Source organism: Ceratotherium simum, chromosome 24 (assembly GCF_057802395.1).
Source record: "Ceratotherium simum simum isolate JZ-2026a chromosome 24, ASM5780239v1, whole genome shotgun sequence".
Lineage (NCBI taxonomy): Eukaryota > Metazoa > Chordata > Mammalia > Perissodactyla > Rhinocerotidae > Ceratotherium > Ceratotherium simum.
Window position 1 is genome coordinate 39,263,066 of NC_141923.1, and position 576,716 is coordinate 39,839,781.

At 37.7% G+C, this 576,716-nt stretch overlaps 1 protein-coding gene and 1 pseudogene across 3 annotated transcripts; both read left to right on the plus strand.

Annotated features, from left to right (window-relative positions):
- The first annotated feature begins 58,462 nt into the window (after positions 1 to 58,462).
- KCNH5 (potassium voltage-gated channel subfamily H member 5) lies at positions 58,463 to 383,115 on the plus strand. 3 transcript variants are annotated; one of them, XM_087448404.1, is made up of 12 exons: positions 58,858 to 58,932; positions 70,287 to 70,403; positions 84,301 to 84,424; positions 98,307 to 98,413; positions 102,555 to 102,683; positions 116,433 to 116,548; positions 122,253 to 122,645; positions 155,787 to 156,213; positions 260,877 to 261,076; positions 302,424 to 302,676; positions 318,556 to 318,752; positions 371,397 to 383,115. In XM_087448404.1, exons 3-12 carry the CDS (start codon positions 84,402 to 84,404, stop codon positions 372,342 to 372,344), a joined length of 2,793 nt encoding a protein of 930 aa, XP_087304530.1. In that variant the 5' UTR covers positions 58,858 to 58,932; positions 70,287 to 70,403; positions 84,301 to 84,401; the 3' UTR covers positions 372,345 to 383,115. The 3 variants fall into 3 exon arrangements, with proteins under 3 accessions (XP_004426281.1, XP_087304530.1, XP_087304528.1); XM_087448402.1 differs by having other exon boundaries at positions 58,861 to 58,932; positions 70,284 to 70,403; XM_004426224.2 differs by lacking the exon at positions 70,287 to 70,403 and having other exon boundaries at positions 58,463 to 58,932.
- Positions 383,116 to 544,989: 161,874 nt separating this feature from the next.
- LOC101398005 (protein tyrosine phosphatase type IVA 1 pseudogene) lies at positions 544,990 to 545,482 on the plus strand (annotated as a pseudogene).
- The last annotated feature ends 31,234 nt before the right edge of the window (positions 545,483 to 576,716 follow it).

The window sequence follows — 576,716 nt, forward strand, 5'->3', positions numbered from 1 at the left end:
ATGAGGGGGCATGTAGACGTAAATTTGGAAACCATCAGTATAATGATAGCTGGAGTCAGTAAGGGCCCAGGAAAAAATGTGAGGTGAGAAACCAAAGATGAGTTCCTGCTAGATACCACCATTTAAGGGGCACGTAGATGAGGAGGAGCCACTTTAGAAGATTGAGACGGTGCTGTCAGAGAGAAAGAGAAGACTGAGAGAGAGTGGTGCCCTGCAAGTCCAGGGAGATCTTTCACCAACAGGGAGCAGCGGACGGTGTTGAGGGCTGCAGAATGTTCTTTTGAAGAAGTCACCAGTCTTGACTGGCTTTAGTAACAGAGGGTCACGAGTGACCTTGGTGACAGCAATTTTAGAAGAACAATGGGGGCAGAGGCTAGCACATATCAGCTTGAAAAGTGAACGGAACTAGAAAAAATGAGGAGAGCCAAGACAGATGTTGATGGACATGGAAAAGAGGGTGTTAACTAGAGGAAGAAGGTCAGTCAAGGAGGAAAAAAATCTACCTATCTATCTATCTATCTATCTATCTATCTATCTATCTATCTATCTAACTATCTATCTAACTATCTATCAATCAATCTGTGGATCCATGTATCTATCATCTATCAATTATCTATCAGTCATCTATCTATCTATCTATCTATCTAATCTATCGTCTATCAATTGTCTATCAATTATCTATCTATCTATTTATCTATCTATCTATCTGTCCATCTATCTATCTACCTGCCTACCTATTATCTATCTATCTATCTGTCTATCTATCTATCTATCTATCTACCATCTATCTAATCTGGACCCAAGGCAATATGTCTCCACAGGCTCTGCACTAGCAGGTGGGTCACTTTTGACATCTGCTATTAGTTTCCAGAAGAGTCAGAGTGCCATCTTCTGATGCACCAGACATTATTAAATTCATTTCTAGGGCATTCTCAAATACTTATATTTTTTCATTTTACTTAGAAAAAATTATATTGTTGAATCATATTCTTTCAGGCAATCAATGGAAAAATAAAGTATGCATGGAGAAGTTATGCCTTTTCTCAAATTCTATCCTATTTATCTATATCTATGTACCAATGTACCTATGTATCTATGTATCTATCATTTATCTATCTCATGTTAAATTATTGGAAAATAGGAACTTTTTTCCCCATAAATAGTAGCTGATTTTGTGTTTTTAGGAAAATGTTTTTGTTCCACAAACTTTAAGTGTCAACGCAAGAAGAAAAGAGCTTTATAAAATTAGAGCCTGTGATTCTGTTAGTCTAGAAAGGTCTATGTTACAAGTTTTAAAAATTATCTCAGTAGTCTTTTACAGTGACAGTCAAAAACAAAGAGATTCCTTTTGCGGCTGTTAAAGTGTTCAATTGATTATGAAGTATCAATATTAGATATTCATAAAATGTATCTATGAAGAAGGATTAGCAAAACTTCCCGAAGTCAGGAACTGTTTCTCTTCTCACTTACTTGTTTATTCATTCTGCTTTGCATCTCCGTATTCCCAGGACTTAGCACAAGGCTTGTATATGTAGTTCTTCATGAATATTATTGTTGTTTTAGGTATTAGTTCTATTGATTTTTTGTTCTAATTCATTCATTTCTACTTTTGCCTTTGTTAATTCCTTCCAACTGCTTTCGTTTTATTTGGTTATTCCTGTAAAAATTTTTGAGCCCCATGATTTATTCACTTTCATCTTTTAATGATGTAAGCATTTTAAAGCCAGAAGTTTTTTTCTGATGATTGCTTTAGTTGTAGCCTATAGGTTCTGATATGTACTGTTTTCATTACTATTATTTTCTAAAAATTCTATAGTTTCTCTTTGTATTTCCCATTTGGCTTAAGAGATCAGGAATTTTTTTTCTAGGTAGAAGAGTCTTTATTTTCTGAATTTGTAATTAATTTCTAGTTTTATTTCATTATTATCAGTGAATATTATCTATATTATTTTTATTTTTTGGGTTTTGTTGTTTTCCTTGTGGGCTAATATATAATCAATTTTAATGAGTGTTCCTTGGGCACTTGAAAGTAAGATGTATTTTCTATTTTCAGATACAAAACGTGGGAATATATCAATCATATCTACATTATAGATTATGTTGTTTAGGTATTCTGAGTCCTTATTTTTGTTCAAATTGATCTATCTTAGACAAAGAGGTAAATTTAAATATCCTATTATTAGTATCTCAATATCTCTTTCTGTAATTTCTGTTTTATAAAAGATGCTACTCTGCTTTTTTCTGTATAGTTATTGAGGGAAAAAAAGCAGATATTCAGAGAAAACAAAAGTAGCTCCTGATAGCTGACCATTGGTGCCTGGCCTGACTCTTACAGCTGGGCTGTGATGTTCTGCTGGTGAACCCACACAATTTCACTGACTACCAATGTCAGACATGGTCACCCTGTGACCATGATAGAGTGAGACCAGACGAGACCACCCCATAATTGTGTGTGAATAAAGGCTGAAGTGAGAACACTGTGCATATCAGAAAAACGACCACACATGGCTCTCTCCCAGCTAACATGAGATGTCTGAGTTAGTCAGTGTTATCCAGAGAAACAGAAACAACAGGATACACAGATAAATAGAAAGAGATTTATTATAAGAGGTTGGCTCAGATGATTATGGAGGCCAAGAAGTCCCATGATCTGCTATTTGCAAGCTGGAGGCCCAGGAAAGCCAGGGGTATAGTTCTAGTCCAGCCCTGAATGCTGGAGAACTGCAGGGCCAGTGATGTAAGTCCTGATTTGAGTCTGAAGGCCCAAGAAGCAGGAGTGCCAGTCAGAGGCAGGAGAAGATGGATGTCCCAGCTCAAGCAGAGAGCGGATGCACCCTTCCTCTGCCTTTGTGTTCTATTCTGGCCCGACACGGATTGGATATTCCCTACCTGCGTTAGACAGGGTGACCTTCTTCACTCAGTCTACCAGTTCAAATGCTAATCTCTTCTGGAAACACCCTGCCAGACACACCAGAAATAATGTTTTACCAGCTATTTGGGCATCCCTTAGCCCAATCATGTTGACGCACAAAATTAACCATCACCAATGACAACTTTAGCCGTACTTTGAACTTTCACCTCTTAGATAAACATCGTTAAGATACCTGGTTGTAGAATTGTTCCCACTTTCAGGAACCACCCAGTGCAGAGCTAAACCACACTTTCTTGAACCCTCCTCCCAATCGCCTAACAGACCCCAATCCTATAACAAGCCCTGCCTCACTTACTGAGACACTCCAAGTTTCCCCATGGGTGGTCTTCCTTGTTGCAACAGTGTCAATAAACCAACTTGGTTGGTGAGCATAAAACATATCCGTAACTGTTATGTCTTCATTGTGAGTTATACTCTTTAGCAACACAATACATTTCTTTGTCACTTTTGATGCTTAAATTGAATTCCACTTTGTGTAATATTAGTCACAACCTCTGCTTTTTTCTTTGTGTTTTTCTTTATTTTGAAGTCCTTAAAATTAGTTTTAGGCATGTTTTTTGTATACAGTACAGAATTGGATTCTGTTTTGTGATACTATCTGAAGATCTTTCCTTTTAATATCTTACTTAAGCTTATGTACCTGTATCAATAGAAAATGTATGTTTGGTCTTAGTTCTGTCATTTTATATTATGTTTTCTAGTTTACTCATAAAAGTTTTAAAAACTTTTACCATGTGTACCTTTTTTGTTTTTTTTTCAATTGTACTCTTTCCCCCTTGATATTTAGGAAGTTTTCATTTTAAATCCAGGGATCACCTTTACCTGATACTCTTATTCCACTCCTATTTGAAACAATAACTCTTCCCACATGAGAAAAAATAAAATTAATTTCTATTCTTTTCTCCCACCCCTCCATTCACCATCTAATTTTAATTCATCCAATTTACCTTTTGGCTTGCTGGAGTTTGTCCTTTAGTGGTTTCCTAACGAAACTTTCATGTGAACAGTATTCCCTGAACTTTCGAATCTTCAAAGCTACAGCCAGTCTTCCTTATTAGCAGATTCTGTATTTGAGAATTTGTCTAATTGCTAAAATTTGTTTGTAACCCCCACATGCATATTCGTGGTGCTTTTGGGGTCACTGGCAGATACGAGCAGTGTCGAAAAATCTGAGTCACTGATGCACACACTCCCAGCTGAGGGCTCTGCCTTTCTGTTTCAGCTCTTGTGCTGTAAACAAGGGTCTTTTCTGCAGTCTACATACTGCCATGATTTTGCATTTTTGTACTTTTGTTGGTGATTTCCTGGTTTAAAATGGCCCCTAAGCATCGTGATGAAGAGCTGTCTAGTGTTCCTAAGTGCAAGAAAGCTGTGATGTGCCTTATAGAGAAAATACGTGTGTTAGATAAACTTCATTCAGACATGAGTTGTGTGCTATTAGCTGTGAGTTAATGTTACATAACCTTCTAGTCCTGACTTTATTTTTTTAAACATATATGTTTTTACGTAGTCCTTTTTTCTTCTTTCTATTGTAGTTTGCATTTTGTTTGATTTTCTCATTTCTGTTCTCTACGTCCTCACTCTGCTTTTTATGGTGTCTACTTTTCCCTGTATTCTTTGTCACTTAGTCTTCATTTCTGAAGTGGCTTTGCCTTTTTCTTCTGTTCCTTTTCTGAGTTCTCAGTTCCTGTTGCATATCCTCCTGTTAGCCACTACCACGTCCTCTTGTCCAGCCATCTCTTCTCTGCATTTTGATATTTCTCCTTTATAGTTTCAATTGCTGCATAAAAAGGTTTAAAATTCTCAGTTGGAATGTTAGGTTGTACTTTTTGTCCGCTTTGTGTCAATATTTTTCTCGTGGTTTCACTGTCTGTAAGAAAGCTACATTGCTCTTTTTGGTCTTTTTTATTTTCCTTATAGCATCTTTGTGTGAATGTAGTGCACGTTTCTTTGTTGATACTCATATTTTAATGAGATGGATTTTTGCAATGTTGAGCAGAAGGTTCCTCTGGAGGCAGGAGGCCAGGGGAGATTTCTAGGCCTCACATCTCAAGGGCATCCTCTTCTGCTGACCTAGCAAAAGACTTAACCATGGCCTCTCTGTGTGTTCACTTCTTTACTCATTTCACTTATCAGCCTTGGGCTCACCTAGACCGTAATTCCAAGGCAGTCCCACCCTTTTATAATTTTTACATTTGCTGGCTCTTTCTGGGATCATTTCCCTCAGACCTTCTCTCTGCTCCTCGTTCCTCCCTTCTGGTTCCACTCCACTTTTGGGGAGCAATTATTGGCAATTTGAAGTTTTCTGACTTTTCTGTCTCCTGGTTTCATTGAGAATATAGTTTATGTATTTATTTTTTCATTCTCCTTGCTGTTCTCCATGATGGGAAGATTCAGAACTAAGCTGCTGCTGTGTTCACCCCAGAATCAGAACTCTTCTGGGGTGATGGATCTCCAGAATCAGAATCAATGTAATCTAGTGCTTGTTAGTCCTCTAATTCATTTGGGCCCCCAACCTGATTGCCCATTTCCCAGACCTGCAAGCTTACTCCCAAGCCACGACTGAGGTGATGAAGACGACTATTTTGAAGAAATGTAGAGATAAGGATTGAGAGTAAAACAGATTATTTTTGATTTCACATTTGTATCTCTTTTCTCTTATGCTGAAAATATTACTTCCTCATGACGTTTCTTATGTACTGCATTTAAAAAGTAACAGTGGCAACATTTCTACTAAAAAGAACATAGCTGAGTGCAGTTTGTGGTTTTGTGGCGGTCCTTCTGTCTTTCGTGTACATTCCCAGAGGATGATACACTCAAAATAGATTGTTTTAGAGTCACTTGAAATGATTCTTCTCTGTATATTCATACTATCAATTTGATGTACTACTAGGTACATTTGTTTCCATTAGTTATTTTTAGAGACTGCTCTTTTTTATCTCTTTTAAAAAATTATGTGAAAGCATTCACACGGTTCCAAAATCAAAACAATGAACAAATTACATCCAGAAACGTAGCTTTCATCCTTGTTGCCTGCATGCTACTCTCTTCCTCCCCTATAGGTAACAGTTTATTCATTTTGAATCTGTTCATAAATTGTTATTTTTTGATAAATATGTATATTTGTATCTCTGTACCTCCATTCTTAGATAAAAGACATCATATAATAAGCATTGTTCTGTGTTTTCATTTTTCACTTGACAACATATCCTGGAGATCACATCATCACACCACAGCAGTGTATAAAATTCTTCCTCTCTCCCTTTCTCCCTCCCTCTCTTTTCTTCTTTTCTTCCTTCTTTTTTTTTTTTTTTCTTGTGAGGAGATCAGCCCTGAGCTAACATCTGATGCCAATCTTCCCCTTTCTTTTTTCTGAGGAAGACTGGCCCTGGGCTAACATCCGTGCCCGTCTTCCTCTACTTTATATGGGACACCGCCACAGCATGGCTCGACATGCAGTGCGTTGGTGCGCGCCCGGGATCCGAACTGGCGAACCCCGTGCTGCTGCAGTGGAGTGCGCACACTTAACCACTTGTGCCACCGGGCCCGCCTCTTCCTTCGTTTTTAAAATTGAGGTATAACAACATATACACAAAAAGTGCACATACCCCAAGTGTTCAACTTATTGAATTTTTTCGTATATATTCACCTGGGTAACCATTACCAGGTCAAGATATAGAAATTTATCACCACCCAAAAAGGCTCCCTTTTGTCTCTTCCTAGTCAATATTCCTCAAAGGAAACCACTGTTTTGATGTCTATTTTCATGGGTTAGTTTTGGCTATTCTCTAGACATTCGTATAAATGGAATCATACAGTATGTTGTAGTCTTTTATGTCTGGCTTCTAACATTATGTCTTTGAAATTTATCCATCTTCTTGAGTATTTAGTAATTTGTTGTTTTCCAGTGCTGTGTAATATTCAATTGTATGAATATACCACAATTTATTTATCCATTCCACTGTTGATGGACATTTGGTTATTTCTAGTTTTCTGAGAATATTTTATTTTCATATGCATGTACGTTTTTTTAAAAGACTATGTCTTCTCCACTGAATTGCATTAACGTCCTTGTCAAAAGTGTATTCACTATATTTCCATGAGTCTCTACTCTGTTATGTTGGTCTGTGTCTATCCTTTCACCAGTACTTTACTGTCTTGAAAGCTATAGCTTCATATTATCTTGAAATCAGGTGACAGGGTTCCTCCAGCTTTGCTACTCTTTTAAAAATTGTTTTGACTGCTTTAGTTCCTTTGCCTTTTATATAGATGTTAAAAATGGCTTGTTGTTATCTACAAAAAAATGCTGGGATTTTTACTGGGATTGTGTAGAACCTACAAATCAATTTGGGAAAAGTTGACAACAATATTCAATCTTCCAATCCATGAACAGTGTGTATCTCTCCGTTTAAGTCTTTTTTGACTGAATTTTGATTTCTTTGATCAGTGTTAAGTAATTTTCAACATTAAGTACCTGCACATATTTTGTTAGATTTGTACCTGAGGAGCTATTATAACAGTACTATTTCTTTAATTTCAATTTCCAATTATTAATTTTATGTTCAAATACAATTGACTTTTGTATATTAACCTTGTGTCTTGTGATCTTGGTAAACTCACTTATTAGTTCTAGGGGTTTTTTAAAGATTCGGTGGGATTTTCCACGAAGACAATCATGTTGTCTGAGAATAGAAGACAATTTGTATGGCTTTATTTCTTTCTTGCCTTATCGAATTGGCTAGGGATTACCTCTTTTATGCTCACACGCTTCATGTGTAGTTTAGGCGTTAGTCAATGACTCGAGGGGAATTTATATGCAGATCGTGGCCTTTCTTTCCTAAATTTCCCTTCTCTCTGTGATTTTAATCTTCAAACTCTACTTGTTTTGCACACCCAATCTCCAAACTCTTTCTCCATAGCCCATTAACACCAATGTATTTCTGCTGGGGTCTATTCCTCTGCTTACAGGAAACTGGAGAGCACCCTCAGGGAAAGAGCAGATGAATATGATAAAGCTCTCCATCTGTACCTCCCATCCCACATGCATCAAAGCCCCTCAATCCTGCCTGACTCATTCCCCCTCAAGCCTAGAGTTATTTTTAAATATTTATCCAGGTTTTATAATTTTTCCAGTGGGATGATTAGTTTGATACTAGCTACTCCATTATGGCTGATATTGGAAGCTTTCAAATGAAAGAAACAAGAGAAATAAAAGAAGCTGATATCAAGGATTTATTTATACAAGTAACTGTCAGCCTTTTCCTTTTCTGTATGACTCAGGCTCATGTATAACTATTTAAAAGTGTTTGGAAACACCAACCAGGTTGAGGAGTGGCTGTTTTGGGATTAATCATAGAGAATCTGCAGCATTGATATTGTTTATTACCACTGTACAACGGTTAGAATTCCCAAAGTATGAATACGCACACAAGATACTCCACGCTCTCTAGGTTTTTCTGGAATCTCCTGATAACATGAGTGCTTAATGTCACTACCCTTATTTTTTCTCTACTCTAAGAGTACCAGTCCCAGTACTTTGAGTACTCCTAACATCTCACACCTGGTGAGACAGATCCCATCTTTTATTGCCTCAGGCAATGACTCAAGAAGCATTAATCAGAAAGATTCTACCTAAATCTTGCTGATTCCTATCTTTATCTGAAATTCCTATTGCCATTTAAAAGTTTTGTCTCCAAACTTGAGGCTTTTGCCATTTCCACTATGCCATAAAATGCTTCCATTCGTTGCATCTTTCTCCTAACCACCCGCCTCTGAGTATGTAGCCATACGTGTTTAATACTTTCTGGTTTGTCTCACTCCTTGCTTTGATAGACTCTCAGCATTTACATTCTCAGTTTGATTTCAGACTAGTTTATACCTTTCCTTACCAAATTGCAGTGTTATCTCCCATGCTGGGCCCCACGTAGAGTGTAAATTTCTTCAAGAAAAGGACTTTGTAATCTATGTGTTTTGTGCCTACCTCAGATCTTAACAGAATCTGTTGGTTCACAGCTGTTCCATAGATGTGCTCACCAGCTAAATTACAGCCTCATTTAACATCGTCTTTTAGTTGCTGTATATATAGTTTTTCAAGGTTGTTTTTTTTCAGATGTTATTGGTGTTCAACCTAAAATTAACTCCTTCAGTAAGCAATTTGAAGGACAAAAGCTGCTCCAAGGACCCCATAAATATCATTGATATCAGTTGCCCATGGAGTGCTATAGAACAGATTTTACCAACATTTTTCCATGACCTTTAACTTCAGGGATTTATAATTGCAAAAGTGAAATAGAATGTAAATTAAATTTCAGAAATTTGTGATGCTAAGCTGTTTCAGAAACAGAGTTAGTGGTGCAGAGTGATTGTTGCAATTTGTTGCAGAAGAGCTGGACACTTGGCTCTTGTGGTGTCATGACTGAGGTGATGTGGTGGTGTCATGACTGAGGTGATGGTGGTGTCATGACTGAGGTGATGGTGGTGTCATGATTGAGGTGATGGTGGTGTCATTCTGCCGTGCACAACAGCCCTCATTTGTGACCCATTAATCTTTTGCCATTAGCTTTCTTGTGAGCAGATTAATTGCACTGGAAAAGTGTGGACATTTTATAATGAGACTCAATTTATTCTGGAAGCAAAGACCATAATTGAATGTTTTTCTTCTTGTATTTCCTGATAGAACTTCAAATTGAGAGAAAAAATAAATGTTAGGAATATCTAAAAGTTGGTTCTAGAAATTGATTACAAGCCCTTTGAATTACATTTCTTTTACCATTGAAGTTCATTCTTTTTTTTCTCTACACTGAGGCTTCCTTCTTTTGTCAGAGATGAATTTTCCCTCCTTATTCATATAAACGATTAAAGAGGATATATAAATATGAAACATATGCTTTTCATTAACCAAAGCTTTAATTCATCTTCTTGATAGACACCAAAAAACATAGATTGCTGTGTGAGAATTAGAATTACATAATTCAACTAATATGGAAGTGGGTAGCTTTAATTTAAATATGTAAAAGTATTTAATGTATTTCTTTATTCTCACATTAGATGATGAGTTGTGTGATGGGTGAGATACTTTCCCAACAGGAATCACTCTATTTCTTTTTTTAGAAGGCTAACCTTCCCTTCTCTTGGTGGGAATAACAAGGGTATTTGATGGGAAGTAGTAGCCGTGTAGAGGTGTAGAGCCATGTGTCCAGGTGAAGGAAAATAGAGCTAATTTACTGTGATAATACAGTTGGAAATGTAGTGCTGTAAAGGACATTAGAGATGATCTATTCATAATCCTTGTTACATATGAAGAAAACTGACACTCAGGGTAGAAGTGGACTTGCATGAGGTCACACTACCAGTTGGCTGAGGAGGAATATAGCCAGGGAAGGTGCTCTTTATCACCCCCAAATGGTCACAACCCACACTCAGTACTCAGGCTGCTCTCTAATGTGGGGGGCTCCCCCAACCCCACAGGGTATAGGGAAAGGGTTCATGGGAGAAATTTATGCTTAGGGTGTTCCATGACCCAGGGAAACTAGGGCATTCATACTTAGTTTTTAAAGATCTTTATGACAAGGTACAGTAATGGCAAATGAGCACCTGTGAAGGGGCTCATTCTCATGCAGGGTGTCTGCCAGCTCCCCTCCAGCCACGTGTTCTCTCACCTGGATCACACAGCCAGATCTCATCTGCTAAACCAGGAGCACAGCTCAGGTGAGATTTGCCCAGAGGGAGAGGTGGAGGTAAATGCAACACCAATTCTAACATTGCTGAATTCCATTGACTAGTGCAAGGAGGTTTTGGCATTGTAAATGAAGGCAAAGAAGTTAAAAGTTGGGGTGTCTGGTATTTTTAAAATCTGTGAAAATTATAAAAATGACACCAAACAAAACAAAAAATGATTGAAAAATATTTAAATATCACCAAAGAACTCCCCTCTTACTCTATCCTCCCTTCTTCGCTCCATGGTACCCACTGGCATCAGATTGATGAGATTCCAGATCTTTTTTTTGTGTGTACACAAACAAAAGAATTAGGATTTTATTTTGTTTTTACAAAGATGAAGCTGTATTCTGCATACTTGATTTTTATCTCCAACAATCTTTCTTATATTCCACTCCATATCAGTACCCAGCTACATAATATTCCATGGTAAGGTTATTCTATTATGTGTTATAACATTTCTATGTTGAAGGACATATAAGTTGCCTCTAATTTTTTACTTACAAGTAATACTGGGGTAAGTATCCTACACCTATCCAGTGAGCATGTTTGAGCATTTTCTTTTGCTAAATCTGTAGAGTTTGAATTTTTTGGTCAATGCATTTAGACATTTAAAGTTTCTCTAGGTATAGTCAGTTCATCTTGAGGATTTGATACAGAGGTGAAAACCAAGGTAAAGGGATAGATCTATGTAAAAGTCCTGAGTGTTCTCAGTACCAAGAATCTACAGGGATAAAGAGACTAAAATAATCGGCTTTTCTTCCTCATTTTGGTATTCACTCAAGGTGGCTCTGAATCAGAGCTCCTCAAGACTCTACTCAGACTTGATGATTTGCTAGAAGGATTTACAGGATTCAGAAAAGCTGTTACACTCACAGTTATGGTTTATTACAGTGAAAGGACACAGACTGAAATCAGCAAATGTAAAAGGTGAATGGTGAAGTCCAGGCGGAACCAGGTGTAAGCTCGCAGGTGTCCTCTCCCCGTGGAGTCATATGGACACACTTAATTCTCCCAGCAATGATGTGTGACAACATGTACAAAGTGTTGCCAACCGGGGAGCTTACCTGAGCCTTGGTGTCCAGGGTTTTTAGCTTTATAATGTTTCAGGTCCATCTCGTAGGTATATAGCACCCACGTGATTAACCTTAGCGACCCAGTTTCCAACCCTCCAGAGGTCAAACTGGTACAGCATGGCCCAGGATCTCAGGCATACAGAAACAGGCATTCACAAGTCACCTTGTTAGCATAAACCATCTGGTCACACTGATACAGCCTGGCTCAGGGCCTCAGGAATATAAAACACTCATCAGGCAGGATATTCCAAGGGCTCAGAGCTTGTCTCCCAGGAGCTGGTCAGGAGCCAGTCCCCCTGAGCTCAGGCCTTTCTTTGGAATGTGCAAGGCTTGAGCAGCCAGGCCTGTTAACCCTTTACTGCACAGGCTCCTTGTACTTTATTGGAGTGATTCTGTAATCACAGATCTTGATCCACTCAAAGAGAAGGAGATATTAGGGCTACTTGGAGGTTGTTTGATCATTTCTTTACTTTAGGACTGAGCAATTTCTACTGCTTCATAAAATGGTGCCATAAAGCATGTGGTGGGGCCAGTGTCTGACCAGGGCTGACATGACTTGATTTGAGTCCCAGTCTGAGTCCTGAATTTGAGCCTGGAGAGACTCACCATGCCAATAAAGATCAGGGATTTGTTCATGGGAGCAAAGTAAAACTTTCTAGGGTTGGAAAGGCAGTGATGTGAGTTTGAAAGAAGATGTACTTTGAGGGTATTGATCTTTGGTCTGGTGGGGAAGAAGTGACATTAACAAATGTTCAATGTGAAACACCAACTAACATTTACTAGAAAAACACAAACATTTGGGGCCAGCCCTGGTGGCCTAGTGGTTAAGTTCGGTACACTCCACTTTGGTGGCCTAGGGTCAATTTCTGGGCATGGACCTACACTATTTGTCTGTCAGTGGCCATGCTGTGTCAGTGGTTCACACACAAAAAGAGGAAGACTGGCAATGGATGTTAGCTCAGGGTGAATCTGCCTCAGCAAAAAACAAACAAGAAAAACACCCAGCAAAAACACAAACATTTGCTGTACACTTACTATATGCAGGTACCATGATATCCAAGTGGGGACAGGACCAACAATTGGTGGAGTGTCAAGGGGGCAGGTGTTTAACATTATGAAACTGTGGCATCTGTATCAGTGGCCCAGTTCTAAGGAGAGTGAAGTCCAGGGTCAAGAATACAATTTCTTGGTTATATTGAGATAGCAGGCAGAGAATTGAGAAATTGTAAATCCTGCTCCTAAAGGGAAAAACAAGAATCTAGCCATGAGCTGCTGGACCATAAATTAGGAACTTAGATAAAGAACGGTAAGAAGGCAGGGTAAGGATTCAGTCACCAGCAGTCTGGGTCATAAGACAGGAAATCAATTACTGACAAACTGAAGTTTTCTATTAGCGTGGAAGCAGAAGTAAAACTTGAGGCCAGACTCTCATATTCCCTGTGTAGGACAAAGATCGGTCTCCAAGTCTGGGAGGGACTTAGTGGCTCCATTGTAGATTGGAGCTATTCAGGGGCTGGCTGTGAAGGGCTTTATACCAGTCTTGTGCCCATGGTGGTGACTTTGCTTTTGTTTTATTAGAAAGAAATGAGTGTTTTGTTAAGTGACTAAAAATTCAGTAGGAGATAGGAAAATATAGATCCACTTGGTATTGGAGGAGGGGAGATTGGTGGTGTGAGTTGAGGGGTGATAAGGCAAAAAACGTGAGGAAAGAGTTTCCTAAAGTGTGGTGATTTTAGGTGGCTTATTGAAGAAATATATGGCCACATATTTCCTGGTCCATTCTCAGAAAGATCCATACCTCCTGTTATGGGTTGAACTGTGTCTCCCTCCACCTTCTGAAAAACGAAAAAAGGTATATTGGAGTCCTAACACCTAGTATCACACAATGTGAACTTATTTGGAAACAGGGTCTTTACAGAGGTAATCAAGTTACAATGGGGTCATTAGGGTGGGCCCTAATCCAATATGACTGTTGTCCTTATTAAAAGGGGAAATTTGGACACAGAGACACACAGGGAGATGACCATCTACAAACCAAGGAGCGAGGCATGGAACAGATCCTTCCCTCATGGCCCTTGGAAGAAACTAACCTGCTGACACCTTGATTTCAGGCTTCTGGCTTCCAGAACCGTGAGACAATACATTTCTGTTGTTTAAGCTGCCCAATCTGTGGTACTGGTTACAACAACCCTATGAAACTAGTGTACCTCCCATATCTGCCTCTTACGCATTTCTTCTTTCTGTCCTCTAACTCTAAAGGCATGGACCTTTCTATCTTTAATCCTTGTTTTATATTTTCTTATCTATCAGTTCTCCTTTAAAATAAAATGTATTTGAGTCAAAACAATAGGTCAATAAGATGTCATAATAAGTAAATAATTGGATAGGTGTCAGGTAACATATAGCCTAGGGCTCAGTGAAGAAGAAAAACAAAGAATACAGCAAGTAGAATGAAGACCGTTATGAAGACACAGAACCATTCAAGGCTATTCAGTTTCTTTTTATTTTTTTAGTATCTCACACTTTATTGAGGTATAATTTATATACAATAAGCTGCATTCATTTAAAATATACAGTTCAATGAGTTTTGACACCAGTGTAACCCCTGCCACCAAGATACAGGACATTTCCATCATCCCAAAAGTTCCCTAGTGCCCCCTTTGCAGTCATCTTCCTCCTCCATCTCCACCCCAGCCAACCATTGATTTGCTTCCTGTTGCTATAGATTAGTTTGCATTTTCTAGAATTTTTTATAAATGGAATCACACAGTATGTACTCTTTTGTACATACATACCTCTGGAGATTCATCCCTGTTTTTGCATGCGTATGTAGTTTGTTCCCTTTTATTGCTGAGTAAGTATTTCATTGTACGGATATATAATAATTTGCTTACCAATTTACCTGTTGAAGGACAATTTGAGTTGTTTACAGGTTGGGACTATTATGAATAAAGCTGCTATGGACATTCATGGACAAGTCTCTGTGTAGACATATATTTTCATTTCTCTTGGGCAAATGCCTAGGAGTGGAATTTGGGATTATGTGGCAAGTGTATCACTTTATAAGAAACTATCAAACCATTTTCAAAATGGTTGTACCATATTTTTTATTACAACCAGCAATGTTTGAGAGTTCCATTTGCTCTGCATCCTTCCCAGCACTTGGTATTGTTAGCTTTTAACTTTAGCCATTTTGGCGGATATGTAGTGGTATCTTACGGTTTTAATGTGCATGTCCCTGATGACTAATGATGTTGAACACCTACTGATTATCTATATATCTTCTTTGGTGAAGTGTCTGTCCAAGTCTTCAGTCCTTTTTTCTTTTTGGATTGTTTGCCTTTCTTTCATTGAGTTGTAAGAGTTCTTTATATGTTCTGGATAAGAGTCCTTTAGCTGATGCATATAAAATGTTTTCTCTAGTCTATAACTGTCTTTTCATTTTCTTTTTTTTTTATTGCCATAACATTGGTTTATAACATTATACAAATTTCAGGTGTACATCATTGTATTTCAATTTCTGTATAGATTACATCATGTTCACCACCCGAAGACTAATTACAGTCCATCACCACACACATGTGCCTAATCGTCCCTTTCGCCCTCCTCCCTCCTCTGTTCTCCTCTGGTAACCACCAATCCAATCTCTGTTTCTATGTGATTGTTTGTTGTTGTTTTTAGCTTCTACTTATGAGTGAGATCCTATGGTATTCGACTTTTCCCCTCTGACTTATTTCACTTAGCATAATACCCTCAAGGTCCATCCATGTTGTCACAAATGGCTGGATTTCATCGTTTCTTATGGCTGAGTAGTATTCCATTGAGTATATATACCGCATCTTCTTTATCCATTCATCCCTTGATGGGCACCTAGTTTGCTTCCAAGTCTTGGCTATTGTGATTAATGCCGCAATGAGCATAGGGGTGCATGTATATTTATACATTCATGTTTTCATGTTCTTTGGATAAATACCCAGCAGTGGAATAGCTGGATTGTATGGTAGTTCTATTCTTAATTTTTTGAGGAATCTCCATACTGTTTTCCATAGTGGCTACACCAATTTGCACTCCCACCAGCAGTGTATGAGAGTTCCCTTCTCTCCACATCCTTTCCAACAATTGTTGTTTCCTGTCTTGTTAGTTATTGCCATTCCGACGGGCATGAGGTGGTATCTCATTGTAGTTTTGATTTGCATTTCCCTGATAGTTAATGATGTTGAACATCTTTTCATTTGCCTGTTGGCCATCCGTATATCTTCTTTGGAGAAATGTCTGTTCAGATCTTTTGCCCATTTTTTAATTGGGTTGTTAGTTTTTTTGTTGTTGAGATGTATGTGTTCTATATATATTTTGGAGATTAACCCCTTATCAGATGTATGGTTTGCAAATATCTTCTCCCAATTGTTAGGTTGTCTTTTTGTTTTGTTGATGGTTTCCTTTGCTGTGCAGAAGCTTTTTAGTTTGATGTAGTCCCATTTGTTTATTTTTTCTATTGTTTCCCTTGCCCATCAGATGTGGTACTTGAAAATATGCTGCTGAGACCCATGTCGAAGAGGGTACTGCCTGTGTTTTCTTCCAGAAGTTTCATGGCTGCAGGTCTTACATTCAAGTCTTTGATCCATTTTAAGTTAATTTTTGTATATGGTGTAAGATACTGCTCCACTTTCATTCTTTTGCGTGTGGCTGTCCAGTTTTCCCAACACCATTTATTGAAGAGACTTTCCTTTCTCCATTGTATGTTCGTGGTTCCCTTGTCGAAAATTAGCTGTCCATAGATGTGTGAGTTTCATAGATGTGTGAGTTTATTTCTGGGCTCTCGATTCTATTCCATTGATCTGTGTGTCTGTTTTTGTGCAAGCCTATTCAGTTTCAAGTAGGTTGCTGGTTGGGATAATAAAAAGAGGGAGAGAGAGAACTGATTTTAAAATCTTCATCCTGGGGTAGTTGTTCTTTCACTGAATAAATGACTAAAGTAATCCTCTATTATAGTAACACTACATTACTGATAAATTTTGACATATAGTGATTTTATTTTTGTTATTGTCAATCTGAAGTAATATTTTTGATGAATTTTCCTTCTCGTTTATAATAGTTTTTGCTTTGTATAGTTGACATAAAAATCTATAGTGGTTTGTTCCTTTTGTCAATATAATTCCTCTTTTTGTGCCACTTAAGTCTGTCTGTAATTGGTATGTGTCCCTGGCTTACTTTTTCTTTCTGTACACCTGATAAATATATCACTCTTGTTTTTGATGTGAAGTGCTCCCGATTCCATTCCTAGTAGGCATTCCTGTGGGGTGGCACTGCCTGGTTGAGGCAGGCTCTCACTGTATTTCCACTGCCTCTGACTTTACGGATCATTGTGGCACATGAAAAATTGTAACGCCAGCATGTACTTCATCCAATGCTCTTCCTGCCTTAAAGGTTTTACACTGAGGACTATACCTCTCAGGATGAAATATGCTGCATCATACTCCTTTTCCCACCTTCCTAGTTAGTTAGTTCCTTGAAGTTCCAGTCTCCTGTTGTGTGTAGGAAGGGATGTAGTACTGTTTCAGCAGTATGGGGAGTGGTGTTTCAGAATGAATTACCGACATAGGAGAGGGACTGTTGCTAGTTTTCCATTAGTGCAAACTCTGAATTTCAGATCTGAGGGTAATAAAGGTATAATAGACGTTAGTTTTGCCCTCCCCTATGCATTCTCCCTTATTCTGGTATCAAATTCCATTTTTCTTTGAGATAAATACCCCTTCTCTATTCTCCAGGACTGATATGGGGTAGGAATAGAGAAGCAATTGTTTCACCAGAGCATGTTTTCCCCAAGTGAAGGCTTCTCAGAAGATTAGATTCATTGAGAAAGTGGCCAAGGTGCAGTTTTCCATATCCTTACTCTCTCTGCTGGTAGAAGTTGCCAATAAGTGATGCTGCTCTACTCAGTCCCAGTGCTTTCAAGCGGTGCCTCCCCCAGTTCTAGAAGAATACATATTGGCTGGATAGGTAACCAGAAGTATCTTCAATGGAACCCTTAATGCAACAACACTTTCTTACATACTCACTGCTTTGTATCTATTCAGGTATTTTTGCTATATTTTGTTGTAAATATTCTCTGTATTTTTTTGTTGCTGTCGTGGCTTGTGTCTCTTTCCTACAATGCCCTGTTCTCTGACGTCTCTGAAGCTCATACATACTCACATGTTGAAGCATACCAGTGGATTGCATGTTTCTCCTGTTCAGGAGAGTATTTTACACATTTAGGCTATGGCTGGACCAGCGATGTGCTGGATCCAGCTCCACTGTCCTCTGAGAGTTGGTTGTTAAATTTTCAGGAATTTTGCAAGCCGGCTGTTAAATGCAGCCATCATTAAAAAGTAAACGATATATTGGGCCGGCCCCGTGGCTTAGCGGTTAAGTGCGCACGCTCCACTGCTGGCGGCCCTGGTTCGGATCCCGGGCGCACACCGACGCACCGCGTCTCCGGCCATGCTGAGGCCGTGTCCCACATACAGCAACTAGAAAGATGTGCAACTATGACATACAACTATCTACTGGGGCTTTGGGGGAAAAATAAATAAATAAAATTATAAAAAATACTTAAAAAAAAAAAGTAAACGATATAAACTTACAATGAAATGAATTATATTCAAAACAAAAGAAAAATAGGGGCCAGCCCGGTGGCACAAGAGGTTAAGTGTGTGCGCTCCATTGTGGCAGCCTGGGTTTGGCACCCCGGGCACGTACCGACGCACTGCTTGTCAGGCCATGCTGTGGCAGGCGTCCCATATAAAGTGGAGGTAGATGGGCACGGATGTTAGCCCAGGGCCAGTCTTCCTCAGCAAAAAGAGGAGGATTGGCAGATGTTAGCTCAGCGCCAATCTTCCTCACACACACACACAAAAAAAACGAAAAATACTGAAATCTCATCACTTCTTGATTATTATCTATGCTCTTGAGGTTATTTTTGTTTATCTGTATGGTAAAAATTAGATAATAGTGTACTACTGTGCATCTCTTCCCAATTCTGCATTCGATGACATCATGTTGGTAGCTGGAAGGGGCCATGGGCCATGGTGGGAGTATGTATACCGCGGAAGTCAGCAAACTCTACAAATTAAGGCCTGAGTTATTGTTTTGTTGATTGTATCTAGACCTAAGAAAGTGATGGAGAAAATGTTAATAACGCCTATTAAACTTAAGTATGTGGTATCTTTAGCTGTTTTGTTGTGAGTAGCTCAAAAAATTGAAACAAATTCTTCCAGTATTAGGAAATTATTATGTGGTTCAGCAAAGAAGTTGTTCACAGAATTGATGGACTAGTGAAGTTTCAACACATATCTTAATTGTTTCACATTCGTCCTACTCACTAATAGTAACCAAAATATCAACTAAAATTCAAGTCAGAACTACGCCCAGAGAGCCAGTTGTTAAACATTTACCAGCACACCATGGCTGGAACCTAAAGGGGAAGGAAGTCATGTTCCTGACTTTTGGATTAGAGTTGGTTTATGTTGAAAAGAAACATCAAATAAACAGCGAAAAATCTCATTAATTTAGAAGCCACTAGTGTGCAATTTGAACAAAGGCTGACTTGGCGTTTACCCACATACCATTCATGAAGAACAAAGATTACTAAATAAATAGTCAAGCAAGAACAGGGAAGCAAGAGTACAAAAATTTTCAAGAACTTTAGCACAACACTTGTAAATGGTTTTGTTCGCCAGTGTTGCTAAATAGCTAACCATTAATGCATATATTGTAGGCCTCCACTTGGCAGAGCCATGTTAGTCACTAGTGTGTTCAACTTACTAAAAAGCAATGTAATTGCATATCCTTAAAAATCACCTATGTGACTGACAAATAATAATGTACAACTGGAATCTCACAATGTTATAAACTATTATGACATCAATAAAAAAATAAAAATAACTGCAAAAACAAAATCACCTATGATTAAGATTTTTCACTAATTCAGATTGATATTTTTCTTCAAGTACAATCAGTTAGGTATCATGGTATAGATTTAGGCACAGTTCTCAAATATTATACAATAAGTTGCATATAAGCTCGTTGTAATGTATTTCTCACCATTATCAAAATATTAGCATTTTTCTTCCCTTGAGAGTCATCATCCTCTAGATCTTTGTGTAGTTGTGAGTGTGAGTGTGTGTGTGTGTGTGTGTGTGTGTGCTAGAGGAGGAAAGAGTCTTGGGTCTCCTCTTGCATTCACTAGATCACTACTCGTCTGAGTCTTCCACTGGACATGGCTGTCTTTGCTAAGAGTTAAATTCAGCAACAAACAGTCCATAGTTTCTTCAAGACAATATGGTTCCTGTCTCGAGGGCCACTGTGGAAAGGGGTGGTGGGGAAGGTGGTGGAGGTGGTAAACACACGGCAGGGCTCACTTCTCTTCTTCACGCTCTTCCTCACTTCCTTTCAAGCTTCATTGTGCTAAGTTGTAAAACAACAAGAATTACATTAAAGGAAGACATTTAAAACTTTCTTCAAAGTGTTACCTTTCCCATGGCTCAATAGAGATGTATCCAAGAGGTTAAACCATTGTCAGATAGCCACTTTGTAGGCCTCATCATTCCCCTGTAACATTTCCTAACCTTATTCTTGGGTCCTCAGGTTTATCTTGTCTTCTAATTTCCTCAGGGTGAATCTCGTCTTTTGGAAACCCTTTCCCCAGGGCCAAATGTGGCCTCAGGATCCATCTCTTTTCCCCAATAGTAAATTTCTCAAAGTTGGAGTAAAGTAGTCTAGAAATATGCCCTAGAATCCCCAGAAGGACAGTGTAAGATGGCCTCTGGAAGGACTCCCATCTAGAGTAGGCTTGAGCCCTCAGAGATTTTCCCCTTCCAATCTCTCCACTAAGATGAGCTGTAGATACGCCCTTTATGTTCCTTGTTGAGTGATGGACTATTCTCTCCCTCTCTCTCTCTCAAACACACGCACACACACACACAGACCCTCAAGGACACATATAAATTCTCAGAGATGATAGTATAATACAGTATAAACCCTTATGATGGAAGAATATTCCCAACTACTTTACAGTTTCTGAGGCTGCTTATCTCAAAATATAACATTTCACACTGTCATGCAGAGTATATTTCTCTCATCTTCATCATTCCTCTCCATTCCCTCCAAATTATGCCCCTTCAGTCCCTTTGAGGATAAAAACCAATCAAATGATATATACCTCTTAAAGAAAGCATTCAGTGACACAAAACCCCAGCTTGTAAGGACTTCGTTAAGCTTTCAGATGAGTTATCAACCACTTCTTTAGATTCTTTCTGGGCTGGAGGAAGTTTAGTTTTTCCATTTGCACTATTCTTGCCCATCAAGCAATCTCCTACTCAATCTTTGTGGCCAAATATTGGAAGCTTTTTCCCAACTCCAAAAACAATTGCTCGTTCACTTCTCTTTGCTCCCCTGTTACTTTATACATGTCTCCTCAACAGTCCTTGTAACCTGATCATTATTCCTCTGTATACTGGTCTAGCTTGTGCTGTCCCATATGGTTAATCACTAACCACATGTGGCTATTTAAATTTAAATTAATTAGAATTAAATATTCATTTCATCAGTTGGATGAGTCATATTCCAAGTGCTCCATAGCCACATCTGCTACCATGTTGGTCAGAGAAGCTATAGAACATTTGCATAAACACAGAAAGTTCTATTGGACAGTGCTGGTCTGTACTTTAGACTGTGAACTCTTGTGTTACTAATCTTTGTATTCCCTGCCCTTAGAGCAGTACCTGTAATAGATGCTCAACAAATGCTTGATGAATAAATGGATGAACAAATGAATGAGGAAGAATTTCTTTATGTTGGCTCTGCAGTCTGAAATACGTTTTCCACAAATCTTTAAATCTCTTTTTTTATTGGAATAGAGGATCAAGAGTTTGTAGAAGTGACTTTTGAATAGGGAGGATTTTGCCTTGCAAAGAAAACAGGGAAGGGGATTCAAGGAAGATGCACAGAGACAGGAACAAAAACATCAAGTTCAAGGAAATTTGGGGTGGCTGCTACATGAGATGGTAACTATTATTGGGCACTTACTATGTGCCAGACACTGTTCCACATACTTTGCGTATATTACCTCGCTTAATTTTCAGGGAATATTATTATCTCCATTTTACAAACAGGAAAACAGAGGCACAGACAGGTTAAATGACTTGCTCAAGTAACTCAGTAAGGGGCAGAGCTAAGATTCAAACTCAGGCAGTCTGACTTCAAAGGCTGGGCTCTAAATCAGTAAGTAAGAGCACCTCTCCCTGTGAGTAGGAAAGGCTCAGAAATTAGGCTGGAGAGGAAGTGAGGGCCCAGTCATGATGGGGCTTTCAGGGCCCCCTGAAGAGTTGAACTTTACCTTGTTCTCTGGAAAAAATTGTTAAGAAAGGAAATAACTTTGGATGTTTGTTTTAGAAATATCATTGTGACCGGAGGAGGGAGGATGGAATATAGGGGGAAGATGTACTGCCCAGGGATTTACTACAGAAAAACTAGATAAGAAATGATGAGGTTAGTGTGCAGGGGTTAGGGTGGAAAGGAGTTGGTTTGAAAGAGATTTAGGGGTTGGAAGTGACAACATTGGCAACTTTTTGATGTGTGGGTGAGAAGAAGAGAGGGCTGGACAATGACTGGCCAGCTTTCTGGCCCGTGTTCTTCATGGATGGGGAGACATTTTACTGGCATTAGAAACACCTGAGGAAAAGCAAGTACAGGTGCGAGTAGGGAGACACTAGGTGTTGGGTGTGATTTTTAAATGTGTTGATTTGGAGGTGCTTGTGACATATAGTTGGAGATGACCAGTGAGTGACTGCAAATTCCAATCTGAAGCTCGGGAGAGAAGAGCTGGGGCGAGAGATGTCTGTTTATTAGCAAAGAACTGGTAGCTGAAGCTGAGAAAGAAAACATGTGAGGCATAAAGTATGGAGAGAAGAGACTGTGGTACGTTAACATTTAAGGAGCACGTAGAGACAGAGGCCACAAACAGATGGAGAAGGGAAGTTAGAGAGAGGAGGAAAACCAAGAGTCACAGGACAGTTGCTGCCTCGTCTCAACCCTCAAACACTCCTCTCTGATCAGGTGTTACCTTCACCCGGAAGCCTAACTCCAGCCATCCCAAAAATTTGGGCTCAAGGAAACTGTTACCAAGCATCGTCGTCTTTGGTTATTGGTGTCTTGAGTCTGGTCTATTGCTTTGCCCTGGGACTTGGATTCCTGCAGATGTCCCGTTTTACCAAGATATTTGGCCAATATGTGACTTGAATAAATTATACAATCTCTCTGGGACTCAATTGCTCATTTGGAAAATATCGGACAAACCAGATCAGAAACTTTCAAATTCCTTTTTTTTTTTTTTTTAAGCAATAGAACCCTTTTCTCAATGAAATATTTTATGGAACCTCAATATACTAAACAGAAAAAAAGGTGTAGCTGCTTTGGTTGAAGTCGGGTCAAGCGTAACCAGAACCTGTGCTCTGACATACCATGCTGCCTACCTCAACAAATGTGTTTAGAATTAAGCTTAAGTCTTTGCTTACAGACCCAAGTCCTGATAAATCACTTAAATAGAGGAAATATGTTTTGGCCAACAATATTTCTAAACTTTGGTGACGATGATGATAACGCTGCTGCTGCTGCTAGTCTTCTGTGGCAGTCACTGCTGTTTGCCTATCTAGTAGCCTTTTCCTTGTCAATTCCATTTCTCATTTCTTCCTATCTCTCAGCTTTTCACTGTTGGCAGAGTTTTGATTTTGTTTTATTGTTTTCCTTTAACTGCTTAAGGAAAGTGAACTTCTTCCCAGCTCCAAGGATAAATGATAATTGGTCTAATTGTGGTGGTCTTATTCCCTTTTCCAGTGATTTGATTAGGAACGGGTAGGACATGTAACAATCTTGGCCTATAGAACTGAGAATAATTCTGCTGAGGAGTTTCTGGGAAAGGTTTTTCTCATTGATAAAAAGAGCTGAATGGCGGAAACACTCCTACTGTTAGCTGGGTGTTGTCATCTACCTGTGATATCTGAAATGCTCCAACCATCTTGTGACCATAAGGAGATGCTGAGTGTGCAGAGCAGAAAGAAGGAAAGACCTGGAGGCTTGAGGTGGCTACTCTGAAGCTGAAATATTGATCTAAAGCTGACCCAAAGCTGTCCTATCCTTAGTCTTCTAGTTGTGTGATGTAATAAAATTCTTTATTGTTTAGACCTCTGTTAGTTGGAGCCTCCACTATTTGCAGCTAAAAGGATCATAATGGACTCAACTGCTCTTCTGGCATAAAGGTTATGATCCTCAAACCCATTCAGTCTTTTATACACTCAATAAATATTAATTGAACATGTGTATGCAAGCATTGCCTAGGGGCTGAAGATACAGTAGAGAAGATCACAGGTATGGAGCTGACATCATGGAATGTTGTAAAAACAGAGAGAAACTTAGTGTGGCTGGAGCAGAGTGAGTAAGGGAAGAGCATTGTGGGATGCAGTTAGAGATAGGCAGGAACCAAATTATGTGCAGTATTGTAAGCCGGATTGAGGATTCTGAATTTTATTCTAAGAGGGGTAGAAAGCATTGAAGAATTTAAAATGAAGGAGACATGATCAGATTTACATTTTTAAAAAGACATGCTGGCGTCTGTGTAGAAAATGCACTGAAGAAAGTCTAGAGTAGGGGCAGAAAGGGGAATTATTTATGGTAGCCCAGTGAGAGATGAAGTTGGCTTGAACTAGGGTGGTAGCCTTAGAAATGGAGATACATACGTGACTTCAAGTTATAATTTAGTGGTAGAATCATTAGGACGTGATGATTGATTGGATCTGGGTAGAAAGGGAGAGATCATTGTCAAAGTTGACTCTGGGGATTTTGGCACTGAGTGGATAACGATGTAATTTTTGAGATGAGGAACACTAAAGAAGGAGCAGATTGAGGTAGCATAAGGTACAAGAGTTCAGTTTTGGGCATGTTAAGGATGAGATAACTGCAAGACATTTTAATGGAAATTTTAAGAAGGAAGGTGGAGATGTGAGCCTGGATCCCCAAAAAGGAGTCTATCAGGAGAGAAAGAATTTAAATAATCTGATATTCCATTAGTGGTAATAGATTTGTGTTTTGTAGTCAAACTCTATGTGCCTTATAACCAAACACGTGCAGTTGCAAGGTGTCTGCTTATGGGGTCTTTAACCAGAAGATCTTTAACCATAAAGAGGAGCAAATTTAAGATGGAAATGAGTCCATGTTCTCAGTCTCATTGTGTTAGACTTCTAATAATGTGAACTAATCTGCATCTATACGTCATAGACACTCCTGTTGACACAATTCTCAAAATATATCCCAAACTCGACTTCTTTTGCCCATCTTCACTGCTACAGTCCTAATCTATACCACTATATTATTTTATCTGGACCAATGCCATAGGCTTCTAGTATCTCTACGTGGAGATGTCGACAAGGCAGTTGAATGTATGGTTTTGGGGTCAGAAGAGAATCTGGGATTAGAGATGTAAATTTAGAGCCATTGGAATGAGGTAGGAGTTAGCAGACAAGCAATCAAGGCAGGGAGTATTCTAAAAAGGAGGAGAATGTGAGAAGCACAGAAGCACAGATAGTATTGGTTTGGGGAACTGAAAGTTAAAAAAGGAAACTAACATTAATTGAGTATAATTAGTCACTGAGACACCTGTAGCATAGGGAGGATAAGCAATCTGCTTAAGGTTACACAATTTGTTCTTTTAAAATAATATGGTACATTATTATTTAATCGATGTGGCTTAAAATATGTATATATAGGCACATAGTTCTGGTGGATGAGAGAGATTAATGCTTAGAAATAAGGCTGATTCAGGGACAAGTATATGGTCAGGCTTGTAGTCTACACTAGGTATTTAGATTTTGTGCTGTAACTCAGTTTGCTTGAACCTATGTCAGATGAGGCTTGGATAATGATGAGAGAAAAACATTAGTTCATATTCAACAAGAAACTATTGAGAACCTATTATGTAAGCTCTGGGTGATATAAGTGAGGCCAGACTTGGCTCTGACCTTTGAGATGATCCTCTGGTAGGAAAATGGACACGCAAACTAATAACTACAGCGAGAGGTGGAATGTGAAGCCAGGGGGCTTTACAGTCAGGCGAGGTGAGCAATGAAGGTGTTCCAGGGAAGGTGGGTGGAGAATGAAAGGTATAGACAAAGCTTTTGTAAATATGCGAGTGAGTTTGTTGTCTGTGCAAAAGAAGAGGAGGAAAAGACTGACATTGTCCCAGAGTGTGTGGTGAGATCAGAAAGGGATGAAGACCTAATTTGTGAGTAAATGAGTTACTACAAGAAATCCAACAAATAAAGATCCAGGTTTAAAACAGCCATGTTAAAATAAGGTTAACTACGTTACCAAATAGTACTTGGTTTATGAAAGAATTCACCATAGGATAGACAAGCCGCACTCTCCCCAAACACAGGAGAGAATTTTATTTAAAAAAATTGTTTTTTATACACTCTCCAGCTCTCACACAAAGCAGGGTCCTCCTGTCAACTCCACACACACGCTACTAGCACTTTCTCTTCTCCTTTGGTGCGCATGACAATACCGCTGCCTCCCATTTCCTGAGCTTGTAACAGCATCAACCCAAAGGCAACGAGCGGCACACACAGAGCAGAATGACAATGTAGGTAATGAAGAGAGATGAACAGCCTGAGCAGGTAGTTGGGTGGCTGCTTTCAGGGAAGCTGACCACTTTGCCTTATAGGATAAGGTCACGGTGATAATGTTGGTCAAAATCTGCCCACAGGGAGCAAACTGCTTTTATCTGCACCATTGTTGGTTGGCAAACCGTTAGGCTGATTTTTGTGTTTATTAATTCTCCATTAAATCTGGATAATATAGAAGTATAAAGCAGCAAGCTTAAAATCAGAAAAATTTTGAACTTACTCTGAAATCATGGCAACATATCACAAAGGAGAAGAAAAAGCAAAGTTGAGTTTGTCAAGGCTAGCTATATAGGCTAAAAAAAAATTGAGAGATTTGTAAGGTAAAACAAAAAAGTTATATTTTGATAGTCTGAGATTCAGAACAAACGGGGAAGAAAAAGAAAGTCTAAAGATCTTAATACTCATCTAGGAACTAATTCAGTGTCTAAAAATTTGCAGAATTATGACTTGCATTCTGAACTGGTGTGTTTTTTGGGAAATCAGGTTTTTCTCTCCCCTGGCCCCTGTTCAACCATGAGCTTCAAAGATCAGAGGTACACTGTATCGTGCATGTGCTTTTGTGTGTTTAAAGCTTTTGCTAAATTGGATTTTTTCGTACCAATCTTACAGGAGGATTTGCGGAATCCTTTCCAGATATGATATTACATTATTGTAAAAGCTTTCCTCCTGTTATCTTTGTGGGCAGAGGGTCAGAATGGACTGCATATGAGGATTAAAACCAGCTTGCCCTGGAGCAGAATAAACCAGGGTGGATTACACAAAACATTTTAACAAATGCTGGAGGTCCTGGCTTGCCTTTGTCTTTTACCTCTGAGATTTCAGAAAATATTCCAAGAATATCATTTGGAGGAAAGCAAAAATCAGATATAAAATTCCAGCAGCCATGAAGCCTGAATTTATGTAAAATGTTGATCTTAGTTTCAGGAACCACTTACCTTTTTTTTTTTTTTTTTAAATAATAATAGAAATAGTCTTAGCTTTTCCTGCATTGGTGAAATAGGGCACCCCAAGGCTCTGCCCTACACTCTGCTCTTCCCCTCTCTCTCACAGGACCTCAATGCCCTTCCCTGGTTTCCTTTGTAACCTACAAGGGAGGGTCTGGGCAGTTTCCAGCTGAACTTCTAAGCTCGCCTCACATCCTAGGGCCGTCCTTACTGCCTGCGATGGGTGCTCTAATTCGAAGTTCTGGAACTGCCTCTCATCCCAAGTGGCTAAAACATAGACCAGTCCCTTTGTTACTAAATTGTTGTCACTAAAGCTTTTGTGGGAAAGTATTAACTCAAGAGTACATTAATAGCACAGTCTGGGATTAATATAATACTTTTCCTCTAAAATGTCACAACCTAAGAACTGTACTGGCCTGCCAGTGCCCCTGGAGAATTAGTCAGAGCACCTCTTCCTACCTCCACTCAGAAAGAGAGAGGTTTTCTGTGTAATTAAAGTATTAGTAAGTTGTAAGTAATTAAGAGACAGTTTTATTAAAAAAATAAAACTCCAAATTACAATGATCAGCATCTGACTTTTAAAGTAGGTAGAAAAATTTCTGTAGGTGAGAGAAATAAACCTCTGTCTGGGAGTCGACGGGGGAGAGGGAAAGAAAATGGGCCTCTGTCCTGATTTTCTGGACACATAAATCAGGGAACTCAGAGAAGCTGGGACATTATTGAGCAAAGCACAGTAATGAATCTTAGAAAAGCAGTGATATGCCCAAGCCAAGCCACAGGGATCAGAGAGCTAAAGCGTTCTGCAAATTAAAGAGGGGAATTAAGTCTCCAGAGGATTCCTGAGGGAGGAGAGCTTGGGAAGCAGAGAAGCATGAAGTCTTTAGGGAATATCTAATGTTCAAATATTGTTTGCCATGCAATTCATGGTACTCAACCTTCATGCCTTGTGTTTTGGGTACAAAGCAAAGGAAAGGGAGTTGTGTTCTTTCTCTGATGCAGAACTGGGAAATTAGAGTAAGAGAAACTAGAAAAGACTAAAGCGACGTATTCATCTCCCCCTCCCAGACCTGTTTCACTTATGGACTATCCCCAGTGAGGATGGGCAAGGGAGTCCACTTCCACTGCGTGGGGGACGATGGTCGAGAAAGCGTCTTCCTAATCTCAAAGTGCATCTGAGTTATACTTGGCTGTAGATGCCTGCTTGTTAGGCATTTTCAAAGGGAATTCTAGAAATGGTAGAGAAGAGCATACTTAGAGAATGATCTTTGGAGCCACACTGACCTGGGTTTGAATCTTGGATCTGAAAATATATAAAATCTATATGACTATGGACAAACTTTAAGACTTCTAAAAAAAACATTTGACTCTTCATTTATGAATTAGGGGCAATGACACTTGCCCCAAGGTACTGTACTGAGTTATATATTTGTCAGGCAAGTGGCGCTGAGCCTGATACCTGATAGGTATGCAATATATGGCACCTTATATTAAAGTCCACAGACTGGGTTTCTATAATGAAACTTCAGGCTGTGCTAAAGCTGAGGGAGGGGGAATCATGGGAGGTGGCTCACCTGTTTCTCTGCTCCCCTCTTTCCTCCTTTTTTACAGGTTAAACTTTATTATCATCTGTTCTCCTTGCTCTGAACTGGTGCTAAAATGATGTAGAAATTGAAGTCAGGAAGTAGTCCCAGGTGAGTACGGAATTACTAGCAAAGAGAAAAGAGGAAAGGAAATGCAAAGATGGGCACTTAAAAGCAAAGAGGAATTTCCTTGGTCTTCTGGTCAAGCCAGCTCTTCCTGTGCTAGCTTGGCTGGCACAGAGAGGCTCTTGCCTCTACCTGACCCCATCCCAAGTCATCCTGCCCTGCAGGGCACCTCCCTACACCTTTGTCTCAGGCACCGCACTTTTCTAATGGATGCTTCCAACAGTTGTCGTTACCAGGCTTCAGGGTTGGATAAAGGTGGGAGGAGGGACAAGCCCATCCTGTGCTTATTGGGTCCCCACTGCAGCTGGCCCATCTCGCGGCAGCCCTACTAATTTAACATACAGAGCATGTCAGGAGGAAAAGGGCTTCCCACAGCCTGTTTTCCAGCCACAGTGCTTGGCCCTCTTCTGCTCTCTGCAGCCATTTCCTGCTACCTCTGGGTCCCAAATTCTACCTTCACAGAGGTTTCTCAGGGTTTTTGGTCTTCTGAGTTCTGTTAATTTCTTCCTGGTGTCTGGGTATCTCCAAGGCTCAGTTCAAGGATGAGAAATCCAACACTCTGCATGTATCATCCTTTCCCCCACTCTCTTTGGAAATGTTCTTGTTTGCATCTCTGATTCTGCTCACACGTTATTCAGCCTGTTAGAAAGTTTAATTTTGTAATAGGTCTTTTGAATCTGAATAAGTCTACTCAGTGTTGTGGAACCTTGGTTACATTGATTAGGTAGGAAGGAAGGGTGACTTTGATTTCGGATAAGAACTTGTTAAATGAATACTTAAGAAATACTTGCAAATTTTCCCACAGTATAATTTGAGAAAATGACCAAGCGTCAAGCTTATCACTAAACTCTAGAGGATGCGCATTATCAGAATCGTAGAGGTAGAGATATTACGTCTTTTTATTTTAAGATCACAATGAAGTATTCTTGATTCAAGATAGAATAAGAACTAATAAGAGCCTTCATGGCAACATGCAAATAAGCTGTCTAGAGTGGTGGCAGAGGTGAAGAATGTTGGCAATTTGGCTGATTTTCTTTCCTTTCTTGAAGGGAGAATTTGATAATTTGAAGGCACTGTGTGAAGGCAAATATTGTAACTGCAAATCATGTCTTGATGAGAAACAATGAAAAACTTATTCAAATTGGCTTCCTTTGCTGCATCAGCTTCTCTGTGCTAGTGAACTTCAAAATGTAATTACTGGGCCAAGCAAAGACAATGAATTAAAAAAAAAAAGGCCATTCAACCAAGACAAGCACACTCCCCAGTGTTTCCTTGGTGTGTGTAATCCACATGCTCCACACAATAGAGAATCCTTTGGGTTTCCTAAAGCTTTTTAATATTACAGTAAATTAAATATCCCCAGAGAATGAGTATTTTCCCTTAATGACTAATAATAATTGTTCTGTGCTAGCCTTTCATGGCCTCTGTTCTCCAAAGAACTGGTGATCTCTGTACTTCTGTTACACTTTTGTGTTTCTATTTGTGATTTTTATTTTTATCCTATGATATTGTTAAATGAGGTTATTACATATGCCATCTCTATGCCATTCAAGGAAATTGGTGAAACTAGAGAACACACATTAAATGTTAGTTGGGCCATTTATCAGTTGTGTTGTCTTGGTGAGGTTAATTAACATCTTGTACTTCCATTTCTTCATCTGTAAAACAGGAATAATAATGCTTAACACATGGAGCTTTTAGAAGGCTTAAAAGAGATTATGAATGTGAAAGTAGTTTTTAAAGCATGATGCAAAATACAGATATTATTGTCTTAATTATTCACGATAAGATAATAATTACTATCATTTGAGAAACATATTCTTATCACTTACTGACTATTCTGATTTTTAGAGCATTTCTACCTGGATCAATGGAATCTTCGTACAGTCATGATGTTTCAGTCAACGATGGACCACATATACGACAGTGGTCCTGTAAAACTAGTACCACATAGCCTAGGTGTGTAGTAGGCTATACCATGTATGTTTGTGTAAGTACACTCTATGATGTTTGCACAATGACCATATCTCCCAATGACACATTTTTAAGAACGTATCCCCGTCGTTAAGCGACACATGACTATATCAAAGTACACAGTGGTCTTTGTTTCTACATTGAGCCTCCCCACTTAGCTTCCTTTTTATTTCTCAGGGGTATAGCCCACCAACGAAGGGTCTGAAAGAAGAGAAACTTAGACACTACCCCACCTAGACTATGATACAATCCCTGTTGTGTCAGTCCTTTAGGTGTATAGATCTGTGAAAACACCTTTGCTCCTAAGTGACCTTCATCTCAATGATTTGTTTACTTTTATGAAATTGATCCAGTTTATTTGACTTGAGCTATCATCAAGACTCGAGCTTAGGGGCCGGCCCCGTGGCTTAGCAGTTAAGTGCGCACGCTCCGCTACTGGCAGCCTGGGTTCGGATCCCGGGCACGCACCGACGCACCGCTTCTCCGGCCATGCTGAGGCCGCGTCCCACATACAGCAACTAGAAGGATGTGCAACTATGACATACAACTATCTACTGGCGCTTTGGGGGGTGGAGGGGGAAAGGAGGAGGATTGGCAATAGACGTTAGCTCAGAGCCAGTCTTCCTCAGCAAAAATAAAGAGGAGGATTAGCACAGATGTTAGCTCAGGGCTGATCTTCCTCACAAAAAAATAAATAAATAAAAAAAAAAAAGACTCAAGCTTGGGCTTAAGATGTTATGTCCACTGACAGTTTTGCAAACTGTCATTTTACCACATGTATGGGTTCCACATTCATGGTTCATATGGTTCAAGTGGCTCCCCATGTAGCATACGTGCCCTTCTCTGCGATTACTGTATTAAAAAAGCACTCCAGAGACTCAAGTCAGTCATCTGCCTAGAAGGTTAAATTTGGTTCACTCCTTAAATTTGTTTGCAGGACAAATGGCCTTTACAAGATGTCTATACTAGTACCAATTGCTTTATTTTGTTCAGTTGACCTCATCCTAGTTCAGACAATCTTCAAGAAGCTTGTTCTATGAAATTTATTGCTCTGATTTAGGTTTGTGAGCCTCTAGAAGTTATAACAGTGTTCTTTGAAGATGATAGAGGCCCCGTCTATCTGACATGGTTTAAGTTAGTCCGGGCCTGTGTGCAGCAAGAGTCACAACAGCCTGGAGACACTGCCTGGCCTAACAATTATATGATCCTCTAAAGAATGTCAGACTTAACTGGAAAATGAAATACTTCATGGCACCATGATACTCTTTCACAGTTTTCTTTTATCTTCCATATTGTGACTTTGTAGAACAACTTCTCTCTGATCTATCTGTAAGAAATGTTTACAGATAAATTCCATGTGTTCCTGTTTGAATTTAAGAGGTCCTTATGCTGCAAGTTGCAAGTTGATGAAATCTGAGCTCTTCAAATCCACGCCTTAAAGGAAAATGTCTCAAAGAGATAAATTCCTAACAAAAATACACTTCAAACTGAAACTTATAGTTCATTTTTGTAGGAAGACAGCCAGGAGTTATTTTGATTTTAGGTAATTTTATTCTGGATTTCTAAATATTTTATATGGTTTTTCCAAGCACTTGTTGTATGTTTTTCCCTCCATTTATTTTTCAGTATTTTTTCAAATAGAAGTTGGTGGCCTACTTACCTTTGGGAAGCCATACCTTTGTGAATTTAATAGTGCCTTCTTCTTAGATGAAGGGGCCTAACATTCATTAAGCAGTAGGTGTTAGGTGCTGTGCTGGGTGCATTACCTACATTACCTTGTTAATCCATAGAGTAATATTATGAGGATGTGCATTATTGTCCTTATTATACAAATGAAGAAAAATAAGGAAAAGAGAGGTTTAGCTCTTGTCCCAGCATAATTGTAAACAAACTAGTACGTGACAGAACTTGGATTTGAATTTAGATGTCAGACTCTGAAGTTTATGATCTCTCTACTATACCTCGTGGTGATAAGAATGTTTTAAATAAATCATCAAGTTATGGTAAATTACCACAGTGTGCATAAATGTAATGTGTGTGTGTGTGTATTTAATTATAGCCTGCCAACTTATGAGTAAAGATTTGAATTATCTCAGAATCCCAGTACGTCTTGAGACCACAGTTGCAGAACCTAAACAATTGCTCCATCAATCGATCCATCCGTCCATCCCTCCATCTATCCATTCACGTGTAATATAGAAAAATTAACAGTAGATAATGAGATTTAAGTTATTTTTCTTCTATAGTCAAATGGAACAATTGTAATAGTAAAATGGAATAAGCAGTACTAATATCTGGGTAAGATATCAAAGGACTTCAATACTTGCAGTGACTCCAGTAAGGAATTATCCTGGGCTTAGCCTTTTTTTGTGGTCATATCTTCCTCAGCAGCACAATAGTATCCATGTCTCCACAACCATCAAAGAGTCAGGAATCAGAAGTTCTATTTTAACTTCTATAAGTCTCCCCACATGTAAAACAAAAGGGTAAATCAGATGATCTCTAAGAGCCCGGGGTAAATGGAAAGAGCAAGATTTTAAAATCTGACCTACGTTTGAATCCTGGCTTCATTCATTTCAAGCTATGTAGCTCCACTGTGTCTTCAATTTTGTCTGTAAAATGAGAGTGTAATGTTATTTCATATGGTTGATGGAAATATTAAATTAGAATAACAAAAATGGCTTAGCACATTGTCGATAAGCAAGGGATTTTTTTTGTTCTCTTTCCACGACTATAGAGACTAATTGAAATACTAAAAGTTAGTATTATTCTTTCTCTTGATTTTAACAGTTCAGATGAAACTGGTGCAAACATATAATGTTACATAGACCAATAGACAATTGCATTGCAATAAGCTATGGTTAAGAGAGAAATATCTCACAGGGCTGCTGTGGAAATTAAAAAACATAAAACATTTTAAAGTGATTTGTTGATTCTTCCATTCAAATATATTTACTGCAAGGGTCTATGTGCTGGTACCAATGGTGGATATACGCTGGTGTGTAAAACCAGATGAGGCTCCTGCCCTTAGGAAGCTTACAGTCTCAAGTGGGAGATTATTATTACTCAAAGAAGCATGCTGAGGAAGGACTCACTAGCCCCTTCTCTTGGGGATTAATTAATTTGGAGAATTAATCCACATTGGTTCCTAAGGGTTACTGACTATGGTAGTCTGCTGGTTACCCAGTGGTGAGTCAGGGGTAGTGCCTGTGAAGTGAAGTTCTTTTGATATAGGAAACTGAGGCTCACTCAGGATCCTGCTCACCCTAGATTTATCATGAAGGTGTCTGTGAGCTGATAAAGGAAAGCAGCCAAGAACTGAGGTCACCTTAGAGACCTGCAGAGACGCTCTACTCCTCATGGCCTGCCATGGTCTCTCAGCTCATGGAGTCTTCTTTCTCTCTGTGGGTTTTTGCCTTGTAAGGTTGGCTTTCCATGACCCATCATGGCCCTGACAAGATTTCATGGCTTTGTTCCAGCTTTTCCTCACACTAGCAACCTCATCTTAATAATGCCTAATTAAAATGTCTAAGAGAGGCAACTTGGATCAAGTCACCTTTTTGCATCAGGTCACACGAAAGACCCTGACCAGATCAGCATGTGCAATGCTGCTCCCAGGTCAGGTGCTTGTTCTTCATCCTATCAGTTGTGGCTGGGGCTGCTGGACTGGCTCTCAGCAGGAGTGGAGGGCAGGGAGGCCTTGGGGTGTCTACTGTGTTCCCCAGGCCTCAGCATGAAGCCTGGATGAAGTATCTCTCCAGATCACCCGCTTCAAATACTCAACAAACAAGCTTCTGTTAACTTACACGTCTTCTCAGGTCCCTGACCTTGGGAACACGGGGCTGTGAAAAAGTTTTTAATGGAATGGTTGCTGGAATGTAATGGTCACTGAAAATTAGTACATGGATATGTGATCTGAAGATTCATCTCTTGCAGTCAGTGACCACCAAACTGACCAGCCATAGCTGTAATTACAGAACCGATCATGCAAAGTGGATGACCACACACTGGGATGTAACATCTCCAAGAACCAGATTTCTTATTGGAATCCCACTCATTAATCTGACAGTATTTGAGGATAGTCACACAATTTCAATTCAAATTTGAAAATTAATTTGTTGGCATATAATATTTGAAATTACTTTTTTATACAGAAACAATACAGAATAAACAGATAAACAAAATAGAGAAAATAAAAATGGCTATAATCCTGCTACTGAGCAATAACCACTATTTAAATTTTTATGTACATCCTTCCCCCAAATTGGAGAGAATGTGTGCAAAATATATGTACTGCTACATTTATAAAAATGGGGTTATATTGTTTATATTTTTGTAGTCTGTTCACTTCACAATATTTTTGGAATTTATTTCCATTTCTCTAAGTGATCTTCTAGTATATCTTTAATGGCTAATGGCATTCTGCCCAATGAACAAAACATACACCTCCCAAACTGTTGGGCAATTAAATGTAGTTCTTGTTATTACAAAGGATATGGTAATGAATTATTTTAGCTAAGTATTTGCCAACCTCCAGGAGTAGTCCTTTGGTACCTGGTAAAGTTGGTTGATGCTCTGCCTGGACCGCCTTTACTAGACCAGTGCATCCATCTCTCAGCTGCTGTGTTTTGGCTGCTAATGACTCACAGCTGCCCCCCTTTCACAGCTAGATTCAGCTAATGGGAACCTGCTTCCCAAAAAGGTTACAACTCCAACTGCTGTGGGAAGCTGCAGCCAAAGACTGACTAATATGAGGGTACATAAGACCAGCCCTCCTGATTCAAGGTGGGGACAATTCTCCAGGGGCAATTTAGGCTCCAGAGCTAAACTTTATCTTTGCTTGACTCTTTCCTTCTCCAGAACTGCAGTCTTCACTCTCTTAAAATTTTTCCTGACAAGTACTCCCTCAATACATTATATACAAGAGAATCCAAGACTCCTCCTCTGTTTCCAGGGAACATGACCTAAGACAATGGTGAATACCTAGACAGCATATACAAGAAAGGGGGCATACAGACAGGGCTATGGATTTTTTAATTACATCTTTACTAAGAATAAAATTCATATACCAGACAAGCCACCCTTTTAAAGGGAACAAATCAAAGGTTCTAGAATATTCAGATATGTGTGACCATCACCACAATTTTAGAACATTTCATCACCTCAGAAAGAAACCTCTCACATTTCAGCTATCACTCCTCTATCCAACCATCATCCTCAGCCCTAAGCAAGCACTACTCAGCTCTCAGTATCTGCAGATTTGCCTAATTTGGGTATTTTACATAAATGGAATAATATGATACGTGACTGGCTTCTTTCACTTAGAATAATATTTTCAAGGTTCATCCATGTTCATATTAAAATTTTGTCAGTTGCCCAATATTGATCTTCATAGCTATATTTTCCTCATTCTAATCCAGATTCATGAAGTGAATTTACACATTTAGGATTGCTATGATTTCTTGGTGAATTGATCTGTTTACCATTATGTAATGTTCCTCAAATATATATATTTTTATTATTTTTAAAGTTTATTTATTTACTTATTTTTAAAGGTACCAAACACTGTTTCTGTGGCTACTGAAGATACAGACTGCTTGGAGGAAGATTTACATGGCTCTGCAGTCTCCCTGGCTGTGCCAGCTCTGGGGGAGTCAGTGCATATGGTGTGAAGTGATTTTTTTTTTCTCCCCAAAGCCCCACTGCATGGTTGTATATCCTAGTTGTAAGTCCTTCTAGTTCTTCTATGTGAGCTGCCGCCATAGCATGGCAACTGACAGATGGGTAGTATGGTTCTGTGACAGGGAAATGAACCCAGGCCACTGAAGCAGTGAGATCAACGAACTTTAACCACTAGACCATCGGGGCTGGCTCCAAATATATATATTTTTAATGATATTATTACATATATTATTATCAAATATAGAAGCTCTTTGTATATTCTGGATATAAGTTCTTTGTCAGAAATATGTATGCGAATATTTTTTTCTGGTATGTGGCTGGTCTATTCATTTTCTTGATAGTATCTTTTGATGAGAAGAAGATTTAATTTTGATAAATTCTAATTTAATATTATATTTTTGATGATTTTTCCTTTCTATATCCTGTCTAAGAAATCTTTGCTTATCTCCATGTCTTAAAGAGATTCTTCTGTATTTTCTCTTAGCAGCTTTATAGTTTTAGCTTTTACCTTTAAATCTATAATCCACCTCAAATTATTTTTGAGGTAGGGGTTGAGGCTTAATTTTTTTTCATATGGATATCTATTTTTTTTCAGCACCATTTGATAAAAAGGCTTTTCTTTGCTCATTGGGTTGCTTTGGCACCTTCATTGAAAATCAAATGACCATAACATTTGGGTCTGTTTCTGTCTTCTCTATTCTTTCAGTAGATCTCTTGCTTTGTCCTTATGCCAGTGCTATAGTCTTGGTTACAATACTTCATAGTAGGTTCTAATTTCAGGTAGTTTAGTCCTCCAACTTTATTTTCCCTTTCCAAGGTAGATTTGGATATTCTAGGTCCTTTGATTTTTCAGATATATTTTAGAAAGAGCTCATCAGATTCTATAAAACACCTGTTGGGATTCTAATTGAAATTGTATTGAATTGCTAGGTCAATTTGGATATAATTGACATCTTAACAATATTATTTCCAATACCTGAACATGATATGTTGCTCCATTTATTTAGGTCTTCTTTAATTTCAGCAGTAATTTTAAGTTTTCATTACAGATATCTCATATGTTTTTTGTTAAATACATTCCTAATTATTTAATTTTTTGATGCTATTGTAAGTGATATTGAAAATTTTTTCAATATCAATGGTTTGCTGCTAGTATATTCACCTTATTTTTGTATAGTATTGACTTTCTACCCAGAGACCTTACTAAATCTATTTAGGAGCATTAGGATTTTCTATCCAAGCAGTCATGTAATGTGTGGATGGGGACTGTTTTACTTCTTTCTTTCCAATCTTTATGCCTTGTGTTTACTATTTATGCCTTTTTGCACTGGTGAGGATCTCCTACAATGTTGAATAGATGTGGTGAGAGTGAACATCCTTGTCTTGTTCTTGATCTTGGGGAGAAAGCATTCAATATTTCACAATTATGTATGATGTTAGGTGTCAACCAGAACCGTTATATATTCGTGAAGCATTGGTTGCATATTAAATCTCATTTAATCCTCACAAAACCCTATGTAGTAAGTACTATTATTATTTTCATTTTACAGATAAAGTCTGTGTCCATGTGGCCACTTACCCAGCAAGCAATAGAACCGGGACTCAGCCACACAATCTGGCTCCATGGCCTCCACTCCTATCTGCCTCAGAGCCTCCCTGTCGTGAACAGAATGCTGTGGTACCACTGGAGACTTTTAAAAACTTGCCTTATCTCCCCAAAACATTGAACATTATTTTTGACTTGTTTCTTAAGCCACGGTTTTCTTACCTAACTACTTTCCAGGACTACATTGTCTTAGCTTTAAAATATGCTTCAGCGACGTTTTTTAGTCAAGTAACTTAATTTCACTATCTCTGAGAATTTATCATCCCACCAAGGTAAACATCGTTAAATATTGGTGGCTGAAATTACCACATTATCTTTCACCAGTGGAGGCAGCAAGCAGAGCAGAATAATAATTTTATTTTATGTAAATCCACCATCGTCATAACTATATTAGAAAACTGAAGCATTGGGTTTAAGCATTCTGAAGAGAAGAGGATTCAATATATAAGATATTGCAGAGCATGAGGAGGTTCTTTCTACTCTGCGACTGTTATAATTTTTTTAAGCTTTGCCTACATGGAAGGATTAACACCTGACTCTACTTCAATTAAATTAAATGAATCATTATTTTTCCCCTAATACATCAGAAGGTAGACACTTTTATGGTTGACAGAAATACCTGCATTTGAAAATTTCCAGTAATTGTTGAATATTCCTTGAAACATCCATCTTCAACAAGATTTTACAAAACTATGCAGTTTGCTTTCCAGGTTTTAAAACAGATAACACATAATGTGACCATTTATTCTCTCTTCTCCTTTGCAAACAGAAGTACATTCTCTCCACATTGGCAATATGCCTCGCTAGCAGAGACCATAGAGCAGAAAGTCTGGTGTCTGCCATCATACTATGGTTTCTATTTAGAACATGGTTTCTTGCTCCTATCTCACTGTCAGATTGATTCTTCTTAAACAACAATAGCAAAAACAATAAAAACAGCTTAAAGTCTCTCCCGTGTAGGCCCACCCTAGGCTCCAAACCTGTTTAAAAAGAGGCAAGGTGTATGTTGATATCAATATTTTCTCCACTCCTCTCCATCATGTAATGGGCCTTTCCAATTTCATTTCCTATTCCTCTCTTTCCCTGCCCACACCCTGCCCCTGATTCTTCAGCCACAGACAATCTTTGGTGTCCAGAACACTCTAGGCTGTATTTTTTTCTTTTCCTTCCTTCCTTGCATCTTGACTCAGTGCTGTGGCTTTTGCTTTGATCTTTCTTTTCTCTCTTCTTTGCTTACTCATCCTTTGATTCCCAGTATCATCCTGCTCTGTGAAGCTTCTCTTTTACTCCCAGGCTCTATCTTCCATGTTCCCATCCTACTTTGTCCATTGCTCTGTAAAGGCAATTTTTGCATATTGTGGTAATTCAACTACATATATGTATTTCTCCTCACTGAGACTGTCAATTTCTTGAGGGAAGAACCTTGGAATAATTCTCTTTTGCATTCCCCTTGCTTATCACAGTGACATGCAAAAAATTTATTGAATGATTTAAAAAATAACACAGAAGCACAGGTTTAGTAATTAGACCTGGGCTAGAATCTCATTTCTATACCTTACTTACTGTGTAACCTTAGACAAGCTATATACCCTGTCTGAACCTGCTTTTTATTAGTTATAAAATGAGGACATTTCAATCTTCCCCACAGGGTTATTGTGCAGTTACATGAGATTTAATATATAAAGTCCCCAACACAAAGCTTAGCATGTATTTTTCTTGTAAATAAAAGTAGTTTCACCCCAACATTTGCAAAATAAGTGATCAATTATGTCAAAAGAATAAAATACAGTAATTGATGATGAGATGGGAGAAAAAAAGTTATCTTGGAATTGAATATTTGCTACTGGGAATTTGTAAATTGAGTCATCTCCATGTTGATTGAAAATTGATCATCCAAGAGAAGAGGGGGGGTATTAGTACTTTTGGGTAGATTTACCCTAATTTTGTCGTGTGGAGGAATTTTTCCCTTTGTCTGTATGTGACAAATTACAATCTTGTTCACAGTGTATGAATATAGAGTGTACCTATAGCAATCTTTCCCCTGCATACCTGCTGGGGTTGAATGCCTGGTTTATCACTTCTTTCATTCATTTTTCTCACTTGAATCAGTTAGAAATCTTTTGGTTGCAAGTGACAGAAGACATAATTCAAACTAGCTGAAACAATCAAGGGAACGGTATGTCACCCTAACAGATAATCAGATCCAGATGTTAAGGATGCATATGTGGGCTCCAATTGGAAGCTCCATCTCTTGACCCATTATAGCTCCAGACTCTTCTTGTTAGGTACTAAAATGGCTGCTTTAATTCTAGAAACTTCATAATCCACCAAATAGGGGAGAAAGAGAAAACTTCTTCCCAGGAGTGTTCAGTAAAGTCTTTTCACATCTCTTTGGTTCTAGGTAACGTGCTCATCTTTAAACCAACCACAGTGGACAAAGTGCATGGGGAATGCTGATTGACTTAAGCCAAAGAGGCTCCTCTCCTGGAGCTGGTAGTGCAGTGGGGTCAAGGCGATCTACACCATATGACTGAGATTGGGAGACGGATGTCGCCAAAGGAACTTTGGGTACAGTTGAGAAAGGAGAGGGGGCGACAGGAGAATGCATGTCAGAGAAGGAGCGAACAAATGTCCCCTATACACTTGCTGAGTATCTAGTCTAGACCTGGCACTGTGGTGGTAAATGCTGCTATTTTTTTGGCAGCATTGCTGGCTCTCTTGTTTTCCAGGTAGAATCTTGGACAAAAGAGAATGCAGAGTGGATAGGAAGGGATACTCTTTTGTTCGAGCGTGCTAAGGAGGAAGTGTTGCTAGCATTATCCTGAATATTATTGAGAAGGAATGAGCTTGCTTGTAATTTACAATAGAGCCATTTGCTTTCATTTGACTTTTGTTACCATGGGCAGCTATGTTATGTTGGGTGTTTGCTCAATTAAGTCCCTTGGGAAGGCCCCTTTTCTCCAGTTAGGAGGTGAATTCTGTTTCCTTCCATAAGGAATATAGTTTAAGGCAGAATAGATTTTGAGCATTCCTGAACAAAGTGAGTGGAATTTTTGAACATGACCTGTGGAAAAATATTTTTTAAATCTTGTGAGTGGTTCCAATTTTTTAATCCATGATTTTATTTGAGTCTAATTCACCTCGTTACACATAAGACAAAGCGATTTGACAAGTTATATATATAATAGTATATAGTCCATATAATCTATATAATAGTTTACAAAGCTCTATTTTGTTAATAAATATAATCTTATCCCCAGAAATTTTATTCCAAGTATTCCTTTTCTAGGTTGCATAGGTACTAGAATAAAAATTTCTTCACTTCTCCACTACATTCTGGTCAATTTTTCCATATCTTGAATGTAAAGCAGAAAAGTAAATGTGTCATGTGGTATCCAATCATTTTATAAGAAGGCGAGTATAACCTTCTTTATTTATATGATTATTCTTATTAATTATTTTAAAGATATTTTTGAATATTTTGTTCATATTTTACAAGGAAAATTTAAGAGACATCAACAATAAATCACAAAATAAGTAGGAATCTTACCACTGAAGGTTTAATTTTGTGGATCCTTGTTATGGGTTGAATTGTGTCCCCCCCAAAACTCATGTTGATGTCATAATATCTAGTACCTCAGAATATGACTATATTTATAGAAAAGGCCTATAAAAAGGCAATGAAGTTAAAATGAGGTCCTTAACGTGGGCCCAAATACAATCTGAGTGGTATCCTTATAAGAACAGGAAATTTGGACACACAGAGACACCAAGAACGCACACACTCAGGGGAAAGATCATGTGAGGACACAGCGAGAAGGTGGCCATCTGCAAGCCAAGTACAGAAGCCTCAGAAGAAACCAAACCTGCCGATCGACACCTTGATCTTGGACTTCCAGCCTCCAGAACTATGAGTGATAAGTTTCTGTTGTTGGAGCCACTCAGTCTGTGGTATTTTGTTACGGCAGCCCTAGCAAAGTAATCTTCTATAAATACATATTGAAAGCCAGGTTATTTCCTTGTGAGTTTATTGAGGTCAGGGAATAAGAGGAATTCTTCTATGCTTCCTCATCTTCTAACCAGAGTCTGGCCAGAGTAGGTGCATGGGAAGTGTTTGTTGAATTGAGTTGAATAAACACAAACTATGTTTTGATCACGGCACTGGCAGAGCAGCTGGCTGCCAGCCTGGCTCTTTCCGGCTTCCACCTGAAGTTTCCAGACTGTTGTTTGTCTTATTCTTCCTAAACAAAAATGGCTATTTTTGCTCTTTCTGATTATAAAGGCAGTTTTAAAAAATACACATGTAGAAATGCGTGTTCATTGTAAAAATAACCTGGTAATTCATTAAAGTGTGAAAGAGAAAGTAAAACTCACCCAGAATTCTACCACTCAAACTAATCACTATTCAAATTTTGGTGTATATATAGTTCTCAAGGCTTTATTTGAGGGAGGAGGGATCATAGCAATGTAGTTATTAATTTATCTCTAACAAAAAAATGACGATTTATATAACAGTTGTTTTTGTAATATGTGTTTTTTTCCACATAATGTAATTTGGATCTTTCATACTAGAAAATAGATAAATATAGATTTATAGTAGCAATATCAAGTGTCTGAATTATATTTCATTTAAGGAATGTGCAATAACTTATTTATCCTAGTGCCTACTGATGGATAGTTAGGTTGTTTCTAGTATTTTCCTAATGTGAATGGTGCTGTGAGGATTTAATCTCTTCCAATCTCTTTATTTACTAAAGACAGGAAAGGTATAAAACAGCAAGCTCTGTAACATATGTGGGCAGTTGTGGAACTGGTAATGTGGACGCCCTAAGAGGAAATCCTTGAGGAATCCCCTCGGTTGGGATATCTCCATCTGCTCCCAGGAGCCAAGACCTCTCCTGTGAGCTCCAGACTCAACCATCAAATTGCCTCCTTGACGTCTCCACTTGGCTACATCAAATTCAAAATGTCCAAAACGCAACTCTTGATTTCTCTCTGGAAACATGTCTTTCACTAACAGATCTTCCCCATCTCAGTCAATAGCACCTGGTTCTGAAGTCAGAGGTGGAGAAGGTACCCCGGATTCCTCCCTGTCCTCACTTTCCACATCTATTCCATCAATGAGTCTTTGTTGAATTTATTTTCAAAATTTATCTGCAACCTGCCCTCTTTCTATCTCCACAGTTCATGTTGTTGCAGGGCACTATCACCTCTTGCCTAGATTATGGCAACAGCCTTCTCGCTGGTCTCACACTCTCCTCTCCTGTTTCTTCCTGCTGCAAACTGATCATGCCACACCCACCTATAAACCCCTCAATGGCTTCCCTTTATACTTTGATTGCAAGAAAAAGTTCATTGCCTTGGTCTAAAAACTGAATGATATTGCACTTATTTACGTCCACTATCACTTTGCATCCCTCTCCCCCTCATCACTCCGCTCCAGCCCCACTTTCTTACAGTTGCTTTAACATCACACACTTTTCCCCACCTCAGGCTGGGTGCATGAACTGTTTCCTCTGTCTAGACTGCTCATCCTTCTACTGCTTTCGGGCTTATCGTCTTTCCTCCCCCTAGTTTGCAGCTTGAATGTGGCCTCCTCAGAGAGACTTTCCCTGAGCATTTAATCTCAAGTATGTCCCTCTCTCCTTTACTTTTTCTTAGATCTCAGCCTCTTGTTTTTTCCTTTCTTAGAACTTTTTTGACTTGCAAATATTTTACTTGTTTTTTGGTTCTCTTGCTCATTGTCTGTCTCCTCTACAAGAAGCCGTGCTTGGATACCAGTGCTGAAGACCTTTAACCTACAGGCTTAACTCCACTCAGAGGCTGAGGCAGGCTTAGGACCTAAGGAGGTGTCTCCCCATCAGATGTGGTCTTGCTGCCCTAAGCCCACGGTGCAGTGACTCTGGGACGAGCATAGGGGCTTGCAGCCTATTGAGCTGTAAATTTCATCCCATCCGCCCTCCCCCGAGCACCTATCTCATATGATGGGGCTTCTGTCGGAATTTCAGTTATCAGCTAGAGTGGTTCCTTGACTATAGCCATACCGCCCCTCTCCTGGAAACTGAACTTGTTCCGATTCCACCCCTAGCCACTGGCTGGGACGCTGCCTCTCATCAGACGGTATCCTCCTCTACTTGTCCTTCTGCCCCTCCCTGCCTTTCCCACCCACCTGACTGAAAATATTGCTCATGTCTAGAGCTTTCTGCCATGCTTCACTACTAGGTATGGTTGACTGCACTGGAATCAAGCTCACCACTGTCCCTTTGGATACTGAGATTTGGACTGCTTGCTGTCCAGTTTCACTGGAGCCAACCTATAGAAAGAGGGGTTTAGAGCCAAATAGTTCTGAATTTGAATTCTGGTTCTGACACTTATTAGCTGTGTGACCTTAGGCAAGTTATTGACTTCTCTGGGTCTCAGTTTCACCATCTGTAATATGGGGGTAAATAATATCTATCTCGCAAAGTTGTAAAGACCAGTGGTTACCTATGACAAGTAGCTAATGCAGAGCCTAGCATACAGCTGGCACTCAAGCCTCCCCACCCAGGCAGCTCTAGCTCTCCTGTTCCTAGCTTCTTTCTCCATCCCACTAGCCTATGATGCAGATTCTGGTCTATGTCCACAGAGTTGCATGAGCTATTTCAGGCTGTTCTTTCCTCTCTTGATCTGAGCTGAGCTGACTTCTTTAACTTTCCGAGTTTCTGTTTTCCTTTTGGCCCATATGCTTTAAACAAAAACTCTTTTTTAACTGCCTCTGGTTTATACATCTGAGCCACTTTGATCTATTTCTTTCTAGCATAAGAGCCATTTGTTCACTTCTGAAAGTAAGATGCATGCCATAGTTTTTTCAAAGAACCCTGTAGTCATCTCCAGAGAAGATGCTGGCCTGATCTCCCCAAAGATGGTGTACAGGGTGGACGGCATTCATTACATTCACATGCAAAGATGTTCTTACGGTAGGGGAGATTTCTTGCGAATTTTAAGGCTGTAACAGTGCTTTATACTGCAAATGGAATGTAACATAATGGCCCTTTGTGATAAGAATCATCTTTGCAGTGACTTTTAAAATGCACAATTTTTTTTCAAGTTTACAATTAGAATTACATGACCATACGACTTTTCTGGAAGGCATAAAGCTGCTCTCTAGAGCCCCGCCCTCTCAGACACCTTGGCATGAATAATTTGAAGAATGGATGGAATCCCATATGTTTCTTCATTTCTCCTAGACAGCGCTGACATTTGGGAATTTATTCTTAGAGTTTGCTTCTTTGAACATGTTTGGTCCAATTAGTTTACTGAAGCTAAGGTGGCATAAACTGTTTTTTTTAAAAAAGTGGTACTATATTCAGAACAGGATGTTTGAGACAAGCAGATGGGCTTGCAATCAGGCTAGATTGCCATTCATCAAATTTAGAGTAAACTTAAGTGGATCCACAGCACCTAACTCAGTTCCTTAAACCGCATAAACACTCAAGAAATGCTAGTTAGAAGAATGAATCGTAAACAACTAATGGCTGGATCTCTATTGACGCCTTGGGGAAGGGAGAAAATTTAAATGAGTTGGAGATTATGTAATCTTAGAATGTCAGAAGAACTACAGAGTGAGTCAACTGTGGCTAATTTTCTTTCCTGAGATTAAAAGGTCAGAGTTGCTTTACATGATAGTGGCTGCCATTTATTGAGGGTCTACTGTAATGGGCATCCGTTGCTTTTGTTTGTGCAGCATCTCTATTCATTTTAGGGACTGTGCCTGTCTCCATCGTCTTTGAGATTATCAAACATGGCATTGCCCACACATACTCCAGGCTGAGCCAGTTACCATACATACTATATGCCCTTTGCAACCACTCTTGGTGCGGGTATAGGGATGTAGACATGCAACAGGTAGGGCCCAGGGTCTTCTTCTGAACTGATATTTAGATATTGGGAAGAGAAGTTGCTATTTGCACTGGGATTGCCAAACTCTGAATTAGTGAATCTGGGCACTAGGATGTAGGTAAATGTTTAATGGCTGACTCTGAAGAAAGAAAAATGCATGCACATATATGTACATATTTAAATTTATTATAAATTCTACTGTCATAAAAGATGTATAGCATATAATTTTCAAGTACATAATATTAAAATATTCAGCACCCTTTGTTGTAAATTCCATATAGCCCATTGATTCTCTCAGGGTACTTTCACTTATTTTGGCCTAACTCTTGAATCTGTGGCTAACCTATGGTTATCATTGATGATAATGTGGTTTCAACATGAACATAGGTTGGTATTTTCATTTATCTTAATGATGAAAATGAAACAATGAAGATTGTGCTAGAATTTACATGCTTGACAATGATGCGAGTGACTTCTTTATTGAATTGGGTAATAGTTTTTGAATACTGGAAGAATATTTCCTCAAATTTTTTGTTGCTATTTAGAATGTCATAGCTATAGACATGAATACTTTTAATCTGCATTATGTATAATCTGCGTTTTCTCCATCATTTTCTTAAGTCTAGATAATCAATAAAACAGTAAATCACACCCTGTTTTGTAGCATTCACTGATGTCCATGGCTGACTTCAAGTTTCCAATGTGACCTCACTCAGGAATTGGAAATGGATGCTCAGTAGCACGCCGTTGTATAGAATTTCCACCAGACAGATATAATAGGCAGAAATAACCTCAAAAGCATAGATAATAGTAAAATGTATTAACTTGATTAGGAAGTGATGAGTTTTGAGTATTGATTGCTTTCATTTTTAATATAATTTATTTAATTGTCAATTACTATAATTTAATTTTTATTAATGACTGTGTTTAACAATTCTCTCACAAAATCCCTGAAAATTTAAAAGTTGGCTGTCACAAGTGGTCCAGCTGGTTCCAGCACACCACAGCACATAAGGCTGTCATTGGGGGGACATTCCTCCCCCATCCAGGTGGAGAGGGCTTGTCTGCAGAAGGAAGGTGACTCCCCATGGGAAGCACTGCTGAGAAAGGGACCAACAGCAGACACCCTGCCCAGGGATTTTCTACATTTTCTCTTTTCTAGGGATTTTTGTTGCCACTAAACAGTTCTGAAGTGTGGAGGACTCTGTTTATAGTACTTTATATCTGTTACTTCCATTTCTTAAAAGTATTGCCTCCATTTTATAGGTGAGGTATTTTGCTTATTAAATGCTGTCTCCTTTAATCCTCAGAACAATCTATAAGATGTCTGGATGCCTGTTTTCCTTTGTCCTCATCTTGCTGAGAAGCCATGAGAAGTTACGTGAGTTGCTCCACGGTGGAATTCAAGCCCAGTTTTGTCCGACTGCGAGGCAACGCCCTCAGCCTGCCTTCTCAGCAAACGCAGGGTTACTGAGCAGTAAATAGATTCACATCTGCAAGATGACTAAGCTTCAGGTCAAAGGAAAATCTATCCCCTGGCTTCTCCACCTCTCAGCCCCTTCCTCTGTCTGTCGTGATGTCTTCATGCCCTCTTTTCGGCGTTTCTCGGGTCTTTCACCATTTAATCCTCTTGTTCTCTCAAACCTGGAGATGTTAATAGCTTGGGGAAATAAAAAGTGGCTCCTCCTCACTAAAAAGAGTCAGTCCTAACCTCCTTTCACAGATAAGCAAACTGAGGCATAAGGAGTGAAGTGCCAGACCCCACACCTCTGGAGCCAGACTCCTCTCCCCACCTTCTAAAGGATGCTCCTTCATGCTGGCCAACTGCTGATGGAAAAAGAACTTTAAGATACCAGTGTTCCTTGGTAGACGAATTCTTCAAACGCTGGAAGGAAATTCGGTTTGGCCGTTATTAATCCCTATGACTGTAGTTCTCAAATTTTTCTTTGCATGATAATCACCTGGGGAAATGGGATTATATCACCTTTCTATCGATACCCACAAAGACGTGCCTGAATTTCAAAATAATTATCCTGAGTGAAAGAAGGCAGGCAAGAGTACGTACTTCATCATTCCACTTATATAACATTCTAGAAAATACAAACTAATTGATAATGACAGAAAGCAGATCAGTGGTTGCCTGTGGACTGAGAAGGAGGGATGGATCACAAAGGGGCAGAAGGAAACTGTTGGGGGTGATAGATTTGTTCGCTGCTTGATAGTGGTGATGGTTCAACATCACATATGTCAAAACTCATCAAATTACACACTTTAAATATGTGCGATTTATTGTATGTCAATTATACTTCAATATACCTTTTTTTTTTTTTTAAACAAGTTGTTTATACTTATTCCATGGAATATATTATATACTTATTCCATGGAATATATTATATACTTATTCCCAGTGTGTGTCTTTACTTCCAGCCATATTTTTGGTTTGGTTTTTAATGATCTATTCAAGCAAATGACAGTGAACATTAAATAGAAATATCAAAGTCAGTAGTAACGTGAAATATTAGTAGATGATAAGAAAAAACAAAACTTCAATCCTGTAAATCACCAGTGAATCATAAGATCTATAGCCTGTCCCCATGTTCCTGCTTAAAAGTCAAATGTATGTTGTAGAAATCAATGAATATATAGTATTTCACATTATATACGTATTTTCCATTGGCCTGCATTTTTAAAGATCTTTTCCATATTTTTACAATAGTCCTTGAATTTGTCAATTCTATTGGAATTTTGCTTACAATTGAATTAACATACCATGATCTGCCTGCCCATTAATTCACACCTAAATATTTGGGTAATTTAGATTTACTAGTAGGAATATATACTTTAGTTTTAACCATTTTGTAAATTTTTTTCTCATTTGAATTATCCCCTTGCCCTATATTAGTGATATTTCAATATGATGTAGAGGAAAGGACGTTGAACCTGGTGTCAGAAGAACTGGGTAGGGCCTTGACTTCCCACTTATCGGCTGAGGATCTTCTAAAAATCACTAACTATTTCTGGACATGTTTAAAAATGTGAACAATAGGAATAATTACACTTGCTCTAGTAATCTCACAAGGTGCTATTGAGAATCATAGAAAAATTATGATTATTATCCATCAATTCTTTTGACCATTTGTTCATTGGAACCTATTCTGTATAGATTTGTATTCATTCCAAGCAGATTTTGAAGAAAAAATGTTTCCCAATTATATTAATTATGGATAATTTTTCTCATTCCTTCAATTCCTCTTCATCTACATTATGCTTTTTGTGTGTATGCAGGTGATGCAGTTTTGAAGTAATCAAACCTGCTTACCTTGTTATTTATAATTTCCTCTGCTTCAAAAATAGTTTAGAAACTTATTTTAAATAGTTTTAAAATGTTTAACTCAGTAGTATATTTGGAATTTATTGTGGTGTATAATGTGAAGTGTGGTTAGAAATTAAAATTTTTAATTCTACACTAAAATTTTCCCAACAGCATTGAATAATTAACAAATCAATTATTGTGTGGCCTGCGTGTTCTAGGCACTGAAACAGAGCTAAAGAAACATGTGTACAGAAGACTCGATCTCTGACCATAAGGAGTTCGCAGTGCAGTGAGGGAGACAGGGAGGTAAACCCAATAACACCTGTGATATAATTTTACTGGGTTTCGCTTTCTCTGCCTCATGGCTTTCCTCTAGAACGTGCAAGAATCATTTCACTATGTTCATGCGCATGTGCCCACCAAGGTCTGGAGAACCTCTCAATGCTAACTAGGGTCCCATCTCTCCACCACCCGACTCAGCCATTTCTTCTCTACCGTCTTGGTGCCTCCCTAGAATTCTGCCAAGGTGCTGGGACAGATCTTCTCTGTCTTGACTCCCATGAACCTATCGGGAGTTTGTGTTATTTTCCTTGGGGATCCCAGGCTCAGCCCACATTGCTGCAGAGACAGGAACTCCCTAGTCTTTGCTTCCTCTCCAGCTTGTCTCCCTTCCCTTAGCACAAGGAAATTTTGTCTCATCTAGGCTGGAGGTGGGATCATATGAGATAGCTCGCTCTTATTAGATATTTTCCAACTCTTTTGGGAAATAGTATAGTGTGGTGATTAAACAGAATGGTTAAGAATTTGGGCTCTGAAGACAGAATACCTGGCTACATCACATATCAGTTTTTGACCTTGTGCAAGTTACTTAACTTCTCTGTGCCTCGGTTTCACTTTTTGGTTCAATGGGGATAATTTAAACACCTGCTATAGTGCCTGGCACATAAATACTTAATAAATATTTGTTGTATTGAATGAAATTCAATTTTACTCTGTTAAAATTAAATGAGATTAAGTGAGAAAATGCATGTAAAGTACTTAGAATGGTCTAGCACCTGGTAAAAATACACATGGCCTTTATCATAACACTTTTCTTATTGCATTTCTGTTTTTCTAATGCCTAGGCTTTTGAAATTCAAAAACCAGGAAGAGGTGAACTGGGTGAGGAGCAATGGTGCAATGATAGCAAAAGGGTAACAGCAATTGTGGGAGTGGGGAGGGAACATTTATTAATGTTTCAAAAATATCATCTCATCATGTTCAGAGCTCTCTTTTCTAGTTTCTCCAATTCTGGCCTTTTATCTCCCTAAAGCATCTTGTACACCAATTACATTCACATTCCTTCTCCTAAAATACCACGTCACTTCTTTACTCAAAACATGTCATTCACTGTCTACTGAATAAGCCCCAACTCCTTCAGCTGGCCTGATGCATCCCTAATCCTGGCTCCAGTTCTATCTCCCATTCCTCATTGTTAAGTCCAACATGTCTACTTTTTGTCCTGTGTCATAATCTTTCCTATTGTTATGATTTTTTTTCTAGTTTTCCCACCTAGAAAGCCTCCCTCCTTCTTCCCACCAACGGTACTCATCAAGGTGGCAAATAGAGGCTGAAATCCAGCCCACAATCATCTCACCAATTGGTGTCTCTGCCTTGGTCCTATGACTGTCAAAGGAGACTTCTTTCCCTAATTCTCTCAAAGATGCCAAAGTGGCTAGGGGCAGCTCTGGTGAGGAGATATCTAGGGTTTCAACCATATTTGTAATCTTTCCTTTACAACAGTGAGACAAATACTGCAGTAGAGAAAGCATGGGGTGGCACTAGAAGAAGACACTGGAAGGGCTCTTTACCAAATCTTGGAGAGTAAAGAAGACCTTCTGGAGGAAATGATATCTAATCTGTGATCCAAAGGAATATGCTCGGTGTTACAGGGCACAGGTGGAAGAAGAAAGAGAGACCATTGTAAGTACAAGGAGCAAAAAGGAGTATAGTGAGCAAAGAAGTATGAAGATGTGGGGTTGCAATGGGAAATGATGAGAGTTGAAACTGGATAGGTAAGCATGAGTCAGATAGGGAATGATAGAAAAAGTCTAGCTAAGGGCTTTGGACTTTCACCTGAGGGCAAAGAGGAACTTAGAAGGGTGACGTAAACAGATTTATGTTTGAAGAGCATTAGCTACAGTGCAGGGTGAAGAATAAATTGGGGTGGAACTTGGAGATAGAGATGGAGAGGATCATGGCAGGAAAATATAGGGAGCAGGAGACCTGTTAGAAGACTGTTGCAGTAATCCATTTGGAAGATGAGATTCTGGCACTGTTTGTTACTGCACTGTATCCTAGTCTATGCTGACTGACACAGACTATGAACTTGCTTTAGGTAGGAAATTAGGGAACAATAATTCTCGACTTCAATTGCACAGGAGGGGCCCTGACCTCCAGCAGTACCAATGGTGATAGTGAAGGTAGATACTTTTAAGAGATATATGGGAGGTAGAATGAGCAGGATTGGATGTGGTGGGTAAAGATAGAGAAGCACTGAAGTTACCGACTTGGACAACTGGGTGGCTGTAGATGGCCTTCCTGAGACAGGAAAACAATGGAGAGGGAGAAAGTTTGGGCAGGCTGCAGGATGATACATTTGTTTTGGATATGTTGAATTAGAGATCCCTGTGGAATTGCTACATGGCGAGAGCCAGTAAGCACATATGTATGTGTGTCTAGAGTTGCAGGAAAGAAATTTGTGTTTTGGAATGCAGAAATTTGTGGATTTCTGTATATTTGTATCTCTTCTATCAGGATTAGGGACAGAGATCCCTGTCATCAAACACATTAATAACTATGCAGCAAAACATATCAATATTCACAACAAGTGGGATAAAGAAAGAGTACACATAGCCTCATGACAATTCAGGTCAGGCTTTTTTGAGTTTGTGACAAATTTATGAGAAAAATGTTTAGGATTTCAGAGTTTTCAATTTCAGAAATGTGGATACAAGATTGTCCACCTATACTATCTCATTTAATTCTTACATCAACCACTATTCTCTTGTTACAGATAAAGAAACTCGGGAACAGATAGGTTAACAAAAATGCTGAGGTCACACAGTCAGTATTCAAAACCAGGCAGTCTAATGTAGGAGAATGTTTCAAGAAGAGAGCAGAAGTAACGGGGTCAAATGTCATAGGTAGGTGAGTAAAGTTAAGAACAAAATTGCTTTGCTGGATTTGGCAATTAAAAAATGGGCTTTAGGAAAGAAGGCAGCTTCAGGGAGGTAGTGGGGTGGAGGCCAGTCTGTGGTAGGTTAAGGAGTGCACAGGAGGCAAGCAAGTGGAGACACCTACTGCAGACCACTCCTCTGGGAAATTGGCATGGAGGGGTGGGAGAGATGGAGCAAAAGCTAGACAGAACAGTGAGTTAGGAAAGCAATTGTTAAGGCATATTAAATGTTGAAAGAGAGGAACAAGGGGGCAGTCAGTAAAGTGAGGTCCCTCAGAGGCACAAGTGAATAGGCCCCAGGGCACTGGTAGAGGGATGGTGAAGGAAATTCCCTCCTATTTTCCTGGGAGAAAGAAGAAAAGGAAGAGAGAGCCAAGGCAGGAAGCCTAAGGGTTGACAGCATGACCTGTTCTCTGTGAGTCATCTGCTGAGACTGAGAGGTGAGAGGGTGACGATCGAGGTGTGAAGAGAGAGGAGAAGCTTTGAGAGAGCTGCTGTAGAGAAGGGAAGGGACAGGTGATTAGAGGTGTGTAGAGGGTCTGGGCTGCATTGAGAGGGGCACTTTGAGTTTGGAGGCCTTGAATTTATGTGCATCAGTCTTGGAGGTTTTGTGATTCTCTCCTGAGATGCTCAGCAGCTACAAGTATGGAGAAACGCACAGTTGGATATATTAGGGTTGGGTCTTTGCTGGGTGGGTGTGACCATAGGTCTGATCCTTGGGAGTTGGGGATCTTGGCACAATATCTAAATCCTAGAGATTCCTCTAGAGAGTGGCATTGCTCTAGGACAGTGGTTCTCAAACTTGCTGCATGTTGAAATCACCTGTGGAACTTTAAAAACTACTAATGTCTGAGTCTATCTATTCTGGGCACCTATTCTCGCATTGCTGGGCATTCCACAGTCACTGACTGGGTCCTGGCTCTTACCTGCTTTCACCAGGAAGTAAAACACATCATTTCCATTCACATTTCATTGACCAGAACTAGTTCATGGCCACAACTAATTCCAAGGAGGTGGAGAAAGCAACTGGATATTGGTGAACGTTAGTTATGACCATCACCTAAAGCTTCACCGTACATAAAAGTAGAAGGGGATGAAAAAGCTTATTTACTTTACAGATACTTATATGGTGCTTGTTATATGCCAGATAACATTTTAATGCTTTCAGATAGGAACTCATTTAATCCTTATAACAGTCTGATTAAATAGGTCATTTTAATCCCCATTTTACAGAAGCGGAAATGGAGGCTAAATAACTTGCCCTAGGTCATACAGCTAGTAAGTGACAGGGGCTAGATTAAATTCCAGGTAGTCTGGCTCCAGAGTCCAAGTACTGAACCTCTATATAATACTACCTCTCTATTGTGCTCTCTCTCCACTTAGATTCTGGGGATGTGAGGAGGGAGGCCAGAAGGAGGAAGGTTATAAGTGTAAGTGTGGGACATTGTGCGTGCAAAGGAATTGAGTAATGTTTGGGTATTTCACTGCTAGAGCTGGGGTAGGGCTCTGGGGGGAGGCAGAGAGCGAGGCTTGGGAAATGGGTTGTGGGGGAGGAAATGGATTGGACGGATACTGCTGCTAATGAGACCAACCCTGGAGGCTGGGGTTGAGGGCAACTTCTGGACCTTGCCTTTCTTCCTTCCTCCCATCCTTCCATCAGCGCTACCTATTTTGCATCTGCAGATTGTACCTTAGACTTACGCTGAGGTTAGCTCAGAAACAGAGAGCAAGAAATGGGGAGAAAAATTGCTCCCCACTTGAGTAGTGGGTAGGCCATTTTCACATAAGGAATCAAACGTCAAGTCAGACTGGACCTATTTCTAATGCATTTATGAGAATTTACATATAATCACAGCTACTGTCAAATAAACTATATTTTAAAATCCTCAAAGGAGGAGCGCTTGATAAAAGAATCCTTCAGAGAACCAGTAGTAATTACAAACCATCACTTCCTAATATATCCATTTTCTAAGTCTTTACTTATTAAAATAATTTTATTGAGGTATAATTGACATACAGCATCATATTAGTCTTCACTTTTATACTGTTGCTGTTAAACTGGAACACACCTGCAGTTCAGCCTGCTTTCGTGCATTTCATAGCTCTGACTTGGGAGTCAGCAAACCCCTCTGGGTATTGGAACTCAGACAATACCACCTTAATTACAATAACTCAAGAGAAAAAAAAAGGACAAACGATTCTGCTTTAAAATTGAATCTTAAGGGGGCCGGCCCCGTGGCTTAGCGGTTGGGTGCGCGCGCTCCGCTGCTGGCGGCCTGGGTTCGCATCCCGGGCAGGCACCGATGCACCACTTCTCCAGCCATGCTGAGGCCGCGTCCCACATACAGCAACTAGAAGGATGTGCAGCTATGACATATAACCATCTACTGGGGCTTTGGGGAAAAAAAGGAGGATGGTAGCAATAGATGTTAGCTCAGAGCTGGTCTTCCTCAGCAAAAAGAGGAGGATTGGCATGGATGTTACCTCAGGGCTGATCTTCCTCACAAAAAAAATAAAATAAAATAAAATCGAATCTTCGCAATAAAACAAACAAAAAGAAGCCCTTCGTGTGACTTTGAAGCTTTTTGATTCCTGTCTCTCTCACCTGTTAGATCCTGTGGTTTGGTTACAACATATGGACTCTGTCTGCAAAACTTTTAAAATGCTGTATTGGCACCTCACTGCAATCTGCCAGCACATTCCTTAGGGCCAGGCAGTCCATACGGTGCCGCTCTATTTTCCCTGACTCTGTTTTGATTAGGAGCTGTTGCAAGTTGTTGCCAGGGTTTCTCTTCTCACTAGGGCTGCAACATCAGTGATTGCAGTGGACATTGCTGCATGCTGCTGGTTGTTACCACACTGAGCCAAGATCAGATGATTTCCTATTATTTACGAGGAGCTCGGGCTGTAGGGTCAGGAGACCTGATTCTAGTCTCAGTGCAGCCTCTAAAGCACTGTGTCATCTGGGACTAGGCACTTCGTCTCTCTGGGTCTTGGTTTCTTCCTCTATAAAATGAAAATTTAAACTAGAAGATTAAGTAAATTGTGTAAACCAAGCATTTGACACTTTATAACTACTGAGTTTTTACACTAATTAAAATAATCCAAGTTATAATGCTATGCAGTTATTAAGGACAAAGAAGAAAAGACAAATATCATTTTGATTAAATCTGCAGATGGAAATAAACAGGGAAGTTCTACCAGTAATTGTGTGACTGTGTCTTAATGGAGTCCAGAAGAGTTTCCTCTTTGGGAAGTGTGAGCTAATAAACTCACAGAGGAGTGATTAGGAACAGAGACGTTTATACTAGACGGGAAATGCTGGGAAGCAGAGATTTTATATCAATACCCAGAAGCGAGATGTGGGCAGCTGAAGTGTGCAAAAGAACATATAGATTTGAAATATTTCCTGTTAATGATGTTGATGGATTTATCATATCATGTTGGAAGGGGATAGCAATCTATGAATTATATATATATTTTTAAAAGATTAGCCTGCCTGTTCACCACCCCATTCTGTGAATGGCTGATTAGTCTAGGACGGTGGTCTATCTGTACACTAGCATAGTCGCCATGAACACAGGTCATACCAGATCCACTAGAGGGGGAAAATCCAACGGTGTTGAAGGACAGCCTTCCAGTTCCCCTCTGCTTACACACGCAGGGTCAACTGGAGGGAGGAGCTGGAACCTCAGCCACATCTCTGACGCCTGCGGGTGGCAGGTGAACCACAGGGATCCAATCTGCAAGGGAGGCCCTTGCTCCCCTGGGAGCATCCCAGTGTAAAGACACCCCAGTGTATTTAGAAGACATTCTGGCTGTAGGGGAATAAATTTGCATCACCAGCAGTGCTTCGGGTAGAAAGCTAGAATAGCCTAATGTTATTCCACCAAATATGCGGATTTTTTGCGGAAGGAATCCTCGCAGAGCAAACTGCTCTTTGCCTCACATCAACCTTCTGGGTTTGCTCAGCTGCCCAAGCTCTGGGCGAATGGGTGCAAATTTCGGACGGGAGAGGGAAAAAATGACCCTAAGCTAAACCCGGATCCTGGTTGTGTATTTGTGTGTCCCTGGCCACAGGCAACGGTCGTACCCCGGGTGCTCTGGAGAGCGAGTGGTCGTGACTCGAGGCCAATGATGGGTAATCTAGGGGGTTCCAAAGGAAGTCAGGCACCGCCCCTTCCCTCCTCCCCGCCCAGAGCAGGTGCTGAGCAGATGTTTCCTCTGACCGACCCTGGGGAGTCCTGCTGCTTTCGGGCAACCTATCGTTGACCATTTCTAACAGGGGTTACCTAGCATATTCTGATCCCAGCAGAAGGGGACGGCCCCATCCAACTCCTTTACCTTCACCCCTCAACGCTTCGCCTCACCACCAGCCTCTGACCTTGCCGCAGCACACTTTTTGTCCCCACTCCTTGACCCTGCTTATGCAGCCGTCCTTTGTGACAGGCCCAGGTGGAGCCTCTGTCGAGGAGGCCTTAGATCAGTGCTTTTCAAACCTGAGCGTGCATCACATTTACCTGGAGGGCCTGTTAGAACAGATTGTCGGCCCTCGCCCCTGGGGCTCCTGGTTCCCTAGCTCTGGGGTAGAGCCGGATAATTTGCATTTCTAGCAAGTTCTTAGGAGACGCTGCCAGTCCGGGACGAGTCCGAGAACCACGGTCTTAGATAAAAGAAGGAGCCGCGGCAGGAGCTCCCCGTTTTCTTTCCATCTCTCCCCTCTGCATTCGCTCTTATGCCATTTCCCCTTCTCCGCGGTAGATTCCGGCTTTTGGACTCCGTTTTCTAATGGTTCCACTCCTGTCCCCAGTTCCGAGCGGACAGTGGGTTGTTAGAGACGATTGCTGCCGTATCCCCCAGCCCTGCGCAGCTTCGCTCTCACCGCCTTCACCGTTTTTCCACCGCAAACGCTGCCCCAGCCCTCCCCGTCTCTCGTGTGAATCATTCACCCTCTTCTCCTACTCCTTGCGTTAAGTGCAACCTTTTCCGCAACTTAGCGGCGGTGGCGGGGCTCGCCGCTCGCCTCTTGCGCTCGGCAGCCCTGGGGAAGCTCCCCTGTGCGGCTGCACGCTCGCCCGCGCTCCAGACCCAGCCCGGGGCGCAGGGGCCATTCCTGCGCCCGCCCTGCGCTCAGACTCTATGTCTCCGGCTCCGGGACGTGGGGTACGGCGGGTGTTGAAAGGTCCTCTGTTGAGCTTCAGGCGCCGAAGCCCGCAGGGGGGCGGTAGCAGCGTCAGGTGGCTGCTCTGCGTCCCTGCGCGCCGCGCACTCAGTCCCTGATCAGCGCTCAGCCTCAGCTGGAGCGGGAGCTGATCGACACCTGCTCCCCGGGAGCCGCGTCCTCGGGAGCAGCCGGGGCTCGGGACCCCGGAGGGAGAAGCTGAGATGTGACGCCTTCCGACTGTCTAATGCCCTCTCTGGCATCCTGCCTGCTTCTCACTTCCTCTTCCACTCCACGGCCCCATCGGACAGCGAGCGTTTGCCTCGATCTCCGGGGAGAGAGGAGCGGCCACCAGACGCACAGCCCAGCAGAAGTTGGGCTCGGCTGGGCAGCCGTGATCCAGCTGCGCGAGAGGGGTGGACTAGGGCACGGCGAGAGGAAGGCTCAGTAAAGGGGTCTGGGTCTGGGCTAAGAGGGACTGGGAGACAGGGGCTGGAGTGGGCTCTTCCCTCTCCCCCGGTCCCGGGGCGCGGGGCAGGGGGAGAAATGCTGAGCCCGCGCCCAGGCGCCCGCCGCCGCGGCAGCAGCCCCAGCAGCAGCTTCAGCAGCAGCACCGGCGGGACAGCGACAGCGGGGGCGGCGCAGGCGCACTGTGCCGCGCGGAGCCTGCAGTTCCCGAGCCGCGTGTGCCGCACCGCCACAGTCTGGGCAGCGGCGGCCGGGGGAGCGCTACTACCATGAACTGCCTGGTCCTCCTCCCCAGAGCTGCTCATCCGGGTCCGGCTGGAGACACAGTCAGCGGACCCCGTCGCCGCCGCCGCGCCCTCTCTTCTTTCGGCTTGATCTTTTCCTCCACCTTTTCCTCCTCTTCCTCCACCTTCTCTTCCTGCTTCCCCCCCTCCCCCGCCGCGGATCCTGGCCGCCGCTCTCCAGACCCAGGATGCCGGGGGGCAAGAGAGGGCTGGTGGCACCGCAGAACACATTTTTGGAGAACATCGTCAGGCGCTCCAGTGGTAAGAAGAGTTGCACTTTAGAACACCCCGCTCCCCTCCCTCCTGCCCACGCGCGCCCCCCATCCTCGCCATCCCATCACTTTCCTAAGGGGGGAGGGGGATGCAGGCAGCCCTACCTGGTGGCTTCAGTTACTAGTTGGACCTGATTTTGGGTAGGAGTGGGAATGAGGTGGTGGACGCAAGTTAGTTACATCCCCTCCCCACGACATACGCACCCCCGCCCACCTGTCCGGAGTCTGGAACAGGAGGGTGCGAGGGGGAGCGAGAAGGGTGTAGGTGCATTTGGAGAATAGAGTTGAAATTCGCTTTGCTGAGGGCTTTCTTGTTCTTCTTTTTCCCTTATTTTTTCCCAGGTAGGCTGCAAAGAATGATCAAATTCTTAGAGTTAATCTCGGTGGAAGTGTTTCCCTCAAGTTGGGAACGGCTGTGAAAGTGGCTACTTAATAAGATTTAAGCCTCTGGAATGGCTTTCGGGCCCGATGGGCACCGCTGAAAGGAACCTTGTGCTGGGGAGAGTAGTTGGAGTTGAGCTTACTAAAGAGAGTTAATACTTCCATTGAAAAATGGGAAGGCAATTACTATGGTCAAATTTTGTGTTCAAAGTTCTTTCTTTTTTTTCTTTGTGCGTTGGTCTATATTGAGCTATATGATATATTTGATTTGACTTAAGCAGGAGAAATGTAGGGGGGAAGCAATAGCTACTGTGCTTTAAAAGTAACTGGAGAAAGAATTCAAACATGCAGTTCTACCTTGCTACAGTGTTAAGGTTTTCTTGCGTTAAAGTGTCTTTAAAATGCCATCCCATTTATGCATTCATTTCCTCTAAGATGTTTTAAATGGGGATGGTTATACATTTCAGATTTTAAGACCTCATACACTTTGTATTTTACTGAAATTTACATCTTCCACTTGTCTTTAATTCTCTTATGTAATTTTCAATTTTATAAGCGAGATATGTAAAGTATCCCTTAAAGTTTTTTCCTTCAGAGGCCTGTCATTTTATTTTGAGACCCCTTGCCTGGAGAATTATGAGAAAGACATTTCTGCATATTGATTACAGTAGACCTTGGACCAGAACATTGGAAAAACTCTATGCAGTTCCATAATTCATTGTTTATTCATTCATTCAATGAAACAATATTTATTTGGGTGCCTTATACAACAGACACTCTGTGGGGTCCTTTGGATAAAAAAAAGGATTAAGACACTTCTGTTCTTAAGAAGCTCCCTGCCTAGTGGGCAAGACAGAAGCACATTCAAATTACAATAAATAATTAAATACAATTATGCTTTCCCTGAATTGGTAGATTAGATTATACTAATACTTAGATTAGGATCTTTTCTAAAACTAGTCTTGCAAATATTTCCCCTTATTTGGGGACTATATATATTTATGCGTCCCAAGGTATTTTTCATAAATCTCTGACATGGTATTTGATTTTAGTTTGAGGCTTGTGACTTTATTTCATCCACTTTGGTCGATGCCTGATACTATACAAGTCTAGAGCAGACTTTTTGGGTTGAAAAAAAATAGCTAATAGGCCTGGTCTAGTTTTTTAAAAGTACCTATAATATTTTTAGCCATTCCAGTGTGATTTCAACTGTATTTTTGATTTTTTATGATAATATAGAATATAAATTCATAATGGCAGGCAATTTCTATGTTTATAAGTTACCTTCTTGTGTTAATATTATATAAAAACCTAGAGTGCAAGGGGAATATTACTGTTAAAGCAATCAGTTTGGGAAATTTGAAGGTGCTGGAATCAGCTATTTAAGATATATCAACCTTATTTCAGCCTTCTCATCCTCTTGGGTTATTTCAACTCCATGCAGTTTGGTCTGTGAGAAGACTTTTCAGAGAAGGCCTTAAAAAATAAAACCCATAGGCTCTCTGTTGCTCTGCATGGTAACCAGAAAGAAGATGCGAATTGCTTGACTGAAGTTTATTAATAGAGCATCTTTGGTTGAAACTTCTTATACAGACTGGAACTATGAGCCAGTTTTTACAACATCTTTTATTTTAGTACACCATGAAATTAAGACTTCTCTTATATAGCTTAGAAATATCTGCTTCTGTTGCCTCCATTTCACATCTATTATCCAAATTAATGAGTTTTTTATCTTTTTTACACTTCATGCTTGTAATTGTTTTATTGTTTTTTTCTGTGGATAACACCAAGTGCGAATGAAAATTTATCTGTTTTGGCATTTTAAATACCACTTCTAATTGCTTATGGCTAACTTTTAATACCACTACTCAAAACCTCTGAGCTTTGTTTGAAATGTGTTAGATATGAGGTAAGTATATGCGCATGTGCACGTAACAAATATTGGACAGTCTCAGCACCACTTTTACAGGAAGAACCTTGGAAATTGAAAATTCCCGTGTTAAATTGGTCTACACATTCATGTAGGAGTATCCCACAGTTGTTGCCATTTCTATATGATTTGGCAGAGATAGAAAAATTCATTCTGAGAAATTGTTTAATTGACTAACAGAGAAAATTCCCTTCAGGATTCTCACAGATTGGATTCATCACAGTGAAGATTTCATTATTCACTAACTTAACATTGAAAGTGAAGCGTCAGCAGGACTTTAGTGGAAAAAGAAAGAAAAGGAGGCAGCGCTCCTAATATATTTAAAAATTGAGGGAACAGAGGCTGGGATTGTCTGTTTACTTTTATCCCATGAAATGCTTCTCTTTCTGATACAATATTATTTTCTCCTTATGAAAAGATCAGATCTTATAGTGAGAGTCAGATGAACATAGAAATGTATACATAGAGAGATGCACACAGATAAACAAATAGACAGGCATCTACCCAGACGGAAAGACAGATGCAGAGGAAGAGAACTCTCACACACAAAAAGCAAATGAGATGTAGAAAGCAACAGAAACACATACACACACACACACACACACACACACACACACACACACAGAGGGAGGGAGAGGGAGGAGGGGGGGAGAGAGAGAGAGAGAGAGAGAGAGAGAGAGAGGTATTAGATATGAAAGGGAAATGGACACAGAGAAAACATCAGGCGTTTATTTGTCCATGAACATCACTAATCTCAGCCAATTAGAAATCCATCAGAGACCGTCTTGATGATGCAGAACAAAAGAGCAAGAAGTGTGGTATATTTGGGTACAGCTTTTAAACCTGAGGATTTCCTAATAAAGTTCCAAACTCCTCCATTGCAATTTCCCAGAATAACAGGCTCTGTTCTGTGCCCTAGAGTAGCACTAGAGCTTATTTGCTGTTATTTTACACTCCTTGAGATTGGATTTTTATTTTCCTTATTTAGTTGACTCAGTCTGTTATGGGAAAGCATTTCAAATTGTTACTGGTGATTCAAAGTCTATAAAATAAAATAATGAGGGCCATTGAGTAGGATGGATACAAACATACTTTATAGCCAAATCCCAAAATAGTAGAAGTAGAGAATTCCTCTCTTTAGTTTTTTTTAAAAGACAAGATAAGACCATTTTTAGACAAATAAGGGGAATTACAATAATTCTTAACATGTGATTCTAGTAAATATAGAGAGCATATTATCACTCCCAGAAGTTGTAAAAGCTCAAAAGTGTAACTGCAGTAGCAAGCTTTAGGTACATTTTTGGCTAATTTGATCAAAATCGAAGTTGCTAGGAAGAGAAGGTTTGGAATTGGTGTGGTGAGTTCTTTATATCCAGGCAGTGTCTCATAGAAGGCCCCTGCCCGCCCAAAGTGCTTATTGACCGAATCTATGTGTGGAACATTATTAGGCTATCTTCCCTTATCTAAATTTCAATTATTTATGGAAGCTGTTCATCAATATATACTGGGCTGCAGGGAGCAGTAAACTTGTGGGTAGAGGGTAAGAGCCTGAAAGAAAGCAACAGTTTTTAAGACTTTTAGGTGGAATTTTAGATTCAAAAAAACAAAATGTTTCCAAGGCCTTCAATCTGATTAAGTCTTTGGGTGGCACATTTTATTCATATCTTGTCTTTGATTCCTTAATAAATAGGCAGAAATGATTAGTTTGGGTGACAGTAAACTAGATTGCCATTTTGAAAAACTGTAACTACGAAAATAATGTCTTTTTATTAGAATTTAATTATTGTTCCTTAATATTCTCAACATTACTAGAAATGTTTTTCTCTTTAGAGAAAAAAGGGGCTCAGGAAAGAAGAAAACAGAAAAGGTGGTATTTCATGAACCACTTAACTTACAAGAGAAGAAGCTCAATGTACTCGGTTTTCCATTTTGCTTGAGATACCTAGGCTGCCCAAGTACTTTCTTTACTCAGTTCTCTCTTACTAATAGGAAAATCCAGAATGATTTTTATTTCTGTATACTTAATATGTGCTATGATTAATATCTGTAAAAACTGAGGTCTTAAAAGAGAATCTATAGGAGATGAAATAGAGAATTAGTGATTTAAAAACAAAACGAGAAAGGAATAATAACTTTTAAATATCCTTCAGTTGAAAAGAAATGGTTAAAAACAAATGGATTTTTTTTTGGTATAAAGTTCTTGATATTTTTTCTTGAAAGATTTTCTTTAATGTCTAAACCGCTATTCAGGAAATATTGATAAAACCACATACTCTTTTTGAAGCATTGGTTTACCCAGGTCTCATGATGTATCACTTTTACTTTTAAAATATCATGGAGGTTGAAATTACACTGACCGCTTCCTAAATTATGTTATAAATAAGCCAGAGGCTTGTCTCTTGCTTTGGAGCCCACACCGCATTACACAATGAATGCAGTTCTTTGCTGACTAGAGAGCTGCTTATCTGAGGACACTCTTGTCTTTGCTAGAAATTACCCTCTGTCTATCTTTTGCTTGATTCCAGAAAGAAGACGTGAAGAAATCCATATACCTTGCCATCTTTTAACTGCCCTACTAAAAGAACCATTAAGACACATTTTTTTTAAATAGAAGGAAGCAGCTATGTTTATTTTAATCAACAGTGACTGAGTAGATTTCCAAAAAAAAAATCCTTTAGTTTAGTCAATATTTATCTTTTACGTTCATTGTTAATAACAGCTGTTTGCTAGCATGGAGGAACAATGCTTCCCCATTCCCCACTATCGAGCATAGGAAAAGGTTGTATTGTTCTCCAAAGCTCTGTAGATGTTTACCACAAGAGGTCACTACAGATTCTGTCACAGGTGAACCAAGTAGTTAATATCCTTTTTCTGTTTTCTTTCTTTTTTCCTCAAGTTTGATTGGGGGTTAAAATCAATGTAGTAAGTTGTTACTCTTGGCATAAAATATCTAAAATATAAGACATATAGGAAAGTGAAATGAAGGAAGGTATTTATTTCTTTTAATTATTACAGTCTCATGTTAGTTGATGGTGACCAACATTTTGTAACTAAATGGATGGGATATTAATAACAGTTTACATAAACGAATAAATTTAAATAACTTTTAGACTAGTAGAACATTTAGTTTAGCAGATGAACAAGATTTTATTGTAATAAATCATTTCAGTGTGGTGGTAATATACGTGAAATATAATTTGCAGAAAAATGGCATGTAAATAATGTTCATGCTGGAAGGATGAATACATATTTTCTATTTCAACAAAATTTTTCCTCTACCAGATGTCTTGATATAGTTTATATTAAATTGGTGAAGGAGAATCAGTTCATGACAGTGCTTTGATTTTATTGAAAGATAGTTCAAAGATTTATAGTTACTTACCTGGGATATTATATGATTCTAGTATTTTGATCTTATCCAGACCTTTAAAATAAAATACAGAGCTGACACAAATCTTCTTCAAAGTTCTCCAAACTCATTAAACTCCTCCCCAAATATGATTAGAGATAATATTACTATAAGAGGTATTCTTTTCTGTCAATCAGCAAGTCTGAATCTTAGTTTTAGGGATTTTTTTTCTTTTTGGTAGAGTTAGAAACCATATATTGGGAGATGCTATGAAATGTCCCAAACAAAACTAGTTTTAATGGGAAAAATTAAAAATATGCCATATAGCACTTTTATGAATAAAAGAGATATGTCATGAAATCAAACATGAATAACAAGCCACAATCCAAAACCAGTGGCAATTATTGTGGAAATTGAGGTCAAAGGAAGTAGTCTAAATGTGCTCTAAGAAATGGACATTTATAAAACATTTTCCTTTACCAATAGCAGAGTAGAATTTTAAAAAAATCCCGTCTTATGTTCTTGTCATACACGCACAAAAAAGAAAGAAAATGGTAACTATGTGAAGTGATGGATATGTTAATTAACTTGATTGTGGTAAATCATTTCATAATGTATACATGTATAAAACCATCAAGTTGTACACTTTAAATATATACAATTTTATTTGTCAATTATACCTCAGTAAAGCTAAAAAAAAAAAAATATCCTCAGTATGTTCCACCAAATACTCTAGCTTAGTAATATATGGCATGACTTTTTTTATCATTGAGGAATGACAAAAAAGAATCATGTAAATATTCTCATTTTATTTAATATAGAAGTTAACATTGGAAAGGCTTATTCTAGAAAAACATTTGATCAAATGAGAGCAGTGGTAATATTGTCACATATATCACTGTGTGTTGAGACATTATTTTAGTATTTGGTTGTATGTGGATACTATTACTAATAAAGAGATGTATTTGTATACATTCTAGATAGTAGTTTTATGACATATTTAGTTTTCACATAGAAAAAGATAGAAAAATTAAATAAAGAGCAAAATAATTTAGAAAGGAAGAGTGGTTGAAACAGTCTGGTCCCATCAGAGAACTACAGGTACTAAGTACAAAGTCCTATTGATTTCAAGAGAGATGGGGTTTGAGGTCTGAGCATAGGTGCACAATCATAGCAGTTTCTAGAGCTAATGACATATAACTGGGAAGTCATGAAAATGTTAGTGCTTAAACTAAGCTCCTTAAGGATATGGGTCGTATATTCCTTACACATACTTTTATATCTTCTACTGTGAAGAGCATAGAGCACTAAGTACTAGTTGAATAGATGCTTTTTGATTTTGTCTCCTAAATTAAATAAGTCCATAATTGATATTTTCCAAAAACAGTGCTGATTAAATCTATTAAGTAAGCTTGTATAAGTAATAGCATAGTTTAAAATATTTAGTTAATCAATGCATATATCTGAAAATGGAAATCGCATTGTATAGGGCAAATCAGATGGGGCCCATGAGAGGTGAACATGGAAGTGATCGCATACTCATCTCCTATTCCAACTTGATGTACAGCTGAAATATTTTCTATCACTTTTGTTCTAACCTCCCAGGGCTTAAAACTTGGACTATTTAAAAAAAGAACTATTTAAAAATTTGTAGATTCTAAGTAAATTTTTTAAAACAATTTTTCAGTTGGAAGTTATTGATGGAAAGTTTTATCCTTGGAAATCGATCCTTATCTGTTTAAGTATCTTCTGAGTGAGTTTTGCCTCGAGGAGTAGCTTACAGTCCTGTGTGGTATCCAGCAGAAGAGGGAAAATCGATTTTGGCTTTTTAGACGTTGCAGATCATTGTTTAACTGAAAATCAAACAACTTGCTTGGATTGAGGGGAAAAGTTAGCCTTTATCCTGATCTTTTATGTAAGCCTTTTATGTCTGCTGGCTTATTTTTTATTTGGGGCAAATTAAAGCACAATGAGTTTATTTTCATGTTTATAGCATTGAGAGAATAGAGGAATTCTTCAATGAGGGTTAAATAGTCCCAGAATAAAGTTGCCTAAAAACAACTCCCATCATTTGCTTGACCCTCATACTCTTTCTAGTTAATCACTCATTAGGGCAACAAAAATTTATTGAGTGCCTACTATGTGCTAGGCACTGATCTAAGTACCGGGGATGCATGATGAACACAATGATGAAAATAATGTTTCTCCTTTTTTTCTGCAAGGGGCAGTGTGCACATTGGTTGGGAGCCATAGGTTCTGGGGGCTTGCATTTGAGTCCTGGCTTCGATGCTTACTAGGTCTGTGACTTACCCAACTTATCTGTACCTCGTTTTCTCCTCTGTAAAATACAAGTAATAATAGTACCTAGCTCGTGGTGATGGGGTGAGAATTAAATGAGGTAATACGTGCAAAGTGCTGAAAACAGTGTCTGGCACACAGCAAGTACCATATCAGTATCAGTGCTGTTAGTTATTATTATCATTTAGATGTTCAAATCTTTGAATGCACTGTCTATAGTTGATGCCTTTAATTCTTGGTCACTATTTTCTTTTGCACTGCTTTTCAACTGGTTTCTGTCTATACTATAATGTTGAAACTTCCTAGAAGGTTACAAGTGAGCATTCTTCTTGTGAATCCAAAGGCCTTTTCTTTGTCCGTATTTTTCTGGCTTTGCAGGATTTGAGACCATGCTCCCTACCCTCTCCACCTGTATGTTCATCTTTTGGCTTTCATGACTTTGCACTTTTTCCTGCCCTTTTGCTGGATTCTCTTTCTATTCCCTTTCTATTTCTTTTCTATTCCCTTTCTCCTCTTCCTCACCCTTTCTCTCCCCTCTCCTCCTCTTCCCCTCTCCTGAAGAATGAATATCATCTAGGTTCAACCTTCAACTGTCTTTCTGACATCTTCACCCTCCTTTTCAGTGCAAGCTTGTCCTCCGTCATAATTTAAACTTCATCCTCTCTGTATTCCAGTCCTATGTTTCCAATGGCCTGTAGAATTTCTCTTCTTGTACATCTCACAAGTCGTCTAAAACTCACTGTGACCAGAATTGAATTTATCACTGGTTTTGGCTTCAAAGAGACTTAATTTCTTTGATATTTGCCCATCGCTTCAAAGGTGTCTTTAATATTTTAGTCGTTTAGTCTAGAAATGTTAGGGTCATCTTTGGCTTCCCACTAAGTGTAATATTAATCTTACTTCCTAACCAGATTACCACTCCTTAGGGGTAAGAATTTTTCCTGTACTTCTTTTGTACCCCCTCTAAGTCCTGTGTGTAGAGTAAGTGAATTCATGCCCATTCACCATACTGACTCATCTCAGGGCAGTCCATGGCTGACATCAGACACAGCCAGTGGACAGAAATATGTTGGACCAAAGAAAGAATGATGGGTTGAAAGAAAAGGGTTGCCTCATTAACTGGGCTCAGAAACAAAATATCTCCCCTGAGAGTGAGGAGCGAAAGGTGTGATACATTCTCCTTACTCATTCCTAAAGCAGTCTCTCTCTACTAGAGCAATCATAGCCAAGGTAACTAGTGATCTTTCTGGAACTCTGGGGGGCATTTCCAAGGCTCAGAGAACAATACTCTAAACAGAGCAAAGGCGTTTTCATCTTGATGATATAGATTCCTGTCCTGGCTCTAGCCCTTGGCCGTGGTGACACACTGGGGCTCCAGGATTATCATAACTGCCTTGTAGGGTTGCTGGAAAGATTAAGCAAAGCCACAAATGTAGCGGATCTTGCACTGTGCCTCGTCATAGTAAGGGCTTAGTAAATAGTCACCTTTTCTTATTTTCTCTAGATAAGGTAAGGTAGGGGAGATTTTCTTTTTTTTAACCTAAAGAAAGCAAAGTATTAAATAGTTGAGACTTTCCTGAGTCATAAACTGGTGGATCTGAGCTTAAAAGCATTTGGATTCACTTTACCAAGGGCTTACTTGTTTGGAGAAAAAAACAAAACCAAAAACACCTCTCCTCCCCAGAACAAAAAACTACTACTTAGAGCCAAAGAAACATCAATTATCTTTCCCCAAGTAACTGGTGGTGCTTGGAGAAGCCAAAGAAGAAGACAGAAATGTCAGCCTCTTTTTGTTACTGGCCCAGTGAAATCTGGCCAAGGGAGAGAAATGAATTGAATTTGTGATCTGTATGTTTTCCTTGAACAATTAGCTCCTATTGCATAGATAGTAGAAATTAAAAAAAAAAAAAAGGACCAGAAAGGCCTCACTTCGGTTTTTCTACCAGGTGTGCAGGTTACACTAGTGTTTTAGTTGAAATTCTTTATTAGTTATCTTGCCATTAGTGTTTCATTGCCTTAAAAAGTTAACTTCAAAGAATATATATAATGCCTTCAGAACAGATACAGTTCATTTTCAAAAACAAAGTTTGTTTATTTGCAGGATTGAAAAATGATGCTTAAACATTAAATATGCAATACTTTTTTCCCCTGATAAACTCATCTTGAGTGATTCAGCTTTTATCCAAGATTATATAACTAGTGAATGTCTTATGGCTTCAGGTATTTTAAGAAATTTCATTGTAATAAAATCCAGTAAAAATTTGTCATTCTGTATATCAGGGTGAAGGTTTTCTGTTGTGTTATGAGGCTGAGTCACACAGGCCATTATTGCAGTTACAGTTTGCTTCTAATGATTCTGACCAGTATACTTTTTAGAAACCCATCTTCTCATGAACAAAACACCAACTATTAAAAGTAGGAACTTTGACTTGTTGAACATTCTTTTTGTGTGTGTGTGGAGAAATACTTTCTAACAAAATGGCTATTATTCTCACCATTAGGATTTCAGAAATGTATGTTAAAGTATCCCATGCATTCTGAACCACTTTGGCTAGATGGAAAAATGATGAAGTTAATGCCATCAAAGAAACATAGAGGCTTAAAAACGTACCTTTGATCTTGAAGGAGATGAAAAGTGGAGGCATATTTTTATCTTTGATGACAGATGAACAAGTTTGAATAAATTAACAGATATTTTTTGCATATTTCAAACTCCCACAGTGATGGTCTGCTTAATGTTGCCATAATTATTATGTAATAATTAGTCTCATTGTGGAAGGTACAAAGTGTATGTGTCTACACACACACACACACACACACACACACACACACACACACAGATGCACATAAATCCTTGCTACAGAGCTGTAGGATAAAGGTATATTTGTAAGGACATGAAACATACAAGCCTTGTATTCTGTTATTGACATAGTAGAAGTGGGCAATTCACCTACCAGAAATCAACATTGTGGATGTGGCCATGACATATAAATTATTTATGCTTGTGTTTAGCCATCTGTGCCAGGATTTTGTTTAACCCAAATAAAATGTGCTATATGTGCTTCAGAGATTGTTCTGCTATTACCATTGTACACAACTTAAATATATCTATAGATATCAGTCACCCAAAAGACAAGTTGGAAAAATAATACATGCTCATGATTTAAGTTCACAAGTTTCCAGAGTGCAGGTAAATCTGCTTGGGAACATCTAATTTTTTTTTTTTTTTTTTTTTACAGAATTGTCAGTTCTTTGAAGAAAAATACCTAGCATGATCTTTATCTATATCCTTGACAATGTCTAGTGTTGCTCTAATAATTATTTATTGACTGCATGACTTTAAATGGGAAGCAGAGTTTTTATATTTGATTTGATCCTCCAGCAGACATTTGTGGGTGTACAGTGATGAACAGACGTGCTGCCTGACCTCATGGAACTTGGAGTCTGGTAGGGAAGACAGGCATTCAACAAACCCACATCAAATATATAATTACAAATTGCGGTAAGCATTTTGAAGGAAAAGGGGAGGGTGCTGTGGTCAAGCGTAACAGGGACTAATTTCAACTGGAAATGTGTCAGGGAAGGACTTTCTAAGGAAGTAGTGTTAAATTGAGACGTAATGTAAGAGGTACATGATAAGCAGGTGGAATAATATTTCAGGCAAAAACAAAACATGTGAACAGTCCTAAGGAGAGAAAGAGAAAATGAGTGACTAAGTTTGTGGAGCTTAAAGGCCAGTGTAGTTGGATTGCAGTGGGCAGAGAGAGAGAAAGATGAGAAACAGGGTGGAGAGACAGATAGGGGCCTGGCTCTGCAGGGTAAGGCTTTGGCATTATATTCTAAGCACAGTGGACAAATCTCCTGGCCATGAGGGTTACCTGTGTAACAACAAACTGGGTTGGAGGAGAAGGAGCAATAGTAGGGGACCAGCTAGGAGACTGTTGGAATAGTCGAGGCAAGAGATGATGGTGACTCAGCCAGGCATGGTAGCAGTAGAGAGGAGAGAAGTGGATGCATCTGACGTGTTTTCTTGGTAGAATGCTTAGGGTTTAGTGATGAATTGGATGGCACGAATGAAGAAGCCTGACAGATGACTTTCAGGGTTCTGCCTCAAGCATCTGGGTATAGATAGAGGTAGGGAAGATTTCCCTGAGATGGAGAAATCTGGAGGAGAGCCAGGTTTGGAGTGAAGCTCTAGAGATCACCTGCACCATGACTTTGTCATCCAGCTTCCTTTCCATTCCCTGGAGGTAAGGAAGAATGCAGCCAAAGGGAGCTTCATTCAGTGTGACTGTGTACAGAGGTGATTTCTTATGGATTAGAAACATCTAGCTTCACATTTTAATAAGAGGCTGATTCAGATAAGAAACAAAGTAAATTTCCAAATCAAACCCAAACCTAACTTTGTCATGAATATTTGACAATCAGCATTGTTGAAATGCCCTCTTCCTCCAATCCCTTTTAGAAAACGTTAGTGATTGCGACATGGATTTTATTGTGTTACTTTTAAGCTTCAAATTTCCCTTCTTGGTCGCTGACTTTTGGAGTATGCGTTCTTTAGCTCTTTGATTCAGAGGATTGTGGAGGGTGGGGTGATACTTGGAGCTGTGAGCACGGGCACTCAGGTCCTTCCTCATGGTGACCCAGGTGATCCGGTGATCCGGGAGAGCAAGTTGAAATGGCCCTTAGCAGGTTTCCGGGTTTCTGCCTGCACTTCACCTCTGCTGGAGGAGCTCTGTGGCAGGGTTTTAGGGCTTTTAGAATAAGAGTGGTGATTTCTGGGTGGTGTGCTTCTCCAAAGTTAGGACTAAATGAATATAATCAGAGGGAAAATCTGGTTGACTTTCCTCAGAAGTAGCCCTAGACCTTGGAAAAACTATAAATCAGTGAAAGTGTTTTATTCAGTGTTTCTGGCTTCTTTTTGTAAAGTTCTTTCCCTTCTCGCCTCCACTCCGTCTTCTCTCTTCCTCAGTATTCTAGAATTCTTTTGTGTCTTAGCACTTCTTAAAATATCTGAAAACTTCTCTGTGCTAGTGCTCTGAAATACTTCTCTCCAGGGTAATTTGCATAAAAAAAGATGAGAAGGAGAGAGAAAAAGGTTTAACTTCAAAAAAAGGTGTTCTACCATTGTTAATGTCCATGGAATTTCTGGATCAGAGAAGGGTATAGTTTTCATAAAAACAAAACAAAACAAAACGCCAAAATGCTATCTAATCATTGCCAGATACAGGTAGTGTTCGTGCAGCTCAGAGGAAAACATTCTTTTCCTCGCATTGCTGTAGAAAGGGAAGGAACATCTCACATGCTTTTATATTGTTTTCATTGGATGAACATAACCTTTTTTCTTCCAGAAATTTCTATCAGCCAGGATTATTGATCTCATAGTTTGTATATGATCTCCTTTAGGAATGGGATTAATATGTGGTGGTATTAAATTGAGTGCAGTTATTTTCCTATTGTCTGAAGAAAAAGCACTATACAGAGGAAGTGCTTCCTTTATATTAAAACAAAGCAAAAGCTTAGACAGCAGTTGAGAAATATGGTGTTATAGGAGAGAAAGTCTTGGACAATGAGGCCCAGCTCTGTCTTTTTCCCCCGCTAGGTGCTTTTTTCTTACGTTAGCTGAGTCCTTTACCTTTCTTGGCCTGCTTTCCCATCCATAAAAGAAAGGAAAAGAAGCACAAGATGAGTGCATTCATGAGCTTGGGGAATCACCAAATGACCTTGTTAAAAGGCAGATTCTGATTCATCAGGTCTGGGTGGGTCCCTGATTCTGCGCTGCTAATAAACTCCCAGATGATCCTAGTGCGCACTTTGAGTAGCAAGCACCCAGTTTCCCAAACCTGGATGAGCATGACTTAACCTCCATGGCTGCATTTGTGTTCCACCCCAAGGGAGTCAATTCAATGTGTCTGCATTAGAATTTAACCAGCTATATTTTTGACACTCATGGCAAGATTCTATTGCAGCTGTCAGCATTTAGGAATTATCGCAGTTAGGTTAGTGCTTTTCCACCCTGGCTGCTCAGTAGAACTACCCGAGATATAAAAACAAATACTGATGCCTGGATCTCACTCCAGACCAATTAAAACAGACTCTTTGAAGAGAGGGGCCTGGAATGAGTACCTCCTGTGGCCCGCTCCAATCCTCCTCAACCTCCATCACAATCGAAATGTGCAGTCAAAATTCAGAAACACTTATACTGATCCTAGTTGGGCCATTATTTTTTTTTTTTAAATTTTTATTTTTATTTATTTTTTTCCCCCAAAGCCCCAGTAGATAGTTGTATGTCATAGATGCACATCCTTCTAGCCGCTGTACGTGGGACGCGGCCTCAGCATGGCCGGAGAAGCGGTGCGTCTGTGTGCGCCCGGGATCCGAACTCGGGCCGCCAGCATTGGAGCGCGCGCACTTAACCGCTAAGCCATGGGGCCGGCCCTGGGCCATTTTGAATTAAGGGCCTACGATGTTGTTTTTGACCTTTTAACCCTTGAGGAAAAAGTGTTTGTTTTATTTCACATCCATCTCTGAGATGACACTGGATGGTCTTGAAAGAACATAATGAGATGTTTTCAAGCCTCGGTCTCTCACAGAGATCATTCAAGAATCTGCTCACGTGTGGAACTGTAGCTTTTGAAATGTTGTACTGGGCTACTACCACCTGGTAGGGGTAATGACCTGATTCTTAGGCCCTTCATACAGGAACATGTTGTGTATTTGAACCATTTAGACATGAAATGTTTGTAAACATCTTCAAGGACCGAGTCTGGATCCCAAGGAAGTTTCAATTTTCCAGAATTCATGGCTCTCAGGGTGCTAAGAACTGTGAAGAGAAATCAGAACTGGTTTCCCTGAGATTGGTTGATGAATGTCTTAGTGTATGTGGGTTGCTGGAACAAAATACCATAAATTAGGTGGCTTATTAACAACAGAAATTTATTTCTCACAGTTTTGGAGGCCAGAAGTCTGAGCCAGCATGGTCAGGTTCTGGTGAGAACCTTCTTCCTGGTGATGATCACTCAGAATTCTGGGCAATTTCCTTAATGGCTTTGTGTTTCTAAAACTTCTGAACTGGTCTCATTTTGTACATTAGCAACTCATCTCCTTTGCAGAGAAGTTATCCCTCAGTAGCCAGATTGCTTTTCCCCACCATGTTTTAAAGCCAAAGGACATGAAAATTTTCTAGGAAGCAATTTTAATTAATTTTCTATCCTGTTCTTAATATTTGTTAATAATACCAGATTTCACATTCACTGAAACAATAGTTTTCATGACTACAGGGAAATGAAACTGTTGTATGACTATTTCATGTACACGTATTGTGTTTCAACTAACAAATAGACAAATTTCCAAAAGAAGCTCTTGGACAGTCTATTTCATATTTAGCAATTTCCATCTAATTTAGCTGTTAACATTAAAAAACGTCTGTCTTCCCTTCTTCTTTCTTTCTCTTTTCCTCCTAATATTTTATTTTGTAGCTTAGCTTTCAGTATAATTTTATAGGTTTTGGTTTGCGGGGTCAACATTTACAAATTTATTTTTTCTAGGTTCTTTGCTTATACACACACAGACCTCACACATAGACAACTGTCTCTGCATACAAGATACAGCTGTAGAAGAATGTTGTACATAATAGACAGTAATAGTTAATTGTTTATAAAGGCTTTTTGCTCCAATAGTTAGTTTGTAAAGATTTTGCTCACGTTACTGTATTTAATCTCCACAAACTGCCCAGAGTGGTAGGTATAGCTGTATCCAGTTTGCGTATGAGGAAACCAATAACCTAATCAAAACTCCCCTGGTTTCTCACAGTAGCTTCTTTGGTAGTATTGAGATGCGTTCCAGTTGCTGGCAGATTTGGGGACAGGGCTCTTTGCGGTAATTTAATTGTTATGAATATTTCCGGTTGATGACTTGTTTTATGAAGGACCTAGCACTAATGTGGCTGTGGCTAATTTTCTCAACTATGGTTTTATAAAACATTCAGAAATGATAGAAGCAGTTCTTATGTCTGTCCTCCTAAACCCAGAGCACGTATTGCTAATGTGCAGTCATTAAGAGCTTGAGGTAAGGACTGGTGAGCACACCCGTCCGGTTACTTCACTTTCTGATGGTCTAGGTTAAAGGAATCAAACTTGAAACATAAAGATGAATGGAGAGCATATGTCCTAGACTATTTTTTAAAACTCTACGTTGGTTTTAAAAAACTCTCTGAGTTGCTAGATCTGATTCAATATGCAAGCTAATACTCTAGTATATACCTGGCAAATATCTAAATTGTCCAAATTCTATGTTAATGGTTAAAATCAAGTATGTATTTTGAAAAATGGGATTGAGAAAAGGCAACATCTCAACAATTCACTTTTGATTCCAACTTCTGTGTTCTTTTCCTTAAACAACTCTGCCTCCAAGCTAATCTGAGAATTAGTCCTCCCTGCAGTGAGATGCTTTAGGACTTCCCCTTCATTCCTAGTCTTCCTACTTTTTCATCTAAAGCAAAAAAGGAGACACCATTTCCCCTAGAAAAAGTTTGAATTTGCAAACATCTCAGTCAAGAATTAGAATTTAGCGAACTTGTGTTTTAGGTGCTGCTTCTGACCTCCTGGGGACTTGGGGCTTGGTGAGTCTCTGACTCATTGCAGAATTGAGTCCTTTTCCACATTGGAGATAACGTGTATCACATCTGGTAGGATGCCTAGCACAGAGTAGGGGCTCTGCTAATGGTTGCTTTTGTGGTTAATTTTGTTATTACATAGAATTACTAGGGTATAAATGAAATAATATATCAACAGCAAATGAATAGTGATAACTGGGGCTCGCCGAGCTGGAGTCTTAATTTTTCCATTGTAGAGCTATTGAAAATGGTATAATGGGGGCAGGGTAATAATTTTAGTAGCAGAGTTAACCAGGAACAGTTAGAGCTCTTGATCCAAATTCTAACCAATGTCTTGAAAACAAGTCTGTTAATGAGAGAGGAAGGTCTGCAGGGCCTTTGGTGATAGTTTAAAGCATGTTTTTAAAACCATGAGATACAATTCTTCATTACGGTGTAAATTGATTTAATGGGTCTTGACTAGCACACTAAAAATTCAAACAGAATAGAAATAGAGAACATGTCATGTAGTAAGAGTAAGTGTTGTCTGAGAAATTTTTTCAGTTGTGTGTGTGCATGTGTGTAAACATATATTGAGTCACCAAGCTTCAATTAAAAAAAGTTTGAAAATCACCAGTTTGGATAGTTTCTGGGGAAAGAAGGTCTCCCTCAGTAGGCCCTTTAATGTTTATAGTCTTTCTTTTTTAGGACTGTGGGCTTCTCTTTCCTGGGATACTGGCAAGTCCTTCAGTCGAAAAGTAATTACTATATTGCAATTCTTATATGGACCGTAGGCATAAAATTTATAATCCTGAAGACTATATAATCCATTTGAGAAAACAAAAATTGCATATATGAAGTATTTAGAGAGGCATTACACACTAAATTTCATGATACCAATTATATAGAGATATCCCTGAAAGAATATATTAATTCATTTGTTTATTGATATAGTCAACCAATAAGCAAGCATATACTATGTGCCAGGCATTGTGTTAGGTGATGGTGGATCAAATGTGAGTGAAACTGACATAGGCTCTGTCCTTAGAGAGCTTACAGCCCAACAGGCAGATATGCATTAATCGTGTCATGACACAAATAGGTATAAAATTGCAACTGTGATCAGGGCTGTGAGGAAGAGGTACATTATGTCTAAAATTATTAGGGATGACCTGGCCAGAAGGTCAGGGAAAGAAGGTCACTAATCATGACAATTGAGTGAAAATCTAGATAAATGTAGGTGTCAGCCAGATGAGGAGTATAAGGAATGGTGTTTAGGCAGAGAGAATGGCAAGTTAAAAGGTTCTACAGTGGGAGAGAACTTGAAGCTTACAAGGATGTAAGAAAAATCAGTGTGGCTATTGCACTCAGGACAAAGGGCAGAATGGTGCGAGTCAAGGTTTGACAGACTTTGAGGTCATTATAGGCCATGGAAAGAATTTTGGCCTTCTGAGAGCCAAGATAAGCTATTGATGAGTGCTAAAGCAGGGAGGAGACATGATTCACTTTGAATTTTGAAAACACCTATCTGGCTTCAATGTGGACAATCCATTGAAGGAATCCCACAGAGGGTGGGAGTACACCAGTTAGATAGCTATTGGCGTGCTCTAAGGAAGAGATGATGGAAGCCTGGAGTTGGGAGGTGATGGATCCAGAGAAATGGAGAGATTTGAAAGAGTGTTAGGAGATGAAGTCAATAAGATTTGGAAATGGATTAGATATAGGGGTTAAGAGAAAGATGTTGAAAGATGGCGCTCCGATTTCTGGCTTACATAATTACGTGGATGTTGAGCCCATTCTTTAAGATAAGAAACACTAGATAGGCACCTGATTTGGGGGAATGAAAGGTCATGGACATGTTCTACTGAGGCACATTTAAGGTATCTAAGAAGAGAGTCAACTTGGATATCAAGATCTAGAGTTTATAGAAGAGGTCTGGTTTGGAGATACAAAATTATGAGTTCCTGAATCTATGAAGATAGGTGAAAATAGAAGAGGAAGCAACGTGGAGGAACTCTAATACATACTCACTGGATAAAGAATGTTGAGCCTGCAAAGGAAATGAAAGAGTGTCCAGAGAAACAGTGGAATGTTGTTCTATGAAAGCTAAGGATTGAGAAATTATTAAGGAGGGAGTGGTTACCACTGCTTGTGAATTGTCAAGTGAAGAGTAAAAACCATCTTTTGGGTTTGGTGACTTGGAGAGGTTATTGGTGGTCTTGGCTGTCTTGGAGTGGTGAGGACAGAAGCCAGACAGGAATGAGTTGAATAAATAGTTGCTGAGGAGATGGAACTCCTTTATGGAAAGTTTATCCTGTGAAGGGTTAGAGACAGATATGGTGGTAGCCAATGGGGGATGTGGGCTGAGCGGTACTCAGTGAATGTGTCATAGAGAAGGTAGAGTTGAGCTGGTTCTTAAAAGTTTTGAAAGGCAAAGGGGTGGAGGAAAAGTGTTTCAAGTGGATAGTGGGCATCATGAGTGAATATATTTTGGGGACATATTGAGGAAACTGACCTAACTGCAATAGTATGGACTTTAGGTAGGAGTAATGAGAAATATGTTCGTATAGGTAGGGAGGGAGAGGCTGGATTTCAGAGGGCTTTATAAGTCTGGAGAACATTTGATGATGTAAGCAGTTTGCAGTTTGATCTGGATGAAGAGTGATAGGATGGAGACAGGGTTTCAGGAGGACAAGTGAATGTTAGTCTGAAAATCAGACTGAAAATCAGGATGAGTTGAGGCGGGGAGACCATGTAGCCAGCTGGATGGACTGCCACAGTTACCTAGGCATGAGGTGGGGAGCGTATGGATTAGAGAGGGTAAACTGACTAGGACCTGGCCTGGGCTAAGAGGGGAAAGAAGTTAATTTTTGATGATCATATTGTAAATATTTATAATTGATGCTATACATAAATCAAAATATCATATATTTATAGAATAACTGTATGAAGAATTTTTGCAGGACTAAGCATTTTAATCTCTACTCTGACCATCCTATGTACCAAGGAAAGGTAGTATTACCATTCTCATAGCTAAGGTTCAGCTCAAATGCCACTGTATTCCTAAAACTTCTGATTCTCTGGTCCTCTGTCCTCCTTGTGTTTTCTTTTAAATTTGAGATATAATTTATATGAGGTAAAATACGCAGATCTTAAGTGTACAGTTCAGTTACTTTTGATAAATGTGTAACTTATACCTCTATAAAAACGGAGAATAATGACCTTCCCCAGGAAGGTCTCTTTGCCTCTCTCCTGCCAGTCCCCCTGCCATCCCCTTCAGAAATCATTGTTCGGGTCTCTGTCACCATAGATTAGCCTTGCCTGTATTTAAACTTCATATGAATGAAATCATAGTTTCTGGCTTCTTTCAATCATCATAATGTTTTTCATATTCATCCGTGTTGTTGCATGAATCAGTAGTGTGTTCCATTTTAGATCAGATTAGTATTTATTATATGAATAAACCACAATTTTTAACTTGTAATCCATTCTCTTCTCGATGGACACTTACATTGTTTTCAGTTTTTGGCTACTATGAGTAAATCTGATGTGGACGTTTTCATACAAGTGTTTTTGTTAACATATGTTTTCATTTCACTTGAGTAAATGCGTGGGAGTGAAATTTCTGGGTCATAGTTGAATACTTAACTTTACAAGAAACTCTTTTCCGAAGTGACCATACAATTTTATATTTGCACCGGCAAGTTATAAAAAGTTTCAGTTGTTCCACATTCTCGTCAACATTTTGTACTGTTTGTCTTTATAACCATTCTAGTGGCTGAGCAGTGATACATCGTTGTGCTTTAGTTTGTATTTCCCTGATGCGTGATGGTGGTGAGCATCTTATTCTTGTGCCGATTGGCCATGTATGTCTTCTTTTGTGAAATGTCTGTTCAAGTCGTTTGCTGATTTTGTTAATTGGGTTATTTGTCCTTTTGTAGAATTTTTTGTATATTCTGGATAGAAGGTCTTTCTCAGATACCTGTATTGTGAATATTTTCTCTCAGTCTGTGGATTTTCTTTTCATTTTCTTGTCAGTGTCCTTTAATGAGCAGTTGATTTTAATTTTGATGATGTCTAATTTATTTATCAACATTTACTATTATGGTGATTGCTATATGAGTCTCATCTAAGAAATTTTTGTCTTGCTCAAAGTTGCAAAGATTTCCTCCTATATTTTCTTTTTAGTTTTCACTTTTGTATTTAGGTCTGTGACCCATTTTAAATTATTTTTGTATGTGTTGTGTGAGGTAGGGGTCATGGTTCAATTTTTGCTTATATGGGTATCCAGCTCTTTTAGCACAGCTCATTGAAAAGACTTTTCTTGATCCATTAAACTGCCTTGGCATCTTTGTGAAAAATCAGTTGACCGTTTATGTGAGGTTCTATATCTAAACTCATTAATCTGTTTCATTGATCTATTTGCCCTCCAATTTCAAACTATTCTATAGCTGTATATTTCTCCAAATTAGTTCTTTTTTTCTTGATTTTATTTCGGGTTATTTTGGGTAATTTGCATTTTCACAAACATTTTATGATTATTTTGTCAATTACTTCAAAAAAGCCTTTTGGTATTTTTATTGGGATTGTATTGAATCTATAGATCTTTTTTTGGAGAATTGACATCTTAAAAATATCCAGTCTTTTAATTCACGTGCATGGAATAGCTCTTCATTTGTTTAGGTGTTCTTTAATTTAACTAAGCAGCATTTTTTTGTTTTCACTCTATAGGTTTTGCATATCTTTTGTTAAATTTATTCCTAAGTATTTTATAGTTTTGAATATTATTCTAAGTGAAATTGTTTTTCTTTTTCCAATAGTTTAGTGCTAATATATAGAAGCAAAATTGTCTTTTGTATTGACTTTGTGTTCTGCAACCTAAATTCACTTATTAATTTTAGATGAATGTTTCTTAGGATTTTCTATGTAGATAATCATCCTATCTACAAATAGAAAAAAATTACATCTTCCTTTCCAATATTTATATCTCTTGTGTTTTTTTTTCTTTTTTGCCTTATTTCACTAATTGGACCTCCAATAAAATGTTCTGTATAAGGATTGAGAGTATACATCCTTGACTTTTTCCTGATCTTAAGGGGAAAACATTAAATATTCTACCTTTAAGAATGATATTAGCTATAGGTTTTTAAGTAGATATCCTCTATCAGTTTGAGAAAGTTTCCTTCTATTCCTACTTTGCTCAGAGATTTTAATTATGAATGAGTGTGAATTTTGTAAAATGCTTTTTTCTGCATCTATTGAGATATAATAATACGGATTTTTTTCTTTTATTCTGTTGATGTGATGAATTACATTGATTGATTTCATAATGATAAATCAACCTTACATTCATGAGACAAAACCTACTTGGTCATGATCTGTTTTCTTTTTTGTGTATTCCTGGATTCAATTTGCCAATATTTTCTTCCAAATTTTTGCAACTACATTTACAAGATTTATTGGTCAGTAATTCTTTTTTAATAGTCCTTGTCAGATTTTGGTATTCTGATAATGCTGACCTCGTAAAACAAGTTAAGAAATGTTTCCTCATCTGTTTTCTGAGACAGTTTGTGTGATATTTGTATTATGTCTTATTTAAATATTTGAAAGATTCACTGAACCTGGAGCTATCTGGGCCTTTAGTTTTCATTAATAGATAGTAAGTTATTCAGATTTTCCATTTATTTTTGTGCCAGTTTTTGTAAGTTTTCTTTTTTTTTCAGCAATTTTGTTCATTTCATCAAAGTTTTAAAATTCATTGGCAAAAAATTGTTTACACTATACCTTTATTGTCATTTGCTGTCTGTAATATATCCGGCGATATCCTCTCTTTCATTCCTGATGTTGGTAACTTATGTTTTCGCTCTTTCTTTTTTTCATTATCAGTCTACTTTAAATGGCTCTTTTAAAACAGTAGACTATCAGTTTTCTTTTTTTTTTTAAATCCAGTCTGAAAGTTTATCTTAATTAGTGTGTTTATCCCATTTACATTTAATGTAATGCTTGATATGGTTGGATTTAGGGCTACCATCTTTGATTTATCTTCCATTTGTCCCATCTGTTTGTTTTTCCCTTCTTGGCTTTTTTGGTGTGGCTTATTATTATTAATATTATTTTTAGTGTTTCTTTTTTATTTCAGCTAAAATACCTATTGCCTTTGTTTTAGCGTGATTCTGTCAGCAATGAATTCTCCCAGCTTTTGTTTCTCAATATGTCTTTATTGTGCCTTTATTTTTGAAATATGTCTTTGCTCTATATGAAAATCTAGGTTGATGAATGTTTTCCTCTTAGTATCTTAAAGATGCCATTCCATTGTTTTCTGGCCTCCTTTGTTTTTCATGATTAGTATACTGTAATAATTATCTCCCTCCCTCCACCCCCTCAACACACATTAAAAATGTATCTTTTTTCTTTGGATATTTGTAAGATTTTTCCCCTTGTTTTTCATTTTCAGCAGTTTTATTGTCATCTTCCTACTGTGGCTTTGTTTGTATTTTTCTTGCTTGAAGTTTACTGAGTTAAGATCTGTGGGTTGTTATTTTTCATGCCAACCTGAAAAATTTTAGTCTTCATTTATCCAAATAACATTTATGCCCTATTCTGTCTGTCTTTTTTTCAGACTCAGCTACATATATTTTAGATTGCTTGATATTGCCCCATAGAACATCTTTTCAATCTGTTTCTCTTTTTTGCCTCAGTTAGCAAAAAACTGCATTGCAAATGCAAATAACTTGCCTTGATATGTTTTTAAATTGTCTTTTCTTTTTTAGTATCTAATATACCATTAAACGTATCTAAAGAATTTTTTATTTCAGAGATTATATTGTTAATTTTTTTGTTCCCACATCAACCTCTCTTTCTATTGCTATTTTTCCCCTTAATTATTGTCACAGTTTTCTGTTTCTTTGCATGCCTAATAATTTTTAATCATGTACTGAACATTATGTTGATGCATTGTAGAGATTTTGGCTTTCATTGTATTCCTCTGAGGAGGGCTATATTTTATTTTAGCAGGTAGTTAAATTACTGGTAGGTCACCTTGATCATGATTTTAGCTTTTTAATTTTTTTTTTTAGTGTGAGTCTATTTTCTACATTTTTTATCTTAGTCCCAGGTCACAGCTCTTTATTCTGGGACTTGTTTCTTACTCCTAAAGCATGGCTTTCTGTGGCTTAAATGGAAAGCTCGAGGTATTTAGCAAGCTTCTCTAACTTGAAAGGACTTGAGCTCTTCTAGCACTGAGGAACTGGTGAAATTTCTGCCTACCTCTTTAGTCTGCTGGTCATTGCTAGGCTGGATGGGTTCTTTGTAGTCTCATCCTGTGCACGCACAGTTTAGGTCACAGAGAAGGATTTGAGGTGGATTTATATATGAGTTTATGGCTCTGTAAGTTAAATGATCTCCACCTTCAAGCTGCTTTAGCAGCCCCAGATTGTGACCTTTGACTCTTCAGCCCTGTACAAATTTTCTGCTTGAGCTCTCACTCCATGAACTGTACAAACTGGGAAGTGCTCTCAGGGGAATGGACAGTTAAATGATATCTCACCTAATGTATCTCTCTTTTTTCTAGTTTCTGTCTACTTTTGGTTGTTTTTTAAGTGCCTTGAAACAGACTTTTTTCTGTATTTTGTCCTATGCTTCTTGATTTAGCGTCTATTCTGCTAAATTGTAATTGATTGTTATATACTTGTTTTTCTTAATATGTAAATTTTTTGAGAGTCAAAGATCTTTATTCTATCTCATTTTCTGACCTACAGTAGTGCCTTTTAGTTAGCAGCTACTTAGTAAATGTTGAATTGCATTGTTATTTTTATGAAGACCACTGTGAGTCAAATTTAAACTTAAAGCCTTCTAGTCATAAACTCATAAATTAATATCTCTTTTAGTAAAGTACTCTGAATGTGAATTCAAGGGAGATTTTTTTAGGTAGATATTTTGATGTACAATATTCCTATAAAAATTTTTACTCTTGTTAAATATTTATTTTAAAAATAATTTTTAATTTTTATATTTTAACGATATTTTAATTCTTTAAATGTTAACATGTTTATCATGTGATCTACAAAATTGCTAAAGTTACTGCCTAAAACTATTTGATTTACAATCAAGGTTGATACCAAAGGATATTATTTTTGTATTAATTTTTATACCTAAAGCAAAACCACTTCTCCATACAAAATAGATCAGAGATGTTTCTTTTGTTTAGAATAATGATTGTTTCCAAAGTCTGTGTAGCATGTGGTTGAAAATAATATCTTTGAATAATTTTATTTTAAAAAGGGACTCTTCAATGTTATTTTAAATTAGACTTCTCAAGATCAATCTAATGGACAAAGAATTTGTCCCATCATGTCAAAATTACATTAACAGAATTTTTGGAGGAGTCTCCCAAATTTGCCTCTGTTATCAAGTTCAGTATTCTCAATTTGTGGAGAAGTGACTATAGTCATAATCTTAATAAATTAATCTGTGTTTAAGTGTAATTATTATAGTCATTAATATTTATTTAATATTAACTATACTTTGTTTTCATAGCTTAGAGTATATTTGAATGCAAAGAGGTATTATAAACCAGCTTCTGTTCAATGGAGTTTTACGTTTGTATGCAAATCTTGTACTTATTGCAGATCTCATTTGGTGATCATGCTAAACTGATTATGTCAATTTCAAGAATAGAATTTATTATTTGTACCGTAACAAACCATAATTGCATTTGTCTATCTTTATGAATTTGTCTTTTGGATTACTTGAAAGAAGTACATTGTTAAATGAAGCTAAAAACTTCCCTTTCTTCTTTCTTCTTTAGAATCGAGTTTCTTACTGGGAAATGCCCAGATTGTGGATTGGCCTGTAGTTTATAGTAATGACGGTTTTTGCAAACTCTCTGGGTATCACCGAGCTGACGTCATGCAGAAAAGCAGCACTTGCAGGTACGTAATGGAACAGCTCAGGAATCTTTTCTGAAGTTTACCTACATACTGAATGTGATTAAAGGGCTTAAATTTACTTAGACTCACTGTGATATCTTGATTTATGATAAGAAATATATATTTGGTTTTCCACCCAGTTCCTGGCACAGAGCTCCTAACACCCTTGGAATTGCCTATGCTGAGAGCGATAAAGATGTCTTTTATTATGTTAATGAGGTAACTTTTGGAAAGCCCCTTGGTAATCTAAGGATCCAGGGGATGGTTGCTGGGGGAACCAACCATGTGATTAGGAGGTTGGAACTTTCAGTACCCCCCGCCCCCAAACTCCAGGCAGGGGAGTTGGGCTGGAGGTTGAATCAATGGCCAATGATGTGATCAAATACAGCTATGTTATGAAACCTCCAGAAAAACTCAAAAGGACTTGTTCAGGAGCTTCTGGTTTGGTGAACACAGGAGGTGCTGGGAGAGTGGCGTGCCCAGAGAGGGCGTGGAAGCTGCACGCCATTTCCCCGTACTTTGCCCTATGGGTCTCCTTCCTCTGGCTGTTTCTGTTATACCCTTTTATAATAAACCTGTACTTTAGTAAGTAAAATGTTTCCCTGAGTTCTGTGAGCCGCTCTAGCAAATTAATCGAACCCAAGGAGGAGGTCGTAGAAACCTCTGATTTATAGCCAGTCCATCAGAAGTACAAGTTACAACTTGGACTGTTACCGCACCAGGTCCATTTTTGCCCGCTGCCCAGAAAGCCAATCACTGAGACGACGAGATTGCAGAGAGAGAGGGTTTAATCACAAGGCAGCCAAGTGAGGAAAACGGGAGAACAAGTCTCAAATCTGCCTCTCCGAAAATAGGGACTCAGGAGTATTTATGGGGAAGGGGGCAAGGTGGTCTGAAATGATTGGAGGTGAGGAGAGATGAGGTAATTGATCTGCACAAGCGTAGTCAGCCTTCATGTCTCTTCGTAGGAGGCACGTTCACAGAATGGCAGCGTTAGCATGCCCTGAGGGTGAAGTTCCAACCTCTTGCAGTCAAAAGGGCCCAGTTGATGGGTTGGTGGTCTCACCCCGGCCTGGAGTAGACAAGGGGTTCAGTTCCTGAAAAAATAGCTCAAACATCAATTACCATGGTGACCCCAACTCCAGGGGGATGTTACCTACAGGAACCTAGTGGGAGTCAGATAGCATATTACCTAAATAACACAGTTAACAATGGGTAAGTTTATCATGCAGATTTAAGTCCTCATCTTCTGTTCTACTAAGTTTCTAGATAAGGCCATTCCCTCCTGCTTCCTGGTACAGGGAAGAAGATACCTTTACAGATGGAGATTTTCTTTTTAAATGTAAATGTCTCTCATAAAGGGTAACCAGAACTAAGAATGGGCTTAGCACAGACCCACCCAGACACTGGAGATGTCTATGGTGATGGCCTATTCTGGGGGCAGGCCTCCCATCCCAAACTCCTTTGGTTAGTTAGTGGGAGTGGGGCCAAAATGTCATTCAGGCAGAGACATATTCTGAGCTGGCAAATTCCAATCCCCCATAGTTACTAGCTGCTTAATCATCAATGGCTGTTTGCCACTTTCAGAACTTGCAATTGGTATGTGAAGCGAAGGGCAGTCTTGTGGGACTGAGCCCTTAAGCTGTGGAATCTGATGCTATCTCTGGCTAGATAGTGTAGAATTGAGTTGAACCATAGGACATCAAGCTGGTATGTCCTGAGAATTGCTTGTTGTTGGTGTGGGGAACGCCCCCTCCCACCCACCCACACAAGTTGGAATTGCTACCAGAACCTATTCACTTAGATGTAAAAACTATAGGGTAAAAATTATATTAGAATATTAAGGAGACCAAATTGTCAATGAAAATATATAGTTTAAGAGCCATTGGTGAGAACTTTTGCAAAGAGAAATATTTATGCATATCTCTGAATTTATTCATTAAATAAATATTTTTGGATCACCTACTATGAGCCAGCAACTGTTCTAGGTGTGAGCGATCAGAGGAGCATCCTATATCAGGGAACAACTGATGGCATTGTTACTCCAGCATTGGGTCCTTGTTGTCGCCCAGGATGGAAATCAAGAGAGACAACAAACGGGAGTAGAAATGTAAAAGTTTATTAGCTTGTGCACAAGGGAGGCACAAGGGAGCGGTTGGTGAAAGGAAAGGGGCAGTGTGACTGGTTCCTTAGGGAGCAGGGTTGTGAAACCAGCAAACAGCCATTGATGATTAAGCAGCTAGTAACTATGGCGGATTGGAATTTGCCAACTCAAAATATGTCTCTGCCTGAATGACATTTTGACCCCCACCCCCACTAACTGACCAAAGGAGTTTAGGAAGGGAGGTACACCCCAGAAAAGGCCATTACCATAGACATCTCCAGCTACCTGGGTGGGTCGAGCTAAGCCCATTCTTAGTTCTGGATACCCTTTACAGGAGACATTTACATTTGTAAAGAAAATCTCCATTTGTAAAGGTGTCTTCTTCCCTGCACCAGGAAGAAGGGGGAATGGCTTTACCTAGAAACTTATCAGAATGGAAGGCAAGGACTTAAATCTGCATGATAAACTTTCTCATTGTTAACTGTTGTTTGGGCAATGTGCTCTCTGACTCCCACTAGGTTCCTATAGATGACATCTCCCTGGAGCCTGGGTTACCATGGTAATGGGTGTTGGAGCTATTTTTTTAAGGAACTGAACCCCTTGTCTACTTCAGGCTGGGTTGAAACCACCAACCCATCAACTGGGCCATTTTGATGGCAAGACGTTGGAACTTCACCCTCAGGGCATGCTAATGCCGCCATTCTGTGAACATGTGTCCTACCAAGAGGCGTGAAGGCTGACTACGCTTGCGCTTGCGCAGATCATCAATTACCTCATATCCCTTCACCTCCAGTCATTTGGACCACCTTGCCCCCTTCCCCATAAATACCCCTGAGTCCCTATTTTCGGGGAGGCAGATTTGAGACTCGTTCTCCCGTTTTCCTCACTTGGCTGCCTTGTAATTAAACCCTCTCTGCAATCTCGTCATCTTGGTGATTGGCCTTCTGGGCGGCGGGCAAAAATGGACCTGGTGTGGTAACAGTTGTGGGGCTTTTATTAGGCAGAGGCTGGGGAGGAGTGCCTTGTCATGGCGTGTAGAGGCGGGGTTTTTCTTGAGCTTGCCTGTTGTTTGACACGCCACCACATGCGTTGCATATATCATTAGCGTGCTAGCTCTCCACCCCTGGTGTGATTTTACTATGGTAATGGGGTAACAGGCACCTTCAATCAACTCATGGGGGCTAGGGCGCGTGTGTAAACCCAGGAAAGTCCCGAGGCTGTGGAATGTGGTTCTTGGTGATCTCTATCTGATTCTCCTAGCTTGGTGGCCCTGTCTTGTTAGGCTGGTTCCTGTCTCAGCATCAGCACTTCTTGAGCTGCTAAAACTGTCTTGAATAAAGTAGAGTGAACAACCCCCCACCAAGTAGGACCTGGTTCATGAACATTTAAAGAACATCAAGATAAAGTTCTTACATCCTGTGTAAATCTCACGTACTTTGTGATGTTGGTATGTTGTACCATTGCTATTTTATTTGACTTATGTAAAACAGAATCTGGCATTTATATTATTTATAACAATTCTTTAGAAAGCATGCCATAACTGTGAACTTAAAGAGAGTATTACAAAAAAAGATCATAAAAAAGAAAAGAAAACTATATAAGGAACCAATTTAGAACTGAAAACTTTTGCACAATATTTCAGTAAGGCCAGATGAGATGTTTTTTCCTTGAGTTAATTTTTCTTTAAAACTTTCACTTAACTAAGCACCAAAATCATGTTATTTTTAGAACTATAAGGGATCTGAATTATTTTCTACCCCAAATCCTTTGTTTTTCAGAGGAGAAAACTGAGGTAGAATTATGTTAAGGGACTTGCCCAGGGAAACACAGTGATTTATTTATCTTTTTTCTACCTGTTTATGCTGCATGTATGCATATACAAATATATATATTCTGCATTTTCGTGGAGGGCAGGTCTTTCTTATTATACCAGTGAGTCTAAACCTGACTACATGTAGGAATCACTAAGAAAGGTTTTGCAAAACACAGATTCCCAGACCTCACCTCGAACCTATTGAATCAATCACCCAAGGTGTGTAGGTGGGGGCAGGAATCAGTACTCTTAGCCATCAGCTCAGATGATTCTGGTGCTTAGCCAGGTTTGAGAAACAATCTGTTCAAACATCCTCTTCCTTTACTTACCCTGTCCCAGTGCTCCTCATTTTTCTCTCTACTAAAGTCGTTTTCACATTCAGTCTTCACTCCCAGGTGTGAAATTGGTAAGCGAGAGTGATGAATAACTGTCACCCCTCGTTGAGAAACTCTCTTTGGTGGCACTGATGTCTTTTATGCCTTTTTATCTGTTGGGTGGATATTAGCTCTTGGGCTAACGTTTCACTAGGGGGTGTGTGATGAGTTCTGGGAGGGTAAGGTTTGCATTGAGAGTCTCTGCTCCCTTATGTCTCAGCAGGGTTTAGGTTAGGAAGAAGTTCCTTTTATGGTAGACTTTACCTGCAGAACAGGATCTGTAGAGAGTTCCAGGGAATGTAGATGCTCCCAGACCCATTTCTTCTTCTTGGACTGCGAACATCCCATCATCATGCCATGCCCGTTTCAGAGCCATCTTCCACCTGGAGGTCTTATGAATCCCTCAATAAGACGTGGTTTCCCTCCTCTGACTCTCCATAGTTCATTGTTTGGCATCATCATCTGGCCTTACCCTAGCTTTTCTTCTCCCTTAGGTTTTCACTGCTATTGCCTTTGTTTCACTTTTGACAAGTATTGGTCTTCATCTCTGGATATATTGTAAAGTCCTCTGCCATCTCTTCTTGCTTCCCATGTATCTGCCCCCACCCTAGCCTGTTTTCTTTGGCATGTGCAATTTTTCCTACAAAAGGGTTCATTAAAAAAATGCTGGCGTGTTATGTTAGTATATTCTCTCCCCTAAAAGAATTGCTTTTCCCTCCCACCACCAGTGCCAGATTAAATGCCTTGAAGGTAAAGATTCCATCTTGTTCACTTTTGTATACACTATAGGACACAGCTCAGTGTTCTGTGTCAGTATTTGTTGAATTAGATTGACTTGTTTTGCAACAAACCCTAACCTAGGTCTCATATGCTTCTGTACAACATGCTTTCATTTATTGTATTTCATCCCAACTGTCATGGTGTTTGAGGTGGGTGAGAGAGCAGAGAGCTTTGGGTTATGTTATGCTTTACACTGTGGAAAGAAGTACGCAAATCTCTCCCTAACTCTTCTTCACTATTGTTAGGAAGAGTATTTTCAAAATAATAATATTCTTAACATAAACAATTGTTACTTGATTGCACAAAATGCCCCGTGTGTTTTGCTAATTTAAAAATTGCAACCAGTCTAATGCCCTCACAGAGCAGTGAAGACCAGCATCTGATATATGAGCAAATGATGTTTGAGCCCTTCCTTGGAGGCTTTTCTTAGAGGCATAGTTTATTCTAATGTACTCCCCTTTAAAACTTCCTCATCCCTTTTTAAAATTAAACTATACCCATTTTATGTTTACAGGAGCATTTTTAGAAGAATGAAGACCTGGAAATAATCAAAATGTCCAGTAGTAGATTTGTTAAAAAATATTATGGCAAAGCCCTGACTTTCTAAATCATATTGGAAGGATAATGACACTGGAAGAAGCTGACAACATATCATTAAGTAAAAAAAATCAACCAACCAACCAAACGAATAAAAAAACCGGTTTACAGACAGCATCTGCATCATGATTCTCATTTTTTTACATATAGCTTTTTCCCATTTCCTGTATAAATCTATAAAATGATTTATATATGATATAAATCATTATATATTTGAATATGAGACACAAGGAAACAGAGGGAGGAAAGGAGAAAATTATATACACATTTAGAAATACAGCATTAATAGCTAAATGTTATTAGAGAATTTTGAAATCACTGAATTCCAATTGAATATGGAGATAAATCATTGACACCGAGGATAACCTTGTAAATAATTCAAAGAATTTTATTGATTTTAATACTGGCAAGTTTTAGACAAGCATAACAAAATAAGAAACTATAAGTCAGTGAGTGTCAGTTTGTGTGGAAAAAATATGACGCTTTATATGCTGAAAAAAAGAATCATGTTTTATACACAATCTGCATTGGATGGATTAAAGTCAATAGGATTAAAGTAGTAAATGGGTGAAGATTACATGTCCTATTTTTAAAATATTCAAATATGAATTGTTTTATGGGAAAATTAAAAAAATAGCAATTTGTGATTTTACAATATCAAGAGGCTAAGATTTATTTCTTCTGTTTTCCTATCTTTTTCCTTTTCTGTCCTTCCCAACCCTTCCCCCATTAGACCAGGTGCACAGAATGGAATTAGACACACTCCTCAGTTTATCCCAATATTATCACTGGGATCCCTCTGGGCAAGGTCTCTATTTAATTTTATTTCTTTTCCCCTTCATCCCATCCCCCTTTCTCTTCCACAGTTATTCATTATAGTATGTCTTTCTAATCCGCCTTCCATTGTTTATTAAATATGTATATTCTTGAAATGATGTTGCTTTGTGTGTGTTTGTTTTTAAGACCTGCATAATTCATACCATGTGGTAGGATTTATGGCTTCTTACTCTTTTCACTCGACGCTATGTTTTTGAGATTTTTTTATGTTGCTATGTGATAAACTATTTCATTATATCTGACCATTTCATGGTGCTCCAGTGTCTTCAGGGTCTTCATTTTATTTATCCTTTCTGCTAGTCGTGAACTCTAACTTCTAACACTTTGCTACCTCAAACAGCTTGGAGATAAACATCCTCATAGACATCTTGTGAGAAGTTTTCTTCTATGCCCAGAAATAGGATCGCTGGATAGTAGAATATGTGCAGAATTGGTGAATTAACTCCTATCAGACTGCTGTCTAGAGTGGCCTTCTGTCTCCACTCTCACCAGCCATGAGCGAGGGTTCCAGTTTTCCTACATCCTTGTACTTCGTCATAGTATCTAAATTTTCTGTTTTAAAAAATCTGATGTGTACTAAGTACTGTCTCATTTTTGTTTTAGCTAAAATTTCAAAAAATATTCTTATGACATTTCGGGATTCCTAGGACTTTCAAATCCAGTCCATTTTATTGTCTAATAATGGCGTTTCCAAGCCTTTGGACTGTTTTGCTGTTTATTGAAGGACACAAAAGTATTGCATGTTTAAAGGAGATTATATGCTTTGGGGGAGCTGCATTTAAAAGCATACGATCTTATCTCATGACCCCTGGGAGGCCCTGACATTCAACACCCACTATCATAGGTTAGGTAGAAAGCATTTCAGCATTTTACCTTTCATTAAGCTGAAACTTTTAAAAGCCCAGTCTGCTTTTTTTTTTTTAGGATTGCAGGGTGAGAAGAGCAATCATGTAAGTGGGGAGGATTGGAGTAGTTAGATGCTTTCAAAATCATTTTTTTCAGGAAGACCCATTAATAATCTTTTACCTAAGCCATCAAGTTACATAATGAAGCAGAGATATTAAGAGACACTTTATTGGATATATTTCACCAGCAGTTTTATTGACACAGGATTATCTCAGCCAACAAGAGCACATTACACATGATGGATGTCACTCAGTCTGGTTCCATTTGGCTGAGGGCTGTGCTTCCCATGGTGGCACTCAGGGGAAGTGTTGAAGGCAGATGTGCCTCAGTGATGTCACACTCCAAAGGTTAGAGATGTCCAGTGCTATCTCTAGTTTCCCTTAATTACATGTCATGGATCTACCATTTATGATTCTATCTAAATCCTTTTAAGCTCATATAAATTAATGAGTTGTGAAACCTTTTGGTTATGATCCACTATATAAAGTAATGCTTTGATTTATTCCAAAATTACCTATTTGAGAATTTTTTTTTTTTTTTTTTTTTGGTGAGGAAGATTAGCCCTGAGTTAATGTCTGTTGCTAATCCTCCTCTTTTTGCTGAGGAAGATTGGCCCTGGGCTAACATCCATGCCCATCTTCTTCTACTTTATATGCAGGATGCCACCACAGCATGGCTTGATAAGCGGTGCAAAGGTCCGTGTCCAGGATCTGAACCTGCAAACCCTGGGCTGCTGAAGTGGAGCACGTGAACTTAACTGCTATGCCATTGGGCCGGCCCCCTATAAGAGATTTTGAAATCTGTGTTCGTATCTGTTTCTAAATTCTCCTCCTACTCTTTCTCAGGCTTCTTTTTTGGTCCTTTGACTACAGACCTCAGCCCATCATCCCATTAACTTTTGTGATGATTTTCCTCTTGTGGCTCATTCTGAGCTGGGGACCACATTTGCCAACTGCGTTAAGTCAATCTGTGTAGTTTCTGTGATGAAGTATTTGCTAGTCTGTGACCTACAACCTCTGGATAATGTTATCCTTTACTGGTGGTGACTGAATGTTTGTGGTGTGTTAGTCCAGGAACATTGTTGACCATTAGCAGATTAGGATAGATCGGCAGAACTCATGATTAGGTTCTATTTTTTTTCAGTTTGTAAGCTTCCTTTCTCCCTTGAAAGTCTGTCAACATTATAGCCATCCTTACTGTTAGGTCTCATAATGAGGCTTGTTTGTGTGACTTTGATGGCAGCATAAGGGATCCTAGAATAAGTAGATCCTGCTATAAACCAAAGCCACCTGTCCCCAGAAGTTTCCTAGGACACAATATACATGAAAGGTATACTGCCAAATGCTCAGGCAAGCTGGATATGGCCTAGGCCAGGCCTGAGGAAAACTTCCCCGTACTTCCAAGACCAAATCTCACCACCAGTTAGTGTGGCAAGAGAAGTGGCCAGATTATCCAGGGGCAGGCCATGGGTGAGTTTATGCTACTCACAGCCTCACAAAGAAAGAAGAAACAAGTGGTATGTGTCTCCCTTTAAGACTCGGTGACCCTGCCCGTTAGCAAGCACGGCCCAACCCCTGTCCTAGAATTGTGGAGAAGCCAGGGAGTGGTGTTGGGGTCAGAGGGGCCTTCTTCTCACCCCACTCATAAGAAGCATTCCAGTAATAACTCAGCCATAGTACAACACATTATAATTTGCAACTTCATGTGCATCATCCTTTTAATCCTCACCCTCTGAGTTATATTGACGTTACCTTCATCTTGCTGATGAGGAAACTAAGAGTCAGAGAGGTTGATTATATGCTGTGCCCGTGAATTATACAGCTTGTAAGTGATCTTCCAAGTGCAGTGCTCCTGTTATACCATGACTGCTCAATATTACAGAAGAGATGGATTGCTTCTGTGTGTCTAATTTTATTTTCCTTCCAATAAAATAACGGTGCAGTTGTGGAAGTCATTTATAATTACTGAAGGGGAGCTTGGAGTTCTGTCTAAGAGAACAATTTGATGTTCTATAATATTTTTTATGTGCCCGTTATGTATTCCTGGAGGATATTCAATACGAGACACAAAAACTGCATAAAATTATTATATATGGTTTCTAAAGCCTGATGATTACCATTTCTGAAACTTGGGTCCCCTCAAATTCCATTAACCATTCAAAGACTGCATTGAGCTTCAGCCTTCTGGAGTCAGGCTGAGGGAAACCTCGATAAAGATATTCAATATTTACCCGTAAAAAAGCCAAGCAAACAAACAAATGTGCCATACCCACAGAGTACGTGGAACCACTGATTTAGTCAGTATAGTTTGGGTAACTTTGGATGGAAATACTTTCCTAGTTTGAATTAACCTCCAGAACACTTGCTCTAGAAGGATGGACTGTACATTTCAGACATTCTTTATAGTTTCTTTTGAAGTATCTTTTTTTATTTAACTGCTGCATTTCATTACTTCAAATATATGTTCTGTCTCTAGAAAAATGTGGTTTAATAAACTCAAAATGAAAAATACGAGTGAAACAATGTAAGAAGTAAAAGACTATTTTTTAAAATGTATTCAGATTGTAATAATGTGGGATTTTTTCTTAAAGTGCCTGTATATTCTTAGGACAGACAATTTTAGCATTGGGAGGGCTAAAATAATGAAGAGTATATTATAGAATTTTCATACTTTATTTAAAAAATTGATTGTTTTCATTTTCTCTTCAGAATTTTAGCTGAATTAGACCTGTGTTGTATTTCTTCTTAAGTGGTATTACAATTTCCAAAGCAGATTCTTTTTTTTTTTGATTTGAGTTGTAACTTAATTTTTAATCCTATTGAAGGAAGTAAATTATATTAAAAATTTTACTACCTTAGAGACAGGCACCTCCACGCCCTAAGGATTCCTGGTATAGGAGGGAACGTTTATCAATCCTGACTGACTCTATTCATGAAAGACCCACCCTAAACTGTTCGGGGAAGAATTGAGAACAAGAGAGTGCTCCAGAGGGATAAGTTTGGGAGGGTCGGGGTGGAGGGGGTCCAGATGGGGATGCGTGTGTGTAACCTGATAATCGCTTCGCGCCATAGCAATTCGCGCCATAAAATGTAACTGTTTAAATGTTTTAAATTAGCCAATCATGTAAGACCGCGCCAACCTTTTCCCGCTTTATGCTTCCGAATCCTATAAAAGAGCTTGCCCTTTAAGGTTCGGGGTCGACTCCTCTGTCTCCTGCGAGAGATATGTGTCGACCCGGAGCTCCGCTTAATAAACCTCTTACCTCTTGCGTTTGCATCAAGCTCGGTCTTCTGTGTCTGTGGGTCCGCGCCTTCCCGAGGCTGGAGTTGGGATTCCCTTTTTGGGATCCTACACTATTAGAGTTTATTTTTCACAATTTTTATCCTAGTTGCCTGTTATGTTGTAGCTGCTTTCTTTTTATGTTTTTCTGTTGGCCGGTTGTGAATGTTGTATTTCAGATTATTGAACTATAGAACTCTGACATTTAGTAATGGGAGTAAAATGATACTTCTTTTCTTTTCGTTTTCTAAAGACCACAAATATTTAATTAGCTTGATTATCCTTATCTTAAGCTTTTTGGTTTTGTTTTTAATGTTTTCTCTTTATTAAAGTGTCTTAAGATTAAAAATAACAGTCAATAAAAAAACTGGTTAATTAAAAAAGTTCACCTGTCTGTAAAAATTATTATAGTGTTAAACTAATGTTTTATTTTTTGGAGGGTGTTTATTGGAAAATAAATATTTTTATTTTTTTGCCTTTATGCTCTTTAACTGAGAAAATTGTAACACCTTCAAGAGATTTTCGTGAAACTCACGTGAGCTGAAATCCAGGCTTTGACAGGAACATTGGCTTTTCAATGCCGAGTTTCAGGCAGGCTCTGAAGCTCATGTGTTAGTCGAGCTGTAGGATTATGCAGTCAGAGTCTGTCATTTTATTCTGAGATTCTCTTGCTTATTTTACTATTATGACAGTTAAAAATGTATTTTTTTATAAAAGAATGACAATTAAAAACATCTTTTTTAGGGGCCAGCCTGGTGGCATAGTGGTTAAGTTCGTGCGCTTCGCTTTGGCGGCCCGGGGTTTGCGGGTTCAGATCCCATGTGTGGACCTGCGCACCGCTTATCAAGCCATGCTTTGGCAGGCATCCCACATATAAGCAGAGGAAGATGGGCACGGATGTTAGCCTGGGGCCAATCTTCCTCAGCAAAAAGAGGAGGATTGGCAACAGATGTTAGCTCAGGGCTAATCTTCCTCACTGAAACAATAAAATCTTTTTTATTAAAGAAATATTGTAATCGAAAATGCAGGATTCACATATCTCAGAGCTTGAGCAGTCTTTGGTCTGCCTCATCTAATTCCTTACATTTCTTGGTTTCTAGAATTCTAGTTGCCTAGATTTGTGTTACCATAAGATAGGCCTGAGTTATTCTTTAATTTCTAGTTGTGGTATGGCATTGCTGTTGAATCCTGCTACTCTTTGCTGGATCTTGTTAACAAACTATGCTTTTCATGTTGTAAATTTCCTAGATTGATGCATTCAGGGGCAGATTTCCCATGAGGGTAATGAATCTTAAACCTTCAGGGGCCCTCACTTGAGTGGATGTCTTTCAAGGCTCTGTGCCTAATTTTGTTTTATAATTTTGTATTATTTTTCTTAAAGAGGGCCCCTAAAATTGTACAAGTTTTGGCCCCACCACACTTGGAATTGCCTCTGGCCAATATGCTAACTCATTGAAAACTGGAAGAAAGCAGTAACAAAGATACACTTGGGCCTTCAAAAACTTATTCAAGGTATCTGGCAGTGCCATATACTCTTTCCTGATGGAAGAAATGATCTAGAAAATTACACCAACTAGCAGAACTGTGTATCTAAAAGCAGATGCACAGCTGATGATTGTGAAAGCATCAAGAATAGAGTTTTAGAGGCATATAGTCCTTGACTGAGTTCTATTTCATAGATTATCAGACTTTTGGTGAGGTTCTCTTAGAAAAATAGATATTTCAGACACTAGGAAATTTTTGTGGAATGTAGAAGCTCACTCTTTAATCTATGTTTTGGTTTGTATGTTCCTCTAACCATAGTAATACTGTATGTTTCCTTCAATTTGTCACCTTTATTTTCCTCCTATTAGCTATACTTATACATATCTTTAAAAAATCCTCATAAATGAGGAGAATACCAATGCATTGTATGTGTAATATGGAGTCTTCACATTTCATTGTGGTATGGGTGTGTGAAAAAGACCATGCAAACTGAAACCGTGTAATACAATCTTAATACTTAATGGGAAAAATTATGATTATTGTGTGACCTTTAACAATGTTTGTTAAAACATTAAAAACTCTGTTACTGTTGGTTATAAGTGCAGGGAGATGAAAATAATAATAAAACTAATATTTAGTACACTGTGATTGAGAATATTAGAAACAATTAAAATGTTTTATTTCTTTGTAAAAACTATCACAAGTCATTTGGACAATACCTGCCTCCATGTAATATAACTTACATGCAGAGAGTATTTGTTTCTATCTCTTAGCGAATGGTCATAGTCCTTTCTAAGTTTGTGTCAACTTCAACTCTCTTTCCTCCCACTTTCGCTATTGTGAACTATCTCCTAGGGCTCCTTTAACGTGAAGCTTTTTTTTACTGGCATCATGTTCTCTTGGAAACCTTGATCCTTTTAGTCACAATCGCTAAGTGAGGGTGATAAGTTCGTCCTCACTAAATTCTTCTGGCTGCACATCTAGAGTCTCTCAAATGGCAGCAGTGTCAACATTCTCACAGTCATGTGTTTCTTCTATAACTTCATTTATGTTCAATTTGAATTTCACTTCCAACATTATCATTTTGCATTTCTTGGTGAACTTTTAATCTTTGATGGCTAATTCCTGCTTTTGATTATTCACTTTTGTAAAATGTCACATGGGTTTATCACTGAGAGACAAGGAGGCAACACAACTACATGTTTTGCTGTCTGTTCATCAACTGAATAACAGATGCACAGTGATCAATACTGACAGGCTTTGAAAGAAGTGAGGTGATTGGTCACTGATCATGTTGTTTATCTGTTATTTACTAGTGATTTGTGGACTGAAGAGCTATCAGTGAAGTTTATGCTTTATGTGATTATTCACAGTTAATATTCTATGGTAACTGAAATTTGAAGGATACTTTGGGAAACTGATGTTATTTAACTCAATCATAGTAATTGAAATCTGGGCATAGAGGAACTGTGTAAAGCGAGGACTGCTCTCTTTCTCTCTCTCTGAATGTTTGGAATAACTTCTAAAGCTAACTTTTAGCAAGAAGGTTAATAATTATGATTAAAATACAGTTTAAATATTTTAGTTAATTTTGTGGGAGCAACATAATATTTCGTATATAAATTTGAATACTTAGAGGATGACAACTATATGATTTTATATAGCATTTGAAAAGCAACACAAAACTGAAATGGATTGTTTTTTCTCCAGTTTCATGTATGGGGAATTGACTGACAAGAAGACCATTGAGAAAGTCAGGCAGACTTTTGACAACTACGAGTCAAACTGCTTTGAGGTTCTTCTGTACAAGAAAAACAGTAAGTATCGAAATTATCAAAGAGATATGCCAACTCTTTATTAATCTTATGTTTTGGTAAGTGATAGTTGAGCTATAGTGTAGTGAGAAGACAAAACTTTGCTCCTTCTCTTGTTAGGGACAGGATGCTGGTAAAATTAGCAAAATTAATAAATGGTTCTACCTATGAAAAGCAAACTTTTGAGGAACGGAAGAAAAATATGGTGCATTTATATGTGTTGTTTTGTGTGTCTCAGGTGGCAAAATGTTTTGCAATTAATACTCATGGTAAAGATCCTATAGTTACGTTAACAGCACCTAAAAATGAAAAGAGGAATTCATTCATTTCTTCTTATGGTTGAAGGAAAAGGTGGTTGGTATCACTGGGTACGTGTGGTTACCTTTCCACACATACATAGATAGCATGTGAATATATGGCATCCACTTAAGGTGAATCTTTACCAATACGGCCTTTTGCTAGACTCAGACTGTTTTGTGTGGAAGGCTGGTGGAAATAGTCATTACTTTCAGAACAGGCCATTCACATCTGGTAAATTTATATTCATTGTTGTGAGCTATTCTCTAGGATGGAATTTGTGAGTGGTCAATTGTCCATTATGTAATCACATAAGACCTCATGATATGGATTCTCCATGAGTTTGGAGGAAAAAAAACCAAACAAAAAATCAGCTAATACACTCATCAACCAAGTCTCCTTTCTAATTTGTTTTCTTTGAATAGTCACTTACTTTTATTTCTTTTTGCTACTTTCCCAAATTGGCCTTTTAATTTTTTTTAAATGAACAGTCACTTCATAAGATGGGTCAATTTTTTTAGTGTTAAAGATAAATGATTGCAAAGGCAATTATTATCTTTAGTGGAAATTGATAGTTATAAAGTTCTTCCCCAGTTTGGAAAGCATTCTAGCTTCAACAGAAAACACTTGTTCCATGTTCAGTGCCTGTTGGATCTTGGGCATAATTTATCCTCTCTATTTTACTTCAAACATTTGTTCTCTACGGAATATTTGGAATTGAACTTAGGTTTCTCTTTTTATTAATAGACTTTCATTGGAATAACAACAGCCATAGGCATTGCTTCACAGTAGTGCACTTGGTAATGGGAACATTAGTCTTTAGTGGTTTTATCTGAGGAATATCTTATCATTTTATCTTTCATTTAGAATCAAGGCCGAAGAGGTGTTTCTCTTTGAAGTCATAGCCAAATGTCTGTTGGCTTGTCACCTAGAAAACAATCCATTCTGAATGATCAGCTCTGCCTTCTACAAGGGAAAAGTCAGGCTCTGGGTGCTTTCTGGGTGTTTTTCACCAGGTCCAAACACATATTGATAATTCATAGTAAACCCATATGCTGAAACCTCTTTTCATGTTCAAAAAGGTTGTTATCCCTTGAATGACTTAGATCTGTGCCCTGAGTTTGGCAGATAATTTAAGAATATTCCATATTACTAAGTTCATTTCACACTGACATTTAAGCGGAATCGACAAATCTTTGCCTAATTATAAAGCATCAAAGCCAAGTCCACAGTTTCTGAGTTTCTCAAAAATACCTTAGTGGAAATTCTGTTTTGTTTATATCCTTTAAATCAGGTTAATGATAACTTGAATTTTATGTTTCCAAAGGTCTCCTTCCAAGGTGGTTTAGATATTTTGCTTTATTTTAACGGCTTGAAATAATTCTCTGGCCTTTTTTCCTGCCTGACTGGTTCTTTTCAGATAAGTATCTATATACGTGTAAATGTCTCAGAGCCCGTAGGAGATACAGCCCACAGCACTACCGATGAAAACTTGTGTCTCTTTTCTGTGCAGTATCTGCACTGAGTTTTTATTTCTTTGCTATGAAGGATAGATGTTATCCATGTATTTTAATGGAGTTCTATGACACTTAAAGGCAGCTTTAAAAAGTCTCGTAAGTAGTTAGCTTAAGGCTTTTGAACATTGACTGAAAAGAGTGTATTCTTGTGATTCTTTTTACCTTAGATAGAAAAATTCACATGACTGTAGAAAACTCTTTTGGGAATTCTCGAATGCCAAGTCCTCCCAACACTTCCATTAAGTAATTAGGTTAAACACCATTTTGCAGATGGGGGGATTGAGGTATCTGATTCAACATCTGTCATGACTGACATTTCAGTTTGCAACCTCTATTCTTTAGGTCCATTGCTCTGATTAGCAAGGGCTGTTTCTACCGTTGAGAAAGAAACAGTGGCCCTGGGATGATGATTGAGAATGGCTCTTTGTGACTATACAAAGGAGCTAGGGCCGCTCCACATAATCAGTGCCAGGTCACTGCTCCAGGTTTCCAGCAGCGATAGGCCACTCTATCTAACTCTCCCAGACTTCCTGCTCCCCTGAACTCCACATCCAGAATATGGATATTTCACCAGCCACTCAGCAAATACTCACCTGCTTTGGAAAGTCTGACCCTGTAGCTCAACTTGAAAAAAAATCTACCTCCATATCTTAAAGCAATTTTAAAAACAACTCTGACTCTATGCCGAAATTTGAAAAGTTGCTGTTTTCGTAGGAAGTTACGAACTGTAACATCATCTCTTTCTGTTCAGATTTCTAACAGACCTTGGAAAATGGCTTGTTTTTAATGCCCCTTTCTCTCTGTTTATGACCCCATTGCCTCAAGCTCACTGTGTTGGAACAGCCATAGGCCATGTATCTGCTAGCGTCTGGGTCTGGTGATTTGTAAAACTGTGCACATCACTCACAGTTCCTGGACACGCTGTGTAAAATAAGAAACAGAAAACAAAGACAAGCCTCTGTGGGAGATGGTGTGATTGTTTTTGAGGTCTCTATCTCATCCTGTAATCATTTTGGAAAGGGCCATGTCCTTCTATAGGCCCCCTGGGGTTGCAAAGAACCTGGTTGTCAGAACTGAATATTACCGTAGAAATCTACTCTCTCTAATTCTCTGACTTCCTGAACCCAGTAATTAAGTCACCTCATCTTGTCCAAATGGCAATTCCCCTTTGTGGTGACATTATTATGTGACTTTTTTTGGCCACAGGTATGGACGTGCTTCTTATTGGGTTTTCACTGGAAGCCACTAATAGGCTATCAACTCTCACCTTGAGACTATTAATAGCTGCACATTTCACTCCCCAAATCCCAAACCTGACAAAGCCATTACGTCTTTAAGATAGACTATTTGGAGAGGCTTTACTGCACTGTGGCTTGGAGAGAACAAGGTGGAAAATGTGTCTTTTTGATTCTGATGGAACATTCCTTCAGTGTTTTATCATTTAATGAATAATTTAGTCCTTTGAAGGCATTTCTGATGTCTTCAAATTTTATTTTTTGACAAAATGCCAGTTCCTGATTTGTCCAAATCCTAAGCCTTGAATGCTTAAAACTCTCTGTCCTCTGGAGTCTGCAGGAGCCACTGTTTGAAGAACATGGTGACAGAGTCCAGCCTCATGCTTTGAGTGAGGGAGGTAGGGAGTAGCAGCTCATGAAGATGCCTGAGACTCTCGAGGGCTGGAGACATGTCTTTTTTTTCCTTTAAGGTTGCCTTAAAGGCTTCAGGTAGACCTCTGTGCATCAGGCATCAAGTGTTGCTGCCGTCCCCTCTCTCTGATGTGGGGATGTGGTCAAAGCCATAGAGCTATCATATGAGTCTGTCTGACCGATGGGAGAGCCTTGAGATAGAAACAGCGTTTCAGATGTTCCTCCAAGAGGAATACTTACCAGAGCACCACGTATTGCTGTGTAAGTTAATTGGAAACCCTTCTCAAAGTGACAAGAAGAGAGAAGCATGTAGGAATGGTCACACTTGGTAAGACTATGAAAAAAAGTTGGTGATAGCAGCAGTGGTGTAGGGACCCAGGCCTGAAGGTGATGCTGGCATTACTTAAGAAGCAAGACAGCCCTTGTGCTCCTGCACTGTGAAATGACACCCTGCGTTTTACTTTCAAATTCTGATATTTTGGGTTGAAAAATGTTGATTCATATTTGAGCAACTGGCAGTTGATACAAAATTAAAGGTTTTTTGATTCTGAAAAAAATTAAAATACTGTTGTTTTTGTGCTAGTTTCTGGCATAGCAGTTGGCAGCTAAAGGAAGAGGGGAGACAGGAGACCGAATAATTACTCTGGCTATGTCGCACGCTGTTGTTCTTTCTGTCTCTTACAGGAACCCCTGTTTGGTTTTATATGCAAATTGCACCAATAAGAAATGAACATGAAAAGGTGGTCTTGTTCCTGTGCACTTTCAAGGATATTACGTTGTTCAAACAACCAATAGAGGATGATTCAACAAAAGGTAATTTTCAAAGGAATTACATAAGAATTAGGCTGTCACTTAAAAATATTATTATTACTATTATTATTTTTAAAAAATCCATTGGTTGAACTGAAAAACAAAATTTTACTATGTGCCCCTTCTTTTGCTGCACATTTATGCTAGTAATTGTTCAGAATCAGTTTTCCTCAATCATATTGTTTAAATGAAAATAGCAAGTTGAAATAATTATTGGTTAACTTAATTATAATAAAAGGAATTGAGATAATACATAGGAAAGAAATTTCATACAGTATTATTAATTTCGAATCAATACAATGGGGGTTTAAGCAACTTCTACCAGGGTAAGCTTTAGAAACAAGAAGGATAACCACTTGTGGGCTGGTATGGGAGAAGTTCTGCTAGCGCACAGTTGATTAGTTGATTGAATTTTGTTGAATTGACTAGAGTTTGATTAGTTGATCTTTTCAGGTTACTATTCACCCTTTATCTATTTGGGGATTGTAGATTCTCTTGAGTAGGGGTTGCTAGATTATGTAAAGAACAGTTTTGTTATCAAGAGAGTGGCTGGCAAAATGTGAACATCCTGACTGGGGTCTTCTTGACTGTGATGTTCAGTGAGATGGCTGTAGAAAACAGTAGTAAGTGGCATGTGTTTTTATCCCCTTTTCTATGTAATTTACTCTCATTTTATTCTTTCCAATTATGTTTAAATTAGAAACTGGTGTCATATAAATGAAGAATTTCAAATACCCTTAGAAGTAGTTTTTATGAAATGTTATTTTTAATAATCTCTTAGGAGACTGAAAATGAAATGTCTTTCTCTTTGCATTTGGCAGACATTGCTTTTTCTTACCTCATAAAAAAAACTGGCACAGAAGCTTTAGTATTTCCAACTGTAATCATAATTATAGAAAAAAATTGCATTAGGTTTATTCGTTGCATATGAATTTACATATATCTGCTAAGTTTCTGGTTAGCATCAAATTGCAAGAGGAAAACTTTAAAATACACAAACCATTTAGAGTATGATATAGAATAATTCACTTGTGAATGTTTCTGAAAATGTGTGTATTATTCTATCTCCTGAAAGATTGAATAAAGTATTTACTTGTGGACCTGTATTACCTGTTCCTCTGCCTTTAGTCATAGACCCAGAGTCTGGGAAGTTTAGGGCAAATTTAAATACTATTATAAAAATAGAATAGTTTTCTATTCTATTTAGGTTTAATGCTTGTTTGTTTGTTTTAAAATTCGAGGTGCTCCATCCAATAGCAGCACAATATGTGTTCTTCTCAAGCTTACATGGAACATTTACCAGATAGATCACATTCTGGCCAAAAAAACACACCTTGACAAATTTAAAAGAATAGAAATCTTACAAAGTATGTTCTTAGACAACAATGGAATTAAACTGGAAATCAAAAACAGAAAGATAGCTAGAAAATCCTGAAATATTTGGAAATTAACACATTTCTAAATAGCCCGTAGGTCAAAGAAGAAACCTTAAGATGAATTAAAAAAATATTTTGAGCTAAATGAAAATGAAAATACAACTTATCAAATTTGTGGGATGCAGCAAAAGCAGTGTTTAGAGGGAAATGTATAACATTAAATGCATGTATGAGAAAAGAAGAAAGATATAAAATTAATAACCTAAGCTTCCGCCTTAGGAAACTAGACAAAGAAGAGCAATTGAAGGAAAAGCAAGCCGAAGACAAGAAGTAATAAACCTTAGAGCAGAAATCAATGAAATAGAAAACAGGAAAACACTAGAGAAAATCGCTACAACCAAAAGCCGTTCTTTGAAAAGATCATTAAAGTTAATAAACCTCGAGCCAGGCTAACCAAGAAACAGGAAGAGGACACAAATTCCCAAGAGCAGAAGTTAAAGAAGGGCCATCACAGCACATCTCATGGATATTAAGAATGTAAAGGAATACTTTGAACAACTCTATAGCCACTGAATTGACAATTTAGATGAAATGGACCAATTCCTTGAAAGAGACAAACTACCAGAACTCACACTAGGAGAAATAGGTAACCTAAATCACTTTATATCTATTAAATAAGTTGAATCAATAATTAATAAACTTCTAAGACAAGGAAACACCAGATGCAGATGGTTTCATTGGCAAATCCATAGTCTTTTCCAGAAAATAGAAACAGAGGGAACTCTCCTAACTCATTCTCTGAGGCCAGCACTACCCTCACACCAAACCCAGAACAAGACATTACAAGACAGGAAAATTACAGAGCAGTATTTCTTATGACTATAGATGTAAAAATCCTCAACAAAAATTGAATGCAGTGATGTATTAGAAGCATTACACATGATGACGAAGTGGGATTTATTCTACATAAGCAAGTCTGGTTCAACATTCAAAAATCAATCGCTGTAATCCACCATATCAACAGGCTAAAGAAGAAAAATCATATGATCATATCAGTTGGCATAGACAAAGCATTTGACAAAACCCAGCACCCATGCGTGATAGAAATTCCTAGCAAAGTAGGAATAGAGGGAAACTTCCTCAACCTGATAAAGGACATCTATGAAAAATCTACAGTGAACAACTGATTGTATCTTAAAATAATACATATATTTAAAAATAAAAGATAAATGATTGGTATACGATTTATGAGCGAACATATTCTTCAAGTGAATTTCTCTTGCCTTCACACATGAATGACAGCAACACTGAGTAAAAAGTCTTTTCCCCTCAAAAACATTTATACTTATATTTATTTACATTTATATTTGGTGAATGTTGTTTTCTCTCATTTACTTTAAGTGATTTCATGGCACGGCTCAAGTTGGTCAAGCAGAGTGCAGTCCTTCCTCACGATTTCTGCCTGCTGAACTAATGGTGGTGTCAGTAACTCGTAGTCTATTTATGGAAACTGAAAGTCGGCAGCGTTTTACAATGTAGTTGGGGAAAAGGTGCTAATATTGAGAGTTGACTTTTCTTTCTCAAATTAATGCCTCTCCATTTATCTGCCTCCACCTCCGTCTCTGCATCCTCACATAGAATCACAGAGCTCTTTGTCAGGCACAATCTTTTAAATGCATAATTGATTCTTACAAAAAAATGACTTTTGAATAAACTCCAGTCAACTCAGACTACTCGATTTTTGAACCATGTGCTCAATAGACATGTAAATTAGAATTTTTAGGGAAAATCATACCGCATTGTGAAAAGCATTACAGTAAACTATCTCTTTTCCGGTGCCAGAAATTGTAGAGGAAGAGCTTATTTTAAATAGACTTTTATTTTGAGACTCCTCCACACCTTTCAAGTACATCACAGATTACTGAGAAAGCATTGCACAATGTAACCATGAATGGTGTCTGTGGGCTACTTTCTATTATTCATGTGAGCTATAAATTTAATATGAAAAATTCAGTAGAAATAAAATATTTATGCCATTAAGTAATCATCCTCCTATTGCCATGAAGCTAGCAATATAGGAAAGCATGTTTTGAATTCTTGGCAAAAAATATATTTTTCAACTTTTAAGTCAAGTAAAAGCGACCCTGGAACTTTTGGGAAACAGCAGATGAGATTTCGTGATAACACCATATCAAAATGATTTGGGTCTAGAACATCGGACTTGGAGACAGTAGATTTACTTTTGATTCAGCCTTGGGCACCAGAGTTACTTAACAGAAGCCTTTTCATGACTCTTCTAGGAATATTTTATTCCCCTTGTTTATCTATTTTATCTATTTTTTTCTCCCAATCAAAAATGCTGATTGAGGACACAGAATGGTGCAGGCACTGGAGATACAAAGTTCCTTCCCTCACATCCTAATGAGGGGGATAGACAAACAAGCAAATATATGGCGGAAGTTCTCTTCTGATTTTTCTTATTTTCTCAGTACAATAGGAAACACAGTTATCAACTGCGAGTAAGGATGGTGAAAGAGGTGAGGAAGAGTTGATGGTGTAAGGAGACAGGAGTAGATATGAAATGATTATCTAAGAGAGTGGAGCAGTGAAGGACAGGGGGAGTTTGGCAGGTTTGCTGAGCAGGACTAAGGTCCACTTGCGGCTAGTGTTCACGAGTTTCACTAGTTTCTATGAGCATGGTGATGTGTTTTACTCCCCTCGTGTTTAGTCAAATGTGTATAGACGCAGAAATAGGTGAAGAGTTGGATTTAACCAGAGTTGGGATTTGGTCAGGTGAGTAAGATGAAAAGAATCAGGGAGCTTAAGGATCAGGGAGTTGAGAGTGCTTGCAATGGAGTAGGTTGAGGATGTGAAAAACTGAAGAAATACTTAAGTAACAAAAGGTCAGCCTAGGATATAGGAAATAAGGCTTTAGGGTGCAGAACAGACAAGCCAGAATGTAACTTTTAATCTCAGAGCAAGGGCATTTTACCTTCTTAATGTGAAAAGGGGCCAGTGATTGAAGCAAGGACCCAAATCCTTTGAGGATTTGCCAAAATTGGAATTGACATCAATCTCCTTCTGCTTGTATTGGTATTTTTACCAAGAAACTCAGACATACGGTTGAGAGACTTGAGTAAACTGGCTAATTCTGAATTTTATTTCTAAATCGTGTCTGGGATAGTAACTATGGCATGACGGCAGCCAGCTAATTTGAGTGTAGCTCTCCCTCCTAGTGGATCCTATGATCACCAAAACTTCATTCCAGATTGATTTTTGCCTTTAAAATTAATGACACTGAAAAAAAATTAAAAAAAATTAATGACACTGAGCAATGTCAGCAATACTTTTGACATATACCGTGACAGACGGTAGCAAAAACCATCGAAGCTGGAGGAAACCAGTTTTGATGGAGTGGTTAATATGTGTAGGAACTTTACATTCTTTATGCTCATTCCTGTAATTCTGAAAATTAGTATTGTATCTTACTGTTGAAGATCCTGACATGCAAAGTCTGATGGATTTCCAATCCCGTATTCTCTTTATTGCACTGTGCTGCCTCATCCTCTCCAGCAGAAACTTATTGTTGTTGGACACCTTAATCCCCTGCTGCCTTTTTCCCTACAAAAATGAAGTACAAGTTGAGAACAATCTGATTTTGACAGAATTGTACTGTTTTGAACGAACGGAATTTACTGCTAATAATTCAAGGGGGCAAAGTGTTTTTATCTTTTGTTCCTGGTCTTGAGGTTTTGGACTGTGGCTCAGATAATCGGTCAATGGTATCCAATACATCATTTGTAATAATACAAAAGGGAAAAATCACAGCCAAGAAATCCATTCTGTTGATCATCCATATGTGTTCTAAAAGAGATGGCCCAAATCTCTGCCCATTTATACTGTACAATATTTTCAAACAGATTCCAAAACTGCCAAGACACTTACAGTGTGAAATATCCTGTGCCAAACAGTTATGGCATCTTGGTGCCAATAATTGAGACAAAAAAATTCCTGTAGAATGAAAATAACAGCCAAAATAGCAACCTTCCCCTTGTGGGAAGCCAATGGTTTTCTTTTTTTTTTTTTAAGATTTTTTTTTTTTTTTAATTCAGTTTTTTCCCCCCAAAGCCCCAGTAGATAGTTGTATGTCATAGGTTCACATCCTTCTAGTTGCTGTACGTGGGACTCGGCCTCACGTTGGACGGAGAAGTGGTGCCTCGGGGCGCTCCCGGGATCCGAACCCGGGCCGCCAGCATCAGAGCGCGCGCACTTAACCGCTAAGCCACGGAGCCGGCCCGCCAATGGTTTTCTTTAGAGAGGAAACAACAGATGAAATATGAGTAATTATACCGTGTAGTCTCTTTGGCCAGGAGTATAATTGTTTACCTAAGCTTTTTTCTTATAGATTAGAATCTTGTGTTGCAGTCCAGTAGATTGATTTAACTGCCTCTGTGACTTCCTTTTATTTTTAAGATTAGGCAGTCTATGACAAAGAGGTTAATTGCAACCCAATAGAGCTAAACTAATGTTTTATTAAGAAGGAGTTGGCATCCTGAGCTTTTAGGAGAACAAATGTTCTCATAATGCCATGAACAATGTATAGAGCAAGTATTAGGCTGTTCATATTCAGCTGTCTGTTCACATTACCCTGTATCGACCACTTCTAAGTAACATCAGCGAACTGTGCTGAATAATCAGTCACACCAGTTAGGTCTCTGTAAAGGTGAGATCAGTAAATGTATCGCTGGGGAAAGCTAGAACTGCTGATGTGTCTTTTTTCTCTGACCTAGACAGTGTGGCTGCCCAACTTTTTCAAAGGTTGATTGTACAGTGGGGGTTGGCAACACATCAAATGAACTAATTTAGCTACTAACATGGGCAATTCCAGATGTGTCCAAGAGCACGAAGGGATAGGCATAAGGAAATGCACTGTGGCATTGTTAGCGATAGTGACAAAATCTAGAAACCACTTAAATGTTCAGGGACAGAACATATGCATGAGCAGGAAAGAGCAAATACCTAATTCTCTGAGATGATGAGGTGATAAAGGTTCAGGCAAGAATCAGGTGCCATTGTGGGTGGGTCTAGCGGAGGAGGGGGCAGAAGGGAAGTTGAAAGCTGTTGTGTTTCTTATGGCTTCTGTTTTTTCAATAACATATTTGACAGTAATCTGCCGAGAGTAAGGAGAAAGGGATGGTGTAGGGATCTTGAGAAAAATGCTGACTGTTTAGAACTGAGAGTTGAAAGAAAGCCCTAACCAGAGACAAATGAAAAGATTCCTGAGCAGCTCAAAGAGCTCATCTTTGAGCGCTCCCATTGATTTAAACGTGAAACAAAACATCCCTTGGCTTTGCATTGGTTCTCCAGCTCCCAGTGCTTTTTGGTGTCAAAGCTCCTAAATGGTTACTTTGGCTTTGATTTCTCTAGGAAGTAAGAATCCTTCCCAAGTATTTCCTCCTAAATTTCTCTCTTCCGGTATGTCTGAGTCAGCTCGACATTTGCCACCAGTTTATTTGTGCTTGTACTCCCCGCTTCTCTTTCCAAGGGCAGAGTTATAACCCTCAATATTTCCAGTGTTCTCTCCTCACCCTCCACTACCACACTCTTCCCTCCTCCTCCAACCCAAAGCTCTTCCTTCACAAGACAGCTGAGTCATGCTACCACCTGCTAAGAGCTGAACAAATATTCTTCTTAATATTTTAATTTTAACTACATATAATGTGGATACTGTATTAATTTCCACTTAACTTTTTAACTAATTTCCTCATTCATTCATTCATTCATTCAACAAAACGTCTCTAGTGCCCACTACTTGCCAGTCATGGTACTAGATACCAGGGATAGAATAAGATCTGGCATCTAAAAGTCATATCATGCAGTAAACTCCCTTTTCATCTATGTTTAAGGGTGGTCTCACTCAGAACACACTAGGTGAAAACACTTTTAAAATGAAGAATTAACAAATGTTTTCCTTTCAGTTTCTTTCTGCCGCCTAATCAATGATAGTCCTATTTTTACCCATGGAGAAAAATGCGTGTATTCTATTTTCAGTGTTTGAAAATTTTTTCTTCCTTCAGGAAACTAAAATAAGGTAAAGGGATGAAATATTCCTTGATCATATTGACTTCATGTGTAAAATAAGATACACAAAGAGACATATTTGAATAAGTTTTATTTTATATTTAAATTAGGATCTGCTACTTTCTCATTAAGAAATATAGTAGTGTGTGCTCATGACGTTTTAAATAGAAAACTGGAGGATGACAATAAGCTTTCATTGTCATGTTTCTCCTTCCTTACACATTTACTTCCCTATATGATCCTAGGAAATGAGAGAACACACGCCATTTGATGATTTGTATTCTTCCATGTGTCATTGAATTTATTCCTTCAATATCTCCTTTTTTTTTTTTTTTTGTGAGGAAGATTAACCCTGAGATAACATCTGTTGCCAATCTCCTCTTTTTGCTGAGGAAGATTGGCCCTGGGCTAACATCCGTGCCCATCTTCCTCCACTTTATATGGGACGCTGCCACAGCGTGGCTTGATAAGAGGTGTGTCAGTTCGTGCCTGGGATCCGAACCTGCATACCCTGGGCCACTGAGGTAGAGTGCGCGAACTTAACTGCTGTGCCACCAGGCCGGCCCCCAATATCTCCTTTTATTTTTTTCAAAATATTTTCTGGATAAACCTTATTGCACACAGAGAATCAAAATGGGCTTCTCTTTTAATCCAATAATCAGATGTACTAAGGGGTGTAACATTGCCTATCTTAGAAATCTGAACCTTCAGTGAGTATAAGATTAACTTGGAAGTTTCTAGAAATATTCAATGCAATTATAATATTCACTTGATGTAAGAAAGAGAAATGATTGCCAGAAAATATTTTAATATACCTATTGCCAACATAGTTACTGTCACCTGAAGACATCCTCACCACTTTTGCCCAATAAAGCAAAACCAAACCAAAACACACTGATAATAAAGCAAAATGAAGCTTATTTTTAAATCTTATTTTTAAAGTTACAAATAACTTTTAATTAATTAGTTAATTAATTAATTAATGGCCTATTTTATGCCAGGCCCTGTACCAAGTACTGAGTATGGAGAGATGAGCAATAGTTTAGTGACAGTGATTGATATGCTAATCACTGCATTAGTATTGTCAGTGCCACGTAAGGTATGTATCCTATGATGTGAATGCACAGAGGAAGGCACCTCTCATGAGTAGATCAAAGAAGCTTCCAGAAGGAGGTAATGCTTTAACTGAGTTTGAAGTTTCCGGTAAGTGTTAGCCAGACATATGGGGAGGGAAAAAGCATTCCAGGTGGGCAGAAGGATTATAACATGTGGAAGCATGGAAGCACTGAATATCATAAGGTATACAGAGAATTCCTAGTAGATTTAATTTTAGCTTTGAATTTATTCTTCCTTTAATTTGCTATTGATTTTAGTAGGGCTGGAATGCAGAGTGTATATGAGGAAGTGGAAGGAGATGGATGCAGAGCAAATCTTTGGGGTCAGAAACTAAATGACCTATATGCTAAGGATGTGCAATGTTATCCTGAAGGCCTCCAGGGATCTCTTCTCTCTTTTTTTTTTTTTTTTTAATTTTTTGTTTATTGCAGTAACATTAGTTTATGACATTGTAAAAATTTCAGGTGTACATCATTGTACTTCTATTTCTGCATAGATTACATCATGTTCACCACCAAAATACTAATTACAACCCATCACCACACACATGTACCGAATTATCCCTTTCGCCCTCCTCCCTCCCCCCTTCCCCTCTGGTAACCACCAATCCAATCTCTGTCCCTATGTGTTTGTTTATTGTTCTTATTATCTACTACTTAATGAAGGAAATCATACGATATTTGACCTTCTCCCTCTGACTTATTTCACTTTGCATTATACCCTCAATGTCCATCCATGTTGTCACAAATGGCTGGATTTCATCGTTTCTTATGGCTGAGTAGTATTCCATTGTGTATATATACCACAGCTTCTTTATCCATTCGTCCCTTGATGGGCACTTAGGTTGCTTCCAAGTCTTGGCTATTGTGAATAACACTGCAATGAAGACAGGGGTGCATGTACCTTTACAAATTGGTGTTTTCAAGTTCTTTGGATAAATACCCAGCAGTGGAATAGCTGGATCATATGGTAGTTCTATCCTTGATTTTTTGAGGAATCTCCATACAGTTTTCCATAGTGGCTGCACCAGTTTGCACTCCCACCAGCAGTGTGTGAGAGTTCCCTTCTCTCTACATCCTCTCCAACACATGTTGTTTCCTGTCTTGTTAATTATAGCCATTCTGACGGGCCTGAGGTGATATCTCATTGTAGTTTTGATTTGCATTTCCCTGATAGTGATTTTGAACATCTTTTCATGTGTCTGTTGGCCATCTGTATATCTTCTTTGGAGAAATGTCTGTTCAGGTCTTTTGCCCATTTTTTAATTGGGTTGGTAGTTTTTTTGTTGTTGAGATGCATGAGTTCTTTATACATTTTGGAGATTAAGCCCTTATCAGATGTATGGTTTGCAAATATCTTCTCCCAATTGTTAGGTTGTCTTTTCGTTTTGTTGATGGTTTCCTTTGCTGTGCAGAAGCTTTTTAGTTTGATGTAGTCCCATTTGTTTATTTTTTCTATTGTTTCTCTTGCCCGGTCAGACATGGTGTTTGAAAAGATGTTGCTAAGACCGATGTCGAAGAGCGTACTGCCTATGTTTTCTTCTAGAAGTTTCATAGTTTCAGGTCTTACATTCAAGTCTTTAATCCATTTGGAGTTACTTTTTGTGTATAGTGTAAGGTAAGGATCTACTTTCATTTTTTTGCACATGGCTATCCAGTTTTCCCAACACCATTTGTTGAAGAGACTTTCTTTTCCCCATTGTATGTTCTTGGCTCCTTTGTCAAAGATTAGCTGTCCATAGATGTGTGGGTTTATTTCTGAGCTTTCAATTCTATTCCATTGATCTGTGTGTCTGTTTTTGTGCCAGTACCATGCTGTTTTGGTTACTATAGCTTTGTAGTATATTTTGAAATCAGGGAGTGTGATACCTCCAGCTTTGTTCTTTTTTCTCAGGATTCCTTTAGCTATTTGGGGTCTTTTGTTGTTCCACATAAATTTTAGGATTTTTTGTTCTATTTCTGTGAAAAATGTTGTTGGAACTTTGATAGGAATTGCATTGAATCTATAGATGGCTGTAGGAAGTATGGACATCTTAACTATGTTAATTCTTCCAATCCAAGAGCACGGAATATCTTTCCATTTCTTTGTGTCTTCTTCAATTTCTTTCAGAAATGTTTTATAGTTTTCTGTGTACAGATCTTTCACCTCTTTGGTTAAGTTTATTCCTAGGTATTTTATTCTTTTTGTTGCAATTGTAAATGGGATGGTATTCTTAATTTCTCTTTCTGCTACTTCGTTGTCAGTGTACAGAAATGCAACTGATTTTTGTATGTTGATTTTGTATCCTGCAACTTTACCATATTCGTTTATTACTTCTAAAAGTTTTCTGGTGGATTCTTTAGGGTTTTCTATATATAAAATCATGTCATCTGCAAATAGTGACAGTTTCACTTCTTCCTTTCCAATTTGGATCCCTTTTATTTCTTTCTCTTGCCTGATTGCTCTGGCTAGGACTTCCAGTACTATGTTAAATAGGAGTGGTGACAGTGGGCATCCTTGTCTGGTTCCTGTTCTTAGAGGGATGGCTTTCAGTTTTTCACCATTGAGGATGATATTAGCTGTGGGTTTCTCATATATGGTCTTTATTATGTTGAGATACTTTCCTTCTATACCCATTTTATTCAGAGTTTTTATCATAAATGGATGCTGTATCTTGTCAAATGCTTTCTCTGCATCTATTGAGATGATCATGTGATTTTTATTCTTTATTTTATTAATGTGGTGTATTACGTTGATTGATTTGCGAATGTTAAACCATCCCTGCATCTCCAGGGATCTCTTAAAGACTTTGAAATAGGGGAGGGACATGGTAAGATTTGTGCTTTGGAAAGAACTTTGACAGCAAGGTGGAGAGTTCCTTGATGAATATGTGGTCAGAGAACAGATAGAGAGTATGGTCTTTAGGATGCTATCACCCTACTCTGGTGAAAGATGATATATTGTCTGACATAATAGGGCTGGAGAGAAGAGATTCAATTTGAGGATATTTATTGATAAGTTATAGTCTATAAGGAGGCCAGCCTGGTGGCGGTTAAGTTTGCGTGCTCCACGTTGGCGGCCCGGGGTTTGCGGGTTTGGATCCTGGGTGTGGACCTATGCACCGCTCATCCAGCAGTGCTGAGGTGGCATCCCACATAGAGCAACTAGAAAGATGTACAACTGTGACATACAACTATCTACTGGGGCTTTGGGGAGCAAAAGGAAACAAGGAGGAAGATTGGCAACAGATGTTAGCTCAGGGCTATCTTCCTCAAAAAAAAAAGATTTAAAAAAAATATAGTCTATAAGGCTTGGAAGTGATTGGATATGAGTGTGTGGAGACAATAGTGAAGGAGGATGATGCATTTCAAGTTTCTGATTTGGGAAACTGGCAATATCGTGGGGCCATTCACCAAGACCAGGAATACTTGAAAGATACAGAGTTGAAGATGGGAGGAGAAGGTGATGATGAGATCAATTTTGAACATGTTGAGTATTAGATGCCAGTAGAAATCTTAGCAAGAGGTGGTCAATGGCCAATTAGATACATGGGTCTAGCACTTGGAAGAAAAGTCTAGCTTGGCAATATAGAATGCATGTTGGTTTTTTACGTTGATGTTGAGTTCTTAGAGAGCTGGTGGCATATCTGGTATTTTGTTTCTCCAGCACATTGCACAGGGTAAGCTTTAGGGTTGCATACAATTGCCAAAGCCTAACATTTTTTTTTTTGTTCTAATCACTAGGATTAGGCCCATTAATAAAGAAGAATTAAGTATCTTCTATCAACTGATGCCAGTTTACTTCTTTTCCAATCCAACTGTTGGATACCTTAGAGACAGCTAAATTGGTGGGGCAGTACAAAGCTTAAAAGAAGTCAGAATTAGCCTGAAAAATACTAGTAAAGTATAATCTTACCTACCTGGTATGGTTTGAAAAACATCTGACTGGTGTCTGCCCAGGATTTCTTCCTTCATTTTTTGTCACGTTGTCTGAAATTTCATCATCGCCATTAGAGTCATTCCTTTGGACCACCATGAGTTTTCATTTTTAAGAAGTTGTTTGGTAAATACCCTAGTGAAGGGTAATACCATAAAATTTATCAAATGGTCTCAATGGAGTCTTGAATAGATTAGGACTTTTTGAGATACCTAGAGAAAGGATCATTGAGACAGGTGCAGAGTATGGTTGGTTTTGTTCTATTTGTTCACATCTCATTGACATTTCCTTGAAATTAATGTTTTTAATAATGGAAATTTGAGGCCCCATAAGAAATTTCTTTCTCATTAAATTCACATCCCTTTCCCCCAGAAGTTAAGGTTACTACTCTTTTAAAAAATATTGTTAAGGGTTCTAGATATTCCAAAAATAATCTTTAGATATTACCGAGGTTGTCGATAAAAGAGAAATAAAATTTTGCTATGTTACAAAGAAGATGGAAGTGTGTGATATGAACCATAATATGTGAGATTTGTTGAAATTGGGCTTTATTCTCTTATGTGTGTATATCTGCACATAAATATACAAGAGGACTGTTTTTATTAGGGTAATACTACCTGCTATAATAAATAATTGCCCGACTTTCAGTGGCTTAACACAATAGAAGTATATTTCTTGCTCACATAACAGTCCAAGGCAGGTAATCCTTGGCATATGGCATTCTTCTTTGCACTGTTTCAGTGGCTTTACTGTCCCCTGGGGCCTTGTCATTTGCAACCAGCTGGTAGAATGAAGGAGAAAGTGTGGAGAAGTCCTACTTGCTTCTTAAGTTGTGGCTTGTATGGAAATGATACACATCGCTTCTGCTTTCATTCCATTGGTGAGAACTAAGCACACAAGCCACACCTAGATGCAAGGAATGCTGGGAAATGTATTCCTAGCTGGGCAGCTATTTCCCAGTAACAAACCTATGCAATGCAAGAGGGAGCACAGGATTTTGTGGACAGCTAGCTGCCTTGGCTACAGGGACTGTACGGTAGATATGAGCAAAACAAAAAGGTCACACATAAAAATTACTCTTTATTTTATAGCCATACTTGAAATATATGACGATGTCTATGTAGAAATAAAATGCTTTAGACTAATACTTTTCACTAGTTCTGGATGTCGTGCTATTTCTGAGATCCTTTGAACATTAGCAAGAATGTTGGATTCCATATTTATTATGTGCAAAGAACTGAGACTTTCTTTCCTTATTTTTAAGGTTGGACAAAATTTGCCCGATTGACACGGGCTTTGACAAATAGCCGAAGTGTTTTGCAGCAGCTCACGCCAATGAATAAAACAGAGGTGGTCCACAAACATTCAAGATTAGCTGAAGTAAGTGTGAGATTAACTTTGCTTCCCAAGATGGTGGTGGTGGTAATTTTTTTCCCCAAAATGATTCAATGTAGTTATTTCTGGCTATTATTTTACAAATACTTGTCTGCTAATTTATTTTTCCCTTGTAGAATTATAGAAATTTCAAATATTTCTTTTTATTCCCTCCTACTTTGGAAATGGAAAAGTAGTTCATGCCATGCCAGGTAATGTCTGTAGAGTGTGAGGTTTCCTTTGAGCAAATGAGGCAGGGAGTTCACTCCTTCATCCATTTATGTATGCAGCACACACTTATTGAGGGTTTGCTCTGTGCTTGGTACTCCGCAAAGGATGTAAAGATGAATAAGCAATGGGCTCTATCATCAAGGAGCTAAAAATCCAGCAGAGGAAACCAACAGTAGAATGTGATAAATATTATGACAGGGTGCAGTGGGAGCACACGTAGGAGCGTTTACCCAGACTTGGGGCTCTAGACAGGGCTACCTGAGTGAGGTGATAACTGGGCTGACTGAATCTTGAAGGAAAAACTATAAGAGGCAGATAAAGAAGGGATGAAAGTTATTCCTGCCAGGGAGGGCAGCATATGCAAAGGCTCAGAGATAAGACAGTACAATGACTTTGAGTGTGACTTCAGTGGGGGTAGGGAAGGTAGGGAAGGAAAGAGTAAGGTGGTGTATAGTGAAACAGTGGTGGTTTGTGTTCCATGTGCCAGGGAAATGACATGATCACATTCGTGCTTCAGAAAAACCTCTGAAAGGGAGGTTGGTCCCAATGGTTTCATTTGTAATCCCATGTTTTTACTGTATTAATTTAAAAACATTATTCTAAGAAGGGGTCCATAGATTTCACCAGATTACCAGAAGAGATCTATGGCACAAAAATGGTTAAGAACTCTTGCTTGACCTAGTGGCTCTATACTAAATGGGTAATAGAAAACCAGTTAAGAGTTTCCACTGGTAATCCAGCTAGGATGACCATGGCTTTAAGCAAAGGAACCAAGTAGCAGAAGTGGATAAATTGTAGACACACCAAGATTAGAGTTAACACATTCATTGAAAGATTGGGATTGAATGTGAAACAAGGGGGTGAATCAAGGACAACTCTATGTTTTTGGCTTGGACCACTGGGTAGATAGTGAGTGCTGTTGGTTAGCAGAATGGCAAATATAAGAGAAGGAAGAGAAGGTTTGGGGGCAATGAGAATGAGTTAAGTGTTGGACACATTAAGTTTGAAGTGCCTGACGGGAAATCTGAGTGGAGATTCCTAAAAAGCAGTGGGATTTATGGGTGTGACTCTGGAGGAGTATCTGGGTTTGAGTTACAGGCCTTGGTGTCATCCTCACAGATATGGCTGTTAAAGCCGTAGGACTAGACGATGTTACCCAGGAACGGTGTATTGAAAGCAGAGAGGAAAGGAATGATGACAGGACTGCAAGGCAGCTGGAAGCTTTGTTGGTCACATGTCTTCCGTAATCATCATTTGTCTTACTGGTATGAAAGATGCCAAAAGGCTAATCAAGCTACCAAAACCATGCTGAGCACTTAATGGGCACTCAGGAATTATTCTGAGGCAACTTACCAAGGAAGAGAAATATAAAATTAGATGCATGTCTTCATCAGTTTGGTCTGCTGGAGAAAAGTGAGTTGAAGCGCACCAGAGTAACTTTCTTAACTAGTTGCAGATATTAAATTTGATTTGGAGAGGGTTGGGAAATAAAGACTGTTCCCTGCATTTGGAGGGCTCAGGAGTTTTTCTTGGACTATAGTTAACAGAGGGACTTGTGTGGCTTTCTGCTTCAAACAGCACTGTTAGCCTGGGAGAGATTAATACTTCGATGTGCAGACATGTTTTTAAAGGCCCAAATAAGACTAACATAACTAAATATTAACTTATAATAATAATCACAATACTTTAAAGGTGATATGCACTTAGCACAATATTTAATATTTAAAGCAGACAATTACATACAGCTTCCCTTTCTAATAATGCTTGTTATGAAGTACTACTTGATTTTGAAGGGACTTTTTTTCCGCCTGGGGTTGTCCGTTTCTTTCTACAAATCAAGCTGAAGTGTAGCAGCTTGTTTCTGTGACTGCTGACTTTTATAGTCATGATTCCTTCTGGGTCTTAACTACACCTATTCAGAGTTTTTCTTTTCTCTGTTACACAACTGGGCAAGAACAAGAGGAAAGAGACCATAGAGAGGAAATTTTCTACATTAGTACCCAAGTCACTCATGATTGTTTTTCTTTCTCTACATCAAGTGGGAAGTTTCTTTCCCTTTGACGGCTCATCATTTTTACTTTTATTTTTGAGGAACTTTCATTCTTGTTTCTTCCCATTGGATTTTGTTTTGTTTTGTTTGGCTTTTGATTATTGTTATTTTCTTTATCAGTCACCCCTAATTCACAAATCTGATTCAGACACAAAACTGCTTTCTGTCAGGTCTTAGGCTTGATTTCAGAGAACATAAAGAAATAACAAGGTTTTCAGCAGAGATTTAATCTGCATGTGCTCTTGGATCTAGAAGAAGCATCAGGTTAACACAAGGATATTGTTTTTCCAATTGTACTCAGAGTCATATAATTTGCTCAAGTATTTGGATTTGCTGTTGAATTTCAAGCTTTTTCAGTTTTTTCCAAGACACATAAATTTTATCTCAAGTCCACTGGGATACCTAAATTTGGAGTTGAATCCTGGTTTCAAAGATCCTGATCTCTGTGTAGGCATTCGTCAATCTTCCACACGTGCTGACATCCTGCTAATTGGCTTCAGCCTCTCACTTGTCTACTGGGTGGAGATCAACATTCGCACCACTGCCTTGTCCATGGTCCTGACTCCATTTGAGTCAATGGTCTCGGATATTCAGAGAGAAGGACCTGTCTGTATCGGTACAAAAATACATCAGAAAATGTGATTTCATCCCCTCTCGACCTAAGGCTTATTGCTTATGAAAGTACAAAGGAAAGAACAATTAGAGTGGAGAGTTGTTACTCAGTGTTTTATAAAAGAGCCCCTGTGATGGAGCTAAGATTAAAGTAGTGCTCTGCATTTGAGAAAGATCAAGGCCGAAGCACACGTGTCCCTTTTGTTGTTGTTATTGTCATTCTTGTAGAATTTTTGGATTGCTTTATATATGCAAGTCATTGTCTGAAGAATTGGGTTCTGAATGTCTAAAGAAATATAAGACAAGGGTTTTACCTTGAGCTTTCCATTGTAATCACCTGGAAAGGTTTTGGAACCATAGATTCTCTGAGAACGCACACAAGATGAATTTAATTATTTTCTGGGGTGGGGTCTAGGTGTGACTATACTGTATTTTTAAAAACTTCTCCAGCTGATTTTAGTTTGTAGCCAAATTTAAGAAACACTGAACTCAGGAGTGATCCCATTCCTTTCTAGAGGAGACCTCTTAGATTATTCCAGGGTACTGAGCAGTGCCGTCTTATCTATTAGCACAGTGTGTAGGGCCCACAACACTTTTAGGGGTCCATGGGATATTTGAATTTCTATTAACCATAGAAGGAAAAAATGAACTTTTAGATTAAAAAATTTGAATATAAAATATTAATTTATTCATATTTGTAACACTGCAGTTGTAAAACATAATTTTTATTTTAATTTATTTTTTTAATGGAGGAAGAGGTGCAGGAAGGCAAAAATGCATGGGGCCCATGAAGATCATAGTGCACCCTGGCACTGAGTTTATTTTCTAAGTCTAATTTCTTTGTGCTCAAACTATAGACTATCTAAATACAGATGATAAAATATTAACATTGAATATGAAGGAAATTTTCATGTTTAACACAGTGCAATTGGAAAGGATAGACCAGTGGTATAAAAGTCAAAGAGAAGTCATAGTTATGTATGATTGTGTATACATAATGCTCCAGCCCAACAGGAAGCTTACATTCCTGGTAGGATAATTTGCTGCTAAGTAATTTAAGACCTTAGGGAAAAATATGACTGGGGTACTGATAATGAGGGTAAATACATAAAAATCTTTATCAATTGTTCTCATAACCCCCAAACTTAAAACAATAATTATAATACACAGATAAAGAGAATACCAGTGATGATTTTCACACTTCAAAATAGTAATAATGGGTATTATATACTTAGTTTTCAGTTATGTAAGTTCTATGTATGAGAGAAACTTTTCAGGATAACTCTCTCCCAAGTTTCAAAAAAAACCCAGGTATTTTTGTTTATATCTATTCTTACATTCAAAGTTTAATGCAGTTACAATTTTTCAATTTGAACTTTTTGACTGCTACTTCCTGGGTACCATTAGTTCCAGAGACACTGAATAATTGGATGCATAATGTGGCAAAGGCTGCTGGAAACATGATTTATCAAAGTCCCGTTTACAAACTCCTTAAAACATAGGTTGATTCAGCATTGGCGTCATTGATGGTGTGGAGCAGAGGTCTCTGACCTGGTCCTTCAACTCCTTTTCGCAATTTCCAGGTTCCAGGTTCTTGAAGGCAATGCTAAGGCCTGAATTTGCTACCTTTACCCAGGGCTGCCCAGACCTCTACTCTTGCTCTGTCATCTGCTTTTTCTCTTTAATTAGACCTAATCAGAGTAAGTTAAGGTTCATATAACCTTGCACTGAAATTTTTCCATTTGTCAAAAAGGTATACAGAAGCAAACCTGAGTATTCAGCATTTTTTTTCCTAAAGGGAATTTGCATCTGAGCAGGAGACACCATATTCTTTAAGTCTTGATTGAAGGGAGGAAAGGAAGAAGCAGGCTATAACATTACAATTCTGATATTGCTGTGCCAGTCATTAGAACCCTTGCTGAGTCCCATGCAACAGCAGGATCACCAACAGTGGGGTCCTGGGATTGAGCGAGGCCATCAGGATCAAAGTTATGCTCCCTGAGCTGCTAAATATATGTGAAGAATAATAATGGTGAGTCACCCAAATAACTGTTGGACAATCGGTGAGAGACATGTGATTCTAGGCAGGCTTGCCAAGTGAGTGTGCAGAAGGCACTCCCAGAAGTGGAGATCCAGCAGTGCTGTAGATCATTGTTGGTGCTGGAAGAGGTCATCAAGTGGACTTGACCACCAATTGACCCTTGAGCTGGATCCGGGCAATTGGAGGCTCCTCACCCCCTCTCCTGTCCCTGGAATGTATGTTCTGCCCACCATTCCCACAGTGAGAGCCATTTTCAAGAACATAGCCTTGAAAGAGTAAGGTGTTGTTGAGACCATCTGGACTGAATACATGACTGAACCCAGTTAAGGCCTCCATGTAAACTTTTAAGATTCTGGCAGGCAGTTGCGAAGATCTACTCATTTTGCAGCCGCCCAAGACAAACCTCGTAAGTAAGTTCTCTTGCTTCTTAAACCTGCCACCTACCTATCTGGAGTGGACTACCTCTGTCTTCGGTCTCTCCTTGCCCTCCGAGTATGGGGGCCAGTTTGTGAAGCAACAGTTGGCCACTGAAAAGAAAGCCAGATGGAACAGCAGACAGATCAGCTTTGGTAGAGGGGCTGGACTTGGAGTGAATTCCTTTGAACAAACTTTGGTACAACTCAGGAGAAGAGGGAGACGAAACTATAGGGTGTTACTGGCTTTGAAACCAGGAGTCATGATAAATAGGCTGTGGTTTGATTGCCAGTAAATTTGAATTCATTACTAACTGTGCAGAGATGTCCAAGTCATTTATATACACATTTTCTCTCTTTTAGGTTCTTCAGCTGGGATCAGATATCCTTCCTCAGTATAAGCAAGAAGCGCCAAAGACGCCACCACACATTATTTTACACTATTGTGCTTTTAAAACTACTTGGGATTGGGTGATTTTAATTCTTACCTTCTACACCGCCATTATGGTTCCTTATAACGTTTCCTTCAAAACGAAGCAGAACAACATTGCCTGGCTGGTGCTGGACAGTGTGGTGGATGTTATTTTTCTGGTTGACATTGTTTTAAATTTTCACACGACTTTTGTGGGACCTGGTGGAGAGGTCATTTCTGACCCCAAGCTGATAAGGATGAACTATCTGAAAACTTGGTTTGTGATCGATCTGTTGTCTTGTTTACCTTATGACATCATCAATGCCTTTGAAAATGTGGATGAGGTAAGGTTCTTTTTTTTTTTTTGAGTACTGTGGATCATATGTTTTGAGAAAATTAGGATAAAAGGAATTTATAGATCATCCAAGCTTATTTTTAGTCACCACTTTCAACTTTAACCCTACTGAACTCGTGACTTAAATTATCACATGTAATTACTTAAATTAATTTTCATCTGCTTGTTTTTCTTGATTTCTGATTGAAAATACTGATTTCCTAGGAAAATGGCTGTGGTTGGAGGTTGTGGTTGGAGGAGGTGGAGCAGGAGAAAAGCAGCAGCATTTGGAGTCAAAAACAGTTTATGAACTAAATAATGGATTGAAAGGTGGTGAAATAGATGTTCTTTCTTTGGAAAACTGTAGCATTTTAAAACTCTATCCATAGATCTTTTGGCTCCTCCTCTCCAGATATACGTGGTAGTAGTACTCGAGCTAACATAAACAGAAGAAAACTTTTATGGAAGAACAATTCTTAAATTTTTGCCTTTTTGGTTTCTTCTTTATAGCTTTCACTTTAAATTTTGTCTAAGTACATTTGTGGTTAGAGACTATATTGGATGATTTTTGATGTCTCGTCCAATTCAAGATTGTGCTCATTCAGTGTTATCTGCACAACTAGAAATGCTTAAAAAGTGTAATATCTTAAAAGATCACTTCATCCAAAATTTCTTAGCCTCTAACTTAATAGTGGACGACTTTCGACTTGCTACACCAAGCTAATAGGATGCAACCAATAATCTCAACTAATAACATATAAATGAGTCAATATAGAATGTATCTATTATTAAAATGTGTTCATAATGATACTATTACAAACTTAATTTCCCTAAAGATTCTACTATGTCCTTGTAGACTGCTCAGATGGAAAATTCTCCACTGCATTGTCACTGCTGTTGTTTTTCTATGTGTGTTGGGAGATAGATGGAAACTTTTCTTCAGTGACTTTTTTCCATAAAATTTCTACGTTCAGTCAACTTTAATGATATGTAAAAAAACCTGTTTCCCTGAAAGTTAAGTGTGTTCATTGTATTTTGATGCCGTGCACGTAATTGTTACTTTAAAAATTATGGAAAAAGCGGGAGTCGTAGTAATTTGTTTTCTAGTTACATTCCACCTACATCAAGCTTTTTAAGGTATAGTTCTTTCTTTCCTATTTACCCTTTGGAAAGGATTGAAAGAAGTTAATTTTGAAAAAGCTAATCATATATTAAGGAGATATTAAACAGTATTTATATTTCACTTACTAAATAGATGAATATTTAAGATCAATACATTAAGATTTCAGTTATTTAAAACAGGCATACAAATTTTAATAAAAATAATCAAGAGCAGCTCAATACATAGAAAAGAATATACATTAATATATTACATAATAATATATGCATTTAATATAATATATAAAAATATGACAAGATTCTCAGCCTCATTCATATTAAGGAAAATGCAAAGTAAAACTACAAACTACACTGACATACAATGTTTAGTTATCACAGTGTTAAGATTAAAACTTTGTTAACACACTAGGTTGTTGAGTACAGTGGCTAAGGAGGTGCACTGCTCAGATTTCCTTTCATGTAATCCTGCTGCACGGAGCACAGTTAGTGGCTTCCTGGAACTGGCTCCTGCTTTGGGAAAGCCAATTGTTAGCATCTCTTTCAAACTCAGCATTCAGTGAGTTACCACACTATCACACTGGAAGCTTGAAACTGGGAGTATTTATACCTAGAAAGCTGAAAATGCTATGAATAAAGGCTATTTTTTTTAACTTTCTGTAGAACCAGTTGTTAATCATTTACTAATACACCACTGAACACAGTTGACTGACAGCTACTGCATTTTGTGGTCTGCTGTGGTTCACACACTGAAGCCATATTTCTCTAAGGCTGCTCCCAGCCAATGACTAAGAATAGTGGTAATATTATAATTTCTACTCCTGCCCAATGCAGAACTCTTCTATCCAGCAACTTTTGCTCTGAGACTCCCCATTTACCTGTGCTGTGGTCTGAGGCTCTTCCCACCCAGTTCTTCCCTCTTCACAGGTGTTAGACCTGGCTTGTGGTCTGAAGGCTCCTCCTTCCTTCCTTTCTCCCTCTCAGGCATTTATCTCAGTAAAATTCTTGCACATCTAACCCTGACTTGGCATCACTCTGTAGGAGACCTGAACTGATAAAGTGACAGTGAGGCACTCTCAGACATTGCTCAAGGGAGTATAAATTGGTGAAGAATAATTGGCAATACCTCATTTTAAAAAAGAGCAGAGCCTAGAGGCAGGCACTTTCAAGTTGTTTAGGGGATTCTATTATTATTTGTTTCCGAGTCACCAAACAGCAAGATTATGTACTCAGTTTTAGGCCTTGTCTTTAACTTCTCACCATGGAATTCGAGGTTTTAGCCCTTTTTCTCTCTGCCCTCACCATATATATGTGCTGTTTTCATCACTTCATTCTCACAATATAGGTATAGCATCCTTTTGGTTCAATAAATATTAGGTGTTTACATCATTATGGTTACAAATATGCTATTTATAGCTGAACCTTCAACATGCTGTGATTGCTTTTCCTTTTCTGCACTTTCCATTTTCCTGAGAGTTGGTAAATGTCCGCTTTTATCATTTGCTTAGTTTTCTATGTACTCATCACTAATTCAACCACTAAGCTCTCTGCCGGTTGTCTAAATCTCCCCTCATTACATTGATACAAGCAATATGCTATCAACATCATTTCTTAAACAAATCTCTCTTCACTCCACCCTCCCACCTGACTGGTAGTTAGGCTAGTTATAATATTCTAGGCTAAGGGTAATTTGTCCTCAGAATTTTGAAAGACATAGTGCCATTGCCCTCTAACTTCTAATAATTCTGTTAAGAAACTTAAAGCCATTGTGATTTCTGATCCTTTACATGTGACCTGTTTTCTCTTTATGGAAGTTTGGTGTGCCTTCTCTGTCCCAGGGCTCTGAAACTCTCCCACGATATACCTCAGTGTGAGTCCATTTTCATCAGCTTTGTTGGGCTCTGACTGAGTGGCCTTTTTCAATCTGGAAAATCATGTCTTATGTCTTGATTTTTGTCTATGATGATTTTCTTGACCCTTCTATCTTCTTTTCTCTGTTCTTTCTCCTGCTGGAACAACTTTTATTCAGATATTGTGCCTACTGGACTAGTCTTCTAATTTCCTTGGTTTTTTTTTTCCGTCTCCTATTTTCCAATATTTTATCTTCTTGCTATATTTTCTGGGAGATTTCCTCTATATTATTTTCTGACTTTCTTTGTCACTAATAATGCTTTTTGTTTTTTTGCTTCAAGTCTATTTGGCTTGACACTAATAGAGCTAAATTAGCTATATTTTGTATAATATTTGGTATATATATGTTTCTATTCTTTAATGTTTTATCATTCTAGATTATTATACTCTAGCTGTACCTTTTATACATAGTCTATAGATTCTGAGAGTCTCTCTAACTGGCAAGTTTAATCTATGTATATTTATTGAGATTAATTACATTTTGATTTACTTAGAGCGTCTTATTTTCCACTTTAAAATGCTTTTTCTCTCTATTTTTATTTTAGTTTTCTTCTTTTCTGCCATCTTTTGGATTGATTGAGTTTTTCTTTAATCTCCTGGATTCCCTCCACTGGTTTGGAAGTTTTTCTGTTAATTGATCACTCAACATCAGTATTCCACATTTTAGCATCACTATTTGACTTGTTAGTATCTTTACCTTTCTTCTAAATAATTCAAGGACCTCTGTTCACCTGCTCATCTTTCAAATTATTATTGTCTTGTATTTTGGTTCCACATTGTTTTTAACTTTCTCTTTTAATTATTATATTATTATCTTATTTAATTTCAATGCTTACTTAGATTTATCCACATGTGTACCAGTTACTTTGCTCATACTGTTTTATGCATTTTTGACCTTCTTTCTGGTTCAGTTCCTGTATATTGACTCTTTATTATCTATTATATAACATCCAACTTTCTGGAACATACTTCTTACAGGAAGCCTTCCTACGTTATTCTCAAGCAACTGTAATGAATATCTTCACCATATTTCATCTTAATGTATGTACATGCACATTAACATAATTAAAATTATTTTTCTTTTGTTGCTTTGTGTGTGTTCGTGAGCACTGTACCAGTTGTCGACTGATCTGGAGTCTCATGCCTTTTCTAAGACTGAGTGAATTTTGCATGTAGAATTCTGCATGTCTGAGGGGATATTATTATTTCATTTGTATGTGATTGTTTCCTCAGCTCAATTATAAGCCCTGCGATGGGGAAGAATGTGGTCCGTCTCCTTGGTAATCCTTCATTACTCTTAGTGCACATTGATGACTCACTGACCTGAAGCAATGGAGTCTTAGCAAGGTTTAGTAAACTGTCCAATGACATAAAACAAAATAGAACTTAAAAATGTGGAAGTGAGCTAGTGGTGGCTTGGGAAGAGAAGAGTATGAGTCTGAAAATCACACTTTAATCCTTTAACATGATGTGGGTGCAAAATGACTTAGAAGACTTAATAACACTTTTTATTTTCAAGATTGTCTCAGTTGACATGCTCTCTGAAGGTAATTTGATTTACTAGGAATTCACGAACTGGATATGTGTTTCTTTAAAAGAACTGTGAGGCAGGGAAGACAGGGTCCATTAAAGGAAAGGATTCTGTTTGAAAAGAAGTAGTGCAAATTTCCTAGAAGCCATAATGGGGTAAAAGATGTCACTAGGAATCCAAGGAATAGAATTAAGCTCCTCTGTAGTGTGGTGCATTTGAATACAGCTCTGGGAGAGAGAGAGCTTGATTTCTGGGAGGTTAGGGAGGACTGAATTATAGGACATCAGAGAAAGATGGGGCAGCTGTAGATAACGTGCTGTTTGGTAGCATAAGTGGACTTAGAAAACATGATACATGGGGAATTCAGAGGACAATGAATGATATTGGTAAGTGGCAAACATGATAAACTAGGTCAGAACAAATTGAAATTGGGAAAAAGATCACTCATGCATTGTTTCTGGAGGCAAAATGAATGGGCCAGTGACTGCTAAGTGGAAGTATATAAATATTTTTAATTTTCAGAAAATTTTATGGAAAATAATATTCTAAATTATTATTTTTTTCGTGAATTATGCTCGTTAAGCTGCCACATGCATTATTTTGTTTTAGCATGCATGTTTACATTGCAAATTTTTATCTCCTATATAGCCATCAAAACAGGAATTGGAAATCAAAGAGGCTAATTATGCTTGTAGATTTTTGTGATTTTGTCAGCTTCTGATCTCTTTTTCTCCCGTTTGTTGACTCTCAGACCCTCTACCAAGAATAGCATGTTAGAAATTGCTATTTAATACAATTTGGTTGCCATTACTTTTCACTAAAGCCTATAGATAATTTAAAATAATATTTAAGTGGTATAGTAGAGATTAATACTATTTCTTTTTTTAGTTTTCCTAGTTTTGTTAAATCCATAGAAACACTGCCAACTCCACTTTGGAATTAATTGATTTTTCTTATTTTTCCCAAACAAAGATTGCCCCCACACATGCGTAGCTTCTCCTATTATCAACACCCTCTATCAGAGTGGTACATTTATTACAATCGATGGATCTGTGTTGACACATCATTATCACCCAAAGTGCATAGTTTACATTAGGGTTCACTCTTGGTGTTGTACATTCTGTGGGTTGGGACAAATGTATAATGACATGTATCCACCATTACAGTATAATACAGAGCTGTTTCACTGCCCTAAAAATCCTCTGTGCTCTGCCTATGCATCCCTTTCCTCCCCCTAACCCCTAGCAACCCTCATCCTTTTACTGTCTTCACAGTTTTGCCTTTCCTAGAATGTCATATAGTTGAAATCATATAGTAGGTAGCCTTTTCAAATTGGCTTCTTTCACTTTGTAATATGCATTTAAGTTTCCTCCATGTCTTTTCATGATTGATAACTCATTTCTTTTTAGCGCTTAATAATATTCCAGTGTCTGGATGTACCACAGTTTATTTATCCATTCACCTACTGAAGGACATCTTGGTTACTTCCAAGTTTTGGCAATTATGAATAAAGCTGCTATAAGCTTTTGTGCACAGGTTTTTGTGGGCACAAGTTATCAACTCATTTAAGTAAATACCAAGAAGCAGAATTGCTGGATCATATGGTAAGAATACGTTCAATTTTGTAAGAAACTGCGAGACTATTTTCCAAAGTGGCTGTGCCATTTTGCATTTCCACCAGTGATGAAGGAGAGTTCCTGTCGGTTCACATCCTCACCAGCTTTTGGTGTCATCAGTGTTTTGGATTTTGGCCATTCTACTAGATGTGTTGTGGTATCTCATTGTTGTTTTAATTTGCAATTTCCTAATGACATATGATGTTAAACATCTTTTCATATCATTGTTTGCCACTTGAATATGTTCTTTGGCCAGGTGTCTGTTCAGATATTTTGCTTATTTTTTAATGAGGTTGTTAATTTTCTCATTGTTGAGTTTTAAGATTTCTCTGTATGTTTTGGATAATAGTCCTTTATCAAATACGTCTTTTGCAAATATTTTCTTTTGGTCTGTGGCTTGTCTTCTCATTCTCTTGATGGTATCTTTCACAGAGCAGAGTTTTTAATTTTAATGAAGTCCAGTTTATTAATTATTTCTTTCATGGATCATGACTTTGGTGTTGTATCTAAAAAGTTATCACTATACCCAAGGTCACCTAGGGTTTCTCCTATGTTATCTTCTAGAAGTTTAATAGTTTTGTGTTTTACATTCAGGCCTAGATCCATTTTGAGTTAATTTTTGTAAAGGATGTAAGATCTATGACTAGATTCATTTTTTTTTTTGCATGTGAATGTCCAGTTGTTCTAGCACCATTTGTTAAAAAGTCTGTCTTTGCTCCATTGTATCACCTTTGCTCCTTTTTCAAAGATCAGTTAACTATATATATGTGGGTCTGTTTCTGGGCTCTCTATTCTGTTCCATTGATCTATTTGTCTGTTCTTTCACCAATACCACACTGTCTTGATTACTGTAGCTTTATAGCAAATGTTAAGTCGGGTAGTCCTCTGACTTTGTTCTTCTTCTCCAATACTATGTTGGCTGTTCTGCCCAATTTTTGTCTGTCCATATAAACTTTAGAATCAGTTTATTGATATCCACAAAATAACTTGGCTATGATTTTGATTGAGATTGCATTGTAGCTATAGGTCCAATTGAGAAGAACTGACATCTTGACAATATTGAATATTTCTGTCCATGAACATGAAATATCGCTCCACTTATTTAGTTCTTCTTTGACTTCTTTCATCAAAGTTTTGTAGTTTTCCTCATGTACATCTTGTACGTATTTTGCTAGATTTATATGTAAGTATTTCATTTTTGGGGGCTAATGTAATTGGTATTATGTTTTTAATTTTAAATTTCACTTGTTCATTGTTAGTATATAAGAAAGCTGTTGACTTTTGTATATTGACCTTATATCCTGCAAACTTGCTATAATTGCTTATTAGTTGCAGTTTTTTTTTTTTTGTCAGTTTGTTTGGGTTTTCTACATAGATAATCATGTCATCTGCAAACAAAGACAGTTTTGTTTTTTCCTTCCCAATCTGTATACCATTTATTTTCTTTTCTTGTTTTATTGCATTAGCTATGACTTCCAGTATGATGTTGAAAAGGAGTGGTAAGAACAGATATCCTTTCCTTGTTCCTGATCTTAGTGGGAAAGCTTCTAGTCTCTCACCAATAAGCATGATTTTAGCTGTAGGTTTCCTGTAGATGTTCTTTATGAAGTTGAGGATGTTCCTCTGTTCTAGTTTTATTAGAGTTTTTATCATGAATGAGTATTGTATTTTGTTAAATGCTTTTTTTGCATCTATTGATATAATAATGTGATTTTTATTTTTTAGTCTGTGATGTTATGAATTACTTTAAGTAACTTTTGAGTGTTGAACCAGCCATGCATAACTAGGATAAATCCTACTTGGTCATATTCTATAATTGTTTTATATATTGTCAGATTTAATTTGCTAATATTTTGGCTAATATGAAAAAATCTTTGTTCATAAGAAATATTGGTCTGTAGTTTTCTCATAATGTCTTTGTTTGATTTTGCTATTAGGAAAATGCTGGTTTCATAATATGAATTAGGATGTATTGTATCTGTTTCTACTTTCTGGAAGAGATTGTAGAGAATTGGTATATTTGTTCCTTAAATATTTTGTAGAATTAACCCGTAAGCCAATCTGAATCTAGTGCTATCTGTTTTGGAAGGTTATTAGTTATCGAATCAATTTGTTTAATAGATATGGTTCTTTTCAAATAGTCTATTTTTTCTTGTGTAAGTTTTGGCAGATTGTGTCTTTCAAGGAATCGGTCCATTTCATCTAGATGTCAAATTTGTGGGCATAGAGTTATTCATAGTGTTCTATTATTATTTATTAATTTATTTATTGAGGTAACATTGGTTTGTAACATTATATAAATTTCAGATGTACATCATTATATTTTGATTTCTGTGTAGGCTACATCATGTTCACCACCCAAAGACTGATTACCATCCATCACCAAACACATGTAACCTTTTGCCCTTCTCCTTCTCTCCTTCTCCTCTGGTAACCATCAATCTATTCTCTGTGTCTATGTGTTTGTTTTTTGGTGGTGTTTTTATCTTCCACTTATGAATGAAATCATACAGTATTTCACTTTCTCCATCTGAATTATTTTGCTTAGCCTAATAACCTCAAAGTCCATCCATGTTGTTGCAGATTGCAAGATTTCATCTTTTTTATGGCTGAGTAGTATTCTGTTGTGTATATATACCACATCTTCTTTATCCATTTGTCCCTTGATGGGCACTTAAGTTGTTTCCAAGTCTTGGCTGTTGTGAATAATGCTGCAATGAAGATGGTGGTGCAAATATCTTTTTGCAGTCATGTTTTCATGTTCTTTGGCTAAATACCCAGGAGTGGAATAGCTGGATCATATGGTAGTATTATTCTTAATTTTTTGAGGAATCTCCATACTGTTTTACTCCATAGTGGCTGCACCAGTTTATATTCCCACCAGTAATGTATGAGGATTCTCTTTTCTCCACATCCTCTCCAACACTGGTTATTTCTTGTCTTGTTAATTATAGCCATTCTGATGGGCATGAGGTGATATCTCATTGTAGTTCTGATTTGCATTTCCCTAATAATTAGTGATGTTGTACATCTTTTCCTGTGCCTATTGGCCATCTGTATATCTTCTTTGGGAAAAAGTCTGTTCAGATCCTTTGCCCATTTTTAAATTGGGTTGTTTGTTTTTTTGGTGTTGAGTTGTATGAATTCTCTATATATTTTGAATATTAACCCCTTATCAGGTATATGATTTCCAAATATCTTCTCCCAATTTTTAGGTTGTTTTTTCATTTTAGGTTTTTTTTCATTTTGTTGATGGTTTCCTTTGCTGTGCAGAAGCTTTTTAGTTCGATGTGTTTATTTTTTCTTTTCCTTCTCTTTGTTTTGGTGAGACATGGTATTCAAAAAGATACTGGTAAGACCAATGTCAAAGAGCATACTGCCTGTTTTCTTCTAGAAGTTTTATGCTTTCAGGTCTTACATTCAAGTCTTCAATCCATTTTGAGTTAATTTTTGTGTATGATATAAGATAATGGTCTACTTTTGTTCTTTTGCATGTGGCTGTCCAGTTTTCCCAAAACTATTTGTTGAAGAGACTTTCCTGTCTCCGTTGTATGTTCTTGGCTCCCTTGTCAAAAATTAGCTGTCCACAGATGTGTGGGTTTATTTCCGGGCTTATTCTGTTCCATTGATCTGTCTGCCTGTTTTTGTGCCAGTATCATGCTGTTTTGATTACTACAGGTTTCTAGTATATTTTGAATTTAGGGAGTGTGATACCTCCAGCTTTGGTCTTCTTTCTCAGAATTCTTTTGACTATTTGAGGTGTTTTGTTTTTCCACATACATTTTAGAATTCTTTGTTGTATTTTTGTGAAAAATGTCATCAGGATTTTGATAAGGATTGCATTGAATCTGTAGATTGCTTCAGGAAGTATGGACATTTTAACTAAGTTAAGTCTTTCAATCTATGAACATGGAATATCTTTCCATTTCTTTGTGTCTTCTTTGATTTTTTTCAACTATGTTTTATAGTTTTCAGTGTACAGGTCTTTCACAACTTTGGTTAAATTTATTCCTCGGTATTTTATTTTTGTTGTGATTGTAAATGGGATTGTATTGTTAATTTCTTTTTCTGCTATTTCATTGTTAGTGTATAGAAACACAACTGATTTTTGTATGTTGATTTTGCATCTTCCAACTACAGTGTATTTGTTTATTATTTCTAACAGTTTTTTAGTGTGGACTTTTTAGGGTTTTCTATACATAAAATCATGTCTTCTGCAAATAGTGACAGTTTTACTTCTTTGTTTCCAATTTAGATCCCTTTTATTTCTTTTTCTTGTCTGATTGCTCTGGTTAGGACTTCCAATACTATGTTAAATAAGAGTGGTGAGAGTGGGCATCCTTGTTTTGTTCCTGTTTTTAAAGGGCTAGCTTTCAATTTTTCACTGTTGAGTATGATGTTAGCTGTGGGTTTGTCATATATAGCCTTTATTATGTTTAGGTACTTTCCTTCTATACCCATGTCATTCAGAGATTTTATCACAAATAGATACTGTATCTTGTTGAATGCTTTCTCTGTATCTATTGAGGTGATTATGTGATTTTTATTCTTCATTTTGATAATGTGGTGAATCACATTGATTGATTCAGAGATGTTGAACCATCCCTGCATCCCTGTAATAAATCCCACTTGATCGTGGTGTATGATCTTTTTAATGTATTGTTGTGTTCAATTTGCTAGTATTTTGTTGAGGATTTCTTCATTGATGTTCATCAGTGATATTAGCCTGTAATATTCTTTTTTTGTGTTATCCTTGCCTGATTTTGTTATCAGGGTAATGTTGGCCTCATAGAATGAGTTAGGAAGCATCCTCTCCTCTTCAATTTTTTGGAAGAGTTTGAGAAGGGTGGGTATTAAGTCTTCTTTAAATGTTAGAATTCACTGGGGAAGCCACCTGGTCCTGGACTTTTGTTTTTTGGGGGGTTTTTGATGACTGTTTCAATCTGCTTACTAGTGATCGGTGTGTTCAGATTCTCTGTTTCTTCTTGATTCAGTTTTGGAAGATAAATAGAATTTATCTATTTTTTCTAGATTATCCAATTCATTGGCATATAGCGTTTTTTAGTATTCTTTTATAATCATTTGTATTTCTGTGGTGTGCATTGTAATTTCTCCTCTTTCATTTCTCATTTATTGATTTGAGCCTCCCCTCTTTTTTTCTTGGTAAGTCTAGCTAAAAGTTCGTCAATTTTATTTATCTTTTCAAAGAACCAGCTCTTAGTTTCCTTGATTTTTTCTATTTTTTTTTAGTCTCTATTTTATTTATTTCTGCTCTGGTTTTTATTATTTCCTTCTTTCTCCTGATTTTGGGCTTTGTTTTTTCTTCTTTTTTCTAGTTCCTTTGGGTATAGTGTTAAATTGTTTATTTGAGATTTTTCTTGCTTGTGGATGTAGGCCTGTATTACTATAAACTTCCCTCTTAGTACTGCTTTTGCTGTATCCCATAGATTTGGTTTGTTGTATTTTCATTTTTGTTTTTCTTCAGGTATTTTTTGATTTCTTCATTGACCCAATAGTTGTTTAGTAGCATTGTGCTTAATCTCTACATATTTGTGGCTTTTCCAGTTTTCTTCTTGTAGTTGATTTCCGGTTTCATACCATTGTGGTCAGAAAAGGTGCTAAGTATTATTTCAGTATTCTTAGATTTATTGACACTTGTTTTGTGGCCTAATATGTGACCTCTTCTGGAGGATGTTCCATGTGTGTTCAAAAAGAATGTGTATTCTGTAGTTTTTGGATGGACTTTTCTGTATATATCTACGAAGTCCATCAGGTCTAATGTGTCATTTAAGGCCAATGTTTCCTTATTGATCTTCTGTTTGAATGATCTATCCATTGATGTAAGTGGAGTGTTAAAGTCCCCTACTATTATTGTGCTACTGTCATTTTCTCGTTTTATGTCTGTTAATAATTACTTTCTATATTTAGGTGCTCCTATGTTGTGTGCATAATTATTTACAAGTGTTATATCTTCTTGGATATTCCCTTTATCATTATGTAGTGCCCTTCTTTGTCTCTTGTTACAGTTTTCATTATAAAGTCTGTATTGTCTGAGCTAAGCATTGCTACCCCAGCTTTCTTTTATTTTCCATTTGCCTGGAGTATCTTTTTCCATCCCTTCATTTTCAGTTTATGAGTGTCTTTAGGTCTGAAGTGTGTCTCTTGTATGCTGTGTATATATATACACACATATATATGGGTCTTTTTTTTTTAAGTATTTTTTTTAATTGATGTTTTAATAGTTTTTAACATTGTGAAATTTTGGGTTTTACATTTTTGTTGTCCATCACCATGTATATGACTCCCTTCACCCCTTGTTCCCACCCTCCACCCCCATTGCCCCTGGTAACCACAATACAGTTTTCTCTGTCCATGTGTTGGCTTATATTCCACATATGAGTGAGATCATACAGTGTTTGTCTTTCTCCTTCTGGCTTACTTCACTTAACATAATACCCTTCAGGCCCATCCATGTTGTTGCAAATGGGACGATTTTGTCTTTTTTTATGGCTGAGTAGTATTCCATTGTATATATATATACCACATTTTCTTGATCTATTCATCAGTCGAGGGACATTTAGGTTGCTTCCACTTCTTGGCTATGGTGAATAATGCTGCAATGAACATAGGGGTGCATAAGCCATTTTGGATTGTTGATTTCAGGTTCATTGAATAGATTCCCGGTAGTGGGATGGCTGGATCATAGGGCATCTTTATTTTTTATTCTTTGAGGAATCTCCATACCATTTTCCATAGAGGCTGCACCAGTTTGCATTCCCACCAGCTGTGTATGAGGGTTCCTGTTTCTCCACACCCTCTCCAACACTTGTTGTTTTTTGTCTTGGTGATTATAGCCATTCTAACGGGCGTGAGGTGATATCTTAGTGTTGTTTTGATTTGCATTTCCCTGATGATTAATGATGTTGAACATCTTTTCATGTGCCTATTGGCCATCTGTGTATCTTCTTTGGAGAAGTGTCTGTTCATTTTCTCTGCCCATTTTTTGATCCGGTTGTTTGTTTTTTTGTTGTTCAGTTGTGTGAGTTCTTTATATATTATGGAGATCAACTGCTTGTCAGATGTATGTTTTGCAAATATTCTCTCCCAGCTGTTGGGTTGTCTGTTCATCTTGATTCTGGATTCATTTGTCTTGTAGAAGCTCTTTAATCTGATAAAGTCCCACTTGTTTATTTTTTCTTTAGTTTCCCTAGTCTGGGTAGGTATGTCATCCAGAAAGATTCCTTTATGACCAATGTCAAATAGTGTTATGCCTATATTTTCTTCTATGAGTTTTATAATTTCAGGTCTCACCTTTAGGTCTTTGATCGATTTTGAGTTAATTTTTGTGAATGGCGATAGCAGATGGTCCACTTTCATTCTTTTGCATGTGGCTGTCCAGTTTTCCCAACACCATTTATTGAAGAGACTTTCCTTTCTCCATTGTATGTTCTTAGCTCCTTTGTTGAAAATTAGCTGTCTGTATATGTGTGGTTTTATTTCTGGGCTTTCAATTCTGTTCCATTGATCTGTGTGTCTGTTTTTGTACCAGTACCATGCTGTTTTGATTATTATTGCTTTGTAGTGTGTTTTGAAATCAGGGATTGTGATGCCTCCTTCTTTGTTCTTTTTTCTTTGGATTGCTTTAGCTATTCGGGGTCTTTTATTGCCCCATATAAATTTTAGTATTCTTTTTTCTATTTCCGTGAAGAATGTCATTGGGATTCTGATTGGGATTGCATTGAATCTGTAGATTGCTTTAGGTAATATAGACATTTTAACTATGTTTATTCTTCCAATCCACGTGCATGGGATATCTTTCCGTTTCTTTATGTCATCATTGATTTCTCTCACGGGTCTTGTTTTTTTAATCCAGTCAGCTACCTTATGTCTTCTGGTTGGAGCCTTTAGTCCATTGACCTTTAAAGTAGCTATTAATAAGTATGTACTTACTGCCATTTTGTTACTTTTTTTCTGGGTGTTTTAGTACTTCTTCTCTGTTCCTTTCTTCTATTACTCTCTTCCCTTGTGATTTGATGGCTTTCTTTAGTATTATGTTTGGGTTCCTTTCTCTTTATTTTTTGTGTATTATTATAGGTTTCTGGTTTGTGATTACCATGAGGTTCATATATAATGACCTATGTCAATAGAAATCTATATTAATTTGATGGTCTCTGAAGTTTGACCTCTTACTAAAAGCCCTACACTTTTACTCCTCTCCCCCAACATTTTATGTTTTTGATATCATATTAAACCTATTTGTTTTGTGTGCGTATTCCATAACCTCTTATCATGGAGGTAGATATTATTAGTACTTTTGTCTTTTGACCTTTATACTAGCTTTATGAATGGTTGATCCACTACCTTTGCTGTATGTTTGCCTTTACCAGTGATCTTTTTTCTTTGATAATTTTCTTATTCCTATTTGTGGTCTTTTCTTTTCCACTTAAATAAGTCCCCTTAACATTTCTTGTAAGGCTGGTTTACTGGTGATAAACTCCTTTAATTTTTGCTTGTCTGGAAAAGTTTTTATCTCTCCTTCCATTCTGAATGATAACCTTGCTGGGTAGAGTATTCTTGGCTGTATGTTTTTTCCTTTCAACACTTTGAATATATCATGCTACTCTCTTCTAGGCTGTAAGGTTTCTGCTGAGAAGTCAGCTGATAGCCTCATGGAGTTTCCTTTGTATGTAACTTGTTGCCTTTCTCTTGCAGCTTTTAGGATTCTCTTTTTGTCTTTAATTGTTGACAGTTTAATTATAATGTGTCTTAGTGTGGGCCTCTTTGTGTTCATCTTGTTTGGTACTCTCTATGCTTCCTGTACCTGGATGTCTGTTTCCTTCCTCAGGTTAAGGAAGTTTTCAGCTATTATTTCTTGAAATAGATTCTCTGCCCTTTGTCTCTCTCTTCTCCTTCTGGGACACCTATAATACAGATGTTAGTATGCTTGATGTTGTCCCCGAGGTCCCTTACACTGTCCTCGTTCTTACTAATTCTTCAGCTTTGGTGATTTCCTCTAATCTTTCATCCAGATCACTGACCCGTTCTTCTGTGTTATCTACTCTGCTGTTGATTCCTTCTAGTGAATTTTTCATTTCCATTATTGTATTCTTCAGTTGTGTTTCATTCTTTTTTTTTTTTTTTTGTGAGGAAGATTAGCCCTGAGCTAACATCTGATGCCAATCCTCCTCTTTTTGCTGAGGAAGATTGGCCCTGGGCTAATATCCTTGCCCATCTTCCTCTGCTTCATATGTGGGAGGCCTGCCACACCATGGCTTGATAAGTGACGTGTAGGTCCATGCCCGGGATCCGAATCTGTGAACCCCGGGCTGCTGAAGTGGAGCACATGAACTTAACCACTATGCCACTGGGCCCGCCACTGTTTGGTGCTTTTTTATATTTTCCAATTTTTTGTTCAAGTTTTCATTGTGTTCATCTATTCTCCCAAGATCCGTGAGCATCTTTATGATTATTAGTTTGTACTCTTTATCAGGTAGATTATTTATCTCTGTTTCCTTTAGTTCTTTTTCTGAGGATTTGTCCTGTTCCCTTATTTGGGCAATATTCCTTTGTCTCCTCATTTTGCCTACTTCTTTGTGCTTGTATCTGTGTAGTAGGTAGATCAGCTACCAATCAGCTACCTGTGTAGTAGGTAGATCAGTCTCCCAGTCTTGGAAATGTGGCCTTATGTAAGAGATGACTTATGGGGCCCAGCAGTATGCTTCACTCTTGTCCCCTGTTTCAAATGTTCCAGGAGTGTCCTCTGTGTGGACCACATGTGCCCTTCTTTTGTGGCTGGGTTGCTCTTGCTGTGGGACAGAAGTAGGCTAGCCTGGCCCTTGGACCAGGTGGTTGTAAGGCTAAGCCATGTGCAGCTGCCTTGGTTGCTTTATTGGGTGGGGCAAGCCCCAGCATGGCTTGCTGCAAAGTCTAATAGCACACAAAACTGCTGTTTTGCTGTTAAGTGAATCAGGCCCCCAGTGTGACTCATTGCTAGGCTCAGGGGCTAACAATTGCTGCAGTGCAACTCCGATGTGGCTCTCTCCAGTGTTCAGCTGTTGTTGGCTCTCTGGGGAGTGCAGATGGGTGGGCCTGGCCCCAGAAGCAACAGCACGCAATCATTTCAGGCATTGGAGGGTTGGGCAGATCCCTTGTGTGGCTGTTTGAGATGGCCAGCAGCACAAGTCTGTTGTGGCTGACACTGCCCAACACCTGCAGGCCCATATACCCCAGCAATGCAGATCCACCCCACATGCACGCTCCTCTGAGGTGGACCCACTCGCTCCACTGCAGAGGTCCCACACACCCTGGCTACTCAGGCCCACAAATTCGCCATGGTCTTGCTGGTGGGTGGGGCGAGTCCCTGGGGCAGGCTGCCTGCCCTGGTTGAGCGCTACTGAATCAGTGCTCTAATGGATGGGGCAAGGGCCTGCACTAACAGGCTAGAGGAAGGAATCCAATGGCATCTGCCAGTGTCTGTGTCAGCATGACTGAACAGGTCACAATGATGGCTGCCACCAGTGTCTCAGTCCCTGGGGGGGTGACCCCCACCACCTCCTGCCCCTCTGAGATGTGTTCACAGCTTGGTAAGTGAGTCTATTTTACCATCGACTACGCACTCTTCTTATGTTTTTGTTCTGGTTTCCGGAACAGGTGAATCTATGCATGGGCCCCAGGTTTTTCTTTCTCTGGATATTTTTTCTGGGGGCATTCCCCATTGGTTTTTAAAGCCAGTAAAGCTAGATATTATGGAGTCTCAACTTGGTTTGCTAAATCTAAATGCTGGAATGCCTGTTGTGGCCTAGATCTCCCATTCAGATCCCCCCACCCCTCTGGGAAAAGCTTTGTCCCTTCTAGATTGATCCTGGCTGTGAAGCACTGCAGCTAGGATGTGGTTTTCTCCTCAGGAGAGGTATATTTCTGCCTCTTCCAACCCTGTCAGTGTTGTCCCTTGTTGTGGGGGTTCTTTTTACCAAGTTTCCAGATCTCTCTCTGAGGAAATTGTTACACAAGTAGTTGTAGATTTGTTGTGTGCATGGGAGGAGTTGAGTTCAGAATCCTCCCATACTGCCATCTTCCCGGAATCCCCCTATTATTATTGTTATCCTTTTAATGTCTATGGCATCTGTAGTGTTATCCTCTTTTTCATTTCTCACGTTAGTAATTTATGTCCTTTCTTTTTTTCTTAGTTATTGTGACTAGAGGCTTATAGATTTTATTGATCTTTTCAAAGAACAAGCTTTAGGTTTTGTTGCTTTTCTCTATGATTTCCTGTTTTCAGTTTTGTTGATTTTTGCTCTAATTTTTATTATGTCTTTTCTTCTGCTTACTTTTGATTTAATATGCTCTTCTTTCTCTAGTTTTCTAAGGCGGAAGTTTAGATGATTGATTTTAGATCTTTCTTCTTTTCTAATATGCATTCAAAGCTATAAATTTCCCTCTAGGCATCGCTTTCACTGTATCCTATAAATTTTGATAGATTGTATTTTTATTTTCATTTAGTTCAAAATTTTTTTAATTTTTCTTGAGATTTCTTCTTTGACCCATGTCATATTTAGAAGAGTGTGGTGTAATCTCCAAGCATTTTGGCATTTTCCAGCTATCTTTCTGTTATTGATTTCTAGTTTAATTCCATTGTGGTATAAAAGCATACATTGCATGATTTCTATTCTTTAAAATTTGTTAAGGTGTGTTTTATGGACCAGAATGTGGTGTGTCTTGGTGAATATTTCATGTGAGAAGAAGAATGAAGAATGAGCTTGAGAAGAATGTGTTTTTTGCTGTTGTTGTATAAAATAGTGAATAGATGTCAATTATACCCAGTTGATTGATGGTGCTGTTGAGTTCTACTATTTCCTTACTGATTTTTTTTTTGAGGTAACATTAGTTTACAACATTATATAAGTTTCATGTGTACATCCTTATATTTCTACTTCTGTATAGACTATATTGTGTTCACCACCAAAAATCTAGTTTCCATCCGACGTAATACAAATGTGCCCCTTTATCCCTTTGGCCCTCTCCACACTCTTTTCCCCTCTAGTAACCACCAATTTGTTCTCTGTATCTATGTTTGTTATTGTTTTTTTTTGTCTTCCACAAACAAGTGAAATTGTATGGTATTTATCTTTCTCTGTCTTACTTATTTCGCTTAGCTTGATACCCTCAAAGTCCATCCATATTGTTGCAAATAGCAAGATTTCATCTTTTGTATGGCTGACTGGTATTCCATTGTATGTGTATATACCACATCTTCTCTATCTATTCATTTGTCAGTGGGCACTTAGGTTGTCTCCGAGTCTTGCCTATTATAAACAATGCTGCAATGAACATAGGGGTGCATATATCTTTTCAAATTAGTGTTTTTGTGTTCTTTGGATATCCCAGAAGTGGAATAGCTGGAGCTTACTGATTTTCTGCCTGCTGGATTTGACCATTTCTTATAGAGGGTGTTAAAGTCTCTAACTGTAATAATGGATTCATCTGTTTCTCCTTGCAGTTCTATTAGTTTTTCCTTCACATATTTGATGTTTTTGTTAGGTGCATACACTTTAAGGATTGTTATGTCTTCTTGGAGAATTGACCCTTTTATCATTCTGTAATGCCCCTCTTTATCTCTGATAATTTTCCATGCTCTGAAGAGCATGAGACTTTTACTGTGATAAAATTTTCTTTTATCTTTGGGCTGATTCTACCTTCTGTTTGGGACTTAGGTTTCTTAGTAGCCTGCTTTAAAGAACTTTAGTTGCAGTTTTAAGTCCTATATGCCTCCCAGTTATTCTCTGCTTAAGAAAGCACCTTAATAACATTATTGATTCTAATAACAGTAAAAAACCAGTTATATTTTTATTGAGGATTAGATTAGTGGTTTACTCACACTTGTCTTTCATCTACAAGCTCAGGGGAAGGTTTATGTGTGACTCTATTTTGTATCCTTTAATTCTACTTCAGGTTAAGAATTCAAATTCAGCAAAGATTCTTGGAAAACTAAGTGTTAGTTAGGCATTGTGCTCATTTCTCAGAGGAATCAAAGATAGAATTTATGCTTTCTCAGTGCAGAGATTCTATTTTTCTAACAACCTGGATTTCTAACAACCAGTGCCTGACACATAATTGCCATACTATATAGATTTCTATTGGAGTGAATGAGGTATTGAAGCTTGTTGTGTTTCCTAGATATACCTACTTCTTGTTAGTAATGAGAAAGATAGGGCCAGAGGGCAATCTTTGTGGCATAACCTTAACTGTGCTCCAAACTTCTCCTTGCAGACAATAGGGCGTTCTCCTTTGGCCACTGTGCTCACGTCTCCTTTTATGAGTTCCTTTCCATGAATATTCTTATTCTCTCATGTAAATAACCTTCCAGTCAGATGACCTGCCCTGCCAGCTTTCCATACATATTTAGGAATTACTTAGAATTTAGGTCCCCAAGCTTGGACCTCCCAATGGGAGAGCAAAGCATGTGGACACATGAATACAAAGATGAACAAGGCATAGTCACTGAACTCATGTGTACCTACCTTCTAGTTTGAGAGAGACACTTCCTCACAAACTATTCAAGGATGTGAATAAAAGAGGAGTCAATGTGAGGGGGGAGGTGGGGAAAGGATTTGGAGAATGGGTAAAAGTCAGCCACGGGTTCCAAATTGGAACATGATAGCGATGGTCTGTACTTTTAAATTCTGTTCCAGGTGGGGATTGGTGATAGAGAATGTTATTGAGGCTGGGTAATACACAGATTTAAAAATAGACATTCTTCTTATATTTGAAAAATTTGGTGACATTCCAGGAATATATTCCTTTGCATGAATTTTCCACAGAGAGAAAGCAGTCTGTCTAACTGAGGGTATTAGCTCTGGGAAGATAGAAAGTAACAAGCAATGAAGACAGCAATGAGATTTCTTTATTTGATTTTGTTGCTTACTTGAAAAGAATATTTTAACTATACTGATCTTCATTCATGATGAATACTTCCTATTGTGAAGCATCAGGGAATGAGTCTGATATATAGGCAAGGAAGGTTGAAATATATCACAATATACATACAACAACGATTTAAAAATTTTTACCTTAACTAACCGTGGATACTTGTATAGAAATTGGTCTTTACTGTTTTCTGCACAGTAATTATCCCCATGCTTGAGAATACATCATTTCCTCACTTTTCATTGAAGGAAGTTCTAAACGTCCATCCCTACTTCATTTGGTCTTTTTATTACTTCATTTTATTCCATGATTTCATCTCTGCTTTCACATAACACATGTTAACTCACAAGGAACATATTTATCTTTATATTGGAATTCTTCAACTTTAAGAAGTCTGTTTATGAGAATTATGGGTAAAGGGTTAACAAAACCATTTCTCTTCTGCATGAGAATTTTACCTTTGGTCGACTGTCTTCCTTTGTTCTCCTGGGAACTGATGAAGGAAATATGTTATCCGTGTTTCCAGGCGATATTACTTAGCTTTAAAAAAGACCTGTAATCAGCAAATTGCACCTGGACTAGGAAGAACTTTTAATAAATCACTAATAACCTGATTAGGACACCATAGTTTAAGGGTTCCGTGAATGATACAACTCTGAGCATCCCTGTGGGACTCAAAAAGCTATGCCCATGTTGTTATTACAGGTATTGCGTTAGGCGGAGCATGAGGCATCAAAAGCTGGATCCCCAAATGTTGGCAACACAACCTCTTGACAAGACAAAGCGGAGCTGAGTTTATTGCTTACCATTATAAGGGAGAACACTACCTTGCAAAGCTTTGGTACTCTCTCAGAGCAGAAAAGGAGAAAATATATTGGGAACTGGAAGTTTGATTTCAGGTGGGTCTTTCAAAGCAGGGAGCGGTTAGGGGAGTGGGCTTTATTAGGATTGGGTAAGGTTCAAGGATCGTGACACAGTAGTCCAGCATTGGTGGAAACAACAAGGTGAGGATTTTGAGGCAAAGGATTCAAATAATCTTAGGGTATAAACTGTCTATTGATGCATTCCACTGAAGAGCTAATGGGTCTTTGGGAAGTTCCTCTAATGAAAAATCCAACCATCTGCCTGGGTAGAAGAGTCCTGGAAAAATAAAGTCATACTAAGGAAAGCAGAGGACTAGCACAAAGTCATGTTAACATAGGCAGTAAGGGATAGCTTCAGTTCTGAGTGTCTAGGCTGAGTGTGGGGTTAGACAATTTTAGTTACTGAAAAGCAGTGATTTCTGCCGTGTGTCCTTCTGAGTCCACTGAGAACAAGCATGGTTGGTCTGTGATCCTGTTGTGAGTCTGAATGTTTACTTGGTCAGCATTGCAGACACAAATATGGACTTTACAATCAAATGCCTGGTGTGCATTTTTCCAGAAGATGCTAGTTTTCACTGTGACTTGTGTTTAGGTCACTGTGAAGGTAAAAATGAGCCATCTTCAGTTGCATTCACATTTATACACAGGATTACACTGAATTATGAATGGCCATACTCAGAAGCTTTTGTTTGAACTTTTGCAAATGTTGTAATTGTTTTGACCGCAGTGAGTGAAGAGGCCTAGATGACAGGAGCTTGTGCAACAATTATTTTACAATAATTACAAATTGTTAGACTGGCAGAATTTTTTACTCAAATATGGTCCTGCTAGAATTTTAGAATCAATTGTACTTCTTGCATTCAATATTGAAATCTAACAATTAAGTTTAATAATAGCCCATTTATTTAATGACAGTTTCGGCTATATTGGCAAAGAAAGTAATCATATTTAGGAAATACAGTCTCCTTGTGAAGAAGCCTGTCAGTGTATATAATAAAGTTATATGTCTAGGACTGATCATTTCTGCTCTTTAGTGTGATTAATAAGCCATGTACTTAGAATGACTTTTGACATGTGGTGGTAGATTCAGAAATATTCAGGAATCGCCAAGAGGGATTAATTTTTCTTTTAAAGTCATCTTTCAAATGCAAAAAAATTGCCTTATGTGATTTCATTCATCCATTCACTCAACAAATATATATTGAGCTTTATTCTAAATATTCTTTATTCTAAATATTGGGAATCTAGCAGTGAACAAGCACGCAAATCCTCCCCATCTTCATGGAACTGTCAAAGAGAAATTGCACTGGGCGATTGTTAAAAAAGTCAAGGAAGACTTTGTTCAAGACTATTGCAATAGGGGAGAGAGATTGAACTCAACTCTGCTGAAACAAAAGGCAGAGAGGTTGGTCAATACAATTAGGCCATCTGTGTTTGCTAATTGGTGCTTATCAAAGTTAGGCTCCCACCCTCCTGCAGAGACTGGGAGATAGGGGCACAGTCTTTCTTGATGATTATATTTCAAAGGAATGGCTCCCAAGTTCTTGAGAAAGAAGATTCTGTGTTGCAAAACTGGCAACAGTCTGGGAGAAGATTTGTTTCTCAAAGGGACAGAGAAAGAATTTATAATTGAAAGTTTTCTACAGTGAATGCTCTAAGAAAAGAGAAGTCAGGGGCCTAGAGTCAGGAATAAGCCTGTCTGAAGTGTAATCAAGCTAGGGGAATGTTAACGCCATCTTGGTCAGAGTTTTTATTTTCATGGGGACAAATAGCCAATAAACATACAGGAAAAATTTAAAAGGTATACATATAATTTTAGGTAGTGATATACTCTACAAATAAAAATAATACAGGGCAGTAGGATATAGATGATGACCAGGATAATCAGAAGTTGAGCCATGTAGGAAAGCATGTAGTGGGCTAAACGTAGATGTTAGATTAGGATATTTTTTTAGTTGCAAGAGAAAGGGACTCAAGTGACCTCAAGTGATGAGAAATTTAATACATGGAAGGACATTTTTTTGGAACATTGGAAAAGAAACAATGGGGTCTTAGGACCAAGTGTACGGTCCTAGACCATGGTAGCTCTGGGAATTTGGCCCAGGGCACAGTCAAGTTGTAATATTAGGGGAGTGAGCCTGGAGGTGGGTGCTGGGCCAAAGGGCAGGGAAGGGAGGGCAAAGCATACAAAAATGGAGCTACTCTTCGACCACCTTCTTTATATGTCTCACAGTCTTGCTTTGAGATTGCCTCATCCAATATCTTTTTATTTTAGCTTTAACAACCACAATGTCACATATTATCATTAAAATTGTTGGAAAAGGGCCACTTTTAAAAAATGATTTTGGAGGACATGACTGTTCACTCTTTTCTTCTATTTTTCCATAGTTTATAGATCTTTACTTGAGTTTTCCACCATTGATGTGATTCACTTAGTCCTGTCTATATGCTTTTCTCTCTTCTCTCTACCAACTGAATTCTTATCCTCTCTTTTCTTTTTCTTGATCTCTTGGCTTCCATTCCTGAATCTTCATAACTTTCACTAGCACATGGTCCATCATGGCCGCTTCAACCTCTCTCTGCTTCAGCTCTCACTGCCTTCTGCACTATTCCCTCAGTATTTCTTAGACCGGTTATTCATACTATAACACAAGGATCTTAACCTATTTGAGGCATGGGGATAGTTGAGGAAGTCTCTGAAGAGGTGACATTTAAGCCCAGATGATGAGTCAGAATTAACCAGGCAAAAGGAGTGTTTTAAAATTCGTGTTTGGAGACCCCCAGGTAAGAAAGAATATGAAATTTTTGAAGAAAGGAAAGAAATTTTCTATAACTAGAGCACAGAGAGCAGAAGACAGAGATTCACAAAGTGAGACTGTAGAGGTAGCAAGGGCAGGTGGTGTTAAGGAGTTTGGATTATTGTAAAGACAGCAACAAGTTATTGAAGGATTTAAAGCATCCCCAACCTGCTTTGCTTGTATGTATATCATAATACTTGGGAAAAAAATTGAGGGTTTAGGCAATATACCTCTTTTTTAGGGTGCATATTTTAGCATGCTCTATATTCATTGTGGACCCAATGGGTATTAAAGAGAAAGTCTTTTCCATAATAAGAAGCATTTAAAAAGTTAGTACATTATGGACATTGCTGAAAATAGATGTCTATTCTTCATCTGCCTATCTATCTATCTATCTATCTATCTATGGCACTTTATTTTGATATATATATATATATATATGATATGATATATATATTATTTTGATATATATATATAGATATAAGCTATAGTTTTAGCCTATTTATAAGAATATAAATAGGCTAAAACAGGTGGTATGTACTAGTTATTTAAATTCAGATCCTCTGCTGAAGCATGTTAACTAATGCATGGAGTAATCAGGATTATTTCCCCATGGATCTGTCTCTCAAGCATGAGTTGGAGAAGTGAGTTCTGAATAGGAAGGAGGCAATAGAATTTGTTATCTGGGTTAGAGGTTCAGATAGCAAATCTAGTTTGCAATTATCTTTCAGTCTTTAAATCATACTCTACAAAAGGAAATGGAAATGGACTATGTAGTCATTCATGTATAAAATCTATTTAGAATAAGACCCCAATGCTTATGAAACAGAGCTTATTATTGTTTTGTGGTTTCTATCCAGTTGCCTGATATGGTGCTACCAAGAAGATTAAATAACTATTAATTATTAGTTACACTATCAGTGCTGGAGGAGTCAGAAATTGTTATAAGAGATTTATATAATTGTTAGTTTATTCTTTAATTAATATATTCATTCTTTCAATAAATATTTGGTGCTTTCCATGTGCCAGGGAGTGCTAGAGAGTGTGCTAGGGATAAAAGAATGAACAAAACATGATACGAGTACACAATCGCAAGAAGATGAGTGTCATAAAGGAAATGTACATGGTCCTTTGAGATTGTACAATGAGATGACCTGATCTAGCTGGAAAGGAAAGTTTCCCTGAGGAAGCAATGACTGAGCTGAGATCTGAAGCATGAATAGAGCTAATTAGGCTAGGGATAGGAGCATGAAAGAGTTGTAGAACATTCCATTTAGAAAGAATAGCAAATGCATAGACTTGCTATTGTTTGAGGAAGCATGGCATATTCAAAGAACTGACAGCTGGATGTAGTGAGCTTAAGAGTGTTGAAGGAGGAAGTTAAAGTGGTAAACAGGGGCCAGACCATACAAGTCTGTGTAAACTAAAACAGATTTTAGAACAATGGGAAACTATCATATGATTTTAAACTAGGTGTGATTTTGAAAAGGGAACTCACATAGTACTCAGAACAGATTGTATAGTGTCAAATGAATGCCTTGAAACTTATTAGGAGAGAGATGGTAGTAGCATGTTCTAAGGTGGTGACATTGGAGACAGAGAGAAGTGGATAAATTTGAGAGACATGTAGGAGTTAAAATTAACAGAATTTTAAGATAATTAGATAGGGGATGTCAAAGAGAGGGGTGACAAGAATATGGCTAGTGCTTACATTTGCTTAGATATTAGAAGATGCCAGGGGCAAGATCTAGAATGGGGGGGGGTAGTAATATTTTTTTTAGTGGGAGAGACTTGAGATGTTTAAATGTCTATGGGAAGGGTGTAGTCAAAGGTGGAGTGGTTGGAGTTTTGAGCAGAGTAGAGCAAGTTTGAAATATAGTGAGTGTAAATTCATAAGAAAAATAGCAAAATTGCTAGGTAGTAGGGAGATGACGAGATTGATGATGATGAATTTATAGTGGAATCAATCTGCCCTATTGTATGACTTTCTGGAGCAGTTTTTAAACATAGGCATGAAGAAAGCTAATAATTGAGCCACAATCAGATTTTGATAGAGGTTATGAGAAGAGACAGATACTAAGGTATTCAGTGTGTATGGTATTATTGAACTTATGACGCCACATAAGGAAGAAAGTGGAGAATGGAGAGGGTTCATAGATTGGGAAAAAGTAGATCTATCAGTGCACTCATGGTTCAGAAGGATTGAACTGCTATTGCACTTGGTGTCTTTGGATCGTTTAGCTCAACGGAGAAGGGGATATGGTCAGATAGCAGGATGGTTCAATTCAAGACTACAGAGCTGCAAAAAGTTTTAGGATATGACAAATTTCAGGTTATGACCATGGGAGTGGGCATCTGAGAAGTGGAAACGTTGTTAGAGATGAATTGGTGAAGAAACTATGAGGTCAGGTTGTTGGAAGGGTCATCCACATGGATATTGAAGTTACCTAGGGTGATAGCAAGCTTTTAAGTGAGGTTGGATTTAAGAAATATTTAGGAGATATATGAAGTAATAACTTTGAGTTCTCTGTTCTCATGGAACAGGAACATTCACTGACATGAATCCATACAAAGCAAATAGTGACATGTTTCCCAATACAAAAGGTAAATAATACCTAATAATTGTATCTAAAACTTTATTTTACATGCCCATATCTTACCTATTTGGCATAATGTCTGGTCAAAATGAGATCTCTGTATCAAGTGGGTATCTATATTGCCCCCAGTCATAAGTTATACAAGTGTGAAATTCTGTATACATAAACATATAACATATGTGCTTTCCCCACATTTGTGTCAGTTAGCTTTTTTTCCCTGCAGGACAAAATAGTACAAAACTTTGTGGATAATAACAACCACCATTTATTTAACTCATGGGTCTGTGGCTCAGCTGGGTGGTTCTGCTGACTTGGGATAGGTTTGGCTTATCTCAGCTAAGTTCACTCATGTGCCTGTGGTTGGTTGCTGAGTAGGATGGTAGCTGACTGGTCTATGATAGCTCAAATGGATGACTCGTAGGGCTGCTCCTGAGGTCTCTTCTTCTCCAGAAGCCTAATAGATGTTCTTCACATGGCAACTGGGCTAGGTTCCAAGACCATGAGTGGAGGATCTAGGCTTCCTGTGGTTTAGGCTTGGAACTGGCACAATGGCACTTACTCCACATTCTGTTGGCCAAAGCAAGTCAGGAGGCCAGCCCTGACTCAAGGGGTGGGAAAATAGACCTTATCTCTTCATGGGAGGAGTTGCAAAGTCACATTGCCATGGGTTATGGATACAGGGAGGGGAATAACGACACCTATTTTTTTTTTTTGCAAATAATCTACCACAACATCCTGTGTGTGAGAATGCCAGATGTAGGTGAAAAACTGTGCAACTGGATATTACAAGATGGTATTCCTGCTCTATCACCCTCACTTAAGTATCATATGTCCTTGGACAAGAAAGTTCTTGGATCACCCCTTTTCTGTTTATAAAGCAAGGAGGGAATAAGGTAGGAAAGAATATTAGCTGAGTTATCTGCCTACTATCATATGATCAAATGGGAGAATTGATTTGTATTTTAAATGGCTTTATCATCGAAAGATATTATTTTTATGCTGATAACATCCTGCATTTCTTTAATGTGAGAATCCACAAAAAAATCTTAAAGAGTTAACAACACAGAGATGTCTCCTGGATATGGTTCCTTATGCTACTATGGCCTGAGGGGCTTGTCAAATAAGGAAATTGGATGAATTTTGGCCTAGAAAGGTGGAAGGCTGATGACTGAAAGTTCTCCATTAACCCTGCTGTGTTCTGTCATGCATTTGATGTGTTTGATATTCTCTTCCACCAGTGGAACCCCAGGGATTTGTGTGCTAATAGCTCAGAGGTTGGGATAGAGGCAGAAAGCCACTAGAGTACAGAGGCAGGCACAGAAGGACTGGAAAGTGTGGAGTGATGTGAAGCAGAAAATGAATGAGCAGATAAAAACTGGTGGAAGGTACAGAATCAAGAAGTTGCTATAAAAAACGCTAATACAGAAGGAGGGCATTTTTTGAGGATTGGCCTGTATAAGTGTAGTATTACCATAAAGGTGAAATTAAAATTCCCAACAAGGGATTAAATACAAATTGTGGCCTAATCTAAAGGTTATGAAAATGAGTCATAAAATAAGGAAAATCCCTTATTTTAGATACAGTATTGAATATGACTCTCCCTCCTCAAAAAATCGTATGGTGCAGAGGAAATCATTAATCTGAATTGTGTACCATGGTAAATGTTCTTTTGCTCAACCTAATACTTTTTAGATTCATTCTTGTTATTGCATATAGTTCTAGTCTACTCATGTTTATTTTTGGATAGTATTCCATTGAGTGGAATGGATTGAGTGAATGTGTGATAATTTATCCATTATTTTGGGGATGGACATTTGGATTATTTCAAGTTTTAAGTATTTCATCACATTTCAAAACCAAATCATTTCATTTCAAGTTTTGATTATAATGATTGTGTTAAATTCTCTTTGATATAAAACAATGGAGAATGAATAGTTAAAACAACTTTCCAAATAAAACAAACTTATTTGTGTATTATTCATTTTGAATAACAGTTTCTGATTTTATAAGTAGATGAAGGGAACACTGTGGACAAATTCAAAGGTGAAACTTTGAGCTTATGTTTGGGAACAAAGAGGAGTTTAGTTTGACGGGAGCACTATTGCTGTGCAAAAGCATAGAGGGAAATGACCTTGTAATGTATACAGAGATGGGATTGTGGACCTTAACCTGCAGAAGAGATTGTGTTTAATCTAACGTCTATGATGAGCCCCTAGAGGTTATGCTCGGTGCTGTCTTTTAGGAAGACTAATATTGCAGCGATTATTGGGTTATAGACAGAAAGACTGCACAGCAGTTGTTTGTTATGGGAAATGCACTAAGAATCTGAGGGACTCAGTCTGAGTGATGCTTCCATTCCTTCCTAGCTGTGTGACTTTGGAAAAGTTGTTTAACCTTTCTGGGCTTCAGTGTCCTCATATGAACAATGGGGATAGGAGTCCTGCTATTGTGAGAATGAAATGAGTTGGTCCATGTTAGAGAATTGCAGACTGTATAGAGTTCTAGGGTCTCCACAGATCCCTACTGTGGGCCACTGCTGTGCCCGGGTGGGGATAAGAGGGTGGCTAGGTATTTAATCTCCTTTATTCGGTCATGTAGAGAATACCCATATTTAAGCCAATATTGCAGGTACTAATGTGCTTATTTAAATTACACATTATGCTCTAGGTATAGTGGGTTTCAGAGTGAGGTCAGATAGTGAAATGGTTAGAGGTGTAGGGTCTGGATTCAGATGGCCTGTGTTTGAATCTTGGCTCCTTCTCTTACTAGCTGCAAGAATGTAGTCAAATTACTTAACCTTTCTGGTGTATGTTTTAATAACGATGCCAACTGCATAGGATTGGTTTGAAGATTAAATGAGTTAATACACATAAAGCACTTAGAACAGTACTTGGCATGTCGTTAAGTGCTCAATATTATTAACACCTTGTCTCTCTTTTCCAAGCAGCGATGGGTGATCCTGCTTTCTGGTTGGTTTACTGAGAAGAAGTGTATGGTACAGGCTTGTTGAAATCTTTGTTGCATCCTTCTATCCCTGTAGCTCCAACTATGATCCAGGTCATCTACACTAGGATTATACAGAATAAACTTAACCCTCATCAATGCCCTGCGTATTTGAACCCGGTTATAATGCCCTGCCCCAGTCTCCTTTTTTCCATTTCCTTCCACATTTCCAAATAGGATATAGTTTTGAGTTCTTTTTTTGACAGTCTTCTTCTGAATATATTCCATGTATCTCCTATAGGTATGGCCTGGTCAGTGGAGAAATTAAGGTGAATTTCTCTTTCATACTCGATGCCACACCTTTATTAATGCAACCTAAAGTACATTGACTATTGTCTATATTATGCTGTTAAATCATGTTTAGATTATTAACTAAAACCCTCCAAATTCACCCCACCCACATTTGCTTGTGTTGCAAAACTTTTTAGTTCAATCTTTTAGTGAATATATTGACTGCTTAACATGTTACCATATGCCAAGCTTTGTAATTGACACTAGATAGACTCCTCAACGGGTTTAGAGTTTCCTGGGATGTCATGCATGCAAACAGAGACTTGTAATAAAATGTTATTGTGATAATTGTTGTAATAGAGATGTGCAAAGAGTGTATGATAACACAAAGGAAGGACACCTAACTCTCACTGTGGGGGAGAGGGTGAGGGTATGACAATGAAGATGGCGGGGGAAGGAGGAAGATGTCAGGGAAATGCATATGGAAGAGAGAGTGTCTGTCATAAACAGACTACTTGGTGGCTAGTAAGGCCTTAGCCACCAAGAGCGTGGGTAGGACAAATCCTTTAAGAAGAGGGAACAACTTGTAATGTGGCATGAAACAGCATGGATGCTCTGGGAACTACACAGCTGAGTGTGGCAGGAGCATAGAGAGCACGAGGAATTGGTGGGAGAGATGCTGAAGAGGTAGGCAGGTGTACCAGGCCGTGAAGGGCTTTGCATGTTGTAGTTATATTAAGTTATAACATTTAATCCTATAGATAATGAGCTAGCATTAGAGATTTTAGATCAGAGAGAGACATAGATGTAATTTTAAAAACATCTGGCTGGCAGCCTGTATAGTGTGATCTGTGCATTAAAGGGAGTGAAAATAGAGGCAGGGTGGCCAATGGAGAAGCTATTCATGTCACACGAGTGAGAAAAAACATGAAGTCATGACCAAGGCATGGCCTTGGGATATAGGAAAGAAGGGAAATTTCTAGGAGATTTATTAAGTAGACATATTTTGAGCACTCGGGCACTTTGCATGGTGAGAGCCTCAGGACTTGACAACTGGCTGGATGTGGCAGGAAAGGGAGGCGCTAAGGCTCAGCCCCACGTCTGAGGGCCTGGGTAGGTAATGACGTCATTCACCAGAGTAGGAAAGGGAGGAAGGACTCAGGAGAAGAGAAGGATTCCCTTTGGGACCTATTACCCTTCTGAACACCTATGGGATGTATAAATGGAAATGTATAGCAGGCATTTGGCTTCTGTATCGGGAACTCAGGAGACAATTTTGTGCTAAGAGGTGGACCTGTGAATTATCTATATATAGAAGTTGGTTAAAACGTGGATATGCAGTAAATCAACCAGGAGAGGGCTGAGGGCAATCGTGATGAGAATCCCAACACATCAGAGAAGTGTAGGCCTAGAAAATGATTTTGAAAGAGATGTCAGTTGGGGAGTTGGCTAAAACTCAGGAGGAAGTGGTGTCATAGACCCTGTGGCAGAGCAAGTTTACAGTGCTTACAAAATATTTTGTAATATTTCAGTAGTGTTGGGCATTGCTATAGAAAATGGTGCTTTTTGATTAAGTGGAGTCCAGAGCAGGTGCCTGCAGGGTGGGCTACCTCCTTCTGGAAAGATCTGCCTACCTCAGAGATCAGGGGTGCATGTCCTCCCACCATTTTGGCCTAGTTCTAGTAGGCAGTCACTCTTCACAGGCTGGTTGAGGATTGTGACTATTTTTTCGTTTGGAAGGGGTTAAAAATTTCTGCTCTGTTTATCCTTCTCCTTGTTTTTACAGAAAAGAATTCAGGTAGCAATGACTTTTCTCTGCAGTATTTAAACAGAAGTACCACAGTTCTTTTAAAAATTGGAGCTAACTAGAGAACAACATCTACAGCAACACTATTTTTATTTTTAAATTGAACGCTGTTTGAGTATTTCACGCCTTTTGACTATGGGTTTCTTTAGAGCAGAAGCAGGACATATTTATCTTAATGTCCCCAGGGCCCAACTCTGAGCCGCCCTATAGAAATGCTCAATAAATAGTTATTTTTGTGTTTCTTGTTCATGATTACATAGTTCCATTTTTTGAAAGCCTCCGAGCTTTCTGGAATCTTCTTATCTCTAACTTCTCATGTCATTGAATTATGCCAATTCATCTTCTGAGTTTTATTAATAGTAATCTTTGGAAATAACTAAAGTTCAATATCCTTTTTCCCCCCGAGTGTTCAAGTGAAATAAAAATTTACTCTAAGACTGCGTCTATGCCGCAGCCTTTGGGAGTAGGAATTGAAGTGGAGCCAGGCTCAAGGATATCCAAGTTGAGACAGAAAATTGTCAGGATGCACCTGCTGCTCTTTAACTTCCACAAGGTCTGCTGTTGCTGCTTCTCTTTGTTCTCTCTCTTTCTCTTTCAAATTTTCTTTTTGCAAAATTTCAAACATATATTACCATCCAGAGTATAGAATAACCAAATGCATTCTTAACCTTGTTCACCTTAACTGGCAAGCACTTTACGATGCCATAGTCAGAGTCTTATTAATGTCACATCTGTTCCACTCTATCAACCAATTCCTCCACGTCGGTCAGAATTAAGCCAAGAGTAAGTTATGTTAGATTCCCCGTCTCCTCTCTGGGAGGTGGAATTAGCAGTAAGGGCGTCATGGACTCCAGGAGAGACGCTGATCAGGTGAGAGCCTCCTCGGATCAGATCACTGCTCTGTCTTCCCTCCCTGCATCGGAATGCCTTTGTCTTGTCTCCCCAAGTGGCTTATTATATGTTTCCAAAAAAGTAACTGCGGAATCTTTGTTGGTTGAATAATATCTACGCAGTTTCCATTTGGATAATACTGTATTTGTTGTTTTAAGCTTCTCAACAAAATATAGCTTTTCTTGCTGCTGTTCCCTTGTGGCATTCTTTTCTAGGACTATTGCTAGAGGATGATAGGATTTCGTAGGTTATATACCCATTCTAGGTTCACTTCTTTTCGTTTTTTCAGAGCTCTACAAATTTAGTGCTTATCACGACCAGGGCAGGAGGTAGTGAAACCAACAATGACATTTGCTCAGAAGTATTTCCTGTGTGCTTGCCAGTAAAATTGGGATTTCTTTTTCAGAAGTTTTGCTGTTCATAGCTGTGATAAAGTAAGAAATAAATTTAAATCTTTTAGAGTAGAGGAGAAGTTTTATAGGAAGAAGAAATAAAAGGTCTGAATTCATCATCCTATTTCTATATTCTGTATATATTGCATTTGAGGAATTTTTTCCTTTGGTTTTACTCTGTGCTATTTATACTCCGCTGATGAAAATAAATTGGGTCTTCCTTAGCTAATGAAAAGTGGTTTTATCTAATAATTCACAAATATCTTAATTCTGAGTGGGAAGGAATCTGAGTTTTTTTTTTTTAAAGTATCTTTATCATTTCAGCTTTTTTGTGTTGACAAAGTCAGGACTGTATTATGTGTATGTTCTTAGCATACAAATGGTGATCAAGTTCATGAAGGTGAGCCATTGTGTTGTTTCCCCAGCCTTTTCTTTTCTGAAAGTGTCGTGTCATTTCTTTTCTTTTATTCAGGGAATCAGCAGTCTCTTCAGTTCTTTAAAAGTGGTGCGTCTCTTGCGACTGGGCCGTGTTGCTAGGAAATTGGACCATTACCTAGAGTATGGAGCCGCAGTCCTCGTGCTTCTGGTGTGTGTGTTTGGACTAGTTGCCCACTGGCTGGCCTGCATATGGTACAGCATTGGGGACTACGAGGTGATCGATGAAGTCACCAACACCATCCAAATAGACAGTTGGCTCTACCAGCTGGCCTTGAGCATTGGGACTCCGTATCGATACAATACCAGTGCAGGGATATGGGAAGGAGGACCCAGCAAGGATTCACTGTATGTGTCCTCTCTCTACTTTACCATGACAAGCCTTACAACCATAGGATTTGGAAACATAGCTCCTACCACAGACGTGGAGAAGATGTTTTCGGTGGCCATGATGATGGTTGGCTGTAAGTATCTTTTTTTTTCTAAAAAATTATTGTTGTTGGCACTTTTCCAAGCTCCAATCTCTGACAGGATTAAAATGAAACTGCTTTGTCTTCAGAAAGGTGTTTAATCCATATCATGTGCATTGGTTTAATTTTTATTCAGCCTTAGAAAATAAAAATGCAAAATAATGTATTTTACTTTTTATTTATTTATTTATTATTTTGTGAGGAAGATTAGCCCTGCCAGTCCTCCTCTTTTTTTGCTGAGGAAGACTGGCCCTGGGCTAACATCTGTGCCCATCTTCCTCCACTTTATATGGGACGCCGCGCAGCATGGCTTGACAAGCGGTGCATCGGTGCGTGCCCGGGATCCGAACCTGCGAACCCCGGGCCACCAAAGCAGACCGCGTGCACTTAACTGCTACGCCACTGGGCCATCCCCTGTATTTTACTTTTTAGAGTGTATTAACACATGAAAAACAGTGTGGATAGAGTGTTACAAAAATCAGAACGCAAACTCTGTGACTTAATTCTAGTCATAGCTTTGTACCTGGCAGAGCTTTTTCCAAGGGAGATCAGCATCTAGACAGGCAGCATCTGGTACATTCCATAGATTTTGTTGGCAATGCATTAACTTCTGCAAAAGCAGACAGGATCTGATGTGAGATACAGTTTAGAAAATATTTTAGTTAATAATTGACTTCCTGAATTAAAGTTGATCTCAGGATACACTTTTATGTAGGTTTTTACAATTAAGACTAATAAGAAAGGTTTGTAAATCTAGTCTCCACTACAAACACTCTAGGTTGAATATATGCCTGTTTGAGACAAAGAAAAGATGAATAAATATAAGCTCATTCAGCAATGACAAGAGTGTCTAGGATTTAGCATGCATACCTGAGTACTAAATGTATTGATGGTGTTCTTGGGAGTAGAGTGCTCTCTAAAGGAGTGGAAGATAAGAACAAGATAAGATAAGAACATTAAGGAAATTCATACTAAAGAAGATGTTTTAATAGAAGATTTTGAGGGAGACTTCGCCACCATCTGTATCTTCAAGTTAACTTAGATGATTTACCCAAGCCTAGTTCTGATACAAAGAGTAACCTTAAGATCCTGGAAATATGATTAATGTATTAGCACTTGTTAAGCCTCTGAGTCATGGTCATTGGTATTTGGCCTAAGCCATCCCATTTGAGATTCCACTTTGCAGAGTTCTACATTTTGACACTGATGGGAAAGATGTTAAAGTCCAAAAGTGTTGGCTGGCCCGTGAAGGGTCAATATCTTGGGTTGAAGCAAGGTAGTTTGCAGAGTTCAGAATGTCTGAAATCTCCTGGAGCACCAGTGTTAGTGGTTGTTTAGCTTTCCTCCCTCTATACTCCTGTGAACAGGGACAGAAACAAGAATGCACAGGTTCTGCTGCCTGGTTAGAGGTAACAGAGGGAGAGTGAGAATTCCAAGTGCGGTTTGCTCCAGAGCCTTTTAGGAGGAAAATGTTCTTACATACAAAGAGATCCTGATGATTAATTAAACTGTTAACGACACACCAAAAGTCGTAAGATATATTGGCAAAAAGGTGCTTTATAAATTTAGAAGAGAACATTTTGTCAGATGTGTTTATTACTATACTACTTTTAATATTTATATAATGCATTTTGCCTTAGACTTTAGCATAGTTAGATTTAAAAAATTTTTATTTTGGGGTAATTATAGATTCACTGGAGGTTGCAAAGATAGTATAGAGAGGGCATTTGTGCCCTTCATCTGGTTTCCTCCAGTAGTTACATCTTATATAACAAGATCAACACTGGCATTGGTACAATGTGTGTGTATAGTTCTGTGTTGTTTTATCACATGTGTAGATTCATACAACTATCACTGAAATCAAGATATAGAATTGTTCCATCACCACAAAGATCTCCCTCAGGTTACCCCTTTATAGTCACACCCACTCCTTCCCCTAAGCATCCCTAACCCCTGGCAACTACTGATCTGTTCTTCATCTATATAATTTTGTGATTTTGAGAGTGTGATATAAATGGAATAATTCAAAATGTGACCTTTTGAAATTGGCTTTTTCCACTCAACATAATCCCCTTGAGCTCCATCTAAGTTGTTGAGTGTATCAATAGCTTGTTCCTTTCTATTGCTGAGTAGTATTTCATGGTTTAGATATACCGCTGTCTAACCATTCATCCATTGAAGGACATTTTGATTGTTTCTAGTTTTTGGCTATTACAAATAAAGCTACCATGAACATTTGTGTACAGTTTTTTGTTTGGACATAAGTTCTCAGTTCTCTGGGATAAATACCCAGGAATGCAATTGCTGGGACATATGGTAAGTGCATGTTTAGTTTTTTTAAGAAATTGCCAAACTTTTGCAGAGTGAACACACTAGCATAGTTAGATTTTTCAACAAGAGAGTAATAGGAAATAAACTTTATGTAGAGTTGAAGGACATCGTTATTCACTTTGTTTCTCAGGCCCCAAACTGGGGAATCACTTTAGATTCTTATTTTTCTCATGTATTCCTCTATTCATAGTAAGTCTTGTTGGCTTTACCTTCAAAATACATTTCATTATTTTTTTCCACTTCCATAGTTTACCACCCAAGACCAAGTCACCGCCATCACTGGCCTGGATGTCTGTAGTCACCTCCTATATGTTCCTTCTGATTTTACTTTTGTCCCACAATCTCTACCCAGAAGCTAGAGTCTCCTTTTTAAAGTAAATAAGATCATACCGTTCATTTCCCTGCTCAAAGCCCTCCAATGTTTTCCATTGCACATAAGATAAAATCCAGACTCCCTACCCCTCTATCAGAGCCTTAGGGGCCTGGCCCTTGTCTGCCTTGGGCACTTCACTTTCTACCAATCTTGCCCTCACTTCTTCTATTCCATCCACACCGGGCTGCACACACCAAGCTCAGCCCTGTCTCAGGGTCTTTGCACTTACTTTCCCCACTGCTTGTAAGAGCCCTTGCCTGACTTAGGCCCTGGACTCATGCAGGTCTCCACTCAAATCACTCTTCAGAACTTCCCCCCAATACTCCCCTGCTGTAAAAAACCACCACAATGCCGATCACCCTTATTCTCTGCCCTGGAACCTTTTTCTTCATTGTACCTCCCAAGACTTTAAAGCATGTTTACTTTGTTTTTCTTTTCCTTCAGAAAGTAAGCCCTATGAGTGTAGGGCCTTTGTCTGCCTTTTTTTGCTTCTGGATACTCAACTTCTAAATAATTGTTAATGCCATACTCAGTCTCAATTTGTTGCATGAATGAATGAAGTTAAAGATGTCCTTAATGGTTATAATGAGGATCTCCTGTCCATGAATCCACTCCAGTTAGGTCTCTGATGAGGACACATGCACACTTTTTGAATTTTGGCCCTGATTCCTTTGTCAAAGCCCTGGTGAGCTCACCTATACTGTCTGCCCTTGGGAGGGTAGTAGCTCCCTTAGCTGGATTGCCCCAACCCTAAGTCTCCTACTAGGCCAATGATAAGTTTAAGACGCTAGTCAATGGAAGCACCAACAACCCTTTCTCCCACCACTTTTTACCATCTACCTGCTGAATCTACCTACGTTGGAAATTTTCACATAGACTCAGTTGAGTTTTCAAAACTTCATTTTGTTCAGAATTGGTCCCATTCCTTCTCTACTTCATGTGTAGCCTTTTATATTGCTATCTCTAAATTTCTTTCTCCTCTCTTCTTTCCCTTTTCTGTAGTTCCTGTCTTGATTTCAAGATGAAGACCTAGTGTTAAAGTTGGTTCTTTTTCTTCCTAAGTTTCCACTATTTCCTTTCAACACCTTAGCAGTAGTTTTCTGTTTCTAAACCAGTTTCTGACATCTTTTGCCTGTCGACTTTGGTTTTCTTTTTGTGTCTCCGAATGAATCTGGTTTCTATAGCCAGAGTGTTCCAAGGAGATGCCTTTTAATTTCCTTCTTAGTCCTTGGGTCCTTAATAATTTCAAAGCATGTTTCCTTTGCAACAACGCGAAAAGATGATAGAAAACTGTCAAGACTTATGAAGTGTTACAGTAACTTTCCACAATTACAAAATTTCTTAGATACACATGTACAAAATATCAATCAAGTGTGGCTATTGCAGCTGTGTGTAATCTTAGTATTTTTTTTCCTACAGTAACACCAAGGAAAACAAACAAAAACAAACCACCAGTGTTTCCAGAACCCAATATGTGTTATCAGCCATAGACCTAGTCAGGGATTTAGTGGTGTGTGTGTGCATGTGTGATGGGGAAGGAGGGTGAGGGAAGAGGGAGATAGGAAACAGAAAGGTGCGTGCTTTCAATTGTGCTAGGATTATAGTCAATCTATGCTGGCTATGAGAAGCACCACATGTAACCTTATAACGCAGTAGCTGAGAAAGATGTTTCATCAAAAGGTTGAGGGAAGCACCAACTGCCTATTTTCTGTTGAGAAAAGTAATCACTACTTGTAAATGATACCTCTTTTTCTGGAGAAAGTCATCTGAAATTTTTGTGACTTCTAGCAAAATTTAGAAATTTCAACGGCAGCAATTCCAGTTCCTACATCCTTTCTGAGCCCTCTTCTTTCTTGAATGGCCTTTCCTCTCTGACTCCTAGGTCCTTTCCCCCTGATGCTGAATTTCATGTGGATTCTGTCCAGGAACACAGTCTCAAGGTTCTCCTTGTTGGTAACAGACATATCTTCAAACAAAATTTATGACTGTGGCCTCCCTTCAATCCCAGTCACCTTAAGTTTCCTCTTGTTCTCTTCTATGTCAGCAGAATCACAGAGTATTTCTCTTACCTGCTACTGAGGAGTTCCTTAGTCTTAAATCCTTTTATCCTACATGTGCTCAAGGTGGAGAATCCTCCTGCTCAGATTCTAGAGCTGGAAGGGTTGTTTGGATCTTCTCAACGTATGTCGACCACCATGCATTCTTTACCTGAAATTTGTCTTTTCTCAGTTTTGGCATGCTCTGTGCCTTGAGTGAACTCCATGGCTCTGGTAGCAGCCGTTACTACCCCAGGTAGCAGCCGTTAGTACCCCAAATAGCAGCCATTACTACCCCAGGTTGCAGTCGTTACTACCTCAGCTCCTCTTCATTCCCCTGTATCTGTCCATTCACGAATGAACCTGACTACTCTGCTGACCTTCATGAAATTCACTGCCACAGGGCTTTTGTGAAAGAGGATATTTTTGCAGTTTAGTTCTGCAGCAGTTGTGGAAAATGGCCTACATTTTTTTAGATCAAGATGTGGGTAATCCCTTTGCTAATTTACTTAGTAAATACTTAATGATGCCTTCCTGAAATGTTTTCTAATCCGTTTCATTTATATAATCTTGTTATTGAGCCCCTAATAATTTTATTTTTTCAGAAGACTGGCAGACTGACTAATTTTGCTTCTATTCAGAAAGCACCTTAGTACAGTGATGATTTGTTTTGGTGGCTATAAAGCAAAGGAATATGAATATGGAATTTTTTTCATATGATTATCCTTTTGTCCTAATGTATTTTTGTTAATCCTTTTCTAAAGATTTATCAAGAAAGCAATTGCTTACTTAGTTCCTTCTTCATTACTAAATAATCACATAAAATGTATTTTAGTTTAATTCAACCATTATAAAAAACTATACTTTTGCATCTTTCATTACAATTTTATAAAATAAGAAACACATAAAATAAAAATATAAGCTATGAATAACTTTTTGTCATAAGTAATTCATGACCAACCATAAATCTCTCTCTTTCTCTCTTTCTATTTTTTGTTTGCTTTGTTTTGTTTTAATACACTATTAAATATTAAATTAGTAAACCTGTAGACAGCATATTCAAAGGACTATAATGTTGGACTTTGGTTATTTATTTTATTTAAAAGCATTTTTTACTCTTTCTATCGTTGCCTGCTTAGTTGCTAAATTGAGGCAGCCTGACTCACGTGATGTATGACAGTCAGAATCTGTCCTGCTGGGATGCCATGCAAACAAAGTCTTCAAAAGTAAAACAAAGCAGGGCCGGCCTGGTGGCATAGCGGTTAAGTTCACGCGCTGTGCTTCTGCTGCCCGGGGTTTGAGGGTTCGGATCGTGGGCGTGGATTGGTGCACCGCTCATCAAGCCATGCTGTGGCAGCATCCCATATACAGGATAGAGGAAGATGGGCACAGATGTTGGCTCAGAACTAATCTTCCTCAGCAAAAAGAGGAGGATTGGCAATGGGTGTTAGCTCAGAGCCAGTCTTCCTCACACACACACACAAAAAGTAAAATGAAGCAAAACTAAAAACTCTAAATATGAAAATTGCTAAGGTTTAATTGGTAGATAGGAAACCCAGTCATAATAATGCTAATCTGCAATTTTCAAATAGGATGTAATTGATGATAGCTCAAACATCTAAGAACTTTCTGTAATTGACTAGTATGGTGTATAATGCAGCGAGCAAGTGATTTAGCACATTTAGAAGTATAGCAGGACCATCTGCCAGTGGGATGTGTACAAAGGGAAATTTGAATCTCCATGTGGGTGGTTAAGGGCCACCAGGGAGCATTTAGTTACACACTGGTCACTCAGCACGCAGGGGAGACTGATGCTGCACATCCTATTCTCCACTTGATGAGCTCATTTAGCATTCTCTGTGGAGTTCAGATAAAAGCCAAGCTGAGATTATGGGCATTACCCTTACCTTTCTCCATAGGAAAAGGAAATACTTAGAAGATGGTGAGACCCAGAGATTGGGAGAATATAGAATAAGTTTAGGGCAAAGGCCTGTGTGACCATGGAGGATCTTTAACTCTCTCTGGATTTTGTTTTTTCAATTGTGAAATGTAGGCGTTGAAACAAATGACTTTTAAGGTCCCTTTCAGTGCTAACATTCTATATGTCTAAGATTCTGTTAGTGCATTATGTCATGGTCCATAGGATTGAGCTGGTTATTGGAGATGAGGCTAATATGGAAAAGGAAGAGGGGTCCCTTAAAGGTTTTAGGGCTTTTCATGTATATTGCATACCTTGCTTTATGGAGAGTAAGATATGTCTTGTATGGGATATGTTCAGTAAAGAGTTAAGAGGGGAGACTGTCAGGGAATATTATAGAGAAAAGAAAATATGCTTCTGGAAAGAGAAGTGTTTTTTCATATTGAAATTAGGCAGCTAGGAAGACTGAAAGACATTTGCTTCCGGGCATAGGAATGGGGCCCAGGGAGGAGTCTGTACACCATGTCAGTGGCGACTCTGAAGGATGTTTGGCCCAGATGGAGATCCAGGAAGGTTTAAAAGTGAGTTGTTACCCTTTTCCAATATTAAAAAAAATTCCTTTACGAATCTTCATATGAGACTTCAGGTGACTCAGATATAACATTTAGTTATACGTTAAATTTTTGTTGCCCTTGCTATTATGGTGTAGGTAGGAAATGGAGTGTGAACATGCTGATTTTAATTTCTGGTTTTAGTTTTAGCCAGATGGAGAGAGCTTTAAGCTTAATGTTTATTTTGGAAACTGGGTCAATTCTTTGTGTCTGCTTTACCCCTGCTTGTAAAAAAGACTTTTTCTTATTTTCTTCTCTTTTCTTTAATGAGCTGAGTATCCCATGAAGAAAAACATTTCGTGGAGCCCAAAGTTCAGGGTTATAGACACCTTTTTCTCGTGGTTTAGTAGTTTCAGACGTATAGTCAAGTAGTTAGAAAAAGACCATGTGAGGTGCACTGTATTCCCTGTTTCTCATTCAAAATAGAACTTGTGTCTTCTGCAGGAATATTCTCTTATACTCATGTTTCTTTTTACGCCTCGTCATATTTTCACAAAGCCTCTCAGATTCTGTAAAGGTCGAATTTTCCCAGAAAACAACAGGAAATTTTCTCGGTGGCCTATTAACTAGCCCGGTCTCTTTGTGAGGGCTTGGTCTCTGGAACTACCTTGTGTCCCTGTATCACTCAAAATTATTTAATTCATTCAGCATTGTGCCAGGTGTTCTGGTAGGTATTTGTATTAGGGAGACAAGCTAGATACTTCCTAGCCATCAATGAGTTAGCAGTATGGTGAGTGTCAGACAAGAAAATCACTGAATCATCTTTCTCTCTCTCTCCCATTCTCTCCGTCCCCATCCCCATCCCATCTCCATCCCCATCCCCGTCTTCAGCTCCATCTCCATCCCCATCCCCGTCTTCAGCTCCATCCTCATCTCCATCTCTATCCCATCTCCATCTCCATCTCTGTCTTCATCCCATCTCTCTTTATACTGTGAACTAAGAGCTAAGACTTTGAACAGGTGAATAAAGAAGTTAGGCTGAATAGTAAGGCTGGAAAGAACAGGGTCTGTGTTTGTCCTGTTCTTCACTGTATATTTAGCACAAAGCATTGTGTCTAGTTGATAGTTGTACTTATTAAACACATGTTGCATAAATGGATGAATGAAAAAAGTTCACCTAGCCTGAGGAATCCAGGAAGGTTTCTAGGAGGAAGTGACTCTTGAGCTCAGAATATAAAAACAAGTAGGTAAATGAGGCAGGACTTAGGTACTTTCCAGGTAAAGAGAACAAATGTTCTCTTGAAAACACAGGCATGAAGTGGGTTGGCCTTTTTGCTGAACTCCACGTATTTCGCTTTGGCTTAAGTGGAAAGTAGATGTGGATGGTGAGCAAGGAAGGAACCAAGATGTCAAAAAGCTTTGCATAGCTTGATGAGGAGTTTGTCTTTTATCCTAAACATTGTGGGATAAATAGGAAGAATTTTATTCTTTAGTATGAAAGCTGGATTGGAGGAGATAAAGGCTGTGGGCAGAGAAACCAGTTAGGAGGCTGTTGCAGTAATCCAGGAAGACATAAACTGAGGTGATAGGGACATGGAGGAGGGTGCAGTTTTGAACTGGCCATTTTTTTTTTTTTTCCTGTAAAGGGTCAGATTGTAACTATCTTAGGCATCACAGGCCATAAGGTCTCTGTTGCAACCACTCATCTATGCTGTGGTGCTAGAGCTGCCACAGACAGTACGTGAATGAATGCGCCTGGCTGGGTTCCAATGAAACTTGAAACAGGTGGCAGGCCAGATTTGGCACGAGGGCTGTAGTTTCCCACGGTCTAGCGTAGACAGCATGGTTTGTGAAAAGACCATGGACTTTGGAGTCAGACAAACCTGGGTTCAATTTTTTTTTATCACTCGTTAAGAACTTACATCAATTATCTAAGCCATCATCCATAAAATGAAGATGATAGTCCCTACCTTGCAGTGATTTGGAATACTCAAAAAGAGATTGTGTGTAAAGTTCCTGAAACATTTTTTTGAACTGTTATTGGTAAATGAATGAATGTGTGGGATATGGTAGAAGGAACAGTTCAAAAGGATTTGTAGATTACTGGCTAATTCAGCTGAGTGAATGACAAAGCTCTTTTCTGATATAGGAAAGAGCAGGTATTACTGGGGCGAGAGGGTAAGTTCTTTTGGACGTGTTGAATGTGAGAGTCCTGTAGGTCATAGTTAGAAATGTTCGTTAGTTAGGCAGTGAAAGGTGTGGTTTTGGGTTCCAGAGATGTGAGGCATGGAGAGGTCTCTTTGGGAGTCACAGTGTAGAGAAAGTAACTGATGTCATGAGAGTACAGGATAGAGTCAGAATGAAGCTGGCTAGGGTGGACACTTGAGGAATGAGAGCCACAGAGGGGTGAAGAAGAGAACCTGGAGACGTAAAAAGGAAGCACGGCTCTGGAAGGAGTTTGTTACTAACAAAGGACGAGAGAACTTCAAGATGGAAGGGGCACAGCGAGACAAATGGGACATGGAGTCAGGAGATCTGGCTGGCATTGGGAGGTCATGGGTGACCTTCCACGAGTAGTTCATTGGATAGTTGAGGGGAGAGAGCCACATAGGGAATTTGTCTTCATGGGATCTAAACCTTTTTTTTTCTTACATGAAGGAAAATAATTTTATTAGTAGCCATTAACCAGGTGCAGGTAGATTATACTTACACAGTATTTTTCACTGCCAATGACGCTTTTATCTGAATTACCTTTCAAGTTTAATAACATATATTTGAATTAGATTATTAGATGTATTACATATACATAGAGTTTTCCTTTCATGTTACAAAATAGAAAATAAAATTGACTCAGAAGGAGGTTTTTATGAAATCCTACTTTCTAAGATAGGTGTTTTAGTTAGGGGAGAATTTTATTTACTGACGACTGCAAGATTATATGGTGACCTTCCAATAAACTTAGTGTTGGTTTGTATGAATGTGTTTATTGCCTGGGATAAGTTGTTACCCAGGAGGTGAAGTAGTGCTCTGTTAGCAAAAAAACATTTGGGACTTACATGAGCCTCACATACATCAAGGATCAATTGATATATGATTTTAGTTTTGCTGGAAATAAAATACTTAGAAAGTTTTTTCACAGGTTGAAAAACTAACAAATTCATAGATGAATATATTTAGAATTTGTTAAAATGAATGTCATATTCAATGGGCCTTATACATGAACTTAAGAATTGCTTTGGTATGCTCAGAGAGGGGATTTTCTTTGGAGCAATTTCTAAGCCAGTTCCTAAGTGACTGCTTCTTACCTACTTATTTAATATTTATGTGAATTGTGATGCCTGAGTTGGGCCTCCCTGGGAGTTCACAGGCCAAGAACATGGTCTTAGCTTTGGGCTGTGTGTGCAGGTAAGATTATTATGGGATGAGAACTATATCCAAGTTGCCTCTCAGGAACTACTGGAGGCTTTAAAAAATTCTCTCTGAAGCTAGTTCTGGAGTTACTCTTTTAGATCCTATCTTTTTTAAAGTTAATTTATATTTAACAACCTCCAAAAGTCTTAATCTGTGAAAGTCTAATTTGGGAGCCTTACAGAATGCCTTAAATCAATGTAGAGGAAGGACATTTAAGTTATGCCTCTAGTTAGACTTTGGCAAAGGAGACATGTCTAGTGTTGACTCTTCTAATGAGGCTTTGAGGTGGGAGCCATTGTCCTCAGGAACTTTTCTTACACTGAGCTGTCTGTGACTTTGCCTGTCAGTTTCCTTAGAAAAAAACTCAAAGGACTCTCATAGTAGGTGTATTTCCCCAACTCCCTTCGCTTAGGAGGGCTTACGTAGAGAATAACATCACTCCCTACCTTCCTACACACACCAACACTCTAGATTCCATCATCCTTTGTTCTTCTGCTGCACCATACCCTAAAAAATTCCCGACCTGGATTTACCTGCCTCTTTTGCTCTTGTATCAGGATTGCTGAGCACTAGCTGGAGTAAACCACAGCTATGTAAACAGGTGCCACTAACATGCATGGTTTGCAATCTTACGAATCTTTACTTATTTTAGGTCATCTCCCTCTCATATTTTGCTAAGCAGCTATTCTTGTGCAACTCGCACATCATGTTTTCTTCCCACCTCTCCTAAACCTATGACCACCCTTCATCTCAGCAGATGGCCTTCCTTTTATTTCTCCAAAAGAGAAAGGATAGCTGTAGCAGACTTGCATTCCTGGACTTTCCTGACCCTCACAAAGGCAGCCTGGAGGTAGGATGGGGCTGGGAGTGAGGGGGTAGCCAAACCACATAGGACCTTGTAGGCCAAAGTAGTGACTTTTATTCTGAGTCAGATGGGAAGACTCTTGAGGGTTTTGGACCAAGAGTGGCATGATTTGTCTTATGCTTTACAAAGATCAGTCTGGCTGCTGTGTGGAATATAGACTGCAAGGGGTCAAGGATGGAAGAGAGCAGACAGGTTAATAGTCAAGGTGAGAGAGGATAGTGGTGGTTGTTAGAATTGGTTAGATTCTGGACAAATGGTTAGGACCAACAAAATACAAGCGTATGAGAGAAAGTGAGAGTTAGGATTTACTCTAAAGCTTTTGGTGCAAGCAACTGTGAATGCTGGGTTGGGCACGGTCATTTGTCATGTCGAGTGGGCTGTTACTTATATGAGTCTAGAATCCTGTGGAGTGGTCCAGGGCTTGGACATAGATTTGCTTTGTCCTCTGATGCATTTCCTACAGTTGTCTGCCCTTATTTCTTCTGTGTTGTCCATCTCTCTACTGACTCTTTCTCATTAGCACCTAAACATGCTTGTGTCTCTACAATCCTAAAAAATATGCCTACATGAATAAAACATTCAACTTTGCACTCTCTTTGCCTATTATCTGTCCACCAAGTATTCCCCTTTTAAGCAAGCTTCCTAAAGCATGTCTTTACTTATGTCCACTTACTAGCTATTGAAAGTGGACTTCTTCCCCTGTACCACCTCTCAAAATACATTTGCTAAATTTCACAGACACGTTTTCATCCATATAGAAACATCTGTGGCTTCTTTGATGTTGCTCTTTCCCTGGTGCCCCTCCCACTGCTCTGGCTCTTTCTTCTGTTTGCTTTGCTGGATCAGTATACTCTGTCTCTTAAACATTGAAAACTGTGATTTGGGAACAAATTATTGAAAGATCAAGGGCAGCTCTCCTGATAGGCTGAGCAGTGTCTCCCTACAAGGAGTGATTTAAGGGGAGCCAGCCAACTTCTGGATATCTCCCTGGTCACTTTGCCTGATGATCCCTGCTTTGTGTGTCCTTCCCTCCAGAAGGCCCCTGTGAAACTGCCGTTTCATTCTCTGAAGTGGAAGCCTCTAGCTTACCAGCACGGACTGAGTTTCAAACTAGCTTCAAATGTCACAATGAAGAGAAAAGAGCTGCTGAGATTTCAGTGAGGAGTGGAGAAAACATTTGGAGCATGGGGTGCTGCTTAGCAGATGGGGGCGGGAAGGAGCTCAGGTGATGACGCCAAGACAGAAGAGACTCTTCAAGAAGGACTCTTCTTTTCTTCCTGGCTCTCTGGTGGGAAAAATAATCAGGAGTTGATAATTCACACCTGTTTTCTCTGGTTTCCTGCCGTGAGAACTTTCTTCCTCAGTCTGTCTCAAGTGTCTGTGTCCTCTATTTCTCATTATCTCTTTGTTATGGTCTGTAATTAGAGTCTTTAATTCTTTCTTTATGTATTTACTGCTTGTCTCTCCAACTAAAATGGGAGCCGTGAAGAAGGCAGGGAGCTTGTCTCTGATTCAACTCCGTATCCCTGGTGTAACAGAAGCATAGTAGGTGCTCAATGAATTCTTTTTGAACAAATGAATGGATTTTGATACTCCATATTTGAAAAGTTGTAAATTCAGAGCAAAGCAAAACCACATTAGTTCTCCAGACCTAGGTATTTTAGTGGTGGGTTTACATAGCTATACAATAAAACTGGGCTATATGAATATGTGGCTGACCTCATTTTGCTATAGGAGAGCTCGGTTAGTGGGCTCTCCCTTCACTCTTCCACATCTCAAAGTGCCCTGTGATGCTTGCCTGTCCTCTGCTGTCCTGGTCACTCTGTGTCTGTCACATCCCAGGGTTCTGGATGGGAAGCGGGATATACTTCTCTGTTGCTTTTGGATTTCCCCTCAACTTATTTCAGGTTTCTTTTTTTCACGTTTGTTTCTTTCTATTCTGCCCAGCTATGTTTCCCTGCCCCTTCCCCCACCCCATCTTTTCTGGGAAAAGACTTAAGATTTTAACAGTGAAAACAAAACACAACAAGGACCCAAAAAAGCCATTTGCTGTCTCAAGGGCCTGGCACTTGCAAAGGAAATCTGTGCTTTCAAGATTATTGTTTTGGCTATGGGCTTAAAAAAAGTCAATTTGAAACTCAAAGCTACACTGCTTTCTTTGTTCTCAGCTGTATCCACACTCCCTTTGAAAAATGACTGCCACTCTTCAGTGGGAGGACAGCAGAGAGGCCAGTAGGAAGAACTAGGAATTAGAGAGACCGAAAATGCTCTGTGTGTGTGTGTGTGTGTGTGTGTGTGTGTCTGTGTGCGCCGTGCACGTGTGCTCATGCACTCGCGTGTTCTTCATCCTCATTCATGAGTGAGTCCTGGCATAAATAAATCAATTTGCCAAACTCCCAATCTCTTTTTGTTCATTGGCCTTACAAGGGAACCACCTGGGAAATTAAATAGTTTGGAAACAACTGTCTGTGCTATAGACAGAATTTGATGATAAAGTTTGGATATTCCATTCTATTCATTCTATTCTATTCATAAAGTTAGGACCATTTCAATTTAGATTAGAAGCAGAAATATCCTTTTTGTTTGCTAAAGAAACAAAATCATAAAAGTGTATTTTAGAGAAATATGCATCTTGAAACAAGTGTGTCCACTCACTCAAAGGGAAATTTCAGCGGCTTCTGATGTTTGATGAGAACTTCCTATAGCTGTGTGACTCTAACTGCTAATTTAGTCATTAGAGAGAAATTTCCAGAGAGAAAAAAGTGATTGTGATGTGATTCAGTTAATGTGACAACACCAGAAAAGACAGCTGGGACAAACAGGAAGGGATCAAAGCCCACAGAGGAAGGGAAGGAAATCCCAAATATTTTCTGAAATTTTTTGGCTTCTTTTTAATTTAATCTGCATGGTAATTCGGATTATCTGCCTGTTCTTTTTTTAATTTAATTTTTAGATCAAAGTAACACATAGTTTAAAGAGCCAAATAGTGCTATAAGGTTTGTTTTGAAAAGTAGAAGTTCACTATTTCCCATGCCTTTTCCATTTGCCAGAGATTACTTTAAAATATTTTCACTTTTTTGGTGATATTTATCTTGTTACCTCTAAATATCAAGATTATTGGAGAGGATTTTCATTTTTAATCATTATCTATTGACTTCCATCTTTGGAAGATGAAAAGATAATTCTCTTTCCTGCCGCCTGTTGCTTAATCACTACTACATACACATATATATATTTTCCAATTTTCTGTCTTCTCAATATATTTAGATAATAATTTTGGTTGAATCGGTAGTCTGTTTTCATTATCGTGACTATGCAAACACTATATATACCTGAGTAGTGTGATATGCTATTATTATTTTCCTGTGACATTTGGTTTTCTCTAGGGTAATTATTGTCACTAAATTTTTTTTCATAGTTTTCTGTGTGCTTCTCTTTATTTCATTTTCAAACTCTGCTCTACTGTGTAACTCTTATGTCAATATGCTCGTATTAGGTAGTGATCAACTTCTCGTCTTTGGAGGCACCTTTCCTGGAGCCTTCTGACTTTCTCTAGTCTGGTCTAATCTCTGTAGGCCTGACCCACAGCTCTCAGCCTGATATCTCCCTTCATCCGTGATCTTCGGGATTCTCTTGCCTTTCTCTTTTGTGGACCCCCTGTTTCCCATGTCTATTTTGAAGGAACAACTCATACAATAGCTCCACAGAAAGGATGCATAAAAGATAATTGTTTTTGAGATTGTATCTGTCTTAAAATGTCTTTCGTTTATCCTTACACTGAAATCATAGTTCATCGGAGTAGAGATTTAAAGGTTAGAAATGATTTCATGACAGAATTTTGAGGCATTCCTCCTTTGTCTGAGTTTTGAATGGAACTATTCAGAAGATTGATTCCATTCAAGTCTTTTTATTTTTATTTATTTTTAAATTGAGGTATAGTTGACATATAACCTTATATTAGTTTCAGGTGTACAACATAATGATTCGATATTTGTGTACATTGTGAAATGATTACCACAATAAATCTAGTTAATGTCTGTCAACTTACATAGTTACAAAATTTTTTTTCTTATAGTGAGAACTTTTAAGATCTACTCTTCTTATCAACTTTCAAATGTGCAATACAGTATTATTAACTATAGCCACCATGCTGTACATTACATCCCCATGACATTTATTTTATAACTGGAAGTTTGTACCTTTTGATTCCTACACCCATTTCCTCCACCCCCTACCCTCTGCCTCTGGCAACCGTCAATCTGTTCTCTGTATCTATGAGCTTTGTTTATTTATTTATTTATTTTTTTGTAAGGAAGATTAGCCCTGAGCTAACATCTGTCACCAATCCTCCTCTTTTTGCTGAAGAAGACTGGCCCAGGGCTAACATTCTTGCCCATCTTCCTCCACTTTATATGGGATGCTGCCACAGCATGGCTTGACAAGCAGTGCATCAGTGCATGCCCAGGATCCGAACCCCGGGCCGCCGCAGCGGAGTGCGCACACTTAACTGCTAAGCCACCAGGCCGGCCCATGAGCTTTGTTTTTTTAGGTTCCACGTGGACGTGAGATCATATGGTGTTTGTCTTTCTCTATCTGACTGTTTCACTTAGCATAATGCCCTCGAGGTCCATACATTTTGTCACAAATGGCAAGATTTTATTCTTTTTTATGGCTGAATAATATTCTATTATATATATTTATATATATATTTTGTATTTATATATATATATCACATTTTCTTTATCCGTTCATCTATTGATGGACTCTTAGGTTGTTTCTCTATCTTGGCTATTGCAAATAATGCTAAATAATGCTGCAATGAACATAGGGGTGCATATATCTTTTCAAGTTAGTGTTTTTGTATCCTTCAGATAAATACCCAGAAGTGGAATTGCTGGATCATATGATAGTTCTATTTTTAATTTTTCAAGGCACCTACATACTGTTTTCCATAGTGGCTGCACCAATTTAGATTCCTACCAGCAGGATACAAGGGTTCCCTTTTCTCTACATCTTTGCCAACCCTTGTTATTTCTCGTCTTTTTGATAATAGCCATTCTAACAGGTGTGAAGTGATATCTCATTGTGATTTTGATTTGCATTTCCCTAATGATTAGTGATGTTAAGCACTTTTCATGTACCTGTTGGCTATTTGTATGTCTTCTTTGGACAAATGTCTATTCAGATCTTCTGCCAATTTTTTATTGGATAGTTTGTTTTTTTACTATTGAGTTGAATGAGTTCTTGATATATTTTGGATATTGACCCCTTATCAGATATATGAATTACAAATATTTTCTCCCAGTTGGTAGGTTGTCTTTTCATTTTGTTGATGGTTTCCTTTGCTGTGCAGAAGCTTTGTAGTTTGATGTAGTCTCATTTGTTTATTTTTGCTTTTTGGCTTTTGCTTTTGGTGTAATATCCACTCAAGTCTTAATTCTTGTAAATAATATGTTTTCATCTTTCCCTCCTTTCTGAAAACCTTTAGAATCTCCTTTTGGTACCCAGTATTATGAAATACTATGGGTGACGTCTTTTTCTATGAGTCTGTTTTCATTCACTCTTCTAGATTCTCAATGGTCATGTTTCATCATTTGGAAATACCTATTCTTCACTCCTGAGAAATTTTCTTGAATAATTTTATTGATAAACTCCTCTTTTTTCTTTTCTTTATTGAAACTCCTATTATTTGGAAGTTGGATCTCCTGGATTGATTTTCTAATTTTCTTATCCTCTTTCTACAGTTTTCTGTGATTTTGTCTTTTTTCCACTCTATGGTCTGGAAGTTTTCCTCAAGCTCATTTTCAATCCTTGTGTTGAGTTTTTGTTTCTCCTAGCCTACATTAATTTCCAAGAGCTCTTGAGTTTTCTCTTTATTCCTCCTTATAACATCCTGCTTTTGTTTCATGAGTTCAAAATCTTCTCTTCTGTCTCTAAGGATGTAAGATACTTTATGTACAGTTTTTATATCCTCATGTAATCTCCATTTCCTTTAAGTTGATTTTTGGTTTGTTGGTTTCGGTCTTTGTTTCTCACGTTGAAGGCTTTATGCAGAGGTATGGGAATCTTAGATATCTTTTTATGGCCAGATTTGTACCTGTGGCCTTAATGTAGGGAGGTCTGATTGGGTTATTTTGTGGGGAACGCTCAACATCACTGTATTTACATCATTTCTGTTGGGCTGCCAATTTCCCCCAGAGAGAAATTTTTCCAGTTTCCAGGTTGGAGAATATCAGCTTTGCTTCCAGCTGACTGGAAGCTGGATGGGGAAATCGAGCCCAGGGTTTGACATTTAGTGTGTAAACTTTCATGTAAGCCCCCTGATTTCAGTATGGTACCCCTACTTTCTGCTGTTCCCTCAGTCCAGAGACCCTCACCAGTCTTCTGCTAAGGTGTGAAAATGGAAATTGCCTGGCTTTGTGGAATCAGGGAGAGCATCTGGGAGATGGATATCCATCCGCTTCTTAAACAGACTTTCAACAAATCCTTCAGTGTCAGCTCCACCTTTGCCCCCTCACTTCCAGAGATATCTGGTGGTAGGAATTCCTGGGATATTTGGAGGTTCTGTAGTGCAAATCAGGTTGAGTCTTGGCTTTCTCTCTGTTGGTTTAAGATTCAGATTTCTTGGATCTGCCAAGTCAGTTACTACTTGTCCTATGCTCTCCAGCTTTCGAAATTTTGTTGTTGTTGTGTGTTCTCCTATTCTCTTTGTCCTTTAATGTTTTAAAAAATCCATTTATGGGGCTGGCCCGGTGGCATAGCGGTTAAGTTCGTGTGTTCTGCTTCAGCGGCCCAGGGTTCACCAGTTTGGATCCTGGGCGTGGACCTGCTCACCACTCATCAAGCCATGCTGAGGCAGTGTCCCACATAGAAGAGCTACAACTCTACAACTATGACATACAACTATGTACTGGGGCTTTGTGAAGAAAAAAGAAAAAGAAAGAGAAAGATTGGCAACAGATGTTAGTGCAGGGCCAATCTTCCTAAAAAAAAGAAAGTCAGAAATCATTGAAAAAAAATCCATTTACTGTTATTTTATGGAGTTTTGAGACAAAGCAGAAGCACATCCATGTGGTCAATTCTCCATCTTTGGCTGACCTTCTCTGTCTCATTACATGGCTCCATCAGTTCTGGTTCTTGTTTCTCTTTCCTTTGTGTATCATCCAGATTTATACAGCTTTTGATCTAAAAACTCCCACTGATATTAACCATTTGTCTCAAGCTAGTTGGTTAATAGGGAAGATCCCATCTTTGCTAAACTCATCAGAGAGCCATTGCTGTAATATCTGCCCACTTAACCTGTAAGTCTACCCAGCTGTCTGCGTGGCTTCTCAGCCATGCTGTGTGGCCCCTGACCTTTCGAAGTCCTGTGCTGTTATGACACCCTCTACTCAGTCATTTTCTCTAGCATTCTTTCCCTCTGTATTCATCAGAGCCAAACTTTCTCTTATACTACATCAATCCTCAAGCTCATCTCCAGCAGAGCATCTTTCCCCAATTCCTTAAATATATAGACTAACACTGTAAAAATGATCAAACACTCTGTCACTAGCTAGATTGAGTTGGGAGTCTAACCCTTTCACATAGGTTTGTACTTTAGGGTTAAGGGAAGGCATGAAATTTACCAGCATCATGAATGAAGCTGGACATAAATATCTTCAATTTCTTAGACTCAGGCTTCTTGTTACACTCTTAGGACTAGAAGTTGTCGGCAATAAAGGAGTGAGAGGAAAAACCACCCTCAGTGCTCTGGGCTCCATTTAAAGCAATCAGAGCTAAAATTTCTCTTCTTTCAGCCTTTAATAACAGCATTCTATAGTCCACAGTGAATTCAGCACAGTGATGTTTAGATTTTGTTGATAAACCTGTTATAGGTGTTTCTCAGTTTGTGTTAGGGCTGAAATACTGTCAGCTGGAACCTTTCACTGAGGCAGTCAGTGTGGGATGGGAACATATATGCCTTTGATAAAAGCTGCTTTGTAGTGAAAATCACTGGGATTCCTGTGAAGCTGTATCTTATGAACATTGTTATATAAGCACTACCTTTAAAATCTTTGTCTTAAGTCTCAAGTAAATAGGTTTATAGAGTACGGGCCTAGAGCTGAGCAGGAGTGAAAATGAAATGTCTCACTATTATGGTTGTGGAACTTTTCTGTTGTCAGATAGAACTTTGCCTACATAAATTTAAAGGAGGGGAAGGCTGACTAATAAAAAGCATCACGGTTAGTGGTAAAAAGTTAGCTTTAAAAGTATCGTGATTGAAGGCTGTGTCCCCATTATAAATTGAGTAACCAGAGTTTCTGGAATAGAGTGAAGAAGGGAGAAAATGGTGTGGGATGTCGTCAGAAAGATAATGGGACCTGATCATTCAGGGCCCTGGAGACCATATTATTCTGTGGATGGAAACCTCTAGAGGGTTCTGAGCAGAAAACATCATGATCTGGCATTTTAATAGGGTCACTCTGGCCACTGTGTTGAAAGTAAACTCTAGGTGACGAGGGAAGAGACAATTCAGGGAGGCTCTTATAATAATCTTAGTGAGAGATGATGGTGGCTTGGACCAACGTAGCAGCAGTGGAGAGAGTGGGCAGTGGTTGGGCTCTGGTTATAGCTGAAGATGGAACCAACAGGAGTTGCTGACAGATCAGATGCAGGGTGTTAAAAGAAGAGAGAAATTAAGGATGGCTCCAAGTTATTTATTTCTTATGCTTTTGGTCTATGCGTCTTTAGGGGGAGACAATTATGGGGAAAGCAGAGTGTTTTTTTTGGAGGGGGATGTGGTAGAATTAGGAGTTAAATTTTGATAAGTCATGTTGAATTTGAGATGCTAGTTAGACATATTAGATGTCGACGTGCAGATGTTGAATAGGCATTTGGATAGAGAAGTCTGGATTTCAGGGGAGATTCTGGCTGGAAACATAGGTTTGAGAATGATTGGTATAGAGCTGATATGTAAAGTCTGGTTGAGACTGGTTGAACCCTCCACAGGGTTGAGTGTGGATGGAGAAGAGGTCTACGAATGAAGTCCTGGGGCATTCCAATATTTAGTGGTCAGTAAGACAAGGTGAAACCAGCAAAGAGATTGAAAAGGAGTGGTTAGTGAGGTAGGAAGAAATCTAGGAGTGAGGTGTCCTGTGGGCCAGGTAAGGAAAGTGTTTCAAGGACAGATGAGTGAGCAGCTGTAACAAGTGCCACTTACAGGATAAGCAGGACGAGACTCTGGAATTTATCATTGGATTTTTCAGACTCGGGGTCACTGGTGATATTGAGCAGATTTGATGGAATCTTGGGGGCAAAAGCTCTTACTAGCCTCGTTAAGCTTCAGTTTTCTCATCTGTGAAATGGGGTAATATTACCCACTTCATGGGGTTGTTGTGAGAACTAAATAAATTGATTCATATAAAGCACTCAGAACAGTGCCTAGCATGTTATAAATGGTAAATAAATATTTATTTTTGTTGTTTCTAGAAAATTCTATTCAGGTGGACATTAATTGTCAGGCATGATCCTTTGGAAAGGTCATACAAGTAGTTAAGAATCCACCTAACTGAATGAGCACCCAGTCCATATACTTCCCTGCCAGGCTATCATTGAGGACCTTGTCCAGTGTCTCACCAAATTGTAGGTAAATCTGCACAGTGTGGTAACTCTATTAAGCAAGAAATGAGGTTTTAACAACATGACTTCTCCTGCAGCATCACATCCTGGGTCTTAGAGATCCATCCTCTTGTTTCTGGGTGCTTATCCGTTCCAAATCTTGTCCAAGGATGATACCTAGTTCATCAGTTTGCTGTTGGAATTCACCAATTTTGTTATTCTTATTTGAAAATTACAATTGGGTGTGTCTTATTGCTGGTTTTGTGCCAACTCTATCTTCCTCAAACATGGGTGTCAGGGGCACAGTTATCTCTTTAACAGGTTCTCCACAGTGTCTAGGGATGAAATCTTTTGGGGTCAGAACACGAGAACTCCTAGAGGTATTAACGGTTTATTTTATTTTTTAATCAGCTTATCTCCTGTTGGGTTTATGTCCTTTCTCAGCAGTGCTTATTGTAATCTATATTCTAGTCTGAATGTCATTCTGCTTGAGGTAGAGGACAGGCTGAGCAGGAGTTGAGGACTTATGTATACTTTGTGTCATCCATTGGCATTGACCCACAGCCAAAGGAGCAGGTGCTATGGACTGAATTGTGTCTCCCCAAAATACATATATTGAAGCCCTAACCCCCATGTGACTGTATAGGAGATAGGGCCTTTAAGGAGATGATCAAGGTTAAGTGAAGTCATAAGAGTAGAGTCCTGATCTGATAGAACCAGTGCTCTTATAAGAAAAGGAAGGGACAGCAGGGCTCTCTCCATCATGTGAGGACACAGCAAGAAGGCGGCCTTCTGCAAGCCAGAACAGAGCTCTCACCAGATCCCAACCCTGCTGGAACCCCACTGCCAGACTCCAGAACTGTGAGAAAATGAATTTTTGTTGTTTAAGCCACCCAGTCTATGGCATATTGTTATGGCAACCCAGACAGACTAAGACAGCGGGGCTCTGCTTTCTTTCTATTTGTTGTCCTTAGCATTTTTTTTCAAACGTTAGTTCTTTGGGGACTTTAGATCTCTTAACAATCTAGTTAACCATCTATGTAGATAGAAATCCCCGTTTAGGCTTTGAAATACTGGCAGCTTCTCTTAACTGCATCCAACATAGTGCTTTGTGCTGAAGGACCTCTGAAAGTTTCATAAATTGATCGGAGCAGCTATGAGGATGCACTCCTAGCTTATTAGGCTCCGTAGCACTGAATTACTTTAATTTTCCAGAATCAAAGGGTGGGCCAGCTGATGCAAACCTCCCCTTCTTGCCTCTCTTGAGTCCTTTTCTTTCTTCCTTCTCCCTTATTTTCCTTCTGTACCAACCACTTGCAATATTTTCTGCTTGAAACATTTTGAAATGTTTACTCTATGGTATTTCTGGATACATGAAACATTCATCCAGTATTGATCAGTATGTAGCCTTTGTAATTTTTAAAGCTTGTGCAAGCCTATAGTGGCAAGAAGAAAAGCATATCTATTCCTCTGGTTTATGCATTAACAAAAAAAATGCCAGTACCTGTGAGGTGTTTTCTCTGATTGTTCCAGATTTTATTTTTCTTAATGTGGGCATTTCTTTCTTCTTTAATATTGCGTCAGAAAGCACTAAAATGTTAAACTATTATTTGTAGTCTCTGGAAACCCATAATTGGAAATCTAACTTCAGATTCCAGAATTATGACTATAAGCGTTGTTTAGAGGCTGCACTGCAGCCATGTGATCCAGACTGTGGGCCATCCCCATCATGTAGGCACAAAAGAGAATGGCTGCTTATTGGGAATTTAATGATCTAAAGACACCAAGTGTATGTGCCAGCATACAGTGGGAGGAGGTGGTTAATACCTTAATTTCTCTATCTTCTGCCTGTGAAATGCAGAATGAATATGTATCTATAGTATCTCTATCCATATTTATATCTCTATATAACATTATACATTTTATTATATATAAATATATATTTTAGGCTGACACAAATCTGATGTTGAAGAATATTCATTATCGTACTCAAGGGAAAAAATAAAACAATGTACTTTCAGAGAATTTTCGAAGAGAAGAAGGAAACATTTAGATGAACAGTTCAATATGCAAGCTACAGTTACACAAAAGAAAGCCCATATGATTTAATGCCATACATTAGTTTGTTTTAAACCTTTTGTGGTTTATTTTCAATTTAAAATGAGTATGTGATTTAGTTAGTTTTGAAGTGGGTTAGGGAGGCATATGTCTTCTAGTTAAACACAGAGTAATTTACATGATATTCTCTCCCCTTATTCTTGGTGATAGGTCTAAATTCCAGTTAACTAACAAAATGTGGTCTATAGAGACCCAGGCCGGCCAATTCTTAATGTGTTGAGAATGTGGGTTGAATTTTTGTTTTCTTATTACACTTTGCTTAACTGAAAAGAAAGAATCCCTAGGTCTTCATTCATCCATTAATCAGTGAGTCAAACACTTATTTGACATATTTCATATATAGGTATATCTACTATGTAATACACATTTATGTGTGTCTATACACCATGTGTGTATATATACTCCTCAGTGCCTTGATATCTCTGTCTGCCAGTCTGTCACTCTCTCTTTCAGGAGACAGACAGAGAGAGAGAGATAGGTATAGGTATAAATCTAAATACAAAATCAAGTAAAATCTTTTTCCTGTTCTCCAAACCTCACGGATTTCAAAGAAAAACTACTTTATGAAGTTGAATCTGAAAGAAGTAAAATTTAGATGCCTGAATGCACTTATATAAGGTGGAACCTAGAATGTATATCCTCTGCATCATTGTGTCCTGGAATAAGCCAGAAGAGCCTTGGTTGTATATATAATTGTACGGTCCTATGTATGTCATAGAGTTGCCATGAGGTCAGATAGAACACATAATGAGCATGTTTTAAGCTTTTAAGGACAAAAAATTATTGTTGATATTCTTAGAATACTCAAAATCCAGCCCCTATGCATCTGTCCATGTCAAAATGGGGCAAATTAAGATGTATTTCATTCATCATATCTTGGCCCAGAAGATTGACAGGTGAAAGGACCTTGTCCATTTGAAGTCACGTCATAACCAGCCTGCTGGACCCTGAGAGACCAGTCAGTCCTGCTTCATCAGAGGCCTTTAGAACAGCCCATGAGATGGGGGCAGAGCTGCGTCAGTGTGCTTCTCTGTGTTACGCCTTCCCTAGGATGGTTGTCTGCTCCTCCTGTGTCCACAGGTTTGGGGCTCTAGCAAGTCATTTATGGTCTTCAGAAATTTTGTGGCTTAGTTAGGATTTTCCAGAATGTTGATGACTCAAAACTTGATCAGACCAGGCTGGAGTCATCTCCAGACTTTTCTCCACCATACTCAATTTCTAGGTGAGAGCCAAAGCATTTTATTCTCGTCACTGATGGTCTGTCAGACACTATGCATTCGGTTAGGGTTTTGAGATTCTATCCACATAGTCATGAAAACACAAATCATACTTAACCGTATTTTAAAGAACAAGCTTAATTTATCTTCCATTTATTTAGAGAAGTGATAGTTTTTAAGCTCCTATTTTTGCTTTGCTTTGGATTAATGAGTAGATTTTTGGTAGCAAGAGAATGAAAGCAGAGCCCTGTGCCCCTGCAGCTGTGTTTAATTACAGAACACGCTGAGCCACATTGACCATTTTTTGTTTCTGAACTAATGTCAGCTTCTCCAGTCTGCCACGGAACGTCTTTCGCAGTTCTACAACAAAGGATAAAAATAAAATAAATGTTTGGGAAAGCACTTTGAGATAGCTAAAGATAGAGAGCCACACAAAAGCACACAGGCATTGGTAGGAATGAAATTAATTGTACTGCCTTTAAGTGATAACACAGAACAATTAGTGCACTTAATTGCTTTATTGAAGCAGAAAGCTCGTTTGCAGTTTGCATAATTTCTTTGTGTAATGAAAATGTGTCATAAATTTATAAATGAATGCATGACCTCTGATTTAGGGAGTTTTGATAATGTATCTCTTTCTGTATTTTTTACTTTATTTTTATTTTCAGACAGTATTTTTCTTTTTTATTGTGTAAATCCAGAACTGAGTTCCCAATGAGATAAATTATTATAAGTAGTTAGGGAAGGGAAGGAAAGTGGAATTATTTTACAAAATCTAACAGCTTTGAATAATTTATTGGTATTTCAGATTTCATGATTTAATGAATCTTGATTTCAAGATAGTAATTTTTATTTCTCGGTGGGAATATACCCTAAATGTTTATTTTGAGGATTTTTTTTTTAAATTTTTTGTTTATTGCAGTAACATTGGTTTATAACATTGTAAAAATTTCAGGTGTACATCATTATACTTCTATTTCAGCATAGATTACATCATGTTAACCACCAAAATACTAATTACAACCCATTACCACACACATGTACCGAATTATCCCTTTCACCCTCCTCCCTCCCCCCTTCGCCTCTGGTAACCACCAATCCAATCTCTGTCCCTATGTGTTTGTTTATTGTTGTTATTATATACTACTTAATGAAGGAAATCATACGGTATTTGACCTTCTCTCTCTGACTTATTTCACTTTGCATTATACCCTCAATGTCCATCCATGTTGTCACAAATGGCTGGATTTCATCATTTCTTATGGCTGAGTAGTATTCCATTGTGTATATATACCACATCTTCTTTATCCATTTGTCTCTTGATGGGCACTTAGGTTGCTTCCAAGTCTTGGCTATTGTGAATAACACTGCAATGAACACAGGGGTGCATGTACCTTTACAAATTGGTGTTTTCAAGTTCTTTGGATAAATACCCAGCAGTGGAATAGCTGGATCATATGGTAGTTCTATCCTTGATTTTTTGAGGAATCGCCATACTGTTTTCCATAGTGGCTGCACCAGTTTGCACTCCCACCAGCAGTGTATGAGAGTTTCCTTCTCTCCACATCCTCTACAACACCTGTTGTTTCCTGTCTTGTTAATTATAGCCATTCTGATGGGCAAGAGGGGATATCTCATTGTAGTTTTGATTTGCATTTCCCTGATAGTTAATGATTTTGAACATCTTTTCATGTGTCTGTTGACCATCTGTATATCTTCTTTGGAGAAATGTCTGTTCAGGTCTTTTACCCATTTTTTAATTGGGTTGGTAGTTTTTTTGTTGTTGAGATGCATGAGTTCTTTATATATTTTGGAGATTAAGCCCTTATCAGATGTATGGTTTGCAACTATCTTCTCCCAATTGTTAGGTTGTCTTTTTGTTTTGTTGATGGTTTCCTTTGCTGAGCAGAAGCTTTTTAGTTTGATGTAGTCCCATTTGTTTATTTTTTCTACTGTTTCTCTTGCCCGGTCAGACATGGTGTTTGAAAAGATGTTGCTAAGACCGATGTCGAAGAGCGTACTGCCTATGTTTTCTTCTAGAAGTTTCACAGTTTCAGGTCTTACATTCAAGTCTTTAATCCATTTGGAGTTAATTTTTGTGTATGGTGTAAGGTAGGGGTCTACTTTCATTTTTTTGCATGTGGTTATCCAGTTTTCCAAACACCATTTTTTGAAGAGACTTTCTTTTCCCCATTGTATGTTCTTGGCTCGTTTGTCAAAGATTAGCTGTCCATACAGGTGTGGGTTTATTTCTGGGCTTTTGATTCTATTCCATTCATCTGTGGGTCTGTTTTTGTGCCAGTACCATGCTATTTTGGTTACTATAGCTTTGTAGTATATTTTGAAATCAGGGAGTGTGATACCTCCAGCTTTGTTCTTTCTTCACAGGATTCCTTTAGCTATTCGGGGTCTTTTGTTGTTGCATATAAATTTTAGGATTCTTTGTTCTATTTCTGTGAAAAATGTTGTTGGAACTTTGATAGGGATTGCATTGAATCTATAGATGGCTTTAGGAAGTATGGACATCTTAACTATGTTAATTCTTCCAATCCAAGAGCACGGAATATCTTTCCATTTCTTTGTGTCTTCTTCAATTTCTTTCAGAAATGTTTTATAGTTTTCCGTGTACAGATCTTTCTCCTCTTTGGTTAAGTTTATTCCTAGGTATTTTATTCTTTTTGTTGCAATTGTAAATGGGATGGTATTCTTAATTTCTCTTTCTGCTACTTTGTTGTTAGTGTATAGAAATGCAACTGATTTTTGTATGTTGATTTTGTATCCTGCAACTTTACCATATTCGTTTATTACTTCTAAAAGTTTTCTGGTGGATTCTTTAGGGTTTTCTATATATAAAATCATGTCATCTGCAAATAGTGACAGTTTCACTTCTTCCTTTCCCGTTTGGATCCCTTTTATTTCTTTCTCTTGCCTGATTGCTCTGGCTAGGACTTCCAGTACTATGTTAAATAGGAGTGGTGACAGTGGGCATCCTTGTCTGGTTCCTGTTCTTAGAGGGATAGCTTTCAGTTTTTCACCATTGAGGATGATACTAGCTGTGGGTTTGTTATATATGGTCTTTATTATGTTGAGGTACTTTCCTTCTATACCCATTTTATTCAGAGTTTTTATCATAAATGGATGCTGTATCTTGTCAAATGCTTTCTCTGCATCTATTGAGATGACCATGTGATTTTTATTCTTCATTTTATTAATGTGGTGTATCACGTTGATTGATTTCTGAATGTTAAACCATCCCTGCATGCCTGGAATAAATCCCACTTGATCATGGTGTATAATCTTTTTAACGTATTGTTGTATGTGATTTGCTAGTATTTTGTTGAGGATTTTTGCATTGAGGTTCATCAGTGATATTGGCCTGTAATTTTCATTTTTTGTGTTGTCCTTGTCTGGTTTTGGTATCAGGGTAATGTCAGCTTGGTAGAATGGGTTAGGGATCTTCCCCCCCTCCTCAATTTTTTGGAAGAGTTTGAGAAGGATAGGTATTAAGTCTTCTTTGAATGTTTGGTAGAATTCACCAGGGAAGCCGTCTGGTCCTGGACTTTTATTTTTGGGGAGGTTTTTGATTACTGTTTCGATCTCCTCACTGGTGATTGGTCTATTCAAATTCTCTACTTCTTCTTGATCCAGTTTTGGAAGGTTGTATGATTCTAAGAATTTATCCATTTCTTCCAGATTGTCAAATTGGTTGGCGTATAGCTTTTCATAGTATTCTCTTATAATCTTTTGTATTTCTGAGGTGTCTGTTGTAATTTCTCCTCTTTCATTTCTGATTTTACTTATTTGTGCCTTCTCTCTTTTTTTCTTGGTGAGTCTAGCTAAAGGTTTGTCAATTTTGTTGATCTTTTCAAAGAACCAGCTCTTGGTTTTATTAATTTTTTCTATTGTTTTTTTAGTCTCTATTTCATTTATTTCTGCTCTGATTTTTATTATTTCCCTTCTTCTACTGATTTTGGGCTTTGTTTGTTCTTCTTTTTCCAGTTCCTTTAGGTGAATTGTTAGATTGTTTGAGATTTTTCTTGTTTGTTGATATAGGCCTGTATCACTATAAACTTCCCTCTTAGAACCGCTTTTGCTGTATCCCATAAATTCTGGCATATCATATTTTCATTTTCATTTGTCTCCAGGTATTTTTTGATTTCTTCTTTGATTTCTTCGTTGACCCAGTCGTTGTTCAGTAGCATTTTGTTTAATCTCCACGTATTTGTGGCTTTTCTGATTTTCTTCCTATAGTTGATTTCTAGTTTCATACCGTTGTGGTCAGAAAAGATGCTTGGTATTATTTCAATCTTCTTAAATTTATGGAGACTTGTTTTGTGGCCTAATATGTGATCAATCCTGGAGAATGTTCCATGTGCATTTGAAAAGAACGTGTATTCTTCGGTTTTTAGATGGAATGCTCTGTATATATCTACTAGGTCCATCTGTTCTAGTGTGTCATTTAAGGCAATGTTTCCTTATTGATCTTCTGTTTGGATGATCTATCCATTGGTGTAAGTGGAGTGTTAAAGTCCCCTACTATTATTGTGTTACTGTCTATTTCTGTTTTTATGTCTGTTAATAATTGCTTTATATATTTAGGTGCACATACATTGGGTGCGTAGTAATTTACAAGTGTTATATCGTCTTCTTCGATTGTTCCCTTGATCATTATGTAATGCCCTTCTTTGTCTCTTTTTACAGTTTTTGTTTTAAAGTCTATTTTGTCTGATATGAATATTGCTACCCCAGCTTTCTTTTCATTGCCATTTGCGTGGAGTATCTTTTTCCATCCCTTCACTTTGAGTTTGTGAGTGTCTTTAGGTCTGAAGTGTGTCTCTTGTATGCAGCATATATATGGGTCTTGTTTTTTTATCCAGTCAGCCACCCTATGCCTTTTAATTGGAGCATTTAGTCCATTGACGTTTAATGTAGCTATTGATAAGTATGTATTTACTGCCATTTTTTAACTTTTTTTTCCTCAGTGTTTTAGTAGTCCTTCTCTGTTCCTTTCTTCTTCTATACAGAATTGATGGTCACTTTAGTTTGACCTCAGTCTGAAAGCTGTACTCTTTAACTGCCCTCCTCCCTACTTTTATGTTTTTGGTATCATATCTAACCTCTTTTTTGTGCATTTGTTTCCATTAAGTTCTTATCATGGAAATAGATAATTTTTCCTCTTTGTGGTCTTCTCTTTTCCCCTTAAATCAATCCCTTTAACATTTCTTGTAGCACTGGTTTCTTGGTGACAAACTCCTTTAATTTTTGCTTATCTGGGAAAATTTTGATCTCTGCTTCCGTTTTGAATGATAACCTTGCTGGGTAGAGTATTCTTGGCTGTAAGTTTTTTCCTTTTAGCACTTTAAATATATCGTGCCATTCTCTTCTCGCCTGTAAGGTTTCTGCTGAGAAGTCAGCTGATAGCCTTATGGGGTTTCCTTTGTATGTAACTTGACATTCTCTTGCGGCTTTTAGGATTCTCTCTTTATCTTTAATTCTGGACATTTTGATTATGATATGTCTTGGTGTGGGCCTCTTTGGGTTTATCTTGTTTGGGGCTCTCTGTGCTTCCTGTACCTCGATGTCTGTTTCCTTCCTTAGGTTAGGGAAGTTTTCATCTATTATTTCTTGAAATAGATTCTCTGCCCCCTTGTCTCACTCTACTCCTTCTGGGACACCTATAACACAGATGTTGTGCGCTTGATGTTGTCCCAGAGGTCCCTCAGACTGTCCTCACTCTTTTTAATTCTTTTCTCTTTTACCTGTTCACCTTGGGTAATTTCTTCTATCTTTCGTCCAGCTCACAGATCCGTTCTTCTGTATCCTCTACTCTGCTTTTGAGTCCCTCTAATGAATTTTTCATTTCCAGTATTGTATTCTTCATTTCTGATTGGTTCTTTTTTATATCTTTTATTTCTTTGCTGACATTCTCACTGAGTTCATCTATTCTTCTCCCCAGATCAGTGAGCATCCTTAACACTCTTAGTTTGAACTCTCTGTCGGGTAGGTTGCTCATTTCTGTCTCAGTTAGTTCCTTTACTGGGGTTTTGTCCTGTTCCCTTACTTGGAATGTATTCTTTTGCGTCCTCATTTTGCCTCTTTCCTTGTGCTTGTGTCTACGTATTAGGTAGGTCAACTACGTCTCCTGCTCTTGGATAGGTGACCTTATGTGAGTGATGCCTTAGGAGGCTGCCAGTGTGCTTCCCTCAGTTCTCAATGTTCCAGCGGTGACCCATATGTGGGCTACGTGTGTCCTTCTGTTGTGGCCTGTTTGCTCTCCCTGTAGGTACCCAGGGAGGCCAAGTTATGCTCCTGGCCAGCTGTTGTAATGCTCAGCTGCTTGTAGTTGTTGTGGGCCCTTCAGTCTCTTTATCAGGTGTGGGGAGCCATAGCACCGTTGGCTGTAAGTTCTAATACCACATTTGTGTTGCTGTATTTCTTTTAAGTGAGTATGCCCTCAGCATGGCAGGTTGTTAGGCTCAGGGCCTTACAATTGCTGTAAGCCTCTAGCCTATTAGGTCTCTTGTCAGCTCTCTGAGGACTGTAGCTGGGTGGGGCTGGCCTCAGGCACGGGAGCCCCCAGTTGTTTCAGGCTTTGGAAGGTGGGGCAAACCCCCTATGTGGGTCTTTGAGAAGCACAAGTCTTCTGCAGCTGACCAGCCCTGCCGCCCACAGGTCCACACACACAGTCAACACAGTCCTGCCCCGTGTGCGCGCCCGGACCTCCCCAAGTGGACCCAGTCTCTCCATGGCGGGAGCCCCACGCACTCTGCCACTGCCCCACACTCTCCACCCGCTCCTTGTGCATACTCTGCCCTGCTGAAGTCAGCTCAGTTGCCAGGCTTCAGAGAATCCAGTCACCAATCTATGCAGGCCCACAAGTTGCCTAAGGGCTTGTTGTTGGGTGGGGTCAGTCTCTAGGGTGGGCTGCCTGCCCTGGCTGAGCTGGATTAAATTGGTGTTCTAGTGGATGGGGCAGACCCTGGGCTAGCAGGCCTCAGGGAGAACTCCAATGGCGTCTGTGTCAGCATGCCCACACCAGGCCACAACAATGGCCGCCGCCACTGTCCCAGTCCCTGGAGAGGTTTCACCCCTCACCAAGATGCACTCAGGACCTATAGGTGAGTCTCTTTTCACCACAACACTGTGCACCTTTCTTTCTGGTGATTTTAGGATGCTTTCTGAAACGGGTGAGTTTGCGTGCGGGCCCTTTAAGAGCCAGTTTTAGTTTCTTTGTGAAGCAGCTTTTCTGGGGGTGCTCCCCAGTGTTTTAGTAGCAGGGAAAGTCAGATATTATGCCGCTGGTCTCGATTGTGCTGTGTCCACAAAATGCCCACAGCGGGGGCGCTCCCCGGCTCAGGGCCCTGCGTCTCCAGGGAGGCTGCGTACCTGTGAGCTGCTCCCGGCGGCCGTGAGGCGCTGCGGCTTGTGAAGGCGGCGTTTTTCCTCTCCAGAAGGGAGTTTCTGCCTCTTCTACCTCAGTTAGGATTGTCCGTTGTTGCAGGAGTTCCTCTCATCCAGTTTTCAGTTCTGTCTCAGGGGTAATTTTTCCACGAGTTGTTGTAAATTGGCTGTGTCAGCGGGAGGAGGTGAGTTCCGAGTCTGCCTACGCCGCCCTCTTGACTTCCCCTCCCAGAATTTTTTTTTTTAAAGCAGAACAACACTGAGTTCAGTGCTTTTTTTTTTTTTTTTTTTTTTTTTTATGAGGAAGATCAGCCCTGAGCTAATATCTGATGCCAATCCTCCTCTTTTTGCGGAGGAAGATTGGCCCTGGGCTAACATCCGTGCCCATCTTCTTCTGCTTTATGTGGACCGCTGCCACAGCATGGCTTAACAAGTGGTGCATGGGTGCGCGCCTGGGATCCGAAACTGCAAACCCTCAAACCGCTGCAGCGGATCATGCGCACTTAACTGCTGTGCCACTGGGCCAGCCACCTGAGTTCAGTGGTTTTTAAGTTGCACTGGAGGGTTGAAGACTTCTGAAGGGTCGCCTTGGAACTGGTGAGGTGGGTGAGCAGACAGCCCACCACACTGTAAGTCACAGAGTTTTTGCACCTCGTTGTATGTCTAGCACTTAGCACCCCCTATACATTGAAATAAAGGAACGAACATAACCCCCATCCCTCCATTCCTGCTTTAACTTGAGACGTTCTGTTTTTCCCATTTTCTTTATTGCACTCAGCGTAAGTTTTCCAGAGTCCACTAGAGGAGTTCCAGAGATGATGTAAAATATTCTCTGGAGGCTTCTGCCCTGTTGCTGCTACTCACACATATCAATATCCTGTTTCCTCTCCCTGTTACCTGGCTTCTCTCCCCCATTCCTCTCCACTATTCTTCCTAGGCCTCTGGCTCCCCTGTACCATTTGCTCCAGTGGGAGTTAGGGTCCTAAATGATGGCCAAGCACCAGTCTCCATTCCCCCATTGAATTAGCACAGGGATCAGAAACACTGCCAACCCATTATGGAGATGGGCAAGCGCTCGAAAACTGTCACACACTGTATAGATGCAAGGTATTAGTGATAGTTTTATATAAGGGTTTATTGATTTGTCAAAGTCATTGATATCGCCTTGCTAAGACTGGACAACCTCAGATATCCTGGGACTTTGGCTGTCTGGTATGCCTTCCTAAGCCTTCGTTGACCTGTCTTTCTACCCTTGGTTTGGAGATGCTACATTTAAATTTAATTATGCTCAGTAGACTGCTTGACCCTCAGTATTCTGAGGCAGAGAAAATGATCCATCTTCTCAGTGTCCTTAGGTGACGCATGATGAGCAGGTAGATGATAACAATAATAAATATTTATTTGACTTCCAGGATGGGCAAGCATGACTCCATACATTATCTCACTTTACAATGAACAGCTGACATTTTTTCTAGGATGTCAGGTATGAATCTAAGTGCTTTACATAAATTGACTCATTTCATCCTCGTAATAAACTTATGAGTTAAGTGATATTATTACCCATACTTTACAGAGGAGAGAAAATTGAGCACAGAGAGAGTAAGTAACTTGCTGAAGCCGCCCAACTAGTAAGTCCTGAAACTTGGGTAGGCAGTCTTACTCCAGTGTAGAGTGCGTGATGCCGTCAGTTTAATCATCTCAGCAATGCTGTAATTTCCTCTTATGTTTTTCCTTTTATCCCTATGGATCCCAGAATGCTTTTCTAACTTTATGAAACATATAGAAAAAATCCCTAGAGCATTTATATCATTATTAAAATATCATCTCTAGGGAAGTAGCTATGATATTTGTTTTCTAATATGAAAATAGCTTTATTTTTTTCTGATTATAAAAATAATTTATACTTGTGAACAAAAATGAAACCATACATAAAATCCAAATGAGAAATCATAATCACCTGAAGGCCCTCTACCTGGAGGGATTTGGGTGAAGATGCTGACATTTCTCTATGCACATGTACATATATACATAGAGCATTTTTATAAATGAGACTGGACTATGCATGCTGTTTTGTAACCTCTTCCTATGCTCACAATGTGTTGGGGATGTCTTTTCTGTGAGCGACTATAAATATATACCCTGCTTTTGAATAGCTATATGGTGCTGCTTTGTATGTCTGTACCACACTTTATTTAAGCAATCTCATATCGATAAACCTTTAAATTGCTTCCAATGTTTACATTGTAAATAATATTATGATAAATATGATTTCCAGAAATATTTTGCTATGTGGGCAGTTACCTATTTGGAAGCAAATTCCTGGAAATGGGGTAGTTGACACAAAGGACATTTATATTTTTTATTTGGAAGCATAGTGCCAAACCTGAAAGGTTGTAATAACTTCACACTCTACGAATATATTTTGAAGGTGCCCATTTCTTTTACTTCTTGCCAATGTTGATTTTGTCACTTTTAAAATATCTTTGCCTGACGGATAGTTGAAAAAATTTTTGTTTTTATTTCTAATACTCAGTGATTAGCAGGGTTGAGTATGTTTATTATGTTTATTGATGATTTGTATATATTTTGCAAATTATCTATTAATGTCCTCTATCCATTGTTTTTATTAATGTGCCGTGTCTTTTTTGTTGATTTTTATCTTTTTTTTTTTTAAATATTAAGGATATAAGCCTTTTGTTTATCCTATGTGTTGCAAATATTTTTTCCAGATAGTGACTAGTTCTTCAGCCTTCTTTTAGTAGTTTATTTACTTATTTATCTTAGTATTTGCCATTCAGGAATTTTAAATTTTTATTTAAAACCTCTTCTTTATGGATTCTTCTGGCTTTTGAGCCATTTTTGGTAAAACTTTCTATACCCCAACATTGTAGAAATGGCTTTTTTTTTAATGGGACACAGAACCAAGCCATGTAACTGTCACTTATATGTTAATCACTTTAATGTTTACTAAGCTTTCACAAACACTTTCTCATTTAATTTAGTTCACAGTTTAGCATTATTAATATTTCTCAGATGAGGAAAACCAGACAAAAAGAAAACGAGACAAAAAGATTACTCCAAATCACACATCTCGTAAGGGTTGGAGTATAGATTAGTCTGAAGGCAAAGCCGTGCTTTTAGTCATGCACTACACTATGACCTCTCAGGGAGAAGCAGAGGAATAGGAAGGTTAAGGGGCCTGCTTCGTGCTGAAAAGTATTCCCCTCTTTGATGGAAAGATTAGGAACTGAATCCTCAACTGTTAATATGATGCTTCTTGTAGTAATCGGATTCCAGTTCAGTCTTTTGAAAGGAATTTCAGAGGAAAAGCAATTAGATGTTAAAAAAAAAGAGAGAGATGTAGGAATGTTAAGGTATTTAGAATAATGTGGGGTTTGCTTCAGACTTGAAGAGTTAAGAGGATGACGTCCAAGTAGTTAAATCATTTTGTGAAAATGGGTCAATGAGAGAGCACCACATGAGAATGCTTGGTCCATTTTCAGGCAGGCATATTGAGCAAATTCTTCCCTCATCTCATTTCCAGCAAATAGTCAGAGCAAGTATTAAGCAGGGTTTTACATGTACAATTAGAAAGGATTTTATGCCTGGTATTATACTGGGTTTTGATGCAGATAAATTTCTCATTCACAGAACACTTTCAGGTCAGAATTGACTGTTAGAATAAAGAGGTAAATAGATTTCAATTGATATCACATCATTAATTATCAGCACTTGCGTGAATGCACTGATATTTTTGGCAAACACTGTGTTTGAGACCACGTAAAAAGTAAGATATTGTTTTGCCCTCTTGTCCCCCTCTAAGGGTAAATTTGAGTAGGAAGCAGTAAGTGCATGATTCCTGGTCTTGCAATGAGGTGAACAGAGCTCGGTTTCATAAAAAAAATACTAGGAAATTCAATGCAGAAGAGAAGAAGCTATATAACCATGTGAAGCTAGTAACAGGAGTAAAGCAGATCTTACGCTGACTGTGGCAAAACAAAGTGTCATTTTCTCATCTATCCTCTTTCATGGCAGTTAAACATATTTTAAGCTGTAGTGCAAGCTCCAATTTTTATGTTAGTTTGTGTTCCTATTTCATTGGTGTGGATCCTCAAACCTTAATTTCTTGCATTTCTAGAAAGTAAACCACTTTACTTCCCACGTGAATTGCTTCTAGATCTTTCAGGACTCTTCTCAGTGATCAAGTTGATAGAAAATTGCCTAGCTGCACCATGGGAGCTCTGCTATTTTTTCCTTCGTCTGGACCTCTACCCTTACAGTTGGATTAAGTCAAGCATTTGTTGGGGCTGAGAGTGTAGAGATGAGCAGACTGTTTTCTGATACTCAGCGTTTGTTCGCACCTGTGCCACACTGAGGGAATATTGGTGTGACCCTCTGTTGAGTCATGCTTCTCTTCTCTCTAATCAAACCTGTCAGTTCTAGAGCTTCTGTGTTTTTGAATCCCATTAGTAGAGTCTTCTGGCCTGGAGGCTTTCAGAACAGAATCCAGGGTTTATATAGCAGTGGGGAAAGATTTTTTTCTCATCAGAAAAACAGAAAAGGCACTTCAGTGGCACGACAAACTTAATTGTTTTAGCGTTCTAATAAAAAGGCTTTCCCCTGAAGTTAATTACTTCTCACATCAGGGTTGTTCTTGCTAATAAAATAAAGCAGTGACCCTAAGAAGAAGCCAAGTTTTTTTACATGTTATAAAGAATAACAGTAAGGAATTCAGAAAGAATTTTTTGAAATTTATTGACCTTCTTTTAAGCTGCGTCTTCTCTTCAATAGTGTTCCCCCAGTTAACCAATTATTCCCAGTATGTTTGTAAAGAATATGAACATCAGCCATACTTGGATTCAAATCCTGAACTCAAAGGAGTTCAGGAGATAAACAGTTGCACCTTTACTTTTACTGCCTTCACTTGTTTAAATATCATGTGGGCATTTTCATGGCAGTGGTAACACTAGGAAGTCTACTGGGAAAGAATATAGCTCACCACCCATAAGTATTCCATTTCTTGCTCTGGTGTTTATCATCAGATTTGTTCTACAAATGACGCTAGTTTGGGAAACTTACAAGCCTTAAATATTTTGTTCAATGTGGTGCATGCCAAAACCTATAGTCCCCCTCTTTCAAGAAATAGGGAGGGAAGGACTTAGAAGAATATGCAAATTTATATAGTGAGTTGATGGCATTAATTCAATGCAGAAAAAATAAAAAAACACAATTAGTTCTACCTAAATAATTGATAAGAACCTCACAAGAGTTTTGGTTACAAAATCACATAGCCCATTAGGTTAAATAATTGTTACTTTTCATACATTGTTTAATTGGAGCAGGGGGATCTCTGGTTGAGACCTGTGGGGTATTGATCTGATTCCAAAAACGTTTATTGAATCTCTGTTCTGTGCCAGGCCCTGGCTCAGCCCTGAAATTTGAAATGTGAGTATTCTCATGAGTAGTTTATCAAAGGTGTTGACTCTTTGTAGCATCTCATATGGCAATATTGCATACAGCTAATTGCCAGATTGTGAGAGGCACTTGTGTATTTCTACACATAAACACTATTACATTTAGAAGTAGTGTATTAATATAGTGGTATAGTATTTAAATATAATTTAAAATTCTTCCTAATTCCTTAAGTAGTAAGAGAAGAGAACATAAAGAAAATATCCAAAAAAAACACCCAGCTTCATGATAATTTCTAATAAATACTTTTTTTCAGTGCAATAATACTTCATACTCACGTTGAAAAATGGCACAATTAAAGAAAGGTCAGGTAAATACATGGCATTGATTGCTATATTGTCAAACTTTAGAAGTGTTATTTTATTAATTTCAAGTCAGTGTCTGGACTAGTACCCACAGATTGGAATAAAAATATAAGATATCATTCTTCTAAAGAATTATTAAGAGAACTGGAAATGTGTGGGCTCTTATGACAGATGGGTTCTTCTTCTACTTGACTTGCTTAAAGATGGTGGTGCTGGAAAATGGACTATTAATTTGCACTACTGTTCTTCCCTTTCATAGCTTACTGTCTGAAAATTAGAACTGCTGATAATGGGTAATGGTTATGACCTGCTCCTTCTCCTTCCTTTCTCTGCTATGTTAGCTGAGCACTTACTGAACACAAGACACAGTACTAGCAGGGAAAATGAGGCATGTATAGAACTAATGTTACTTTTGAGTTCAAAGTAGTGAGTATAATAATGTAGGTGCCCTCCTACTGTGTAGCAGTAATTCTGCTTCTGCACTTCCTGGTTGTGTCACCTTGGACCACGTATTGATCTTTCTAAGGTTTTGTTTCCTATCTTAAATGAAAGGTGACACCTATCTTATGGGTCATTGAGGCTTAGAGACGTGTTCATTTGTTCATTCACAAATATTTGTTGAGCACCTATATGTGTCAGATCCTGTTCTGGGCTCTCGGAATACAGCAGTGAACTAGAAAAAATCCCTGCTCTCATGGAGCTTACATTCTGAAAGGGGGAGACAGGCGATAAATAATAGACATAATAAATAAGGGAATTTTATTTATAAGGGAATTGAGATAGGCATCAAACTGTTTTTGAGGAACCAGTGGTATCTGAGATATACGGTAAGGGACAGATACGATGTAGACAATGCCTGCTTATTAGCCTAAGTTTTGTTTACCCCAAACTGTCTTTTTATCATAGCAACATGATCTAACCAAGCCTCTTATTGTAACGCCAAAGGTTGGGCGTTGTAGGATCCCTCTCCCACTGATATTCTGCATGTCCTTTATGTATCTTCAAAGAAACATGTACATGTAATAAGTGCAAATGTACATGTAATATGTTTTATATACATGTAAAATATATGTAAATGTGAGAGGAGAGAGAAATGAGATTTCCTTCTCTTCCAATGGAAAATTCCTAGGAAATGAACAGTTCTGGTCACTTATATTATAAAACCACATTGTAACCCCCTCTTTTATGAACTTTTATATAAAATCATGATTTTAATTATCTGTTTTCAACTGTCTGTCTGTTAGAGGCCAGTTTTACTTAATTTATTCAGTGATTGGAGTTCTATGGTGATACAGAATCACCGGAGTATTCTCTACCTCTATCTCCTTAGTGTCTCTCTCTCTTTCAATTTAAAGGTGATTTGGGGGCCTCCAGAAACTATAAACATGAGTGAGACTACCCCAGACCACATTAGGCCAACACAAATGATGACTCACCATGAGTAACTCAATTGAGATGGTGATTTATGATTTCTATTTTTGTTGAAGGAATATGGTTAACATCTGAGAGCTTTTTATATATCATTAGCAAATTTAATTTTTTTATAATAACCTTTGATATATTTTCCTGATTTAAGAAAACACATTAGAGTAGTGTTTATCTATTCCTAAAAATTCAGCCTCTTTCATTCTGCTTACATCCATTACCAGAATTTCTACAAATGTGTTTCTTTATTCATTCTCTCTCAGACTGGAGGATGAAGTGAGAATTAATTCTTGGTTTTTATACACAGGGTGCAGGATTTTGGTTGGGGAGGTTTGAGGCTAAAATTGTTGCTCCTCTCTCTTAAGAGCGTTTAATGGGAAGGAAGCCCAGAGCAATTATTTTTTTTTAAACCTCAGGGATGTATTACTGCTTTACAGTTACTTGAAAGATGAATAAAATTATTTGACAAACTGTGTTATTTTAGGTAATGATTATGAATCATTAAGAAACCAAAGCTTTTACCAGTATGCATTAAAAACCATTTTACCTTGGATTTTATAGTGTTCTTGCTCTTTAGTTTCTCCTGAGCACTATAATTATTCTAGCTGGTGATATAAATTGAATTTAGAGAGTCCCTATTAATTAGACAAACTATTGCCATATTACCTACAATTCTGAATCAGTTGCCCACCCCTACTCTCCAAATGTAGAAGTTGCATATTTATTTTAACATGTGGTCTATTCTTGATTTATGTCACTATTGATTATTCATGGCTCCTTATATATCCCGGGCCAAGAAGATGCATTAGATTTGTCCTGTGGTTTCATTTGTCTTGACAAATCACTGCCTCAACCCTTCCCCCTCCCAATACATTTTTACTCCTTAGGAAGAAAATTTTAACTAAGTACCTATTTAGAAGTCATTTTCAGATAGATGTCTTAGAAAGTATAGATATATTTGTTAGGTAATTCCACACAATTTAAGTGAAGAAAAACTTACCACTTTTTGCTTTCTATAGGAATTTATATTCCCAGCAGGAATTTAGTCTTAAGTAGACAGATACACCAACCTGTGAAACTTGAAGTCAAGCATACCTTAGTATGTGTAAATTACTTCAATGTTAAAAAAAAATAGTTGAAGCTTTCTATTTCCTCTCACTTTCACACTCAAAATGGCTTATAAATGATTAATCTTCCAGTTAACTATGTTGTCTTTGTGCATGGAAGATTGCTTTTTGAGCCAATTATTAAAATAAATCAAGAGATAAGAGAAACTAAAAGATAGTAGAGCAAGGTAAGAGAATGGAAGACTATATTCTGATTTAATTCAGCAAACATTCTAAGGACTAAAAGACAAAGAAGAATAACATTTGATTGTTGTTGTCAATCAATTTTCAACTTACTATAAAATTGTGAAATAATTATTAATACTAAATTTACTGAGTGTTTATGTTAGGAGCATTATAATTCGTTTTATTTTTCTTTTACATGTACCATCTTGTTTAATCCTTACAACAACCCTAAGAGGTAGGCAGGCTTATGTAAACATAATCTCTAGTTGTGTATATATTTTTCAGTATATCTTCCCCACTGCCTGGCATTATTGAGATATAATTGACATATAATATTATATAAGTTTAAGGTGTACAATGTGATGAATTAAAATATGTATATATTGTGAAATAAACAGAGGAGTGGGTAAAGCATTTTACATTTCTTGAGTTTTTAAAATATAACTAGTTAAAAGCCTTTAGCCACTAGCTTGAAATGCTGATTTTTCTCATAAACAAAATTTTCCCGTGTAATGGGCCCACTTCTCTATCTTCTATTCTATTGATCAAGATGTCTTTTCTGAACCAGTGTCATGTTTTATTAATTTATACATCTTTGTAGTATATTTTGATATCTGGTAGGGTACAATTCCAGGCTTTGGCTATTCCTTAGCATTAACTCTTCTATATGAATTTCAAAATTATCTCAAAGTTCTACGGAAACATTTTATTGGGCTCTTGATGAAGATTGTATTGAATTTATAGATTAAATCGGTATCATTAGCACATTTATAGCATCAACACTTCTCCTCCGTTAGCAAGGTATATCTCAATTTATTCAGGTATTTTTGTAAGTTCTTCACTCAACAAATATTTTACGAGCACATACTAGTTTTAGGGCGGTGTTCTAGGTGTTGGGGATACAACATGGTTAAAAATGCCCCTACTCTCAAGTAGCTTATATTCTAGGGGGGGAAGAGAGAAAACAAACAAATAAAATTCAAATATACAATATGTTCCATTGTGATACGTGCCTGAAAGAAAAATAGAGTAGGGTATAGGGAGAGAAAACAATAGAAGTGCATGTGTGTGCGCACGTAAACTCAGGCACCCTTGTGCTTAGGGAAATCTTCACTAATAAAGTAACATTTGAACAACTTGAATCAGGAGAGGAAGTGAGCCATGTGTATATCTTGAGAAAGAGCTGCTTTCCAGAGGGAACAACAGATGCAAATCTGTGAGGTAGCAGGCTGCCTGATGTGTTCAAAAAACAGTACAGAGCCCAGTGTGGTTAGAATACAGACAGAGAGGGAGAAACATTTTGTCGTTGTCTCCATAAACATCTGGAATGTTTCTTGTTAGGTTTATTCCTAGATATTTTACAGTCTTTGCTCTATCTTTTTTATGTTCTTTCTGAAATTACCTCTCTAACTGGTTATTGCTGGTGTATAGGAGAATTATCGATTCTTATATGTTGATTTTATATCTTGTCACATTACTGAACTTAGTTCTAGTATTTCAACAGTTGATTCCATTTGGTTTTCTATTAAGTGACAGTCCTGCCTAATGACTATTTATCTCCTCCATTCTGGCCTACATGTTTATTTCTTTTTGCCTTGTCTTATTACATTTCCTGAACCCTCAGTGAACTATGCAGTAGTAGCTATGAAAGTGATCATCTTTTTTCCTTTCTCTAATTGCTTCTAATTTTACAATAAAGCATGATGTTTGCTAATTCTTTCTTTAATGAATCAGGGGAATTTTTCTCCTATTTATAATTTGAGCTCATTTGGATGTGTCTGTGTGTGTGTGTTACATGTTAATGTAGTGAATTGCATTGATATCTTTTCTTATGTAGAACTATTTTTCAGTTCCTGGACATATATTGATTAAAAAATATTAAATGTTTACAGGTACAGGCAATTTTCTAGGCACTTGAGTTGCATCAGAGAACAAAACACTCCCAGTTCCTGACTTCATGGAGCTTACGTCGTAATGATGGAAGGCAGAAAATAAAAAATAAATGTAATAAATGAGAAAATTATATTTTTAGCAAGAAGAGATAAGTGCAATGTAAAACAGAGAAAGCAGAGCTGATAAGGGGAATCAGGTGTGGGGAGTGGGTTTGTATTCTGATTTAAATGGGCTGAGACGGTGGGTTCTGAGCAGAGCAGTGGCATGACCTGCCTTGTAGTTCTGCAGGCTCACGCTGGAGTAATAGACTATATGGGGCTGATGAGCAAGAGAACAGGGAGACATATTAAGAGCTCATTATTATAGTACAGGAGGGAGATGTTAGAGACAGACCTGGTGAATGATAGTGAAAATCTACTTCTATTTTAAAGTAGAGCTAACTGGGTTTTCTGGATTTTCAATTGCATATAGGGCAGGAGAGAAAGAGAGAGGTAAGGTTTTTGGCCTGAGCAACCTGATCATGATGTTTCTTTCTTTTAGTAAACAGCTAGATTTGATTTACAAATAATTTATTTAGGACTTTTGCAGTGATACTCAAATTAAAATTGTACTGGGATTGTCTGTTCTTGCATAAGCCTCGTCTGATTATATTAGCCTTTTAAAATATGTAGGGTAGCTTTTTTGTATGTTTGGGAGCAGCTTGTATAAAATGAGTTTTCTTTTACTTAAAAGTTTGGTTAAGCTTGCTCAAAGCGTCATTTGAACCTGTGCCTTTTTTTTGGCAGTGAATGGATGTGTCACTGGTCTCTAAGACCTTCCCCCCCACCCCCCAAGTTTGGGAATTTGCTAGAAGGACTCAAAGGATTCAGTCTTTAGTTGTACTAGTGGCTAAGATTTATTACAGCAAAAGAGTATAAGGAAAAGCAAAGGCAAAGTCACGTGAGGCAAAGTCTGGGGGAAAGCAGGTGCAAGCTTGCAGGAGTCCTCTCCCAGTGGGGTCACCTGGGGTATGCTTGATCCCACCCTCAACAAGATGAACACATGGAGGTGTAGTCTACCCGGGAAGCTCATTAGAGACTCAGCGCCCAGGGTTTTAGTGGGGGCTGGTTACATAAGCACCCTCTGTATAGCATGCCTCCAAATTCCAGACTTCTAGAAAGAATGCAGGTGTTTAGCATAAACCATACTGTTTGTACAGGTTAGGCACAGTGAGCCACTCATTTGGAGAAAGTTTTATATCAGTGCAGGGAACTCCTTACCAGTCCTGTTCCCAGACGCTAGCCAAGAGCTGACCTTGAAGACTGACCTTTCTAAGGATAGCAGTCTCAGGCCAGCTATGGTAACTCTTCTCTGCACAGAGGAATTGGGCGTTATAGGGCTAGGAGGTAGATCATATTGATTACTGTTTCAATTTCTTCTGTGTTTATTGATCTTTTCAGATTTCTAACATCTTCATGAGATAATTTGGGTAACTTTTTCCCACAAAACTTGTCATTTTAACTAGGTTTCAAATTTATTGACAGTTATTCATAATATTGTCTTATAACTTTAATATTATTTCTCAGATTTGTTTCCTTTTTTATTCCTAATATGTATTTGGGCCTTGTCCCATTTTTCCAGATTGTACTTGCAAAAAATTTATCTTTTTTCAATTTTTTAAATTGAGATAATCGTAGATTAACATGAAGTTGTAAGAAATAATACAAAGAGATCCCATATACCTTTTACACAGCTTCCTCGCTGGTAACATTTTGCAGAGCTACAGTACAATATCACAACCAGGATACTGACACTGATGCAATCCACTGATCTTGTTCGTTTCTCCAGTTTATTTGGACTTATTTGCGTGTGTGTATTTAGTTATCTTCAATTTTATCACATGGCTACATTTGTGTTTATACCACTGTGTTCAAGATACTAAACAGTTCCATCACCACAATAGTCTCTGCTGTTGCCCTTTTATAAGCTCACCCACCTCCCTCCTGTGCACACACACTCCCCCATCCTTAACCCTTGGAAATCACTGATCTGTTTTCCATTTCTAAGAATTTTCGTTTAAAAAATATTTTTCACTGAGCATAATTCCCTGGAGATGCATCCAAATTGTTGTGAGTATCAATAATTCATTCCTTTTTATGGCCGAGTAGTATTCCATGGTATGAATATGCATAGAATTATGAATAAAGCTGCTATGAGCATTTATTGACAAGTTTTTGTGTGAACATACATTTTCATTTTTCTGGGATAAATGCCCAAGAGTGCCATTGCTGGGTCTTATGGTAATTGTGTGTTTAGTTTTATAAGTAACTGCCAAATTGTTTTCTGGAGAGGTTGTCCCATTTTAAATTCCCATCAGCAATGTGTGAGCAATGCACTTCCTTCTCACCAGCATTGGGTGTTGTCACTAGTTTTTATTTTATCCATTCTGATAAGTGTATCATGATACTGAGGTTTTAATGTTTGTTCTTCTGATGGCTAATGATGTTGAACATCTTGTCATGTGCTTATTTGACATCTTTCTTTGGTTATTTTAAAAGAACTTATTTCATTGATATTTTTGTTTTTGATTCCATTTATTTAAACTTTTATGCTTGCATTTGCTTTAAGTTTGTTTTGTAAAAAACAAAATGGGATTGAAATTAATTGAAAACTTAATTCTTTATGTTAGTATTTTAATTTGCTGTTAAGCATACCTATTGCTGCAAACTTCCTGTGAGAATCTCCATGGGCACTCCCCACAGGTTTGGATATGTAGTGCTTTCATTGGTGTTAAATTTCCTGTTTCCAACTTGTCTTTATTTTTTTATTTTATTTTATTTATTTTTTTAAATTTTTGTTTATTGCAGTAACATTGGTTTATAACATCATATAAATTTCAGGTGTACATCATTATACTTCTATTTCTGCATAGATTACATCATGTTGACCACCCAAATGCTAATTACAACCCATCACCACACACGTGCCAAATTATCCCTTTCGCCCTCCCCCCTCCCCCCTTCCCCTCTGGTAACAGCCAATCCAATCTCTGTCTCTATGTGTTTGTTTGTTGTTGTTATTATCTACTACTTAATGAGGGAAATCATACTGTATTTGACCTTCTCCCTCTGATTTATTTCACTTTGCATAATACCCTCAATGTCCATCTACGTTGTCACAAAGGGCTGTATTTCATCGTTTCTTATGGCTGAGTAGTATTCCATTGTGTATATATATACAACATCTTCTTTATCCATTCGTCCCTTGATGGGCACTTAGGTTGCTTCCAAGTCTTGGCTATTGTGAATAATGCTGCAATGAACACAGGGGTGCATGTACCTTTACAAATTGGTGTTTTCAAGTTCTTTGGATAAATACCCAGCAGTGGAATAGCTGGATCACATGGTAGTTCTATCCTTAATTTTTTGAGGAATCTCCATACTGTTTTCCATAGTGGCTGCACCAGTTTGCACTCCCAACCAGCAGTGTATGAGAGTTCCCTTCTCTCCACATCATCTCCAACAATTGTTGTTTCCTGTCTTGTTAATTATTGCCATTCTGATGGGCATGAGGTGATATCTCATTGTAGTTTTGATTTGCATTTCTCTGATAGTTAAGGATTTTGAACCTCTTTTCACGTGTCTGTTGTCCATCTCTACATCTTATTTGGAGAAATGTCTGTTCAGGTCTTTTGCCCATTTTTTAATTGGGTTGGTAGTTTTTTTGTTGTTGAGATGCATGAGTTCTTTATATATTTTGGAGCTTAAGCCCTTATCAGATGTATGGTTTGCAAATATCTTCTCCCAATTGTTAGGTTGTCTTTTTGTTTTGTTGATGGTTTCCTTTGCTGAGCAGAAGCTTTTTAGTTTGATGTAGTCCCATTTGTTTATTTTTTCTATTGTTTCTCTTGCCCGGTCAGACATGGTGTTTGAAAAGATGTTGCTAAGACCGATGTCGAAGAGCGTACTGCCTAGGTTTTCTTCTAGAAGTTTCACAGTTTCAGGTCTTACATTCAAGTCTTTAATCCATTTTGAGTTCATTTTTGTGTATGGTGTAAGGTAAGGGTCTACTTTCATTTTTTTGCATATGGCTGTCCAGTTTTCCCAACACCATTTGTTGAAGAGACTTTCTTTTCTCCATTGTATGTTCTTGGCTCCTTTGTCAAAGATTAGCTGTCCATAGATGTGTGGGTTTATTTCTAGGCTTTTGATTCTATTCCATTGATCTGTGTGTCTGTTTTTGTGCCAGTACCATGCTATTTTGGTTACTATAGCTTTGTAGTATATTTTGAAATCAGGGAGTGTGATACCTCCAGCTTTGTTCTTTTTCCTCAGATTCCTTTAGCTATTCGGGGTCCTTTGTTGTTCCATATAGATTTTAGGATTCTTTGTTCTATTTCTGTGAAAAATGTTGTTGGAACTTTGATAGGGATTGCATTGAATCTACAGATTGCTTTAGGAAGTATGGACATCTTAACTATGTTAATTCTTCCAATCCAAGAGCATGGAATATCTTTCCATTTCTTTGTGTCTTCTTCACTTTCTTTCAGCAATGTTTTATAGTTTTCCGTGTACAGCTCTTTCACCTCTTTGGTTAAGTTTATTCCTAGGTATTTTATTCTTTTTGTTCCAATTGTAAATGGGATGGTATTCTTAATTTCTCTTTCTGCTACTTCGTTGTTAGTGTATAGAAATGCAACTGATTTTTGTATGTTGATTTTGTATCCTGCAACTTTACTGTATTCCTTTATTGATTCTAAAAGTTTTTTGGTGGATTCTTTACTGTTTTCTGTATATAAAATCATGTCATCTGCAAATAGTGACAGTTTCACTTCTTCCTTTCCAATTTAGATTCCTTTTGTTTCTTTTTCTTGCCTGATTGCTCTGGCTAGGACTTCCAGTACTTTGTTAAATAGGAGTGGTGAGAGTGGGCATGCTTGTCTGGTTCCTGTTCTTTAGAGGGATAGCTTTCAGTTTTTCACCATTGAGGATGATATTAGCTGTGGGTTTCTCATATATGGCCTTCATTATGTTGAGGTACTTTCCTTCTATACCCATTTTATTCAGAGTTTTTATCATAAATGGATGCTGTATCTTGTCAAATGCTTTCTCTGCATCTATTGAGATGATCATGTGATTTTTATTCTTCATTTTATTAATGTGGTGTATTACGTTGATTGATTTGTGAATGTTGAACCATCCCTGCATACCTGGAATAAATCCCACTTGATCATGGTGTATAATCTTTTTAACATATTGTTGTATGTGATTTGCTAGTATTTTGTTGAGGATTTTTGCATTGAGGTTCATCAGTGATATTGGCCTATAATTTTCTTTTTTTGTGTTGTCCTTGTCTGGTTTTGGTATCAGGGTAATGTTTGCTTTGTAGAATGAGTTACGGAGCTTTCCCCCCTCCTCGATTTTTTGCAAGACTTTGAGAAGGATAGGTATTAAGTCTTCTTTGAATGTTTGGTAGAATTCACCAGGGAAGCCGTCTGGACCTGGACTTTTATTTTTGGGGAGGTTTTTGATTACTGTTTCGATCTCCTGACTGGTGATTGGTCTATTCAAATTCTCTATTTCTTCTTGATCCAGTTTTGGAAGGATGTTTGATTCTAAGAATTTATCCATTTCTTCCAGATTGTCGAATTGCTTGGCATATAGCTTTTCATAGTATTCTCTTATAATCTTTTGTATTTCTGAGGTGTCTGTTGTAATTTCTCCTCTTTCATTTCTGATTTTACTTATTTGTGCCTTCTCTCTTTTTTTCTTGGTGAGTCTACCTAAAGGTTTGTCAATTTTGTTGATCTTTTCAAAGAACCAGCCCTTGGTTTTATTAATTTTTTCTGTTTTTTTTTTAGTCTCTATTTCATTTACTTCTGCTCTGATTTTTATTATTTCCCTTCTTCTACTGATTTTGAGCTTTGTTTGTTCTTTTTCCAGTTCCTTTAGGTGCATTGTTAGATTGTTTATTTGAGATTTTTCTTGTTTGTTGAGATAGGCCTGTATCACTATAAACTTCCCTCTTAGAACTGCTTTTGCTGTATCCCATAAATTCTGGCATGTCGTATTTTCATTTTCATTTGTCTCCTGGTATTTTTTGCTTTCTCCTTTGATTTCTTCATTGACCCAATCGTTGTTCAGTAGCATTTTGTTTAATCTACACGTATTTGTGGCTTTTCTGATTTTCTTCCTATAGTTGATTTCTAGTTTCATACCGTTGTGGTCAGAAAAGATGCTTGGTATTATTTCAGTCTTCTTAAATTTATGGAGACTTGTTTTGTGGCCTAATATATGATTGATGCTTGGTATTATTTCAGTCTTCTTAAATTTATGGAGACTTGTTTTGTGGCCTAATATATGGTCAATCCTGGAGAATGTTCCTTGTGCATTTGAAAAGAACTTGTATTCTTCAGTTTTTGGATGGAATGCTCTGTATATATCTACTAGGTCCATCTGTTCTAGTGTGTCATTTAAGGCCAATGTTTCCTTATTGATCTTCTGTTTGGATGATCTATCTGTTGGTGTAAGTGGAGTGTTAAAGTCCCCTACTAGTATGGTGTTACTGTCTATTTCTTTTTTTATGTCTGTTAATAATTGCTTTATATATTTAGGTGCACCTATATTGGGTGCGTAGATATTTACAAGTGTTATATCCTCTTGTTGGATTGTTCCCTTGATCATTATGTGATGCCCTTCTTCATCTCTTTTTACAGTTTTTGTTTTAAAGTCTATTTTGTCTGATATGAGTATTGCTACCCCAGCTTTCTTTTCATTGCCATTTGCGTGGAGTATCTTTTTCCATCCCTTCACTTTCAGTTTGTGAGTGTCTTTGGGTCTGAAGTGTTTCTCTTGTGTGCAGCATGTATATGGGTCTTGGTTTTTTATCCAATCAGCCACCCTATGCCTTTTAATTGGAGCATTTAGTCCATTGACGTTTAAAGTAGCTATTGATAAGTATGTACTTACTGCCATTTTTTAACTTATTTTCTTTTTCTCATTGTTTTAGTACTCCTTCTCTGTTCCTTTCTCCTTCTATACAGAATTGATGGTCTCTTTAGTTTGACCTCTGTCTGAAAGCTCTACTCTTTAACTCCCCTTCTCCCTCATTTTATGTTTTTGGTATCATATCTAACCTCTTTGTTGTGCATGTGTATCCATCACCCTCTTATCATGCAAATAGATAATTTTTCCTATTTGTGGTCTTCTTTTTTTCCGTTAAATCAGTCCCTTTAAAATTTCTTGTAGCACTGGTTTCTTGGTGACAAACTTCTTTAACTTTTGCTTGTCTGGGAAATTTTGGATCTCTCCTTCCATTTTGAACGATAAGCTTTCTGGGTATTCTTGGCTGTAAGTTTTTTCCTTTAGCACTTTAAATATATCCTGCCACTGTCTTCTAGCCTGTAAGCTTTCTGCTGAGAAGTCAGCTGATAGCCTTATGGGGTTTCCTTTTTATGTAACTTGTCTTTCTCTTGCGGCTTTTAGGATTCTCTCTTTATCTTTAATTCTGGACATTTTGATTATGGTGTGTCTTGGTGTGGGCCTCTTTGGGTTTATCTTGTTTGGGGCTCTCTGTGCTTCCTGTACCTGGATGCCTGTTTCCTTCCTTAGGTTAGGGAAGTTTTCATCTATTATTTCTTGAAATAGATTCTCTGCCCCTTTGTCTTGCTCTTCTTCTTCCAGATCACCTATAACTCAGATGTTAGTGCCCTTGATGTTGTCCCTTAGATGTCCCTTAGACTGTCCTCACTCTTTTTAATTCTTTTCTCTTTTACCTGTTCAGCTTGGGTAATTTCTTCTAGTCTTTTGTCCAGCTTGCAGATCCATTCTTCTGTATCCTCTACTCTGCTTTTGAGTCCCTCTAGTGAATTTTTCATTTCCAGCATTGTATTCTTCATTTCTGATTGTTTCTTTTTTAAGTCTTCCATTTCTTTGTTGACATTCTCACTGAGTTCATCTATTCTTCTCCCCAGATCAGTGAGCATCCTTAACACTCTTAGTTTGAACTCTCTGTTGGGTAGCTTGCTCATTTCTGTTTCACTTAGTTCCTTTTCTGCGGTTTTGTCCTGTTCCCTTACTTGGAATCTATGCCTTTGCCTCCTCATTTTTCCTCTTTCCCTGTGCTTGTGTCTACGTATTAGGTAGGTCAGCTATGTCTCCTGCTCTTGGATAGGTGACCTTATATAAGTGGTGCCTTAGGAGGCCTGCAGTGTGCTTCCCTCAGTTCTCAATGTTCCAGGGGTGACCCCTATGTGGGCTACGTGTGTCCTTCTGTTGTGGCCTGTTTGCTCTCCCTGTAGGCACCCAAGGAGGCCGAGTTATGCTCCTGGCCAGCTGTTGTAATGCTCAGCTGCTTGTAGTTGTTGTGGGCCCTTCAGTCTCTTTATCAGGTGTGGGGAGCCACAGCACAGTTGGCTGCAAGTTCTAATACCACATTTGTGTTGCTGTATTTCTTTTAAGTGAGTAGGCCCGCAGTGTGGCTGGTTGTTAGGCTCAGGGGCTTACAATTGGTATAAGCCTCCAGGCTTTATGTCTCTTGTCAGCTCTCTGAGAATTGCAGCTGTGTGGGGCTGGCCTCAGGCACAGGAACACCCAATTGTTTCAGGCTTTGGAAGGTGGGGCAAACCCCCTATGTGGGTCTTTGAGAAGCACAAGTCTTCTGCAGCTGACCAGCCCTGCCGCCCACAGGTCCACACACATAGTCAACACAGTCCTGCCCCATGTGCGTGCCCCGACCTCCTGCAGTGGACCCAGTCTCTCCATGGCTGTAGCCCCACACACTCCACCCCCCCCCACACTCTCCACCCACTCCTGGTGCACGCCCTGCCCCACTGAAATGGGCTCAGTCACCAGGCTGCAGAGAATCTGGTCACCAATCTATGCAGGCCCACAATTTGCCTGAGGGCTTGTTGTTGGGTGAGGCCAGTCCCTAGGGTGGGTTGCCTGCCCTCGCTGAGCTGGATTAAATGGGTGCTCTAGTGGGTGGGGCAGACCCTGGGCTAGCAGGCCCCAGGGAGAACTTCAGTGGCGTCTGTGTCAGCACGCCCACACCAGGCCACAACAATGGCCACCGCCAATGTCCCAGTCTCTTGAGAGGTCTCACCTCTCACTGCAATGCACTCAGAACCTATGAGGTGAGTCTCTTTTCACCAAAGCACTGTGCACCTTTCTTTCTGGTGATTTTAGGTTGCTTTCTGAAACGGGTGAGTTTGCGTGTGGGCCCTTTAAGAGCCGGTTTTAATTTCTCTGTGAACCAGCTTTTCTGGGGGTACTCCCCATTGTTTTAGTAGCAGGCAAAGTCAGATATTCTGCCACTCGTCTCAATTGTGCTGGGTCCACAAAATGCCCACAGTGGGGGGGCTCCCCGGCTCAGGGCCCCGCTCCTCCAGGGAGGGCTGCTCCCGGCGGCCGTGAGCTGGCGGCTCGTGAAGGCGGCGTTTTTTCTCTCCAGAAGGGAGTTTCTGCCTCTTCCACCTCAATTAGGATTGTCCTTTGTTGCAGGATTTCCTCTTATCCAGTTTTCAGTTCTGTCTCAATGGTAATTTTTCCACGAGTAGTTGTAAATTGGCTGTGTCTGGGGGAGGAGGTGAGTTCAGAGTCTGCCTACACTGCCATCTTGACTTGGAACCTCCCCAACTTGTCTTTGAATTTATTTCTTAACATATGAGTTTTTTAAAATTGTTTTATTTCCAAGTTTAAATTTTTGCTTTGCCTTTTGAGTTTACTATAGTTATGCATAGTTTAAATTTTTCTCTGTAGGAATTATTTTATGTTTATCATGCTTTCTACTCTTTCACAGCCCTCTTTACTGCCTTTTATGGCATTGACTGTCCTGTGTTTGTTGTTGTTGTTGTTTATTAACTTCTCCTTTAATGATTTGGAAGCTAAACATTTCTTTGGTTAGCCGTCTAAAATTTTAATGCACATACTTGACCCCTTTTTAAAAGTTTTATCGAAGTACATTGACATACAATAAACTACATATTTTTAAAATGTAACATTTTATATTTTGACATATACATTTCAAATATATATATATATATATTTAACATAGCTCAAAATTGCTATGTTATAGCACCTTATGCAAGGAAAGAACTATAGCATTTTTTCAGTTTTCTCCTCCCCTTCCCTATCCCCTCTCAACCACCACATTGACATCATCTAGAATTTGTTTCATGCTGCTGTTGTTGTTGTTCTTTTGTTGTTGTCATTGTTATCAATCACTCCTTATTTACAGCTGTTGAGTTCCACTGCATTCCTCTGGATGTTGGAGCTTTGGTTCCCTTCTTTGTTTAGATGCCATATCCCATCTTGTAGGGATTCCTAATAGTTTCCTTGAATCTGAGGTTTGCTGAGGATTCCTCATCTAAGTTTCAATAAGCTATTTGGTAATTTCTAGGAATTTGGGGCAGGAAGGAGAGACCATAGCATGTTATAAGGCCGCCATCTTGACCAAGAACTCAGGAGGCACTTTTCATGTGAACAGAAGGCAGGTGTGTGAACAGGAAGCAGGTGTGTGAACAGGAGGCAGGCAGATGTCTGGAGGTCAGACTCGTTTGTCATATCTCTGCGTCTCTCTGCTCCCCAACTACTAACTGAGCAGTTGGCCTCATTGAGCTTATTTCCTAACCTGTAAAATGCACGTCATAGCAGTCTAATGAAGATAAAATGAGTTGAAGAATGACAAACAGCCTCATATTGGTACATATTTGATGCTTAATAAATACTGGTTTCTTTTTCTCTTTTTATGTCGCATAAAATGAAATGTGATACTTATAGAAACTAAGTTGAAAACATATGGAATATATTACCCCCAAGAATTTGTTTAGTTTGTATATATAACTATGTTTGAAAATCATTTATATAAGGTCTTGAGCGATAGATTCATAATGAAGTATCAGGAATACCCTTGGGATATCTGGGAACATATCCTCAAAGTTTTTATTTTTTTAATTTTTTTTTGTGAGGAAGATTAGCCCTGAGCTAACATCCGATGCCAATCCTCCTCTTTTTGCTGAGGAAGATTGGCCCTGGGCTAACATCTGTGCCCATCTTCCTCTACTTTGTATGGGATGCCGCCACAGCATGGCTTGACAAGTGGTGTGTCGGTGCGCACCCCGGATCTGAACCTGCGAACCCCAGGCCCCCCAAGCGGAGCACATGCACGTAACCACTACGCCACCGGGCCAGCCCAAATATCCCCAGTGTTTTGAAGACAGCATTATGGTACATGGCCTTCATCTTGCATATTGCCCTCATGTGAATCTAACAGCAGGACAGCATTGACTATTAGTTGATTGCTGAGTTATTTATGAAGCTGTTATGTAGGGCAGGGGCCCAGAGAAAGTTTCAGGTGCTGCTCTACTTTGTGCCTATCACTTGCCACTCCAGCCAGGCAGCCCAAGCTTGAGAACTGCTTCCTGCTTTACAGAAAATATATGAATGAGCATGGAATGACAAAAAGTTGTGACTTGGTATTGAGATCCTACTTGCTTTTAATTTCCAATACCTGTTACTCGACTCCTTGTCTAGGTATGCACTCTCAGTTTCCCAATCCTACAGGTGTTCCTGGATTGCAGCTACTTTGTTTCCTGTCCTGGATACCGATCTCCTTGGATTCCAGGCCCCTTGTTAAATACTAACCTTGACAGTTGCCCTTTCCTGCAAGACTCGTATGAAATTGTCAATGAGGCCATCATGTGGGAGAGAATAAAAATGCATGATAAACTAGGAAACAGTCAGTGTGGCACTGTGAAGACAAATCATGGCAGACTTATTTCATTTTCTTCTCTGATAGAGTGACAGGCTCATAAACAAGGGGGAGCAATGGACGAGATCTATGTTGCTTCCCTGTAATCACTCCTGAAACACTCCAGGTATGACTGAGCCATATTTTATGTTTCCATATAGATGAGAAACACAGGATCTTTGTCACTGGGTCTGATTAATCTGTCCAGTTTCCCTGAGATTCTGCATCCAAGGCAAAATGCTGGATAAGTTGTGCTAACAAAAATCAGTGCAGCAGAATTAAGTAAAGAATTAAAGAGAGAACTCCGTCTATCTAGAAAGACTATGAGAGGCTTCCTACATGTGGGAAATTGTAGTCAGAATTACAGGAAGGGTTTCGATTGTAAGGTCAAGAAAAAACATTGGGGCTTGAAGATGCAAGCTACATCTTAACAAAGACTCCAGGAAGCATTGAGATGGTGTTGTAAATTGCTCAGTGAAGGACACAATTTTTGTTTTTAAGACACCTTAGGTAAAGTGTTTGAGAATACCTTGAAGTGGGTTAGATTCTGATTCCCTCTTCAATCCAGTAAACTGTCTTTACAAATATGTACCTTTCATGTACCTTCATAGAGAAAGTGGAATGAGAAATAACATGGATATCAAGAAAAAAAAAGTCTTGTTGTTAAAGAAAAAAAAACCCTCTCTAATTTGTATCCTACTTATGGAGGATGAGCAACGTGACTTTTATATGTGAAGGGTGGTCCATTCATTTAATTTTTATGAGTTTAACAATTTCAGTTGGAAAGCAAAGGGGAAAAGCCCAGCTATATTCTGTTTATTGTTCAACAGAGAGATAAATGGGTTTTATATTTTCAGTATCTAACCTTTTTTTTTAAGAGAAGATGGATTATTCTCATTCTTAATGGAAACTGTGAACAGTGTTGACCCAAGTGAAATATAGATTTGTGTGTAAGAGAAGAAAGTGGTTTTGTTATAGGAAGTGCTTCTGTGTTTCCTTTACATCTTAGCTCCATTAGTATTTCATTAGAGAAGTCTTCTCTAACCTCCTGGACTAGGTCAGCTCAGCCTTTAACAAACTCACAGCACCAAGTATGTGTGTGTCTGTCTGTGTGTGACACACATCTGCATACAAAGGTCATATTTGTGACTTTTTTATTTATCTTCCCTATTAGATAGACTGTAAGCTCCATGGAACACAAAGAATGTGCAAGTTTTGGCTCACTATTTTCTAACCAAAGCCTAGCATGGTGTCTGACACCTATTAGACTCTCCATAAATGGATAAGACAATGAATGAATGAATGTAGTCAAGGTATTAAAATACTGGAAAAAAAACCTATGAGGTTGAATAAAACTGTAGTCATTGCCCATGAGTGAAGTTTTCACTTAAAAGTTTTATGATAGGTGTGTTACCTTTTTGAAAAGGAAGGCAACTTTCCAGAATATGGAAGAGGCGGAGTGGCGGGTAGGAGGCAACACTGTCACATTCTAGGTGGGTGGCAGATGGAGGTGCAGTGGGCCTGGTTCCAGCCTCAGGCTCAGCTCAATTTCCATAACTGTTACTGGTGTGTTTCTCTTTTATGGTGCTATTGAAAGCCTCTTTAAAAGCACTGTGTGGGTCCTTTTGATACAGCAAGTGAGAGTGATCAAAGCCGGGAGAGGACTTGGCATCGCCAGCTCGCCCTGGAAGGCTGGCGGCAGTAACGCTCCTTCACTCCCCTCCGCTGACAGATGGTTCAGTGAGCAGGAAGTTGGGATTCATTTGCTGGAGAGCAGGAAAGGTAACAGGTATTTTCACAGCCACTGAACACAGTTAGCAGAATAATTTTCTAACCTTTGTCAACTTCGTGATTTTATGACTTCCTCTTTGTTGGGAAAGTCCAGGACTCTTATCTAACATCTGTCATCTTTTATCGCCCCCCTCAAAGTAAAAGAGAAAGAAGGAAAAGAGAACTTAGCAAGGAAAGGAAAAATAAGATGGAAAGAATCCAAACTTTCATCTCATAGTTGTTACGAAACCCAGTCCAGGATGATGGTGGCTTTCATGGCAGACGTGCGTGAATCTCACCTTCTGTGGCCTTTTTCTCTGTGCCTCATTATTTTCCATATTCATTAATAATTTTTGTGTTGGGGTTATTATGTAAATGTTACCAAGAGTGTTCGCTTTCATTTGAAGCTAAAACAAAACAAAAGAGGCTTAATTGCATCCCAAAAGGATCTGATGAACCGGTGAGGTTTTGAGATTTAGAGACAGGATGAGAAGGGGAGTTGTGGCTACTGATTTGGCCTTCATTGGAAGGGAGGTAGATTTTGTTTTCTTAGCCTACTATGGGTACAGTTCCATCTGAACCCAGATGACTGGCCTGATGACTTTTCAGTGACTCCTCCAGCACTTTGATTCTGTGAACGATGCTACAGTGCTGCTCAGAAATGCATCTAGATCAGTGGTGAGTAAATTCTGAACTTTATAAATGTATGTCCTTTACATTGTAATCTAAGTTAGTTCCATTTTCTTTCTTTTTTTTTTTTTTTGGTGAGGAAGATCAGCCCTGAGCTAACATCCGTGCCGATCTTCCTCCACTTTACGTGGGATGCTGCCACAGCACGGCCTGACAAGTGGTGCGTGGGTGCACGCCTGGGATCCGAACCCAGGCCGCCAGCAGCAGAGCGCGCGCACTTAACCGCTACCCCACAGGGCCGGCCCTAAGTTAGTTCCATTTTCTTTTAAACTTCTTTTTTTTCTGAAAGGCAAAGTTTGAACATATAAGCTAATAATTACTATTGGTGGTAGGTTTTGTGGAAGTCAGACATAATCAAATTTCAGATGTAAGACCTCCATTTGGCTTATGGTGGGAGGAAAATGAACTGAAAAGTACATCCCAATTTGGAATTCAGCACTTTATTTATTTTATCAAAGTCTGAGCTAGTAGTTATCTTTAGCAGCCACTTAAGTCTCACCATATCATCTGTAACAATATGAGAAATGATAAACATGTCTAAGAAAAATGTTTTTCTACCTTTGATGAGGATTTAATTTCTGTGGACTGTGTATGTGTTTATGTGTGCATGTGTGTATGAGGTGACCCAAGGCAGCTTCTCCAGATCAGAGAAGGTGTGGTTTATGAGGAAACCATCGAGGACCATGGGGGAATCAGGGTGGGTCTATATGTGTGGGTGGGATTTTGCTGAAGATGAGAGGATCTCTGTGGTTGGATGGGAAGAATCAAACATAGTACACCTTCCAGTCTGAGTAACTAGACTGCTTTTAACTAGGTTTCATCTGCCTTTGCTTCTGTAATTATAACATAAAGGTGAGATAATATGACTGATTCAGTGTAGAGACCCTTCACCTGTGTAAAATAACATATTCATGCCAATGAAGGAAAAACGTATAGTGATTAAGAGAAAATATTCTGGTAATTTCATTCTTGATGTCTGAAGAGTTTACTTAGACTAAAATTATTTATATGCCAGTGTGGAAACAATTACTTTTTGACTTTCATTCTTAATGAAGATAATGTGCATTTCTGAGGGGTTGCATTTGTGACAAATTCATTAGAGTAGTCTTGGAGAATTTCTATAGGAATGCTGTGATTTCTGACATGTTGGAAAACCGTACTCTCTTAAGTGCACATAAATGTTACAATTCCTTAAGAAACTGATGTAAGAATGATGCTTTTCATTTAAGGAAATACCCTATGATCTCCTCACAATCAATATTTTCTGAAAAACAAAAAAACATGATTTATAATATAATGAAATTATTTACGTATAACATCAGATCAGCATTTTAGTATTAAACTATTTATAACATCATTAGTAATCATACATTTTATATAACTTTGATAGCCCTGCAAATGGAGCCATCTTCCATCCATCTATCCATTATTTTTCTAGCTACCTCCTCAGGCTATGTGAATGATACATAGTTTCATCTTTGTCATTGTAAAACAGTCTTCTTATTTATTTATCACTGAACCCCTGGCTCATTCTCTGCGACTTCTAGATTATTTTTTTCTGAGCTCACAGTGACTCAGCATCCTACATGGACTAATAGAGTGCTAGAACTGAAGAGGACTGTACATGTTGTCTGACCAAACTTTTTCATGAAACTGAGGTCCAGAGATACAAAGTGGTAAGATTGGTGATATCCAGACTCCTTCTGTATTCACTTTAGCTGTCTGCTTTTCCAGCCATCTTTCCCTCCAATCTCAGAAGAAGAATGGTCCCTCCTCATTTCTAAAGGGACAGACACGGGGTTGAGTCCCATTCCTTCCCTCTCCTAATGGAAATTAGGAAGAACCTAATTTCTGTAATAAACACTTGACACATTCTCATCCGGAGAAAATTTTTAGCAAAATGGAAACCAGGAATGGACTGAGATTTGGTAGCATAGGAGTGTGTGTGTGTGTGTGTGTGTGTGTGTGTGGTGGTGATGGTGATGGTTTAAGGATTTCATCTTTCGACAGAACACAGGGGTGGAGTGAAGAGGAAGGGAGGCCTATGCTTTCCTTTGGAAAACATTTATCGGACTGCTGTATTCTGCTCCTACTCAACCATTTATTATGCCCTAATGAGAGGCCTGACATTGTTTTTAATTTTCATGATTTTTTCATAATTTGTGAAAAAAATCATAATTTTCATAAATGCATTTATAACAGTCTTATGGAATAGATATTATTATCCACATTTTTTTCAGTTGAGAAAATTGAAGCAAAGAAAAATTAAGTGATTTGTCTAAAGTCCTATAGCTAGCTGGTGGCAGAGCAGGATTTAAGCCAGATTTCTCTGACTGCAAAATTGGGCTCTTAAAAAAATATACTATACACCCTCTATCAGACCCAACCCATGCTGGTGTTAGAGAGGTAATTAAGTTGTAGTTTCCAGGAGTGGGGAGATAAATATGCAAGTAAAAAGAAAAGTATGGGGCTGGCCCCGTGGCATGGTGGTTAAGTTTGGAGCACTCCACTACAGTGGCCCGGGTGTGTGGGTTCAGATCCCTGGTGCAGACCAATGATACTCATCAGCCGTGCTGTGGTGGTGACCCACATACAAAATAGAGGAAGATTGGCACAGATTTTAGCTCAGGGCTAATCTTTCTCAAGCAAAAAAAAAAAAAGAGGAAGATTGGCAACAGATGTTAGTTCAGGGCTAATCCTCCTCAGCAAAAAAAAAGAAAAGTATTATGAAACTTTATACGCATTGGTTAACAAGATTCAGTTATGCAAGATGAATAATTTCTATAAATGTGCTGTACAACATTGTGCCACTGTATTGTACACTTAAAAATCTATTAAGCGGGTACAGCCCATGTTAAGTGTTCTTACCACTAAAAAATTGTGTATGGATTATAAAATAAACATCTGTTTACATATTTTTTAAAAAGTAATATACATTTTTATGAGCGCAGGGATTATAAATATTCCTGGTTGGTTAAAATTTTTTTTGTCGTGGGGTATATCATACATCTTAAAAGAGTGTTTATCAAATATATGTACTGTATCAAAGCAGTAAAATGTACTTACTATCCAGCTTAAAGAAAAAAAGAAAAACTCTCCCAGTGCTTTAGATGTCACCATGGCCTTTCACAATCCAATACCCTTCCCTCTGCCTTAGAGGAGACATTATCCTGGTTTTGTTTCCATACCGAGGAATGTGTCCCCAAACAATATATTGTTTAGTTTTGCCCGTTTTTGCACTTTATATAAATGGATTTGTAAACAGTCTCCAACTTAACAATGGTCGACAACAATTTTTTGACTTTACGATGGTGCGAAAGTGATACGCATTCAGTAGAAGCCAAACTTTGAATTTTGAATTGTACTCCTTTGCCGGGCTACCGATATGCAGCCCGATCCCCTCTTGTGATGCTGGGCAGCGGCAGTGGGCACAGCTTCCAGTCAGCTCCGTGATCCTGAGGGTCAACAACCGATACACTAACAATCGTCTGTACCCAGACAACCATTCTGTTTTTTACTTTCAGTACAGTATTCAGTAAATTACATGAGATATTCAACACTTTATTATAAAATAGGCTTTCTGTTAGATGATTTTGCCCAACTGTAGGCTAATGTAAGTGTCCTGAGCACGTTTAAGGTAGGCGAGGCTAAGCTGTGACGTTTGGTAGGTTAGGTGTAATTAATGTGTTTTTGACTTCTGATATTTTCAATTTCTGATGGGTTTATCGAGAGGTAACCCCATCATAAGTTGAGGAAGATCTGTACTATGGGCATTCTTCTGTGACTTTCTTATTTGCCTCAACATTATGTGTTTTGGATTCATTCATGATGATATATGAGACTAGTTCATATTTTTCCCACTGCTGAATAGCGTTCCATTGTAAGACTGCTGCAATTCTTTTTACCAGTCTAATGTGTGGTACCTTTGACGATCATCTCTAGTTGATTTTCTGTACAAACAATGCTTCCATAAACATTTTGTACACGTCTCTCAGTGCCTGGGTACAAGAAGTGTATATATACTTAAGAGTAGAATTGCCATGTCATAGCTGTGCACTTGGTCAACTTTACAAGATGATGTGAAATTTTACCCCATAATGTTCTACCAGCAGTGTTTGTGAGGTCTCCATCCACATCACCACCAGATGGATGGAAAATGTGGTAATTGTGTTTTCAGATTACATTTCCCTGATTGCCAATAAGAATTTTAAAAAGCTGAGAACCGTTTCATATGTTTCCTATTCTATATTGGACCTTTGCAAGTCTTCTGTTCATTTTCCTTGGGTTGTTTGTCTTTTTAATTGATTCATAAGGGTTCTTTCTGTATTCTGGATATATCCTTTGTTGGTTATATACGTTGCAAATATCTTCTCCCAGTGTGTCGCACATCCTTTCATTATCTTATGGTATCTTATTATGAATAGATCTTCATTTAATGTGGTCAAATCAATCTTTCACAGTTTGTGCTTTTGCCGTCTTGTTTAAGGTCATAGAAATATTCTCCTGTATTTTCTTCTGAATGCTTTAAAAAATTTCCACTTTCATTTAAATCCTAGACAGATCTGAAATTTATTTTTTATTACAACATGAGGTAGGGATTTATTTTCATTTTCCCACGTCTGAATAGTCAATTATTTCCATTTATTAAATTATTCATTTTTCTCCACTGATCTGCAGTGTTACCTGTGTCATACATCAGGCTTTCATAAGTGCATGGAGTTGATGGAGTTATATGTTTTTCCATATGTCTATACCACATTATCTATTTATCAAACATGTATATTGTGCTTACTGTGTGCCAGACACTGTTCTAATAGCTTTATAAAGGTTAACTCATTTAATCTTTACATGGTAGATACTCTTATTATCCTCATTTTATAGGTGTGGCAACTGAGGCACAAAGGGTTAAGATGACTTATGCAAGGTCACACATCCAGAAAGTGGTAGACTCAGGGTTCAAGCACAGACAGTCTGGCTCTGGACGCTATGCTGCCTCGTTACAATACTTACTTGTTACCGCTTAGGACTAGAGGTTTATGACTGATATTAATATAAAGTAAAGTAAATCTCCTAGTTTGGTGCTGCTTGTTTCAGAGTGTTATGAGCCTTCTTGGTATTTTACTCTTCCATGTAAGTTTTAGAATCAGCAAGTAAATTTTTATACACACACACACACAGGAATACCTACAAACTGTTGATCCATTTTACATTGAAACCGTAGATCGGTTGGTGGAGAATTGACATCTCATAATACTGAGCATGATATGTCTTTACATGTGTTTATAATTTTCTCCATAAGGGCTTACATGTCTATTGTTAAGTTTATTTCCAGCCAGCCCTGATGGCCTAGTGATTAAAGTTCGGTTCCCAGACGTGGAACCTCACCACTCATCTGTCAGTGGCCATGCTGTGGTGGTGGCTCACATAGAAGAACTAGAAGGACCTACGGCGAGAATATACAACTATGTACTGGGGCTTTAGGGAGGAAAAAAAAAAACAATGACAGATGTTAGCTCAGGGTGAATTTTTCCCGCAAAAAAATATAGAAGTTTATTTCCAAAAAACATAAATATATGATATTATACATCATATATAAGTTTATAATATACCTTATAATATGTAATATATTTATTTTTTATGAGCTTCACAAGGGCAGAAATTTTTGTCTTTTATTTCTTTATTTTTAACTTATGTAGCCCCAGCACATGGACTAGTGCATGACACATAGCCACTTAATAAATATGTGTTGAATTAATGAATTATAACAGTATAGTTTAAAATTGTGTTTTTCTAACTATTGATAGGTATTGAATAGGAAAGCCATTAATGTTTCTTTGTAAAACTTACAGACAATCATAATGATAAACTCCTATCATTTCTAAAAATTTATCTGTAGATTCTTTTATGTTTTATATGTGGTGAAATACATCATATTTTTCTTTAAATCCTAACATTTGAGTTCATTTTTTTGTCTTACTGGAATCGGCTAGCATCCCTAGTACGATGATAAACAGAAAGTGATAGAACTTAACATTCTTACCTTGTTCCTGATTTCAAAAGAAATACTTTTCTGTTTTTACCATCAATGATGTTTGCTATAGGGTTTTAAAAAATACCCTTTTTCATGTTAAAGAAAGGTCTTTTTATAGTAGTCCCCTCTTATTCATGGGGAATACGTTCCAAGATCCCCAGTGGACGCCTGAGACCACAGGTAGTACCAAACCCTATATACACTGTGCTTTTTCCTATATATACAAACCATGGTGAAGTTTAATTTATAAATTAGGTAGAGTAAGAGATTAACAACAATAACTAATAATACAATAGAAAAATTATGACAGCATACTGTAAGAAAAGTTACTGTAGATCTTAGCAACCTCAGCCTATGATTTTTTTCTTTCCTTAAGTTGAAAATTTTCACTGTTTTACTTAAAGGGAGCACTTTAAGGCTCCTCTTTGGCATATCCAAATTGCCAGCATCATTACTCTTGCACTTTGGGGCCGCTGTTAAGTAAAATAAAAGTTACCTGAACACAAACACTGTGATACTGTGACAGTCGATCTGATAACTGAGACAGCTGCTAAGTGGGTGGGTGACATATAGAGCATGGATATGCTGGACAAAGGGGTGATTCACATCCTGGGCAAGATAGAGTGGGATGGCACTAGATTTCATCAAGCTACTCAGAACAGTGTGCAACTTAAAACTTATGAATTCTTTATTTCTGGAATTTTCCATGTAATGTTTTGGGACTGAGGTTGACCATGGGTAACTGAAACTACAGATAAGGGTGGACTACTGTATTCCAGTTTGCCGATAATTTTGTAAAAAACAGTTGTCAAATATTATCAAATGCTTTCCTACATTTATTGAGAAGATCATCTTTTCCCTTTTAATCTGTCCACATCTAACTTAGAGTAATACAGTTTATAATGCTGACTCAATATTACATCTTTAGAATGAGCTTGTTTGGTCATTATGCATAATTTTCTTATAGATGCATAATTTTTTATAGATTGTTGAGTTAATTTTGCTAATATTTTATTGAGAAATTTTGCGTCTGTATTCATAAGTGAGATTGGCGGTGATTTTTCTTTTTCATACCACCTTTGTCTAATTTGATATCAAGGTAAACTAGCTTCGTAAAAAAAGTAGGACTTTTCCCAATTTTTCCAAATTCTGGAGTTTATGTAAGACTGAATTTATCTGTTTCTTGAATGTTGCATGGACCATCCCTGAAAAACCATCTATACTTGGTGATATTTTTTTGTGCTAAGATTTTAATTTTGATTCAATTTTTTCAATATTTATGGTGTCATTTATAATATTTATAGAATCAAAAGAAAGGTTTTTGCTTTCTTTTGGAGCCAGTTTTGCTATGTCGAACTTTTCTAAATTATGATTTGTAGAAATTTGTTCATTTCACATAAGTTTTCAAATTTATTAGCATAAATTTTTCATCTCTGACACAAAGTTGTTAATGTTTTCTGCATAGTTATGTATGTTTATTTTTTATTTTAAATAAAAGTAATAATAATGAAATATTTATAATATTTTAATATAATTTAATATAATTAATTAAATAATAATTAAAATATTCAAATAAATAATATTATTTATTTCTGCTTTTTCCTTTTTTTCTTGATCAGTGTTTCTAGGCACTTTATTCTTTTTTTCCCAAAGAACCAACTTTTGGTTTTGTTGACCCTCTCCATCTTATCTTTGTTTTCTTCATTAGTTTTTGCTCTGGTCTTACCTATTTCCTTCATTAAATTTCTTTTCATTTATTTTTTAAAACTTCTTCATTTGGATGCTGAGCTCATTTATTTTAGCCCTTCATCTCTTTATCGCAAGTAGTCAATACTTACTTTCTCTTAGCTTTACTACACAATTTTCATATGTGGTACCACAGTTCATCATCTATTATAGGCATTATTTTATATAATACTTAGGAAAAATATAATTATAACATAATGGCTTCTCATCCTTTCTAATTTTTTTTTCATTTATTGAAATATTCTTTAAACTTTTTAAAATATATAATCATGCCGCTGGCCCTGTGGTGTAGTGGTTGAGTTTGCTGTGCTCCACTTCCGCAGCCTGGGTTCACAGGTTTGGATCCCAAGTGTGGACCTACACCACTCAGCCATGGTGAGGTGGTGACGCACATACAAAGAAGAGGAAGACTGGCACAGATGTTAGCTCAGGGCTGATCTTCCTCAAGAGAAAAAAAAAAGTGCCGTATGTTGTGTCATATATTGCTCTTATGCATACATATGAAAGAATATATAAAACTAAATTCGTTAAGATATTTATTAAACTTCCTCACATCCAGAATCCAACTCTGCTGGATCATTTATTGGTTCAGAGTCATGGACTTGTATTTTTCTCCACATTATATTATCCTCTGTGCCGTCAAGAGCATTTCTAAAAGAGTGCTTTACTATTTTCCCTGGGATTTTCTTCCAAATTGCTGACTGGTGTTCTGTGAGTTTTGATGCTGTTGCTTTCTTGATCTTGCCAGAAATTTGTCACTGGATCATTTTTGGTTAACAAACAGGATTTGTATTTCTTCCTCAAATGGTCCTAAATATTTTGCATACAGAAATATAGAGGATGAAATTTTCTTGTTAAGTCACCAGGAATAACAATCCATTATGTGCAGGTAATGGCAATTATGTCATCTGGCCAACTGTAATGGAAAGTCATCATTTACTATAAGATACATTCTGATTACAGAGATGTGAAAAACTGCATGCCTTAAATTAGACACAAGATCGTGCTCAGTTATAAGTATGTCCTAATTTTTATTTTGATATCTTCTTTGACCCATAGGTTATTTAAAAGCTTATTTCAACATTTCTCAATGCATGAGTGTTTTGTTTGTTTTATTTGCTATTGACTGCTAACAAGGGTGTTCCTAGTCAGAAAATATATTATGCATGGTACCAGTGTTTTTGAAATTTGTCAAGACTTGTTTTACCTTAAAGGGGTTGATTTTTGTTAACATTCTTTGTATGTTTGAGAAGACTTAAATTCTCCAGTTTTTGTGGCTTATGAATTGTGTTGTTTTATATGTTTAATAATTCTTTTATCTGCTTGATAAAATTAGTTTTTAAGAGAGATGTGTTAAAATTTCCAATTATCTCAAGAATTTTTCAAAATATCCCTGTATATTGGCAATTCCTGCTTTATATATTTTGAAGTTATGTTACAAGGTACATACTAGGTTAAAATTATATCTTCTTGGGGAATTGAAATTTTGATCAAAATGTAGTTACTCTTCATATCACTATCCTGTATATGTCTATTATATATCTATTATATCTCTAGCAATAATTTATAATATCTCTAGCAATAATTTTTATATTATTAGATCTCTAGCAGTATTAGCATTTATCTCTAACAATGAGTTTTAGATGGAGGTCTATTTTTTTTCTTTTCTGTTTTCTTTTGGATTGAGTTTTTCTCCCTGTACCATTTTAGAAGTTATAATCTCCATGTCTATTCTTTTAGTGATTTCCCTAGATATCTTAACAAATATGTTTAGCAAAGTCTACTGTTAAGGAGTATCTTTACCTTCTTTCACTGCAATATAAGGGATTTGAAATCAAATCCACTCATTCCCTTCAGAACTTTTTACCATTGTTCTACTATTTTGGTTTTATTTAGTTTTTAATGCCAGAAATTATATATCGTAGTGACTAAAGCATACATCATACTGACTATTTTTTCTCTTACTTTCTAAAATGTAATCTTAGAATTTAACACAATTATATTATATAATATATTATGTTATATTCTTTAGTCTGTGTCCCTAACGTATTCTAAGCTCCTTAAGACCAGGTATCTCGTTTTATTTATTTTTTCTTAATCCACAGTGCCTGTGACAATGCCATATACTTCACAGGTGCTAATAAATACTTGCTGGCTCATTGACTCAGCATCCAATTATACTCATGAGCTTTCATTCAATAAGAAACTTAACATCCAAACATTTAGAGATTTTTTCTGCCGTAGTTAGTATTGGTTTTCCATGCTCCATTTCTGTGGGACTGATTCAACTGTAAGTTTCAATTACCAGGCCAGTTAGTGTGAGAAGCAGTGGGTGGGAAGAGACATAAAGAGAAATGATGGGGAATGCAAAAAATATTACTGCGTTTTGTGACTGTGTGAAAAATAGTGAAACTGATATGATTCCATTTTTCCTTTGCTACTCTTCTACCTAGCTATGTTCATTCCTGTTTTACTCATTGACATCTATGAGTTCTCATAATATTCCTATGCTGTAGATGAGGCAGTGATACATCATATTCCTTGGGTTTGTTCTGGGTCAAACTAGGCCATGGTAGATCCAAGACAAAATCCAAGTCTCTTTTCTTTTTATCTATGATGTTCTTTTACAGTATTCCAGCATCTTTCAGATGAAAAGCCTCTTTTTTCAGAATATGATGAACACCCTTGTTAATTTTTCACTCTTATCTTTCCCACTTGGTTCATCTAGAAAAACATTTCTTTCCCACTAATAAAAACACGTTTCTTGGCTTACAATATCTGATCCAAAAATAGCTTAAAAATCAACCTGAATTTCACTTAAGATAATGTAATAAAAGAACTCCAGATCAGACATCTGTTACTGATTATTTATAACCTCTGGCTAAAAGTTATGCTAATTAGGAGTTATTGCTATTTATTTCTCAGACTGCTTTCTCAAAAGACTCGTTGTCTTTAGTCATTTTCACTTTGCTTGTGATGTCAGTAAAGCATAAGTGAAATTTGAAACACTGGTTGTTAATGGGAGCAAGGGACCACCACCATAAAGCAAGTTAGTGATCAAAATTTATCATTTCTAACTACTGCCTCACAATGACCTTTTGTCACTTTACTCAGTTGCTGAAGAATAATTTGGAATTCTTAGCTTGCAATAATCATTTTCTTCTAAAGAGAGGCAGGATGCTTTTTATGTATATTCCTCATATGTGGCAGTTTGATATTATTTACACAATCTTCAACAGTTTTTGAATCTTTCATTGAGATTATTTACTCTGTTGTTACATGTAGTTGGTGAGGCCCAAAAGCATCAAGAGAGGGCTTCCTATGACCTCATGAAAATCTTTGAATTCTGATCAGAATGCCTATAAAGAAACAGGAATTCATTTCATAGTCTGTAAGTCAATAACAGTTTATTGTGTAAATTCTGTTGACGGCTGGACAACATATGCTATATCGATCATAAAATTGAACTCTGAATCTACCTCAGAAAGACTTTTGAAAATGCATGGATCAATCCACTTTTTACTTTTCCTTTAAGGATACTCCCAATGATAAGAGGAAAGTGGAAAGGAGAGTCCTTGACAATTCCCAATGTTCATTGGCAACGTGGAATGAAGAATTGAAGCAGCTATACCAACAGGAGGCCTCCATCTTCTGCTCTGCCCCCACCCCTAGAGCATTTTTATCTCAACTATAGCTGACAAAAGTGAATCAAACTGTTTCACTGTATTACTATAGAGTCCTTATGCAGTCAAACAGCGTGTAATTATGGCTAATTCATAGCTTACAGCTGCAGTGACCTATTGACATTTCAAATGGAAGGAGGAATTTGCTTAGGGCTAATGATGACTATTACTTCTGCCCTTCTCCTAGTCTAAGAGTTTTGCCTTCAGGGAAAGCAATATTCTTGGGACTGTTGCTGTAGGTTCCCTGTTTCTGGACATACCTGTGGACTATTGGATTGACAACACTGCAGAGATTTCCATCAATTCTGCCCTCCAGAAAAGCTTATGGTGTGAAAGCAATTTCTTCCTTCTATGCCTTCACCATTGGTCATTATTTTCCCTACTATAAGAGTAAATTAAGTCTTTACCTAAATGGAGTTAGGATTATACCTGCTACAGGAAATCATAGAAAGGAGGGTTCAGTGTAGGCTATCCATGCACGCTAAAGAGGTATTCCTCAGTAATGCTGATGAAGCTTTACAAGAAATCTCTTTAGAGTATAAGTTCTATCACTAGAGTTTTATGAGAAAAAGATATAAATAAGTCTGGTTGTCTTAAATTTCAATGGTTTCTTGTCATATCTCTGAACTAAGAAGACTGTGACTATAGATGCTGTATATGGTATGTTTTGATTTGTTCTTTGCCCCCATCCTGACTCAGAAAACAATTTGCTTTATTCAAATCATGACGCTGAATGAGCTATTGTTGACTAATGAGTTCCTCAACCTGTATTGGAAAGCACAATGGTTAAATTTGTGGGGTACTAGGTTATCAGAATATTTCTCTAATTTCCTCGGAGTCTGAAGAAAATAAGACAACAAAGGATATTTGTAGTTAATATTAATACTCTAAAATATCTCAAAATAGATGTAGGAAAGAACCCTCCCACCTCACATTTCCAAAGCTTAAAGTCTTATTTAAGAGTTAACTGAGCACATGAGAATTATATATTATTTGCAATTTTATTAACTGAGTCTAAAACTAAAGAAAGGCTGAATGTCAAGTTTCCTTCCCTTATTAAGTTCTGCATTACGAGTTTAAGATCTGTTGCTCTGTTTCTGAGTTATTAGAGTAGATTATAGGCTTGATTATCTATAGATTCCCAGCTATAGAACGGAGTGGGGGGGGCGGCCTGGTGGCATAGTGGTTAAGTTTGTGCACTCCGCTTTGGGGGGGCTCAGGATTCGCAGGTTCGGATCCTGGGTGTGGACCTACTCACCGCTCGTCAAGCCCTGCTGAGGTGGTGTCCCACATAGAGAAACTAGAAGGATGTACAACTGTGACATGCAACTATCTACTGGGGCTTTGGGGAGAAAAACGGAGGAAGATTGGCAACAGATGTTAGCTCAGGGCCAATCTTCCTCAAAAAAAAAAAGTAAGAAAGAAAAGAAAAGAAGCTAAAAAAAAAAAGAGAAGGAAATATATTCACTGAGAGTTTTAGAAATTAAGAGGCTTTGTCTTTAGAAATATCTGAAAAATTTATTGTGCCTTTGTGAGTTTAATTTCAGTGCATTTAATGAAAATCAAAGGTAGATTCATTTAGTTAAGTCCATCAGATGGAGGAAACTGTTCTGTGCAGCACAGACTTAAAGTAAGAGTGAAGAATGGCTTACAATTAACCTTTGGCTTCTGATTTAGCAAATGGTCGGACAAAAGCTATCTAGAATTGGTTGGATGTTAACCAATGTTAGACAGCTTTTGCATTGATACAGTGAAAATCATTGGTAACCTTGACTTCCAGGTATTCTAAGGGATGCGGTTTGAACATTCAGTCTGAATATACTGGTAAAAGTAAAGACAGAATAATTTGATGGAAAAAGAAACTTGGATTAATTCAGTGTTGTTGCTACTCAAGATGGAGAAAATCTATATGAGATGGTTGAACACAGATGCATTTACAAACACACAAGAGGAAGATAAAGGAAAACACTTATATCCCTTAATTGATGACAGTTTTTATTACTTACCAGTCTGAACTCTTCTCTTCCCACTCTAACACCTCCCAGGATGTAATCCCTTCTCTTTAATACTTAGAATCTGCGTGCATGTATGTTTTGTGGTGTGTGTATGTTTGTGTCTGTTCTGAGTACAGGGTTACAGGATTAGAGGCGTAATGTTTAGTTTTAAGTCTTGATGACTCATCCTGATTTAATGACTGGTTGATTCAAGACATTTTTATGACCTTCAACTTCTAAGTTTTCTACTTGACCTTCTAATGCCTTTCTTAGCAACCGTCTTCAATACTTGTGGATAACTAGCTTATCTCCTGTGTAGTTATATATTCAATTGAAATACACAGGCACTGTCCGGGATAATTTATTACCACACAGAATTGTTATTGTGCAGAATTTGGTACTTAATGAGCCAGTTTTGTCTCATGTCCAAAACGTTGTAGGTACTGAAATAGTCTGAGTGTCAGAATCTGCCCTGGCCGATCATCTTGTGGAGATTTGGTTCTCAAGAATCCAATGCAGAGCAATAGGAACCGGGCCAGCACTAAACACCCAGCCATGCGCTATCAGTTAATGTGATCGTCGGCTGCTCTCTGGGCTACTGCATCATCTTTCCCCTGATTCTGGGTATCTGACTCTTACTTCCGAGTTTCCCCTGGCTTCCTGTCCCTTGGCCATGCTCTTCCTGATTCTCTGCTTCCCTGAAATGGAGCTTCCTCGGGTGCAGTTTCCTCCTTTCCAGGCTGGGCCCCCAGTGATGTTCTGCTAGAACGTAAGCTCCACAAAGGGGAGAATATTCGTTTATTTTGTTCAATACTATGCCCTCAGTGCCTAGAACAGTGCTTGGCAGGTGTCAAGCTCTCAATTAATAATTATATGTTGAATGAAATTTATTGACTTTAGTCTCTATCATTTTGTTTTTCTCTAACTCTCTCCCCTTTGCACTGCCATGAGTAACCTTTGTCATCAGGTGTCTAACTTTTGTTTCCTCTGGGGTGATACAGGAACTCCAGACAAAACTCCATCTTTCTCAGAGCTCATGCACATCTAGCCATTTCTGTCTCATGGCAGTCCATGGCATGATGTGCCCAAGGATGTTAATATTATAAAATGTTATCATCCATTAAAGTATGTTGCAGCTGGCACCTAAGGATAAATTAGAGTCTCTAAGTGACCTTGGTCTCTCTCAAATTAGATATTTTCGTGACTCAGAAGTTCTTAGGTTCTATTAGAGAGCAATTTCAGGAAATTCTTAGGTAAGTGGACTTATTCTGTATACTGTGTGATTGGGTTGGGGTCAGTGATCTTTTCTGTGGCATGAAAATAATCTTTGGGAAGAGGGACACAGATCCAAATGGATTATGCAGAAGGATGACAGGCATTCTGCAATCTTAAGAAGTCTACAAGTAATAATGATACTATTGTGTAGGTCAAGATGTACAGACACTTGCTTCTAATATCTAGTGGCACTATTTCTGCCACTGAGAATTAATCTAATACAGTTCTCTGAGGAGAACCTTAAAATTCTATAAGACTGAGTCTTATAGGAATGTGCATCAAATTATTTTCCAACTGAAAACCACAAAAATATAGATTCTAGAGCTGAAATGCACCTTAAGAGATCCTCTATTTCGGATGCCTGCCTGTAGGCAGGTTAGGTGTAATTTGGATTTCTCACAAAGCATCCATCTGAGACCCAAAGAGTCCGATGGCTTTCCGGCCAAGGGTGACATAGCAAAACTTTGAAAGAAAATAAATTTCATCTATTGAGTTATAATCCAAAAGGGAACGTATGTTGTTATAATTTCTGTTTAAATTTTCCTTTCACAGAAAGCTTCTAAAACAGTCTTCTTATAATATGTGCAGGACCTTCATTCTTTGTAGTTTCAGCTGAATGGGATTAGAAGATAAAATCAATGGTTTTTCCCTTTCTTCAAGGCAAGTGGTTTATGCTGTTAGTAAGACAAAGCACAATAAATCTAATAAAATATAGCAGGCCCCAAAGGTCATCTGCAGAGTCTCAGACTCTTGATTGACAATCAGCGTGCCAACATTTTTCATCATTCTTAGGTAAGGGAAATGTAAAATGCTCTTAGAAACGCATGCATGAGAATTAGTAGAAAGATTCATAAGATTTCAGAGATAGCTGAGACTAAAAATCATCTCATCCGCCTTTCTTATTTTAAGGAGGAAGAACTGGGTCCTAACAAGTGATGAGGCTATATATTTGACCACAGTTAAAGAAAAAGTGATGGGGCTCCAAAAGTTTCATGCTGGACTAGTCAATGGCAAAGCCAACACTTAGAACACACTTGTTCTGACCCCAAGGCCAAGACTTTTTGCATTTTAATGAAGTGTGCCTTCCTCGGTGAACCTCAAACCTTATATCATGCTCAGCATTATTTTATCTGATATGTTTAGCACTGTGATTTAAGTTGAAAGTTTATTCCTACACTTCTATTTTTGAATATGCCCAAATGATTTTTGAAGCATTGTTAAGAGGCAGATGTTGTCTTACTCTTTTCTTCTGTGTTTTGTCTTCCAACTTCTGGAAATATTCACCATATAGCTTCCCAATACTAAGATTGAATGGCACGAGCCATGCAACTCTCGTCTGAAGGCTTGGGCAGTCCTTGTTTGTAATTATAGCCTGTAGCAGCACTAAAATCTCTAGCTAATGCTGTTTTGCTCCTGCCTCAACCGAGAGTTAATTTGGCTCGTATTACTTTCCTGCTATTGGCAAAAAGACCGCATAAGCTGAGAGGTGGAGTTCCAAAGTCTGCCTGAGGTCCAGGTTAGCACATGGAATTGATTAGACCTGTATTTTCTCAAATTATGCAGTGATTAATAGTAAAATAAACATCTCATTTAAATACAATAGCATAATAACAGTGTATTTAAGGGAAATTAGGAGTAAGGAGGCTAATTATGTATTCTCCCTTAAAATGACCTTTTTGCTGTTGTCAGAGGGAGAGGATTAGGTAAACCAAATGTGGCATTTTGTTTGGTATTTTCTTATGTCTAGAAATATTATTTTAACACTCCTGAAAAGTATAACTTCCTATATCATCACACTCATTACCAGTTCTACTCACATCTAAATGTTCTGTTATCTCATCTAAAAGAGTCTTAACTGTTCTGTATTCGTTCCTCCCTTAGTTTTTTTTTTCTTAATACAGAGTTGTAGTAATTAACACATTTTGTACCTGTTTCAAAATGCTTTATAAACTCAAACGTTATTTTGTCCCATAGCCGAGTCTTTGGAAGGAAATACGCACCCAACCATGTGTGTATGTTAGCATAATGCTCATGTTGACAGGAACCATATTTTTCCTGAAAAGCCAAATTGATGAAGCCAGTTTTGCAGACAAAGAGCTCATGACCAGTTTCTTTCAAGGCTGAATTCAAGTTTGACAGCATGAAGAATTTCATGTAGCAAATGGGAAATATTCTTCTTAAGTTTTCAAATGGTATCCTAATCATATGGGCTTCCAGATGCACCTACACCCGGTCCTGGTTAAGCCACGGGAAGCTCCGTTGTGCCAGAGCTTTGTTGCAGCATAGCCACGAAAGGGAGCACGTGGCTGGTTGTGTTCTTGGAAACATGCACTTGGCAGGATTCTGCTTTCTGCTGGTTTTAAGTGCAGACCACATGGCATAATAAAAAAAGCACAAATTTTTACATGCTACGAGTATTGCAGTTTTTGACCAAACTGCTTCTTGCTTGGCTGTTATCTTTTGGGTTGATGGGTTCCAGAGGAAGCCGGCTCTGCAATTAGAGATGTTTTGGCACATCTGTCCCCAAATTGCAGCCTGAAAGATGCCCAGAAGAGTGATATTCGTGTGCGTGTGCACGCGCGCCTGCGAGCGTTTTCTCTGCAGGTGTTACATTTTTGAAGAGAAATGTTCAGCTTGAGCAAACATGACTAATAATTGTGAGGTGTTTGTTTGCAAACAGACAAGTGTTGGCAGCACAGAATCCAAAGCAGAAATTATTACATTTAGAGAAGTGGCTATGGGATTTGGGGCTTCATATTTTCCTTACAGACCTAGCCCTTTCTTCTGACATTCTTTCTTTAGAATTTCAACATTTTATTTATTTGTAAAAAAGCAGTATATAATATTCTTTCTCTATCTAACTTTGTATTTAATTGTGCTTCTCTCATCTACTGTGTGATGATAAGTGACAATTCTGAAACATAAAAGGATACTTAAGTAATGATCTTCATCATCTTTTCAATAAACTTCTCTCCTTATTAAAATTTACAGTACTTGTTTAACTGCCAGCTCCTTCTACTGGAATCTAGCTTCCCTGAGGCATGGCCATGTCACTTTGTCATGGTCTCCCCACTGTCTGACACAGTGCTTGACACATAATAGGTGTTTGGGAAATGTACAATCAATAAATTATTATATCATTTTTAGTGTTTGTTCAATATATTTTTGTACTTTAAATATTTAAAAGTTTTGTCTTCAAGTATCCTATGTAGGATAATTTTCCACTAGCCAGTCCTCACCTTATCCAATGACGTAAAAAACCTGTTTTCCTGTAAGAATGTTTTAAACTATAATTCTTTATTGATTATTTGTGAGCCTGGTTAATAATGAAAACTGATAATCTTAGTTATAAGCCTTTATCTTTTCATCATAGTCCTGGAAAATACTTTTTTCCTTTTATATTCTCCTACAACATTATGTACTTACTATGTTCTCAGAATATGGGATATAACAATAATTGTAGTTAATATAATTGTCTTGGAGCTGAAAAGAACTTTAGATATCATGTAATCCAAAGGAAAGATAATTAAGTCAGAGATCACATGATTTGTCCAGTACCCTATTGGTAGGTTTTAGTTTCAGTTGTGGGTTATTTCGTTATACATTTTTTAAAAATTTGGTGGTATTTCAAGAATCTTTTCCTGAGCACTAAGATCAAGTGTGGAAATATAATTACTATAATTATCCGATTGATTCTTCAAGAACTGCTCTTTACTTTCTTTCATTAAACAGGAATTTTGTTTTTAGGGTTTTGAAAGCATCTTTGTTTTTTGTATACTGGCATCCTATAAAGTTATACAAATAATTCATAAATTGATTATGTCTCTGTTTTCAGTGCTTTTTAAAAAAGCATCTAGTGTGTGTCTAAATTCAATTATTTTATACTGAAAGTGATATAATTTTGTGTTACAGAATTCAGATGAAAATTTTGTGGACTTGGAACTTGTCCTAATTCAAGCTTAGATTTTTAATGTTTTCATCACCAGTATTTTCCTCTTACTAACTACATCTAGCCTTCTATTCCTTTGTGTTAGTCATTTGCCTTTTTAGAAACAGCCGGCATATTCGTGGCATATTTATATCCCCTGCATATACATACCTCAAAGCTGTGTAAATGGAAAGCCTAGAGTAGTAATTTTCATTTCTAAGTCAGTTTTTTGAAGTGCAAATCACAGACCTAGAAAATCAGATTTTAAGTGTGGGCTATATATATACTGGATGCTATTAGTATCATATTATAGGTACATTACAGGTTAAATGGGGTTTTGTGAGTTATTGTCCAGTTTTATTATAATTTCAATTAGAAAAAAATATTTTTAGTTCTAACACAGAACTTGAAGAAAACATGCCCTTCCTGCAGTACTGGTGGTTCTCCAAGTGGCAAAAAGGGCTGTAGCTATCAGCTTAGAGACTTCTGGGACTAGGAAGTTGTTCAATTTCTGCGTCTGAATTAGAGAAAGCAACTGGCTACATTTCTACATCAAGATATTACTGTATTATTATCATTATTGCTGTCATACATATCCATGGTGAAAAAAAAGAACAGCAGGGTGTAAAGTGAACAGTTCAAGTCTACTTCAGAGAGCAGAAAGCAAGCGTCTGCTGTTCATCTCCCAGATTGACGAGCGCGGCTCTATTGGAAGAGTGAGTGCTAATTAACTCATTAAACAGTTCCCACTGTGATTCCTCAATGTAATGTCGAGCTAAACTGATGTTTAGAGACTTAAAACCTAACTGCAGAAGCTTATCATTGTAAGCCATTGATAAAACTTTCAGGGATATTAGAAAAATTTCTGAGGCCATAGAGTAGAAAGAAAGTAATATAAAGCTAAAGGCTCTTGTTGTGCAGAAACTACTTTAAAATGTTTTTTAGCTTGGTTTTGGGAATGCTAATTAAGTTGACCAGTATGAGCTAAAGTTGCATGTTTTATTAATAAGAGCCTGGACTGGTTGTGAATTTGCATCTGTGTCTAACTCTGAAGCATTATGCTGCTCAGTTAAAATCCACCCAGGAAGCATGTCCAGCATGTATTATAACGGTAAAACAAATTTAGTAAGCTACGTTAAAAAAAAAAGACAAGAAAATGAACATTTGAAATTCGGTTGTGAAGTGACTATTGTGTGCATCAGAATGGTTGCGCTTAACTCCAGGGCACATATTTCACTATAGGTTAGAACCACCAAGGCGTGTGGCCCTACTCTGCAATCTACTATATAAATGTCAGCATCATGGACACTGTCAAGTTATAAGTGTCACGTATGAGGCATGAGTCTGATTACTGAGTGTCTAGCACAATGCTTGTGAGACCCGGCTGAAGTCCCATTGTTGTGCATGTCATGGAGCACAGAAATTACAGCACGTGGCTCAATACCAATTACATAATTTACATACCTTCTCCTTGGAGGGAATTATTATTTTCCTGAAAAAGACTTTTAACCTGTGATTCGCCCCAGATGACCAGGAGAAGGACATTAAAAAGTTTTCAGTGGATTCCAGAAGATCCCCAAAAGATCATTAAATATTTAACATAAAAGGTTTTGAGGGTGAAAGAGACAAGAGTGGACCATCAAAGTTAATTTAGGAGGCAGTATATAAATCTGCTCAGGAGGCAGGCCTTTGAAAGTAGTCTGAGATTTGTACCTGGGCTTCATCCCTCACTGGCAGTGTAACCTTGGGAAATTATTTAATCTACTGAATTTTCTGGTTCTGTAAAATATGGATACTTATATCAACCTTGCAGTGTATTGTGATGGAAAGTTCTCGTTAAGTGGTACCCATTACTAGCAATATGTATAGTGATAATTGACTATTTTCTATTTCTTACAGCATGAGGGATTTCAGAAGTGAGACATTCTTCTCATGAGGGTTTATAAATGGTGGAACTAATGAAATCTTCCACGGAAATCTTTAAACAAGTGATGTGCATTTAGTTTCTTTTTGTTCTTGTGTACCTCAATATTGCTTATTTTAGAATGTAAACTCTTGGAAGCTAAGCACAGTGTCAGGGTACCGTTGATCACCTCCAATGCCAAATACGGGTAGAAAAGTGTGATCTATTATGTGGCCTAAATGACCACTCATGCATATGCATTTTATTGAAGGCTTAAAGGTGTTTCTACACAATGTCAATACAACTGATTGAAAAGTGACAAATTTACATAAATTCAGCTCTTACAAAATGGCTGGAGTTTTGCAACATTTTTTCTTCTCTGTGTCAATGAAAGGAAGGACTGAGCCATTTATCAGTGGCTGGCTGGCACTGTATGTGGAATGTTTGTTAGTTCCAAGTTCAGCTTGGCAACAAACACATCCAGGACTTATTTTTCGTCGTCTTCTAAAAATAAGTCCATGTTTCTGAGATGTTTTCAAATGAACAAATACCACACTAAATTTATACTGACTTCATTACTCAAAAAAAGAGAAAAAGAAGTAAAAATTGGGCACAGTGATAAAGTTGCCATTAATGATGATGAAATTCTTCACAATCCTCTCTTTTCTGCTGGCCTACAATTCACTTTATGTCTTGCTTTTGTCCCCAAACACTTCTACACATCATCATTTTAATATCATTCTAGAAATTTATGATTGTATGTACTCAATAAATATTTTTTGAGTGAAGGTCTCCTTCTGGCTGTAGAATGCCACATTTCCTAACTGGTGTGCCTAAAGAGATCAAAGAGTTTTCATTTCACCAGCATTGAAAATTAGATCCTGCTTTCTACTATTTTACATTGTGAAAGGATTTTTAAAATTCAGTATTGAGTTTTCTTTTTTGAAAAATTTTCTCATAATTTCTTTTGGAGATTTTTTTTCTGTTAATTTCAGAAATTTGGAGTGGTATGTGTAAGTGCCTGAGTGTGCATTAATATATGTGCATTTTAAAAAAGAATGGGATTCGTAATTCTAATATATAATTGTACCATTAATGAGTGCACCATTATTTTTCAAGTGCCACAGTCTGTTCCTCAGAAAATATAATTACATGTAGAATGATTTCCTAATAAACTGTTTCAATGCCCTTGATTGTGAAAGCATGAGTAGGAATTGAGATAAAATGTTTAGTTCAATGTCTCTCACATACAATCACTACCAAAAACTTCACTGAATATAAATCTAGATCAATAAATTTCTGACAGAAAAATTTTAAGTGACCTTACTTGAAGATAAGGTCTTTAAAGAGGTAATTAAGTTAAAATGAGGTTATAATGATAGGCTCTAATTCACTACAACTGGTGTCCTTATAAGAACAGAAAATTTGGACACAGACATGCACAGAGAAGATTATGTGAAGACATAGGCAGAAAATGACCATCTACAAGCCAAGGAGAGAGGCCTCAGAAGAAACTAACCCTGCCAACACCTGATCTCAGACTTCTACCTTCCAGACTTGCGAGAAAATTTCTGTTGTTTAAGCCACTCAGTTTGTGGTACTTTGTTATGGGAAACCTGCAAGCTAATACAAAGCGTCTTTAAATTTTTTGCCCATTTTAAGTTAAGTTACTGGTTTAAAATGTATTCTTTATACATTTTGGATATGTCTTTTTTGTATATCTGTATCGTGAATATTTTCTCTCAGTCTGTGGTGGAAATTTTTATTTTCTAATGAGAATACTTTGAAATGCAGAAGGCTTTAATTTGTAAGAAGTCCTACTTATCAATTAAAACAATATTTAGTGCTTTTGGTGTTCTGTAGAGCTAATTTTGCTTACCTTAAGGTTGACAAGGTTTTCTACTATGTTTTCTTTTAGAAATTTCCTAACTCTATTTTCACCTTTAGATCTGTGATCTATTTTGAATTTTTTGTTTTTATGTGTGAAGTGAGGTAAGAATTCAGTTTCATTTTGTTTTATGTGGAGATACTGTTGTTTCACCTCCATTTATTGTGGACTATTATCTTTTCTCCATTTAATTACCCAGGCAAACATCAATTAACCAAACATGTGTGCTTCTATTTTTGGACTCTCTATTCTGTTCCATTGATCTATGATCTTACTCTTACGACAATACCAAATTTTCTTGATAAATGTCACTATGTAGTATGTAGTTTATGTATATTTTGTGGATTTTATTGTTCAGGGTCAGTCTCTTTTATTAGGTGCATATACATTTAGGATTTTTGTGTGTTCTTGATGAATTCACTAATTTATTATCTTGAAGTATTCCTCTTTGTATCTGGTTGTATTCCTTGTACTGAAGGTACTTTGAAAAATTTAGCCCATCCAGCTTTCTTATGTTTACTGTATGCATGGCCATTTTTAAATTTCAAACTATCTGTGTCTTTGTAATAAAATTGCATATCTTATAGTTGGGTCTTGTGTTTTCGTCCACTCTGACATTCTCTGCTTTTTAATTGGAATGTTTAAACCATTTACTTTTAGTGTATTGTCACTATGCTTGGATTTCTGTCTACTATTTTGCTATTTGTTTTTGTTGGTTTTCCTTTTTCGTCTCTTTTCTGCCTTGATATTTAGTGAATATTTTTCAACATTCAATTTTATTGCCTCTATTGAACCTCTTAGTTTAAATTTTTAATAGTGCTCTAGGGTTTACAATATGCACCTTTAATTTATCATCATATTTTACCTTCACATAATATGATACCACTTCACGTATAATGTAAGAATCTTACAGTAGGGTATGTCTATATTTCACCACTATTCTTTTTTTTTTTTTAATTTTTATTTATTTATTTTTTTCCCCCAAAACCCCAGTAGATAGTTGTATGTCATAGTTGCAAATCCTTCTAGTTGCTGTATGTGGGACGCGGCCTCAGCATGGCCGGAGAAGCGGTGCACCGGTGCGCGCCTGGGATCCGAACCCGGGCCACCAGCAGCGGAGCGCGCGCACTTAACCGCTAAGCCGCAGGGCCGGCCCCTTCACCACTATTCTTATGTTATGGCTCTCATATACTTTACTTTTACATATGTTCTGAACTCTATAATATATTATTGTTTTTACTTTAAGTAGTCAATTTCCTTTTAAATAAATTTAAAAATGGAAAAATGTATTTTATATTTACCCATATATTTATTCTTTCCAGTGTTCTTCATTCTTTTATGTAGATCTGATTTTTCATCTGGAATTATTTTCCTAAAGAACTTTCTTTAGTATTTTTTCTACTGCAGGTTTTCTAGTGATGAATTCTCCAATTTTTATTCTCATGTGATGAATTCTCCAATTTTTATTTTCGTGAAAGTCTTTTTGTCTTTATTTTTCAAGAATATTTTCACTAGATGTGAAATTCTAGGTTGATAGATTTTTCTTTCACCAGTGGTTTTGCAATTTGATTACAGTGTGCTTTGGTTTGGTTTTCTCTGTATTTTATCCCACTTGGGCTTTACTGAGCTTCTTTAATCTATGGCTTTTGAGTTCTCACCAAATTTGGGAAGATTTCAGTTCTTTTTTCCCAAATATATTTCTGCATCTTTGTTGTCTTTCTGAGACACTAATTCCATGTATATTAAAGTATTTGACATTGTCTCACCAGTTACTAATGTTCTGTTGATATTTTTAGACCTTTTCTCTCTTAGTGCAGTTTGGATAGTTTCTATTGCTATGTCTTCAAGCTTATTGATCCTGTCTTGTGCCAGAGTCTAATCTGCTGTAAATCCTATCCAGTAAACTTTTCATTTCAGATTTTGTATATTTCATTTCTAGAAGTTCCATCTGATTCTTTTTATACCTTCCCTTTCTCTCTACTTTATGTTCATATTTTTATTTAAATCCTTAAGCATGTTTATGAAAGCTGCTTTAAAGTCCTTATGTGCTAATTCTATCATCTCTGTTCATTCTGGATTTGTTTATATTGACTGATTTTTTCCTGTCTATGGGTCACATTTTTTTGTACACATATCTAGTAATTTTTGGTCAGATGTTGAACATTGTTAATGTTATATTGTTGATTGGATTTTATTGCCTTCCTTTAAAGAGTTTTAAATATTGTTTTGATATATGGTTTAGTAATTTGCAGATAAGCTTGATCATTTTAAGGCTTGCTTTTAAAGCTTTGCTAGATGAATCTAAAACAGGCTTTACTCTTTTACTAGCTTAACCCTACTCCTAAGACGTGACTCTTCTGGATTCTCTAGTGAATGTTCCATGTATTCAATGAGGTCTCTTCACTCTGGCTGGTTGGAAGGCAAATCTATAACAGCCCTTTGTGAATGAGATCTGGTTCAGCTTACAGATGCACCATCTACTTTTATCTTGGCCTCAAGGAATTTCACCATATCCGTACATAATGTGTTATTCAGACAAAGACTCAAGAGAGACTCTTGTGGATTTCTGGGGCTTCTTCCTATGCTTAGCATATTTATTTCTGATACTCTGTCCTAAAAATGCTAACTTACTTAGTCTTCCCAAATTCTGATCTCAGTCTCATCAACTCAGCCTGATCTCTTTGATCAACTTGAATTCCCTCTCCACCTCCCACACCCACCCCCCATTCTGTGGTCTCCAGACAGATATCCAGGGTCACTGTTGGGCTCATCTTGTTTATTTCCTGTCTCTCAGGGAAACAGTTATGTCCTGTTTGATGCCCAACTTCTAAAATCAGTTGTTTCATATATATTTTTTTGAGTTTTCTTGTTATTTATGATGGGAGGATATGTCTGTTATCAGTTACTTCATCTTGATTGGAAGCAGAAGTCCAGATTTCATATTTGGGAAGGTACTTAGTGTTCCCTAAAACATGTACCATAGTTTCAAGTTGTTCAGAGATGACGTTAACGGGAAACAAGAAGAATCACAAAAAATAAACTTTTGTGGTCTAAATTAGCCTTTTTGGCCTTTCATCTAGCAATAATTTTAAAAGCAGATTTGATACTTTGTCATCTTATGGTTATTTGCTTTACAAAGTTTTTTTTTTAATAGTCTAGTATTTTAAGAATAGTGTATAAGAAATTCAAAATGTGTTCAAGATAATAAGCAAAGCTTGCTAAAGTTTTGGAATTTTGGATTTGGCTGATCACCTGCAGTCATGCTCTTGTCATGAAAATGCTTAGAAAGTATATTTTTGACTTCTAAAATCTTTATATAAGCCAATATGATATTGAAGTCAAATTTAAATTTTCCCATATAACAATGTACAGAGAGTTGACAAAATTTTACTATTTCTTATTGTAGAACTATGGCTTACTTTTCTTGAGTGCTTTGTATGTGGCAGCCTCTATGCAAACCATTTTTTATGGACCGTGTCATTCAATTCTCCCAAAAACCATATGAGCAAGGTATTATTTTATTATTGATTTTTTTAGCTGAGGAAACAAAAACTCAGAAAGATGAAAAACTTTTCCAAGCTTACAAACTAGTTTTGGTGCTTTTGGGACTTGAATCCAGATTCATCTGATCCAGAAATCCTATGCCCTTAATCTTACCAACCATTTCAAAGGAAAGAAACACATTTATAAACAAGGCACTCAGTTGTTTTTATTGTGAAATTCTTTGTGAAGTTCAAATTCTGTGTCGTATCAAACCCACAAGCAAAGTCTCCAGGAAAAACCTCACTTCTTCAGGAATGAAGTTCTAGGAGGCAAACTTTAGTCTCTGTTCTGTTCTTTCTTCTATGGGAGGATGTTTTGTTTGTTTTAAACACAAATTATTTTAATCATTAGCCTTGGGAGTTTCTGGCCTCTTGCATGCTTAAGAGTCAGTGGGTATTGAGCCCCCTAAAGTACCCTGTCATGTTAGTAGCCTGGGTTCATAATTAGAATTACAAAGCTAGAACCAGATCAGCCCTTGGAGCATGGACCATCAGTTGACCCATGCACATACAGAAATCACTTTTTGTCTTTCATCAGCAGCCTGGTGACCATCACTCCACGTGGTTTGCAGAGTCTAAGGGCTGCTCTCATTTCTATATGGGTTCTATATGGGTAGGGTATACTTCTATACCCTACCACCTGATCCTTTCATTTGGGGAAAAACAATGATGTGGATTTGAGGCATTTATGATAAATAGATAAGGAATTTTATTATTTTCTTCGACTTCAAATCTTCTCGGTAAAGTAAAAATAAGTGTTTGATTTCTCAAGTGCTTCCAAACAATAGTTAATGAAATTCAAAGCATTGGATCATTAAACAATCATACTTCCCAAATGTAACTTCTGAGATTTAGCCAATTGGACAACTCATTTTTGTTGAGTGCCCAAAGATGTATGATGTATTGACATGTGCTTGAATCTTTGATTTTTGCATAGTTCTCATTTTCAGGTAAATCATACAAGTTTGCCTAATGACTGAAACAATTACAAAAGACATTTATTTTACTCAGGAAGAGCCACGTTATAGCCTATAAATTAGTAACAAAATAAAGAACTGTCCTTTATGTATGCTCTACACCTTTAAATTATCATTATTTTTGAGCCAGTCCGTCCTTTTCCCTGAGTACTTGAAAACAAATTATTCTTTACACTTGTGGTATTATAACGTGCCAAATTAGAAATTTATATTTTCTCATTCCCTTCCTCTTTCTTCCTTTCTCTTTTCACCCTGTCATTTCTACTGCCACTTGACCATACTATGATGACATTATCTATTTGTCACTGCCTCTGTCGCTGAGTAGAAAGCAAGTTCTTGGAATTATTATGTAGTATAATTCAACGTCACAAATTTCTATTTACTCAGTGTCCTTATACAATGTGCCCTGAGGTAGGAATTGGAATTTATAGAGAAATCTTATTTTCCTTTAATTGTTCCTTTTATTATTTGGCATCGAAATCTTCAAATATAATACTTTAATTCCTGGTCCTTACACTTGTCAAAGCCATCTTAGGGGAAAAAGTTGAGTTAGGTATAAGAGAATTGTTTTTTGTGTGTGTGACGCAATCAAGTAATTAAAACCAAAAGCATTGGGGATGGACTGAGCCTTCTTGGTTCACCTCTGTATTGTCCGTGGATAGTCCAGTGCCTGGCTAACAGCAAAGACTCAATATTGTTGAATGAATGAAAGAATGAATAGGAAATGAAATTGTGAAATAGTCAAAGAAGATTTTTTTTTCTTTTTAATAAGCTGGTAGAGACTTGAATGTGCTTGCGTGCTGATGAGAAAGTTTTCATTAAGCAGAGGAAAATTCTCCTTAAGGGCTTCTGTTGGAGAGGGAGAAGGAAGAGAGAGACGATAGCATATGATTTCTGAGAATCAGGGATTTAATGGGATCAAAGCACTGGAGCAACTGACCTTCAAGACGCCACTGAACACAAACTATGACTCAGCTTCATATTGGGATTTTTTCATGCCAGTTACCTGTTCTTTATGGTTTGGATTAGTTTCCCTCTGACATATGTGGTAGAGCCGCGCTAAGCTAACCTTTTCCTACCACACTGCTTGCACAGCTCATCTCTGAGGTATTGACACTAATGGAATCATATGTGTCCTTCCTCATCCTTTGTCTATGTCCTTGTCCCTCTTTTCTCACATATCATAACAACCCGTGATGCAAGTTTTCTTACGTAATACCCAGGGTTTTCTACTCATGTTAGTTCCTCATTCCCCAGAATCCTTAACGCACAGTTAATTTGTGGTAGAGTCAGGACTAAAACCTAACTTTCCAGCCCAACTCTATTGTTTAGATAGGGCGTTGTTTAGACAATTCTCTAAGTGACATGCTAAATGAGAATTTGTTTTCTGCAAGGAGAGATATAGTGTCTCATAACAATGGAGAAGTAATTGAGCTGCCATCAATTGACATAGCTTGGTACAAATTTTATCTATCACTATATTACAGCCACATAATACCAAAGAACTTTAGAAATTGCTCCTCTGAGAAGCTTTCTTGAGCCTCCATGGTTGGGTTAGGTGGTCCTCCAGTGACTTCTTCTTATGCACTCTATGTGTAGCGTTTGTGACACTGAACAGAAATGATTTATCTGGCTACAATCAACTATAGTTTCTCTGGGATAGATGTGATCTCATACACTATTATATCTCATCACCTAACAAAGGGTCAATATGTAGAAGGTGATCAATATTAAATAATATTCAATAAGGCAATCAAGGAGTTTGAAGACAAGAGTGTGACATGTTTAACTTTTCATTTCCTTCACAAATGGATGGTCAATTACAGTGAACACAGTTTTCACTGATGCATTATTTAAATACAAAGAGCCTAGATTAAGATCTTATGGCTAATAGAAAAAAAATTTAAGTATTTATTGAGAAGCATTTTTAGCCAATGGTTCAAGACATAGGTCCTGGAGTCAGACTACCAGGATTTGAATCTTGACTGTACCGCTTACTAGGTGTTTGACCTTGAGCAAGCCGCTTAAAACTTTCTCTGCCTTTAGTTTCACCATCTCTAAAAGGGAAGTGATAATAGACCTATCTCAGAGAGTTGCTTTAAGGTTAAGTGTGTTAATAAAAATGTATATGTAATACTGAATGTGTGTCTATTATTTGGGTATAATAGGAATTTTACTGACACATTTTCTAAGATATTTTGTATTAAAACTATGCTTTCTGTTTTCCAAGTGGTTAAATGTTTCCATACCTTATCTTGCAAAAGAGATCCCCACTATTCTACTTTTATTTTACATCTGAGAACTAGAAAAATAACTAGATTTACAAATAGAGTAAGATAAAGTATTTTTTAAAGTTAAAAAAATTTATACTGATTTTTACATGTGGGACCTACCACTGGTCAGAGGACTTGACTTCGCCTCTGTCCCACACCATTAGGACAGGGCTACTTTGGACCCAGGAGCTGGCAATCAAATGACTTTTTACTGCACATTCTTAAATGTGAAAGGCTTGACTCTTCAGATGGAGAAGTCACATATATTTTTATTGCAGTTAAAATAGCAATTTTTGGAAGAAGTTCTTTACATGCAATTGTTCTAATGAGTCAAAAAATTACCCACAGTCTTTGAAATACACAAGAATATTTACTGAGGTGTGTTCATGGAGGTATGCCAAAGAAGTCTATGAAGGCTAATTTTTAGGTAACTTGCCCTAAGCAAAAGTGTCACTCAGTATTTGTTTCATTTGACCAAAATGCTAAGCATGCTGAAAGAACTACAAAGAAAAGAAATACGCTCTGGATCTTGAATCTCAGCTACAAAAGGTGTATTTCACAGCAGCTGTGGCGTAAAGTAGAAGTAGCCATGGACTTAAAATTATAAGTTCTGCATTGGCATCTCTGTCTTATTACTTGCCGTTTGGCCTTACTATCTCTGAGCATTTATACATTGACATGAAATTGTTGAATGCCTACGTACCACACTGCGCTAGAGCTGAAGTCACAGGGGAGGAATCGCACTTGGTGGGAAGAATGTGGAAGGCTTGAGTGAATCCTCTGCTGAAGCTTAAAGATGGAGTAGCCACCAAGTAAATTGGAGAAAGTGCACAGTAGGCAGAGAGGGTCAGGATTCACTTATTCGCTCTATCACTTGTTAATTCAACATCGATTGCTGTAAGCTCTGGAGATATTATATTGAATCCAACAGATAAAATCCAGATCTCACGGACCTTACATTCTGAGAGGGTGTCAGGTGATATAGACAACAAGTAGATTCACAATAGGATGTTGGGTAGAGGAAAGTGTTGAGAAGAAAAAGCAAGGTAAAGGCGTTCCTGTTTTAGGTGGTGACATTTAAGAGACCTGAGTGAAGTTAGGGAGGGAACCGTGTAAGCATGTTCTAGGTAGCAGAAGCAGCAAATGACGAAGCTCCTGAGGCAGGCAGGTGCTGAGGTGGCCATGGGCAGCAGTGCGGCCAGTGCACCATAAGGTAGAGGAGAGGGGTTGAAGATGAATTTAGAGGCGAAGACAGGGGCCAGATTGTGCAGTCTTTATTATTCTACTTGTGATGGGAACCCCTGGAAACTTTCAACAGGACATGACATGATCTGATTTCATTTTCAAGTAATGTGCTGGCTGCTGTGTTGAGAATATACTGCTAAAGGCAAGGATGGGAGTAAGGAACCGGTTAGGAGGCTATTACAGAAGTATAGGCAAAAGATGTGGGCTTGGGTAGGGATGGTAGCTGTGGATGTGCTTAGGAGTGGTCATAACTGTGATTTTTTTTTTTTTTTAATATTAGCAAACATAAAAAATGGCGTGGTGTGCAGGAAGTCAGCAGCGCTTCATGGTTTGTGGAGCCTGAATTTTGAAGTGTGAAATATCAGGAGATAAAGATGGAGATTAGACCTACATGCATTACGGAGCCATTGTAGGAGATTAAATAGGGGCGTGGAATGAGCAGATTTCTGTTTTAGCCAATCAATGTGGCTGTGCTGAGAGTTGGTGTGGTGGAGGGTGTTTTCACTTATCAAATATTTCTGAGCTGCTCTGCATTTTCCAGCCTCTTTTGTAGCTGGGTTGGGCCATGTGGCTGGGCTCTGCCAGTGGGAGGTGGGAGGGAGTAGTCTGCATGATCCTCTAATCCTCTCTTTGGTGATGACCATGGGGAGCACGTGTTGAGATGGCAGAGTCACGGGTGGAAGTGTGTTGGATCTCTGAGTTCCCATTTGGAGCATCACTGCATCCACATCCACCCTGTAGTTGTGAATTAAAAATTGGTTATTGTTAAGCAACTTGAATTTTCAGGTTCTTTTGTTCCCCCAGAAAAGCGGAATATTACTCAATTCTTGCAGTTGGGACATGATTGTTGGCAAGGATGTCAATCAGGAAGCTGTTTCAGTAATTTTGCTGAGAGATGATGAGTACCTAAACCAGGGCAGTGGTAATATGGATGGTGAGGAGAGACGGATTTCTCACCAGTGTGGGGAGTGATACCTGATCCCATGTTTGTTAGAAGGATTAAATGGGAATGTGAAAGCGCCTGTGGAGTGTGAAATCTGAGACATCTTAGGTGGCATATTTCTTCTTCTTCACAGTGTTAATGACAGCTCTGAGCCTCAGTCACCCAGCCTCTTCATGTGATTGTTCAACTTTAACCTGCGTCAGGTTATGTACTACCTGACAGGAGCCCTGAAGATCTTTTCATCACATGCTTATGATAGGTGACATTTCTGCCACAGTAATGTGCCCCGTAGAATGAACTTGGTGTGGCTTTATTCCATAGACATCAGACCTTGACAGTAGTGGTTTATTGAAAAGGTGAACATTTGGTACCAAGTGTTATAAGAAAAGAATGAAACCTAGTAACATGGGAGATAGAGAAGAAATTTAGTAATATATCATACAGTGATTCATGGGCTACACAGTGTTTCATGGGGCGCACAGTCTTGCAGATTAGAAAGATGAGGATAATTTTATCAAATCAAGAATTAAAACCTTTAAAACCTATTAAACCAATGCCATTTCTGTTGACCTAACAGGTTTGTATTGGCTCCATTCATCACAGGCAATTAACTAAGTTTCACTTTTTAGCCGGCAACTAATGAATAGGCTGAAGGTGAAGAGTTTCTGTATCCCGAATACTCAAAGTTTCTACAAATCACAGTTCCCAGAAATTATAAGTGGGGTAATATATTCTGCTTTTTCACGATGGATTTTTTTCATGTGTTCGTATATCATCACATGGATTTGTTCCTCAAATTTGATGATGATATGATTGTCTTATACATGATAATGTCTTGGTGATTACCTTTTAAAAGATCCAATTCTGTTTAAACACAAGATGGGATATTGTCTTTAAAGGAAGTCGATAAAAGTTCTCTCTCATATATAAAATGCATGCTTAACATCAGTGAACTTTTTACGTCAGTTAATTTATTGCTCCATGCAATGCATGAGGCTCTTCTAGGAATTGCACAATTCATGGAAAATATGTTTTCTTGTCTATAATAAATTTACACTTTATGTAGAGAAGCTAAAGGTACACCACTGAAGTGATTTACAAAAAAGAATCGGGAAGGTACAGATCAACATAAATGAAGATAGTACAGACTGAACATGCAGAGTGCCAAGATATGGCAGACCCTTCGCAGGCCCTCCAAGACTGCAAGAATATAACTGTGTTTGAGTTCCTGACTTAAGTTCAGGTACTCTGTCTTGCTGATTCTTCCTCATGTCTTTGGGTTGACTTATTTCTCTCTTCATTTGCTAGGCTCTACTCTGTTTCAGATCCTCATCATTCCCTTCTTTACAGATATGGTGACCAAACTGGTAGCTTGTTCACCTGTCTTTAGTCTCCCTCCCACTCCAGTATAACTTGTCTAAAACTGCAGGAGTAAGCTTTGTCAAATACTATTTTACCCCTTATTCATCAAACACTGACTTAAGACTCAGAGAATGCCACTTTAAGACCCAGAAATCATAGTGACGGGGCATACAAGGAGTCTGTGCCTAAAAACCCAGCAAACCTTGGCTAAAGAAAGCAACAAGCCCTGCCAACTCATGTATATTGTCCTTCATCTTGCTCTCTGCCACTGCCTAGATTGTTGTTGATCAAATTCACATTTTGCCTCGCCACTCAGCACTCCTACTCTTGCTTTGCCTACAGGTTGGTGTTACCTTTCACGACTAGTTCCTTCTCTACACGTCAGTCTGTGACACTGGTTGATGTAGCACCACTAGCTTTTAGATTTGCTAAAATGAGTTCCTCAGTTGCTGGCCTGCATTAGCATCCTGGGACTGTGGCAACAGTCTCTCATATGCCCCAACGCCCACACCTGCTCCCCACTGCCTTCTGCAGTGATTGTAAAATGGCTTTCCATGGAGATATGCAAAATGTTCATAGGTTTATAATGAAGAAAAAGGGGTCCAAGAACAAACAAGTGTGAACAATGGTGTCTTTACTGGGAGGCTTCTCAGAGCTTTTGATATGCTAATATGCATTGTGATATGCTAATGTGAATTGAGACTCTCCAAGAGGGAGAACTAATATGAAACTTATTTAATCTAGAAACTATTTTCTTTAGACGAGCATCTGTTACCATCACAGAGAATTATAGCATTCCAATAGAATACAGTTTGCAAATTTTTTTAGGAAGATTGGCCCTGAGCTAACATCTGCCAATCCTCCTTTTTTTTTTTGCTGAGGAAGACCGGCCCTGGGCTGACATCCAGGCCCATCTTCCTCTACTTTATATGGGATGCCGCCACAGCATGGCTTGCCAAGTGGTGCGTCGGTGCGTGCCCGGTACCCGAACCGGCGAACCCCAGGCCGCTGCAGCGGAGTGCGCGCACTTAACCGCTTGCGCCACCAGGCCATCCCCCAGTTTGCAAATTTTGGATTGCTCCATCAAATCAAATTCCTTACACCTTGACCAACTCATCTTGCCTTCTCTAGAAAATCCTTTTCTCAACTCACTCATAATGTTTTTCCAAATTCACTGTTCATTTTAAAACCTCAGGGTCAGCAAAATTAGTCTGTATACAGTCCCAGCAAAAAGAAGAAAAGCTTCTTGAGCCTTGGTTTTATAGTTTATGCTCATTCAGATGAATGTGAAAAGGAATTTTGGGAAAAGTAATGTTCTAGGCTGGGAAGAAATGACATTTAGGCATTGCATCAAGCAGTTTGAAAGATACATTCATCCAAATAAAGTGATTGTGTAGGCACTTGCAACGTGAGATGGTAGCACATGTAAACAGGGAGGCCATCTGAGTTCAGATGTTAGTTGAAATGTGTGAATGGAGTGAGCTCTGATGCAAATGATTATCAGAAGCTCAGAGACCTTGTCTCTTGTAATGGGGGAAGGGGCCATAGGAAGAGAAATTGCAATAAAGGTGGAGCGACCCATAGTGTCCCTTGCTTACCTGGGACAGCCCTCCTTACTCCTGTTGTCGCAGCATAACTATTAAGAAGGCCCTCTTTTACTCTCAAAGAAGCGCTGGTTTGAATGATTACTTGTACAGGCACTTTAGGTAAAGGAAGAGACAAGAGCCAGTAGAGGAGCAGTGTGTCCTATAAGTGACGGAGATAGTACTATTTAAAAGGAAAAGAATAAAGAAAATTGTCAAGGGCAACGTTGTGAGCGATGATGACGCTAACCGGAGATTTTAATGGAGAACAGTTTTGGTAGGAAAGTAAGGTTAACTTGTTTAGTTTTGACCTTATCGACTCTTTCAGAGGATTTTGCTAAATGTATTGTTATGTAATGGTCAGGCTTCTTATTGTGTTGATACTTTGTCAGATTTCTGATCCATTGTTTAGAATATTTTTTTAAATGTTTATTTTTATTTTTATTTATTTATTTATTTTTTGAGGAAGATCAGCCCTGAGCTAACATCCATGCTAATCCTCCTCTTTTTGCTGAGGAAGACTGGCTCTGAGCTAACATCTATTGCCAATCTTCCTCCTTTTTTTTTCCCCAAAGCCCCAGTGGATAGTTGTATGTCATAGTTGCACATCCTTCTAGTTGCTGTATGTGGGACACGGCCTCAGCATGGCCGGAGAAGCGGTGCGTCAGTGTGTGCCTGGATTGGAACCCCGGGCCGCCAGTAGTGGAGCGTGCGCACTTAACCGCTAAGCCACGGGGCCGGCCCTGTTTAGAACATTTTTAAGGAATATGAGAAAATTTATGATCATTCTTTTTTCTTTTTTTAATTTTATTTATTTATTTTTTTCCCCCAAAGCCCCAGTAGATAGTTGTACGTCATAGCTGCACATCCTTCTTGTTGCTGTATGTGGGCCACGGCCTCAGCATGGCCAGAGAAGCGGTGCATCGGTGCGCGCCCGGGATCCGAACCCGGGCCGCCAGTAGCAGAGTGCGCGCACTTAACCGCTATGCCACGGGGCCGCCCTATGATCATTCTTAAGCATAGAATTTTATAACCAAGTTGCTTCAAGTATCAGTAAAATAAATAAAATAAAATAAAATAAAATAAAATAAAATAAAATATAAAAAATGTGCATAAAATGGCACATCTCTTATCTCCCATAGTGCCTAACATTGTATTTACACACAGAAAGTGCTTAATAAATGTGTGCTTGGTATGTTAATGAATACCCTGACTATTGGCCAATGCAGAAAAGGCCTAATTATAGTTATGAAATGGCTAAAATACCATTCTTAGAAGTTTTGGCAAAGTGCATACAATTTAATGTCTTCTATGCTCACACAAACTAGTTTTATCATTTCACCAAACAAGGGACAGAGTCTGGATCAGCTGTTGTAATTTTTTCATGTTAGTCAGCAACTTTTGTCCGTAACCCACTTTGTTGAATAACATTCTAGTTATTCTTGGGGATTATGAAGGAAATAGATGATACTGCCCCTGCCTTAAAGAGCTTAAAGAATAAATTTATTCAAGGATTATATTGCTTTTTCTTTGATCAATTGTTTGTTATGCATTACAAGGAATTTTAATAGGTAGTAAGATCATTCATGCACCATACAGGCAGCTGGAGAGAGACACTCATGGTGATGCTCTGTTATACTCACATAGTCAGAAAAAGTCTCACATCCCTTTATTTATAGCCAGGTGAAATTAACTTTTTAAAATTCATTCACTGGGCAAAACTCTGACTTGGTTGGAAAAGAAGTTAAGGATGTAGTTTTTTCCTTCCAATGGCTCCATCGTCTAGTTAGGGTAAATGAACTTATGGAAGAAGTATAAATTGCTGAGTCCAGCAGATAGAAACTTTTCCCCATTGCATAGATTCTGTAGGTTCTCTTAGAGTGCCTTTACCTTACAGCCTATATATATACACTAAACATTTTTTAAGGTGGAAAATAAAATCACAAAATTTTAGTATTTTAGGAAATTTTGTCTGGTGGCCACGTGCAGACTGTATTATCACAGAGACTGGAGATGAGGAGAACAGTTAGGAAGCTGTTGTGGTAACCTAGCCAGGGGATGATGACTAGATTCTGAGATGTTAACAGGAAGGAGACTGTGGGTAGAAGAGGTATTCTAAAGGCAGAATGAAAAACTCTTGGTAACTGATTTCATAAAGGGGTCATATAGAGAGAGGAGCCAACAACGGACTTGAGAAGAGCAGTGGTGCTCTTCACCAAAATGTCTGCCTGATGAAACTATTTGCAGTTTCACCTTTGAAAAGTTGTAACTTTGTCTGCATCTCGACCATGTAAAGAGTCTATAGATTATGTACACTGGGGAAATGCTCACAGAAAGAAATTTAAATATCTCATCTCCCTTTCCAGCTCCAAAATGAAAGCCTGCACCCCACCACCCAAAATGCTGATTATCTGGTGTGGAAACTTGATGTCTAGTGTAGTTTCCAGATGAGAAGGAAGGCAGGACAATAGTGACAAGCAGATTGACCTCTGGACCTAGACAAGTTACTCTGCCTGGAGCTTTTAAATAAAGGGTTCAAGAATTGCTGATAAAAGACATGTTTAGTTGTTCCTGAGTTCAGTGAGCCAACCTTAATATTTGAGAAAAATAGAAGGAGGAGTCCAGCTGAAGCTCATTACATCAAGACAAAGTGATGACAGAGCATCTGAACTAGATTGTGGTGGAGGGCTAATGGATGCAGCAATGGCTTAAGAATATCCAATTGGAGGATGATGATGGGGAGACCAAAAATGTTAGGTTTGTATTACTCGTCTTCCCTGAGTATTTTGCCTTCTAAGATTCCCAAATTAGAAATTCCACTCCATCACTAAGTATGTATCTAATTTTCTTGAATTTTTAATTCTCTCAAAATAAAGATTAATGCTTGATTAGTGTTGATGTGTATCATAGTGTATAATAGTGTATCATAGCGAATAAGCATAAGCAAAGTCAACTCAAATTTTTCTTTTATGATTCAGAGATATTGATCAGTAAATTTTCTTTTTTACTGCATTAAATGGCAGTCTGGGTAATGTGGCAACCATAGCAAATTTAAGGGCTCCTTGTCTGTATCCAACTAAGCAAATCCTAGTTTAATGATGGGCCCAGAACATCTCTTGGTACATATCACTCAAGGAGTGCACACCATTTCTACTTAGTCTATAAACCAGACCCTGGGACTACTTAATTCTTTGAGATCTGCTGTTCGTACTTAAGAACTTTTGGTCAGATCAATGATTAGTAAGCAACTAACATTGGCTACAAGAGGTCTGCTATGGGACAGAATGATTATTATTTGCAATGTCAATCTTAAAGCTGATAAGGGTGTTAGGTTGTGTAGTTGTTGAGACTGAAGCTCTGACCTGACTTTGGGCAAATTAATTTCCCGAGTTTGTTTCCTTATATTTACAATGAGGATAAAACAGTAACTGAGGGTGATTGTGTGAATTTGATGAGATAATGTATATAAGGCTCATAATAAGCATGAGCGAGGTAAAGGTTTGCTATTACCATTAGTATCTCCGATTTCTTAATGACCTTTCACGAATATGTCACCTGGGAATTGACCTAATTGCTCTTTAAAGAAATTTATAGCTACTACCTTTCTAAAAAATACAAATAACTTATTCCTTTTATAAAAATGCTTCACACTTACACAAAAAATCAAATAATGCAGGAAAGTTTAAAGAACATAAAAATCACCACCAATCCTATTGCCCAAATATAACAACTATTAACATTTTATAAACGTCCTTCTGGTCATGTTTCTCTGTATACCCATAAATCATCCCCTGCACATGCACATTCACAGATACATATAACATTAGAAAGAGTAGAATTAAGAAGTCTACTTTTTCTAACAAAAATATGCCATTAATCTTTTCACATTTATGCCCAGAGATCCCCATCATCATCCTGATGGTTTCCTAGTTTTCAATTGTATTGCTTTGCCACCATTTGTATCACCCGATCTCTATTTTTAAACATTTTGCTTTTTTCACATTTTCTAAACAACACTTCAGTGAACACTTTTGTGCACTCATTTTATAATGCCGTAGTATAACTTCCAAGTAATGGAAAAATTGGACCAAACAGTACACCCAGTTACACTTTTAATCCATAAAAGTTTATATTCTTAAGTCTTTCTCTACAATATTACAATATAACTTCAAATATATTTATTTTTCATAAACTACTAAGTTTCAACAATTAATGTCCCCACATTCTAATCTTCCTGGAATTGTTTAGCAGGTAATTGTCGTTGTGGCCATAACCTTTGTGATTGTCTACCTCTTAATGGTTTGGTTTTGTCTTTTTGCCTTCCATGTCTTCAGACTGTCAAATCAGAATACTTTAGTGATATTCTCAGTCAGACTTGACCCGGGATGGTTCTTACATACTTGCTGTTTGCTTTGCTACACAAGGAGAATCTTTTAAGTTTAATCAACTTCTATTTTTTATGTGTTCAGACGTTGTGTGTTCGGAATTATGCTGTCAATAGACGGATATAACGAAGTTTAAAAGATAATTGCTTCCAAGAACTTCATTCGCTTTATAGCAAGATTTATTAACACATATAAAGGAATTTAAAAATTACTGTTTTAAGGAATGAAGTGTTGGTAGGTTCTGTAGAAGAATAGGAGAAATTCCTTGACTTGAGATAATCAGAGAAGGTTTTATGAAGGATATAATAAACCCTGGAGAATGGCTGGGATTTAGGAAGGATGAAGGCAAAGTGGGGGCTTTCATGGGGCAGAGATGTATCAGTTATCTATTGCTGTGTAAGAAATGACTCCAAAACATAGTGACTTGCTGCCACAATGATCCATTATTTTTCATGACTCTATTGATTGACTAGGCAATTGGTTCTTCTGTTCATCTTGCTTGGGCTCCCTCAGGCAGCTACATTTAGTTGGCATCTCAGATGGGGGCAAGGTTCAGCTGGGACCACTAGAATAACTCGACTTCTCTATCCTTGCTGTCCCTCAGTACAACCCACGCTTCTTCAAGAATGATGGTCTTAAGACAGCATCCTAAGAGAGTGAAAGTAAAACATGGAAGTCCCCTTAAAGTCTAGCTTTGGAAGTTGCATAATTTCATCTCCCACATTCTATTGGAAGTCACAAAGCCAGCTCAGAGGAAAGGAAATAGATTCTACCTTTTGGTGAGAGAAGCAATAAAATCTCATTGCAAAGAAATGTGCACACCAAGATGGGAAAAATTTGTGGCCATATTTTGAAATCAACCTCAAGGGAATTGCCTGAACAAAGATTTGGAAGCAAAAATGAATTGTATTGAGGGTCAGCAAGAAGACAGGTTATGACACTACTTTTCAGAGTATACGAGAAGCTCCTGTTTATTCCACAGGTACCATTTTTAGGAGTCCCAAGAGATTATTTAGGTTGTTGGCAGTGCCACTTCACTCTTTGGATTTTCAATCAATAGTAGTTTTGTTTTGGCAAACAGGTATTTTAACATTATTTTCGGTATTGCATTTAGTGCTTCCATATTAATGTAAGCATAATAGGAACACCCACTTTATAAGTATATAGAAAGAGTAAGTGATTTAATGTTATTCTCTATTTATTGCTTATTTCCATATTCTGGTGCTACAGATCAGAGAAATGACTTGCAGGGATCATTAATGAAAGGCAAAGACTACTGAAAAGCAATTAAAATGTGTATCTAGGACAAAATAAACAGAGAACATCCATAAATAAAAGAAATTCCAATTTTCACCATAGTGAAACCATTCTAGACTCACTGGATTTGCTCATTCTTTTTTTCTGTAGCTGATAAACTAGACTTATAACTAAGTAGGTAGAGAAGGTTGATCTTTGTATTTTATAATTTGAAAGGCATAGGAAAATCTCTGCATCAAATCATTAGACCTCTACAGTATCTGAATCTCACCACTGTAGTTTCTTTATTTTGTGTTTTAAGTTTTTTTAATAAAAGGATACAACATAAGAATGTATAAATGTTCTGAAAAATATAACTTATTATCATTATTGTCTACTCATCAGATCAGATCAGATCATAACTGAACTATGTGTGTATGTGCATGTGTGCATATGAATGGAGGTAATAGAGGAGAAAAATGTGTCTTCTCCTAACTTAACAGAGAAAAGAAATATTGGAGACAAAATAGAAGTGCCCAAAGTACATGTTGTCAGCTATATAACTTGTGAAATATGTCATACTTTCAGTTGTTCCTTGAAACTACACAAAGACCAATTTTTAGACATAGAAAATAAAAATAAAGTCTTTTCAATTGCAAAAAAATAAATGTCAAAAAAATGCCGTTTTTTCCAAGTTGGTGTTCAGCTCCTCGCTTTTGTACTGACATTTGCCCAGCCTTGAATCATCTGATACAAACAAATTTTATTTTCCTTTAGTTATTTGTATTCTGCTGAAGTTTTAGTCTTTCTTTGTAACTATGACTTTTTGAAAAATAATGGCAAAATAAAAGTATCTTTGTACCCATCTGGCATCCCTGAGTGACTGGGCATCATCAGCAGTCTCTATCTGTGTGCCTTTTTATTTCCCAACCTTCCTCTGCCTCTTCCTCAGCTGGTTTTAGAATTGCTGAGAAACATAGAGAAGAGTGACCCGTGTCTCAAGGGTGGCATATCTAGCAATGCCCTCACTTGAGATTGTCTTCAGCACCTAAGACAGCTCCCTCCAAAGTATTTTTTTTTTTTTTTTTTTTTAGTGACTAAGCCAGCCTTTGTACCAGCTGGGCTACTGCACCAACCAGGAGGGTATGATGTCCTAAGCAATGAAGTAGGCCCCTGTGAAAAGGCGGCTTAGGGTGGTGATGGGCATATAAAAAGTAGGGAAGAGATGGGCACTAGGAGGGAGCTGCATGCCTCTAAAGATAACACACCATTTTAATCTTTGGTTATCTCTAGTTGCCTGACAGTTGATCTATTTTGGGAATTACTATTTGATTCATAATAAATGAGTCTGAAAAGATGAGGTCAGTATCGACTGAGCATCTATTATTATTGTTCCTCTTATTTCAGAGGCATTGTTTTATATCGCTCAGCTAGCCTTTATCAAAGTTACAAAAACTTCTATAGCTATACAATCAAGTTGAGTGTACTAATTTTATTAGTAGTCTAAATGAACTGTGTTGGATTAGAGACAATAAAGAAAATAGATTTATTTAGCATAAAAGATGGAATAACTATCTTAGAAGGATAAGCTGGAGATCAAGCTATTGTGATCCTTTGATTCTTTGTTTTTGCTTGTATTCTAATTTGTTAGAGTTCTTTTGAATGAACAATGCTCCTACATCTTTCCATTCACCCCCTCCCTCCTTTTCTTCCATCTTTAATGTTATGCTAGTAATTGATTAACATAAGCTTATGATTAATTTCTTAAAATTAAGTGACCCTCTAGGCTATATAGGAAACAATATCAATAATCATTGCCATGTAATTTTTGAGAGTATTTTGATGTAGTTATTTGTTATGGTAATCATGGGATCAGTTGTAAGCTGGTGAACTATGTCCAATATTATATCTCTCTAGCTGACAGGTAATTCCAATAATGATTCAATCAACTCATTGTATTACTTGGAATTCCCCCTTCAAAATTCCAACATCTCTGAGATGGATAGTGTATTAAATAATTTTCAATATTTAACACTTAACATAAAGTAATTAATGAGAGTTTCTCATTAATTAACAGGATAATTGACATAGTTCAGGTACGAGATGGAATGGGGCATAGATTAAGTGAAGACTAGGAGAGACAAAATGTCTAACTCATAATTGGATGCCTAGAGGGTGCCTGGATATATGGGTCATTGCAGAAGAGCATCCAGAGAAACCAAGAGCCATTATGCGAGAGCTAGAAGGAGCGTAAGACTTTGACACTGGAAGTTTCTGAAGATCAGCTTCTTCACTTTGTTCTAAAGCCAACTGGAGTCATTTCAAATGTTTTATGAGGCTGTGTGCTACACATACAATCACAGATTGATGGAACATTTTCCTTCCACATCTTAAATATCATTATTAAAATTGGACTTTAGTGAATATAAATAGAAAGGGAACTTATGGTGGAACCACCTATGTGGTTTTAAAGGTTACCAGAAATGCATTTTCATATTAATATTTTAAATTGCTCAGTCTAAGGCCAATGATTACTTGCCAAGATTTATAAAAGAAAGATAATTAGGAAAAGTAAATGTTGGATGTCATCATGAACAGACACGAAAAGTTTAAAAATACAAATCATTAATAAGGAGATGAATGGGTGCAGCTTGACCTAAGGAGCAAACAAAATGAAGTGATTAGAGAACATAATTTCTTCAGAGGCCTGGATACATCATCTTATCTGTTATCATGAGCAACTCGTAAGAGTGGAGGCTGAGTTACAACTAATTAGCTGAACATAGATTCTTGTTTGACTCTGCGAATTAACCGTGAGAAGTAAACTATATTTAGTTTATATACTTTGAATGGCTATAAGTTTATTTATGGATTTTTGTATTATGGATTTTTGTATGAAAAGAAAAAGATCATTAGCTTTCTTTCAAAGACTGTGATTTGGGAGAATTAAAGACTAATACTTTTCTGTAGGTAGTAGCAGATGCTACTTGAGAGCGGGGTTCTGTCTGTCTTTTTTATTATCGTATCACTAGTGGCTAGTGTAGTGGCATATAATAGGTGTTCAGTAAATATCTACCGATTCAACGACGCTTGAGTGAATAATGAAGTCTGTGATTAGTGTTAAGGCATTATTCAATCTTTTAATCTACGTCTCTTTTTGAAGACATTAAACATGCATTCAAGACTTTAATGTTTATATTATAAAAATAATAAGTGTTTTTGAGTTTTAAAATATATTAAATATTTAAACAAGTATGTTCCAAAATTCACTATTGGGCTCTGATGTGCATCATAAGGAGCTCACTACCCTCCTCCCCCAGACTCCCTACCCAACTGAGAATCAATCTGTTTTATTAGGGTTTAAGTTATTATAGCTGCATAACTAACAAAACTTAGTGGCTTAAAACAAGAATGACCATTTGTTTTACTCATGAATCTGTAATTTATGCAGGGCTAGGAGGGCATGACTTATTTCTAGTCCATGTGGTATCAGCTGGAGTGGCTTGAATGGGTCTGAAAAATCCACTTAGTTGGCTCAGCCACATACATGGCTGGTAAGCTGATGTTGTCAAGCTATGTGCTGCACATGCAATCACAGGTTGATGGAACATTTTCCTTCAAATCTTAACTGTCATTATTAAATATGAATATAAATAGAAAGAGAAGTGATGGCTGAACCACCTACGTATGTAGCCTTAAGTGTTACCAGAAATGTCTTCTCATATCAGTATTTTAAATTTCTCAGTCTAAGGCCAGTGCTTAGCTGGAAGCTTAGCCAAGGCTATTGGCCAGTGGCCTTGATTCCTCTCCATGTGGCCCTCTCTAGAAGAATGCCTGGGCTTCCTCACAATATGAAAGCTAGATTTCAAGAGCAGGTGTTCCAACAGTGAGGAATGTGGGAATTTCTAGTTTCTTAAGGCCTGGGCCCAGATATTGGCATATGATCGCAGTTACCATTTTCCATTGGTCAAATAGTCATGGGGTATGCCTAGATTTAAGGGGAAGGGATATAGTTCCTGTTTCTCAATGGACAGGGTGCCAGAGAATTTGTAGTCATCTTTAATACCATAATTATCTTCAAAATAATCCCTTTGTGGTGAATAAGAAAAATGTAAGAATTTTTAGATGAAACATTTACTAGTATGTATGCCAAATTACCAAGACTTTAAATATGATAAGCTTGCAAAATTAGCTTCTCTTAACTTGTCTTTAGTCTAAAAGGCTGCAGGAGAGCATATAAAAAAGGAGACATCAAGTTTTAACAAATTAGTCTAATTATTACTAGTAAAGTAGGCAAATTGACTACATGGCACCCCATTCAAAGGGTAACATTATATAACAGGCCTCTACAAAACTAGCCAGGCCAAGCATGGGCATTCATGTTTGATGAATGACAATAGGCCTTCCCAATTCATTTATCTTAATATGGCCAGGGCATATATTACCTTAGCTTCTAAATATTTTATTCTCCTATCTGCATTAATAATGTGTATTCCTTCTATGTTTTTGTATCAGCAGTAGTGAGACTTTGATTTGAAAAAAAGCATGTTTCTGAAAAACTATTCCTCAGGGTTTTGGTGTGAATTTATTGGAAAAAATATTTGAACACCTACGATGTTCCAAGAACGTGTTCCAAGGTCTGTGTTCTGGAAAAACAGCAGTGAGCAAAAAGGACAAGGCTTATGCCTACACTCATGGAGTTTACATTTCTGATGGGGAAGATAGACAATAAAGAAATAAATGAATATGTAATATAAATTAAAGTAGTGATATATAAGATTAAGAACATAGGCATAGTAAGGGGATGGAGAGTGATATTGGAGGAAGGAGATGTTTAGACAGGTGAGGAGAGGAATCAGACCAGGTGAAGATCTTGAAGAAGAGTGTTTGAGGCAGAAGGATCAACTAGTGAAGGGACCATGAAGAATGAATGGGTTTAGAATGTTTGAGTAACAAGAAGGCAGGTGTGGCTGGAGCACAGGTAGTGAGGGGAAGACGAGAAGTTATGATCAGTGAGGCATATGTGTCCTTGGACCATGACTAGGTTGTACTTAAGTCTAGGTGTGATGGAAAAGATTTTAAGTAGAGGAGGGCCGAGATGATCTCATTCTTTTTTTTTTTTTTTTTTAAATCAGTCTTTCTGCTGTGTGAAAAATTAATTGTTTGGAAGCTATTTCCATAATGAGGATGATGATGATGATACACAACATTTCATGGATATTTGCTCCCTATGGGACTCTCTTTTAAACTGTTTTATATGAGTTATCTCATTTAAGACAACCCTTTTGTGAAGATTCTAGTGTAATTTTAAAGTTACGTGAGGAAATAGAAGCCAAGAGGTTTAGTAACTGGCCCAAAGACACACAGCTAGTAAGTGAAAAAGCACATACTCTTAAAGACTATGCAAGGATGCTGGTAGAGGTACTGAGCAGTGATTGAACTGAGGCTGTATTTTGAAGGTAGAGCCAACAGGAATTGTTGATGGATTAGATGTAGGAGATGAATCAAAGAGTGAATTGAAGAATGACTTTGTAGCTTTTGGTCTGAGTAACTAGGCATGGTTTTGCAATTTACTGAGGTGAAAAGTGCATTTGGTTGCTGGAGAGAGGGTGTTATAAATTAAGAGTTCTGTTTTGAACATGTTTGACTTGAATGGCTATTAGACATCCAAGAAGATATGTGTGTCTGTAATTCAGAGGAGAGGTATTACTTTGGGAGTTAGCAGCATAGAGAGTTTTTACTGAGATCAATGTCCTTCATTATTGTGTGTCATGTCCCAGGGCCTCTCTCATTAAAGATGTGCCCATTTATCCTGGGAACACAGACTTTGGTGGGAAGCAGTGTTGTTGCTTGCTATAGAATATCATACTTGCTCTCACGGTTTTTTTGAAAGGTATACTAGTCCTAAATATTGAAAACATTTTTAAGGAAGAAGTGCTTTCTCTTTTTAAAAATATACATATATTAAACAGATCTGTATATGTGATAAAATTTTATAAAATTATACACCAAAAAAATAAGTGCATGTAAAAAACTGGTGCAATATGAATAAGGTGTTTAGTCTGTTTAGTTGTATTGTGCCATTATCAATTTCCTGGTTTTGATAAATTACTTTAGTTGAGTAAGATGTCATCATTGAAAGAAGCTGTATGTGGGTACATGTGAATTTTGGCGTAATTTTTGCAACTTATTTCAAAGTAAAAAAAATGCACAAATAATATATATGTATAATTGAATGTGTTACTTAAATTATGACATTGTTTAGTCCTACTCAGTGTAGGACACCACACACATGACAATGGGAGGCAGAAGTGGATATCTTTGTAATATGTCAAACTTAATGGGATGTTGAATATAGTCTTCATTTATTAATGCTGCAAACTTTTAATAGATTAGTAATTTTATTCATATTTTAGTGTTTAAATTCTTCATATGAGCAGAATGTGTGCATATTTAATGTACCCAAAAAGATGAAATGCATGGTAATTTGTTAAACTAAAAGGCAATAGTAAGATACTTTGGCAAATATAGCATATTGCAAGAATCTTAGGGAGCCAAACAAGTTAAACATGTCAAAATAATAGGTAGTTTTGTGATATTTATTGACAACTTATAATAGCTGGGCAATATTCAAAAACATGATTATAGCATAATTTCGTTAACTTCTAAAGCACTCATTATTTTAAAAACATAAATTTGTCTTATTTCTTTTTTATGAAAATTGTATTTGTTGCATGATTCTTCTACCATTAATTTGTCCACATTATTTTTATGTCTTTCTTAATCCCAACAATGATGCAATAGAGATGTTAAGTCTGTGATTACCTCTATTTTTTTTGTTTTTGTTCTTAAATATAAATATTCAAAGATTTAAAGACCCAGTTGAGAAATGTCATCACTATATTATTCCTACTCAGTTTTATCAAAATATCATCTATCTTAAAAATTGTTCTGCACTGGCATCAAGATCCCTAAATAACAGCCAAAAAACTGAGTAAATGCTTAAAAAATCATAGCTTTCTGTTGTGAAATTATAATTTGTACTCAATGAACAACTGTTCTTAAAAAAACAAATGATTTTCTGAAAATAGATTAAGGATCTTAAATTGCTTCACTAGCTTGATCTTATGCTACTTCCATCAAATGGGATTTGGTTGATGAAACTGCAAAATGAAACGGCCCATACTTTGTTTGGAGGAGTCATTTTTCAAATGCTTGGAAGGTGTAGAATGGAAGTGATCGTTGTCTGGTATTCCGCTTATTTGTGAAAGCTTATGAAGTGCATGTGGTTACTAAACATTGTGTTGATTGGATATTAAAGGGAATAAAGTACTGCTCTCTTTTCACAAGAGCTGTCTGTTAACAGAGGAATGGAACCAAAGGGACAAGATCAGGTGGGGGTGGTGTGAGATTGGAGATGTGTTGAGTTTGGGCTGAACTCAATTGCTTTTAAAAGCTTTTACAAGATCAGGTCAACATTAGTAGCCTGAACAGATCTGGAGAGAAGAGAGTTGGTAAGATACTGGTTGAGGGAGAGAGTAACAGTCAGGGGCGTTAAAAATCCCTATTCCTTTCCTAGGACCCTGTAGATCAATAACACTGGTCTGCAAGTCGTCTTTACTCTTTATTAAAATGGTGGAATAAAAAAACTTACAACATTGGGATATTGACATTAGTTTAATAACTGGAAATTTCAGGCACTCCCAAAGTTTTATTTTCGCTGTTAATTCCAACCCTCTTTTTCTCCAGAACCTTCTAAAAATGGAACCCTTTAATTTGTCTCCAATCCCTATATTTCTGATGTTCTGTCAAAAATATTTATGTAGGGATGTATTCCAAAAGCTGGAAGAAGCAAGCAATGGGAAAGAGCATACATTTCCAGGGGTCAATCCCCGGAAAATGTAAATTGATTAGGCTGCATTTAGGAGGACAAGGCTGGAAGATAACTTTAGTCAAAAGGCTAGAATTTCTTAGGCAAAGTATAACTTTGGGTCATCTGATTCTTCATGAAATCTATTAGCCTCTCTCTTGTTTTGGCACATTGACTAGAGTGGTGCATGCTCATAAAATCATGTTTGTCATACTGAAGGTAACATTTACTGAGTGAATACCAAATTGCAGGCCTTCTCCTCAGGGCTTAACATGCATTAATCTGTAAAAGTTTATAAAGACATCTCTGTCAAATGATTCATTGATTTTCAAGGCCAATAGTCACATTATTTTTTTTCACTTGGGATATTTGTTTTATTTTCATCATTTCTTCTCTTTCAGCTCTTCTTTATGCAACTATTTTTGGAAATGTTACCACAATTTTCCAGCAAATGTATGCCAACACCAACAGATACCATGAAATGCTGAATAACGTACGGGACTTTCTGAAACTCTATCAGGTCCCCAAAGGCCTTAGTGAACGAGTCATGGATTATATTGTCTCAACATGGTCCATGTCAAAAGGCATTGACACAGAGAAGGTATGGGTTATTATTATTGTTGTTGTTGTTATTTATTTTCTATTTCAATAGGATCTTCAGGTGCCTGGAGCTTTCCCACTCACATATTGCTTGTATAATTGATTCATAAATGTTACTCTGTATTTCGTAAGTGACATGTCAATCATATTGAGTGCTTAGAAGGTACAAAGCACTCAACCATTAATCATCAATTAGTACTAGTCATCACACTCAATTTAGAAATTGTGGTTCCTGAAAACAACTAATTACTCCATTTCCCTAAAGCACTCTCATTACCACTCAGAGGAATCTGCTGCGTTCTTCTAAACCTCTATGCTGCCATTTCTCCTGCTAGATTTTATTCTTGATTTCTCCTTTGACTTTTTGCCCATTTAAAATTTAGAAAGAAAATTCCTTGTGTATAAACTAAAAAATTCTGTGTCTTCTATGCTGTCCTCCACTTAAATTTCTCCCCTCTCTCACTTGTTTTATAAAGCAACTTATAATTCTTTATTTTCCCCTTTGCCTTATGCAAATTTATAGAATGGATATCTCCTCCCCCATTTATCTGACATCTCTAATTTCTTGCTTATCTTTTCATGGAACCTCTTTTAATTTTTCCTGTCTATCTCATATTAGGAGCAGAGAAGGACACAAAGTCCTCTTCACAATAAACAAAACCAAATTAAAAAAAATTCTCATTTCCTACACCCAGCTGATTCACATCAAATATAAGGGATGACAAATACGGGTTGCACATGAGAGTTTTGGAGAAAACTGATCTTGAGCTATTTTACTTTATGAGCATCAGTGGAAACTATTATTTTTAGGTACTGATTGTTGACATATGATGAGACAGCATATTACCTTCCTTGCCATTTCCCAAAATTTGGTTTGTTCTTTTAATCATATGAGGTTGACTTGTAGTTTTTCTTTAAGACCTGCTCAACAGTACCTTTCAGTGTCAAAGGGGAAAAACAAATGAGCAAAGTAAATGTTTAGTGAGAGGAATTTCATGAAATAACAAGTAGATAGTTTTAAGCCAGAGCAGGTGTTGTTAGGAGCAGAGGGTTGAGGGATGTGTAGAGAATGGATATGGAATGTGAGAGGGGAGGGAGAGAAGCCCTCAGAGGGAGTGCAAGTGAGACAGTCGAGGATAACTATGTGGAAGAATCATGAAAGAAGGCGAGATTTCTCCTCTTTCAATATTTTACAAGATTCAGTATACATTTTCTAGTTCACTGGCCACTTAAAGTGGAATGTGTGACCACAGAGGGATAAAGGACAAACTACTTTTCTGTGGAATTTGATTAATGTATACCTGAGCCAATATGTGGTTAATAGGGAGGATATCCAAAGAAGGAACAGAATCTTTCTCAGGGGTGCAGGGGAGAGCCAGTGTTTAAGACATCAAATGCAAGATGTCCTCTGAGATCCACATTCAGTGAAACTGAGATCAAGAGGCAACCACCTACCTTGTCAATCACCATCTCAGTCAGCTTTTCTTTCCAGAAGATGCAATGGGGTCACATGGTAGCCAACAGAAAACATGAGTAAAATGATGGAATAATGGTCTTTTACATGAGGAAGAGCCTATGCCACAGATCTGGTACATGGCAGATTTTTGAGTCGCTGTTCTCTGTATTCCCAGCTGCTGGGTTGGTTCAGGAATGGAGCTGACTAGGGTCTCACTAGCTTCTCCCTAAGGATCTGCTCAGCTGCCTGCTTCCTGATGTAGTCAGGGTATAACACACAGACAGGGGGTGTGTCTGGAAGTGCACGTGGCATGTAGCAGGGAACAATTTCTGGGTTCCTATTATTTACCACATTTTTTTTTTTATTTGCTTGTTCATCATTTGTGGTCACAGAAATGTACTTCTGGTTAGCAGAGTATCCACGGAAAATGGAGTAATAGGAAGAAAAATATGGGGAGGCTAATATTAAAGGTGAAATAAAATTTTAATTCAAATGAAAGGATTTTTAAAGAAATAACTAAAAATATTAAAAAGAATTAGCTTTTGGATAAAAGAAAGTGATTTTTGTTTTGGATGTGCCTCCTAACTGGATGGGGAGTCCATAGGGTAGTTTTTGACTAATAGGAGAAGCAGATTTAAACAACTGTGGCAAATATAAAGTTTTGTTGTGCATGTATAAAACATATGTAAAGTTTAACTTAATGTGGCGGCAAAATCTCCATCCCATATTGATTTCTCCCAGCCTTTAAGAAAATCCCCAACCAGAAGCATAAGAACTAGCAGTAATAGCACTGTAAATAAAGAAACATATGCCAAGGTCTAGGCTTGGGAGGGGTTATAGGAGATTCCCACTAATTGCATAGTCAATGAGGCTGAATTTAAAAATGCATTCTTAGACTACACACCATATGCTATCTTTTTTTTCTTTTTTTAATTTTATTTATTTATTTATTCCCCCAAAGCCCCAGTAGATAGTTGTATGTCATAGCTGCACATCCTTCTAGTTGCTGTATGTGGGACGCGGCCTCAGCATGGCTGGAGAAGCGGTGCGTCAGTGTGTGCCCGGGACCCGAACCCCGGGCCGCCAGCAGCGGAGCGCGCGCACTTAACCTCTAAGCCACGGGGCCGGCCCACCATATGCTATCTTGAACAAGAAGAAAACAAAAATTGGCATCCAACTCTCTGGATTAGTAGAGAACCTAATAACCAGAGTGGAAGACCCACATACCTGTCAGGTATTCAGTTATTTGATAAATAAATAGTATATGTAACATATAACTTTAAAATACGATAAGAAAATATGGAACTATATACACAAGAATTAGTAGCCAAAGCAAAGAAAGGGAACACATATCTCAGAACCAGACTTTACTATAGAGAAGACCTTAATAAGAGTTAAAGGACATATCACAAAGATGGAATTGATATAGTATTTAATGTAACTGTAAAATGAGCTAAAAATATAAGAAAATATTTAATGAGACATGGCCTATCATAAATACCAGAAGGACTGAGAGTTAAGTGTAAAAAATAAGAAACCATAAACTATCAGAAGAAAATATGTGAATGCTTTTAATTTATCTTCATACTTATTAAAGTAATGGGATACATAATAAAGTAACATAAACAGATTTGGCTAAAAAATATAAAACCTCTCACAGAAAAACCATGAAAATGAAAATGAGATAAAGCATTTGCAACAAATATCACAAATGAAAAGTTAAATACCTTAATATGTAAAGTGATTTTATAAATCAATAAGAATTAGAATACCTGGGGAGAAAAATGAGCTGAGTACATAGGTAGGAAATGTATAGAAGACAAAAATATAAATTACTAATAAACATACAAAAAAAGCTTATTTTCACTTGTAATGAATAAATATTGAAACAGCAAGAAACCATTTGTAAATGTCAAATGGACAAAGATAATGCCCAATCTTAGCAAAGGCTGTAGTGACTGACACTATCACATAATTCTGGTCTGTGTGTAATTTGGTAGGACATTTCTTGAAAACAATTTCCTCAAGATAAAATCCTAAATTTGGGGATATTTTAGAGCTCAATTCTTCTGTCTCTTCCCTTTTCTGTCTATATTCTCTCCTTCAATGATGCCTTCAATCTCATGACTTTAAAAATATATGTTAACACTACCTGAATGTACATACTCCTCTTGGACCTGTTCCCTGAACTACAGACTTTCCTATCTATCTGCTTACTTATGTCCAATGAAGTTGTCCAGAACTGAACTCCTAGTCGTCTCTCATAAACTTGTTCCACCAACATTATTCCCCAATGCAGTTAATGGAAACTCCACCCTTTAGTTGCTGGACCAAACCCCCCACATTTAAACCTGCACTAAAACCTGTTGGCTCTATCTCCAGTTCTCACCACCTACATTGCTATCACCTGGTCCTAGTTGCCATCACGTTCCACCTGCATTTTTGTGTAGCCAAATAACTGCTTCCAACTTTGTCTCTTTAGAGTGTATTTTCAGCACAGCAGCCAATGAGCTTTCATAATAAAGCTTTCTGTCTGTCTGTCTATCTATCTATCTATCTATCTATCTATCTATCATCTGTTCATCTGTACTGTAGGCTTTTTTGAGAATAAGAATGAAATTGATTGAGCCTGTTAAAATTCAAGGGTGGAAAAAAGAAATGAAAGGTTGATGACAGTAATCATATAAATTCTGTAATTGTAGTCCAATCTTAGAAATATAGATGTACTTGAGAATGTAACTTGAATGAATGAACTTGAACAGTTACCCCGTATTTGATGTCAGAGACCTCTGTTAGACCTCCTGTTCCTCAGGAAGCCAAATACTTTGTCTTATCTTATGTTTCTTATTTCACATTTTGTTGATTGTTTCTTTCAGATATATTATTAATGATGGTTGTTATCAGATTATGAGTATATACTGAGAAAGATTGAAATATATAATGTATGAAGGCAAATGTCTTTGTTCTAGTGCTTCTCTTCTCTTGTTAGTTCTAAAACAGCTATATTTCTTTTAACTGCTAGTACAATAGAATTTAATGATGCATTGCAGCTAATTAGAGAAAAACCTTTGCCCCAATTACTGAGATTTCCTTCTATCGTTTCCACATATTTAGCTTTATAGATTTTTTGAATTCAGCTTTCGCCACAAGCAAATTAATCATTGTGATTTAATTCAGTCTTAACTTGCCTTATGTGAATAATGCTTTCTCTAATACAAATTGTGGCATTAAAATCAATACTGACTTGGAGATTGTAGCATTTCTACCATGAAAGTTTGCCTCAGGCAATATTTTTTATATAGAACAGTACCTAGATTAATTTTATTTAGTTGAAAGTATTTTATTGACTACTAATTACTATAGTTGCTTTAGATTCTTTTTAAATTTAATAACCAAAATCCGTCCTCTGGGCTTTGCTACTTGCTAACATTCTGTGCATTTAAAAGACTGAGAAATGGGTGGAATGAGTGAGGATTTAAAGGGAAAGAGGAGATTATGGGAAAAAAATAGAAAGGATGATGGTCAAAGCTCAAAAAAATCTATCCTGCAGTTTGAAATTACTTTACTGGGAATAATTCAAATGAAGTAAATGGCTAGAGACGTCATTTTCAGCTGTTGGAACCATATGAAAAGATGTACAACTTATATAATGTTGTGTAGACCACATATTTTCCATCATACTGGATGTTTTTCCAGCTGATTTTATAAAATGAAGCTTAAAATCTTACCATTTTTTATTTTCCCCTGTCTTTTTTTTCTAACATGTAGTTTGAAAAAAATCAGTAGAAAAAAGCTCTTTGCTCTTCATTTCTCATTTCATGTGTTTTGTAATAAGCATAAAGTGTCAGTAGGAAGATGCCATTACATGAGAAGTTCTGGCAGAATTATGCAAAACATTCAGGCAGAATTATGCCTTTAGAATTTAAACAAATTGAGATTTTGAATATTTTAAAATCTTGGATTATTTTTTAAACAAATCTGTCAAAGAAGGACTCTACTTCTTCCAAATACAGTAGGCAATATAGTTTTTTCTACAAGTTAAGGTAACTTCCTTTTAGTCAGTTTACTTTTGTATTTTTGTTTTTAATTTAGGAAAGCATGTCTAAATATTTTTTCGTCTTCCCAAATGTGAAAATCAAGGATGACGTTCTCATACATGGCATCATTTTCTTGGTTTAATATTTAAATGCTTCAAGAAGTTCCTGAGAGGATGTACAGCTGAAGATGAGTGAAGGCACCAGCCTTCCAAGAAGAGTTCCACAGTGAAATGTGCTGTGTTAATATGTCATGTAAATATACACACATGAATCTAGTAAAACAAAACTGAATTGGTCCTAAGATGCATTAAAAGCACTCTTGTCTTTGGATGAAGAATCATTCTGATACCGTCCATGTTAATCAGATCATAGATAAAATATTGTGTTCAGTTTCCAGCTGGATATTTGACAAGAAACACTATCAAGTGGCAGTACACTTACCAGAAGATAACCGTGGTGGTATGAAGTGCTGGGAATCTTTGTTATATGGTGAAGAACGGAAATATGAATATTTAGTTTGGCTAATTGAAGACTTGGGGAGAAGTATGACAGGTGACAAAGTATTTTAAAATGCAATGATCTGTCTGCTTCAGGAGGGAATTAACTCCCTGCTGGTAAAGGATACAGGCAGAATGTAGTACAAAATGGACTTGCAGGTCCTGACACGAAGGTTACATGACAGCTGTGTCTGAATGATTTGGAGTACTACTGTATATCGTATCTTGTTTAAATTCAGACACATATATTCAAGAGATTCTGTATGATTGGGAGAAGATATTTGCAAACCATACATCTGATAAGGGCTTAATCTCCAAAATATATAAAGAACTCATGCATCTCAACAACAAAAAAACTGCCAACCCAATTAAAAAATGGGCAAAAGACCTGAACAGACATTTCTTCAAAGAAGATATACAGATGGCCAACAGACACATGAAAAGATGTTCAAAATCACTAACTATCAGGGAAATGCAAATCAAAACTACAATGAGATATCATCTCACGCCCGTCAGAATGGCTATAATTAACAAGACAGGAAACAACATGGGTTGGAGAGGATGTGGAGAGAAGGGAACTCTCATACACTGCTGGTGGGAGTGCAAACTGGTGCAGCCACTATGGAAAACAGTATGGAGATTCCTCAAAAAATCAACGATAGAACTACCATATGATCCAGCTATTCCACTGTTGGGTATTTATCCAAAGAACTTGAAAACACCAATTTGCAAAGGTACATGCACCCCTGTGTTCATTGCAGCCTTATTCACGATAGCCAAGACTTGGAAGCAACCTAAGTGCCCATCAAGGGACGAATGGATAAAGAAGCTGTGGTATATATACACAGTGGAATACTACTCAGCCATAAGAAACGACGAAATCCAGCCATTTGTGACAACATGGATGGACATTGAGGGTATAATGCAAAGTGAAATAAGTCAGAGGGAGAAGGTCAAATACCGTATGATTTCCTTCATTAAGTAGTAGATAATAACAACAATATACAAACACATAGGGACAGAGATTGGATTGGTGGTTACCAGAGGGGAAGGGGGGAGGGAGGAGGGTGAAAGGGATAATTCGGTACATGTGTGTGGTGATGGGTTGTAATTAGTATTTTGGTGGTGAACATGATGTAGTCCATGCAGAAATAGAAGTACAATGATGTACACCTGAAATTTTTACAATGTTATAAACCAATGTTACTGCAATAAACAAAAAATTAAAAAAAAAAAAAGAGATTCTGTATGAAAAAATTATAGAATAAAATTCTATAATAATTCAGTAATTATTTCCCAACAATTTTTGTTCAGTTAATAGCTTAGCCTGTCCTCTTAGGTTTTTTTTTTATTTAATTATTTTATTGAGGACATATCGGCTTATAACATTGTGTAATTTCAGGTGTACGTTATTATATATCAGTTTCTGTATAGACTGCATTGTGCTCACCACCAATAGTCTAGTTTTTATCCGTCACCATACATGTGTGCCCCTTTACCCCTTTCACCCTCCCCTCAACCCTTTTCCCCTCTGGTAACCACTAATCTGTTCTTCTCACCCATGTTCCTGTTTATCTTCCACACATTAGTGAAATCATACAGTGTTTGTCTTTCTTTGTCTGGCTTATTTCACTTAACATAATACCCTCAAGGTCCGTCCAATCGTGTCAGATAAATGGCATAATTTTATTTTTTTTATGGCTAAGTAGTATTCCATTGTGTATATATACCACATCTTCTTTATCTATTCATCTGTTGATGGGCACTTGGGTTGCTTCCATGTCTTGGCTATTGTGAATAATGCTGTGATGAACATAGGGATACATGAATCTCCTTGAATTGTTGATTTCGTGTTCTTTGGATAAATACCCAGTAGTAGGATAGCTGGATCATATGGTATTTCTATTTTTAATTTTTTGAGAAATGTCCATACTCTTTTCCATAGTGGCTGCACCAGTTTGCACTCCCACCAGCAGTGTGTGAGGGTTCCCTTTTCTCCACATCCTCTCCAACATTCGTTATTTTTTGTCTTGTTAATGACAGCCATTCTGAGAGGTATAAGGTGATATCTCACTGTAGTTTTGATCTGCATTTCCCTAATAATTAGTGATGTTGAACATCTTCTCATGTGCCCTAACAATTTTTATTAGTACATCTAAGTACTATAGTTTTACAAATGAAACTAACTGGTTTTTCCACGGTGATAAAACAAATGCCATGTTAAAAAAATTCTGAGGACTCAGAATCCCTGAGGAGGCTAAGCTGGGCCATGCCCAGGGAACAACTGGAATGTTTTTCCTGTGGTCTTCAAGTAACCTGCTTGTTGAGTAAGAGAGACTATGCTTAGTCTTTCCTTATAAGGAACTATTCTTCAGCGTGTTGTGTGAAAGCATCATGCCCCAAATGTCTGAAAACTGACTTTTCTACCTGTATCCAAACATGGTAAGGGAACTTAACTATTGTCAAGTCCACTTGTGTCCCTCAGTTGTTACCCATTGAAATATTATGAAGCATTCAGAGTTATTATTGACATTTATCTTTTCTAGCTGACCTACAGGCCTTATCTGTAAAGGTAGATTTCATCTGAAACCTCAGTTTTATTTTTCCTTTCATGTATCAGAAATTAAATAAAATAATGCTCAAGGGTTTATTAGAAAAATTATAAATAAATGAGATCTTTAATATTTTCTGTGACAGTATTTCAGAACATTCAAGTGTATATATAGTTTGTCATGGCTTTTGGCATAGTTTAAGAGTGCTCCAATGCAAAGTTTATATTATTATTAGCTAATATAATTATCAGTAAACTTTTTGTGTCTCAGGTAGTAGGCAGTACTATTTTTCTCTAGTAATGATATGGAAGCATTGTATGACTAAATTAAATCCTGAATGACCCAAGCCTCTCTCTAGGAGTAATATTAAGGGCATTCATATTATGTACCATGTTGAAATTACTTTAGTGCAGTGGTGTGGGCTAGTTTGTATTTCTTCTTCTCACCACTCTGCCACTAGCCTCTGAGTAAGGGACTAAGGAATCAATTGACAGCTACAATCCAAGAATGAGAAGAAGTTGTCCATATTGGGCCATGGATGACTTGCTCAGTAGCCTGGCTTTATCTAGACCATGATAATTGGAGATGAGACCTCCCTCTACCTTACTTAGTTGGCTGGAGGATGAAAAGTACCCATACACTGCTTGAATAAGGTAAGCAATAATAAGTGCTAGCAAATAATTTAGTCTATTGTGGTGATAATTTATTTCATCCTTTACCAGTTATAAACTATGAGAACTAGGTCATGCCTGGCACCATTTTTAATCTTAGTCTTTGCTTGGCATCCAGTGGTTACTGTTGTCTTTAAATATAGATGAGAATAAAACCTCAATTGGAGAGTAATTTGGATGAATAAAATATTTCTATATTCATACATACTGAACACAAATGCACCAATGTATTTTAGACTTTGGGGAAAAAATTAAATCATGAATGAATCCACATGCTGCAGACAGTGAGTAGGTGTTTGTATCCAACCTGTTATTTTGTTCTGAACTGCCTTGATTGATCTGTTTTCAAACTCCCACTAGAGTAAATCTGCAGAAATGTCTATTGAAAAATCTATTTTTGAATGAAATTATAGTGCTTCCTACAACTTTTGCAGTTTACTAGACAAAGGTAGGGTGACACAGATGGTTGGATTTTATAAACTGAAATTTTTTTAAAAAGATGTTTCCATTCCTGTGATTTCTGTTCTTGCCATTATTATTTGACTGTGTGTGTTTGTTATATTTTATTTTTTTTTCCAGGGTCTACCCTCCACCCACTTTCCCGTTGCTTTGCTGTTTTTTACGATAATGCCTAAAAGATGCCTGTCTTTTGGCTCAGGCTGGTAGCTTTTGATTTTGGATTCATTATTAGTCTATGAAGCCAGCCCTGGCAGTCTAGTGGTTAAGAGTCGGCACTCTCACTGCTGTGGCTCAGGTTCATTTTCCAGTCAGGGAACCACACCACCCGTCTGTCAGTTGTCATACTGTGGTGGCCGTGTGTTACTGTGATGCTGAAAGCTGTTCCCCTGATATTTCAAATACCAGCATGGTCACCCATGGTGGACAGGTTTCAGTGGAGGTCCAGACTAAGACAGACTAGGAGAAAGGATCTGGCCACCCACTTCCGAAAAAATTGGCCATGAAAACCCCGTGAATGGCAGTGGAGCATTGTCTGATATAGCGCCAGAAAGTGAGAGGATGGTGCAAAGACTGGGTAGGGTCCACTCTGCTGTACACAGGGTCCCTAGGAGTCGGATCCACTGGATGGCACTAATAACAATATTACCATGAAGTACTGAAAAGCCACTTTCAGCTCTCTTACTAGTACTGCCAAATAACCGTGGGCATCCCTGTTAGGCACAGCAGAAGGCCACAAGAGCGTGGAGAAACAGAGTAAATACATGAAAAGAAAAAGAAAGATTCTTATGTAACGAAGAGAATCCTCTAGTTGTTCACTACCATTGCCTGAGATGCTGCTTCATGCCCGACTCCTGGGCCTGGTCCTGGAGTCAAGGAGAGGGACACATTACTGTACAATCTGGCAGCTTTCTCTTAGTTTTGCTTTACCTGAATCTTGATCTCTCTTGAGACCTTCCAACACTCTCTTCTTTTCTCACATTAGCATTCTGCCTCATTTCTTTAGCTCTGGAACTTTCTTGAGGAAGTCCTCACTTCCCTAATTTCTGCTGGAGTATCTCTGAGACATGGAAGATATAAATTAAGGAAGGATTATACTATGGTAGAATTTATAAATAGGAAAATAGCCATCCTTTAAAATTTGCATCCACATCAAAGGGAAGCATGGTTTTGTAGGGTGCTGTAATAATTGCTATGAAGTGGTAAATAAGAATAAACATAATCTCTGCTCTTACGTTGCTCAGAGTCTAATGGGGGAGGAAAGACCTAAATAACCACAGAGATAAACGTATGATTCCGAATTGTGATGATGCTTGAAATATGATAGGGAGCTATTTAGATTTTTTTGTGTGTGTGTGAGGAAGATCGGCCCTGAGCTAACATCTGCCAATACTCCTCTTTTTTTTGCTGAGGAAGACTGGCCTAACATCCGTGCCCATCTTCCTCCACTTTATGTGGGACGCCGCCACAGCATGGCTTGACAAGTGGTGTGCTGGTGCACGCCCGGGATCCGAACCGGCGAACCCTAGGCCGCCGCAGCGGAGAGCGTGCACTTAACCGCTTGGGCCACTGGGCCGGCTCCTATTTAGATTTTTTTTTAAAAAGGGAGCAGGGAGTGAATCTAATTTAGGCTAAGAGGATGTGGGTTCAAGAAGGCAACAAAGAAAGCAATAGAATTTGGTCATAAAATCTTGTTAGAATCTAAAACTCTTACCATATTTTATAATAAAATTCATATTCCCTATGTGCTAATAGTCACATAACTGGTTTGAGGATGGAAAACAGTAGAAAGGATAAAAAGCAAAGATCTAGTTAGTCCATTAACTACTAATAAATCATGAATTGACATTAATGATGTCAACTCTCCATGGCCTGTACATTCTATGTGCCATAGAATAATTTCAAGTGAATGTTCATGTTGGTTAAAAATCTTACTCTAAAATCAATAACTACACATAAATTGATACAGGGACATATTGGCTCCATTGGTACCTTATTCCTGATTAAACTGATCAGCACCTATCTGTTTAGAATTGGATTTACTGCCTTTGTGGGCAAATAGCAGAGAATACATTCGTGACCAGAGTATAGCTTTATGCATGTTGTTACCATCACTTCTACTAAGGATGAACAAGTGTTAGAAGAAAAGTATTTATATAACCATTTTGTTTCTAAAAATGTTTACTTAATAGAAACACATAACTGTTGTATAAAATTAGAAATAAGAGCTAAAAAAAGAAAATATAATAAATTACCCATAATCCCTCCACTCACAGAAATATAGCTTGCCACATTTATTCTGTATGATTTTATGACCATATATTTGTTGTAAATATATACTACATAAACATTCATATTCAATTGAAAGGATATATCATACTATATTTTATCCATCTTCTATTATTGGATATTTAAGTTGCCTAATGATTATATTAAGATAAACACTGAGAATGGGGTTTGCCAAGTCAAAGAGTATGCACATTTTATAGTTTATATTATTTTTTAGTTTATTTCTCCTAAAAGATCAAATGAGCTATAACCAACATAAGTTTACATGTGCCCTTTTTCAGAATAACATTGTTAATACTAGGCATCAATCTTCTTTTAATATTTGTGAATTTAATAGGCCAATAATCTTAGTATGTTTAATTTTTACTCTTTCCAACATATAAGTACTATAATTATTCCCATTTACTAATACAGAAACTAGGCTGGTAGAGATTCAGTGGCTTGTCTTAGGTCACACATAACGAAACTTGGGTTCGGACCAGGTCTGCATTACAGAGGCAGTGCTCGCAGCCACTCTGCCCTTTGTTGCGTATGATTATCTGGTAGGCAAGTATCTCCTTATCACACCTTAATTGTTCCTGTTTTTTCACATGTTTATTTGTCCAAATAAAGTTTCCCTACTCTTCCCACTTATCATCTTCCTATATACGCAAAATAAATTCCATTCACTTTTGACTGGAATTGCATCGTCATACTCTCAGAGTTAAAGCATACAGCAGAAGTCATCTGAAAACTTGTACCGATTGCTCAGATGACGTAGGATGGACACATGCAAAGTAATTACAGATCTTGGTCACAGCTCTTCGAATGCAGCTGGAGGTTCCACCCCTAGAAGCCAATGTGAAGATCAAAGGATTCCACAGTTTGGGTACACACCGGAGGTAGCGAAGGTGGGGTATGATGGACAAAATGCTAGATCAGTAGTAAGGAGACTTGAGTTCTAGTCAGCTAGTCTCCCAGTTTAGTTGCCATATTCCAGGTGGATGACCAATCACTTAAACTCACTCAGTCTTAGAATATATGTGCCTTCATGATCTTTCATTTCTAAGATTAAAATTTAAATGTATATTTGCGAAGATCTTGTGAGAAATATTAGTAGTTTCCTTTTAGCACCCAGGAAAAATCAGAAGACAGTCTAAATTAATATTTTAATATTGTAACCCTTGTATCAAACTTTATCTTGACAATAAATGAGAATTTAATGGGAAGTAGCTTTCCTAGGGGAAACCAGTCACTGTTAGAAGAGAAACAACCCAACGCAGCCACCAAGTCACACTGAGTTGTTTCAGTTAAGATCCCTCTTGTCTAATGGCACAGTTTAAAATGTCAGTACATCCAAATAGACTGCCCCTATTTAATCTGACAGTTATTACTTGGCTTCAGTGTGCCTTGAAAAGTAGTAAAATCAATAGTTGCATAATTTTAGCATATTTTAAAGGATTCATATACTTTGATAAATCACAGAAGACAGTATTATTAGAAGTAATTCATTTGTTCAACCATTCTCAAGACAGTTGAGAACCTTCCTTCCACGTAGTAAGGAAGCAAACAAAATCAAAACCCTAAACCCCAAATCCTCTTTGCTGCTAATGTTAACAGTTCATTATCATTTATATTTTCTGTTAGAAGGGTTTTGATTTAGTAATGGCTTATTAACTTTGTAATAAAGGATTGTATGGTTAGAGGAAAAATGGAAAATTCTTTTTCAAAGGAAGTGAAATTCTCTATGGAGAGAGCTGAGGCCTGGCAGGAAGTTTAGTCAAGAATTCGTAAATATTTAGATAGGTACTGATGCATCAGTTGGTGTTTACTTTAAAGATCTGTTTCCTGTTCCAGTGTTCAATAATAAATGTTGATTAAGCCCCTACCTACATTCAAGACCTTGTTCCAGTCTCTGAAATGACAACGGTGAATGAGACAGTCTCTGCCACACAGGACTCACAGTCTAGTAGGACTGATCAAATCAATTTCCTTTCCTTGATCTGCTCACATGTTTTACAGTTACACCAAGAGGTACTTGGCCTCCAGGCCTGGGGCACCTGGAAGAATGCAGACCAAGAATTAGAGGGCAACAGAACACACATGTAGTGAACGTAATGGCAGAGTCAACATTTGATTCTGATTTCTAGGATTCTGACTCCAAAGTCCATGCTCTTCGCCCTACATCACTCACTTATTCCACACCTACTATGTTCCAGATGCTACGTTAGGCAGGAGAGATGAAGCTGTGAACAAGATAGACAGGGCCTTTGCCTCATGAAACTTATAGTCAAGTGGGGGAGACAAAGAAAAACTAATTATTTGAATAACTAATATTTTCCAATTCCCTAATAAAAATTTAAATGATCGTGTAGTTAACACTACACGATTTACATTTAAGGTAAAAGAGGGTTTTTTTTTTATTTTTTATTTTTCCAACTTTGGTTTTCTTCCTTAACATAGAGAAGGGTGGTTCTCAGTTGCATCGAGAGTGGGGGAATAAATGCACTATTCCTAAATGTACGGTGCTTGTGATACATTGCAGTCTCTGAATTTCTGTGAAAACTTACAATTATATGATCTCTGATTACTACCTTGTAAATATTCTGGAACCAAATAATAGCATGATTGTGACAATTCTTGTTTCTGTTTTTATTAATCAATAAGAAGAATGTAATTTTACTAAACTGAATTGGTCTAATTACAACCAAGAACAATGAAACTTGGAATTTTAGTGAGCTTATGCTGTCTAACTTGGGATGAATATTAGATTAATATTAGGGTTTTCCAATATTGAAAAGAGTTCTTGTACTCTAACTGATATTGGAGTTAGGAAAATGGGCTTTCATTTGTATAGGCTCTTAGTATGCGACATTTCAAAAATAGATACAAATTTTATTTTCTTAAATTCCCTTAAAACCTAAGTTCCCTTAAGTACTTAATATTTTAATGAATGGATTTCAGAAAGCCATAGGATCTTACTTAAGCCAACAACCATATGGTACCACTATAAGAAAGTGCTGACTGAATGTATCAACAGTGGTCCTGCCATCGAACTTATTACTTATATAGGACACGTATGCACAACAAAAATGTCTGATTCTGTAACCTAAATTTGGTGAAATACTAGAACTAATATTCTTGATATTAAGTTTATCTTTAATTGGTTTTAAGAAAGTTCTTGTAATGAGATCTCTCTACAAACCCACAGAGGAAGGGTTTCATTTCTTTGGCTTTTTGAGGGCTATTATAAAAGGTCAAAAATAAGACAAAATGAAAGATTCAAAAACAAAACAAACAAGAAAAACCCAACAGTCTAATTTTTCTTTCTTGACACTTTTTTAAAAACATATTTTATAGGAGATTCAAAATAGCTGATAGAAAAGCCCAAATCTTAGTGTTATGACCTTTACTTTCTAACTAATAAAACATGTGACCTGAGATTATTATTTAAGCTTAATATATTTCCTTTCTCTATTGGCAATTATGCATAAGATGTTAGTGTCAAAGCATGAGTTATTTCACAGAGTGAGACTTATACGTTCCTGCACAATTATTTAAGAAGGATCTGGAGAAAAAGCTTTCAAATGATATTATATATTTTCCTTAAAGTATATGTAAGAATATTATATATTACATAAATTAGGACAATATTTTCATCACAAGGGCGCACTATATCTCCTCATGAACTTAGCCATGAACTTGTTTAATCTAAAAATCCCGTAACAAAGAAGGATAGTTTGGTCGTTACAATTTTAAGAATAACTTCTTAAAAGAGTATACCAAACATAACTTATCTTTATGTTAGTTCATATCTGTATTGACTTTCCCACAAAATTATAGACTTCTCATAAAATTAATACAAAAGAAGACAATACAAGAGACATACATAAATACTTAGACATACACATAAAGCTAAAGGGTTAAACATGATAGCAGTGTCCAGCCACCTGGAGTGTCATTGTTGCTGAACTTGGTTACATTGAGCTTTTGATTTTCCTGGGAGCTGAATTAAAAAAGAGAAATGCTGTATAGTAAAGGAAGCAAACACATTTGTCTAAAGAGTTATATATTTTCTTCTGGCATTGAATCCAAAGAGGACTTTGTCCCATAAGGCTTTTTATTTGCAAGCAATAGAGCATGTTGGTTAAGATCAGGGATCAACAAACTTTTTGTATAAAGGACCAGATAGTATACCATATAGATTTTGTGGGCCAAATAGTTTTTGCCTCAACTACTCAACTTTGCCATTGTAGCATGAAAAGAGCCATAGAATATGTAAACAAATGAACATTGCTGTTTCCCAGTGAAACCTTATTTATGGACACGTTAATTTAAATTTCATATATTTTCATGTCATAAAATATTATTTTTCTTTTGATTTTTTTCAAACATTTAAAAATACAAAAACCATTCTTAGCTCACTGGCCATACAAACACAGGTGGTGGGCTGGATTTGGCCTTCAGGTCCTAGTTTGCTGATCTTTTCTTAAGATTATGGAATCTCTAGTCACATTGTCAGATTTCTATCCTATTTAAAATTGCAGCATCTCCACTACTAAAGTCTTTAGGTACATTCATGGTTTAGTTTTCTTCACAGAACTTATCACAACCTGAATTATTATATATATAGTTCACTTCTTTATTTGTTAGTTGTGCCCTTATTAGAATAAATATTTCATGCAAGCAGGGAGTTTTGCCTCTTTTGTTCACTGCTGAATAATAAGCACCTAGAATAGTGGTTGGTACATGATAGATGCTCAATAAATATTTATTTTATCAATGGATATAATTCTGGGGTTCATAAGGGCATATAAATTTGGAAGCCATTAATATATAAAAGGCCGTGAAGACCTAGCTGTTATCACTCAAAATGATATTATAGCCAGGAAAGACAAAAGAACATAAGATCAAGCTTTGAGAAACTCCCACATTTAGATGAAGTAGATGAGAAAGGGCCAGAAAAGACAGTGAGCAGTGGCTGGTAATATCAGATGGAAAGCAAAGATATTTGATTTTATGGAAGCCAAGAAAGAAAATGAACAACTGTCTTGAATTCTTTTGAAAGATAAATAAAATGTGAAAAATTCCATTTGGATTTTTCAGCATAGTAGAGCTTACTGGTGGACTTGATAAAAGCAGATTTATTAGAGTAGTGGAGACAGATGCAACACTGGAGTGAGGAGGAATAAAATGTAGTAATTAAGACAATGTGATTTTGGCATAGGGATAATCAAATTAACATATGGTAGTGGCACAAGTTAATGAGTCTAAAAATAGCCCCAAACATATGGGGAGACTATATATGACAGAGATAGGCAAATATACATCAATAGGAAAGGCAAGACCATTCAAAAAATGTTATTGGGATTAATGGTTACCCACATGTGAAAAAATTCAATTTGACCTCTCACACCTATAGATCAATTTTGTGCTTGAAGATTTAAATATGAAAAAGTGTAATTTTTTACAGAAATAGAAAAAAATATATATCTTGGAATTTATATGGAACAACAAAGGACCTTAAATAGCCAAAATAATCTTGAGAAAGAAGAAAACTGGAAGCATTACACTTCCTGATTACAAAATGTATTACAAAACTACAGTAATTAAAACAGTATGGTACTGGCATAAAGAAAGACATAGAGACCATGGAACAGAATAGAGAGCCTCAAAATAAACTCACACATATATAGTCAACTGATTTTTGACAAGGGTGCCAAGAATTCACAATGGGGAAAGGATGGTCTCTTCAATAAATGGTGTTGAGAAAACTAGATATTCACATACAAAAGAATGAAATTGGATCCTTATCTTAGGCCATACACAAAAATCAACTCAAAATGGATTAAAGACTTAAACATAAGACTTAAAACTGTAAAATTCCTAGAAGAAAACACAGGCGAAAGCTTCATAACATTGGTCTTGGCAATGATTTCTTGGATATGACACCAAAAGCACAGGCAACAAAAGCAAAAACAGACAAGTGGGACTACATCCAACTAAAAAGCCTCTGAACAGCAAAGGAAGCAGTTAACAGTGAGAAGGCAACTTATGGAACAAGAAAAAATATTTGCAAACCCTATGTCTGATAAGGAGTTCATATCCAAAATATATAAGAAACTCATACAATCCGATAGTAAAAACACAAATAACCCAACTGAAAAATGGGCAAAGGACTTGAATAGATGTTTCTCCATAAAAGACATACAAATAGCCAACACGTACATGAAAAGATGCTCAACATCACTAATCATCAGGGAAATGCAAATCAAAACTGCAATGAGATATCACCTCATACCTGTTAGGAAAGGTTTTACCAAAAAAGCAAAAGATAACAAGTGTTGGCAAAGATGTGAAGAAATTGGAACCCTTGCACATATTGGTGGGCATGTAAAATGGTGCAGCTGCTATAGAAAGCAGTATGGAAGTTCCTCAAAAAATTAAAAGTAGGACGTCAGCATCATGGCAGAGTGAGCTTTCCCATAAACTCTTCCCCCAATAAGATACAACAAAAGGGTCAATCATAGACCAACAAGAGACACTCACACGGCACAAAGGGACATCAGAAAGACCCACACTGCCACACATCTGAGAGTGGACATGCTGGGGCCCCCAGAGGAAGTGGAGAGAGGTAAGGATAAATCCTCTCCCTTGCAATTAGATCAGCGGCTCAGGTCGCATGGCTTCCAGAGAGAGGGGAGGGGTGGCCCTCTGCGGGGAAACCATAGCTCTTCAGGCTCTCTCAGCCAGTGGGAAACTGCCACACAGAGGGCTCAGAACTGCTGCAGGGGTGCCAAAAACATTTGAGCATCCCAGGAAAGCAGATAACCAGGAGCGAGTGAGAGCCCCCCCATGGATCCAGCAGGCAAAAGAGAGAGCCCCTCCCCACCGCATGCCTGACACTGCAGCTCAGCTGACCAGTCAGAGCAGCCCTGGCGGAGCGCAGGCAGTCTGCAGTGGCGGAGCAGCCATGGCAGAGCACAGGGGTCTCAGATTACACAGTCCTTGACCCCCACATGGTGACGGCAGGTCGAAACTGCAACCAGATATGTCCAGGATGAGGAAAAACAAAGCCAATACAGCAACCACAATGCAAAAGTACACTAAATCGCCAGACCAGAAGGAAAATTACAAGCACCCACAAATCAACCCTGAAGGCACAGAAATCCATAACATAAAGGACAGAGAGTTCAAAATAGCTATCATGAAAAAGCTCATCAAAATACAAGAAAACACAGATAAACAATTCAACGACATAAGGAGTTTCTTCACAAAAGAGATTGAAATCATAAACCAAAACCAATCAGTATTGATGGAAAAGAAGAACACAATGGGGGAGATAAAGGAGAATGTGGAATCTTTAAAGAACAGAGCTGACAATATGGAGGAAAGAATTAACATTATAGAGGATAGGAATACAGATATGCTCCGGATGGAGGAGGAGCGAGAACTAAGACTAAAAAGAAATGAAGAAAGTCTCCGAGAAATATCCAACTCAATTAGGAAATGTAACATAAGAATTATAGGTATTCCTGAGGGAGAAGAGAGGGAAAGAGGAACAGAGAGCCTATTCAAGGAAATAATAGCTGAGAACTTCCCAAATCTAGGGAAGGAGCAGGAAATACCAGTAAGGTATTTAGGCCAAGAGGTTGCCTAAATATGTCAACAGGCAAAGGCCCACTCCAAGGCATATAGTAGTAAAACTGGCAAAAGTCAATGACAAAGAAACAATATTAAGGGCAGCTAGACAAAAACAAAGAATAACGTACAAAGGAACTCCCGTCAGGCTCTCAGCGGATTTCTCAACAGAAACTTTACAGGGTAGGAGAGACTGGAGTGATATATTCAAAATACTGAAAGACAAAAACTTTCAGCCAAGAATACTCTATCCAGCAAAAATGTCCTTCAAATATGATGGAGAAATAATAACTTTCCCAGATAAACAAAAGCTAAGGGAGTTCATGGCCAAGAGACCCCCACTACAAGAAATGCTCAAGAAGGCCCACAGGCCTGAGAAAAAGAAGAGAAAGGGAATACAAAGCTTGGAGCAAGGAGAAAAATAGGTAGACAAAATCAGAAAAATAGCATATCTTTACCGGAATAGGTTAGCAACCACATAAATACCAAAAGCAAAGATCAAAGTAAAGAAATCACCAAAAATAAATATAACCTCATCGCTGTAAACATACGCCCACAACACAAGGTAGAATAAGTTGTGAGAAGAATAATTTAGAAGGGGAAGAGGAAAGAGATCTAATAGACTTAGTATACAGGAATAAGAGGCCATCAGATAATGGACTATCTCATACACAAGATTATATATACAAACTTCGAGGTAACCACTAAACAAATAATCAGGACAAAATCACATATGATAAATAAAGAGAAAACTAAAGGAGTCATAAGACAGAACAACCAAACTGAATTGGCAGTCAGAAACACACGGGACAAGAAACAAAGGAGATGCAAAAGAACCAGAAAATAAGCGATAAAACGGCAACATTAAGCCCTCATATATCAATAATCACTCTAAATGTAAATGGATTGAACTCTCCAATCAAAAGACACAGAGTGGCAGGATGGATTAAAAAGCAAGATCCAACAATATGCTGCCTCCAGGAAACACATCTCAGCTCTAAAGACAAGCACAGGCTCAGAGTGAAAGGAGGAAGACAATACTCCAAGCTAATGGCAAACGAAAGAAAGCAGGTGTTGCCATATTCATATCAGACAAAGTAGACTTCAAGATAAAACAGATTAAGAGAGACAAAGAGGGGCAATATATAATGATAAAAGGGACATTCCACCAAGAAGATATATCAATTATAAATATATATGCACCCAACATAGGAACCCCAAAGTACATAATGCAACTATTAACGAACCTAAAAGGAGATATTAACAAAAACACAATAATAGTAGGGGATCTTAACACCCCACTTACACCAATGGATAGATTATTCAGACAGAAAGTCAATCAGGAAATAGTGGACTTAAATGAAAAACTGGATGAGACGGACCTAGTAGACATACACAGAGCACTCCATCCAAAAACAGGTGACTACACATTCTTCTCAAGAGCACATGGAATATTCAAGGATAAACCATATGCTGGGAAACAAGGCAAGCCTCAATAAATTTAAGAAGATTGAAATCATAACAAGCATCTTTTCAGACCATAACGCTAAGGAACTTGAAATCAACCACAAGAAAAAAACTGGAAAAGTGACAAAGATGTGGAGATTAAACAACATGCTACTGAACAACCAATGGATCATTGATGAAATTAAAGGAGAAATAAAAAAATATCTGGAAACAAACGAAAATGAAAATACACCATACCAACTCATATGGGATGCAGCAAAAGCAGTCCTGAGAGGGAAATTCATAGCAATACAGGCCCACCTCAACAAACAAGATAAAGCCCAAATAAACAACCTTAAATTACACCTAACAGAACTAGACAAAGAAGAACAAACAAAGCCCAAAGTCAGCAGAAGGAGAGAAAAAATAAAAATTAGAGCAGAAATAAATGAAATTGAGACCAAGAAAACAGTAGAAGGGATTAATGAAACAAAGAGTTGATTCTTTGAGAAGATAAACAAAATTGACAAACCCTTAGCCAGACTTACTAAGATAAAAAGAGAAAAGTCTCAAATAAATAAAATTAGAAATGAAAGAGGAGAAATTACAACAGATACCACGGAAATACAACGGATTATAAGAGAATACTATGAGAAACTATATGCCAACAAATTGGACAATCTAGAAGAAATGGATAAATTCTTAGACTCATACAACCTCCCTAAACTGAACCAAGCAGAAATAGAGAATCTGAATAGACCAATCACAAGAGATTGAAATAGTCATCAAAAACCTCCCAAAAAATAAAAGTCCAGGACCAGATGGCTTCTCTGGTAAATTTTACCAAACATTCAAAGAAGATCTAACACCCATCATTCTCAAATTATTCCAAAAAATAGAGGAAGATGGAACACTTCCTAACACATTCTTCTATGCCAACATCACCCTGATACCAGTGCCAGACAAAGACAATACAAAAAAGGAAAATTACAGGCTAATATCGCTGATGAACATAGACACAAAAATCCTCAACAAAATATTGGCAAATCGAATACAGCAATATGTTAAAAAGATCATACACCATGATCAAGTTGGATTTATACCAGGGACACAGGGATGGTTCAACGTTCACAAATCAATCCACGTGATACACCATATCAACAAAACAAGGAATAAAAACCACATGGTTATCTCAATAGATTCAGAGAAGGCATTTGACAAGATCCAACATCCATTTATGATAAAAACTCTCAACAAAATGGTATAGAAGGAAAGTTCCTCAACATAATAAAGGCTATTCATGACAAACCCACAGCCAACATCATACTCAACAGGGAAAGTCTGAAAGCCATTCCTCTGAGAACAAGAATGAGAAAAGGCTGCCCACTCTCGCCACTCTTATTCAACATAGTACTGGGGGTTTTGGCCAGAGCAATTAGGCAATAAAAAGGAATAAAAGGAATCCAAATAGGCAATGAAGTGAAACTCTCACTATTTGCAGATGACATGATTTTATATATAGAAAACCCTAAAGAATCCATTGGAAAACTATTAGAAATAATCAATAACTACAGCAAAGTCGCAGGGTACAAAATCAACCTACAAAAATCAGTTGTATTTCTGTATGCTAATAACAAACTAACAGAAAGAGAGCTCAAAAAGATAATACCATTTACAATTGCATCAAAAAAAAAAAAAATATGAAGGAATAAATCTTACCAAGGAGGTGAAAGACCTATACAATGAAAAGTACAAGACATTATTGAAAGAAATTGATAATGACATAAAGAAATGGAAAGATATCCCATGCATATGGATTAGAAGAATAAACATAGTTAAAATGTCTATATTACCTAAAGCAATCTACAGATTCAATGCAATCCCAATCAGAATCCCAATGACATTCTTCATGGAAATAGAAAAAAGAATACTAAAATTCATATGGGGCAACAAAAGACCACAAAAAGCTAAAGCAATCCTAAGAAAAGAGAACAAAGCAGGAGGCATCACAATCCCTGACTTCAAAACATACTACAAAGCAATAGTAATCACAACAGCATGGTACTGGTACAAAAACTGACACAGATCAATGGAACAGAATGGAAAGCCCAGAGATAAAACCACACATATACGGACAGCTAATTTTTGACAAAGGAGCTAAGAACAGACAATGGAGAAAGGAAAGTCTCTTCAATAAATCGTGTTGCTGGACAGCCACATGCAAAAGAATGAAAGTGGACCATGTGCTATCGCCATTCACAAAAATTAACTCAAAATGAATCAAAGACCTGAAGGTGAGGCCTGAAACTATAAAACTCATAGAAGAAAATATAGGCAACACACTATTTGACATTGGTCGTAAAGGAATCTTTTTGGATGACATGCCTACCCACACTAGGGAAACTAAAGAAAAAATAAGCGAGTGAGGCTTTATCAGATTAAAGAGCTTCTACAAGACAAGTGAAACCAGAATCACGATGAACAGTCAACCCACCAGCTGGGAGAAAATATTTGCAAAATATATATCTGACAAGAGGTTAATCTCCATAGTATATAAAGAATTCACACAACTGAACAACAAAAAAACAAACAACCGGATCAAAAAATGGGCAGAGATAATGAACAGACAGTTCTCCAAAGAAGATATACAGATGGCCAATAGGCACATGAAAAGATGTTCAACATCACTAATCATTGGGGAAATGCAAATCAAAACAACACTAAGATATCACCTCATACCCATTAGAATGGCTATAATCACCAAGACAAAAACCAGCAAATGTTGGAGAGGATGTGGAGAAAAGGGAACCCTCATACACAGCTGGAGGGAATGCAAACTGGTGCAGCCTCTATGGAAAACAGTATAGAGAGTCCTCAAAAAATTAAAAATAGAAATACCCTATGATCCAGCTATCGCACTACTGGAAATCTGTCCAACGAACCTGAAATCAACAATCCAAAGAGGCTTATGCACCCCTATGTTCAGTGCAGCATTATTCACTATAGCCAAGAAGTGGAAGCAACCCAAGTGTCCCTTGACTGATGATTGGATCAAGAAAATGTGGTATATATATACCATGGAATACTACTCAGCCATAAAAAAAAAGACAAAATTGTCCCACTTGCAACAACATGGATGGACCTGGAGGGTATTATGTTAAGTGAAATAAGCCAGAAAGAGAAAGACAAACACCATATGATCTCACTCATATGGAATATAAACCAACACATGGACAGAGAAAACTGTATTGTGGTTACCAGGGGCAAAGGGGGTGGGGGATGGGCACAAGGGGTGAAGGAAAACATGTATATGGTGATTGACAAACAAAAATGTACAACCAAAATTTCACAATGTTATAAACTATTAAGACAGAAATTTAAAAAAAATTAAAAATAGAACTACTATATGATCCAGCAACCCCATTTCTGGGTATTTATCCAAGATAATTGAAATCAGGACCTCAAAGAGATATTTGCTCTCCCATGTTCATTGTAGCATTATTCACAATAGCTAAGATGTGGAAACAACCTAAATGCCCATCGACAAATAAACGGATAAAGAAAATGTTTTATATATATATATATATATATATATATATATATATATATATATATATATAAAATGAAATATTATTTAGCCAAAAAAGAAAGAAATCCTGCCGTTTGCCACAACATGGATGAACCTGGAAGGCATTATGCTAAGTGAAATAAGCCAGTCACAGAAGGACAAATACTGGGTGATTCCACTTATATATGGTATCTAAAATCGTCAAACTCTTGGAAACAGAGTACAATGATGGTTGTCAGGGACTGGGGTGAGGAGGCAATGGGGAGTGCTATTCAACAGGTATAAAGTTTCAGTTATGCAAGATGATTAACTTGTAGAAATCTTCTGTACAACATAGTGCCTATGGTTAACAATACTGTAATGCACATTTAAACGTTTGTTAAGAGGGTACTGTTCTTACCATGTTTTTTAAAAAAAGAATATATCAAAATATTTTTGATTATATATGTTTTTAATTTCTGAAACATGACACAATTTGGTTAAGCAACAAAAAGATTAATAAATTTAGCTTTATTAAAATTAATAGTTTCTGTTCATCAGAATATACCACAAAAAAGTGAAAAATAATCTAAAAACTGAAAGAAGATATTGAAACACATATAATCAATAAAGTATTAGCATCCAGAATATATAAAGAATTCCTGAAAATCAGTAAGAAAAATACGATTACCCAATAGAAAGATAGACAACAGATACAAACAGGCATTTCTCTAAAGAGGAAATATGAAGGGTCCATGAGCACATGAGTATGCTTAACTTTACCAGTAATGAGGGTAATAGGAATTAAAAACACAATTCTGACCTCTGGATTCTCATAGGATACCCGTGGCAGCCAAAATTTGCTCATAAATCTCCCCAAATCTCTAGAACAATAAGGAGAACAAATAAAGTCACCCTGGGAGTATAGCTACAGCTTAGGTAAGAGACAGAGAATACTGTAAATTTTTAGACTGAACTGAACTGAACTGTGGGACATCCCTGTCTGAACCAACAAGCAGGGTCTGGGACCCACAGCAGAGCTGAGAGTCATGAGGGAATTACGCAGAACAGAAGAGGCATGCAGTCCCAGTCACAGTGGAGGACAGACAGCAGTGACCAGGGTTCACTATCAGAAGGAAGAATCTCATGCAGAATGGAAAATACTGAGCACAGGCCAGTGGATCAGAGCACATGCTACTATGGAGTCAAACAGCAAGGAGAGTGATTGGGATGAGAGAGAATAGTTTTGGAAAGACCACACTTATGGGGAAAAGGAAAACCTTGGAACCACTGATGATTTTCTTGGAAGCTTGGTGGTGAAGGGGAGGAAAGAAGTGTCTGGAGATAAGGGGACTAAGAACAAGATATAAGAAGTCAAGTCCAAATTGTACTGTTTATTGAAGAAAACTGCTCTTAACTGCAGTAGCAGAAGTGGATGCCTTTGAACCAAGGAATCTGGTAAGATACAGAAGAAATCTCCCCTACACACCCTCCCCTTACTCACCTCCTCCTTCCTTCTCACACAGAGGATCAGCTACTATTGCTGGTTAAGAAAAATACAACACAAATAATTGTAAACAGAAAAAAGAGGATTCATATAAAATACTGGAAAATAAATCAGAAAATAAAACTTTTAAACCCAAAGCATACTTCCACAAAAAGCCATTATAAAGAAGAAAACTAATATAACACCCAAATTAAAGTAAGTGTAGTGAAACAAGCAATTTAAGATAGGAAAGAACTTCATGAGTCAGAAATCCAAAAAATCATAATAGAAAAAGAAGTATAGGGAGCTGATAAAAGTTAGAAAATAAATGAAAGAAAAAAGGTAAAATAATCTTATAAATGAAGACTAAATTATAAGGTGCTCACATTCTTCTATTATATAATAATGGATATGAGAAGATATGTAGAGGAATAAAGGAAAAGAGGAAAACAATTAATGAAACTGAAATAAAGAAAGAGGTACATAAAGACCACAGACATAAAGACCCATATACATATAATTGGTGTTTATCAAAACATGAAATAAAAAGAACTAATATTTAAACTATAATTCAGGAAAGCATTCTTGAAACAAACAAAAAACCCCCCAAAACTAATACCTGGCCCACTCCATACTGGGGAAAATGGATCTGTGATAATCAACTCCGAGGTGTATCCTAAAAGTGAGAATGTGTAAATGTCAGGGAAATATAGTAAAAATGCTAGGTATTGATGAGTGCCCATTTTAGGTTTATATTCGTTATTTTAAAGTGAAAGCATTTAGCAAATTGTGTGATATTATCTAGCCAGTGAGGGATAAATCAGGGGTGGGGTTTTCATAGATAATATGAGGGAGGAAGAATAATATGAAGTGTTTCCAATGATGAACAATAGGAATCTATGCTAGGCATTTAAAAAGTAAAGGTGGGGGTTAAATGGATAGTGAGCAAGTGTTGGGAGTGGTCAGTGGTTTGGGGCTCTTAATACAGTTAATGAACTGATGCTGACAGAGTATGCAACAATTTCACTGTTGGATGCAGAGGCATTTAACTCCGCAGTGACTACATTATCCAGCCAGTCTCTAAATGTTCTACTGAGGTGATGTGTGACAATCAGGGAAATGTATGAGCTTTCTGATTCAGTCAGTCTGAAGCAGAGAAACTTTTGAGAAGGGGGCAAGCTAAACGCAGAAGATGATTACATTTATTATGGCAGTGAGTGGAATAAGATCAAGGGTCAATTTGAGAAGCAGAAAGAATATCAAAAGATTAGGCAAGTCAGAGTGAGGGACAAGTGGTCGTGTTGCTATAAATTGATGAAAGTGTTGTTGGGTAGATTGGACTCCACAAATGGGACCAGGGTCTCAACCTGAGGATCTTTCAGGAAATTTTTCCCAAAGGCCACATGGAATTGAGAGTCATATTAGACAGCATTCTGAATGAGGTCTAGGTTCGGTATTCAAGTGTGCCTCCAACTATTAGCAGGTGACCTGAGATAAATTTCTGTTGTCTCTGTATCCAGAAGCAATGCTCTGTTACAACAAAAGCAAGAAGTCTTTAAAGTCACCCCGACTGTGGATCTGTTACTAACCTTTGTAAAATGGAAACGATAATACCTGCATTGCACAGTTTTTGAGAGGATTAAATTGTTGGTGTCATTTCCTATCTCTTTCGAAGTTTGAACCAAATGAATCTAAGAAAACAATATTGAAATCCCTGCTGAGCTGTGTATGAACTTTAGGGAAGGGAAACTCGGTTTGCTACTCCACTGAAATACTAGATCCTGTGATTTCACAAATGGGCATAAGGCTGCTGACCATCCTAGGCAAGATACCTTTTTTTCAAATTGAAGTATAATTGACATATAATATCCTGTTAGTTTCAGGTGTACATAATAGTGATTTGATATTTATATACATTATGAAATGATCACCTTGGTAAACTGAGTTACCATCTGTCACCATACAAAGTTAGCCACTCAGGTCTTTGGGCTTTCCCAGAATGTTGCTCATATTTCATTCACAAAATAGTATATTTTTGTGTGTGTGAAAGTATCTTAACCTATAGACTGGAAGCTTCTGAAGGTAGTGTCTTTGTAATTTTTTTGTTTATATCTGAAAGACATAGCATGTTTCTGGCATTCACAGGTGACCATCAATCAATGAGAAAATGAAATAGCAAACAACAACAGAACTGTTTTGAGTGCTTTGAAAACCCCTGTGAACTTAGTTGGGGAAGGAGTGATTCCCTTTTCTTTGATACTGCTTCCAAAGTATTAGATTAGATAAAATTTGCAAACCTAATATAAACAAAGGATTCATTAAAGGGAAAAAATAGGATAAAGATTTTGTTCAGGTATAAAACATCACTAAGGGCCAAACAAACTCTTTGTCTAAATGAAATATTCAATACAGTTTTGAAGTGTTCTGGGCATTTAAGAAGATGAAACTGTAATATTTTATAGAGAGTTGTGTTATGAATTTCAAGGTTGCAAGTTGATTTCCCAGAGCAAAGTTTATTGAGCTGAAGCCTTTGGCTTTGTGCTAGAAGCTAATGCCTCAGGTCAGAGCTTTGGCATTCGGTCTCCCCTGGAGCAGAGGGACAAACTGCAGTTGTCACTGATGAGATTCAGCTAATTTTCCTGCCAAGCTGGCACATGGCAATCCAGGGCATACAGACAGTTCTCCTACTCAGGGGCCTTCTCAAGGCTTTTTGTCTTTACGCAAAGTAACACTTAATAAAAGTGTGTTAATGATACTGAATGCAATGCCCTGATATTAGCTGATGTTCCAGGGGCTCTGGTTGTTTGGAGGGCTATTTGTCCCTCACTTAAAACGGAGGGACAAAACTTTTAGCTTTTGCTAATGCAAAACTTTTCTGTTTTTAATTTTTTATTTTAAAATAATTGCAGATTCACATTCAGTTGTAATAAATAATACAGAGAGATTCTATATACTCTTCACCCAGTTTCCTTCATAACCAGGAAATTCACATTGATATGAATCATCAACGTTAATCAGATTTGGCCAGTTTTACACACACTCATTTGTGTGTGTTTGGTTCTACAACAAACAATTTTATCAGAAGCATAGACTAATATAACCACTGCCACAGTCAAGATATAGAACAGTTCCATCACAAGGATCCCTTGTGCTACCCTTTTACCGCCATAGCCACCTTCCTACCCTCCATCTGTCTAAATCCTGGCAACCACTAATCTGTTCTCTCTATCTTTAATTTTGTCGTTTCAAGAATGCTATAAATAGAATCATATAAACTTTTGGGATTAGCTTTTTTTCATTGGGCATAATTCCCTTGAGATCCATCCAAATTATTGCTTGTCACAATAGTTTGTTCCTTTTTATTGCTGATAGTATGCCATGGCATAGATGTACTACAGTTTGTTCAACCATTCACCCAACGAAGGAAATTTGTGGTTTCAAGTTTTGGACTATTACAAATAGAATTGCTTTAAACATTCATGTGTGGGTTTTTGTGTGAACATAAATTTTCATTTCTCTGGGATAAATGCCCAAGAGTGCAATTGCTGGGTTGTATGCTAAGCATACATTAATTTCATAAGAACCTGTCATACTCTTTTCCAGAGTAGTTGTACAATTGTGTATACTCACCAGCAATGTATGAGCAATCTAGTTTCTCTGCATGTTCACATCATTTTGGGTTATCACTATTTTTAATATTAAGTGGGCAGTGCCATCACATTTTGGGTTTAATATGTATTTTCCTAATGGCTAATAATGTTGAACATATTTTCATGTGCTTACTTTTCATCTGTATATTCTCTTCAGTGAAACATCTTTTCATGCATTTTGCCTGTATTCTAATTGAACTTTTTTTCCAAATACAACAATACATTGAAAGGATCATATACCATGATCAAGTGGGATTTATTCCAAGAATGCAAGGATGGTTCAACATCCAAAAATCAATCAATGTAATAATGTTGAGTTTTGAGAGTTCTTATATATTTTAGAAATTTGTCCTTTTGGGTATGTGATTTGCAAGCATTTTTTCCCAGTTTGTAGTTTGTCTTTTCATTCTCTTTTGCAGAGTAAAAGTTTTTCATTTTGATGAGGCAGAGTTTATCAATTTTTACTTTCATTGATTGTACTTTTGGTGTCAAATTTGTTTGTATTTTGTCTTTTCATTCTCTTTTGCAGAGTGAAAGATTTTCATTTCGTTGAGGCAGGGTTTATCAATTTTTCCTTTCATAGATTGTACTTTTGGTGTCAAAGTTAAGAACTCTGGCTGGCCCTGGCTCCTGAAGACCTTCTCCTGTTTTTTCATAAAAATTTTATACTTTTATGTTTTACGTGTAAGTCCATGATGCATTTTGAGTTAATTTTTATATTAGGTGTGATGTTTAGGTTGAAGTTCAGCTTTTTTTTGCTGAATCCAATTTCTCTAGCACCATTTGTTCAAGACTGTCTTTCCTCTGCCAATAACATACTGTCTTGATTACTATAGCCATGTAATGTGTCATAACCTTGGGTAGAGTGATTCCTCCTACTTTATTCCTTTTTCAGTGGTCTTAGCTATTCTAGGTCTTGTGCCTGTCTATATAAATTTTAGAATAACTTGTCTATGTCTACCAAAAACATTGCTGGGATTTAGTTGGGAATTGCATTAAACTTATAGATCAATTTAGGGAGAATTGACATATATACTATGTTGGGTCTTCCAGTGCATTAACAGGGTATATCTCTCCATTAATTTAGATGTCCTTTGATTTCTTTCATCAGCATTTTATAATTTTCAGGATACAGATCCTATCCGTGTTTCATTACATTTATACCTAAGTATTTCATTTTGTAAATTATAAATGCTATTATATTTTTACTTTTGGTTTCCATATGATCATCTTACATTTCAATTTTTTGAATATTTCTTTGGCATTAGGCTCTCATCTATTGCTTTTCCTTACAATCAGCACATTCACCTCCAGTGAAATTTCTATCAGTCTGCTGTCGTTGATCTGCCATGACAGAAACCAGATCATGTTTGCAGGACCTGAGACTCTGCTAGGGTTCCTTGAAGCTTTCAGCAACCTCTGAGGGCACCAGTTACATGTAAATCCTACATGTCTTTTCTCCTATTCATGGACATTTTTACTTCTTCTGGTATTCATGACTATTTTCTGGATGATGAAAATTGTGACAAATTTCATTTCTGAATAGTGTTACTGACATGTCTAGTTTCTCAGCTATGAAGACATTGGTGACAAATATCAGTGTAAGTAATGCACAAGCTGAAATTCATGTAGGGCTTATTTCTCCAAAGTCTCTTTTAATAATGTCAACATAACATGCTATATTAAAAAAATGATAATTTGGTTTCTAGGATACTATAGAATACTAATGAGTTTTAAGGGCATCTTAAACTTAAAAAAAAAATTTCCCCTGTGCTACTGAATGGGATCATGCAAACAAGAAGAGTTTGCTTATTTTTGATCCTAAAAGCATTGTAACATTTTAGTCACCATGACAGCATACATATTATTAAACCATTAAATAACTACCAGTGTTCACTGTTCTGTTTTCAGGTCTTATCAACAGTATTGATACAAACTTAGTTAAGATAGTAGTCACTACCTTTAGAGATAGAAATTCACTATGATGTACCAATCATTTAAGAAAAGCTGCTTCTGCTATATGAAGTGAAAAAAAAAAAAGTAAAAGTCAAAATCATAAAGTTGATTAATTGTAAAATGGCCAAGTTCTCACTTCGCTTTGGCCTGTGTAGACCAGCTCCCTTTTCCCCAAACATTCCTTACTTATACCCTCCTCTGAGCTGCTGCCTATTATTTTTCCTAAAGCTGGCTTCCTGTTGCAGCATGCTAGCCTTTCCCTGTAACTTGGATTGTTTTTCTTGTTTTCCTGGTGAGATAGGCAAGCAACCTACATACAGAAACTGTTTGGAACTATTTTTTAACACTACTTCCTATATGTTTCACATATAATAGACACTCTATACCAGTACTACATGATTATTGAATGAAATTAGGGAGTCATGTCTCCTGTGATGTTCTATTCCATAGATAGCGCAACTTAATTTTGACCAAATCTGCCTAATGCCAGTATTTTTAGTGGTTGGAGAATGGTGATAGTACAGATTTTTTATATAGTATTTTATTATAGCAAGGTACACACACACACACACATCCATACACATATAACATGTACAAATCATAAGCATACAGATCAATAAATTTTTATATATATGTAGACCATGTAACTGCTACCCAGATCAAGATAAAAATATATCACCCCAGAAGGCTCCCCCATGCCTTGTCCAGGCAATTACTGACTCTCCTCGGAAGTAACCACTATTTTTTAAATTGAGATGTAATTCACATATAATAAAATTCACCATTTAAAAATGTACAATTCAGGGTTTTTTAGTATATTCACACAAGATTGTGCAACTATCACCACTATCCAGAATATTTTCATCACTCCAAAAAGAAACTTCATTCCCGTTAGCAGTTACTTTCTATTACCCTCTCCCTCAAGCCCTTGGCAACGACTAGTCTACTTTCTGTCTCTATAGATTTGCTGATGCTGGACATTTCATATAAGTGGGATCACATGGTATGTGGTTTTTTTGTGACTGGCTTCTTCCAGTTAGTGTGCTTTCAAGGTTCATCCACGTTGTTCTTCACCCCCTTTTATAACCAAATTATATTCTGTTGTATGGATTTACATTACATTACACATTTTGTTTATCCATTCATCAGTTGATGGACATTTGGTTTGTTTCCTGTAACCACTATTTTGATGCTGAACTCCACACTGAACATATTCACACACTTCTCTAGTGTATATGCATAGAAATAGAATTGATGGGTTACATTACTGGTAGGAGTTTAGTTTTATTAGAAGTTGTCAAAAAGTTGGAAACGTGGTTGTATTATTTGACATTCCCACAGAACACATGAGAGTTCCAGTTGCTCCACATATTCTCCAAGACTTGGTGTATTGTCACCCTCCTACATTTAGCCATCGTGATGTGTGTAGTAGTATCTAACTGTGGTTTTAATTTGCATTTCCCCGTACTCACTGGTTTTGAGCACCTTTTTAAATCATATTGGCTGTTTAGATAATCTCTTTTGCAAATTGTCCAAGTCTTGTGCTTTTTTTTTTTTTTTTAATTAGGTTGTCTGCCTTTTTTCTATCACGTTGTAGGAGTTTTTTGTATATCTTGGATATGACTGCTTTGTAGGATATATGTGTTACAAATATTTTCTTTCAATGTAAGGTTTATCTTTTCATTTTCTTAACTTTTAAAATTATATTTATTGTACATGTTATATTTTATGATATTTATTATAGTCTGTATGTTGTTTCTTATATTTTACTTTTGCATGAATTACTGCCTTAGGAAACTCTAGGAAGCATACTTGTGCATTTTAATATTCAAATAATTACACTCATGTGCCACATAGCAAGGTTTCAGTCAACAAACACTGAAACGCTTCAATGACAAAATTGCTTAATGATGCACCTCTCAGAATGTATCCTGCTTATTAAGCTACACGTGACTGTGTACCTTTTTGTCTATTCCACTGGTCCCAGAGAGCTAAACTCCTGAGGCACTTTACTAATAGTGAAGAGTTTAATTTACCGGAAAGCTCAGTCTAATATTGCTATCCTATTTCAACTATAGCAATAACAGGTTTTACTTAAGAACATATTGGTTGGGGTCTAGTCTGATAAATATCAGCATATTGGGAGAGTGGGTGGAAGAGCTGGGTGCTCTTTGAAAGGTTCCTGATTTTATGGTACACAGTCATCCCATACATACACACACTGATATATGTATATCATTATATATCATGTATATGTCATCAGTGCACCATGTCTGTAATTTACATATGAGTGTTAGAGTTGTAAAAAAATGTTTCCGTGTGATCACAATTGTTCAAATGTTATTTCATTTTATCTCATTTAGTTTTTCTTCCACTTTATAATTTCCCAGTCTTTTCAAGACAACTTAACTTTCTAGCCGTTATTCTATATATACTTGATTTTTATCTATCTATACACACACATATATATACATATATGTATATATACACATAAATATATTGAACTATATATATTGTTTTATACAATAAATCTTTTTGGAATTAGATGCAATGTAAATAAATATAATCAACCCACATCTCTTTGGCTTCATTTACTACTCTGTGACCTCTTTGACTACCTTTACTTTCTACAGTTGGTATGTGTATATATATATATACAGTCATGCATCACCTAACAACAGAGATATGTACTGAGAAATGCACTGTTAGGCTATTTTGTCGTTGTGCAAACATCACAGAGGGTACTTACACAAACCTAGATGGTATAGCCTACTACATACCTAGGCTATATCGTACTATTATGGGACCACCATCGTATATGCTGTCCATTGTTGACAGAAGCATTGTTATGCAGTGTATGACTGTATATATATGTGTGTGTGTGTAGATATATTAAATTGCATAAATAATTTGAAAGAAAGCTGATGCATGTCTTTAGAATTTTAGTTTGCTCTCTCTATTGGAAGAATAGTAGGTTGAGACATAAGCTTTCATAATCACAATCATTCTAGAAATAATTATCATTATTGTTTTGGCAGCTCCAATTTCTGTTCCATTCATTTTCTTTAGATAATATCTATCCGTTTAAAAGTAACTTGTTTTTCTGTTTTTAATAAAAATTGTATATATTTAAGGTGTACAACATGATGATTTGATTACATATACATAGTAAAATGATTACTGGAGTCAAGGTAATTAACATATCCATCTCCTCACATAGTTACCATTTCTGTGTGTGTGTGGTTTTTAAAGTAAACTTTTTAAGTTGAAATATAACATAATACTGAAAAGTTGGAAAATTATATTGTAAATGAACAGCTTGATAAATTTTCACAACACGTGTGTAGCCAGCACCCAAAACCCCATTACCAGAACCCCAGAATCCCTCCCATGTTCTCTCTAGGCATTAGCCAACTTTGCCCCTCCAGAGTAACCCACATCTTGACTTCCAGAACCATATATTGATTTTGCCAGTTGTTGAACTTTATATAAACGGAATTACGTAGAGTATGCTCTTTTGGGTCAGGCTCTTTTTCAACCAACATTGTGTTGTTGAGATTCATCTATGTTATGTATAGATGTTTCTTCTTTCATTTTCATTGCTGAATAGCAGTTCATTGTGTGAATATGCCGCAATGTATTTATCTATTCTAATGTTTATGGTTCTTTGGGTAATTTTCAGTTTGGAGCTATTATGAATAGTGCTGTTACAAACACTCTTGTTCCTGTGGTTTGGTGCATATGCATAGACATTTCTGTTGGGCATATACCTAGAAGTAGAATTGTTGGGTCTTACGGTATATACATATGTTAAACTTTTGTCAATATAGCCAGGTAATGGAAGTACCAATTCACTTCCACCCACAGTATATGAGAGGAACTCATTGTTTGGTTTTGTTTTGTTTTTTGCTAAGGAAGATTCACCCTGAGCTAACATCTGTTGCCAATCTTCCTCTTTTTGCTTGAGGAAGATTCTCCCTGAGCCAACATCTGTTCCAGTCTTCCTCTATTTTATATGTGGGTTGCCACAACAGCATGGCCACCAACGAGTGGTGTAGGTCTGCACCTGGGAACCAAACCCAGGCCGCCAAAGTGGAGCACACCGAACTTAACCACTAGGCCACAAGGCTGGCTCACTCATTCTTATAAAGAGGCTGGGAACATCATTTCTCATAGGTGATTTTAAAAAGATCATGGCCAGATTTTTCCAACATTGTTTCCACTCTTCTGAATAATTAATCAAATACATTTTAAAATATATTTCTAATTTCAGAAAATATTTTTATATGGAAAAGTATCCTTATATAGTCAAATATATGCACATAAAAAAGTTCAGACATTAGATTAAGAATAGAGAACAACAGGGTTCAATATTCTTCAAGCAAAAAGAGGAGGATTGGCAACAGGTGTTAGCTCAGGGCCGATCTTCCTCACCAAAAAAAAAAGAGGGAGAACAATAGAAACTCTAAATTTCATCAGAGCCCTAACTTTGGAAAATTAGTGACCCAAAACATCAGCAGCTTTAACAAATTAAAAAATGGTAACAATTGCTATTTGTTTCTTTTCACTACTCACCTTACTGCAAAATCAAGACCATTAAAAACTTGGTAGAATTGGCTTTCTATATTTTTTAAACAAAAAACTTAAGTCTCAGGGCCGGCCTGGTGGTGTAGTGGTTAAGTTTGCACACTCCACTTCAGTGGCCTTGGGTTCACAAGTTCAGCTCCCGGGCATGGATCTACGCACTGCTTATCAAGCCATGCTGTGGCAGGCATCCCACATATAAAGTAGAGGAAGAAGGGCACAGATGTTAGCCCAGGGCCAATATTCCTCAGCAAAAAGAGGAGGATTGGCAACAGATGTTAGCTCAGGGCTAATCTTCCTCACCAAAAAAACAAACAAAACAAAACAAAAACTTACGTCTCACTTTTGTACATGAAGTCTATTTGCAGGAAATTTATCTGTAAAATGAAACCCATGAATTTTAATCTATAATCTCTCACTGGTTATAGCACTCTTCTGTTGCTAAATATGACCTTTTACTTTTAAATAATGGAAGTTAATTTGCTTTGGTTTTATTTCATTATATTGTTCCTGAGTTAATTCCTTAGAGGTTTTCATACCCCCAGAAATTGGCAGACTAACATCCAGACAGCTGCTCTCTCTTGGTTCGCATGGCTGCCTGGCTATATTTAAAAAAAAAAAAAAGTAAGGTGAGCTTTCTTTTCTTCCCATAAAATAAGCACTGAATTCCTGTAGAGAACTCTACTTCATTTGTTGGCAGTCTTTGAGCTCCTCATTCCCAGGAAGGATTGTAAAAATGTTTTATGTGTAAATGTCACTTGCCTGACTCTTTCCACTGCTTTTCACTAACAATATCAACTCAATTCGATTGGTGAAAAGAGATTAATTAGTAGTGCATAACTTAATTGCCTCAAAGGAGGCAGGGATTTTGAAGAATGTCAGTGGTAGCTCCAATGGCTATCAAAATGTCATTAACGCATTTATTCCTTTGTCCTAAGAAAGAAAACAGGGGCATCCTCTTCACTTATCAATTATTATTAAAAATAGCTGACAGTATATTACTCTTATAGATGATTATATAGATAATCAATAAAATAATTTTTTTTAGATCTGTAAGTGACCTCAAGAAGGAGCCCGGTTTAGTTCATTACCTTCAGGCACTTAAAGTAGAATTATCCCCATTTTCACATTAGAAATTTGTTATAGACTGATTCAAAGTATCAGTCTGTGGTCACTGAGCTAGAGCCTAGTGGTGGGAGACAACCTCCATTAAGACTAAAGCTCTCTCACCTTCTGTGTCATTACACTATACAATTCTAAATTGTATTTATGTATAAATTATATTTATGACAGAGAGAGGGATGGTCTGTGCTTTGATGGATGAATCAGAGGTGACTAGGCAGAGAAGAGGATGATGGGAAATGCCAGTCAAAAGAAAGAGTGTGTGCAAAGGCAAAGAATAACCAGAGAGTATGGCGAGTTTAGAGAGGTGAGCAATACCGTGTGACTGGAAGGCAGGGTTGGAGGAAGGTAGTAAAGGATGTGGCTGGAGGAGGCTCCCATCATCAAGAGCCTTGTATGCTTGGTTAGGAATTTGGCTTTATCTGGTAGGGAAGCAAGCCATCAGATATTTTAAGAAGGCGAGATAACATGATCATATTTGTGTTTTACTGAGAGTTCTCTAGTCACAGTGTTGAGGTTAGATCTTTGGAGCCTTAGGGATATCTGTTAAGACACCTCTTGATCTTGGGTTTAATGGAACTGGTATCATAAATAATTTTTAAAAAGTTTTCTTTTTCAGACCATGGCATTCTTTTTCTTATTTTCAGGGTTAGTCTGCAGAATTCTAAAAATGATTCCTTCTCTACAACCATAGCCCTTCCAAAGAGAAAACTTTATGATTGTCTTAATTAAGAATCTAATTTATAACTATCCTGACATGAAGAGGGAATAAATAATCAACTCTGGAGACAAATGAAAGTCACTTTTAACCTAAATATTTTCTACTGAAATGTAATTTCATCTGTTTATAACTATGAAATACTCTTAAGGGAACTTACCCACAAAAGATTAGATATGACATTCAAGGCAGAGTACATCTCCCATTCTCCTGGGAGAATGGACCAGGTGTTAGAGTCATCTTGAATGAGAATTTTATTTTATCTCTTAAGACTAAATCTTTCCTTGCTTAGGATACTTGTTAATACCTTCATTTACAGAAAAAATAACACTTTACTCATATTTTGATGACAGAAACACCGTGTAAGGCACATGCTCTCTCTAGAGATGGGGAAGGAGCTTGCCACTGGATGTGACTTTGCTCTATTTTAACACTTAAACTTGTCATTTTATGACATGCAGACTTTAGTATATACCATCAATCAAAATAACAAACGAGTTAGTGTCGTAAGTAAAGCGAAACAAGAAAGGAAAGATGCACTTAAAATGTAAAAAAATTCTCTTTTGATGCCACTAAACAGAGAATATTGCTAACATTGGAAGATTTCATTTGCAGCATGAATCCTGAAAGAAATAATTAAAAGGATATAAAATGACTGTTACCAAAATGAATCTAAAACAGTGAAAATCCTGTAAAGTAAATGGAATAGAAATAGAATGATTCATTTTCCATTAAGCTATTCAGTGTAATATTTATGCATCTGTGTATGTATTTTAAAATTATTTTTACTTTTTTGCTTTTCTAGCACTAATTTTATTTTCAACCTGAGAAAAATATTAAAGTTAGCTAGTGCTTGAAATATCTTCAGGTTCATGCTGAAATATTTTCTTAATTTTTCTGGGAACCTCATCAAACAGCCAAGATACAGAATTCAGACAAGGGTGGAAAATGAAAAAATGCAAATTGCTTTTGTAGAGAGTTAAAGCAACAATAAACTTTGTAGGAATACTCACGGTCAATAGGGATAATAAAAGCTAGCATTTCTTTAGCCCTCGCCATGTGCTAGGCTACACTGGGCTAAACGCAAGCCCTTTCACTTAATTCCTGCAATGAGCCTATGAAATAAGCACTATCATCCCATTTCACAGATGACGTTTAGAGAGATTAGATAACTTAGGTTACAGAGGTAGTAAGTGATAGATTTTATATACCTTAGACTACAGGGATAGCAGGTGATAGATTTGCATGCAGACCTATCTCTTCTTGAGCCTGATCTTTTATGCTGTCTCTAAGTCGTAAGTAACAACCTCTAGGCAGCACGTGCTTGCATGTCACCCTGGCCATGCCCTGTCATAGCACTTTTCTCACTGTATTATAATTGTCTCCTTACCTGCCTGCCTCCCCCTACTTCATGGTTAGCTCCTGAAAGGCAAAGATAGTGTGTTATTTCTTTTTCTTTCTTTGTTTCTTTTTTTTGCTGAGGAAGATTCACCCTGAGCTAATGTCTGTGCCAATCTTCCTCTATTTTGTATGTGAGCTGCCATGACAGCATGGCCACTGACAGATGAGTGGTGTAGGTCCACGCCCAGGAACCAAACCCAGGCTGCTGAAGTGGAGCATGCCGAACTTAACCACTAGGCCACCGGGGCTGGCCCAAGACAGTGTCTTATTTATCCTTCTAGTTCCCGGGGCTGAATGCAGTGACATGCCCCATAGTAGAAGCTCAATAAGAGCCTACTGAATGACTAATGTTGTCAGAAGTCACTAGAGGTTAATATATAAAAGAAAACATTATGGAAAACAACTGATGTGGAAAGAAAGTGCCAATTGCTTCTACAGCTCTGTTAGTCATTCCTTGCCTGGAAGATGAGATTTTTCAGAAAGATAAGTGAGCTGCCTATAGGAATTCAAAGAAGTGTGAAAAATCCCTACAGAGATGCTTAAGTGATGTGAAATGGCATATACAGTATTAGGAGAGGTTAAGGGAAGGGATACTGAAGCATAATTTAATTAATGGTCTTTGCATTTATGATGGGCTCATCTTCTACACAGGGAAGCAACCAACTTTTCACTGATAGTGAGCCCCAAGTAAAAGCAATACTCAGGGGCTATTTCAAACCTTGGGTAGTTTTTTTAAAGGTTAACATGCAATTAGTACAGGAAAGAAAACTATTTTATATTAAAATATTATTCAGTATGACTTAATGGGAGAAAAATCAACTTACACTTCAGCTTGAGGGATTGAAAGTCTATCAAAGAAAAACATTTCTGATTATAAGGCATAGTTTACCGAGGGGGTTGAGAGAGGATTCTAAGTGAGTTTGCACATGCACATGCACATCTTTAAAGTGGATGGTGCTGACTTTTGTCATCACATCTTGCTTGATGATGCTCTGATTAAATGTGATGATAACGTCCGTTTTAATCTGGGTCTTTAATTGGCCTGTCTGAAAGCTACAGGCAATGAAGGTTCTCTAACCCTAGCTCTCTAAGCATGTTTCTGCTATTTGTTCCCTCTTATAAAGGATGCCTTGAGCTTGAATTCTGCTGTTGCCCTCAGCAGTCTTTAGGAGTCAAATACCAGAATAAGCAAGGGCTGCCATGCAAAATTATGTCCCCACCTTGCCAGCATTGACATTTCCAGTTGCCTAAGCCCTACAGAAGTCTGGTGAATACCCTTTTCACTCCCTGGACATAAATTCATTTGTAAAATGAAAATATTCCAGATGAAAAAAACACATCAAGAGTGGAGTTATATCAGCCAGTGCCAGCATGTCAAGTTGCAAGGGTGCTTTTGTTGATTTTGTTTTCTTATAACTGGTTAGTATGAATCCATCTCCAATGTGGAGTAAAGTACATTATCCTTAATTTTGATTTTGTTATGAAAAAGTTCTAAAACAGACACTAGACTAAAACAAATGTTAATGCCCTATTTTAGTTGACTCTTTGATGAAATTATATTAAGTTTTTTCTGAAACTCTTCCTGACCATCGTAAGACTGTGTTCTTTCTATGGGGAGTTGCATACCCCTCTCAAAGCTGTACTACGTGGTGCTGTATTATAATTGTCCGTAGGCTCATCAGCCCATCTTACTAGATTATTAGGTCCTTGAGAGCAGAGCTATGTCTTTTAACTTTGCCTTCCCAGTATCTAGTACAGTGTGTTGCAGACTTGGTCATAGTCAATAAATATTTGTTGGATGACTTTTTCTGAAATAGCCCCTTTCTCTCTTCTCACTTATTCATCTCTCACTTTCTTCAGGTCCTCTCCATCTGTCCCAAGGACATGAGAGCTGATATCTGTGTTCATCTAAACCGGAAGGTTTTTAATGAACATCCTGCTTTTCGATTGGCCAGCGATGGGTGTCTGCGCGCCTTGGCGGTAGAGTTCCAAACTATTCACTGTGCTCCCGGGGACCTCATTTACCATGCTGGAGAAAGTGTGGATGCCCTCTGCTTTGTGGTGTCAGGATCCTTGGAAGTCATCCAGGATGATGAGGTGGTGGCTATTTTAGGTACTGTGAACTTTCCTAATGTAGTAGCAAACGCGTAACAATTTTAGAGGTTTTACTTCTCAAGTTTCTTAAGAGAAATTTCCTTTGCTTGGTGACTTCGGAAATTGGGTCACTAATGAGATGATGAATCTTAGTGAAAACTAGTAATGCTGTTTCAGCAAAGCACATTAGTATTGGTCACAGCTTAATGGGCTGCATGAGGGTTTGATTAAACTTTCTTTGGCAATAGTAGGACAGTACTTTTTAGACTAGAGCTGATCATAGCCTAAGCCAGCTGTACCCCCAACATTTGAAATGTACCAACATTTCACATGTTGGTAGGTGTGAAAATGCCTTGTGGAATGATTGTCAGATTAGTAATCTAGAATGTTAGTCTCAAAGAGGCAATAGAACCTGTCTAGTTCAACACTTTCCTTTAGAGATGAGCAAAGCAAGGTCTAGAGAAGTTGAGACTTAGCTAGTTAGTAAATGAGTTAGGGCTTGAGTACAGATCATCTTACTCTAAATCTTTCTGTCTCATCACAGTGGACCTAAGTAATGAGCTGAAAGTGATGAGGAGGTAAATGAATTTGACCCATTATACTGGAGTAATCACAATGCAAGTAAATTTAGGTTTATAAAGCTGGTTCTGTCCATTCACAAACCAGAAAAATTATTTGACTAACAATAAATTCATTCTAAAATTCAGACCCAGTAGATAGTTGTACTAACAGAAAAAAGGCAGTGACAGTGCATATAAGTGACAAAATTTTTAAAAATTATGTGTTTGTGGACAGTGTATTATATATATATTGGTAAAAAATGCTAAATGATATTTTAGATCATTTTCTGCTCAAATATCTGCAGCAGGTTCATGAAGCCCACACAGATATAAAAGGAAGCAATAATGAGGTCAGAGAAGAATCATCCCTTGTTTTTTTTCCTCAAGTGAAATAAGTTAGAATTGCAGGATGTCAACTCCATTTTGATCACATTTTTCATGGTTTGTGTCTCATGAAAAATGAGCTCAATTTTTAAGCCATTGGATTTTTCAGTTACTGAGGTCAAGCTACTATAGCTTGAATGCCACTTATTCTCGTAAGTAAAATATTGACTGATGTACTTTAGAAACTGCAAAAGCAAAATCCAGCACAAAAATGAAGAACTGATTTCAAAAAGTACAATTACCTGAAAAAGACAGAATTGAGAACTGAGAAGCAATGACTCTTCATAGGAAAACAGGTTCAGTAAAATTTGTAAGAGTTATATAAAATTGTTCCAGGTTGAAAATGACTGAACAGTATTGTCTGTAATCCTTTCCTTAACTGTTTAGGAATAATATTACAGTTATAGTTAAATTGCTTTTAGGAACTCTTTTTTTATTTTATTTTTATTTTTTGCAAGAAAAATTCATACAGCATTTTAGAGTCAGCACTGTGGGTGTGTTTAGTGCTTGTTCTGCTTCGTTTCCTGGACTATAAAGGAGTTATTTATAATGCTTCATAGAAAGTATACATTTTGCCAGACCAATCCTTTGTGGTGAAATGAAGCATATACACACTACAACCATTCTTGTTTGCTTAAAGAGGGAGATAAAACACAAGCTCAAAACAGGTGTATTTTCTTTTCCTGCATGTTCCTGTCAATGGTGGGTGGGAGAACAGACATCAAATATATTACAGTAAAGTGAGTACCGTTGTGATAAATTACCTCAGCTGTGTACTCACTGTCATTTGCTTTGCTCCATTTTCTTCATTACAGCGTCACCTCAGTAACTTCTTTTCTAAAAAGAAGGATGGAAAAAGCCCTGAGCACAGTGCCTCTGGGCTGGGTCTGCTAAGCTGGAATCATTTGCTCAGTGAGACAGACAAAATGCATTTTCTTTTCATTTTAAAATAAAATGGTTGCTGGTTTTGCCCAGTGACACAGTAAAAATGGACACGGGGCCCCTGGGTATTGGACCAGTCTCATCATACATCTGTCACATTTTATTTCTTTGAGTGGGTGCTTTTTGTTTATCCATCTCAAAAATCTTGGGATTCAGAGACTTGTCATCTCTTGGCTTAATGAGTCAAATTATATGCACACCTCTTCTGGCAACCTTTCTTTCCTTTTTTCCATGGCCTATAACAAAGATTAGTTCAGCCAATAAAAAGGCAGTCAGAAGGTTTTTGTTTTAAAAAAAAAAAAGAAAAAGGTTTGACCCGGAGGTGATCTCCCAAGGCAGAAGTAAGCTCATCGCTGGTGGAGGCTGCAGGCATGTTGCGGGGTCCCCAAGGGCCATGGGGCCCAACAAAGACGCTGTCCTCAACGAGTCTGTGATTTGGATCAGCAATGATGAAGCAGCGACGAGCTTCGGGAACTCCGTCCTGGTGGTGAGCCTTCCTCCAGTCCAGGTTCAGAGGAGGAGCAGTCAGAGGAGCTTGTGGACTGGGGGTGACTTTCTGCAGGAGAGTGAGAGTGACGCCGGCGCCAGGACCACTGCACCAGGTGCCCCACAGAGTGCGTCTGTGTGGCCCACGGCTGCCCTGCGTTCACACAGTTTGCAGGTTCCACCCTTCAGGCAGCTGACACCGGGTGCCCGCTGTGCCCTGTGCTCCACCTGAGGGGCCTGGAACCTGCCAGAAGGGCCTTCCCGGAGGGAGCCAGCCTCTTGACTTGTAGACCTTCACACAGGCTCCATTTGGTGACTTCTCAGTGTGGTTTCCATTGGGGATGCGTGCTTTCAGACTTTTCTAAATTAATAATACTTTGTTTTATGATTAAAAAAAAAGAGGTTTTTTGTTTAAGGCTCAAGATGCCTTAACAATGTTTTAAGGAAGGAAGGGGACAATAGTAACTCATCAGCATCACTTCTGACACTTTGATGACTGTCCATTGTTTTCCTGCTCCTCCTTTTTTTCTTCTTCCTTTTCTAATTTTTTGGTGGCTTAATTTTCAAGTAATTACAAACTTAATGAAAAGTTACAAAAATTATATATCTTTAGGTTTTCTACCTTATTGAGTAAGTAGATTGGGTCTTGTATATCTTTACTTTTGGCTTTTTAATTTATTCTTGAGCCCAGAGTGACATGTTAAAGTAATGTATTATTAATGTGTTTTATCTATGTCTCCTTGCATCTCTTGTAGTTTGTGCTTTATAATGGTTGTGGCTGTGTTATTTGGTGCACAGAAATTCATAACTGTTATATCTTTATTGTAGGTTGTGGCTTTTAGCATTGAATTGTGTCCTTTTTCATCATGTCTAATGAGTTTTTGCCTTATGAGGGTCAGACAGAACCAGCATCCCTCACATTTGAGTACACCTTGGAAAAATGAGAATTTGTCTAAGTTGGTCTGATAGGAGAAATAAGCAGCCCTTGCTCTCTCTTACACTGATTCATTTGCCAGTTGAAAGGTAGAGAAGGGAGGTCATTTTGAAATTAATTACAATCTCTGAATCCAAAAAACAGGTGCTGTAACATTCTTTTGGATCCTTGCCTCTAATCAGTCTCTTGGTAGGTACATAATTCTTTAATGTGTCAAAAGTGCTAAGGTGTTTAATGAATAAGTTCTGAAGCATAACTTATTAATGGAAAGATAAAAAATGTAGTCAACAAATACCTTCTTTTTTTAACACTGAAGGATGGCTTCAAGATGTTTTTCTAAATAGGGCATATGAAGATAATTGCAGTTCATGTCTTTTTCCCGTTTGAAGTTCTTTCAGTTCTTAGACCGCCACCTCTTTTTTTGACCTTCCCACTTTTCATGAAACACAAAGAATTCCAAATTAAGTTCATGATGCATACATAGTATTTTATATTCTTTATTATCTTCTTGCTTTTTAGTTCTTACCCTGTAATTACCTAATGTGAATAGATTTATTGGTATGGTTAGAATAGCGGTGTTACTTCTAAGTGTCTTGACAAAGTATATTGTACCTTTTAGAGATTATAAGAATTGCGTTTCTCCACTAACAATAGACTCGGCTCCTAAAATACTTGTTTTGCTGTATTCACGTTTTGTCTTTTCTCTTCTGTGTTCACTGATTGTTAGAATCATATGATTGGAGTTACTAATCTAAGACAATCTGTTTCTAAGTTTTTTAGTTATAGTTTTGAATTCCCAAGAGAACTATGCTTGTTTATGTAGAGTTGGATGGAGGGGTTAGATATTGTTATGGGGTTAAGGGAAAGAGGCATAAGAGAGGAAGAGAAAGACAGAATTAAATGAACTTAATAATATAAAAAAGATAATTTCTAGTGCTTGGGTTAAGATTCCATTTCAATCAGTATTAGTTATTTAGAATCAGCCCATCTCTTTTAAACATTTGTGCGTTATCAAGGAAAACATAAATATGATTCTCAACATTCAAAATCTGCTTATTTTTATTCCAAAAAGAAAAAAATCTGAGATGTGAATGAATAATATTTTGCTATTTTGAGAATCTGTGAAAATGTGACTTTTATGCTGTGGTTAAGACGTCTTCCTGTATACTTGCTCTTAGAAGTCAAGTGCTTCACACTTTAAATCCTTCAAAGGGCTTTTCCTAAGCCCCAGAAGATTATTTTCTTTTGAATCCACATTTCTGTGTTTTGAGGTGCTGAACTATGAACCAGGTAGGTTTGCTCTACGGATTATGATGATGAACGTAGTTAATTCAGATGTTTTTATAAGGGACAAAACAGTTGTTTGTTTGAAAAAATTGCATGCTTGTCTTGCTTTAAACTTTCCAAGTAGTGGCTATAACATCATTTATGTATGGTTTAAATTATCCACTTGAGAGTTCCTCAGCCTATAGATTTTTGGATAAAATATGAGTCTTATAAATCTCGTAGTTTAGATTCAATCTTAAACCCTCTCCCCACCACCTTTCAAAACTAAATCTTGTTTATTTTATCTCCTTGGTATCTCTTTTATCCTATCCTTAATATCCCTTTCCACAACCACTGCTGTTAAAATTTTGGTCCTGGGCTGTGGCTGCCACCTGAAAGGCCCACCTACTTTCAATCTGTCATCTACTTCAACCTCTAATTCTGTGTTATGGTGCCACCACAGTAATCTTTCTAAAATATAACTTATGTCAGTCTCCTTGTTAGGATTGGCTTTTTAGCACCTTGGGGATAAAATGTAACTTCTAGCATGGTCTAGGAGCCATTTAAGTCTTTGTCTCACCCCTTTCTTCCAGCCTCACTTGTGCCATTCCCCAGCCCTCCTCGGGTCTCACCATAGTGAATTGCAGGAAGTTTCCTGAGTACCACCAAGTTCTGTCTTACTGGCAAGCTTGTGCATATTTCTGTTTGCTTGGTTGGAACACCTTTTCTCTCCTTCTTAATTGTCTGTCCTTTGCTTCCTCATCTTCTTTTATTCTTTCCCTTATTGCCCTAGTCTGGATGAGGCGCGTCTGTTCTGGGCTTACACAGGTTTCGTAGTCCATCCTACTTTTGTCTTTTACCTGTTTATCCTCCTACTGCATTGTGAGCGCTTGGAATGTCTTGCTCATTTTTGTCTCTCTGTCATCTGTGATAGGGCTTATTAAACAGGTTCTCAGTAAAGGTTCAGGGAACCAAATTAGCTAATGCTTTATTTTGTTGTTAGGCTGTTTTCATAATTGTTGTAGTTCTGGGTACCCATGAAAAATATGTTGTGTTCTGTTGCCATTTCCTCTATGTTTTATCTTGAGATACTGACTACTCTCTGTTTCTCTTTTGTCTAGATGCTTACAGTAAAATGCATTTCCCTAAGACTCTGGCTTTAGCATAGATCTATTGAGGACTGGGAAAACATTTTCCTACTCTTAATTGGGCACTTTGAACAGGGAGAATAAGAAGGGCTAAATGTTAATATCTCAGGCCACTCAAAGCTCTTTGATAAATCACTCTTTTCTTATTCTCCATCAGGAACTCCCAGTATCAAGAAATAGTCTAATTTATGCCCTGGTCATTGATCATAGTAGGAAAACTTTAAATTATATCATTGGGAAGGGATTTGGCTTTAATTCCTAAAAGTGGCATTACTTTTGCCATCAAGTGGATTGGATAGTTTTACAAATCAGAATTAATGTTATTAGAAAATAAACATTTAAGAGTTAAAAGGGCTTAGAAAAAGATAAATCATATTTGTAATTAGTAAATGAGCACCCCCATGCTTAAATAAAATTTAAAGTCCATAGATACATTTTGATTTTAGTATTTCCTATCAAAACTTGCGAAGTATGTTTTTGAAAAAGGCACTTCAGGCCCCTTTCAAAGTCTAATTTAAAACCAATAGTTACTTATTGAGTACTCATTATTTTATATGCATTATTACATCAAATCCTTTAATTAACTCTGTGAAGAAAGGATTTACTATAGTCACCTTACAGATGGAGAAACCGAGGCTCCACAGTATCAGGTGATTGACCCCAAGTCACAGCTAGTAAATAAGTGGTGGGCACAGGATTTGAACCCAGATCTATCTGACTCTGTGCCCATTCTCTTAACCATCACATTACAAATGTGATTCTTTCCTTAACAGGAATTTTTAAATAAAATTTTGAAATTTTACAACTTTTTGGTTTAATCTTGACAGAAAACAGGGTGCCTCCATTAACTTTATCAATTTGTTTCCTTTTATTTAAAAAAAAATTTCTAACACTGTTAGGTACCCTACAAGTGTATATTACAAAAATGTTTCACCAAACATTACCAAAGTATAAGATGGTTAATCAGCTACTAAGTATCCAAATGTATGGTCCTCCTCCAAGTGACTAGTTTACTGCCAGGCAGGTGTTTCAGACTGGGGAGAACTGGTTCAGAGTGTGAATCTCATGGCCCTTAGGACCCAAGATAGGGCTCTTAAGTTGTGCTTGTGGGTCTTCATCTGGGTTCTAGAAGAGTTGAGAGTCCACCTAGTTGGTAGGTATTAAATTGGAAATGAAGCTTGCAAGAATGCTCCAGGATAGCAAGAATGGCCACCAATTTTTGCAGTTCCTCTCCTGAAGAGATGGAGTCTATTTCTACACTCCTTGGCTCTGTACTGGCCGTGTGACTTGTCTCAGTTCTTATGCTGAATCCTTTACCCTTTCTTTAAGTGCTGCCATTCTCTGGACAAGGTGGGGCTGCTTGATCTGTTTTTCTCATTGCTCTTTTATTTTCCTGAGATCATGACATCCACTTACCGAAAGCTTCATCTGCATTTTCCCAGCTTTCTTATGTCTACTTACACATCAATTTCTTGTTCCCACTCTACTTCCCTATCCTGCCTTCCTTTAGTCAAGCCCAATATTTCCTCTTGTCTGAAAAAGCATCAAGGATCCTTTTGTCTTCAAGGAACTGAAAACTTAACTAATTACAAGTTTAATAAGTAGGTTTTGTTTTGTCAGATAATAAGATCAGAGCTAGACAGTTGTGGCTGTTGGTTTACCTGCTCAGTGATGCCATTGAGAATTCAGTCTTCCTTTTGGTGTGGGAAGGGGAAGGTGTTATTGGGGAGTAGGTGCACATTAAAAGTACCTGAGGTTTTTTATTTGCAAATTAAAAAACAGATTCAGAAAATATCACAATGTAAGTGTATAACCTAATGACATTTTATAAAGCAAAGACCTTGTAACAATTTTACAGGTCAAGAAATAGAACTTATACAGTCCCCCCGCCAACACCGCTCCCTAGAAGTCATGCTGTGTGCTCCATCCTAAACACCAAGTTTAATTTGCCTATTTTTAAATTTAAATCTGTAAACTCCCCCTCCATCCCTTTCTTTTCTTTATAATTATTTGCTGAAGAACGTGGACCGTTTGTCCCGCAGCGTTCCCTCAGTCTGGATTCTGCTGATTGCATACTCACTGTGGTTCAACATGTTCCTCCATACTCTGTATTTCTGTAAATTAGCAGCTGGATCCAGAGGCTTGATCGGACTCAGGTTCAATTATTTTGTTAAGACTATAGGTGGCTCTGTATTCTTTCACCAGGAGGCACGTGATATCTAGTTGAATCTCTGTGTTAACAACCATTGATACTCCATGCCTAGATCCATTAATTCACTGGGAGTTGCAAAATGAAGATATTCTAATTTTATATTTTTGTTTGCTAGGTAGAATACTTTTAAAGAGAGATACTGACTCTCAACTACTATTTGGTTACCCAGTATGCAGTTCACATAGGAATGACCTCATAAATGCTTGATGCTTTTCCATTATTTACCAATTTTTAAGATAATTATCCTCTGATGATGCCTAGATAGTTTCTAAAACAAATCCTTATGTAGTAATGGATTTAAACAAATGGTGAATTTCAGTGCATTGCAGTTTTTATCATTATAGAAGTGCAAATTGTCCCATCTTTGGCTGGTAAAATCCCCTCCAAGTTGGCTCCTCGGTCCTTTTGATAACAGTAGTCTTTGATAACTTCCTTGCTATGTAGTATGACCAGATCCTCATCTTGTACATATTCTGCCCCATACCTGGAATCAGCCACTAGCCATTTCTCCAACAAGCTCAAATTTGTTTTTGGGAAATATAGTATTTCAAGATCACAATCTTGGTCCTAGAGATGCTCATTGCTACTGGGTTGGTGATTGTTTCTTGGCCTTTTTAATAGATAAAATTAGGGGAAGATAAATGTGTGTGTATACTTTTGTGTATATGTTTGTGTATGTATACACACATATATATACACAAGTAAAATTTCTCATGAGTTCATACAGATATATTTAACCAAAATTTAGTAAAATAGGGCTTTATTTATCCACTTTCTTAGATAGAATTAAAATATTGCATAATTGCTCAATTGCTTTATGTCACATTACAAATATAACAACCTCAGAATAACAATACTAATTCCATCACCACATGATTACTGAAAATATGTAAAGAGATTTTTGCATATGCTTGTCCCATTCTCCTCCACCTGCCATTAGTTTTAGTAGTTGTGCTGTCTCTTCATTTTCAGAGCATATAGCCAGTACGCACTATGCTCCCTCCCTTTTAACCTTAGTTTAATCTTAGTTCTATAAGTTACTATATAGTTAGTGCTACACTAGAGTTTATGTCAAGTCTCTCTGGGTATTTTGGTTGTCTTAAGCATATTCACGAATAATTTCCTTAGGAAAGGTCCGTGGAAACAATATTCCCTGAGTCCCTGAGTTCTTTTATGTTGGTGATATAGTTTGTGCCCTTTATCCTTGAAAATTAGTTTTGCTTGGTATGAAATCCTTGGTTCACATTTCTTTCCTAGAGTATCTTAAATATGTCACCACCTCTACTCCACTCAAATCAGTAGGTAGATCAGAGAGCTTTTGTTTTCTACCATCATATCTGTTGTATCCCTCTCTTCTCTTTACTCTTATTGTCCCTGCCCTAACTTCTGATGAGGTGACATGAGGCAAGGTGGAATCACATATTTGTAATCTATGAAATCTCATATAACAGTTTCACAGTGATGTAAATAGTCTTCCAACAGTACTTCTTTTGTCCCTCTTCACACTGTCGTTAGTTCTGCTAGTAAAGCACTGGACAGGTCATGACTCTCTTTACTCCAAACACTTTTAGAGGTTCCCTCTTTAAAATAGGATTAAGCAGACTCTGTTGCATGGCGTTCAAAGTTCTCCTCTTTGGGTCTTATTTTTTCCCCTCTAGACTTGGCCCTCTCTCTGGTCCCTTAGGTTTCCAGTGTATCCGGCGAACGCTGCTCATCATTCACTGGGCAGATCATGCTCATATGACTCTGTGACACAAATTACTGCTCTTCTCTTGAAGGCTCAGCTATAATTAAACTCCAACAGTACTTTCTTTATGAGGTCTTTCCTAAATCGCCCTAAATTCAAAACAATTTTTTTTCTTGTGTGCTTTGCTTATCTTGATCCTATAGCACTTTGATTTTTTCCTATTTTATAATTTTTTTTGCACATCTCTCTTACTTACAAAATTAAGGACTCTTGAGAGCAGGATTTCGATTTCTTGCGTATCTCTAACCCTCCACAGCACAAAACACATTTCCAGCTGAAGGTTAGCATTAGGGTTAGGCTTAGGATGCTGGATACATTAATTAAATGGAGTGAATAAGTCACTATAATTTCTCTCCATTTACAGATTGAAAGTTATAAGTCTCAGTTATAATATGAACATGATTTTAGATTTCAACTGTAAATGCTTTTTTAGAAAAAGAAAATAAAATTTCATGTTGTAACTGCTTTTCAATTTAGTCTTTTTCTTGGATTTCTTTTTTATAATATGCTACTAACTTTCATAATTTGAGCACATATTTGGGTTTCTATATATATGCAATTTTTTCCTAACACTAATAATGCCAAACTCAGGATTATCAACCTGCTTATTACTATATCTTCTACCTCCTTAAGGGTAGCTACTATTGTCCCTTACGGATTTCAGGATACTCTCTATTATTTTACATCTACTTAACAATAGCTATTTGGCTCATTCTTTGTGTGTGTAAATAAAAATCTATAAGCTAAATAAATGATTTTTTTTAGTAGATAAGAATTATTTGCTTCTCTAAAAGTGTCTTCAAGTTTGTATCCATTATAATTTTTCAGCAGAATGACTTTGGACGTTAGTCACTGAAGACTGGCAGACATCAATTCTAGATGTTTTAAAAGATTCTATTCTAATACACCTATATAATTTCTTAATTTTAATACTCATCGTCTTGTTCTTTCTGTTCTTTTCCTTTAAAGTATTACTGTATGACACTTGCTGTTGGTAAATAGTCAAAGTCCATTTAAAATCATGTAATTTTAAAACTCAGGAATATTTCTGTGCATATGTGTTCATAATAAAGCTTATGAGCCAACTGCAATCGTCAGTTATAATGAAGGGCTAACTAATAAATAAAAGTGAATATGTGGATTAAGTCCATTCTATAGAAGAATCATCAAAAAGGGCCATCACTACACCCCAACACACTCACAGGAAACTAGCTAAGTAAACTTCAAATGCCATCTTTTTAGGGATTCATTGGCTGTATTAGATAGCTATACTCACTGATGAATACTGAGATAATTTTTATGCATTTATTATATCCATGTCGTGAACTCACCAAATAATGTGTTTCACATTTAAAACAGAAAAACTCTGGCTATGAAACTAGCACCTCAGGGGACCACAGTCCCCAAGCATACCGTGGTCTGTATTACTCCTTTAGTTAGTTATGTTGTAACTCTTAGTTGCTGTTATGTCTTTAAATTTTCCAGTTTCCCACTCTATGAATCTTTAACATTTACTTCTATTTTACAATCCTGTTTCCTGTGGTTTAGAAGTGCAACACTTCATAAGACTTGATGCAAAGAACTGAGAAAATATAAATAGACCAAACAACAACTTTCATGTTGAGTGTGAGATTTTCTACTAATTTTAGGGCTTTGGGGGAAGGTTAGTCTTCTCAAGCTCTAAAATGTCTACAGCTAAGACTACTTGCACCCAGTAGGAGCTGACCTAAAAACTAGCAGCAAATATTCTATAGTCATGAAGATGAACAGGAGTTCCCAGCCCTGAAAGTGTGCAAAATTTTTGTGATGAAAAAAAGGACGCTTCTCTATTGGATAGTCCATGCATAATCCCATATTTCCACAACCTGTGATTTCTGCAGATTACTCAAGGTAAATGTGCATAATATTCCTTGAAGAAGGACATTAGCTAGCTCTACTGTGGTTGACAATTAATTGATTTACAAGATAACCATCTTCCCAGAAGTGCTCTGAGAGTTTGTTGTGAATTGAGTGACTATTAGATGATATAGAAGACTGGATAAAGTAAACACATTTTGAAATGGTTGATTAGATTAATATTCACTTGTATCTTGATGGAAATTCTATGTTAGAAAACAATTAGTATTGTTTATTATGTACTGTGAGTTCTGATGTTGGGAGCAAAATTATCCGCATTTGTTAATTTTGCTTTGCTTCTCTAAACTTTTTTAGGGGGAGGAGCAAGGGAGAAGTTTTACTTTGGTTGAGTCAGTTAACTTTTCTATTACTTTTCAGCCTTGTAAGGGGATTTGGAGTTGAGGCCCTAGATTTTAAAGTCCTTTGGTTTTTTTTGACAATGAGACACAGAGAAATATTATCTTGAAAATATAATTTGTTGATTTTTAGTTGACTTGCTATATAGAATTATAGATGCAGAGAAACCTTAAACATTAGTTTTTGTTCATCCTGCTTCCTTTAGGGTCAAAGGAACAGATGATGATTCAGGTAACTTGACCTAGGTCACACCATTAGTGGCTGAGCTTCAGTTCTAACTCTAATCTCACATTTGAGATCTCACCAATTTGTTCCTCTGTTCCTTTCTCTCCTTCTCACTTTTTGTCATTCATGTATGTTTTTTCAATAAATATTTGTTGAACTGTCTAACTGTTCTAGACATTGGGGTTAATGGGAGTGGACAAAACAGAGAAAATTTCCTGCCCTCATGAGTTTATATTCTACTTTAATGCTGTTCTTTCCACATCATAGGCTTTTAACTTTTCCGTGGTACTAAAAATATAAATAATTTAAATTTAAAATTTTTCATAAAAATGTGGGAAGAATTTTAATTTTATCAGTTAGGTAAAATAAAATATATAATAGAAATTTGGATGCCTCCACAATTAAAAATGGTCTATAATGACAAGGGGAAATTCATTTATATATTGAGTATCTTTTACCTATTGATGATGCACTGATCAATCAATGACTATTTATTTACTATTCTGTCAATCTATATACATATTTTATTAATTCAGTTTTATTAAAAAGTGTAAGGAAAGACATCTATAGACTTTTTTTTGCTATTTTTTTAATAAAAGTTAGGCATATTCATTAGAGAAAAATTTGGAAAATGCAAAGTAGAAAGAAGAAAAACAATAAACACATCACTTGCAGCCAATTGATGTAATTATTTAAATGCATTTTCTTATATTCTTGTATCCCTTTTTGTTTTTAGAACAATTTATTATCAATTGAAAAATTAATAAGAACATAATATACTATATAGGATAACACAGAATAATAAAATACAATATACTTTGGTTCTATCAAGATTATTTTTCTTTAAGAAAATAAGAAAAGTAGACTTTTAATTGACAATTCTTTTAGTCTTGGAGTTTCAGTTTTATTTTTATGTACTTTATTATAGCTGTAACCATAATCGTATTATTCTTTGTATCTTGATTTTTTCATTTAATATTATAAGGTAAGCACTTCTTGCATGTTATTTCAAAAACTAGGTTTAATTCTATATGAATTGATACTTGATATATAGATAGATTGATTTCTGTTGCTGTTGGACATTTTATTTATTTATTTTTGCCAGTCTCGGGTTGTGATTAATAACACTACAGTGAAGATTACATGTGTTGGTTCTAAATGTTTTTATTTTTAATTTTTTTTTTTTTTTGTGAGGAAGATCAGCCCTGAGCTAAGATCCACACCAATCCTCTTCTTTTTGCTGAGGAAGACTTGCCCTGGGCTAACATCTGTGCCCATCTTCCTCCACTTTTTATGGGGCACCGCCACAGCATGGCTTGACAAGCAGTGCATCGGTGCATGCCTGGGATCCGAACCCGGACTGCCAGCAGCAGAGCGCGAGCACTTAACCGCTATGTCATGGGGCTGGGCCCCAGTTCTAAATCTTTTGATTGATTCTCAGAAGTGAAATTACTGAGTCAAGGGCGTTGATTATTATTGTAGTTACTATACATGAAAATCCAATAGTTGAAAAGTAATGAGCACTTACAAATGGGTCAGAGGTTGTATTATAAGTGATAATTTGAGGAAGGGTCATCGAAATGAATCGGAAAGAAGTGTAATCCTTTTTCTAACTCTGCAAGGAAAAACCCCACTATAGAAAAAGTAACAATGACGTTAGAGGAAAAGGAACAAGGGGTAGATCAAAGCAGCCTTTTAAAAGCCCTGTTATTTTCATAGCACCAGGGACTATGATAATATAACAGTTGTTGATCTCTTCCACTTAAAAATTAATACATGTAAATTATAAGACAAAATAAAACCCATCCATTATCCCATAATGCAGAGAGAACCTACCATTCTGATGCATTTGCTTTGTGTGCACATATGTGTATTTCAGGGGAGGATAGGGTGCGTAAAATGATATCATACTATATGTATGATTTAACTTTCTACTTTTATTTTATATAATGTGAACATTTCTCTGTCACTTTTCTTCAGTTTATGATCTTACGTTGCTGCATAATATTCCATTATTTATTTATTCATTCACTCACATTTATCTTGTTTCTGCCTTTTTTGGCTATTGTAAATATGACTTAAGTGAACATTTTTATAAGTAAATTTGGTACTTCTGATAAACCAATTAGAATAAATACCTATAGTTGGAATTATATGTTTAAAGAGAATGCCGTTTACAGATTTCTGAAATTCATCTGTGTAAGTGGAGGTAGGGTTTATCTTTTAAATTTCTATAGCTGAAGTCTCCCTTAGGTTATTACAATGCTGTATAACCCCAGACACCTTATTTGGGTCCCAGGTCTCTAATTATCCTTCCTTGGACAAATACGTTGCTATTAGACAGTTAGTTGAGTTGTTTGTCAGTGTCACTAACTAAAAGGAATTTTTGGAGGGTCCGGAAACAAGTGAGATTGCGCAAGATTAATTAAATATTCATTATGGTTATTTTATGCTGATCATATGATCACTTGGTGGTTTTAACCACCTCTCCAGTAATAGGCATATTTTCTCTTTCTATCCCAGAGTGTCTCCAGGTTCTCTAAGGATTTCCAAACCATCTGTAATCTCACTCACTCAACCTCTCTCATTTCTCTGGTTATACATCATCTTTTCTCTATGGTAATAAAGCTGGCCTGAAGTGTTATAAGATGTCTTTCTTCTTCTTCCTCTTTTCCTGTCAGTTCTGACTTTAATCTTGATGAGAGCAGATATTTGCCCATCTCTGTGATTAGAGTGCAGAAAGAATAAGTCTTTGGCAGAGTGCCTCTAGGAAGATTTTTCCCACTTGAATGTATTCCTGTCTTTTCCACTTTAAAACTTTCTCTTTCCTATAGAAGAGCAAAGAACGCAGTTACAGACACTTCAGAAGCAGAGGGCTCTTATGGAACTGCTGTTTGGCACTTAATCTCTAACTCCTCCTCATCCCCACCTTGTGTGGCCAACTAAATACTCTGGATTTGGAATGGTGAACTGTTGAGTTCAGGTCACCAGTGGATGGTGCTCTGAAGTGCATTGTCGATTTCTGTGTGATTTCTAGAATTTTAAGAAGACATCCACATTTGACTGCAGTAAAGCACTCTTTATGGAACTGTTTATGGCATAACAAATCTGGGTCTCCGTGTTTTACCCAACTCAGCTCCTTAGGCTCTGTAATTGTAGGAGCTCTCAGGCTGGGCCCTGTGGCCCTGCGTAAGGTTTGGCTCGGTGGGGAGGGAAGGGCATCCTTGGAGAATAAGTTGTGGCAAGTTTCAGTCTGCCTGGAGCACAACACTTAGTTGCTGAATAATGTATGTTCAATATATGTTGAATCAGTTCCAGATTTATAAAGGCTCTAACAGTAGATCCTTGTATATTGTATTTTACTGTCACCTCTACCAGAAGGAGCAGAAGAAAGAATGAAACTAAGTCACCTTTGCTCCTTCTAGTCAGAATGGGAAACGTTAAGGTGGTAAAAGTTCATAAGACTATTTGTTAAAATAGTTTTTGAGGTTTTTGGCTTCTCTGTTGGAGTTCATTTATTCATACTACTCCAGATTTCCATCAAAAACTGCATTCAAGGTGATGTTACTTTACATATTATAGGAAAGCGTTCTACATTGTTGTATGTATATAGACACCGTTATACACTCAGGCTCTAAATTATGCCAGAAGATCAGTACCATATATGAAACTGAATAAAAATAATGATTAGGATAAGAACTAGTGCAGATACTTGAATACATATCTTGTCCTCTTTTCCAGGGAAAGGTGATGTATTTGGAGACATCTTCTGGAAGGAAACCACCCTTGCTCACGCTTGTGCCAACGTCCGAGCACTGACATACTGTGACCTCCACATCATCAAGCGAGAAGCCTTGCTCAAAGTTCTGGACTTTTACACGGCATTTGCAAACTCATTCTCAAGGAATCTCACTCTTACTTGCAATCTAAGGAAACGGGTATGTTGTCTGGATCCACTTCCCCTTATTAGTACCTAGAGGGTTAATATGTTATACTCTATTAGCTGAGGAGTGCAAAAGTTATTTCATTTTGCAGCAGTATGTTCCCATCCATGTAAAGCAACATAATTTTCTTTCCCTTCCTTTATATTTTGCTTACTTTTTAAGGGGGGAAAAACCCTTGAGTACATGGGTAAAGATTTGAATCTTTATCATTTAAATGCAAAATGAAAAACAGACTTGAGGAGAAACAAACAAACTGTACTATAATATAGTTAGTTAGCTCTTGGGGTTTATAATACTGCCATAAAATTAACATTAGTGTCTCTTACTTTATTATGTGGAATTTTTTTAAGCTGGTATGGTTAATCAAACTGGTTGCTATTTTATATTCCTGACTCTCTTTAAACCCTCCTCATTTAATAATCAATTCATAGAGCTTATTAATTCTTTCAAAGCACACTATCTCAAAAAATAATTAGCCACATTGACATATCCTACAAATAGGTATAGGAATCCTTTACTTTGCACGCTGCTGCAAATTTAATCTTCATTGCCATTTTCTTTTTTATTGACGACTGTGACACAAATTTAATTTGCATAAAGAAATCTCCTAGCTCTGATTTATAGGTCATTGGACATTGCTTAGGTCTCTTTTATTGCCAAGAATGAAATAGATGTTTGGATAACTGCACTTAAGGAATTTCATCTAAAATGATTGCCTGTCTACGATGAAGTGTTTTGAAATAGCAAGTCTTCCCTTCCACTACCCCCTTAAATTGAACCTTCCTTGAAGTTAACATGGACGAAAAAAATCAAGCGAAGACACAAATTAATATCTATACTGTAGCAACATGGAAAGGAACATAAGCAAATCAATGTAATTCTCTACTCTGGGTTCTAAGAGAGGACAAGACTGTAGGATTCATATTTGTACCAGCTGTGTCACAGTATTTGATCTGTATTTGAATAGCATTTTCAGTTTATATTTTTGTTAACAAATAGTTATCGAGCATCCACAGCCTGCAAGACAAAATGGAAAGAGCTCTGGAGATCACCGAGACTAAATACAGAGCCCCTGTGCTCCAGGCACTTACAGCCAAGTGTGACCATGATGTGAAACACTAATGTGTGAAACATGTATTTGTTCAAGTAAGTGAAAGTGAAGGCAGTGATGAATGTGGAAGAGGGGTGCCAAATATGAAGTAAAAATGGACCTTTCTTGCTTATTTGTTAGGGAGCTCGAGTTGCTTTTAGTATTAAGCAGAAATATGTCTCCTTTGGTCTATGCTCTGCCTTCTCCAATGACAAATTCCTCTTCTGCAAGGCAGCCTGTTAGATATTTGAAACTCTTATATCTCATTAGGTCTTCTCCACTACAAATTTTGCCAGTTTTGGAATCTTCCCACATACTATAAGATTACTGAAACTCCTATCCATCGTTGTTAACAGTCCTCAGAACAGACATTTGGCACTGTCCTCCTCAAAGTGTGTTGTTTACACAGTATCTCCTCTGATGTTTGTAATGTTCCTGTGAAGAAAGGGCAGTTATTTTCCCTCCAAAACACACGAGGAAACTCAGGCCCAGACGGATTACTATCAAATAACCAACTGATTTATTTGCAAGGCAAGGTCTCAAAGAGGGATAATTAAGACAACTCACCAGGAGAGAATAAATTTTGGTTCTTCAAAATGAATTCATCACAAAGCTCTATTGCCTCTTTCTCTTCCACACGTCTGAGCACGTGCACATCTCTCTCTCTCTCTCACACACACACACACACACACAAACCCCGACAGACACTGGTTATGAAAGCTGAGTGCGTGTACCAGCGTGGCCGCCTCTGATAGGAAGAGAAGCTGCAGACAGAAAACTCGTGCCCTTGTTTTCATGGGACCCGGCAGTGGTGCGCCTGCCTCTGCGGATGCCGGGGCGCGAGCGACAGCAAACGGCTTCTTCTCTTTCCAACCTGTTCCCGGCTATAACCTGTATCCGTTTGTTTTCTTTTCTTTTAATAATTCTGCCCTTCTGCAATTCATGGACAGTTTCAGTAACTTGGCAAAATGTGGGGACAGGTGTATTGTCAATCAGTGTCACTTTATTCTCACAAAAAAGTATTCTTATAAAGAAGAGAAACTATGAGAAAATATTCTCCAATGATTCATGAGAATAACTATGATTGTGAAAGCCTATTTTATTAGTCATGCACTTCAACATATTTTACATATAATAATTGATCTTATTAAATGTCGACAACCCACAGATGAGGCAGTATCATCTCCGTTTCATTGATGAGGAGGTTGAGGTTCTGAGGGTGGGACAGCTCATTGCCAAAGAAGTTATGGTCAGAGACTGGATGTGAGTCTATCTTTGATTCTAAAACCCATATTCTTTAGACTATACCATGTTGCTTTGGCTTGTCAAAGTAGCTGACATTTTTTTCCCACAACAATATTCCACAAACACACTCGCAACAGTTTATGGAGCTTCTTAGTCACTCAGTCACTTTAACTTCGTTCCCCGTTGAGCTATTAATAAAAAAATATTTTGTTCTTATTGCTATTATTGTGAGCATTCTTGCAGTGCACATTTGTTGTGGATCCTATAATGAAAACTGTGTCTTTAGTATGCTATTGATGGCTCATAGCCCTATAACCATTAATTAAGGGCACGTTCCCAGTGAGTCAGGGGAGCAGACTTGGAACACAAATTTTCAGCCGTTATAGATTACAGCTCCGGCCTCAGGAGCACATGCGGTGGCTCAGTGGAGAGGTTTGTATAGTGTTCATTTCTCGCGGCTGCGATAGGGAGGACTGTGATAGTGCTTTCACTGCTTGTCTCCATCTCCATTAAGGAAAAATAAGATCTTTGTTATGCAAATGCAGCTCCCACTAACCATCCTTAAGCCCTTCTATATAAAAATTCTAGAACTATAACTGGTAATTTCATCCAACAACTAGAGCAGCGGTTGGCAAACTTTTTCTGTCAAGGACCAGATAGTAGATATTTTAGAATTTGAGGGCCGGACAGTCTCTGTCTCAACTACTCAACTTTGCTTTGTAGTATGAAAGCAGCTGTCTCAGCTCGGGATGTCATAACAGAATGCTGTAGACTGGTTGGCTCTACAGCCATGGCTCTCGCTATGTCCTCACGTGGGGAGAGAGAGAGAGAGGAAGCAATCTCTTTAGTATCACTTCTTATAAGGGCACTAATCTCATCATGAGGACCCCACCCTCCTGACCTTACCTAAACCTAATTACCTCCCCAAACCTTTTCTTCAATATCATCACATTGGGGGATTAGGGCTTCCACATATGAATTTTGGGGGGATACAATTCAGTCCATAGCAGCAGCCAAAGATAGTATATAAATAAATGAGCATAGTTGTGCTTCAATAAGACTTTATTTACAAAAACAGGTGGCTTCGCATGGGCCTTAGTGTGTCAATTGCTGAAAGTAGGAGACTGGAAGTTAGATGGGGATGACAGTGGGTATGCAAATAAAATACTCTCCCCCCGTATTAGAAAGCAAATCTCTACTACTTGCCAGCTAGTAGTAGAGAAATTTTCCATTTCCACTGAAATGGAAATTACAGTATACAAGAGGTGGGTACACATACACAAAAAAACGAAAAATAGACAAAACAAAAAGTGGCTACAGGAGCCAGGTAGATAACACACGAGTGAGGCAAGGCTTCCGTGGTTGTGAAGACTGGAGGGCTCACGTCACATGTAGAAGGGGCAACTGCTGCTCAGTCTGGTTGCATGTTGCCTTGCTGGCATGCCAGCCCAGTGTTGCTTGGTTTGCATTTTTTTTCCCGCAGAGAAGCCAACAGTATGAATTATTAAGTGAAATCACGTTAGTACGTTAACTAATTTGCTTTGTTTTTTAAGTACTATGGTCAAACAAAACAAGTCTGCTTACTCTTGGTCCAACAGTTTGTGAACCGAATGAAATGATTTCATGAACCCCTGTTCTTGTGATTCTAGAAGCCTGAAAATTTTACCTGGGACCTGTAAATTTGGATGAGAAAAATTATTACATCTTTGTTTTCTTTAGTTTCTAGGTGAAATTTAGCTTCTCCTTTAATTATAAAGGTTGGTAACAAACGACAGTATTATTAGAAGTACTGAAAGAAATCATAGGTATTTTCATTTCATGCTGTATTTGTTGAAGATATCCAGAAATGTTGTTTACACTCATCACTGCTAATAATCATGGTAGTTATTACACCTGCTGCTAGATGATGTTCTGTTAATAAAAAAGCAGATAGATTACTATCTTGTGAATTATTTTTTAATATTTTGATAACTGGATTTCAGTATAATGTGTTTCCTTTGCAATACTCTGTATTTTATTTTGTCCATTTAAAGCAACTCTTCTGAAATGAGGCCTGTCTCACAGGCTTTACCAGACGGTTGGAGATTAAGAGCCTCTGTGCGAGAGTCAGAAACTGAACTAAGCTGAACAAAAGGACTGGTTGGTGTATTTTTTTTCAATAATAAGAACACAATTCCATAGCTTCCAATAAGTTTAAACATATTCAGAAAAGGCATGGGAGAGGAAACAGAGGAAAGTTGACTCGCTTGCTGACTTTATTTATGTATTTATTTGCTTAACCAATTTAAGATACCATTTCCTGGAATGACAAAATGGTGTGTATTAACCTGAGGACCAGCCCTCGGGTATGGGTCTGGGAAGGCAAGCAGCACACCCAGCACAGGTGATATCGACATTTTAACGGATTCTAATCAGACTTTTAAAGTAATTGTCATGCCTCTGCTCATTCTGCCTAGTTGTTATACATGATGTTTACCATTTGTGTAAAAAGAATTAACATAGCAGGCATGACTGCTGTACTTTGAAAGACCTGCTGATAAAGTGGGCCCTAGGCTGGCATCTGGGAACTAGAATTTCAAGAGGATTCCCACCACTCTAATTGATAAGAGTGGCTCACTGTGCCTGTACTATTTATTCAAAGCATGTGGTTTATGCTAAACATTTACTTTCCTTCCAGGAGTCTGGAATTTGGTATATCCCAGGCAAAGGATACCCATGTGACCAACCTCCAATAAAAACCCTGGGCACTGAGTCCCTGATGAGCATCCCTGGTGGCAACATTTCACAAGTGTTGTCACAACTCGTTGCTGGAGAAATTAGGGAGAGGACCCTTGGAGGCTTCGAGCATGCTTTTCCCTTTGCTAATTTGCTTTGTATCTTTACGCTGTAGTAAGTCAAAGCCATGAATATGACTATATGCTAAATCCTGTGAGTCCTTCTAGCCAATCATCCAACCCGGAGGTGGTCCTGAGGACCACCAGTGTACCGTTTATAAAGACTGATAAGAAATCTGTATTCTCAGAGGTCCTCAAATCTGCAGCTATCTAGGTAATTTCACTGTAACCTTTTTTCCATAGAAGATGCTGAAACCTACAGACATGTTTTATGAGTATAAAAGAATGAGCCATTTTAAAATTGGTGGGTATAATGTCCATGAGGCTGTCGGGAGAATTCCATTTCCTTGAACCCTAAAATAAATGCTACATTAGCATTTATAGATACATTAAATATGGCTGGGATTTTGAATTATTTCTAAATATTTCCTTCACTTTCAAGAAAGGAAGAATATATTTTCCTCCAGACTGACTATTTAAATAGGATGAGTGAGGAGTTATATTTGCTGTTTTCTGTACCTCTTCTGATGAGACACTTTGATAAAGTGTGGCACAGAAATTGTTGGCTGGCTCAGTATATATCCAGTATGTGTCCATCATGCCCCTACTATGTAACTATGGGGTCATGGAGATAAAAGGCCAAGTGCCTGCTCTCCAGGATCCTGCAGTCTGGTGACAGAGTCAGATGAATGAATCATATAGAGTCAGATCCACGCTACGAGAGGGCTTCACTCAGGGAACACAGCGGGCATAGAGGAGTTGAATCCAATTCATCTCAGGGAAGGAGACAGGGAGGGATTCTAGGAGGTGGTGATGACACTGGAGTTAGGATTTCAGTTCAAACAGAGTAATATTCTAGAGCAAAGAAGGATCTTGTAGATCACCTAGTCCAACTTATTTTCTTTAAAGATAATAAAGCTGAGACCCAGAGAATTAAATGATTTGCTCAAGTTCGCTTAGCTAATGAGCAGCAGAGCTGCGACTGGAATCCAAGTCCTTTGAATCCGGTGCTGGCTGTGTTTCTACTATTTAGCCTAGATTAAAAGCCTTGTGTAGAAGATGGTGAGTAAAATGCAGTACTTGATTGTGTTCATTTTTAATAGGGAAGAAGGAAGGTATACGGTATGAGTTTGCATGTGATTCATAGATTGATTTTAGTGTTTTTCACACCATGTTCAGGATAACATGAACAGTGGAGCCAAAAAACCAAGCCATAGGCAGTGTTCAGAGCCATGAACAGGACTCCCAATCTCAACGTGAGACAATGTGTATGGTGTGGCCACAGCAGGTGTGTCACCTGCATTGTGAAGGGTCTCATTTTAGTAAAAGCATGTAACTTACATGTCAGTATTGTTCAAGAAGTTACCGAATATAGTAAAATGTTGCCTTGCTGGTAATACTGCATTCTGACACAGTACTCTTTGCTATGTTGTCAATACTTGTAAGAACTCTACTGGCTGCTGCATGACTTAGTATAAACATATATAAAAAGAAAATATCTCACATTAAACAAAATCCCTTTTCTTTTATCTCTGTATTTTAAGTTTTTTTTTGAGGTTAGCCCTTTCACATTAGAAGTTATGAAAAAATATTGACAAATTTACTGCCAAATGTGACAATTATGAGTACTAAAAATGTCAGTTGATCAAAAAAAGGAAAGTATGAAAGGAAGATAGGAAGAAAGAAAGAAAGAAAAACAAGTGTTTCCATATAGAATTGGGAAAACCTAAGACCTGGTTGACAGCAGGAAACAGGCATGGAACAAGCTGATATTGAGAACAATTCTTTATTAGGAATGAGAACTGAGATTATGATGTGCCCAATTTCAAAAACTCGAAATAAAAGATTGCTAACTGAAATCTGAAAAGAAAAAACATAACTAAGATTGAACAATGTCAGTACAGGCAGAAAACTGTATAATAAAGTGGGCTTCCTTTTTAAAGACCGTATCTGTTATATTAGTGAGTATAAACTCCTCTTGTGGTTCCAGATTAAGAGTGGTCATGGCCCGAGAATTGTTGCATCTTTTCACTCCATGGCTGTGTTGAATTTGTTACTGGTGTAATTAAACTTTCTAAGCCAAATGGCTTCAGAGAAAATGTTTCTAGTACATCTACTATTGTCATGGGGTGGAGTCCACTGGACACTGATCAAAAGTGATACCAAACTGACCCTTGCCCTTTAGTTGTGGCCTCAAAGACATGCCTCCGTTGTTGCCTCAGAGACTTATCTTGCTCCTGGTTTATATTCCTTTTTACCGAACATCTCTATATCCCTTAGTTCAAGACACAGGCTAACCTGGGACCCCTCAATAATATTCATTTAACCCTCGTGTTAGTCTGCTCGGACTGCCATAACAAAATAACAGACTGAGTGGCTAAACAGAAATTTATTTTCTCCCAGTCTGGAGTCTAAAGTCCAAGATCAAGGTGCCAGCAGGGTTGGTGTTTGGTGAGAACTCTCTTCTTGGGTTGCAGATGGCTGCCTTCTCACTGTGTGCTCACATGGCATTTCCTTTGTGCGTGCATGCAGGGAAAGAGAATGAGCTCTCTGGTGTCTCTTCTTATAAGGACACTAATCCTATTGGATCAGGGCCCCATCCTCATGACTTCATTTAACCTTATTTGCTTCCTTAGAGGCCGAATCTCCAAATATAGTCAAACTAGGGGTTAGGGCTTCCACATACAGAATTGGGGGGGAGGACGGACACAAACATTAAGTCCTTAAAAACCTTTTTTTTAAAAAAATTAAATATGAAGGAGTAACTGAGAAATATTCTAAAATCAAAACTTACAGGGCCGGCCCCGTGGCTTAGCAGTTAAGTGCGAGCGCTCTGCTACTGGTGGCCTGGGTTCGGATCCCAGGCATGCACCGATGCACCGCTTGTCCGGCCATGCTGAGGCCGCATCCCACATACAGCAACTAGAAGGATGTGCAACTATGACATACAGCTATCTACTGGGGCTTTGGGGAGAAAAAGGAGAAAATAAAAAAAATGGAGGAGGATTGGCAATAGATGTTAGCTCAGGGCCGGTCTTCCTCAGCAAAAAGAGGAGGATTGGCATGGATGTTAGCTCAGGACTGATCTTCCTCACAAAAAAAAAAAAAAAACAACTTATGGCTGAAATAGGTCTGCATTACTAGAGCTGGGCAGCAACATCAGTGTTCAGTATTGATTTTTGTAACTTCTGGGCAATGCATAATTATCAATACTAGCAAAATGTTCTTGCATTCCTAGAGTGATTTAAAAAAGGATTCCCATTTAAACGTAGAAAAATTTCCCCCAAGAATGATTCTCCTAAATTGGAAAAACAGAACATAGCGGTACCTGTAGCATCCCTTTTACCCTATAAATCCAGAGTCCTTTTCCACAGGTGGCACTATTTTTAAGTGGAGTGCAATTAAAGCCAGCTGGCAATTTTATGGATAAAAATAGCACCAATCCTGTATTTTAATGTTCCAATAGTAAGCAATAGTGGTTTAGGCTCACTCTTGCATTAGCCCAGGCTCAGAACTCAGTAACCATTTTTTTTTCCAGGAAGTGTTCTTATCATGGTACATCTAGCAGCTTAGAATGCCTTTTTTTCTGTGAGCAATGAAACATCTCCACAGAAATTAACTTTTGTGGATGGCAAACATACTGGAATCAGATATGAAACAGGTCTGGAATACTTGCTTAGTGTACGTGTTGCAGACGACATGTACCTCAGCAGTCAATATTGGTATCTTTGAGGAAATGGTCTAGGAATGTGATCATGGGACTTCCAACTTCACTACTTTCTTTTCTCCCCTCCTCCTGTACTGCTGTATCAGCTAAACAAAATATGGGAGCATATTCATTTCACAAATCCATAATTTTTTTATCCCATAAAAAGACGTCACTAAAACATTGTCCACAGTTGAAACAAAAGATAATATGGTCTCCATAAAACTCCGAAGTATTCCATAATATCTATGCTTACTTCTCGTAGCACTGATTGTGGTACTTTGGTTTTCTATTTTAATTTTTGTTTTTTTAACTGAACAATGAGCTCCGTAATCTCTGTAATGGCAGAATAGTGCCTGCTATATAACTGAAAGAATGAAACGTGCATCAGGCGTGCTACCCAGTACAGTTTTTATCATCACTGACTAGGATAATCACTGTCATCCAGAAAAACAAATGATACCCTTGACAGCTTTGGGAAAGAGCCTTATGCAATAGGGTTATGAAAATGACCATTACTAATTAGTGTTAAACCACAATCAGAATTAACTTCCCGTTGCAGTTTCTAACCATTTGTGCCTGCAGTTTCTGCCCACTGCAGTAGCTTGTCTGGTGCTTGCAGAATAGTATGGCAATTTTGACGTCACTGTTGCGTGCATTAAGATAACCTGATGCCAGGGGCTATGAGTACCAGAATAGGACCTTAATCTCATTCTAAAGGACTTGGAAGAGCAAACTTTTTTGTTGCAGTTTCCTTAGAAGACTCTGCATACCACACTTGAACCTGTGCAGAGTGCAGTTATAACTCTTGTTACCTCCACTGATCGTCAGATCGCAGTCACTGTGACCTACTGGCCCTGCTGGCAATAGCCTTGCTTACATGTTATGGTTTGTAGAACTTTCACCTCCAAACTGATGTAGCTCACTGCCTTGCAGTTTACGTGTTGCAGGCGTTATTTCATTTGAGATAAAATCAGCACTGTAAGGAAGTAGGCTAAGGGAGATGAGGTGACTTGTTCGTGGCCTCAGAGCTGATAGCTGCTCTGAGGCTCCAACCTCGCTCTCCCGACTCTGAGCTGGCTCACATTCCATTGACGGTGGTAGAAAGAGGCAGACTTTCAGCAATTTCAGAAGTTTGTCACGTGCATTTAGATGAAGCAGAGACCTAATTATGCAGTCTTTTGAGCCCTTACACTGCTTTTATTTAGGGCTCTCTGTTGGTCTGCTTCCAGACATAATGGAAACTTTTTCCCTTTTAGTTCCAGGACATAGGTTCACAGATCCCTCACTCTTCAATAATGCCTGCAAAGCAGTTATTTAAGGACGGAGTTTCCCAAGTTTCCGAGTGGGGACTGGATTCAATAATTTACAACATACTTGACAGTAGGTTACACTGTCTATTGTTTGACAGCTCCTCTTTTCAAAACTAGAGTTTATTCTGATTGCAAAAAAGTATGTCTTTTAGTGGTAAACAAGAAGGAAATGAATAAGCCTTTAGTAGATAGAAGACTATTTAGCTAACATAATACAAGAAGGTAGACGTCTTATAAATTATTTTTCTTGGGAATCCTCAAACTAGCCAACAATCACTTGAAATATTTGTTTTTATTTTAGGGCTGAATTCTGCCTTACAATAGTGCCTTTGTAAGGATGCCAGACTTTTCATTTCCAATTTGTTTACCACTACTTAATTCTCAACAATTAATATTTGATGAGGGGCCACTGAAAGTACAGTGCTCTATCATACCATCTTCATTTAAAGGAAAATACTCATTTTGAATTAAAAAGCAAGGATTTCTATTAATATTAGGACTGAAATGTACATATTATTTTCTTCCCTAATGCCTTTTGGTATTGATTTAATTTTGGAATACATGCCATTTTTTCCTATCCTAACTTCTTATCTTTTTATGTCCCTTTTTTCTTCTCTCTTCTGGAAAAAGAAGTCAATGGATGTTCTTGGTGGTTGAATATAAAATATTAAATACGGATCTGTTTATGGACCTGTATTTTAATATATTTTTAGGCAGAGTACTGTTTTGGGGGGATTCCTCCCTCCTCAGTCTCCAAGACAACATCTAAATTTAATCATATAGTTTGTCATTAAGGAATTTCTTCTTTTCACTTTTTGAGCTGAATCCACTGACTCAACTTTTTCTGTCCTCTGAGGTACCTGAGAAAATAGAGAGCTTAACAGACATGTATTCCAAAGGCTTCCATGCTGATTCTGAGAAGTAGCTCTGTAACACTTCACAACGGGACATGTTTTCACAAGCGTTTGGTTATTCAGAGGAGAGGTTTCAAGATGCATGTAGTGAATTCAGTATTATCGTGAATTCAGTGAATTCAGACTGTTGCCAAAAAAGTAAAATAGATATGGTAATAAAATGTATCAATTTATGTAGAATAGAAAGCATTTTAAAGCCTTATATACATTTTGCAAATGAGAAATTAGAGATCTGCTCTGTGGTTAGATCGAATTCTTTATAGTTGACTGAAATTAGAGAGCTACTCTGTGGTTAGATCGAATTCTTTATAGTTGACTATTATGACCAAAATAGAACATGCCTTCCTGGAATGTCCATTTTTCTCCCAGCTAAGAGGTGCATTTCATAGATTTTGACATTCCAGTCAAGTGATCGTCTCCCAAAATAATCAAATCAAGTCATTCTACTAAATAGCCAGAGACACTCAGATGACCCAACGAGGCTACAGTAATTTCTCCCAGAGAAAGTCATTCATTTTCTGCTTCTTCTTTCTGAATCAGGTTATACTTGATTCACCCAATACGTTTAGAAGCTGGCATTTGATTTCACTGGGGTTTGTTCTATGTCTGCAGTTTTATCCTCTAGGGAGTGATGTCATCTGTAGGAGTTCAGCAGAGGAACTGTCCCTTAAGAAACTCACAATCTGGAATGGAAACTGCAGAGTAAAAATTGTGACTGCTAACTCTGCATGTAAAAGGCAGCCAGTTTTTTCTAAAGGCAGCACACAGAGGTAATGCGGGGCATTGGACCCTGTCCAGGAATTTGCTTCCTTCTTTTACCAGGTGCCTTAGCAACGACTTTAAATACAGTTGTGGACTGCAGCATGATTCCAGCACGTTAAATGGGTGATAAGTAACACAGGTCCTTTGCAAGTTAGTTTCCCGTAACGGGAAGATACATGCCCCCTCTTGAGTGAGAAAATAGTATTTCCTAATGCTTGGAAATTCAGAAACCAGGATGTAGAATGACCTACTTAGCCATTGTAGAGTGTGCTATTACACAGGGAAGGGTCTGTTGTGCCAGCAAAGAGCAAGCACGAGGGATCAGATTCAGCCTGCTGGATTTATGACTCCATAAAATGAAGCTGACTGCTGGCTTGTTAATAGCAGCCTGTCCACACCTGGCAGTCACCGAGTGTCTTGTTACTGAAATCACACACTAGGAAATTCTCTGTGGGCTGTTGGGAGTGGGGATGGGGGTGGGCAGCAAAGAAAAGTGCCTGACAGAGCCTTATCCCCTTCATTCTAATGCAGCTGACTCCTCCAAAGTGTTTACGAAGAAGGTCTTCATGTGGATGTTTGCTCTGGTGAGAAAACTATGAGTGTAGATTCGGATTTGGTAGTTTTACCAAGCTGAAAAATCTCTGTTGTTGGGTTCCTAAGCCATTCTACTTGGCACATTCCTTTTAGAGGGGTGTTTTTATGAACCAGCAATTCTTTGAAGGTTGGCCACATGAATGAAGCTCAACCAATGCTGAGAGAGAGAGAGAGAGAACTTAAAAATTCGAAAAATCAATCAGAACAAGTCTGTCAACAGAAAAGACTCGCAACAAATGTAATTATATGAAAATGTATCTGATGCTCAGAGGGTAAGATAGCTTTACCATACCAGACAGAATATAAGAGGCTTGAATTTCCAGCTTTGGAGCAAACTTTATAAAACAAACATATCAATCTCTTTCTGGAAACAAAGGCACCTTTGTATTTTCCATGGTCAAATATCCATATCCCAGAAAAAAATTCATAATTGATTCCATGGAATTTCAAATTATCCCAGCATTTTCTCATTTTGTCCAAATCCTCTTCAGCAAAATACGCCCAGTTTAGAAAGCTGCTACTCTAGTCTAGATTTCAGACAGTGGAAGAATTCAGTACTCAGGTGTGTTCCAGTTTGTCAAAGATGCAGCTGATTAACTTTGATTAAAGGATATCAGAGATGCAGTTAATATCTCACCAAAATAATGTCAAACTAATATGAGTGACCAGGGCTAGAATAAAGACAAAGTATAGCCATTCATCCGGGAACAAAAGCAGTTATTTTAAATGGAGAACAAGGGCAAAGGTATTTCTTTATTGAGTTATAAAAAGATATTTGTTCTCAAAACTAAAAATTTAAGATCACATCTTTAAAATTTGGGACAGTGAAATCATCAAGATCTAGACAAATGGAAGAAAGCTTGGGAAAAGGGTATATTACAAGGAAAAAGATATGTCAGTTGAATTGCTGTTTTATAAAAGAAAGCAATCACCTTATCCTCTGACTTCAGCTCCCTCCTCTAGGGTCAGCCTTGGCCCCACCTTCTCCATTCACCTCCCCATGTGCTCCAGCTCCACGAGATCTCTCCTTTCTCTGCACTCCTGTACCACCAGCACTGTATCATTTACTCAGTATTTACTGTAGGTTGCTTTGTGGGATTATATGTATTGAATAGATGCCCTGGCCCCCTAAACTGACTGTTAAGCTCTTAAGGGTAGAGAAATGTCTATTAACCCATACACCCAACTGGTCTTTGCACTCCGGCACCCCAGTGACATTTGTTGATTGAATGAATGACTAATAGTATTGCAGAGTTCGTTAATTTAAAGCAATGTGTGCTGCTCCCCTTTCTGGTAGTAGACCCCGATACCCATGGGGGAGTAAGTACTGAGAGGAAAGTGGCAGGAAAAGAGGTATCCAATTTATTTATTTGCTTTAATTCTATTAACTACTGGGATCATTTTGAATGTATTTCTTTTTGTGTGTGTGTGAGGAGATCAGCCCTGAGCTAACATCTGCCAATCCTCCTCTTTTTGCCGAGGAAGACTGGCCCTTGGCTAACATCCGTGCCCATCTTCCTCTACTGTATATGGGATGCCGCCACAGCATGGCTTGCTAAGCAGTGCGTTGGTGCACGCCTGGGATCTGAACCGGTGAACCCTGGGCCGCTGCAGTGGAGCATGTGCACTTAACCGCTTGGGTCACCGGGCCAGCCCTGAATGTATTTTTAATAAGAATTTGCAAAGATTACATTTTCGAGGAATTAGAAAATTCTCTGGGAAATTAAAGGTAAAGAATTTAGACTTGCCATTGGCTTTCTATGAGCAGATACATTTTAACTGGTTAAAACCTGTCCAAAAATAGTAAGGGGAAATAGTAATATTGGGGATCCTCCAGGAGGTATCTGAATTCTTTCTTTGCCAGCATTAGGCATTAAATTTAGAATGAATCTTCTGTTGTTTCGGTGAAGGGGAAAAGGAGAAAGCATGTCCCAGACTCATGGCTCCTTTTCTCTTAAACAACTATAGGCAGGAGAAGTGGACCATCTCTTTCACTCAATTCAGAAATAAAAGCAATTCTGTTCATACCCACAGTCAAGGAGCATCTATACTCTTTCCTAGGGAATGTCCCAAGATCTCTCTTTGCAAGGACAAGAGAGCCAGCTTTCGGTTCAAGTGTACGATCTTGGGCATGTAAGTTTACACACTATGCCTCAGTTCATACATCTATCAAATGAGATTAATAATGGTCAATAAATATGCATGGAGTGCCTCTTAAGTGCCAGGGCACTTTTCTAAATGCAGAATACCTAGCAGTGAATAAAACAGATGTTTCCTGTCCCTGTGGGGTTTAGGGTTACTACTTACTTTATAGAGTTGTTGTGAGTATTAAATGCGTAGAGACTATCCCACGTGAGGTCTCAGGGAAGGTTAGCAGTGATGATGGTAATGATGATAGTGACGAAGATGGTGACAAGGACACGTGTCATAAGTGGCAGTGCCACACTGGTGCCCAAGGCCTTCTCCCAACATTCTAATGGGAAGAGAAAGTCAGGCCATAGTCTCAATATTACTGGAGTCTGTCAGTCACTGGTGATAAAAAACTAAGAGAAATATTAACAAGGCACCCAGGTCTGATTTATTTAGAGGGTAGAATTGCCTTCTTATAAGCCAAATATAATACATAGTGGCAAGGAATGCCATATGCAGCAGTGGAATATGCTGAGAATTGTGGAAATAAACTCTTCTACACTTGCCCAGAATTATGTTGACTTTTCCCAAAAGAAATGCATACTTCTTCTGTTAACACAAAGCAATATCTGCTTCCACCTCCTTCTGAACTCCACACATTTAGCATAACCTCTATTTGGGGTAAAATCTCAACTGTGGTCCCTAACATTTGATGAAATGATTGGCTAATGATACATATTAAGAGCACAGGCAGGGTTTGTGATGTCAAGTCCAGTTCTTGGCGCTTTGAGCTCATGGATTGCATTTCTCTAATCTAGTTAATGAACAAACTTCCATGCATTGTTGCTGTGTGTGCTAAGGTTAGCATTAGCCAATTTAACTTGATGTAAAACTTGTACTTTAACTATAGGTTCTAAACTCATCCTGAATTTTATCTATCAAGTTTGACTGTCTGAGCACCCTGCTATCTATTGAAGTACTGTCCTCTTAACTATGGCCCTGTGGCTACAGAAACAGGGTTATTACATAAATGTATTCCTTTTAATGGGAGACACTCAGGGAAGCATTGGGAAAAATGAAAAAGAGCTTTTCCCATCTGTGCTTAGTATTAACCCAGTAGTTTTGTAAACCAAGAGCTAAGTTCACTCTTTTATTTAGAACCTTGAGCTAAATTTGAATTGCACTCTTAGAAGTAAAAGGCAACTACATTTTGCTGTCATAAAATTTTAAATTTCACCTGCCCTTAGCATTATGGCATCTATAATTTTTTTAAAAACTACTATTTGCATCCACTCATCTGCTTATAAAAGAACATAATAAAGAGAAGCCAGTGGTGTTGCTTCAACATGCTCTTCTACTAGTCAAATTTGTCAAAGAAAAGGTGAACTAATATCTTTTGTTTTTACAATATTCCCTGCAAGAAAACATTCCTCATTTTATTCATGTTTGACATTTCATAGTAAAGGTAAAATTCATTTATAACGAAAAATATTCCACAGGGTTATTAATTAAAAGAAACACAGGAAGAGAGAACTGTCATTTAATAAGAGCAACTCATGAATTAGAGAAAGTCTGCAGTCAAAAATACAGCTCAGCGAAGTTCTCTCTTCAGGATTGGTGGTGGTGGGGCAGTGGAGGTGACCCCCACCCAGCATCCTAGATGGCACCTGTGTCAACTGGGCATGAGATGCTTTTGCGTCAAAGCTTTGGTAAACTTAGAGAAGTAGCTCCTTGAGCTTATTGCTTGTATCTTTTATTATACTTCTAATATTTGGTCTGTTGTTCTCACCAAATTGCCAACTATTTGAGGTCAAGGATTGTGAGTAATGTCATCATGGCACCTAGAGGAGTATTTTATACTGTACTGTTCAAACAATGATTGGCAAGTGAGTAAATTAATATTTGAGTGCCTTCTATTTGCAAGAGGCCTGAATATAGTTATTATTATGTGGATTTATATTCCCCTAACAATAATAATATCTCTAAGAAAAGGTTAAAGAGCTAGAATTGTTTACTTTGTTGAAGAGAAGCTATTGGTATAAAAATCTGCAGCAGAGCCAGGTCGTGAGAATATTGTGATGTAAATATTCCCTGTGGTGTGTTCATACTTCCGTCCCATCTCCTAGAACTTTTGGTCTTGCCTCTGTCTCCATTCCCTATGCTTTATTCTCCACGCAGCCTTTTGGTGCTTAGAAACACCCACTTTTCTGTTGACCATGACATCTATCTTTTGAGGTGTTGTAGAGCTTTGAGGGGTCTAAGATATAGAACCCCTATGTCCAACCCATATTTGCAACCAATTGAGAGATCAAAATATGACTATTATTACTGATAAAGCTGATTGGAGAATATGGCTTTAGGGCTTTACCTTGCGGACTTTGTAGTACTTTAACCTTGAATCAGGCAGATTTACCACCCAGGCACTGAACCATCTGGGTAACCACAGCTCTCCCCTGTGAGGGCAGAGCCTGCCCTGATAAAGTCATCCTTCAGTAGCTAGGCCCAAATGCTTCATCTCTGCAGGAAGGACAGCTTCTAAAGGGGAAAGGAAATGGCTAGGCTTCTTCTTCCAACCTCACCAACCAGAGATGTCACTCCTTTTCTTGGAAGAAGGAAGTGAAAGATAAAGGAAAATGTTAGGAATATTAGGCTTATAGAAGTCCTTCCATTTGGATACCTAATGAGGGGAGGGTAAGTATTCCCCCCTAATGAGTGCAAATAGAACCACAGTACTTATAAATAATTTATAACATACAGGTATAACATATGCATAAAATATAAATCATTTATAACATGTATAACATGTATATACATTTATAACAAATACTTTTATATATATAAATACAACACATACATATATATGTATATAACACATATCTTTTAAAGTATAATATGTATATGACATGTCACACATGCATATTTACACTTTAAGAGATTACCCAGTCTCTACCAGAGGAATTCCAGGCAAAGCGATTATGACCTGAAGGATTGCAGGCAACCTGGAGGAGACGCTATGGGGCCATGGACATGTTTTGGGATGACTTAGCTCCGACCATAGTGAAAAGTGAGAATCATGGATTAACTACATTAGAATCAGCTGGGATACTTATTCAAGTTGTGGATTCCTGGATCCCACTTTAGATACTGAACCATCGTTACCAGGTCGGGGGTAAGGATTCACTCCAGGTGATTCATGTGCACAATGTGGTTGGAAAGCCATTGCCAAAGTGGCAACTGCTTGACCTTAAAGTAGTGCAGAGGATTGTGACCAGCTTTTGTGATCCCTTGTTCCCCACTGGAAAGAGACAGAGAAAATGGCTCAGCCACAAGTTGAGTTATTTAGATTATGAATGAGGACTCCTCTGACAATAAGGGTGACGAGGAAAATGGCTGCTTTGTATGGGAATTGTGAAGAGTTCCAAGTGTGCGGCATTTCCTACCCAGAGATTCCTGGCACTTACACCCATACTAGGGTACATGATCCATGTGGGAAGCAAGGTGCCAATGTTATGCAGTCAGTCTGTCTTGTTATGGGCCTCTGTGATGAATACTCTAGCCCCTCACCAACCTTCAGCCCCCATTCAGCCTTTATCCTGAGAGTCTCTCTGGCCCCTGGCCTCTAAGCAAAGTCCCTCTTGCAAGAATTTTTTAAATAAAACTGGATAAAATGTATGTGATTGCTTTTCTGAAAGTTTTAAACCATGTATCATAGGTGTTAAATTTATACTTGTTTAGAGAGTTGATGAACTTGGTGCTTTTGAACATTCCATACAAAGTCAGATATTCTGAGGAAATGTTAGCTTTTGTCGGAAAGCCAGACTCAACTCAACATTGACTTTAGGTTAAAGTTGCCTTTTCTAGAATGACAAGCTCTTGTAGTGTGAGGACAGCATGTGAGCTGCTGCTCTGTCTGGGCCGAAACAGGCCTGAGGATGAGGGGACGAATGACTTTTTGAGCCTTTCTACCTCGTGAGTTTGTGATCTACATAGACAAGCTGAGTAACCAGCCACTGAATTGATTTGCCACACAAGGGAACTTTTGTGCATTAAAAGCCTGGAGATTTGACCTACACTCTTGTTGGCAGCTTGTGTAATGTCAGTGTCCTACCGGGAAGCAAGTGGTAAGGCACTCTCTCTGCTAGACTCCAGGTCAAAACCAAATGTAGAGGCAAAGACTACATTGAAGAAGTCTGCTGACATTTCCTTAGAAGGACATATGCTTTACATTCTCCCTGATGACTTACCCCAACTTCCTTACTTCTCCTTACATTATACCTCATGCCCAACAGTCTTTTGGATTAGCAGGTGTTCTCAAAGCTAGGATGTTTTACTTGGTTTTTTCAAAGATTCTGATTCTTCAGCCCTTGGCAATGGGTGTATAGTATGGAAGGAACACTCCTGCTGTTTTAGCCATTTCAAATCAGAGGCGGTTTTCTCAGAGGCCTCTGAGTGATTGGTTTGGTGAGTGATCCATCATGGTTTCTGACCATGGTGTGAAGTTTGGTACCAGTTGCTAAAGGACTGAGTCTTCATTTAGTTTTTCTACTTGTTATTTCAAAATATATAACCTCATATGATTACACTTCCTTTCCCAAAGATATAGTTAAGATATGAGTAGCTCTTTTTGTCAATGTTTAATATCCCTGACCACAATAACTCCTCAATTTGTTTTTTCTTGATTTGATGTCATAAAGTCCATCTGGCAGTATTCTGAGACTATTTGTTATTATATGGCAAAAACTTATTGACTAGAAATTAGAAAATCTATATTTTATCCATGGTAACATTTCTCACTTACTTCTTACCTTATGTGATCACCTTAACCTCTTGTGCCTCAATTTGATCATGTTTAAAATTGGAATAGTTATAACATCTGACACTCCTGTAGCTCTTACAGTTTAGAAATCTATTTAAAGTGCAATGTTTTATGTGTCCTTCAGGGAAGAAACATAAAATTGTCTCCATTTTGTAAATGAGAAAACCAAGGCTGAAAGAAGCGAAGTAATTTGCCAAGATCCCTCAATATTAAATGGCAAAGTAACAGTCCTGGCACCAAAACCCAAGTCTTCAGAAAGGTTACTAATTTTTTCCTTATGTGAATGTGTCCTCCAGAGCTCAAGGAATTATTGGGAGGAGTAAGTGAGGTAGTAGCAAAAGGGTTTTTAAAAAATCAGTAGTTATACAAATGTAAGTTAATATTTAATGAAGCAAGATTGTCTTTACTCGTGAAATCCTTCAATATTCTTACTTTTCTCTTTAGTTCCCTGAGGTTGGAAGACTTGAAAGTTGATATGGGATAAAGAAATTAATATAGAAGCAAGTCTTTGGATAGCAGTTCAAAAAATTAACTTGATTCTTTATTTCTAATGTTAACCAGCCATTCCAAACCAGGCTGAACTGTTTCGTGGCTTTTGTATGGGATAAGACTGTGTGACAACTGCTAACTACACATGGTACTATGCACCAGCTTTCTCTTCCTGGATAAAAGAGCTTACTTTCAAAACCTGTGTCATTCAGCAAATTTCTGTTGACTTGCACAGCTGTGCACAGGAGAAACGTTAGCCATTGTTAAAATAAATAAATGCCTGTTATTTCTCACTCTGAAGCCACCTAGAATTGTCCATGTGAGGAAACAATTTCTTTGCAAATTGAGCCCTGTCATTCAAAGCTTCTGCCCTTGTCACTTGTGATTTTGGCCTCATATTTGAACCACTCTCTTTTCTCTTACCACAGTGTCCTAATACATATATCTTATTCTTCCTGGGTGGCAATCACACAGGCTTTTCATTGCATTTTAGCTGCTCAGGAGTTTGGCTGCCTAGCTCTTCATGATGCTCCCCAGTATGTGAATTGCATGTATACCACATAGTAAGTATACATCTCAAATATATCCTCCAAATTTGGTGAAAATTAGTCTAACTATTTTTGCATGATGTGGTGGTAGACAAATAACTTTATGTTGATTTAGAAAAATAAACCTGTCAGCAAGTTTGGAAGTTACAAGTTGTAAGTTCACCTTACATTGTGTAGTGCTAGCTACCGTTGTGGCTTTACAGTGGAATATAGAGCTTTCTGCCTTTAGTCTTTTAAAGATATAGAGACTGCCATAGATTGAATGTTTATATCCCCCCCAAATTCCTATGTTGGAATCCTAATTTCCAAGGTGGGACCTTTTCTAGGTAATTAGTTCATAAGGATGGAGCCCTCATGAATGGGATTAGTGCCCTTATAAAAGAATCCTGAGAAAGCTCCCTCACTTCCTTCTACTATGTAAGGGCACAGAGGGAAGGCACTGTCTATGAACCAAAACACAGGTCCTTGCCAGACACCGAATCTGCCAGCATCTTGATCTTGGACTTCTCAGCCTCCAGAACTGTGAGAAATTTCCGTCGTTTATAAACCACCAAGTTTATGGTATTTTTGTTACGACAGTCCAAAAGGGCTAAGACAGAGACTCACATTCCATCAACAAATATGTATTGAGTGACCATTATGTGACAAAAATTGCAATAGAATAAAAAAATAATAATGAAGTGAAAAATCTTCTTTTGAGCTTTCATTCTTGGAATTTTCAAGTTGCCCAGATGTGGGATGGAGTCGAGTGGAACACATCCAGATATTTGCTCCTCTGTGGCTAGAGGGGACCTAGTGAACATGAGTGATAAAGGACCATCCTGCTCTCAGCAGTGAGCCTGGCTGGAGGTTTGCATGTAAAGGCGAGTTAATGTTTTGATACAGATTTCTAACCTTTACCTTGACAGAGGAAGCAGGAGTCTTGGAGTGCTTTAAAGCAGTGCTTTTCCACTCAGCCTGCACTTTAGAATTGCTCTGGGAGCTTTGAAAAAAAGTATGGTGCTGAGCCTCATCCCTAGAGATTCTAATGTAAATTGTTTTGAGACAAGGCATAGATATCTATTTTTTTTTTTTAATGTTTCCTGAGTGATTATAATGTGCAGCCAGGCTTGGAAACTACTGTTCTAGGTCAGTGGATCTGAAATTGTGCACAAGAATCACCTGGAAGGCATTGGTTATGATTTAGATTCCTGGGACCTGCCTTCAGAGATTCTGATTTGGTTGGTCTAAAGTGGGAGCCAGGAAGCTACTCTAAATGATTAGAATTTGGTGCTTCTTGGAAGATGCTTTGAGAAACACCACTTGTGAGCTTTAAGTATTTGTGATCTGAGTGGCTGTCTTGTGGGAAGCAGACTAGAGCGTCACTAAAAATGAGTACTGTATCTAAATTCAACTTTCTCAGATAGCTATTGGGAAAAGAATGTAGTGATTTCTTCCTTATTTTTTTTTTTTGAATTTCTTGCCCTTCTCCCTCATCTATAAAATTAGATGTTTGCTGTATAAGAGCTCCTCACCTTTTCGACAGACTCAGTCTGTAATATCTTTAAGAATTTCTGCTTTTGATTTTTACAAACATTTAATTGAATTCTTCACTTTAGAATTTTTACTTATTATAATCTAATTACGTTAACTTATTTTTATTAAAGTCTGAAAACAAAACCTAAGAAAAATGAAGATCTTTCAAAAATCTAAAATAAGTTGAATCACATACTGTAAGGTACCTTGTACTCTTTTGCTTTTTATGACATTAGCTATCCTAAAGCTTCTAAAACATGTTATATGCTCTTCATGCCACCAGTTTCCAGATGATATTTCATTTAATCCTACTACTGTTCCACTTTATAATCCAGAAAACTGAGATCCATAGAGGCTAAGACTAAATGGATCTCTAAGATTGTAACCCTGATAAGCAGCAGAGATGGAATTTCCACCCCAAGGTCTCACTTTGAGGCCGGTGGTCTTTTCTTATACTAAACTGTCTTTAGCTACAGAAAAATCACAAACAATTTTTGCAGAACTAACAATGTACAGTGATTTTCATTTAAACCACTAATACTGTTCTTTATTTTCACAGATATATGTTAAAACCCAAATGTAGAGCCTATTATAAAATAAAAGCAGAAAACAAAACTGTATTGCTGAGTATTGCCAGCGAAGAAGGGTTAGATAGATAATGAAATTTTTAGAAAAGAATATCAACTTCTATCAGCCAAAAGTTTCTTTCTCACGTTCTCTTTCTCTCTCTCTGGCAATAAATTTTTAAAAATCATTCTAAGTAAGCTGCAAATATCACTCATATGGGTGGATCCTTCTCTCCATGCCTTATGTTATCATTGGATGGAGGGAGAGGACTGAGTGTTAGGTTCTACAAGATACCAGAAGAGATGCAAGAGCTTTTACAATCTAAAATCTGGATACTCAATCTTCATTTAACCGAAAGTTAGCTTGGCATGTTCAGTTCATTAAAGAATGAGCCACGATGTGCTAGTAGGTGGCTATCTACAGGCAGCCTGTAGTACAGAGTTAGAAGGTCACTCCGCCTGCACTGTCATGAGCTTTCTCTGAAAGCTTTTCTCCCACCCTAATCCACCCTATTGATAGAGCAGGTCCTTGTACTGTCAATCATCCTCTCATCTGAAAATATAATACAGTCCTTTTTTCTCCTGCATCTGAAGCATTAAGTACCTTAGAAAAGTTCTTAAGGAATAGGTGCAAGCCCATTCCTCTATCAGTACACTTGTTTTGCTGGGAAAATTCCATTATGAGCCTTCTTCACATAACAATTGAAGAAGTTTGGAGATTATGGTGTTTGTCCTTAAAAATCTGAGAGGGATGTCTTTTACCTTTATAAGCATTTTCCTTTTTTTTTTTTGTATACCTGAAGAAATCAAGGCATATGTTTAAGTGGCTTCTACTTAAAAATAAGGCATGTCTGGAAATTAGCAGATTAAGTTTAGTTGAGTAAGTAATGGAAGCCAGAAATGAGACTATTAAAAGCTTCCCATGAGTTCTTTGTTTTGCATTGCTGCACAGAGCTCATCAGTCTGTACTGCTCTAAAGAGGCAAGAGGAAGGCTTTACAGGTTAGTGAATATTAATTTCATTCTTGCTAAGTATTATCCAAAGGTAATTCCTTGACAGGAAACAGTCAGCTGTGTAATGTAGAGTTGACTGAATTTCATTTCCACCTCCATATTAAATATCTTTTATTTTAGGCATAACTTGTCAAAATATATGAATAGCAAGATAAGCTTAAAAAAACAAACAAAGGAAGAAAATCAGAATGAGAATGAAACATAGGGATGTTATCCTTTTTGGGTTACATCTCTTAAATGTCACATTCTTCTCTGAACTAGGTTTACAGCCCAGGAAGGCTTTTTCAGAGTGGGGTGAAAACAAAGGCAGGCTTAGGTGTAAGGTTAGAAAATCAGCAGGGGAGCAACATGGGAGAGGGGGCTGGTGAGCAAGAGGAGGCCAATAGATTAAATAGTAGCTAGAACAAGGCCACCTCTGTCTGACCACCTAGGCAAGAGATATGATAGTATTACTATTATTACGTTTATAAGATTAGATAAGACAAATAGACACACACACACACACATACAAACACACACCAAGGATGGACAATGGACAGATGGAAAGTAAGGACAAGAAATGTGTCTTTCTGTAGTCAAATATATGCTCCCAAATGCCCTCATACACTCCTGTATATTGTGGCACATGTTTGTTGAACAATCATACATTAATATCTGAGTCCATGTAATGATTCTATCACAGATTGACTCCTACTGGATCTTCTTTATTCTCCAATTGGTTTAACCAGATCTGGCTTGTGTAAGTGTGTGATCTCTAGGAATGGAAAGCAGCTTAACTATTTATATGGTCTGTTTGTCTGTCAAGAGAAGGGATTCTTAACTGCGCTGATTCAGATGTTAAAACGTTCTCATCCCACCCCTCCAAAAACACCATCTTACTTTGCTAAAGGGTTTACATTTGATTGTGTTTTATGTTTATGGCCTATCTGTAACACCATTAAACTGCTGTTGTAAATCAAAGGTAATGTTCTATTGGCAATCCTGGAGATATGCAGCAAACTTTCCCTTCCACTCTTCAAGCACCCTGCATGGTTATATGACAAAGACTAACACTCACATCCCATGCCCTGGGTCTGTAGGAACATAAATCTTTGTCCACTTGTAGTATTTGTGCAGAACTTTCTCATATAAGTATTTCAACCTGCACACCAGTACCATGATTGAAGCTGGCAGGCCTTTGGGATTTATAGTCTGAATGGGTCATAGGACTTCCTATTAAAATTTTTCTCTGTTAAGATTGCAAATGTTGATGTTTAGTAAACAACATCTAGATATTCTCCAACACATTAACATATAATTCTTGTTTGTCAAATGATGTGGTACTTTAGCACTGCCCTCAAAACTTTCCCTCTAAAAACTCGAAAATGCCCTGGCACAAAAAAGGAAAAAAATTCCCCACACAAATAGTCTCATCATGTTGACAAGAGGTTCTGAGCCTGAGGTCCAAATGCAGGCTTCAAAAAATTTATTAAGCTTTTGAAATAAGACTTAAAATTTTTCATGTCCTGGACAATGTGTATTCTTGAGGGAGGTTTTATAAGTTTTCTCAGATTCCCAAAACAGTGTGTGACCCCACAAGAGATTGAACACTTCTTCAGATGTAGTTAATGAGAAATACCATGTACCATTGTCTTTGACTATGACACCATACTGTAATTTGTATTAGAGGGAATGTTTACCATTGACATTATTAATTTCTGCAGCGTAAGGATGACCCCTAAATAGTCACGTTGCCCTTTGAACCTGCTTATAGATAAAATTACCACAAATCTGTCTAAATGCTTGAACCTTTTACTGCCCTTGGTCAGGTTACTCCCTCTGCCTGGCATGCCCTTATATTCTCTCGACTTGTCTTCCTGTTGAAGTCCTTTAAGACCCAATTAAAATAGCACCATCTCTAAAAACTCTTCTAGATCCCCTCAGTCGATTTCCCTCTTTCATAATGCACTTTTTTTGTGTGTGCATTCCTTTTATTAAAGAGCCTCTTACAGTTTGATTTGTATTGAGGTTCTACACGGCTGTACTTTTCTAACTAGATTGCAAACTACTGTAAGAGAGACCATGTTTATTCATCATTGCTCCCTCCATCAGGCACAGTGCCTGGCCCTCAATAGATATTTAAGAAATGCTTCCTGTTTAACTATTTGGTGAATGTTAAGTTGATACCAGATGTCCTAAGTATGATTGCAGGATCTGATAGGGAGATGAACACAAACTATACATTATCCATGAAATACTTACTTGGCAGGAGTATATTTGCATATGTAAATCGTAGTGGCAAGGTAAATTAAAGAAGCCACAGTTTGATATTTTTAAATATGTTCTCCTCCCTTTTTTTATGAAATGATACACTTTCAGGCAATACAGAGTCTCATCCACTCATAATGAGCTCTTTGTGACACCAAGAAAGCTTAAATGTCCTGAGTTCTTAAGTATTTTGCTATATATGCAAGTATGTTCAGTAACTCTTAGCAAGAAATAGCTTAACAATAAACGTTGTATTTTGTAGCTCCCACTGGAAAAAAAAATCTTTAAGTGGTGCTCGACAGGGATTCCTTTTACTTTTTCTTTTTAGAACCTATTTTCAGGACGCCTGACTTCTCAACAATTAAGAATGTCATCTTTCATTACTTCCCTCCTAACATACAGAGTCACTTTCATTTTATAAAACTCTGAATTGATTTATTTTAATAATAGCTCATATTTATATAAGACTGTACAGATTACAGAGTTACTTTTATATGCATCATCCAAGTTGATCCTCAGAACAACACTGAGAAGTAGATAGAGTGGATTTTATTCTCGTCATTTTCACAGATGAATAAACAGACTCAGAGGCTCCTTACCCCAGGCCATTTACCCCAGTAAGTGATTCAGTCGGGTATAAAACCCCAGAATTCTAGCTCCAGAGGCAGTCAGTATTCATTCTACTACTTTGTGCCACCTCTAAAGTACTAGAAATAATCTAGTTATTCACTCAACAGATACACCTTATACGTTTTTATGTGCCGGATTCTGTATGTTCTAGGCACTCAGCATATATCGGTGAACAAAACAAATATCGTCTTTGTTGAGACTAAATTCGTGTTGAGAAAATAACAACTAAAATAAATATATAGTATATTGGATGGTGATGATTATTGTGGGGGGAAAATGAAGCAGGGAAAGGGATTGCAGAGGGCTGCAATTATATATCGGATAATTAGGCCTCATTGAAAAAGTGATGCTTGAGTGACGACCTAAAGAAGATGAAGGAGAGAGGCTTATAGATATCCAGGGAGTATAAGCAGAGGAAACAGCAAGTAGAAAGACCCTGAAACTGGAATTTTCTTAGCATGTTTGAGGGAGTGAGGCTGGACTGTGGTGAGTGAAGGAGAGAATAGTAGAGATAAGGTCAAAAGGTGTAGAGTCTTGGAGTCCATGCAAGGACTTGGGTTCTACTCTAAATAAGATGGAAAGCCATTGAGGACTTTGAGTAGAAGAGTAGTATGACATGATGTACATTTTAAAAGGTTCATTCTTGCTTCCATCTTATATATTGAGAATAGATTGTGAGGGTATGGGAGGGGAAGTTGTAGAAATAGAATAAGAGAGACCAGTGAGGAGGCTATTGCAACAACCCAAGCATTCGTGGCTGCATAAGTTTGCTAGGGCTGCCTTTAACAAAGCACCAAAACAGGGTGGTTTATAACAGAAATTTATTGTCTCACAGTTCTGGAGGCCCAAAGTCTGAAATCAAGGTGGCGGCAGGGCCAGGCTGTCTCTGGTAGCTCTAGGGGAGAATCCTTCCTTGCCTCTTCTAGCTTCTGGTGTTTGCCAGTGATCTTTGACATTCCTGGGCTTGTAGATGCATCACTCCAGTCATGTGGCCATCTCCTCCCTGTGAGTCTTCACGTCTTTCCACTGTGCATGTCATTTCCCCTTTTTATAAGGACACCAGTCCTATTGGATTAGGGTCTATCTTAATGACCTCATTTTAACTTGATTACCTCTGTAAAGACTCTTATTTCCAAATGAAGTCATATTCTGAGAGACTGGGGGTTAGGGCTTCAACATCTTTTTGAGGGACACAATTCAACCCATAACAGTGACTCATACCAGAGTGGTATCAGTAGAAATAGTGAGCAACAATATTTACTGACTAATTGGAATATATATATGCATAGTGACTATTATAAGGGCTAATTAGTAGTTATGATTATTTTTGTTATTAAAATTATTATCATGATCAAATGATCACAGTAACAACAGTACTTGTTTCCTTAGGTAATGCATAGGGAAAATGCTATCAGTGAAATTGAGGAGCCTCAGGCATCAAATCCCCCTCTTCAGCTTGAGGGGTTTCTAGGGTAACTCACACAGTCCTAAGCAGACTTGCCTCATTGTTCTCCACTGCCTGCTCTGCCCTGTGACTGGGATCACTGTTGTTCCTGAGCCCACCCAAGTCATTCCTGACTACAGCTGTAGCTCCGTCATCCTTCTCACCTCTTTATGTCACCAGCATTGATTTGATTATATCAACTCTCCTTTTGACCCCACAAGTCCTTGTGCTACAGAATCCTTATCCCACTTTCCAAACTGAACATCATTAACCTTCGTTTCCTGTAAGATCTCTGATAGTGTCTCAGGTATAGGGATTTGATATCAGTTCTAACATGTATTAACATGATATCTTCCTCAGTCTTAAGGCATATAAATCCAGCCTGGCCTGCCCCAAGGATTTGTCTGTACCTGTCTTGATTTCAAGTGAATACATGATATAGGACCTTGTGCTGGTATATGGCTCCTGCTGCATATAATATAGCAGTTCATAGCTTGGAAAAACTGTCCTATAATATATCAGAATACTAATTTTTTCAGGGATAGTCAGAATGTTTCAATGTTCATTTTCCAAGTAAAGACATTGAGGTTAAGGAGTAACAAGAGGCTTATTATTATTAATAGTCACTTTTAATTATAAAAATTGCTGTTAAACATTGGCTTTAATTTGGGTAACTGTGCTATGCAGTTGTTAAAAGGTGACCAAGTCATGTTGCCTGCATTAGAGCACTTCAAGTTTAATGAGGTAGAGAGAGATGCTAATAGATAATTTCAATACAGTATGTTAAATTCTCTGGGGGATTTTATGGTGTTCTGGGAGCCCAGGTATGAACACTTACCAGCAGGAGAACAGTAAGGAAGGGGTGGGGTAAACAGGGGCAAGAGGAGTGGCTTCCTGGGAAAGGGTGGTGCTTAGGCTGAAGCACTAAGGACACGATCAAACAACACGCTCAAGATCATGTCCTTGAGAGAGAGAGACAGACTTCAGAAGACATGGAGGTGTGAAATATTATGACCTGAACTAGAAACTATGAGCAGTTTGATGTAATAACACATAAAACACTGGCATGACAGTTCCAGCTACTAAGATTGAGGATATAGATAAGGGTCAGGGCAGGAAGAAAGCACCTGTGTGCCTTTAAAGAGCTCAAACTAGAGCTGTTGAAGGGTTCTAAGCAGTGGAATGGCATGGTCCGATTTTCACTTTAGAAATTTCACTCTGGTAGAAGTATGAACGATAATTTTAATGAATCATGACTGGAAGCTGCTATGGTGGGGAGTGGGGAAAAGAGAGGAGTCTGGGATGACTCAGACTTCTGATTGAAGAACCTAGAGGAAAACAGAAGTAGGAGCAGTTCTGAGGCACACGGTATAAGGATAATGATTCTAGTATTGGCCATGCTGAGTTTGAATTGTCTTTGGAATACACAGATAGTTGTGGCCATGTTGGGTGTGGTTAATGTCTTGAGAGTGGAGGACTTCACTTAGGAAAAGCATATAACATTAAAAGATCATTGAGCCAAGGACTAAACTATCAGTGTTTTAAGGGATAATAGTAAGAAGAACTCATGAATGAGATATAAAGGGAGAATAAAGAAGGTATCATGGATGCTAAAGAAGTAGATTTACTAGAGAAATTGAGTGTCAACAGTGTAAAATGTGGGAAAATATGACGAGTAAAGTGTGGACAGAAGAATGACCACTGGATTTGTCTATGTGGGGATCAATAGTAGTGACCAGAGAGAAAGAAAATAGTGTTAGTGTAGGGATGGTAGGACAAAAGCTAAGTTGTGTTGATGACTGAATAGGAAGTGTGCAAGCAGTATCTATATAAACTATTTTTTCAAGATAATTATATCAGACTGGGACCCAGCAGGAGGCAAATGGAAGACTCTTACTGGATATTTTGAAAAAGGCTAAGTAAAAGTCTTACATATAAAATGTGGGCAATCCTTATGGTTTCTCTACATAAGCATGGGCTAGTTACTGCACATCATTACTATCCATTGGCCTAAAGATATAAGAGAAAGGAGAGAGAGGGGGTAAGGAGGAGACAGGGAAGGAGAGAGAGAGAGAGAGAGAGAGAGAAACTGTATTAAGAAGGTTGTCTGACAGGAGATGTGACATTTAGCCAAGGAATTAAGCCAACCCATGGAGACACCTCAAAGAAGAAGGAGCTGGGATAATAAAGGTCCTGATCCTCACTTTCCCTACTTCCTCATATGTCCTTCTAGTGCTTTCCATTGGCCAAACCCCACTGGAAGCAATGCAGCAAGTATTGATGTAGTCATACAGGCCAGAACCTAGGGCACAGAGCAGGGTAGAGAATGGTGCAGAGTGGATCTGGAGGGGTAAGTGGAATATGTTCAGTACAAAATTAGTTTGAGTAGAGAAGTAGGAAGATATTAGCTAAAGTGGCTGCAAAGTCAAAGGAAGAGATTGAGTTTTGTGAAGTTTTTTTTTTCCCCTCTACCAGCATGGGAGAGGTGAGCTATGAGATGAGGTAAAAAGTCAATAGAAGAGAATTTAAAGCTATTGAGGGATATAAGGATACATGATGGAGAAAAGTCCTGGAGGATTCAGATGAGCAGATAAAGAGTGAAAGTGAAGGGGTTGGCTTTAAACAGGAGAGAGAACATTTAATTCTCCTGGACTGGAAAGAAGGCGAGGCAGAAGCACAGTTGTGTGAATCTCTAGGTGGTAAGGGGAACAGAAAGGAGAGGCAAGAAATTGAGAGAGCTGACCGCTTTGCCCCAATTTTCCCAATAATGAGGGCATGACCATCTGCAGAGAGTGAGAGGGTGGGATCTGGGTGGATTTTGAGGAGAGTTATGTTTATATGAAACAGTCACTGTTGGGGAGGGGGTGCAGAAGGAGGAGTTGGCCCAGAACAAGAAACGCCCACTGAAAGCCCGGTGGGTGTTGGAGAGCTGAGCTATCAGATCTCCAACAGCTATGTGTCCCATGTTATGACTGAGAGATTTTCTCATTCAGTGGTATGTGCACAGCAGCCTGACTGTGTAACTCAAGAAGGCCAGTTGAAGGGATGATTCTGCATCATGGTTTTATCAGATTAGTTCAGCAGCAGGGCAGACCAAAGGAAATGAGGCCACTGGTGATGATCCCTCAAAATCCATCTTACACAACTGGAATCATTTTAGGTTCTCCCTCTCCTTTCGGGTGCTATTTTTTTAAAGTGTATTTGAAACACACTTAAACCCATGATAATGGTGGCATTCTTAGAATTATTTCATAAAGTTTAGATAAAATTCCTACAAGTATTATAATTAACATTTTCTTGCTCAGTACAACAAATTTTTTCTCAAGGTTAAAGCAAGTGTCACATAAGGCAGATAAATACAGTCAAGGTTCAAATTTTAGTAAAAAATTATACTACATTTATATACCTTCATTCTGTGTGGAGACCATCAATGCTATTTGCTAAATCCATTCAGTTTATAGCTGACAAATTAATATTATATTTCAAAAGGAAGAGAACTACATTAAATTATTGCAAAGACATTTTCACTTCATTTCTTTTGTTTTTTTCATCAATATAATTAGTGTTTTTTAAAAAATCGTCAGTTATTACATTTTCAAACTTCAAAATTCTGACTTTATTTACAAATAAAATCAATGGATAAATGGTATTGTTAGAAAAGAATGTCACATGCTATAGCAAAAGTATACTTATTGTTTGGAAAACAGTTAAATATCACCCAGTTGGAAATTGTGCCCTTGTAGGTTTACTCTGCCAGATTTTGATATGTGTGTGTCCTTGTGTGGGGGATGAAATCTGCCTACCAGTAAAGACAGATTATAATTGTACATAATGTCATCCCAGTAGAAATGAAGATTTCCGTGAGTCTATTTTGTTCTGGGATTCATTTAACAAATAAACACTCCCCTGTTGTTGTTCTCAATTAGATGTGGAAAGAGGTTTCTTGGTTCTGTTGATATTAAACAAGATAAAACAATTTAGAGAGGTTTCTTTCTATATAGTGAAGATTAAGAGGAAAATAAAAAATAAGGATGCGTCACGTAAATTGATTACTATGCCATTGTTTGTAGGAATTGATCCATGGTGGACATTACTGCTGTAAAGTTACTGATTTTGCACTCTTGCAACTGTTTTCCCTATAACTATCAAAGAAGGTAGGATAATCTTATCTACAGGAATCACTAATTCTAAGGCAATGCTTGAAAGTAAATAACGATGCTCTAGCGGCTACTTTATTTTGGCTTTAGTAAAATAAGAATCAAAAGATAATACTTTAGCCACATGTTTCTTGTCCTTGCGTACAATCCATTAAGTCCAAAAACTATATTTTCATTTCAAACTATAAAAGTAAATGCCTAGAATAACTATGTATTCTTGCAAGGTCTGAAATGAACAAATAAAGACCTGGTTTCCATGCAAAGTGTAGATTATTTTAACTTATTCTTTGACTTCGAGTCAGTAAAATAATATTTATATGACAATAAGAATAAATAAAACTGAAAATTCACAGAAAATCTATCAGTTTCCTTGTAAAGGAAATATCAACGACTAAAATCAATACCCCCCCCCCCAAATTTCAGCATCCTAATAAAATTTTAATTCTCATTTATGTACCAATTGGAAGCAAGTGTTTGGTGGGCAGTCTTCCATTGGCTGGTTCAGGGACTGAGGATCCTTCTATCTTTTGGCTGTATCATCCCTTATATGCACTGGTCCTTCACCTCCAGCTGACAAAAAAGAATTTTGAGTCCTGCAGGGAAATTATACTAGGCTAGACCTGCATGATGCACATAATTTCTGCTTACATTCCCTTAGCGACTCCTATCTCTAAGGGAAGCGAGAAAATGTCATCTAGCCTTGTGCAAGGGAAGAAAAGGAAGCAATTGGTGATAAATTAGTAGTCTGCCCTAGAGATTGACTATACGCCTTACCTTTCTTCCCACACCTTGATCACAGAGTGGACAGTAGCAAGTCTCATCTAGGCACTGTATCCAGCTCAAAGATCGAGATCTCCAGGAAATGTGCAATCCTCTTTCTCAGATCTGAAAGTCAGGAGTTTGTTTTGAGACATGTTAAGGTTGAGATGCCTATTGGCTATCTAAGTGGAGATGTTGAGTAAGGAGCTGGATATATGTGGTGTCCATATGCTCCACTTTGCCCAGGACAGTCCTGATTTATGCTTGTTGTCTTGGAATAATTATTAATAGCACCTTCTGTCTCTAAAATGTGTTCAGTTTAGGTGATACATTATGTGGATATAAGAGTCTGAAGTTTAGGGAACAGACTATGACTGCATTAAAACCTTTGTTATTCTTTGGAATATAGCTGTCATTTGAAATTATGGAATCTCAGGACTCTCCCATTTAGAAACCTGGAAAAGGAGGAGGATCCAGATGAAATGACTAAGGCTAGTCACTGGCCAGTGACTAGGAAGTGAAACAGGAGAGTATGGAGGTCCCATAATCTGAAAAAGAAGAAATGGTGACTATTCTCCTGGAACTTACAGTCTTTTTAGGAAGAATGGAGATTTTTAAAAGTAAATTAAAAGTTACCTTTCTAGATTAACCTTCTCTTAGTCCCAGGAATCTTATATGTACAATATATGTAAGAACATAGAACAACTCAAGGTTCTTTAAATGTGCCATGCTATTAGTCTTCCGCACCTTTCTATCAGCTGTGTCTCTCTGCCCACAGTTCTTTCTAGCCCTTATCCCTTTGGTGAATTCCCACCCACGATTCAAGATCCTGCTCAAAGGTTTATGAAACTTTCCCCAAATCCCCACACCAGGCAACATTAGCAGCTTCACAGTTAACTATCATTCGTCACTCCTTCCTTTCCAGATCCATTCCATTTTTCCTACACCTCTAGTACTACAGCCTCTCTTATCTGGTGTGATAGGGGCCAGAAATATTGATAACTAACACTGATTAAGAAAATGCTTATGATGTGCCAGGCACTTTTCAAAGTTCTTTAGATACAGCCATGTATTTATTCCCAACGACAACCATATTTCTGTCCCCATTTACAAATGAAGAAAATGAGGCACAAAAAGGCTCAATAACTTGCCCAGAATCATATAGCTGATGAATATATGAACCACAATTTCAACCCAGCCTATATGGCACCAGGGCTTATACTCTTATCAAAGCGTTGTATGTAGCTTAGTAATCAGTAGTTTAATAAAAAATTTTGGTTAGATATTTTATTTTAACTTAAAACCTTAAAAAAGGTACATTCAATTACCAATGTTTGGGGGCATTAATAATCTTTTTTTATATAAACCATACCATAATATAGCCTCTGAGATTTCCAGTTTTGGTTTTTGTAAGTGGAGCAAGAAACTTGACTGATAAACATATGTACAAGTGACTATTAATAAGCATACAATTCAACTGATGGATGTAGAGGTTCACAGGTTGACCAGTCTAGAGTATCTGGTGTGCTATGGGCATCAGTCAGTGTTTTACAAAGAGAATGGAAGGTGATGGTCAAGCTAGTCATGGTGGTTAAAGTGAAGGTCAATTAAAGAGGTTCTAGTCTGTTTAGTATCATGTGCATTCCTATGCCTCTGCATTTACATATTGTGTTGAAAATTACCTGTTCATGTACCCGTGTTCTTTACCAGACTGTAAGCAGTGAGTTTATTTTATTCATTGTTGTATCCTTAGCACCTACAAGCCTGTGCTGCACAAAATAGGGGCTCCTATGAATCTTTGATGAATTATAATACAGTGAATTACCCCATTGCATTGTAGTAACATGCTAATGAGAGAGTTCACTCCCACTACACCAAGAATCCTTGGGGATGGGGCAAGCTCTAATTTATTAAGTAAACTTTTAATTGAAGTATAGCTCGTGTATAGAAAAGTGTATAAACCATAAATGTACTGCTTGATGGATTTTTACAAATTGAACACATCCATTTAATCAGCTTGAGAAAAAGAACAGGAAGCATGTCAGAAGCCCATTCCCTACTCCACTGCATTCATGACACATACCCCGCCCACCCAAGATTTAACTACTTATTCTGACTTTTAACACTTTAGATTAATTTTGCCTCTTTTTTGGATTTTTAGAGTTATGTAGATGGAATTATACAATAGGTACTCATTTGTATCTGGCTTTTTTCACTCAATATTATTTTGTAGGAGTTATTCATGTTGCCTGTAGTTGTGGTTCATTAATATTCATTGAAGAGTTTTCTACTGAGTGAATATACTTCACTTTGATGGACATTTGGGTTTCCAGTTGGGGCTAATATTATGAACGGTGTTGCTACAACGGTGTTGTACGTGCTTCTTTCTTTGCATTTGTATAAAAGTTTTTTGAAGGGAGTGTATACCTAGGAGTGAAATTTCTGAGTCTAGACTATGTTTATCTTTAGCTCCAGTAGGTATTCGTCAAACAGTTTTCCAAGTGGTTGTATGAATTTGTGCACCCACCAGGAGTTTATGAGAATTTAGCTTTTCTACATCCTCACCAACATTTGCTATTTTCTTTTTTATTTTAGCTATTCTGGCAAGTGTGTGAGGGTAATATATTATGGTTTTAAATTGCACTCCTTTGCTACCTAATTAAGACGAGCGCTGTTCCCTATCTTTGATGGCCATTTCTATAGCTTTGTTTTTGTAAAATGCTCATTTTTATATTGAAGTTGTCTGTCCTGTTCTTAATGATTTATAACAATTCTTTATATATTCTGAATATGAGTCCTGTACTGGGTTACGTGTATTGAATTTATCTCCTTTCACTGACTTGTCTTTTGATTCTCTTCATGGTATCTCTCAGAGAACAAAAAGCCTTAATGTCAGTGTAGTCTCACCTATTCCTTTTTCCCTTTATGGGTACAACTTTTTGTTTGCTGTTTTAAGATATCTTTTCTTATCTGAAGGTACTGAAAATTTTCTCCTATATATTTTTTAACAGCTCTATGGTTTTTGCCTTCTGCATTTGGATGCACAATCTATTTAGAGTTGATTTTTGTGTATAGTATGAGATAAAGGGCAAGATATTTATTTTTTCCATATGGATACTCAATTTATCCCACACTATATTGAAAAGATCGTTTTCCCCCGTTGTACTGCAGTATTACCTTCATCAAAATTTAGTGTACAAATATATATGAGTCTATTTCTGGACACTCTATTCTGTTCATTTGCTTATTTGTCTATTCTTGTGCTGCTATAGACTGAATATTTGTGTCCTCTCAAAATTCATATGTTGAAACCTAATCCCAAATGTGATGGTAATTGGAGGAGGGGCCTTTGGGAGTTGATTAGGTCATGAGGATGGAGCCCTCATGAATGGAACTAGTGCCCTTATAAAAGAGGCCCCAGAGAGCTCTCTTCTTCCTTCTGCTATGTGAGGACACAGTGAAAAGACAGCCATCTATGAATCAGGAGGTGGGCCCTCACCAGCTACTGAATCTGCCAGCACCTTGATCTTGGACTTCCCACCCTCCAGAACTGTGAGAAATAAATTTCTGTTATGTATCAGCTACCCAGTCTATGGTACTCTGTTATAGAAGCCTGAACAGACTAAGACATGCTAATACTGCACTATCTTAACAACTATGATTTTTAGTAGTGAAATATGGGTCATATAAGTCTCTGAGTTTTTTTCTTCTTAATTAGTATTGCTTTGGCTATTGTGTGCATTTTGCATTTCTGTATAAATTGTAGAATTAGCTTGTTAATTTCTCCAAACATCCTGCTAAGATTTGGATTATAATAAATCTATGAATTAATTAGGGAAGGGTTTCTTCTGTTTTAACAATAGTCAGTCTTCCAAACCACAGATGTGGTGTATGCCCGCATTTATTTAAGTCAATTATTTTTGTATTCTTTATGCATAGTATGTGCCTGGAGCTCAGCTGACCCTGAAAAATATGAACTCTCATACTCTCGCTCCTTCCACTCATGTCCTCAGTCAACTATGATCTTTCATACTTTCCCCTTTTACACTTTGCAATTCTCAACTAAAAATACTCAGTTCTCTCCTCATAGATTATCTTTCCCTCAGAGCCAAAACTCTGAAGTATCAACTGGGCTAATGTAATCTGTGCTTTCTAAGTAAACAGGGCAAAGACTCTTCTCAACTTAACTATATTATATTACCTATGTTAGTAGGGGAGGATGCCTCCAATCACAGTAATACATGGAACACGAGGCTCTCCACCAAAGGATGATACAACTATCGAATGATGAATTGAATATGATAGTTGGATATCTATCTTGACTGTATAAAGATACTTCCAAATAGAATAAATCACAGATACATATGTTTTAATTAACAAATATTAGATTTGGTGCCAATTATATGAATATATTTATAAAGGAAACTTCAAGTGAGGTTGTTTTATATTCTAATGCTGTCTAATATTCATATACAATTTTTCAAAACTCGTGCCCCAAAAATGTGCACAGGCGAGATCTCCTTAACCAGACGTTCTAATGAGGACAGCTCAAACTTCTCTTCCAAGAGCCTCTGCTGGCTTTGCTGTGTCTATGTGTGCGTGCATGTTTGTGGGCACATGTACCGGCACACCTCAATCACTTAAACAGCTCTACTCTTTTTAAAATTATAGGTTCCAACTCTTGGCAATTGCAACACTAAAGAAACAGCCACATAGCTTCTCACACTCTTCTTTGACTAGAATAACTAATTACAATTCATCACTGTAGGGACAAAGTTATTCGCTAATACTCAACTCTAGACACAGCAATTCAATTATGGGCCAGCAATGTTTAGAAGCACAAACCTTGGTAATTAGCAGCAAATTTTCATCTTCTCTCTGCACAGCGTGTGAGCAGTTGCCTCCAGAAGAAGCAAGATCAAAACACAAATAAAAGCAACACGTATCCTGGACCTATAATTGTCACTGAGGGTCAGAGAAGCCTCAGCAGGGTTTGATGCAAGGAATTTTCAACACCTATAAAATGGGGCAAGTGTGTTATCTTCTAGCAAGAAGTTATGTTAGGAATAATTTAAAGAGCATAAAATAGATTGTCTATCTTATTTCAAAGTGGTTCTTTTTTTTAGCATCAGGTAATGATCTCTTATTTCATATATTCGAAGATAGTTAGAGCCGAAAAGAACTAAGTCCAGTATTATCATCATTATTTAAATAAAGGAACCAGAGTCCAGAAAGATTATGGGACTTGCACACAGGTCACATAGCTAATCAGAGCCCTGGCTAGGACTGGAACTCCATTGCTTATCCACTAGACCCTTTAAACTTCCAGTCTCCTGCAAAGGAAATTTTCAAGTTGGAAGTGATCAAATCACCAATTTTGTTTCTGGTAGCCTTTTACTAAATTAAACATAAAATAGGGTGTATGATACAATAATTTCTAATCTGTGAAAGGCAAGGAAAGACTGTCTCCTTTGCATTATATAAATATATTGAACAAATTCTTCCACTGGTATAGAGTAGAGATGGTCCAAAGAGGCAGGGCAAAGTCACTTGCATCTCTAATTTTGCTTCCATGGAAAGTTCAAAAATCCAAGTGGTGAATGAAAGAGGAGAGATTTCTGCACCAAAATGGGGTTATTTTGCAATCAACAAATACTTAGAGACCCCATTCTCAATTCATCTAGGTGAACACATGCTATAACTTATGTCACCCTTTAGATTCAACATAAGCAATTGATGTCTATTTTACATGGAATAGCTACATCATCTTGATAAAATAGACAACTGTTTACCTTTAATAGATCTTTAAGTACACCTGATGTTTAGAAAAGCTAAGTGGCTTGGCCGAGTTTATACAGGTAGTCAATGTCAGAGATAGTATCCAAACCCTTGCCTCCTGACTCTCAGAGATGTCTTTTTTGTGTGTGTGTGTGAGGAAGATTGGCCCTGAGCTAACATCTGCCAATCCTCCTCTTTTGTTTTGCTGAGGAAGACTGGCCCTGGGCTAACATCCATGCCCATCTTCCTCCACTTTATAAGGGATGCCGCCACAGCATGGCTTGCCAAGTGGTGCGTCCGTGTGCGCCCGGGATCCGAACCTGTGAACCCCGGGCTGCCGCAGCGGAGTGCGTGCACTTAACTGCTTGTGTCACCGGGCCAGCCCCTCAGAGATGTCTTTTTAAAAAATTTCACTGCACAATTTTAATCTAGAAATAAGAGCTATCCCATGGGGGAGATGGAGAGAGGACTTAGAAACCAGGAAAAGTGGGTTCTAGGTCCAACTGTGAATGACTGGCTGTACATCCAAGTGCTTAGTCACCTTGACTCCTCTGAGTGTCAGTTATCTAATTCCATAAAATTAAGCAATACCCAGGAGTTATCCCATTTTATGTAAATTTGATTCTAACTGTAAAAGATCGAAACAGTAATATATCATCTAGACTAGATATACATGTCTAAATCTTTCTAGAAGATAATACTCCAATAGAGAAAAACTATGTACCTACTCAGTCTATATTTCCTCACAGTGAAGAATTTGTGTGATATTAAGTAAAAGCTGCATTATTCTTTTAGAAATCAAATGCAAAAATTAACAAGTATTTAAATAAATGTACTGTCAGTTTTCCAAACAAAAGTTGTAGACATTTTCTTTCATTATGAAAATATGTCTTTGAAGGTGTTGTAACTGCTCTACCTCAGTAGTAGTTCTCCCTGAGGCACTGCCATTATCTTACAAGACAAAAGCTAAAGCCACGTATTAGATGTGTTCCTGGGGACAAAGAAATAGTATCAAATGAGATCTAGTAGGGTAACATGGTTGAAAGTGCACTGTAAACTACACAACAAAATCATACATAGCATTAAGAATGTCAGCATGGAATAGTGGAGGAACACTGGAGTTGGCATTAGGAAGTAGATTTCAGTCCCAGCTTGGCCATTTACTAGCTAAGTGAGTTTCAGGCAAGTCACTAACTTCTCCGACCCTCATCTGTCAAATAGGGATAATAATAATTGCCCTGCCTCATTTATAGAGTTGTGGGTGGGGAATGAGGTAACACATGCTAAAGTGCATGGTAAAATCGCATTTGCCAAATGTTAAATAATGTGATTTTCTACTTACATAGTGAAGAGTTCTATTACATATTCATATGTACAGTAGCCCCCCCCTTATCCAAGGGGGATATGTTCCAAGACCCCCAGTGGATGCCTGAAATCGCAGATAGTACTAAACCCTATATATTCTGTGTTTTTTCCTATACATACATACCTATGATAAAGTTTTATTTATAAATTAGGCATAGTAAGAGATTAACAACAATAGCTGCTAATAAAATAGAACAATTATAACACTATACTGTAATAAAAGTTACCGTAGATCTTAGCAACCACAGCATACAATTTTTTTCTTTCCTTATTAAGTCGAGAACGTTCACCTTTTCACTTAAAGGAAGCACTTTATGGCTTCTCTTTGGCGTACCCAAATTGCCAGCATCACTACTCTTGCGCTTTGGGGCCATTATTAAGGAAAATAAGGGTGACTTGAACACAAGCACTGTGATACCATAACAGTCAATCTGATAACTGAGACGGCTACTAAGTGACTAAGGCGCAGGTGGCATATATAGCGTGGGTACGCTGAACAAAGGGATGATTCATGTCCCAGGAGGGACAGAGCAGGACAGCATGAGATTCATCACGCTACTGAGAATGGCGCACAATTTAAAGCTTATGAACTGTTTATTTCTGAAATTTCCCATTTAATGTTTTCTGACAGAGGTTAACCATGGGTAACTGAAACCACAGAAAGCAAAATCATTGATAAACGGGGACAACTGTATACATCTCCTTCTGTGTGGTAAACCTCCAACCTTGACTCGTGACTTTTGGTGTATGCCTTTACTAAAGTGATTCAACATCCTTTATCATTTATTTCCTTCTCCTCAGGCCTTTGATTCTTTAGATCCTTTGCATCTCCCTTAAATTTAGATCAGGAATTCTTAAGTCAGAGTAGCCTAGTCTTTGAGTCCAGTAGATCCGGGTTGGAAACCCTCCTTTGTCACCCATTAGGTGTGTAGACTTGGGGAAGACTTTTAAATCTCTCTAAGCCTCAGTTTTTCCTTCTACGAAGTGGATTATTGTGAAAATTAAAAGAGCAAATAATCCATGGAAAATACTTAATACAATTTTCCTAATCCTGGTATTTTTATTGTAATGATTCCAAGATGAAAACATGTGGAAGCAATTGCTACTGTGACAAGAATAGTTACGTTCTCAAAGACAGTGTGGTCTAAAGGTTCATTTATGGGGCTCAGGCAATACTGGGAGCTGTATCCTTATATTTCCAGCAAAGCATAATGGTGATGGTTTTTCTTTATCAATTTTGTTTCTTTGAAGTTGAGTGTGCTAAAAATTCTATGCTAGGAACTTAGAAATAAAACAATTTTATTCTTCTGAATTTTCAAATGCTAACACATAGATGGCAATTACAGTGCTACTGGGCATTAGCCTAAATTGATACCAATAGCAAGGCTCTGCCACCATTTATTCTAAAATACATGGCGTTGACTTAGCAAGAGTGGAAATAAGTAAGGAAATTGATATTTGAGACTTGGAGAGATGAAGACAAATATTTTTCAGTGACAGAACATTTGATGAAATTGCTACCTGTTATTGTCTTCCAATGCTGTAGCTCTTTTGGAAGAGGTTGGAAAGCAGAATATTAGTAGTGGGTGGGGGGTTGTGACTGGTTGCATTTAGCAAGGCATGAAGAAGAAAGAAGTGATCTCAGATGAAAGTTGGCTGGCTTATAAGAAAATATGGAAAGGAATTGAGAATGGGGAAAAATTAGAAATAAGATTGAAAAGTCATTGTAGAGAAAAGTCCGTGAAGACTCAGTTTTGTGGCAAAGATCAGATAGTGGATGTGACCTCCCACCAAGCCTGATGCCTTCCGTGTAGCTGCCATTATAGAGAGAGAGAGGGACAGAGACAGAGATAGAGACTTGGTGCCAAAAAAGCAAAGGATTAAACCAGGCTTGAGAATTATATTTAGGAAAGAACTTTTTGCGAGGTTGCAGGCACGTGAAATTGACTGTGAACAGATCAGAAACTTACTAAAATTTTTGAGAGAATTATATTGCCAAAGAAACCACAAGCTTGGTCTTAAAAAATTGTTTTACTATGTGAGCCCAAAACCAAACCATAGTGCCCCCAAATTTGCATAAGCAGAAAGTAGCTGAGGAAGCTCTACAGCCCTGAAACAGGACAACTCTCTCATTCCCATATCAAGTCTGACTCTAGAAGACTATGGACAAAGAAGAACCTCCAAAAAGATGGAATGAGAACAATGGATGATAGAGCTTGTCCCAGATAGGCGACTGAGAGACTAATAAAGGAGTTTACCCCACTGCCAGGGTAGAGGGACCTCACAGCGCCTGCCTGGCAGATTTGATCATTGCTGCGGCCCAGTGACTGCTGAGTCCCTCCGCCATTATCCCTTGTCCCTTTAATGGGAGTGCTGAGTCAGTTATCCTGTTCCTGCTCCACTTTTGTATATTGTCCCTGTGTGTATACATGCATGCCTATTTGTGTGTGTGTCTGGCGGGGATGGATAACTTGTCTTTCTAGTTTGTAGGCCACCATTGCAGGCTTCTCTATCTCAGAAAATGGCACTACCATTTATCCTTTTGCTTAGACTAAAGAGAGACTTTGATTTTTTAATTTCTCTTTTTTCTCTCAGATTGTTCATCCAGCCCATCTGCAAACCCTGCCAGTTTTACTGGCAAAATAAATCCAGAATCTGACCACTTCTCACCAGCTCCCTGGTCTAAGTCACCATGATGTCTCACCTAAACTACTCCAAAAGCCTCATAATCGGTACCCTCCTTCTATCCTTCCCACTTTACAATTTATTTTCCCCGCAGCAGCCTGAGTGATCTTTTTAGAGTGGAAGTGAGAAAATGTGAATCCTCTGCCCCAGACTCTCCTACGGTTTCCCCTCACCTTTAAAATCCAAAGTCCCTGGCCTGCTCTCCACCCTCCTCTCCAGTCATTCCCCCCCTGTTTACTAAGTGCTGCCCACTTTGTCCTCCTTACTGTTCCTCAAATGAACAAAGCTTTCTCCCACCTCCGTGTTCCCCTTCTCTGAAGCCCTCTCCCCATGGCTCTCTGCATGGCCCGCTTCTTCATTCCATGACCATCACTTCCTCACAGAGACCCAACCACTCTGCCTTCTCTACATCCTTAAGCTCTGTTTTCTTTGTAGCCCACATCACCACCTGACCTTATATGGAGTATCTAAGGGGCTTTGTTCTGTTTACTGATGTATACCTAACTCCAAAACAGAGCCTGGAACATGATAGGTGTTGAACAGATACTCATAATGTGAATGAATACCTTGTTTGCTGCTGCATCCCACCGTTAATGCGTGTCACAAAGTAAGTGCTGTTGGGGTGTAGAATAGGATGGATCCAGTCCTTCCTGGGGTGGTAAGTGAAAGCCTCCTAACAGGGCTGGCTTTACGAGTGTGCAACCTGTGCAGTTGTACAAGGCCTTGCACTTAGAAGAGCCCTGCTCTTGGTTTAATGCTCTGCTGTTGCTGTCTTGAAGTTCTTAATAATTTTGAACAAAAAGCCCTGCCTTGTTTTAATGACATATAATTCACATACCATACAATTCGCCATTTTAAAGTGCACAATTCAGTGTTTTTAGTATATTCACAAAGTTGTGCAACCATCACCACTGTCCAAATCCAGAACATTCTCAACACCCCAAAAAGACCTCAACACACCCATTAGTAGTCATTCTCCATTTCCCACTTCCCTTTGCCCCTGGAAACCATATACTTTGTTACTAAATTTTCTTATTCTGGACATTTCATATAAGTGAAATCATACAATGTGTGACTTTTTGTGTCAGGCTTCTTTTACTTAGTGCAATATTTCCAAGGTTCATCCCTGTTTTAGCATGTGTTAGTACTTCATTCCTTTTATGGCTGAAGAATGTTCCATTGTATGGATATACCACGTTTTATCAACTCTTCGGTTAATGGATATTTGCGTTGTTTCTACTTTTTGGCTATCACGAATATGCTGCTATGAACATTCATGCACAAGTTTTTATGTGACTATATGTTTTCATTTCTCTTGAATATATACCTAGCAATAGAATTGCTGGGTCATATGGTTACTTTAAGTTTAACTCTGAGAAACTGCCAAGCTGTTTTCCACAGAGACTGCACCATTTTATATTCCTTCCAGCAATATATGAGCATTCCAATTTCTCTGCATCCTCCCAAATTGTTATTTTCTGTTATTAATAACGCGTTATTTTTTTTAATATAGCCATCCTAGAGGATGTGAAGTGGCATCTCATTGTGGCTTTGACTTACATTTCCCTAACAACTAATGATGTTGAGCATATTTTCATGTGCCTCTTAGTCATTTCTATATCTTTGGAGAAATGTCTGTTCAAATTCTTTGACTATTTTTAAATCGTTTTCCTTTTGTCTTTTTATTGTTGGGTTGTAATAGTTTTTTATATATTCTGGATGTGAGACCCATATAAGATATATGATTTACAAATATTTTCTTCTGTTCTTTGAGTTGCCTTTTTACTTTCTTGATCGTGTCCTTTGAAGCAAAAAAGTTTTGAATTTTGATGAAGTTCAATTTATATAATTAATTTTGGGGGTGCCTTGGGATTCAGGTGTCTAAGAAACCTTTGCCTGATTCAAGGTCACTAAAATTTATGCCTTTGTTTTCTTCTAAGAATTTTATAGTTTCAGCTCTTACATTTACGTCTTTGGTCTGTTTTGAGTTAAATTTTGTATGTGGTGTGAGGTAGGCATCCATATTCTTTTTTTTTTTTTTTTTTTTTTGTGGATATGCAGTTGTTCTAGCACCATTTGTTGAAAAGATTAATCTTTCCTCATTGAATTGCTTTGGCACCCTTGTCAAAAGCAATTGACCATAGATGCATGGGTTTATTTCTAGACTCTTAATTCTAGTCCATTGACATATATATCTGCTCTGATGCCAGTACCACACTGTCTTGATTACTGTAGCGTAGCAATATGTTTTAAAACTGAAAAGTATGAGTCCTCCAACTATATTCTTGTTTTTTATATTGTTTTGGATATTCTGGGTCCCTTGCATTTTCATCTGAATTTTAGGGTCAGCTTGTCAATTTCTGAAAAATAGGCAGTTAGCATTTTGATAGGAATTGAATTGGTTCTACAGACTAATTTGAGGAGTATTTTCATGTTAACAATACTGAGTATTTGCATCTGTAAACATGAGATGGCTTTCTATTTATTTGAGTCTTCTTTAATTTATTTCAGCAATGTTTTGTAGTTTTGGGGTATAAGTCCTGCACTTTTTTCTTAATTTTTTTCCCAAGTATTTTATTCTCTTTGATGCTATTGTCAATGAAATTATTTTCTTAGTTTCATTTTCAGATGGTTCATTGCTAGTGTACAGAAATATAACTAATTTTTATGTTGATTTTGTATCCTGTATCCTTGCTTAATTCCTTTGTTAGCTCTAATAGTTTTTTCTGTGTGTATGTGTGTGTGGATTCCTTAGGATTTTCCATATACATGATCATGTCGTCTCCAAAGAGGGAGAGTTTTAATTCTTCTTTTTCATTTTGGATGTCTTTTATTTCATTTTCTTGACAATGAAATTGTCAAGTTTCTTTCGCTAGAACCTTGAATTCAGTGTTGAATAGAAGTGACTTGATGGTACATGCTTGTCTTTCTCCTGATCTTAGGGGGAGATCTTCAGTATTTTACCGTTAAGTATGATGTTCGAGGCCCTGAATTATATTTTGTATTGGGCTCAGCAAATTATGTAGCTGGTCCTGCCTCATAAAGAAGAGCACAGTGGAGCTGAGTATTAAAGGATAAGTAGGAGTTCCCCAGCAGGTGAATAGGAGGAGAGAGAACAATATGTGCAATATACTGGACCTCAGAGTAACTCATTGTGGCTCACGTGTGGAGGTCAAGTGACGAGTGAAGAAAAGAGAGGTTGGAGAGGCAGGTCGAACTGGACCACAATAGGCTTGCTGTTTTTACTAAAGAATTTTAATTTTATTGTGTGATTTTTTAGCCTGGGACACTATCATATTTGATACACAATAGCAAAGAATGGAATGAAGGGAAATGAGACCGGAAATTGAGGCAGGGAGAGCAATTCATGGATTCCTGCAGCATTTGAGACAGTGAATCTAAACCTTGCCAGCTTAACCTTGGAATAACCATATTCTTGGTTTTGAAGACTTGGTCTTCCTTCTTATATAATTTTTTTTTTAAATGAAACACTTTTAGTAATAGAGACATATGTATCGACCAACTGTATTTCAGAGTTATGCTAACATCAGTAATGGAGTTTACAATCCATGTTTTGTTTCTTATGAAAAATATATTTTCATATTTATGATAGTCTGGAGAATTGAGATTAATGATCTTTTATATAGTAAAGAAAAATGGGGCCTAGAACATTTTGTTAGTAAATTCAGTAATTAGGTCAGTAATTCTAGAATGTTCTGCATTTGCATTTTACTAACCACCCTTATCCTCATAAGGCATTGTCCAACACATTAACAAAATCAAGATATTTCTTTTCTCCTTTCCTTCTTTCCTTCCTTTTTCCTCTCTGCTCACCTTCCTTCTTTCTTTTTCTTTACATTAATCAATTAATTAATTAATTCCTCAAAGTTTATTTAGGACCTAAGAGGCTGAACTAGATCCATAACCCATTCCTTGCCCTTGAAGAGCTTATAGATTTATGAGTGGGCAAAGTAAAGCAAGGCAGCCATATTTCAAGAGTGTGATGCACCCTCACTTTCCTTCCTTCACACATCTAAATTAGTTGCATGGCCATCTGCCACAGCTCTGTCACTCCGGCCTTTGTTAAGAACTTATAGCCTCTGCTATGTACATGATAGTGTATAATAAATACTGCTTTGTTGTGTTAGTTTAGGTTAGAATGGATTGAAAGGACTAAGAATTAGAATTAGTGACTACATTTATAGAAACAGTAAAAAGAACCAAACCAACTAGATCCCATCAGAGTCGATGAGCTGGAGCTGCTGCTTGATCACATCCAGCTGGAAATTCCTAGTCAATTCCCTATACTCACAGATCTGAAAAGTGATGGGCCATTGGAGAGAAAACACCTCTGTCCTCCTTTAAATTGTGTAACACTAAATCTATGTCATTAAACAAATGACTCTAACCCTTTTCTTCCTTGCCTTTATTGGATTTCAAAGTTCAGAACACATTCAAATTATTCAATTTTGATATCACTTTTATGATCAAATGTCCTACTTTTGAAATGGAAAGCTCAGCTGGCCACGTTCCCTGTTGAGGTTAAGAAGCTTTTATCATTTAAATAAATTAAACCTTCCAGCATGGGCCCCACAGAACATAATGAAGCACAGAAGAAAAGCTTAAATGAAATAAACCTCTTGGCTGATGGAAACAGTACAGGCTATTGTGCTTCCACCAATAAATGTGTGGCTGGAGTCGTAGCCTGATTCGTGGTTTTTCCTTTTAAATTTTGTCCTAGTTTATGTGGTGTTCATTAGCAACTTGATTGGCCATTAGGCAAAACGTAGACATGGAGTACATCAAGTGCAAGGGGTTCTGGGTTATTAATACTGAGAAAAAAACCAAATATTAAATTTTTAAAAGCTGATTTAACACCGTGTTGTTAATCATGGATATTCATTTTTTCTTTTACGTGGTTTAATTCATATAAGTTGATGGAGATGAAGTGATGAACTTCACTCAGATCCCTTAACATTTTCTAAAATAATTTCTTTGGGGGCAGTGTTGTTTTTTATATTTATTTTCTAGAGAAAAATCATCATCATTTCCATGTAATAATTGGATAAAATTAATCTATATAGTTTATGTATTGAATTAGCAGGAAACTTTACTCTCTGTATGACACATTGCCCATATAAGATTCAATTGGATTATGAAAACTCATTGTTTGCAGATTCTTTCTACTGCCAAAGGGCAGACTGCAGAATTTTTTTTTTATCTCAATAAAAACATGCTATTTTTAAAGGGTTTAACTGAATACAATTTATCAATCTTTCCATTGTTATTAATTTGAACCATTTTATTATATGCATGATTAAAAAGTTAAAGCTAAAAAGCGCTTCCTAAAAGGAAAGATTCAACAGAATTTATTTGAGAATGTTCATGCTTGTAATGGTAATGTAGATTAATTACTGTGCTATTTTTATGATGAAATGTAGTCTCCTTAGTAATAAAAATGCATTGTTATTCAAACTTGGTGTTTAGGGTCATAAAGTTATCTTCAAAACTATGAGGACTTATAGAGTGGGCCTATTACTTTTAATGTTTTTGAAATACAGTGAATTTCTTATATTAGGCATCCCTGCTGTTTTATTTTCTTATTTGTTACACAATGCATTCTTTACAACTTAAGACAGAACAAAAAGCTATCATAGTTTACATCTAAGACTTGGCGCAACTGGTGGTGGCATGTCAGTAGATTACTAGTCCTTGAACCTTGTAAACGTGAAGAAATCATCTCTTCATTTTTTGTTTCTTTGTTTTTAATTCCAGTGTCTATATTTTCTTACCTTGCATTAAGAAAGTTTGCATTGTCATCAGTTTGCATTAATGGATGTTATGACATCCTTATAATGGAACTGAAGATAGGTTCTGATTCAAGGTCTTTAAAGACTGATTTGTGGGTCAAAGACTTGAACCAATTCTTCTCAGCAAGCATTTGTTAACTACTTGTGCCCGGCAGTGGGCTGGGTGCTGGAGATACCAGGAGATAAATGATGTAGTGTTTTCCTCCAAATGAGGAAATAGGAGTAGACATAAATGATCAATTATAGTACTACAGATAACATTGATTCATTGTTTAGAGAGTGGAAAGTAATAAAAGTAGAAAACAATCTTCCTATTTGTAATATTTTCAATTCATAGACCTATCACAAGCATACATTTGCTGAATGTATGAAAAGGTTATTGAATTAAAGAACAACATTTATTTATTAAGGACCTTCAGCATAACAGACACTGTTGTAGACATTGGAGATACAGCAGTTAACAAAACAGACAAAAATCCCTGTCCCCATAAAAAATGAATCTAGGTATTAGTAAGATCACAGATGGTATAAGAGTACAGGGAAAATTACATGCTTGACCCTTCCCACTCCCTGCCTTTCATAAAAGTAATGAATTTATTATATGTATAAGCAAGTTAAAAGAAAATAACTGGGCCACCTTGAGGGAAACAGGAAGCTACAAAATAGTGGCATGTATTTTGATGGGAGGTAGAAGGAAGCAAGCCTGCTGGCTTTACCTTTGAGAGTGGGTTAAGTGTAGAGGCAGTGTAGACACTGCCTCCCTTACATCTCTCCCCAGCTTTTTGTTAAGGCTATGGACTACTCAGCAAACACAGAGCTTCAATCGTTTGTTCAGTTCCCTGTTTTCAGAGATGGTTCTCCACGGCAACTGCTCTCCGAAGGGTTACCTGTTAGTGTGAAACTGCTGTACCACTGCCTACTTCACCCATCCAGATTTTCACAAGGGAGGAGGAAGTGTCAGAGCTACCCTGAGGAGCTGCAGCAGGTGTAATGGTTAAGACTGTGGAATCTGACTACTTGGATTTGTATCCTGGACACTCACTAGTTGTGTGACCTAAGGAGGACCGCTTAAACTCTCTGTGCCCGTTTGCTCTTCTGTAACGTGAGACTAATAGGACCTCTCTCACTGAGAAACTATGATAGTTAAATGAGATAGCACTTGTGTGGAAGTGACCTCCTTGCTATGTGCAAACTTTTTATAACTATTTTTCAATAAGTCATAAATTTCTGTTCTGCAGTCAAAATAAATAAATAAATTTAGTCTTACTCAGTAAGCTCCATGTAATCCAGTAATTTCTTTACAAGTTGCCTCTCGCTTAAAAGCCTGGTCACGGTCGGTAGTTGATCAAATCCAAGTGTTAGCTGTTTGCAGTTAGGCTCCAGTTCAAGTTCCGCAGCTTGGGAGGGAAATTGCCTCAGGACCTTCTTTTCCCAGCCCCTCTAAACCTCAAGGGAGCTGTGTCTACTATCACCTTAGCCCTTTCTCTCTGGATGGGGGAGATGGAGGGAAAGTAACAATGTGCAACGCTCTTAGGATTCTGGCCTCTAATATCCCAAACCTCTATTATTTCTCTTCGTACATCTTCTTGGAGGCAAAATATGCCAACCGAGTTCTATCTCGTTTGTCCCCTGGTGCAGACTGGCAGCCTGGCCCTGTGACAGGACTCTTTTTGTATTAAGGAGTTTGGCATTTGGAGTCTTTGTTCTCAGCTTAACAGTAGCAGTCCAAACCCCTTTGTTTGTTCTTGCTTGGTGGGGAGGGGCCAGCTGGCGGTCTGGAAGCTGGAAAAGGCCTTTTTCATTGACGTTTTACGTGGGCATATTACACTCTTAAATCACTAAGCATCCCAAACTTGGTAAGCACAAAATAATTATAAGCAATTATTAGCCATTATAGTGAAAATTTAAAACATAAAGCTCTGGCCTAAGATGCCCACAAATTCTCAGTCTCTAGGAACTCCAAATCTTTCATAAACTGTGACCTTCACGTGGCAGTACATGTGGACGTTACAGAGATAGTAATATCCTTGTCTATTACAGGCCAACAGGGCTGCCAAACTTAGCAAATAAAAATACAGGACACTCAGTTAAATTTAAATTTCAAGTAAACAATGAGTACTTTTTTAAGTATAAATATGTCCCATTCAGATAAATAATGTATGATTTTTTAGTTTAAGTATGTTCTAAATATTGCATGGATGTCCTGCATTTTATCTGACGTCCCCATGTGCCAAGCACCTGCCCTCCTCCACTGATAATTTGAAATAGATCCCTTTTTCCCAAATGTGAAGACTACTCTCCGTTACCACATTGCACCAAGGCTATTTCTATCCAAGGCTAAGTAACTACCTTTAAGAAAACAAACAAAAAAGGTGAGAGTTGAGTATGAAGGAGGACGTGGACAAAGGTCTACATTAGTCGCCTCATGTCAGTTCATAGAACCAACGTGACTTCCTTTTCAATGAAAGGGGATGAAATAGGACTATAGTATCTGTGTTTCCGTGTTTGGATCTATCCGGTCCCAGAGAGTGTTAATATCTTAAAGACTTAATACAAGCCCTGTTTACTTAGGAAGCATAAAAAATATGTCAACCCTTTGAAAGACTTCTAATTAAACTGCTGGAGCTTTTATGTCAGTCTTCGAGATTAGTATTACATCTTTTAAAAAGATCTAATTTCATGTGCCACTAGAGAAAGAAAAATAGGCTGGTCTTTACAGACAGTTATTGAACTTAGAGAATATTTATGTTAAAATACAAATTATTACCACTTGATAAGCTGTATTTAGTGCATCAATCTCAATTTAGAAAATGTGCTCTTAGTTAGATGGAGGATTGCTATCTCTCTGCCTTTTGTGTTAACAGTGGCTATCATTAGTATTAGTTTCTGGTATAAAATCAATGACTATATGTTACTCTTGAAGCTGCTGAATCTTCAAGAAGTGATGAAAATGGTTTCAAATAGAAAATATTTTATGAGAGTTCAAGGGAGAGAACGAACATATTTCGAGTGTCGATTATATGCCAGGGACTGTGTACTTCACGTATATTTCTAAATTAACCAAAAACTTAATGAGAGAAAGATGGAGGTAAGTAATTTTGCTAGCCTCATAACGTTCTCTGATTCTGAAAGCATGTTCTCTAATATGCCTTCTTTTTGAATTTTCCTCACAGCCTTCACCTGCAGTTATTTCATTCTTCAGAAGGACTCTGGGCAAAAATCTCATGGCTATTAAATTCACTTCTAACTCTGATAATATAAGTGGTAATTTATTATATAGTTAACACTTTTTATTTCTCTTGATGGAGTTATAAGTTCCCAATATTATTTTCAAAATGCATTTTTAATAAAATTATGCCTATTTCTGGATACCCATCTAACATCACATGCACTATGTATTTAATCCTATATTTAAAATTTAAAGAATATTGGAATTTGAAGCGTCCACCCTCCCACTCAGTGAAAGAATTACATGGAAAATATCCTTAATTCTCTTTGAGTATTTTAGCGGTGTGAGGCTTATGAGTTTCTGAGGCAGTTTATTCAGTTAATAGACAGCACTTGGAAATGAAGTGTATATTGAGCTAGTATTTGCCTCCCAGAAACTATTCCTTATCGATCCTACTTCTGCCCTCCAGAGCCACTTGAGTACACTTAATCCCTCCTCCCAGCCGGCCCAGGTGCTATGTTGGTAGACTGTCTATAACTTTTCAGTGCTTTTATAGCCTAGAACTCTTACTATTTGACCTCTAAATAGAAGATGGTATTAAAAATGGTTTTACATCATGGTTATATACAAAAGGAAAACATACAAAAAATAGTAATGCATTATAAGGAAATTTAAGAGATAAATATGTATTTCCTTACACATATGTGTATACACACATATACACATACTAACATATATTTATATTTACATAATTGTATATTTTCTATTAAATGGGAACATAAACTAGAAAGCGAGTGCCTCTATTCAGTTGTCTCTACTACATTCCGCCTCTGATATACAAAAGAGTAGAACTAAGGAAGTTTAGTCTATGTTCCTATGTTGGGTTTTAAGTATATTGCATCTATTCAATGACATTGGAATATTTTTCCCTTCAGAAATGATCTCACCCTATGTTCAAGGGTTTCCTCTGTAAAACAAAGTACATCCGGTATCATGGCACACAGTTATAAATTCATCTGTTTTTATAATTACATTTTTCAATCTCTCTCCCCCTCCCAGATCATCTTCCGTAAAATCAGTGATGTGAAGAAAGAGGAGGAGGAGCGTCTCAGGCAGAAGAATGAGGTCACCCTCAGCATCCCCGTGGACCACCCGGTCAGAAAGCTCTTCCAGAAGTTCAAGCAGCAGAAGGAGCTGCGGAATCAGGGATCAATGCAGAGTGACCCCGAGCGGAACCAGATCCAGGCGGAAAGCCGCTCCTTACAGAACGGAGCCTCCATCACCGGCACCAGTGTGGTCACCGTGTCACAGATCACACCCATTCAGACATCCCTGGCCTACGTGAAAACCAGTGAGTCCCTCAAGCAGAACAACCGCGATGCCATGGAACTCAAGCCCAACGGCGGTGCTGACCCCAAATGTCTCAAAGTCAACAGCCCGATCAGAATGAAGAATGGAAATGGGAAGGGGTGGCTGCGACTCAAGAATACCATGGGAGCCCCCGAGGAGAAGAAGGAAGACTGGAATAATGTCACTAAAGCCGAGTCGATGGGGCTACTGTCAGAGGACCCCAAGGGCAGCGATTCCGAGAACAGTGTGACCAAAAACCCGTTAAGGAAAACAGATTCTTGTGACAGTGGGATTACAAAAAGTGACCTTCGTTTGGATAAGGCTGGGGAGGCGCGAAGTCCGCTGGAGCACAGCCCCATTCAGGCTGATGCCAAGCACCCCTTTTATCCCATCCCCGAGCAGGCCTTACAGACCACACTGCAGGAAGTCAAACACGAACTCAAAGAGGACATCCAGCTGCTGAGCTGCAGAATGACTGCCCTGGAGAAGCAGGTGGCAGAAATTTTAAAAATACTCTCAGAAAAAAGCATGCCCCAGACCTCTTCTCCCAAATCCCAAATGCCGCTCCAAGTACCTCCCCAAATACCATGTCAGGATATTTTTAGTGTTTCAAGGCCTGAGTCACCTGAATCTGACAAAGAGGAAATCCACTTTTAATATATATACATATATATTTGTTAATATATTAAAAACAGTATATACATCTATATACATATGTGTGTATATATAGTATATACGTATATATATTTTCACTTGCTTTCAATATGATGAACACACTATGGATTTTGATATGTAAATATTGCATGTCCAGCTGGATTCTGGCCTGCCAAAGAAGATAATTATTAAAAACGTAGATATTGCTTGTATATTATGCAGTTGACTGCATGCACACTTTACATTTATTTATAATCTCTATTCTATAACAAAAAAAAGGTATGATTTTTGTTAACCAAGGCAATGTAATATTTGAAGAATCAGGGTCCAACCTGCCAATGTTGCCATGACAAATTTGATCTCAGGCTGAGTATATTGACTCTCATTCCTCACTGTTCTTTAAGTTAGAGTTATTGATTAATGCCAAGGAAGAGTTCAACCTTTTAAACTGTTAGTACCATTTTATGATCTCTTTCCATAGGGTATTTTTTTGTGACTTAGGTTATTTTCCTCAACAGGTGGTGTTTGCTCCATTTAAATGACTGTTTTGTTGCCTAAGTCAGATAGCAATGTGGGATATTGAGAATTTATTCCTATGGGTTTTGTGCATGAATTGCATTTTAGCTCAACTATACCTCCTCTTTTTTAACATTGTACTTAGATAGTAATCATTAACTCTTATGTAAGGATATCCCTACTCCCTCCGTCTTGGAGAACAGCTACCATCTTGTAAGCTGATTTTATCACCCCCATAAATACTAAACTATTAATATAGTGTGTATTATTATAGAAATACTGCACCACAGGGTAAAAGGGCCTTTTCACAATTCATCTTAGAGATGCTGATTTTCCAAAGGTGTTGAATGTTCTAAATTTGTGTTTTTAAAACTTGTTCAAGGGTGAAGTTGAAAGGCTCTTAGCAAAGAAACACAAACAAAAGAACCGTTTAAGAATCATATCAAAATTTTAACTATAATGATATAAAATAAAAAAGAATGTAAACAGACAAGTTTTTGTAGCATATCTCTAACTTAGAAAGAATGAAACACAGGTATGAAATTGTTCACACATGATGCTTACTGTTTGTAGAGATAACACATGAAATGTGGTTATGAAAAAACAACTAAGAAGATATTAAGTTGCTCAACTCAGATAACTGCTTTTCTATAATTTTATTCTGGTTACAATTTTCTAAAGCTTTTTTGCACACGGTTCTACTGCTGGACTTCTGCTGAGTTGATACAATAGACTACTGTGGCTCAGGCAGATCCACTTATGATAGGGGGGTACTAAAGACTGAATTCAGAGTCTTTTGGGTCACAAATCCTCTTCCTAGAAAGTGCCTATTATCAACTAAAAAAAAGTCACAAAGAGTTGTGTATAGCTAGTCCCTTAAGTAATATGTATTGAGAATAAAATACACATTCATTTGTAAAAACCCAGAAGAATTTATTTCTTTTGACTAAAGCAAATTTTATGAAGTTGATCAGAGAGGCATACTTTTAAATTGGTGCATGCATGGCATTTAATAGTGGGAGCAGGGCAGTTAATGTTTGCATCAAGTTGAAAATATATACCAGTAATTTGTACATTATTCGACCATCTGTACATACATGTTAACAACATACACAAGGTGATAGCAAAATCAAAGGAGATGTTTTGATCTATTGTACCCATTTTTATGAGCTTTTCTATCTCCCAGCATCCCCAAACAAAATCACCAGGACTGAAAGACAAGTTATCACAGTCAGATTGGAGAAGTGCAAAACAAAGTGATTTACAAAAACAGGTGATATTTTAGAATTTCTATTAGAACTTCTTCACATGCCCACAAGATGTGCCTCTTTAATCCAGGAGTCTCAGAACAGATGTTGTGTGCCACGGGTTCTGTTTTCCTTTCTTTGTGCCCGTAACTTCCATTACCCATGATGGAAGTTTTCAGGGAGCATGTCTCCATGCTATGCTACAGTAGCTACCTACCACAGGCGCAAGACAGTGAGATAATCACGGTGTAAGGAATCAGCCTTCAAATTGGGACTTCGTTGCTTTCATGTTGAGGGTGGTACCTTTTTCTTGACCTCTGACATGAATTGAATTTCAGGGTATTTTTCTATTTAACTGTGTATGAGATAAGCTTGGCTAAGCTATTAAAGGTGAATGAGTGGTAAAAATAATCTGAGTACAGAAATGGTTGGTTTAACTTTAGCCATGTGCTTCAAAAATAACAGTTGGTGTAAAGCTATAAGAGAATGACTGTGAAACAGCAGGGCAGTTTGAAGTTACAATCCATGCCTTTGCTTATAAGTAGCGCACATATTTGTTGTGTTCTCACATTGACTCAGTTTCACCTAATCGACCTACAATATTATTGTTCATATGTATGGGGAAGGAACATATGGTTTTGAACTACTCTGGGTTGTCACAAAGGGGGCAAATGTATCAATTGCTTATTTATGGTGCAGCTATCACAGTATTCTTTTCTAGCCACCTCTGTTCCTGTGTGCATGACTTGATGAGGTGCTGAATGCGCTCTGCTGTTTTCAGCAGGAATGCATGCGTTCAGCAAGCATTGTATATAGAATAATCTTTTAGGTTCCCAGATTCTGCAGTTCTTACCAGTCTAATTTGCTCAGATTTGAATGAAGGGTGAGCACTTGCTTTAATATGTGCAATAATGATACGATAGTGTTCTGTGTTGCCTCAACAAGCACACAGACAGTAGATTCTCTTTGGGGGACCAGATGACTGCATGTTTTATTCTTACACTGTATAGATGCTCTCAGTGCATCAAGAATAAAATTTTTATTATTATATTTCTGAATAATGTAATAATAGGAGTAAATAGATATGTATTTAAAATCCAAACATTTTCCAAAGCAACTTATACACCTTCAATATTTTTCTATGATATATAAGATCAGATGCTGTACCCTGGACAGGTGGTTATAATGTATTAGCAAAAGTCAAACAAAAATGGAAATATGAGCTGTGCATCATAACAGCAAGTTTTATCAGTTGTGTTAGGATATTATGGCATTGAAGGGGATCTAGTAGATAGAGGAGCTTATAATAAAGGCAAATAGGCTCACAAAAGGCAGATGACAATACCAAAGCTACTAGTGTTCCACATCAACACAAATAGTACTTAGAATGGTTCGGGCGTAGACTTTGAATAGAAACACATCCTTCATTGTTAAAATGGAAAATTTTTATTAAGCCACTGGTTTCATCTCACATGAAATATAGGAGTACAAATGTCCTAAGTATTCAGTTAAAAAAAATTATGTGGGTCAGAGCAAGAGAATTAGAAAATTGGGGGTTTTAAATGGTTCCTAAGAACAAATAGGTACTCCTGGAGTACCCAGCACTTTAATGGGAATATTATTATGACCGCTAACTGAAGTGTCATTTTGAAAACTAATGTTATTGGAGCCCAAATGCAAATCACAGCTTCTTTTAAAGTTAAGGAGATTTTTTTCACCCGTGAGTTCTGGCCCATTTGTGTTCTATTTTAAATAATTAAATTCTTTTAGAAAAAAAATTTTTTTTTTTAATTAGTCTTCAGAGCAGTTTTTCAACTGCTCCGAAGTTTTTTGAACTGCTCTACTGTTTTTGAAGTGTGCAGTGGCTGGTCCTAGCAAAATTATTTGTCATATTCCTAATGAATTCTACTATCTTGTATAATTTTTACCTTTTGAACTACTTTATCTGAGTCTCGTTTCCAAAATTTTATGTAGGTAATGAGAAAATTTGTCTAGAATGTACATATCATACATGGATAACTTTAAAATTTGATGTTTTGTAATTATGTGAATGTTATGTTTTAATACTTGGTTACATCTAAGAGTATTTCTCTTGTGATCTTGGCGGAAAGGGACAGAAGAAAGAACCGTCTTTTGGAAAACACCCTAGGATGAGTATCTGAGCTCTGTCTCGGATTCTAATTCTAGCTTTTCCACAGTTGCAGTGTAACTTTGGGCAAGTTAACTGTTTTTTGGTGTGTCCAGGGCTTCAATTTTCCTACCGATAAATAAAAACATAAAGATAAGAGCTGCTCCCTTCTTAGAGCAAGATGATGTTAGGTCAGTGGAAAATCATCTTTCTCTCAGATGAAAATTGCATTATAGGACAAATTGTCATTTTTTTTCTTTCTTTCATAGGAGATCAGCCGAGATGTGCTCTCTAAATATTCTTCTGTATTTTAGAGATTTTTCTAGTCAGAGGTTGGTGGAGAAAGACATGGGTGGCTAAATAATTGTTAGTCAGTGGCATGTTAGGTAGAAGACTTGAAAATCCTCTGGGAACTTAGAACTGCTACTCAAATAAGCATAGGAAGAATGAAGGCCTTTGGGGGGAAAGAAGAGAGAAAGAAGAGAAAAAGACACGTATATTTTATGATTTTTTGTATTACATTTAATCACCTTGCTCAGCAGAAATTCTCAATTTTGTGAGAAAAAATAAACAAATTGGTGATTATTCAAGGTAGAGAGCAGTTCACCTTCCAACTTTTTACATAAAAATAATCATGACACTCAAGATATATGGCTCCACATGGGCAGATGTTCTTATAACAAAATTCTTAACTGTAAAAGAATCCTTTCCAATGACCAATTGATTTTTCAATGTATCTCTTGAACTGGAAAAAAAAACCACGATAAAAAAAGGAAAATCCTTTGAATGACATTGAAAAACCACTCATGTTATTGTGTCCTAAGTGAGAGTATTTTAATTTAAGAAGTTGTAATATGTGATCAGTAATATTGATAATTCAAGGAAGCCACTTCTAGCATGTAAATGTTTTATTCTTGAAAATGGGATTCCTTTTGTTAATATTTGTTCATTCTGCAAAGACAGTCTTGTACCCTAAGGGGTACACTCAAGCCTGCACTCACTACATTTACGGTGACCCTTTGGGTAAAGAAAATAACAAGAAGGCATAGAAGCAAAGGGGAACATTTTATGTGACAAGAGATATTTAGATCTCTTATTGGGTTTTCTAATCTTTCCTGATTTTCTAATGCCTGATATATTCGAGAAGAAGAATTAAAGGAGGTTTAAGGGATCCATCATCATTAATCACAACTTTTTAGTATCCATTGTAATCCTTTCCATTTATTTTCTAAATGGCCAGTAACATTTATATTTTTATCCACTGTGATAGGCTGGTGGCATTCCAACTCACAGTTGCATTACATATATATCTACACATATGTGAATAAATATTTTCAATCAATTCACTCTCAGTGTAAACTTTGTACTTACAGCCTAAATGTTGTTAGCAGCTTAGATAATAAAAACTCTTACAACTAATAAATTAGTCTTACAATTAATAAATAATAAATGGCATGACATTTATTATTTTTTTAGAGGGTTGATAGAAATCCATTTGACATAGGAAATATTCATCTTGTCTTAGTCCAGAAAAACACATTGAGAGGTGATGTATGAGGGGCTATGCAATCAGAACAAAAACAGAGTCAGGTTTTAAATAAAACCACTGAAAATTCAGAGTAAGTCAGATTAGTGGTGCCAGGCTACATAGAGACCAAATCCGAATTTGTGTTTCAATGTTGGGAACAAATCTATAAAGAGGAGCATAATGGAGGTCGCAATTTAGACACCTGGAGATCTAAGCATGATCATTGGCAATACTTATGGGTGCAATCAGATCAACTCTGGTGAGTTTATATAAAATATTTTTTTATTGTCTTCCCTTATCTTTACTGATGTGCATTGCTTTACATTGCTTTTATTGACTGCTCTGTATAAGTAAGTATGTGCAGCCATCCCAATCAGAATGTTTGTCTAAGTCATCAAAAAAAAGTGTGGCTGGGGCAACAGCTACAAGCATTTGAACAGAAACAGAACCGTAACATCCACATTTCTGCAGTTATAGCTTCTTTTTCTCACTGGCTCATCACCAGGCAAAACAAAAGGACACATTCAGATGCATTTCCAAGTGTCAAAAAAATCTTTAAATATTAAATAACGTGAATTACTAAACAATGAAATCCTAGGACTTGAGCGAGCAGTAAATTCAGTCATACATTGCATACATTCTTCTTTAGTATCAGCTTTTCTCATCCTTAAGTAAAAGAGTGCTTATGTGAGGTGTTTCTAGTACCCATATGAATTGTGACAACTGCAGTTTTAAAACGAAGACAGAACCACTCTCATTAAAAGAGATACGTGTTCGAGTTTTCCACACTGCTTTCCCGTGAAATTCAGATCTTCTGTAAAATATTTTTCCCAAACTTTATTTTCAGAGAATCATCACCCACAAGCTTAATATTAATTAATATTTGTATTCTTTCTTTTTGGCATTTGCCATTCACCTTTTCTTTCTTCCTCTACAAAGGTGTCTATTAATTTTTCACAAATTTACAGGTCTTTTATTTCCTGGATTTTACCCAACTTTTCTCATTTAGAGTTTTTCTAGAACTAGAGAATTAGATGCTAAAAATAATAACTTTGCTAGTAATTCTCATACTGGAAATGCGAGTTATTCAGTATGTTTAACATTTAAAAATCAATAGACTTTTCTTATATTAGGATCAAATTCTTATTCCGAGTTTCAGCGGTTTTGTTTTCCATCCTTGATTCCTTTTTCCCCTAAACTAAAAAAAAAACTTAAAAATAAAAATTATTTTTGACCTCAGGTCCTTTTCTACCTTGGAAATAGTGAAGATAAACATTTACAAAATTATCAGTTTGATCTTCTTTTTGTTTTCATGTTGGAAAATTTAATTTATAATTCTCATAATTTTGAAAATATCTGGTAAGATTTCCAAATGTTATAGTGAAAATCACTTTGTGGCCATAAAGTATGTGAAAATAAGAAGTTCTAAAAAAAGAACATTCTTTATGAACAAAGGAATTAGTAGAATTACAATGCCTAATTTTATCCAGTAAATCAATTTGTTAAAAAGTGTCAGTGTTAATTATTAGTAATAAGTTAAATCTTCAAAGCATTTTATGTAAAATAATTGGTTCTCAGCTATCCAGTGAGGCAGAAAATATCTCTTACCCAAGTCCAAAAGCCACTGAAACACTGGAATTCTACTACCATGTCTTCCTTGTCCTTCTCCACCTCTCAAAATACTTGGGGGTATACACAAACACACACAACCAAACAAATTATCGTCTATGTAGCGGAAGGCAGCTAATTTTTCATCTTTTGTAGAGTATTTAAATTTATTAAACTGCATGATGGAGTTTGGGAGTGTTTGAGAAATTAAGTAAAGAGAAAATAGGTAAACATTTGTGTTGACATACTTGTTTAAGTGGTACTAGAATTTGTAGTTGGTCCTAGATTCTAATTAAAATTCTGAGTCATGTTATGTAGGGAAGGAGGACACGAGTTAGAATTATTTTAATGCTTACTATGTGCCAGATGTTGTAAGAGTATTGGTCTGTATTCTAACTTGAGATTTTCTATCCTTTAATTTTTATGATGAGACCAATGTGTTTGGATGCTTCTGAGGGTCAGGACCATTGAGGATTTGGACTGGGAATCAGGAAGATGAAGGCAAAGGTTGAGAGAAGACTGAGTGGAATATCTCTTCTTTACCTTCAGGCTTAGAAGCTATGTAAGTTAACTAAGCTTATATTTATTGAGTGCTCACCCTCTATTTATACTAAGCACTTTATTTAGATTATCAAACTTAATTTTTGCAGCAACCCTCTGAGGGAATAGATTAAGGACCTTGTCAGGATAGCATAGCTATTGAGGAGTAAAGTTGAGATTCTGACACAGGCGGTCAAATCCTAAAGAGACAACTTCATCTTATAGAATACTGGCATTCCAACCACAAAGTTCAAGTCTTTCAAGATATGTACTTCTAAAGGTTCCTGAAATTAAAATAATTTTTTTAAACCTCACTTCATAGTATAAATGTAAATGTTTGAATTTTCATGGTAGGTTAGAGTAAATGACAGGAGTTGAAGTCAATTGTTTAGCACAAGGTGCCCCATCCTGATAATGGAATTTTCCTTCACTTCTCCCAAAGGAGAGACATCAGTGGGGGTAAATTGCCAAATGTAGTTATAAGTAAGAGGCAAGTTATAGTCACTAGTATCGACATTTCCTTTTCCAATTGAATTTCAACCTCAAGAGGTAATGCATCAGTCAAAGAAAGCAAGAGACATTGAGGATTTTTTTCTATAATTTCTCTTCATTTTTAACATTGGGATTTGGATGAGACTCCAGAAAGATTTTATCTTTAAATTTTACTTTTTGACCCACTGAGTTTTAAGTAGATTGTGTGGATCTTTTATTGATTACAGTGACGTTGGCTTCCTGGCCAAATCACTATTAAATGCATTATCCAAATGAACTATTTTGGTTTAGAATGGCAATTTGTGTTATTTCCAAATTTAATAAGCCCATTTTATGTATATTTACTTCAGAGAGTTTAAATAATTTTCTCTAATAAAAATGTTAATTTTATGGACGTGATATATTTGTTCTGCGCTTTGAATTTTTATTTTTTTTAAGGTAATGTCTTATAAGATGAGAAATAAAAACAAGGTATTACAGCATTACACACTGGAATCCTCAGCCCAAACCATCTTGTTTTCACTTTGATAATAACATAGTCAGAGATAACCATGGAAAAGGCCATTCTACTTTTTTCATAACAACTGTGGAGGACCCCAGTGGCACTATACAAAGCTTTTTATAGTTAGCTCACTTTCATCCTTGGCTTTTATATTATCACTACATTATTATTTAAATGAGGTCATGACTTGTACTACATCTAAAGGCACTTGGTCAAAGAACAATTTACCTAAAAATGCAGCTTTTGGCCAGAGTTGTAACTGAGGAAAAGGAAAGAGAGGGATAGGGATAGCAGTTGCTTCTCTTAATGTGTTTTCTGTGTGTGATGCTTTTTAATAGTTTTTATTTATTTGTTTATTTTTGAGATAACACATTGTCATTACCATTGTTAAGGTTTTAATGAAACATTAGGAAACAGTTTGAAAGCTTGTCAAATGTTAGGGCTTTAAAAAAATATGTATATACAAATGAGTGCTCCCCCACCAACTGAGTTTAGAACCTCTAGTTCTGACCTAGAAGCCCAAGCCCGTAAGCACTTGGCTGGTTGGGCTATACCTTCATGGGGTAAAGCCAAGAGGATCTGACCACTCTCTCATTCATGCAGAATCACTGACTGTTGAATGACCAGACCAGTGAAGGCCAAAATATCCACACTGATTTTGAGTAAATCAGATTGAGTGTTCATAGTAACTAATTTAAGTAATTCATTGTCGAATATTTTATCCTCCTTCTCTGCTAAATTATCTTTGATAACATGAAGTTTAATCTTTCCCTTTCATGGTCAGACTCTCTATTGAGTTAGGGAGATTGGACTTTGTGACTAAAGCAACATAAAGATTGTTGTTGATCACAGAGCTGTTGGTATCATGAATGTCCCATTGCTCCTCAAATTTTCCAACTAAAGTATGGTGGAAAAGAATCCTGATGAGGCCAAGATTGAGCAAACAGAAAGAATAGCTAGCAAACTATGCAAAAATCACAATAAAAAGTCATTTTGAATTTCATGTCAAAGAAAGTTTGATAGATCTGAGTCTTTAATATTGGCATATTTTGTCTCAGCCATGCATTGTCAGTTTATACAAAAGCCAAATGTACTTTCGTTTAAAATCAAGATTATTTAACATATACCATATTCGGAAAAATAGTGAGTAGGATTGTTTTTTTGATCTCTGCGGGAATGTTTCATGTTGTGATTTTCAAGATTCTTTTTCAGAGAGGGTATAAATATAGTGTTTACATCTCATTTTTGTTGGCAGCACTGGCATTTTCATTGAGCAGTCATTTTCCACCTTAGAACTTATTCTGAGTTAAAGCAAGACAGAACACGCATTTCATATTAGGAACAAAATGATTATTACCATGTTGAAACTGGAAACCAGTTTAGAACGATTTCTATCCTGAAACATCCACTATACTTTATTGAGAAAGCAATGACTCCTAGAAGTGCTTGGTACTCAGACAACGCAAATTAAAATGAGCATGGTTATGGTATATTGAAACTATAGATTTCTTTTTATTTGATGTTCTAGTGACTTTGTTTACACTAGCTGCAGCATTTTGTATGCTATAATGCAAATTCCTGACAATAACACTAATGTTACTGTGGGAATTTATTTTTGCAAATTTGTAAAAGTTTTTGCCACTGCAACCGTATTTGTGAGAAAGTTGGGTATTAAAAATGCCTCTCTCTATACAGGTTAATTCACTGGAAACAATTGATTCATATATTGGCCAAGGAAACAATGCAAAAACTTCATGTGATGTTTTTAATACCATTGTGCTAAGCAGTAGTTGTTTGCTCTTTTCAAAATCTAATTCATGCTTAGCAGATCATTTTTTCTACTTAAACAAAGGTATTGTGGTGTGTAATGTAGAAATTTTGTATGTATTGTCGACCTATCACCTGATTGCTGAGAAGATGTGTGAAAATATTTTAACTCTGTGACTTTAGGGTCAATTCTGGAATACTTGTGATCAAAGTTTGGTTGCTTCTGGGAGTTTGTGGTGATTATCACTTTATTTAAAATTTGTTCTCAAGAAATAATCATTTTAAAAAGTGAATTGGCAGGTGGAGGTTTCTAACCCAAAAGACTTCTGGGTTTCAGCACAATAAACTGTATTTCATCAGGGAGGATTAACTTTGATTTTTTTTCACACTTTATTTAAATGTGAATATTTTTTCATGATACAGAATAAAATGTGCATTTTATGGAACTTGTTTGAATTGAGTCTTTGTTGAAAATTATTGTTTGGAATTTGGTTTAAAAATAAAAGCTCCTTATTACAAAAACACGAAGCAGTAGGTTCAGAGGAAACAAACTTTTGATATATTAGCTTTGATAATGTTATTTTAAACTTTTGTAATCCTTTTCCTCTGCTAAATTGTGCTGTGATGGTATAAGTAACAAAATTAAAGGTAGTTATATTGGAAGTTAAAAGTCTAAGCCCCAGCAGTATATTAGTTTGAATTAAAAGATTTCTCTGTTTCATGAAAGATAGATAATGATAAAATCTAGATCAAATTTTGGAGAAAATTTTATCTTAAAATGGGAATTCTTTTAATGTTTCTTCATTCTATCAATCTAATAAAAATGTTACTATTTTCCTAACATTTTGAGTTTATCCCAGTCGGTGAAATTTAGAAGCATAAGGGCAGAATGCACATGGAATGATAAAATACTTTCTCTCATTTTTTGGAAAAAAATCATAAATGGTTTTCCCACTAGCCCTTGAGGCATTAAAAGCAAGAGCTGAATATGTGATAGAGGAAGACTGTTATATGAGAACTGCAGATTTTTTCTAATTAAAGAAATATAAGTTTAAGGGATGCATTTTTGGACATCGCTGAAGAGTTATTTGTACTCATTGCTTTTGTGTGCAATATAACATTTTGATTGGAGGACAACTAAATAAAGCTTGTCTTTGCTAAGGGTGTATTAGGGTGTGTTTATAGAGGATAGAGATTCTAGAGTCAGCTCTCATTTATACAGGACTCAGACACAATCACACACAACTAAATGGATCATCCAAGTAGTGGCGTGCTGTCTACGCAAATTATCCATAATCAGCACTTCCTCCACTCTTTGCCCTCTTTTTCTCTTCTTTCTTTTTACACACACCCCCCCCCCACAATAAATTACAATCGTTCCTTCTAAGTTCTGTGGTAATAACTCAATTGAGAAAGATACCAATTTTCAAAACGTGATAAAACATATTATAGATTTGTATGAGTATAATACCATTAAAAGGAGGATGAGACAAATTTCTGTCCCATGAGATATTTTCTCCTGAGAGTGTGAAGAAGAATAGAATATGCTTGAATCTTCCAGTCCTCAATCTTCCTGTATCAGTATGCTTCTACTCCCAACCAGCAAGAAGGATTTTGCTTTCTGTAAGATTGTTGAAAACACCCAGTTTGCCTATATCAAGTGAGATCCATTTTGCTTAATCTAGGCAAATAAGTATAAAGTGCTTGAGTTGGATTAAATATTAATCCAACAATTAAATATTAAATAAAGATGTGCCCAATGTGAACAACCCAGAACCAACATTTGACAGCTGGAAGGGATTTGGGAGGTGAATCAGCACCACACCTACTTTGAGAAATGAAGAAACCAAGAATTGGAGAGGGTAAGCAAATCTCCAAAGCTATATGTGTAGTTAGCAGAGGAGATGGAATTAAAATTCAATTGTCTTGATTCCAAGTCCAATGTTTTTTCCACTGTATCACATTGCTGTCTGGGATTTCCAGTGTTAACATACACATACACACACGCACATGTGCCCGTGTGCATTTCAGCTAATGCTACTGAAAATGTTAGTCTCATCTTTGAGTATTGCTGAAAGAACAGTTGTGTGTCCAACTATGCTATTTACATAGTGTGTGTCCTTATATTTCAGTTTTCTTAAGTTAAAAAAACAGTGTCTCACAAAAAGTGTACTCTCCCTTTCATATAAAGATTATCTGGTATCCTACAATCATGATACTCTCTGCATACCTAAGAGCTTTAGAATCTGAACTAAATAGATTATCAGTTTGTTGTTACCTGGCTAAGGCTGCACGACTGGGTAAGAGTTTAAGAAGACTGAGAAACGATTGGCTGGATGTGACCACCCCAGATCACTGTGTGAGGAGCAGAATCTGGAACTTCTGGGTCTTGCCTCCTGTGGGCCCATATGGGTGCATTAGACACCACTTTCCATCTTGCCTGATTCCACTGTCTTCCGGTGCCCAGACTTAAGTCTTTAAGCATATGTGTGTGTGTGTGTGTGTGTATGTATGTGTGCTTGGGGAGGAAATCTTCCTTGGTTCTTAAAATTCACTGGGATTATTCTCATGAAAAGGGAAAATACGTGTCTATGATCACGGTTTATAAATGTTTCACTATGGTCAGCAGCTGATGGAGAAGGGCTGGCATCTTGTCACCTGGAGTCATTCAATCCATCAACAAACATTGCTTCCGTGTGTGAGATGGTGACCATGCTGACCAAATTCAGCCGCACCCAAAGTGTGGACCTTCAGGTTGTCTTCCACAATTGTAAATATCCTGTTCTAACACCATCAGCAAGATTCTGTTCAAATTCCTCATTGCTAATGACCTTTGAGCTATTTAATTTACCGATTGGATTGGCAGGAGCGCCAGGAACAATACCGGGGTTTTAGGGAGGGGGAAGAATTTCAGCTCTCACGCCTTCTTTAAATTTCCATGATCTCCACTCTTAACACCCTCCCCCCAAATCTTAACAACTAGGGCAAGGAGTGAAGGGAGCAGATTTTCAGAATCCTAGTTCTTTCACCCTTGCACGCATACACTATCTTCTGTTCACTGTAGTTTTCCATTGAACTCTAGGCACGGGGAGGAGCAGAAACGCTCTGCAGGTGACCTTTGTGGCTTTGTGGCTCCCTGCCTGCCTAAGGAAGAAAGGAAGGACTAAAGCAAGACATCCCACCATCATTACTAAACCCTCTCAAAGAAGAGTCTGAGAGGAGGGAGGGCTGGGAGGGGCTTTGCCTTTCAACACATCAGTAGCAGATAAGACCCTTCTGTGCTGGTGGAGTTGTCAGGAGCCTCTCTCCTCTTCCTTTCCTCTGCTGGTGGGCAGTTTATTCTTTGTGGAGCCTAAAGTAGGTTGGGACAGCATCAAATGAGGTAATAGCAGTGACAGTGCTTTGAAAAATGTAATAGGTTATACAAAACTTGAGGTTCATTGGTTTTCCCGGTAGTCAAGGGTAGATTCTAGAGCTTGTTGAGAAGAAGCCATAAATATTAATAACATACATTCACATCCACGTTCTAGTGAAGGTCCAGGTTTCTTTCACTTATTTATAGAGGCAATCAGACAAGAGGGAAGTTTGGTTAGGCATGACCAGTAGCTAGAGTGCTTTTACTTCCCTGTTAAACCTCCTAAAGGCAAACACAAACCCCCCACACACCCTCTCCTGTCTCAGCCCTCCATTTCAGGAAATAAAATACGTTTTTTAAAAAACTTATTAACTTATGGGCTATATCATAAATATAGCCCTAGCTTCATCAATCTGAAATTCTCAAGAAAGCAGTACTAACTGCCTTTTTCACTTTCAGAGTTAGTTACAATATCTTATGAGATCTCTGTTACACAGATTAGGAATTAAATATCATTTCAGAGTTCTTTCTGATTTATGATTCAGAGCTATAAGATAAATTCCCAAGCTTAATGGTAAAGCAGTGGAGAGGCCTCTAGATGTTGCGTTAGTTTAGGAGTTGGCAATTTAAAGCGTTCATATAAAACGTAATCCAGGGACCAAATTTCACTACTGACAACTCCATCCTCCCTGCAGAGCCTCCCTTCACCACCTGAGGGGATGTCAGTACCTTTTGTAGAACTGCATCGGTTCTGTTTTTGCTGCTGTTAGTATTGTTTTACTTGAATTGACTTTGATATAGAATCAAGATTCTTACTATTTTGTATGTTGTATATAGATGGCTGGTCGGATAGATAGGTAGAATTATCTACTATTTGTCAGATGAGTCCTAGTTACTTTCACATATAATGCCCCTTAGAGAGACATGACCACAGCCTCTGGGTGACTAAGTGCCTTTTCTAAGCTCACATAGCTAGAAAGTATCAGAGAAAGTTTTCAAACCCAGAGCTCTGCCTGCAGATCAAATTTTTACTTGCCTCAAATTGTCTCTCGACATGCATTAATTTCCTGGTTTTCAGACCAGCACTTATAGAAATAAAATAAACGTTACAACTATTTTTGGGAGGACTCTTTGGTGGTCCAGGGTCTTCACAGAAAATTATTGTCTGATTACCTTTCAGGGTTTGGCCTTGTGCTGGAGTTCCTAAGGCAGGAAAAATGCCAAGGTTCACCTTCACGTATGGTCTACCTGTTCATAGAAAAGGAATATTGCAATTCATGGCATCACCTTAGTTTCTCCTTTGCACAATGATCTATGTGGGAAAGCCCCACAGGGGCATTGAGATCAGTGCAGGACACTCAGTGAGGTAGACATGAGCAACTTAAAGGAAAGGGCTGTGTGTTCTTCTTCCTTTATAGCTCCCTGCAGTGCTGAGCAGTGTGCACTGTACCTAGTACAGTTACTACAATTAGAAGTCTTGAAAGAATGCTTGGAGTAGTTCAGATCGACTCCTTTTAGACTCCTGTTTTGAAAAGCTTTAACACGGCTAACACATGCAAGAAAGATATACTTACCACTTGGTGTTCTCTTTGCGTTCAAGCTGAGTGAGACATCATAAATCACTTCCAACTATCTAAGAATGTATATTATAAGTCCTAAAATTCCATGCACTGCCTCGATATCTTTGTGCCTCATGGGGCTGCAAAGATCTAACTTCGAGTTCCCCTTTTCTTGCCAGATGTGCAACCCTCCTGGCCCCACTTAGCAGGAAAGGCTCCCCACTTGGCTAGTTCTCAATGAACCAGAACAGCTGCATTCCACCTGGTCCTCAACCTAGCACGATTTTACTTCCCTGCCAGTCCATGAATTTTTTCAAACAAACCAATCACATCCTCACGTGGGAAACAAGATTCACCCTTCCCTTTTGTTACGACAAAGCCTTTCCCCATAGCCTCTGCCTGTTCTGTTCCTGAATGCAACTCCAGGGTGTTGCATTGTCCTTCTCCCCAGACTGTGAGTGTATGTGACTAATACACTGCTGTCTATTTCATCTGTCCCGTGTTTGGTGTTGTGCATTTGACCATCTTGTACTACTTAGAATGGAGGATCCCTCCCATGCCAACAAGGTGAATAGGACACAGTTAGAACAGAATGTTAATTCACTTTATTGAAGAGAATTTTAATGTCTATCAGCTAATAGTGCTCATCAAAAGTAAGCACATTATGTCCCTTCTCACTTTGATGGTTTAATTAAATGACGATGTCTATATACAGTGGGCTTTTGTAGTCAAATGTGGTGATAAAATTTGGGTATAAATTTTGGATTTTGTCTCTTGACATGTACCTAATATTTCATAATAAAGGCAATTTGTTTAGCATGGATGAGAGTCAGCTGTGTAGTAAAAATCAGTCTCTTTTTATGCAGTTTGAATGTTTAAAACAAAGTCATTTTCCTCATTCACTCTTCTTGATGCTGGAGTTGTTGGTGCAATAAAACTGGAGTAATGATACTTGCTTTCTTGCAAATGCCTTCACTTTCCAAGACACTCACTTTGTATTTTTTAGGTATCAACAGATTTATAGTTATCTGGACAATTCAATGATGATGAGAGAAATTATACTTTTTCAAAGTTCTTACACAATCTGATCATTTAGACCATTAGTTCTCAACAGGGAGAAATTTTGCTCCCAGGGGAAATTTGTCAATTTCTGGGGCTATTTTTGATTATCTAACTGGGGCAGGAATGCTATGAGTGTGTACTGGGTAGGGACCATGGATGCTGCTAAACATCTTACATTGCCCCCACAATAACATGTTATCTAGCCCAGTATGTCTATAGTGTTGAGCTTGAGTGTGACATTGTGATCTATAACAAGAAATACATATTTGGTCTTCTCTGTTTCTGGCACAGAACTCCTAAGTAATGAGAAAGATTAAGGTGTCTTTTGTTGTGTTAATGAGGTAACTTTTGGACTGCACCTAAGGGTGCAGGCTGGTGGCCAGTGGAATCAGCCACGTGATTAGAGGGTTGGAACTTTCAATCCCATTCCCAGACCTCTGGGGCGGGGAGGGGAGTTGGAGATTGAGTTCACTTGCCAATGACCAAGGCTTTAATCAATCCTACCTAGGTAACAAAGCCTCCATAATACCCAAAAGGGCTGGGCTCAGAGAGCTTCTGGGTTGGGGAACATGTGGCAGTGCTGGGAGAGCGGTGCCGCCCGGAGAGGGGGTGGAAGCTCTGAGCCCTTTCCCCACACCTTGCCTTACGCATCTCTTCCATCTGGCTATTCCTGAGTTATATCTCTTTATAATAAACTAGTAATCTAGTAAGTAAAACATTTTTCTGAGTTCTGTGAGCTGCTCCAACAAGTTAATCAAACCCAAGGAGGAAGTCACGGGAACCTCTGGTATATAGCCAGTCCATCAGACGTACAGGTTACAACCTGGACTTGCAATTGGTATATGAAATGGAGGGCAATCTTCTGGGACTGGCCCCTTAGCCTGTGGAATCTGATGCTATCTCTAGGTAGCTAGTGTCAGAATTGAGTTGAATTGTAGGACACCTAGTTGGTGTTGGAGAATTGTTGGATGTGTGGGGAACCCTCCCCCCAACACAAACACACAGATACTCACAGAGTAATTGGTGATCATAAATCCTTTACTGAGAAATGCTGATTTAGACTATGTGGTGTGCTGCTTGCTCTTTTCAAATTACAAAAAAATCCTGTGGATCATTTGACCCACAATGAGGTCAGAAGTTGGCTTATTCAGAAAGCAGCCCTTGAGAACATTTCTAAAAATAGTCCCAAGCATGATAATAGAGCCCAGGGGCTAGGGAATAGCCCATCCAAGGTTTTCCACTCTTTCAGGCTGTATGTAATCTCTACACCCAACAGTCCCTGTCCTGTCTGAACAGAGCAGAATCATATTCTGCCATGATGGAATTGCAATTCTTAGTCCAATGCTATAACTTTCAGTTCAGTATATCTCTTACAGAATATTTGTATCTTTTTCATTTGATGTTTAAGTTTTCATGTATTTATACTGGGTTCTTTCAGTTGAAATTTGTATATTGAAAAAAAATAGATGAATTCCTAACTTTTATTTTGGAAGAAGAATTTGCTCAACAGTGAAATGACTCTTTTAAATAGCTCTGAAATTACAAATTAGCCTTTTTTTTGGTAGTACCTAGTACATGATAGCTTAAATTGTAGGGAATAGAATAAACATTGGCAAAAAGATCTTCTCTGGGCTCATTATGATCATTTAAAAGGAAGGCTCTATGGCTTAATTATGTTGGAATGCCTGCCGTTCCTTGCCCTCTTTCCCTTCTAAGTTGTACACAGCTCTGACTTATTCATTAAATGATCTTTGGAAGGAGAGTCTGGGCTTAGAGGCAGAGATATGGGCCTGGCTGTGCACATCAGTGAGAAAACGCATTGGGAGCCCTGCTCAGATTCGTGTTTCCATTACTACTATTACTGCAAATTCTAACCGAACATGTTGGCTCTTACATAATGACCACACATAACCATCACATTCATGTGAGTGGAAGAAGATTAGGAGACAATAAATAATCTTAACTGAATAGCCACCACTCTCATGTCTTTATGAATAAGGTGATTTCTGGAAGTATTTCTTGACTCAAGCAATTTTGCCTTCCTTAGCCCTGCTGGTGATTCACAGTGTGTTTACAAATGAGGTTTGCCTGTTATTGGAACATTGTTGCCAGGTATAGATCTATTGGAGAAGCTTTCATTAGAGAACGTTTATTGCCTCTTCACAAATAAATTTTTGAAGGGTAATTTAAATAGCATAAAATTCACTCATTATAAGTATACAATTCAATGATTTTTAGTAACTTTTTATAGGTGTACAATCATCACCATGATCCAGATCTAGAACATTTCCGTCACCCCAAAAATGTCTCTTGTGCCCATTTACGGTGAATAGTCACTAACACCCCAGGCTCAGCCAATCACTGATCTGCTTTCTGTTTCTATAGATTTGCCTTTACTAGAAATTTTATTTAAATAGAATCATACAATACGTAGGCTTTTATAGCTTTCACTGACAAAATGTTTTTGAGGTTAATCCATGTTGTTGCTTGTGTCAGTAGTTCATTTTTATTGCTGAGTTATATTTTAATGTACAGTTATATCCCACTTTGTTCACCCATTCACCACTTTATAGACATTTGTACTGTTTCCTTTTTTTGGTCATTATGAATAATGCTGCTCTAAACATTTGCATACGAGTCTTTGTGTGGACATACATTTTCATTTGTTGTGGGTAGATGCCTAGGAGTAGAATTACTGGGTCATATGGTAGGTGTAAGTTTAACTTTTTAAGAAAATACCAAACTGTTTTCAAAAGTTACTGTACCATTTCACATTCCCACCAGCAGTGTATATGATAGTTCCAGTTTCTCCACATCCCTGCCCACACCTAGTATTATCAATCATTTTGATTATTGCCATTCTAATGGGTCTATAGTGGTATCTCTTTGTAGTTTAAATGTATATTTCCCTAATGACTAATGATGTTAAGCATCTTTAATGTGCCCTTCCTATATCTTTGTTGGTGAAATATCTATTCAAATATATTTCATTAAGAAAACATTCAAATCTCTTATTTTTCCTTTGTCTCTTGGTGCCACTATATTCCAGCCTCATGGGATGACAATTAATTGATTTATGAGCTATAAGAGTGTTACTGAACACACACACAGGTTTGTTTACCCGATGCACAGGAAGGCCAAATCACCAAAATGTCAGGCTTGTAGCAAGGAAAGAGGTTTATTATCAAAAGGCAGCCAGATGAAGGTATGGGAGTTAAAACTCAGATCCACCCCCTCGAAGGGAAAAAGGCAGGGTTTTTTATCTGGGGTTTTAGGTAGGGGAGGGGGAGCATGTGCTAGGGTTTTAGGTTGGGGGGTAGCATGTGCCCGTGCTGACTGGTGTCTTCAGTGTGTGTTCAGTCTTAAAGATTGAATCTCTTTTTCCCTTGACCATCTGGTCTTTTCTGGTTAGTTTTCATCCTTGGCCTGCATTTAGCCTCATGAGGCTGAATCTCCTTTCTTCTTGATGTCTGGACCTTGACTTCTTTGTAAAAACAGCTCACTCATATACAAAGGAGGGATAGAAAGACCTGGTTAGTTTTAATTTTAAACAACAGTTAATTACGCTGAGTATGCAGAGCTGCAGTTAGCAAAGCTTATCTCAATTTTTTTCTCTAACTCATTCATTCTCGGTTTCAATAGCATACCATTTTGAGATATTTTAGTGAATTGATGGGAAGGAAACAGACACTAGCACTTTTGGGAAGTACTAACTTGAAGTTACAAAGCTACCTTAGTGCTTAATATGTTTGAACACTTCAAGGAACCCACTTAGACTATTTCGTAAATGCAGCTAATTGGTGCTAGAAAACAATTCTGGGGCCAAAGATTTTAATTTCAAAAGATATTATTTATCTCAAAAGCTGATTTTGAAAAGGAATTCAGGAAGAATTTATTTCAATGAACTCTAGATTAAACTTTAAGAAATCTCAAAGGTAAAGTACCTTAAAATTTAAAAATGGAGTGGTCCAGACAATGGAATATTATTTCATCCAAACAATGGAACATTATTCAACACTAAAAGGAAATGAACTATCGAGCCAGCCCTGAAGGCCCAGTGGTTAAAGTTCTGCGCTCTCTGCTTCAGCAGCCCAGGTTCATTTCCCGGTCACTGAACAACACTACCCATCTGTTAGCCGTCATGCTGTGCCAGCAGCTCACATTGAAGAACTAGAAGGACCTACAACTAGGATATACAACCATGCACTGGGGCTTTGGGGAGGGAAAAAAAAAAAGAGGAAGATTGACAACAGATGTTACCTCAGGGCGAATCTTTCCCTGACAAAAAAAAAAAAAAAAGAAATGAGCTATCAAGCCATGATAAGGTAAGGAGGAAACTTAAATGCATATTACTAAGTGAAAGAAGTCAATCTCAAAAGACTCTGTACTATATGATTCCGACTATATGACATTCTGGAGAAGACAAAATTGTGGAGACAGTGAAAAGATCAGTGGTTGCCAGGGGTTGAGGGGAGGGAGACATGAATAGGTGGAGCACAAAGGAATTTTAGGGCAATGAAATGATTCTGTATGATACTATAATGGTGGATACATGTCATTGTACATTTGTCCAAACCTGTGGAATGAACAACATCAAGAGTGAACTCTAGTGTAAACTATGGATTTGGGGTGATAATAATGTGTCAATGCAGGTTCATCAATTGAAACAAATGTACCACTCTGGTGAGGGATGTTGATAATGGGGAGCCTATACATGTGAGGGGGCAGAGGGCAATGGGAACCCTCAGTACCTTCTGATCAATTTTCCTGTGAATCTAAAACTGCTCTAAAAACTAAATTCTACTAAAAAAATTAAAGATGCATATTTAGGTAAGATCTGTTCCTTGCAATCCAAGCAACTTAGTGTTTGGGCCAACTCCCATTTACTTTTTAAACTCTCTCTGTCAAATCCTTTATTTTGTAGAAAAGTCACTTAGTTGGTTCTATTCACTAGTTTCTTCAGCAGCCTGTACTTTGTTTTTTAATTAATATTTTTATTGAGGTAACATTGGTTTATAACATTATATAAATTTCAGATATACCTCATTATATTTCAACTTCTGTGTAGACTACATCACGTTCACCACCAAAAGTCTAGTTGCCATTTGTCATCATACACATTTTACGTCTTTTGCCCTCACTCCAACCCCTTCCCCTCTGGTAACTACCAATCTGTTCTTCCTATCTATGTGTTTGCTTGTTGTTGTTGTTGTTTTTGTCTTCCACATGTGACTGATATCATATGATATTTGGCTTTCTCCATCTGACTTATTTCAATTAGCATAATACCCTCAAGGTCCATCCATGTTTTCACAAATGGTAACATTTCATCTTTTTTATGGCTGAGTAGTATTGCATTGTACATATATATGTCCCGTATTCTTTATCCGTTCATCCATTGATGGGCACTTAGGTTGTTTCCAAGTCTTGGCTATTGTGAATAATGCCGCAATGAACATAGAGGTGCATATATCTTTTCAAATTAGTGTTTTCATGTTCTTTGGATAAATACCCAGAAGTGGAATAGCTGGATCATATGATAGTTTTATTTTCAATTTTTTGAGGAATCTCCATACTGTTTTCCATAATAGCTGCACCAGTTTACATTCTCACCAGCAGTGTATACGGGTTCCATTTCTCCACATCCTCTCCAACACTTATTTCTTGTCTTTTTAATAATAGTCATTCTGACAGGCATGAGGTAATATCTCATTGTAGTTTTGATTTGCATTTCCCTAATAGCTAGTGATGTTGAACATCTTTCACCATGCCTGTTGGCCATCTGTATACCTTCTTTGGAAAATTATCTGTTCAGATCTTCTGCCCGTTTTTTAATCAGGTTGTTTGTTTTTTTGTTGTTGAGTTATATGAGTTCTTTATATTTTTTGGATATTAACCCCTTATGGGATATTTGATTTGCAAATATCTTCTCCCAGTTAGTAGGTGGTCTTTTCATTTTGTTGACAGTTTCCTTTGCCGTGCAGAAACTTTTTAGTTTGATGTAGCGTCATTTGTTTATTTTTTTCTTTTGTTTCCCTTGCCTGAGGAGAGATGATATTCAAAAATATACTGCTAAGACCAATGTCAAAGAGCATACTGCCTATGTTTTCTTCAGGGATTTTTATGGTTTCAGGTCTTACATTCAAGTCTTTAATTCATTTTGAGTTAATTTTTGTGTATGGTGTAGGATAGTGAGATACTTTCATTTGCATGTGGCTGTCGAGTTTTCCCAACACCATTTACTGAAGATAATTTCCTTTCTCCATTGTATGTTCTTGGCTGCTTTGTCCAAAATTCGCTGTTTCCAGCAGACTGTATTTTTGTGTGTGTGTGTGAGGAAGATCAGCCCTGAGCTAACATTCATGCCAATCCTCCTCTTTTTGCTGAGGAAGACTGGCTCTGAGCTAACATCTATTGCCAATCCTCCTCCTTTTTTTCCCCAAAGCCCCAGTAGAGAGTTGTATGTCATAGTTGCACATCCCCCTAGTTGCTGTATGTGGGACACCACCTCAGCGTGGCCGGACGAGCGGTGCATCAGTGTGCGCCCGGGATCTGAACCTGGGCAGCCAGTAGCAGAGCGTGCGCACCCAACCGCCAAGCCACGCCAAGACCGGCCCCAGCCTGTACTTTTTATTGGTGTATTTTTGTTTATTTTTTATTTTTCAGTTAAACTAAAATAAAAAGATTATTCTTGCTCTGTAAAACAGAAGATATGGCTATATAACAATGCTATATAACAATATTCTGTTTAGAAAAGTCACAATTTGGTTCACACGCTTAAGAAATGCAATAATATAGAATTTACTAGTCTACCTTTGTTTGTATTGCAAACTCATTCCTGGAAAGTTATGAGGAAAATATTTTTTTGTTTTGATTTGTTACCTACGGTTCGTTTTTCCAGAATAACCTAATGAGAAAGAACTTGAGCTATTCTGAGCAGACAGACTTATTCTCAGTTAGAGGGATTTAGTATTGCTCCAAACCAAGTCTTTTGGCTCACTTTCTCCACCATGTCTCAGGCCACAATGAAGCTTTGAAAGAAGGTGCCTATTGAAAAGTACTTCACAATCCTGGGACCCCACACTGTGCTGTTACTAAATATATTTGCTCTGTGCTTATAAAGTGCAGACTAGGCTCCTACTAATTTACAAAAATAAATCCCGTTCCCATTGGACTGATTCTGTGACCTGATTCTGTGAGAGCTAAGACCACATCTCGGGGACACCTGGTTTCTACAGGACCTGGCAGAGCCATGCATATAGAATAGGTTCAGTAATTATTTGTTGACTAAACAAATGTTGAATGTTATCTTAACACTGTTAAATGTTAACATCATGAAACGTTGAATGAATATCTGAATACCTCGCTGGCTCACTCCCAGAGAGACTATCTTCTAGCTAAGTATTTTCAGGTTTCTTTAAATTTGTTTCTTTTGGTGCAAAATGATTAAAATTAAAAATTGTATATTCTGGTATGGTGCTAACATTATAGAATATGTGGAATTACCAATACATAACTGTGCCATTTTAATTTTCCTGTAATTATTCAAATGTGTTTCATTTTGCAAACATGCATTAGATTTGTATTATATAAAACTGGTGTGCCTAGAGAGTTACAGAGGTGAATCAGAGAGACAGCCTGCCTTCAGAGGAGCCTACAGTCAGGGTAGGAGGCAGAGAGGTAATCAAATAATACAAGGGACTGAGTACAAGTGGAAGGAATGGAGTAGGGAAGCAGAGAAGATGCTGATTGTGGAAAGAATCATCCTGAAACTTCCAAATAGGAACATCAGTGATAGGGTCTGCCCCGGTTTGTACTCCCAGGGATGTAGAGCTGTGAGCAGGAGAGCAAGGGACAGAATGCACTGCCTCTGAGTCCCAGTGGAGTGGCTAATGGTGAAGAGTGTGTCCTGCCTCAGTTTAAGGGAGCTAAAGGGTGTTAGAATGACATATACAATCTTCCAGACTTGTCACATTACTTTTGTGGAGCATAAGTGAATTAATTTACCGTATTACTTAAGTTTTTTTCCAGAGTCAATTATTAGTTGGTTTAAGATTTTAAGTTTATGGACACCATGTTATTTTATTGGGTAGAAATTAGGTGGAAAATGTGTGTCCTATAGAAATAAAGATGTACCATTTTGTTTTCCAACTTTTAAGAGTGTTGCGCTATTCCAGAGGTTCACAAGTATTGCAGATGAGACACCCCGCCGTCTTTATTGTCTGTTCGTGAATGAAATTCACCATCATTTAGTACGACCCTTTCAAGAATAGGTCTGCAAAGGCTGTTGACACCTTTTCAATTCAAACTGCGCATTAAATTCTTAACAATACATTCCAGCACTAATACTTTTTTAACTAAACTTTTTATTTTGAAATAGCTATAGATTCACAGGCAGTTGTAAGGTGGTCCAGAGAGGGCCTGTGTATCCTTCACCCGTTTTCCCACAATGGTCACATCTTACCTAATCATAGTACAATATCAAAACTAGGAATTTGGCATTGGCACACGTGTGTTTATGGTTCTAAGTCATCTTATCACATGAGCAGTTTCTTGTAGCCATCACTGCAATCAAAATACAGAAGTAGTCCATTTCCACAAAGATCCCCCTTGTGCTACTTGTGAAGTCACACCCTTCTCCTGGCCATCCCGTACCATCCCCAATTCCTGGCAATCACTAATTTGTTTTCCATCCCTATAATCTTGTCCTTTCAAAATGTTTTGCAAATAAAATCATACAGTATGAGACCTTATGAGACTGGCATTTTTCATTCAGCATAATGCCCTTGAAATCAATCCAACTCGTTGTGTGTATGAATAGCTTTCCCTTTTTGTTTTTGCATAGTGTTCCATGCTATGAATGTACCAGTTCATTTCACTATTGAGGGGCATTTTAGTTGTTTCCAGTTTTAGACTATTACAAATAAGGCTGCCATGAACAATTATGTACAGGCTTTTGTGGGAACATTAGTTTCATTTGTCTGAGATAAAGGTTCAGGAGTACAAATTGCTGAGTCATACTCTAAGTGTATGTTTAGTATTTTAAGAAACTGCCAAAATGTTTTTCAGAGTGACTGTACCATTTTACATTCCTACTAGGAAGGTATGAGAGATCCAGTGTCTCCACATCCTTGCCCATATTTGGTATTGTCACTATTTTTCATTTGTGCTGTTCTAATAGGTGTATAGGCTAGTGATATCGAACAACTTTTCATGTGCTTGTCATCAGTATATCCTTCTCAGAGAAATGTCTCTTCATGCATTTGTCCTTTTCTTATTGAATTGTTTTTTTAATACTGACTTCTCAGAATTAGTTATATATTCTAAATATGAATTCTTTGTTGGATGTGTGCTCTGCAAATGTCTTCTCCCAGTCCATAGCATATCTTTTCATCCTCTTAACAGGCTCTTTTATAAAACAAAAGTATTTAATTGTGATTAAGTCCAATTTGTAGATTGTTTTTAGTAGATCGTGCTTTTGGAATCACGGAACTCATGAAGTTCAAGGTCCTGAAGATTTTTTTCTAAAAGTTTTAGATTTTTGCGTTTTACACTTAAATCTATGGTTCTATGAGTTAGTTTTTGTAGATAGTGTGAGTTTTAGGTTGACGTTTACTTTGTTGTCAATAGATGTTCACTTGTTCCAGAACCATTTGTGGAAAAGTTTATCCTTTCTCCATTGAATTGTATTCTCACTTTTGTGAAAAATCAGCTGGCTTTACTAATCTGTCCCATTTATTTATGCATCTATCGTTCTGCCAATACCACATGATCTTGATTACTGGAGCTATAAGTCTTGAAACTGGGTAGAGAATTCCTCCCAATTAATTCTTATTTTTCAAAATTATTTTTGGCTATTCTAGTTCCTTTGTCTTTCCATATAAATTTTGGAATAATCTTGTCGATATCTACAGAAAAATCTCATTGAGATTTTGATAGAAGTTGCATTAAACCTGAGTATAAATTTCGGGAGAATTAATATCCTTAGTCTGTTGAGTTTCTCAATCTATGGCTATATTACATCTCTCGATTTATTTAGAGATTTTTTGATATCTTTAATTGGCATTTTCTAGTTTTCAGGATACAAGTCCTATACAAGATTTGTTGGATTTACACCTAGATATTTCTCTCTTTTTTGTGATTGTAAGTGGTATTGTCTTCTTAATTTGGTTTCCACAAATTTATTGCCATTATATAGAAATTTAATTTATTTTTGTGTGATTTATTTTTGTGTGATTATCCTGTATTCTGTGACCTTGCTGAACTTACTCGTTAGTTCTAGGAGTGTTTTTGTAGCATCCTTGGGATTTTCTATGTAGATGATCATATCATCTGCAAATAGGGGCAGTTTTACTTCTTCTCTCTGATCTATATGTCTTTTACGCCTCTCCTTGCCTTATTTCACTGACTGAAACAGGTAGAGATGAAAGAAGACACTGGATGGTTAAGGCCATCTTCAGGGAACAATGAAGAGTTTCACTTGGCAAGAACAAGGGGTACAGCTTGGCTATGAAACTCTTGTATTAAACGTTTGATACAAATGGAAGAAGGGACTGGAGAGATGGTTTACCGTCACAATGAGAAAGACCCCAAATGCCAGAGTAAAGGGTAGATTCTCATTTCAAAGGAAACTTAGGAAAGTAATATGACACATTGGATAAGAAAGCTACAACCCAAAGCTTTTCATAGTTTCTTTTTCTTGCTTTTTCCTCCAATTGGAAGGAATCACTCATATTTTACATTTTGAAATTTATTACAATTTTATTCTCATTTTAGAGTCCAGATTCTAAGATTTTTAAAAAGTCATATAGCAGAAAGCTTTCTTTTTTGACACTGGTTTTGTAGTTTTTGTGTTTTCTAGAGCAAAAACAAGTATGCTTTGTTACTTAAAATTGTTATTTTTACTTTCTGACTTTTTATTTTCTCATCTTTGTTAAACAATAAATCTATACCTTCTTATAAATTCTCCTTGCCCAGAGTTATCAAAATTTCCTTTATAGAGAAATCTGTTAGAGGGTGTTTGAAGGAGCTGCTTCAAACCAAATCAAGGGTAAGTGACCAAGAGGAACATTTCCAAATAACTTATAAAGATTGACAAATTTTGGTAACTCCTTTTTTAATTCATTATAAATAACAGTTGGTAGCAGAAAGACAAAAATAACTGCTACTTTTAACATATTTATTAAAGAGCTATGCAGGGTGGAAACTTTGTTAAATGTTAAAAATAGAAGCCAACAATAGGCAAGCCGAAAACTGGGGTTGTAGTGGGTGGTTGAAGTATCTTCCTGTTAAATCATGTCATGAATACTTCCTTTACATGCAGACTTGCGTCATCTCTTAGGGGACTTTGTTGTTATGACAACAAGTTTACAAGAGCATTTTCAGCTTCCATAGTTAGAATTACACAAAAAAAGAGTTTGATACAATGAACACAGGTGAGCTTTAGTTATTAGGTTTGGATAAAAGCCCCGTGCTTTATCACAGTCATAGTCTTGGAAAATATTAAAAATGTGACACTTCTTTCCTTTTCAAAGGAAGGTCATTTTACCATAAAGTTTCTTTTTCCTGAGAATAATGAATTTAAAAGGCTCAAAATTTTTCTTAGTTTAAATACTATTATGGGCCAGCCCCATGGCTTAGCAGTTAAGTGAGTGCGCTCCACTACTGGCGGCCTGGGTTCGGATCCCGGGCTCGCACATACGCACCGCTTCTCCGGCCATGCTGAGGCCGCATCTCACATACAGCAACTAGAAGGATGTGCAACTATGACATACAACTATCTACTGGGGCTTTGGGGAGAAAAAGGAGGAGGACTGGCAATAGATGTTAGCTCAGGGCCGGTCTTCCTCAGCAAAAAGAGGAGGATTAGCACAGATGTTAGCTCAGGGCTGATCTTCCTCACACACACACAAAAAATACTATTAGATTGAAAGGTAATTTATAATGAAGAAGACATGATGACATCTGATACGCAAAAGGACTTTAAAGTTATATTCTATTTCCTTTTTTTTTAAAGATTTTATTTACTTATTTATTTCCCCCCCAAAGCCCCAGTAGATAGTTGTATGTCATAGCTGCACATCCCTCTAGTTGCTGTATGTGGGACGCGGCCTCAGCCTGGCCGGAGAAGCGGTGCGTTCGTGTGCGCCCGGGATCCGAACCCAGGCCGCCAGCAGTGGAGCGCGCGCACCTAACCGCTAAGCCATGGGGCCGGCCCCTATATTCTATTTCTTATAGAGATAAAATTTGATGAGCACTAATAAGCCAAATAAAGTTGAAAATATAAGTTTAACATGAAAATACCGTTAAGAATTTGATGGTAATCTGCACTGGGCATGTTGTTTTATCTTACTTGAAAATCTCATTAATGTAAAAAGAAAATCCTCTCTTGTTATCCTGTTTCTCTTTTGCAAATAGCTTCAAGATATATGGAAACTCTTTCTTTGTGTTAATTTAAAAAATATCCTCCTATGATATTATTTTATAGCTATGCATTTACAGATAATCATCTTCAAAATAATCAACACATTAAGTTTTATCTTGGAATGTTCATAATCATCTTATTTCCAAATAGAGAGATAAGAAGTGACAAATCAATATTTTGTGCTTTTAAAAAACATTTATTTAATATTCAAACTTCCTGAAGCATTAAAAATCAGTTTTTGAACCATGATTGTCACTTTATTATAGCAGCTTAACTGGACCCAAATTTTAGTGTCTTTTTTCCTTTTCCATGTCAATTTAAGAGTACTTTTTGTGACTTCAGATATGACTCCACACTATCTTACCAAAAATACTAATATTCTGAGGGGATTCATTTTTATATGATAATCCTAGCCTATGAATTAGAATATCTTACACAATATGTAATAAACTGCAGCTAGAACTTGAGGAGACTGCATAGTGTGGTGGCTAAGAATGCTCACCCTGGGGTAAGCCTCACTGGGTCCTAGCTCTATCACGTAGCAGGATGTAACCTTAGGCAAGTTTTTTCACTTGTATGCATCTTGTTTCCTCTTATCCAAAATAGGGCTAGTATGGCTATTCTAGCTATTCTAAGGCTATTCTAGAGCCTTCAGGGACTCAAGTTACTCCTAGTTTTCTGATTCATCATTCCAAGAGGGGACCTTAATTCTCATTATCGAAGACAGCCACTGGAGCCTCACCTATTCCCTCTGCATTCCAAGCAGCAGATCTAAGGGAAAGATGGGAGAAGAAGTGTGTCCCAAACTTTTAAGGAGACTTCGTAGAAATACTACACGACACTTCTGATTACATCTCCGAGGCCAAGAGCCAGTTACAGATCCTACTTAGCTGCAAGGATGGCTGAGACCTGTTGAGTTTTAGCAGGGTGGCAACATGGCTGGCCAAATATGCTGGATTACTCTTGCTAAGTAAAAACAGCAGAATGGATTTTAGGAGATGATTTCCAACACAGATTCCTAGCAAAATATTTATGATGTTGCTTTTCACTTAGTATTCCAAAGTAGTATGTGAAATAACTGCTTGCTTCAATTAGCAAACTACTTGGTAACACCATCTTTTCCCTCAGTGTACAAAGACACATAGCTAATTCCCTTAATGAGTTTACAGAGCTGTGCTAAAGAAAAGAAGATCCTCACTAAATTAGCTATTAGTCTGCAGATAAAATTTTTGCCAATTCTCCCTTAATTCTATCCCTAAATTTCAAAAATATTTATTCAAAATCTATTATTTGTGAAATACTAAGCTTGATTCTGCCAGGGCTGCAATAGTGAGTAAGATACTCTCACCACTTTTATTGGAGGGAGGGGATAAAATAACTAACCACTGTTTAAGGCATGATATGGTAAGTGCTATCAAGGAGCTATAAAGTATGTTTGGAGTTCAAGGGAAAGAGAGGTGGCCCTGGAACTGGATGGATAGATTAGACTAGAATAGAATTCCAATGGACTTGGTGTTGAAGGGCAGGGCTGGGGGAGAGGTGCAGATAGATATGTGTGAATATAAAAAATTCATTTTTTGGTAAGCTGAATTTTAAAATATGCAAGTGAGTTTATCTGAAAGACACTGGAGTCCGGCCCTGTGGCTTAGTGGTTAAGTGAGCGCGCTCTGCTACTGGTGGCCCGGGTTCGGATCCCAGGCACGCACTGATGCACCGCTTGTCCGGCCATGCTGAGGCCGTGTCCCACATACAGCGACTAGAAGGATGTGCAACTATGACATACAACTATCTACTGGGGCTTTGGGGGAAAAAAGGGGGAGGATTGGCAATAGATGTTAGCTCAGAGCCGGTCTTCCTCAGCAAAAAGAGGAGGATTGGCATGGATGTTAGCTCAGGGCTGATCTTCCTCACAAAACAAAACAAACAAACAAACAAAGGCACTGGAAATGATGATCCAGACTGGGTTTACAGATATTTATAGAGCCAAACTGCGTGGTTCTTGAACTCTGTGTTCAAATCCTCATTGGCCAATTATTAACAGTGTCAACATGGACAGGTTAATTGACCTCACTGTGTCTCAGTTTTACCATGGGCATGACAATAGAGCCTGCCTCATTGGGTTGTTATAAAGATAAAATGATTGAATACCAGTCCCTAGCTTGTGGTAAGTAATTTCTGTTAGTCACTATTATGATGATGATCATCATAACTTGTTAGTTATTCTCATATTGGTTGTAGGGGTTGCGAAGAAAATGAGGAGCCAGCAAAAAAGATAGAGGAAGAAGAACAACGAAGGGAGTGCAATGGCCTAGAGTCCACAGGCAGAGTTTCAAGGTGGCAACTTGGTTTCTGGTGTCATAACCTTCCAAGAGAAGGCAGACAGAGAAAATGCCAGTAAATTTGGAAAGTAGAACCTTCCAGATAGCAGATTCAGTAGAGGGGAAATGTCAGAACCCAGGCTGCGAGGGGTTAAGATGTAGGGAGATAGTGGGAAAGCGGAGGCAAGGCCATTTATCCTATTTACATAAAAATAATTGGTACTGAAGGGAGGAAAAGAATATGATTAAGTCGCCAAAGCTGACAGCAGTAAAGAAACATATTTGAGATTGGTTTTTTGTTTTTCTGTTATAAAATGGTGAACGTGTTGTTGAGAGGTTGTTTTATACTGAGAGCCTTTTTCAAGACTTTCCAGGAAAGCATTTTACAAGAGAACTTGAATGTACACACAAAGATTTTTTTCTTTTTGTTTCTTATTTTTTGTTTTTGTTTTTTAATGATTCATAGTGGAAACACCATTTAGATGAAAGGGACCAATATTGTTTATAGATGGAGGCTTGTGGTAATCTTTTGGCGTCTTTGTATTCTTGACGGTTGTTAAATCTTTATTTTTAATAAAAAGTAGATGATAATCTAGCAGTGTTCTATGTCCACAGTTACTTCTCATTTATCAACCAATAAATGTTTATTGGTCCTTTACTCTGCATAGGCAATGCTGGGCGCAGTGGGAGACACAAATATATAAAGGATTTCTCTTTCGTTGTGTGCATGAGACAGTGGGAATCTGGGTAATTTAAACACACTCTCTAAAACACTGGAGAAATATACCTATGGTTTAAATAAGAGCATAATTTGTGTTGTTTATTTATTTACTTATTTTGTTAGGAAGCTCATGTAGTATGCTTAAAGACTTTAAATTTTTTCAGCCATGTTTTGTATTTTTATTTGATTAATTTATTCCAAAAATTTTAAGAGTGCTACAAACAGACACACACGTATACACTTCAGTAATGCGACTCATTTGGGAAATGTCTCATCAGAATTATAGAATATTTTTTAAACTATATTCTTTTATTTTCAAATAACTATCGTGATTGCAATTCACTGCTAAAAACATTTATGAGTAGATAACACGCCAGACTCCATTTTTTAAAGGTGACTTTATAATTCTTATTATTTACCTACAAATAGTTTAAGGCTGAAGTACAGAACCACAAATATGGAATTATCCTAACTGACAGCGTCTTGCTGCACGTTGACAGTAGGAAGAGAAGCATTGTGGTCCTTTCTTTGCAGGTATGACTGATGGTAATGATCATCTGTGTGTGAGGCTGTGGCTCAGAGGATCGATGCCGAGGGGTGGGCCTCACCGCACTGCACCCATATAGCACTGATCTTTGACTTGTGGTTGAAACCATCGTCCACCATAATTTCGCATCAGATAAATTGCATACACACTTTTGTGGTTGAGAGTTACTATGTTTCTTATTCAGAATCTGTATTCTCAACGTTTATGTTGAAGAAGCCAGATTGCAACCCAAATAGTCTGTTGCTAAATATTCCTTATTCCTTCATGAGCAAGGCCATTCGGAAGCCTGGAGATGCAGGCTGTATTGCCAACACAGTTGCTTATCATCACAATCCTTACAGGCTGACGCGAGGCCAAAAAGTAAGGCCGTACTCCACCTTCTCTCAGCTCAGTTGGCTACCTGTGCAGCCCCTTGACCAGACCTAAGCCCATTAACGACTGCTAGGTAAGAAAAGTGTGTCTTTGGTTCTCCCAGAAGCTCCTCCTCCACTTCATATCCCTCTCTCCTTCTATCATTAGCCAAAGGCTTAGTTTCCATGTAGAAATTCATACAGAGGTATATGCCTTCTTAACTAAGAACATCTTTTATATCCTTTATGAAAATGAAACTAACCAAACAAGGCAAAAGCTATGCTTATTTTGAGCAGGCTCTAGTTTTCCACAGCCATATATTTGTTGCTATGTCTTGGTAATGTATATGAGTTACTATATTTCTTCTTAAGCTGAAAATCCTAAATTCAATTTATTAAATCTCTGTGCATCAGTATAGAGACATCTGAATATCTTCTGACCCTTTTCCCAGCTATTTATTTCCCAGCTATTTATTCTGTGACTTTCCAGTCATTTTCTTCATTGATGACCTTTGCATGCTTCAAAGTACTTGTTTTAAAGGATGTGATTGATAATTTTGTTCCATGCTCTCCATTTTCACTTGGAACCCCCATACATTGGATCATAAAAATATGTAGACATATCTTTCTCTTCAAGTCCCTCAACTCCTCTCCAGGCTGTCTGGATGGTGAACTTCCCCTATTTTCTGGATTCTCCATTTTTCTTTCCTACCTAGTTGAACTCTTACAGTATGATGATGACTCCCTGATACCTAGGATGAATCTTGGCTTTTGGCAAGAGAGATTTGGGAAGCTCTAATCTAATGCCCTGGGAGACAGATGGAGGTCACCTCAGATTCTTCCCTGACCTTTTGTACTAGTTCGTGTTCCCAGACCAGAACCCTCCTCATTTCCACTTTCTCACTCCTTAAACCTGAGTCCTAGATCTGGTCTCCTGCGTATGGTCCTGCCTTGATCTTGGTACTCTCCTCCCAATCACATGCTCCTGCCCTCAAACTCCAGGCTGCTGCAATGGTCCTGCTATCTACTGACAAATTTCCCAGTGTCCCATTATCCAGTCCAAAACCCCACAGTGCTCTGGGTCTGTGTGCATTTAAGACATACTCATTCTCCCAGACACTGAGGACAATATCTTGTTACCTTCACCTTCTTGCTACCTCACTTCACCTACTCAGTTGGTCACCACGCTATGTGGATTTTTTCTTCACCATGTGTTGAAGCTGTCTCTAACTTGATCCCATGGTTATTACTCTGATTCAGGCTCCCATTATCTCTTACATGAAGTATTACAATACATTTGGTCTTATTAGCACTGATGCTCTCTTGCTCCAATTGGTCTGAAAATGTCTACGATCTTCACTGAAAGAAGTAATCACTTCTCTTTGCTATCTATCTATCTAGTACCCCTATGAGAGTAAGACTCACCCTGTATCAAAGTAATATTTGTATGTCTGCCTGGTGCTATTTTAAGAGCTTTACAAATATTAACTCACTTAATGCTTACAACAACCCTATTGTTCTACTTTTACAGATGAGAAAACTGAGGTGTAGAGATGTTAAGTCACTCGTCCAAGGTTGCCTAGCCAGTGCAACGGCAGAGTTACAATTTGACCCAGGGAGTCTAACTTTGGAGACTTTCACCATCTTTCTAAGATTAATCTTCATTTCTTCAAGGATATTCATAAATATTCAACAAGTTGTACATAAAGTAGCAATCATAACTAGGATTCTACTTTAAAGAAACTTTCCATTTTCCATTTTGAATACTGAATCTTATTTAGACAGGTTTGTTTTCTCTGCTTTGGTGAAGATGAAGTATCTTTGGGTATTAGTCATATTAGTGATTTTTACATCCAATCTATGCAAGTTATATTAAAATTTAATAGTTCAGGATATACTACCTTGAAATAACGAGTCTTCAAGAAGGGGAAAATAGAGTTGGGAGTATTACAGGCAGTTGTGAAATACCAGAGGGCCTTGAAAGTAAGCACCTCATTTTATGTGTATATGGTAGAAAAGCAGGCAGAAGGTGTCTGAGGTGAAAGGCGAGAAGAGGCAGTAGGAGGAGAGAGAAGAGGAGGAACAAAGTGAAGGATCATTTCAGCTTGCTCGGAGGAAAGCAATGGATGGTAAACTCTGAACTCTGCATGTGTCCTTTTGGCATGGGAATGCACTACTATTAATTGGACACTAGCGTTGTATAAGAATAATATGTAATTTAGTAGGATGCATCTCCTACTGAGTTGGTGTAATGTTGAGAGATGGGAAGAAATGAGAAATGCAAGAAAATACACAGGGAAAAACATTTTAAGTAACCTCAAATGATCTCTCATAATATTGACTCATTAATCATTAACGTGATGACTAAATGTGACAAGGTTGAAACCTCAACAAAGTTTCAGTTGAATCATTTATCCAGATTTGGTTTTAAGGCTGATTAATATGTGACACTCTTTCCATTATCACCAAAAGAGAAACATTACTCTAAAAATAGCAACTATCAAAAAATGTGCTATCCTGTGGGTAGAAATGTCATTCTGCTTGCTGTGTCTTTACTATCTGTGAATATGATCTCCATGGCATATTATCCACCAGAAGTATGCTGTTTCACCTTTGGTGATGTAATTCTTTACCTCCTATTGATTTGTTTGATTAGTTAAAAATGAGGGTTAAGGATGGCATTTGCTGTAAACATTAAGTCAATAACCAAGACTTCAGACCCTTTCTGAGCCTTTACATGAGGAAAGATCCTTTTTAAGAAGCCTTTTATCACCTCTCTACATTCTCTACTTATGTGTAAAAGCATGGAGCCTAGAAGTGTAGAAGATGAAAGAAGGGGACAAAACAAATGAAAGTTTTGCTCTACTCAACTGTGATCATGACTTCCATTTGAACTTAGTTTTTTCCTAGGATATCACACACTCCTATATACAAATGCACATGTAAAATATAAAATGAAATGCTTTTGGATTATCCTAGTAACCACGCTCATCTATGAGGCAAACAACAGTGGCTACAGTTAACGGATTCCGTATCATTAAATAAAGCAACAACAAAAACAAACAAAAAGTTTCCTGAATCCTGTAATTGCTCTATTTATATAATCTTTGTGTGGCAAGCACGCCTAATGTTTTTATATCCTTATTCAAGGCTGATAAGTAATTTTCAGCAAAAGAAACAGTTGTCTTTCAAAGATTACTTCGCACTAGTTATCAAGTATATAGTCTGCTACCAGAAAAAAATTAAAATACATCAAGCTGAGATGGAGATGACAGGGATGGAGATGAAAATCACAGATGGCGTAGCTCATTGGATTCCTTGGTACCATTCCATCAGCATTCAAGCAAGGGTGAGGGTAAGCAGACAGCTCTCCACCTCTTCCTCGTGGCTTCAGAGTGTCTTTGAACCACACTGGATGGTCTTCACAAAACAGACAGTCAAATTGCCCTCAATCCAGAAGCTCCCCAGGGCTTCTAGGGGTGCTATAGGTCCAGTTTGTTCCCTACATTGAAATGTAATGAGTGAAGATTATTATTTTAAAAAATCTTTGATCTTCCTGATACAAAATTAAAATTATTAATCATTTGGGACAGGCTAACTATTAAAAATGATAACTTACTCAGGGCACATGCAGAACTAATCACATCTATGCCTCCGAGGGCCCTTTCAAGCTGGTTTAATTTTATTTCTCCAGAGTGAGTGCCTGACACACTGTGCAAACCATAGTCTCCAAATCTGGCTTGTCTTAGTTAGTAGTGTGCTTAGAGTATTTGATCCCCAGAGCAGATCATTTTTTAACACCTTCTTCCTCTATAGGACAAAAAATATTTTTGGTAATAATAATGTAACAATCAAAACCAATCAACATTTTCAGATTCTTTCCTTAGTTTTATAACAATTAACAATTAAAAGTGAAAGATAAAAATTAATTTAAAGGAATTATTGCAATTCAGTAAAAGGTTTTACCTATGAACTAAAATTTGCGTTTACCAAAGAAAAATATTATATCTCACAGTTCACACTTTGTTTCACTGTTTTAAATTGTAAACACAAAAACAAATTATATATATTATATAATATATGTTATTTATACTTATATATAATTAAAACTCAACAATAACTGGAGGATTTGTTTAGAACTTAGATGTACACAATTTTTTTGAGAGAGATATTTATCACTGATGTTGTTAAGAATTGCCAACTAATGGTGCTAATAAAATAAAATAAATAGGGGCTGGCCCCACGATGTAGTGGTTAAGTGCGTGTGCTCTGCTGCTGGCTGCCCGAGTTCGGATCCTGGCCGTGCACGGACGCACCGCTTGTCAGGCCATGCTGTGGCGGCGTCCCATATAAAGTGGAGGAAGATGGGCACGGATGTTAGCCCAGGGCCAGTCTCCCTCAGCAAAAAAAAAAGAGAAGGATTGGCATGGATGTTAGCTCAGGGCTGATCTTCCTCACAAAAAATAAAATAAAATAAAAATAAAAAATAAATAAATAAAATAAAAGGGACCCACTTTTAGTTGGTTTTATTCTTCTTCAATTTTGTAGTCAAAGCATCCCCTTATGTCCTTATTGCTGCACCAGGACAGACCTCTCCCACCACTGGCCTTGGTACCCACTCTGTTTGTAGAAGATTCCCAGTAGCTCATATTAGCATCTCCTGTGCCTTCCACGGAACTGAAAGTAACAGAGGTCCAATGAGTACTCTTTGGTGCAGAGCAGCCAGTCATTCTCCTCTTCCCCCTGCCCACACACGTCTCTTTTAAATGGCATTATAAATGATCTTCGTGGGATCAGAACTTTTACTACAAGCGTTTCTTTCTGAAACTCCCTGTGAGAATTATAGTTCTGTCTGACCTAACAGCCAGCATGAGGATACTAATGGATAATACGGGCTATGATGTGATTTAGCCCCATGTTCCCTCTGAAAATCAGCTTAGCCCAATTCTCTACCGTACACCAAGCTTCAGGACCGAGAAACCCAGAAATTTTTCTTGGCTCATAGCTCAACTAGAGGACAATATTTCCTGGTCCAGATTAAATGCATTAAAATTATTCATAGAAGAAAGTATAATGATCTAATATTCATTTTAAAGCTGTTACCTCCAGTGAAGGGGAACAGAAAATAGAATATCTGAAGAAAGGAACATGTATGAATATCATGTTAATAGCTGCCTTGCTGGTTAGGACACAGTGAGCAAATAAAGGTAAGAGTAATAATTCAGCAAGACAGAGGATATTAAAATGAATAATTACCAAGATGGGGCCTAAGCCAATATTGCTGAAGGAGATTCCTTTTGTGAACTTTATCATGTCTTTAGCAGCGGGAGTTTTTGCTGAGTCTTGAAGATCTGTATTTACAGAAATTGTTATTGTTAAGCACGAGATCTAATAATCTAAAAAGCCAGAAAGCTGCTATTACTGCATGCTTTTCAAACATTTCCTTTCCGGCTATAAACAGCAGGTAGCTGTGTGAGGGTCCTCTTGTACTTCTTTCAAAAGACATAGATATAAAAGTGTGTGTGGGGGGAGAGGGTGGCAGCAGAACACACATCTGAAGACTTTGCTTAGCTTTGAAATCCCATTGTGTGAATTCCAGAGGTATTAGAACCCCAAAGCCACGTTTAATCAATATAGTTGTTTATCTACATGTTTGTGGCAAAAAAAAATATGAAGTTTCAAGAAACTGGAAAAGCACAACTTAGTGTGGGATAATTGATCTCTATAACCAGAGAAGAGAAAAATAAACCTTATGTAAATAATGACTATAAAATTATTTTTACCCCCATGTAAGTAGTTTAGGAAAAACTAATAGTTCTTTGAATTCAGAAACTTCTGTTAGTCACTGAACAGAATTTAACCTACACTCAATTCTACTAAATATAATTGTCATGAAAACACTGTCAACGTAGCTTCTTTACACATATAGAGAGTACATATAATCTCCCTCCGTTAGGTACATCATATATGCAAATATTACATATATAGAACTCAGGTAAGTCACTAAATAATCATCCATTTTGAGTTGTAAGATTTATTTATAGTTTATACACCTATTTGTATACAGTTTATTTTTCAAGCCTCACAGCTTGTCACCCCTTCTGGTTCCCTGGCTCTTCTCAGCTGCAGGAATCACTAGATCTCAGTGTACAGTACCGATGGGACAAATCCCGGCCTCTGGCGAGAGGGACAGAATCTCAGGGCAAATGCTTTGTGGTTCAACATCGAGTCATCCTGACTTGCCTCTAATCTGGCTTTGAGCTTGAGTCCTCATGACTGACGGGATCTTCATCTTGCTCTTTGTACCTAAGTCTCAGGGTCAGCCGTGGGCTCAGATTAAGCTCCACTGAGATCGGTTCTTGGCTCAACCAAAAGCCCAGACCTGGAGGCATAAAAGGCCGTTCCCTGAATCTGACCTCCTGAACATTCCTCCTGCTCTGTCAGTCCCTGCAATCTGGTTCTCAACTACGGGCTAGGTTTTTTCACTTTGCTCTGCTCTTGGAACTACATGGCATCCAAACTTACCTGACCTAAAGTAGGTGTTCATAAAATGTTTGATCTCCTGGTTTCTGAAATTCTAGGTCTTCTGCCTTGGTTGCCGTCTGGGCTTGACGTCTTCTGTTTGTTTTCTGGCTTATCACTTGCCCCAATCTTAACTCTTCCTCCATGTTGTGAGAGTTTGTCTTCCTGGAAGATCTTACTGAGAATCTTTGGTCCCAAAGATTGAGAGCGTATTTCCAGACGCTTCATTTTGCCTTGACCACGTGTTTCTCAGCTCTGCCCTAGTCTAACCCATTTGTTCCTTCTGGCTCTATCATTGCAGTCTGGCTCTTGGCTCTGAATTCTTTACCCTCTCAGCGACATTCCTAAGATTGAAGTTTAATGTTCTTTGGGGAGAAGGAGACTTCATCAAGCTATGTGACACAGAGAAAATAGCATAAATCTATTCTATTTTGAATTTGGTGCCATAGAAACTCATGTGGCGTTAGGCATTTCATCTAATTTTTTTCTTCCAATTTATTTAAAAATGAAGCTTTGGGCCGGCCCCGTGGCTTAGCGGTTAAGTGTGCGCGCTCTGATACTGGCGGCCTGGGGTTCAGATCCCGGGCGTGCACGGGCGCACCGCTTTTCTGGCCATGCTGAGGCCGGGTCCCACATACAGCAATTGGAAGGATGTGCAGCTATAACATACAACTGTCTACTGGGGCTTTGGGGGAAAAAATAAATAAATAAAATTAAAAAAAAATAATAAAAATAAAAATGAAGCTTTGGGAGGGTTTAATTGGACAATGTTGAACAATGCATCCATCATGGGGTGTGGCATCCCTTCTACATCACTTAGGATTTGGTTAAAACAGTAAAACCATCAGGAATGACATAGAATAAGGGATTTATTAGAGGGACTTGACGTTGCGCAAGTGTGGGGATTGGTTAAACAATTTATGTATGGCTGTTGCTTTTGCATCTGGTGCTGGGCCTGAAGAGAGCAGAGAGTTGGAAAGAGGAGCTGGGTGTGAAGTGGAGGACAGCAAGGCCAAGCTAGAACCCGGGAAGATAAGCTGGAATCCATAAGGATAAGCTGGAAATTGAGTCAATCTGTCACTACCTCCAATCCTATAATTTTGACGAGGCAGGTGACCTTCAGGAAAAGCTGACACTCTTTCAGAATCCTAAAAATGCACCTGGCCTGGGAGTTGGAGAAGCCCAGGGAGGAGAATAGACACAAGCCAACAAGATGAACCAGCACACCCACAACAACATACATAAGCTGCACTAGTGTCTGACACTACACTGATCTGCCAAGCTAAGCAAGACTCCCGATCCACTTCTGGAGCCCATTGCTCTCACAAATTTCTCTTGTGGTCAGCCCTAGCCCAGAATCATCCCGAGAAGAGAATTCTGGGAACATATTTCAAGCTTAGCTAAGCTGGCATAGTACAGAGACACCAGATCCCTTTCTATCTTGCCATCTGTGCTTCAAGTTTATAGCTAAAAAGGTGTGTTGAAAAATTGTATATAAATTCGTTGCGTCTTGTTTAAATGACCTAATTGAATTGCCAATCTCTGATTCGATCAGCAGGGTCAGTTTATTCCATTTGTTAGGAAATTGGACATCTGGTCAACTCTATTTTAGTCTTTGTTCTTTAAGCTGGATCAGGTTATTTCACTTCTCTTTACCACAGTTATTGTGTGTCTAGGATTTAACACTACCTTTGAGCCTACGGCTACAACAATTTTGTACTTCGTTCAAGCATGGTGGGAGGATAATTGGTTTATGATATATAAGGCCCTTTTAAGCTTCTTGAGTGAGTGGGTGTGGGGGACGTGGGGCCACCAAACTTTATAAAACTGTTCATTTAATTGTTTACTCATCCAGGCCCACTGCTGATAATCCTGATATGAACACAGTGCATCGTTCTTCCAAGGGCAGGTTATTTTAGTTTAGAAAGGTTTCCAAAGCTTTTTAAACCTCTTTGAGCTCTGAAGGTTTGGAAGAGCAATGCATTTTTTAGCACATTAAATAATACATTCAAGTGTAAGTGCCTTTCAAAGTGAGGAACTAAAGAAAAGGGCACTGGATAAAGCCGCTCTTGCTGTGTCTCCAAGGTGACTGTTTGTCACTTAGCAATAGGCTGCCCCCTGACAAAGCTGGTTACAGTGGCCTTGGTGGAGACAGACAGTGTAATCAATAGAGCCTCCTTCAAAGCTGTCGCCCATGGACTAGATCTGACTGAATTCCTCAAAACATCCAGTTCAGGTTTTGGGAGAAACAACTTGTTTCTGTGGCAGGAAAGGAAATAGCCCGCTGCCTGTATCAACCTCCAAATTTAAAACCAAAGAGGATACATTAATTTTCTGAAAATGAATCTCTGAAGAACTCAGATTTGCAAGTGCGTACAGGAAGAAGAATATGGGAGACACATTCTTGACCTACCTGTCAACAACAGGGGGAGAGATTCTTTAAATCCTACTTCAGCCACTTAAATATCTCAGTATCATTTTCCCTGAAAAAATTTAGCATTTCTGGGAATATTTGGAATGTCTAATTAAAGAATTTGTCTGTCAGCCCTATGAATATTGATTCTGAGCTTAAGCACCACATGGAAATGAGTCCAATTGCTAATTTTATTTGTAGTTTCTAAATTAATAGTTTCTAAATCTTCTAGCAACAAGTCTGTAATGTGTCATCTAATAATTTATTAAAGATAGGATATTATATTTGCAATTAATTATGGCCAAACACTAGCCTGATTAAGACATCTAGTAATAGTCCAGAGGGAAATGAGAGGACCTGAAGTGTGGCAGTGGGGCCAGAGAAGAGGAGATGGAATCGAGATTTTCTGACTTTGGTGGTTGGAGAATGTAGAGAAAAGCCACTTTGAAGGTTTCTAGCTTGGACCATTGGGTAGATGGTAATGCAGTGATCTGAGAGAGAAAATGCAGGAAGAGAAGCAGGTAGGAGATGCACAGATCAGTTTGTAACCAGTATCTGGAACTGACCGCAGCGTCACTGGGTCCATCTGTGGAAGCTAGTGGTTTTCCCATCAGCATCCATGCTTCTGAGCACCAACAGAAAACACTCGAACTTCTCACCATCTGGAGTTAGTGAGGGGAATCGCAGCTCCTTTCCATGTCCCCATAGTTGGAAAGGCCCACGGTGCTGTCAGCATTTCAGAGTGGTTGGTTGGCACCGGTTCGATTTGTGGGTGGATTTCATTGTTGATAATAATAGTGGTGGTGGCTGTTTTCAGGGCTAATGGTTTGTCCGCTGCTTGGCATATGAAGCAAAATTGCTGGAATCAGGACACCTAGGGGAGAATCTTAAAATCATGTCCTTTTAAAATGTTAACTAATGAACTTCAGTTTGATGTTTTACCAGAGCCCGTGGGATTATGGGTAATAGAAACTAAAAATGTGAGGTTGATGTGCTGGAAGCAATGGTAAAATTTGCTTTTTATGCACTTTTAGAAAATGCATAAATGTTCCAGGTCAGGTGGCACAGTGGTTGTCATAATGTGTTGGCACCTTGTCACTCTTAGACTTATCCTCTGTGTGGGATTGTGTTTGTTCAGACTGAATTGCATTAAGCTGCTCCTTATTAGAATAAAATATACTCAGTTCCATAAATACTAAACTAAATTCACTCAGGTATGTTAATGCTGGTTTTAAGTCCAGCCTCTTGCTTTTTATGCTCAAACTTAATATTCTCAGATGCACAGATGCATTAAGTGACAATTGAGATATTCTTTACATTCTTACATAATGAGTAGAGAATGGGATTTCATGAATATTGACTGATTGTGCGGGTGTGTTATAATGTACATTTAAATTTTTCCCATCTACACAGGAAAAGTATAACTTTTAACAGAGTGGCCCTGTCCTTTCATACTTACTTTTGTATTATTCAGAATAGCTGCCTACATATAGTGCGCATTCAGAGTATCAGTTATAGACGTTGCTCTCTATTTGAAGAAAAATGGAGTGAGAAGGAAAATCAGACTTTCTAAACATTAATTTAGAAAAATTAAATGGAGATATATCTTTAAAAATATCTGAACATGTCATCTTTTAAAACAAATAAACTCCCAGTTCTTGCCAAAAATATCTTATTGTAAATAAAAATTTGATTTACTTATCTTTAATGTTCTCTTTACTTTGGTACTATGAGCATCCCTATGCTTCGCCTCTGGACAGTTACTGCATCATTTAATTCTCGCTTCAAGTCCTCTCTCATATCCATCCACTCCTTTCACAACCACCACGCCAGGGGGTCTTTATCACATCGTCTCTGGGACGACCGAAAGGCTTTTTAGCAGGACTTCCTGCTGCTAGTCTATCCACTCTTCATTGTCTTTTACCAATTTAATCTTCTTTAAAAAAATTTCTTCATATTATTCCTCTTTTCAAAAACCGTCAGGGGATTCCCATCTCTTACTATGCAGATAGGAAATTCAACCTTTTAGCACTCAAGGATTTTCACAATTCAGAACCATCTCCCCAATTCAATATTTGTATCATTCTTCCTTTACTCTTATAAACTAGTGTTTTTGTTGTTCAATGATGTCTCTCCTCTTTTCCTTTCCCCACCGCTTCACTTGCCTAAAATGCCCTCCCAACACCTCTGCTTACCCAAACTGTCCCCCCTTGCAGCATCTCACTTTCAGTCCCATCCCCCTTCGACACTCCCCTCGAACATTCTCTGACCTAATATCTCTACCATATGGTTTAGTGCCTGATTAAATGTTATTTATTTATTTTTTGTGAGGAAGATCAGCCTTGAGCTAACATCCATGCTAATCCTCCTCTTTTTGCTGAGGAAGACTGGCTCTGAGCTAACATCTATTGCCAATCCTCCTCCTTTTTTTTCCCCCAAAGCCCCAGTAGATAGTTGTGTGTCATAGCTGCACACCCTTCTAGTTGCTGTATGTGGGACGCGGCCTTAGCACGGTGGGAGACGTGGTGCATTGGTGCACGCCCGGGATCCAAACCCGGGCCGCCAGTAGCAGAACGCGCGCACTTAACTGCTAAGCCATGGGGCCGGCCCCAACTGTTATTTTAAAGTATAGCACTCTGAGGCAGAAAGAAACTTTCACTTTTTAAAAACGTTTAATGGTGGAAAACCATTTCAAAAAATGCAAAAGTAGACAATTTAGTTAAATTAGCATCTATATATCCATCACCTGGCTTCAGCAATGATCAACTCATAGCTAGTCTTGTTTGATCTATGCCCCACATATTTCCCTCCCATAATATTTCAGAGTAAATCTCAGGAGTTGTGTCATTTTATTTGTAAATATTCATGATGTGAAATAAACTTTTTAACAGCATTACTTACCTGTTTTTAATTGTCCCTAGGCACCTGAATCCATGCTATAATAGTCAGGAGGCACCTACCTAGTTCAAACATGTCTCTCTATCTCCATATTCATGACCATATCTATAACCATATCTACATCTGTATCTATATTCACATGTATATTCATATCTATATCTATATTAATATCTATATATGTATCTCTCCACATATGTATCTATATCTATAACTATATCTCTATATCAAATCTATATGTCTATATCTATCTATATACCGGAAGAAGTTTACAACCAAAAGATTTGTTAACACACTGGACCTATGTTACAGAATGAGAAGACTTCACATTCTCCTATTCATTTAGCACAAGCACAATTAGATATTATAAATGATATCTTTTACACAATAGGTTTCTCATATTAGTTTACTTCCTCATTAAGGAAGCAAGCTAATTCCCCCATTAAGGAATTAGTGAAAACCTTTAACCAAGAGTCTACTCAGCTCCTGGCAGTGTCTAGCTTCCTTACCTCTTACATTATATAAATTATATAGACCCTCTCTGAGTGTTCTGTGCTGTATTTTCCCACATAAATCTATCCTGGGATGCTAAGTAATTTTATCAGGGCCCTTGTTAGGTATTCTTAACTGATACATCGGTAAATATTTCAAGTTCACTTTTACACCCTTAGTCAACCATAATACTAAGGAAGTTTCAGATCCCTGTAAGATGCTCTGCAAAATGCCTGCCACTGATTACATTACAGCCACTGATTACTATTACTCTGGGCATGACTGCTCTTCATGTGTCTCACTGAATTTGAGGTTGATTTGAACTCTGTGAGATCTTTGGCCAGTTGCTTCTTTGTTCCATCCTTCTGTTTTCTCTATTTTCTTTTCTAATTGGCAGTTAAGAGATGTTCCTTTAGGCTAGATGAATAACTCCTTGATTATACTCTCAGCTGACAACAGTTCTCCCCATTTATCAGAAGGCCAAAAGACGAATACCATGACTGTTGTCAGCTCAGGATTCTTGTTAACTCACTAATGTGTAGACTTCCCTTAGGGAAACATTTTGGATGGTATTGTTATATCCCCAACTCCTTCTCCGGCAACAAGTGTTGTTGCATTTTATACTTCATGTATATGTTGAAGCATTTTATACTTCAACCCAAAGAACACTTCTAAGTACCTACCATGTGCTGGATATTCTATTAGATGCTGGATAGGCATAATAAAAAAAAGGAACTGTGCCTTCTATTGAGGGCCTTACAGACAATGAAAAAAGATTTAGTTTAATATGGTATTGATCATGCCGTTATTCTTCCATTTCTCTCCATCCTACCATGCTGTGTTACCACTGTCCCCAGGTGCCTCTAATCTCTCTGATCATTCCCCTTCTGTTCCCACTGCAGGCTCCTCTCTTTCTGTCAATTCCTCACATGCTGGTGTGCCCCTATGCTCTATACTTTGTCTCCTCCTCTCTTTACTGTACATAGTCTCTCAGAGGGATCTCATATACTCCATCCTCTCCATCCTAGTGATTAATAGTGATACTCCTAACTAACATATCTCTTTTGCATTCCAAACCTGTATATATCCAATTGACCAGACATCCTTTCTTTTTCCACCAGATCTTTTGCTCCTCTTCCATTGGCACCCCGTACCTCTGCCAAAGCCTGGCTGGCAGCCCAGCATGCTCCTCCACCCCTCCTCTCACGCCCTACGTGCAGGCAGTCATAAAGTCCTGCCAATTCTTTTTTCGTTTTCATTTCTCAAATCCTTCTCCCATTTTCCATTAACACTTCAATTTCACCAGCTTTGGCTCTCTTCTTCTCTTCCCTGAGATATTACCAAAATCTATCAGATCTTCCCGCCTCATCTTGTCTTCTCCAATTCATTGTTCACACCAGAACAACCTTTATAAAATATTCCGTAAAACATAAAGCACAAAAGTAAAATGTAATAGTCCTCTGATTGAAAACCTTTAATGATTCTCTATTGCCTATACGATAAATGTAAATTCTCTATTTGGGACAGGCTCTCCAAATTCTGACTCTGCCTACTTCTCAAGTCTTATTTCATGATTGCACCTCTCCCTACTCTCCCCTCCCTGCTCCACCCCCCCACCCCCCCGCAACATGCACGCATTCACCCATTTTCAAATCACACACAACTACTTCCTTGTCTTTTCTCATGCCTGGGAATCCATTCTTCTACTTTCCCAAGAGAACACGTCTTCCTTTTCTAAGACTTAGTTTGTTTATTTTTTCACCTGAAATCTTTCTTTCTGCTTAGGTAGATTGACCCCTCACATATTTGTACCTCTGCTGTGCTGTGTACATTATTTCATAAAGCACCCAAGCTACACTATTGCATTGCCTGTTTGCACATGTGTCTTCTACTGCAATATAAATTCATTGAGGACAAAAACAGACAAATTCACTTCCGAGTTCCTAGTTCCTATCGGAGGACCTGGTCTACAGAAAACACTAAATAAATGTTTATGGACAGATGGGATGGAAGAAGGATGGAAAAATTCATATTTATTTAATATTATGCAGCTGTATATTTGTATGTTTGCATACCTTATCTTTGTGGGCATAAATATCTGATTCTCTGAAGATTCTCTACCAGTTTGCCCTCCTTAAAGTTACTAATATTGTGATATGAATTTGGTAATTAATTTTACTCTTTCAGATGTGGTATAGCCCATAGTAAAAATTAGCCATTTTGAGTCAAAAGGCTCTAAAAGAAACATAACTCCAACTTCACTTTGAGCGCTACCACTGAGTATAGTGGACACAAGGATTGTTTGACTGTCCAGCATCTGAATCCCCTTCCTATGTTTCTGCTAAATGTGTTGGTGGCAGGCAGGGCCTGAATGCTACTAAAGCTCCAGAAAGTCCAGTTAATCCAGACTCAGCCTTCCCTCATGAAAGAGATCTAGGCTTGGCCAACAAGATCAAAATCCTCCTGGCACTATAAATTCGGAGTGACACAAAAATCAAAGACGGTGGGAGGATTCCTTTGTGCAGCAGCCACACCCCATTTCCCAGATTGGTGGTGGCAGCCATGTCTGTGTCCTCTCCAGGGGCAGAGGGGGTAGCTTCTTCCCACAGCAGTTCCTGTGGTCCTGGCACTTCCTAATATTTCCTTGTTCCTGCTCATTCTCCAAGCCTCGTGCTCTAGGCTTCTGAGGAGTGTCCTGAGCTACTCCAATGTTTTTGATAAAATCCTTCAGCTTCAATTGGCCAGAGTCAGTTTCTGTTTCTTTCTGCTAACAAAATTGACTAATAACTATTGATGACTTTTAGTTATGCAAATTAAGTGGAAGACTGCGTGCTAGTATGCCTCTAGTTTAAAAATGGGTGTATTTAATTCACTAAATACATTGCACACAGCTATCCCAAGTAATGCATGCAGAAGCAAAATGTTCTCCTAACACAATTCCAGAGAACAGGCTCTGTGAGTAAATGACATAAGTAATTTATGGACAATAAGCATTGTTTTGTCTTCAGATATTTCTTTATCTCTTTTGCATGCCTTTCCCTAGGTGCCATCTGAAAGGGGAATAGTAGGCTGCTAATGAAGGTGTTCTCAGTGGTATTACATGCAGCATCCAGAATAAGGAATGGAGCAATTGTCTGCAATCATAACCAGATGTTGCAAAGCTCTATAAGCCTTAATGGCTGTTGTTTCAATACAGCTTTTTAAGAGGAAAAAAATCAATAACACTAAAATAAATTATCTATGGGAAGTATTTACTGGCCATTTTTCATAAGAAAATTACTGTACAGAGACTTAATTGTGCTCTTTGGATATAATTTGAAAGTTGAAAAGCTAAAGGATTGTGTTTATACTTGCATGTTTGGCTTCTGTGAGCAGCTTTATGAATTATCATTGGGACATCTATAGAGTGTTTACTACTGAAAACTGTGCATGCTGTTGGACTTAAAGCAACCTAAAATATCCAAAATAAAAACTACATCCTGTTCAGCTGAAATGTGTAGTACTAAATGGAACAGATGTGGGGCTTCCTGATTTGAATGTGTCAAAACTATAGACTCTTTCCTGTCTCTTAAAATGGATCTCTGGCTACAAGAATAATTACCAATCTGTGTCTGAAGCCATCCCGATATTTTCCTCCTGTCCAGACACTAGCTTCATGGGCAGGCCAGGCTGTAAATTAACTAGGAGATGCTGGCATCTTAGCTACGTCTTGAAAGTGAAACATTATAGTCTTGACCAGTGTTTCCCAAAGGATGGTCCTTGGACCACATGCGTCAGAGTCACTCAGGGTGCTTATTAAAAGTGCAGATTGGTTGGCCCCACCCTACACACTTGAATTAGAACCTCTGTGGGTGCAGCCTGTACGCCTGACTATGATGCTTCCTAGGTGGTCAATATACTCTCTAAGTATCAATCATTGATAATGTCTCTCTCCTCTTAAACATTCTTCTTGGGACTAGAGTTAATTCTAGTCAAAATATGAAGAAGTACAGATTTATATTCAGAGCCTTTGCTCTCCCCCAATTCCACTCCCTTCCTAATTCACTCGGCAGACATCTCTTAACTACTCTCCTACCCTTTTCTACACAATCCATTATCTGGTACCTTGCTCTCTTACTGTTCTCTCCTAATGCCTTCTTCTTTCTGTGATCCCAAACACTTAGAATTTGGCCATCACATGCCTCAAACTCTATTCTTCCATTAAAACAACTGTCTTGGATTTTATCCCCATAGCCAAGTTATCGAAAGCAAAAAGGAACTATTGACAAGCTGCTCCGTAACTAACACGAGAGGACTGGAGAAAATTCCCCAAATAATCCTTCCTTATTGAGTGATATTCCAACATTTAACAGAACCTCCCCTGTGCTAAAGCACCTGGTTGGCTGTCTCTTCCAACGAGATTTTGCAGCTAGCACACTTTTAATAAATATTTGTTAAAAGAATGATGAGAATTTCAATCTAGGTTGCAGGGAATAGTAACATGATGGTAACTCTATAAGGGAAATAAAGTCTCTAGTTCAGGAATAGGGAGTGAGAAAGGCTTGTCAGTGACAGGAAAATGATTTAATAGAAGTGAAGTCAGAATGTACTGCACTGAATGCTCCAAAAAAGTCGTTAGCTAAGTAAAACAGAGAGATATCTACTGTTTGAGTTAGGGGGTGGAGGGTAGGAAGTATAGTGTATGGTATGAGTGGTGTAGCTGGGCAGGATAATTTTTAAGTGCGTCTTAAAGGGACTCACGTGGGATTTCAATAGACATGCCTAGAGGGACTCTAGATGAAGGAAATAGCATGAGCAAAGACAGAAATGGGAAGGGCTTGAGCTTGGACATCTAGAGGGTGAAACTGGAGATGGGAAGGAGGAGTTGGTGCTGGAAGCTCGAGGAAGAATCTAAAGGGAATTGATGACAGCTATATGTGAGTGTGTGGGAGGGGAGGCTGACTCTGCTTTCAAGTCCAGTGGACACTAAATATATTCCTAGTTTGAGTGTGATAATAAGCCTCATCTTTCACTAAGTCTTCAAACTGTTTTCTCTGAAAGTCCTGCCCATGTTGTTTGGTTCTCTTCTCTTACTTATAGATCCCACGTGTTAATGAAAAGGCAGCTCCTATTTTCCATCTTTCAGTTATTTGCTGATGGTACCCATGTAGTGATTGTCTTATTGCTGGAATTGCCCATGGAAGGCTTTCAGGAAATGGATAAAGGGCATTTGAAAAATGCGGTCTGCTTTTCCTTTGAAATGTGAAGCGTTATATTCTTGGTGATACCAGAAACCAAAGGCCCTTAATTTGATTTCTTTCCACCACAGATAAAGAACATGATTGTTTTGTTGCTTTGGTGAAGGAGAAAATGTTACCCACAGGCAAGAAACGATAGGAGAAAAAGGCAAGAGAAACATTACAGTTATTTTACAGATAAAGAAACAAAGAAGGCAAATCCCATTTGGGAAGACCGGTCCTTATCCAGGGGTGTTTAGTGTTAAGTGGTGGAATCTGTTAATCCAATCCAACAAGAATTAAGAAGAAAGTGTAATGTCTTTTTAATTTAAATAGAACTACCCATCAGTTCATTTATCATTTTATACATTTTAGAGATTCGGATTTATAAAAATCTATCTGCATACAAATTCTTTGTTTATATTAAACTTGCATTTTTGATCCCTGATAAATTTTCTCATATCTATTTGGATTCAGGGACATTTCTTCCAGGATCAGATTCTTTTCTCTGAAGTATTTGGGATGAACTAATCACACATAGGTATTCTGGTGAAGAGTGACATTTCAGTCACCTGGGCTCCCTCATTGCAATCTAAACACACCTTCTGTATCCTCTTCACCAGCACGTCTTGCTATTTCTTTAGCTCTGTATAAAGAAATAAATTTTACTCTAGGATAGTGAAGAGAGTGTTACCAAAGTATGCATATTTTTAAGTCCTAAATTGCATATAAAACAGGAAATTTGATTTTATTTCCCCCGAACACAGTTAACCATGTCTTATGAACTCAGTAAGAACACCAAGTAGAAACAAGACAGCAAATACTCTGCACAGAAGGCAGACACTTTTAATCTCCAAGGCTTTCCACTGCCACAACAGTAAACTAAATCTTTTAGTAATATTTTAAATTCTCACTATAATTAAAGTGAATTTTTCACTCCAAAGGGTAAGGAAACATATCTAATAATTGTAAGTGATATTAATTGTTTAAGATTCTATAACACTTTAGAATTGTCCAAGTATTTTTTATGATTTCATCTTCACAAGACAAAAAGTGGGTAAGGCAGGGCAGACATTATTACTTCCTTTCGATGTCTGTTAAAATTGAGTGGTAAATGGCAAGGTTTGTCTGACAGCTAGTAAGTGGCAAAGCCAGAACTCAAGTCCTGGGGTCTTCCTACTTCAATGGGCACTGTGCCAAAAGAGTACATGAAGTCTCGTCTCCCAATTTTTATATAGGAATTTAGAGGTTGAATTCATAAGGCTACCACTAACATAAAAAGGCACAAGGATATTTCAGCAATGGATCTTTTAAAATATATTCTAAATTTTATGAAATACATTGTAAGATATTAAATAGTTTTTTGATAATAAAACTACACCTTAAATAGTAAAACAATGTTAGGTAATTTCTTTTCAAACTTTATCACAAAATGCTTTGTGAATTCAGAAACTGAAAATCAAGATACAAGCTTAATGACTAAGAGGTGCATAGAAAACTAATGTTAAAGAATTGAATAATAAATTAATATGATAGATTTAAGTATTCATTCTTAAATGGGAAAGTAAGATAAGTAAGGAAGAAAACATTCATTTTATTATCTTTATCTTTTAGAAGCAGACACTGCAGTTAGTATAAAAAACTTCAGTATAACTTTTTTATTTAAGTTTCCAACAATTTAAATTTTCAATCCTTTGAAATACCCTAAACATAAAAACCAGCCTGAAGCCAGCAATTCATGAAAAGCTTGAACAAAATCCTTCATATTTTTAAATTATGATATATTTTAGTACTTCTTAGTTTAAGCAAGAAAAGTTATCACCATAATAGATAACTTGCCTAAAGCGACTTATATCTTTCCATTGGAGCTTTTGAGCTTTTAAGCCAAAAGAATGAAAAGAAACTATAGATTGAAAGTATGCTAGTATTTTATGAGAACACTAGCAGAAAAAATTCAAAGTTGATAGACTTCATGAAGGCTCTATTCAAAAAAGTTTCGTGATCAAAAACACCAAAGCACCTTGTTAATATATAAAGCACATACATGTGTCAAGCAAATAATACATAGCATGATTTTGCTATCAACTTCCGATTCTGTCTAAGGATATTTTAGTGTGTTTAGGAGAAGCACATCTCCAAATCGCATCAGCTGTCTCTGTCCATGGTTCTAATGCTGAATTTCAGTACTCCAAATTGACCTTCACTGAAATGGTCAATTACTTGGACAGCGCTAGCACTGCAATTTCAAGGAAATTCTGAGTCTCTTTTGCATTTTCATAAAGTTCACAGTTTAAACACACCATCTGTTTAATTATTATTTTGCTTTTAATTTGCTCTACACATTTCTGAGAAATATAATAACCTCAGGAGGGTGTGTAACTTAACTCCTTCACAGTGTATTATCTATAAAAATGTCTATAGATGTCCTATCCCGGGAAATATAGAGAGACTGCCATACCTTTTGATAAAAAGACCCTCCCAACCTCCCTCACCCTACCATACTGCAAAAATCATGGAGACCTCATTACCTCCCATAAAACCCCTCCAGAAACCCCTACTGGCAGAATAAGCCTGGGGGTGCACCACTTAAGTGCACCACTTGAGTGTCATGTCACGAGCGTGCTTCTTGTTCATCTTGAAGAGCACCCTCCCATCATCTCTTGATAATTAATTCACACCAAGATGTTAGGAAGGACATTGTCTTTTAAAGCAAGGCATTGCTTAGTCTAAAGAAGTGAAGAATGAAATTTTAGGCATTGTGGCATGATGAGAGGAAGATATTTACGAACAAAAAGGAAAAGCATTGCCACATGTAGGTAACCATCCATTCTTTCTCTAAATATCATTTTTAGAAAATCTGCCTGACTTCCATGACTTGCCTTACTGGCTCTATTTCTTCATAGAACTGTGAAGAGGAGTATTATGGTCATTGGTCTTTTCCAAACATTCAAGTTCCTTTCTTTCTCGACACAGAAGAAGATTAAACTTTCTCACTTTCTTTGAAGTTAGGAGGGATCATGAGACATGTTTTGACCCATAAACTATGAGCAGAAGTGTCATGAGTCACTTTCAAGCAGATAACACACCAGTCACCTGCTCCCTTTTTCCCACCTTTGCAATCATGGAAGCACAGAGCTAGAGTCCCCTTAGCCTAGGTCCCCGAGTATGGATGATTTAGGGCAAGGTTCCCTCGCCAAATGACTCGTGATAAACAAGTAGCATGACTTTGTTGTTTCAAGCCAGTGATATTCTGGAGTGGTTTGTCATCATAACAAAAGCTATTCTATCCTGACTGGTGTAAGAATCAAGTGGGATAAAATTTAAATTTGCTTAAAAAAGTTTAAAACCCTTATAAATATAAGCTCTCATTTCCATGAGAGATGCCTCTTGTTGTTCATAAGACAGGCTCTAAGTTTATTTGGTTCATTGTAAGCAATTTGAGTTGGTGGATATTTGTACTTAATCAACAAGAGTTTTGCTAGTAACTATATTGGTGAACGGAGGATTTTGGAAGCTGCCTAGGTAGCTTCTTTTAAAGTGGGACATCTCATCACAGAGAAGCAGAGAAGCCATTTGATGGACACTAGATAGTTCTAGGATAAGGGATCATTCTGATTTTCCATGCCAGGGATCCATCAAGATTCATTAATGGGGCAAGAAGTTGGGACAGCTTTGCTGGCCATCTCGAGAACCCAAGGCTATTTGGCCCTATGTGTCTTTGGGCCCCATCTCAGTGCCTTCAGGTTTTTTGCTTGGTTTCCCAATGTGGGTCCTGATTAGGTTGGAACAGAGTTTAGGGTAAGAGGCAGTTTCAGTGAACGGCAGGACTGTAGTTCTAAGCTATATTTAAAGCCACAAGTAAAAGCTATTTGGAGGACTAGAATAGGTAAGAGTTGTATAACGTAATATAATGATTGACAATCTAACGATGTTTTTAAAAACCCTAAAATAGATGTCAAAACACTAAAAGATCACAAGATGTTTTTCCAGTATGTGCTTCTGAAAGACTAGTATTTTATCCTTTCTTCTAGTTTTCATTATATTTCTCTCCCTGTAATTGAATTTCATCCTTCTGCTCCATCAACCTTCAAAGAAGCCATGTAACAGGTGCTCAGCTCAGGTAATGTCAAGGCCCTACAAAGATGCATTAAGTAATTAACGAATACATAAAATATATTAACAATTCATTAATGCGTTAAAGATTTTTAAAAAGGACTGTTAGTAATTAGTGATGCTAAAGTTTCAGTGTGTAAGGACAATGACGGCTGTAACTCTTACTGCCACCTTGAAAATAAGCAATATGTTTATTGATCTGACCTTACAAAGTGAACTTCTAGTTAGAGCAACTGTTTTGACTCAGTTTATAACATTTTCCTATCATTACTTGATACTTTAAGCTATGAGACTTCTCAAATCCTAATGTTAAGTGACACCCAAACCATAAGTAGAATTTTTTTCTAAAAATGATCCCTAATACATAGATGTTTTCATTTCTATAATAGCTCACATGGGTAAGATAAGGTAGTCAAGGAAAGTCATCAAGTTCTGGTCAGAAGGGCACTAATTATTTTTCCTTAACCATACTCTGCTTGATTTGCAAAACAAGGCATTCAGTCTGACGTTTTTTTCTCCAGGGGGGATTAGCAGAGCACATGTGATGTGGGGTGCCCTATTTCAGGGCTTTCTAAGGACAGTATTCTGGTCTCTTCGGCTTAACAAGCAGCTTTTTTTCAGCTTGAGCAAGCAATGAAAGCACTCCTTCACGGGGGCGCCCGGGGTTCTGAAGAGCTCAGCCATCTTCACCTCCGAGGCATCTGCCCAACCTGAGGCCAAATGCAGAATCAAGAAAATAAACCTATCAGGTTGAATTAGGCGCGACGTACTCATGAGATGCTCAGCTAATAAAATCAGTAGGAGAAAATATTTACACATTTTAATAGGCTTAGTGTTTTATTTTTGTTTCTCACAGTGCCACTGTGGGTGTTGAAAGTAACTGCTCAAACACAACCATCTGCTTGGAAAATTTATTTAAAGTAAAGGTAAAATGCACAATGAGTGTGTCTGTATCAACATAGGCACGCACACACACATACACACAGGAAGACTGGGGTAATTTTATTTTCTCTTGTAAGGTTTAAATTCCCAGACCTTTTTGATCCAACAAGCTGATAGTTTTTGCCTCTAAACTTCCAGCTGACTGCCCTTCCTGAAATATCCTTTGTGCTTCTTGAATCTTTAAGCAGACTGTGTTTTGCTTAGCTGGTCATCCCAGTTTTTTCCTTTTCACCATTTTTGCTGAAAGATAAATTGGGACGTGTGGCCAAGCTCAATGATTCAGGGGACTCAGGGAGAGATGTTCGCCACACAGAATGGTCATTTTGCTTCTTTGGAGAAACCACGCGTGGTTCGCTTCAGAGTGTGTTCAAGTTGCTATTGTCTTGCTTGTTAAATTTCAAAATCGTCTGTGGTTTGAGATGGAGAACATCTAAGTTAGGTACACAGAAAACTAGTTTAGCTATGAAAGGAAAGCAAAGTAGATCACAACAGTGAAAGCATAAGAACATCATGAGAAAGGAATTACAATTATCTACTGAAAAGTTAAAGTATCTAAGCTAAAGAAGCTACAGATATTGACAAGTCTTATCACAATTCATTGGAGGGATTTTACTTGCCAATTCACTGGTGGGGTTTGTTTTACCCCCAAATGCTATTTCTGTACTCCAATAATGAGAATATTGTAAGCTTTAAACAGTGAAGTACCAATGTGAACAAGAAGATTTGTAATAGATTCACTAAACTGAAAAAAAAAAATCAAGTCATTATATTCATCAAATTGCAAATACAAACTACAAGCTATCACAAACATGATATAAGACATTGTATTTTTACTGGCTGTTGACATAGTAATTAAGAATGAGAAACATGTCAGTTTAAGTGCATTATTTGATTACAGTAATTAAGTGTCTGCTGTGTTTAAGACAATAAGCAAGCGACTGCATGTGCCATCATGTGTACAAATAAGACCCATAGAAACAATATAGATGTTGGATAAGCTTACCAAGGCCTTCACAGCCAGCACTGATTCAATAATAGTATTAATTCAAATTCCTGATCCAAATTTACTTTTCAAATAACTCTTGAAAGGAGAATCAGAAAATAATCTTAAAAGAGTGGTTCATGAAACTCTATAAAGTAAATCTACAAAACGTAATTCAATATACTGGTTCAGAAAAGTGTTGATGATCATGTTTGAACTTTTTCACAACTTAATCACAATTGTTGTACAAACAGTAGACAGTAGAAACACCGGCTACAGTCACGCCCTGCATAACCTCGTTTTGGTCAACGACGGATCACAAATACGAGAGTGGTGCCATAATATTAGTACCATATAGCCAAGGTGTGTAGTAGACTATACCACCTAGGTTTGTGTAAGTACACTCTATGGTGTTCGCACAACGATGAAATCCCCTAATGATGCATTTCTTAGAATGTATGCCCGTCATTAAGCAATGCATGGCTGTACTTACATTGATGGAGAACAATGGTTAGCTTGCAGATATTAGTTGTGCATTTACCCTCTGAGCATCATTTTCCTCATCTGTGAAGTGGGGAAAGTAATATTCCCTGCTCCATAGGGTTAACGTGAGGACTCACTGGAATAATGCATGTAAGCGGTAAGTCAAGTGTCTTGGTGATAGGAAGTTCTTTCAAAAATAGAATCCAAATTATTTTTCTCCTATGTCTTCCTAATTGTGCTGAGAATAAAATCCAAACACTCCAACAAGGCCCTCCAGGCCCTGAATATCTGGCCCTTGCCTACATCACTGACCTCACCTTCCACCATGTTCCCTTTGCTCATATGTGCCAGCCACACATGCCGGCCTTCTTCTGGAAGCTTAACACACCAAAGAAACTCTCAGTTCAGGACCCTTGCAGCTCTTGCTGCCTCTTCCTAGAGTGGTCATCTTCCAGGCCTTTGAGAGGTGCTCCTTTCATCACTCGGGTCTCAGCTCAGTGGCTCAGCTCAACTTCCTCCAAGAGGTCCTCCCTGACCAGCAGATCTAAAGCTGTCCAGCCCCTCATCCAGCCCCATCCCTCTCTGCTCCATTACCCTGGTTTATTTGCTTCATAGACTTCAGTTGTTATTAAAAGGTAACTTTCAAAACCAATGTCAAATAGTGTGTTGCCTATATTTTCTTCTATGAGTTTTATAGTTTCAGGTCTCACCTTCAGGTCTTTGATCCATTTTGAGTTAATTTTTGTGAATGGCGATAGCAGATGGTCCACTTTCATTCTTTTGCGTGTGACTGTCCAGTTTTCCCAACACCATTTGTTGAAGAGATTTTCCTTTCTCCATTGCATGTTCTTAGCACCTTTGTCAAAAATTAGCTGTCCGTATATGTGTGGTTTTATTTCTGGGCTTTCAATTCTGTTCCATTGATCTGTGTGTCTGTTTTTGTACCAGTACCATGCTGTTTTGATTACTATTGCTTTGTAGTATGTTTTGAAGTCAGGGATTGTGATGCCTCCTGCTTTGTTCTTTTTAGGATTTCTTTAGCTATTCGGGTCTTTTGTTGCCCCATATAAATTTTAGTATTCTTTTTTCTATTTCTGTGAAGAATTTCATTGGGATTCTGATTGGGATTGCATTGAATCTGTAGATTGCTTTAGGTAATATAGACATTTTAACTATGTTTATTCTTCCAATCCACGTGCATGGGATATCTTTCCATTTCTTTATGTCATCATGGATTTCTTTCAATAATGTCTTGTAGTTCTCATTGTATAGGTCCTTCACCTCCTTGGTAAGATTTATTCCTAGGTATTTTATTCTTTTTGATGCAATTGTAAATGGTATTGGTTTTAAAGGAATCTTTTCGGATGACGTGCCTACCCAGACTAGGGAAACTAAAGAAAAAATAAACAAGTGGGACTTTATCAGATTAAAGAGCTTTTATAAGACAAATGAAACCAGAATCAAGATGAACAGACAACCAACCAGCTGGGAGAGAATATTTGCAAAACATACATCTGACAAGGGGTTGATCTCCATAATATATAAAGAACTCACACAACTGAACAACAAAAAAACAAACAACCCGATCAAAAAATGGGCAGAGGAAATAAACAGACACTTCTCCAAGGAAGATATACAGATGGCCAATAGGCACATGAAAAGACGCTCAACATCACTAATCATCAGGGAAATGCAAATCAAAACAACACTAAGATACCACCTCACGCCAGTTAGAATGGCTATAATCACCAAGATAAAAAACAACAAATGTTGGGGAGGATGTGGAGAAACAGGAACCCTCATACACAGCTGGTGGGAAGGCAAATTGGTGCAGCCTCTATGGAAAACGGCATGGAGATTCCTCAAAGAATTAAAAATAGAGATGCCCTATGATCCAGCCATCCCACTACTGGGAATCTATCCAACGCACCTGAAATCAACAATCCAAAGAGGCTTATGCACCCCTATGTTCATTGCAGCATTATTCACCATAGCCAAGAAGTGGAAGCAACCTAAGTGTCCCTCGACTGACAATTGGATTAAGAAAATGTGGTATATATATACAATGGAATACTACTCAGCCATAAAAAAAGACAAAATCGTCCCATTTGCAACAACATGGATGGGCCTGGAGCGTATTATGTTAAGTGAAATAAGCCAGAAAGAGAAAGACAAACACTGTATGATCTCACTCATATGTGGAATATAAACCAACACATGGACAGAGAAAACTGGACTGTGGTTACCAGGGGCAGTGGGGGTGGGGGGTGGGCACAAGGGGTGAAAGGAGTCATATATATGGTGATGGACAAACAAAAATGTACAACCCAAAATTTCACAATGTTAGAAACCATTAAAACATCAATTAAAAAAAAAAAAGGTAACTTTCAGAAAACGGTAAAATCACAACCCTCAGGCAGAAATAAAAATGAATATTTTGAAGATTCTATTCTGCTTTTTAACATCCACACAGATGTTATAACCAGTTCAAAAGACAATTTGTAGATTAGACAAATGTATAGATCGGGAACATTGAAATGTATGTGCAAATGCAGACAAAACTGGCCTTTTTGGGGGAAGAGTCAGGGGCGATGGGGAAGAGAAGTCAGTTGCACTTCTACTAGACAAGACAGAATTTGCAAGTGTATAAGAATTATTCTGCATTGCTATCAGTTGTCTCCAATTTATAGAACTATAAAATTGCTCAAAGACAATGAATGACTAAAACCGGATAACCTGGAGAGATATACTCCTGACAGTGCATAGTTTTCCATTAAAGCACAAATGTTTTCTATACTATACATTAATTCATTTATTTATTTGTTTATCTTCTGTTTAACCCTTTTACTCATTTACTGAAGTTGCCTCTAATGCAAACTTTCTGAGGGCAGGGATTTTGGTTTATACACTGATGGATCCCAAATGCCTTGGAACCATGCCTGACACATACTAGTCATGCTATTATTATAGTTGAAAATATAAAGGAAATAGTTGATATGTGATTATTTCTCTGCTTTATAGGTGCCATTTTCACCTTGAAATCTGTACAATTTTGCTCACAATTTTTATTCTCTTCCTCTTCCCCTGTTAATTTCAACATCCTTAGAAACATAGAAAGTTAGAGCTGAGGAGAAACTTGGAAACCAATCAGATTCAACCCCCTTGTTTTATGGGTAACAAAATTGAGCTCTAGAGTGATTTGTCAAATGTTGTTAGCAGAGCTAAGGCTAGATCCTGCTCTCCTGATAATCAGCCCAAGGTTCTTCCCCAACCAAGAACTTTTTCAATTTGAATAATATAGTAATTCCTTTTAATAAGAAAAAAAGTCAGAACTCAGAAAAGCATTGACTTAAGAACTCAAAGTCTATCAAAATATCTTTCAATTGTGCATTAACACCCTCAGAAGACAAGTTTGTCTTTACAACTGATAAAATGTTAATTTATGTTATCATCAAAATGAAAACCGAAAATTAAAAGAAAAAATTTCTTCTCAAAAATCCTTGAGGAAGTATGCATGGATTCTGGTTGAAGAAACACTGAACAAAGTTATGACCCTCTGGCCAATCTGATATCAGAACTTTGCATCTTTTATTCACTATCATTGCCTTCAAATTGATTTTAAGTCTACAACTGTCTATAGTGCTGGGATACTAAAAACAAGATACTATGAGACAACAAACACAAAAATTAAGAAGTCATAGTCATTATCTTGAAGAATTTTTAGTCTAATGAAAGACGAATATACCCTAATTATGACTCTAGGCAAAATATGTGTATTAGTCACGGTTCTCCGGTGAAACAGAACCAACAGTATGTATACATGGAAAGAGATTTATTATAAGGAATTGGCAATTATGGAGCTGAGAAGTCCCAACATTTGCATCTGGTGAATTGGAGATCCAAGGGAGCCAATTGTGTAGTTCCACTGAGAATACATAGGCCTGAGAATCAGGAGAGATGATGTGTAAGTTCCAGTTCAAAAGATGGCAGGCTCTAGACCCAGGAAGAGCCCATGTTTCAGTTCAAGTCCAAAGGCAGGAAAAGAAGGAGGCTCCCCTCAATCAGTTGGGCGGAAGAAGCTCCTCTTACTCACGGAAGGGTCCGCTGTTTGTTCTATTCAGGCCTTCGACTGATTGGATGAGAGCCTCCCACATTAGAGAGGGCAATCTACTTCACTCAGTCTACCGATTCAAATGATAATCTCACCCCGAACCTCTTCACAGACACCTGGAATAGTGTTTGACCAAGTATCTGCATACCCTGTGGCCCAGTCAAGTTGACACATAAAATTTACCAACACAATTTGTAAATGGCAATAAAAAGTAAAATTTAATTGCTATAAAGATTTAAAAGGTTTGAAAGAAGATTTCACTTCAGAAAAAAGGCTATTGATTTCCCTCATCTATTCTTCAATTTTATTGTTCACTCAACAGATATTTATTGAGCATTTACATGGCAGAGATGCTGTTTTAAAGGCTGGGCTTTCAGCACAAAGCCCCACCATAGAGAACATATGTTCAGGCAATATGGACGGCACTTAGACTGCAGAATCATGTGCATTCCTCCCTGCTCTCCTACTAAGATCTTGGGCATGGTGTCCCAGTTCCACACTTTCCACAACTCCCTACCTGTCATGCCTGTCGCTTGTCAACGCTCCTGGCAGATTATCCATTGCACTCTTCCTCTGAGATCACCAATTTCCAGCATACTTATTAAGAAAGCTCGTGATTATTGGCCCAGTCTGGGTCTGTGGTCCAGCTAAGCCTTTTAATCTTTCCTTCTCCTTTCTATTGCGCCTGCTGAGCCATGCTCACTTCTTCCTGTCAACTTCACCGCACATGGACTGACGGGACCCTCCCAGTCACTGTGGAAGCCACCCTGCACGGGGCCTGTGTGTTCTTCTGTGCCCCCCTGCACCCTCAGGTCTGTTCTACAGCCATGTCTATTGAGCACAGGCCCTGTGTTATGTGCCTTGCAAGCATTATCACATTTTCACATCCCAGGATCATTCAAGGTTGGGAATTATTATCATCCCCATTTTGCAGATGAGAAAATGGAAACTTCAAGAGACTAAAAAAAATCTTCAAGGTCACACATCTCATAAATGATGGACCCAGATTTTAAAGTCACACAACCTAGTTCTGGATTCCTCCAGCTGTGTTATTCTGTCTCTCCTGTCGTTATCCTCCTCCCAGGAAACCCTCCAGCTCCCATTTCTCTCCTTGGGCTCTTGCTTCCACCTTCTGTCTCCTCTTTCTATATCTGCCTCCATTCTCTTTTCTATTAACTCTTTCCTGACTCCAAAACTGCTCAGCTGTCTCTATTTTGAAGGGAAAAAAAGCCCTAATTTAAACACACAACTTATCTATTTATTCAGCACACCTTCCAGCCAGGCACTGACCCTGCCAAATATCAGCTTCTTCTCTCCCTTCCTGCCGACTTGCAGAAAAGCAGCCAATTTCTACTTTTCAAAAATCACCTCTCTCTCTTGCTCCCAAACCCTGAATGTAGTCTACATTCCTCTCTCCAGAATTATGCCTTTCCAGCCCCTATGGTGTTCACACAGTCAAATAGAATGGCCTTCTCTGAGCCTTTGTTCTGTATGACCCCTGTGTTCTATTTGATACTGTGGACCACAGAGTCATTTGGAATATTTCAGCATAGGTTGGATCTCTGAATAGAACGGTTGTTCTCAACTGAGCAGAGGTGGTGGGAGGGCAATTTTGTCCCCAGGGAACATTTAGCAGTGTCTATAGACATTTTTGATGGACACGGTGGGGAGTTCTACAGGCCTCAAGTGGATAGAGGCCAGGGATGCTGCTAAACATCCTACAATGCACAGACAGCCCCCCTCAACAAAGAATTATCCAGCCCAAATGTTAATTGTGCCAAGGGTGAGAGACCTTTAGACAGAGCCAAAGAGGAAGAGAACTCTTGAAATTTTCTGTGGTTCAGACTCCAAGTAGATCCTGGTTTAAACTGCCCTAACTGGATATGGAAATGTTTATTCCTTCTCTATTCTCCACTTTGGCATCTGGCACAGAACCCAGGAGCTTGACAACATGGTAAAGGCAGCAGAAAGCGCATTACGACCAGGCTCCGGGTGTGTGTCAGAATATAACACCAGGTGCGAACGACCAGCTACTAATTCCTAAGAGGTTTGCAGTCTGGATGCCTTTCAAAATCTACCTGTGTATCATGATATTCAGGTCGGCAGCAGTGCTCCTCTTATCAGTGCTCAAAATCCAGCTTCATGAAACTAATGACAAGGAATTTTCCACAGAGAGCCTTCTTCTCTCTATTTCTCCTCGTTTCTCTCCTGATTTGAAAAAACAGAGCTTCGGCTTTCTGGTCTTCACTGCTCAGGCAGAGGGGATTTCTAGAAGGAGCTGGTTATTAAAAACAAGATTTTATTCTATTGTGGAATATCTGAAAAAGACTCAGTGAAGTACAAGAAACTTAAATTTAATTCCTGATACAAAAATTGTAATTGTCCTATACAGCTGTAGATTTTCAACAAATATTTGTTGAATACGCTGCAGTCTTTCCCTTTTGATCCCAGAGATGGACATCATCAAATCCGTACCCTGAACTCCATGGTCCTCCCCAATTCCAGGACCTCTTCAATTAGATCATAGCCTGGTTCCAACCTGCCTTCAGGTTTTATTTCTCACTAATTTTGTCTGTGAACCCATGTTCTATTCAAACCAGTATAATTAAAGTTTAAAAAAATACTCACTCTGTTCCCATGAGTCTCTCTGAAGGACAAGATTTGTATGACAGAAAAAAACTACTGAGAATGTAAGTTCTATGCAATGAGACCCAATAATTTTAATTATTTTTCATGGGCGGTACTGTAGTGTTAAACTTTTACTAATACTGCTTACAGTAAGAAAACCCTTTACACAAAATGGAAAAAAATTGAGAACGAAATTGAGCTTTATTCAAGAAAAAAACTATATATATATAACAGACTCCTATCCAGGGATCTGATGTTAGAACACAAGATATTTTGCCTTTTAGACAAGTGGGAAAAGCTTGCCAAAATGTCAAAATTAACATGTTAACAACGCTTTACTTCACCTAGTCCATGGCCTTCTGACAAATCCTGCAGTACACAGAACATTTAACATTCTGCATTTTTATTACAACATCACCAACAATTAGACTCAATTCTACAAAGTTGATTTATGTGTGATCATATTCAGTACTAAAGATGCTCATCACAATACCCTACTTCTACAAATGTCCTGAGGACAACAATTTCTTTTTTGTCCTGTGTTGTGGAAGCTCCTTATTCTCCTAAAATCTTATTGTCCTACACAGTTTATAATTTCTTAATTCCCGGTTGCTATTGTTTTCTTCTTTCATCTGAAGTCTTCTCTCTCTCACAAAGCTCATTTCATCCCAGCTATGGTGAGGTGGTATAGCACAGGGCTTATGAGCATTTTGGTTTTGGAATCAGACATTTCTGGCTCTTCGTCCACACTTTGACACTTACTAGTTGGTACTTGAGGCTTCTCAGCCTAAGGCAAGGTGGTTGCTTCTTCTTTAAGCATTGCATCCATGTTCCAAGCTGAAAGAAAAGGAAAGATCAAAAGTGAAATTCCTTTTTCTAGCAACGTGTTAACTCAGAAAGGGATGCTTTATCCGTGGACTTCCGGTTATCTCATTGGCTAGAACTTTGTCAGATGGCCACCCCTAGATTAAGGAAAGGCTTAGAATTGGCTTATTTTGTTCCACTTGACTATATTAGAGGAAGTTGAGAGATTGAGAAAAAAGGAGGTTGTAATAATGTCCATTGATTCAATCTTCACTCTTTGCCATGGGAGGTTTATCCCTCATGAGGTGTGGGAGTTCCACCATTGCAGAAGGCTTGTTATGGCATCTTTAGTCATTTGCTCAATTTTAGTGTATTGTCATGTATTTAAACTTACCTACTCTTGGTTAGGTGGACTTATGGGTTACACTATCTAATTATAATTGAATGTCATAAATTCAAATGTCACATAAAGGACAAGTGTCTTAAAAATGATTCTTGCAAGGAAACCATGATTTGAAGATAAATAAATAAATAAACACAAACTACAAGACAAGGTCATTATCACACACATTCTGCAATTAAAATGATCACAATCCAAAGAGATCAGACTAGAAGTCAGGCAAAAAATGTTGAAATTATCCAAAAGACTGAAGGATGAACCTTTCCTGAAGTGTATATAGGATCTTGAGATACTAGGATGAAACTATTATGATTTGTCTGGAAAACACTCAGAATTTAAAACATGAAAGCACTAGGCATGAAAAACATGAAAACAAACCTGTACAACTTTTGTTTTAACAATGTTTAAATTCATGGGATTCTCAGTCCATTACTTTAAAATTTTCAATGAATTTGATAAATATTTAGGATTTTCTTTTGAAGTTTTCTTACATAATAGGGAAAGATAAAGAGACATCAATAGGGAAACACTTGTTCCTTTGCCACAGCCAAGTTGGCTGAAATGATGTATGGAAAATAATATAGTAATAAACTAAAATGCATTTGTTTGTCAGCAAGCACTATTGGAGGACTCATGAAGGGAAGTACTGCTGCTGCAGATTTGAGGAAGATAGTATTTGAATAAATTATCCAGTGTGGGAGAATGGCTATAGAGTTGGATAAAAGTAAAAATATTTTTAACGTCTCTCAGTTTACGGCATTTTTTAGATTCTTTTGCACTAATGACTATACAAATAGCTGCATCTTTGTGAACCACTAAAGGAAACATGTACCTGAGACTATATAGTCTTATCATAAAATGAATTATTTAAAGTATTCATCAGGAGAAGCAGTGCTATAATTTGATAACAAATTAACTCAAATATACAATGGCTTAATATCTCAAAAGTTTATTTCTTGCTCACACTAGGTCTTCCACAGGTCTAATGGCTTCTTCCAAGGGAACTGTCTTCCAAGCAATGACCTAGAGATCCAGGGTGCCTCTACTTTTGTGCTCCATCATCTCAGCACAAGGCTGCCAGTTCACCGTAACAGGAAAAGAAAAGGATGGATTTTCCTGCAGGGGCTTTTTACTGCCTTGGACAGGAAATGACTCAGGTCACTTCCACGTATATTCCATTGGCCGGAATGAGTTGCTTGCTCCATTAATGTCAAGATGATAGGAGTATAGTTTCCTGTGTGCTCAGGAAATAGAGGAGAAATGAATGCTGATGACCCCAGTCGTGTTTTGCACATTTAATAAGCATACCTTTTTAAGGCAGGAGCGTGTAAGAATAAACACTATGGAGCAGTTTCTTTGACGGAATGAGAAAAGGATTCCAGAGCAAGATTACAAGATGGAAATTCATTTACTGCTTATTTCACAGACAATGTATTTTAGCAATGAGGTTGAAGCCAGAGTATGACTGATGAGGTTAACTTTAAAATACAAAGACTTTTCAAGTCATCGGAGTCTTCAAAATGCTTACATGAGACGGAGAATCGGAGAATCACAGAAGATCGCTAGCCATCTCAAGACAATGTATGATACAGTTATGGAACTGAAAGATGAATTTTGAATTTTTAAAAATAAGACAGCAGGGGTTCCAAGTTTGAGATCATTTCTGTGAGAACAAATAGCTATTAGTTTTATGTTGCCTGACATGTATTTTTGGGAAAAAAACAATCAAACCTTCAAGATAAACTATAAATTTGATGTTTAAATAATAAATGAAAAAATAATTACTTTTGGGAAAAAAGTCATGCTATAGAAAAAGTATTTTGAAAATAAATATATAGAAATGTGGAAATACTTTACTCATTAGTAAAAGCGTCATAGGAATTCAGCCTACGTAATCATTCATATCTATACGCTTAAAACATTCTAAATAGGCCTTTGCAAACTCCATAAGAATTAAAACAAAGACCACTGAATAATTAGTGGATGGGAATTAAAATATATGTATATTTTATATATGTAATATATATATATACATCTACAATATATATATATATCCATTATCTAACTCTTTTCTTTGAATCGTCACATATGTGTGAAGTATCTTTTACTACTTCGGTAACCACTGAAACCAAATATCTAAGTGAACTGAATCTAGAACAGCTTAGTGCCCATGTACAAAGCACTCTCTAGAGAGCCGTGGCGGTGGTAGTGGCATAGCAACAGGATAGTCAGTTAGGTAACGGAGGCCCCTCTGAGTAAATGGGGTTGCAAGATCAGAACCAGGAGACTGCTTACTAGAACGACCAATCTAGTGGACAGTAAAGGCATGCTCATGGCAAAAACATTAAATATTTATTCATTCAAGCACTCAATAAGAATTTATTGAACACCAACTTTATTTTAGGAATTTGTTTAGGTGTAAATAACTACAGTAACAGTGATAATACCACCAACATTCTTGCACACTTATTATGTGCTCAGTGCTTTTAAGTGTATGAACTCGTTTATCCTTCACAGTCCCGTGGCTTAACCTGTGGCTTTTGTCTGCATGTTCTTGTATCAAGGTTGTAAAATAGCTGCTTCAGCTCCAGCATCAGTTTTATATTCAAGGCAGGAATAAGTGGAAGTACAAAAGGTCAAGGGCGCTTCTCTTATTTATTAGGATAACAGTGGTTTTATGCAGCAGGAAAACAGTAGTTCTATGCAGCTTCAGGGTGGCAGGGTGGTTAGTTAAAATAGTATCCTTCCCAGATTCCCTTGTAGCCATGGGAACACGTGATGCAGTTCTAGGCAGAGAGATGAAAGTGGAAAATTTGAAGTCGAACTTTTGGGAAAGTCCTTTAAAGGGTATTTCTGTGTTTTTTTTTACTGGTTTTTTTTTCCTTATTCTTAAGTTTTGAGAGTACTTTATATATTCTAGATACAAATTCTTTGTCAAGATGTTATTTTCAAAATTTTCTCTCTGTAGTGGCTTACGTTTCTTCATTCTCTTGAAGTGTCTTTTGCAGAGCAACATTTAAAATTTTTAAGTCCAACATATCATTGTTTTCTTCAATGGATCATGCTTTTGTTGTCATATCTGAGAATTCTTGGCCTAATCCAAGGTTACAAAAGTTTTCTCTTAAGAATTTTATAGTTTTACATTCACTTTTGGATCCATGGTCCATTTTAAGTTAATTTTTATATCAGGTGGAGGTCTAGATTGCAGTCTATTTTTGTTGTTGTTGTTTGCAAATGTCCAGTTATTTCAGCACCATTTGTTGAAATGATTATGTTTTCCATTGAATTGTCTCAGTGCTTTTCTGGAAAATCAATGGACCGTATTTGTGTGGGTTTATTTCTGGACTCTCTATGCTATTGCATTGATTTGTGTGTCTATTTTTTCACCAGTATCTGATGATTTCAACAGAGGATTAAAGAAAGCAAACCATGGAAGTCCAGGACCATATAGAATATTTTAATAGCCCAGAAAAGCAGTGATGGTGTCTTGAAACAGCAGCAGAATTGAAAATAATTGATCAGATTCTGCAAATATTTAGAAAGAAGAGCACATAGCATTTGCTGAAAGGTGCAATACAGAGTGAGTGAACGTGAAGTAAAAGAGTGAAGTCAAGGATTTGGTCCTGAACGACTGGAAGAAAGCTATTTCCATTTCCTGAGACTGGAAACACTAGGGGAGAGGCGGGTTTGAGAGGAATAAAGAGTTCAGTTGAGGGCTTGTTAAGTTTGAGAGTCCTAATAGAGTGGAGTGGAGATGTCAAGTAGTCAGTTTTATATACTTGAGACCAAAGTTCAGGTAGAAATTGGCACTGGAGATATACATTTAGGAATCATCACCGAAGTGATACTATTAAAATCCATGGGACTGAACAAAATAATCTAAAACATTTATATAAAAGAGATGTGTGAGACCAAGACCTAGGACACACAAAGGTTTAGAGACTGGGAGATGGGTGAGTATTAGGAAAGGTGACTAATAAACCACAGGAAGTGATATGGAGGGACAAAGAGAATGATATTCTGGAGGCCAAGTAAAGAGTCAGCACTGTATCTATTAACGGTAGCTGATAGGCTGAAGAGGATGAGGCCTGAGAAGCCCCAGTGAAATTGATATAAATCTTTTTGGTGGTGTTGATGGTGATGAAAGCCTGCTTGGGGTTGATTCAAGAAATAGTGGGAGGAGATGGAGTTGAGACAGTAACTCTAGAGTTTTGCTGTAACAGGAATCAGAGAAACGTGTAGCAGCTGGGGTAGAATGTGGGGTCAAGGCCGTTTTCTATTAAGGTGGAATAGATTAGAGCATGTTTGTATAACTTTGGGAATGATCCAGAAGAGAGGTAAAAATTGGTGATGCAGGTGAAAAGTGACAACTGCCAGAGGCTGTGGGATTGAGTGCTCAGATGGAGGTGTTGACAAGAGGCTTATACAAGAAGAAAAGGCATAGTGCATGCAGGGGTGTTGGTAGATTTGGCACTGGAAGCACGTTGACATTCTCTTCTGGTTGCTTTTCTTTTCTCAGTAAATAACAAGGAATTTATCCCAACTGAGCTTGAAATGGGAGCAAACATATTGAAAGTCCAGGAAAGAAGAGAAAATATGAAATCACTTATTAGGAGAGTGGTGGGCCGGGGCTGAATTGACAAAGGAATTTAGGCAGATGTCTAGGTAGCACTAGAGGCTTGGTAGGTAGACCTTTTAGTTTGGTTGTATGATTTCTCCTGTCATGTTCCTCTACTCAAGCTCAGGTGTGGAGTAAGTGGAGAGTTGGATTTAACCAACTGTGACAACTGTGATGGCAAGAAAGAGAGTAACACAGTGGAGGGAATGCCAGGTGGAATCAGAAAGATACACCACATAATCTAAGCTGGGCAAAGAGAAAAGTGAGGACATGGGGTTTGTGAATGAAAATGTAATAGGAGTTGTGAAGACGTAGACCAGTAGTTTGAAAACATCTCATTACTGGATTATTAAAGCAGTTTAGTGGGTCACGGTCAACATTTTTAAGACTAAACAGAATGGAATGGGATGGAATAGGATACAAGACACCAGAGAGCATCACAGGTAATTAGTGTAAATATTGTCTGATGAAACATTTGTTTTAGTTATGTACATGTCTATGTGTGCTGGGTTGTACTATAAAATGTGTTTTTTAACGTGGGTCTGAATAAAACTCTTGGTAATTTCCCTATTTAAAGGAGGTGCTTGGTAAAGGCCTGGGGTATCAGCCTCATTTGTTACTATAAATGCAGCTTTGCTCCTACAGTTTAGAACTCTTCTGTTTGGGAAACAAAAGCAATCAACTTTTTCTACTCTATTAGCCTCCAAATTATGGGACTCTCATTCAATTTAGATTGCAGGTAGGGGCAGAGAACATCTCTCTCAGCAGTGCCATATTCATTTCCATCTTAGCTTTCTGACTGGTGAGATCTAGTTTAAGTTCATATTTCTCTATCAAGACATTCTTGCTGAAAATGACAAGAAATAATCAGCATGCCCAAGAAGCTGGATTTCCCCTAACACTGCAGCTGAATAGGAACAAGGCTTGTGTTTCAAGGTATAGCAGGTGAAAAATTGGCCAAATATTTCACCACCACATAACAAAGGTCACCAGTTCTCCAGTCTGCAATACGTGTGTCCTCCCTCCCAAGGTCCTGCTAAGTCAATTCCATATTGTAGAATCCTACTTCCCCTTACCAAATGCTTTTTCAGGCAGGGACAATAATCAGCTGAACATAGCAGAGAATACAAATAATAGTTGTTTAAACAAATGGGAATTTTATTTTATTTTCCTTGGAACAGAATAGCCCAGGGCTGTTAAACCAACTTCTCAATGCCAGTCACGTTCTGGAATCTATCTTTCCACTCAGCCATCTTTGGTTATTTATCTGTTTTCTACCAGCTTTATGCCTATTCTTCTCTACCCAGCTCTGAACTACTGGCACTGGAACTCTGCAAACTATGTTTCCCAGGCTATTTTGGCAGCTGGCTTCTTGTTAAATTCTGCCAAAAAGGAGTCATTGATAGATTTTTAAAGTGGGAGGAAGAAAGAACAATCCTGGTTCTACTCTGAAAGCATCAGAAGTTGCCCTAGTAGCTGGTTGCTGTAAAAGTGGGGGAGACCAGATGGCTGTGCATTTACTCCAGAAGGCCAGGCCTTCCTGGATTCCAGCTCTGGCAGAGTAGCTCTCTGTGGAAGTTCTAGCCCCTACATGCTAGAAAGTGCATGCAAATGGGCTCCATTACAGAGATGATAGCAGTTTCCTGATTTCAGGGTGACATCAGTGCCTCCTTCTGCTCCTCCAGGCCTTTTCACACATTTTAACTGTTTTCCTGTATTAAATTCTCTCTGCTTGAAATACCTATTATGGTTTTTTTGTTTGTTTGTTTTTCTGTGTAGATCCTGGCTTATACTTGGTGCCAATAGAGGTATCTCAGGAAAAAGATTATCAAAAGTAAGAATCTGAATGAACTTGAGCAAAATGATGAACTCATTACCAGTGGAAAATATGATACTCCTAGCCCATGGCATGGTTTTTCACAATTACTTTAAGCATAATCTATTGAAACCTGGGAAAGAATGCTTCTAGAAGAAAGGGCTTGAGAAACTAAGTGGACACTGAACCAGGTCATTACAGTGGTAATGGATGGCATAGGAATGGTGAGATGACTTGGCTACTTTTGATTGCATCAGAGAGCTTACACAAAGAAAATAACAAGCTCAAGGCTTAAAACTTCCAGCATCAGCAGGACTGAGAACTGAAATTTTGAAAGACTCAAAATTTGTTTCTATGTAGTTTGCAAATTACAATATAAGTAGCATTCACACAATTTCCAAATCTCTCACGTGAAAGTTAGGTCCTTAATTGGGTTGGAGGGAGACCCTTAGAATTGGAATGGAGCAGTTGGACAGAATCTGAGATATGTGAACCCACCAATCTGTTGAGCATACTCTGTCAATAGAAGAAATTCTTCCTCCTCTATTAAGGACACTAACTTGCTTGAAGATCCTCTGAAGCTAACACCTTGCAAGAAGATGCTCATTCTCCCCTAGACCTACCCCTCTGCCCCTATTTACTTTAGACCCATAACTAGAGCCAAAGTACAGAAAGCTCTAGAAAGAAACTTAAAAACAGTGACCTGGATAGAGTTGAGTTTGAACTAAACAGGAGAAAAATGCCAATTTATAACAGTAGAAACTTGGAAAATATGCATTGAAATGGATCCTAAGGGTCTTAGTGAGAGTTTATGGAGATCAGCTGTTAAATGGAGTTTGGCATCTATCTCACAGGGGGCCCAATGGGTCTAACCATCTTGTGGTTATTTCCTTAGTTCCTAAATACAGAGTTGGAATAAATACACTCAACAAATGGCAAAATCATCCCATTGGTTCAGGAACTTCCCCTCCTCTTCAGCATGTAAACCAGAGCCAAGCCTTCCTGTACGGGCGTGCTACAGAGATTAGTGCCCTCATCAAAGACCTGAGAGTTGCAGGGGTGATAATTCCTATCACATTCTCGTTTAACTGCCCTGTTTGGCAAGTGGATTATAGAGAATGACCATGGAGTATCATAAATCCAATTAGGTGGTGATTTTATTTTACAGCTGCTGTTCCAGATGTATATTTATTGAAGCAAATGAACACAGCCCTTGACAGCTGATATGCATATTGATCAGTTAAGCACTTTTTTTCCTCCATATTAACATCGAGGGCCACCAGAAGCAGTTTGTTTCACCTGGCAGGGAAAGGGCCATGTCAACTCTCCTCCTCTCAGTCATAATAGAGTGTGGAGAACCTTGACTCTCCTGACATCCTATGGGATCTATGGATCACCCATTATATTGACTGGACCTGAGGAGCAGTTCATAACAAGTATCCTAGAAACCGAAATAAGAAAAACGTGTACCAGAATGTGGGAAATGAACGCTATGAAAATTAAGGGATCTCTTTAGAATAGTTTCTAAGCATTTAGGTATCTGGGGCTTGTTGGGATAGCCCTTTCAAAGTGAAAGACAAGTTTCCTACCACTAAAAATGAGGCACGATCATCTCTCTGAATTTTAGAAACAGTATATACCAATATGAGTGTGCTGTTCTCACTCATTTGCTGAGTAACTGACAGTTGAATCAGGCCTGGAGAGAAACAAGGTCTTCAATAGGACCAGGTTGCAGTGTAAGCTGCTCCATCACTTAAGCCTATTGACCCACCTGAAGTCTGTGACAAACAGAGATGTTGTATAGACCGCTGTCTCCTGCTCTGCTGGGCCCAGATAAAGACTTAGTAGCTGACCATGAGATGCCAGATGGTCACACAACCTGAGTTACCCATCATGAGCTGAATGATATTTAATCCACCACGCTGTGATGAAGTCTGTGGACATCAACACTCTGTTATAAGTGGAAGTGGTATATATGCTCTGAACTGACTGCAGTATGGTACTTTTTAATTCCATAGCCAAAATACTGCAAGTTCAGGAACCAAAGGGTGGAAGCGGAAGAGGTTCCTCCCATTATTACTTCTAATAACCCACTCCCCAAAGTGTTGCTTTCTGTCCCTAAAAATTTGAACTCTACTGATTCATAGATCTTAGTTCCTAAGAGAGTGTATTCCATTGTGTATTAAGTGCTTTAAAAGCTCTCAATTAGTCCCCACAACAGCTTAGTGAGGCAGTAAAATAGTCCCCTTCTTACGATGAGTTTCGGTAATTAACCAGAGGTCACCCATCAGGTAGTAGGAGGCAGTGCTGAGATCTGAACCGAGGTTCTTCTGCTTTCAAAGCCTGTATTCTTTCCCACTATGTAACTTTAGCCTCAAAGCTGACTGCCAAATGCTGCGACTCAATGTTCTTAATACAAGAACATTAGGCTTTCAGCCCTAGCACAGCGGAAACCACGTCTTGTGGGCAGCAAGCTCATTTGTTTCAGTTACTATTGCTGTTTAATAGCCACCTCAAAATAACGAAGGTTTTCAGTTTGTGCACGGATCTTCAATTTGGGCTGGGCTCAGTGGAAATAGCTCTGCTCCATAACGTCAGCTTGAAGATTGAGGGCTAGAATCCTCTGAAGGCTTGCTTACTCACATGTCCAGTAGTTGAGGCTGGCTATATCACCTTGGACCTTAGCTGGGCCCATAGTCTGGAACACCTATGCATGGCCTCTCCATGGGGTCTGGGCTACCTTACAACATGATGATTTGTTCCCAAGGGTGAGCATAATAAAACAGAGAGAAGCAAGTGGAAGTTGTATGGCCTTTCAAGACCAACCTCAGAATTCACATAGAGTTACTTTTGCTGCATTCCATTTATCCCACAAAGGCTAGCCCAGTTCCAGAGAAAGGGAAATAGACTCTGTCTCTTGGTGGGAGAGTAGCAAGATTCTAGAAGAGCACATGAGGCCAGAAATATTGCCAGGGCCATTTTTGGAATCAATCTGCCGCACCATTACTAAGGCTAATAGAGCAGAACTAAAATTTTTGGTATAAATTGAGACTCAGCCATGGTTAATTCAGGAACTATGGTGGTCTTAAGTCTATGGATGGGATCCATGGTGGATTCAGCTACAGGAAGCTAAGAAGATGAGTCAATTGCTTATAACTTGGAGAGGAGATTAGACCTTTATTTTTTTTAGTTCTAAGAAATCCCTTCCCACTTCACCACCAACCACCACAAAAAAAGAGTCCACTCTACTCAATTTATCACATCTGTTGAGTATTCTGCACAAGTGTCTTTGAGTGCAGCAATGAATCTTTACTGCCTTCTTTGAGTGAGATAATACCAAATGTCATGAGAATGATTTTTATGAGGAAACAGCAGAACTTTGTTCCCAGTCTGTCATAATTTTAAAAATAAAGCCATTATTAATTATCAAACTATTTTATAATGGCAGAAAAGTTAAGAATAAAATACATGAGGAAGTTATGTTATATGCAGACGGTAAAAGCCAGTCCTACCATCTATCCTAATTTTCTCCCAGAGGTTGAAGAAGAGATGTAATAGTTTGATATATGACATGCTACATGAGCACTGACACACTAAACAAGGAATAGGGATGGAATGGCAATAAAAATTGGTGAATGGCACTCAGTGATTACCTGAGTAATTCTTGACCTGGCAAAGCAAAGTTTCCCCAGGCCTCATTAGCTCATTGGCTCTTGGCAAACTGCCCCATCGCTGCTACCCAAAGGGTCATGGTTGAGCCCCAGGAGTGAGGGTGGGAGAGGAGGATGCTTCATGTGTTTATAGATGGCTCTCTTGTGGTCTACTGCCTTCCTGTGAGAACTCTCATTTCCATACTAACATTGTAATCTCCCCATGTTCTCCAAACAGCAAGACCACTCAGAGGGCCTGTGCCATGAGACATGTGAAGCACAGGGGGAGAAGATCTCTGCTAACCATCCTGTCACATGCAGCCACTCTACCTCTCATCAGAAAGAAACCAGTTTCTTCAGGTTCCCCCTCCATTAACCTGGCACATATCCAAGGGGTGGGAATAGAGATTGATGGCAGAGACTAGTGTTTTCAGATGATTTGTTCCCATGGGCATCCAACAGGCATCACTCACGTTTTCAGCTAGGCCCAGATGAATTTGAATCTCAGTCTAGGCTCAGTATTGGGCCTCTATTGCAAATAGTTCATTTTGTAACTTCTCTAAGTCTTTCCAATGTTCCCTAAATGTCATGGTAGTGATGAGATTTGGTGAGTCAGCAGCCTGGAAGAAGAGTCTGAACTGTGGACTCAGGGGTTATTAAGGGGGAAAAAAGTTGAGAACTAGGAAAGTCAGAAATGAGATTGTCAGAGAATGCAGCTTGAAGTCTGATCAGATACGTAGGACCCTGTCACCAAATAATTACTTCCATTCTCCCCTCAGCCTATTTACTTTCATCTGGAAGAGCTAGATAGGGACAGAAGTGGAATTACTGAGTACAAAAGTTAAGCATTCCTCAAACATGAATTTTATTATCTCTCTCCTTGATTTAAATCTTTTCGTAGCCCCCTGTTGTCTCCTGGATAAAAGCATAAAGTCCTAAACATGGCATGCAAGAACCTCCTTAATCAGGTCCCTGCCTGCCTTTTCAGCCTCATCTCCTGTATTGGTTCGCTAGGGCTGCCATAAAAGGTACCACAGGCTGGGTGGTTTTAATAACTGAAATTTATTTTCTCATGATTCTGGAGGCCAGAAGTCCAAGATCAAAGTGTTGTCACGGTGGGTTCCTTCTGAAGCCTATCTTCTTGGTTTGCAGATGGCCTTTTTCTCCATGTGCCTTTACATGGTCTTTCTTCTCTGTGTGCCTATGTCCTGATTTCCTTTTATGACAGGGACGCCAGTCACTGGGCCCCTCATTTGACCTTAATTGCCTTTTTAAAGATTCTATCTCCAAATATAGTCACATTCTGAGGTACTGGTGGCTAGGACTTCAACATGAGTTTGGGGGGGACACAATTCAGTCCATAATACCTCCTATTAACTGTGTTTTTCCTTTTCCCGCATGACAGACACACACACAATTCTCTCGTTATACCTAATGTTTCTTTGTATTCTTCTTGCTCATGTTGTTACTGTGTTGGAATGCTCAATAAGTCCTTTAAGCTCAGCTTCCTCAAAAGCCTTTGCTGCAACTCTGTTCCTCAGGTTATGTTCCCATAGAACCTTCTGTAAGTTTCTATCATGTTGTCTGTCACATGGAATTTTATTAGTCTATCTCCTTATATTTCCCCCACTAACCACATGGCTGCCACAGAGGCATATGTGATCTCTACCTGCACACAGTAGATGTCCCACAAACTTTAATGACTGAATGAAAAGTCTACCATTATTCTATGTTTAATAATTAGTTGATAGTAATGATTAAACAGGTTACTAGGTGATAGTAACTTCAGGAGAGGGGCCCATGAGCAGTATCCTGACCCGCCATTTTCCCCTTGACCAGGGCTTAGATAAGTGCTACAAGGAGTAGAGATAAAAGGCTGCCATTAGATGCAGAGTCTGGTGCCTGAGACTATGCTAGGGGCCAAGGCAGCACGGAGGTTGGAGCAGTGTGGGCCCAGAGTTAGGGAAGTCTAGGTCCTAAGGCAAGCCCTACTACCTGGCTCTGCTTACTCTGTGCCTGCAGGTAAGTCACTTGAATTCTCTGAACTTAGTTTCCTCATCTACAAAAGTGGTATTAACAATGTCTATTTTGAATTGTCATTGGGAGAATTCAGTGAGATAACTTACGCAGGTACGTAAAATAATCATTATTCAGCGTTTAAAAAGATGTTGATGAAAAAGTTTTAATCACATGGAAACATTCTAGTATTTAACGTGCAGACAATAAAACAATTTTATGAAATCAAGTCTACAATATGTGCTCAATTATGTAACAAAAATTACACACGCACACACACACAGATACAGACATTTAGAAAAAAGACTGAGAGCAAATATACCTTTACGTTAGTTGGGTCTTCTGGGAAGCAGACATCATGATGGACTTGGGAGGGTAAGTGTTTTGTGGGGGTGGGGCTTTGTTGGGGGAATAATACCTGTGAAAGATGAAAGCAGGAGGGAGCAGGATTGGGCAGAAACAGCCCTCAGAGCACTATGCAGACCTGACACCTACGGGAGGAATGAGTGGAGAAAGCACTCTTCACAAAGCGGATCTGACAGTCTCTGCCAACCCAATAAGGAGCTCCAGGGCAAAGGCTGACCATTAGAGGAGTTCCATACCGGGCAGATTGGCCAGGCCCTGTTCTTCCACCGTGCTCAGTTAGTGGCTGGGAAGAGCATGGCCTTAGCTCGAAAGCCAAGGAAGATCCCCAAGGTGTCCATGGCTGGAGGCTGTCAGCTAATTACATTCCTTGCAGCTGCACCGAGAGTTCTTTCTCCAAGGGAGATCCAAGTGCCTTATCTCCTTAGCTGCCACACCAATTACTTTTTTTTTTTCAGCTATACAATACATTTTTATTACTATAATCACCAAGCTGTACGTTAGATCTCCAGAACTTATTCATCTTATAACTGGAAGTTTGTACTCTTTAACCAATATCTCCCTTTTTCCTCCACCTCCCAGCCCCTGGTAACCATGATTCTAGTCTTTGTTTCTATGAGTTCAGCTTTTTTAGATTCCACATATGTGATATGGTACAATATATGTCTGTCTTTGTTTGACTTATCATAACGTCCTCAAGGTCCATCCATATTGTCACAAATGGCAGGATGTCCTTCTTTCTCATGACTGAATGATAATACATTGTATATCTTTATCCATTCATCTGTATTGCTTCTTAAGAAGAGAGAGAACTATTTCCATTTCCTTCCTAATAATCTTCTATATTTTGACAATTTCTTGTACTTTATCATTCATTCTCTTTTAATCAGAAACATATTTTAAATTATGACCAGAAAAAAAAACCTTTAAATTTCTTTTATAAACAATAAGGTAACCTGTAATGCTAGAACAGCAGTAATTTTAATAATGATATTTACAATAATTATTATTTTGTTAAATGTATATTATATGGCAGCCAGTATATTAAGTGCTTAACTTGTACTTTCCTATTTAGTCCTGAAATTGTATTATTTTTCCCATTTTTTCTGTCAGCATTCTTAGAGGAAAGCAATAGAACCTGACTTGGGTTAACTTAGAGAAGAAATGTGTTGGATGGACATGCAGAAGTTAACAGAGTCTGCAGGAAGGCTGAAGGAAGGGGTGGGGAGCTGGGACCCCAGGGGTGGGAGCAGTGAGACCAGGTCAGACGTTGCCTATGATGCCCCAGGCTGCCTCTGCTGTGCTCTCAGGATCATCCACTTCTCATCTCTCCTTACATGTGTGCACTCCTCCCTCCAGAGGCAGAGTCTCGGCAGGAAGAATGGTTGGCTGAGACGAGGTCACACACTGGAGCCTTAACCAACAGGGTGGGGGGTGGAGAGGACATCTGGCCTCCTTGGCCTCCGTTCTGGGAAGACTTACCAGTGGTGGATTCCTCCAAAGGAAGCAAAGGAGGGCTGTGTGATGCTAGGTAGGAAGAAGGAAGAGAGGGAGGGAGAGAGGGAGGGAAAGAGGACAAGAGAGAAGAGAGAGAAAGGAGCAGAAGTGAAGAAAAAAGAATAGGAGGAAAAAAATCCTCCATTCTCCTTTTACAGATGAGGTAAAGAAGGTAAATAACTTCCTCTCAGACTTACAGATGAAAAGCAGTAGAGCTGAGATTCAGCACCAGGCAGCCTGATTTCGGATTCTGTGCTTTTAATCATGCTACTGTTCGTGCATGGACGGCCAGACTTGGACAGGCCAGAAGCATAGACCAGAGGACACTAAATACAAAAGCCTGCTTTTCCAAGGTGACCTTACTTCCTGACTCTGTAGCATTCCAGACTGAGGGCATCATTGTGTTCTGGTTTGATTCGAGCACTAGCTCTGCTCCTTACAAAAAGCAGGGACTAATTGAGAAAAAGCAGCACCTTGCACACAAGACGCAAGCCAGCAAGTAAAAAAAGGCTGATTCCAAATGCATGTTGGAGTGTTTTAGAGTAAACCACACTTGCTGGTAAGCAGCTTTTCTCAGGTCTAGCTCACGGTCCTTTGTGCTGTCCCACCAGGCAAGCGGGAGCAAAAACCTGCTGTTGACTGTGGCTTTAATACCTCAACTCTGGTCCTTGAGTGAGAGAGCAAAAAAAAAAAGGCTTCCATTTTCCTCATAAGATCATGCTTTTCCCTGGGATTATTTTCACATCGGTACAATAATCTACCTTCCTGAAGTGTTTAAACGCTCAATTTTCTAAAATCAGATCTGCCATTAGGACAGTGACTTGCATGGCATAACAAAAATATTCCTCATCTCTCGCTTACCCAACATATTGTTTCCTAGAGATTTTTCACTCAAGATCTTATTTGTCACTTTCTATTTCTCAGTTGCCTGGGCTTTCATCTCATAAAGAGAGTGACACTGGCCATTTGCATTTCCTTCTTCTAAGAGATACTTTTACCACTTCTGTTCCATGTGGCTCACATTCTGCTTACTATAATTAGGTTCTAGAAAGACTAGAATTGTTTCTGAGATGCTCAAAAACCAGACGGCAACTAAAATCAGGATCTAAATAATCATCCCAGGAGTTGAGGTGATGAATGCCCTGGAGGGGCGAGCTAATACCATAATGTATTAGCTACGTGAACTTGGGTGAGTCAAGTATCCTCTTTGAACCCGGATTTCATTGTAAATAAGGATACTAAACTGTGCCTTCTTGGGTAGACATGAGGTTCAAGCTGGATAATGTGTGTGGATGAATTTGGAACTGGTGAGTGATATATAAATGACGCTATTTTATATTGCTATTTTGCTGTAGACAGTCTGGAAGGAGTCTCAGAAGCTAGAACAGTAGGTTTCAAGCCTTGCTGTCTTGCAACAAACATTAACTTTTCTTTCAACAGACCTGAAACAGACCTTCCCAAGTAGTGGCCTATCATAGACCCTTCTGGGCCCGGGCAGGGGGGCAACGCTGGCTGTCAGACAGCAGGGTGCTCCCCAGCTGGTTCCTGGCCAACACACCAAGGGACTTTGACTCAAATGAAACAGTGGGCTGCTCTGCCCACACCGGGGCTGAGAATTGCTGGTCCATGCCATTTCTGGGAGCACTGCTCTGCACACCTATGCCGGGTCGAAGGTGGAGAGGAGAAGGCTGCTTAACACTATATGTTCTCACATTCTGCTCTTTACTTTTACTTCATACCCTTTATCACAAATTATAATCATATTTATGTGAAAAATTGTTTAATACTCGTCTCTTGTAAATTCATAAATTCATTGAAGGCACGGAAGATGTCTATATTTAACACCTTTGGGTTTTCAACACCACACACTGTGTCTGTCATAAAGTAGTCTCTTAAGAAGAATTTAAATTTATGAATAGTAAATAAAGATTCTTGGGTGATTTAGTAATCAAATGTAGTATCATAGTGACTGTCCTCTTGTGTAGGATTATTTTCCTTTTTCCTTTCAGCATCCTGTGGAAGTGGAATCATAGGAGAGAGAGTTAAGAATTAATATAGATACAAGGTTCAAGGAAACATATTTTCTCTACTTCATAGTTAATCAATTATTTGGGTAGCCAATATTGACTGAGATCATGTATTAAAAATGTATTTTGGGGGCCAGCCTGGTGGCGTAGTGGTTAACTTCACGTGATCCACTTTGGCAGCCCAAGGTTCACAGGTTTGGATCCCGGGCACAGACTTATGTACCACTTATCAAGCCATGCTGTGGCGGCATCCCATACAAAGTAGAGGAAGACGGGCATGGATGTTAGCCTAGGGCCAATCTTCCTCAGCAAAAACGAGGAGGATTGGCAGCAGATGTTAGCTCAGAGCTAATCTTCCTCACACAAAAAAAATGTATTTTGTTTTTCCTTTTGTCTGTCTCCTTTTTAATTTCTAAAGCGTAATACAGCAATGAAGTGTTCAAGCTTTGATTTGCTCTTCAGAGGTCCTTCAGGAACACTGTACTTTTAGACAAGACCCAAGAATCTTGGGGACACTGTTGCATAAGTATGTGGCTGACATTCACCTCTGTGCAGGATCAGAATTGGCCACTCCAAAATGTGTCTCTTGGGCTTGATTATTTTTAAGAACAAAAGACTCTGAAAGAAACTTTGACCTTCTCCGCAACTGCCTAAAAGAATTTATGACAGAAGGGGAGAGGTCATCACCATAGATAACTCTGGGTATGGTAGACTGGGAGGATCCTTGCTAAGCCCGTTTTTATCAAATTTCTCTTTCTTGGGTCACATTGTCTATAGGAGGCCCAGCAAATATTTGTTTACCAAACAGTTGCTTTACCATCTCCATGCAAATTACCCTCCTCCCCTTTGAAGTCCCAAACTACTACCCTCAACATCCTCCTTTGTTTTTAGCTGAAGATGATATTTAATGTGGTGGCTTTGACCATTTGGGGAGTTACTCAGTTTTCCTGGGTTTCTCTCATGTATACATGTCATTAAACTTTGTTTGATTTTCTCCTGTTATTCTGTCTCAAGTCAATTTAATTCTTAGAGCAGCCAGAAGGACCTAGAGGGCAGAGGAATTATCTTCCTCCCCTACACCTCCTTGGTAGGGAAAGAGACCAGCATAAAAACAGCTGGGAGCCATTTATGGGGCATGCATAGACATTTCCCACTCGCTTTCCTCTTTCCATGTACAGACAATTCATGCTGCTAATGACAGACATAAATTTTAGAGAGTTGTTTTCTACAAAACATTTCCAGAGAGTATCTACAATGTACCTCATCGGGCAAGAAATATGAAAATTTTTTTCTTTTTGGGTAAGAACAAAAAATGTTTTCTCAAATTCACTCTGGCATTGATTGGGAGGAAAAATGAATTTTAGTAGCTCTGAGATACATTCTCCCCCTCCCATCCCTATTAAAACCCCATCAGAAATTTGGAATAATGCTGGTTGCATGAACTGGATTGATCATACTATCATGGCTCAGTGCTTTGCAGGCCTCCGGCAAGCCCGGTAACTAATGGTTTACAGCTGTCATGGGCGCTCCAGTGGGGGCTAATAAGAAAAGCTCCAGGATGTCTATTACAGCAACCGGAAGGCAAAATAAGAAACCCAAGTTGAGTATTCCGTCGGAGATAAGGACCTGATCTAATAGAAAAGCTGGGGCTTTCGTGCCACTCAGCCAAGGCACGTATCGAGAAGAGGCGTTACATAAATAATGCCTGAATACAGCTTGGGCTTCTGCCAAAATGCAAATAGATGCGAGGAGAAGGGAGATCAAGAAGCAAGTCAGGAAGGATTTTTACCACAAATATATAGATAATATTTCTGCCCATTTGCAGATAAGCATGCTTATTTTTAAAATGCTACAAGGATTTTTAAGCCCTCTGAAATCATCTTCTACCTGGGGCAAAGCTGATGATATTCATTAACACATTTATTGAGCACACAGAGTGTGCAGATACTCTGCTAGACATGGGAGACCAAAATTTCCTGGCCTCAGGGAGCTCGCAGTGTCATGAAAGAGGATGGAAACAAACACTACACGGTGTGAACAGGGAGCTGGACTAGACCAAGTGCTTCATAGAGGGAAGAACTGTGTCTTCATCTTTGTGCATCTCTAGCTCTTAGCCTAATACCTGGCATGGGTATTCAGTTCTTAACAAACATTGAAATTGCTGAGAACTGAAATGCTGTTACAGAGCTTGCTAATATAGGAGCTCAGAAGAAGGGCTCTTAAGCTAATCTAAGTGGAGGGAATAAGGAGAAGGTCAGAGACAACTTTACAGAGGAAGTGACATTTGAATAGAATTGTTAATGATGGGTAGAGGCTAAGTAAGCAAAGCAAGAGATCAGGAACGTTCCAGGCAGTGGAAAAGTTTGTCCAAGAGAGGGGAGTGACTTAGAGGGGGGCAAGTTCCTGGAAATGCAAGTACAGTACTTTGTTACATCTGCAGAGCAAGGTGGGAGGTACTAGGATTAGCCATGGGGCTAGACAGGTGACAGGGACCAGATCTTGGAGAATGCCATGTAAATGAGTTTGAATTTTAACCTTAAGGCAATTGAAAACCATTGAAGCAGGAAACTGACATGACTGGATTTATAGCGTTAAAAGACCAGGATGATAGCTTTATGGAGGATCACTTAGGGGGGCGATATAATTGTAGTCAGAGTGTGATTGAGAGGCTTTGAAATGATCCAGTCAAAAATTGATGGGGTCTTGATATAAGGCAGTGGCTGTGAGGTTGGAGAAATGTGGACAAATTTGAGAGATATATAGGAGGTAGAAGTGGCAGACCTGGTGACTACACGCAGAGGTGAGAAAGAAAAAGATGTGAAAAATGCTCAGAGTTCTGACTTGGGCACCTGGGAGAAGGATAACACCCTTCATTGAGGTGGTGAATGCTGGAAGGGAGAGGGTTGGCCGAGCTAGAAAATAATGGGTTCTCTTATTTATGTGATGAGCTTGAGGTTTGGGGAAATTCAAGCTAAGATACTCAATAGGCTGTTGAATGTTTAGATCTATAGATTATAGCTCATAAGAGCACTCTACACTAACGATGTAACTTTCGAGTCCTTGGCTGGTACAACATGTAATTACAGCACACAGACTAGATGAGATCATGCAGAAAAGTATGTCGAATGGGAGAGCCTGAGAGAGCCTTGAATGATCAGCAGAGGGAAAAGTAAAGCTCCTCTGAAAAGAGAAGCTGAATAAATAGGGAATGAAATAAGAGAAATGTAAGCATCTAGAGTATGTGTATATCTATTAAAGGAATAGCACTACAAAAAAAAAAAGGTAAAGGATGGATCAACATCTTGGCTCTAAGGATATTGCTTAATTTTACATTTATTGTCTCCAACATCCAGCATTCTGAAATCATAGATCAAACATACCAGAATTGCATATATCTCCCATTTGGGTATCAGGGTACAATTGCAACTCACCCCCATCTTTCCTGATAAAGCTCCTGTTGCTTATTTTGGGGTATGTGTTGTTATGGTGATGGGGGTGGAGTGGACGGAGTCTAAGAGGAGGAAGTTGTAAAAGATGCTGTAAAATGTGGATGGATTTAAACTTCATATATCTTTGAAAAAGTGTACTCCTTGCAAAAGATATACGGAGATTTGCTTCAACTCTGCCTGGGGTGGTGTTGGGCCCCACACGATCCATAAGGTTTCTGTCATCACCCCAGACACTGGGGGTTTTACGGCTTTCCTGTAAATGTGTTTTCTGAGACTCTGTTTTTATAACGCTCTTTCTCTAATTAATTTGGCTATTTGGATGATGTAAAGTTAGCTTTATTTGTCAGCCTTGGCACTTAATTTGATGTCTATATTCCCACTTTTAGTGACATTGGCAATCATCTTTAAAATGGAAATCACCAAAATAAAATCTAGAGGATACATCTACTGTATGCAGCTGAGAAGCCTAAAATGCTCAGGGCAGATCTGGTGTTAATTAAAAGTAATGTATGTGTCCAGCCTGATTCTATTAATAAGTGAAGTACCAATTTATAGTTGTTTCTGGATATAAACATTTAAATGTACCCTTCACCTATAATGAAAGCAGCGTAGGCTAGATATGCACCAGAAGAGAAAAGTGAGGCCTTGCAAACAAGGAGACAAACCTGCAGACCTCCCTCCAAGAAATATACTCAAATAAAAACAAAAATAAAAGTTCAAAAAACAATAGCTTTATTTTCAAACAAAAACACATTTTAAAAGTCCTTTCACATTGATTATTTTGTTGCCTTGCTACTGACCCTTTCAAGGCAAGAGTTCTTATCCCCATTTTACAGATGAAGAAACAGAAGCAGGGAGATTGAGTGACTTGACCCAGGTCAGAGTTAGGGAAGATTTGGAATTCAAACCCAGGTCTTCCATAGTCACCTGCCAGAAATTGTTCTTTATACTATAGGAAATGGAGAACTGGTGATTTGCAATCTGTTAAGAAGTGATTGGGAAATCACGCACTTCCAAAGTCATTGAAAGCCTCTGAATTACCATCCTTAAGGAATAAATCTTGTCGAAATAATGATACATTTTTTTTGTTTTGCTTTTGCATTTGGTGTCTATTAATTAAAAACTTTGTAACAATACGTATATTTCACAGGTTAAATTAAATTATGCTATCCCCAAAAATATTTATTAAATAGAGTAGCAGGAGTCCTACTTTATTTTTTTCTTTGAAACAATGTGTAAAGCCAAACTTACAGTCGCCTTTCTTATTCTTGGTTTTATGAACTTATCTGATGTGAATATTCCAGGATAGGCAATTCATTGAATTCATAGCAACCTAGCTTCCATTGGAGCATATTTTAATGAACATCTTTTGGCAAATGACAAAATGTTGTTCTAACTAGATGTGAAGGATATATGTGTAATATATATATGTGTAATTCATATGTAATATATATATGCATATTCTTTACACACGTATATATATATTCATATATATTGATAAATAAATGAATGCATGCATATGTGTGTGTCTGTATATATGTATATACATATATATATGTATATACACATGATCTCATCTAGTCTCCAAACTACAACTACAAATTACAAACTCTTTGTACAAACTCTTTGTTTAATATTTAATGTATACTGACAGAGAGAGAAAGCCAAGACCAAGACTCAAAGAGTGGAAGATCCTGAGATGTTTTCTCTTTTATTCTGAACAGTTTCTTATTTTCTAACAGGTCGGTAAGATCTATTCTAGATCAATACTGAACAGAAGAAAGTCCAACCATATTCTATATTTTACTGAAGATTGAGTTATTTATTCATTTCCATGTGAAATGAGGTACATGATATATTTTAGAGCGGGCTTTGAGCCAATCCTTTGTAAGAATTTAATATTTAATCCATACTGTTAGTTTAATAACTCTGAAAATCACTCAGTTTAGTGCTTACTTAAAAATCAACTCAAATTTCTGCTCATTTGATTCATGGCTGACCAGGAATTTTTACATTCACTTGTCTTCCATGCCATTCGATAATCCAGGAAAATGTGTCCAATTTAACTTACGCTAAACACATTTGTATTATTATGGTATTGCAATGTTTTAGCTAAATTAGTTGCTAATAATTTAATGGAAGGAGCATTCATATATTAAAATATTTCATTTAACATATTTTATACTGAAGCTTTATCAATCCTCTTTCCTCAGAAATATAATTTAATTTTTGGTTTAAGAGGATACAATAAATGTTATTGTAAGACATAGACTTCATGTATTTCAATTCCTGGAAATTTGGAGACCACTGCTTTGCCAAGTCATCATTATTCTTATGTTTCAGGATTTTTCTGGATATTCTTGCTTATTTTTCCCACATAAATTATGGAATCACTCTGTCAATCTTCTCTCCTCTCAAAAACTCATGCTAGTATTTTTTAAAGTGAATTTTATTGAAGGATAATTTACATAAATGCACTCATTTTAAGTTAAGTTTAGTGAGTTTTGATAAATACACATAACTGTACATTTCCTTCACCCCACAAGTTTCCTAATGCTTCTTTGCAGAAATTCCCCTACCCTGGCCCCAAGCAACCACTGATCTGCTTTCTGTCACTATAGATTAGAATTTCATATAAATGGAATCATACTATATGTACTCATGTCTAGCTTATTTTACTCGGTATAATGTTTTTGATAGTCTTCATGTTCTTGTATATAGAGTAGTTTGTTTCTTTTTATTGCTGAATATCATTCCATTGTATGGGAGTACCACTTCTTTTTATCCATTCTAGAAGCAGAAGGGAATTTTTTTCTGATCTTCACAGTGAGAACCTGGTGGGGTTCCTGGAGGTAAAACTCATGAAAATGTGGGGACCCCCTTAACGCTGGGCACCTTTGGAAATTTTAACTCTCAAGCTACTCTGCATTGAGCCTTCAGCAATTCATCAATTGCAATTTAAAGTGTTCCCGCAGATACTGGCTCCAGCTGGGGGCTTCTGCTCTCTGCAGCTGTGATTCCTGGTATCTGCCTGCCTGTCTCTCCAAATTTCAGAGGAGCAGTTTGTCCTGGGACCTGGATTCTCTGAGAGATCTAAGAAAAGTTGTTGATCTTCAGTTTGCTCAGTTTTTCTCTCGTTGTGAGGATGGGAATGGTGACTTCTAAGGTCCTTTACATGTGAGTTTGGAAACCAGAAGTTCTCCTGTTACCCATTTTTTATTTAGTATTTTGCCTCTTTACTGAGTTATGAGTTCTCTACACATTGTGGATAAAGGCCCTTTGTCAGATATATGGATTTCAACTAGTTGTTCCTTTAATTTTATTTTTCAATTGTTCACTGAGAATGTATATATATGTATCTGTATATACATATATATATATATAAAACCTTAATTTTTGTATGTTGACATTGTATCCTGAAAACTTGTTAAATTAAATTATTAGTTCTAATAGCACTTTTGTAGATCCCTTAGGATTTTTTATATACACAATTATGTTGTCTGCAAATAAAGGCTGCTTTTACTTCTTTTTTGCTATCTATAGGTCTTTTATTGCTTCTTCTTGACTTATTGCACTATCTAGAACCTCATGTACAATGTTGAAGTGGTGAGAGCACACAGGCTGGCCCCATTCCCAATCTTAAGGAGAATTGTTTTTCTTTCATCACTAAGTACAAAGTTTGCACAGAAGTCCTTTATCAAGTTAAGAGTATTCCCTTCTATGTCTAGTTTTCTGATAGCATGGGTTTTAATTTTGACAAATACTATTTTGCAACTATTGAGTTGATAATACAGTTCCTCTACTTTCTTAATATGGTGATTTACATTGATTAATTTTTTGAATGTTAATGAAATAAATCCAACTTGATCATAACAAATTATCCTTTTTATTTTTTATTTCATTTATTTTTGTGGGTGTGAGGAAGATCAGCCCCGAGCTAACATCCATGCCAATCCTCCTCTTTTTGCCGAGGAACACCAGCTCTGGGCTGACATCCGTGCCCATCTTCCTCTACTTTATGTGGATCGCTGCCACAGCGTGACTTGACAAGCAGTGCATCGGTACCCGCCCAGGATCCGAACCTGCGAACCCCAGGCCACCACAGCAGAGCGCACACACTTAACCACTATGCCACTCGGCTGGCCCCTGAATTATCCTTTTTATATAGTACTAGATTCAATTTGTTAAAATTTGTTAAGGATTTTTGCATCTACATTGATGAGAGGTATTTGTAACTTTTTTCTTTTACCCTATTTGTCTGGTTTTGATATCACAGTAATACCTCAATAAACTTGGTGAAATTGTTTCTCACACCTCCAAATACTGAGTTTATATAGGATTGGCGTTATTTAATCTTAAATATTGGAAGAATTCTTCAGTAAAACCATGTGGACTTAGAGTTTTCTTGCAGAAAATTTTGAATTATAACTTGAATTTCTTTTCTTTTTTTTTTTGGTGAGGGAGATTGGCCCTGAGCTAACATCTATTGCTAATCGTCCTCTTTTTTGCTGAGGAAGATTGGCTCTGACCTAACATCTGTGCCCATCTTCCTCTATTTTTGTATGTGGGACACCACCACAGCATGGCTTGATGAGTGGTGCATCGGTCCGTGCCCGGGATTCGAACCTGCAAACCCCAGGCCGCCAAAGTGGAGCACGCAAACTTAACCACTATGCCACCAGGCCAGCTCCTTAATAGCTGGGATTATTAATATTTTCTATTTCTTCTGGTGTTAATTTTAATAAATTGTGTCATTTGGGTATTTTGTCAATTTCATCTAGATTGACAAATTTATTGGCAAAATTTGAGCAAAATTGTCCTCATTATCCCTTTAATGTCTGTAGGATCTATAGTAATGTTCATTCTTTTATTCCTAATACTGATGTTATTGGTCATTTGTGTTTCCTCTCTCCTTTTTTGCTCACTCTATCGATCTTTTTAAAGACATGCTTTGGGTTCATTGATCCATTTTTCTTATTTGTTAATTTCTTTCTAATCTACTTATTTCTTTCCCTCTCCTTACTTTTAGTTTAATTTCCACTCTTTTTCAAAGATTTTAAGGTGGAATTTTAAGTCATTGATTTAGTCCTTTCTTCTTTTCTATTCCTCATTTTGTTAACGTGGTGTATCACATTGATTAACTTGCAGATGTTGAACCACCCCTGTGTCTCTGGTATAAATCCCACTTGATCATGGTGTATGATCTTTTTAATGTAGTGCTGTAGTCAATTTGCCAATATTTTGTTGAGGATTTTTGCATCCATGTTCATTAGCAATATTCGCCTGTAATTTTCCTTCTTTGTGTTGTTCTTGTCTGGCTTTGGTATCAGGGTGATGTTGACCTCATAGAATGTGTTAGGAAGTGTTCCATCTTCCTCAATTTTTTGGAATAGTTATAGAAGGATAGGTATTAAATCTTGAATGTTTGGTAGAATTCTCCAGAGAAGCCATCTTGTCCTGGACTTTTATTTTGTGGGAGGTTTTTGATTACTGTTTCAATCTCTTTACTTATGATTGATCTATTCAGATTCTCTATTTCTTCTTGATTTAGTTTTAGGGGGTTGTGTGAGTCTAAGAATTTATCCATTTCTTCTAGATTGTCCAATTTGTTGGCATATAGTTTTTCATAGTATTCTCTTATAACCCTTTGTATTTCTGTGGTATCTGTTGTAATTTCTCCTCTTTCATTTCTAATTTTATTTATTTGAGCCTTTTCTCTTTTTTTCTTAGTGAGTCTAGCTAAGGGTTTGTCAAATACTTTATCTTCTCAAAGAAGAAGCTCTTTATTTCATTGATCCTTTCTATTGTTTTTTTGTTTGTTTGTTTGGTTGTTTCAATTTCATTTATTTCTGCTCTAATTTTTATTATTTCCTTCCTGCTGACTTTGGGCTCTATTCTTCTTTTTCTAATTCTGTTAGGTGTAGTTGAAGATTGCTTATTTGAGATTTTTCTTGTTTGTTAAGGTGGGCCTGTATTGTTATGAATTTCCCTCTTAGGGAAATTCTTTTGCTGCATCCCACGTGAGTTGGTATGGTGTATTTTCATTTTCATTTGTCTCCAGATAGTTTTTGATTTCTCCTTTAATTTCTTTATTGACACATTGATTGTCCAGTAGCATCTTGTTTAGTCTCCACTTCTTTGTCACTTTCCCTGCTTTTTTCTTATAGTTGATTTCTAGTTTCATAGCATTATGGTTGGAAAAGGTGCTTGGTATGATTTCAGTCTTCTTAAATTTATAGAGGCTTGCCATGTTTCCCAACATATGGTCTATCCTTGAGAATGTTCCATGTGCTCTTGAGAAGAATGTGTATTCTGCTGGTTTTGGATGGAGTGTTCTATATATATCTATTAAGTCCATCTGGTCTAGTTTTTCATTTAAATCCACAATTTCCTTGTTGACTTTCTGTCTCGATGATCCATCCATTGATGTAAGTGGGGTGTTAAGGTCCCCTACTATTATTGTGTTATTTTTAATATCTCCTTTTAGGTTTGTTAATAGTTGCTTTATGTACTTTGGTGCTCCTGTGTTGGGTGCATATATATTTATAAGTGTTATGTCTTCTTGGTGGAGCGTCCCTTTTATCATTATATATTGCCCCTCTTTGTCTCTCATTACCTTTTTTATCTTGAAGTCTATGTTGTTGATATAAGTACGGCAATATCTGCTTTTGTTTGTTTGCCATTACCTTAGAGTATTGTCTTCCATCTCTTCACTCTGAGCCTGTGTTTGTCTTTAGAGCTGAGGTGTATTTCCTGGAGGCAGCATATTGTTGGGTCTTATTTTTTAATCCAACCCACCACTTTGTGTCTTTTGATTGGAGAACTCAATCCATTTACATTTAGAGTGATTATTGATATATGAGGGCTTAACGATGCCATTTTATCACCCGTTTTCCAGTTCTTCTGCATTTCTTTTGTTTCTCATTCTGTATATTTCAGACTGCCAATTCAGTTTGGTAGTTCTCTATGATGGTTTTCTTAGTTTTCTCTTTATTTATCACATGTGTCTCTGTTCTGATTATTTGTTTGGTGGTTACCACGAGGTTTGTATAAAAAAACTGATAGATGAGATAGTCCATTTTCTGACATCCTCTTATTTCCTTAGACTAAGTCAATTCCATCTCTTTCCTCTTCCCTTTGTAAGTTATCGTTGTCGCAACATATTCCATCTTGTGTTGTGAGTTTGTGGTTAAAATGATGAGATTATATTTACTTTTGGTTTTTCCTTCCATTTATCTATAATGTCATAATTAAGTGTTTGCTAACCTGTTCTGATACAGAGCTGCAATTTTCTGATTTTGTCTACCTATTTGTCTCCTTGCTTGAGGCTTTGTAAACCCTTTCTTTGTTTTTTCAGATATGAAGGCCTTCTTGAGCATTTCTTGGGGGGGTGGGGTCTTGTGGCCATGAACTCCTTTAGCTTTTGTTTATCTGGGAAAGGTTTTATTTCTCCATCATATCTGAAGGATATTTTTGCTGGGTAGAGTCTTCTTGGCTGAAAGTTTTTGTCTTTCAGAATTTTGAATATATCATTCCTCTCTCTCCTCTTAGCCTGTAAGGTTTCTGCTGAGAAATCTGCTGAAAGCCTGATAAGGGTTCCTTTGTAAGTTATTTTCTTCGGTCTTGCTACCTTTAATATTTATTCTTTGCCTTTTACTTTTGCCAGCTTTACTACTATATGCCATGGAGAAAGTCTTTTTACACTGATATAGTTAGGAGTTCTTTTTTTTTTGAAGAAGAAGATCAGCCTTGAGCTAACATCCATGCCAATCCTCCTCTTTTTGCTGAAGAGGACCGGCCCTGAGTTAACATCTATTGTCAATACTCCTCCTTTTTTTCCCCTCACTTTTCTCCCCAAAGCCCCAGGATATAGTTGTATGTTATAGTTGCGCATCCTGCTAGTTGCTGTATGTGGGACGCCACCTCAGCATGGCCCAACAAGCAGTGGGTCGGTGCACGCCCAGGATCCAAACCCAGGCTGCCAGTAGCGGAGCGCGCGCACTTAACCACTAAGCCATGGGGCTGGCCCCAGTTAGGACTTCTATTGGCTTCTTTCACTTGTATTTCCAGCTCCTTCTCCAGGTTTGGGAAGTTCTCAGCTATTATATCTTTGAACAAGCTTTCTCTCCATTCTCCTTCTCTTCTCCCTCTGGGATACCTATAATCCCTATGTCACATTTCCTAATTGGGTTGAATTTTTCTCGGAGAATTTCTTCATATCTTTTTAGTCTTAGTTCTCTCTCCTCCTCCATCTGAAACATTTCTATATTTCTATCCTCCAGACTACTGATTCTGTCCTCCATAATATCAGCTCTGTTATTCAGGGAGTTCAGATTTTTCTTTATCTCATCTATTGTGTTTTTCATCTCTAACATTTGTGATTAGATTTCCTTTATAGTTTCAATCTCTTTTGTGAAGAAGTTCCTGATTTCAATGAATTGTCTATCTGTATCTTCTTGTAACTTGTTGAGGTTTTTTATGACAGCTATTTTGAATTCTCTGTCATTTAGATTACAAATTTCTGTGCCTTCAGGATTGATTTCTGGGTGTTTGCCATTTTCCTTCTGGTCTGGAGAGTTAATATATTTTTTCATACTGTTTGATGGCGTGGATTTGTGCCTCCACATAGTGATAGTATCTGGTCACAGCTTCCACCTGCTGCCACTGGGTGGGGATCAAGAGCTGTGTATTCTGAGCCCACCACGATCCATGGCTTGCTGGCTCACAGCTGCTGCTTTTCTATCATATGTGTAGGCACTCTGGCTGACTGGCTGAGCTGGAGCACCAGGGGCAGTGGGCACTTTCTTTCACCTGTACGATCCCAGAGGCATTCTCACTCTGCCCTCGCTATCCGCTCTCCTGAGGTTCTAGCTTGATGAAGACACCCCTGCAATAGCTTAGTCACCTCTATATGGGGCTTTCCCATGGGCTGTGAGGGAACTTGGAGAGCGAAGGTGTGCCTGCGGAGGGCTGCCCCTTCCCCCCTTCTTAGAGCCATGCATGGTCCAGAGCCCAGGGTCACTGCCATTAGGGAGGGGAAAGAGATCCCCTTTCCTCCTTCCACCTCCTCCAGAGGGCCCAGCACCTCCACCTTCAGATGTATGGCTGTATGGGTCTCTCAGATGTCTTTTGTGTTGTGTGAACATCCTCTGTTGGTATATGAATGTCCTTTTCATTGTATCTTAGCAGGAAGAGTCTAAGGGGAGAGCTCACTCTGCCATGATGCTGACATCACCCTTTTTTCTTTTCTAATATATGCATTTTAGGTTACACATTTCCCTCTAATTCTTGCATTAGCTGCATTCCACAATTTTTGATTTGATGTATTTTATCATCATTCTTCCCAAAATATTTTTAAACTACTTTCTTACTTCCTGTTTGATACATAGAAGTCTGTCATACCCAAGTATTAGGAGATTTTTGAGAAATATTTTGTTGTTTATTTTTGGTTTGAATCTCTTATGTTCAGAGAATATATACTCTGTGTTATTTCAATTCTTTTTAATCAGTGAATATTCAAAACACATTACTTTGTATACATTGAATATCTACTGCTTTTGTATGCCAATCATATCACAAGGAAACAGCTAAAAAATAATGAGTCTTGGTTTATAGCCCAGCAAATGATCTATACTGGTGAATTTTTTTGTTGGCATTTGAAAAGATTGTGTATTCTGTAGGTGTTAGATGGACTGTCTCATAAATATCAATTAGTTCAATATCAGATTTATTTACATGTTTTTTCATGTCTGCTATATTCATGTTGACTTTTTGCCTACTTCTATTAATTACTGAAGGAGGAATATTGAAATCTCCAACTATAATTGTGGAACTACATCTTTCTCCCTTCAGTTCTGTCTGTTTTGGCTTCATTGTACTTTGAAGTTTCATGTTCTTGAATCTTTTTACATATACATTTAGGAATTTTATGTTTCCTTGGTGACTTGACACTTTATCATTATGAAATATCATTCATTTTGTATTGTAATATTCCTTGTTCTACAATCCTCTTTGGTATTAATATAGTGACTCTAATTTCTTATGTATTTTTATGGTATATCTTTTTCTATCCTTTACTTTTTTTTTTTTAATTTAATTTTATTTATTTTTTCCCCTAAAGCCCCAGTAGATAGTTGTATGTCATAGCTGCACATCCTTCTAGTTGCTGTATGTGGGACACAGCCTCAGCATGGCCGAAGAAGCGGTGCCTTGGTGCGCACCCGGGATCCGAACCTGGGCCGCCAGCAGCGGAGCGCACGCACTTAACCGCTAAGCCATGGGGCCGGCCCTATCCTTTACTTTGAAGCTATATGGTTAGTTATATTTAAAATGTGTTTCTTGTAGACAACATATTTAGATCTTGTTTATATCCTGTATGGCAATCTCTGCCTTTTAATTTGAGTGTTCAAAATATTTACATTTAATGCAATTATTTATATGGCTATATTTAAGCCTGTTATCTTGATATTTGTTTTCTATTTGTCCCATACTTTTTATTCTATTTTTCCTCTTTTCCTATCTTCTTTTGTAATGTGAGTGTCTTTTAGTATTCTATTTTATCTCTCCTTTTGGTTTATTACCTATATCTTTTTACATTAAGTTAGTGATTGCTCAGGGTTTAAAATATGCATATTCAACTTATCATGGTGTACCTTCAAAGAATATACCATTTCCCAAATGAAAAAGGAAATTTAGAGCAGTATGTTTCCATTTACCCCTCTTATTCTTTGTAGTATTGCTTTTATACATTTTATTTCTACATATGGTTATATAGAAAAAACACATTGATATTATTTTTTGCTTTGAACAATTAACTTTTAAAGAAATTTATAAAGAGGAAAATGCCTTTTATGTTTACCCACATATTTATCATTTACATACACTTTATTACTTTCTATGGATCCAAGTTTTCACTTGAGATAATTTTCCTTCTCCGGTTGTTTTATGATTCTTCTCTTTGTCACTAGTTCAGTAATTTGATAATAATACTCCTTGGTGTGCTTTTTAAAATATGTTTTTCCTGCTTGGAGTTCACTAAGCTTTTGGATATTTAACCAAATTTGAACAATTTCAGCCATTTTTTTCAATTTTTTTTTCCTGCTTGACACCTTATCCTTTGGGGACTCCAATTAGCCTTATATTAGATCCTTTTATATAGTCCCACAGGTCACTGAAGCATTACTTTTTTTTTCCCATCTTTCTATCACTGTGCTTCATATTCTATACCAGTTATTCCAAAATGTCTAGAAGCAGAAGTTTCCCTATTACTCTTTTATTTCTATATATTTAAATTTTAGATTATTTCCACAAAATATGTATTTGATTTTTAATTCATACTAGGACGTAAAAATATGAAAGGAAGAAAACATTGTAAAAGCTGGAAACAGGATTTCTATGTATATTCATACATATAATTATATTTATTTGTTCAAAAATATTTTTGTATTATGCATGCATGCCACTTACCTCTCATTAAATGGGAAACCAAAGATCACCAAATATTTGAGGAAAATAAACAGAACAAAAGAAATCCGATATGAAATAATAGAACAAATGCCTCTGAAAAAATTAGAGATAACCACAAGACAGAAAAATCATTCTAATGGGTATGCTCAAAGAGATTTGAAAGGATACTACATTCTTAACATAATAAAAGACTGATTTAAAAAAGAAGTTGTCAGAAAAAAACAAATAAAATGGTTTTGAAATTAAAATATTGGGAAAATAAAATGCTCAACAGATGGGATTAAAAAGTACAGATGAACTGCTCTAGGGCTTATTTCAGCATCCTAGTTAATGGCAGCCACCTTGCAAATATGACAAAATGGTCACAACAGGAGAGAGATTAAGTGGTTAGCTCAGCTCAGTGTAAATTTATTATCATCTTTATTACTGTGAAATAAGTACAAAAGTCTCTTGGTTGTCCAAAGCATCATTTTCGTAAAGAAATGACAACACATTGCAAATTGTGATGAATAACCAGATTTTCTCCTTAAATCTATGCATTCTTTGAGCTATTTCCAATTCCATTGTCCTAGTCAGAAAGGAGAAGTCTTCCAAGATTTAATTTATACCAGGAAAGTATTAGAATCCATTTATTTAAGAGGCCAGCCCGGTGGTGCAAGTGGTTAAGTGTGCGTGCTCCACTGCGGTGGCCTGGGGTTCGCTGGTTTGGATCCTGGGTGTGCACCGACGCACCACTTGGCAAGCCATGCTGTGGTGGTGTCCCATATAAAGTGGAGGATGATGGGCATGGAGGTTAGCCCAGGGCCAGTCTTCCTCAGCACAAAAAGAGGAGGATAGGCAGATGTTAGCACAGCGGTGATCTTCCTCACACACACACAAAAAAATCCATTTATTTAAGACAAAGTTAAAGAAGCTTGAATTTAACCTTGCTTCCACCAGCCTTGCTACATTATGAGACAGTAGTTCAGGATAGTTTTTATCTAATTGCCTGTGCTTTTAGGAGAAAGTTTTTTAGTAGCAAAACTGAATAGCAGAACTGGAAATTTTGCTTGTATATAATACAATTATAAAATTAGAGTCAGTCCACTCATAAATAACTGTTTAAGGGTTGACAACAGAAGCAATAGATGAATTTGATTGCCTGGACCAGATTATTGTGCATGGAAAGTTTGCTTTGCATAAAATTAAATTACATAAAAAAAATACTGATGAATGGTTAATACCAAGCCAGTGTTGACACTAAATCAAATCAGTTGTGCTACTATAGACACAAGCTAATAAACTAGACCACACTTTGTTTTTTGGGGGGTGATTAGTATAAGAATGTGTATCATGTTAAGTATGAGTGATAGTTACTTTTTATGAATTATAGTAATGAGCTCAAGTCATGAAAATGTCTCAGATAATCATCATTAGCATATAGCATTTTATATATTCAAGATACCTTGCAGTCAACATGTTTTTTCTTCAAATTACTGCTCAAGTCTTTCTTGTGTCTTAGTCCAATCTTAGTTATTTCTGGTTTGCAACATACAAAGAAGTTATTTTTCACATTTGTTTATAAGCCAAGGATCTGAAAATGACAAACAATGTTTAAAATGGTGCCTTTATTTAAGAGTTTTCTCACTACCATTATGAAAATAATATGGCAGAATACTAAAAATGTTATTTTCTGTCTTTTTTGGGATATTCAAGACTCTGGTGCTGAGCTATTCTAGAAAGAATGGCAGTCATGTACTCCCTTATTTCTATTGATCTCAATTATAGAGTTATTTTTATTTTAAAAGATGTTTTAATTTGGCTTTCTGTCCCAACAATGGAATATCTGGCATTGACGGTCAGGTTGAATATATGTTTGGGAAGCAATAGTCCTTACAATTATCCTTGAAACATGCACATAGATGTTTGGAATTAAACAAACAAGAATTAAAAAAAAAACAAAACACTTGCTTTCTTGCTTTAATTCCATGGAGAAGGGAAGGTGAAAGATATGGTCCATGTAGAAAGCAATTGTAAACCAGATAGCTGTTGGGAGTAATCTCTTCAAGCCACAGCCTAGAATTCTAGTTTTCCTTGCCAGAGGCCTGGCTCCTGGCCAAGGTTCCTCCTTTCAGTCCTTTCTACAAAACTTCGTCTCTCTACCCCAAATTTCCTCATATTTTCCTTGTCCTCAATCCCTTTTCATCTCTCTTCCCTGCCAAGTTATCTTAAATGAGATGAAATTAGTAAAGGCTATTACAATGTCAGCAGGTTAGGTTTATAATTTAAATAAATTAATTTATTTTATTCTGAAGCAAAACTCTGACAACATAAATTCCCTCCATAAGTCGTTTCATTTCCTACTTTGCTTTGTTCTCCAAGTCTTTTAAATGCCATGGACACTGAGCTGATTCTCACTGTGTCCTCTCTTCTTCCCATTCCTTCCGTTTCTCTCAAATCTGGTATATTTGCTTATGTTGAGTCTCTTTCTAGTTACATAGTATAAAGCTCATGCTACCAGTGGGAAGAGTGAAAATTGGACTACCAACTCATACATACTAACCAAAGTGCTCTTACTATCTCAGGTGTTTCATAGATAGTATATTTTATACTGACCAATCACAACAGAGGGGTGATGCAGCAATCAAGGACCTCCCCCTGGGAATAGTCAGCAGGCAAGTTAAGAAGCATAAAGATCATAAAGTTTGTTTATTTTTGTGAAGAAGATTGGCCCTGGACTAACATCTATGCCCATCTTCCTCTACTTTACAATGGACGCCACCACAGCATGGCTTGACAAGCAGTGCGTCAGTCTGCTCCTGGGATCTGAACCTGCGAACCCCAGGCTGCTGAAGCAGAGTGTGCAAATCTCACCACTACGCCACCAGGCAGGCCGCTAAAGATCTTAAATTTAAATCTGTACTGAAAGCATAGGGTGGGAGAGCCTATAGTGATTTCAGGCTGTTAGGGAGATGGCTCTAGATTTCCTCCTTTTAAATATGTGACCTGGCAAGTCTGCGTCATTTCAAATAACTAGAGTGCTTCTATGCAAAACACCAAACTAGGTGCCATGGAGGACAAGAGGGGAAAAGGTGTATGAAATCTTCATCTATGAAGAGCATGTTATCTAGCTGAAACTGAGACATTTAGCCAAATAGTGCCATACAATATAGGAAAATGTCAAACAAAATGCTACTAATTTCCTGTGGTTTTAATAAGAACAGAATTTTATCTGGATAGTAACTATTTTATATTATAAAGCTCTACTGGCTACAGAATAAGAGAAAATGGACATAAATCTAAGCCAATGAGTTTGATTATAGGGAGCATGTCATGAAACAGAAGATGGTGACTTTTTCTTTCTTAAAATAGCAGTGGCTCTGCTTTCATTATGGAAATTGAAAAATACTATTCATGGTCCCTTTCAGTCCTATATTTTAGATAATAATAATAACTATTAATTATTTTTATCATTTTCATTTATAGAAATATTTTATCAGTGTATTTCAACGGTGACAAATATACTGTACAATTCAAAAATATTAGTTAACCATGTCATCTTTAATGTTTTTAACTTGTAAAGGCATGACTATGTCACAAAACAATGAACTATGTAGGGCAAAAATTGTATATGAATCTTTATTACATATACTGTTAGCATTGTATGAATGCTATAATATGAATGACAATTAGCACTATAATAAAATAAAATGATCAGACAACAATCTTGAGAGTAAAAACATCAAGAACTAGTGACAATAAGCGGTTTATTGTTGCTTCACTTTTTAGATAGACATATCTAATTCTCCCATACTCTGTGCATTCTTATATATAGGTTTTATGTCTTTATATTTATGTTACTTTCCAGCAGGTTGTCGAAATCTAGAGGATAAACACCCCTGTCTTTACACTGGAGTGGCCAATTAGATGAAAAGTTATGCTTAGTTATGCTTTTTGCACACTGATCTCTGAATTTGAAAAAGAATAGCTAGGAATAAAAATGATCTGGTTTTAACATAATATTCTTCTTCTTTTTTTTTTTTGTGAGGAAGATCGGCCCTGAGCTAACATCCATGCTAATCCTCCTCTTTTTGCTGAGGAAGACTAGCTCTGAGCTAACATCTATTTCCAATCCTCCTCCTTTTTTTCCCCCCAAAGCCCCAGTAGATAGTTGTATGTCATAGTTGCACATCCTTCTAGTTGCTGTATGTGGGACACAGCCTCAGCATGGCCAGAGAAGTGGTGCGTCGGTGCACACCAGGGATCCGAACTCGGGCTGCCAGTAGCGGAGTGTGCGCACTTAACCGCTAATCCACGGGGCTGGCCCCTTAACATAATATTCTAATGGCATAAATTTAGACCAATATGAGGAAAACATAGACTTTGGTCTGATTACCTACATTTCTTGGTAAATCCCAGTAATCCCAATCAATGTTTATCTAAATTCTGACCCTATTCTCAGTGCAAACCTCTAGTTTACTCTGAGTCAAAATATCAACATAGAGAAACAAACAGATAGCCATAATGAGGCACAGCACATAGTGCAATGGTGGTTTTATGGATGATTGGAACACAGTTTCTATTTATTAGAGGTCTAGTACTTACACTAAAATTTTTTAGAGCAAAACCCTGGATCAGAGTCAGGGAAAGAGGCCAAATCAAAAAAGGTAAGAAGACTGCAAGTTTACCCTGGCACCGTGTCAGATGCACTGCTGAAACACAAGCATCAGAAAAACACAGAGAGAGAAATAATGAGTCACAGTGACTGAGGTGAGCAGTTATCTGAGAACCAAACAAATGGTAAGTAAGAAAACTGATGGATGGTAATCAGTCTTCGAGTGGTGAACGTGAGGTAGTCTACACAGAAATGTTCTACACCTGAAATTTATATAATGTTATAAAACAATGTTATCTCAATAAAAAAATTTAAATAATAAAATAATAAAAAAACAATTAAAAAAAAACAAACAAAGCTAGCCGGAAAACTGACCCAAGTAACAATACCAAGATAGGATACCCAAATAAGGCATTTGTTTTGGCTCAGATTAAGTGCTTTTATCTCTGTTACTTAGAACTGCATTGTCCAACATGGTAGCTACTAACCTCATGTGACTATTTAAATTTAAGTTAAATAATATTTAAAAATCCAGTTCTTCAGCTGCACTAGCCACATTTTAAGTGCCCAATAACTGCATGTGGCTAGTAACTCCTTTATTGGGTAGCATAGTTGAAAAACATTATCATCACTGTAGAAAGTTCTATTATATAGAACTGACCTAGTAATATGGACTGATCCCATCATCAAAGCCAAATAGCTGTAAAGAAAAAAACTACTACACTCGTCCTCTTCTTGTAAATAATCATAAAAATGAGCAAAATATATAGTGACTGTATTCAGGCAATGCACAATAGGCAATATAAGAGTGCAAACCTTGAGAACTGAGAAACTGAAGGTGAGATCCATAATCAGACCAGTTACCTGCCAGGGCATAATATTCTAACCACAGCACAGGGAGCCAGAGTCCAAGTAGAGCATGGCAGTCATGCTGAGCTGAGGAGCCAGAAGTCAAGATCTCATGGCAGCTTAACTCATTGGCATATGTGGGGAAACATGCTGGAGAGAAAGCAGCTGTCAGAGGGTCTCCTGGTGGCTTCTTGGCAATCGGGTGGACTGTGTGTGGGTAGGGCAAGACAACATCAGTTTTAAAGATTGCAACTGCTATGTGATTGAGCCCAATCAGACCATAGAAAACTTGTAAACATTCTTTTAATCTGATGGGCATTCAGCTGAGACATCAGAAAATCCCCACCTTAAAAAAAAATAAAAGACCTACTCTAGATCTGCCCCAAAAAAGCCTAAAACCATGTCCTGGCCAGACACACTGGGGAGATGGAGTTTAAATGTCGCATCCTATCAAGTTAGAAGGGCTTAGAAAATGTAGTGAGGTCTCAGAAATCTCCACCAACAAAATGTAAGACTGAGCACACACAAGTTCAAGGTGTTCAGCCAGGAATTGAACAGTGAACTAGAACAATAATCAACACTTTCTAGGGGGAAGATAACAGAATTTAGAGCATCTAAACTGTATCATTTACAATGTTCAGTACAAAGCAAAAAATTAGTAGACACTTATGAAATAGAAAACTGTGACTTATGGGCCGGCTCTGTGGCTTGGCGGTTAAGTGCGCGTGCTCTGATGCTGGCGGCCCGGGTTCGGATCCCGGGCGCGCCCCAAGGCACCACTTCTCCGTCCAGCACGAGGCCGAGTCCCACGTACAGCAACTAGAAGGATGTGAACCTATGACATACAACTATCTGCTGGGGCTTTGGGGGGAAAAAAATGAATAAATAAAATCTTAAAAAAAAAAAAAAAAAAAAAAAAAAAAGAAAACTGTGACTTATAGTCAAGAAAACAAAAAGTAGTCAAAAGAAACTGACCAACAGTGACCCAGATGTTAGATTAATCAAGCAAGGACTTTTAAGTAGCTATTATAGAAAAATTTGTTCAAAGAATTAAAGGCAAATATGTTCAAAGAATTAAGGGGAAACAATCTTAAAGCACATATTTGTGCTGATTTAGAAATTAAAATGGACTAGAATAACAAAACAATTTTGAAAAGAAGAGCAAATTTCATTTTAAGACTTCCCATGAAACTATGATAATCAATACAGTGTGGTATTGGTGTAAGAATAGCCTATATAAATAAATGAAACATAATAGATTGTTCATGAACAGACCTACATGTGTGTGGTCAATGAGTTCTTGAAAACTGTAAATCAGTGGGGAATGTATATTTTTTTCAACAAAGTATTTTGAACTGGTGATCTACGTAGAGAACAACAACAACAAAAAAGACCAGCCCCGTGGCCTAGTGGTTAAGTTTGGTGCTCTCCACTTCACCAGCCCAGGTTCAGTTCCCAGGCATGGACATACACCCCTCATCGGCAGCCATGCTCTGGCAGTGACCCACATACAAAATAGAGGAAGATTGGCACAGATGTTAGCTCAGGGTGAATCTTCCTCAGCAAAAAAAAGGAAACTCAATGCTTTTCTCAAATCACATGAAGATTTACCTGAATTGGATCACAGACGTAAATATAAAGGCTATGGCTATAAGAATTCCTGAAAATATAGGAAAAGATTATTGTGGCACAAAACACACCAACTGTAAAGGAAAAAAACCTTATACATTGCACTTCATCAATCTAAAACCATCTTTTCAAAAGACACCATTACAAAAATGAAAAGGTAAACTACAAAATAGGAGAAAAATATTCACTATACTCATGTCTTCAGGAAAGGACTACTTTCTAGAATAAATAAAAACTCATATAATGTAATAATAAGTGGACAAAGAGTCCCAATAAAAAAAATGAGCCTGAAATTTTAACAGACAGTTCACAAAAGAAGATATATGAATGGTCATTAAGCACATAAAAAGATGCTCAATATAATTAGTCATTAGGGAAGTGCAAACTAATATCATAATGAGAGACCTATGCAGAACCACTAAAATAGTTTTTAAAAATGACAATATCAAGTGTCATTGGGGATGTGGTACAATGACAACTCTCATATCTTGCTGGTGGGAGTGGACAAGGGTACAGCCACTTTGGAAAACAGAAGGGCGGTTTCTTTGCTTTTTTTTTTGTGAGGAAGATCAGCCCTGAGCTAACATCCATGCCAATCCTCCTCTTTTTGCTGAGGAAGACTGGCCCTGGGCTAACATCTATTGCCATTCCTCCTCCTTTTTTTTTTTTCCCTTTTTCTCCCCAAAGCCCCAGTAGATAGTTGTATGTAATAGTGGCACATCCTTCTAGTTGCTGTACGTGGGACGCCGCCTCAGCATGGCCAGACAAGCGGTGTGTCGGTGCGCGCCCAGGATCCGAACCCGGGCCGCCAGTAGCAGAGAGCGTGCACTTAACCGCTAAGCCATGGGGCCGGCCCCAAGGGCAGTTTCTAACGAGGTTCAGCATACACATATCCTGTGATCCAGCAATTTCACTCTAGATACTTATCCAAGAGAAACAATCATGGCAAAAATAAAACAAACCAAATCAAACAAAAGAACACCTGTACACAAATATTTATAGCAGTTTTATTCCTAACAGTCAAAAAGTAGAATCAACCCAAATGTTCATCAACAGGTGAATGGATTTGTTGGGTTGGGGAATATACCTGTAACAGATAAAGACGCAAGGGAGCAGGAGTGGGACAGAAAATCCTTTAGATCACGATGCAAGTTTCACTGCTATGAAAAGCTAGGAGAAAGGAAGGAAGATTTGGTCAAAGAGTCTCAAAGGATAGTGCAACTCTGAGAAAGTCTTGGATCACCCACTAGGAAGTCCTGGCACAAAGACTGCCCATTGAGTAGGTCTTCATTGGAGCATGTATAGCCAGGACCTAGAAGCCAAGCAATGCTCAGTCATTGGTGCTGCCCAGGAAAATCATGACTTATCCCAAACGCTGGGGCAGATCCTAAAGGCACTACAGCTAGAGGCTGTCAGCTAACTGCACTCTTCATGGCTGTTTTTCTCTTGAAAGGCAGTGGAGGATCACACCTCCATGGCTGCCACTGTGGGTAAACTACGATAGACTTATAAAATGGATTACTACTCAGCAAAAACAAAAACAAAAACAACTTATACAAGCAAAATCATGGATGTAACCTTGGAAAACAGAGAAACAAAGAAAAGAATGGTAACTATTGCTAGTTACAAAAGCATCAAATTACTACATGAAAATGTCATTGGATTTCTCTCATTTGTAAATATTGTACATAATTACTACATATGCATTATTTTGTTTGCCCATTGTAACTTAACATTACAAGATAAGCATTTCTCCACAAAATTTATGCATATTATTTTAATGTCTACACAATTTATTTATGCAACAATATGTATCTAATATGTTCTGAAACTCAAAAAGACACTATCTGTACTATAAAAGTGTTTAGAAACTAGTGGGGAGATATTATTGAACATTTAGGTTTCCCCCCATTTTTTGGTATTATAGATAAGGTTATAATGAATCTCTATGCTTAAATCTTGTGGTGTTTCTGATAATTTTCATAGGGCAGGTTTGGAAGTATAATTCCAGACATAAACAATTTTAAGTCTTTTGATATATATATTTAAATTACTTTTTAGGAATATTACACCAGAAAAGCTGAATCTATATTATCAAATAATCCCCTACTTAGAGTAATCACCATATTTTTGAAATCTTTACTAATTAGTTAGGCTAAAGAGTATTATACATGGGAATCTTATTAATTTATTTTGAATTTAATTTTTATCAAAATTGAATTTGTTTCAAATGTTTATTAACTGTATTTCCTTTTGAAATAAATTATCTGCTTCAACTTTTTGCCCATTTGACTATTTTTCTCTTTTGGAGTCTTATAGTTTAATGAGTTTCTAATTAATTTTATGAATTTTTTATATCTTATTGCAATGTTTTCTCATATATGCTGCATTGTGGGAGTTTTTTAAAACAGTATTTTGTGTAATTCAACGTCCTTTGGGCATAAAAACAGACACCCATTTATTTCTTGACTCATCATTTAGTTATTACTAGGAATTGCTGTTTTTATAACAATTTACCCATAAATTTATCTAAATGTTTGTGCTTGCCATCATGTCAAGTCTTTGGAGGTACTTTTATTATACAGATCCCTAAATTTATGGCTGCCACTTGAATCCCATTGGTATTTCAAATTTTATTTACTTAAAACTGTACTTACTCTTTCTTCCACATCCTTCTCTCTCTGAAAGCCCCATATTCCCTATTCCATAGCCAATCAATCTCTAATGTCCCTCAAAATTGTTCTGTCCTCCCTTGTCCTACTACATTAATTCAGGCCCCCATTACTTTATATCTAGACTCTAACTATCATAACAGTTTTCCTTCCACTATATACTTTTTCATACTATTGTATTTCTTTCTTTCTGGATTCATCCTCCTAATGCACGCCTTCAACCATTACAGAGGTGACAGTCTCTTTTACTAGGTATTCTTTGAGACTGGGGGTTTAGTTGCCGCAGCTTTGGAATCCAGGTGACCACGTGTGATATACAGTAGGGAAACAGAGGCTGTTCCCATTTCTCCAAGTCACACGGCATGGCTCAAGCATTCTGAATGCTGCAGGGAATGTTTTGTCATTTGGTCAACTCCAAGATTTTTGAAGGCTTAGGAAGAACCAACAGACAACACCCCAGTGGATAAGGAAATTGAGTTCCCCAGTGAGTGTGTTGGTAGCTAGGCAGCAGTGAGGTATTGTCCTCACATGGATTTTTCAGTGGTGAGCATTTAGGATTAGCCCCCCTTTTCCATCTACCAGGCCCCTCATTCAATGGAACTGTCTTCCAATGATTACCAGACTATGCTCTAAAGTCATTGGAGTCTAAAATTATTAATCTTGTTATGAGGATGTTGATGATGATTAAAACAAAGCATTGAAGAAGGTATCAGAGTGTTTAGAAATGAACACATAAATAAAAATACTAATTTAGGAAAAAACAGCTTCATCTAGGAAGTAGAGTCAAACATGCATTTACACACAGATCCATTTGACACAAAGTGTTGTTAACAAGGTACAGTGGAAAGGGACTATCTAGTCTCTATAATGCAATGAAATTGAAAATTGAAGAAGCCAGAAGTGCAGGCCACGTATGGCGCTAGGATAGAGAGAATGGTAGAACCATATCAAGTAAGGTTTTGGTAAAGAACCTGGATGGTGTAGATGAGGAACTTAGGAAGAGGAGACTTTTGATCTAAATTTAATGTGCAAATTCAAATCTATATATCTTAGAACTTTTTGAGTACTAAATACCTATCATTTCTCAAGTAGACTCTAGGTAGATATAGGATGTAAATCGTGAATCTGCAGTATCCACATTGCCTCATTTATTTTGTCTTTTAGCATTGTTGCATGAAAGAAATAGCGGATTTGAAAATGGAGAAGGCTCGCCTTGTTGGTGCTCTAGGGTAGTCAGATTTCAATCTCAGTGGTCTAGTCCAATGCTGCTCAAAGTATGGTCTGTGGTTTGATACAGACCACCAACTCTGTTATAGATGTGCAAAAAGATAAGTACTGTAATTGAGTATAAGCATTTAGACATTTTTATAATAATTTGACATTACTGTGACATCTAAGTGAATGATCAGTGGATTTGTCTTTTTGAAGAAGATCTAGACCAGTTCAGTTGTTGAATTCATGGCATGAATTTCATATGATGCAAACTGCATACTACTATGCCTTGTAAGACAATGTTTTGAGATGTAATGTTTTAAGGTTAGTCTGTTATCTCTAATTCAAAATATATAAGAATCTGAGAAAATACAATCATTTATTTATCATAACAATATTTTATAATTATTTTAATTTTTGATCAATCACATTTTTTCTAAATTTAGTATTTACAACTACTAACTAAATTACAGAACCAAATTTTGAATTATTTATTTTAAACAATTTATACATGGCAAAACAAGCTTCCATGGACTCCTTGTCAAGCAAAGACACCCCTTTTCCTAAAGTGGCAATAGTAATGAAACAAATGATAAAAATGGAAGTGATTCTGAAGAAATAAAGACAAAAAGAGTTCATCCAAGTTATATTTAACTTGGTTTTGTAATCATTTGATGATGACGTGAGAAAACCACAATGTATTATTTGCAGAGATATACTGGCTAATGAAGTGATGAAACCATTGAAATCTGAGGGGAATTTTTACACAAACCATTATAAATAAATTCACACAAAAATAATAATTTGAAAGAAAGAATACTGAAGTATAAAGTGATCAGAAGATGTTTAGTATGTCATGTGTGAATATTAATAATCTAAAATGAACTCAATGAACAAATACAGTTTTTATAATTTTTTCTTTTTTTATATTTTATGTATGTTTTGATTATATTTTTGAAATGTTATTCTATGTCTATTTGGATTTATATCATATGTCTTATTTTATTTTTATGTTAAAAACATTTTTTTGTATGTTACAGATAAATTGGTCTATAATGGATATGAACCACAAACAAACAAACATAAACTTAAGAATATCCACAGACTGTTTAAGAAGCTCTTCTCTAGGTAGCCGGTATATTAGGTCAGTGTTTCTCAGACTTTATCATGCATAAGAATCACCTGGGTATCTTGTTAAAAAGCACATTCTGATTCAGTAGATTCATAAGACTTCGTATTCTGCATTTCTAGAAAGATTATGCTAATGCTTCTGGTCCATGTATCATACTTTGAGTACAAAGCTATTATATTTCTCTTATCTACTATCTCACTTTACTAGCACTGAGAAGTTCAGATAGGCCTTGAGAAAAGAGCTGAACAGGAAGCTAATAGATATAATGGAAGTTTTGAACATGGGTGTCTTAATTTGACTTGATATAGGAATATTATCGGAGATATCTGGAATTTTCCTATAGTGGTCATTATTCTATGCAGATACCCAAAAGGAAATACTCTTTCTTTGAGCAATATAGGTATGCTCTGTCTAGATACGCTAATGCTCTTTTCACCTGTGAATCTCTGACTCAAGTGCTGGCCCCCTCGACCTATAGAGGGAATCTCAGGACCCCTGAAGGCTGCTGGCTGCTTCTATCTGTAAATACCTCCTTCAAGGAGGTGATTGTGGCACATAAACTTAATGGCTCAAGGGCCGGAACTTAACAACAATTTAAAAAAATAGGGATGGAGTTGTATCCCTCATTAGCAAAACTAAACGTAAAATAAAAAGAGGCAGATCCATGGCCAGAATGACAGCTTCCCTGACCTTCACTATTATAACATGTGATATCCTCCCGGAAAGGTGAAGAGGTTCACAGATTCCGGTAATAGCTGTGTGGCACGTTCAGACTAAACCTCCAGCAGATACAGCAGAGACAGTGATACCAGATATAAAACCCAGGACACATGTAAAATCACCCACTATGTGAAGGCACTGGGTAGTGATCAAAAGCAGGCAGAAACGGGTGGGCAGTCTTCCTTTGAGAGGCAGGAAAGATAAGATCCTGGTTATATTTGTAAATTTAAAGCCTTTTTATCTGACCCACTCTCCAATCTCCCCATGGCTCAGGGCATCAGAAAATTGCAGGTTTACTGGGTTTGTGTGTCAGAAGACAACATTTGAGACTGGCAGAGCAGATAAAAATTAGGGGGCAGTACCCACACATCTATGGACAGCTCATCTTTGACAAAGGAGCCAAGAACATACAATGGAGAAAAGAAAGTCTCTTCAACAAATGGTGTTGGGAAAACTGGATAGCCACATGCAAAAAAGTGAAAGTAGACCCTTACCTTACACCATACACAAAAATTAACTCAAAATGAATTAAAGACTTGAATGTAAGACCTGAAACTATGAAACTTCTAGAAGAAAACATAGGCAGTACGCTCTTCGACATCGGTCTTAGCAACATCTTTTCAAACACCATGTCTGACCGGGCAAGAGAAACAATAGAAAAAATAAACAAATGGGACTACATCAAACTAAAAAGCTTCTGTACAGCAAAGGAAACCATCAACAAAACGAAAAGACAACCTAACAATTGGGAGAAGATATTTGCAAACCATACATCTGATAAGGGCTTAACCTCCAAAATATATAAAGAACTCATGCATCTCAACAACAAAAAAACTACCAACCCAATTAAAAAATGGGCAAAAGACCTGAACAGACATTTCTCCAAAGAAGATACACGGATACCCAACAGACACATGAAAAGATGTTCAACATCATTAACTATCAGGGCAATGTAAATCAAAACTACAATGAGATATCACCTCACGCCCATCAGAATGGCTATAATTAACAAGACAGGAAACAACATGTGTTGGAGAGGATGTGGAGAGAAGGGAACTCTCATACACTGCTGGTGGGAGTGCAAACTGGTGCAGCTACTATGGAAAACAGTATGGAGATTCTTCAAAAAATCAAGGATAGAACTACCATACGATCCAGCTATTCCACTGCTGGGTATTTATCCAAAGAACTTGAAAATGCCAATGCGTAAAGATACATGCACCCCTGTGTTCATTGCAGCGTTATTCACAATAGCCAAGACTTGAAAGCAACGTAAGTGTCCATCAAGGGACGAATGGATAAAGAAGATGTGGTATATATACACAATGGAATACTACTCAGCCATAAGAAATGATGAAATACAGTCATTTGTGACAACATGAATGGACATTGAGGGTATTATGCAAAGTGAAATGTCAGAGGGAGAAGGTCAAATACCGTATGATTTCCTTCATTAAGTGGTAGATAATAACAATGATAAACAGACACATGGAGACAGAGATTGGATTGGTGGTTGCTGGGAGAGGGGGAGGGAGGAGGGCGAGGGGGATGATTCGGCACATGTGTGTGGTGATGGGTTGTAATTAGTATTTGGGTGGTGAACATGGTGTGATCTGTGCAGAAGTAGAAGTATAATGATGTACACCTGAAATTTATACAATATTATAAACCAATGTTACTTCAATAAACAAAAACAAAAACAAAAAATTAGGGGGCAGAGATTCTTGGAAGGAACGGGTCACATAGATAGAAGCTCCAAAATCTGCATGTAAAATATAAAATCACCAAAATCCTTGGCTAATTGCTAAACTATGCAGTTACAGAGGAGACACCAGGATCTGCAGAAAAGCAGTAACTTGAAGCTGAAAGAACTGAGCAGTGATTTCAACAGCTGATATAAACAGGGAAGCCTGAGTTTGAAGTTTGAACCTAGCTAAGTTAGTTGTCTGGTAGAATAAGAATTAATTTTCAAAGGAAATAACCAAACTCAGAGTCTCTACAATGTGTTCATCATAATCTTCAGTAGCCACATTTTAAAAACCACTAAATATGTGAAAGAATAGGAAAATTTGACCCATATGGAAATAAAAAAGGCAGGGCATCCAGTGTTAGACAAGATAAAATAGCCACAATGCACCCTGTTTATTCCACAAACTAAAACTAAAACTCTGAAAAAAAGTAATAAAGTAAGGATCTTAAGACTTTGAAAATGGGAAAAAGAAGTCAGATTGGCTGGACCTTGAGACTAAAGGGATAATCTTGCAGTGAGTTTCCTTGGGATATATATATATCCTCTTGGTAACTAAAGCAGCTTGCAACTCAGACATGCCAATGAGCCCAGACAAAATTAGCCCCCAAGGAAAGCCCACACACTCTAGCCAAGGGCTGAGAACAGGGCTGACCTACAGGACAGTATCCTTTTGACTACCAGACCTACTATAGGCAAGCACCACAAAAGGAGTTGCACTCCACTTCTACACCAATAGGGTTTTCAGAAACTGTGAGAAAAAGCTTTGTCAATCATGAAACCCATTTTTAAATATAATGCTATAGATAGATTAAAAGAAAAGCATTATAAAAATATATACCATGTAAATACTAAACAAAAGAAATATTCAGGGATTTTATTAATATCAGACTAGTGGACTTCAGTTCAAAGAAAATTATCAGGGATAGACATGGCAATTTACCAAGAAGAAAAAACAATCCTAAATGACCATGCACGAAATAAAGATCTTCAAAATACATAAAGCACATACATTTATGTAAAATACATGAAAACTGACAGAACTGAGAGCAAAAATTAAAAATGTCCTTAAAAAACTTAAGAAGATTGAAATCATATCAACTATCTTTTCTGAACACAAAGGTATGAAACTAAAATCAATAATAGGAGGAAAACTGGAAAGTTCACAAGTATGTGGAAATTAAACAGCACAATCCTGAAAAACCAAATGGTCAAAGATGAACTCAAAAGGGAAGTCAAAAAATACCTTGAAACAAATAAAAATGGAAACACAAAATACCAAAACTTAGGAAAAATTTGGAATAGGAAAAGCAGTGTTAAGAGGGAAGTTGATAGTGATAAATGGGTACATTAAAAAAAAAAAAAAAAAGACCTCAAATAAACAACCTAACTTCATACCTCAAGGAACTAGAAAGAAGAACAAACTAAGCCCAAAGTTAGCAGAAGGAGGGAGATAACATAGGTCAGAGAAGAAATAAGTGAAATAGAAAATAGAAAAAAATTAAAAAGATCAATAAGAGTTGGTTTTTGAAAAGAGAAACAAAACTGACAAACCTTTAGTTAGACTTACCCCCCCCAAAAAAGAGAGAAGACTCAAAATTAGAAATGAAAGAGAAGACATTACAACTTATACCACAGAAGTGCAAAGGGTCATAAGAGACTACTATGAACAATTACACGCCAACAAATTGGACAATCTAAAAGGAATGGATAAATTCCTAGAAAACATATAAGTGATCAAGACTGGATCATGAAGAAATAGAAAATCTGAACAGATCAGTAACGACTAAAGATATTGAATCAGTAATCAAAGACCTCCCAACAAAGAAAGCCCAGGATTAGATGGTGAATTCTACCAAACATTTAAAGAAAAATTAATGCCCATCTTTCTCAAACTCTTCCAAAAACTTGAAGAAGAAGGAATACTTCGAAACTCATTTTACGAGGCCAGCATTACTCTGGTATCAATTGCAGATAAGGATATTAGAAGAATATCCCTGATGAATATAGATACAATAATTCTCAACAAAATACTAGCAAACTAAATTCAACATAGTACTGGAAGTCCTAGCCAGAGCAATCAGGCAAGAAAAAAACAATAAAATGCATCCAAATTGGAAAAAAAAAAAAGTAAAATTGCCTCTGTTTGCTGACGACATGATCTTGTTTATAGAAAATCCTGAAGTTTACCAAAAAACTGTTTGAACTAAACAACAAATTCAGTGAAGTTGCAGGATACCAAATCAACATACAAAAATCAGTTGCATTTCTATACACTAATAATGAACTATCTGAAAAAGAAATAAAGAAAACAATCCCATTTACAATGGCATCAAAAACAATAAACTACTTAGGAATACATTTAACCAAAAAACTGAAAGATCTATACACTGAAAACTGTAAGATATTGATCAAAGAAATTGAAGACGACACAAATAAATGGAAAGATAGCCCATGTTCATGGATAAGAAGAGTTAATATTGTTATAATGTCCATACTACCCAAAGCCATCTACATATTCAATGCAATCCCTATCAAAATTCCAATGACATTTTCAGAGAAATAAAAAAAATTCATAAAATTTGTATGGCACCACAAAAGACCCCAAACAGCCAAAGCAATCTTGAGAAAGAACAAAGCTGGAGGCATCATACTTCCTGATTTCAAAATATATTACAAAGCTATAGTAATCAAAACAGTATGGTATTAGCATAAAAACAGACACACAAACCAATGGAACAGAATTTAGATCCCAGAAATAAATCCTCACATATACAATCTGCTAATATTTGACAAGAGAGCCAAGAATATACAAGGTGGAAAGGGTAGTCTCTTCAATAAATGGTGTTGGAAAAACTGGATAACCACATGCAGAAGAATGAAATTGGACCCCATTCTCACACCACTCACAAAAATTAATTCAAAATGGATTAAAGATTTAAATATAAGACCTGAAACCATAAAATTCACAGAAGAAAACATAGGGAAAAATCTCCTTGACACTGGTCTTAGCAACAGTTTTTTGGATTTGACTCCAAAAGCACAAGCAACAAAAGCAAAAAATACATAAGTGGGTCTTCATCAAACTAAAAAAGCTTCTCCACAGCAAAAGAAACAATCAACAAAACAAAACAGCGATGTACAGAATGGAAGAAAATAATTGCAAAACGTCTATCTGATAAGGGGTTAATATCTAAAATCTATAAGGAACTCATAAAACTCAATAGCAAAAAAACAATCGGATTAAAAAAATGGACAGAGAATCTGAATAGACATTTTTCGAAAGAAGACATAGGAGACCATACAAATGGTCAATAGGTATGTGAAAAGGTGTTCAACGTCACTAATCATCAAAGAAATGCAAATCAAAACCACAATGAGACATCGCCTTACACCTGTTAGAATGGTTGTTATCAAAAAGACAAGAGATAATGAGGGTTGGTGAGGACGTGGTAGAAAGTGAATCCTTGTTCACTGTTGGTGGGAATGTAAATTGGTAGAATGATTATGGAAAACAGTATGGAGCTTCTTCAAAAAATTAAAAATAGAACATCTGATCCAGCAATCCCACTTCTGGGGATCCAAAGGAAATACAATCAGGATCTCAAAGAGATATCTGCACTCTCGTGTTCATTGTAGCATTATTCACAATAGTCAAGATATGGAAACAATCTAAGTGTCCCTCTATGGATGAATGGATAAAAATGATGTGGTATATGTATGCAATGGAATATTATTCAACCGTAAAAAAGAAGGAAATCCTGCCATTTGTGACAACGTGGATAGATCTTCAGTGATGCTAACTGAAATAAGTCAGATGGAAAAAGACAAATAGTGTGTGATCTCACTTACATGTGGAATCTAAAAACATCAAACTCATAGAAACAGAGACTAGATTGTTGTTTGCTGGAGCCTGGGTTGAAGGAAATAGGGAGATGTTGATCCAAATGTACAAACTTTCAGTTATAAGATGAACAATTTCCAGAGATCTAATGTATAGCACGGTGACTATAGTCAACAATACTGTATTATATACTTGAAAGTTGCTATGAGTGTAGATCTTAAATGTTCTCACCATAACAGCAACAATCAAAAAATGTGAATTATATGAGGTGAAGGCTGTGTTAACCAATCTTATTGTGGTGAACATTTCACCATATATTACATGTATCAAATCATTACATTGTATACCTCAAACTCATACAATGTTATTTGTTGATTATATCTCAATAAAGCTGGAAAAAAATCGATCAGTGTCATCTATATCTTAAGATGTCAAGGAAGAAAAACTCATGATCATATTATCACATTCAGAAAAATATTTGAACACTCATTTATGATAAAAATTCTCATCAAACTAAGAAGAGAGAGGAATTTCTTCAAACTGATAAAGAGCATCAACAGAAATCCTACATCTATTAACATATTTAAAGGTGGAAGACTGAATACTTTCTCCATAAGGTCAGGAACAAGGCAAGTCTACCCTCACCACATTTATTCAACGTGGTGCCAGAAGTCCTAACCAATACAATAAGACAAGCAATGGAAATAAAAGGCAAACAAATTATAAAACAGGGAATAATCACTGCTCCTATTTGCAGATGATATGATATGTAGAATATAACAAGTCATCTAAAAAATATCTCCTAGAATTTATAAGTGATTTAGTAAGGTCGAAGAACACAAGGTCAACATACAAAAATCAATCATATTTCTACATACTAGTAATGAACATTCGTAAACTAAAATTAAAAACACAATTCCAGGAGAAGCCAAGATGGTGGCATAGGCAGACTCTGAACTCACCTCCTCCCGTGGACACAGCCAACTTACAAATACTCTTGGAAAAATTACCCCGAGACAGAACTGAAAACTGGATAAGAGGAACTCCTGCAACAAACGACAATCCTAATCGAGGTGGAAGAGGCAGAAATTCCCTTCTGGAGAGAAAAAATTCCACCTTCACAAGCAGCAGCGCCTCACGGCCGCCCGGGAGCAGCCCAAAGGTAAGCAGCCCTCCCTGGAGGATCGGGGCCCTGAGCCAGGGACCACTCCCGCTGTGGGCATTTTGTGGACCCAGCACAATCGAGACAAGTGGCATAATATCTGACTTTGCCTGCTACTAAAACATTGGGGAGTACCCCCAGAAAAGCTGGTTCACAAAGAATTTAAAGCCGGCTCTTGAAGAGCCCATGCAGAAACTCACCTGTTTCAGAAAGCAACCTAAAATCACCAGAAAGAAAGGTGCAGAGTTCTTTGGTGAAAAGAGACTCACCTAATAGGCCCTGTGTGCATCTGGTGAGAGGTGAGACCTCTCCAGGGACTGGGACATTGGCAGCGGCCATTGTTGTGGCCTGATGTGGGCATGCTGACACAGACGCTGGCAGGCACCACTGGAGTTCTCCCTGGCCTGCTAGCCCAGGGTCTGCCCCACCCACTAGAGCTCTGATTTAATCCAGCTCAGCCAGGGCAGGCAGCCCACCCTAGGGACCGGCCCCACCCAACTACAAGCCCTTGGGCAACTTGTGGGCCTGCATAGATTGGTGACTGGATTCTCTGCAGCCTGGCCACTGGCTCCACATCTGTGTGGCAGGGCATGTGCAACGAGAGTGGAGAGTGTCGGGCCATAGTGGAGTGTGTGGGGCTCCTGCCTTGGAGAGACTGGGTCCACTTCAGGGGGTCGGGGTTCGTGCATGGGGCAAGACTGTGTTGACTGTGTTTGTGGATCTGTGGGCGGTGGGTCTTGTCAGCTGCAGAAGACCTGTGCTTCTCAAACAGACACATAGGGGATCAGGCCCACCTTCTGAAGCCTGAAACAATTGGGTACTCCTGTGCCTGAGGCCAGCCCCAGCCAGCTGCAATCCTCAGAGAGCTGACAAGAGACATAAAGGCTGGAGGCTTATAGCAATTGTAAGCCCCTGAGCCTAACAACCTGCCACGCTGGGGGCCTACTCACTTAATAGAAATACTGCAAGAGGAATGTGCTATTAGAACCTTCAGCCAACTGTGCTGGGGCTCCCCACACCTGACAAAGAGACTAAAAGGCCCACAACAACTACAAGCAGCTGAACATTACAACAGCTGGCCAGGGGCATAGCTCAGCCTCCCTGAGCATCTACGGGAAGAGCAACCGCGTCACAACAGAAAGACACACGTAACCCACTTAGCGGTCACTCCTGGACCATTCGGAACTGAGGGAGGCACACTGCTGTGTCTCATAAGGCATCACTTATATAAGGTCACCTCTCCAAGAGCAGGAGACGTAGCTGACCTACTTAAATCATAGACATAAGCACAGGGAAAGAGGCAAAATGAGGAGGCAAAGGAATAGGTTCCAAGTAAGGGAAGAGGACAAAACCCCAGAAAAGGAACTAAGTGAAACAGAAATGAGCAACCTACCCGACAGAGAGTTCAAACACAGAGTGTTAAGGATGCTCACTGATCTGGGGAGAACAATGGATGAACTCAGTGAGAATGTCAACAAAGAAATGGAATATATAAAAAAGAACCAATCAGAAATGAAGAATACAATACTGGAAATGAAAAATTCACTAGAGGGACTCGAAAGCAGAGTAGAGGATACAGAAGAACGGATCTGTGAGCTGCATAAAAGACTAGGAGAAATCACCCAAGCTGAACAGATAAAAGAAAAAAGAAATTAAAAAGAATGAGGACAGTCTAAGGGACTTCTGGGACAACATCAAGTGCGCTAACATCGTGTTATAGGTGTCCCAGAAAAAGAAAAGCAAGACAAAGGGGTAGAGAATCTATTTGAAGAAATAATAGATGACAAGTTCCCTAACCTAAGGAAGGAAACTGACATCCAGGTACAGGAAGCACAGAGAGCACCAAACAAGATAAACCCAAAGAGGCCCACACCAAGACACATCATAATCAAAATGTCCAGAATTAGAGATAAAGAGAGAACCCTAAAAGCCACAAGAGAAAGACAAGTTACATACAAAGGAAACCCCATAAGGCTATCAGCTGACTTCTCAGCAGAAACCTTACAGGCTAGAAGAGAGTGGCATGATATATTTAAAGTACTAAAAGGAAAACACCCACAGCCAAGAATACTCTACCTGGCAAGGTTATCGTTCAAAATGGAAGGAGAGATAAAAAGTTTCCCAGACAAGCAAAAATTAAAGGAGTTTGTCACCAAGAAACCAGTACTACAAGAAATGCTAAAGGGACTTATTTAAGGGGAAAAGAAAAGACCACAAATAGGAAAAATTATCTATTTCCATGATAAGAGGGTAATTATGATATCAAAAACATAAAATGTGGGAGGAGGAAAGTTAAAGAGTAGAGCTTTCAGACAGAGGTCAAACCAAAACGACCATCAACTTAATATAGATTCCTATATACATAGGTTACTGTATATGAGCCCCCATGGTAATCACAAAACAGAAAACTATAATAAATACACAAAAAAACTAAGAAAAAGGAACCCAAACATAATACTAAAGAAAGCCAACAAAACACAAGGGAAGAGAGCAAGAGACGAAGAAAGGAACAGAGACGAACTACTAAAACACTGAGAAAAAAAAGTTAAAAAATGGCAGTAAGTACATACTCATCAATAGCTACTTTAAATGTCAATAGACTAAATGCTCCAATTAAAAGTCATAGGGTGGGGGCTGGCCCCGTGGCTTAGAGGTTGAATGCGTGTGCTCTGCTACTGGTGGCCCAGGTTTGGAACCCCGGGCGCACACCAACGCACGACTTGTTCAGCCATACTGAGGCGGCATCCCACATACAGCAACTAGAAAGATGTGCAACTATGACATACAACTATCTACTGGGGCTTTGGGGAGAAAAAGGGAAAAAAAGGAGGGGGATTGGCAATAGATGTTACCTCAGGACCGGTCTTCCTCAGCAAAAAGAGGAGGATTGGTATGGATGTTAGTTCAGGGCTGATCTTCCTCACAAAAAAAAAAAGAGAAAAAAAGGATAGGGTGGCTGATTGGACCAAAAAAAAGACCTATATATATGCTGCATACAAGTGACACACTTCAGACCTAAAGACACTCACAAACTGAAAGTGAAGGGATGGAAAAAGATATTCCATGCAAATGGCAATGAAAAGAAAGCTGGGGTAGCAATACTCATATCAGACAAAATAGACTTTAAAACAAAAACTGTAAAAAGAGACAAAGAAGGACACTACATAATGATAAAGATAACAATTCAACAAGAGGATATAACACTTGTAAATATCTATGCACCCAACGTAGGAGCACCTAAATATATAAAGCAATTATTACAGACATAAAAAGAGAAATAGTAACACAAAAATCGTAGGGGACTTTAACACTCCACTTACACTAACGGATAGATCATCCAAACAGAAGATCAATAAGGAAACATTGCCCTTAAATGACACACTAGAACAGATGGACCTAGAAGATATATACAGAACATTCAATCCAAAAACTGAAGAATACACATTCTTTTCAAATGCCCATGGAACATTCTCCAGGATTAATCACATATTAGACCACAAAACAAGTCTCCATAAATTTAAGATTGAAATAATACCAAACATATTTTCTGACCACAATGGTATGAAACTAGAAATCAACCATAGGAAGAAAATCAGAAAACCCACAAATACGTGGAGATTAAACAAAATGCTACTCAAAAACGACCGGGTCAATGAAGAAATGAAAGGACAAATCAAAAAATACCTAGAGACAAATGAAAATGAAAATATGACATGGGAGAATTTATGGGATACAGAAAAGCGGTTCTAAGAGGGAAATTTATGGCAATACAGGCCTATCTCAACAAACAAGAAAAATCTCAAATAAACAATCTAACAATGCACCTAAAGGAACTGGAAAAAGAAGAACAAACAAAGCCTAAAATCAGTAGAAGAAGGGAAATAATAAAAATCAGAGCAGAAATAAATGAAATAGAAACTAAAAAAAAATAGAAAAATTAATAAAACCAAGAGCTGGTTCTTTGAAAAGATAAACAAAATTGACAAACCTTTAGCTAGACTCACCAAGAAAAAAAGAGAGAAGGCTCAAATAAGTAAAATCAGAAATGAAAGAGGAGAAATGACAACAGACGCCTCAGAAACACAAAAGATCATAAGAGAATACTACGAAAAGCTATATGCCAACAAATTGGACAATCTGGAAGAAATGGATAAATTCTTAGAATCATACAACCTTCCAAAACTGGATCAAGAAGAAGTAGAGAATTTGAATAGACCAATCACCAGTAAGGAGATGGAAACAGTAATCAAAAACCTCCACAAAAATAAAAGTCCAGGACCAGATGGCTTCCCTGGTGAATTCTACCAAGCATTCAAAGAAGACTTAATATCTATCCTTCTTAAACTCTTCCAAAAAATTGAGGAAGGGGTGAAGCTCCCTAACTCATTCTACGAAGCCAATGTTATCCCGATACCAAAACCAGAAGAGGACAACATAAAAAAAAGAAAATTATGGGCCAATATCACTGATGAACATCGATGCAAAAATCCTCAACAAAATACTAGCAAATTACATACCACAATACATTAAAAAGTTTATACACCACGATCAGGTGGGATTTATTCCAGGGATGCAGGGATGGTTCAACATTCGCAAATCAATCAAAGTGATACACCACATTAATAAAATGCAGAAGAAGGATCACATGATCATCTCAATAGATGCAGAGAAAGCATTTGATAACATACAGCATCCATTTATGATAAAAACTCTGAATAAAATGGTTATAGAAGGAAAGTACCTCAACATAATAAAGGCCATATATTACAAACCCACAGCTAATAACATCCTCAATGGTGAAAAACTGAAAGCTGTCCCTCTAAGAACAGGAACCAGACCAGTGTGCCCACTCTCACCACTCCTATTCAACATAGTATTGGAAGTCCTAGCCAGAGCAATCAGGCAAGAAAAAGAAATAAAAGGGATCTGAATTGGAAAGGAAGAAGTGAAACTGTCACTATTTGCAGATGACATGATTTTATATATAGGAAACCCTAAAGAATCCACCAAAAAACTTTTAGAAGTAATAAGCCAATATGGTAAAGTTGCAGGATGCAAAATCAACATACAAAAATCAATTGCATTTCTATGCACTAACAACAAAGTAGCAGAAAGAAAAATTAAGAATACAATCCCATTAACAATTTCAACAAAAAGAATAAAATACCTAGGAATAAACTTAACCAAAGAAGTGAAAGATGTGTATACTGAAAACTATAAAACATTGCTGAAAGAAAATGAAGAAGACACAAAGAAATGGAAAGATATTCCATGCTCTTGGATTGGAAGAATTAACATAGTTAAAATATCCATACTTCCTAAAGCCATCTATAGATTCAATGCAATCCCTATCAAAGTTCCAACAACATTTTTCACAGAAATAGAACAAAGAATCCTAAAATTTATATGGAACAACAAAAGACCCTGAATAGCTAAAGAAATCCTGAGAAAAAAGAACAAAGCTGGAGGTATCACACTCCCTGATTTCAAAATATACTACAAAACTATAGTAACCAAAACAGCATGGTACTGGCACAAAAACAGACACACAGATCAATGGAATAGAATCGAAAGCCCAGAAATAAACCCACACATCTATGGACAGCTAATCTTTGACAAAGGAACCAAGAACATACAATGGAGAAAGGAAAGTCTCTTCAACAAATGGTGTTGGGAAAACTGGACAGCCACATGAAAAAAAATGAAAGTAGACCATTACCTTACACTATACACAAAAATTAACTCAAAATGGATTAAAGACTTGAATGTAAGACCTGAAACTATGAAACTTCTAGAAGAAAACATAGGCAGTATGCTCTTTGACATCAGTCTTAGCAACATATTTTCAAGCACTATGTCTGACTGTGCAAGAGAAACAATAGAAAAAATAAACAAATGGGACTACATCAAACTAAAAAGCTTCTGCACAGCAAAGGAAACCATCAACAAAACGAAAAGACAACCTAACAATTGGGAGAAGATATTTGCAAACCATACATCTGATAAGGGGTTAATCTCCAAAATATATAAAGAACTCATGCATCTCAACAACAAAAAAACTAACAACCCAATTAAAAAATGGGCCAAAGACCTGAACAGACATTTCTCCAAAGAAGATATACAGGTGGCCAACAGACACATGAAAAAATGTTCAACATCATTAACTATCAGGGAAATGCAAATCAAAACTACAATGAGATATCACCTCACGCCCGTCAGAATGGCGATAGTTAACAAGACAGGAAACAATAAGTGTCGGAGAGGATGTGGAGAGAAGGGAACTCTCATACACTGCTGGTGTGAGTGCTAACTGGTGCAGCCATTATGGAAAACAGTATGGAGATTCCTCAAAAAGTTAAGGATAGAACTACCATATGATCCAATTATTCCACAGCTGGGTATTTATCCAAAGAATGTGAAAACACCAATGGGTAAAGATACATGCACCCCTGTGTACATGCACCCCTGTGTTCCTTGCAGCATTATTCACAATAGCCAAGACTTGGAAGCAAACTAAGTGCCCATGAAGAGACAAAAGGACAAAGAAGATGTAGTATATATACACAATGGAATACTACTCAAATGGAATACTACTCAAGGATGAAATCCAGCCATTTGTGACAACATGGATGGACATTGAGGGTATCATGCAAAGTGAAATAAGTCAGAGGGAGAAGGTCAAATACCATATGATCTCACTCATTAAGTAGTAGAAAATACCAACAACAAACAAACACATAGAGACAGAGATTGGATTGGTGGTTACCAGAGGGGAAGGGGCGGGGGGAGGAGGGCAGAAGGGATAATTAGGCACATGTGTGTGGTGATGGACTGTAGATAGTATTTGGGTGGTGAACATGAGACCATGATGTAATCCATGCAGAAATAGAAGTATAATGATATACACCTGAAATTTATACAATGTTATAAACCAATGTTACCACAATAAACAAACAAAAAAAACACGATGCCATTTAAAATAGCCCCATACATGTATATATAATACTTATATATAGGTCCAGCAAAACAAGTACAAAATGTATATGGTTAAAACTAAACATACTCAACAATGTAAATGTATTAATCCTCCCTAAATTAACTATAAATACCCAACAATATAAATATATTAATCCTCCCTAAATTAACTACAGATTTAATACAATTCCAATCAAAATCCCAGCACGATTTACTGGAGCTATAAATAAGCTGATTGTAACATTTAAATGGAAGGGCAAAGAAACTACAATAGCTAAAATAATTTTGAAAAAGATGAATAAAGTTGGAGGAATCATACTGTTTAATTTTTAAAACTTACCATAAACCTACACTACTCAAGACATCGTGATATTGGTGAAGGGATAGAGACCTAGATCATGGTCCAGAAATAGACCCTTACAAACATGGCCAATTGACATTTGATAAAGTTATAAAGAAAATTCAGTGTAGAAAGGATGGTCTTTTCAACATATAATGTTGGAACAATTGGATTTGTATAAGCAAAACAATGAATTTCAATCTAAATATCATGCCTTACATAAAAATTAACTGAAAATGGATCATAGACCTAAATGTAGAATTACTCATTTTTTAGAAGAAATTGTAGGTGAATATCTTTGTGACGTAGAGTACATCAAAGAGTTTGTAGACATGACATTGAAAACATAATTAAGAAATGATAAACTAGACTTTGTCAAAATTAGAAATTTCTGATTATCAAAATTCATCATTATAAAAATACATAGGAAAGCCACAGACTGGGAGAATATATTTGTGAAACATATATCTGAAAATATCCTGGTATCCAAGATATATAAAGAACTCCTACAATTAAATCGTAAAAATAAATGACAAAAAATTGGCAAAGTTTTGAACAAACACTTCAAAAAACTATGCACATGAAAAATCCTTCAGTATCATTATTCACATCAGGGAAGTGAAAATTAAAATCACAATGAGACACTACTACATATCCACCAGAACGGCTGAAGTAAAAAACTTGTATAGGACTATTATTTGTATTTTGTTATATAGCCCCAAACTGGAAAGAATCCAAGTGTTCATCAACAGGAATTGGATAAACAACCTGTATTATACTCATTCAATGGGATCCTACTCAACAATAAAAGGAAATAACTATTAACTCATGCAACAATATGGATAAATCTCAAAAACATTATGTTGAGTAAAAAGATGTTACACAAAAGAGTGTATACTATATGATTCCACTTACATAAAGTTCTAGAACAAGCAAAACTAATCATTGTTGAAAAATATACCAGAACAGAGCTTACCTCTAGGGACAGGGATTGACTGAGAAGGGGCAGAAAGAAACTTTCTAGGGTGTTCTGTGTCTTAAGAGGGATAGGAGTTATACAGATAAATACTGTATATAAAACTTAACGGAATGGTACGCTTAAAAAGTCTTTATTTCATTACATGCAAATTTTATCTCCAAAGAAAAAGAAACGTGAACAAAGATGGAACTTTAGTTAGGTGTGCACATTGAGGTACTATGGGATACTGCACTGATGTTTGTACTTACTTGGAAATATATAAAAAATTAGACGGACTTATGTGTGGCCAGAGGTGGTAACCAGATGGACGGATATATGATTAAAAAACCACAGCATATAATGTTATGGAATCTAAGTGTTAGGTATATGGTTTTCAATGTGATATTTTTTCTCCTTTTCTTCATATTTGAACATTTAATAATTAACTGTTGAAAGAAATACTATTGATCCAGCTTTATTAAACAGAATAACTACATTACAAATGAAAAGCGAAGTTCTGAGGGAATTGTTAGAACACCTGTCAGGGAAGACATTTCTCTAACATGCAGAAAATATTAAGGTGGCTGGCAATATTGTTGCCTTGCACAACTCAAGGGAATCCCTGTGCACCGGGGCAGCCAAGATAGGAGAGCCAGAGTAAGGAAGGCACTATACAGCATTCACGCTCACTTGCATAGTTTTATACCACTAGGTAAGGATTTTTGTTTTTGTTAGCATAATACCACTGGTTCAGAACAATACCTTTCAATAAATTTGACCAAAAAATCAACTTCTGTTTGCCCAATTTTTAAAATTCAGAGTTTGCGGGAAGTTTACAAAAAGGGCACAAGTTCAATAATGTAGCTAAAAGATTTTATTTATGTATAGCATTTTTATTTATAATTATTTAATTCAATGCATATTTTTCACACAATAAGAAATAACTGAATAAGATAACACCTTTTTATTTTCTACATTATTTTGCAATCATCCTGAATACTTGAATTTGGGATCAAATAAAAACTGTTTATATCTGATGCATTTTTAGAAAGTTTTAGAACCTTCAGCAGTTTTATAAAGATGTGTTTGTAATCTTCCAGGAAAAGTGAATCCTCAGATTGATAATGACATATCTCCTTGTGCTTGTTGACAGGATTTCTATTACTGCTTTATCCTTAGATGTAAGGACATATACCTTCAGACTCAAAAGGATGCACGAAACAACTCTTTTTTTTTTTTGGATCCTTTCATGAATAATACATTAACAAGCTTTCAGAAGTTTATAGTCACCTCTTCCACTTAAAAGTGAGAAGAAGAAAGGGATGAACTAATTTGTAGGAGGCAGGATTTCTGGGTTCTCTACTGACTCACTTTACGAATTCATCCTTCTGAGCGTTTCTTTGGTTGTACAATGTAATGGCATATACTACCTACATTACTATTGAGTATAAAGCTTTAAAACAAAGAATTTGGTTTAAGGAATGCTTTTGTCTTGAGGGAAACCTAAGTCTGTTGCACAAAGTGACAAAGATTTTTAAAGATGCCTATCAATATTTATGTGTATTTGCTGTAAGGTAAGGTGTACGTTGTAGAAACCTGCTACACTGTACAAACAATTTATATGAAAGAGCAACACATCACATTTACAGAGCGATACATGTCCAGGGTTACACTTAAATATAAATCTGTACAGAAAAATATGTTGACATTGACTTTTTAAAATTTATATTTTTCTTGTCCCCTCCAACCCCAGTTGGATGCTGAGTGGCCATAGGGAAGGCCAGTTGCAAGGCATAACTTGAAAGGAAAGGTCTCACTGAGCCTGGCCTCTGTGTGATTAGTTATACCAGAAGGGAGCTGACTCACGGGAGAGAAGGCATGAAGCACCGTGGGAAGGACACCATCTGAGGCAAAGTGAACAAAGATGAGGAGCATGCAATGGAGGGCTTCTCCTTAGTGAGATACACTGAGTTCCAAAACCCCCTACAATCTGGGATGAAGAGTCTGAAGTCTGTGAAATAGGCTACCAAAGACCCAATGAAGAAATTGCATGGGAAAGTGACCACGTTATTGTTCTATAACTTAAGCCCCTGGAGATCATAGATGCTTAGGTTCCCAGCACAATACAGAGGAGTCGGAGACCAGTGATCTTTCACAAAGATGTTATAAGCTCAGTATTACTTTATCTTCTCTAGTCTCCTCCCTGTTCCCTGTTCCCTCATATCACCATGGATCCAACAATAAAATGGGGACAAGGAGATACTGATGATCTTATTCAGTTTTATTATTTAAAAATTGTTAAATGCTCCTATGTACTATGCAGTTTTTTAAGTGATGAAGATACAACTGTGAGCAAAAAGAAGCTTGATCTGTGCTTTCATGGAGCTTGCAGAGAGAGGGAGAGAGATTAATTAAAAAAAAAAAAAAACCTCACTAATCAAAAATTATAAATTGAGATTGTCCAAAGGAAAGAACATTATTCTATGATGACGAATTACATGGAACCTGGTCTAGACTGTGGTAGTAAGTGACTAGATAGGTGACTACAGGTAAGATCTGAGGATGGATAGGAATTAATGAGGTGAGGGCTAGTTGGGAGAAGGTTTGAGCAAAACATGTTAAAGCTCTGTAGCAGGAGACAATATGGTTCATTGAGGAGCTAAGAAAGACCAGAGCAGTTGGAGAAAAGAGATAAAGAAAAACTGGCACAAGGCCAACGGCTATACCATCAGACCATTTTTACCTTGCTAAGGGTTTAGGTCTTTGTCCTAAGATCAATGGGCAGCCCTTGAAATGTTTTATATAGGTAAGGGATGCGACATGATTTTGATTTCTGTTTTGAAAAGATCACACCTGCTGTACTTCAGAGGATGAGTTGTGGTGGGGAGGGTTGTCAGTATGAAAAATGAAATACCAGTTAGTAGGCTCTTGCAATAGTTCCAGCAAGAGACGATGTTGTCCAAGACTAGGGGCCACTGAAAAGAGCCAAGTGGAATGGTTTGGGAGTTAGTTGGGAGATTAAACTTGACAAGTTTTAGTAAGGAATTGATTATAGCCAATGAGGGAGAAGCACTATAACAAATGCCCTCCAGCTTTCTGATTTTTACTTTGGTGGACGGTAGAGTTTTTCACTAATATAAAGAACAGCAGGAAAGTATTTATTAGATTTGGGGTGGAGGAGAATCATCACTTTCATCTTGGATATTTTGAATTTGAATTACAAATGTGACATCCAAAAAGAGATATCAATTAGCTGTTAGTTATATGGACAGGGGCCAAAGATATACTTTGGGAGCCTTTAGTGTAATGGGAGTATTTGGAACCATGGGTTGGGAGACATTGCCTAAGGAAACTGGATAGAGTGAGATGAGAAGGCAGCCAAGCATCCATCCTCAAGGAACTCCAACATTTGTTGCCTGGGTAAAGGAGGAAAGCCTGAAAAAGAAACTACAAAGGGGGATGTGAAAGATAGGAGGAAAGCTAGGAGAATGTAGGATCATCAAACCCAAGAGAGGAGAGAATTTCAAAAAGAAGGGAGCGATCATCTATGTCAAATACCCCTGACAAATCAGGTACAATGAGCAATTCTTTAAACTGGCCTTTTGAGAAATATGGAGGTCATCATCGACCCTTGAAAAAACTGCTTTGATGGATTGATAGGGGGATGGATTGAGGAGTAAGTATAAAATAAGAAAATGGGACAGAAAATATGTACATCTATCTCTTTAAAGAGTCTGGGAAGGGGAGAAGATTGGTGAGGCAATAGGAGGATTTGTGATTGAAAGAAGGTTTATTTGTGAGACTTGAACGTCTTTTAAGTGACCATCAAAAAGATCGGTACGAAAGAGAGAAGGTGCAGTGGGATGCAGCTCCTGAGAAGGGCAGAAAGGGTCAGATCCAAAGCAGCAGTGGAGGAAGTGGATTTAGACAGGAGGAGGGACACTCATCTGATGAAACAGGAAAGAGGAAAGAGATGACGAGTACAGATGTAAGTAGGCTTGCTGGTTTGGAAGCTGTTGACTGATGACGTTTCCATCTGATAGCTTCAATTTTCCATGTGGTGTATGAGCTGAGGCTTTCTGCCAAGAATGAAGAAGGAGTTGGGGAGATGGTACCTAAGCAAGAATAGACAAGGGTGTCATTATAACGAGAGTGGGACAGTGAGTTGATCAGGACAACATGGTAGGATTGCAAGGCATTACCAAGCACTTATTTGAGATTGGTAATCGTGACTTTAAAAATTGCCCTGTTTTGAGACTTTCTTAGCAGAGGACTGGTTTCATTCTCTAACAGACCACAATATACCCTCCACACGCTAGGCCAAAATCATTCTTCTTGGCATCGTCTTCCTTATGTTACAAAATAATAATAATAATAACTCACATATATTTTGTGAATGAGAGAAGAAAACGCCTCATTCTTCTCCTTTTATTACACTTTCTTAATCACTGGAATCCATCCATCCCCTAGCCCAGCAACCTTCAGACATTAGCAAAGGCATTCTAAAATGGTTACTGCATAGACACTCCTTCCACACGTTGATCTTGCCCTTCTTATCCTCTCTCACACATCTTTAGTCTCTCCTTTTCCAGTTTTAGTTGCTTTCCATGGTCATTCTCTTGCTTCTTTACTTCTAAAAGAAGCAATAAGAAAAACATTGTGCAAATTGTCATTTTTGGAAGGTCACTTTGATTTAAGGAGATAATGTCCTAGCAGACAAGAGAGCAGGGAGGAAGATGGAAGACCCAAATATTTCCCATCTGATATCAGTCAAGTTCCATTTAAACATTAGGTCTTCTTATGCTTAATATCCAGTTTCTGCAGCACTACAGCTCTGCAGCATTTCAAAAGTAAGGTCTTAAAAATCCTGCAACAAAACAGGGAAAATACAAAAAAAAAAAAAGAGAGAGAGAGAGAGAACACACGTAGAATTATATAAAATGCTCTTTTAAGTTCTAAATTATTAAAGAGAATTAATTGGCCACAACAAAAAATTCTCCATTACATAATCTGCAGCCTTTGAAAAGAGTTGATTTTAGAAGACTATTTAATTTTGCTGCTCTCCATACAAGTGCCAAAATCAGAGAAAAGCAAGGGAACGATGTAAGGAAAGAGCCTTACTTCTGAGAATATATACATATATATACTGTTTTGAAAAAAATTTATTTAAAAAGTTTTGAAATGAACTATTTTATACATATAAAAGATTCTGTATAACATACATGGTACAAATAATTTAAAAACTGAACATTCATGTACCTATCACCAGCTAAAAAATAAAGCATTCTGTTCTGACTTTTTCACTGCCATCTCTGAAGATATCTTCAGAGAAAAGGAAAAGGAAAGATTTTAAAAAATGGAATTACCTCAGACCAGTCCCTATCCGCATGAAAGTGACCTCAATTACCCAAAGAAGCTCTCAGCTTAACCTCCATAATAATATGGCAGCCTTCTTCAATTACACACCTGAGATGGAACCAGGGGAAGAGAATCAGCCTCAGAAAATGGGCCCCTTGAAGCCGCAGAGAGCACTGAGGTGCTCGGCCCCACCGTTTTTCACATCCTAAACAACTTCGTAAAAAATAAATTTAGGGTGAAACTCAACAGAAACTGACCCTTGATATTGGTCCTGCTTAAAGAAGGCAGGATGAGACCCCGGCTTCATGACTTTAACATCCACTCTGGAAGAAGCTTGTTTTTATTGCTGCCCAACGAATGACATATCCTTTCCTATAAAATGAGAAAGAAAACGTGTCAAGATTTAATAAAAGTTTATCTTTCTCTACCTATATACAATTCTAAACCAAATAAAACAATGAGCTTACTTTGGCAGAGGGTACTTAAGCTTTTCAGAGACATTAACCCCAAAGTCTTCACAAACCAACTGCCAAAAGAAAAGTTTGCATTTTAGTTGCCCATGCAGGACAGAATCATCGAGCCCCAAATTAAAACATGGCTCAGGCAACAAGAATATTTCCCTGCTGCTCCTTTCTCTCTAGTGCCTGTCCGTAATGTGGGATATGTCCAAAGCTTCTTGAATATCCAGATTGCAAGTTTCAACTAAATAATTAATCTAGCAAAGTGTGGTTTCTTTTCTCTTCAGCAGTTCCTCTAAAGTCTGGTTTTTTGCCAGTCAGAAGCACTTCTCATGGTGCCTAGCTTTGAGGAAGCTGGAAGGTGATCACTGATGATGTTAATGCTCATGCACTGAAAGATTGTCTTGGAACTGAAAGGAACATGTAATGGCATTAAGATTTTATTAAAATTCCTTGGAAACAGCAAATTAGAGTATAAATATTAGACATTAATCTTAACTGTTTATAAAAACTTGAGCACTAAAAAGATTATATCTCTTCCATATTTTTACTTTTCTAAATAAAATTATTTAAAATCTTTATCTGAACAGAAAGACAATATGATGTGAGGATTGTGGTAGAGTGTTCTGGTCAGGATTTAGAAGACGAAGGTCTGTAGAGTCAAAGCTGGTTTCTTCATTGGCAGAATGGGGAAAACAATTCCTGCTGGGTGATTCCGGAGTTGCTCAAGGAAGGTCACATAGTATGTGCAAGTGCTTTGACCATTTCCAAAACACTACATACATGTGGACTGTTAGTGAGACTTCTCTTTTCTATTTTTATGCCTTAACTTTCACCCTCATCAGTTATATTAATTATCTTTATAATAACTTGATTTTAGTGCCATGAAGACATTTTTTCAAATGTAATCTCATTTCTGGAGAAATAAGCAGAAACAGAAAATTAATATTAAATTTTTATAGGTAGAAAAATATGTGTATATGTATGTATACATATGTGTGTGTATTCATATGCATGTACACACACACACACACACTACATGTATACTGGTAGAGATGGTGTATCAGTCAGGGTTCGCCAGAGAAAGAGAACAATACGAGGTAGATAGATAGATACATAGCTAGATAATGAGGCTGAGAAGTCCCACAATCTGCTATCTGTGAGCTGGAGACCCAGGAAAGCTCTTGGTGTAATTCTAGTCTGAGTCCAAATGCCTGAGAACCAGAGGAGCCAATGGTATAAATCCTAGTCCAAACACAGGAGAAGACTGATGGCCCAGCACAAGCGGATAGGCAGAAAGGGAACAAGCCTCCCTTGCTCTGCTTTTTGTTCTATACAGGCTCTCAACAGAGACGATGATGCCCATGTTGGGGAGGGCAATCTACTTTACTGAGTTCACCAATTCAAATGCTAGTCTCACCTGGAAGCCCCTGACAGACGATCCAAGAAATAATTTTTGACCTGGGCACCCCATGACCTGCTCAAGCTAATACATAAAATTAACCACCACAGATGGAAACACAAATTTGACATCAGGTTTTTCTCTTCTCCCATCTGCTCCCACCCTCCTCTTGGGTAACTTAATAACCAGGTCTCTTTACCCAAACTTCATTCAGCTGCATTTCCAATCCTTTCTGCTTCTTCCAAATGGGTTAGGTTTGGGCTTGAGCATCACCTCAAATACTGTACTTTCCAGTCACTGAACTTGCTAGGCTTTCTTCTCGCCCACCTCAGCATCTTCTGCATTTTTAAACATGCTCTCTACCTTGCCAAGGCAAACCATATAGTCCACTTATGTGCTTGCCCTTAGTCTTCTTAGATCCTCTCTCACAACTTTATTCTCTCCTTTTCCAGGTTTCCTTGCCTTTCATGGACATTCTCTAGTGTCCTCACTCCTAAAAAACATCCTTTTTGACTCTGCTTCCCATTCAATATACTCTCTCATCCTAAATACTGAATGTCACAAAAAGTCATCTCTGTTCACTGCTTCTCCTTCCTTAGTTCTTTACTCCCCAGCCCACAGAAGTTTGGATTTGGCCATCACATTGTCTCTGAATCTGCTCTGCCAATGGTCACCAATGCCTATGAATCACCAAGACCAAGGCCTGCTTTTGTAATGCATCAAACTTGGCTTCCCCACAGCCTGGACCACTCCTGCCTCTTCCTACCTTTCTGACTCATTGAGCATTCACCCATGATGGCTCCACTTCTGAAGTTGACTATTAAACCCTAGTATCTCATCAAGTTCTCTCTCTAGCGATTGCTATATTTTCTTTCTCTGGGCACCTTCATCCACTCCTACAAACCCAACATTTAATGTGATGCGGAGAACTCCCAGATCTACATTTCCAACCCTGGCTTCTCTTGACCTGAGATCAGAATTTCCAACAGTTATAGGACATCTTCATATCTGACCCAAAACTCAAACTACTAACAAGCAATACTAACTCTGTTTCTTCAGTGTTACTGACATACGTTTTCTCCCACATGCCTTTTGCCACCACACTCATTTGAGGCCCCATCATTTCTTGCCTGCACTATGGAGATAGCCTCAAAACAGATCCTACCTTTCTGTCCCCAGTATAGCCACAAGCCTTATCTTCCTATAGCACCATTGTGATCAGGACCCCCTCCTGCTCAAACACTGCTAATATTTCCTGATTTTCTACAAAAATAAAGCCAACATTCTTTAGCATGATATTTGAGGCTACTCACTTTATCTTTATCTCCTGTTAAAATTTCCCCCTCCCTCACCCACGTTTCCACCCTCAAACCATAATACTATTTTTCCTTCCCCCAATTTTCTAGTCTCTGGGATTTTTGTTGCTTCTCTATATTTTTCTGCTGGAACACGCCTCCCTGACTTATTCTTTACTTTCAGATCCAGGTTCAACTATGATCCCCTTAAATGGTTCCCTAATTTCCTCACTTGGGTTTTATTCCTCTCTAATCTGTACTTACAAGACACTTTCACCAAGTAGGCATAATCGTGACTTGAATTTTATTGTGTATATGTCTGCTTTCTTTACCAGATTCTCAGCTCCTTTAAAGCCAGAGAAATATCCTATTCACCATTAAATTCCTCCACAGCATACATATTTTGTACAAAATAGAAGTTTGATAAATATATTTGGGTTTAAAAAGTTATTCATGGAAAGATTTTTGACATCCCTGGGCAGTAGCACCAAATGCCCTCCGCTAACAGGAACAGTCTGTTCATGTGTGTGTAGAAATGCTAAATGCTGCAGTAAAGCTCTCCCTGGTTACGGCACGTCAAAATTTCCTTAACTTACAAAGTTCTTTAGTTTTTTAGGTACATATTAGCATTGCTATTAATATTATTTTAGTAATTTCTCAATAAATATTAGTTGAACGAATGTCAAATTAATCTAATGGCACAGAGTTTCATTTTTTTTTTCTTATTTTTTAGAAAGTGAAAATTTATATTACCTCAGAGAGGATTAAAAGGGTACTCCTCAGCCCAGGTTCTAGAAGAGCCAGCTCTCATTTCACACCTGACTAATAAAGTACTGCAGGGCTGGCTCCAAGAACCATTTTTCTTATCCCACAAGGCAGCTGTTCTCAAGAGAATGGCTTCATTTGCTCACAGCTGTCATCTTTTAACCTTATTTTAAAAATCAGGTCTATGGAAAAAAACACCTGCTTTTCCGCAGATGCACAGGGACAGGCTTTTGTGGGAGCCGGCAGGATTGACTTCCCTGGCACCATCACTTCACATAGATGAGCCAAGACTGCAGAGTGGTGCCCTCACCATCCAGGTACCATTTAATCCAGAGTGTGCATTTCAGAGTCAGTCCATTGTAACTATCACTGTTCATGACATCACAGATCAACCTAATTACCAGGTTGGAAATGCACCATATTTTGGGTTTCTGGTTAAGTCCAAGTTGTTTTTCTTCCAGCCACATACTGCTTGACAGCAAGGAAACATTTCATTAGCAATGACTCATTTTGTCTTCCATTTTCAGCTTTTTGAAGAATTCTTTGAATGAAAATGCTAGCAAAACTTGATTTTCATTTCAACTCATTGTCACTGATTTATTTCTCTAAGCACCTAGTAAATGAGAACATAGAGCAAGCAATAAAAATGGCATCCACTTTTAATTTTTCATTTTTTTTTTTTTAAAGAATACTCATTTTGGCTTCAAGGAAGGAAGCTTCTTCTTCAAGTATTGGTCTACTTCAGTAGATCTGCAATCACCAAAGACCCCCATGGCAAGAGGATTTTAACTATTTTACTCCTAGGAAATTCTTTTCTATTCAGAGTCAAGATATATATGTGTGTATATATTCATATACTTATATATAGTCACACGCTAAAGCATATTCATACTATTTCATGCTAAAACAAATTTCAAATAAACTAAACTAAAATAAGACAAAAATATTTATCTGATCCACCCTATTTTTAACTCTTCTCACAGCCCTTATTTATTATTCACTGGAGGTCTTTATAAATCAGTGAGGAGGCAGTACAGAATAGGAATTAAAAACATTCTTGGAAGTTAGACAGATATGGTTAAAACTCTGGTTATGTCACTTCCTAGTTCCAAGGTCTTGGCCACTTTACTGCCCTCTCAGAGTCAGTTGCTTGATCTATAAGAGGATAATTTTACTTACTGCAAGGCATTTTTATGAGCATAATGTGGTAACTTATGTAAATCATCAAACGTCAAGTCTAGAACACAAGGGTGCCAGAGAATAATAACAGTTGTGATTAATCAAAGTGTTGTCACATGAAACTGGAAAATTCACGAATAACATGCATCCAGTATGGATGGAGTTTCCATCCTAGTCCTAAATGATCCTCTCACTGTGTGGGCTCTATTCCTGGGACTGATTGGCCAACAGCAGAGTAACAGCTCTGCTTGAGCATTAAATCATAGGCACAGAAGGTTGTAAAAGAGCTTACAGTTCATCCAGCCCAAACACCTACCTACCCTCTTCTATATAAACATCAAGTAAACTTCACAATTGAAGAATTGTCATCCATTTGGTATAATTTGGTTTTACTTTGTAAGAGATCATAAAGAAACCTAAGAACCAGTCCTGATTTCTTATTTTCTAGAACCTCTATCTTCCATCCAAATGCTAGTCCAATTAGCTGTATCTCCAAAATACATCGATAACCTGTACCTTCCTCATCACTCCTACTGATACCACCCTAGACAAAGCCACGACCATCTTTCCTCTGGGCTCCTACAACAGCCCCCTAACTAACCTTTCTTCTTCCAGCTTTGCCTCCCTATAGGCCACTTACCACACAGCAGCCAGAGTGATATTTTCAGAAAATAATTCAGAACATGGCAGACTCTTAATTGCAAGCTCCTAAAGACTTTCCATGGTGCTCAGCATAAAATCCATACCCTGACCATACCCTCATTTTCATTTGTCCCATCATTGCTTCACTCACCTGACCTGTCTTCTTGTTGCTCTTCAAACAGACCTAGTTTATTTCTGACTGACCCTTCTTGACCAATCAATCTAAATTTCCCTCCCAATCCCATTCTTTATCATATTACTCCATTTTATATTCTTTTTATACATTTTCATTTATCTTTTTCTCTTGCAGAATGTAAGTTCTTGTTCCTCACTGTGACCTCAGCATTTGTAGCAGTACCTGGAACATTCAGTACTTAAATATTTGTTCAATCCATGAATATATAAATGCTTTACAATTACATTTGTATTTTACAAATACTTTTTTAAGAGCTTCACGGATAAATACTGTATTCCACCCCCATATGAATCTCCAGCACCCAGAACAGTACTGCGGTCCCCACTTTCATGAAACATATTCTGTGGAGGAGATAGAATGTAAATGAATAAACAAATGAGGAAACTTGCGGATGATGAGAAATCTTAGGGAGAACATAGTTATATTCGTTTCGTAAGGCTCCTGTAACAAAGTACCAAAGACTGGGTGGCTGAGAACAACAGAAATTTATTGTCTCACAGTTCTGGAGGCCAGAAGCCCAAAGTTAAGGTGTTGGCAGGGCCACGCTCCCTCTGAAGGATCTGTTTCAGCTCTCTCTGTCAGCTTCTGACATAGTTCTTTGGCTTGTGGCAGCATAACTCCAAACTTTACATGGTTTTCTCCCCATGTGCACATCATAGTTACCTCTCCTTATGTACTTGCAGTCTCCTCTCAATTAACTGGTAAACATCTCAAGGTCAAAGACCATGTTGACACCTCTCAATTCATGTAGCGGGCCCTTAGCACATTTCTTTTAGCAACAACAACACTTTTAGAGTTGAGTTTAAGCATTTTAGAAGAGACGGCTTTTTTTTTTCTTTTCTTGACTTCATGCCTCTTGGCTTCATCATACCATCACAGTCCCATGTGGTTGTCTCTCACACCTATGTCAAAAAAACAAAGATTATAAAGGAAATAATGTGTTCTTCATAGCGCTTGCCTAGATCCCGGCTGTTCCCATACCTCTTTTTCATTAACATCACATTCCATGTATAAGACATACAGAATGAGTAGATAATATATAGAAATAAGTAGGCCCATTTTACTAAAGAAAGTAGTCAGGAATGATAGGAATGAACTTGTTATTCTTATTAGAATGGATAGCTAGTTGGAAATGCCATGTATTCCTACTGTTGACTGACCCCAGAGGAAGCTGGAAATAAATTGTTCATTAGGGGAAATGATGTTTTATGACACAGACATTTGCTTTAAAATATCTTAGCACGTAAATTTAGATATTAGGAATAGTCACAGTGCGGTACACAGAAGAACAGATTTGTCAAACAGAGCTACAATGCAGAGATCCACAAATAAAAACTCAAAAGGACATTCTGTACCTTCAACCTTCTTTCACCTCTCAGTTAACTAACCTGATAATGGGGTTCTGCCATGTAGCTAAATTGAGCTCTATTGGAGTAATCAGCCTGCCATATGTTGCCCACTGTTTCACTGCACTTAGTATGCTGTTGCCAACGTTCGGCTTTATCAGTCTTTGAAGTGACCTTCACCAGGGAAGGCAGACTGAGAGGACGGCGCAGTGGGGACTTTTAAGTTCAGAGCTCAGCTCTAAGTGGCTGAGAATAGGATTCCAGGGACAGTTTTATTTTTTCAGGCTCTCCTGTGACAGTCTTCAGGGGACGAGCACATCAGCCAAAGAGCTATGCTGTGCTAGCGAGCGACTGTTCCTGCACACTGTAATTGAGGTACTTAAACTCTGAAACTCGAACAGCACCGTCAGTTGATAGTTCTACTGGGTGTTCATAAGTCTGGAAACCTAGAGGACTTCTTTATGTATGTATGCATTTACAGGTTGAAGAGGGCTTTCGTGACATTCTATACATCTGATTACATTTTCCAGACTTTACAGGCCCTCTGTTTTCTCTTGGAATTTTGCTGGGCTTTCCTTTCAGGAAGTTGCAGAGATGTAGGCTCTTCTTAAAGAAAATTAACATTTTTTGTACAATTTCATTTTTAAAGAGTTTCTATAGTGTTTATTGACTCCTAAATTAGTACTGTCTTTCTTGAGGGCAATTTGGCAATGTATATCAAAAGCCTTAGTGTGTTGCTTCTCCTATGAATGAGGAATTCTATCTTTAGGAATTTATCATTAAGACGATCATGGATGTGAATAAAGGCTTAGATATGTAAATGTTCATCGAAGTTCTGCTTGTAAGAAGGAAAAGTTTGAAACATTATAGGTTGTACTTAGCTGCAAGACACTGAAAATCATAGTAAGAGTATGGAGATAGTCTATTCCCAGTTTGTTTCTGCAATCTCATCAAGGAACTCCCCTCTTTCTATCCTTCTTCTCTTCCATCCTCATTTGATGGCATTTTCTCAGTCTTATTTCTTTTGGCCGTAAAGTTATAGCCACAGATCCAAGCAACATGCCTGGAAAAGATGAAGTAAATGGTAAATGAACCTCTCCATTCATCATGGGGAGGGGAGATATTTTGCAGAACTCTCCCTGTCTCAACAGACTTGCTCTTACATCTCATTTGCCAGAAGTGGGTCACATGGCAAATTCTAGCTACAAGGATATTGGGAAAATGAGTACCTGGAAAAACAGACACAATTTCCAGGATTGATTTGGAAAACTCTTGAATCATTACCTAGGGGCTAAGCACAGTGCAACCTCCCCCAAACCAGGGTTGAATTAGCAGGAAAAGAGAAAGAGTGGCCATTGGGTGAATGTTTGCCACTCAAGTGTCCAATAATTAGGTATAAATACAAAGAAAATATTTAAATTATGTTACAATATATATTTAATGCCATGGAAGGTAATTGTTATATTAAATTACACATATTATAACTCTCTATACTTTGGAAGATTACATTAAAAAATGCCTTCCTGGACTCGTATCATGGAAGGAAGATAGAAAGGCTTTGTACAAAAGTGTTCCCGGAGGAGGGAGTCAAGATGGCGGCGTAGGCAGACTCTGAACTCACCTCCTCCCGTGGACACAGCCAATTTACAACTACTCGTGGAAAAATTACCCCTGAGACAGAGCTGAAAACTGGATAAGAGGAACTCCTGCAACAACGGACAGTCCTAACAGGGGTGGAAGAGGCAGAGACTCCCTTCCGGAGAGGAAAAACGCCGCCTTCACAAGCCGCCAGCGTCACGGCCGCCGGGAGCAGCTCACAGGTACGCAGCCTCCCTGGAGGCGCGGGGCCCTGAGCCGGGAGCGCCCGCTGTGGGCATTGTGTGGACCCAGCACAATCGGGACCAGCGGCATAATATCTGACTTTGCTGCTACTAAAGCATTGGGGAGCACCACCAGAAAACCCGGCTCACAAAGAAACTAAAACTGGCTCTTAAAGGGCCCGCGCACAAACTCACCCGTTCCAGAAAGCATCCTAAAATCACCAGAAAGAAAGGTGCACACTGCTTTGGTGACAAGAGACTCACCTAATAGGCCCTGAGTGCATCTCGGTGAGGGGTGAGACCTCTCCAGGGACTGGGACATTGGCGGCGGCCATTGTTGTGGCCTGGTGTGAGCGTGCTGACACAGACGCCATTGGAGTTTTCCCTGAGACCTGCTAGCCCAGGGTCTGCTCCACCCGCTAGAGCACCGATTTAATCCAGCTCAGCCAGGGCAGGCAGCCCACCCTAGAGACTGGCCCCACCTAACAACAAACCCTCAGGCAACGTGTGGGCCTGCATAGATTGGTGACTGGATTTTCTGCAGCCTGGCAACTGAGCTGACTTGAGCGGGGCAGGGTGTGCACAAGGAGCGGGTGGAGAGTGTGGGGTGGTGGCGGAGTGTGTGGGGCTCCCGCTGTGGAGAGACTGGGTCCGCTTGGGGAGGTCAGGGCGCTCACACGGGGCAGGACTGTGTTGACTGTGTGTGTGGACCTGTGGGCGGCAGGGCTTGTCAGCTGCAGAAGACTTGTGCTTCTCAAAGACCCACATAGGAGGTTTGCCCCACCTTCCAAAGCCTGAAACAATTGGGTGCTCCTGTGCCTGAGGCCAGCCCCACCCAGCTGCAATCCTCAGAGAGCTGACAAGAGACCTAATAGGCTAGAGGTTTACAGCAATTCTAAGGCCCTGAGCCTAACAACCTGCCACGCTGGGGGCCTACTCACTTAAAAGAAATACTGCAACACAGATGTGGTATTAGAACTTGCAGCCAACTGTGCTGGGGCTCCTCACACCTGATAAAGAGACTGAAGGGCCCACAACAACTACAAGCAGCTGAGCATTACAACAGCTGGCCAGGAGCATAACTCAGCCTCCTGGGCGCCTATAGGGAGAGCTAACAGGCCACAATAGAAGGACACACGTAGCCCACATAGGGGCCACCCCTGGAACATTGAGAACTGAGGGAAGCACACTGGAAGCCTCCTAAGCCATCACTTACATAAGGTCACCTATCCAAGAGCAGGAGACGTAGCTGACCTACCTAATACATAGACACAAGCACAGGGAAAGAGGCAAAATGAGGAGGCAAAAGAATACATTCCAAGTAAGGGAACAGGACAAAACCCCAGAAAAGGAACTAAGTGAAACAGAAATGAGCAACCTACCTGACAGAGAGTTCAAACTAAGAGTGTTAAGGATGCTCACTGATCTGGGGAGAAGAATAGATGAACTCAGTGAGAATGTCAACAAAGAAATGGAAGATATAAAAAGAACCAATCAGAAATGAAGAATACAATACTGGAAATGAAAAATTCATTAGAGGGACTCAAAAGCAGAGTAGAGGATACAGAAGAACGGATCTGTGAGCTGGAAGAAAGACTAGAAGAAATTACCCAAGGTGAACAGGTAAAAGAGAAAAGAATTAAAAAGAGTGAGGACAGTCTAAGGGACCTCTGGGACAACATCAAGCGCACTAACATCCGTGTTATAGGTGTCCCGGAAGGAGAAGAGCGAGACAAGGGGGCAGAGAATCTATTTCAAGAAATAATAGATGAAAACTTCCCTAACCTAAGGAAGGAAACAGACATCCAGGTACAGGAGGCACAGAGAGCCCCAAACAAGATAAACCCAAAGAGGCCCACACCAAGACACATCATAATCAAAATGTCCAGAATTAAAGATAAAGAGAGAATCCTAAAAGCCGCAAGAGAATGTCAAGTTACATACAAAGGAAACCCCATAAGGCTATCAGCTGACTTCTCAGCAGAAACCTTACAGGCTAGAAGAGAATGGCACGATATATTTAAAGTGCTAAAAGGAAAAAACTTACAGCCAAGAATACTCTACCCAGCAAGAGTATCGCTCAAAATGGAAGGAGAGATCAAAAATTTCCCAGACAAGCAAAAATTAAAGGAGTTTGTCACCAAGAAACCAGTGTTACAAGAAATGTTAAAGGGACTGATTTAAGGGGAAAAGAGAAGACCACAAATAGGAAAAATTATCTATTTCCACGATTAGAACGTAATGGATACAAATGCACAAAAAAGAAGTTGGATATGATATCAAAAACATAAAAGGAGGGAGGAGGGTAGTTAAAGAGTACAGCTTTCAGACAGAGGTCAAACTATAGTGACCATCAATTCTGTATAGAAGAAGTAAGGAATAGAGAAGGACTACTAAAACACTGAGGGAAAAAAAAAAAAAAAGTTAAAAAATGGCAGTAAGTACATACTTATCAATAGCTACTTTAAACGTCAATGGACTAAATGCTCCAATTAAAAGGCATAGGGTGGCTGACTGGATAAAAACAGGACCCATATATATGCTGCATACAAGAGACACACTTCAGACCTAAAGACACTCACAAACTGAAAGTGAAGGGATGGAAAAAGATACTCCACGCAAATGGCAATGAAAAGAAAGCAGGGGTAGCAGTACTCATATCAGACAAAATAGACTTTAAAACAAAAACTGTAAAACGAGACAAAGAAGGGCATTACATAATGATCAAGGGAACAATCCAACAAGAGGATATAACACTTGTAAATATCTACGCACCCAATGTAGGTGCACCTAAATATATAAAGCAATTATTAACAGACATAAAAACAGAAATAGACAGTAACACAATAATAGTAGGGGACTTTAACACTCCACTTACACCAACGGATAGATCATCCAAACAGAAGATCAATAAGGAAACATTGGCCTTAAACGACACACTACAACAGATGGACCTAGTAGATATATACAGAGCATTCCATCCAAAAACCGAAGAATACACGTTCTTTTCAAATGCACATGGAACATTCTCCAGGATTGATCACATATTAGGCCACAAAACAAGTCTCCATAAATTTAAGAAGATTGAAATAATACCAACCAACTTTTCTGACCACAACGGTATGAAACTAGAAATCAACTATAGGAAGAAAATCAGAAAAGCCACAAATACATGGAGATTAAACAAAATGCTACTGAACAACGATTGGGTTAACGAAGAAATCAAAGAAGAACTCAAAAATACCTGGAGACAAATGAAAATGAAAATACGACATGCCAGAATTTATGGGATACAGCAAAAGCGGTTCTAAGAGGGAAGTTTATAGCAATACAGGCCTATCTCAACAAACAAGAAAAATCTCAAAAAAACAATCTAACAATGCACCTAAAGAAATTGGAAAAAAAAGAACAAACAAAGCCCAAAATCAGTAGAAGAAGGGAAATAATAAAAATCAGAGCAGAAATTAATGAAATAGAGACCAAAAACAATAGAAAAATTAATAAAACCAAGAGCTGGTTCTTTGAAAAGATAAACAAAATTGACAAACCTTTAGCTAGACTCACCAAGAAAAAAAGAGAGAAGGCACAAATAAGTAAAATCAGAAATGAAAGAGGAGAGGTTACAACAGACACCTCAGAAATACAAAAGATTATAAGAGAATACTATGAAAAACTATATGCCAACCAATTCGACAATCTGGAAGAAATGGATAAATTCTTAGAATCATACAACCTTCCAAAATTGGGTCAAGAAGAAGTAGAGAATTTGAATAGACCAATCACCAGTAAGGAGATCGAAACAGTAATCAAAAACCTCCCCAAAAATAAAAGTCCAGGACCAGATGGCTTCCCTGGTGAATTCTACCAAACATTCAAAGAAGAGTTAATACCTATCCTTCTCAAACTCTTCCAAACAATTGAGGAGGGGGGGAAGCTCCCTAACTCATTCTACGAAGCTGACATTACCCTGATACCAAAACCAGACAAGGACAACACAAAAAGAAAATTACAGGCCAATATCACTGATGAACATCGATGCGAAAATCCTCAACAAAATACTAGCAAATCGCATACAACAATACGTTAAAAGATTATACACCATGATCAAGTGGGATTTATTCCAGGTATGCAGGGATGGTTTAACATTCGCAAATCAATCAACGTAATACACCACATTAATAAAATGAAGAATAAAAATCACATGATCATCTCAATAGATGCAGAGAAAGCATTTGACAAGATACAGCATCCATTTATGATAAAAACTCTGAATAAAATGGGTATAGAAGGAAAGTACCTCAACATAATAAAGACCATATATGAGAAACCCACAGCTAATATCATCCTCAATGGTGAAAAACTGAAAGCTATCCCTCTAAGAACAGGAACCAGACAAGGATGCCCACTGTCACCACTCCTATTTAACATAGTATTGGAAGTCCTAGCCAGAGCAATCAGGCAAGAGAAAGAAATAAAAGGGATCCAAATTGGAAAGGAAGAAGTGAAACTGTCACTATTTGCAGATGACATGATTTTATATATAGAAAACCCTAAAGAATCCACCAGAAAACTTTTTAGAAGTAATAAACGACTATGGTAAAGTTGCAGGATACAAAATCAACATACAAAAATCAGTTGCATTTCTGTACACTAACAACGAAGTAGCAGAAAGAGAAATTAAGAATACCATCCCATTTACAATTGCAACAAAAAGAATAAAATACCTAGGAATAAACTTAACCAAAGAGGTGAAAGATCTGTACACCGAAAACTATAAAACATTGCTGAAAGAAATTGAAGAGGACACAAAGAAATGGAAAGATATTCCGTGCTCTTGGATTGGAAGAATTAACATAGTTAAGATGTCCATACTTCCTAAAGCCATCTATAGATTCAATGCAATCCCTATCAAAGTTCCAACAACATTTTTCACAGAAATAGAACAAAGAATCCTAAAATTTATATGGAACAACAAAAGACCCGAATAGCTAAAGGAATCCTGAGAAAAAAGAACAAAGCTGGAGGTATCACACTCCCTGATTTCAAAATATACTACAAAGCTGTAGTAACCAAAACAGCATGGTACTGGCACAAAAACAGACACACAGATCAATGGAATAGAATCGAAAGCCCAGAAATAAACCCACACATCTATGGACAGCTAATCTTCGACAAAGGAGCCAAGAACATACAATGGGGAAAAGAAAGTCTCTTCAACAAATGGTGTTGGGAAAACTGGATAGCCACATGCAAAAATGAAAGTAGACCCTTACCTTACACCATACACAAAAATTAACTCCAAATGGATTAAAGACTTGAATGTAAGACCTGAAACTGTGAAAGTTCTAGAAGAAAACAAAGGCAGTACACTCTTCGACATCGGTCTTAGCAACATCTTTTTCAAACACCACATCTGACCGGGCAAGAGAAACAATAGAAAAAATAAACAAATGGGACTACATCAAACTAAAAAGCTTCTGCACAGCAAAGGAAACCATCAACAAAACGAAAAGAGAACCTAACAATTGGGAGAAGATATTTGCAAACCATACATCTGATAAGGGCTTAATCTCCAAAATATATAAAGAACTCATGCATCTCAACAACAAAAACTACCAACCCAATTAAAAATGGGCAAAAGACCTGAACAGACATTTCTCCAAAGAAGATATACAGATGGCCAACAGACACATGAAAAGATGTTCAAAATCACTAACTATCAGGGAAATGCAAATCAAAACTACAATGAGATATCACCTCACGCCTGTCAGAATGGCTATAATTAACAAGACAGGAAACAACATGTGTTGGAGAGGTTGTGGAGAGAAGGGAACTCTCATACACTGCTGGTGGGAGTGCAAACTGGTGCAGCCACTATGGAAAACAGTATGGAGATTCCTCAAAAAATCAACGATAGAACTACCATATGATCCAGCTATTCCACTGTTGGGTATTTATCCAAAGAATTTGAAAACACCAATTTGCAAAGGTACATGCACCCCTGTGTTCATTGCAGCCTTATTCACGATAGCCAAGACTTGGAAGCAACCTAAGTGCCCATCAAGGGACGAATGGATAAAGAAGCTGTGGTATATATACACAATGGAATACTACTCAGCCATAAGAAACGACGAAATCCAGCCATTTGTGACAACATGGATGGACATTGAGGGTATAATGCAAAGTGAAATAAGTCAGAGGGAGAAGGTCAAATACCGTATGATTTCCTTCATTAAGTAGTAGATAATAACAACAATAAACAAACACATAGGGACAGAGATTGGATTGGTGGTTACCAGAGGGGAAGGGGGGAGGGAGGAGGGTGAAAGGGATAATTCGGTACATGTGTGTGGTGATGGGTTGTAATTAGTATTTTGGTGGTGAACATGATGTAGTCCATGCAGAAATAGAAGTACAATGATGTACACCTGAAATTTTTACAATGTTATAAACCAATGCTACTGCAATAAACAAAAAATTAAAAAAAAAAAAAAAAAAAGTGTTCCCATTATTATCTCTGGGTAGAAGGAATTGTTAGGAATCAGAATGAATTTATGGTGATAGTAATCAAGTAATACTGGACTTCTGTCACATATTTCAGCCATTCTTCCACACAAGTGCTCCAAGAAACAAATTTGTTATCTGGAAGTATATCTGAAATCTCAATGGGCTGGTGCCCTAGGATAGAGAACTCAAGGATCTCTTCTAAACCCAGTGCCCACTGAACCCCCACTTCCCTCCACCCCCAAATGCAACCCTCATCTTGGGACCTTCTAGGGCTGGTGTCAGAACAGAAGAGAGAGGGAGACAGGTTGGGGCTCATAGAAGGCCTGGATTCAACTACAACTACTGCCTCCTGTTTGCAGGTGTGAAGAGAAAGAAAACCACATCCAGTGTTTAACTTTTTAAAATACAATATTCTGACCACTAGAAAATACGCCCTCACAGCATCCAAGACTATAGTCTATAGTATTAGTCCTCTGTTCCAGAAAGTAAAGGGAGGAAGGGAAGAGAGAAAAAATGCCCACAGGGTGATTTACATTCCATCTGAATATTCTAAATTTTCTGCAAGGAACATATTTTAATTCTGTAGTAAGAAAAAAATACTATAATAGCATGAAATTTTGAACACAAATTGTATATTTAATAAGATGTTATCTCATGAAAGAATGTTTATTTTTTACTCTTTGTGTTCTCTTGGTCATGATTTTTGCTGCAGGAAATAACATGCAGTAATAGATTCAGATGCAGGGATAGATTTTGCAATTGATATTTACAACAGAAAAAGGGAAATAAACGAATTTTTTATAGCAAAAAAGAAATAGAATCAGGAAATGCATTAAAAACAAAGGAAATTAAGTATGATAAAAAATAATATCTTAGATTTGAAATGAAGCTTAGAATCTACTTAAAATCTACTTATTCCAATTTTTTACTCTCAAAAAACAATCACCTTGCATGCTTTCACTACCATAGTATTCACTATAATTTATATTAGTATAACTTACACTACCAGGATTTCTACCAGTCATTTCTTGGGTGTGTGACAAAACCTTGTGCTTTAAGAGCTTGCCTCCTCTCCATCTCAGTCTAAACTTGCAAATTCTTCCCAAAATGTGTCAAGAGAGGAATGCAGATTATGAACTTTCTAAAAATTTTGCATTATTTGTTTTTGCTCAAAAGATCAAAATTTCTATCTATGACCCTGATGTAGTATTTAAACCCCCATATTTTCAATGTTAGGTGCAATTCCAGTATTTCATACTCACTCATTACCAGATAATTTTCTTCTTCTATGAAGAACTTACTTTGTTTCTATGTGTCTTGCAAGTTCTGTCTCCCTTTTGTGTGTGTGTGTGTGTCTGAGAAAGATTGGCCCTCAGCTAACATCCGTTGCCAATCTTCCTCTTTTTTGCTGAGGAAGATTAGCTTTGAGCTAACATCTGTGCCCATCTTCCTCTGCTTTATATACGGGATGCCTGCCACAGCATGGCTTGATGAGCAGTGTGTAGGTCTCCCTCGGGATCGAAACTGTGAACCCCAGGCTGCTGAAGAGGAGCCAGCAAACTTAACCACTATGCCACCGGGCTGGCCCCCCATCTCCCTTTTTTCCATTGACTTTCCTATTTCTCTAAGCTAATTATTTGTGCCACTTTTTATTCTCCTTCTTGATGACTTTAGCTTCTACTTTCTTCGTTCTATTATTTGCTATATTATTGTGTAGCTATATTACAATACAGGACAAAAGTGCTTTATTTTGATTTTTTTTCCTACAGAATTCCCACTTATTCACAGAGCCCTTACGTTACAGAGCTAGTTTCTTATGTTTTATCCGCTCTCAAAATGTAGATGGAAGGTCCCATGTCTATGCAATTTTGTATCACCCAGAGCTCAACAGAGAGCCTTCTAATTGTAAGATCCTTCTCTACACAGGGTATGCAAAGAAGTGGACTATATCCTTAACCTATACTATATACATGTATATATAATAATAATCAGAAATATATTTTATATGTGATAATCAGAAATTTACAATGAATTTAGCAGAAAAGAACTGTTTATTTTCTGGAACCTTTAAGAAGACTTACTACAAGCAAGACTAAGACTGCTGCTGCTGTCTTTTTCATCAGCTAACTCTTGAGCTAGCTAATAATTCTTCCAGAAGTGGGTTTCTCGCTCCTGCTGATGATTTCTTGGGAGTACTGAAAAAGCTTTGAATAAAGAAGTATTTCAGAAAAGACTGTTAAGTGAGAGAATGATTTCCAAAACTATGGAAACAGTAAGGAAGTTTGAGTCACAGCTACATAACAGAGTACAGGATTAATCTTCTTGCCAAACATCTTGTGCAATTACAGTTCTTTCACATAAATAAGACCATTTTTGGAATATGCCAAGAAGGGATGCTAATCTATGCTTTTTCCTATAACGGTGTAGTTGCTCTTAAAAGACAAATACAGGGGCCTGCCCAGTGATGGAGTGGTTAAGTGTGCGTGCTCTGCTTCAGCAGCCTGGGGTTCGTGGGTTTGGATCCTGGGTGCAGACCAATGCACCGCTTGTCAAGTCATGCTGTGGCGGCGTCCCATATAAAGTAGAGGAAGATGGGCACGGATGTTAGCCCAGGGCCAATCTTCCTCAACAAAAAGAGGAGGATTGGCATTGGATGTTAGCTCAGGGCTAATCTTCCTCACACACACACACAAAAAAGACAAATACAAACTACCTTATCTTCATTTTTCATGCATCATCACACAAATATATGCAGTCTGTCTGGTTTTAATTAGTAATTCAGATAAGATACAAATAGAGCTTAAAGAATCTGTAAGATTATCTGTGTTACTGATTTGGAATTTATGATGCAGACTCCAAAAGTCACCCATGACTTCTCTTGATGGATTTCATCACAGTTTTGGAAGAACGTAGCATTCATCTGCTCTAATCAAAGATTTTACACTCAGCCTCTTTCCACCTAGCAAATATTTAAAATTCCAAGTAGCCACAAAAGGTAAATTTTGGTTAGATAGGTCTTCTTCCTTTGAAAGAGATCAGTGAAGAAATAAGATATCTAAATAAATATTACATAGCAAATGAGAAATACATAAATTGGGAAAGTACACTAATGGCATTGTTTGTGCAATTGTCATAAAGGCAAAGTGTATAGGACAGTGTATAGTTGTTGAGGTCACTCACACGTGATTCAAACTCCAGGTCTATCACTTTCTAGATGTGTGATCTCATGCAATTTATTTAGCCTCTGCTTCATTCTCCTTGTCTCTACAATGGGGATGATAATATCTATCTTTTAGCATTGTAATGAGAATTAAATAGGAACATGTATATGAAGTACTTAGCTTAATGCCTGACATACATATTTTTATCATTATTGTTAGTGTCAAATATGTTTTTTCCTCTTCAAAATTCTATTGGAAGTTATAGACAAAGCAATTAGGCAAGTAAAAGAAAAAAAGGCATCCCTAATGGAAAGGAAGAAGTAAAGATAATTTCTGTTCACAAATGGCATAATTTTATATATAGAAACCCTAAATATTCCACAAAAGAATGTTAGAGCGATTAAAAAATTCAGAAAAGTTGTAAGATATAAAATCAACATGCAAAAATCGGTTGCATTTCTATACACTAACAATGAACAATCCAAAAGGGAAATTAATAAAACAATTCCATTTAAAATAACATCAAAAAGAATAAAGTACTTAGGAATAAATTTAACCCAGGAAAAGACTTGTACACTGAAAACTACAACACATTCCTCCAATATATTAAGGAAGACATAAATAAATGGAAAGACATCCCACATTCTTGGATTGGAAGACTTAATATTATTAAGATAACAATACTACTCAAAGCAATCTACAGATTCAATGTAATCCCTATCAAAATCTCACCAATGTTTTTTGCATAAATAGAAAAATCTATCTTTAAATTCATATGGAGTTTCAAGGGACCCCACTTAGCCAAAACAATCTTGAAAAAGAAGAACGAACTTGAAGGACTCACACTTCTTGATTTCGGAACTTGCGGCAAATCGACAATAATCAAAACAGGGGGGTACTAGCATGGGAATAGATGCATAGACAAACAGAATCAAATAGAGAGTCTAGAAATAAACTGCTCCATATATGGTCGACTTATTTTTGACAAGGATGCCAAAGACCTTTAACAGGGAAAGGGCAGTCTTTTCAACAAATAGTCTTGGGAAAACTGAATATCTACATGCAAAAGAATGAAGTTGGACCCTTACTTTATACCACATACAAAAATTACTTAAAATAGATAAAAGATCTCAACATTAGAACTAAAACTATAAAAATTTTAGAAGGAAACATAGAGAAAAATATTCATGAAATTTGATTTGCCAATGATTTGAATATGATACCAAAGTACAGGCAACAAAAGGAAAAATAGATAAACTGGACTTCATCAAAATTAAAAACTTTTGTCCATTAAAGGATACTGTTAAGAGAGTGAAAAGGCAACCCTCAGAATGGGAGAAAATGTTTGCAAAGCATGTATCTGATAAGGAGTAATATCCAGAATATATAAAGAACTCCTATAACTCAGTAACCACTAAAAAATAACTCAATTAAAAGTGCGTAAAGGACTTGTATAGACATTTCTCTAAAGAACATATGCAAATGATCAATGAACACATAGAAATATCTCGACATCATTAGCCATCAGGTAAATTAAAATTAAAATCACAATGAGATACCACTTCTTCACACCCATTAGGATGGCTATTATAAAAAACATAAAAATGACAAGTGTTGGTGAGGATGTTGGAGAAATTGGAACACTTATGCATTGTTGATGGGAATTTAAAATGGAGCTACTGTGCAAAACAGTTTGGTGGTTCCTCATAAAGCTAAACATAGAATTACTGTATGATGCGGCAATTCCACTTCTCATTATATACCTAAAAGCATTATTAAAACAGATACTTGTATATCAATGTTCATAGCAGATTAGTCACAATAGCCAGTGTGTGTGTGTGTGTGTGTGTGTAAATATAATAGGATATTATTCAGCCTTAAAAGGAATGAAATTCTGATAGATGCTACAACTTGGATGAGCCTTGAAAACATTTTGCTACGTGAAATAAGCCAGATACAAAGGGACAAATATTGTATAATTCCACATATATTAGGTACCCAGAATAGGCAAATACTTAGAGACAGAGAGTAAAACAGATGTCGCCAGGGGCTGTGAGGAGGGGAGAATGGGGAGTTCTTATTTAATGGATACAGGGATCCTGTTTGGGATGATGAAAAAGTTATGGAGACAGATGGTGGTGATGGTAGCATAACATTGTGGTTGTACTCAATGCCACTGAACTGTACACTGAAAAATGGCTAAAATGTTAAACTTTATGTTATGTGTATTTTACCACAACAAAATTTTTTAAGTAAAAGAATACAAAAAGATATTCCATATATACACAATCAATAGAAAACTGGAGTGGATATATTACTGTCAGTAAAATTACCAGGGGTAAAGAGGAAAATTACATACAATCAAAATGTGAAGTCAGCAAGAAGACACAACAATCCTAAATGTGTTTGCATACAGCACATACCAATAGAATGTCAAATTAGATGAAACAAAAACTAATAGAACTAAAAGGAGAAATGAACAAACCTACAATTACAGTTGGAGGATTCAAAATCCCTTTCTCAGTAATCAATAGAAAGTCAGTAAGGATGTAGAAGAAGAATTAAATAACACCAATAACCAACATGGGATTTTGAAAACACCCTCACCCAACAGCAGACTACACATTATTTTCAAATCCTATGGATTGTTCACCAAAATAGAGTGTATCCTCTGTCATAAAACAAATTATATTTTAAAACAGAGCTACTATATCATAAAACAAATATTACTAAATTTAAAATAATTGAAATCATACAAATTATGTTCTCTGACCATAACGGAATTCAACAAAAACTCAATAACAGAAAGATAACAAGAAGATCTCCAAATATTAAAAAACATACTTCTAAATAATACGTGGATCAAAGAGGAAGTGACAGGGAAATGAGAAAATGTTTAGAACTGAATGTAAATGAAAGTTCAAATACATAAGAGTTTGTGGGATGTAACTAAGGCAGTGCTTAGAGGTAAATTTATATCCTTAAATGCTTATATTATAAGAGAAGAAAGATCTCAAATGAATACTCTATTTTTTCCAACTTAAAAACTAAAAAATGCAAAATAACCCAGAGTAAGTAGAAAGAAATGATAAATATCAAAATTAATCAATAAAATTGAAAATAGAAAAAAATAGAGAAAATAAATGAAACCCAAAGACAATTCTTTGAAAACATCAATAATATTGATAAACTCCTACCAAGACATACAAGTAAACTATAGACAAATATTTCTCTTAACTACAGGTGCAAAAACCTTCCCTAACACTTAGCAAATAGCTAATCTAATCCAATAACATATATAAAAAATAGTACAACATAACCAAGTGATGTTTATTTCAGGAATGGAAGGTTAGTTCAATATTCAAAAATCAGTCAATGTAATCCACCATATTAACAAATGAAAAAATCATATAATCATATAGATTGATACAGAAAAAGAATTGACAAAATTCAGTATCCATTCATTGTAAACACTCATCAAACTAGGAATAGAAGGGCACTTCCTTAATCTGATAAACAGCATCTACAAAAACCTGCCTCAAGTATCACTTAATGGTAAAAAACTAAATGTGTTCACTCCAATATCATGAATAAGGCAGACTGCCTACGCTTACCACTCCTATTCAACATCATGCTGTAAGTCATATCAGTGCAATAGGTATAAAAAAGAAATAAAAGTCATGTGGATCAGAAAGAAAAATATATAACTGTCTCTATTCCCAGATTACATTATTGGCTAGGTGAAAATGCCCATGAAATCTACCAAAAAGTTCCTAGGACTAATAAATTAGTTTAGGGAGGCTGCAAGGCACAAGGTCAACACACAAATATCAACCATATTTCTATATACTAGCAATGAACAATTGGAAACTGAAATGTAAAAGATAATATTTTTACAATAGCACCAAAAATTTAAATATTTAGGTATAAATCTAACAAAACACGTGTAATCTCTGCGTGTAATACTACAAATCACCAACAAAACAATGTAAAGGAGATCTCAATATATAGGAAGGTATACCATGTCCTGGATCCCAAAATAGTGAGGATGATCTAACCTTTTTTTTTGTCAATTTTATCTCAATAAAGCTGAAAAAAAGGTAAGATATCCATTTTCCCCAAACTAATCTGTAGGAATTTTTGTAGACATATACTAGACAAGCTGATTCTAAAATTTACAGGAAAAGGTAAAAAATTGCACAGTCAAAATAATTTTGAAAAAGAAAAACATAGTTGAATGAATCACATTATCCAGTTTGAACACTTATAAAAAGCTAAATAATCAATATAGTGTGATACTGGTAAAGGAGCAGACTCACATCAATGGAACAGAGAGATATTTTATTGAACATGGAATCCATAAATAGATCCTCACAAATGAGGCCAACTGATATTTTATTGTGGTAAAATACACATAAAGTTCATCACTTGAACACCTTTAAAGTGTATAATTCAGAAGAATTTAGTTCATTTGCCAATTGATTTTTGACAAAGGTGCAAAGGGAATTCCATAGAGAACAGATCGTCTTTTCAACAAATGGTATTGGGATAATTTGACATCAATATGCAATAAAACAATCCTGACTCAAACTTCATTTCTTATACAAAAACAAAAAAACAAAAAACCTCAAAATGAATCATAGACTAAACGTAAAACATAAAACTTTAATAAAACCAAAAAATGGAGAAAATCTTCATTACTGGGATTTAGGCTAAGCATTCCCATACATGATTTCAAAAGAATAGTCCATGAAAGAAAAAGAATTGCTAAATTGAACTTCACCACAATTAAAAATTTTTCAATGAATACACTTTTGTGAATACATGGTGAAATACACTGCTAAGACAATAAAACAAGCTGCAGGCTGGGAAAAATATTTGCAAATCACACATCCAACAAAACACTTGTATCCAGAATATATAAAGAATATATAAGGATCTCTCAAATCTTAACAGTAAGAAAACAAACAACCCAACTAACAAATGGGCAAAAGGCTGGAAAAGACACTTTATCCAAGAGTATATACAGGTGGAAAATAAAGAACACTAAAAGTAACACATGCTAACTGGAAACATAGATGAAAAAGGAATTCTGGGAAATTTAGTTCAGCACAGCCAAGTTGGCACATTACAAAGCCATCATGATTACTAAGTAGTATTCTATGGTATGCATATACTACACTTTGTTCTTCCGTTTGCCAAGTGATAGACATTAGGGATCTTTACAATTTAAGACATAAATAAAATGGCCTCAAAAATTTTTGGACAAGTATTTTGGTTGAACTATGTTTTAATTGCTCTTGGGCAAATATCTAGGCATGGGATCCCTGGATCATATGATAAATGTATATTTAACTTCACAAGAAACTGCCAAACTGTTTTTGCAAAGTAGCTCTACCATTTTGCATTTCCAGGAATGCGAATGTTCAACGTTCTTGTCGACACTTGGCATTGTCAGTCTTTGTGATTATAGCCACTCTAGTGAGTGCCTAGTGGTATTTCATTATAGTTTTAATTTGCATTTCCCTAATAGTTAATGATGTTGATAATCTTTTCATGTACTTATTTGCCATCTGTACTTTTTTCTGAGGGTCTATTCAAATATTTTGCCCATTTGCATTGGATTACTATTTTCTTAATATTCAGTTGTAAGACTTCTTTATATAAGAGAATCTTTTAAAAATAAACTTCTTACTTTATAATAGTTTTAGATTTATAGAAAAGTTACAGAGAGTTCCCATATATCCCACTCCTAGCCTCTGCTATTATTAACACCTTACTTTAGTATGGTACATTTGTCACAATTAATGAATTGATATTGACATGTTAACTAAAGTCTATACTTTACTTATATTTTCTCAGTTTTTCTTAATGTCTTTTTTCTGTTCCAGAATCCAGTTGAGGTTTCCACATTACATTAAGTCATTGTGTGTCTCGTGAGGTTCCTCTTGGCTGTGATAGTTTCTCAGATTTTCCTTGTTTTTGATGACCTTGATAGTTTTGAGGAGTACTGGTTAGGTATTTTGCAGAATGTCCCTCAATTGACATTTGTCTGATTTTTATATCATGATTATACTGGGGTTATGGATTCATCTGAAAATACCTTTTTTCCCCTTCCTGAAGGATTTTTCCCTGGACACAAAACACCCCATTCACAGTTCTTTCTCTTTCAATAATTTAAAAAATGTGTCACTTACTTCTGGTCTCCATGGTTTCAGACAAGAAATATGCCATTCAAATTGGTGTTCCCCTGTAAACAATGTTTTGTTTTGGTTTCTGGCTGGTTGCTTTTTTTGTCTTTAGCTCTTCGAAGTATAACAATGATGTACCTTGGTGTGGATTCTTTGAGTTTATCCTATCTGAGGTTAGTTCAGCTTATTGAATCTGTAGGTTTATGTCTTTTGTCAAATTTGGGAAGTTTTCAGCCATTATTTCTTTAAATAATTTTTTAGCTCAACTCTCTTTCTCTTTCTATCTTCTCCTTCTGGGATTCTGATGATACAATCATTAACCATTTTGTTATTGTTCCAAAGGTCCCTTGAGACTCTGTTCACTTTTTTAAAAATCTATTTTCTCTGTTCAAATTAGATAAATTCTATTGATCTATGCTCAAGTTCACTGATTCTATCCTCTGTGATTCCCATTCTACTATTTATCAAGTTTTAAAACTTTGATAGTTATCTTTTTCAGTTCTATAATTTATATTTGGTTCCTTTTTATAGTTTCTATTAGTTTGCTGAGATTTTGTTTTTAATTTGTTTTGAATTACAACAAGAATTTGTAATTGCTCCCTGAAGCATTTTAATGATGGCTGCTTTAAAATCTTGTCAGATAATTCCAACAATTGATTCATCTCCTGGTTCTTGGTAGGAAAGATATGTTTTCTGGATATTTTGGATATTGTATTGTGAGACTATGGATTCTATTTTTTACCTTCTTTTATTAGTAGCACTAGGGTTAACTGGGTATGTATATTCAACTCCTCTCCCACTGATATCAGACAAGGGGAGGAGGAAACAGTGCCAACTAGCCCTGCCTCCCACATCTCCTTCTACTTCACTGGTGATGAGTAGGGTAGAATCTTAGTTACCCTCCTGGGCCCCCTGGGGCTGGGGGAATGAAGACTAATGGTGCCTAGTCCCACCTCACACTGCTGTGTTGTCTGTTGTTGCTGGGGGGAGTGGAAATTCAGTTGCTGCTGAACTCCACTGACACTACCCTGGTGGGGGAATTGGAACACAGCCTCCTTGAGGCCAGCAAGGACATAATATCTGCTTCCTTGCTTAGCTCACCACCAACAACTGGCAGGGCAATCAGAGAGCTGCCTGCTTCTGCTGGCCTGGGGGTGGAGGGAGAGATCAGTTTCCCACCTGGCCCTCCTGAAACCATAGGGGGTGGGGGTAAAGTTTTTCTAATGGTGCTTGATTGGAATAGGGTGAGTACTACCAATAAGTTTACTCTTGTTGGCCACCCCTTAGCTGGTCCTTAGGCTAGAAGGAAGGCTTTACTTAAAGCCTTTTTCACTGTGCCTGTTGGCATTCAGAGTTGGAAGCTTCTGCAGTATGCTGTGCAGAGATATGTGGAAGGCAATGAGGAAACTGAAGAGCTCAGCACTGTGTTGTTCCTCGAGTCCCCAGATGCCTAGGCTGTCCACCTTCTCGTTTCCACCTTTCAGTCTTCCTTTGCTTGTTGTTGTGTTATCCTGTCCAGGGTTTTTCAGTTGTCACAATTGATTTTTGATACAGCAATCAAAGCAATTTAGTGGAGCAATTCAATAAAAATTCAACCATTTTCAACAAGTGGTTTTTGAATAACTGAATATGTACAGCAATCAGAACAATTCAGTGGAGCAATTCAATGAAAATTCAACCATTGTCAACTAATAGTTTTGAATAACTGAATATACATTTGAAAACAAAGTGAACCTCAACTCCGATGTCTCACCATATGCAAAAATTATTTTGAGGAAGACTTAAAAATAAAAGCTAAAATTATATACCTTCTAGAAGAAAACATGAGAATATCTTTGTGATCTGGGGTTAGGCAAACATCTCTTAGGCAGACACAGAAAGCAAAACCATAAAATAAAAAATGGTAAGGTATACTTAATCAAAATTTAAACTTCTACTCATCAAAATACAACTTTAAGAAAATGAACCAGCAAATATTCATATAACACATATCTGACAAGTAATTTATATTCAGAATATACAAAGAATTTCTAGAATTTGAAAATAGGCGACAACACAGTTTTAAAACATATAAAGAATTTGGATAGACACATCGCAAAGGATGATACATGAATGCGCAATAAGTATATGCAAGTTTAACACCATTAGTTTAGAGAAAATCAGATATGAAAACCATAATGATATTGTAGCTGGAAAAACCCGGGACCCTGTCACTGCAGCCGAATGCTGCAATGACCTGGGATTGAGGAAAAGAAAAATGGTTTAATTTTGCCAGCAAAATGAGGCTGTGGTGGGCTTGTGCCCCAAAATGCAGAGTCCTCCTGAGACATTAGGAGTTGGGGGTTTTAAAGGAAAATGTGTGGGAAAGAATGTACTGTCTATGTGATTGTGACCATTTGCTGCAGAAATATTGCAGGGGTCCCAGACATTCTGGCACTGGGCCAGCTGTTATCGTCTATCTACAGCAGGTGTTTTAGGGCTCCCTTGATCAATCTTCCTATGCCACCCAAAATTGGTCCCTGGGGAGAGGAAGGAAACTGTTGCCACTTATCAGATACAAAGTTTACAAGGTTTTAAATAGAGGAGGGGGAGCTGTGGCTTTGTAGTTCAGTGTCCTCCCACCAGCCTGCGTTTGGCCGAGATAAGAGATAAGGGAAGTTGCAGGTGTCCTCCGTTTGTCTGTCCCTGTGATGAAGGGTGGATTCCACGCCAGGAAGCCAAGGAGTTGGGGAGTTTCAGTTTCTTGATAATTTCTGGATATCAGTTTCCCTGTAACAAACCTCAAGATCTGGTAATTAGCTAGAACTTCGAAGCCACCTGGGTTTTTAACAATTCATTACTTCCATTTGACTTGTGGAATTCAGGGATATAAAGATTAAAACAACCAATATCTACATGTAAATGTAACTTAGAATGAGTGCTTTTTGGTTTTTAACCCCATATATGCTGGGTTCAACGGAGGGGAACTGATATTAGGGCTGGCATCATTATGCTATTTAAAAATCACTAGAATGGCTAAGATTAAAAAGGCTGTCAGTACCAAACTTGGTGAGATTGGACAACAATTGAAGCTCATATATTATTAGTGGGAGACTAAAATGGTAAAAGAAATTTGGAGAAGAGTTTTGAAGTTTCTTATACAGTTAAATATACACCTACTGTATGATCCAACAATTTCACTCCTAGGCATTTACTCAAGAGAAATAAAAACACATAGATACTTGTACAAGAATGTTCCAGAAGCTTTATTCACAGTAGCAATAAAACTGGAAACCATGTAAATATTCATCAACAGTAAAATAATACAATTTTTGTATAATCAAACAATAGACTACTTCTCAATAACAATAAAAGAATACACTCAACAACATGCAAGAATCTCATGAGCATTATGCCAAAGGAAATAAGCCAATCTAAAGACTGCATACTATGTGATTCCACTTATACGAAACCCTAGGATATACAAAATAAAGCAGAAAGTAGTTGCTTTTGGTGGGGAGCAATTAGGTGGCAAGAGCATGAGAGAATTTTCTGAGGTAACGAAAACGTTCTACATTTTGAGGTGGGTATAAATTACCCAGCTGTAAATTTTTTTCAAAACTTCTAGATTTGTATACTTAAGATATGTGTGTTTCACCGTATGTAAAGTTTGCTTCCAAAGGAGAAAAAGACTGTAGTTAAATTTTGAAATAAAAAATTAAAAAACGCTAAGACAATGGATTGGAAGTTCTCGTTTAAACTTGTTTAGGTAAGTTGAGGGAAAAAGAAGAACATGTTACTAATTTTGACAATAGGAAAAATATATATTAATGTCATTCCCTCAAAAAGTGGTCTTGGAAGAAAATGTGAACATGTTAAAAAGGATATATGCTGAGAAAGACAAGCATTTAGCCCTCAGATGTGTGTGAAGATGGTCCTTCTGTCTTGAACTGGATCACCCAATCTGACAATTCTGTTGCTAAAGATGATGAAAGTGCTGTCCAAGTTTGTAAGAGGAAAACTGATTGGACATGGAAGGTAGGTTGGTCCAAAAAAAGACTGCAGAGCCCTGGCCTCAGGAGCTCCTTCCTCCAGATCCCTTTTCAAATATACTTCACGTGTTTCTTTTCATTTGGAAGTAGAAGGGCCATAAGCTGCTCACTGTCTATCTATGTCAAAATCCCCTCCTTGCTATACTGAATAACAATGAAAAAACAAAAGGACTGTTACATAAGTCTACAGTGTCTTGATTAGATGAAGGAATTTCCTAGATCTAAAAGCTGTTGAGTACTTATTTGGGACAATAACAAATTTACTGAAATCCCCAGTTTCTCAAATAGGGTCTGTATTTAGGTGCAATGCTACCTCATGCTTTGGGATGGGCTAGATGTTCTCTTGAAGGACATTTTAGCTTCTAGATTATTAAGCATCTTTTTTTTTATGTTTCCAATCCTCATAAATATTTGTTGTGATAACCAGCATTTCAACTTCTCCCCTAGATACAATTTAGCAGATATTTTCAGTACTTTGTACCTTAGTAAAAAGTACTTTAGTACTTTGAAGATTCATTGTCCAAATGTTACTTAAGAGCAAATAGCACACTATGAGGGCCATGGCATAATATTTCAAGGACTGACCTCTTTCTTGACATTGCTTTTAGCTGTTCTGGTTATATACATTTCCCTCTAGTCCAAATCAAAAACTAAATCTTGAGTAAATATTTGAAATAACTATCAAAATGTGGTACATGGAGCACAATTTCACCCTCTAAATGTGCTGCTGGTAAGTTTTACCCTCTGAATGTGCTGCTAGCAAGTTGAAGCCAAGTGTAGGCTGTCCCTGAAGGTTTTTGTTTGTTAAATTTTGTATTTTCTTGTTCTTACGTAGAACTGCTGCTCATTAACAGTAATAATGCCGCATTAGATGATATTGAAATTCAACTTTACATCATATTCCCATTAAAAATGACAGTTCTAGTCAATTCTTTCTTCTTATGAAACATGCAGTTTTTATGAGGGTGAGCTTAACTTGAACCATTATAACACTGCTAGCATTATAACACCGCTGATAATTGTAATGGAAACTGCTATAACCTCTTATAATTGTTACATTAGAGTTAACATGCTGAACCACAATCATCTGATAGATCATGAATAATAAAATTAGATTGTAGGTGTATCTACTATTATTATTATTATTTTGCTTTTGAGAGAATCAATTTTGTAATATACAAAGTATATTTGAATGTGAACTTGCACTGGCAATCAATGTATTGTGCTACAGGCTTAAAATGCTATCATCTCAAGGACCTTCAAGAATATTGTAAATTCTAGTGCATTCTTATATGTAATATTTTATTTTTTAATATTTGAAAGTAAATTTCTTATGACAGAGCATTGTTCCTTAGAAGTATCTAAATTCCATGTTAAGATTTTAGTTTGGCCCACAGCCTAAGACTTTGCTTCAGAAAGTGCTGGAGCCTGTGAGAGGAAGATATGAAAACCAGGCTTTACTAAGTCCTACTGCTAACATTCCCTTCACCTGCCAGGAGCTTCAATTTCTACCCCCCGGTGACTTTGGTTTTCAGAATAAAGACAGAATTTTTCTTGTTAGTAATAGAAGAATATTGTTTGCAGTATTTCTTCCTCTTCTTATTTATTTTGGTTTGAATGCCCAAAAATGAGTTAAGTAGCATATTCTAGTTTCAGGCATGAAAGTAGCTACTGGAGGAAATTACCAGCATAAGCTTTCTTTCCAATGCAGCAAATCCAGATTCCTATCAATCTGTATTTAAACTAGTGACATAATAGTCAACTGATGATAATTCTTTAAATGATTGCAAGCAGCTAGATTTTTTTCAAGTTGTAATGAACTTAAAGGTATAATAACTATGGCAATGACACAAGCTAAATACAGTAGAAATGAAATAACATAATAAACTATATTTACAATCACTTTAAAGCTCTAACTAGAATTAGAATGATGGAATATAAATCCTAAATTTACTCTAGCAGGCTTCTTTAACTTTGTAGAACAGAGCTCTTGAGCTCTCACCTAAAGGGTAAACCCACCTGATGTGAGATGCTTTTAATTAAATCAAGCCACGAGTAGGTCACTACCAAAGAGGGCCTCAGAAAAAAGGAGAAAAAAATCTTCCTCAGAGCTTATGTTCCACTACTGTTCTCCTGAAGAGGCCTGAGAAATAGTCCAAACTTTCTCCTTTCGGACAAAAACAAGACATATCCTGTTTGTGAAAATAGCACATGGTCTTCACATGATTATCAACTTATTTTCAACACTCATTGAGTACTATTCTGCTAGGCACAATGCCAAAACCCCAAATACAAATAAGGCACAATTCTTGGGCTTGAAGAATTCAGCAGTTAACCTTTAGCACTAACTGTAAAGCAAAGTGATGACCGTGATTGAAAAAAGCAAAAATGCATATTTATGGTACCCAAATGACCTCATCAGTTGCCATTCATTTAAACGTTTTTTCTTTTGTCATATTGTTTTTATGTTAAAGGAAGGATTTATGAGGCTGTGCTAGAGAAAATGTTAAAGGCATACTTATACAAAGCTAGCAATATCTCCTTTGCCAATAACAAATCTGGGTAATTTTAGTTCCTGATCAATTATGCAAAAGGAAATTGATAGAAAACAGTGTGAAGCATAGATGTGAATGAAACAAAGTAACTCAAGGAGACAGAGATGGAGCAGACTATTCAGACTTCAAATGGGACTGCTAGCAAAGATGGCTTTGGTCTCTTGCCATTTGCTTTAGAGCTAGAGAGAGGAAGATGATTTTAAGTATTGGAAGTGTAAATTGCTTGTCTATAGATTTCTCCTTTTCATCCTCAGATTGGATGAAAGAAAAAGCATGTCAACTGAAAGCAGGTCTTAGAATCTCAGACTCCCTGTTCTCTTTTATTTGATCTTGTCATGTTTGACATTCACTAGCCATTGTTCTTCTAAACCTTTGATTCAGGCAGTTTTTCTGGACCCTTCTTCTGAAGTCTGATATGACCTTTGTTTTTTCATTTTTTAATTTATTGACTTATAAGGAGTCATCCTAAATTAAACACACTAAGAGTGGAATTCTACATAAAAGATACTCTGGATTTCTGAGTGGGCACCAAGGAGAATGTCATTTGAAATAATGAACTAAAAGTAGAATTTCCTACAATAAATCTATCTTGTAGATCAAGTATGAAGATGCCTTTTGCTGGGTTTTGTTTCAACTGCGACTTGATGCAGACATTTTTCCCCTCTGAGGACTTGGGGTTGCTGCTCAAGTTAGGAGTTTAAACATATACACATTCTGACAGAAAATACAAGTCATTGTCCACATTGCACAGATGACTGACTTCAGATTCAACCTCCTTTGGAAATAGGGTTTTTGCAAATGTAATTAGACAAGATGAGGTCATACTGGATTAGGGCGGGCCCTAAATCCAAGGACTAGTGTCCTTACAATAATAGCAGAGGACACACAAAGATTTACACAGAGGGAGAACACTATGTGAAGACTGAGGCAGAGATTGGAGTGATGCCTCCGCAAGACAAAGAATGCAAGGATTGCTGGCAACCCCAGAAGCTGGGAAAGAGGCCTATAACAGATTCTCCCTCAGAGCCTCCAGGAGGAACCAGTGCTACTGACACCTTAATTTTAGATTTCTGGCCTCCAGAACTGTGAAGGAATACATTTCTATTGTCTTAAGCCACCCAGTTTGTAGTAATTTGTTACAGCAGCCCTATAAAACTAATATGGTTCCCACTTATTTTTACAGCCAAAATCCCCCAAGCCTCGTTAACACCTGAGTAGGCGAAGAGTCACATGTGTAGTAACAACTCAAATTTAATTGGGACTTGCTCACATTTTCTAATGCAAGATACCCAAGGCCTTTGAAAATATTTCCCCCTCCTCAAAATCAAAACCCTATATTTCTGTATATCTCCAAGGAGATTTTCTCAGCACAAATAAGTTTGTTCCTAGTAGATCTTTCCATGACTCTTATAGTTATCACCCTCTGCCTGGTACTGTCACAGAAAAAGTGAAGAACACAAGATGCCAAATCTTCAGGGGTGTCTGTGACCCAGGAAGGAGGTAAGCCTTTCAAACCCCTCTGTGTGACATTGAGATAAAGGGATCCTAAGCAATTATAGAGCTTAGTAAACTAGTTTTTAAAATTTTTTAATTATGCCTTCCTCTCTCCCTGGAAACTAGGCAAGGGATATGAAGCAGAGGAGGAAATTCAAGTAATATCCATCACGCTGAACCTATCACTGCCTCCCCATCAGTTAAGGCGCTGAACCTGGGTCAGCCCATCACTCTGCTCTTGGGATGAGCTCCCCTAGGTTCTCAGTCTCCTAGCAAGTGGACCTTGGTCAGTCCACCTGCCGATTCAGGCTTGTCTGAATTCTAACAGAGGATGAATGAGATGAAATCTCCACTGCGTGTTTGGGTGATTCCAGAGTAAAAGTGTTTTCTAGAACTCTTTATTATTTTCCATGTTTTCTCCTCTCATGAGATTCTGTAGAAATTCTGATATAATATTGTGAAAGTTTTTTCTTTGTACCTGCCCTTTTTTCCAGAAAAAAAAAAAAAATAGCTGAGTGAGGAGGAAAACAAGTAGGCCTGCTTTAAAAAAAAAAAACAAAGTACCAGCCATTATTATAAAAGCAAATATTACCCCAGCGACAAGCTTAGGTGCTGACATTCACTCATTGACACCAACTGCTCCTCTGCTCCTCCCCAGCAAACATGAGAGCTATAGATACTGACCAGGAATGATTTCCTGTGTATTAGTCAGTCTTGCTGATTTGTTCTCTTACTAGGTAGTACTAGACATGGTGGAAAATATGCTAAAGAGATCACAGTCCTGTACTGATCAACTACTTTATAATTTTAACATATCTGTCTCGGCATTACAGCAGTTGGGAAGAATGGACTATATGTGGTCATGGTGGGTGACTCTGGGGTAGGCCTGAAGATTCAGCATGGCCTGGAGGAAGCTCCAAGGTTTTGATCCTTCTTTTCAGTCCCTTCCCTACAATATTTGATTCTGACCCTCTCTCTTCTTAACTCCAAACTCCAGGCTCTGTGTAATAATGACCACCATTTGTCCTTGGTGTAGTCCTCATCAGGGTTTGAGTCTCATTTCTCCCTAACGGGCCCACCTAGTTGTTTCAAAAGTTCATGGCACAGGGTCTCTCCTTCTCTACTCTTGAAAATGAAGGTTGCTTGAAGGGTTTTGGTGCATAGGTTTCATTTCTACCTTTATCCTCATTCCTCATCTTGTTTTTTCCTTATTTTTGTATGCCTGAATTCTCACTTTCTCTCCAGCCCCTTGTACTCATCTAGAAGAACTACCTGTCTGGTTTCCTTTTTCCCCAGGACATGCTGTTTGTAAAGCTCCTCCAGGCTCTACATACTGCAGCCAGGAGGCAATGGAATACACAACCTTTAGGCTTGTGCATGGTTCCTAAGACCCAAGTTCCTCTTAATTGGAGAGTGGAGAACACCCAGGAGGAATAGTACCTTGGAAATGAGCAGAAGAAGAAATTTTTATAAAGATTTAGACTTTTCATCTCCTTAGTCTTGCTAATTGACTAGCCAAATCACAAATGTAGGGGACAAAAGTCCCTGCATATTTAATAGCACTTTATTCCCTGGCCAAGTACTGGCTTTTCATATGATCAGGGTCCAATGGCTCAACACAGGGATATAATTACTTTCACTGAAGCAAAGTAAATAATGACAATTAGATGATTAATCTAGTGGTCACGACTATTTTCATGATTATAGTTACTTAATAAGAACTGCCTAAAGAGAGTAGTCTATTGAAACGATAGCATAAATGATGAAAGGTAGTGAGGATCAAAACAAAGATTAATTTTCTAATGAAATGTGTCTGGTGCATAAGCCAAAATACAAGATTCTTCTTCCTCCTTGTTGAACAAGGGTGGTTGATTTTATCTTCATTACAGAAGTCATCACAGCTCAGGTGGATTGAATTTCTTCTTGTGGTTTGTCTCCCAGGCTGTGCTTCCTTTATGGCCAGTGCTGGGCATCAGCCCATTGTTGGACAGTAGCCTTGGCAAATGTAGAGGGAAAAGATTTAAGTCGGGAGACCTGGGTTCTACATATATCTCTGTACAATGGCTCCGTACTGGCTCAACTTAGCTAAGCTAAACCGTGTTTTTTAAAACTCCTCTGCATGATTCTAGGTTTGCATAGGCTACAGGAGATATTTTGCACAAGATTTGGAAGATGGAAATGAGACAGCTCTGAAAGTTGGTACAGGGCACCAGGCAATTTGGCTCATGCACAAGCGCATGTGCAACTATGTGGTGAAGACACCAGCTTCTCCTGTATACCCATGGCATTGAGGTTGGATATGGCAAGAGACAGACATGAGTTTGTTTGTCTTCATAAGTTCCAGTTGCCATTCTGTATCTCCTTCCATCCTTGCAGGTTCCAGTTTGTTCTCACTCTCTTCCACATCCAGTTTTCTGACTGCCCCTCTGGCTGACCTATAGTGACTTGAGACTCAATGTTAGACACAGAAACAACAGCATATATATGCGGCTCCAACAGCTCCCAAAACTGCATAATGCCCAACCCCTAAAATAAATCCTTCGTTCTATATCACTCATAGCAGCTCTGCTTCTATGATATAATCCTGATTGGTATACTCTCTAATTAGGTAAACTTATGTATGCCTTAGTTTCTAAAATAAGGATACATTCTTGCTTTATATCCATCTCAATTCATTTGTGCGAATCAATGGAGAAATCTCATATGAAAAATTTTTGAAGAGTATATAGCATACAGATGAAAGATATATGTGTGTGTGTGAACAGAGACAGATGTACACATTTTTTACATACTAATTGGTGTATTGTCGGTGAGCTTGGCTTTATCTATGAATAAAATAATTGTTACTTTAATTGAAGCTTTCAAAGGTTCGAATTAATTTTAAGACTTCCAAACAAGTGCACTGAGCAATTTCCTTGGCACATGCAAATAATACTGAAGATAATTAAAGACAATAATGAAAATCTATGGAGGTGTCTGGAAATGCAAAAGATTATTCAATTGAAAGATTTTTTTTCTTTTTATATCGAATTTGAGTCTGTAAACTAATTGTATTCAGGTTTTGATTTCTGACATTATTTTTTTTTTTTATCAAGTAAACACATAGTTTACTTGAAACTGTTGTTAATTCTGTTTGATGTAACGATGACATTTTTTGCTTAAATCTTTATAAAGGAAAGATAGCCATTCTTGGGGCTGGCCGGTGGTGCAAGTGGTTAAGTGCGCGCGCTCCACTGCAGCGGCCCCAGGGTATGCCGGTTAGGCTCCCCAGTGAGCACTGACGCACTGCTTGGCAGGCCATGCTGTGGCGGCGTCCCATGTAAAGTGGAGGAAGATGGGCATGGATGTTACCCCAGGGCCAGTCTTCCTCAGCAAAAAAAGAGGAGGATTGGCAGATGTTAGCACAGGGCTGATCTCCTCATACACACAAAAAAAGATAGCCATTCTTCCTGAATTTTTCTTCCAGGACTTTCTAGAAGACATTCAAAATCCACAGCTTGTCTGATCTCTCATCTGTCCTGAATGGAGGAAATGAGATCTTTGTACTTGTTAAAAGTCAGGAGGAGCACATACAGAAGGTCCTCTCTGCATGGCACGTGATTTATATTATTTAATGTTTGTTGAATAAATAAATGAATAAATGAACCCATCAATAAATTAATCAATCAGATCATGGTCTGCATATATTGCTCCCTTCTCACATTGTGGAAGAAGAAGTACCTAACTTCTGATAAGTTCCTGCTTCATTTTCTAGGTAGAAACTTTGTCTCTTTTCACTGACTTGCTTTAATTAACCTGGTCTTAGGGTAGAGACTAATGACAACTGTGCCAAGTGGTGCTCTGGTTAACAAAATAGGCCATGAGGCTAAGAGAAGCTGGTAAGAGCAAAGTATTTTCTTTTTGTTTTGTCCTTTGTGTAATTAATTACACTTAGATTCATCAATGGCTTCTATCTGATAATATAAAATGCTGAGATGAGAGGCCAGACTCCATAATCTTGTGCATCTGATGGACTGAAGAATTTGAAGAGTATGAGCTAAGAGTACTTTAGAGTCAGGTGACCTTTGAATGAGAAAGACAAAGATCCCAAAATGTCAATTCCTCTGACTCTAACTTCCTGGATTTTTCTTATTTTATATAGCGTAAAAAAGTGAAGAGTCACGGAAGACTTTAGTCACCCCTTGATTAAACATGTAGGCAGATCTGGTTCTGGTCAATCATACTAGGCTATCAGCCAGAAATGAAAGTGTGTGCTCGTTAGAAGAGTAAAATTCAAAGCAAGAAGCTTCATTTTAAATTCATACTCTATGTTCCTGTTCTGATACAAGATGATTGTGATGGATGATGGGTAGTGAAGTTAAGTTGCAATGTACATGTAACCCGAGTTTTACGTAATGACATGTCATTTAAAGACTATTCTTAAGGACTGAGCAGTACTTCAACTACTTAAGGGCTTTATTTTCATATAAGAGCCTGAAACTCCAGTCAGCTTTTCAAACAAAAATGACTAGAGGAAAACATCAAAATTTTATCTTGATGACTTAGTATTGTTGTAAGTGTTTTCACTTACATGCTGATGTTGTGTATTGCCCTAGGCAGAAATAAGATCAAGATTATAGGAATTTCACAGTCATCAGGATCACATTTATAGCCTGTTAATATTATGCAGCCACAATGTCCCCTCTCACCTGCTATAATGAACACATTACTCCAATGAGTTATTTGTGCTGAGTGATAGATATAATGAAATATCTTCAATTTCAGGCCCTTTATGGGGGCAAAGAAGTCAATTGTGTAATGGAAAAACTCTTCAGAGCAGAAGGTCAGTTTGCTCATTCAAAGGTCATACCATTTAGTGTAATTGATTTAAAATATCCCTTGTTTTAATAGGCAGTGGTAGAAATGGGGACTAACTGAGCAGAACAGAGAGAAGACTTCATGCACAGGGAAGTAGATCATTAGAGTCTGGCCCAAACTGTCGTTTTAGGAAAGCAGGGAGACCAAAGAGGAGATGGTTAAGATACCCTAGTGCCATGTTATCTGGGGCTTCAAAGTCCATGATACCACTATTAAAATTAATACTATAGTACTTTCATCCCAAGGTGAGAATCGGATTCCTGAAAAATTTTTCTAGGAGACTTAGACTTCATGGTTGAGAAACTTAACACCTTATTTAAAAAGTGTGATTAGAATAAGCCAAAGTCATTGTGATAGTTTTAAAACATAGCCCCAAATTAGTTGAGAGGTGGGGTCTATCTATGGCTCTTCCCTTGAATTTGGGAGAACTTGTGACTAGAAGGGAAATGATGGTGAGCGACTTCTGAGGCTAGGTCACAAAAGGAAATGAAGCTATTGCCTTGCTCACTAGAGCATTTGTGCAAGAGCTGAGGTTGACATGCTGTGAGGAAGTTCAAATAGCCCATGTGGAAATCACACGGACAAGCCCTGAGACTGCATGAGAGAGGCCCAGCAGGCTGCCGGCTGCTCCCGCCCCCTTCCCTTCCAGCTCCAGTCACCATCCAAGTGCAGCCTCACGAAGCACACCAAGGCAGAACTGCACTGCCACGCCCTTTGGGAACTCCAGACCCCTAGAACTGTGAGACATAACAAAATGATTGCTGTATTACGCTGTTAGGTTTTGAGTTAATTTTCCATGCAGCAACAGAGAACCAGAACAAAGTTTGGTATCTGGAAGTGGACTGTATCTGTAACACAAACTTAAAACAGCTGACGTTGGCTTTGGGCGCAAGTGGTGAGCAGAAGCTGAGCAACCTCAAGGAGACTATAATGGGAGCCGGACAGGCCTCGAGGAGGTTGTTAGTGAGGGTGTAAAGCAAATCGAGAAAACTGTTCTTTGCAGCTGGAGGAAGGGAGATTAATTACATGTAGCAGCAGAATGTTTAGCAAAAGTCTTAATTATGGAAATATTGAGAATAGAAAATGCACTCCATGAACTGATGGATATGGCTAAGATTTTGGGGCAGAATATTAAAAGTGTAAGCTCTTTTAGTCATGTATGATAAGTTAGTCATGTCTATATAGATATAGACAGATGAACCACAAAAAGGAATTACACAGTTTTCCAGCAAAATTTGGAGGAAATATGAAGGATCCAGGGCTTTCTGGGTTTTAAAATAAAATCATTTCTTATTCTCGGTTTCTCCAGATGGCAAAAATAAAATAAAATAATACAATCTTCAAATTAAGAAATAGCTTCAGAGCAAATACCAAATCCAGAGTGGGCTGATAAAATTCCTTATGAAGATCTCAGAAAAATTTAACTTTGTGCCACATAGATCCTTTAAGACAAAAAAGCCTTCTAAATATTTTAAGAGCATGCCTGGCAGACCACCACCCCATTAAACAATAGTTCCCCAAGAATCTTAGGAATGTTTTCCGAGAGAAGCCTTACAGGGAACTCAATGTAGAAAAGAGTTTATCTGGAAAAGATTTGTGGGTTTGATCTCTGTCTAATGGAATCAATGATAAATTTGTACACAGAAAGCCCATATCATTTTTAAAGTCATTGTATCAGTGGGGACAGAATGGGAGAAAGATGGTACAAATTGCAAAATAGCATTAGATCTTTGAATCTCTACAGGCAGGAGACAGTCTGAGGAAATGACTCAGTTGTATACACAGCCTTTTTATGGGAAAGGAAAGATAACTCAAGTGATAGAACCATGATCCCACAAGATGGAACCAAGAACTCTAGAGAATCAGTCCCAGGGAGCAGAGTTGGCTCCTAATCACAGAACTGGAAACACGTGTCTGGCCGGGTTTCAAAATTACTATGTATCAGTGGCCTCTGTGGCTTCCATTTCCTGTCTTTTTGAATAGTTGTACCTATAGCATTTATCCAATGCCTACCTCACCATTGCATAGTGGATGTGTAGGAGGCAAATAACTTTTAATTCACACATCCTCAAATCGAGAGAAGCCACACCTATGGAGTTGTGTCCAAGGAAACTAACCCAGGGAACTCAGGCCCTTCTGTAGTGAAATGCTGGACATCAAGCTTGAACCTGATGCTGTGGAGAGGAAACTTGTGGGGACTATTAAGAGAGAGTGACTATATTTTGAAAATGGGAATAATGCAAATAATTTTTGGCCAATGTGAGTAGGTGGAGATTTTAAAATACAGCCCCATAGTATCTGACACTCCTCCCACTGAGAAGTGGGGTCTATACTCCTCTGTTTAAATCTTGGAAGCTGTGTGATTAGGGGAGAAGTAATGCTGTGTGACTGTCAATGTTAGGTGACAAAAGACTGCTGCTTGCTCACCAGTACTTTCATGCTGGAGCCCTGAGCTGCCACATAAGCAGTCCAACTGCTCTGAGCTCACCAGAGCTGTGAGGAAGCCTAAATTAACTCACACGACCAGACAAAAGGGAGGAGCTCTGGGACCACATGATAAGAGAGAGGAAGGTCTTGCCAGCTCCTAGATATTCCAGCTCTCCACTATTCCAGCTCCAACCATTGTCTGACAGCTCCTTCATGAGAGACCCTGAACTAGGACTGTTCAGTCCAGTCCCTCCCAAAGTACTAACCCCAGGGATCATGAGAGATGATAATAACGTGATTGCTGATGTTTTAAACCACTAAGTCTTGGGATGATTTGTTACATGGCAATAAACAACCAGAATGGTCATGGATAGATCAAATAATGCCCTTTTATTTGTTGCCCACTAAAATTCAGAAGTAATAACAGCCCATTTAGTTAAGAGACTATCAATTACATTATACATATCTTAAATTAGAAATGTTAGTATAGAATTATTTTTAATTTATCATGCATTGCTCACTGAAATTTTTGTGAGATTTCCCCTCTACTGGGTTTCAATGTGATGCTGTAAATCCCTTTTGCACCTTTGTAGAAATATGCAAACCATGGATACATTTTAATGCATGTAGTTCTCCACATAAACACATCGTGCATTTCTTTCTGACTTCCTCATTTGAATATGTTAATATCTGACTCAGACTCCAGGTCTCAGAGATAGTAATTTGAGGTTTTTAGTGGAAAAGACATTAAAATATTTACAAGTAGTATCCTGATAGGAGTGTCCTGAATTTCGAGTATACTAGAACTGAAATCCTGGAAAGTGAGAAATAGTCATACAGAAGTGGGTTTTTGCGTAGGCTAGACTTTTGCAGAAGAAAAATCCAACGTTACAAAGGGATTGATGAATTATGACTAATAACAAAGCTTCCAAAGTTTATCTTTATAAATTGTGAAAACTAAGATCCCCAAACCTCAATAGCTTCAAACAGCCCATACGTATCCACCCTCTTCCCCAGAGCAAAATAAAGAACAGATATATCAGATGGGTGTCTCAGAGGCATGCAGAGATGAAAGGAAATGCAACTCTGGAGGGGTCATGGGGTGGCCACACTCTCCCTGGGGAAGTGGGATATGTGTGTTTTCTGGCTAATATGGAGCAGGAACATGTTTCCTAAAATGTGTCTGCCCCATTCTGAAACAGTGTGGTAGCAGGTGATGTTGGTCTGTCTCCCTGAGGGACAAAAGGGAAGAGGCAAGAGACTATTTCTCATGGCACCCCTTTAGCAGGGACTGTGCAGACTCAGTATGCTGAATGTGACAGAAAAGTAGCAGCAGCAGCAGTGAGAAGAGTAACGTGGATGAGGGATGTCCACAGAACCAGGGTAAGTGTGACATTCTGAGGTTAGTATGAAGCAGTGGGAAGAGGGAGGATTCCTGAAGTCCTTCCCACCTTAGTTGCCTGCCATTGAGCAGAAAGAGTATCTAGAGGGAGAAGAGAGTGAAGGAGGTGCCCTTGAGTTCTACCGATGAGTCTAAATGTTACTTGAAGAAGAAGACCTGGAGGAGGGTGAGGGGAAGGAGGAGAGAGAAGGGAAGGAGGAGTGGGAGGAGGGAGAAAACAAGTTGTTAAAGAAGGGTTATTTATGACCCTTGACTTTCTTGCTGGTTTAGGAAACTCTCCCACACTAACATATAGAGAAAATGAGTGTTTTTCCTTCTTCCTTGTTAATTGAACTAGAGGAATGGACAGAAAATCCGTAGAAGAAACAAAGGGAAAAGCTTGGGAAACTCCCACCCAGATCCTGGGTCCTTTAACGCCAAAATTCACAGCTGTCCCTTACGAACCTGACTGAAAGCTAGTGAGGAGACTTGCTTTCCTGTTTAACGGGTAGTTCTTTTAAGTTCTTCTTATTCTTTTTTTCTACTATTATTCTGTAGTGCCTTAGATGTATATTAGCAGTTTATGTCCACAGAACTCAAAATGTTATGCAAGTTATCTCATTTATCTTTAATCCCTGGAATTTTATACCCATGTGAAAATTTCCTAGTCAGATCCTATAAATTCAGAGATGTACGTGTGGGTACATTTACCCAAAGGGCTTTTAAATGATGAGAACTGTCAAGGACTATTTTTAGAATAGCAGGAATGCAGCATTTCTAAAAATAAGAATCCCATCGACTAGAGCCCTCTGCATTGCTGAAAGCAGCCTTTGGAGCAGAAGTCATCAGCAGGAACTCGATAATCCCTGGATGGAAAGGACACACAGTGGTATGGGAACTGACATTTTCTCCTGGGAGTTGGTAAGTGAGGCAGATGGCTCCAAAGTTAAAAGCATATTCTGCCCTATTTTTCTATTCTGATGGTACAAGGAAGTGGTATATCACTTTTAGGATGGCCTCTAAAGCTAGCCATATGCTATAATCTGATTCCTACGAGCAAGAAGGAAGCTAGATGTGTTGGAAGGAGTTTGGACCTTAGTGAGAACTCAGCCTTTACCTCTTACCAGCCCTTTATACAAATGTACAGAAGTAGGAAAGCATGCATCTTGGAGTTATGCCAAGGAAACTGAATTGCTGGAGCATAGGGTGAATGTGGAGAGAGGAGTTGGCAGATGAAGATGGAAAGGTAGGCAGTGACCGGATGATGTACAGCATGGTGAAAATTCTGGATTTTTATTTTGAAAGTAAGGGAAGTCAGTGAAGAGTTTTCAGCCAGGAAGTTCTGGTCTACCCCTTGGAAACAGAGACTATAGTAATCCTGAAAAATAGCTAACAGACACTCCTGCCCAACCCCATGTACATCCTCACACTTCTCTCTGCAGAACACATGCAAACAATCTGCCTCTATCCATCAAGTCTCTTCTCTTGGCTAAGTAGGTTCAGTGCGTAAAATTTTCCTTCATTAATGTGGTTTTGAATTCTTTCATTTCCCAAATTTTTCCTTCTTTGAATAAAAGCTAATCTTTGGGCCTCAGCATGCATATTAGCTCACTTTGCTGTGGGCCAGCTTGATGCCATGCTCTTCTGGGAGCCACTCGCTGCATGGTAGAGCCTGGTACCTGGCCACCACCTGTGTCCCTGCCACCTAGGGTCCAGCTGTATGATTAGACTACAATCTTCAATGAGTAAACATATTCCTTTCTTGATCACATTTATGGAGTTTCTGAAGGGCAGTGGAGTTTACTGCCAGGCACAGCATGACCTCTGTGCAGACAAGTGAACTGTAGAAATTCATCATTACTCCACCATGAAGCCCCATAAGAGCAGTTAACCTGGATATGGAGTATTGAATTGAAATCTGCAGAACATTTGCTGAGAGTTCTGACATGGGTGGGGTAAACGTTGGTGTGCTTCCTCTCTGTTGCCTCAGTATTACTGGATTGAAGGATTGATCTTCTTGTTAGGAAGTTCATTTTGTTTTCTATTACTTCCAGCTTCATATTCAAAGCACTGAAAATTTCAAGTGTAGGATATTGAGATAGACTAGATTCTTTACATCATTTCTGTATTCAATTTTTAAAATTCTTTCATAATCCGATTGGATGTTTTTAACTAAATTAACATGGCTCGAATAAACCGCCCAGACCCTGAGGAAGACACATACAAGAACATGAGATTTCTTATTACACACAATCTAACCAATGCAACCTTAAACAAACGTACAGAGAAACTTAGGAAGCAGCTATCACCATACTACAGCACTGCCCTTGTGGAGAAAGAAGGCATCCATGCTTGCAACTGGCCTTTTGATGATGGTGTACCGCCATCCAACCAGGTTGTGGATGACTGGTTAGTCCTGTAAAAAATTAAGTTTTATGAAAACCATGATTGTTTTCTTGCTATTGAGTTGTGGGTCTTGGCAGAGATCCAGTGCTTGCCGTCCTAGTGTTAAGTGAAGGTGGAATGAAATATGAAGATGCAGCACAGTTCATGAGACAAAAATGGTATGGAAATTTCAACAGCAAGCAACTCTTGTATTTGGAGAAGTATTGTCCTAAAATGTGAATGTGCTTCAAATCCCCAACGGCCATAGAAACAACTGTTCTATTCAATAAAACTAGGATGCCTGATGCTATCGCCTTGGAAATGGAACTTAAGAAGGACCTAGTTCGTTGTTCATATTAGCCAACATGGTGGCTTGGTGAATAAGTCTAATGAAGCTTCCATAGGAGTATTGAAAAGCAGTTTTACCAGGTCACAAGCTTGACATAATCATAATCTCTATGTTTCGGTTACAATCAACCTGTTTGGATACTTAACAAAAGATTCTTATTGTTCAGCATTTAAAATGTACTAACCATTTATACCAATTGATGTACCTTTCGTGAAATCATGCAGAATTGACTTGTAAGTCTTCTTTAAATCTATTCTTATGCCAGAATCTTATCAAAGTATAAAAAATTTAGAGATATTAGATGCCAAAATATCCAACACCATACTTGCATATTTTTAGTATCACGCAGAACTAAAATCCCAGGAACTGTGAAAATTCTAGATCTTACATGGTTTATTTCTTCAGTCATTTCAAACACTGAAAGTAGGGGCTATATAGATATTTGCCTGCTCACTTTATGTTTACATCTCCCCTATTTGTACAAGTTCACACCAAGTTTGCACAATAGACTTTTGTTGTATTTTTACCAAATCTTATGTTGATTATTTAATGCCTTTATATAAATATCATTTTGTGTTTTTATGGAAAATCTCTATTTTGAAAATCTACATTGTACAGAAGCACATGTCTTTAATGACTCCAGATGAAAAAAGCCTTACTGTGAATTTAATGTTTGTGCTTTGTGGTACAATTTAACAGGGATGGTCTGAAAAAAAATGGGAGGGGATAAATATTTTTCATAAAATGTTGCCTTTGTCTTGTGCAGAACATGTAGGATATGCCCTTTGATTTACTGAATATTTTTTAAACGGTAGAGATGCTTTGTTATCGTACTTAATTTTCAATCATCAAATTTCTGAAATTCTTATAACTTTTTCTATGCATATTGGAAGTTGTTCACCATTTATTATTTTTGTTTGAAGTGTGATTTTTTTCCTTCTCTTCCCAACCTCTCTTGAAAAAAAAGTGGGTTTCTGCTAATGAATTGAGCAGACATCTAATATTTTATATGCTTTTTGTGTTGTACAACTTAATATTTGGATACTCAGTCATTCGTTTTATTATGCAATTGATAAAATGGTGTTGTATATTAATGTTAGTTCAACCATATATTTATACTGTCTGGGAGATGAAATTTGTCTGTGATCACCAACTTGTAAAAGTTCTCTTGTGTGAGAACTTAAACATCCAAATAAATAATGAAATGCAAAATATTAAATTAAATTAAAAGTTATAGAGAGCTACTCTTTGCACTTCCTGCAATGAACCACCCACGTTTACTCAAGAATTTTATTTTAACCTCCCATCCAGGGCTTGACTGCATGGACATGTCCTCTATAAGGCAAATGTTTTTGATCTTTTTCCCTATTACAACTTCCTATCCTATCTCTTATACTCTGAATGCTTAGCTCTCTGATACTGAAATAGAATAATCTTTTATAAGATTTTAAATTCTTTTTTTCCTTCTGTGTTTCTTTTTGGATAGTTTCTCTTGTTATGTCTTCAAGTTCACTAATCTTTTCTTCTTCAAGGTCTAATCTGCTTTTAATCCATCCCATATATTTTTCATGACGTGCATTGTAGTTTTCATCTATAGAAGTTTGATTTGCATCATTTTTATATCTTTGATACCCAAATATCTAGAATGTAGTTAAGTTATTGGGAACATTTTGATCTTTTCAGGTTCTCTTTTTTAAGACTTGTTAGGTTGGGACCACAGCATTGTTTAGTCTAGAGCTGATCATTCCCCAATACTGAAGCAAGACACTTCTGACTACTTCACCCAATGCCCTGTGAGGTATGATATTTTCGACTCTGGCAGATGGGAATAGGCTCTATTCCTGGCCCTATGTGAGTAGCACATACTGTTCTCTCTATCCTTTCAGTTAATTCTTTCCCCAACCTCAGGTATTTCCTCATGTGCATATTCTAATTAAGACTCAGGTGAAAAACCGAGGACAATCTTATGCAGATTTTTGGAATTCTTTCTCTGTGCTGCTCTCTCCCCTCTGGTCTTTCCTGTGAACTGTATCTTGCAGTCTTTAGTTTCCCGGACTCCTAGCTCCATTTCAATTTGAGAGTTCTCCAGGTAAAGTGACCAACTGTTCTGGTTATCCCAGGATTTGTGTGGAAAGGCATCCTGGGATGCAGGACTTTCATGTTTAAAATTGGGAAAGTCTCAGGCAAACTGGGACAAATCGCTCACCCTCCTACCAGGCTCTGGCCTGTTTTCCCTCTCGTGGTGCTGCAGCCTGGAAACTCTGTCAAGACAGTACACTGGAGCATCTATGGGGCAAATCTGTTTGTCCCCGCTGTCTTGGTGATCACTGTCCTGCACTGCCTGATATCTAGTGTCTTAAAAACCATTGTCTCATATTTTGTCTGTTTTTTTTTCCTCCTTCATTTGTTTCAAGTGGCATGGTAAATCTTCCATTTTGGCCAAAAGTGAAACTCATTCTCCTTTGATTTTACTCTGTCAGGTTTTCTTCCCCATCTCTTTCCCGAAAGTGCTCAAATCAAAGTCACCAATGGGCTGCACACTACAAAAATCCAATGGTCAGTTCTCAGGTTTCATTTTGTTGAATCAGCTGTAGTTAACAGTTGATTACTCATTTTCTTTGAAACACCTTTCTCGCTTGGCTACCAAGATACCAATTCTCTTGGTTTTCCTTTAACAAGTTACTCCTTCTTAGTCTCCTTTGCTGAATCCTCCTCATGTTCCCAACCTCTAAAAGTTATAGTGCCCTGGGGTTTAGTCCTAGGACATCTCCTTGTCTCTCTCTGCACTCATTTCCCAGGTGATCTCATCAAGTCTCACAGTTTTATGTATCTTTGGACATTAGCTCCTAATTTATGTCTCTAGCCTTCCAAACTTGTGTACTCAAGTGCCTACTCAAAATTTACATGTGGAAAAGGCATATTAAAGTTAATATTTCAAAAACTAAACTCTTAATTCCCTCTAGTTCCTGAACCTGCTACTTTCAGATCCTTCTTCTTCTTAGTGAACGACAACTCTGTTCTTCTGATTGCTTAGGCCAAATCCTTGTCATCATCTTTGACTATTATTTTCCACGCTTCTAATCCATCAACAAATCTAGGCAGTTCTACCTTCTCACTGTCTTCACCTATTTCCATCCTATCCAAGTCATCATCATCTCTCACCTGTATTATTGCCAGAGCCTCCCCACTGGTCTCTCTGTTCACACTCCTGTGTATATTTTTCACATGGCTTCCAAATTATTAATTTCAAAATGTGAACTGGATTGTGTCATTTCTCTGCCTAAAATGCTGCACTGCCTCCCATCTCATTCATATTAAGATACAGTCTTTATTTTGACCTTCAAGTGACTATATGACCTAACTGAATGTTACAGGGACTACTGCCTGTCCTTTCTCTCTACTCCATCTGTAATGGCCTTCAGGTTTTTTTCAAATATGGAAAGCACACTTCTGCCTTCAGATCTTTGACCACTATAGCTTACTTTTCCTTCTTCCTGGAGTACTATCCTCCAAGATGGCTTGTTCACTCCATTATTTCTTCCAGGTCTCAGCTCAAATGTCACCTTATCAGAGGATCTTCCCTGACCCATCTGATATGAAAGCACAGTCTCCAGCACAGTCCCTGCCATCTCCCTTAATTAGTTTACTACACTGTATTTTTCTTCGTAGCACATATCACTATCTGACATGTTAACTATCGATTAATTTCCTGCTTCTTGCTCTGTATTGATCTAAGAAAGGAGGGAAGTTGTTTGTAGATTCATGCCTAGTACTGGCACACAGTAGATATGCAATAGATATTCGTTGAGTGAATAAATGAGTGAGTGAATCTCTATAGTTATCGACATTTTTGATCTATGACATTTAACAATGTAGCTGCTACAAAGTGAGCCCTGATTACCAGGCAACTTTTCACGTTGGATATAGCAGCATTTTTCTGAGACTCTCTCAAGTATTCTTGAAAGATATCAGTTAGTTAAGCCTTATGTGTAACTGCCTTTTATTGTTTTTTGGAGCATCAAAGGATATAAAACAATTCAAAGAATCATCATACAAGAAGGATTTTTTTCTCATAATTCCAAGGAAGGAAAAACCTTCTTCCAGCTGAGTATAGTTTGACCTTTAAGTTTCCAGGGGGAGAAGAACGATATTATTTTTAGCTATTTTCTAATGTTTTGATTAGAGCAGAGTGATCCTATTCCTTCCAAAAGAGTTGTTCACCTGGGCACACAATGAAAATATTCTCTCAATGACACAAAAATCACACATTTTCCTGATTTGGCTTCAAGCAGAAAACACAGCCCATCAACCTGATTCCATTCCTTTTATCTCTAAAGATATTCTTTCAATTTAGATCTTATAATTTATTGAAACATTAAGTTTGAATATTTGCTATTATTTTTTGGTTAATGAAAATCTTCCTTCTCAATTTTAGCAACAGAATTTTTTACCAAGACAACATTTTACAATATTTTAACAAGAGTTCTCTAGGCCAGGAATGATATGAGTTCTTCTGTTGTAGTGGATGATTTTTGCTGTATTTCACGTAGAGGTGGTCTCAATAACAGTAATTATAAAGGATGACAGATTCAACTACCTATTCACATACCCTTTCACATCTACTGGGGAATTTTCAGAGTAAGAAATATTTTTGTCTTTTATATATGTATTTATAGATATGCCTACCCTTTCGTAGAAATATGTATATGGTATATTTCCAAATCGTAGAAGGAGGTAATAATCTTGGAGCAAATATATATAGTTGAATAAGAGGCTGATTAAAATTAAAACTTAGTTCATTGTAAAGAATCATCATTTGTAGTCTCATAATTATAAGTAAATGTCACTTTAATATGGAATTATTTTACTTTTAGAAACTCCATTTTCATCTAACACTTAATGTTCCCTCCATCTAAATCTTGTTAAGGAAGCTAGCAGAAGATATCATTATTCCTATTTTACTGATAAGAAAACAGGTTCAGCTAGGAAAAGCGATTCTCCTAAAGTTATATAATTAGTCCCTGCTCTTTACAAATGATTATGGAACATGTTTTTCTGGTGTGCAATATGCAGAAGAAGGAAGCAAAGGAAGGACACGAACATACCCGTGGATGTCAGGATCTCTTTAACAAGTTGTAGGGCCACCTAGCAGGCTTCCGTTGTTCATCAGCATTATGATCCTTTGCTTTGGTGAAAATTGGGAAAGCGTTTACAAGACCTTTTTGACTTTGCCTCAGCAAGACTTAATAAATGACATCAGGTAAAAAGACAAAAGGAGAATTGTTGAGCTTTGTAACATGAGTTTCTCTAGTTCCCAGTTCTTTCTCTGTTAACGAAACAATCCCAATTAGGAAGACCACTTTCCTCTGCTCCAGAGTGTAAATACAGGAACACAAACTGGTAGTTCATGAGTCAGTGCCAGCCCCCAGATGCGTGTGTCTGATGTGTCATGGTCCCTACCATTCCACATTATATTACACCCACTACTCTTCAAATGTGCATTTCCTGTCTGGCCCCTGCAGGCATTTGCGTCTGGCCCAGAAGACCCATAGACCTTCATCACTGCTGCTCTCTGTTCGTCCTCACTGGGCTGCAGGTCATCTATCCCTTACCTTTACTTTACCCGTGACTAGACTTAATGCCAGACTGTTGACTATACATCAATTAAGAGACGCCATTGCCACTTTCTACAAACCTCAGCTAGAATGCCTCCCTCTAGCATTACAGAAAGCACTTTCTGAAGAAAAGTTATTTTTAGAAATGCAACATAGTGATTTTTTTCTAAAAGTAAAGTTTGAATTTCCATTTTATTTAGAAGCCTTAGGGACATTATGGCTGAGGAAGTGCATTCCTCAGCCAAGAGACTTGATCATATTGTCCTTACAGATGACAGTGGTATTTTGCTAGAGTAAGGATAATAAAATTAGACCTGTCATTCTTGTTTAGGTATCTGAGAAGTAAGCGTACAGCATGAGTGATGCTGGCTCAGGCTTTTAGACCTGAGCAAACGGAGCAACAAGACTCTATTTTCAGTACTATCTGGCCTGGCCTCAGTGCCTGTTCTGGGCAAGGACACTACTCAAGGTCACAGTCTCAGGCTTCCTCAGGAAACATGCTGCAGTACATAGAGATTTTAACATCTCTTTTAGATCTATTCATAGCTCATTTTCTGCTATATCTAAGTCTCTCAAAATACACAGAGGGTCCTGGATGACTCTCTGCTGTGTCTAACTTACCTGTCAGTAAACAACCACTCCAACCAAGTAAGCCTGGAGCCTGCACTTCACTCTAGACATCGCCTCAGTATCAAGACTGATCCTCTAGAAGAAAACGCAGGAGTTTCTTTTTTAAAAGGACTGGTTATCAGGGCAGGGAAAAAATTCAGGCAAGATTACGAGAGAGACCCAAGCAGGACTGGAGCCTCAATCGGCACCCTTATTTACACGCTTAAAAAAAAAGTGCCAAAAGTTTAACAATACGCGTTTTTGCTCGTTGCCATGGTTTGAGTTACTTTTATAACAAAGAGCTTTTCTACATAAATGTAGGATTTTTACAGTGTAAACTTTTACATTTATTCATACCCTCCCATTCCATTTTCAGGAGCTCACTCAAGTAACACAGAAATATGAAAAAGAGGCTGGCACATGAAAGGGAATGCCCCGTACACATAACCCCCACATTTTATATCACGCAGAACGTGTTTTGTTTCGTGCCTTGTAAATGATGCTATTCTTCAAGGAATTGTGGCTTCTGTTACACTTCAAGGTTTCCATATGATCATGAGTATATATGTCATAATTCTTTGTGCCTGAGTATTAGCTCACTAGTCATCATACCTGCCCTGTGAATGTGTGTGAGTTTTATCATTTTGCAAGCAGACATGCTTATTTTGTCTGTCAATAATTCTGAGCAATTGGAGTTTCAATAATAATTTTGTTTGGATCTATACAGTTAAGATTTTACTGAAAGGACTTTGTTTTAACTTAGGACTTTACAAAGACAATAAGTGTTATTAATTAAGAAAAACTAAACTCATGATAGAATCAACCATGAATACAGAGAAAACACAAGCAAATTTCTGGATATGCATATGCATATGCATGTCTAGACACACGCTAACACAATCTCAATAGATATGCAGTGTGGGAATTCAGAGTGAAACACAAATCTCTCTTCACTGCTGCATCGATGAGTCCCCACACATGACTGGGTAAGGGAAATGACTTTTTTCCTCATTACCCTTATTCTGGTACCTATTTATCTTCCACTGTATCCATGGAAGTCCAAATCAGATTCATAACTTCCTTGCATTAAGAAATATATATCAGCTCTAAGATTGGTTAATTTCTGTTACAAGTGCTTAAAGTTTAGACTTTTTAAGGATAAATTATTTTAAAAGATCTATTTCTATTTGATAATGCACAGATTTGAACCAAGGCACCAACTTCAGGTTATAAGGTTCTCGTCTACTTGCTACAAGATGGCTTTTTTCTTTTTTTCTGTCATTGGGAGGGACTCATAATCCTCCCTGTTTCTTGACAGAAACAGAAAAAATATTGGATTCAGAGTTCTCAAGAGGAGGGTCACCTACGTATAAGCATTTTTTAAAAAGTTATTTGCTTTATTATCATTCCCATCTATTACCTAATTTTTTCTTACATCACCTCCTCCTGACCAAATAGTGTTAGAAACTGGGAAATTAAACTGTCAAAAAAGTACCTCTAGACTCTTTTACTATTTAATTATTTTGTTACTGGTATCAGAACTTTCTTCCGAACAATTGCAGCTTCTTAAATTTTTTGAGGCCTTAGCACAACTTCAGAGGGATGCCAGTCTGGCCTGGGAAATCCCTGGCACTGTGAGAGTAGGGGAATGTCCTGAAAAAAACTTTGACAAAGATGATTAGGCACAATATTACATTTTCTCTTCCAGTCTCTTCCTAATTCTTCCTCTACTCCGATCACTTTGGAAATCCAGATAACAAAAGAGACAGGAGAGATTTCTGGTACTTATCTAACCTAAGAGCTTCTACATCCTTTAATAATTACAACTTTGCCAAATAAACTATGGCTAGATTACTGAGTCTCCCAGACCAGGAATTAAAAATCCCAACTCTCCCATATTTTGTATATTAGAGAGGAGAAACTTGCATTCCTCACCTTTATCTATGTGTTTGCATGCACATAACTGACTCCAGGAGTATATAACTTCACACCCCTAGAGAGGCATTCTGAAGCAATTAGCGGGAAACAAAAGGAATGGTATGTCCTTGTTTTATACGTATAAGGCCATTAGGCCTTGAGGAGAGAATGAAATATCAGGTCCCTAAGAGAAAGTGGAAAAGGGGCAGATTCAAATATTTCTATTCCTTTCGTTATATTTCTCATTTTACTTTCCCATTAATCTTCCCATTTGATTTGAATATGCTTTTGTTTCTCTGCAATACTCATTGCACTTTATGACTCATACTCTCAAACATGGTCCACTGGAAGCCTTATTCAGAAGGAGAAATCCCTTCTAGATAGATAATATCAAACACGACAGAGTTGTAAGAACCTATAAGCATTTGTGTAAAAGCAAAATCTGCTTACCTTGCAGGCTAATCTTTTAAAAACTTTCTTACTCTGAATTCAGTAGAATTGACATGATCCACCTGTACACCAAGACTAAAGCTGTACTAGTGCTTTGGATGGCTGTTTCAATTTTTTACCAAAAATTTAACATGTCAGAAAAACCCATGACGACACTCACTGTGCACCTCTCACAAGAACATCCATATCTCAATCACCTGCCACTGAAAAGATGTAAGCACACAATGCTCCATGCACATCTGCCATTTATATTCCCTGCAATGAGTCGCCTGTTTTCTGACCTACAGGCATTTCTTTGAGCACCCACCGTGGCTGTCCACTGAAGTTCCTGTGTCGCAACTGATTAAAGTATTGAGGCAAACTTAACTTCCCCAAAGTCCAAAGCATAGCAAGTAGTGAAAGAAAAGTTCTGAGAAATAAATTCGGACCTTCAATCACGTGACCATATCATAGATGTTTAAGAGAGGAATTGTCAGGGTTCTAGTCTTGGCTGGGTGCCAAGTTCTGGGCAAAGAGAAAAATGTCTTTGCAATGTGAACTGCTAATGAGTAGGATGGACTACCTCCCTATAACACAAGCTATCTTGATTTACTTTTTTGATTTTGTAGGACACAGAAGGTACCAAAGACCAAAAATACCTGTTGAAATAGAACCTATATCCCACCTCCACAAAAACGAATGCTGTCAGAACAAGGCCAGCCTCCTTTAACAGTCACTGTCATAATGAAGGTGGAAGAAATTTGATAAACCTGAAACTGAATTAAAAATTCTCAGGCAGATTCAGAATATATTCTGAGGGATTTACCTCCAAGAGAGTTACACAGTGTCCTGAACCCTCTCTTTCTAGGATTCTGAACTAGTGCACTGAAACCTCTGAGAAAGGCTTAGCAATATCATAATGATTGCTTTGAATACGCTTTTCATTGTAGCCAGATACCTCACTGTGAAACAGGCATTAGAGTCATGTAACACATTGCTTACTGCTTTCTGAAATATCGGGTTCCTTGCAAAACAATGCGTTCCATACACTATTGGTTTCTCTTATTAAAGTATGTATTATCCATGGGAGGAGAGACAGGGTTCTGCTCTTCAGAAATAGTGCTGATTAGGAGCTGCTGTTCAATTTAACTACCTTTCCAAATTAAGTGTCATAATGGCCAGTACAGTAGACGATAATATGTAGCTCTTAGATACTAAGGGAATTCAGAAGTTTGTTTCAAATGATTAACTGTAACAATAATGTTCACTTTTCTAATCCTTTGCAGACTATAACGTAAAGGATGTTACATTTAACAACCCTCCTTATGATCTTAAAGAGAAAGATTTCTAACTTAACTACTTCAAATGATTGTATTTCTGTTTCGCTCTATAACAGCTTCAGCAATATCATTTTCACAGTTTTCCCGTGAGACTTGAGACTACAGTGCACAGATGTTCTCTCTTTCAAATATTCGTCAAGTGAACACATGTACTTGGCACCGTACTGTTCCTCTTACCAGTCTACTTTACCATCTGAAGGTTCATCTGATATGAATTTTGAAGCTAAATTATCAGATGGGGGGGTCGGCCCCGTGGCTTAGCGGTTAAGTGCGTGCGCTCCGCTACTGGTGGCCCGGGTTTGGATACCGGGTTTGCACTGACGCGCGGCTTCTCTGGCCATGCTGAGGCTGCGTCCCACATACAGCAACTAGAAGGATGTGCAGCTATGACATACAACTATCTATTGGGGCTTTGGGGAGAAAAAGCGGAAAAAGAAAAAAGGAGGAGGATTGGCAATAGATGTTAGCTCAGGGCCGGTCTTCCTCAGCAAAAAGAGGAGGATTGGCATGGATGTTAGCTCAGGGCTGATCTTCCTCACAAAAAAAAAAAAATTATCAGGTGGGATAAATTACAAAAGACACAGGCAGTTACAAGAGATTTCTAGGAACAAGTGGTCAAAGGCTTCATTCCACCCTAAGAATTTTTCGTGGGCTTTGAAGCAAGTGGCTAACTTGAAGAATAGATGACCTAATCTTGGATGGGTACACTCAAGCACTCATTGAAAAAAAGTCTTTACTTATTGTCCAGAATAGGGCAAACTGCAATCATGCCCTTTAATGAGATTTAAAGTTTTCCTTTCTAATATTTCCACTGCCTTTATTTTTTTCTTCTCTTGTTTTGACAATCTCTCTTAAATATTAACATTCTCTAGGACATCTTCTCTCATGAAACTTTGGCTGGTTTATCTAATTTACTCTCAGAATTATAAATTACTGAGTCTCAAAAATCTTTTATCTCAAAATACAACTTATACCCTTAACTTCAGATCATCTGCTAAATACACGGATATTCTCTAGCCATTTCAAGCATGAGAATGAAGCTGTCTAAAACTTGGAGTGGAAGACTTCAGTTAGGAGTCATTCCAATGTTCTAGAGAGATTTGGTCAGCACCATAACCAGGGTAGTAGCAGTAAGAATGGAAAAGAGGATATGGAGGAAAGAAATATTCATAAGATTGAAACTTATGACTTTGAAAACTCTTGGATATGGAAAAAATGGAGAGGAAAAGGCATGTGTCTATGACGACTCAAGTTTCTGATTTTGCAACCTGAGTGGGTACAGGGATTATGGGGAGAGAGGAATATAAAAGAATATAGGACAGATAATGAGAACATTTCTGGCGGGGATTGAGATGTCTTAAGGACATCCAGGTGATGACATCTGTTAAGGAATGGAATATAGGAGCCTGAAATCCAGGACAGAGAATTCTGGGCTGGAGTTGAAATCATGGTCATGGAAGATACTATGCTGAAAGAACATGTAAAAAGAGAGGAAAAGATAATGAATAGAAAATCCAACACAGAATCTCTTGTCTTATTATACCTTTATAGTCATTATCTAATTGATATTTAATTTGTTGCACTTCCCTATATTTGTCAAAATATCACAAATTCTTTATAAATATATTATTATGAAAATGAATAAAAATAATCTAACCTTTGCAAGTATTGTAATATTTACAATATGTAATAAAATTATTTATATCAGAATTGGATGTGGCATCTCTTGTACCAATATTTTATAGTTATACTCAATAGTTTTGTAAGAGACATAAAGCAAAATATTTACATATAGTTTAAATTGCTAAGAGGCATTTGATAGGCAGAAATTAGGTCACAATTACCTGGTTTGGAATTTTACAAGCCAATAAGTTAACATTCCCTCATAGCCATGGGTTCAGATGAATCATCAATATCAGAAGGCAAAAACAGCAAACTAATTTAGTTATCTTCAGGGTAGAAAGTATTACTGCCAACATATTCAACATGCCACCTGCCATGGGTTAAGGATATGAGTTAAGTGCGAAAGAGGCTACCTAAAAGGTCTGAATACATTTTTGTTCAGGCATGTAATTGATGTTTTTCTAATGCTAAGCTTCTGAAATAGGTAAAAAGATGTTGGTGCCCAATAGCATTGGCTTCATTCCCTCTATAAAATCATTTAGAAGACCTCCATCATCTGTGATAGCACATCAATGCCTTTGGATAAATTCAGGGCAATGGAAATGATCAGCATTTTTCTCATAACCATAGATGCACATGTTGCCTACTTTGCACTGGGAATTATCTTCTATGGGGAGAAAAAAAAATGAGATTTAAAAGCACAATAATTTCATCTAGGATAGGCATAGGAATATATCTGGGATTATTAATGCCAAGTTTGATGTACTTTACACAATAAGAATTTGACATTACTTTTGAAAACACAGAGTTTGCAAATATTCTAGGTAGCTTACTTCAGCATTTTGCCTCTTCCAGTCTGTGGACTTAGGACCTCACTTGCCTTATCTCCTACCACCTGAATAAAGCTGATCACTCTTTCCTATTTACTATCTGTCTATATATATACACATCTGATATTGCAAGTATCATACTTGCTATAACCAATAGCTTCCTCACCAGTTTCCCCCTCTAGACCATGAACAGCTTGGACAAGGGACTATGTCTTTCTCTTCTTACTTCCCCAGAATGCAGAACATAGCATATCGTAGGTGGTAAGTAGGTGTTTGCTGAAATGAAAAATGAAATGCGTGTTCTTATTTTGGAAGTATAAAATTGAAAATGAAAGTATTCTGGAATGAAATTACATTATGAAAAGCTTAGACCAGCTAATATTTGAGAAAAATGAGGCAGATAGAAAAATAATACATTTTCAAAGCTCAGAAATATGAGCTAATGCTGAAATATATTACTGTTCATATCAGTCTTATTTGAATAAGCTGTTAAAATGTTAGTGGTAAGATATTTTCTACTCTCCTTTTGGTCTTGAGTGTTTCAGAAATGTAAGTGAAATATACGAGGGGGTGTCAGTTTCTTATTATGATATATGTAGAAACATCTGTAATTAATTCAAGTTTAGACATAGTCAAGCTAATTCTGAAAAACAACAACAACAGACCTGCACAAAAAATCTCTCAACTGGTATGATTTGGATGGCTTACAGATGTGCTGAGGAGTTGATTCCATGGGGCCATCATGTAGTCACATCCAGTTACCTCAGTGTAATCTATAAATATTATTTTCTATATGGCCAAGACACGAGAATGTTTGAGAAATACTTCTTTGTGGGATAAGAGTAAGTCATGTTGTTGACCTAAACATGTTCTTATGAATAACAAACCATATTATGAAGAACAAAATTATGTTATCCATTCATATATGAAGAGAGAGAAACTAAAAATCTTTTTGCTGTTGGACTATATTGGCAAAATAGTATATAGTTTATATTGACAAGAAGCCATCATGACGTCAGTAGGCGTCGGGTTCAGGCAGAACATTGGGAGTTGTCTGTCAGGCATTATATTTTCTTTACTTAATTTAATTATCCACTGTAATGAAGTCAGTTACATGATAGGGGTTCGTGGCAGCAGAGACTGAACTCTGGTATCAGGATCAGAGCTCAACGTCAGGTGTGGAACTATGATTTCACACTAAGGATCAAGAAAGGCAGATAATGAGGAGGAGAAGAAGCTACAGTTAAACAGCCTAAGTCATAGGATGTGATATTCAATGAGAGGTCAAGCAGCTGGGACAGAACACAACTGTATGCACGGTCCAGAGATTAGGATCCAGTTAAGGACTGGAAAATCAAGGACTTGCTTCAGAGATCAGGGAGCTGACTATAAGAACTAGTTGTCAGGAAGGGGCCAGAGGTCTAGGACACAACCAGTTGCCTAGAGCATAAGGAAAGGTCAGAGGAGGCATGAGGTCTAGAATTCAGACCCAAAAAGCCTGGCTTAAGGAGATTAATGCCCAAAGCATTGGCATGATCCAAAGGCAACGGTGGTTTTATCTGTGTATGTGAGGAAGATTAGGACTGAGCTAACACCCGTTGCCAATCTTCCTCTTTTTGCTGAGGAAGATTGGCCCTGGGCTAACATCCGTGGCCATCTTCCTCTACTTTATATGTGGGACGCTGCCACAGCATGGCTTGATAAGCAGTGCATAGGTCCACGTCTGGTATCCTAACCCCTGAAATCCCAGGCCACCGAAGTGGAGCGTGTGAACTTAACCACTACATCCCCTGGCCGGCCCCCAAGGCAACGATGTTTTGACCTAAGCATTCCTGATAATTTTTTCATACTTTCTTTCAGGACAGGGGGAAGTCTCAAAAGGCAGATAGCCTAAGATCCATTTCCTATAATCTTCTACTTATTTGTCTCATTTCATTACATCTTTGGCCTCATTCTATAATACTCATTCCCCTAGTCTCTCTGTGGCAGCATCAGTGGGCTACTAGTTCTTCTCTGAAGATGTCAAGCCCTCTCAGGGCATTCACATTTGCCGTTGCCTTCAAAAGCCCTCCCCGAGATATCCGAAGGGTCACTGTCCCATTTCTCTCAGGGCTCGGTTTCCATATCACCTCCTCAGTGAGGTCTTTCTTAACACCCCTATGTAAAATAGAACCAACACATTGCCTTCCATCCTTTACCTCTTTTCATTTTCATTCATAGATCTTATCGTTATAATACCACATTGAATCTTCAATTGTTTATTTGTGAAATTCTATAAGTGTAGAGAATTTATCTGTTGTGTTTCCCATCTTATCCCCAGAACCTTAATAAAGCCTAGCATGTAATATTTATTGAAAGCATAAATTAATTAATTAACATTTTGAATAGAAGCAACAGGTAGCTGGAAATTTAAATGAGAAGATCGAGTTTCAGATTATTTTGTAAGCTCATTGATGAAGAGGATTCTGTCCGTAAGTATAACTAGATGACTGTATGTTATAGTTTGACCAGGACAGTCTTGCTATACAATTCCAGTCCTAACAAGTTATTGATAGTGTTCCTGTTTACTCTCATAATATTCTGGTTTGGATGATAATTTAAGCTTAATCTAAGTATAATGTTTAGGGGACACTTGTATGAGATGGGAGCAAGTAATAGGTAAATTTAGACAATGCCAGTCTCATCTGTTTTAAATTGTAAGCACCTGAAGGGAAGTTCTATGATAATTTGTTTTGATTGGTTCTTTAGCCATTGAAACCGTGTGTGCTTCTATTGGAGGCAGATCTCTAAAGTCATAGCTACAATCTCAAATGCTTCAGGAGTCTGCCAGGTAACAGGAGTGTGTGGAGCGGGGGGAGTGAGACAGTGGAGAGCTGTGAAGACTATGTGACGCTAGATTTCCATGTCCCATCTAAAGGGGGCAGCTGCTATGCAACCAAGCCAATAATATTTCCATGTCAAAATACAGGCCCAATAGTGCAGTCCTCATACATTTTAAAGAAAAACTATGAGTCTAGATTTTTATGTAAAATCTCCAAAATTTTAAATGTTGACAACTAATTCAAAAGTTTTAAAATTTGTGTAAGCGAAACAAATCACGTCTTCTGTCAAGATACACTCTGTTAGGGGCCAGCCCAGTGGCGCAGCGGTTAAGTGTGCACGCTCCGCTGCTGGCGGCCCAGGTTCGGATCCCGGGCACACACCGACACACCGCTCATCAGGCCATGCTGTGGCAGTGTCCCACAAAGCGGAGGAAGATGGGCATGGATGTTAGCTCAGGGCCAGTCTTTCTCGGCAAAAAAAATAAGAGGAGGATTGGCGTGGATGTTATCTCAGAGCTGACCTTCCTCACAAAAAAACAAACGAAAACAAACAAACAACAACAAAAAAGATACACTCTGGGAGTTTCTTGTTAAATCCAAAATGTGATCAAAAATCATATAAATGTATTGAGGTTCAAATCTCATGTCTATGAATGAGGAACTGGGCTAAAAAGAAAGTATAAGAGATGAGCCACACTTCCCATTTAAATTGCCTCTTTTAGGATTTCAGGATTTCCTTGTGCTCTTGGGCAACACAGGGATTTTACCATTTCTTTATAAAGATATTGCTCAGATGTTATAGGATATAAGCTTGGATTATTTTGTTGGTCTGTTTTAGATTTTTTTAAAACAAATTTGGGAAACATTTGACAAGGGGCTTTTCTGCACCTTCATGGAACGTTGAATAGTAAGTAAGAAACAATCTAAAGAAGCAGCCTCAAGAGAGAAAACACAATGGGTTTGGGACTTAGTGGAAATATTGAAGAAAAGCAAGAAGGAGAACTAGAAAGGAAGAAAACGGATCAAGGTGAAGTGATTCTATTGGGAAAACAGAAATTATTCAACTGCTGAGACTTGGAGAAGCTGGTATATAAAACAACAATATGGTTCCCTGGTGGGTCGTAGATGGGAGCAAAGACTAAGTTACGGAACACCAAGTTGCTAAATTATAAAACTCCCATGATGAGACCATTTTTACTCTTATGTAATATACATCAATTACATTAAAACTGGTGGTTGCTATAAAAGGTAAATAGTATAGGAAATATTTTTTGTCAATGAGAAGACAAAATGTTCATACTGTACCAACTGGCTGATCCAGAAGTCAGGCTGGGGTTGTCCAAATATAAATCAATACAATAGAACTTTCAAACGCTAAAATCATGACAGATTTGGACATTATCAACCTATATGTGAAAAGGAGATGAATTACAACGAAATACCATTTTATTAAATGTTAATTGCCTTGTTTACTATGTTACATGATGTCTAAGAGATGCAGCATTGTCTGACTGAGCATGAGAGTGTGGGGGAAAGGGCTTCTGCAGGATAGGACAGTAACCTCAGAGGGTAGAGTTGTGATGACGGAGAAACTTGGGGTTAAACGGAGAGAAACCTAGGAGGATGAGGATGAGTTCAAATCATTAGAACTATGCCAGGATATAGGAAGAGGAGAGAGAGAAAGATGAAAAGGAGAAAGGAAAGGGAATAGCCATGAAAGAATAGTGGACAGGCATGACAAAGATGGAAGAAAATATGTGACGGAGAGCTGGCCAGAGCAATGGAGGACGTTCAATTCCTACATTTAAGAAACATCAGTTTGCCTTTGTTGATCTTATGACTATGAGAAGAAAAATTTTGAACTGAGGTCAAAATCAGTAAACCAAACATTGGTGTCCACTTAGGATGTACAAAGCCACCGAGAACGTGCTCGTGACTTAACAATGTGGAAAATCTGGAGAAACTACAAAATCATAACTTTCCTTAAGTTCATCAAAGAGCTGACGTCACAAGGTAACCAACTACCCTGAAATCCAAAAAGGGGCAAACGTTTCCAAGAAGAAAACTGGATCCAAAAACTGCCTCACCTGTGCCCAAGTACAAGAGGAAGACACAAGGTAAGCCTGCTGTCATATGCAAGCTCCTTCTCAGAAGGCTCAATGGGGCCTCAGAGTAACAACTGGTATCCAGTAAGGAGATTGTAGAAAGTACCCTCAGCGGTGCAAGCCTGTAGAGATTATTGGCTACAAGAAGTGGTGAACAGGCACCCAGCCTTGCTTGCGTCTATATATTGCAACTATAAATGAATAAAAAGCCTTGTGCAGCTGGAGGAGCGGCAGCAAGGCCAATCACATACAGAACACACAGGCAAAGACACATTGCAGCTGGATGAGGGGTAAAAAGTTCGCTCTTTACCCCTGGAAGAGATAAGAAACCATAATGGATCTAAAATCCTACAGCTAATACCATGTAGAGATCTCCTCATGCAATGGAAGTGGTAAGTAATTTCCAAGCAAGACCAATGGTAGATAAAAGGCAGAGTTTTGCTAAATTCAGTTTGCTCATATTTCTTAGAGTTTTGGCATCTATATTCACGAGGAATATTGGTTTTTAGTTTTTTTTCTTATGATGTGTTTGTCTTGCTTTGACATAAGGGTAATACTGATTTCTAATAAGCTGGGAGGTGCTCTACTGTCCTCTATTGTTTGAAGAGTTTGTAGAAGATTAGTATTATTTCTTTTTTAAAATCATATTCTGACTATTAGTTCTATCAGTTACTGAGGGAAGAATATTGAAATCCTCAACTATAATTGTAGAATTTTTTATTTCTATTTCAGTTCTATCAGATTTTGCTTCATGTATTTTGAAGATCAGTTGTTAGATGCACACATATTTAGCATGGTTATGTCTTGATGGATTGATCTCTTCATTATTAGGTAATGTCCTATTTATCCCTGGTACTATTTGCTCTTAAGTTTACATCATCAAATATTAATATAGGCCCTCTGGCTCATTTGTATTAGGGCAGTTCTCTGGTATATATCTTTGTATTTAAAGTGAGTCCAGCAAAATCAAAACTATTATACACTGTGATCACATGAGATTTATCCCAGAAATGCAAGATTGGTTTAAAAAAGAATTAACATAACACTCAATATTAATGAATTAAAAAACAAAACCACATGAGCATTTCAAAAGATACAGGAGAAAAATTAGCAAAATCCAACACCCATTTATGATAAAAACTCTCATCACACTAGGAATATAAGGGAACTTTCTCACCCTGATAAAGGGAATCTATAGAAAAATCCTAAAACTAATGACATAGTTAATGGTGAAAGACTGAATGCTAGCCCATTAATAGCAGGAAGAAAGTAATATGTCTGATCTCATTCCTCCCATTCAACATCATACTGGGGGTCCTGCCAGTGCAATAAGGAAAAGAAATAAAAGAATTGAAAAGAAAGAAATAAAACTGTTTTGATTCACATGTGATATCATTATCTACAAAGACAAATCCAGAATCATCTATGAAAAAGCTATAAAATCTAATATTTTCACAAGTTTGTAGGTTACAAAGCTAATATACAAAAAATTGATTATATTCATATATACTAGCAATGAAGAATTAGAAATTGAATTTGAAAACAGTACCATTTACAGTAGTACCATAAAACATGAAATAATTAGGAATAAATCTAATTATTTTTCATGTGCAAGATTTTTATGCTGACTATTACAAAACATTGGTAAGAGAAATCAGGAAAACTTAGATCAATGGAGACCTATGACCTATTCATGGATTGGAAGACAATACAAGGTCACAATGTCAATTGTCTACAAATTAATCTATAAATAATTGTACACAATCACAGTCCAAACCCAAGAAATATAGTTTACATAAATTGACAATGGAAAAGAAAAAGATCTAGAATAGTTGAAACAATTTTGAGAAAGAACAAACCTAGAGATCTCATACTACTTGATTTCAATACTTTCTATAAGGCTTTAGTAATCAAGAAAGTGTGGTCTTAACTAAAGAATGGGCACATAAATCAGTGGAATAGAATGGTGAGTCTAGAAATAGACCCATCCATATATGTCACTGGATTTCCAAAGAGGTGCAAAGGCAGTTCATTAAGAAACAACAGACTTTTCAGTAAGTGGTGCTGTAATATTTGGGCATTCATATGTGGAAAACTAAATCTCAATACTCACCTCACACCACGTACAAAAACTAACCTAAAATAGACATAAACCTAAGCAAGACTCACAAGAAAAAGGTTATGGCCAGAGATAGGCCTAAACTAGTAAGGAATATTTGGCTCTTTGTCTCATCTAGCCTAGTAGGACATAATGTGAAATTGAGCTCTAACTTACTTTGGTGGAAAACATTCAGAGAACAATTCAATATTTGATAGAGCTTCAGTGCAGGGAAGGGGCAACAAGTCTGCAGGCAAAGATCTTGATTATTAGCTTGGTCTTTGGAAGAAAAATCTCCCTCCTTTTGTTCTCCAGCCTACCTCAGTCCACTGACCAGAAACTGCGTCTTCCTCTTCCATTTATTTCCAGACCTAAGGTATATTAGTTTTCTAGAGCTGCCATAACAAACTGTCACAAACTGGGTAGTTTAAAACAGAAATTGCTTGTCTCATAGTTCTGGTGGCTAGAAGTCTGAAATCAAGGTGTCAGCAGAGCCATACTCCCTCCGAAAACCGTAAGGAAATACTTCCTGGTCTCCTCCTAGCTTCTGATGATTTTCTGGAAATCTTTGATATTCCCTTAGCTTGCAGCTGCATAATTCCAATTTCTGCCTTTTTCATCACGTGGTGTTCTCCCTGCTTGTCTACACCTTCACATAGCTGTTTTCTTGTAAGGACGACAGTCATATTGGATTAAGTGCCCACCATACTCCAGTGTGCCCACATCTTAATTACATTTGCAGTGATCCACTTCTAAATAAAGTCACATTCTGAGGTTGTGGTGGTTAAAACTTTAACTTATTTTTAGGCAGAGGGCATAACTCAATCTATAATTCAGGGCATAGAGAATCAGGTCTTTATGACCTAGCAGGCACTCCATTCCCACTAGTAAGTCGGGAAGGGCAGTTGTCTTCAGTGCTAGACTATCATGTTAGGGGTAAAAGAGACCTCCATTTACAAAGCTTCAGACTCGATCCCTAACTAGTCTTCCTGTATGAGATTATCCTTTATCCCAGTCTCAGTTTCTCAATTCAGTTCCCCAATGGGACTGGGTCCTCACTCACTAGGTTAAAGAGCCCTCTCCTCATTCCTGTCTATTGTATCCTCCTGGGATAGACCCTGCTGCTCATATTTCACAATCAGGATATTCCTATCTATGTCTAAGACATTGCCATCTATGAGTCTTGTAAATCTACCCTTCCGCACACCCTCATCTACCACCAGAGTGTGTTCTGGCCCAGAGGGAGGGTCAACTTCTCTAAACCCCCTCGTATTAGTGATTTTTACTTCTAGTCCATCCATACATAAGAACTAGCTTTTTCTGCTCTTCTAGTCTGCTCTTGCCACTCTCTTGCATTCTTGCTGTCTCCTGCCTCCCTGCCAGAAGATCCCAGCATGCTGTGCTGCTAAGTTTATGACACATAGGACTCCAGGCAGAAGCCTGGCTTGAGTGGTTTTCTGTGGGGTGGCTAGCCTAAAGGTTGCAATGCTGATTTTTAATGTCTTAGACCAAAAAAAAAAAAAAAAAAAAAAAAAAAAATAGAATGCTAGAAAAATGTTAGGAAAGTAAACCTTAGTGAGTAAAATAGATTAAGGATAATTACAGCAAGATAAGAACTCTCCTAACCACTTAGTGGTTTTGTGCTTTAAAATCCACTAGCCACAAAATAGGAGCAATACTAACTCCTATACTTATCAGTTCTCATATTTTTCTTTGAATATGGTATGTCCTCTCCCTGGAAGTGTTTCTCCTACTTCTCATTCACTTCATGAGTCTCATTTCCTTCAAAACACGACTTATTCACATCTCACACCTTCCAAGGAAACTTAACTGATTGACCTTAGGTTACTTTTATCTAGTTTTTACTGGATTGTTTGCCACTTTAAAATTACTCATGTTACCTGAATGCTGTACACCTCTCCCCCCACCACTGTCACCCTCAAATCCATACAGTTAACTTTCAGGAAATGAGCTGAGTTTTGCTTATAGCAGGTACTTGACAAATTCTTGATAGACAAATGAATGTGCTCATACTTGTAAATGCCTCAATAAAGATAAATGGAATGTTGGGAACGAATTTCTGTAATTTCTAATTAGAATTTCTAATTTCTCATGTACATTTTTTCTCTAACAACCTACAATCTAGAATCTAAGCCCTATTACTCCACTATAATCACTCTCTTATGAATAAACAACTATTTCAGTTACTAAATTGAATTTCTTCAACCCACTATGCAGGATTTGACATTGTTGACATCTTCCTTATTACTGAAATTATTCTCACTTAACTTCTATAGCTTTGTATTCTCCTATTTCTTGTCGTATTGCCATACACGGTCTTTCTCCCTTTGCTTTACTCCTTTCCTTCAGCCACCCTTTAAATGTGTGGGTCCCCAGGAGCTGTCCTTGGCACTCTCTTCTCCCACCACTATCCTCCCTTGTGAAATCTAAGAGTCACAGAACTTCACGTATACTACTTGGAAGTCATGTCCGAATTAAAGACCTCAACTTTCTAACTTACTTCTGGGGCATTTTCACACAGATATCCCATAGCATAGCATTGTATAATAAAATATAGGAACATACCTAATCACAGTATTATAAAATAAAAACGATAAAGAAAAAAATACTTCTATACAACCTAACAGTAACACTGATGACAAGAAGATCATGGAGTAATATTTTCAGAGAGTCCTGAAGTAAAATAATTTTGAAATTACATCTATATATCCAGACAAACTAATTTAAATGTTAGAGTCAAAATTCTCAGCTGAATAAGGCCTCAAAATCTTTACTTCACAGGAGTCCTCTTTACAGACATTCCTAGTAGCAGTTCTCCAGGGAGAAGTAAATCCCTGATCATTCTCCAAGATGCATTAAAAGAAAGCTGAATAAATAACTTGGTGAAATTTACTGTTTTCTAGATAAGTAAACCTTCCATGTTATACAGTATTGGCCAGGTTCTGCTGTGATAGTAAATTAACCCTGATCATTTAGTGGCTTAATTTAGCAAAGATCTATTTTTTCACACCATATACATATATAACACAATATTGACACAACAGAAAATCTTCATTCTTTTTGAACACACATGGAATATTCTTTTAAAATGACCAAATATTAGGCCACAAAGAAATCTCTAATAAATGTCTTAAGGTCAACATCATACAGATTATTAAATCATCATAATGCAGTTAAATTAGAAATCAATATAATAAAGTGATAATAAAAATACCCTATATGTCTAAAGCTAAAAAAAAAGCAAAAAACTCTGAACTAAACCTTGTTTACAAAGAAAAAAAATTATAAAATTTCAGGTTTTTTCTGAAATACAAAAAGAAGGAAATCAAGGTACATATGAGGCTATATGGGAGGGAGAATTCTGAAAAGTTCCCCAAGATTCCTACCCCTTGTATAATTCCCTCCCCTGAGTGTGAGTGGTATGGTAAATATGACAGGACAGTCATTCCCTTGATTAGGTTACATTATATGGCAAAGGTGAAGAAATTTTCCACATTTAGTTAAAGTCCCTAATCAGTTGACTTTGAGTTAATCAAATAGAGATTATCTCTGGAAGGCCTGACATAATCAAGTAAGCATTCAAAAGAGAGAGTCCCCTGCTGGTTTTGAAGAAGTAAGCTGCATGTTGTGAGATCATCATGAGGTTAGGACTCGAGGGTGGCCTCCAGGAGCCTGCCGGGGTAACCTCCCAGGCTGATAGCCAGTGAGAGAACATTACAACCAACAACTTGAATCTTGCCAACAACTTGAGGGAGCTAGGAAGCAGATCTTTCCCTAGTTTGCCTCCAGATGAGGCTGCAGATCGCCAACACCTTCATTTCAGTCTGTGAGGTGCTACAGAAGGCCCCGCTAAAACATGCCCAACTCTTGCCCCACAGGAACTGTGATGTAATAAGTATATGTTGTTTTAAATGTCCCTTTTTGTGGTAATTTGTTATGCAGCAATAGAAAAGTAATACAAGCTGATAAACTTTGATACCCAAACCAAAGAAAGAAAGTAGAAATACATCTCTCCCCATTTTACTTAAGCACATGGATGCAAAAATCCTGACGTTATTTGAATTCAACCATGTTTGCAAAATAATACATCATTGGGATTTTAGCAAAGGACTCTGGAATGATACTTAATCATTTTGCATCTTTTCTACTCCCAACTCCAAATCCCACTCATCCACTTCCAAGTAAACAAGCCCCAGGAGCCAGCATGAGATAAGACCTAATGAGCACAGGGGGAGAATTACTGTGGATCTCTCTACCCTCCAGGGTAGGTAATTACTGGAGAAGAAGAATAGATGATCATGGATCCTGGAGATACATGGACACCACCCTACCCTTCAGGAAGGGGCCCCTCATGAATAGGCCTGGTCTCCTTGGACTTTAGGAACTGAGAAAGAGCTGAACCAATGTGAGCTGAATCCTCTCCATCTTTGAAGCTGAGAGAGAGCAAGGAGATTATAAAGCAGAGAGCCATCCTACTGATCCAGATTGACAGAGACATCTGAAACTTTCCTGTATTCTCCAGGATGCGTCTACCATCAGATAAAATGAGTGGACAAAGAAAAATTATAACACTTCTAAGAAAGCACCGCATCCGGAGAGTAAAAGACCAAGAACATCGCCCAATAAAATTCCTAGATTCTAAGGACAAAAAGAAAATCTCGCAAACTTCCAGATAAAAATGTTATTTACAAACAAAAAATAATCACAGGACATCAGACTTCTGTTAGTACTAGATTTTTTGCCACTTTAACTTATATTCTCTAAGTGTTACACAACTATCTCCCACCCCCACTGCAACACACTCAAATCTATAAATCAATTTTCAAGAAATGAGATTGTATCACTATGATCTGGCACCTACAACTTTGCTATGCTTATGATAAGTGTTTTGTAATTGGGATTTAAGCAAATGCTTATTCCCAATCCCAAACACAGTAGAATGAATATGTCAGTGTGAAAGAATGATATTCACAGATATGTAAGCATCAAAAGAATCCACCAGCCACATAATCTATCTGGGCAAAATACTCAAGAAGCAAAATATGGATTCAGTGTAGCGATCCCAAGAAAGGACACAGTATTGAGCAAAGAAAATTGCAACAAATATAAAGGTAAAGCAATACATATGTAGTAAACTGTTTAGAAATCTGTAACTTAAATGCTAACTCATGATTCTTTAAATATAAGAGGCCCATTGTACATGAAATATTCTTAATATTACTCAGCTATATCAGCAAAATTTAGCATTTGGGAGAGAAGGTGAATGGTGTTTGGAAAAAGAGAGACTAAGTAAAAGAATCCCAAAGATCTCATCCATGTCAGGGAGGAGGAGAACGGAGAGGAAAAAATATTTAAAAGTTGCAATTTATTAGCAGAAACGTTGGTTGGGGATGTTTTTAGAAATCTTGACTTCATATAATAATAAAGAAATATGTGTTTGAGTGTATGTATATGAGTGTTGAGAAAAGGAACACAATAATTAATGCAATGGAAAATTTAATGAAACTCTCAAATTAAGAAATGAAAAAGGAAATGAGTAACACTTAAAGCAGAAAAATAGGTGGAAAAAAGAAATGAACCAACATAAAATGAAAAATGACCATTACTAACTAATAAAACATCATCAAAGCATCCAGTCATGACAGTCCTGGTAAACAGGATCAATTTTGCTGGTGATGACAATTAAAAAGTCTTGACAAAAATCACTTTATGAAAAGTTCAGAGACCTAACAAGAGACTGGAAAATTGCTGGGCTAGAAAGATTGCCAGGAAGAGAACTACATCTCAGAAATGAACAGTTTTTGCCTCAGAGGCAAATGCCCATCCAGAAAAGGCAGCTCAGAGACAGGCTCTGGTGAAGGGCAAGAGATGTAGGATGCATGGGTCCAAGTCCCGAGCTTATGGAGCATAGGAGAGAGAGAAAAACTTTCGTGTAGAACACTCTCTACTACCCAGGACTTTTGACCTGAGACCATTTCCTACCCTTTGGAATGTTGCTGAGAGGCTGAATATCTTGGTGGTTTTGTGGTACAGAGGGAATGGGGTTTGGACTTTGATGACCACCAAAGGCAGAAACCCCAGTGTAGCAGTCCTGCTCTGGACTGCGACTCTGGAGAAATATTTTCTGAAATGGTGGTACAGACAACGCTCTGGCTGGTCATCTACTTGAACCAGAAAATTCCCACGCTTGGTTCTGAGATCGCTACTGTCCTCAGATGCCCTGCAAAAACAGCCAAAATCCTCCCTCAAAGGAGCTAACATCATCCTAGATTTGAAATTATTTCTCAAAATATTTTTCTAATAATATATCCAGAAAATACTATAAATCATGCCTGGTGACAAGACAAAATTATCCAGAAACAAGAAGAGGAAGTATCTAGGGACTTAGATAACAGAATGATCAGATACAGACTGAAAACACCACCACCTCTGTTTATTTCTGAGATAAAAGTCATACTTGAAAAAAGCAAGGAACTGAAAACTATTAAAAGTAACATTAAACTACTGAAAAAGAACCAAATAGAAATTATAGAAATTAACAACTGAAATTAGGAATGAATGAATAGACTTAACAACAGATTTGACAAGCTGAAGATATATTTGTGAACTGGAAGACAGGTTAAAAGAAACTATCCACAATTAAGAAAAGAACTATCCACTGAAAAGAAAAGAAGATGAGGGGCCAGCCCGGTGGTGCAAGGGGTTAATTGCACGTGCTCCACCACGGCATCTCGGGGTTTGCCGGTTCGGATCCCGGGCACGCACCAACGCACTGCTTGGCAAGCCGTGCTGTGGCAGCATCCCATATAAAGTGGAGGAAGATGGGCATGGATGTTAGCCCAGGGCCAGTCTTCCTCACAAGAAAAAGAGGAGGATTGGCAGATGTTAGCACAGGGCTGATCTCCTCACAAAAAAAAAAAAAAAAGAAAAAAGAAAAGAAAAGAAGATGAAAAATACAGAAGAATAGTAAAATACACAATCTAGTTAGAAGGTCTAAAATACATTTAATTGGAGTCCTAACTGATAAGGAGAGAAAGAATGTAGAAGCAATATTCAAAGAGAAAATGGCTAGCAATTTTTAATAATTGATGAATTCATCAATTTACAGATTCAAGGAGGATATATTTTTAAATATATACTATGTGGATGCATGTATGTGTGCACAAAATACACAAAGAGAGTGTATGACATATGAGAGTAAAACTTTAAAAAAACAGACAATGAGAAATCTTAAAGCAACCAAGAGAAAAGATAAGTTGCCCTCAAAGGAGTGACAGACTGACAGCTGACTTCTTACTACTACTAAGGGAAGCCAGAGGACAATAGAAAGACACCTTCAAGCTAATAGAAAGTAACTGATGAGCTAGAATTCTCTACCCAGTGAATATACCCTGAAAGAATGAAGGCAAAATATATTTTCAGACCAAAAAACAAAACAAACAAAAACTGAGAATGTGTCATCAGCAGGACCAACCTGAAAACTCTTAAGGTGTTTATCAGGCAGAAGGAAAATGATCCCCAATAGAAACTCCGTTATAGTATATAACTTGTAGAAAATTTTACTTTCATCAGTAAAAACCTTAATTTTAATAATAAGGTTAGAGATAAATGTGATAAATTATAAACAGGACATTTTTATTTGATCAAGTAAAATAAAAAATCACATATGTAGGCACTAAACATTTGACTATCCCATTTCATTTAGGAATTTCTAAAATATAAATCTTAAAGTTAGAATTGGTACGAACTACTGACAATGAAAATATTTTAGGGAAGAGTTAAGTCTCTATTGGTCACATCCATATCTGTTCTAGATCCTCTTGTTCTGAACTATTTCAGGGGAGAAAGCGGAAGATGAGGAGATGAGGCGATTTTGGATTTCCAGAATAGCTTCTATTACCCACCTCCCATACAGCTTAATTTTAGCTAAATATACATTTGATTTTGAGTTTGAATGTGGGATATCCAGGAAAGGAATCTTCAGGACATCTGTTCCACCAATAAAATTTCAAAGAGACTAAAAGCTAAGATGTCTTTTAAAATTATGTAAGTCTATACATACTTCAACCTTCTAAATTAGACTATCTAAATATGAGGCCCAGAAATCTGTCCTTCTAAAAATCTCTCCAAGTAATTCCTCTCAATCCAGCACTACACTGAGAACAGATATTTGTGAACCACAGTTCTAGACTTATCTTTAAAAAATGTGCAATTTGGGGGCCCTGATTAGTTCAGAACAGGGGCTTTAGCAAGATTATTACCCTAAGGGAGTTTTCAGTCTAATTGGGAGAAAGGTATCTAGAATAAGTTAATTATATACTTATAAGGGCTATTACAAACAGAAGCGTAGCACAGAGGAAAGTAAAGTGCAGTCAAGGATGTCAACATGGAAGAGACAGTGCCTAATAAATACTGAAGGATGCATGTGTGATTAGGGTGGGAGGTGGTTAATTGAGAAGGACAGGCCAGGGAGAACTGTTAAGAGGTGGATTTTCCAGACAAGGGGAATGGTATAAAAACCAGGTAATTTCACAAAAAATCTTTATATTTCTTATAGGTCCTTAAACCTGGGAGTGAACCAGCATCCCCCAGAGGAGACCCTGAAATCTTCCATTTAAGATCAAACAATTAACCCATACTAAGAATTCGTGAAACTCTATGCATTTGACTACTTGTGACAAAAATTTAAAATTTGGGGCATTCTCAAGTGGAATCCTTTGTTTAAATACTCTCTTCCCATCTCTCTTGCAACCACTGTTTTCCAATTATAGCCAATTTGAGGACCAAGAGAGATTTGCAAGCTCAACAGATAATGAAAGAATACTACTAGTATTACTGATGATGATGATGATGGTGAGCAAAATCTTACACATGATGATGATGATAATGATGGTGAGCAAGATCTCACACATGAACAACACTGTTGACCCCTGCTACTCTGTCTAGAGCCTGGATCCATGACCCAGAGGGATGGGAGGAACTTGGGGAGGTGGTGAAATGGGCACACAACACAGTCTGCATCTGACGAGTTCCAAACACACAGGTACTGTGGATTAACACTGAACAAAGCCTAAAGAGGGACATTATCAGCCTTCAGTATATTTAAAAGATTTATGTATCTATTTAAAAAACAAAATAAATTCTCTCACATTGGTTTGAATGGAGCCATGGCACCAGGGACTTGCAATTTCAGTGCTACAGAGGAGGTTGTTGCTGTTGCTATGGTTTCCATGACCTGGATGCTGTAAACCCACGGAACTGCACCAGTACACAATTATCCAACTCTACTGCAGCATGTTACAATTATTTTTCCCATGTTTTTCTTTCACTTTGAGCACCAGAAAAGCCCAAACCCACAAATCGCAGATCAATGAAATTGTAACAACTTCCTTGATTCCTATATTCTGATTACAATTTTCCACATGCTTTAGGACTGAGATGTAAAACAATATTCTACCAAGCTATATAGTTTCATATGTTCTACATCTTCCTTGATTCAGTTTCCATTTTTTGCCTACTTTAGGGTGCACACATTTTAATAGCAAGGAGAACGTTAGCAATATTTTATATTCTGTTGGAATCTGACCAAACATGATTCTTCGTTGTAACTCTAAGACAGGTTTGAGTATGCTATGTTCTTCCTAACAGAAAAAGTGGCATAATAAATGGGAGCTTTAAATCAATATTAGGTTTGCCTGTAATTCACTAAGGTTTAACATTGTAATAATTAAGCAATTCAGAGCAAGAGTTCTGGTTTTCATTCTTTTTCTGAATATTTAAATAAATAAGTATGACGTTTGTGTTGTCTGTCACTGCCTTATTTTATTTGCCAGAAAAGTGACCCTGGAGGAATAAAATAGATCCATATACAAAAGCCCAGTTGTGTTGGTTGTATTTAATCACTATTTAGTATTGTGATACTTATTTCTAGCAAATAGCCCAGTTGTTTAGGCAAATGCTTCTCAGAAGAAATAATTTTTAAGTACATGTCATGGTTCCCTTTTAAAGTCTCTATTATACTCATATTATGTCTCTATTATATTCATATACTGACATTCATGATGTTTGTGGCATCTGTATTGTTTCTTTGCAACTAACCAATAGCATTAATCCTTCAAGAACATTTATGTAATTTAATTTAATGGGCATTCTTTAAGAAACTGTTATAGAAATCATATATTGTTGGGTGCTCTGGAGCACATAAGCGTATGCAAATATAACATAGTTCATGCCTTCAAAAGAGTTTATTATCTAGTTAGGAAAGGAAGCTTAGCTCTTGAACAATATAAAATGGAATACTATTCGATGTTGAAAACATTATGTACTAAAATATATTTTCTAGCCTTATGCATTACAGACTTTGTTGGGCTTACTGCTCAAATGGTGCATTTAGATATTACCTAGTGTATTGAGAAGAAAAGGCAATGATTTGAGAACTTGTGGGTTCATGATACCAGGCCATTCCTTCTTTTCCTTCTGAATGTTCATTCATTGTTTCTGCACCCTTGTGGACCCTTCATCATCTCATAAACTTCCAAATTATCCCAGAGAAAAAAAGTCTCCAAACAATTTTTAATAATCCTAAACTTATTTTTCTCTTATGTTGGCTAAAACGTGTATTGCAATGCTTGAGTCGTCTGTTGGTCATCTGTCTACTGGAGCCAATATGACTTACCTCTTACTACAAAGCTTTAGCAGGACACGAGGTCACTTTATAAGTGTGCTTTGATGTCTGGCTGGTCTCCTTCTGGCCCTGTAGCCCTCGGTGTGCATGCCCCTCTGATTGTGCTATGTAGCGAGAGCAGGTGTATTTCTCCGCAGGTGGGGGTAACCAAGCTGCAATAAACACACAATCTAACCTCCTAATTATCTCTTTTCTATTAAAACCATGTTGTTAAATACAGTGTTTATAAAAATAGATGTATGGATCAATTTATCATTCTCTGCTACAATTTTAGAAAAGTTTACATGTCACATCCAATACTACTGAAATCCAATGCTACTGAATACTACATCCACTACTACTGACATCTTGACTTCCTAACTTCCACTGAACACATCCAGCAACTTACTGAACTATACTCACTGTGACCTCTGCTCCTGACCTAATAAATTCTTGACATGATATTATCACTCTAAGTATAAAATTCATATGATCATGAGGCACAAAAGCAAATTGATGTGTCTTCTCTGGTTTTAAAGATAGTCCAAATCACATTTTACAAGGAATAACTCCTCTGTTCTAGAATATACTAGAATGGTGAACATCTATTTTGTTTGTTTATTTGTTTGAGTTGCATTTTTCTTCCCAGCATGACCTAAGACCCTTTAGTAACATTTGGGTAAGTGTCCTTCCTTCATTCCACGTGATTTTAACGGAGTTGTAAATTAGCATACTCCAACAACCACTCCTCCAGCCTCTATAGGAATTAGCATATAACTCAAACCTGGGAAATAAGAGTTCTGCCTTGATATTGATTTGTAAGCAAGTGGACATACTTTCATTCCAATATAGTTATTAAACTACATTGGATGTTATGATTATATGGGCTTGGGGCATCCAATGGTCATCCTTACCACTAATACAGGGAGAGGCAAAACTGACAGACAGAGAGAGGGAAGGGAGCCAGATGGTATCACTTGAGTTCCTGGAACTAACTTTGCTAGATGATAGATTCACTCCTTCCTTGCACTGTTATGAGAGTCAAAACATTTCTTTTTCTGCCTAGGCTAGTTTGAATTGGGTTTTCCACCAGGGGCAATATT

What these genes read in the sequence shown, in the direction of transcription:
- KCNH5 (XM_004426224.2), top strand. Translation starts at nt 58,860, where the DNA reads ATGCCGGGGGGCAAGAGAGGGCTGGTGGCACCGCAGAACACATTTTTG. An exon ending in CATCGTCAGGCGCTCCAGTG is followed by an intron (nt 58,933 to 84,300) that starts GTAAGAAGAGTT and finishes TTTCTTCTTTAG; the next exon opens with AATCGAGTTTCTTACTGGGA. An exon ending in CTTGCAATCTAAGGAAACGG is followed by an intron (nt 318,753 to 371,396) that starts GTATGTTGTCTG and finishes TCCCCCTCCCAG; the next exon opens with ATCATCTTCCGTAAAATCAG.